Source organism: Hippocampus guttulatus, chromosome 19 (genome assembly GCF_054856545.1).
Source record: "Hippocampus guttulatus isolate MCC_2025c chromosome 19, RoL_Hgut_1.0, whole genome shotgun sequence".
In the NCBI taxonomy this organism is placed as follows: Eukaryota; Metazoa; Chordata; class Actinopteri; order Syngnathiformes; family Syngnathidae; genus Hippocampus; species Hippocampus guttulatus.
In genome coordinates, this window is record NC_141279.1 from 11016954 (window position 1) to 11593669 (window position 576716).

General features: G+C 39.4%; 1 protein-coding gene across 1 annotated transcript; it reads right to left on the minus strand.

Moving 5' to 3' along the window:
* Positions 1 to 18330: 18330 nt before the first annotated feature.
* Positions 18331 to 19106, minus strand: LOC147190292 (uncharacterized). The gene is made up of 2 exons (XM_086099281.1): positions 19085 to 19106; positions 18331 to 19007 (listed from the first exon to the last, which is right to left on the minus strand). Exons 1-2 carry the CDS (start codon positions 19104 to 19106, stop codon positions 18331 to 18333), a joined length of 699 nt encoding a protein of 232 aa, XP_085955407.1.
* Positions 19107 to 576716: the final 557610 nt, after the last annotated feature.

Sequence of the window (576716 nt, forward strand, 5' to 3'; positions counted from 1 at the left end):
CACCGGTAGACGACAGGGTTGGGGGGACGGGTCCTGACTGTTGTTTGTGCATATGCACCAAACAGCAGCTCAGCGTACCCACCCTTTTTGGAGTCCTTGGAGGGTGTGCTGGAGAGTACTCCTGCTGAGGACTCCCTTGTTCTGCTGGAGGACTTCAATGCTCACGTGGGCAATGACAGTGAGACCTGGAAGGGCGTGATTGGGAGGAACGGCCCCCCTGATCAGAACTCGAGTGGTGTTTTGTTATTGGACTTCTGTGCTCGTCATGGATTGTCCATAACGAACACCTTGTTCAAACATAAGGGTGTCCATATGTGCACTTGGCAACAGGACACCCTAGGCCGCAGTTCGATGATCGACTTTGTGGTTGTATCATCGGATTTGCGGCCGCCTGTTTTGGACACTCGAGTGAAGAGAGGGGCGGAGCTGTCCACTGATCACCACCTGGTGGTGAGTAGGCTCCGATGGTGGGGGAAGATGCCGGTCCGTCCTGGCAGACCCAAAGGTATTTTAAGGTTTATTTGGGAGCGTCCGAATGGACCATGTTCCGTGCCTCTATTGTTTAGGTGGCCAATCTGAGTTGTGGCCGTAAGGTGGTTGGTGCCTGTCGGGGCGGCAATCCCCGTACTTGCTGGTGGATACCAGCTGTAAGGGATGCCGTCAAGCTGAAGAAGGAGTCCTATCGGGCCTTTATGGCCTGTGGGACCCCAGAGGCAGCTGACGGGCATCGACTGGCCAAGCGGAATGCAGCTTCGGTGGTCGCCGAGGCAAAAACTCAGGCGTGGGAAGAGTTCGGTGAGGCCATGGAAGCCGACTTCCGGACGGCTTCGAGGAAATTCTGGTCCACCATCCGACGTCTCAGGAGGGGGAAACAGTGCACCACTAACACTGTGTACAGTGGGGATGGGGCACTGCTGACTTCGACTCGGGACGTTGTGAACCGGTGGGCAGAGTACTTCGAAGACCTCCTCAACTCCACCAACACGCCTTCCTTGGAGGAAGCAGAGTCTGAGGACCCTGAGGTGGGCTCTCCTATCTCTGTGGTTGAAGTCACCGATGTGGTTAAAAAGCTCCTCGGTGGCAAGGCCCCAGGGGTGGATGAGATCCGCCCGGAGTTCCTCAAGGCTCTGGATGTTGCGGGGCTGTCCTGGTTGACACGCCTCTGCAACATCGCGTGGTCAACGGGGAGAGTGCCTCTGGATTGGCAGACCGAGGTGGTAGTCCCTCTTTTTAAAAAGGGGGACCGGAGGGTGTGTTCCAACTTCAGAGGGATCACACTCCTCAGCCTACCTGGTAAGGTCTATTCAGGGGTGCTGGAGAGGAGGGTCCGTCAGAAAGTCGAGCCTCAGATTGAGGAGGAGCAGTGTGGTTTCGTCCCGGCCGTGGAACAGTGGAAAATTCACCCAACCAGTCTACATGTGTTTTGTGGACTTGGAGAAGGCGTTTGACCATGTCCCTTGGGGAATTTAGTGGGGGGTGCTTCGTGGGTATGGGTCCGAGTCTTCAAGAAAAAAAAATATTGACATTGATCAAATAATCATACGCTGCAGCTCTTTGCGAGAGAAGAGCAAGAGAAAGAAATGAATCAAGTCAGAGTTTGGTTTGCATTGCCGGCAGTAAGTCGGAATCGTTTCCAGTGAGGGTAGGACTCCGCCAAGTCGCCGATTCTGTTCATAACCTTTATGGACAGAATTTCTAGGCGCAGCCGAAGCGTTGAGGGGGTCAGTTTTGGTGGCCTCAGTATTGCATCTCTGCTTTTTGCAGATGATGTGGTACTGTTGGCTCCTTCAAGCAGGGCTCTCCAACTCTCACTGGAGCGTTTCGCAGCCGAGTGTGAAGCGGAAAGGATGAAAATCAGCACCTCCCAATCTGAAACAATGGAAAAGGGTGGAGTGCCCCCTGCGGGTCGGGGAGGAGATCTTGCCCCAAGTGGAGGAGTTTAAGTATCTTGGGGTATTGTTCACGAGTGAGGGCAGAAGGGAGCGAGAGATCGACAGGCGGATTGGTGCAGCGTCTGCTGTGATGCGGACTTTGTGTCGGTCTGTCGTGGTAAAGAAGGAGCTGAGCCAAAGGGCTCAGCTCTCAATTTATCGGTCGATCTACGTTCCAACCCTCATCTATGGTCACGAGCTATGGGTCGTGACCGAAAGAACGAGATCCTGGATACAAGCGGCCGAAATGAGCTTTCTCCGCAGGGTGTCCGGGCTCTCCCTTAGAGATAAGGTGAGAAGCTCGGTCATCCGGAAGGGGCTCAGAGTCGAGCCGCTTCTCCTCCACATCGAGAGGAGCCAGATGAGGTGGCTTGGGCATCTGATTCGGATGCCTCCTGAACGCCTCCCTGGTGAGGTGTTCCGGGCATGTCCCACCGGGAGGAGACCCCGAGGACGACCCAGAACACGCTGGAGAGACTATGTCACCCAGCTGGCCTGGGAACGCTTCGGGTTACCGGGAAGAGCTAGAAGAAGTGCCTAGGGAGAGGGAAGTCTGGGCTTCCCTACTAAAGCTGCTGCCTCCGCGACCTGACCTCGGATAAGCGGTAACTCCTCCACAACGAAACCTACATGGGCGAAAATACCCCCTAGTGTCAAAAAGATTTCATGCTTGAAAGCCATTCCCACTTTTCTGCTCCCCCTACGACGAAAAGTCCCCCTGTTCCGTTGTACGAAATATTTTTCTTTGCTCTTGCCTCGCAACGAGATTCACTCCAACGAAAACAATCCTTCCGCAAAAGTCTAATCCAACCTGAGCATGCCACAGCGACCTCTGCTGCTTCGTTCGGAAATGGCAACAGCAACCACCACACTGGTTTACACATGCGCAGTAGTCCAGGGAGTATTTGTTATTTTTTGTTTCAGACGCAGCACGGACGGTACATTGCTAAAATGGCTACAAAACAGACCTTTGCAGAAAGAAAAACATTCACGCTTGAAGACAGGATAAAAGTAATAAAAATGAAAGATGGAGGAAGCAAAGTAAAAGACATTTTGCAAGAAAATTGATGTAAGTGAAAGTGAATGCTGATCGTAAATTTTGCAATTTCTTTCCTGTTTTTTTTCTTTCTACACTGGCTTTGAAGTCAAGTGCTCTCATGAGCCTTGCTTTTTTTGTTGTTTTTGTGTTTGTTTTGTCACTTTGTGTTTGTTGTTACGTCGTGTGGGCTTGATGTGGACTTTTTTCAGCATTTTTTGGCCACGACATTCATCAAGGAGGAGACTCTGTGCTTGGTGGTTGCGCCTTTTTGGCAGCATGGGTATACCAGCACTGTTTTCGACTGGGAGGAATGTCGGCGCAATTTGACTGTCATTGCTGGACAGTCCCGGGGCGCTTGTGTCTTGCGCCTGTAATGGGCAGCATTTTTCACAGCCCCGCTTTGTCAACGGAGAGATCGGTGCTGTTGAATGGTCTGCGGCTGGATGGATGTAAGGCTTGAGGAGCCGATGATGAGAAGAAAGGAGTGTTAGCGCGGAGCGCCGATGCGGATTTGGAACTGGGAGTCGCGGCTTGGAGTTTGAAGCGGATTACGTGCGACAGGAGAAGTGAACGAATCTCTTTTTGTCAATGGACGCTACAGTTTTGTGTTTGCTTTCAAAACTTAGCTTGTAGCAGACGTGTGCACATTTTCAGTATGACGTCTGACCCACTGGTGAAAGGACACTTTGATCCTCTCCTCTTTCATCTATAACTGCTTCAGACAACAAAGTGTATGTAGAAAAGTGGTGAAGATTGCACGACTGTCTGTGTCCTGTGTTGTGTTGTGTTATTTTAGTTATTTTGACTTCAAAATGGCGCCGCGAGAGTGGCTGCCTTTCCAGCAGCTCCTATATGTTGTTGTTCTACTTCTTCCTTTCATCACTTTGCTGCTGTGAATTGGGAATTTCTCCATTGCGAGACTAATAAAGGTTTTCTTATATGAAGTGTCAAATAAGTATATGCTCATAGTTATGCCTTATGTATTGGAATAAAAAGAAAGAGTACACACATATGTTTTGTGTGTGTGTGTGTGTGTGTGTTTATATCTGAGATCAAATTTGTTACAGTGAAAAGCCCCCTGTTGTGAAAAATGTCTTGCTGCAAACATGATTTTGTTGTAGAGGAGTTTCACTGTACAATAACTGTCTTGTCCACGGCATATTTTTTCGTTCCACTGGGGTTTAGCAAGTGTGTTTATAAACAGACGAAAATCTCTTTCGGCACACATCAGACCCCAGGCATGTCATTTTCAACAATTAATATTGTGTGCACTGTCCAACACAAACAAACTACCAGTTCAACCAAGTCCACAAACAAAAATATAATCAAGTTTTTCTCTTACTGTGCATGTTGCTTTGTGCCTTAGTGGGACTTCTGGCATTCCTTCTTGTTGATAATCCTCTTCAAATCTGTCTTGTATTCTGTTATTGCCACTCGAAATAAATCTTTCATGTGGGTGTCAGTCAGAAGAGATCGATGCTTTGATTTCACGTTTCATTGTCAAACACGGACTCGCAAATGGATGTTGACCCAAACATTGACAGTATCTTAAGCGCAGCCTATTTGACAATGCGGTGTTTTTCCATTGGCACACTTTCCCATAACTCAATGGTCCCTTCCCTTAAAGCAGCTTTCAGTCGGTCCTCCTCACAAAGATGGATCATTTCCAACTCAGCCGCAGCCTCATCTGTGACTAGCGGGGCTTTCAAACATTAAATGAGTCGACAAGAAACATAATCTGTTGCCTTTTCAGTTGTAGATCACGGAACCGGGTCACAAAGCTTTCGTGCAGGTTTTCAACCATTGTTTCATATGTGGCTCTTTTGCTATTCAGGGCGGCGCTGGTGACTTGCCCGCTGGCTTTTAGCAGAGTGGGAAAATGAGTTAAAGCTCCCTTTTGAATATGTGTTTTCTTCTTCCTAGGGGGGGCATGACACTGTCAAAGAGATTATAGTAATGTTGATTGTTGTTTGAAATGTGTTTTAGTTTTCACGGTGTTCCACAAAGAAAACGTTTTTGGACATCATTTCGAGGCGTCGTCCTTGACCGGGGCCGATTCAGTGAAAACGTGTCCTCATCCATCCTTCTGGAGACTTTGGCGCACAGGTGCTTCCCATCCCATGGCAAGCTATCGGCTTCGGCGCACATCATGTAGCTAGCCACGAGATACTTCGAATGTCGTCGCACTCAAACCGCAGCAAGCTACAGCCCTTCGCATGGATCATCGCTACTCATCCGTCAGTCAAGGCCAAGGTTTCAAGGCGCGACGTGGCTTCTCATTCTGTAGCTGCTAAAGGTTTCGGTGGACATTAACCAGAGTAGGCAAAGACCTGTACAGATTCTAGCAACTCATGAAGTAGATGGATAGAACATAGACAAGGATTAACCATCATGAAAGAAATCATGAACGTGAGTTCTTGAAATGTGTGAAAATATGCATTGAATGTTTGATAAGTGCCATCATTTTTATTATTGTTCTGATTGCAAATTCAACAGTATTGAACGGAATTGATTGTATAGTATTAAGGGCTGCATCTCAAATTATTGGGTTTCTATAAATCCATAAAACTCAGGTTCTGAAGTCTTGAAGGCTCAAAATAGTGACAGTCAGTTTGATAAGGTCCAAGAGCATGAAAATGTGGAAAGGGCGGCTGAGGCAAAAATAAGAAAATCCTCTTGTGAAAGACATTTAACACCTAAAATGCAGGAACTAAAAGAGAAAGAGTTCATTCAAAATGAAAACAAGTTGAATGCAACATATGAGAAATGGAAAAGCCATGTTGGAGAAACCCAAAGAAGGTTAAAACAATGGTGCCCTGAGCAAGACATGTACGACATGATGGATGAAGTTGAGAAGCTTGAGGGTGAGATTAAAGAAATATATGACAGTGTCCGAAGCCAGACAACACCAAGTCAAGAATTTCAGAGAAAAGTTGATGCATGTGTACCAGCAACAGCAGACTTATAACAGAAGATGAAGTTGATTTTAATGCTGTGGCAGAAACCAATTTACGAAATGCAGAAAATCCAGGCATATGTATATGCTGTGGAGAAGAACACACTCTACATAAATGTAAGAGGCTAATGGAAATGTCTTCAGAGGAAAAGAGAAAATACATCTATAAGCTATGTTTTGCATGCCAGAAAAGGGGTCACAATTCTAAGGAATATAGAAATAGAGCCATCCAACCGCATTACATGACGATCGAAACACCCTCAGCATAAAACACCACGGAAGAAAGTACAGTACATGCTCACTATCTTGTTGTGTCAATGGAAGTGATGGTCGTAGGAACATCGATTCTGAACAACGACACTGTCACGGACCGGGCTATTCGGCTAGCCGGGCTAACGTGCTACTGAGCAGACAGAGAGCTGGTCGAGGTGGAGAAGACTCGTGGCGGGGAACTCTGTGTTTACATCAACGATGCCTGGTGCTGTGACGCTGTTGTGGTTTGCAAGCACTGCTCACCAATGATGGAGTTTATGATTATCAAATGCCAACCATTCTACCTGCCGAGGGAATTTAGTGCCATATTGCTGGTAGCAATAAATTTTATTTATAAGTGCCTTTCAAGACACCCAAGGACACTTTACAATAACAAAAAACACAAAACAATACGGGTTGAGCAGCGGCAGCCAAAACGCGCCAGCGTTCACTCAACCCGGAAGGCAGAAAGAAACCACAAGGGAGGGAGAGGGGGAGAAAAAAATCCACGCTCAAACTACCCTCATTTTGAGGATAATTTGAGTTAGGCAAAAAACTACTGCACATGACAGTTACAACAGGTCACAAGACATAAACAATGAAGACGGTGAAACAAGGGAATGTATGAAGGAGGGGGTGATGGTGGGGGACTAGCTTCAGTGCATACTTTCATCAGGGGAAGGTCGAGATAGCAGATGTTGTTTTGGTAACAGGCTGCCCAAGAATTTAAGACAGCCTTGAGTCCGTGGCTTATGTCTCTTTAGTGGCGTCGATCAGCCAAATCCGTGATTTCAGTCAATATTTGAGCACGGATTCCAGTTTCTCCAAGTTCTTGACCATCTTGCAGAGACGCTCCAAAACCGCAATAGTTTGTGGTTGAGCACAGTCTGAGTCTGAGTGTTGGACATCCGCGTTATGCCATCCTTAGACCGGCAGCCTCTTCACTTTCAATAGAGCCGCTCCGGTCGGTTGAATTTTGTGATAGATCGGGAAACTGCTAACACCAAACAGCAGCATACCTGTTATCGGAAGGCCGAAAATGTAGATGTCATCCACATCCTCAACGGACATTGTTGACAGGCACACCATTCTCCACTTCCTCCAAGGATCTAGGGTGTACCCAGCAGCAAAGGTCCCAGAGGGGCAAGTAGGCTCCCCACTGCCTGCTCTTCTCATCGAGAAAATTTTGTCGATGGCATCGAGAGACCAGCCAACCAATTCCATGTTTGTTTTTAGGATGAAAATACGACAGGAGGCGAGGAAAAGTCAGACAAAGACAGCACATGGACTGAGTGGCGAGCAGGGAAGGGTGGGGGTGGGGATGGGGGACAGGAGCAGAAAGCAAAAGCGTCCGCCTTCGTTGAGAGCCAAGCAAGAAGTTTTGCAGTTTTTTAGTCGAGACTGGACTTCTCTGTTCATCCAGGGTTTCTGGTTTGGAAAAATCCTGACCTTTTTGTTGACGGTGACAGTGTCAACACAGTTTTTGATATAAGAGAGTACGGTGTCAGTGTACTCCTGCAGGTTGAGGTTGGAGAATAAACCCCATTCAGTCTTTGAGAAGCAGTCCTGTAGCTGAGAGAGGGCTCCCTCAGGCCAAGTTTTTATTGTTTTTGTTTGTGGTTTCGTCTTCCTCAGCATGGGAGTGTAAGTGGGGGTGAGGGATAGGCAGAGATGGGCAGATCCAGCAAGATGGGGGAGGGGAGTTGCTCTTTAAGCCTGTTTAATGTTGGAATAAACATGGTACAAAGTATTGTCACCTCGAGTGGCAAACTTCACGTATTGGACGAATTTAGGAAGCACAGTCTTTAAGCACGCTTGGTTGAAATCGCCTGCGATAATACAGACACCATCCAGGTGAGCAAGCTGCAGTTTGTTTATACAGGCGAGCAAGAAGCTAAGGCCCGTGTTAACGTTAGCATCGGGTGGGATATAGACAGCGATCACAAAAACAACCGTGAACTCCCTCGGAAAATAAAAAGGTCTGCACAAGACTGCCAGAACCTCTAAATCAGGAGAGCAGTGTGTATCGATGATCCTGTTGTTACTACACCACTCGTTGTGCACGTAAACACAAAGTCCCCCACCTCTGCTCTTGCCCGAGTCGCTGTTTCTGTCCTGCCGGTGAAGCGTGCGGCCTGCAAGCTCGACTGCAGCGTCGGGGATTAGCGGGTGAAGCCACGTCTCTGTAATGAAAATAACGCTGCAGTTCCGTACAAAGCTGTTTGTGGCTAACTGTAATCCCAGTTCGTCAATTTTGTGAGTGATGGATCTGGCGTTGGAAAGGAAGAGACTCGGTAATGCTGGCCTGTGAGGTTGTTTCCGTAGCCTAGCATCTCAGCCCGACCGGCAGCCTTGCTTTTGCTTCCTCTCTTTTCCTGAATCAAAAGACAAAACAGAATGATTGTGGAGAGCTGTTGAGAATCAAACACGCCCAGGGCTGAGCATGCACAATTAGCAATTCAATGGAGGCAAAGAATACCTTGAGTGAAATTTGGAAGTTCTGGAAGATGGAGGGGGCATGGAGCAGAACTGCAAAACACCAGGACTCTTAAGTGAACAAGATGAGAAAGTGAAAAACCTGGTTAAGGAAAAAAAGCTGGAAATTTGGCAAAGATGATCTCAGTGAAGGGTAAGACACAAATGTGGAGAGTGCTTCGAAGCTTAACAAACCCAACAAGGAAAGATCAGGCAAGAATCATTATGGATGGTGAAAAACAATTCATTAGTAATGTAGACAAAGCCAATGGGTTCGTTAAGTATTACCACTTAGTAAGTTCCCTAAAATTAACCAAACATGACCCAGGAATGAAAGGGCTTACCAACGGCAAATTGCGAAAACAAGATAATGAAATGTCCATAAAGGTGGAATTTACAACAGAAGAGGTGAAAGCAGTAATACAAAAACTCAACCCATCAAAAGTGGCTGGACCTGACCACATCCATCCACGCCTTCTTCACCACATCGGCGAAAATGCGCTGAAGGCCTTAACTGGCATCTTCAACAAATCATGGTCCACACTCCCGCAACAATGGCGTATTGCTGACATCCGTCCAATACTAAAACTAGGGGAAAAACCCTAATAAATTAGCCAGCCACAGGCCCATATCACTAACTTCTGTGATTGGTAAAGTGATGAAAAGGCTGGTGTGCAATAGACTGCGGTATATTACTGAAGAAAGACTTCTCTTGACCGAAAACCAAGCAGGGTTCAGGCCTAGAAGAAGTACAGATGACCAGCTTCTAAGATTATCCCAGTCTATTAATGATGGCTTTCAACAAAAACTGATGAAGAGAACAGTCGTGGCGCTTATCGACTTTACAAGGGCATACGATGGTGTCTGGCGAGATGCCTTGGTGTATAAGATGATGGAGAAAGGAGTGCCGACACACATCATTAGATGATTACAATCATGGTTGTCGAACAGATTGAACTGGGTTACCTATGAGGGAGAGAAAAGTAAATGGCTTGTCTTCAAACAAAGTGTACCACAAGGTTCAGTGCTCTCTCCGCTACTCTTCCTGTTTTATATTGATGACTTGGCCAAGGATATCAAAAATGCCGAGATCTCTCTATTTGCTGATGATGTAGCACTATGGACACAGCACTCACGTTTGCAAATAGCAGAAAAGGAACTACAAACAAGAACTTTTAAGACTGACGGAGTGGAGTGCTAAGTGGAAGATGCAAATTTTGGCACCCAAGTCTGAATGCTCCTTTTCCTCGACTAACACACAAGAGGCCAATTGAAGACCATCTCTAACAATATCAAGTAGTCCTCTGAAGTACAACCTCAACCCGAAATTCCTTGGGGTTAAAAACGAGCGGCAATTAACCTTCAGCACCCATGTGAGCAAGATCAGTCAAAAGGTTAAGCAGCAGGCAGCAGCTTTGCGCCGATTGTCCAACACAGACTGGGGCTACGATAAGGAGACCTTACAATCTACCTTCATCACAGCTGTAAGATCAATGATTGACCCCATGGATTTCTACATCAGGGATGGAGAGACTGGAAGTGAGCCATATGCTGGAAGGGCGATTACTGTACAGGTACGCACAACCCCCAAAGAGGCTATCCTAGCCTAAGCAGACCTACCTACCATTGCTACCAGGGCCAAGCAACTAAACACGATTGCGATGGAGAGACTGGAAGCGAGCCATATGCTGGAAGGGTGATGACTGTACAGGTACGCACAACCCCCAAAGAGGCTATCCTAGCCTAAGCAGACCTACCTACCATTGCTACCAGGGCCAAACAACTAAATACGATTGCTTTGGAGAAGTCATACAGGCTGAGTGAATCTAATCCTCGCCAGATGCTAGCAGAAAGAGATACCATACAGCGAACGAAGAAACAAGGGTGGAAAATTAAAGCGAAAGCAAGGAGGTCAGCAATTTTTGGAAAGGGATTTTTTTTTTTTGATGGCGCCGGAGTAGGCAGCCTTCGGCAAGTGCTCTTCAAGAACCTTGCTTTTTTGTTGTTTTTTGTTGTTTTTGTCTTTTGTTTTGTCACATGTTGTTTGTTGTTTCGTCGTGTGGACCTGATATGGACTATTTTTGTCACGTTTCGTTTTTGCGGTCTGGCCAGCAGGTGGCATGAGCGGACTTTCTGGCACACCTGCTGCCAATCTGTAATCATTAGACTCAGCATTTAAGGACTCCTCCGCCATTCACCTGTTGTGGGAGTATTGTCTATGGCATTGCTGTTTTCGCTGTTCTTTGACTTATTGGCTTTTGACCTCGTCGTGATTTCGCGTTATAGTTCTCGGTACCCATTTTTGAGTAAGTACTGTTTTGTTTTGGTGATTTGGCTTTTGTGCGTGTATTGGTGATACATTGTTTTTTGTTCGTATTTTGCGGTCTTTATTTTTTCTTCCTTGCTCTTTTGTGCAAGCGCTTTTTGTTACTCGTTTGAATTTGCCTCCTGGTCCTTATTGGGGACCAGCGCTTTATGTTCTCGCCTTATTTCGGTGCGATTGAGACATTAAACTGTTTTTTTTCCCTACGGAGACCTTGTTTTTGTCTACGCTTTTTGGATCCCCTAAACTCGGTTTATCCGAGACATAACAGTTTTCAGCGTTTTTTGGCCACGACATTCGTCAAAGGAGAAGTATCTGTGCTTGGTGGTTGCGCCTTCTCAGCAGCACGCCTGTACCAGCACAGATTTTGATTGGGAGGGATGTCGGCGCCATTGACTGTCGGTGCTGGACAGACCTGGGGCGTTTGTGTTTTTTGCGCCTGTAATGGGCAGCATTTTTCACAACCCCGTTTTGTTCAGTGGAGATATCGGCGCTGTTGGACAGTCGGCGTTGGTGCGGCTGGATGGAAGGCTGCTGATGTTGAGGATGAGAAGAGAGGAGCGTTGGCGCAGAGCGCCGATGCATATTTGGAACCGAGAGTGGCCGCTTGGAATTGAAATGGATTTCCATGGGACAGGAGAAGTGAACCAATCTCTTTTTTCGTCAATGGATGCTACAACTTCTTGTTGACTTTGAAACTTAGCTTGTAGCCGACGTGTGCACATTTTGAGCATGATGTCTCTGATCCACTAGTTAAAGGACACTTTCATTCTCTCCTCTTTCATCTCAAACTGCTTCAACCAACAAAGCGTGTGACGGAAAAGTGGTTAGGACTGCACGACTGTCAGTGTTTGATGTTATGTGTTGTGTTTATTATTTTACTTTATGTTAACTGTTACAGCTTGTTACAGCTGCCGCTGTTGTGAAAGCGCTTTATAAATCAGCATGTATTGTATTGTAGAATAAACCACGACATCTGCCAGGTCTCCTACCACCATGGATGACGATAGGTAACCTGGTTTTCGAATTAGAGGGAGTGAAGATAACGAAAAAGAGAGGAAAATTGCTGTTGACAGATTGGCCAAGAACTGGACTAAATATGACACAGTGGTATACACGGACGGATCCACATCAGCAGCAAACATCAACGGAGGAGCAGGGATTGTTATAACAGAGGGACACCCAACTAACCCAAATGTCGTGGGAACACATAATATACCAGCAGGCCCTGGTGCTCCTCATACCAGGCGGAACTGAAAGCGATCACGCGGGCCCTAATCTCCTCCGGGATGAGTGTGAGGGAAGGAAGATAACGATTGTTGGGGACAGTAAGGCAGCGCTACAACGGATCCAGAGTTTGAATCCCTCCACCCTACTTCAAGCCGGTGATGAAAGAGATATTGTTGCTCTATCATCAAAGAAAGAGTTCCCTAACCTTTTCATGGTGTACAAGCCACTGTGGGGTGATGGGCAATGAGATGGCTGATGAAAAGGGTCTGAGAGAAACCAAGAAGGAACAACCTGGCAGTACACGGCAGCTAAAGCGGCAATCAAACGCCATACGGATAGGATCAGTTCCCGGCTCCTCAGGACCTTGTCCAGCACATGTTCAACCTGAGCTTGAAGCTGGGCAGAGTTGTGGAAAACTTCGTGCCTGGTCCCAGTGCTCCATTTCTGTTCACCCTCTACACCTCGGACTTCAGATATATCACTCCAAACTGCCACCTTCAGAAGTTCTCTGATGACTCTGCGATTATAGGCCTCATTACAGAGGGAGGCAATCGGGAGTACAAGGGACTGACAAAGGACTTTGTGGACTGGTGCCAGCAGAATCACCTCCAGATCAACCCTGAGAAAACTCAGGATTTGGTAGTGGATTTCTGCAGGAAACAGTCCTCACCTGCACTGATGAACATCCAAGGTACAGACAGAGAGAGGGTAACCTCTTACAAGTACCTGGGTGTTTGTCATGTTCTGGTTTCGGCAGCAGGTGGCGGGCTGAGCATTCTTGCTGCTGCACACCTGCTGCCAACCTGGTAAATGAGGACCGTCTTTTTGGCTCTGCTTTGCCGGAGAATTGTATGCCGTGCCACTGCTTTTGCCTGTGTGTCATTTATTCTCGCTCTCGTTCTCGTGATTATTGCTGTTGTTCTAGACGTTGGTTCTCTTTTGTGTTGTACAGTTTTCGTTTTGATTGTATCGAGTTTATTTTTATCCTTGCCTTTTGTGCAAGCGCTTTTTGTTATTAGTTCTTGTTGGGGTCTGCTATTTTGGGGATCCAAAAAATCTCATTTGTCGCGAACAAAGCGTGTCCTTCTTGCTTCGCGTCGTAACGTGACAGAATTCTCCGGCCACCATGGATCCCGTGGACGGCAATAAGATTTTGTCCGCCCTGGCCAGCCAAGAACAACTGGTGAGTCAGCAGAGCCAGGCGCTGTTAGAACTCCGTGACGCGGTCTCCATGCTGGCTCACCGGTTCGAGGATTTAGGGTCGCGAGTGGAGCGTTTAGATAACCGGAGAATGCCAACTCCGGAAATCCAAAGAGCTACCACGGGGGTACCCGTCCGTTCCCCGACGGTTAGTCAGGAACCAATACTGCCACACCCTCTCCACGTTATGGTGGTGAACATGGGCTGTGTGGACAATTCCTCCATCAGTGCTCGCTCGTGTTTGATCAGCAACCATCCGCTTATGTCAGTGACGACTCTAAGGTGGCGTTTATCATGAGCTTGTTGACTGGTCAGCGGGCTTCATGGGCACTGGCAGTGAGCGAAGTACAACTGGGCCTCCGGTCTTCCTTCCCCGACTTGCTTGCCATGTTTCGTCGGGTGTTCCACCACCCAGTTCGGGAAGAGAGGCCGAAGGGGCTTCCCACAAGACGACTCGGACAGCTAGATTCGAAGACCACTCCAGGGCACGGAATACGACCACCAGGGACGAGCCGATGCAGCTGGGAAGCGGACACTTGGGACCGGAGGAGAGACGGGGCCGGATCCACAACGCCTGTTTCTACTGTGGCCAACAAGGGCACCGGGTCACCTATTGCTCGATGACATCTCAACCACCTACCCCCCTCAGTGACTGTGAGTTACAACTCCGCATCAAACATCGGGAGCCGAGGAGAGTCGAGTCTCGTTCAGGCCTCTTCAAGAGACTGGAACTGGAGGGAGAGATTTATGGGCCGTCTCAGGTTCTGCCGATCAGGGCTCTGGTAGATTCGGGGGCCGATGATTGCTTTATCGATACTGGCATAGCCTCTGAAATAGGTTGTCCCATAGAGGAGTTGGACGAAGTAAAACGGGTTCACAATCTCGATGGGTGTCTACTGGTGGTGATGAAAATAATTACGGGACCTGTTAAGTTCAAGTTATCAGGCAATCATGTCGAGCAGAGTAAATTTTATTTGATGCAGTCCTGAGCTGTCCTATTGATTCTCGGTTTACCTTGGCTTAAGACTCATAATCCAGTAATTTCGTGGGATCGCCCTGCGATTGAGAATTGAAGTCCGTTTTGCTACGAGGATTGTTTGCGGTCGGCCGTGGGGGGGCGCGGGCGTTCTCATAATGAGCCCCCTGAAGCCAATTGACTTAGACGGAGTACCTAGTTGTTATCATGATTTGCAACAGGTTTTTAGCAAAGACCGCGCCCAGTCCTTGCCACCGCACCATCCTTACGACTGTGCCATCGACCTGCAGGTGGATGCCCCGCTGCCGAGCTCCCAGCTATATCAGGTTTCTCATCTTGAACAAGAGGCGTTGCGGGAGTACACCAATAGCTCGTTCGCTGCAGGTCAGACCATCAGACCATCACGATCACCGTTGGGTGCTGGATTTTTCTTTATTGAGAAGAAGGACAAGTCGGTGTGGCCGTGTGTGGACTATTGTGGACTCAATGAAATCACCATTAAAAATAAGTATCCGCTTCCACTGTTAGATTCCGCATTTGCTCCCCTTCAATCGGCCACCATCTTCTCAAAATTAGATATACGCAGTGCTTATCATCTGGTTCGCGTTTGGGAAGGGGACGAATGGAAGACAGCTTTTAACTCCCTTAGGCCACTTTGAATATTTGGTCATGCCCTTCGGATTGACTAATGCCCCCACGGTGTTTCAGAGTCTCATCAACGATGTGTTGAGGGACCTATTGAATGTGTTTTGTTTTGTTTATCTCGATGACATTTTGATTTTCTCACGGACACTTCAGGAACACAAACAGCATGTCAGGCTCGTAATTGCAACGGCTGTTAGAGAATAGGCTTTTTGTCAAGGCCGAGGAATGTGAATTTCATGTTGAGTCAATATCGTTTCTTGGATTTATAATAGAGAGGGGTCAAATGAGATCCGACCCTGTCAAGATTAAGGTGGTGGTGGAATGGCCGACACCCACCAACCGTAAACAGCTGCAACGTTTTTTGGGTTTTGCTAACTTTTACAGACGTTTCATTCGAAATTACAGCCAGAAGGCTCTTCCGTTAACCCGGTTGACCTCCATCAAAGTTCAGTTTAGGTGGGACCCTGACGCCGTCTCGGCGTTTACGGAATTAGAGAAAGCTTTTACGAACCCACCTGTACTGCAACATCCTAACCCTGACTGTTCTTTTGTCGGAGAGGTGGCCGCCTCGGATTCAGGGGTGGGGGCAGTGTTGTCTCAGCGTTCCCCAGTAGACCAGAGACTGCACCCATGCGCCTTTTTCTCTCGTCGCCTCATTCCCGCCGAGTCGAACTACGACGTGGGTAACCAGGAACTGTTGGTTGTAGAGGCTCTACAGGAATGGAGACAGGAATGGAGACACTGGCTCGAGGGGAGCCATTCACCGTGTACACCGACCACAAGAATCTCGCCGAGATTCGCTCGGCAAAAAGACTGAACTCACGTCAGGCCCGGTGGGCACTTCTGTTGACTCGTTACAACTTCAGGCTTACATATTGTCCGGGTTCCAAGAACACTAAACCAGATGCCCTGTCCCGGATCCACGACCCCGTTGAGAAGGACGGCGAACCGGGGGACCATTCTCTCGGACTGCTGCATCCTAGGGGCGCTGAGGTGGGAGATCGAGCGGAGGATCCAGGAGGCTCAAGACGGGATCCAAGTCCCGGCTGGATGTCCCGCATGGAAGCTGTTTGTGCCTCCACCTCTGTGTTCGGACGTATTGCAGTGGGGGCACATGTCTAAGTTGGCTTGCCATCCGGGGGTTAACCGGACTTTGCATCTCGTCTCTCAGCGGTTTTGGTGGCCGGAGCTTCGAAGGGATATTGTGGAGTTCATCAAGGCCTACTCCGCCTGCGCCTGTGGTAAGGTCTCGCATCGGCCTCCGGCTGGGTTGCTTCAACCCCTACCCATTCCCCCTCGACCCTGGTCCCACATCTCCATTGACTTTGTCACGGGCCTCCCTCCTTCCCGTGGAAAGACTGTCATTCTCACCATTGTGGACCGTTTTTCTAAATCTGCTCATTTCATTCCGCTGTCCAAGTTGCTGTCCGCCTTGAAAACCTCCGACCTCCTCGTCAGCCATGGCTTCCGTCTCCATGGGATCCCGAGAGGTGTGGGAAGTGTTCGGTGAGGCCAGGGAAGCCGACTTCCGGACGGCTTCGAGGAAATTCTGGTCCACCATCCGACGTCTCAGGGCCGGGAAACAGTGCACCACTAACACTGTGTACAGTGAGGATCTCGACTCGGGACGTTGTGAGGTGGTGGGCGGAGGACTTCGAAGACCTCCTCAACTCCACCAGCACGCATTCCTTGGAGGAAGCAGAGTCTGGGGACTCTGAGGTGGGCTCTCCTATCTCTGCGCTCGAAGTCACCGAAATGGTTCAAAAGCTCCTCGGTGGCAAGGCCCCAGGGGTGGATGAGATTCGCCAGGAGTTCCTCAAGGCTCTGGATGTTGTGGGGCTGTCCTGATTGACACGCCTCTACAACATCATGTGGTCAGCGGGGAAAGCGCCTTTGGATTGGCAGACCGGGGCGGTGGTCCCTCTTTTTAAAAAGGGGGACTGGAGGGTGTGTTCCAACTACAGAGGGATCACACACCTCAGCCTCCCTGTTAAGGTCTATTCAGGGGCGCTGGAGAGGACGATCTGTCAGGAAGTCGAGCCTCAGATTGAGGAGGAGCAGTGTAGTTTTCGTCCCGGCCGTCGAACAGTGGACAAGTTTTACACCCTTAGCAGGGCCCTCGAGGGTATGTGGGAATTCGCCCAACCAGTCTACATGTGTTTTGTGGACTTGGAGAAGGCGTTTGACCGTAGCCCTCGGGGAGTTCTGTGGGGCGTGCTTCGTGGGTATGGGGTACCGAACCCCCTGATATAGGCTGTTTGGTCACTTTTCCACCGATGTCAGAGTTTGGTTCGCATTGCCGGCAGTAAGTTGCAATCGTTTTCAGTGAGGGTAGGACTCCGCCAAGTATGCCCTTTGTCGCCGATTCTGTTCATAACCTTTATGGACAGAATTTCTAGGCGCAGCCGAAGTGTTGAGGGGGTCCGTTTTGGTGGCCTCAGTATTGCATCTCTGCTTTTGCAGATGATGTGGTGTTGGCTCCTTGAAGCAGGGCTCTCCAACTCTCACTTGAGCGTTTCACAGCCGAGTGTGAAGCGTTTGGGATGAAAATCAGCACCTCCAAATCTGAAACAATGGTCCTCAGTCGGAAAAGGTGGAGTGCGCTTTCCAGATCAGGGAGGAGATCTTGCCACAAGCGGAGGAGTTTAAGTATTTTGGTGTCTTGTTCACGAGTGAGGGCAGGAGGGAGCAAGAGATCGACAGGCGGATCGGTGCAGCGTCTGCGGTGATGCGGACTTTTTATCGGTCATCTTCTCTGTATCGTTCCAATAATAAGAAAATTGGAACAATACAGAGAAGATTAGCATGGTCCCTATTAGCAAGATCCTGCGCGTTGTTCGGGTGGTCGACCCGTCTTATTTTCCCCCCGGGATGTTCAGGTTCGACGATGGTTATCGTCCGAGGCGCGCCCTTCGGGTCGCCGCGCGCGGCAGGCCGACAGTCGCCTCTGACCGCGCATCTTGCATCGATCTGTCAGGCGAGGCCTAGGAACGCCCCAGCGCGTATGCAAATTAACCATGTGCGCAAAAGCCGCGTGCGGGATTTGAAATGTACGCACCTTGTGTTGTCGTCTGAAATTTAAAATAAAATCATTTGCCCGCCCGCCCGCCCCCTATTAAAACAAACAGTGAACCAATTCATCTGAATGAAAATCAACAAATTACACAACACAAAGCCACTCGCTGCTGCTTCACACATCTATTTATTGATTCAACTGACTAACTTCACACACCACATCTATTTCTTAAATATTGATCACGGCACGCAGAAACACACACAAGAGAGACGTTATGATACAGGAGATTAGGCGTCTTGCGTAGCAGCAGCAAGACGCGCGAGGTCCGTTTCACTCGCCCGCTGCTCCGCCAGCCACAGGGCCATCGGTTTTCCCTCATAGAGTGTGCAGAACGTTTGTAGAGTCCTCTTGGGCACTTTGGTCATGAAAATAGTGTGACCGTAAACCGCCTGTTGTGGGAGGCCACACTTTCTGCACGTTCTGGTTTTCCGGGCTTCCAACTGTTGCTCCGTGGTCCGGCATTTACATTGCCGCCACGCGGTGGTACGGGGAGGTCGTTGCGGCAGCGCAGACGACTGCTTTTGCAGCCATGCCGAAACGCTCACCGCGCCGTCCTCCCCGCAACCCTCGTTGTTTAATTGGCAGAAATAGCTGCCTTTGTAAAAGGCATGCCCCCCCGCCAAAGTCCGAGGCTGGCCACACCACAGGCAGTCCTCCCCAGGTTTGTTGCCCCACGTGAATCGTTCGTTGGCATCGAGTAGCTGCTGGTCCCGCCGGGCTCTGGCTTTCCTCCTGCGAACGGTACACCTGGCGGGCGTATCACCGCTGCCGCCGGGCTCGCCGCTGGCATGGCACCTCCTCCTCCTGCGCGTGACCAGACCACCGCACGTATCGCATCTTCCTCGGCACTCCACGCAAATGTCGGGGGCGCTCGCGGTTACGGCAGACGATGAACTGTTTATCTCTGCAAAAACATCAAGCAAAGTTGGGTGGGCCGTAGGTCTTCCACCAAAGCGAAATTGAGCATTGTTTAGCACTTACCTTGCTGCTCCATGGATGCCATGTCTGATTGGTTGGCTGGCTGCTGAGAGAAATGAAGCCGAGTGCAAGAAGTGGGAGCTTTTTATGTAAAGTGCATGGGGAGGGGGGAAGGTCAAGTGCGAATCCCCTGTTGGAGGGAAGGCGGGGGACCGTCTCCCTTGGCCGTTAGTGGGGTGGGGGGGGACCGTCTCCCTCGGCCGTCGGGGCAGCTGCCCTTGGCCGTTAGGTTGGGGGGGGGCGGGGACCATCTCCCTCGGTCGTCGGAGCAGCGGGGCCGTCGTCGAGGGGTGCCGGAAGCAAACGATGCAGTCGGGGAGGGGCAGGCCGGGGCCGAGCGTGCGGCGGTAAGCGCGGTGGTGCGGGTCCGCTCTGCGGGAGGTCACATCGAATCGTCACGTTAAGTACGATTGTTCGGTCGTTTGGGTGCGAAAACAAAGCAAGAGTGAACAGTGACAACAACGAAGCAACAAGTGTGAAGGTGGCATGGGCTGCCAGGTAGCTGTCAAGAGCAGCTCTCAAGAAGAAGGAGCAAGTGGAGAGCTTGACACCCGCCCGACGCCGACATCTCCCAAAGCCAAGGCCAAGGCCTGCCGAAAAGGGACGGGGAGAACATAAAGTGAGATCACCTTTCTGGACGTGTCCTGGCTCCTCTTCTCTTCCAGCCACTCCTCCACCGAACGATCCTCCGCCTGTGAGCAAAAGTGCTCGTTCCTGTAGCGGCTATGGCCAAACTCCTTGGTTTTGGGGTTGCCGCAGCGCTTGCAGTGGCCCTGGCTGTGGATGTGGGACAGGTCCGAGAAGATGGCTTCCACCAGCCTGCTGGCACCCGGAGAGCTGCCACTTCAGTCCCCTTCCCGATAAAGAGACTGCGCAGAGATCGTGTCATGTTAGAGGACCAGATACTTGGCAAAGCCGCCGTTGGCCGGCGATGAAATTTCACACGTACCGTTTGGTAGCCTCCATGCTCGGCATGTGGGGACCCTTGGAGGCCTTGAAGCGGCCCTGGACCAGCGGCTTACGGCGCGGCGGAAGGGCTGGCGGAGGAGCCTTGTCGTGGTCGGGCAGCTTCTCCCACAGGTCTTTTATCCGCGACACCTGAGACGGTCTCACGAACGCGTTGCAGCGCAGCTGCACCAGCGCGTCGGCCAGCCGGCAGACGTGCTGGTAGCCCCCTCGGCCGTCCGGTCCCACGACATCCTCCTCCTCCTGTGTTCAAAGAAGGGCTTGAGGCGCCGTACGCGCGGCGGTGTGCGGAGACGGAACAAAATCGAGACCGAGGGTCAGACGTACCTCTTGCGCCTCCCGCTCCTGCCCCGGCTCATCTTCCAGGAGACCCTCGGTCAGTGCCGACATGGCCAACACGCAGTGGAATTCCAGCCCCTCAACGTCTTGCTCCTCCTCCTCCTCCTCCTGCTTGTTCGCCTGCCCCCGTCACCTGGTCTTGCCAGCCGCCGGCGTCTACCTCGTCCCCTCCCGGGCAGGATTGGAGCACGGCGCCGGTCTGCGCTAGCAGGTACTCCACCCCGATGAGCTCCCCTTGAATGAGAGTCGGGTCAGCGCTCGGCACGTCAGAGGATGCGTGAGAATCTCTCTCAATCTCACCCGTGTATTTCCCCGGCGCGGTGTAATTGTGAAAGGGGGAGGAGTTCTGGCGCATCTGCACCACCTCCTGGAAGGCATCCACCACACGCGCGTTATAGCAGCGTACCTCCTCTCTGCCGCCACCCACCATGGCCGCCCTGGCCCTGTCCTCGTTCCACCGGGTCAAGCCCTCCAGCAGGTACACCTGAAAGTGGAGGGCGTTGGCCGATGTGCCTGCAGAGTGTCGGAAATGAGACGGAATTCAGACTTTGGCACGAACGCATGGGCAATATACGCACATGCTTTTAACTCACCCGGAATGAATCGGCACTGATGGAGGTGGAAGGACTCCAGGGAGGTGGACCCCCGCGCGCAGCGGAACACCGGGAGCGTGACCCCGCCTTTTGTGACCTCCCCGGTTTTGGTGTAGAGGGCCACACCCGGCGGGTCCTGGATGCAGCGCAGGTGGCGACGCTGCATCCTCCAGATTTCCGCCATACGCTTCCGGTTGATGAGAGGGTTGCCCATCGTGTCCTTGGCCTCCCAAAAGTGGTCAAGCACCTCCTGGAGCATCCTCTCGGTCTCCTCCGCCCCGCTGGTGCGGCGGCGACAATGTCGCTCCAGCTCCTTGGCCTTCAGGGTGACGTGGCCGCCGCCCTGCACTGCATGCTTGGCCTACTTCAGCCTTTCGAGGTCTCGCTCATCCCACTCGAAGATGGCAGAGGCGAGCCGGGCCATGAAGGGCCCATAGAGGAGGTGCGCGTCCGTATTGACGCCCCTGGCAATGCGACGCATGAGGTGCCACACGTCCAGGCGTACCACCAACCGGCCCCACTGGCCAAAGGTTTCATGCATCTGCCAGTACAAGCGGACTTTTACATCAGACACAACACCAGGGGGGGGGGGGGGGGGGGAATAAAATAGAATCAATGGAATAAATTGAATAAAACCGCCTACTTTGCTCTTCCCGGCGACGGAGCAACAGTCACGGTTGACGTACAACACCTCCGGGGGTGGCTTTCCCACGTCCTTGAACCGCCGGACCAGTCCGTCCGCCATGGCCGAAAGGCCCTCTCCCTCCGCGGCCATGAGCACCTGCCCGTACTCATTGCCCACGTTGGTCACCCAGGTGGCCGTCCCGGCGGATTCCCCTCAAAAGTGGCACTAGTTGCCAAAAATGAGAGAATAGAGAGGATTTCTGTGCAACTAGTTCGACATTCGGTGTCATTAGTGTGGCCGAGTGTCGAACAAGTGCTGAAAGAGATCGAACTAGTGTGACACACTTATGTTTGATACCAGGGATTTGGAATAAATGCTCAAATGGCTTGCCATAAGCCCTCAGCTAATCGCCGACGACAACGAAATGGTAATTTCTCCCATTGGCTCATGTCCTCACGGACCGGTCTCGTCACCACCCTCGCTCGCTCCGCGATTCATTCTTCTCAAATTTGTTCTATATTTCCAGGCGTAAAGTTAAACTCACATCGTCGTCGAACTCACCAAAACTCTTTCTGGTAAGTTTGGTTGAATACTCTTTCAGGTTCGTTCGGGTATGTCTGTATCGGGCTTGAATGTATCGTAAAAAATTAGGCGAACGTATGTTCAGTTACTGTATTTTTACATTTTCTGCTGTCTCTCCCCCTCACAAAAGTTGTAATGGCATGTAACTTCAACACTCCTAATATATATCGCTGGAATACTTTCAAGGAGCAGACGAGACAATTACCCCAGCCGAACACATTACCGATGAACCTGTTTGAAAGTAAATAAAAAGGAGGAGGTATTTTTTTCATGCGCGAATGAATGCGATGGATTTCAAAAAAAGAAAGGCCACATATATCGCAAATACCCGAGCCGAATACATTTTTCAAGCATTTTTTTGCCCTGATATGTATAATTGAGGGTGGGGGGCATATATAATTGAGGGGGGGGCATACTGATGTGTGTGCGAGTGCGATGGGTTAAAAAAAAAAAGAAAAGCCACATATGTCGCAATTACCCCAGTCGAACACATTTTACAAACATTTTTTTACCTGATATGTATAATTGGGGGGGGACTTACTGTTGTGTGTGTGTGTGTGCGGGTAATTGAGGGGGGAGCATACTGATGTGTGTGCGAATGCGATGGGTTAAAAAAAGAAAAGAAAAGCCACATATGTCGCAATTACCCCAGTCGAACACATTTTACAAACATTTTTTTACCTGATATGTCTAATTGGGGGGGGGACTTACTGTTGTGTGTGTGTGTGTGTGTGTGCGGGTAATTGAGGGGGGAGCATACTGATGTGTGTGCGAATGCGATGGGTTAAAAAAAGAAAAGAAAAGCCACATATGTCGCAATTACCCCAGTCGAACACATTTTACAAACATTTTTTTACCTGATATGTATAATTGAGGGGGGGACATATTGGTGCCTGTGTGTGTGTGTGTGTGTGTGTGTGTGTGTGTGTGTGTGTGTGTGTGTGTGTGTGTGTGTGGTAGGCAATGGATTTCAAGCCCAACTTTGTGTTCCTGTCGCCTGGTATGAAGGCAACAAAGCTGGCCCAAGCATACAGGTAGGTACATCCATGCTTTCATTTCAAAAGTGTCAAAGCAAAGTAGGCTAATACACCTTATTTATTGTTATAGAGCGAAACCCGTAGCTACCACCTGCAATAATAATAATAATAAGACATTACATTTGCAAGCGCCTTTCACAACACTCAAGGACACTTTACAACCAAGAGCAATAATAAAACCACAGATAAAATAATAAACAAAGAAAGAAAGATTTAAGGTGGATAAGCAAGTCTGAATAGGTGGGTTTTGAGCTGGGGTTTGAAGATGGAAAGAGAGTCAATATTACGAATGTTGGGAGGAAGTGAGTTCCAGAGTTTGGGGGCAGAGCAACTGAAGGCTCTGCACCCCATTGTACTGAGACGGGCAGAGGGTAAAAAAAGGCGGAGGGAGGATGAGGACCTGAGTGAGCGAGAGGGAATGGAAATTTGAAGATCTGACAGATAGGGGGGGGGGGCGCAAGGTTATGGATGGCTTTGAATGTATAGAGAAGTAATTTGAAGTTGATTCTAAATTTGACAGGAAGCCAGTGGAGCTGTCGGAGGATGGGGGTGATATAAGATAAGATAAGATAATATATCCTTTATTTGTCCCGCAATGGGGAAATTACAATCAGAATTCAGAAAGGAAAAACGCTGGGAGGGAAAAAAAACCACGCTCGAACTATCCTCTTCCGACGATAATTTAAGTCCAGGATAAAAAAGACCCTAGCACATGAATAAGCATTAGACAGTTACAACAAGTCACAAGACATAACATGTATAAGGGGGGGGGGGGGGCATGAATAGGAAGGGTGGGGGGAGGGTCAGGTAACCGCGACGGCGCTGACGATGACCAGCCGCACGGTCACCGTTGCGCTCCGCATCATCGAACCACGTCACGGGGGAAAAAGAATCGGAGCGATGAAGACGGTGATAACAAGGATGTGTATGCGCGTGTGGTTGTCCAGTTGTGTATGTGTATGCGTGTACAGGTCATAGCTGCTTCGTCGAGGTCTGCTCATCATGAAGACAGTCCCGGCTTATCAGTCCATGGCCGAGAAGGAGCGGGGTTGGTGGTGGGGGGCCCTAGACTCCATGCGTATTTCCATCCAGGGGAAAGGCCAGATAGCGTTGTTTGTTTTGGAGAGACGGCCGCCAACAATTCCAGACAGCCTTGAAGTCCTTGGTCTGTATCTCTCACTGGCGCTGATCAGCCAAACCTCAATTCCTTTTCGAAGCGAAAATTCCAACGTCTCCATGGTATTATCGATCGCGCGGAGTCGCTCCAAACCGCAACAATATTGCGGTTGAGCTCAGTCACCAATTGAGTCTGAGTGTTGGACATTCGCGCCAAGCCATCCAGAGTGACCGGCAGCTTCTTCACTTCCAATAGAGCTGCTCCCTGTCGGTTGAATTTTGCGATAGAACAGCAAGCTGCCAACACCAAACAGCAGCATACTTGTTATCAAAAGGCCAATAATGTAGATGTCTTCCACGTCCTCCACGGACAGTACTGTCAGGCACACCGGTCTCCACTTTTTCCATGGATCCAGGGCGTATCCGGCAGCAAGTGTCCCCGGAGGGCAAGCAGGCTCCCCACTGCCCGCTCTTTCCGTCGAAAAAATTTTGGCAATTACATCGAGAGACCAGCCAACTAATTCCATGGTTAGTTCTTCGGATGAAAACACGGTAGGAGGCTAGGGAAAAAAGTTGGACAAAAAGACAGCACAAGAAGACTAAGTGGCGAGCAGGGAAAAAAACGGTGGGGGGGCAGGGAGCAGGGCAGAAGCATCCGCCTTCGTCGAGAGCCAAGCAGAAAAAAAAAAATGATCGAAGGAGGGGGTTCTCGTGATGATCCGGTTTGCTGAATTCTGAACAAGTTGAAGTTTATGGAGGAATTTTTGATGGACACCGAAAAGAAGCAAGTTACAGTAGTCGATATGGGAAGTGACGAGACTGTGAACAAGGATAGCAGTGGCGTGAGGAGTGAGTGAGGGACGGAGGCGGTTTATATTGCGAAGGTGGAAATGAGCGGACCGGGTAATGTTATTGATGTGGGAGTGAAAGGATAGTGAACTGTCAAGGATGACACCCAGACTCTTCACCTGGGGGGAAGGAGATAGAGTGGCATTATCAATTTTGAGGGAAAAACTGTCGGCTTTGTTTAGAGTACATTTGGTACCGACGAGTAGGAGTTCTGTTTTATTGCTGTTTAGCTTGAGGAAATGATGGGTGAACCAAGATTTAATTTCTGAGAGACAGTGAGAGAGGGATGAGGGTGGGAGAGAAGCGTCGGGTTTGCTGGAGAGGTAGAGCTGGGTGTCATCCGCAAAGCAGTGAAAGCGTAAACCAAATTTGCGAAAAATGTTTCCGAGCGGAAGGAGGTAGATAATGAAAAGGAGCGGACCTAGGACAGAACCCTGGGGAACACCAAAAGAGACGGGGGAGGGATTGTGAAATAAAAGAATTAAGTTGAATGAACTGAGAGCGGCCAGTGAGATATGAGTGGAACCAACGTAGAGGGGTGTTGGTGATGCCTACGGTAGAAAGTCTGTTGAGGAGGATGGGGTGAGAGATTGTGTCGAAGGCTGCACTCAGGTCAAGGAGGATGAGGATGGAGATTAGGCCAGAGTCTGCTGCCATGAGAAGATCGTTTGTGATTTTTATGAGGGCTGTTCCAGGACTGTGACGGGGACGGAAGCCGGACTGGAATTGTTCATAAAGACAATTGTCGGTGAGGTGGGAGTGGAGCTGAGAGGCGACAGTTTTCTCAAGAATTTTAGAAATGAAGGGAAAATGGGAAATGGGGCGTAGGTTATTGAAATCATTGGGATCTGAACCGGGTTTTTTCAGGATTGGGGTGACAGCTGCAGTTTTGATGAGCACAGGAACAATTCCAGTCGACAGAGAGGAATGGATAATGGCTGAGATGAAGGGAAGCAGAGAGGGTAGGTAGGATTTGACCAGAACTGTGGGGAGGGGATCCAGCTGACAGGAGGAAGTCTTGGATTTAATGATGAGGTCTGAAATTAATGAGAGATGAGGGAGTTCAAAAGAAGAGAACAGTTTGCGAGGGGTGAGAAGGTCAGAGGAGGGGAAAGGTACAGAGGAGCCCAGATGCTGGTGGATTTTGTTGATTTTTTCGCTGAAAAAGAGGAGAAGTGCGTTGCAGGTGTCAAGAGAATAAAAGTGAGGTGGTAGGGAGTCAGGGGTTTGAGTGATTCTGTTCCAAAGGGAAAAGAGAGTCTTTGTATTTCCAGCATTGGAGCAGATGAGTCCAGAGTAGTAATGTGATTTTGCTTGAGAGATGGAATCCTTGTAGAGGGATAGTTGAGCTGCATAAATGTCCTTGTGAGCGGTGAGACCGGTTTTCCTATAAAGTCTCTCAAGCTGCCGGGTTTGGAATTTCAAGGAACGGAGATGAGGGGTGAACCAAGGGGCAGACCGAGTAAAAAGGACACAGCGGGACTTGACAGGGGCGAGCGTATTGAGGATGCTGATGAGACCAGAGTTATAACGGAAAACCAAGTCACCAGGAGTGGAATCAATGTCCGGAGTCAGGGTGGTCAGCCATGCAGTGAGAGAGTCAATGTTAATGTCTTTAATATTACGGTAAACTATGGTCCGGGGTGATTTGGCAATTGAGAGCTGGACTAGTCAAATTAATGCTCAATTGGGCTTCAGGAGGTCATCTTGAAAAAAAATACACGTTGAAGTGTGTGCATACGTCCTTTGGTTTAGGCGTGACCCTCAATTTGAGTTTTTATTGCTTTAAATGCATTTTCAGCCCGAGCTGAGCACGTTTTGTGAGTTTGAATGTATCTTCATAGGAATGAGTAGTGTGGTCAAATTAATGCTCATATAGGCTTCAGGAGGGCATCCTGAACAAAATACATGTTGAAGTGTGTGCATAAGCCCTTTGGTTTAGGCGTGACACTCAATTTGAGTTTTTATTGCTTTAAATGCATTTTCAGCACGAGCTGAGCACGTTTTGTGAGTTTGAATGTCTCTTCATAGGAATGAGTAGTGTGGTCAAATTAATGCTCATATAGGCTTCAGGAGGGCATCCTGAACAAAATACATGTTCAAGTGTGTGCATAAGTCCTTTGGTTTGGGCGTGACACTCAATTTGAGTTTTTATTGCTTTCAACGTGTATTTTGTTCAAGATGACCTCCTGAAGCCTAAATCACCATTATTTTTATCAAACAACTCATTCCTATGAAGATATATTCAAACTCAAAAAACGTGCTCAGCTCGGCCTGAAAATGCATTTAAAGCAATAAAAACTCAAATTGAGGGTCACGCCTAAACCAAAGGACTTATGCACACACTTCAACATGTATTTTGTTCAGGATGATCTCTTGAAGCCTAAAAGAGCCTTAATTTGACTACACAACTCATTCATATGAAGATACATTCAAAGTGAGAAAACGTGCTCAGCTCGGCCTGAAAATGCATTTAAAGCAATAAAAACTCAAATTGAGTGTCACGCCTAAACCAAATGACTTATGCACACACTTCAACATGTATTTTGTTCAGGATGACCCCCTGAAGCCCAAATGAGCATTCATTTGACTACACAACTCATTCCTATGAAGATACATTCAAATTCAGAAAACGTGCTCAGCTCGGCCTGAAAATGCATTTAAAGCAATAAAAACTCAAATTGAGTGTCACGCCTAAACCAAAGGACGTATGCACACACTTCAACGTGTATTTTGTTCAAGATGACCTCCTGAAGCCTAAATGAGCATTAATCTGACTACACAACTCGTTCCTATGAAGATATATTCAAGCTCAAAAAACGTGCTCAGCTTGGCCTGAAAATGCATTTATAAAGCAATAAAAACTCAAATTGAGGGTCATGCCTAAACCAAAGGACTTATGCACACATTTCAACATGTATTTAGTTAAGGATGACCTCCTGAATACTAAATCACCATTATTTTGAGCACACAACTCATTCCTATGAAGATACATTCACACTCAGAAAACGTGCTCAGCTCGGCCTGAAAATGCATTTAAATCAATAAAAACTCAAATTGAGTTTCGCGCCTAAACCAAAGGACTTATGCACACACTTCAACATGTGTTTTGTTCAGGATGGCCTACTGAAGCCCAAATGAATATTAATTTGACCACACAACTCATTCCTATGAAGATACATTCAAACTCACAAAACGTGCTCAGCTCGGGCTGAAAATGCATTTAAAGCAATAAAAACTCAAATTGAGTGTCACGCCTAAACCAAAGGACTTATGCACACACTTCAACATGTATTTAGTTCAGGATGTCCTCCTGAAGCCTAAATGAGCAGTAATTTGACCACACAACTCATTCCTATGAAGATACATTCAAACTCACAAAACATGCTCAGCTCGGGCTGAAAATGCATTTAAAGCAATAAAAACTCAAATTGAGTGTCACGCCTAAACCAAAGGACTTATGCACACACTTCAACATGTGTTTTGTTCAGGATGGCCTCCTGAAGCCTAAATGAGCATTAATTTGACTACACAACTCATTCCTATGAAGATACATTCAGACTCAGAAAACGTGCTCAGGTCGGCCTGAAAATGCATTTAAAGCAATAAAAACTCAAATTGAGTGTCACGCCGAAACCAAAGGACTTATGCACACACTTCAACATGTATTTAGTTAAGGATGACCTCCTGAATACTAAATCACCATTATTTTGATCACACAACTCATTCCTATGAAGATACATTCAAACTCACAAAACGTGCTCAGCTCGGGCTGAAAATGCATTTAAAGCAATAAAAACTCAAATTGAGTGTCACGCCTAAACCAAAGGACTTATGCACACACTTCAACATGCATTTAGTTCAGGATGTCCTCCTGAAGCCTAAATGAGCATTAATTTGACCACAAAACTCATTCCTATGAAGATACATTCAAACTCACAAAACGTGCTCAGCTCGGACAGAAAATGCATTTAAAGCAAAAAAAACTCAAATTGAGTGTCACACCCAAACCAATGGACTTATGCACACACTTCAACATGTACTTAGTTCAGGATGTCCTCCTGAAGCTAAATGAGCATTATTTTGATCACACAACTCATTCCTATGAAGATACATTCAAACTCACAAAACGTGCTCAGCTCGGCCTGAAACGGCACTTAAAGCAATAAAAACTTAAATTGAGTATAGTCATGCTACCCGTGTTGAGTTATAATTAGATCAAGAACAAAGTGTAATGGAATAATTGGCTCAAGAGTACAGTCATATAAATGAAAATGGTTTCAGGCCTCGGAGACAATATCGGACTTTGGTCAGTAGAGGGTGACACAGACCATACATAACATTATTCAAGACATATTTTGAAAACTTGCTCCGCTCGGCCTGAAAATGCATTTAAAGCAATAATAACTCAAATTGAGTATCACGCCTATACCAAAGGACTTATGCACACATTTCAACATTTATTTAGTTCAGGATGACCTCCTGAAATCTAAATGAGCATTAATTTGACTACACAACTCATTCCTATGAAGATACATTCAAAGTCAGAAAACGTGCTCAGGTCGGCCTGAAAATGCATTTAAAGCAATAAAAACTCAAATTGAGTGTCACGCCGAAACCAAAGGACTTAGGCACACACTTCAACATGTATTTAGTTCAGGATGTCCCCCTGAAGCCTAAATGAGCAGTAAATTGACCACACAACTCATTCCTATGAAGATACATTCAAACTCACAAAACGTGCTCAGCTCGGGCTGAAAATGCATTTAAAGCAATAAAAACTCAAATTGAGTGTCACGCCTAAACCAAAGGACTTATGCACACACTTCAACATGTATTTAGTTCAGGATGACCTCCTGAAGCCTAAATTGGCATTAATTTGACTACACAACTCATTCCTATGAAGATACATTCAGACTCAGAAAACGTGCTCAGCTCGGCCTGAAAATGCATTTAAAGCAATAAAAACTCAAAATGAGGGTCACGCCTAAACAAAAGGACTTATGCACACACTTCAACGTGTATTTTGTTCAAGATGACCTCCTGAAGCCTAAATGAGCATTAATTTGACTACAAAACTCATTCCTATGAAGATACATTCAAACTCAGAAAACGTGCTCAGCACGGGCATAAAATGCAATTAAAGCAATAAAAACTCAAATTGAGGGTCACGCCTAAACCAAAGGACTTATGCCTACATTTCAACATGTATTTAGTTAAGGATGACCTCCTGAATACTAAATCACCATTATTTTGATCACACAACTCATTCCTATGAAGATACATTCACACTCAGAAAACGTGTTCAGCTCGGCCTGAAAATGCATTTAAATCAATAAAAACTCAAATTGAGTTTCGCGCCTACACCAAAGGACTCATGCACACACTTCAATATGTATTTTGTTAAGGATGACCCCTTGAAGCCTAAATGAGCGTTAATTTGACTACACAACTTATTCCTACGAAGATACATTCAAAGTCAGAAAACGCGCTCAGCTCGGCCTGAAAATGCATTTAAAGCAATAAAAACTCAAATTGAGTGTCACGCCTAAACCAAAGGGCTTATGCACACACTTCAACATGTATTTTGTTCAGGATGACCTCCTGAAGCCTAAATGAGCATTAATTTGACCACACAACTCATTCCTATGAAGATACATTCAAACTCACAAAACATGCTCAGCTCGGCCTGAAAATGCATTTAAAGCAATAAAAACTCAAATTGAGTGTCACGCCCAAACCAAAGGACTTATGCACATACTTCAACATGTACTTAGTTCAGGATGTCCTCCTGACACCTAAATGGGCAGTAATTTGACTACAAAACTCATTCCTAAAAAGATACATTCAAAGTCAGAAAGCGCGCTAAGCTCGGGCTGAAAATGCATTTAAAGCAATAAAAACTCAAATTGAGTGTCACACCTAAACCAAAGGACTTATGCACACACTTCAACATGTACTTAGTTCAGGATGTCCTCCTGAAGCCTAAATGAGCATTAATTTGACAACACAACTCATTCCTATGAAGATACATTCAAACTCACAAAACGTGCTCAGCTCGGGCTGAAAATGCATTTAAAGCAAAAAAAACTCAAATTGAGTGTCACGCCTAAACCAAAGGACTTATGCACCCACTTCAACATGTATTTGGTTCAGGATGTCCTCCTGAAGCCTGAATAAGCATTAATTTGACCACACAACTCATTCCTATGAAGATACATTCAAACTCATAAAACGTGCTCAGCTCGGGCTGAAAATGCATTTAAAGCAATAAAAACTCAAATTGAGTGTCACGCCTAAACCAAAGGGCTTATGCACACACTTCAACATGTATTTTGTTCAGGATGACCTCCTGAAGCCTAAATGAGCATTAATTTGACCACACAACTCATTCCTATGAAGATACATTCAAACTCACAAAACATGCTCAGCTCGGCCTGAAAATGCATTTAAAGCAATAAAAACTCAAATTGAGTGTCACGCCCAAACCAAAGGACTTATGCACATACTTCAACATGTACTTAGTTCAGGATGTCCTCCTGACACCTAAATGGGCAGTAATTTGACTACAAAACTCATTCCTAAAAAGATACATTCAAAGTCAGAAAGCGCGCTAAGCTCGGGCTGAAAATGCATTTTAAAGCAATAAAAACTCAAATTGAGTGTCACACCTAAACCAAAGGACTTATGCACACACTTCAACATGTACTTAGTTCAGGATGTCCTCCTGAAGCCTAAATGAGCATTAATTTGACAACACAACTCATTCCTATGAAGATACATTCAAACTCACAAAACGTGCTCAGCTCGGGCTGAAAATGCATTTAAAGCAAAAAAAAAACTCAAATTGAGTGTCACGCCTAAACCAAAGGACTTATGCACACACTTCAACATGTATTTGGTTCAGGATGTCCTCCTGAAGCCTGAATAAGCATTAATTTGACCACACAACTCATTCCTATGAAGATACATTCAAACTCACAAAACGTGCTCAGCTCGGGCTGAAAATGCATTTAAAGCAATAAAAACTCAAATTGAGTGTCACGCCCAAACCAATGGACTTATGCACACACTTCAACATGTACTTAGTTCAGGATGTCTTCCTGAAGCCTAAATGAGCATTATTTTGATCACACAACTCATTCCTATGAAGATACATTAAAAACTCAGAAAACCTGCTCAGCTCGGCCTGAAAATGCATTTCGCAATAAAAACTCAAATTGAGTGTCACGCCTAAACCAAAGGGCTTATGCACACACTTCAACATTTATTTAGTTCAGGATGTCCTCCTAAAGCCTAAATGAGCATTAGTTTGACTACACAACTCATTCCTATGAAGATACATTCAAAGTCAGAAAGCGCGCTCAGCTCGGGCTGAAAATGCATTTGAAGCAACAAAAACTCAAATTGAGTGTCACGCCTAAACCAAAGGACTTATGCACACACTTCAACATGTATTTTGTTCAGGTTGACCACCTGAAGCCTAAATGAGCATTAATTTGACCACACAACTCATTCCTATGAAGATACATTCAAACTCAAAAAACGTGCTCAGCTCGGGCTGAAAATGCATTAAAGCAATAAAAACTCAAATTGAGTGTCACGCCTAAACCAAAGGACTTATGCACGCACACGTTTCAACATGTATTTAGTTCAGGATGTCCTCCTGAAGCCTAAATGAGCAGTAATTTGACCACACAACTCATTCATATGAAGATACATTCAAACTCAAAAAACGTGCTCAGCTCGGACAGAAAATGCATTTAAAGCAAAAAAAAAACTCAAATTGAGTGTCACACCTAAACCAATGGACTTATGCACACACTTCAACATGTACTTAGTTCAGGATGTCCTCCTGAAGCTAAATGAGCATTATTTTGATCACACAACTCATTCCTATGAAGATACATTCAAACTCACAAAACGTGCTCAGCTCGGCCCCGAAACTGCACTTAAAGCAATAAAAACTGAAATTGAGTATAGTCATTGTACCCGCGTTGAGGTATAATTAGTTCAAGAACAAAGAGAAATGGAATAATTGGCTCAAGAGTACAGTTATACAGTCATATAAATGAAAATGGTTTCAGGCCTCGGAGACAATAACGGACTTTGGTATGTAGAGGGCAACATAGACCATAACATGATTCAACATATTTTGAAAACTTGTTTCGCTCGGCCTGAAAATGCATTTAAAGCAATAATAACTCAAATTGAGTGTCATGCCCAAACCAACGGACTTTTGAACATACTTCAAAATGTTTTTAGTTCAGGATGTCCTCCTGAAGCCTAAATGATCAGTAATTTGACTACACAACTCATTCCTATTAAGATACATTCAAACTCAAAAAACGTGCTCAGCTCGGGCTGAAAATGCAATTAAAGCAATAAAAACTCAAATTGAGTGTCACGCCTAAACCAAAGGACTTATGCACACACTTCAACATGTATTTAGTTCAGGATGTCCTCCTGAAGCCTAAATGAGCATTAATTTGACCACACAACTCATTCCTATGAAGATACATTCAAACTCACAAAACGTGCTCAGCTCGGGCTAAAAATGCATTTGAAACAAAAAAAAACTCAAATTGAGTGTCACGCCTAAACCAAAGGACTTATGCACAAACTTCATGTATTTTGTTCAGGATGACCTCCTGAAGCCTAAATAAGCATTAATTTGACCACAAAACTCATTCCTATGAAGATACATTCAAACTCACAAAACGTGCTCAGCTCGGACAGAAAATGCATTTAAAGCAAAAACAACTCAAATTGAGTGTCACACCCAAACCAATGGACTTATGCACACACTTCAACATGTACTTGGTTCAGGATGTCCTCCTGAAGCTAAATGAGCATTATTTTGATCACACAACTCATTCCTATGAAGATACATTCAAACTCACAAAACGTGCTCAGCTCGGGCTGAAAATGCATTTAAAGCAACAAAAACTCAAATTGAGTGTCACGCCTAAACCAAAGGACTCATGCACACACTTCAACATGTATTTTGTTCAGGTTGACCACCTGAAGCCTAAATGAGCATTAATTTGACCACACAACTCATTCCTATGAAGATACATTCAAACTCAAAAAACGTGCTCAGCTCGGGCTGAAAATGCATTAAAGCAATAAAAACTCAAATTGAGTGTCACGCCTAAACCAAAGGGCTTATGCACACACTTCAACATGTATTTAGTTCAGGATGTCCTCCTGAAGCCTAAATGAGCATTAGTTTGACTACACAACTCATTCCTATGAAGATACATTCAAACTCACAAAACGTGCTCAGCTCGGGCTGAAAATGCATTTAAAGCAATAAAAACTCAAATTGAGTGTCACGCCCAAACCAATGGACTTATGCACACACTTCATGTACTTAGTTCAGGATGTCCTCCTGAAGCCTAAATGAGCATTATTTTGATCACACAACTCATTCCTATAAAGATACATTCATAGTCAGAAAGCGCGCTCAGCTCGGGCTGAAAATGCATTTAAAGTAATAAAAACTCAAATTGTGTGTCACGCCTAAACCAAAGGACTTATGCACACACTTAAACATGTATTTTGTTCAGGATGACCACCTGAAGCTTAAATGACCATTAATTTGACCACACAACTCATTCCTATGAAGATACATTCAAACTCACAAAACGTGCTCAGCTCGGGCTGAAAATGCATTTAAAGCAAGAAAAACTCAAATTGAGTGTCACGCCTAAACCAAAGGACTTATGCACACACTTCAATATGTATTTTGTTCAGGATGATACCCTGAAACCTAAATGAGCATTAATTTGATCACACAACTCATTCCTATGAAGAGACATTCAAACTCACAAAACGTGCTCAGCTCAGGCTGAAAATGCATTTAAAGCAATAAAAACTCAAATTGAGTGTCACGCCTAAACCAAAGGACTTATGCACACACTTGAACATGTATTTTGTTCAGGATGACACCCTGAAGCCTATAGGAGCATTAATTTGATCACACAACTCATTCCTATGAAGATACATTCAAAATCACAAAACGTGCTCAGCTCGGGCTGAAAATGCATTTAAAGCAATAAAAACTCAAATTGAGTGTCACGCCTAAACCAAAGGACTTATGCACACACTTGAACATGTATTTAGTTCAGGATGTCCTCCTGAAGCCTAAATGAGCATTAATTTGACCACACAGCTCATTCCTATGAAGATACATTCAAACTCAGAAAACGCGCTCAGCTCGGGCTGAAAATGCATTTAAAGCAATAAAAACTCAAATTGAGTGTCACACCTAAACCAAAGGACTTATGCACACACTTCAACATGTATTTTGTTCAGGATGACCTCCTAAAGCCTATATGAGCATTAATTTGACCACACAACTCATTCCTATGAAGATACATTCAAACTCACATAACGTGCTCATCTCGGGCTGAAAATGCATTTAAAGCAATAAAAACTCAAATTGAGTGTCACGCCTAAACCAAAGGACTTATGCACACACTTCAACATGTATTTTGTTCAGGATGACCTCCTGAAGCCCAAATGAGCATTAATTTGACCACACAACTCATTTCTATGAAGATACATTCAAACTCAGAAAACGTGCTCAGCTCGGCCTGAAAATGCGTTTCGCAATAAAAACTCAAATTGAGTGTCACGCCTAAACCAAAGGGCTTATGCACGCACTTCAACATGTATTTTGTTCAGGATGTCCTCCTGACGCCTAAATGGGAATGCCCATTTTGACTACACACCTCATTCCTAAGAAGATACGTTAAAAATCAGAAAACGTGCTCAGCTCGGGCTGAAAATGCATTTAAAGCAATAAAAATTCAAATTGAGTGTCACGCCTAAACCAAAGGACTTATGCACACACTTCAACATGTATTTAGTTCAGGATGTCCTCCTGAAGCCTAAATGAGCATTAATTTGACTACAAAACTCATTCCTATGAAGATACATTCAGTGTCAGAAAGCGCGCTCAGCTCGGGCTGAAAATGCATTTAAAGCAATAAAAACTCAAATTGAGTGTCACACCTCAACCAAAGGACTTATGCACACACTTCAAGATGTATTTTGTTCAGGATGACCTCCTGAATTCCTATTAAGATACATTCAAACTCACAAAACGTGCTCAGCTCGGGCTGAAAATGCTTTTAAAGCAATAAAAACTCAAATTGAGTGTCACGCCTAAACCAAAGGACTTATGCACACACTTCAACATGTATTTAGTTCAGGATGACCTCCTGAAGCCTAAATGAGCATTAATTTGACTACACAACTCATTCCTATGAAGATACATTCAAACTCACAAAACGTGCTCAGCTCGGGCTGAAAATGCATTTAAAGCAATAAAAACTCAAATTGAGTGTCACGCCCAAACCAATGGACTTATGCACACACTTCAACATGTACTTAGTTCAGGATGTCCTCCTGAAGCCTAAATGAGCATTATTTTGATCACACAAATTCCTATGAAGATACATTCAAACTCACAAAACGTGCTCAGCTCGGGCTGAAAATGCATTTAAAGCAATAAAAACTCAAATTGAGTGTCACGGCTAAACCAAAGGACTTATGCACACACTTCAACATGTATTTTGTTCAGGATGACCACCTGAAGCCTAAATGAGTATTAATTTGACCACACAACTCATTCCTATGAAGATACATTCAAACTCACAAAACGTGCTCAGCTCGGGCTGAAAATGCATTTAAAGCAATAAAAAGTCAAATTGAGTGTCACACCTAAACCAAAGGACTTATGCACACACTTCAACATGTATTTTGTTCAGGATGACCTCCTGAAGCCTATATGAGCATTAATTTGACCACACAACACATTCCTATGAAGATACATTCAAACTCAGAAAACGTGCTCAGCTCGGCCTGAAAATGCATTTCGCAATAAAAACTCAAATTTAGTGTCACGCCTAAACCAAAGGACTTATGCACACACTTCAACATGTATTTTGTTCAGGATGACACCCTGAAGCCTAAATGAGCATTAATTTGATCACACAACTCATTCCTATGAAGATACATTCAAACTCACAAAACGTGCTCACATCGGGCTGAAAATGCATTTAAAGCAATAAAAACTCAAATTGAGGGTCACGCCTAAACCAAAGGACTTATGCACACACTTCAACATGTATTTTGTTCAAGATGACAACCTGAAGCCTAAATGAGCATTAATTTGACCACACAACTCATTCCTATGAAGATACATTCAAACTCACAAAACATGCTCAGCTCGGGCTGAAAATGCATTTTTATAGCAATAAAAACTCAAATTGAGTGTCACGCCTAAACCAAAGGACTTATGCACACACTTCAACATGTACTTAGTTCAGGATGTCATCCTGAAGCCTAAATGAGCATTAATTTGATCACACAACTCATTCCTATGAAGATACATTCAAACTCACAAAACGTGCTCAGCTCGGGCTGAAAATGCATTTAAAGCAATAAAAACTCAAATTGAGTGTCACGCCTAAACATAAGGACTTATGCACACACTTCAACATGTATTTAGTTCAGGATGTCCTCCTGAAGCCTAAATGAGCAGTAATTTGACCACACAACTCATTCCTATGAAGATACATTTAACTCAAAAAACGTGCTCAGCTCGGGCAAAAAATGCATTTCGCAATAAAAACTCAAATTGAGTGTCACGCCTAAACCAAAGGGCTTATGCACACACTTCAACATGTATTTAGTTCAGGATGTCCTCCTGAAGCCTAAATGAGCATTAATTTGACTACACAAGTCATTCCTATGAAGATACATTCAAACTCACAAAAAGTGCTCAGCTCGGGCTGAAAATGCATTTAAAGCAATAAAAACTCAAATTGAGTGTCACGCCTAAACCAAAGGACTTATGCACACACTTCAACATGTATTTAGTTCAGGATGTCCTCCTGAAGCCTAAATGAGCATTAATTTGACTACACACCTCATTCCTATGAAGATACATTCAGTGTCAGAAAGCGCGCTCAGCTCGGGCTGAAAATGCATTTAAAGCAATAAAAACTCAAATTGAGTGTCACACCTAAACCAAAGGACTTATGCACACACTTCAACATGTATTTTGTTCAGGATGACCTCCTGAATTCCTATTAAGATACATTCAAACTCACAAAACGTGCTCAGCTCGGGCTGAAAATGCATTTAAAGCAATAAAAACTCAAATTGAGTGTCACGCCTAAACCAAAGGATTTATGCACACACTTCAACATGTACTTAGTTCAGGATGTCCTCCTGAAACCTAAATGAGCATTATTTTGATCACACAACTCATTCCTATGAAGATACATTCAAACTCACAAAACGTGATCAGCTCGGGCTGAAAATGCATTTAAAGCAATAAAAACTCAAATTGAGTGTCACGCCTAAACCAAAGGACTTATGCACACACTTCATGTATTTTGTTCAGGATGACCTCCTGAAGCCCAAATGAGCATTAATTTGACCACACAACTCATTCCTATGAAGATACATTCAAACTCAGAAAACGTGATCAGCTCGGCCTGAAAATGCATTTCGCAATAAAACGCAAATTGAGTGTCAAGCCTAAACCAAAGGGCTTATGCACACACTTCAACATGTATTTAGTTCAGGATGTCCTCCTGAAGCCTAAATGAGCATTAATTTGACTACACACCTCATTCCTATGAAGATACATTCAGTGTCAGAAAGCGCGCTCAGCTCGGGCTGAAAATGCATTTAAAGCAATAAAAACTCAAATTGAGTGTCACACCTAAACCAAAGGACTTATGCACACACTTCAACATGTATTTTGTTCAGGATGACCTCCTGAAGCCCAAATGATCATTAATTTGACCACACAACTCATTTCTATGAAGATACATTCAAACTCAGAAAACGTGCTCAGCTCGGCCTGAAAATGCGTTTCGCAATTAAAACTCAAATTGACTGTCACGCCTAAACCAAAGGGCTTATGCACGCACTTCAACATGTATTTTGTTCAGGATGTCCTCCTGACGCCTAAATGGGAATACCCATTTTGACTACACAACTCATTCCTAAGAAGGTACGTTAAAACTCAGAAAACGCGCTCAGCTCGGGCTGAAAATGCATTTAAAGCAATAAAAATTCAAATTAAGTGTCACGCCTAAACCAAAGGACTTATGCACACACTTCAACATGTATTTAGTTCAGGATATCCTCCTGAAGCCTAAATGAGCATTAATTTGACTACACAACTCATTCCTATGAAGATACATTCAGTGTCAGAAAGCGCGCTCAGCACGGGCTGAAAATGCATTTAAAGCAATAAAAACTCAAATTGAGTGTCACACCTAAACCAAAGGACTTATGCACACACTTCAACATGTATTTTGTTCAGGATGACCTCCTGAATTCCTATTAAGATACATTCAAACTCACAAAACGTGCTCAGCTCGGGCTGAAAATGCATTTAAAGCAATAAAAACTCAAATTGAGTGTCACACCTAAACCAAAGGACTTAGGCACACACTTCAACATGTATTTTGTTCAGGATGACATCCTGAAGCCTAAATGAGCATTAATTTGACCACACAACTCATTCCCATGAAGATACATTCAAACTCACAAAACGTGCTCAGCTCGGCCTGAAAATGCATTTCGCAATAAAAACTCAAATTGAGTGTCACGCCTAAACCAAAGGGCTTATGCACACACTTCAACATGTATTTTGTTCAAGATGTCCTCCTGACGCCTAAATGGGCATTAAATTGACTACAGAACTCATTCCTCAGAAGATACATTCAAAGTCAGAAAACGCGCTCAGCTCGGGCTGAAAATGCATTTAAAGCAATAAAAACTCAAATTGAGTGTCACGCCTAAACCAAAGGACATATGCGCACACTTCAACATGTATTTTGTTCAAGATGACCACCTGAAGCCTAAATGAGCATTAATTTGACCACACAACTCATTCCTATGAAGATACATTCAAACTCACAAAACATGCTCAGCTCGGGCTGAAAATCCATTTAAAGCAATAAAAACTCAAATTGAGTGTCACGCCTAAACCAAAGGACTTATGCACACACTTCAACATGTACTTAGTTCAGGATGTCCTCCTGAAGCCTAAATGAGCATTAATTTGACCACACAACTCATTCCTATGAAGATACATTCAAACTCAGAAAAACGTGCTCAGCTCGGCCTGAAAATGCATTTCGCAATAAAACGCAAATTGAGTGTCAAGCCTAAACCAAAGGGCTTATGCACACACTTCAACATGTATTTAGTTCAAAATGTCCTCCTGAAGCCTAAATGAGCATTAATTTGACTACACAACTCATTCCTATCAAGATACATTCAAAGTCAGAAAGCGCGCTCAGCTCGGGCTGAAAATGCATTTAAAGCAATAAAAACTCAAATTGAGTGTCACGCCTAAACCAAAGGACTTATGCACACACTTCAACATGCATTTTGTTCAGCATGGCCTCCTGAAGCCTAAATGAGCATTAATTTGACTACACAACTCATTCCTATGAAGATACATTCAAAGTCAGAAAGCGCGTTCAGCTCGGGCTGAAAATGCATTTAAAGCAATAAAAACTCAAATTGAGTGTCACGCCTAAACCAAAGGACTTATGCACACACTTCAAAATGTATTTTGTTCAGGATGACCTCCTGAAGCCTATATTCCTATGAAGATACATTCAAACTCACAAAACATGCTCAGCTTGGCCTGAAAATGCATTTCGCAATAAAAACTCAAATTGAGTGTCATGCCTAAACCAAAGGGCTTATGCACACACTTCAACATGTATTTAGTTCAGGATGTCCTCCTGAAGCCTAAATGAGCATTAATTTGTCTACACAACTCATTCCTATGAAGATACATTCAAACTCACAAAAAGTGCTCAGCTCGGGCTGAAAATGCATTTAAAGCAATAAAAACTCAAATTGAGTGTCACGCCTAAACCAAAGGACTTGTGCACACACTTCAACATGTATTTTGTTCAAGATGACCACCTAAAGCCTAAATGAGCATTAATTTGACCACATAACTCATTCCTATGAAGATACATTCAAACTCACAAAACATGCTCAGCTAGGGCTGAAAATGCATTTGAAGCAATAAAAACTCAAATTGAGTGTCACGCCTAAACCAAAGGACTTATGCACACACTTCAACATGTATTTTGTTCAGGATGACACCCTGAAGCCTAAATGAGCATTAATTTGATCACACAACTCATTCCTATGAAGATACATTCAAACTCACAAAACGTGCTCACATCGGGCTGAAAATGCATTTAAAGCAATAAAAACTCGAATTGAGTGTCACGCCTAAACCAAAGGACTTATGCACACACTTCAACATGTATTTTGTTCAAGATGACAACCTGAAGCCTAAATGAGCATTAATTTGACCACACAACTCATTCCTATGAAGATACATTCAAACTCACAAAACATGCTCAGCTCGGGCTGAAAATGCATTTTTATACAAATAAAAACTCAAATTGAGTGTCACGCCTAAACCAAAGGACTTATGCACACACTTCAACATGTACTTAGTTCAGGATGTCATCCTGAAGCCTAAATGAGCATTAATTTGATCACACAACTCATTCCTATGAAGATACATTCAAACTCACAAAACGTGCTCAGCTCGGGCTGAAAATGCATTTAAAGCAATAAAAACTCAAATTGAGTGTCACGCCTAAACATAAGGACTTATGCACACACTTCAACATGTATTTAGTTCAGGATGTCCTCCTGAAGCCTAAATGAGCAGTAATTTGACCACACAACTCATTCCTATGAAGATACATTTAACTCAAAAAACGTGCTCAGCTCGGGCAGAAAATGCATTTCGCAATAAAAACTCAAATTGAGTGTCACGCCTAAACCAAAGGGCTTATGCACACACTTCAACATGTATTTAGTTCAGGATGTCCTCCTGAAGCCTAAATGAGCATTAATTTGACTACACAACTCATTCCTATGAAGATACATTCAAACTCACAAAAAGTGCTCAGCTCGGGCTGAAAATGCATTTAAAGCAATAAAAACTCAAATTGAGTGTCACGCCTAAACCAAAGGACTTATGCACACACTTCAACATGTATTTAGTTCAGGATGTCCTCCTGAAGCCTAAATGAGCATTAATTTGACTACACACCTCATTCCTATGAAGATACATTCAGTGTCAGTAAGCGCGCTCAGCTCGGGCTGAAAATGCATTTAAAGCAATAAAAACTCAAATTGAGTGTCACACCTAAACCAAAGGACTTATGCACACACTTCAACATGTATTTTGTTCAGGATGACCTCCTGAATTCCTATTAAGATACATTCAAACTCACAAAACGTGCTCAGCTCGGGCTGAAAATGCATTTAAAGCAATAAAAACTCAAATTGAGTGTCACGCCTAAACCAAAGGATTTATGCACACACTTCAACATGTACTTAGTTCAGGATGTCCTCCTGAAACCCAAATGAGCATTATTTTGATCACACAACTCATTCCTATGAAGATACATTCAAACTCACAAAACGTGATCAGCTCGGGCTGAAAATGCATTTAAAGCAATAAAAACTCAAATTGAGTGTCACGCCTAAACCAAAGGACTTATGCACACACTTCATGTATTTTGTTCAGGATGACCTCCTGAAGCCCAAATGAGCATTAATTTGACCACACAACTCATTCCTATGAAGATACATTCAAACTCAGAAAACGTGCTCAGCTCGGCCTGAAAATGCATTTCGCAATAAAACGCAAATTGAGTGTCAAGCCTAAACCAAAGGGCTTATGCACACACTTCAACATGTATTTAGTTCAGGATGTCCTCCTGAAGCCTAAATGAGCATTAATTTGACTACACACCTCATTCCTATGAAGATACATTCAGTGTCAGAAAGCGCGCTCAGCTCGGGCTGAAAATGCATTTAAAGCAATAAAAACTCAAATTGAGTGTCACACCTAAACCAAAGGACTTATGCACACACTTCAACATGTATTTTGTTCAGGATGACCTCCTGAAGCCCAAATGAGCATTAATTTGACCACACAACTCATTTCTATGAAGATACATTCAAACTCAGAAAACGTGCTCAGCTCGGCCTGAAAATGCGTTTCGCAATTAAAACTCAAATTGAGTGTCACGCCTAAACCAAAGGGCTTATGCACGCACTTCAACATGTATTTTGTTCAGGATGTCCTCCTGACGCCTAAATGGGAATACCCATTTTGACTACACAACTCATTCCTAAGAAGATACGTTAAAACTCAGAAAACGCGCTCAGCTCGGGCTGAAAATGCATTTAAAGCAATAAAAATTCAAATTAAGTGTCACGCCTAAACCAAAGGACTTATGCACACACTTCAACATGTATTTAGTTCAGGATATCCTCCTGAAGCCTAAATGAGCATTAATTTGACTACACAACTCATTCCTATGAAGATAAATTCAGTGTCAGAAAGCGCGCTCAGCACGGGCTGAAAATGCATTTAAAGCAATAAAAACTCAAATTCAGTGTCACACCTAAACCAAAGGACTTATGCACACACTTCAACATGTATTTTGTTCAGGATGACCTCCTGAATTCCTATTAAGATACATTCAAACTCACAAAATGTGCTCAGCTCGGGCTGAAAATGCATTTAAAGCAATAAAAACTCAAATTGAGTGTCACACCTAAACCAAAGAACTTAGGCACACACTTCAACATGTATTTTGTTCAGGATGACATCCTGAAGCCTAAATGAGCATTAATTTGACCACACAACTCATTCCCATGAAGATACATTCAAACTCACAAAACGTGCTCAGCTCGGCCTGAAAATGCATTTCGCAATAAAAACTCAAATTGAGTGTCACGCCTAAACCAAAGGGCTTATGCACACACTTCAACATGTATTTTGTTCAGGATGTCCTCCTGATGCCTAAATGGGCATTAATTTGACTACAGAACTCATTCCTCAGAAGATACATTCAAAGTCAGAAAACGCGCTCAGCTCGGGCTGAAAATGCATTTAAAGCAATAAAAACTCAAATTGAGTGCCACGCCTAAACCAAAGGACATATGCGCACACTTCAACATGTATTTTGTTCAAGATGACCACCTGAAGCCTAAATGAGCATTAATTTGACCACACAACTCATTCCTATGAAGATACATTCAAACTCACAAAACATGCTCAGCTCGGGCTGAAAATCCATTTAAAGCAATAAAAACTCAAATTGAGTGTCACGCCTAAACCAAAGGACTTATGCACACACTTCAACATGTACTTAGTTCAGGATGTCCTCCTGAAGCCTAAATGAGCATTAATTTGACCACACAACTCATTCCTATGAAGATACATTCAAACTCAGAAAAACGTGCTCAGCTCGGCCTGAAAATGCATTTCGCAATAAAACGCAAAATGAGTGTCAAGCCTAAACCAAAGGGCTTATGCACACACTTCAACATGTATTTAGTTCAAAATGTCCTCCTGAAGCCTAAATGAGCATTAATTTGACTACACAACTCATTCCTATCAAGATACATTCAAAGTCAGAAAGCGCGCTCAGCTCGGGCTGAAAATGCATTTAAAGCAATAAAAACTCAAATTGAGTGTCACGCCTAAACCAAAGGACTTATGCACACACTTCAAAATGTATTTTGTTCAGGATGACCTCCTGAAGCCTATATTCCTATGAAGATACATTCAAACTCACAAAACGTGCTCAGCTTGGCCTGAAAATGCATTTCGCAATAAAAACTCAAATTGAGTGTCATGCCTAAACCAAAGGGCTTATGCACACACTTCAACATGTATTTAGTTCAGGATGTCCTCCTGAAGCCTAAATGAGCATTAATTTGTCTACACAACTCATTCCTATGAAGATACATTCAAACTCACAAAAAGTGCTCAGCTCGGGCTGAAAATGCATTTAAAGCAATAAAAACTCAAATTGAGTGTCACGCCTAAACCAAAGGACTTGTGCACACACTTCAACATGTATTTTGTTCAAGATGACCACCTAAAGCCTAAATGAGCATTAATTTGACCACATAACTCATTCCTATGAAGATACATTCAAACTCACAAAACATGCTCAGCTAGGGCTGAAAATGCATTTGAAGCAATAAAAACTCAAATTGAGTGTCACGCCTAAACCAAAGGACTTATGCACACACTTCAACATGTACTTAGTTCAGGATGTCCTCCTGAAGCCTAAATGAGCATTAATTTGACCACACAACTCATTCCTATGAAGATACATTCAAACTCAGAAAAACGTGCTCAGCTCGGCCTGAAAATGCATTTCGCAATAAAACGCAAAATGAGTGTCAAGCCTAAACCAAAGGGCTTATGCACACACTTCAACATGTATTTAGTTCAAAATGTCCTCCTGAAGCCTAAATGAGCATTAATTTGACTACACAACTCATTCCTATCAAGATACATTCAAAGTCAGAAAGCGCGCTCAGCTCGGGCTGAAAATGCATTTAAAGCAATAAAAACTCAAATTGAGTGTCACGCCTAAACCAAAGGACTTATGCACACACTTCAAAATGTATTTTGTTCAGGATGACCTCCTGAAGCCTATATTCCTATGAAGATACATTCAAACTCACAAAACGTGCTCAGCTTGGCCTGAAAATGCATTTCGCAATAAAAACTCAAATTGAGTGTCATGCCTAAACCAAAGGGCTTATGCACACACTTCAACATGTATTTAGTTCAGGATGTCCTCCTGAAGCCTAAATGAGCATTAATTTGTCTACACAACTCATTCCTATGAAGATACATTCAAACTCACAAAAAGTGCTCAGCTCGGGCTGAAAATGCATTTAAAGCAATAAAAACTCAAATTGAGTGTCACGCCTAAACCAAAGGACTTGTGCACACACTTCAACATGTATTTTGTTCAAGATGACCACCTAAAGCCTAAATGAGCATTAATTTGACCACATAACTCATTCCTATGAAGATACATTCAAACTCACAAAACATGCTCAGCTAGGGCTGAAAATGCATTTGAAGCAATAAAAACTCAAATTGAGTGTCACGCCTAAACCAAAGGACTTATGCACACACTTCAACATGTATTTTGTTCAGGATGACACCCTGAAGCCTAAATGAGCATTAATTTGATCACACAACTCATTCCTATGAAGATACATTCAAACTCACAAAACGTGCTCACATCGGGCTGAAAATGCATTTAAAGCAATAAAAACTCGAATTGAGTGTCACGCCTAAACCAAAGGACTTATGCACACACTTCAACATGTATTTTGTTCAAGATGACAACCTGAAGCCTAAATGAGCATTAATTTGACCACACAACTCATTCCTATGAAGATACATTCAAACTCACAAAACATGCTCAGCTCGGGCTGAAAATGCATTTTTATAGCAATAAAAACTCAAATTGAGTGTCACGCCTAAACCAAAGGACTTATGCACACACTTCAACATGTACTTAGTTCAGGATGTCATCCTGAAGCCTAAATGAGCATTAATTTGATCACACAACTCATTCCTATGAAGATACATTCAAACTCACAAAACGTGCTCAGCTCGGGCTGAAAATGCATTTAAAGCAATAAAAACTCAAATTGAGTGTCACGCCTAAACATAAGGACTTATGCACACACTTCAACATGTATTTAGTTCAGGATGTCCTCCTGAAGCCTAAATGAGCAGTAATTTGACCACACAACTCATTCCTATGAAGATACATTTAACTCAAAAAACGTGCTCAGCTCGGGCAGAAAATGCATTTCGCAATAAAAACTCAAATTGAGTGTCACGCCTAAACCAAAGGGCTTATGCACACACTTCAACATGTATTTAGTTCAGGATGTCCTCCTGAAGCCTAAATGAGCATTAATTTGACTACACAACTCATTCCTATGAAGATACATTCAAACTCACAAAAAGTGCTCAGCTCGGGCTGAAAATGCATTTAAAGCAATAAAAACTCAAATTGAGTGTCACGCCTAAACCAAAGGACTTATGCACACACTTCAACATGTATTTAGTTCAGGATGTCCCCCTGAAGCCTAAATGAGCATTAATTTGACTACACACCTCATTCCTATGAAGATACATTCAGTGTCAGTAAGCGCGCTCAGCTCGGGCTGAAAATGCATTTAAAGCAATAAAAACTCAAAATGAGTGTCACACCTAAACCAAAGGACTTATGCACACACTTCAACATGTATTTTGTTCAGGATGACCTCCTGAATTCCTATTAAGATACATTCAAACTCACAAAACGTGCTCAGCTCGGGCTGAAAATGCATTTAAAGCAATAAAAACTCAAATTGAGTGTCACGCCTAAACCAAAGGATTTATGCACACACTTCAACATGTACTTAGTTCAGGATGTCCTCCTGAAACCTAAATGAGCATTATTTTGATCACACAACTCATTCCTATGAAGATACATTCAAACTCACAAAACGTGATCAGCTCGGGCTGAAAATGCATTTAAAGCAATAAAAACTCAAATTGAGTGTCACACCTAAACCAAAGGACTTGTGCACACACTTCAACATGTATTTTGTTCAAGATGACCACCTAAAGCCTAAATGAGCATTAATTTGACCACATAACTCATTCCTATGAAGATACATTCAAACTCACAAAACATGCTCAGCTAGGGCTGAAAATGCATTTGAAGCAATAAAAACTCAAATTGAGTGTCACGCCTAAACCAAAGGACTTATGCACACACTTCAACATGTATTTTGTTCAGGATGACACCCTGAAGCCTAAATGAGCATTAATTTGATCACACAACTCATTCCTATGAAGATACATTCAAACTCACAAAACGTGCTCACATCGGGCTGAAAATGCATTTAAAGCAATAAAAACTCGAATTGAGTGTCACGCCTAAACCAAAGGACTTATGAACACACTTCAACATGTATTTTGTTCAGGATGACCACCTGAAGCCTAAATGAGCATTAATTTGACCACACAACTCATTCCTATGAAGATACATTCAAACTCACAAAACGTGCTCAGCTCGGGCTGAAAATGCATTTAAAGCAATCAAAACTCAAATTGAGTGTAAGGCCTAAACCAAAGGACTTATGCACACACTTCAACATGTATTTTGTTCAGGATGACCTCCTGAAGCCCATATGAGAATTAATTTGACCACACAACTCATTCCTATGAAGATACATTCAAACTCACAAAACGTGCTCAGCTCGGGCTGAAAATGCATTTAAAGCAATAAAAACTCAAATTGAGTGTCACGCCTAAACATAAGGACTTATGCACACACTTCAACATGTATTTAGTTCAGGATGTCCTCCTGAAGCCTAAATGAGCAGTAATTTGACCACACAACTCATTCCTATGAAGATACATTTAACTCAAAAAACGTGCTCAGCTCGGGCAGAAAATGCATTTCGCAATAAAAACTCAAATTGAGTGTCACGCCTAAACCAAAGGGCTTATGCACACACTTCAACATGTATTTAGTTCAGGATGTCCTCCTGAAGCCTAAATGAGCATTAATTTGACTACACAACTCATTCCTATGAAGATACATTCAAACTCACAAAACGTGATCAGCTCGGGCTGAAAATGCATTTAAAGCAATAAAAACTCAAATTGAGTGTCACGCCTAAACCAAAGGACTTATGCACACACTTCATGTATTTTGTTCAGGATGACCTCCTGAAGCCCAAATGAGCATTAATTTGACCACACAACTCATTCCTATGAAGATACATTCAAACTCAGAAAACGTGCTCAGCTCGGGTTGAAAATGCATTTAAAGCAATAAAAACTCAAATTGAGTGTCACGCCTAAACCAAAGGACTTATGCACACATTTCAACATGTATTTTGTTCAGGATGACCTCCTGAAGCCTAAATGAGCATTAATTTGACTACACAACTCATTCCTATGAAGATACATTCAAACTCACAAAACGTGCTCAGCTCGGGCTGAAAATGCATTTAAAGCAATAAAAACTCAAATTGAGTGTCACGCCTAAACCAAAGGACTTATGCACACACTTCAACATGTATTTTGTTCAGGATGACCTTCTGAAGCCCAAATGAGCATTAATTTGACCACACAACTCATTCCTATGAAGATACATTCAAACTCAGAAAACGTGCTCAGCTCGGCCTGAAAATGCATTTCGCAATAAAAACGCAAATTGAGTGTCACTCCTAAACCAAAGGGCTTATGCACGCACTTCCACATGTATTTAGTTCAAAATGTCCTCCTGAAGCCTAAATGAGCATTAATTTGACTACACAACTCATTCCTATGAAGATACATTCAAAGTCAGAAAGCGCGCTCAGCTCGGGCTGAAAATGCATTTAAAGCAATAAAAACTCAAATTGAGTGTCACACCTAAACCAAAGGACTTATGAACACACTTCATGTATTTTGTTCAGGATGTCCTCCTGAAGCCTAAATGAGCATTAATTTGACTACACAACTCATTCCTATGAAGATACATTCAAACTCACAAAACGTGCTCAGCTCGGCCTGAAAATGCATTTAAAGCAATAAAAACTCAAATTGAGTGTCACACCTAAACCAAAGGACTTATGCACACACTTCATGTATTTTGTTCAAGATGACCACCTGAAGCCTAAATGAGCATTAATTTCACCACATAACTCATTCCTATGAAGATACATTCAAACTCACAAAACATGCTCAGCTCGGGCTGAAAATGCATTTAAAGCAATAAAAACTTGAATTGAGTGTCACGCCTAAACCAAAGAACTTATGCAAACACTTCAACATGTACTTAGTTCAGGATGTCCTCCTGAAGCCTAAATGAGCATTATTTAGATCACACAACTCATTCCTATGAAGATACATTCAAACTCACAAAACGTGCTCAGCTCGGGCTGAAAATGCATTGAAAGCAATAAAAACTCAAATTGAGTGTCACGCCTAAACCAAAGGACTTATGCACACACTTCAACATGTATTTTGTTCAGGATGACCTCCTGAAGCCCAAATGAGCATTAATTTGACCACACAACTTATTCCGATGAAGATACATTCAAACTCGCAAAACGTGCTCAGCTCGGGCTGAAAATGCATTGAAAGCAATAAAAACTCAAATTGAGTGTCACATCTATCCCAAAGGACTTATGCACACACTTCACCATGTATTTAGTTCAGGATGTCCTCCTGAAGCCTAAATGAGCATTAATTTGACTACCGACTCATTCCTATGAAGATACATTCAAAGTCAGAAAAAGTGCTCAGCTCAGGCTGAAAATGCATTTAAAGCAATAAAAACTCAAATTGAGTGTCACACCTAAACCAAAGGACTTATGCACACACTTCAACATGTATTTTGTTCAGGATGACCTCCTGAAGCCTATATTCCTATGAAGATACATTCAAACTCACAAAACGTGCTCAGCTCGGGCTGAAAATGCATTTAAAGCAATAAAAACTCAAATTGAGTGTCACGCCTAAACCAAAGGACTTATGCACACACTTCAACATGTATTTTGTTCAGGATGACCACCTGAAGCTTAAATGAGCATTAATTTGACCACACAACTCATTCCAATGAAGATACATTCAAACTCACAAAACGTGCTCAGCTCGGGCTGAAAATGCATTTAAAGATATAAAAACTCAAATTGAGTGTCACACCTAAACCAAAGGACTTAGGCACACACTTCAACATGTATTTTGTTCAGGATGACATCCTGAAGCCTAAATGAGCATTAATTTGACCACACAACTCATTCCCATGAAGATACATTCAAACTAACAAAACGTACTCAGCTCGGCCTGAAAATGCATTTAAAGCAATAAAAACTCAAATTGAGTGTCACGCCTAAACCAAAGGACTTATGCACACACTTCAACATGTATTTTGTTCAGGATGACCTCCTGAAGCCCAAATGAGCATTAATTTGACCACACAACTCATTCCTATGAAGATACATTCAAACTCAGGAAACGTGCTCAGCTCGGGCTGAAAATGCATTTAAAGCAATAAAAACTCAAATTGAGTGTCACACCTAAACCAAAGGACTTATGCACACACTTCAACATGTATTTTGTTCAGGATGACCTCCTGAAGCCTATATTCCTATGAAGATACATTCAAACTCACAAAACGTGCTCAGCTCGGGCTGAAAATGCATTTAAAGCAATAAAAACTCAAATTGAGTGTCACACCTAAACCAAAGGACTTATGCACACACTTCAACATGTATTTTGTTCAGGATGACCTCCTGAAGCCTATATCCCTATGAAGATACATTCAAACTCACAAAACGTGCTCAGCTTGGCCTGAAAATGCATTTCGCAATAAAAACTCAAATTGAGTGTCACGCCTAAACCAAAGGGCTTATGCACACACTTCAACATGTATTTAGTTCAAAATGTCCTCCTGAAGCCTAAATGAGCATTTATTTGACTACACAACTCATTCCTATCAAGATACATTCAAAGTCAGAAAGCGCGCTCAGCTCGGGCTGAAAATGCATTTAAAGCAATAAAAACTCAAATTGAGTGTCACGCCTAAACCAAAGGACTTATGCACACACTTCAACATGTATTTAGTTCAGGATGTCCTCCTGAAGCCTATATGAGCATTAATTTGACTACACAACTCATTCCTATGAAGATACATTCAAAGTCAGAAAGCGCATTCAGCTCGGGCTGAAAATGCATTTAAAGCAATAAAAACTCAAATTGAGTGTCACGCCTAAACCAAAGGACTTATGCACACACTTCAACATGTATTTAGTTCAGGATGTCCTCCGGAAGCCTAAATGAGCAGTAATTTGACTACACAACTCATTCCTATGAAGATACATTTAACTCAAAAAACGTGCTCACCTCGGGCAGAAAATGCATTTAAAGCAATAAAAACTCAAATTGAGTGTCACGCCTAAACCAAAGGGCTTATGCACACACTTCAACATGTACTTAGTTCAGGATGTCCTCTGAAGCCTAAATGAGCAATAATTTGACCACACAACTCATTCCTATGAAGATACATTCAAACTCACAAAACGTGCTCAGCTCGGGCTGAAAATGCATTGAAAGCAATAAAAACTCAAATTGAGTGTCACGCCTAAACCAAAGGACTTATGCACACACTTCAACATGTATTTTGTTCAGGATGACCTCCTGAAGCCCAAATGAGCATTAATTTGACCACACAACTCATTTCTATGAAGATACATTCAAACTCAGGAAACGTGCTCAGCTCGGGCTGAAAATGCATTTAAAGCAAGAAAAACCCAAATTGAGTGTCACGCCTAAACCAAAGGACTTATGCACACTCTTCAACATGTATTTAGTTTAGAATGTCCTCCTGAAGCCTAAATAAGCATTAATTTGATCAGACAACTTATTCCTATGAAGATACATTCAAACTCAGAAAATGTGCTCAGCTCGGCCTGAAAATGCATTTAAATCAATAAAAACTCAAATTGAGTGTCACGCCTAAACCAAAAGACTTATGCACACACTTCAACATGTATTTAGTTCAGGATGACCTCCTGAAGCCTAAATGAGCATTAATTTGACCACACAACTCATTCCTATGAAGATACATTCAAACTCAGAAAAAGCGCTCAGCTTGGGCTGAAAATGCATTTAAAGCAATAAAAACTCAAATTGAGTGTCACACCTAAACCAAAGGATTTATGCACACACTTCAACATGTATTTTGTTCAGGATGACACCCTTAAGCCTAAATGAGCATTAATTTGATCACACAACTGATTCCTATGAAGATATATTCAAACTCACAAAACGTGCTCAGCTCGGGCTGAAAATGCATTTAAAGCAATAAAAACTCAAATTGAGTGTCACGCCTAAACCAAAGGACCTATGCACACACTTCATGTATTTTGTTCAGGATGACACCCTGAAGCCTAAATGAGCATTAATTTGATCACACAACTCATTCCTATGAAGATACATTCAAACTCACAAAACGTGCTCGCATCGGGCTGAAAATGCATTTAAAGCAATAAAAACTCAAATTGAGTGTCACGCCTATATCAAAGGACTTATGCACACACTTCAACATGTATTTTGTTCAGGATGACCTCCTGAAGCCCAAATGAGCATTAATTTGACCACACGACTCATTCCTATGAAGATACATTCAAACTCACAAAAGGTGCTCAGCTCGGGCTGAAAATGCATTTAAAGCAATAAAAACTCAAATTGAGTGTCACGCCCAAACCAATGGACTTATGCACACACTTCAACATGTACTTAGTTCAGGATGTCTTCCTGAAGCCTAAATGAGCAGTAATTTGACCACACAACTCATTCCTATGAAGATACATTTAACTCAAAAAACGTGCTCAGCTCGGGCAGAAAATGCATTTCGCAATAAAAACTCAAATTGAGTGTCACGCCTAAACCAAAGGGCTTATGCACACACTTCAACATGTATTTAGTTCAGGATGTCCTCCTGAAGCCTAAATGAGCATTAATTTGACTACACAACTCATTCCTATGAAGATACATTCAAACTCACAAAAAGTGCTCAGCTCGGGCTGAAAATGCATTTAAAGCAATAAAAACTCAAATTGAGTGTCACGCCTAAACCAAAGGACTTATGCACACACTTCAGCATGTATTTAGTTCAGGATGTCCTCCTGAAGCCTAAATGAGCATTAATTTGACTACACACCTCATTCCTATGAAGATACATTCAGTGTCAGTAAGCGCGCTCAGCTCGGGCTGAAAATGCATTTAAATTAATAAAAACTCAAATTGAGTGTCACACCTAAACCAAAGGACTTATGCACACACTTCAACATGTATTTTGTTCAGGATGACCTCCTGAATTCCAATTAAGATACATTCAAACTCACAAAACGTGCTCAGCTCGGGCTGAAAATGCATTTAAAGCAATAAAAACTCAAATTGAGTGTCACGCCTAAACCAAAGGATTTATGCACACACTTCAACATGTACTTAGTTCAGGATGTCCTCCTGAAACCTAAATGAGCATTATTTTGATCACACAACTCATTCCTATGAAGATACATTCAAACTCACAAAACGTGATCAGCTCGGGCTGAAAATGCATTTAAAGCAATAAAAACTCAAATTGAGTGTCACACCTAAACCAAAGGACTTATGCACACACTTCATGTATTTTGTTCAGGATGACCTCCTGAAGCCCAAATGAGCATTAATTTGACCACACAACTCATTCCTATGAAGATACATTCAAACTCACAAAACGTGCTCAGCTCGGCCTGAAAATGCATTTCGCAATAAAACGCAAATTGAGTGTCATGCCTAAACCAAAGGGCTTATGCACACACTTCAACATGTATTTAGTTCAGGATGTCCTCCTGAAGCCTAAATGAGCATTAATTTGACTACACACCTCATTCCTATGAAGATACATTCAGTGTCAGAAAGCGCGCTCAGCTCGGGCTGAAAATGCATTTAAAGCAATAAAAACTCAAATTGAGTGTCACACCTAAACCAAAGGACTTGTGCACACACTTCAACATGTATTTTGTTCAAGATGACCACCTAAAGCCTAAATGAGCATTAATTTGACCACATAACTCATTCCTATGAAGATACATTCAAACTCACAAAACATGCTCAGCTAGGGCTGAAAATGCATTTGAAGCAATAAAAACTCAAATTGAGTGTCACGCCTAAACCAAAGGACTTATGCACACACTTCAACATGTATTTTGTTCAGGATGACACCCTGAAGCCTAAATGAGCATTAATTTGATCACACAACTCATTCCTATGAAGATACATTCAAACTCACAAAACGTGCTCACATCGGGCTGAAAATGCATTTAAAGCAATAAAAACTCGAATTGAGTGTCACGCCTAAACCAAAGGACTTATGCACACACTTCAACATGTATTTTGTTCAAGATGACAACCTGAAGCCTAAATGAGCATTAATTTGACCACACAACTCATTCCTATGAAGATACATTAAAACTCACAAAACATGCTCAGCTCGGGCTGAAAATGCATTTTTTTAGCAATAAAAACTCAAATTGAGTGTCACGCCTAAACCAAAGGACTTATGCACACACTTCAACATGTACTTAGTTCAGGATGTCATCCTGAAGCCTAAATGAGCATTAATTTGATCACACAACTCATTCCTATGAAGATACATTCAAACTCACAAAACGTGCTCAGCTCGGGCTGAAAATGCATTTAAAGCAATAAAAACTCAAATTGAGTGTCACGCCTAAACATAAGGACTTATGCACACACTTCAACATGTATTTAGTTCAGGATGTCCTCCTGAAGCCTAAATGAGCAGTAATTTGACCACACAACTCATTCCTATGAAGATACATTTAACTCAAAAAACGTGCTCAGCTCGGGCAGAAAATGCATTTCGCAATAAAAACTCAAATTGAGTGTCACGCCTAAACCAAAGGGCTTATGCACACACTTCAACATGTATTTAGTTCAGGATGTCCTCCTGAAGCCTAAATGAGCATTAATTTGACTACACAACTCATTCCTATGAAGATACATTCAAACTCACAAAAAGTGCTCAGATCGGGCTGAAAATGCATTTAAAGCAATAAAAACTCAAATTGAGTGTCACGCCTAAACCAAAGGACTTATGCACACACTTCAACATGTATTTAGTTCAGGATGTCCTCCTGAAGCCTAAATGAGCATTAATTTGACTACACACCTCATTCCTATGAAGATACATTCAGTGTCAGTAAGCGCGCTCAGCTCGGGCTGAAAATGCATTTAAAGCAATAAAAACTCAAATTGAGTGTCACACCTAAACCAAAGGACTTATGCACACACTTCAACATGTATTTTGTTCAGGATGACCTCCTGAATTCCTATTAAGATACATTCAAACTCACAAAACGTGCTCAGCTCGGGCTGAAAATGCATTTAAAGCAATAAAAACTCAAATTGAGTGTCACGCCTAAACCAAAGGACTTATGCACACACTTCAACATGTACTTAGTTCAGGATGTCCTCCTGAAGCCTAAATGAGCATTATTTTGATCACACAACTCATTCCTATGAAGATACATTCAAACTCACGAAACGTGATCAGCTCGGGCTGAAAATGCATTTAAAGCAATAAAAACTCAAATTGAGTGTCACGCCTAAACCAAAGGACTTATGCACACACTTCATGTATTTTGTTCAGGATGACCTCCTGAAGCCCAAATGAGCATTAATTTGACCACACAACTCATTCCTATGAAGATACATTCAAACTCAGAAAACGTGCTCAGCTCGGCCTGAAAATGCATTTCGCAATAAAACGCAAATTGAGTGTCACGCCTAAACCAAAGGGCTTATGCACACACTTCAACATGTATTTAGTTCAGGATGTCCTCCTGAAGCCTAAATGAGCATTAATTTGACTACACAACTCATTCCTATGAAGATACATTCAAACTCACAAAACATGCTCAGCTCGGGCTGAAAATGCATTTAAAGCAATAAAAACTCAAATTGAGTGTCACGCCTAAACCAAAGGACTTATGCACACACTTCAACATGTACTTAGTTCAGGATGTCCTCCTGAAGCCTAAATGAGCATTATTCTGATCACACAACTCATTCCTATGAAGATACATTTAAACTCACAAAACGTGCTCAGCTCGGGTTGAAAATGCATTTAAAGCAATAAAAACTCAAATTGAGTGTCACGCCTAAACCAAAGGACTTATGCACACATTTCAACATGTATTTTGTTCAGGATGACCTTCTGAAGCCTAAATGAGCATTAATTTGACTACACAACTCATTCCTATGAAGATACATTCAAACTCACAAAACGTGCTCAGCTCGGGCTGAAAATGCATTTAAAGCAATAAAAACTCAAATTGAGTGTCACGCCTAAACCAAAGGACTTATGCACACACTTCAACATGTATTTTGTTCAGGATGACCTCCTGAAGCCCAAATGAGCATTAATTTGACCACACAACTCATTCCTATGAAGATACATTCAAACTCAGAAAACGTGCTCAGCTCGGCCTGAAAATGCATTTCGCAATAAAAACGCAAATTGAGTGTCACTCCTAAACCAAAGGGCTTATGCACGCACTTCCACATGTATTTAGTTCAAAATGTCCTCCTGAAGCCTAAATGAGCATTAATTTGACTACACAACTCATTCCTATGAAGATACATTCAAAGTCAGAAAGCGCGCTCAGCTCGGGCTGAAAATGCATTTAAAGCAATAAAAACTCAAATTGAGTGTCACACCTAAACCAAAGGACTTATGCACACACTTCATGTATTTTGTTCAGGATGTCCTCCTGAAGCCTAAATGAGCATTAATTTGACTACACAACTCATTCCTATGAAGATACATTCAAACTCACAAAACGTGCTCAGCTCGGCCTGAAAATGCATTTAAAGCAATAAAAACTCAAATTGAGTGTCACACCTAAACCAAAGGACTTATGCACACACTTCATGTATTTTGTTCAAGATGACCACCTGAAGCCTAAATGAGCATTAATTTCACCACATAACTCATTCCTATGAAGATACATTCAAACTCACAAAACATGCTCAGCTCGGGCTGAAAATGCATTTAAAGCAATAAAAACTTGAATTGAGTGTCACGCCTAAACCAAAGGACTTATGCAAACACTTCAACATGTACTTAGTTCAGGATGTCCTCCTGAAGCCTAAATGAGCATTATTTAGATCACACAACTCATTCCTATGAAGATACATTCAAACTCACAAAACGTGCTCAGCTCGGGCTGAAAATGCATTGAAAGCAATAAAAACTCAAATTGAGTGTCACGCCTAAACCAAAGGACTTATGCACACACTTCAACATGTATTTTGTTCAGGATGACCTCCTGAAGCCCAAATGAGCATTAATTTGACCACACAACTTATTCCGATGAAGATACATTCAAACTCGCAAAACGTGCTCAGCTCGGGCTGAAAATGCATTGAAAGCAATAAAAACTCAAATTGAGTGTCACATCTAAACCAAAGGACTTATGCACACACTTCACCATGTATTTAGTTCAGGATGTCCTCCTGAAGCCTAAATGAGCATTAATTTGACTACCGACTCATTCCTATGAAGATACATTCAAAGTCAGAAAAAGTGCTCAGCTCAGGCTGAAAATGCATTTAAAGCAATAAAAACTCAAATTGAGTGTCACACCTAAACCAAAGGACTAATGCACACACTTCAACATGTATTTTGTTCAGGATGACCTCCTGAAGCCTATATTCCTATGAAGATACGTTCAAACTCACAAAACGTGCTCAGCTCGGGCTGAAAATGCATTTAAAGCAATAAAAACTCAAATTGAGTGTCACACCTAAACCAAAGGGCTTATGCACACACTTCAACATGTATTTTGTTCAGGATGACCACCTGAAGCTTAAATGAGCATTAATTTGACCACACAACTCATTCCAATGAAGATACATTCAAACTCACAAAACGTGCTCAGCTCGGGCTGAAAATGCATTTAAAGATATAAAAACTCAAATTGAGTGTCACACCTAAACCAAAGGACTTAGGCACACACTTCAACATGTATTTTGTTCAGGATGACATCCTGAAGCCTAAATGAGCATTAATTTGACCACACAACTCATTCCCATGAAGATACATTCAAACTCACAAAACGTACTCAGCTCGGCCTGAAAATGCATTTAAAGCAATAAAAACTCAAATTGAGTGTCACGCCTAAACCAAAGGACTTATGCACACACTTCAACATGTATTTTGTTCAGGATGACCTCCTGAAGCCCAAATGAGCATTAATTTGACCACACAACTCATTCCTATGAAGATACATTCAAACTCAGAAAACGTGCTCAGCTCGGCCTGAAAATGCGTTTCGCAATAAAAACTCAAATTGAGTGTCACGCCTAAACCAAAGGACTTATGCACACACTTCACCATGTATTTAGTTCAGGATGTCCTCCTGAAGCCTAAAAGAGCATTAATTTGACTACTGACTCATTCCTATGAAGATACATTCAAAGTCAGAAAAAGTGCTCAGCTCAGGCTGAAAATGCATTTAAAGCAATAAAAACTCAAATTGAGTGTCACACCTAAACCAAAGGACTTATGCACACACTTGAACATGTATTTAGTTCAGGATGTCCTCCTGAAGCCTAAATGAGCATTAATTTGACCACACACTTCATTCCTATGAAGATACATTCAAACTCAGAAAACGCGCTCAGCTCGGGCTGAAAATGCATTTAAAGCAATAAAAACCCAAATTGAGTGTCACACCTAAACCAAAGGATTTATGCACACATTTCAACATGTATTTTGTTCAGGATGACACCCTTAAGCCTAAATGAGCATTAATTTGATCACACAACTGATTCCTATGAAGATATATTCAAACTCACAAAACGTGCTCAGCTCGGGCTGAAAATGCATTTAAAGCAATAAAAACTCAAATTGAGTGTCACGCCTAAACCAAAGGACTTATGCACACACTTCATGTATTTTGTTCAGGATGACACCCTGAAGCCTAAATGAGCATTAATTTGATCACACAACTCATTCCTATGAAGATACATTCAAACTCACAAAACGTGCTCAGCTCGGGCTGAAAATGCATTTAAAGCAATAAAAACTCAAATTGAGTGTCACGCCCAAACCAATGGACTTATGCACACACTTCAACATGTACTTAGTTCAGGATGTCCTCCTGAAGCCTAAATGAGCATTATTTTGATCACACAAATTCCTATGAAGATACATTCAAACTCACAAAACGTGCTCAGCTCGGGCTGAAAATGCATTTAAAGCAATAAAAACTCAAATTGAGTGTCACGCCTAAAGCAAAGGGCTTATGCACACACTTCAACATGTATTTTGTTCAGGATGACACCCTGAAGCCTAAATGAGCATTAATTTGATCACACAACTCATTCCTATGAAGATACATACAAACTCACAAAACGTTCTCAGCTCGGCCTGAAAATGCATTTCGCAATAAAAACTCAAATTGAGTGTCACGCCTAAACCAAAGGGCTTATGCACATACTTCAACATGTATTTAGTTCAGGATGTCCTCCTGAAGCCTAAATGAGCATTAATTTGACTACACAACTCATTCCTATGAAGATACATTCAAAGTCAGAAAGCGCGCTCAGCTCGGGCTGAAAATGCATTTAAAGCAATAAAAACTCAAATTGAGTGTCACGCCTAAACCGAAGGACTTATGCACACACTTTAACATGTATTTAGTTCAGGATGTCCTCCTGAAGCCTAAATGAGCATTATTTTGATCACACAACTCATTCCTATGAAGATACAATCAAACTCACAAAACGTGCTCAGCTCGGGCTGAAATTGCATTTAAAGCAATAAAAACTCAAATTGAGTGTCACGCCTAAACCAAAGGACTAATGCACACATTCAAAATGTACTTAGTTCAGGATGTCCTCCTGAAGCCTAAATGAGCATTATTTTGATCACACAACTCATTCTTATGAAGATACATTCAAACTCAGAAAACAGGATCAGCTCGGCCTGAAAATGCATTTCGCATAAAAAACTCAAATTGAGTGTCACGCCTAAACCAAAGGGCTTATGCACACACTTCAACATGTATTTAGTTCAAGATGTCCTCCTGAAGCCTAAATGAGCATTAATTTGACTACACAACTCATTCCTTTGAGGATACATTCAAACTCACAAAACGTGCTCAGCTCGGGCTGAAAATGCATTTAAAGCAATAAAAACTCAAATTGGGGGACTTCCGGTATGACAGCGAGAGAGTAGGCTGCAAACGCGTGGAGCTCCCGGCCGTACGAGCAAAAAACGGAGAAAAAGAACGACAAAAGAACGGAGGCTGCGACCCGAACATAGGATAAGATGGATATGAACAAAGCTCTGTCGGGAAAGGGTAGGGAGAAGAAGAAGAAGAGCGAGAAACAGACTGAAAACACGCACGACGAAGATGAAGGGGGATCGGCTTTAGTGGCTACTGCTAACATAGCATTAGCTCGCGACATCGACGATCAACCTGCCTGGGCCTCGGCATTGCAGGCTAATCTACAGAGCGGACTCGGAGAAATAAGAGGCAAGATGGACACGGGACAACACCATGTAGACGGCAAGTTGGACAGAATCGTCAAACAAATGGAGGAGATGAAACAAGGACTAGAAAACTTGCGGGAGGAAACTAACAGAAAGCTTGAATCCGTGAACGCTGACATCCGGGCGCAAAGGAAGGACATAGAGATGCTGGAAGAAAGAGCAGGTGAAGTGGAGGACTGGAGTACAGAGGTACAGGAAATTCTCACTGTCTCACTCGAACAACAAAGGAAGCTCCAACAGAAAGTGGCCGACTTGGAAGGAAAGTCGAGGAGGAACAACATCCGAATCTGGGGACTGAAAGAGGGGGTCGAGGGAGATTCCACAATCGACTTTGTGGATAAGCTGATCCATAAAGAGCTGGAAATCTCCGAAGATATTCAACTGGAGATACAAAGGGCGCACAGAGCGCTTGCTCCAAAGCCATTACTGAACAAACCACCACGAGCGATGATAGTAAACTTCCTGAGATTCAACATCAAAGAAAACGTACTCAAGACGGCCTGGCGAACGCCGCTTCAAGTGAAGGGGAACAGAGTGACCTTTGACCATGACTACGCGACAGAAGTGGCGGCAAAACGTCGAGAATATGCTGGACTTAAAAAAATTCTAAAGGAGAAGGGAATTAGGTTCCAGTCCCCGATGGACACACTGAGGGTCCACTGGACTGAAGGAGTGAAAATATACAACAGCGCTCGGGAGGCGGCGGAGGCGATGCGGATGAGAGGGTGGCAGGTGCCGAGCCTTGGACAAGAGAACCCAACGACACAACAGAGACTGGAGGCAGCGCGCAAGTGGACAAAGACCAAGAGATGAATGCGGGAAAATTTGAACGAGACAAGGAGAATGAAGGACAAAAGCAGCGGAACAAAGAACTCGGACAGGAATGCAGTTGTTTTCAAAAAACTTTTGGAAGACACATAACTTTCTTTAATTTCCCTAGTTCAACGGTTGGTGAGTAAAGAACAAATTTTATGTGGGGAAGCTGTTAAAAGTTTTTGAAGGGGGGAGCAACTTTGAGTCGAGATAATAAGAAATCTGTCGACAGGCTCTGAATGTTCGGGTGTAAACGAAAGATTTATAGAGCAATGTAATTTGACTGATAGGCGGGATTTCATTTCCCGAAACAATCCACTGAAGAAGGTTAAAGAATGTTTAGAAATCTACAAAGCTCTGGCCGGGAGCTCTTGTACTGAATTGTTGGACTTTTGTAGTGTGATTGGGAGATCAGCACTGGAGATGATCTCTGCCACTAAGGGGGCCCTCTCACTAGGAGAGGCTTTACCCCCCACCCACCAACAGGGGAAAGGGGATGCGAAGAGGGAATCCCTTAAAGCTTTGGAAGTTCATTTTCTGACTGTTGATGACAATTTTTTATGTTTTACGGTTATATTGTTTAGTATGTGTGTCGTGATCGGTGACAAGGGGGTAAATACAGGATATTCCAGAAAGGATGATGGTTCAACATAGAGACATTAAGGTGGTGTCATTAAATGTGAATGGCATGAACAACCCAGTAAAGAGGGGGAAGGTGTTGACAAAATTAAGAAAGGAGGAGATGCAGGTCATTTTTTTACAAGAAACACACCTGACGCCACAAGAACATGAAAAATTGAAAAGGTACGGGTACACTAATACATACTATAGTTCATTTAAAGAATGCCATCGACGAGGGGTGGCTATATTAATGAAAAACTCAGTGAAATTTGAAATTGACAAAGAGATAAAGGATAGAGAAGGGCGGTATATAGTGGTCAAGGGGACGATGGAAGGCGAGAAGGTCACATTAATCAATGTATATGCTCCACCAGATAGTGAAAGGAATTTTTTTGAAGACCTTTTCAACGTCATAGCAGTGGAAATGGATGGGATCTTGATATGCGGAGGGGACTTCAATGTGGTGCTGAACCATGACTTGGATACAACAAGCACAAGGAAGTCTAGGATACATATAACCAAGTGCATCAACACACAAATAAAACAACTAGGGATAATTGATGTATGGAGGGATGCTCACGCGTTACATAGAGACTACACACATTACTCTCATCCACATGCAACCTATGCTAGAATAGACTATTTTTTCATGAAGATGGAGGATAGACACAGGGTGGAAGAATGCAGAATTGGTGTCACAGATTTGTCAGACCACAGCGCAGTGTATATGACAGTGAAATTGACCAGTAGAAGGAAATCTACTATTTGGAGGTTGAATGTAGGTTTATTGAATGATAAGGAATTGGTACAAGAAATAAAGCGAGATATAGTCAAATATAGGGAAGAAAATGACAATGGAGAAGTTAACCCAAATATTGTGTGGGATGCTCTGAAAGCAGTAATAAGAGGAAAACTTATAGCACATGCAGTACGGCTTAAAAGGATAAGACAAGAATCATATGAAAACTTAACAAGACAACTGAAAGAACTTGAAGACCAGCATAAAAGAACAAATAACGCAGAGGTACTTATGAAGGTCACAGACACTAGAAAGGAAATAGATCGAATATTATTAACGGAGGTGGAAAAAAGAGCACGGTTTGTGAACCAGGTTTACTATGAAGGTGGGTCCAGGGCAAGTAAATTACTGGCACGAAGGTTAAGGGTACAACAAGTGTTAAACACAATTCATAAGATTAGGTGCCCCAGAACGAATGAATTATTAAAAGAACCAAAGGAAATAGAGGAAGCATTTCAGCAGTATTATAAGACTTTATATACACAACCAGATGCAGCAGACGAAGAGAGTATCACAACATTTTTGGAGGGCCTGGAATTACCATCAATAGGGGAAGAAGATAATGAATCCCTGAACTCTGAAATTACTGCAGAAGAATTGGAGATTGCAATCAGCGGAACGAAGAACTGTAAAGCTGCGGGTAGTGATGGCTTCCCCTCAGAGTTTTACAAGATATTTAGACAGGAACTACGTCCCCTTTTGCTATCTTCACTACGATATACCATGAAGGAGGGCAAGATTCCACCGGCATGGAAAGAGGCAATAGTCTCCATAATCCCCAAAGAGGGCAAAAATAAAGAGTTATGTAGTAGCTACAGACCAATATCCATACTTAACGTCGATTATAAGATCTATACCTCAATCATATCCAAAAGATTCGAGACTTTCATGCCTGAAATTATAGATAGAGACCAGACGGGTTTTGTCAAAGGTAGACAGGCCCAGGATAATATAAGAAAAACTTTACACATAGTGGAGGCGATTCGGAAGACAGGAATGAGTGCAGTGTTGGTGAGCATGGATGCAGAAAAGGCATTCGATAGTGTGCGGTGGGTCTATCTATATAAAGTCATGGAAAAATTCGGCTTCAATAGGGATTCGATTAGAGTTGTACAGACACTGTATAATGGGCCGACTGCAAGAGTGAAAGTGAATGGCAGCTTGACGGACCGAATAACACTTGAAAGGTCGACCAGACAAGGATGTTGCCTCTCACCAACACTATTCAATATCTTCATCGAACCCCTAGCCCAGGCAATCAGACAGAATCACAACATCAAAGGCGTGGAGCTGAGAGGCTCAGAACACAAATTGAGCCTGTTTGCCGATGATCTGATAGCATACATAACACAACCGGAAGAGAGCTTCCCGAAACTGATGGAACAAATGGAAGAATATGAACGGCACTCAGGATATAGACTTAATGTAACAAAAACGCAGATCCTGGCACTTAACTGCACACCATCAAAGTTGATGAAAGGAAAATACAAAGTAAAATGGGACAGTGAGACGGTAAAATACCTAGGTGTGTATGTCACGAAAAGCATGGACAAACTTTTTGAAACGAACTACACAAAGATTAATCAAGCCATCAAGGCAGACCTTGGGAGATGGTCAACACATGTCCTAGACTTAAGCTCTAGAATAGAAATGGTCAAAATGAACATTCTGCCGAGATTGCTATACCTCTATCAGTCGCTACCTATACCCATACCACAGAAACAATTTATAGAATGGGATAAACTGACCTCAAGATTTATCTGGGGGGGTAAGCGGCCGAGGATTAGACTGACGACACTACAGTTGCCCAAGGAGAAGGGAGGATTGGCGGTACCGAATTTTAAGGATTACTACCGTGCAGCACAACTCAGAGCAGTAGCATGTTGGTGTAACGGAGAGTATAGAGCAAAATGGAAAGAAATTGAAGTGAGGGCTGAGGGATACCTGACTCAAACACTGTTGGGGGACAGAAGATTATTTCGGGTAAAGGAGGGCTTGGTAGACCAAATAACAAAATTCACTTTAAATACGTGGTTCACTATAGTAAAAGAAAATAAATTAGAAAAGGAGGTGAAAATCCTAAGGTGGCTATCACATGATGAGGACTTTCAACCAGGGAAAGATTATGGTTTCAAAAGATGGGAAAGAAAAGGTATCACAGCGATGAGTACGATGATAGAGAAGGGGGAGATGCCAACCTTCCAAAAAATGAAAGAAATGTTTGGTCTAGAAAAGAGCGACCTCTTCAGGTATCTACAAGTTAGAGACTACTATACAAAAGAAATAAAAATGGGTACGACAACTGAAAGACATGATGTGATACAGATAATGATGGAAGCATATAACGGGGGCAAGACTAACGTGATTTCGTCCCTCTACAAAGGGCTCCTGTTGAACAAGGGGAATTCGACTCGGTATGTAAAAGAGAAATGGGAAAAAGAACTCCAAACCGAGATAACGGAAGAAGAATGGTTAAATATGTGCAGGATACAACAATCAACAACCGCTTCGAGACGTTGGCGGGAGTTTGGTTGGAAAAATATCATGAGATTTTTTATAACCCCAGAGATGACCGGGAAATACAAACAAGGGCAGAGTGAGTGCTGGCGGTTATGTGGACAGGACAGATCTGTGGATCATGCACACATATTTTGGAAATGTCGAAGGCTGAAAGGTTATTGGGAAGGGGTTTGGAGAGAACTGAAGACGATACTCGGATATGAAATACCAAAGACCGGCTTAGTGATGTATCTGGGCGATATAAATCAAGGAAATGTACTGACGAGTGACGAGTACCTGGTAAAAGTGTTGCTGGGTGCCAGCAAGAAAGCCATAACAAGAACATGGTTTAAAACTGACCCGCCAACAAAGAACCAATGGCTGGAAATAGTGGAAGAAATATTTGAGTTGGAAAGATTCACATACATATTAAGGGTCCAAGTAGGGAAGTTTAAGACGAGATGGGAAAAATGGGAGGAGTACAAAAACAAATGAAGGAGGGAATGACACCACAAGTCGGGAGAGGTCACTATAGATTATGGATATAAATCCATTAAAAGGGACACTTGTCACTGTCGTTCACGATATTCTGCTATTTTTATTTGTAGGTGTGTTGTTTGATTTATTTTTAATTTTTTATCCTTTAATTTTTCTTTCTTTTTCCTTTTTTCCCCAAATATGTTTTTGTACGTCATTTGTTGTTTCCTATGTTAAAGGGCCGTCACAGCCATGTATGGACGCTGTTGTGGAAACTGAACACGGGCGGAAATGAACGATGTCCTCTGTATTCATATGTTCAGATTTGTATGGTCCTATGTGTGGTTGAAATAATAAAGATGCTAGTTACAAAAAAAAAAAACTCAAATTGAGTGTCACGCCTAAACCAAAGGGCTTATGCACACACTTCAACATGTATTTTGTTCAGGATGGCCTCCTGAAGCCTAAATGAGCATTAATTTGATCACATAACTCATTCCTATGAAGATACATTCAAACTCAGAAAACGCGCTCAGCTCGGGCTGAAAATGCATTTAAAGCAATAAAAACTCAAAATGAGTGTCATGCCCGAACCAAAGGACTTATGCACACACTTCAACATGTACTTATTCAGGATGTCCTCCTGAAGCCTAAATGAGCATTATTTTGATCACATAACTCATTCCTATGAAGATACATTCAAACTCAGAAAACGTCCTCAGCTCGGGCTGAAAATGCGTTTAAAGCAATAAAAACTCAAATTGAGTGTCACGACTAAACCAAAGGACTTATGCACACACTTCAACATGTATTTTGTTCAGGATAACATCCTGAAGCCTAAATGAGCATTAATTTGATCACACAACTCATTCCTATGAAGATACATTCAAACTCACAAAACGTGCTCAGCTCGGGCTGAAAATGCATTTAAAGCAATAAAAACTCAAATTGAGTGTCACGCCTAAACCAAAGCACTTATGCACACACTTCAACATGTATTTTGTTCAGGATGACCTCCTGAAGCCCAAATGAGCATTAATTTGACCACACAACTCATTCTTATGAAGATACATTCAAACTCAGAAATCGGGCTCAGCTCGGCCTGAAAATGCATTTCGCATAAAAAACTCAAATTGAGTGTCACGCCTAAACCAAAGGACTTATGCACACACTTCAACATGTATTTTGTTCAAGATGACCACCTGAAGCCTAAATGAGCATTAATTTGACCACACAACTCATTCCTATGAAGATACATTCAAACACACAAAACATGCTCAGCTCGGCCTGAAACTGCACTTAAAGCAATAAAAACTGAAATTGAGTGTCACGCCTAAACCAAAGGATTATGCACACACTTCAACATGTATTTTGTTCAGGATGACCTCCTGAAGCCCAAATGAGCATTAATTTGACCACACAACTTATTCCTATGAAGATACATTCAAACTCAGAAAACGTGCTCAGCTCGGCCTGAAAATGCATTTAAAGCAATAAAAACTCAAATTGAGTGTCACGCCTAAACCAAAGGACTTATGCACACACTTCATGTATTTTGTTCAGGATGACCACCTGAAGCCTAAATGAGCATTAATTTGACCACACAACTCATTCCTATGAAGATACATTCAAACTCACAAAACGTGCTCAGCTCGGCCTGAAAATGCATTTCGCAATAAAAATTCAAATTGAGTGTCACGCCTAAACCAAAGGGCTTATGCACACACTTCAACACGTATTTAGTTCAGGATGTCCTCCAGAAGCCTAAATGAGCATTAATTTGACTACACAACTCATTCCTATGAAGATACATTCAAAGTCAGAAAGCGCCCTCAGCTCGGGCTGAAAATGCATTTAAAGCAATAAAAACTCAAATTGAGTGTCACGCCTAAACCAAAGGACTAATGCACACATTCAAAATGTACTTAGTTCAGGATGTCCTCCTGAAGCCTGAATGAGCATTATTTTGATCACACAACTCATTCCTATGAAGATACATTCAAACTCACAAAACGTGCTCAGCTCGGGCTGAAAATGCATTTAAAGCAATAAAAACTCAAATTGAGTGTCACGCCTAAATCAAAGGACTCATGCACACACTTCAACATGTAATTTGTTCAGGATGACCTCCTGAAGCCCAAATGAGCATTAATTTGACCACACAACTCATTCTTATGAAGATACATTCAAACTCAGAAATCGGGCTCAGCTCGGCCTGAAAATGCATTTCGCATAAAAAACTCAAATTGAGTGTCACGCCTAAACCAAAGAGCTTATGCACACACTTCAACATGTATTTAGTTCAAGATGTCCTCCTGAAGCCTAAATGAGCATTAATTTGACTACACAACTCATTCCTATGATGATACATTCAAAGTCAGAAAGCGCGCTCAGCTCGGGCTGAAAATGCATTTAAAGCAATATAAACTCAAATTTAGTGTCACGCCTAAACCAAAGGACTTATGCACACACTTCAACATGTATTTTGTTCAAGATGACCACCTGAAGCCTAAATGAGCATTAATTTGACCACACAACTCATTCCTATGAAGATACATTCAAACTCAGAAAACGTGCTCAGCTCGGCCTGAAAATGCATTTAAAGCAATAAAAACTCAAATTGAGTGTCACGCCTAAACCAAAGGACTTATGCACACACTTTAACATGTATTTAGTTCAGGATGACCTCCTGAAGCCTATATGAGCATTAATTTGACCACACAACTCATTCCTATGAAGATACATTCAAACTCACAAAACATGTTCACATCGGGCTGAAAATGCATTTAAAGCAATAAAAACTCAAATTGAGTGTCACGCCTAAACCAAAGGACTTATGCACACACTTCAACATGTATTTTGTTCAGGATGGCCTCCTGAAGCCTAAATGAGCATTAATTTGATCACATAACTCATTCCTATGAAGAAACATTCAAACTCACAAAACGTGCTCAGCTCGGGCTGAAAATGCATTTAAAGCAATAAAAACTCAAATTGAGTGTCACGCCTAAACCAAAGGACTTATGCACACACTTCAACATGTATTTTGTTCAGGATGACCTCCTGAAGCCCAAATGAGCATTAATTTGACCACACAACTCATTCCTATGAAGATACATTCAAACTCAGAAAACGTGCTCAGCTCGGCCTGAAAATGCATTTCGCAATAAAAACTCAAATTGAGTGTCACGCCTAAACCAAAGGGCTTATGCACACACTTCAACATGTATTTAGTTCAAAATGTCCTCCTGAAGCCTAAATGAGCATTAATTTGACTACACAACTCATTCCTATGAAGATACATTCAAAGTCAGAAAGCGCGCTCAGCTCGGGCTGAAAATGCATTTAAAGCAATAAAAACTCAAATTGAGTGTCACGCCTAAACCAAAGGACTAATGCACATATTCAAAATGTACTTAGTTCAGGATGTCCTCCTGAAGCCTAAATGAGCATTATTTTGATCACACAACTCATTCCTATGAAGATACATTCAAACTCACAAAACGTGCTCAGCTCGGGCTGAAAATGCATTTAAAGCAATAAAAACTCAAATTGAGTGTCACGCCTAAATCAAAGGACTTATGCACACACTTCAACATGTATTTTGTTCAGGGTGACCTCCTGAAGCCCAAATGAGCATTAATTTGACCACACAACTCATTCTTATGAAGATACATTCAAACTCAGAAATCGGGCTCAGCTCGGCCTGAAAATGCATTTCGCATAAAAAACTCAAATTGAGTGTCACGCCTAAACCAAAGGGCTTATGCGCACACTTCAACATGTATTTATTTCAAGATGTCCTTGAAGCCTAAATGAGCATTAATTTGACTACACAACTCATTCCTATGATGATACATTCAAAGTCAGAAAGCGCGCTCAGCTCGGGCTGAAAATGCATTTAAAGCAATAAAAACTCAAATTGAGTGTCACGCCTAAACCAAAGGACTTATGCACACACTTCAACATGTATTTTGTTCAAGATGACCACCTGAAGCCTAAATGAGCATTAATTTGACCACACAACTCATTCCTATGAAGATACATTCAAACTCACAAAACATGCTCAGCTCGGCCTGAAACTGCACTTAAAGCAATAAAAACTGAAATTGAGTGTCACGCCTAAACCAAAGGATTATGCACACACTTCAACATGTATTTTGTTCAGGATGACCTCCTGAAGCCCAAATGAGCATTAATTTGACCACACAACTCATTCCTATGAAGATACATTCAAACTCAGAAAACGTGTTCAGCTCGGCCTGAAAATGCATTTAAAGCAATAAAAACTCAAATTGAGTGTCACGCCTAAACCAAAGGACTTATGCACACACTTCATGTATTTTGTTCAGGATGACCACCTGAAGCCTAAATGAGCATTAATTTGACCACACAACTCATTCCTATGAAGATACATTCAAACTCACAAAACGTGCTCAGCTCGGCCTGAAAATGCACTTCGCAATAAAAATTCAAATTGAGTGTCACGCCTAAACCAAAGGACTTAAGCACACACTTCAACATGTATTCTGTTCAGGATGACCTCCTGAAGCCCAAATGAGCATTCATTTGACCACACAACTCATTCCTATGAAGATACATTCAAACTCAGAAAACGTGCTCAGCTCGGCCTGAAAATGCATTTCGCAATAAAAACTCAAATTGAGTGTCACGCCTAAATCAAAGGACTTATGCACACACTTCAACATGTATTTTGTTCAGGATGACCTCCTGAAGCCCAAATGAGCATTAATTTGACCACACAACTCATTCCTATGAAGATAAATTCAAACTCAGAAAACGTGCTCAGCTCGGCCTGAAAATGCATTTCGCAATAAAAACTCAAATTGAGTGTCACGCCTAAACCAAAGGGCTTATGCACACATTCAACATGTATTTAGTTCAGGATGTCCTCCTGAAGCCTAAATGAGCATTAATTTGACTACACAACTCATTCCTATGATGATACATTCAAAGTCAGAAAGCGCGCTCAGCTCGGGCTGAAAATGCATTTAAAGCAATAAAAAACTCAAATTGAGTGTCACGCCTCAACCGAAGGACTTATGCACACACTTCAACATGTACTTAGTTCAGGACGTCCTCCTGAAGCCTAAATGAGCATTATTTTGATCACAAAACTCATTCCTATGAAGATACATTCAAACTCACAAAACGTGCTCAGCTCGGGCTGAAAATGCATTTAAAGCAATAAAAACTCAAATTGAGTGTCACGCCTAAACCAAAGGGCTTATGCACACACTTCAACATGTATTTTGTTCAGGATGACACCCTGAAGCCTAAATGAGCATTAATTTGATCACACAACTCATTCCTATGAAGATACATTCAAACTCACAAAACGTTCTCAGCTCGGACTGAAAATGCATTTCGCAATAAAAACTCAAATTGAGTGTCACGCCTAAACCAAAGGGCTTATGCACATACTTCAACATGTATTTAGTTCAGGATGTCCTCCTGAAGCCTAAATGAGCATTAATTTGACTACACAACTCATTCCTATGAAGATACATTCAAAGTCAGAAAGCGCGCTCAGCTCGGGCTGAAAATGCATTTAAAGCAATAAAAAACTCAAATTGAGTGTCACGCCTCAACCGAAGGACTTATGCACACACTTCAACATGTACTTAGTTCAGGACGTCCTCCTGAAGCCTAAATGAGCATTATTTTGATCACAAAACTCATTCCTATGAAGATACATTCAAACTCACAAAACGTGCTCAGCTCGGGCTGAAAATGCATTTAAAGCAATAAAAACTCAAATTGAGTGTCACGCCTAAACCAAAGGGCTTATGCACACACTTCAACATGTATTTTGTTCAGGATGACACCCTGAAGCCTAAATGAGCATTAATTTGATCACACAACTCATTCCTATGAAGATACATTCAAACTCACAAAACGTTCTCAGCTCGGACTGAAAATGCATTTCGCAATAAAAACTCAAATTGAGTGTCACGCCTAAACCAAAGGGCTTATGCACATACTTCAACATGTATTTAGTTCAGGATGTCCTCCTGAAGCCTAAATGAGCATTAATTTGACTACACAACTCATTCCTATGAAGATACATTCAAAGTCAGAAAGCGCGCTCAGCTCGGGCTGAAAATGCATTTAAAGCAATAAAAACTCAAATTGAGTGTCACGCCTAAACCAAAGGACTTATGCACACACTTTAACATGTATTTAGTTCAGGATGTCCTCCTGAAGCCTAAATGAGCATTATTTTGATCACACAACTCATTCCTATGAAGATACAATCAAACTCACAAAACGTGCTCAGCTCGGGCTGAAATTGCATTTAAAGCAATAAAAACTCAAATTGAGTGTCACGCCTAAACCAAAGGACTTATGCACACACTTCAACATGTATTTTGTTCAGGATGACCTCCTGAAGCCTATATGAGAATTAATTTGACCACACAACTCATTCCTATGAAGATACATTCAAACTCACAAAACGTGCTCACATCGGGCTGAAAATGCATTTAAAGCAATAAAAACTCAAATTGAGTGTCACGCCTAAACCAAAGGGCTTATGCACACACTTCAACATGTATTTTGTTCAGGATGGCCTCCTGAAGCCTAAATGAGCATTAATTTGACCACACAACTCATTCCTATGAAGATACATTCAAACTCACAAAACATGCTCAGCTCGGCCTGAAACTGCACTTAAAGCAATAAAAACTGAAATTGAGTGTCACGCCTAAACCAAAGGATTATGCACACACTTCAACATGTATTTTGTTCAGGATGACATCCTGAAGCCCAAATGAGCATTAATTTGACCACACAACTCATTCCTATGAAGATACATTCAAACTCAGAAAACGTGCTCAGCTCGGCCTGTAAATGCATTTAAAGCAATAAAAACTCAAATTGAGTGTCACGCCTAAACCAAAGGACTTATGCACACACTTCATGTATTTTGTTCAGGATGACCACCTGAAGCCTAAATGAGCATTAATTTGACCACACAACTCATTCCTATGAAGATACATTCAAACTCACAAAACGTGCTCAGCTCGGCCTGAAAATGCATTTCGCAATAAAAATTCAAATTGAGTGTCACGCCTAAACCAAAGGGCTTATGCACACACTTCAACATGTATTTAGTTCAGGATGTCCTCCTGAAGCCTAAATGAGCATTAATTTGACTACACAACTCATTCCTATGAAGATACATTCAAAGTCAGAAAGCGCCCTCAGCTCGGGCTGAAAATGCATTTAAAAGCAATAAAAACTCAAATTGAGTGTCACGCCTAAACCAAAGGACTTATGCACACACTTTAACATGTATTTAGTTCAGTTTGACCTCCTGAAGCCTATATGAGCATTAATTTGACCACACAACTCATTCCTATGAAGATACATTCAAACTCACAAAACGTGTTCACATCGGGCTGAAAATGCATTTAAAGCAATAAAAACTCAAATTGAGTGTCACGCCTAAACCAAAGGACTTATGCACACACTTCAACATGTATTTTGTTCAGGATGGCCTCCTGAAGCCTAAATGAGCATTAATTTGATCACATAACTCATTCCTATGAAGAAACATTCAAACTCAGAAAACGCGCTCAGCTCGGGCTGAAAATGCATTTAAAGCAATAAAAACTCAAATTGAGTGTGACGCCCAAACCAAAGGACTTATGCACACACTTACACATGTATTTTGTTCAGGATAACATCCTGAAGCCTAAATGAGCATTAATTTGATCACACAACTCATTCCTATGAAGATACATTCAAACTCACAAAACGTGCTCAGCTCGGGCTGAAAATGCATTTAAAGCAATAAAAACTCAAATTGAGTGTCACGCCTAAACCAAAGGACTTATGCACACACTTTAACATGTATTTAGTTCAGGATGTCCTCCTGAAGCCTAAATGAGCATTAATTTGACTACACAACTCATTCCTCTGAAGATACATTCAAAGTCAGAAAGCGCGCTCAGCTCGGGCTGAAAATGCATTTAAAGCAATAAAAACTCAAATTGAGTGTCACGCCTAAACCAAAGGACTTATGCACACACTTCAACATGTACTTATTCAGGATGTCCTCCTGAAGCCTAAATGAGCATTATTTTGATCACATAACTCATTCCTATGAAGATACATTCAAACTCAGAAAACGTCCTCAGCTCGGGCTGAAAATGCGTTTAAAGCAATAAAAACTCAAATTGAGTGTCACGCCTAAACCAAAGGACTTATGCACACACTTTAACATGTATTTTGTTCAGGATAACATCCTGAAGCCTATATGAGCATAAATTTGACAACACAAAAATCATTCCTATGAAGATACATTCAAACTCACAAAACGTGCTCACATCGGGCTGAAAATGCATTTAAAGCAATAAAAACTCAAATTGAGTGTCACGCCTAAACCAAAGGGCTTATGCACACACTTCAACATGTATTTAGTTCAGGATGTCCTCCTGAAGCCTAAATGAGCATTAATTTGACTACACAACTCATTCCTATGAAGATACATTCAAACTCACAAAACGTGCTCAGCTCGGGCTGAAAATGCATTTAAAGCAATAAAAACTCAAATTGAGTGTCACGCCTAAATCAAAGGACTTATGCACACACTTCAACATGTATTTTGTTCAGGATGCCCTCCTGAAGCCCAAATGAGCATTAATTTGACCACACAACTCATTCTTATGAAGATACATTCAAACTCAGAAATCGGGCTCAGCTCGGCCTGAAAATGCATTTCGCATAAAAAACTCAAATTGAGTGTCACGCCTAAACCAAAGGGCTTATGCACACACTTCAACATGTATTTAGTTCAAGATGTCCTCCTGAAGCCTAAATGAGCATTAATTTTACTACACAACTCATTCCTATGAAGATACATTCAAAGTCAGAAAGCGCGCTCAGCTCGGGCTGAAAATGCATTTAAAGCAATAAAAACTCAAATTGAGTGTCACGCCTAAACCAAAGGACTTATGCACACACTTCAACGTGTATTTTGTTCAAGATGACCACCTGAAGCCTAAATGAGCATTAATTTGACCACACAACTCATTCCTATGAAGATACATTCAAACTCAGAAAACGTCGTCAGCTCGGGCTGAAAATGCGTTCAAAGCAATAAAAACTCAAATTGAGTGTCACGCCTAAACCAAAGGTGTGACACTCAATTTGAGTGAAGATTATGCACGCACTTTAACATGTATTTTGTTCAGGATTACCTCCTGAAGCCTATATGAGCATAAATTTGACAACACAAAAATCATTCCTATGAAGATACATTCAAACTCACAAAACGTGCTCACATCGGGCTGAAAATGCATTTAAAGCAATAAAAACTCAAATTGAGTGTCACGCCTAAATTAAAGGACTAATGCACACACTTCAACATGTATTTTGTTCAGGATGACCTCCTGAAGCCCAAATGAGCATTAATTTGACCACACAACTCATTCTTATGAAGATACATTCAAACTCAGAAAACGGGCTCAGCTCGGCCTGAAAATGCATTTCGCATAAAAAACTCAAATTGAGTGTCACGCCTAAACCAAAGGGCTTATGCACACACTTCAACATGTATTTAGTTCAAGATGTCCTCCTGAAGCCTAAATGAGCATTAATTTGACTACACAACTCATTCCTATGAGGATACATTCAAACTCACAAAACGAGCTCAGCTCGGGCTGAAAATGCATTTAAAGCAATAAAAACTCAAATTGAGTGTCACGCATAAACCAAAGGGCTTATGCACACACTTCAACATGTATTTTGTTCAGGATGGCCTCCTGAAGCCTAAATGAGCATTAATTTGATCACATAACTCATTCCTATGAAGATACATTCAAACTCAGAAAACGCGCTCAGCTCGGGCTGAAAATGCATTTAAAGCAATAAAAACTCAAATTGAGTGTCATGCCCGAACCAAAGGACTTATGCACACACTTCAACATGTACTTATTCAGGATGTCCTCCTGAAGCCTAAATGAGCATTATTTTGATCACATAACTCATTCCTATGAAGATACATTCAAACTCAGAAAACGTCGTCAGCTCGGGCTGAAAATGCGTTCAAAGCAATAAAAACTCAAATTGAGTGTCACGCCTAAACCAAAGGACTTATGCACACACTTCAACATGTATTTTGTTCAGGATGACCTCCTGAAGCCTATATGAGAATTAATTTGACCACACAACTCATTCCTATGAAGATACATTCAAACTCACAAAACGTGCTCAGCTTGGGCTGAAAATGCATTTAAAGCAATAAAAACTCAAATTGAGTGTCACACCTAAACCAAAGGTGTGACACTCAATTTGAGTGAAGATTATGCACGCACTTTAACATGTATTTTGTTCAGGATTACCTCCTGAAGCCTATATGAGCATAAATTTGACAACACAAAAATCATTCCTATGAAGATACATTCAAACTCACAAAACGTGCTCACATCGGGCTGAAAATGCATTTAAAGCAATAAAAACTCAAATTGAGTGTCACGCCTAAACCAAAGGGCTTATGCACACACTTCAACATGTATTTAGTTCAGGATGTCCTCCTGAAGCCTAAATGAGCATTAATTTGACTACACAACTCATTCCTATGAAGATACATTCAAACTCACAAAACGTGCTCAGCTCGGGCTGAAAATGCATTTAAAGCAATAAAAACTCAAATTGAGTGTCACGCCTAAACCAAAGGACTTATGCACACACTTCATGTATTTTGTTCAGGATGACCACCTGAAGCCTAAATGAGCATTAATTTGACCACACAACTCATTCCTATGAAGATACATTCAAACTCACAAAACGTGCTCAGCTCGGCCTGAAAATGCATTTCGCAATAAAAATTCAAATTGAGTGTCACGCCTAAACCAAAGGGCTTATGCACACACTTCAACATGTATTTAGTTCAGGATGTCCTCCTGAAGCCTAAATGAGCATTAATTTGACTACACAACTCATTCCTATGAAGATACATTCAAAGTCAGAAAGCGCCCTCAGCTCGGGCTGAAAATGCATTTAAAAGCAATAAAAACTCAAATTGAGTGTCACGCCTAAACCAAAGGACTTATGCACACACTTTAACATGTATTTAGTTCAGGATGACCTCCTGAAGCCTATATGAGCATTAATTTGACCACACAACTCATTCCTATGAAGATACATTCAAACTCACAAAACATGTTCACATCGGGCTGAAAATGCATTTAAAGCAATAAAAACTCAAATTGAGTGTCACGCCTAAACCAAAGGACTTATGCACACACTTCAACATGTATTTTGTTCAGGATGGCCTCCTGAAGCCTAAATGAGCATTAATTTGATCACATAACTCATTCCTATGAAGAAACATTCAAACTCAGAAAACGCGCTCAGCTCGGGCTGAAAATGCATTTAAAGCAATAAAAACTCAAATTGAGTGTGACGCCCAAACCAAAGGACTTATGCACACACTTACACATGTATTTTGTTCAGGATAACATCCTGAAGCCTAAATGAGCATTAATTTGATCACACAACTCATTCCTATGAAGATACATTCAAACTCACAAAACGTGCTCAGCTCGGGCTGAAAATGCATTTAAAGCAATAAAAACTCAAATTGAGTGTCACGCCTAAACCAAAGGACTTATGCACACACTTTAACATGTATTTAGTTCAGGATGTCCTCCTGAATCCTAAATGAGCATTAATTTGACTACACAACTCATTCCTATGAAGATACATTCAAAGTCAGAAAGCGCGCTCAGCTCGGGCTGAAAATGCATTTAAAGCAATAAAAACTCAAATTGAGTTTCACGCCTAAACCAAAGGTGTGACACTCAATTTGAGTGAAGATTATGCACACACTTTAACATGTATTTTGTTCAGGATGACCTCCTGAAGCCTATATGAGCATAAATTTGACAACACAAAAATCATTCCTATGAAGATACATTTAAACTCACAAAACATGCTCAGCTCGGGCTGAAAATGCATTTAAAGCAATAAAAACTCAAATTGAGTGTCACGCCTAAACCAAAGGGCTTATGCACACACTTCAACATGTATTTTGTTCAGGATGACCTCCTGAAGCCCAAATGAGCATTCATTTGACCACACAACTCATTCCTATGAAGATACATTGAAACTCAGAAAACGCGCTCAGCTCGGCCTGAAAATGCATTTCGCAATAAAAACTCAAATTGAGTGTCACGTCTAAACCAAAGGACTTATGCACACACTTCAACATGTATTTTGTTCAGGATGACCTCCTGAAGCCCAAATGAGCATTAATTTGACCACACAACTTATTCCTATGAAGATACATTCAAACTCAGAAAACGTGCTCAGCTCGGCCTGAAAATGCATTTCGCAATAAAAACTCAAATTGAGTGTCACGCCTAAACCAAAGGGCTTATGCATGCACACACTTCAACATGTATTTAGTTCAGGATGTCCTCCTGAAGCCTAAATGAGCATTAATTTGACTACACAACTCATTCCTATGAAGATACATTCAAAGTCAGAAAGCGCGCTCAGCTCGGGCTGAAAATGCATTTAAAGCAATAAAAAACTCAAATTGAGTGTCACGCCTCAACCGAAGGACTTATGCACACACTTCAACATGTACTTAGTTCAGGACGTCCTCCTGAAGCCTAAATGAGCATTATTTTGATCACAAAACTCATTCCTATGAAGATACATTCAAACTCACAAAACGTGCTCAGCTCGGGCTGAAAATGCATTTAAAGCAATAAAAACTCAAATTGAGTGTCACGCCTAAACCAAAGGGCTTATGCACACACTTCAACATGTATTTTGTTCAGGATGACACCCTGAAGCCTAAATGAGCATTAATTTGATCACACAACTCATTCCTATGAAGATACATTCAAACTCACAAAACGTTCTCAGCTCGGCCTGAAAATGCATTTCGCAATAAAAACTCAAATTGAGTGTCACGCCTAAACCAAAGGGCTTATGCACATACTTCAACATGTATTTAGTTCAGGATGTCCTCCTGAAGCCTAAATGAGCATTAATTTGACTACACAACTCATTCCTATGAAGATACATTCAAAGTCAGAAAGCGAGCTCAGCTCGGGCTGAAAATGCATTTAAAGCAATAAAAACTCAAATTGAGTGTCACGCCTAAACCAAAGGACTTATGCACACACTTTAACATGTATTTAGTTCAGGATGTCCTCCTGAAGCCTAAATGAGCATTATTTTGATCACACAACTCATTCCTATGAAGATACAATCAAACTCACAAAACGTGCTCAGCTCGGGCTAAAAATTGCATTTAAAGCAATAAAAACGCAAATTGAGTGTCACGCCTAAACCAAAGGACTAATGCACACATTCAAAATGTACTTAGTTCAGGATGTCCTCCTGAAGCCTAAATGAGCATTATTTTGATCACACAACTCATTCCTATGAAGATACATTCAAACTCACAAAACGTGCTCAGCTCGGGCTGAAAATGCATTTAAAGCAATAAAAACTCAAATTGAGTGTCACGCCTAAATCAAAGGACTTATGCACACACTTCAACATGTATTTTGTTCAGGATGACCTCCTGAAGCCCAAATGAGCATTAATTTGACCACACAACTCATTCTTATGAAGATACATTCAAACTCAGAAAACGGGCTCAGCTCGGCCTGAAAATGCATTTCGCATAAAAAACTCAAATTGAGTGTCAGGCCTAAACCAAAGGGCTTATGCACACACTTCAACATGTATTTAGTTCAAGATGTCCTCCTGAAGCCTAAATGAGCATTAATTTGACTACACAACTCATTCCTATGAGGATACATTCAAACTCACAAAACGAGCTCAGCTCGGGCTGAAAATGCATTTAAAGCAATAAAAACTCAAATTGAGTGTCACGCCTAAACCAAAGGGCTTATGCACACACTTCAACATGTATTTTGTTCAGGATGGCCTCCTGAAGCCTAAATGAGCATTAATTTGATCACATAACTCATTCCTATGAAGATACATTCAAACTCAGAAAACGTCGTCAGCTCGGGCTGAAAATGCGTTCAAAGCAATAAAAACTCAAATTGAGTGTCACGCCTAAACCAAAGGACTTATGCACACACTTCAACATGTATTTTGTTCAGGATGACCTCCTGAAGCCTATATGAGAATTAATTTGACCACACAACTCATTCCTATGAAGATACATTCAAACTCACAAAACGTGCTCAGCTTGGGCTGAAAATGCATTTAAAGCAATAAAAACTCAAATTGAGTGTCACACCTAAACCAAAGGTGTGACACTCAATTTGAGTGAAGATTATGCACGCACTTTAACATGTATTTTGTTCAGGATTACCTCCTGAAGCCTATATGAGCATAAATTTGACAACACAAAAATCATTCCTATGAAGATACATTCAAACTCACAAAACGTGCTCACATCGGGCTGAAAATGCATTTAAAGCAATAAAAACTCAAATTGAGTGTCACGCCTAAACCAAAGGGCTTATGCACACACTTCAACATGTATTTAGTTCAGGATGTCCTCCTGAAGCCTAAATGAGCATTAATTTGACTACACAACTCATTCCTATGAAGATACATTCAAAGTCAGAAAGCGCCCTCAGCTCGGGCTGAAAATGCATTTAAAAGCAATAAAAACTCAAATTGAGTGTCACGCCTAAACCAAAGGACTTATGCACACACTTTAACATGTATTTAGTTCAGGATGACCTCCTGAAGCCTATATGAGCATTAATTTGACCACACAACTCATTCCTATGAAGATACATTCAAACTCACAAAACGTGTTCACATCGGGCTGAAAATGCATTTAAAGCAATAAAAACTCAAATTGAGTGTCACGCCTAAACCAAAGGACTTATGCACACACTTCAACATGTATTTTGTTCAGGATGGCCTCCTGAAGCCTAAATGAGCATTAATTTGATCACATAACTCATTCCTATGAAGAAACATTCAAACTCAGAAAACGCGCTCAGCTCGGGCTGAAAATGCATTTAAAGCAATAAAAACTCAAATTGAGTGTGACGCCCAAACCAAAGGACTTATGCACACACTTACACATGTATTTTGTTCAGGATAACATCCTGAAGCCTAAATGAGCATTAATTTGATCACACAACTCATTCCTATGAAGATACATTCAAACTCACAAAACGTGCTCAGCTCGGGCTGAAAATGCATTTAAAGCAATAAAAACTCAAATTGAGTGTCACGCCTAAACCAAAGGACTTATGCACACACTTTAACATGTATTTAGTTCAGGATGTCCTCCTGAAGCCTAAATGAGCATTAATTTGACTACACAACTCATTCCTATGAAGATACATTCAAAGTCAGAAAGCGCGCTCAGCTCGGGCTGAAAATGCATTTAAAGCAATAAAAACTCAAATTGAGTTTCACGCCTAAACCAAAGGACTTATGCACACACTTCAACATGTATTTTGTTCAGGATGACCTCCTGAAGCCTATATGAGAATTAATTTGAACACACAACTCATTCCTATGAAGATACATTCAAACTCACAAAACGTGCTCAGCTTGGGCTGAAAATGCATTTAAAGCAATAAAAACTCAAATTGAGTGTCACACCTAAACCAAAGGTGTGACACTCAATTTGAGTGAAGATTATGCACACACTTTAACATGTATTTTGTTCAGGATGACCTCCTGAAGCCTATATGAGCATAAATTTGACAACACAAAAATCATTCCTATGAAGATACATTTAAACTCACAAAACATGCTCAGCTCGGGCTGAAAATGCATTTAAAGCAATAAAAACTCAAATTGAGTGTCACGCCTAAACCAAAGGGCTTATGCACACACTTCAACATGTATTTTGTTCAGGATGACCTCCTGAAGCCCAAATGAGCATTCATTTGACCACACAACTCATTCCTATGAAGATACATTGAAACTCAGAAAACGCGCTCAGCTCGGCCTGAAAATGCATTTCGCAATAAAAACTCAAATTGAGTGTCACGTCTAAACCAAAGGACTTATGCACACACTTCAACATGTATTTTGTTCAGGATGACCTCCTGAAGCCCAAATGAGCATTAATTTGACCACACAACTCATTCCTATGAAGATACATTCAAACTCAGAAAACGTGCTCAGCTCGGCCTGAAAATGCATTTCGCAATAAAAACTCAAATTGAGTGTCACGCCTCAACCGAAGGACTTATGCACACACTTCAACATGTACTTAGTTCAGGACGTCCTCCTGAAGCCTAAATGAGCATTATTTTGATCACAAAACTCATTCCTATGAAGATACATTCAAACTCACAAAACGTGCTCAGCTCGGGCTGAAAATGCATTTAAAGCAATAAAAACTCAAATTGAGTGTCACGCCTAAACCAAAGGGCTTATGCACACACTTCAACATGTATTTTGTTCAGGATGACACCCTGAAGCCTAAATGAGCATTAATTTGATCACACAACTCATTCCTATGAAGATACATTCAAACTCACAAAACGTTCTCAGCTCGGCCTGAAAATGCATTTCGCAATAAAAACTCAAATTGAGTGTCACGCCTAAACCAAAGGGCTTATGCACATACTTCAACATGTATTTAGTTCAGGATGTCCTCCTGAAGCCTAAATGAGCATTAATTTGACTACACAACTCATTCCTATGAAGATACATTCAAAGTCAGAAAGCGCGCTCAGCTCGGGCTGAAAATGCATTTAAAGCAATAAAAACTCAAATTGAGTGTCACGCCTAAACCAAAGGACTTATGCACACACTTTAACATGTATTTAGTTCAGGATGTCCTCCTGAAGCCTAAATGAGCATTATTTTGATCACACAACTCATTCCTATGAAGATACAATCAAACTCACAAAACGTGCTCAGCTCGGGCTAAAAATTGCATTTAAAGCAATAAAAACGCAAATTGAGTGTCACGCCTAAACCAAAGGACTAATGCACACATTCAAAATGTACTTAGTTCAGGATGTCCTCCTGAAGCCTAAATGAGCATTATTTTGATCACACAACTCATTCCTATGAAGATACATTCAAACTCACAAAACGTGCTCAGCTCGGGCTGAAAATGCATTTAAAGCAATAAAAACTCAAATTGAGTGTCACGCCTAAATCAAAGGACTTATGCACACACTTCAACATGTATTTTGTTCAGGATGACCTCCTGAAGCCCAAATGAGCATTAATTTGACCACACAACTCATTCTTATGAAGATACATTCAAACTCAGAAAACGGGCTCAGCTCGGGCTGAAAATGCATTTAAAGCAATAAAAACTCAAATTGAGTGTCATGCCCGAACCAAAGGACTTATGCACACACTTCAACATGTACTTATTCAGGATGTCCTCCTGAAGCCTAAATGAGCATTATTTTGATCACATAACTCATTCCTATGAAGATACATTCAAACTCAGAAAACTTCCTCAGCTCGGGCTGAAAATGCGTTTAAAGCAATAAAAACTCAAATTGAGTGTCACGCCTAAACCAAAGGACTTATGCACACACTTCAACATGTATTTTGTTCAGGATAACATCCTGAAGCCTAAATGAGCATTAATTTGATCACACAACTCATTCCTATGAAGATACATTCAAACTCACAAAACGTGCTCAGCTCGGGCTGAAAATGCATTTAAAGCAATAAAAACTCAAATTGAGTGTCACGCCTAAACAAAAGCACTTATGCACACACTTTAACATGTATTTAGTTCAGGATGTCCTCCTGAAGCCTAAATGAGCATTAATTTGACTACACAACTCATTCCTATGAAGATACATTCAAAGTCAGAAAGCGCGCTCAGCTCGGGCTGAAAATGCATTTAAAGCAATAAAAACTCAAATTGAGTGTCACGCCTAAACCAAAGGACTTATGCACACACTTCAACATGTATTTTGTTCAGGATGACCTCCTGAAGCCTAAATGAGCATTAATTTGACTACACAACTCATTCCTATGAAGATACATTCAAAGTCAGAAAGCGCGCTCAGCTCGGGCTGAAAATGCATTTAAAGCAATAAAAACTCAAATTGAGTGTCACGCCTAAACCAAAGGACTTATGCACACACTTCAACATGTATTTTGTTCAGGATGACCTCCTGAAGCCTATATGAGAATTAATTTGACCACACAACTCATTCCTATGTAGATACATTCAAACTCACAAAACGTGCTCAGCTTGGGCTGAAAATGCATTTAAAGTAATAAAAACTCAAATTGAGTGTCACGCCTAAACCAAAGGACTTATGCACACACTTCAACATGTATTTTGTTCAGGATTACCTCCTGAAGCCTATATGAGCATAAATTTGACAACACAAAAATCATTCCTATGAAGATACATTCAAACTCACAAAACGTGCTCACATCGGGCTGAAAATGCATTTAAAGCAATAAAAACTCAAATTGAGTGTCACGCCTAAACCAAAGGGCTTATGCACACACTTCAACATGTATTTAGTTCAGGATGATCTCCTGAAGCCCAAATGAGCATTAATTTGACTACACAACTCATTCCCATGAAAATACATTCAAACTCAGAAAACGTGCTTAGCTTTGCCTGAAAATGCATTTCAAGCAATAAAAACTCAAATTGAGTGTCACGCCTAGACCAAAAGACTTATGCACACACTTCAACATGTATTTAGGGTAGCGAGGGGTGCTGGAGCCAATCCCAGCTGTTTTTGGGCAGTAGACAGGGGACACCCTGAACCAGTTGCCAGCCAATTGTAAGGCGCACAGAGACAAATAACCATCCGCGCTCACACTCACACCTAGAAACAATTTAGAGTGTTCAATCAGCCTGCCATGCATGTTTTTGGAATGTGGGAGGAACCAGGACTACCGCGGAGAAAGCCCACGCAGGCAAAGGGAGAACGCGCAAACTCCACACAGGAAGGCCGGAGCTGGGATTGAGCACACGACCTCTAATCACTCGTCCACCGGGCCAACCCTGCTGTGAAATTAAGCCAATTTTGATCTCGGAATCCTTACAGTTTTATCTTAAAAGGTAAACATATAATGCTTACCATGTTTGCAGTCTTGATCTGCTTCATCATATTTTTTCTGTTGGAAAAGAAAGAAGAAATTTGAACAACAGCATCAACAAAGAAGAAATTGAAAAACAGTGACAACAAATATACTTTCGACATCCCGGGGTCAAACCATCACAGAGGTTCAGGGAATCACTATCTAGACGTCACAATGGAGTAACTACCACTATCATAATAAATCTTAAGTCATTTCCATAATTGTATATCTTATAATTTTACTGCTCTGAGAAGAGAACATTGAGGGACAAATGTTTATTACTCTCATTTAACCTTTTCTTGTTGCTTAAGATCTTAACAGTGATCTAAATATATTATCTTCATTTGTCTTTTTGAATCCGATCCATCCATTTTCAACAGCGCTTGTCCACAGGTTTAGGGTAGAGATGAGGTCAATCCCAGCTGAATTTGGAGGCGTCATACACCAAGGACATAAACAAATCACACTGGTCGGTGACGGACTTGTAGTGTGATGTCTTGCCCAGTCCAAGACAAAATGATATGTATCTGGTCGTCTGACAGTGCAACAATAAAGGCATGCAGTTTGACCTTAGCAGACCAGTGATCTTAAATTCCGAGCCGCTGCCTCAGCCCAGCAATGTATTAGCAATTTTGGCCACACTAGAATAACTTGTAATTGCATAACACAAAATAACTGCACAGCACTGGTTTGGAGAAGACCGTGTCATGTTAGACCCATGAAAGCTGGTTGTGGGTCCCACAGCACAAGAATACAGCGGCTGACTGACCAAATAACCGTGCGGCACAGCGGGCGACTGATGTAATTATTAAACGACAAAACAAATTTATAATGAAATTAGTTGTCAACACTTAATTATCAATTTTCATCCATTTGTTGTTGCAACGCTAATAAACGTGTTGGTTTTGACATAACTCCACCAAAGTATATTCCATAAGTGTGTGTTTGGCGTGCTGGAGGTCGTTTCGAGAAGCGTTTTCTGTGAAGTGTTCTGCAATATATCTCCTACCCTACAATTCCCTTTCTTGGCAATTATCGGTGTTTGGCTGAAGAAGCGGATCGAGTTCTGCTGGCTACACGACAGTTCGCCGTGCAAAGTGCGACGGCCGACCCCCTCCTCGAGGCGACACCAGGCGTTGACCCGACAGTGGTGGCCGAGTGGAAGCGGCGCGAAAGGTTTTCACCGGTCGCTAGAAGCTGCGCTGCGGGCTGCGCTTTCGGACGGTAACTGGGTCGACCACCTTCCGTGGGTTTTGCTCGGGTTACGTTCGGCTCCGAAAGAAGATCTTAATGCCGCCCCTGCTGAGTTGGTGCTCGGTTAGCCACTTCGTGTTCCTGGTGAATTTCTGCCAGAAGGTTCCGGCGCGCCTTCCTTAACCCTTTTTATCGGAGGGACCCCTAACTCCGACACGGTTCACCATTTTGTTCCCAAAGTGTTCGTACCGTCTTGCGCTCCTGTCGGCCCGTTTTGTCTTTGTGCGCACTGATGCCCACCGCTCGCCCCTCCAGCCACCGTGGTCACCGTGGCCATTTAGGGTGCTCGAGCACGGTGGTAAGAGTTTTGTGATTGATATGGGTGGGCGAAGGGAGTGTGTGTCGTTAGATCGGCTCAAACCAGCTCATTTGGTTGCGGGCGATGTGCTGTTGCCGGCCCAGGTCCCTCGCCGTGGTCGTCCTCCGTCGCCCCCAGCCTCACTTCAGCGTGTCGGTGTTGAGTGTCGTTCTCCCACTCGTGTCTCACCTATGCCCCCTGCCCGACTAGTTTCGCCTGCGCCACCAAGAGACGGACTGCGTAGTCGTTATGGCAGGCTAATAAACCCGCTGTGAAGTTGTCATTTTGATTGCCCTTCTGGGTGTTTGGGGGGGGGGGGGGGCTGTGTGGCGGATACTAGGACCATGCTTCTCACCCAGCAGGCATATAGTAGGGGGCGTGTTTATGTGAATGTCTTTGGCGCAAATTTGGAATTGTTTAGATCCACTTGTTGGCAGTAGTGGAATAACGACGTGTTTACAGTCAATCGTGTGTGTGCTCCTTTTTACTGCCACAATACAACTGATTCATAAAGCAAATTTTAAGATTTCTTTACCAGCAATCTCAAATGATCCCACATTCATGAAAATATTCAATGTTTCATGCACTTCTGGTCTACTTAGTTCCTCTTCCATCATGCAAAGTGTCCTGACTTGTGTCCATAATTCTCCTGAATGCTATTCGTGTGGCAGCCCGTTGACCAAGTGGTTAGCATGTTGGCCTCACAGTGCAGAGGTGCAGGGTTCGATTCCAGCTCCTGCCTTACTGTGTGCATGTTCTCCCCATGCTTGCGTGGGTTTTCTCTGGGTACTCCCGTTTCCTCCCACATTCCAAAAACATGCGTGGTAGATTAATGGAACACTCTAAATAGTCCCTCAGTGTGAGTGTGAGCGCGGTTGGTTGTTCGTCTCTGTGTGCCCTGCGATTGGCTGGCAACAGATTCAGGGTGTCCTCTGCCTCCTGCCTGAAGACAGCTGGGATAGGCTCCAGCATGCCCCGTGACCCTTGTGAGGATAAGTGGATCAGAAAAGTGAAGAATGGATGTTAACAGTGGAGAATAAGAAGGTCACAGCCTCCTGAATTGTCATTTTAAAAGTATACTTTCCAGAGGCCGGTGATGTGCACCGGTTCTTGTGTTCATTGCAAAGAATTTACTATTTTGTAATATGACGTTTTTTCATATTATTTGTACATTATTCATTTAAAAATGTTATCTTTATTTTTGCTCCGTCCTCTTTGGCTCATTTGTTTTAAATGCATCATGTTTTTTTTTGCCAATGTTCACGTGACATTTTATTGCTAAATACATTCACATTTATTACCATGAATACCACAAAAGATACCAATTTTCAGTACGTTGTACTGGATTTGATTCTCAGGAACCGGGAATCGGAACTGACCGGTTTAAATGTGAATGGTACTCATCATTACATGCCTCTATAGATCCGCACACGTTTGCTGTTGTCGATGTGATTTTAATTTGTATTTTTTTTCCTCCCTCTCAGAAGTTTTGTCCCTGAGTCATGGCAGACAGGAAAGCGGAGAAATTAGGTGAAGAAGCCAGCAGATGGTTCGTAAGGCGGGAGTATGAGGCGGTAGTCAGTCACAGCACAGACACCTTGGCGGTCCTTGCTCCCCAAGTCCAATCCACAGGCATCCAGCTCTCAGCGAACCCGCCTTCCGGAGGCCTACGCATCGCTGCGTTTCTTCAGTTGGTGAGTATAGTACCGGTCCAATGCTTTGTCATACACTGTAGAAATTGTGTCCCTGGATGAACACTTTGTCGCTTTTTTATTAAGAAAAATATATTTTCATTTATCATGAATCCTTGGACAGCACAGTGGAATACTATTTGCCACGCATTTGAAACTGGCTTTGAATCTGCTCAGGGCCAGGTGTGTGGAGTTTGAATGTTCTCTTGTTCGTTTTCTCTGGATACTCCAGCTTCCTCCCAAAACAAACAAACAAAAGAAAACAAACATGCACATTACTGTAATATATGTGCTGACTGACTGTCTCTGAAGATTCGTGAGAGTTGTAAAGATAGCTGTGTGGGGAAAAAGACTTGCCTTGGAAAATACCCATACTTCTAACTGGCAGGGAAACCAACTTGTACCATCTTTTTGTTTCTATTTACGATTGTTTACTAGTTTCTCTCCCTGAATTGTTCGGGACAAATCCACTCACGACGGCCTCATGATACTTGATGAACAACAAACATGTTCAAATTGTGGAGCTGAAGAAAGGGAATTGTAGGGTAGGAGATATATTGCAGAACACTTCACAGAAAACGCTTCTCGAAACGACCTCCAGCACGCCAAACACACACTTATGGAATATACTTTGGTGGAGTTATGTCAAAACCAACACGTTTATTAGCGTTGCAACAACAAATGGATGAAAATTGATAATTAAGTGTTGACAACTAATTTCATTATAAATTTGTTTTGTCGTTTAATAATTACATCAGTCGCCCGCTGTGCCGCACGGTTATTTGGTCAGTCAGCCGCTGTATTCTTGTGCTGTGGGACCCACAACCAGCTTTCATGGGTCTAACATGACACGGTCTTCTCCAAACCAATGCTGTGCAGTTATTTTGTGTTATGCAATTACAAGTTATTCTAGTGTGGCCAAAATTGCTAATACATTGCTGGGCTGAGGCAGCGGCTCGGAATTTAAGATCACTGGTCTGCTAAGGTCAAACTGCATGCCTTTATTGTTGCACTGTCAGACGACCAGATACATATCATTTTGTCTTGGACTGGGCAAGACATCACACTACAAGTCCGTCACCGACCAGTGTGATTTGTTTATGTCCTTGGTGTATGACGCCTCCAAATTCAGCTGGGATTGACCTCATCTCTACCCTAAACCTGTGGACAAGCGCTGTTGAAAATGGATGGATCGGATTCAAAAAGACAAATGAAGATAATATATTTAGATCACTGTTAAGATCTTAAGCAACAAGAAAAGGTTAAATGAGAGTAATAAACATTTGTCCCTCAATGTTCTCTTCTCAGAGCAGTAAAATTATAAGATATACAATTATGGAAATGACTTAAGATTTATTATGATAGTGGTAGTTACTCCATTGTGACGTCTAGATAGTGATTCCCTGAACCTCTGTGATGGTTTGACCCCGGGATGTCGAAAGTATATTTGTTGTCACTGTTTTTCAATTTCTTCTTTGTTGATGCTGTTGTTCAAATTTCTTCTTTCTTTTCCAACAGAAAAAATATGATGAAGCAGATCAAGACTGCAAACATGGTAAGCATTATATGTTTACCTTTTAAGATAAAACTGTAAGGATTCCGAGATCAAAATTGGCTTAATTTCACAGCAGGGTTGGCCCGGTGGACGAGTGATTAGAGGTCGTGTGCTCAATCCCAGCTCCGGCCTTCCTGTGTGGAGTTTGCGCATTCTCCCTTTGCCTGCGTGGGCTTTCTCCGCGGTAGTCCTGGTTCCTCCCACATTCCAAAAACATGCATGGCAGGCTGATTGAACACTCTAAATTGTTTCTAGGTGTGAGTGTGAGCGCGGATGGTTATTTGTCTCTGTGCGCCTTACAATTGGCTGGCAACTGGTTCAGGGTGTCCCCTGTCTACTGCCCAAAAACAGCTGGGATTGGCTCCAGCACCCCTCGCTACCCTAAATACATGTTGAAGTGTGTGCATAAGTCTTTTGGTCTAGGCGTGACACTCAATTTGAGTTTTTATTGCTTGAAATGCATTTTCAGGCCAAGCTAAGCACGTTTTCTGAGTTTGAATGTATTTTCATGGGAATGAGTTGTGTAGTCAAATTAATGCTCATTTGGGCTTCAGGAGATCATCCTGAACTAAATACATGTTGAAGTGTGTGCATAAGCCCTTTGGTTTAGGCGTGACACTCAATTTGAGTTTTTATTGCTTTAAATGCATTTTCAGCCCGATGTGAGCACGTTTTGTGAGTTTGAATGTATCTTCATAGGAATGATTTTTGTGTTGTCAAATTAATGCTCATTTAGGCTTCAGGATGTCATCCTGAACAAAATACATGTTGAAGTGTGTGCATAAGTCCTTTGGTTTAGGTGTGACACTCAATTTGAGTTTTTATTGCTTTAAATGCATTTTCAGCCCGAGCTGAGCGCGCTTTCTGACTTTGAATGTATCTTCATAGGAATGAGTTGTGTAGTCAAATTAATGCTCATATAGGCTTCAGGAGGCCATCCTGAACAAAACACATGTTGAAGTGTATGCATCAGTCCTTTGGTTTAGGCGTGACACTCAATTTGAGTTTTCATTGCTTTAAATGCATTTTTTAGCGAGCTGAGCACGTTTTGTGAGTTTGAATGTATCTTCATAGGAATGAGTTGTGTAGTCAAATTACTGCTCATTTAGGCTTCAGGAGGCCATCCTGAACAAAATACATATTGAAGTGTGTGCATACGTCCTTTGGTTTAGGTGTGACACTCAATTTGAGTTTTTATTGCTTTAAATGCATTTTCAGCCCGAGCTGAGCACGTTTTTTGAGTTAAATGTATCTTCATAGGAATGAGTTGTGTGGTCAAATTACTGCTCATTTAGGCTTCAGGAGGACATCCTGAACTAAATACATGTTGAAGTGTGTGCATAAGTCCTTTGGTTTAGGTGTGACACTCAATTTGAGTTTTTATTGCTTTAAATGCATTTTCAGCCCGAGCTGAGCACGTTTTGTGAGTTTGAATGTATCTTCATAGGAATGAGTTGTGTGATCAAATTAATGCTCATTTAGGCTTCAGGAGGACATCCTGAACTAAGTACATGTTGAAGTGTGTGCATAAGTCCCTTGGTTTAGGCGTGACACTCAATTTGAGTTTAATGCTTTAAATGCATTTTTTGCCGAGTTGAGCACGTTTTGTGAGTTTGAAATTATCTTCATAGGAATGAGTTGTGTGGTCAAATTAATGCTCATTTAGGCTTCAGGAGGTCATCCTGAACAAAATACATGTTGAAGTGTGTGCATAAATCCTTTGGTTTAGGTGTGACACTCAATTTGAGTTTTTATTGCTTTAAATGCATTTTCAGCCCGAGCTAAGCATGTTCTGTGAGTTTGAATGTATCTTCATAGGAATGTGTGGTCAAATTAATGCTCATTTAGGCTTCAGGTGGTCATCTTGAACAAAATACATGTTGAAGTGTGTGCATAAGTCCTTTGGTTTAGGCGTGACACTCAATTTGAGTTTTTATTGCTTTAAATGCATTTTCAGCCCGAGCTGAGCGCGCTTTCTGACTTTGAATGTATCTTCATAGGAATGAGTTGTGTAGTGAAATTAATGCTCATTTAGGCTTCAGGAGGTCATCCTGAACAAAATACATGTTGAAGTGTGTGCATAAGTCCTTTGGTTTAGGCGTGACACTCAATTTGAGTTTTTATTGCTTTAAATGCATTTTCAGCCCGAGCTGAGCGCGCTTTCTGACTTTAAATGTATCTTCATAGGAATGAGTTGTGTAGTCAAATTAATGCTCATTCAGGCTTCAGGAGGCCATCCTGAACAAAATACATGTTGAAGTGTGTGCATAAATCCTTTGGTTTAGGTGTGACACTCAGTTTGAGTTTTTATTGCTTTAAATGCATTTTCAGCCCGAGCTGAGCGCGCTTTCTGACTTTGAATGTATCTTCATAGGAATGAGTTGTGTAGTGAAATTAATGCTCATTTAGGCTTCAGGAGGTCATCCTGAACAAAATACATGTTGAAGTGTGTGCATAAGTCCTTTGGTTTAGGTGTGACACTCAATTTGAGTTTTTATTGCTTTAAATGCATTTTCAGCCCGAGTTAAGCATGTTTTGTGAGTTCGAATGTATCTTCATAGGAATGTGTGGTCAAATTAATGCTCATTTAGGCTTCAGGTGGTCATCTTGAACAAAATACATGTTGAAGTGTGTGCATAAGTCCTTTGGTTTAGGCGTGACACTCAATTTGAGTTTTTATTGCTTTAAATGCATTTTTAGCCCGAATTGAGCGCGCTTTCTGACTTTAAATGTATCTTCATAGGAATGAGTTGTGTAGTCAAATTAATGCTCATTCAGGCTTCAGGAGGCCATCCTGAACAAAATACATGTTGAAGTGTGTGCAAAAGTCCTTTGGTTTGGGCGTGACACTCAATTTGAGTTTTTTATTGCTTTAAATGCATTTTCTGCCCAAGCTGAGCATGTTTTTTGAGTTAAATGTATCTTCATAGGAATGAGTTGTGTGGTCAAATTACTGCTCATTTAGACTTCAGGAGGTCATCCTGAACAAAATACATGTAAAAGTGTGTGCATAAGTCCTTCGGTTTAGGCGTGACACTCAATTTGAGTTTTTATTGCTTTAAGTGAAGTTTCAGGCCGACCTGAGCATGTGTTCTGAGTTTGAATGTATCTTCATAGGAATGAGTTGTGTGATCAAAATAATGCTCATTTAGGCTTCAGGTGGTCATCCTGAACAAAATACATGTTGAAGTGTGTGCATAAGTCCTTTGGTTTAGGCGTGACACTCAATTTGAGTTTTTATTGCTTTAAATGCATTTTCAGCCCGAGCTGAGCACGTTTTGTGAATTTGAATGTATCTTCATAGGAATGAGTTGTGTGGTCAAATTAATGCTCATATAGGCTTCCGGAGGTCATCCTGAACAAAATACATGTAAAAGTGTGTGCATAAATCCTTCGGTTTAGGTGTGACACTCAATTTGAGTTTTTATTGCTTTAAATGCATTTTCAGCCCGAGCTGAGCGCGCTTTCTGACTTTGAATGTATCTTCATAGGAATGAGTTGTGTCGTCAAATTAATGCTCGTTTAGGCTTCAAGAGGCCATCCTGTAAAAAACACATGTTGAAGTGTATGCATAAGTCCTTTGGTTTAGGTGTGACACTCAATTTGAGTTTTTATTGCTTCAAATGCATTTTCAGCCCGAGCTGAGCGCGCTTTCTGACTTTGAATGTATCTTCATAGGAATGAGTTGTGTAGTCAAATTAATGCTCATTTAGGCTTCAGGAGGACATCCTGAACTAAATACATGTAAAAATGTGTGCATAAGTCCTTCGGTTTGGGCGTGACACTCAATTTGAGTTTTTATTGCTTTAAGTGAAGTTTCGGGCCGAGCTGAGCATGTGTTCTGAGTTTGAATGTATCTTCATAGGAATGAGTTGTGTGGTCAAATTAATGCTCATATAGGCTTCAGGAGGTCATCCTGAACAAAATACATGTAAAAGTGTGTGCATAAGTCCTTCAGTTTAGGTGTGACACTCAATTTGAGTTTTTATTGCTTTAAATGCATTTTCAGCCCGAGCTGAGCGCGCTTTCTGACTTTGAATGTATCTTCATAGGAATGAGTTGTGTAGTCAAATTAATGCTCGTTTAGGCTTCAGGAGGCCATCCTGAACAAAACACGTTGAAGTGTATGCATCAGTCCTTTGGTTTAGGCGTGACACTCAATTTGAGTTTTAATTGCTTTAAATGCATTTTTTGCCGAGCTGAGCACGTTTTTTGAGTTTGAATGTATCTTCATAGGAATGAGTTATGTAGTCAAATTACTGCTCATTTAGGCTTCAGGAGGACATCTTGAACTAAATACATGTTGAAGTGTGTGCAAAATCCTTTGGTTTGGGCGTGACACTCAATTTGAGTTTTTATTGCTTTAAATGCATTTTTTTAGGCCGAGCTGAGCACGTTTTGTGAGTTTGAATGTATCTTCATAGGAATGAGTTGTGTGGTCAAATTAATGCTCATTTAGGCTTCAAGAGGCCATCCTGAACAAAACACATGTTGAAGTGTATTCATAAGTCCTTTGGTTTAGGTGTGACACTCAATTTGAGTTTTTATTGCTTCAAATGCATTTTCAGCCCGAGCTGAGCGCGCTTTCTGACTTTGAATGTATCTTCATAGGAATGAGTTGTGTAGTCAAATTAATGCTCATTTAGGCTTCAGGAGGCCATCCTGAACAAAATACATGTTGAAGTGTGTGCAAAATCCTTTGGTTTGGGCGTGACACTCAATTTGAGTTTTTATTGCTTTAAATGCATTTTTTGCCGAGCTGAGCACGTTTTTTGAGTTTGAATGTATTCATAGGAATGAGTTGTGTAGTCAAATTACTGCTCATTTAGGCTTCAGGAGGACATCCTGAACTAAATACTTGTTGAAGTGTGTGCAAAATCCTTTGGTTTGGGCGTGACACTCAATTTGAGTTTTTATTGCTTTAAATGCATTTTTTTGCCGAGCTGAGCACGTTTTTTGAGTTTGAATGTATTCATAGGAATGAGTTGTGTAGTCAAATTACTGCTCATTTAGGCTTCAGGAGGACATCCTGAACTAAATACATGTTGAAGTGTGTGCAAAATCCTTTGGTTTGGGCGTGACACTCAATTTGAGTTTTTATTGCTTTAAATGCATTTTTTTAGGCCGAGCTGAGCACGTTTTGTGAGTTTGAATGTATCTTCATAGGAATGAGTTGTGTGATCAAATTAATGCTCATTTAGGCTTTAGGAGGACATCCTGAACTAACTACATGTTGAAGTGTGTGCATAAGTCCTTTGGTTTTGGCGTGACACTCAATTTGAGTTTTTATTGCTTTAAATGCATTTTCAGCCCGAGCTGAGCACGTTTTTTTAGTTAAATGTATCTTCATAGGAATGAGTTGTGTGGTCAAATTACTGCTCATTTAGGCTTCAGGAGGACATCTTGAACTAAATACATGTTGAAGTGTGTGCATAAGTCCTTTGTTTAGGCGTGACACTCAAATTGAGTTTTTATTGCTTTAAATGCATTTTCAGGCCGAGCTGAGCACGTTTTGTAACTTTGAATGTATCTTCATAGGAATGAGCTGTGTAGTCAAATTAATGCTCATTTAGGCTTCAGGAGGCCATCCTTAACAAAACACATGTTGAAGTGTATGCATAAGTCCTTTGGTTTAGGTGTGACACTCAATTTGAGTTTTTATTGCTTCAAATGCATTTTCAGCCCGAGCTGAGCGCGCTTTCTGACTATGAATGTATCTTCATAGGAATGAGTTGTGTAGTCAAATTAATGCTCATTTAGGCTTCAGGAGGCCATCGTGAACAAAATACATGAAGTGTGTGCATAAGTCCTATGGTTTAGGCGTGACACTCAATTTGAGTTTTTATTGCTTTAAATGCATTTTCAGCCCCAGCTGAGCGCGCTTTCTGACTTTAAATGTATCTTCATAGGAATGAGTTGTGTAGTCAAATTAATGCTCATTTAGGCTTCAGGAGGCCATCCTGAACAAAATACATGTTGAAGTGTGTGCATCAGTCCTTTTTTAGGCGTGACACACTATTTGAGTTTTTATTGCTTTAAATGCATTTTCAGCCCGAGCTGAACGCGCTTTCTGACTTTGAATGTATCTTCATAGGAATGAGTTGTGTGGTCAAATTAATGCTCATTTAGGCTTCAGGTAATCATCCTGAACAAAATACATGTTGAAGTGTGTGCATAAGTCCTTTGGTTTAGGCGTGACACTCAATTTGAATTTTTATTGCTTTAAATGCATTTTCAGCCCGAGCTGAGCGCGCTTTCTGACTTTAAATGTATCTTAATAGGAATGAGTTGTGTAGTCAAATGAATGCTCATTCGGGCTTCAGTAGGCCATCCTGAACAAAATACATGAAGTGTGTGCATAAGTCCTTTGGTTTAGGCGTGACACTCAATTTCAGTTTTTATTGCTTTAAGTGCAGTTTCAGGCCGAGCTGAGCACGTGTTCTGAGTTTGAATGTATCTTCATAGGAATGAGATGTGTGATCAAATTCATGCTCATTTAGGCTTCAGGAGGACATCCTGAACTAAGTATATGTTGAAGTGTGTGCATAAGTCCTTTGGTTTGGGCGTGACACTCAATTTGAGTTTTTATTGCTTTAAATGCATTTTCAGCCCGGGCTGAGCGCGCTTTCTGACTTTACTTCATAGGACTGAGTTGTGTAGTCAAATTAATGCTCATTTAGGCTTCAGGAGGCGATCCTGAACAAAATACATGTTGAAGTGTGTGCATAAGTCCTTTGGTTTAGGCGTGACACTCAATTTGAGTTTTTAATTGCTTTAAATGCATTTTCAGCCCGAGCTGTGCACGTTTTGTGAGTTTGAATGTATCTTCATAGGAATGAGTTGTGTGATCAAATTAATGCTCATTTAGGCTTTAGGAGGACATCCTGAACTAACTACATGTTGAAGTGTGTGCATAAGTCCTTTGGTTTTGGCGTGACACTCAATTTGAGTTTTTATTGCTTTAAATGCATTTTCAGCCCGAGCTGAGCACGTTTTGTGAGTTAAATGTATCTTCATAGGAATGAGTTGTGTGGTCAAATTACTGCTCATTTAGGCTTCAGGAGGACATCTTGAACTAAATACATGTTGAAGTGTGTGCATAAGTCCTTTGGTTTAGGTGTGACACTCAATTTGAGTTTTTATTGCTTCAAATGCATTTTCAGCCCGAGCTGAGCGCCCTTCTGACTATGAATGTATCTTCATAGGAATGAGTTGTGTAGTCAAATTAATGCTCATTTAGGCTTCAGGAGGCCATCCTGAACAAAATACATGTTGAAGTGTGTGCATCAGTCCTTTTTTAGGCGTGACACTCAAATTGAGTTTTTATTGCTTTAAATGCATTTTCAGCCCAAGCTGAGCATGTTTTGTGAGTTTGAATGTATCTTCATAGGAATGAGTTGTGTGGTCAAATTAATGCTCATTTAGGCTTCAGGAGGCCATCCTGAACAAAACACATGTTGAAGTGTATGCATAAGTCCTTTGGTTTAGGTGTGACACTCAATTAGAGTTTTTATTGCTTCAAATGCATTTTCAGCCCGAGCTGAGCGCATTTTCTGACTTTGAATGTATCTTCATAGGAATGAGTTGTGTAGTCAAATTAATGCTCATTTAGGCTTCAGGAGGCCATCCTGAACAAAATACATGTTGAAGTGTGTGCATAAGTCCTTTGGTTTAGGCGTGACACTCAATTTGAGTTTTTATTGCTTTAAATGCATTTTCAGCCCGAGCTGAACGCGCTTTCTGACTTTGAATGTATCTTCATAGGAATGAGTTGTGTGGTCAAATTAATGCTCATTTAGGCTTCAGGTAATTATCCTGAACAAAATACATGTTGAAGTGTGTGCATAAGTCCTTTGGTTTAGGCGTGACACTCAATTTGAATTTTTATTGCTTTAAATGCATTTTCAGCCCGAGCTGAGCGCGCTTTCTGACTTTGAATGTATCTTCATAGGAATGAGTTGTGTAGTCAAATTAATGCTCATTTAGGCTTCAGGAGGCCATCCTGAACAAAACACATGTTGAAGTGTATGCATAAGTCCTTTGGTTTAGGTGTGACACTCAATTTGAGTTTTTATTGCTTCAAATGCATTTTCAGCCCGAGCTGAGCAGGACGTTTTCTGACTTTGAATGTATCTTCATAGGAATGAGTTGTGTAGTCAAATTAATGGTCATTTAGGCTTCAGGAGGCCATCCTGAACAAAATACATGAAGTGTGTGCATAAGTCCTTTGGTTTAGGCGTGACACTCAATTTGAGTTTTTATTGCTTTAAATGCATTTTCAACCCGAGCTGAGCGCGCTTTCTGACTTTAAATGTATCTTAATAGGAATGAGTTGTGTAGTCAAATTAATGCTCATTTAGGCTTCAGGAGGCCATCCTGAACAAAATACATGTTGAAGTGTGTGCATCAGTCCTTTTTTAGGCGTGACACTCAATTTGAGTTTTTATTGCTTTAAAAGCATTTTCAGCCCGAGCTGAACGCGCTTTCTGACTTTGAATGTATCTTCATAGGAATGAGTTGTGTGGTCAAATTAATGCTCATTTAGGCTTCAGGTAATCATCCTGAACAAAATACATGTTGAAGTGTGTGCATAAGTCCTTTGGTTTAGGCGTGACACTCAATTTGAATATTTATTGCTTTAAATGCATTTTCAGCCCGAGCTGAGCGCGCTTTCTGACTTTAAATGTATCTTCATAGGAATGAGTTGTGTAGTCAAATTAATGCTCATTTAGGCTTCAGGAGGTCATCCTGAACAAAATACATGTTGAAGTGTGTGCATAAGTCCTTTGGTTTAGGTGTGACACTCAATTTGAGTTTTTATTGCTTTAAATGCATTTTCAGCCCGAGCTAAGAATGTTTTGTGAGTTTGAATGTATCTTCATAGGAATGTGTGGTCAAATTAATGCTCATTTAGGCTTCAGGTGGTCATCTTGATCATAATACATGAAGTGTGTGCATAAGTCCTTTGGTTTAGGCGTGACACTCAATTTGAGTTTTTATTGCTTTAAATGCATTTTCAGCCCGAGCTGAGCGCACTTTCTGACTTTAAGTGTATATTCATAGGAATGAGTTGTGTAGTCAAATTAATGCTCATTTAGGCTTCAGGCCATCCTGAACAAAATACATGTTGAAGTAAGTGCATCAGTCCTTTTTTAGGCGTGACACTCAATTTGAGTTTTTATTGCTTTAAATGCATTTTCAGCCCGAGCTGAGTGCGTTTTCTGACTTTGAATGTATCTTCATAGGAATGAGTTGTGTAGTCAAATTATTGCTCATTTAGGCTTCAGGAGGACATCCTGAACTAAATACATGTTGAAGTGTGTGCATAAGTCCTTTGGTTTAGGCATGACACTCAATTTGAGTTTTTATTCCTCTAAATGCATTTTCAGCCCGAGCTGAGCACGTTTTGTGAGTTTGAATGTATCTTCATAGGAATGAGTTGTGTGATCAAAATATCGCTCATTTAGGCTTCAGGAGGACATCCTGAACTAAGTACATGTTGAAGTGTGTGCATAAGTCCTTTGGTTTGGGTGTGACACTAAATTTAAGTTTTTTATTGCTTTAAATGCATTTTCAGGCCGAGCTGAGCACGTTTTGTAAGTTTGAATGTATCTTCATAGGAATGAGTTGTGTGGTCAAATTAATGCTCATTTAGGCTTCAGGAGGTCATCCTGAACAAAATACATGTTGAAGTGTGTGCATAAGTTCTTTGGTTTAGGCGTGACACTCAATTTGAGGTTTTATTGCTTTAAATGCATTTTCAGGCCGAGCTGAGCACGTTTTGTAACTTTGAATGTATCTTCATAGGAATGAGTTGTGTAGTCAAATTAATGCTCATTTAGGCTTCAGGAGGCCATCCTGAACAAAACACATGTTGAAGTGTATGCATAAGTCCTTTGGTTTAGGCGTGACACTCAGAGTTTTTATTGCTTCAAATGCATTTTCAGCCCGAGCTGAGCGCGTTTTCTGACTTTGAATGTATCTTCATAGGAATGAGTTGTGTAGTCAAATTAATGCTCATTTAGGCTTCAGGAGGCCATCCTGAACAAAATACATGAAGTGTGTGCATAAGTCCTTTGGTTTAGGCGTGACACTCAATTTGAGTTTTTATTGCTTTAAATGCATTTTCAGCCCGAGCTGAGCGCGCTTTCTGACTTTAAATGTATCTTCATAGGAATGAGTTGTGTAGTCAAATTAATGCTCATTTAGGCTTCAGGAGGCCATCCTGAACAAAATACATGTTGAAGTGTGTGCATCAGTCCTTTTTTAGGCGTGACACTCAATTTGAGTTTTTATTGCTTTAAATGCATTTTCAGCCCGAGCTGAGCGCGTTTTCTGACTTTAAATGTATCTTCATAGGAATGAGTTGTGTAGTCAAATTAATGCTCATTTAGGCTTCAGGAGGCCATCCTGAACAAAATACATGAAGTGTGTGCATAAGTCCTTTGGTTTAGGCGTGACACTCAATTTGAGTTTTTATTGCTTTAAATGCATTTTCAGCCCGAGCTGAACGCGCCTTCTGACTTTGAATGTATCTTCATAGGAATGAGTTGTGTGGTCAAATTAATGCTCATTTAGGCTTCAGGTAATCATCCTGAACAAAATACATGTTGAAGTGTGTGCATAAGTCCTTTGGTTTAGGCGTGACACTCAATTTGAATTTTTATTGCTTTAAATGCATTTTCAGCCCGAGCTGAGCGTGCTTTCTGACTTTAAATGTATCTTCATAGGAATGAGTTGTGTAGTCAAATTAATGCTCATTCGGGCTTCAGTAGGCCATCCTGAACAAAATACATGATGTGTGTGCATAAGTCCTTTGGTTTAGGCGTGACACTCAATTTGAGTTTTTATTGCTTTAAATGCATTTTCAGCCCGAGCTGAGCGCGCTTTCTGACTTTAAATGTATCTTCATAGGAATGAGTTGTGTAGTGAAATTAATGCTCATTTAGGCTTCAGGAGGTCATCCTGAACAATATACATGTTGAAGTGTGTGCATAAGTCCTTTGGTTTAGGTGTGACACTCAATTTGAGTTTTTATTGCTTTAAATGCATTTTCAGCCCGAGCTAAGCATGTTTTGTGAGTTTGAATGTATCTTCATAGGAATGTGTGGTCAAATTAATGCTCATTTAGGCTTCAGGTGGTCATCTTGATCATAATACATGTTGAAGTGTGTGCATAAGTCCTTTGGTTTAGGCATGACACTCAATTTGAATTTTTATTCCTCTAAATGCATTTTCAGCCCGAGCTGAGAACGTTTTGTGAGTTTGAATGTATCTTCATAGGAATGAGTTGTGTGATCAAAATATCGCTCATTTAGGCTTCAGGAGGACATCCTGAACTAAGTACATGTTGAAGTGTGTGCATAAGTCCTTTGGTTTGGGCGTGACACTAAATTTAAGTTTTTATTGCTTTAAATGCATTTTCAGGCCGAGCTGAGCACGTTTTGTGAGTTTGAATGTATCTTCATAGGAATGAGTTGTGTGGTCAAATTAATGCTCATTTAGGCTTCAGGAGGTCATCCTGAACAAAATACATGTTGAAGTGTGTGCATAAGTTCTTTGGTTTAGGCGTGACACTCAATTTGAGTTTTTATTGCTTTAAATGCATTTTCAGCCCGAGCTGAGCACGTTTTGTGAGTTTTAATGTATCTTCATAGGAATGAGTTGTGTGATCAAATTAATGCTCATTTAGGCTTTAGGAGGACATCCTGAACTAAGTACATGTTGAAGTGTGTGCATCAGTCCTTTGGTTTAGGCGTGACACTCAATTTGAGTTTTTATTGCGAAATGCATTTTCAGGCCGAACTGAGCGCGTTTTCTGAGTTTGAATGTATCTTCATAGGAATGAGTTGTGTGGTCAAATTAATGCTCATTTAGGCTTCAGGAGGTCATCCTGAACAAAATACATGTTGAAGTGTGTGCATAAGTCCTTTGGTTTAGGCGTGACACTCAATTTGAGTTTTTATTGCTTTAAATGCATTTTCAGCCCGAGCTGAGCGCGCTTTTGTGACTTTAAATGTATCTTCATAGGAATGAGTTGTGTAGTCAAATTAATGCTCATTTAGGCTTCAGGAGGCCATCCTGAACAAAATACATGAAGTGTGTGCATAAGTCCTTTGGTTTAGGCGTGACACTCAATTTGAGTTTTTATTGCTTTAAATGCATTTTCAGCCCGAGCTGAGCGCGCTTTCTGACTTTAAATGTATCTTCATAGGAATGAGTTGTGTAGTCAAATTAATGCTCATTTAGGCTTCAGGAGGGCATCCTGAACAAAATACATGTTGAAGTGTGTGCATCAGTCCTTTTTTAGGCGTGACACTCAATTTGAGTTTTTATTGCTTTAAATGCATTTTCAGCCCGAGCTGAACGCGCCTTCTGACTTTGAATGTATCTTCATAGGAATGAGTTGTGTGGTCAAATTAATGCTCATTTACGCTTCAGGTAATCATCCTGAACAAAATACATGTTGAAGTGTGTGCATCAGTCCTTTTTTAGGCGTGACACTCAATTTGAGTTTTTATTGCTTTAAATGCATTTTCAGCCCGAGCTGAGCGCGTTTTCTGACTTTAAATGTATCTTCATAGGAATGAGTTGTGTAGTCAAATTAATGCTCATTTAGGCTTCAGGAGGCCATCCTGAACAAAATACATGAAGTGTGTGCATAAGTCCTTTGGTTTAGGCGTGACACTCAATTTGAGTTTTTATTGCTTTAAATGCATTTTCAGCCCGAGCTGAACGCGCCTTCTGACTTTGAATGTATCTTCATAGGAATGAGTTGTGTGGTCAAATTAATGCTCATTTAGGCTTCAGGTAATCATCCTGAACAAAATACATGTTGAAGTGTGTGCATAAGTCTTTTGGTTTAGGCGTGACACTCAATTTGAATTTTTATTGCTTTAAATGCATTTTCAGCCCGAGCTGAGCGTGCTTTCTGACTTTGAATGTATCTTCATAGGAATGAGTTGTGTAGTCAAATTAATGCTCATTCGGGCTTCAGTAGGCCATCCTGAACAAAATACATGATGTGTGTGCATAAGTCCTTTGGTTTAGGCGTGACACTCAATTTGAGTTTTTATTGCTTTAAATGCATTTTCAGCCCGAGCTGAGCGCGCTTTCTGACTTTAAATGTATCTTCATAGGAATGAGTTGTGTAGTGAAATTAATGCTCATTTAGGCTTCAGGAGGTCATCCTGAACAAAATACATGTTGAAGTGTGTGCATAAAACCTTTGGTTTAGGTGTGACACTCAATTTGAGTTTTTATTGCTTTAAATGCATTTTCAGCCCGAGCTAAGCATGTTTTGTGAGTTTGAATGTATCTTCATAGGAATGTGTGGTCAAATTAATGCTCATTTAGGCTTCAGGTGGTCATCTTGATCATAATACATGTTGAAGTGTGTGCATAAGTCCTTTGGTTTAGGCATGACACTCAATTTGAGTTTTTATTCCTCTAAATGCATTTTCAGCCCGAGCTCAGCACGTTTTGTGAGTTTGAATGTATCTTCATAGGAATGAGTTGTGTAGTCAAATTAATGCTCATTTAGGCTTCAGGAGGACATCCTGAACCAAATACATGTTGAAGTGTGTGCATCAGTCCTTTTTTAGGCGTGACACTCAGTTTGAGTTTTTATTGCTTTAAATGCATTTTCAGCCCGAGCTGAGCGCGCTTTCTGACTTTAAATGTATCTTCATAGGAATGAGTTGTGTAGTCAAATTAATGCTCATTTAGGCTTCAGGAGGGCATCCTGAACAAAATACATGTTGAAGTGTGTGCATCAGTCCTTTTTTAGGCGTGACACTCAATTAGAGTTTTTATTGCTTTAAATGCATTTTCAGCCCGAGCTGAGCGCGTTTTCTGACTTTAAATGTATCTTCATAGGAATGAGTTGTGTAGTCAAATTAATGCTCATTTAGGCTTCAGGAGGCCATCCTGAACAAAATACATGAAGTGTGTGCATAAGTCCTTTGGTTTAGGCGTGACACTCAATTTGAGTTTTTATTGCTTTAAATGCATTTTCAGCCCGAGCTGAACGCGCCTTCTGACTTTGAATGTATCTTCATAGGAATGAGTTGTGTGGTCAAATTAATGCTCATTTAGGCTTCAGGTAATCATCCTGAACAAAATACATGTTGAAGTGTGTGCATAAGTCCTTTGGTTTAGGCGTGACACTCAATTTGAATTTTTATTGCATTAAAAGCATTTTCAGCCCGAGCTGAGCGTGCTTTCTGACTTTGAATGTATCTTCATAGGAATGAGTTTTGTAGTCAAATTAATGCTCATTCGGGCTTCAGTAGGCCATCCTGAACAAAATACATGATGTGTGTGCATAAGTCCTTTGGTTTAGGCGTGACACTCAATTTGAGTTTTTATTGCTTTAAATGCATTTTCAGCCCGAGCTGAGCGCGCTTTCTGACTTTAAATGTATCTTCATAGGAATGAGTTGTGTAGTGAAATTAATGCTCATTTAGGCTTCAGGAGGTCATCCTGAACAAAATACATGTTGAAGTGTGTGCATAAGTCCTTTGGTTTAGGTGTGACACTCAATTTGAGTTTTTATTTCTTTAAATGCATTTTCAGCCCAAGCTAAGCATGTTTTGTGAGTTTGAATGTATCTTCATAGGAATGTGTGGTCAAATTAATGCTCATTTAGGCTTCAGGTGGTCATCTTGATCATTATACATGTTGAAGTGTGTGCATAAGTCCTTTGGTTTAGGCATGACACTCAATTTGAGTTTTTATTCCTCTAAATGCATTTTCAGCCCGATCTCAGCACCTTTTGTGAGTTTGAATGTATCTTCATAGGAATGAGTTGTGTAGTCAAATTAATGCTCATTTAGGCTTCAGGAGGCCATCCTGAACAAAATACATGAAGTGTGTGCATAAGTCCTTTGGTTTAGGCGTGACACTCAATTTGAGTTTTTATTGCTTTAAATGCATTTTCAGCCCGAGCTGAGCGCGCTTTCTGACTTTAAATGTATCTTCATAGGAATGAGTTGTGTAGTCAAATTAATGCTCATTTAGGCTTCAGGAGGGCATCCTGAACAAAATACATGTTGAAGTGTGTGCATCAGTCCTTTTTTAGGCGTGACACTCAATTTGAGTTTTTATTGCTTTAAATGCATTTTCAGCCCGAGCTGAACGCGCCTTCTGACTTTGAATGTATCTTCATAGGAATGAGTTGTTTGGTCAAATTAATGCTCATTTAGGCTTCAGGTAATCATCCTGAACAAAATACATGTTGAAGTGTGTGCATCAGTCCTTTTTTAGGCGTGACACTCAATTTGAGTTTTTATTGCTTTAAATGCATTTTCAGCCCGAGCTGAGCGCGTTTTCTGACTTTAAATGTATCTTCATAGGAATGAGTTGTGTAGTCAAATTAATGCTCATTTAGGCTTCAGGAGGCCATCCTGAACAAAATACATGAAGTGTGTGCATAAGTCCTTTGGTTTAGGCGTGACACTCAATTTGAGTTTTTATTGCTTTAAATGCATTTTCAGCCCGAGCTGAACGCGCCTTCTGACTTTGAATGTATCTTCATAGGAATGAGTTGTGTGGTCAAATTAATGCTCATTTAGGCTTCAGGTAATCATCCTGAACAAAATACATGTTGAAGTGTGTGCATAAGTCGTTTGGTTTAGGCGTGACACTCAATTTGAATTTTTATTGCATTAAAAGCATTTTCAGCCCGAGCTGAGCGTGCTTTCTGACTTTGAATGTATCTTCATAGGAATGAGTTGTGTAGTCAAATTAATGCTCATTCGGGCTTCAGTAGGCCATCCTGAACAAAATACATGATGTGTGTGCATAAGTCCTTTGGTTTAGGCGTGACACTCAATTTGAGTTTTTATTGCTTTAAATGCATTTTCAGCCCGAGCTGAGCGCGCTTTCTGACTTTAAATGTATCTTCATAGGAATGAGTTGTGTAGTGAAATTAATGCTCATTTAGGCTTCAGGAGGTCATCCTGAACAAAATACATGTTGAAGTGTGTGCATAAGTCCTTTGGTTTAGGTGTGACACTCAATTTGAGTTTTTATTTCTTTAAATGCATTTTCAGCCCGAGCTAAGCATGTTTTGTGAGTTTGAATGTATCTTCATAGGAATGTGTGGTCAAATTAATGCTCATTTAGGCTTCAGGTGGTCATCTTGATCATTATACATGTTGAAGTGTGTGCATAAGTCCTTTGGTTTAGGCATGACACTCAATTTCAGTTTTTATTCCTCTAAATGCATTTTCAGCCCGATCTCAGCACGTTTTGTGAGTTTGAATGTATCTTCATAGGAATGAGTTGTGTAGTCAAATTAATGCTCATTTAGGCTTCAGGAGGCCATCCTGAACAAAATACATGAAGTGTGTGCATAAGTCCTTTGGTTTAGGCGTGACACTCAATTTGAGTTTTTATTGCTTTAAATGCATTTTCAGCCCGAGCTGAGCGCGCTTTCTGACTTTAAATGTATCTTCATAGGAATGAGTTGTGTAGTCAAATTAATGCTCATTTAGGCTTCAGGAGGGCATCCTGAACAAAATACATGTTGAAGTGTGTGCATCAGTCCTTTTTTAGGCGTGACACTCAATTTGAGTTTTTATTGCTTTAAATGCATTTTCAGCCCGAGCTGAACGCGCCTTCTGACTTTGAATGTATCTTCATAGGAATGAGTTGTGTGGTCAAATTAATGCTCATTTAGGCTTCAGGTAATCATCCTGAACAAAATACATGTTGAAGTGTGTGCATCAGTCCTTTTTTAGGCGTGACACTCAATTTGAGTTTTTATTGCTTTAAATGCATTTTCAGCCCGAGCTGAGCGCGTTTTCTGACTTTAAATGTATCTTCATAGGAATGAGTTGTGTAGTCAAATTAATGCTCATTTAGGCTTCAGGAGGCCATCCTGAACAAAATACATGAAGTGTGTGCATAAGTCCTTTGGTTTAGGCGTGACACTCAATTTGAGTTTTTATTGCTTTAAATGCATTTTCAGCCCGAGCTGAACGCGCCTTCTGACTTTGAATGTATCTTCATAGGAATGAGTTGTGTGGTCAAATTAATGCTCATTTAGGCTTCAGGTAATCATCCTGAACAAAATACATGTTGAAGTGTGTGCATAAGTCGTTTGGTTTAGGCGTGACACTCAATTTGAATTTTTATTGCATTAAAAGCATTTTCAGCCCGAGCTGAGCGTGCTTTCTGACTTTGAATGTATCTTCATAGGAATGAGTTGTGTAGTCAAATTAATGCTCATTCGGGCTTCAGTAGGCCATCCTGAACAAAATACATGATGTGTGTGCATAAGTCCTTTGGTTTAGGCGTGACACTCAATTTGAGTTTTTATTGCTTTAAATGCATTTTCAGCCCGAGCTGAGCGCGCTTTCGGACTTTAAATGTATCTTCATAGGAATGAGTTGTGTAGTGAAATTAATGCTCATTTAGGCTTCAGGAGGTCATCCTGAACAAAATACATGTTGAAGTGTGTGCATAAGTCCTTTGGTTTAGGTGTGACACTCAATTTGAGTTTTTATTGCTTTAAATGCATTTTCAGCCCGAGCTAAGCATGTTTTGTGAGTTTGAATGTATCTTCATAGGAATGTGTGGTCAAATTAATGCTCATTTAGGCTTCAGGTGGTCATCTTGATCATTATACATGTTGAAGTGTGTGCATAAGTCCTTTGGTTTAGGCATGACACTCAATTTGAGTTTTTATTCCTCTAAATGCATTTTCAGCCCGATCTCAGCACGTTTTGTGAGTTTGAATGTATCTTCATAGGAATGAGTTGTGTAGTCAAATTAATGCTCATTTAGGCTTCAGGAGGACATCCTGAACTAAATACATGTTGAAGTGTGTGCATCAGTCCTTTTTTAGGCGTGACACTCAATTTGAGTTTTTATTGCTTTAAATGCATTTTCAGCCCGAGCTGAGCGCGCTTTCTGATTTTAAATGTATCTTCATAGGAATGAGTTGTGTAGTCAAATTAATGCTCATTTAGGCTTCAGGAGGGCATCCTGAACAAAATACATGTTGAAGTGTGTGCATCAGTCCTTTTTTAGGCGTGACACTCAATTTGAGTTTTTATTGCTTTAAATGCATTTTCAGCCCGAGCTGAGCGCGTTTTCTGACTTTAAATGTATCTTCATAGGAATGAGTTGTGTAGTCAAATTAATGCTCATTTAGGCTTCAGGAGGCCATCCTGAACAAAATACATGAAGTGTGTGCATAAGTCCTTTGGTTTAGGCGTGACACTCAATTTGAGTTTTTATTGCTTTAAATGCATTTTCAGCCCGAGCTGAACGCGCCTTCTGACTTTGAATGTATCTTCATAGGAATGAGTTGTGTGGTCAAATTAATGCTCATTTAGGTTTCAGGTAATCATCCTGAACAAAATACATGTTGAAGTGTGTGCATAAGTCCTTTGGTTTAGGCGTGACACTCAATTTGAATTTTTATTGCTTTAAATGCATTTTCAGCCCGAGCTGAGCGTGCTTTCTGACTTTAAATGTATCTTCATAGGAATGAGTTGTGTAGTCAAATTAATGCTCATTCGGGCTTCAGTAGGCCATCCTGAACAAAATACATGATGTGTGTGCATAAGTCCTTTGGTTTAGGCGTGACACTCAATTTGAGTTTTTATTGCTTTAAATGCATTTTCAGCCCGAGCTGAGCGCGCTTTCTGACTTTGAATGTATCTTCATAGGAATGAGTTGTGTAGTCAAATTAATGCTCATTTAGGCTTCAGGAGGACATCATGAACTAAATACATGTTGAAGTGTGTGCATAAGCCTTTTGGTTTAGGCGTGACACTCAATTTGAGTTTTTATTGCGAAATGCATTTTCAGGCCGAACTGAGCGCGTTTTCTGAGTTTGAATGTATCTTCATAGGAATGAGTTGTGTGGTCAAATTAATGCTCATTTAGGCTTCAGGAGGTCATCCTGAACAAAATACATGTTGAAGTGTGTGCATAAGTCCTTTGGTTTAGGCGTGACACTCAATTTGAGTTTTTATTGCTTTAAATGCATTTTCAGCCCAAGCTGAGCATGTTTTGTGAGTTTGAATGTATCTTCATAGGAATGAGTTGTGTGGTCAAATTAATGCTCATTTAGGCTTCAGGAGGACATCCTGAACTAAGTACATGTTGAAGTGTGTGCATAAGTCCTTTGGTTTGGGCGTGACACTCAATTTGAGTTTTTATTGCTTTAAATGCATTTTCATCCCGAGCTGAGCACGTTTTGTGAGTTTGAATGTATCTTCATAGCAATGAATTGTGTGGTCAAATTAATGCTCATTTAGGCTTCAGGAGGACATCCTGAACTAAGTACATGTTGAAGTGTGTGCATAAGTCCTTTGGTTTGGGCGTGACACTCAATTTGAGTTTTTATTGCTTTAAATGCATTTTCAGCCCTAGCTGAGCACATTTTGTCAGTTTGAATGTATCTTCATAGGAATGAGTTGTTTAGTCAAATTAATGCTCATTTAGGCTTCAGGAGGACATCCTGAACTAAATACACGTTGAAGTGTGTGCATAAGCCCTTTGGTTTAGGCGTGACACTCAATTTGAGTTTTTATTGCTTTAAATGCATTTTCAGCCCGAGCTGAGCGCGCTTTCTGACTTTGAATGTATCTTCATAGGAATGAATTGTGTGGTCAAATTAATGCTCATTTAGGCTTCAGGTGGTCATCCTGAACTAAATACATGTTGAAGTGTGTGCATTAGTCCTTTGGTTTAGGCGTGACACTCAATTTGAGTTTTTATTGCTTTAAATGCATTTTCAGCCCGAGCTGAGCGCGCTTTCTGACTTTGAATGTATCTTCATAGGAATGAGTTGTGTGGTCAAATTATTGCTCATTTAGGCTTCAGGAGGTCATCCTGAACAAAATACACGTTGAAGTGTGTGCATAAGTCCTTTGGTTTAGGCGTGACACTCAATTTGAGTTTTTATTGCTTTAAATGCATTTTCAGCCCGAGCTGAGCGCGCTTTCTGACTTTGAATGTATCTTCATAGGAATGGGTTGTGTAGTCAAATTACTGCTCATTTAGGCTTCAGGAGGACATCCTGAACTAAATACACGTTGAAGTGTGTGCATAAGCCCTTTGGTTTAGGCGTGACACTCAATTTGAGTTTTTATTGCTTTAAATGCATTTTCAGCCCGAGCTGAGCGCGCTTTCTGACTTTGAATGTATCTTCATAGGAATGAGTTGTGTAGTCAAATTAATGCTCATTTAGGCTTCAGGAGGCCATCCTGAACAAAATACATGTTGAAGTGTGTGCAAAATCCTTTGGTTTGGGCGTGACACTCAATTTGAGTTTTTATTGCTTTAAATGCATTTTTTGCCGAGCTGAGCACGTTTTTTGAGTTTGAATGTATTCATAGGAATGAGTTGTGTAGTCAAATTACTGCTCATTTAGGCTTCAGGAGGACATCCTGAACTAAATACATGTTGAAGTGTGTGCAAAATCCTTTGGTTTGGGCGTGACACTCAATTTGAGTTTTTATTGCTTTAAATGCATTTTTTTGCCGAGCTGAGCACGTTTTTTGAGTTTGAATGTATTCATAGGAATGAGTTGTGTAGTCAAATTACTGCTCATTTAGGCTTCAGGAGGACATCCTGAACTAAATACATGTTGAAGTGTGTGCAAAATCCTTTGGTTTGGGCGTGACACTCAATTTGAGTTTTTATTGCTTTAAATGCATTTTTTTAGGCCGAGCTGAGCACGTTTTGTGAGTTTGAATGTATCTTCATAGGAATGAGTTGTGTGATCAAATTAATGCTCATTTAGGCTTTAGGAGGACATCCTGAACTAACTACATGTTGAAGTGTGTGCATAAGTCCTTTGGTTTTGGCGTGACACTCAATTTGAGTTTTTATTGCTTTAAATGCATTTTCAGCCCGAGCTGAGCACGTTTTTTGAGTTAAATGTATCTTCATAGGAATGAGTTGTGTGGTCAAATTACTGCTCATTTAGGCTTCAGGAGGACATCTTGAACTAAATACATGTTGAAGTGTGTGCATAAGTCCTTTGGTTTAGGCGTGACACTCAAATTGAGTTTTTATTGCTTTAAATGCATTTTCAGGCCGAGCTGAGCACGTTTTGTAACTTTGAATGTATCTTCATAGGAATGAGCTGTGTAGTCAAATTAATGCTCATTTAGGCTTCAGGAGGCCATCCTTAACAAAACACATGTTGAAGTGTATGCATAAGTCCTTTGGTTTAGGTGTGACACTCAATTTGAGTTTTTATTGCTTCAAATGCATTTTCAGCCCGAGCTGAGCGCGCTTTCTGACTATGAATGTATCTTCATAGGAATGAGTTGTGTAGTCAAATTAATGCTCATTTAGGCTTCAGGAGGCCATCGTGAACAAAATACATGAAGTGTGTGCATAAGTCCTATGGTTTAGGCGTGACACTCAATTTGAGTTTTTATTGCTTTAAATGCATTTTCAGCCCGAGCTGAGCGCGCTTTCTGACTTTAAATGTATCTTCATAGGAATGAGTTGTGTAGTCAAATTAATGCTCATTTAGGCTTCAGGAGGCCATCCTGAACAAAATACATGTTGAAGTGTGTGCATCAGTCCTTTTTTAGGCGTGACACACTATTTGAGTTTTTATTGCTTTAAATGCATTTTCAGCCCGAGCTGAACGCGCTTTCTGACTTTGAATGTATCTTCATAGGAATGAGTTGTGTGGTCAAATTAATGCTCATTTAGGCTTCAGGTAATCATCCTGAACAAAATACATGTTGAAGTGTGTGCATAAGTCCTTTGGTTTAGGCGTGACACTCAATTTGAATTTTTATTGCTTTAAATGCATTTTCAGCCCGAGCTGAGCGCGCTTTCTGACTTTAAATGTATCTTAATAGGAATGAGTTGTGTAGTCAAATTAATGCTCATTCGGGCTTCAGTAGGCCATCCTGAACAAAATACATGAAGTGTGTGCATAAGTCCTTTGGTTTAGGCGTGACACTCAATTTCAGTTTTTATTGCTTTAAGTGCAGTTTCGGGCCGAGCTGAGCACGTGTTCTGAGTTTGAATGTATCTTCATAGGAATGAGATGTGTGATCAAATTCATGCTCATTTAGGCTTCAGGAGGACATCCTGAACTAAGTATATGTTGAAGTGTGTGCATAAGTCCTTTGGTTTGGGCGTGACACTCAATTTGAGTTTTTATTGCTTTAAATGCATTTTCAGCCCGGGCTGAGCGCGCTTTCTGACTTTACTTCATAGGACTGAGTTGTGTAGTCAAATTAATGCTCATTTAGGCTTCAGGAGGCGATCCTGAACAAAATACATGTTGAAGTGTGTGCATAAGTCCTTTGGTTTAGGCGTGACACTCAATTTGAGTTTTTAATTGCTTTAAATGCATTTTCAGCCCGAGCTGTGCACGTTTTGTGAGTTTGAATGTATCTTCATAGGAATGAGTTGTGTGATCAAATTAATGCTCATTTAGGCTTTAGGAGGACATCCTGAACTAACTACATGTTGAAGTGTGTGCATAAGTCCTTTGGTTTTGGCGTGACACTCAATTTGAGTTTTTATTGCTTTAAATGCATTTTCAGCCCGAGCTGAGCACGTTTTGTGAGTTAAATGTATCTTCATAGGAATGAGTTGTGTGGTCAAATTACTGCTCATTTAGGCTTCAGGAGGACATCTTGAACTAAATACATGTTGAAGTGTGTGCATAAGTCCTTTGGTTTAGGTGTGACACTCAATTTGAGTTTTTATTGCTTCAAATGCATTTTCAGCCCGAGCTGAGCGCCCTTCTGACTATGAATGTATCTTCATAGGAATGAGTTGTGTAGTCAAATTAATGCTCATTTAGGCTTCAGGAGGCCATCCTGAACAAAATACATGTTGAAGTGTGTGCATCAGTCCTTTTTTAGGCGTGACACTCAAATTGAGTTTTTATGCTTTAAATGCATTTTCAGGCCGAGCTGAGCACGTTTTGTAACTTTGAATGTATCTTCATAGGAATGAGTTGTGTAGTCAAATTAATGCTCATTTAGGCTTCAGGAGGCCATCCTGAACAAAACACATGTTGAAGTGTATGCATAAGTCCTTTGGTTTAGGTGTGACACTCAATTAGAGTTTTTATTGCTTCAAATGCATTTTCAGCCCGAGCTGAGCGCATTTTCTGACTTTGAATGTATCTTCATAGGAATGAGTTGTGTAGTCAAATTAATGCTCATTTAGGCTTCAGGAGGCCATCCTGAACAAAATACATGTTGAAGTGTGTGCATAAGTCCTTTGGTTTAGGCGTGACACTCAATTTGAGTTTTTATTGCTTTAAATGCATTTTCAGCCCGAGCTGAAAGCGCTTTCTGACTTTAAATGTATCTTAATAGGAATGAGTTGTCTAGTCAAATTAATGCTCATTTAGGCTTCAGGAGGCCATCCTGAACAAAATACATGTTGAAGTGTGTGCATCAGTCCTTTTTTAGGCGTGACACTCAATTTGAGTTTTTATTGCTTTAAAAGCATTTTCAGCCCGAGCTGAACGCGCTTTCTGACTTTGAATGTATCTTCATAGGAATGAGTTGTGTGGTCAAATTAATGCTCATTTAGGCTTCAGGTAATTATCCTGAACAAAATACATGTTGAAGTGTGTGCATAAGTCCTTTGGTTTAGGCGTGACACTCAATTTGAATTTTTATTGCTTTAAATGCATTTTCAGCCCGAGCTGAGCGCGCTTTCTGACTTTGAATGTATCTTCATAGGAATGAGTTGTGTAGTCAAATTAATGCTCATTTAGGCTTCAGGAGGCCATCCTGAAAAAAAAATACATGTTGAAGTGTGTATATCAGTCCTTTTTTAGGCGTGACACTCAAATTGAGTTTTTATGCTTTAAATGCATTTTCAGGCCGAGCTCAGCACGTTTTGTAACTTTGAATGTATCTTCATAGGAATGAGTTGTGTAGTCAAAATAATGCTCATTTAGGCTTCAGGAGGCCATCCTGAACAAAACACATGTTGAAGTGTATGCATAAGTCCTTTGGTTTAGGTGTGACACTCAATTAGAGTTTTTATTGCTTTAAATGCATTTTCAGCCCGAGCTGAACGCGCTTTCTGACTTTGAATGTATCTTCATAGGAATGAGTTGTGTGGTCAAATTAATGCTCATTTAGGCTTCAGGTAATCATCCTGAACAAAATACATGTTGAAGTGTGTGCATAAGTCCTTTGGTTTAGGCGTGACACTCAATTTGAATTTTTATTGCTTTAAATGCATTTTCAGCCCGAGCTGAGCGCGCTTTCTGACTTTAAATGTATCTTAATAGGAATGAGTTGTGTAGTCAAATTAATGCTCATTCGGGATTCAGTAGGCCATCCTGAACAAAATACATGAAGTGTGTGCATAAGTCCTTTGGTTTAGGCGTGACACTCAATTTCAGTTTTTATTGCTTTAAGTGCAGTTTCGGGCCGAGCTGAGCACGTGTTCTGAGTTTGAATGTATCTTCATAGGAATGAGATGTGTGATCAAATTCATGCTCATTTAGGCTTCAGGAGGACATCCTGAACTAAGTATATGTTGAAGTGTGTGCATAAGTCCTTTGGTTTGGGCGTGACACTCAATTTGAGTTTTTATTGCTTTAAATGCATTTTCAGCCCGGGCTGAGCGCGCTTTCTGACTTTACTTCATAGGACTGAGTTGTGTAGTCAAATTAATGCTCATTTAGGCTTCAGGAGGCGATCCTGAACAAAATACATGTTGAAGTGTGTGCATAAGTCCTTTGGTTTAGGCGTGACACTCAATTTGAGTTTTTAATTGCTTTAAATGCATTTTCAGCCCGAGCTGTGCACGTTTTGTGAGTTTGAATGTATCTTCATAGGAATGAGTTGTGTGATCAAATTAATGCTCATTTAGGCTTTAGGAGGACATCCTGAACTAACTACATGTTGAAGTGTGTGCATAAGTCCTTTGGTTTTGGCGTGACACTCAATTTGAGTTTTTATTGCTTTAAATGCATTTTCAGCCCGAGCTGAGCACGTTTTGTGAGTTAAATGTATCTTCATAGGAATGAGTTGTGTGGTCAAATTACTGCTCATTTAGGCTTCAGGAGGACATCTTGAACTAAATACATGTTGAAGTGTGTGCATAAGTCCTTTGGTTTAGGTGTGACACTCAATTTGAGTTTTTATTGCTTCAAATGCATTTTCAGCCCGAGCTGAGCGCCCTTCTGACTATGAATGTATCTTCATAGGAATGAGTTGTGTAGTCAAATTAATGCTCATTTAGGCTTCAGGAGGCCATCCTGAACAAAATACATGTTGAAGTGTGTGCATCAGTCCTTTTTTAGGCGTGACACTCAAATTGAGTTTTTATGCTTTAAATGCATTTTCAGGCCGAGCTGAGCACGTTTTGTAACTTTGAATGTATCTTCATAGGAATGAGTTGTGTAGTCAAATTAATGCTCATTTAGGCTTCAGGAGGCCATCCTGAACAAAACACATGTTGAAGTGTATGCATAAGTCCTTTGGTTTAGGTGTGACACTCAATTAGAGTTTTTATTGCTTCAAATGCATTTTCAGCCCGAGCTGAGCGCATTTTCTGACTTTGAATGTATCTTCATAGGAATGAGTTGTGTAGTCAAATTAATGCTCATTTAGGCTTCAGGAGGCCATCCTGAACAAAATACATGTTGAAGTGTGTGCATAAGTCCTTTGGTTTAGGCGTGACACTCAATTTGAGTTTTTATTGCTTTAAATGCATTTTCAGCCCGAGCTGAAAGCGCTTTCTGACTTTAAATGTATCTTAATAGGAATGAGTTGTCTAGTCAAATTAATGCTCATTTAGGCTTCAGGAGGCCATCCTGAACAAAATACATGTTGAAGTGTGTGCATCAGTCCTTTTTTAGGCGTGACACTCAATTTGAGTTTTTATTGCTTTAAAAGCATTTTCAGCCCGAGCTGAACGCGCTTTCTGACTTTGAATGTATCTTCATAGGAATGAGTTGTGTGGTCAAATTAATGCTCATTTAGGCTTCAGGTAATTATCCTGAACAAAATACATGTTGAAGTGTGTGCATAAGTCCTTTGGTTTAGGCGTGACACTCAATTTGAATTTTTATTGCTTTAAATGCATTTTCAGCCCGAGCTGAGCGCGCTTTCTGACTTTGAATGTATCTTCATAGGAATGAGTTGTGTAGTCAAATTAATGCTCATTTAGGCTTCAGGAGGCCATCCTGAACAAAACACATGTTGAAGTGTATGCATAAGTCCTTTGGTTTAGGTGTGACACTCAATTTGAGTTTTTATTGCTTCAAATGCATTTTCAGCCCGAGCTGAGCGCGCTTTCTGACTATGAATGTATCTTCATAGGAATGAGTTGTGTAGTCAAATTAATGCTCATTTAGGCTTCAGGAGGCCATCCTGAACAAAATACATGTTGAAGTGTGTGCATCAGTCCTTTTTTAGGCGTGACACTCAAATTGAGTTTTTATGCTTTAAATGCATTTTCAGGCCGAGCTCAGCACGTTTTGTAACTTTGAATGTATCTTCATAGGAATGAGTTGTGTAGTCAAAATAATGCTCATTTAGGCTTCAGGAGGCCATCCTGAACAAAACACATGTTGAAGTGTATGCATAAGTCCTTTGGTTTAGGTGTGACACTCAATTAGAGTTTTTATTGCTTCAAATGCATTTTCAGCCCGAGCTGAGCAGGACGTTTTCTGACTTTGAATGTATCTTCATAGGAATGAGTTGTGTAGTCAAATTAATGGTCATTTAGGCTTCAGGAGGCCATCCTGAACAAAATACATGAAGTGTGTGCATAAGTCCTTTGGTTTAGGCGTGACACTCAATTTGAGTTTTTATTGCTTTAAATGCATTTTCAACCCGAGCTGAGCGCGCTTTCTGACTTTAAATGTATCTTAATAGGAATGAGTTGTGTAGTCAAATTAATGCTCATTTAGGCTTCAGGAGGCCATCCTGAACAAAATACATGTTGAAGTGTGTGCATCAGTCCTTTTTTAGGCGTGACACTCAATTTGAGTTTTTATTGCTTTAAAAGCATTTTCAGCCCGAGCTGAACGCGCTTTCTGACTTTGAATGTATCTTCATAGGAATGAGTTGTGTGGTCAAATTAATGCTCATTTAGGCTTCAGGTAATCATCCTGAACAAAATACATGTTGAAGTGTGTGCATAAGTCCTTTGGTTTAGGCGTGACACTCAATTTGAATATTTATTGCTTTAAATGCATTTTCAGCCCGAGCTGAGCGCGCTTTCTGACTTTAAATGTATCTTCATAGGAATGAGTTGTGTAGTCAAATTAATGCTCATTTAGGCTTCAGGAGGTCATCCTGAACAAAATACATGTTGAAGTGTGTGCATAAGTCCTTTGGTTTAGGTGTGACACTCAATTTGAGTTTTTATTGCTTTAAATGCATTTTCAGCCCGAGCTAAGAATGTTTTGTGAGTTTGAATGTATCTTCATAGGAATGTGTGGTCAAATTAATGCTCATTTAGGCTTCAGGTGGTCATCTTGATCATAATACATGAAGTGTGTGCATAAGTCCTTTGGTTTAGGCGTGACACTCAATTTGAGTTTTTATTGCTTTAAATGCATTTTCAGCCCGAGCTGAGCACGTTTTGTGAGTTTGAATGTATCTTCATAGGAATGAGTTGTGTGGTCAAATTAATGCTCATATAGGCTTCAGGTGGTCATCCTGAACTAAATACATGTTGAAGTGTATGCATAAGTCCTTTGGTTTAGGTGTGACACTCAATTTGAGTTTTTATTGCTTCAAATGCATTTTCAGCCCGAGCTGAGCGCGCTTTCTGACTATGAATGTATCTTCATAGGAATGAGTTGTGTAGTCAAATTAATGCTCATTTAGGCTTCAGGAGGCCATCCTGAATAAAATACATGTTGAAGTGTGTGCATCAGTCCTTTTTTAGGCGTGACACTCAAATTGAGTTTTTATGCTTTAAATGCATTTTCAGGCCGAGCTCAGCACGTTTTGTAACTTTGAATGTATCTTCATAGGAATGAGTTGTGTAGTCAAAATAATGCTCATTTAGGCTTCAGGAGGCCATCCTGAACAAAACACATGTTGAAGTGTATGCATAAGTCCTTTGGTTTAGGTGTGACACTCAATTAGAGTTTTTATTGCTTCAAATGCATTTTCAGCCCGAGCTGAGCAGGACGTTTTCTGACTTTGAATGTATCTTCATAGGAATGAGTTGTGTAGTCAAATTAATGGTCATTTAGGCTTCAGGAGGCCATCCTGAACAAAATACATGAAGTGTGTGCATAAGTCCTTTGGTTTAGGCGTGACACTCAATTTGAGTTTTTATTGCTTTAAATGCATTTTCAACCCGAGCTGAGCGCGCTTTCTGACTTTAAATGTATCTTAATAGGAATGAGTTGTGTAGTCAAATTAATGCTCATTTAGGCTTCAGGAGGCCATCCTGAACAAAATACATGTTGAAGTGTGTGCATCAGTCCTTTTTTAGGCGTGACACTCAATTTGAGTTTTTATTGCTTTAAAAGCATTTTCAGCCCGAGCTGAACGCGCTTTCTGACTTTGAATGTATCTTCATAGGAATGAGTTGTGTGGTCAAATTAATGCTCATTTAGGCTTCAGGTAATCATCCTGAACAAAATACATGTTGAAGTGTGTGCATAAGTCCTTTGGTTTAGGCGTGACACTCAATTTGAGTTTTTATTGCTTTAAATGCATTTTCAGCCCGAGCTGAGCACGTTTTGTGAGTTTGAATGTATCTTCATAGGAATGAGTTGTGTGGTCAAATTAATGCTCATTTAGGCTTCAGGAGGTCATCCTGAACAAAATACATGTTGAAGTGTGTGCATAAGTTCTTTGGTTTAGGCGTGACACTCAATTTGAGTTTTTATTGCTTTAAATGCATTTTCAGCCCGAGCTGAGCACGTTTTGTGAGTTTTAATGTATCTTCATAGGAATGAGTTGTGTGATCAAATTAATGCTCATTTAGGCTTTAGGAGGACATCCTGAACTAAGTACATGTTGAAGTGTGTGCATCAGTCCTTTGGTTTAGGTGTGAAACTCAATTTGAGTTTTTATTGCTTTAAATGCATTTTCAGCCCGAGCTGAGCACGTTTTTTGAGTTAAATGTGTCTTCATAGGAATGAGTTGTGTGGTCAAATTAATGCTCATTTAGGCTTCAGGAGGTCATCCTGAACAAAATACATGAAGTGTGTGCATAAGTCCTTCGGTTTAGGTGTGACACTCAATTTGAGTTTTTATTGCTTTAAATGCATTTTCAGCCCGAGCTGAGCGCGCTTTCTGACTTTGAATGTATCTTCATAGGAATGAGTTGTGTAGTCAAATTAATGCTCATTTAGGCTTCAGGAGGACATCCTGAACTAAATACATGTTGAAGTGTGTGCATAAGCCTTTTGGTTTAGGCGTGACACTCAATTTGAGTTTTTATTGCGAAATGCATTTTCAGGCCGAACTGAGCGCGTTTTCTGAGTTTGAATGTATCTTCATAGGAATGAGTTGTGTGGTCAAATTAATGCTCATTTAGGCTTCAGGAGGTCATCCTGAACAAAATACATGTTGAAGTGTGTGCATAAGTCCTTTGGTTTAGGCGTGACACTCAATTTGAGTTTTTATTGCTTTAAATGCATTTTCAGCCCGAGCTGAGCGCGCTTTTGTGACTTTAAATGTATCTTCATAGGAATGAGTTGTGTAGTCAAATTAATGCTCATTTAGGCTTCAGGAGGCCATCCTGAACAAAATACATGAAGTGTGTGCATAAGTCCTTTGGTTTAGGCGTGACACTCAATTTGAGTTTTTATTGCTTTAAATGCATTTTCAGCCCGAGCTGAGCGCGCTTTCTGACTTTAAATGTATCTTCATAGGAATGAGTTGTGTAGTCAAATTAATGCTCATTTAGGCTTCAGGAGGGCATCCTGAACAAAATACATGTTGAAGTGTGTGCATCAGTCCTTTTTTAGGCGTGACACTCAATTTGAGTTTTTATTGCTTTAAATGCATTTTCAGCCCGAGCTGAACGCGCCTTCTGACTTTGAATGTATCTTCATAGGAATGAGTTGTGTGGTCAAATTAATGCTCATTTACGCTTCAGGTAATCATCCTGAACAAAATACATGTTGAAGTGTGTGCATCAGTCCTTTTTTAGGCGTGACACTCAATTTGAGTTTTTATTGCTTTAAATGCATTTTCAGCCCGAGCTGAGCGCGTTTTCTGACTTTAAATGTATCTTCATAGGAATGAGTTTTGTAGTCAAATTAATGCTCATTTAGGCTTCAGGAGGCCATCCTGAACAAAATACATGAAGTGTGTGCATAAGTCCTTTGGTTTAGGCGTGACACTCAATTTGAGTTTTTATTGCTTTAAATGCATTTTCAGCCCGAGCTGAACGCGCCTTCTGACTTTGAATGTATCTTCATAGGAATGAGTTGTGTGGTCAAATTAATGCTCATTTAGGCTTCAGGTAATCATCCTGAACAAAATACATGTTGAAGTGTGTGCATCAGTCCTTTTTTAGGCGTGACACTCAATTTGAGTTTTTATTGCTTTAAATGCATTTTCAGCCCGAGCTGAGCGTGCTTTCTGACTTTGAATGTATCTTCATAGGAATGAGTTGTGTAGTCAAATTAATGCTCATTCGGGCTTCAGTAGGCCATCCTGAACAAAATACATGATGTGTGTGCATAAGTCCTTTGGTTTAGGCGTGACACTCAATTTGAGTTTTTATTGCTTTAAATGCATTTTCAGCCCGAGCTGAGCGCGCTTTCTGACTTTAAATGTATCTTCATAAGAATGAGTTGTGTAGTGAAATTAATGCTCATTTAGGCTTCAGGAGGTCATCCTGAACAAAATACATGTTGAAGTGTGTGCATAAATCCTTTGGTTTAGGTGTGACACTCAATTTGAGTTTTTATTGCTTTAAATGCATTTTCAGCCCGAGCTAAGCATGTTTTGTGAGTTTGAATGTATCTTCATAGGAATGTGTGGTCAAATTAATGCTCATTTAGGCTTCAGGTGGTCATCTTGATCATAATACATGTTGAAGTGTGTGCATCAGTCCTTTTTTAGGCGTGACACTCAGTTTGAGTTTTTATTGCTTTAAATGCATTTTCAGCCCGAGCTGAGCGCGCTTTCTGACTTTAAATGTATCTTCATAGGAATGAGTTGTGTAGTCAAATTAATGCTCATTTAGGCTTCAGGAGGGCATCCTGAACAAAATACATGTTGAAGTGTGTGCATCAGTCCTTTTTTAGGCGTGACACTCAATTAGAGTTTTTATTGCTTTAAATGCATTTTCAGCCCGAGCTGAGCGCGTTTTCTGACTTTAAATGTATCTTCATAGGAATGAGTTGTGTAGTCAAATTAATGCTCATTTAGGCTTCAGGAGGCCATCCTGAACAAAATACATGAAGTGTGTGCATAAGTCCTTTGGTTTAGGCGTGACACTCAATTTGAGTTTTTATTGCTTTAAATGCATTTTCAGCCCGAGCTGAACGCGCCTTCTGACTTTGAATGTATCTTCATAGGAATGAGTTGTGTGGTCAAATTAATGCTCATTTAGGCTTCAGGTAATCATCCTGAACAAAATACATGTTGAAGTGTGTGCATAAGTCCTTTGGTTTAGGCGTGACACTCAATTTGAATTTTTATTGCATTAAAAGCATTTTCAGCCCGAGCTGAGCGTGCTTTCTGACTTTGAATGTATCTTCATAGGAATGAGTTGTGTAGTCAAATTAATGCTCATTCGGGCTTCAGTAGGCCATCCTGAACAAAATAAATGATGTGTGTGCATAAGTCCTTTGGTTTAGGCGTGACACTCAATTTGAGTTTTTATTGCTTTAAATGCATTTTCAGCCCGAGCTGAGCGCGCTTTCTGACTTTAAATGTATCTTCATAGGAATGAGTTGTGTAGTGAAATTAATGCTCATTTAGGCTTCAGGAGGTCATCCTGAACAAAATACATGTTGAAGTGTGTGCATAAGTCCTTTGGTTTAGGTGTGACACTCAATTTGAGTTTTTATTGCTTTAAATGCATTTTCAGCCCGAGCTAAGCATGTTTTGTGAGTTTGAATGTATCTTCATAGGAATGTGTGGTCAAATTAATGCTCATTTAGGCTTCAGGTGGTCATCTTGATCATTATACATGTTGAAGTGTGTGCATAAGTCCTTTGGTTTAGGCATGACACTCAATTTGAGTTTTTATTCCTCTAAATGCATTTTCAGCCCGATCTCAGCACGTTTTGTGAGTTTGAATGTATCTTCATAGGAATGAGTTGTGTAGTCAAATTAATGCTCATTTAGGCTTCAGGAGGCCATCCAGAACAAAATACATGAAGTGTGTGCATAAGTCCTTTGGTTTAGGCGTGACACTCAATTTGAGTTTTTATTGCTTTAAATGCATTTTCAGCCCGAGCTGAGCGCGCTTTCTGACTTTAAATGTATCTTCATAGGAATGAGTTGTGTAGTCAAATTAATGCTCATTTAGGCTTCAGGAGGGCATCCTGAACAAAATACATGTTGAAGTGTGTGCATCAGTCCTTTTTTAGGCGTGACACTCAATTTGAGTTTTTATTGCTTTAAATGCATTTTCAGCCCGAGCTGAACGCGCCTTCTGACTTTGAATGTATCTTCATAGGAATGAGTTGTGTGGTCAAATTAATGCTCATTTAGGCTTCAGGTAATCATCCTGAACAAAATACATGTTGAAGTGTGTGCATCAGTCCTTTTTTAGGCGTGACACTCAATTTGAGTTTTTATTGCTTTAAATGCATTTTCAGCCCGAGCTGAGCGCGTTTTCTGACTTTAAATGTATCTTCATAGGAATGAGTTGTGTAGTCAAATTAATGCTCATTTAGGCTTCAGGAGGCCATCCTGAACAAAATACATGAAGTGTGTGCATAAGTCCTTTGGTTTAGGCGTGACACTCAATTTGAGTTTTTATTGCTTTAAATGCATTTTCAGCCCGAGCTGAACGCGCCTTCTGACTTTGAATGTATCTTCATAGGAATGAGTTGTGTGGTCAAATTAATGCTCATTTAGGCTTCAGGTAATCATCCTGAACAAAATACATGTTGAAGTGTGTGCATAAGTCCTTTGGTTTAGGCGTGACACTCAATTTGAATTTTTATTGCATTAAAAGCATTTTCAGCCCGAGCTGAGCGTGCTTTCTGACTTTGAATGTATCTTCATAGGAATGAGTTGTGTAGTCAAATTAATGCTCATTCGGGCTTCAGTAGGCCATCCTGAACAAAATACATGATGTGTGTGCATAAGTCCTTTGGTTTAGGCGTGACACTCAATTTGAGTTTTTATTGCTTTAAATGCATTTTCAGCCCGAGCTGAGCGCGCTTTCTGACTTTAAATGTATCTTCATAGGAATGAGTTGTGTAGTGAAATTAATGCTCATTTAGGCTTCAGGAGGTCATCCTGAACAAAATACATGTTGAAGTGTGTGCATAAGTCCTTTGGTTTAGGTGTGACACTCAATTTGAGTTTTTATTGCTTTAAATGCATTTTCAGCCCGAGCTAAGCATGTTTTGTGAGTTTGAATGTATCTTCATAGGAATGTGTGGTCAAATTAATGCTCATTTAGGCTTCAGGTGGTCATCTTGATCATTATACATGTTGAAGTGTGTGCATAAGTCCTTTGGTTTAGGCATGACACTCAATTTGAGTTTTTATTCCTCTAAATGCATTTTCAGCCCGATCTCAGCACGTTTTGTGAGTTTGAATGTATCTTCATAGGAATGAGTTGTGTAGTCAAATTAATGCTCATTTAGGCTTCAGGAGGACATCCTGAACTAAATACATGTTGAAGTGTGTGCATCAGTCCTTTTTTAGGCGTGACACTCAATTTGAGTTTTTATTGCTTTAAATGCATTTTCAGCCCGAGCTGAGCGCGTTTTCTGACTTTAAATGTATCTTCATAGGAATGAGTTGTGTAGTCAAATTAATGCTCATTTAGGCTTCAGGAGGCCATCCTGAACAAAATACATGAAGTGTGTGCATAAGTCCTTTGGTTTAGGCGTGACACTCAATTTGAGTTTTTATTGCTTTAAATGCATTTTCAGCCCGAGCTGAACGCGCCTTCTGACTTTGAATGTATCTTCATAGGAATGAGTTGTGTGGTCAAATTAATGCTCATTTAGGTTTCAGGTAATCATCCTGAACAAAATACATGTTGAAGTGTGTGCATAAGTCCTTTGGTTTAGGCGTGACACTCAATTTGAATTTTTATTGCTTTAAATGCATTTTCAGCCCGAGCTGAGCGTGCTTTCTGACTTTAAATGTATCTTCATAGGAATGAGTTGTGTAGTCAAATTAATGCTCATTCGGGCTTCAGTAGGCCATCCTGAACAAAATACATGATGTGTGTGCATAAGTCCTTTGGTTTAGGCGTGACACCCAATTTGAGTTTTTATTGCTTTAAATGCATTTTCAGCCCGAGCTGAGCGCGCTTTCTGACTTTGAATGTATCTTCATAGGAATGAGTTGTGTAGTCAAATTAATGCTCATTTAGGCTTCAGGAGGACATCATGAACTAAATACATGTTGAAGTGTGTGCATAAGCCTTTTGGTTTAGGCGTGACACTCAATTTGAGTTTTTATTGCGAAATGCATTTTCAGGCCGAACTGAGCGCGTTTTCTGAGTTTGAATGTATCTTCATAGGAATGAGTTGTGTGGTCAAATTAATGCTCATTTAGGCTTCAGGAGGTCATCCTGAACAAAATACATGTTGAAGTGTGTGCATAAGTCCTTTGGTTTAGGCGTGACACTCAATTTGAGTTTTTATTGCTTTAAATGCATTTTCAGCCCAAGCTGAGCATGTTTTGTGAGTTTGAATGTATCTTCATAGGAATGAGTTGTGTGGTCAAATTAATGCTCATTTAGGCTTCAGGAGGACATCCTGAACTAAGTACATGTTGAAGTGTGTGCATAAGTCCTTTGGTTTGGGCGTGACACTCAATTTGAGTTTTTATTGCTTTAAATGCATTTTCATCCCGAGCTGAGCACGTTTTGTGAGTTTGAATGTATCTTCATAGCAATGAATTGTGTGGTCAAATTAATGCTCATTTAGGCTTCAGGAGGACATCCTGAACTAAGTACATGTTGAAGTGTGTGCATAAGTCCTTTGGTTTGGGCGTGACACTCAATTTGAATTTTTATTGCTTTAAATGCATTTTCAGCCCGAGCTGAGCACATTTTGTCAGTTTGAATGTATCTTCATAGGAATGAGTTGTTTAGTCAAATTAATGCTCATTTAGGCTTCAGGAGGACATCCTGAACTAAATACACGTTGAAGTGTGTGCATAAGCCCTTTGGTTTAGGCGTGACACTCAATTTGAGTTTTTATTGCTTTAAATGCATTTTCAGCCCGAGCTGAGCGCGCTTTCTGACTTTGAATGTATCTTCATAGGAATGAATTGTGTGGTCAAATTAATGCTCATTTAGGCTTCAGGTGGTCATCCTGAACTAAATACATGTTGAAGTGTGTGCATTAGTCCTTTGGTTTAGGCGTGACACTCAATTTGAGTTTTTATTGCTTTAAATGCATTTTCAGCCCGAGCTGAGCGCGCTTTCTGACTTTGAATGTATCTTCATAGGAATGAGTTGTGTGGTCAAATTATTGCTCATTTAGGCTTCAGGAGGTCATCCTGAACAAAATACACGTTGAAGTGTGTGCATAAGTCCTTTGGTTTAGGCGTGACACTCAATTTGAGTTTTTATTGCTTTAAATGCATTTTCAGCCCGAGCTGAGCGCGCTTTCTGACTTTGAATGTATCTTCATAGGAATGGGTTGTGTAGTCAAATTACTGCTCATTTAGGCTTCAGGAGGACATCCTGAACTAAATACACGTTGAAGTGTGTGCATAAGCCCTTTGGTTTAGGCGTGACACTCAATTTGAGTTTTTATTGCTTTAAATGCATTTTCAGCCCGAGCTGAGCGCGCTTTCTGACTTTGAATGTATCTTCATAGGAATGAATTGTGTGGTCAAATTAATGCTCATTTAGGCTTCAGGTGGTCATCCTGAACTAAATACATGTTGAAGTGTGTGCATTAGTCCTTTGGTTTAGGCGTGACACTCAATTTGAGTTTTTATTGCTTTAAATGCATTTTCAGCCCGAGCTGAGCGCGCTTTCTGACTTTGAATGTATCTTCATAGGAATGAGTTGTGTGGTCAAATTATTGCTCATTTAGGCTTCAGGAGGTCATCCTGAACAAAATACATGTTGAAGTGTGTGCATAAGTCCTTTGGTTTAGGCGTGACACTCAATTTGAGTTTTTATTGCTTTAAATGCATTTTCAGCCCGAGCTGAGCGCGCTTTCTGACTTTTAATGTATCTTCATAGGAATGAGTTGTGTAGTCAAATTACTGCTCATTTAGGCTTCAGGAGGACATGCTGAACTAAATACATTGAAGTGTGTGCAAAAGTCCTTTGGTTTGGGAGTGACACTCAATTTGAGTTATTATTGCTTTAAATGCATTTTTAGGCCGAGTGGAACAAGTTTTCAAAATGTGTCTTGAATCATGTTATGGTCTATGTTGCCCTCTACTGACCGAAGTCCGTTATTGTCTCCGAGGCCTGAAACCATTTTACATTTATATGACTGTATAACTGTACTCTTGAGCCAATTATTCAATTTCTCTTTGTTCTTGAACTAATTATAACTCAACGCGGGTACCATGACTATACTCAATTTCAGTTTTTATTGCTTTAAATGCATTTTCAGCCCGAGCTGAGCACGTTTTGTGAGTTTGAATGTATCTTCATAGGAATGAGTTGTGTGGTCAAATTAATGCTCATTTAGGCTTCAGGTGGTCATCCTGAACAAAATACATGTTGAAGTGTGTGCATAAGTCCTTTGGTTTGGGCGTGACACTCAATTTGAGTTTTTATTGCTTTAAATGCTTTTTCAGCCCGAGCTGAGCGCGCTTTCTGACTTTGAATGTATCTTCATAGGAATGAGTTGTGTGGTCAAATTATTGCTCATTTAGGCTTCAGGAGGTCATCCTGAACAAAATACATGTTGAAGTGTGTGTATAAGTCCTTTGGTTAAGGCGTTACACTCAATTTGAGTTTTTATTGCTTTAAATGCATTTTCAGCCCGAGCTGAGCACGTTTTGTGAGTTTGAATGTATCTTCATAGGAATGAGTTGTGTGGTCAAATTAATGCTCATTTAGGCTTTAGGTGGTCATCCTGAACAAAATACATGTTGAAGTGTGTGCATAAGTCCTTTGGTTTAGGCGTGACACTCAATTTGAGTTTTTATTGCTTTAAATGCATTTTCAGCCTGAGCTGAGCACGTTTTGTGAGTTTGAATGTATCTTCATAGGAATGAGTTGTGTAGTCAAATTAATGCTCATATGGGCTTCAGGTGGTCATCCTGAACAAAATACATGTTGAAGTGTGTGCATAAATCCTTTGGTTTAGGCGTGACACTCAATTTGAGTTTTTATTGCTTTAAATGCATTTTCAGCCCGAGCTGAGCACGTTTTGAGAGTTTGAATGTATCTTCATAGGAATGAGTTGTGTGGTCAAATTAATGCTCCGATGGGCTTAAGGAGGTCATCCTGAACTAAATACATGTTGAAGCATAAGTCCTTTGGTTTAGGCGTGACACTCCATTTGAGTTTTTATTGCTTTAAATGCATTTTCAGCCCGAGCTGAGCGCGCTTTCTGACTTTAAATGTATCTTCATAGGAATGAGTTGTGTAGTCAAATTAATGCTCATTTAGGCTTCAGGAGGCCATCCTGAACAAAATACATGAAGTGTGTGCATAAGTCCTTTGGTTTAGGCGTGACACTCAATTTGAGTTTTTATTGCTTTAAATGCATTTTCAGCCCGAGCTGAGCGCGCTTTCTGACTTTAAATGTATCTTCATAGGAATGAGTTGTGTAGTCAAATTAATGCTCATTTAGGCTTCAGGAGGGCATCCTGAACAAAATACATGTTGAAGTATGTGCATCAGTCCTTTTTTAGGCGTGACACTCAATTTGAGTTTTTATTGCTTTAAATGCATTTTCAGCCCGAGTTGAACGCGCCTTCTGACTTTGAATGTATCTTCATAGGAATGAGTTGTGTGGTCAAATTAATGCTCATTTAGGCTTCAGGTAATCATCCTGAACAAAATACATGTTGAAGTGTGTGCATAAGTCCTTTGGTTTAGGCGTGACACTCAATTTGAATTTTTATTGCTTTAAATGCATTTTCAGCCCGAGCTGAGCGTGCTTTCTGACTTTGAATGTATCTTCATAGGAATGAGTTGTGTAGTCAAATTAATGCTCATTCAGGCTTCAGGAGGTCATCCTGAACAAAATACATGATGTGTGTGCATAAGTCCTTTGGTTTAGGCGTGACACTCAATTTGAGTTTTTATTGCTTTAAATGCATTTTCAGCCCGAGCTGAGCGCGCTTTCTGACTTTAAATGTATCTTCATAGGAATGAGTTGTGTAGTGAAATTAATGCTCATTTAGGCTTCAGGAGGTCATCCTGAACAAAATACATGTTGAAGTGTGTGCATAAGTCCTTTGGTTTAGGTGTGACACTCAATTTGAGTTTTTATTGCTTTAAATGCATTTTCAGCCCGAGCTGAGCGCGCTTTCTGACTTTAAATGTATCTTCATAGGAATGAGTTGTGTAGTGAAATTAATGCTCATTTAGGCTTCAGGAGGTCATCCTGAACAAAATACATGTTGAAGTGTGTGCATAAGTCCTTTGGTTTAGGTGTGACACTCAATTTGAGTTTTTATTGCTTTAAATGCATTTTCAGCCCGAGCTAAGCATGTTTTGTGAGTTTGAATGTATCTTCATAGGAATGTGTGGTCAAATTAATGCTCATTTAGGCTTCAGGTGGTCATCTTGATCATAATACATGTTGAAGTGTGTGCATAAGTCCTTTGGTTTAGGCATGACACTCAATTTGAGTTGTTATTCCTCTAAATGCATTTTCAGCCCGAGCTCAGCACGTTTTGTGAGTTTGAATGTATCTTTATAGGAATGAGTTGTGTAGTCAAATTAATGCTCATTTAGGCTTCAGGAGGACATCCTGAACTAAATACATGTTGAAGTGTGTGCATCAGTCCTTTTTTAGGCGTGACACTCAATTTGAGTTTTTATTGCTTTAAATGCATTTTCAGCCCGAGCTGAGCGCGTTTTCTGACTTTAAATGTATCTTCATAGGAATGAGTTGTGTAGTCAAATTAATGCTCATTTAGGCTTCAGGAGGCCATCCTGAACAAAATACATGAAGTGTGTGCATAAGTCCTTTGGTTTAGGCGTGACACTCAATTTGAGTTTTTATTGCTTTAAATGCATTTTCAGCCCGAGCTGACGCGCCTTCTGACTTTGAATGTATCTTCATAGGAATGAGTTGTGTGGTCAAATTAATGCTCATTTAGGCTTCAGGTAATCATCCTGAACAAAATACATGTTGAAGTGTGTGCATAAGTCTTTTGGTTTAGGCGTGACACTCAATTTGAATTTTTATTGCTTTAAATGCATTTTCAGCCCGAGCTGAGCGTGCTTTCTGACTTTGAATGTATCTTCATAGGAATGAGTTGTGTAGTCAAATTAATGCTCATTCGGGCTTCAGTAGGCCATCCTGAACAAAATACATGATATGTGTGCATAAGTCCTTTGGTTTAGGCGTGACACTCAATTTGAGTTTTTATTGCTTTAAATGCATTTTCAGCCCGAGCTGAGCGCGCTTTCTGACTTTAAATGTATCTTCATAGGAATGAGTTGTGTAGTGAAATTAATGCTCATTTAGGCTTCAGGAGGTCATCCTGAACAAAATACATGTTGAAGTGTGTGCATAAGTCCTTTGGTTTAGGTGTGACACTCAATTTGAGTTTTTATTGCTTTAAATGCATTTTCAGCCCGAGCTAAGCATGTTTTGTGAGTTTGAATGTATCTTCATAGGAATGTGTGGTCAAATTAATGCTCATTTAGGCTTCAGGTGGTCATCTTGATCATAATACATGTTGAAGTGTGTGCATAAGTCCTTTGGTTTAGGCATGACACTCAATTTGAGTTGTTATTCCTCTAAATGCATTTTCAGCCCGAGCTCAGCACGTTTTGTGAGTTTGAATGTATCTTCATAGGAATGAGTTGTGTAGTCAAATTAATGCTCATTTAGGCTTCAGGAGGACATCCTGAACTAAATACATGTTGAAGTGTGTGCATCAGTCCTTTTTTAGGCGTGACACTCAATTTGAGTTTTTATTGCTTTAAATGCATTTTCAGCCCGAGCTGAGCGCGTTTTCTGACTTTAAATGTATCTTCATAGGAATGAGTTGTGTAGTCAAATTAATGCTCATTTAGGCTTCAGGAGGCCATCCTGAACAAAATACATGAAGTGTGTGCATAAGTCCTTTGGTTTAGGCGTGACACTCAATTTGAGTTTTTATTGCTTTAAATGCATTTTCAGCCCGAGCTGACGCGCCTTCTGACTTTGAATGTATCTTCATAGGAATGAGTTGTGTGGTCAAATTAATGCTCATTTAGGCTTCAGGTAATCATCCTGAACAAAATACATGTTGAAGTGTGTGCATAAGTCTTTTGGTTTAGGCGTGACACTCAATTAGAATTTTTATTGCTTTAAATGCATTTTCAGCCCGAGCTGAGCGTGCTTTCTGACTTTGAATGTATCTTCATAGGAATGAGTTGTGTAGTCAAATTAATGCTCATTCGGGCTTCAGTAGGCCATCCTGAACAAAATACATGATATGTGTGCATAAGTCCTTTGGTTTAGGCGTGACACTCAATTTGAGTTTTTATTGCTTTAAATGCATTTTCAGCCCGAGCTGAGCGCGCTTTCTGACTTTAAATGTATCTTCATAGGAATGAGTTGTGTAGTGAAATTAATGCTCATTTAGGCTTCAGGAGGTCATCCTGAACAAAATACATGTTGAAGTGTGTGCATAAGTCCTTTGGTTTAGGTGTGACACTCAATTTGAGTTTTTATTGCTTTAAATGCATTTTCAGCCCGAGCTAAGCATGTTTTGTGAGTTTGAATGTATCTTCATAGGAATGTGTGGTCAAATTAATGCTCATTTAGGCTTCAGGTGGTCATCTTGATCATAATACATGTTGAAGTGTGTGCATAAGTCCTTTGGTTTAGGCATGACACTCAATTTGAGTTTTTATTCCTCTAAATGCATTTTCAGCCCGAGCTCAGCACGTTTTGTGAGTTTGAATGTATCTTCATAGGAATGAGTTGTGTAGTCAAATTAATGCTCATTTAGGCTTCAGGAGGACATCCTGAACCAAATACATGTTGAAGTGTGTGCATCAGTCCTTTTTTAGGCGTGACACTCAATTTGAGTTTTTATTGCTTTAAATGCATTTTCAGCCCGAGCTGAGCGCGCTTTCTGACTTTAAATGTATCTTCATAGGAATGAGTTGTGTAGTCAAATTAATGCTCATTTAGGCTTCAGGAGGGCATCCTGAACAAAAAAAATGTTGAAGTGTGTGCATCAGTCCTTTTTTAGGCGTGACACTCAATTAGAGTTTTTATTGCTTTAAATGCATTTTCAGCCCGAGCTGAGCGCGTTTTCTGACTTTAAATGTATCTTCATAGGAATGAGTTGTGTAGTCAAATTAATGCTCATTTAGGCTTCAGGAGGCCATCCTGAACAAAATACATGAAGTGTGTGCATAAGTCCTTTGGTTTAGGCGTGACACTCAATTTGAGTTTTTATTGCTTTAAATGCATTTTCAGCCCGAGCTGAACGCGCCTTCTGACTTTGAATGTATCTTCATAGGAATGAGTTGTGTGGTCAAATTTATGCTCATTTAGGCTTCAGGTAATCATCCTGAACAAAATACATGTTGAAGTGTGTGCATAAGTCCTTTGGTTTAGGCGTGACACTCAATTTGAATTTTTATTGCTTTAAATGCATTTTCAGCCCGAGCTGAGCGTGCTTTCTGACTTTGAATGTATCTTCATAGGAATGAGTTGTGTAGTCAAATTAATGCTCATTCGGGCTTCAGTAGGCCATCCTGAACAAAATACATGATGTGTGTGCATAAGTCCTTTGGTTTAGGCGTGACACTCAATTTGAGTTTTTATTGCTTTAAATGCATTTTCAGCCCGAGCTGAGCGCGCTTTCTGACTTTAAATGTATCTTCATAGGAATGAGTTGTGTAGTGAAATTAATGCTCATTTAGGTTTCAGGAGGTCATCCTGAACAAAATACATGTTGAAGTGTGTGCCAAAGTCCTTTGGTTTAGGTGTGACACTCAATTTGAGTTTTTATTGCTTTAAATGCATTTTCAGCCCGAGCTAAGCATGTTTTGTGAGTTTGAATGTATCTTCATAGGAATGTGTGGCCAAATTAATGCTCATTTAGGCTTCAGGTGGTCATCTTGATCATTATACATGTTGAAGTGTGTGCATAAGTCCTTTGGTTTAGGCATGACACTCAATATGAGTTTTTATTCCTCTAAATGCATTTTCAGCCCGATCTCAGCACGTTTTGTGAGTTTGAATGTATCTTCATAGGAATGAGTTGTGTGGTCAAATTATTGCTCATTTAGGCTTCAGGAGGTCATCCTGAACAAAATACACGTTGAAGTGTGTGCATAAGTCCTTTGGTTTAGGCGTGACACTCAATTTGAGTTTTTATTGCTTTAAATGCATTTTCAGCCCGAGCTGAGCGCGCTTTCTGACTTTGAATGTATCTTCATAGGAATGAGTTGTGTAGTCAAATTACTGCTCATTTAGGCTTCAGGAGGACATCCTGAACTAAATACACGTTGAAGTGTGTGCATAAGTCCTTTGGTTTAGGCGTGACACTCAATTTGAGTTTTTATTGCTTTAAATGCATTTTCAGCCCGAGCTGAGCGCGCTTTCTGACTTTGAATGTATCTTCATAGGAATGAGTTGTGTAGTCAAATTAATGCTCATTTAGGCTTCAGGAGGACATCATGAACTAAGTCCATGTTGAAGTGTGTGCATAAGTCCTTTGGTTTGGGCGTGACACTCAATTTGAGTTTTATTGCTTTAAATGCATTTTCATCCCGAGCTGAGCACGTTTTGTGAGTTTGAATGTATCTTCATAGGAATGAGTTGTGTAGTCAAATTAATGCTCATTTAGGCTTCAGGAGGACATCCTGAACTAAATACATGTTGAAGTGTGTGCATAAGCCCTTTGGTTTAGGCGTGACACTCAATTTGAGTTTTTATTGCTTTAAATGCATTTTCAGCCCGAGCTGAGTGCGCTTTCTGACTTTGAATGTATCTTCATAGGAATGAATTGTGTGGTCAAATTAATGCTCATTTAGGCTTCAGGAGGACATCCTGAACTAAGTACATGTTGAAGTCTGTGAATAAGTCCTTTGGTTTGGGCGTGACACTCAATTTGAGTTTTTATTGCTTTAAATGCATTTTCAGCCCGAGCTGAGCACATTTTGTCAGTTTGAATGTATCTTCATAGGAATGAGTTGTTTAGTCAAATTAATGCTCATTTAGGCTTCAGGAGGACATCCATAACTAAATACACGTTGAAGTGTGTGCATAAGCCCTTTGGTTTAGGCGTGACACTCAATTTGAGTTTTTATTGCTTTAAATGCATTTTCAGCCCGAGCTGAGCGCGCTTTCTGACTTTGAATGTATCTTCATAGGAATGAATTGTGTGGTCAAATTAATGCTCATTTAGGCTTCAGGTGGTCATCCTGAACTAAATACATGTTGAAGTGTGTGCATTAGTCCTTTGGTTTAGGCGTGACACTCAATTTGAGTTTTTATTGCTTTAAATGCATTTTCAGACCGAGCTGAGCGCGCTTTCTGACTTTGAATGTATCTTCATAGGAATGAGTTGTGTGGTCAAATTATTGCTCATTTAGGCTTCAGGAGGTCATCCTGAACAAAATACACGTTGAAGTTTGTGCATAAGTCCTTTGGTTTAGGCGTGACACTCAATTTGAGTTTTTATTGCTTTAAATGCATTTTCAGCCCGAGCTGAGCGCGCTTTCTGACTTTGAATGTATCTTCATAGGAATGAGTTGTGTAGTCAAATTACTGCTCATTTAGGCTTCAGGAGGACATCCTGAACTAAATACACGTTGAAGTGTGTGCATAAGCCCTTTGGTTTAGGCGTGACACTCAATTTGAGTTTTTATTGCTTTAAATGCATTTTCAGCCCGAGCTGAGCGCGCTTTCTGACTTTGAATGTATCTTCATAGGAATGAATTGTGTGGTCAAATTAATGCTCATTTAGGCTTCAGGTGGTCATCCTGAACTAAATACATGTTGAAGTGTGTGCATTAGTCCTTTGGTTTAGGCGTGACACTCAATTTGAGTTTTTATTGCTTTAAATGCATTTTCAGCCCGAGCTGAGCGCGCTTTCTGACTTTGAATGTATCTTCATAGGAATGAGTTGTGTGGTCAAATTATTGCTCATTTAGGCTTCAGGAGGTCATCCTGAACAAAATACATGTTGAAGTGTGTGCATAAGTCCTTTGGTTTAGGCGTGACACTCAATTTGAGTTTTTATTGCTTTAAATGCATTTTCAGCCCAAGCTGAGCGCGCTTTCTGACTTTGAATGTATCTTCATAGGAATGAGTTGTGTAGTCAAATTACTGCTCATTTAGGCTTCAGGAGGACATGCTGAACTAAATACATTGAAGTGTGTGCAAAAGTCCTTTGGTTTGGGAGTGACACTCAATTTGAGTTATTATTGCTTTAAATGCATTTTTAGGCCGAGTGGAACAAGTTTTCAAAATGTGTCTTGAATCATGTTATGGTCTATGTTGCCCTCTACTGACCGAAGTCCGTTATTGTCTCCGAGGCCTGAAACCATTTTACATTTATATGACTGTATAACTGTACTCTTGAGCCAATTATTCAATTTCTCTTTGTTCTTGAACTAATTATAACTCAACGCGGGTACCATGACTATACTCAATTTCAGTTTTTATTGCTTTAAATGCATTTTCAGCCCGAGCTAAGCATGTTTTGTGAGTTTGAATGTATCTTCATAGGAATGTGTGGTCAAATTAATGCTCATTTAGGCTTCAGGTGGTCATCTTGATCATAATACATGTTGAAGTGTGTGCATAAGTCCTTTGGTTTAGGCATGACACTCAATTTGAGTTTTTATTCCTCTAAATGCATTTTCAGCCCGAGCTCAGCACGTTTTGTGAGTTTGAATGTATCTTCATAGGAATGAGTTGTGTAGTCAAATTAATGCTCATTTAGGCTTCAGGAGGACATCCTGAACTAAATACATGTTGAAGTGTGTGCATCAGTCCTTTTTTAGGCGTGACACTCAATTTGAGTTTTTATTGCTTTAAATGCATTTTCAGCCCGAGCTGAGCGCGTTTTCTGACTTTAAATGTATCTTCATAGGAATGAGTTGTGTAGTCAAATTAATGCTCATTTAGGCTTCAGGAGGCCATCCTGAACAAAATACATGAAGTGTGTGCATAAGTCCTTTGGTTTAGGCGTGACACTCAATTTGAGTTTTTATTGCTTTAAATGCATTTTCAGCCCAAGCTGAGCATGTTTTGTGAGTTTGAATGTATCTTCATAGGAATGAGTTGTGTGGTCAAATTAATGCTCATTTAGGCTTCAGGAGGACATCCTGAACTAAGTCCATGTTGAAGTGTGTGCATAAGTCCTTTGGTTTGGGCGTGACACTCAATTAGAGTTTTTATTGCTTTAAATGCATTTTCATCCCGAGCTGAGCACGTTTTGTGAGTTTGAATGTATCTTCATAGGAATGAGTTGTGTAGTCAAATTAATGCTCATTTAGGCTTCAGGAGGACATCCTGAACTAAATACATGTTGAAGTGTGTGCATAAGCCCTTTGGTTTAGGCGTGACACTCAATTTGAGTTTTTATCGCTTTAAATGCATTTTCAGCCCGAGCTGAGTGCGCTTTCTGACTTTGAATGTATCTTCATAGGAATGAATTGTGTGGTCAAATTAATGCTCATTTAGAATTCAGGAGGACATCCTGAACTAAGTACATGTTGAAGTCTGTGAATAAGTCCTTTGGTTTGGGCGTGACACTCAATTTGAGTTTTTATTGCTTTAAATGCATTTCCAGCCCGAGCTGAGCACATTTTGTCAGTTTGAATGTATCTTCATAGGAATGAGTTGTTTAGTCAAATTAATGCTCATTTAGGCTTCAGGAGGACATCCTGAACTAAATACACGTTGAAGTGTGTGCATAAGCCCTTTGGTTTAGGCGTGACACTCAATTTGAGTTTTTATTGCTTTAAATGCATTTTCAGCCCGAGCTGAGCGCGCTTTCTGACTTTGAATGTATCTTCATAGGAATGAATTGTGTGGTCAAATTAATGCTCATTTAGGCTTCAGGTGGTCATCCTGAACTAAATACATGTTGAAGTGTGTGCATTAGTCCTTTGGTTTAGGCGTGACACTCAATTTGAGTTTTTATTGCTTTAAATGCATTTTCAGCCCGAGCTGAGCGCGCTTTCTGACTTTGAATGTATCTTCATAGGAATGAGTTGTGTAGTCAAATTACTGCTCATTTAGGCTTCAGGAGGACACCCTGAACTAAATACACGTTGAAGTGTGTGCATAAGCCCTTTGGTTTAGGCGTGACACTCAATTTGAGTTTTTATCGCTTTAAATGCATTTTCAGCCCGAGCTGAGTGCGCTTTCTGACTTTGAATGTATCTTCATAGGAATGAATTGTGTGGTCAAATTAATGCTCATTTAGAATTCAGGAGGACATCCTGAACTAAGTACATGTTGAAGTCTGTGAATAAGTCCTTTGGTTTGGGCGTGACACTCAATTTGAGTTTTTATTGCTTTAAATGCATTTCCAGCCCGAGCTGAGCACATTTTGTCAGTTTGAATGTATCTTCATAGGAATGAGTTGTTTAGTCAAATTAATGCTCATTTAGGCTTCAGGAGGACATCCTGAACTAAATACACGTTGAAGTGTGTGCATAAGTCCTTTGGTTTAGGCGTGACACTCAATTTGAGTTTTTATTGCTTTAAATGCATTTTCAGCCCGAGCTGAGCGCGCTTTCTGACTTTGAATGTATCTTCATAGGAATGAATTGTGTGGTCAAATTAATGCTCATTTAGGCTTCAGGAGGACATCCTGAACTAAGTCCATGTTGAAGTGTGTGCATAAGTCCTTTGGTTTGGGCGTGACACTCAATTTCAGTTTTTATTGCTTTAAATGCATTTTCAGCCCGAGCTGAGCACGTTTTGTGAGTTTGAATGTATCTTCATAGGAATGAGTTGTGTGGTCAAATTAATGCTCATTTAGGCTTCAGGTGGTCATCCTGAACAAAATACATGTTGAAGTGTGTGCATAAGTCCTTTGGTTTGGGCGTGACACTCAATTTGAGTTTTTATTGCTTTAAATGCTTTTTCAGCCCGAGCTGAGCGCGTTTTCTGACTTTAAATGTATCTTCATAGGAATGAGTTGTGTGGTCAAATTAATGCTCATTTAGGCTTCAGGAGGTCATCCTGAACAAAATACATGTTGAAGTGTGTGCATAAGTCCTTTGGTTTAGGTGTGACACTCAATTTGAGTTTTTATTGCTTTAAATGCATTTTCAGCCCGAGCTAAGCATGTTTTGTGAGTTTGAATGTATCTTCATAGGAATGAGTTGTGTGGTCAAATTAATGCTCATTTAGGCTTCAGGAGGTCATCCTGAACAAAATACATGTTGAAGTGTGTGCATAAGTCTTTTGGTTTAGGCGTGACACTCAATTTGAATTTTTATTGCTTTAAATGCATTTTCAGCCCGAGCTGAGCGTGCTTTCTGACTTTGAATGTATCTTCATAGGCATGAGTTGTGTAGTCAAATTAATGCTCATTCGGGCTTCAGTAGGCCATCCTGAACAAAATACATGATGTGTGTGCATAAGTCCTTTGGTTTAGGCTTGACAATCAATTTGAGTTTTTATTGCTTTAAATGCATTTTCAGCCCGAGCTGAGCGCGCTTTCTGACTTTAAATGTATCTTCATAGGAATGAGTTGTGTAGTGAAATTAATGCTCATTTAGGCTTCAGGAGGTCATCCTGAACAAAATACATGTTGAAGTGTGTGCATAAGTCCTTTGGTTTAGGTGTGACACTCAATTTGAGTTTTTATTGCTTTAAATGCATTTTCAGCCCGAGCTAAGCATGTTTTGTGAGTTTGAATGTATCTTCATAGGAATGTGTGGTCAAATTAATGCTCATTTAGGCTTCAGGTGGTCATCTTGATCATAATACATGTTGAAGTGTGTGCATAAGTCCTTTGGTTTAGGCATGACACTCAATTTGAGTTTTTATTTCTCTAAATGCATTTTCAGCCCGAGCTCAGCACGTTTTGTGAGTTTGAATGTATCTTCATAGGAATGAGTTGTGTAGTCAAATTAATGCTCATTTAGGCTTCAGGAGGACATCCTAAACCAAATACATGTTGAAGTGTGTGCATCAGTCCTTTTTTAGGCGTGACACTCAATTTGAGTTTTTATTGCTTTAAATGCATTTTCAGCCCGAGCTGAGCGCGCTTTCTGACTTTAAATGTATCTTCATAGGAATGAGTTGTGTAGTCAAATTAATGCTCATTTAGGCTTCAGGAGGGCATCCTGAACAAAATACATGTTGAAGTGTGTGCATCAGTCCTTTTTTAGGCGTGACACTCAATTAGAGTTTTTATTGCTTTAAATGCATTTTCAGCCCGAGCTGAGCGCGTTTTCTGACTTTAAATGTATCTTCATAGGAATGAGTTGTGTGGTCAAATTAATGCTCATTTAGGCTTCAGGTAATCATCCTGAACAAAATACATGTTGAAGTGTGTGCATAAGTCCTTTGGTTTAGGCGTGACACTCAATTTGAATTTTTATTGCTTTAAATGCATTTTCAGCCCGAGCTGAGCGTGCTTTCTGACTTTGAATGTATCTTCATAGGAATGAGTTGTGTAGTCAAATTAATGCTCATTCGGGCTTCAGTAGGCCATCCTGAACAAAATACATGATGTGTGTGCATAAGTCCTTTGGTTTAGGCGTGACACTCAATTTGAGTTTTTATTGCTTTAAATGCATTTTCAGCCCGAGCTGAGCGCGCTTTCTGACTTTAAATGTATCTTCATAGGAATGAGTTGTGTAGTGAAATTAATGCTCATTTAGGCTTCAGGAGGTCATCCTGAACAAAATACATGTTGAAGTGTGTGCCAAAGTCCTTTGGTTTAGGTGTGACACTCAATTTGAGTTTTTATTGCTTTAAATGCATTTTCAGCCCGAGCTAAGCATGTTTTGTGAGTTTGAATGTATCTTCATAGGAATGTGTGGTCAAATTAATGCTCATTTAGGCTTCAGGTGGTCATCTTGATCATTATACATGTTGAAGTGTGTGCTTAAGTCCTTTGGTTTAGGCATGACACTCAATATGAGTTTTTATTCCTCTAAATGCATTTTCAGCCCGATCTCAGCACGTTTTGTGAGTTTGAATGTATCTTCATAGGAATGAGTTGTGTAGTCAAATTAATGCTCATTTAGGCTTCAGGAGGACATCCTGAACTAAATATATGTTGAAGTGTGTGCATCAGTCCTTTTTTAGGCGTGACACTCAATTTGAGTTTTTATTGCTTTAAATGCATTTTCAGCCCGAGCTGAGCGCGCTTTCTGATTTTAAATGTATCTTCATAGGAATGAGTTGTGTAGTGAAATTAATGCTCATTTAGGCTTCAGGAGGTCATCCTGAACAAAATACATGTTGAAGTGTGTGCATAAGTCCTTTGGTTTAGGTGTGACACTCAATTTGAGTTTTTATTGCTTTAAATGCATTTTCAGCCCGAGCTAAGCATGTTTTGTGAGTTTGAATGTATCTTCATAGGAATGTGTGGTCAAATTAATGCTCATTTAGGCTTCAGGTGGTCATCTTGATCATAATACATGTTGAAGTGTGTGCATAAGTCCTTTGGTTTAGGCATGACACTCAATTTGAGTTTTTATTTCTCTAAATGCATTTTCAGCCCGAGCTCAGCACGTTTTGTGAGTTTGAATGTATCTTCATAGGAATGAGTTGTGTAGTCAAATTAATGCTCATTTAGGCTTCAGGAGGACATCCTGAACCAAATACATGTTGAAGTGTGTGCATCAGTCCTTTTTTAGGCGTGACACTCAATTTGAGTTTTTATTGCTTTAAATGCATTTTCAGCCCGAGCTGAGCGCGCTTTCTGACTTTAAATGTATCTTCATAGGAATGAGTTGTGTAGTCAAATTAATGCTCATTTAGGCTTCAGGAGGGCATCCTGAACAAAATACATGTTGAAGTGTGTGCATCAGTCCTTTTTTAGGCGTGACACTCAATTAGAGTTTTTATTGCTTTAAATGCATTTTCAGCCCGAGCTGAGCGCGTTTTCTGACTTTAAATGTATCTTCATAGGAATGAGTTGTGTAGTCAAATTAATGCTCATTTAGGCTTCAGGAGGCCATCCTGAACAAAATACATGAAGTGTGTGCATAAGTCCTTTGGTTTAGGCGTGACACTCAATTTGAGTTTTTATTGCTTTAAATGCATTTTCAGCCCGAGCTGAACGCGCCTTCTGACTTTGAATGTATCTTCATAGGAATGAGTTGTGTGGTCAAATTAATGCTCATTTAGGCTTCAGGTAATCATCCTGAACAAAATACATGTTGAAGTGTGTGCATAAGTCCTTTGGTTTAGGCGTGACACTCAATTTGAATTTTTATTGCTTTAAATGCATTTTCAGCCCGAGCTGAGCGTGCTTTCTGACTTTAAATGTATCTTCATAGGAATGAGTTGTGTAGTCAAATTAATGCTCATTCGGGCTTCAGTAGGCCATCCTGAACAAAATACATGATGTGTGTGCATAAGTCCTTTGGTTTAGGCGTGACACTCAATTTGAGTTTTTATTGCTTTAAATGCATTTTCAGCCCGAGCTGAGCGCGCTTTCTGACTTTAAATGTATCTTCATAGGAATGAGTTGTGTAGTGAAATTAATGCTCATTTAGGCTTCAGGAGGTCATCCTGAACAAAATACATGTTGAAGTGTGTGCCAAAGTCCTTTGGTTTAGGTGTGACACTCAATTTGAGTTTTTATTGCTTTAAATGCATTTTCAGCCCGAGCTGAGCGCGCTTTCTGACTTTGAATGTATCTTCATAGGAATGAGTTTTCTAGTCAAATTAATGCTCATTTAGGCTTCAGGAGGACATCCTGAACTAAATACATGTTGAAGTGTGTGCATAAGTCCTTTGGTTTAGGCGTGACACTCAATTTGAGTTTTTATTGCGAAATGCAATTTCAGGCCGAACAGAGCGCGTTTTCTGAGTTTGAATGTATCTTCATAGGAATGAGTTGTGTGGTCAAATTAATGCTCATTTAGGCTTCAGGAGGGCATCCTGAACAAAATACATGTTGAAGTGTGTGCATCAGTCCTTTTTTAGGCGTGACACTCAATTAGAGTTTTTATTGCTTTAAATGCATTTTCAGCCCGAGCTGAGCGCGTTTTCTGACTTTAAATGTATCTTCATAGGAATGAGTTGTGTAGTCAAATTAATGCTCATTTAGGCTTCAGGTGGTCATCCTGAACTAAATACATGTTGAAGTGTGCGCATAAGTCCTTTGGTTTAGGTGTGACACTCAATTTGAGTTTTTATTGCTTTAAATGCATTTTCAGCCCGAGCTGAGCGCGCTTTCTGACTTTGAATGTATCTTCATAGGAATGAGTTGTGTAGTCAAATTAATGCTCATTTAGGCTTCAGGAGGACATCATGAACTAAATACATGTTGAAGTGTGTGCATAAGCCTTTTGGTTTAGGCGTGACACTCAATTTGAGTTTTTATTGCGAAATGCATTTTCAGGCCGAACTGAGCGCGTTTTCTGAGTTTGAATGTATCTTCATAGGAATGAGTTGTGTGGTCAAATTAATGCTCATTTAGGCTTCAGGAGGACATCCTGAACTAAGTACATGTTGAAGTGTGTGCATAAGTCCTTTGGTTTGGGCGTGACACTCAATTTGAGTTTTTATTGCTTTAAATGCATTTTCATCCCGAGCTGAGCACGTTTTGTGAGTTTGAATGTATCTTCATAGGAATGAGTTGTGTAGTCAAATTAATGCTCATTTAGGCTTCAGGAGGACATCCTGAACTAAGTACATGTTGAAGTGTGTGCATAAGTCCTTTGGTTTGGGCGTGACACTCAATTTGAGTTTTTATTGCTTTAAATGCATTTTCATCCCGAGCTGAGCACGTTTTGTGAGTTTGAATGTATCTTCATAGGAATGAGTTGTGTAGTCAAATTAATGCTCATTTAGGCTTCAGGAGGACATCCTGAACTAAATACATGTTGAAGTGTGTGCATAAGCCCTTTGGTTTAGGCGTGACACTCAATTTGAGTTTTTATTGCTTTAAATGCATTTTCAGCCCGAGCTGAGTGCGCTTTCTGACTTTGAATGTATCTTCATAGGAATGAATTGTGTGGTCAAATTAATGCTCATTTAGGCTTCAGGAGGACATCCTGAACTAAGTACATGTTGAAGTGTGTGCATAAGTCCTTTGGTTTGGGCGTGACACTCAATTTGAGTTTTTATTGCTTTAAATGCATTTTCAGCCCGAGCTGAGCACATTTTGTCAGTTTGAATGATTCTTCATAGGAATGAGTTGTTTAGTCAAATTAATGCTCATTTAGGCTTCAGGAGGACATCCTGAACTAAATACACGTTGAAGTGTGTGCATAAGCCCTTTGGTTTAGGCGTGACACTCAATTTGAGTTTTTATTGCTTTAAATGCATTTTCAGCCCGAGCTGAGCGCGCTTTCTGACTTTGAATGTATCTTCATAGGAATGAATTGTGTGGTCAAATTAATGCTCATTTAGGCTTCAGGTGGTCATCCTGAACTAAATACATGTTGAAGTGTGTGCATTAGTCCTTTGGTTTAGGCGTGACACTCAATTTGAGTTTTTATTGCTTTAAATGCATTTTCAGCCCGAGCTGAGCGCGCTTTCTGACTTTGAATGTATCTTCATAGGAATGAGTTGTGTGGTCAAATTATTGCTCATTTAGGCTTCAGGAGGTCATCCTGAACAAAATACACGTTGAAGTGTGTGCATAAGTCCTTTGGTTTAGGCGTGACACTCAATTTGAGTTTTTATTGCTTTAAATGCATTTTCAGCCCGAGCTGAGCGCGCTTTCTGACTTTGAATGTATCTTCATAGGAATGAGTTGTGTAGTCAAATTACTGCTCATTTAGGCTTCAGGAGGACATCCTGAACTAAATACACGTTGAAGTGTGTGCATAAGCCCTTTGGTTTAGGCGTGACACTCAATTTGAGTTTTTATTGCTTTAAATGCATTTTCAGCCCGAGCTGAGCGCGCTTTCGACTTTGAATGTATCTTCATAGGAATGAATTGTGTGGTCAAATTAATGCTCATTTAGGCTTCAGGTGGTCATCCTGAACTAAATACATGTTGAAGTGTGTGCATTAGTCCTTTGGTTTAGGCGTGACACTCAATTTGAGTTTTTATTGCTTTAAATGCATTTTCAGCCCGAGCTGAGCGCGCTTTCTGACTTTGAATGTATCTTCATAGGAATGAGTTGTGTGGTCAAATTATTGCTCATTTAGGCTTCAGGAGGTCATCCTGAACAAAATACATGTTGAAGTGTGTGCATAAGTCCTTTGGTTTAGGCGTGACACTCAATTTGAGTTTTTATTGCTTCAAATGCATTTTCAGCCCGAGCTGAGCGCGCTTTCTGACTTTGAATGTATCTTCATAGGAATGAGTTGTGTAGTCAAATTACTGCTCATTTAGGCTTCAGGAGGACATGCTGAACTAAATACATTGAAGTGTGTGCAAAAGTCCTTTGGTTTGGGAGTGACACTCAATTTGAGTTATTATTGCTTTAAATGCATTTTTAGGCCGAGTGGAACAAGTTTTCAAAATGTGTCTTGAATCATGTTATGGTCTATGTTGCCCTCTACTGACCAAAGTCCGTTATTGTCTCCGAGGCCTGAAACCATTTTACATTTATATGACTGTATAACTGTACTCTTGAGCCAATTATTCAATTTCTCTTTGTTCTTGAACTAATTATAACTCAACGCTGGTACCATGACAATACTCAATTTGAGTTTTTATTGCTTTTAATGCATTTTCAGCCCGAGCTGAGCGCGCTTTCTGACTTTGAATGTATCTTCATAGGAATGAGTTGTGTGGTCAAATTAATGCTCATTTAGTCTTCAGGTGGTCATCCTGAACTAAATACATGTTGAAGTGTGTGCATAAGTCTTTTGGTTTAGGCGTGACACTCAATTTGAGTTTTTATTGCTTTAAATGCATTTTCAGCCCGAGCTGAGCGCGCTTTCTGACTTTGAATGTATCTTCATAGGAATGAGTTGTGTGGTCAAATTATTGCTCATTTAGGCTTCAGGAGGTCATCCTGAACAAAATACATGTTGAAGTGTGTGCATAAGTCCTTTGGTTTAGGCGTGACACTCAATTTGAGTTTTTATTGCTTTAAATGCATTTTTTGCCGAGCTGAGCACGTTTTTTGAGTTTGAGTGTATCTTCATAGGAGTGAGTTGTGTAGTCAAATTACTGCTCATTTAGGCTTCAGGAGGACATCCTGAACTAAATACATTGAAGTGTGTGCAAAAGTCCTTTGGTTTGGGAGTGACACTCAATTTGAGTTATTATTGCTTTAAATGCATTTTCAGGCCGAGTGGAACAAGTTTTCAAAATGTGTATTGAATCATGTTATGGTCTATGTTGCCCTCTACTGACCAAAGTCCGTTATTGTCTCCGAGGCCTGAAACCATTTTACATTTATATGACTGTATAACTGTACTCTTGAGCCAATTATTCAATTTCTCTTCGTTCTTGAACTAATTATAACTCAACGCGGGTACCATGACTATACTCAATTTCAGTTTTTATTGCTTTAAATGCATTTTCAGCCCGAGCTGAGCACGTTTTGTGAGTTTGAATGTATCTTCATAGGAATGAGTTGTGTGGTCAAATTAATGCTCATTTAGGCTTCAGGTGGTCATCCTGAACAAAATACATGTTGAAGTGTGTGCATAAGTCCTTTGGTTTGGGCGTGACACTCAATTTGAGTTTTTATTGCTTTAAATGCTTTTTCAGCCCGAGCTGAGCGCGCTTTCTGACTTTGAATGTATCTTCATAGGAATGAGTTGTGTGGTCAAATTATTGCTCATTTAGGCTTCAGGAGGTCATCCTGAACAAAATACATGTTGAAGTGTGTGTATAAGTCCTAAGGCGTTACACTCAATTTGAGTTTTTATTGCTTTAAATGCATTTTCAGCCCGAGCTGAGCACGTTTTGTGAGTTTGAATGTATCTTCATAGGAATGAGTTGTGTGGTCAAATTAATGCTCATTTAGGCTTCAGGTGGTCATCCTGAACAAAATACATGTTGAAGTGTGTGCATAAGTCCTTTGGTTTAGGCGTGACACTCAATTTGAGTTTTTATTGCTTTAAATGCATTTTCAGCCTGAGCTGAGCACGTTTTGTGAGTTTGAATGTATCTTCATAGGAATGAGTTGTGTAGTCAAATTAATGCTCATATAGGCTTCAGGTGGTCATCCTGAACAAAATACATGTTGAAGTGTGTGCATAAATCCTTTGGTTTAGGCGTGACACTCAATTTGAGTTTTTATTGCTTTAAATGCATTTTCAGCCCGAGCTGAGCACGTTTTGAGAGTTTGAATGTATCTTCATAGGAATGAGTTGTGTGGTCAAATTAATGCTCCGATGGGCTTAAGGAGGTCATCCTGAACTAAATACATGTTGAAGTGTGTGCATAAGTCCTTTGGTTTAGGCGTGACACTCCATTTGAGTTTTTATTGCTTTAAATGCATTTTCAGCCCGAGCTGAGCGCGCTTTCTGACTTTGAATGTATCTTCATAGGAATGAGTTGTGAGGTCAAATTATTGCTCATTTAGGCTTCAGGAGGTCATCCTGAACAAAATACATGTTGAAGTGTGTGCAAAAGTCCTTTGGTTTAGGCGTGACACTCAATTTGAGTTTTTATTGCTTTAAATGCATTTTTTGCCGAGCTGAGCACGTTTTTTGAGTTTGAATGTATCTTCATAGGAATGGGTTGTGTAGTCAAATTACTGCTCATTTAGGCTTCAGGAGGACATCCTGAACTAAATACATTGAAGTGTGTGCAAAAGTCCTTTGGTTTGGGAGTGACACTCAATTTGAGTTATTATTGCTTTAAATGCATTTTCAGGCCGAGTGGAACAAGTTTTCAAAATGTGTCTTGAATCATGTTATGGTCTATGTTGCCCTCTACTGACCAAAGTCCGTTATTGTCTCCGAGGCCTGAAACCATTTTACATTTATATGACTATAACTGTACTCTTGAGCCAATTATTCAATTTCTCTTTGTTCTTGAACTAATTATAACTCAACGCGGGTACCATGACTATACTCAATTTCAGTTTTTATTGCTTTAAGTGCAGTTTCGGGCCGAGCTACGTGTTCTGAGTTTGAATGTATCTTCATAGGAATGAGATGTGTGATCATAATAATGCTCATTTAGGCTTCAGGAGGTCAGCTTGAACAAAATACATGTTGACGTGTGTGCATAAGTCCTTTGGTTTAGGCGTGACACTCAATTTGAGTTTTTATTGCTTTAAATGCATTTTCAGCCCGAGCTGAGCGCGCTTTCTGACTTTGAATGTATCTTCATAGGAATGAGTTGTGTAGTCAAATTAATGCTCATTTAGGCTTCAGGAGGACATCCTGAACTAAATACATGTTGAAGTGTGTGCATAAGCCCTTTGGTTTAGGCGTGACACTCAATTTGAGTTTTTATTGCGAAATGCATTTTCAGGCCAAACTGAGCGCGTTTTCTGACTTTGAATGTATCTTCATAGGAATGAGTTGTGTCGTCAAATGAATGCTCATTTAGGCTTCAGGAGGACATCCTGAACTAAATACATGTTCAAGTGTGTGCATAAGCCCTTTGGTTTAGGCGTGACACTCAATTTGAGTTTTTATTGCGAAATGCATTTTCAGGCCGAACTGAGCGCGTTTTCTGAGTTTGAATGTATCTTCATAGGAATGAGTTGTGTGATCATATTAATGCTCATTTAGGCTTCAGGAGGACATCTTGAACAAAATACATGTTGAAGTGTGTGCATAAGTCCTTTGGTTTGGGCGTGACACTCAATTTGAGTTTTTATTGCTTTAAATGCATTTTCAGGCCGAGCTGAGCGCGCTTTCTGACTTTGAATGTATCTTCATAGGAATGAGTTGTGTAGTCAAATTAATGCTCATTTAGGCTTCAGGAGGACATCCTGAACTAAATACATGTTGAAGTGTGTGCATAAGTCCTTTGGTTTGGGCGTGACACTCAATTTGAGTTTTTATTGCTTTAAATGCATTTTCAGCCCGAGCTGAGCACGTTTTGTGAGTTTGAATGTATCTTCATAGGAATGAGTTGTGTAGTCAAATTAATGCTCATTTACGCTTCAGGAGGACATCCTGAACTAAATACATGTTGAAGTGTGTGCATAAGCCCTTTGGTTTAGGCGTGACACTCAATTTGAGTTTTTATTGCTTTTAATGCATTTTCAGCCCGAGCTGAGCGCGCTTTCTGACTTTGAATGTATCTTCATAGGAATGAGTTGTGTGGTCAAATTAATGCTCATTTAGGCTTCAGGTGGTCATCCTGAACAAAATACATGTTGAAGTGTGTGCATAAGTCCTTTGGTTTAGGCGTGACACTCAATTTGAGTTTTTATTGCTTTAAATGCATTTTCAGCCCGAGCTGAGCACGTTTTGAGAGTTTGAATGTATCTTCATAGGAATGAGTTGTGTGGTCAAATTAATGCTCCGATGGGCTTCAGGAGGTCATCCTGAACTAAATACATGTTGAAGTGTGTGCATAAGTCCTTTGGTTTAGGCGTGACACTGAATTTGAGTTTTTATTGCTTTAAATGCATTTTCAGCCCGAGCTGAGCACGTTTTGAGAGTTTGAATGTATCTTCATAGGAATGAGTTGTGTGGTCAAATTAATGCTCCGATGGGCTTCAGGAGGTCATCCTGAACTAAATACATGTTGAAGTGTGTGCATAAGTCCTTTGGTTTAGGCGTGACACTCAATTTGAGTTTTTATTGCTTTAAATGCATTTTCAGCCCGAGCTGAGCGCGCTTTCTGACTTTAAATGTATCTTCATAGGAATGAGTTGTGTGGTCAAATTATTGCTCATTTAGACTTCAGGAGGTCATCCTGAACTAAGTACATGTTGAAGTGTGTGCATAAGTCCTTTGGTTTGGGCGTGACACTCAATTTGAGTTTTTATTGCTTTAAATGCATTTTCAGCCCGAGCTGAGCACGTTTTGTGAGTTTGAATGTATCTTCATAGGAATGAGTTGTGTAGTCAAATTAATGCTCATTTAGGCTTCAGGAGGACATCCTGAACTAAATACATGTTGAAGTGTGTGCATAAGCCCTTTGGTTTAGGCGTGACACTCAATTTGAGTTTTTATTGCTTTTAATGCATTTTCAGCCCGAGCTGAGCGCGCTTTCTGACTTTGAATGTATCTTCATAGGAATGAGTTGTGTGGTCAAATTATTGCTCATTTAGGCTTCAGGAGGTCATCCTGAACAAAATACATGTTGAAGTGTGTGCATAAGTCCTTTGGTTTAGGCGTGACACTCAATTTGAGTTTTTATTGCTTTAAATGCATTTTCAGCCCGAGCTGAGCACGTTTTGTGAGTTTGAATGTATCTTCATAGGAATGAGTTGTGTGGTCAAATTAATGCTCATTTAGGCTTCAGGAGGACATCCTGAACTAAGTACATGTTGAAGTGTGTGCATAAGTCCTTTGGTTTGGGCGTGACACTCAATTTGAGTTTTTATTGCTTTAAATGCATTTTCAGCCCGAGCTGAGCACGTTTTGTGAGTTTGAATGTATCTTCATAGGAATGAGTTGTGTAGTCAAATTAATGCTCATTTACGCTTCAGGAGGACATCCTGAACTAAATACATGTCGAAGTGTGTGCATAAGCCCTTTGGTTTAGGCGTGACACTGAATTTGAGTTTTTATTGCTTTAAATGCATTTTCAGCCCGAGCTGAGCGCGCTTTCTGACTTTGAATGTATCTTCATAGGAATGAGTTGTGTGGTCAAATTAATGCTCATTTAGGCTTCAGGTGGTCATCCTGAACAAAATACATGTTGAAGTGTGTGCATAAGTCCTTTGGTTTAGGCGTGACACTCAATTTGAGTTTTTATTGCTTTAAATGCATTTTCAGCCCGAGCTGAGCACGTTTTGAGAGTTTGAATGTATCTTCATAGGAATGAGTTGTGTGGTCAAATTAATGCTCCGATGGGCTTCAGGAGGTCATCCTGAACTAAATACATGTTGAAGTGTGTGCATAAGTCCTTTGGTTTAGGCGTGACACTCAATTTGAGTTTTTATTGCTTTAAATGCATTTTCAGCCCGAGCTGAGCGCGCTTTCTGACTTTAAATGTATCTTCATAGGAATGAGTTGTGTGGTCAAATTATTGCTCATTTAGGCTTCAGGAGGTCATCCTGAACTAAGTACATGTTGAAGTGTGTGCATAAGTCCTTTGGTTTGGGCGTGACACTCAATTTGACTTTTTATTGCTTTAAATGCATTTTCAGCCCGAGCTGAGCACGTTTTGTGAGTTTGAATGTATCTTCATAGGAATGAGTTGTGTAGTCAAATTAATGCTCATTTAGGCTTCAGGAGGACATCCTGAACTAAATACATGTTGAAGTGTTTGCATAAGCCCTTTGGTTTAGGCGTGACACTCAATTTGAGTTTTTATTGCTTTTAATGCATTTTCAGCCCGAGCTGAGCGCGCTTTCTGACTTTGAATGTATCTTCATAGGAATGAGTTGTGTGGTCAAATTATTGCTCATTTAGGCTTCAGGAGGTCATCCTGAACAAAATACATGTTGAAGTGTGTGCATAAGTCCTTTGGTTTAGGCGTGACACTCAATTTGAGTTTTTATTGCTTTAAATGCATTTTTTGCCGAGCTGAGCACGTTTTTTGAGTTTGAATGTATCTTCATAGGAATGAGTTGTGTAGTCAAATTACTGCTCATTTAGGCTTCAGGAGGACATCCTGAACTAAATACATTGAAAGTGTGTGCAAAAGTCCTTTGGTTTGGGAGTGACACTCAATTTGAGTTATTATTGCTTTAAATGCATTTTCAGGCCGAGTGGAACAAGTTTTCAAAATGTGTCTTGAATCATGTTATGGTCTATGTTGCCCTTGTTGGAGGATGATCAAACAGGGGGAAGCGTGTTGTTGTCGACACGGCGGGATCCCTTGACCGTTCTCCACTTCCCCAGGTCCTCCGCGTGTTCGTTTGATTCGGGCTGAGTTGATGTGCAAAAGTCAGAGGCTGGAAATGGAGAAGTTCTTGCAAGATGTTTTACTGAACGTTCAGGGCACAACACGAATCGATTCGGGCTCCTGTGAGTCTCAGATTTCATCAGGAAGCCCCGAGCAACTACAGTCACACGTACATATAGGCATAGTATGTTAATTATATTAATTTAGGGGCGGGCAGTCATTCCCCTTATGTAAAAATCGGAAACAAAGAAAGTCAAGCAAAGTTCGATTTTGGCATTTTGACAAAGTACAGACCATATCTGTTGGTCCACAAATCTTGAGATTAGGGTTCCTCTTCGAAGGCACTTGACAGCCTTCAGGGACTTTCCCAAGGTGGGAGACGCAAAAGAAAACACTTGGGGGGCTGTTAATCACTCAAGGGGAAATAGGAGCCCAGCTTCACACTACATTCTTTGTTTTAAGTAGCGGATGTTCAGGACAGAGACCTAATAGTCAAAGTCGACCTGTCTATGATACAAAGTTTTAAGCTAAACATATAACATAGGTGATATCTTCAATCCCTCTCTCGGACTCGAAAGAGTCCGAAAACTTGTTTGAAAAAGCTTTCCCTCTCTCGGTCTCGTAAGAGTCCGAAACCCTTAAATGCATCTGAAAACATTATGTAAAGGTGATGTTTCAACAGCAAATACATTGGTGAGATAAATTCAAAACGATATGAAATGTGACAATAATAACGTAAATGTCAAAAACACTAATGTGTAATTCCAGCACGCAAAAATGGCGGTGATCATGAAAACATTGTGCATGCGTCAAATTCAAAAGTTATTTGGGTGTTTCCTATCATATGCAAGCAGATGCCCTCTCCGGTGGAGGCTGAGGAGGAGAGTATTCCTCCGTATGCCAAGGTGGTATAAGTGATAGCTTTGGGAGTGGGGCAGCGTTCGTTCGACGAGAGGGGAGTTTCTCGCCTGGTGGATGCGAGTTGCACAAGCAACAAACCGATCAAATACTTGGTGATCATCGTCGGTGGATACTTTGAGTGTGATGACAATTTTAGGGCAGACCACTTGAATTCAGGGCGAGTCGCTGGGAATGCTGTGTGTTTTTTTTTGTTGTTTTTTTTCAAGATGTGAGCTCAGCTGCTGTTGGATTGCAGTTTTCCTGGGTGGAAGTTGCTCCTGCGTTGTCTGTTGCCGGGTTCAATTTGGAGTCGTCTGGCTCTGTCCGGGATTCGTCGAGCGTTGTTTCGAAGTCGTCAGGCGTTGTAGTCGTCCCAGGCTGGTCTCCCTGGCTGTTGATGTGATGGAAGCTGATCCCTGTGGGGCCTCGAGCTGGTCTGGTAGACGTCAAGTGGAACCACGTGTCTCCCTTTCCTTGCAGGCGAACCGCAGATGAAGTCCTCTCCGTCACCTTGTATGGACCCGTCCACCTGGGTTCCGACCACTTCCTTTTCAGAACCTTTAACCACACAAGTTCACAAACATTCATTAGCGGTGGAGCATCGGCCTGTTTTTCGGTCAGGCTGGAGAACGTAAAGGTCAACTGTCGCAGCCCAGGCGGTCCCTCCACCTGCGATTCCTCCAGTGGAGCTGTTGGTGCCGGAAACGGTCTGTTGGTATGACATTCAAATGGTGTCCACCCTTTGGCTGAATTTAGTGACATTCTTACATTCATTAAGGCAATTGGGAGAGCCTGTACCCAATTTAGCTTAGACGATGCTAATGCTTTTGCTAATTTTTCTTTGATGTTCCTGTTCATTCTTTCAACTTGACCTTGGGACTGTGGGTGGTACACTGAACCAAAAGAGTGTTTTAAACCCAGGGCCCTTTCTACTTCTTGTAGATGTTTGTTTTTGAAATGAGTTCCGTTATCGGACCTGATTTTCTTTGGGAACCCATGAGTCGGAATGTAATGATTGATCAAGTGTTTAGCCACAACGTTCGCTGTTTCCGTTTTGCATGGATAGGCTTCTGGCCATCCTGAAAAAGAATCCACAATTACCAAAAAATACCTGTATCCTGACACTGGTTTGATCATGTCAGTGAAATCCATCGAAACCACTTGACCAGGAGCAGTCACGTCCGGATCGTGAGTGCCCTGTGGTGGCTTCGTCGTAGGCATGCTGTTGTACCTGCTACAAACACTACAGTCCTGTAGTTCACTTTTTACAATCGTTCTCATGAAAGGGTGCCACCAGGTGTGGAGTCGTCTCAGTGTTTCATCCACGCCTACATGGCACACTCCATGGGCTTCACTTATCAACTGTTTCAACTGTTTTTGTGGTGGGATGCATCTCCCATCCTTTTTCCATATTCCATTATCACTCTTTGCACCCCCTTTTGACTTCCACACACTCTTTTCTTCTGGACTGGCTTGCTCTTGCCACAACTTGACCGTATCCTCATTCACCTTTTCCCTATCGGTTAATTCATTCTCACTGATCATTAGTTGCAATGTGGGAAGATGATAGCCTGCTGCCTCTTTCGCCGCCTTATCAGCCGAATCATTTCCTTTTGCTACAAAGTCTGAGCGTTTGGAATGTCCTTTGCATTTAATGATGGCCACTGCTTTGGGCAGCATTAAGGCATCTCGCAATGCTAGAATGTCTTGATGATGCTTAATTGGCGTTCCTACAACAGTCACAAAATCATTTCTTTGCCACTCAGCCAGAGCCGTGTGTATTACCACGTGCACATATGCTGAGTCAGTGTAAATGTTGGCAGTTTTTCCCTGGGCTAGCATTAAAGCTGTTTGAACCGCAATCAGTTCAGCTCTCTGTGCTGATTGGGGACCTGTTAGTCTTTTTGCTACTACCGTCGTGAAGTCGTCATCCGTCATTCGTGTCACAGCGAATCCCGACTGGAGTCCTTTTTCTCCTTTGAAGCAACAGCCATCTGTAAACAGCATCATGTCTGGATTATTCAATGGTGTCTCATACAGTTCTTCTCTGAGCGTGTTTTCGTCCACTATCCGCTGTGTGCAGCAGTGTGGTTTTCCTTCCATCATTCCTTCCGCCATGTTGACGCCTTCGTGCGTAAACAAGATGTGGGGTTGGGTTAGTATTGTCTCGATTTTTCTTTGTCTCCCTCCTGTCATGGTGAATGCCTGGCTTGTGACGTATTGTACAGTGCTGTGTGATGTGCGGATAGTGAGTGGATGATGTAAAACTATGTGCGATGTTTTCTGAACGAGCCGAGCAAGAGCTGAGGCAAAAGCCGCACATAAAGGATGTCGTTGTTCATATACGTCAAGTGGAGTGGATGCATACAAGCAAGTGTATCGTTCACCAACTCCCCCTTTCTGAAAAAGCACAGCAGACACACTGCTTGATTTTTCAGACACATCAAGAAAGAACATTGTGGTGTAGTCTGGAATGGCCAACGAGGCCGCAGAGGAAAGAAACTGTTTCAAGCTGATAAACGATTGGTCTGCATCAGAAGTCCAGGTAAGAGAGTGAGTCAAGTTTCGCATGCCTTGGTCATTAACCATGGCGCGCAAAGGACGTGTGAGTTCAGCGAAGTCTGGAACATGGTGTCGAGAATAATTACAAAGTCCCAGGAAGGCAAGCATTTGCTTGACATTGGTGGGTTTGGGATGGTGCAAGATGTCATCCTTGTGTGAAGGTGACATGCCTGTCCCGTGTCTCGAAATGAGCCGCCCAAGGAATGAAACTTGAGGGCGTGCGATTTGAAGTTTGCTCTTCGAGCATTTCAAGCCAATCGTTGCCAAGTGAGCAAGCAGAGATCGTGTGGCTTCAACACACACAGTTTCAGAAGGAGCAGCCAGCAGAATGTCATCAACATATTGGATCAATAGTACTCCGGCTGGGAGAATTAGTGGCGCCAAAAGTTGCTTCAAATAGGCATTGAACAGGCCTGGAGAGAGAACAAAGCCTTGTGGCAGTCGGTTGTACGAATAGCACTCACTATTCCATGTGAATGCGAAATACTCCATCATGGAGTCATCAAGCGGGATGCAAAAGAAAGCATTCGCCAAGTCTATACAAGTGAAATGAGTGTGGGATGGTGCAAGTTGAGATAAGGTAGAATGCGGGTTGGGAACAGGCAAGGTAGGTGTCAAGACAGCAGCATTGATGGCGCGTAGATCGTGAACCATGCGGTATTTTCCGGTATTCTTTTTCTCTACGGGTAGGATGGGAGTGTTATATCGCGAACGCGGAATTTTGCATAGAACACCCGCTTCCAGCAACCCATTTATTGTGTCTGTTATACCGAGACGCCCTGATTCTTTAGTTGGATACTGTGGAATATAAATCGGCTCGGGTTTTATTTGAAAAATGACTGGAGTGACGTTGCATCGTCCCACGTCTGTTGAGTCGGTGGCCCACAAGTGCTGTGGAAGTTGTTCGAGCATGGATGCAGCGAGATCACTATCGGTCATTTCTCTGCCATGATGCCTGTCCAAAAGATTATGTTCAAGAACTGAAAAGGGATAAAATGCATCAGATTGGATCCAGTAGGCATCGAGAGATTTGGAATACAACAAGTTTTCGTGTATTGTTTCATACCAATCAGTCGCCGTTGTACACTCCCTCACGAATGGACCAAGATCCTTGGCTGTGTGTTGTGGAGAAACCATCAGCGAGACATGTGGATGGCAGGGTGGCATATACGGGTCGGACGGATCTGCCATCATGTACCATTTTTGTTGTTCGTCTGTTAGAGAAACCGAAAAGGCTACTCCTGGCTTTCCTACAAACAAATCGCCCATGTTCAATTGCCACGTGTTTCCCTCAACTTCCTTAAATGCTTCACTGTACACTTCATCACTTTTTCTGTCATAGTAGAGTGTGCAATGCATGCAGTCCGACACCATGTCATAAGTGCGAAGGTTGCGAACCCAAGGCGACCATTTCGTCCAGAAACTCTCCGCCTTCCTCCAATCAGTTGAATCTGTGTCCACTCTCGCCCAGTAGATGTCAGCTGTGGCACAGGCAATTGCAGGTGAGGTGACTTGTCCCTCGAATAGCTGTAATTGAGCGTCCGTGTAGACAGATTGAGTAAAGCAGTGGCAGGAGTTCCCATCAGGGAACTCCAAAGTGAGTCCATCAGGGCTGCATTTTATGATCGGGGCCATCTTGATGAGGAGATCACGACCCAACAGGTTCACTGGAAAATTTGGTGCAAAGACAAAAGAGTGCATCAACGTTTGTGAGCAACATTGAGTGCGGACAGGGGTAGTCATGTGCAGGGTGGTTTCCTCTCCCTTGAATCCAACTAATGAGATGCCGCCGGTAGTAAGGGAACTTTCTGGTGGTAAGGTCATGACGGTGGAATGTCGCGCTCCAGTGTCGACCATGAAAGGTAGAGAAGTTCCTCCTACCGTCAAGTTGATCATCGGTTCCTGCAGACCGCGGCTAGTGGATCCAGGGCCCCATCATTGCGAATATTGACCGGCAGTCGGTGGCAGGTATTGTTGGTTTGGTGGTTGAGGAGGGCCAGGTTGCAGAGGTGGCATGACAGTCTGTTGTGGTGGCTCGTTATAGGATTGTTGGTTGTAGTCTCCCCTGCCACGTGACTGTGCGTAGCCTCCTCTGTCGTAGCTCCTTTGTTGTCCTCTGCCTCTGCCCCCCCATCTTTGTCCTTGTGGTCTGGCTCGGCAGTCACGTGCCCAGTGGCCCATTTTGCCACAGTTAAAACATTGTCCTTGGTCACCAGGGGGCGCTCTCCGACCCCTGAATGGTCCCGACTGATACATCATGCACTCAGAAAAGACAGAAGGTGATGAGGTGTTAGCAGCTGGTGGAGTCACGGGCTCCTCCTTTTTCTGCAAGCTTTGGAGCTGCATAATAGTCAATTGGGATTCAACGTTCTTTCGCTTTTCATTTTTTGTTTCGTTATCTTTACTATGTCTCCGTAGATGGTGCTTCAGGTGAGACAGCCAGCGAGCGTGGTCAGCGCCAGGGAGATCAGGGTTTGATTCCATGGACTGGACTACGGATTTGGGAACCCCTTTTAGCACAGCCGCCCGAAATACTTGGGAATAAAGAGAGGAGTCAGTGGGTTGATGACCTGTTTTTAGCGCAAAATCGACTTGAGCGCGATCAATAAATACTGCTGCATCCTCATCCGACTTTGGAGCAAACATCAAGTCAGAGATAACGACCTCGGGTATGGGGAACAAAGCATCTAATGCTGTCAGTATTTTCATAAACTGTGTGCTAGTAAGTGCGATGTTGTCCATAATGTCTGTAAGTCCCGATTGTTTCAAAAGAGTCTCTAACTGAGACAGCGGGCACGATTGCGTCATCAATGCTCTTACGTCACCTGCTGTGAGAATTTGACCTGTCGTGGTGCGCTGGACGGCTTTCAGCCAGCTCTCTCCACCATTCTGCATGGGAGGAAGTTTCTGCAACATCAGACTGAGGTCAGAGGGGGTGAATGGTTTATAATACATTGCTTGACATCCCTACACAGGGTCCACCTTGGATATCATGGGAGCTTGGAAAGCAATCCCTCCCATAGAACGAGTGTACATGCCTCGCGGGCTCTGTGAAGCATCTGCATGTACTGAGGTGTCGATTTCAGTGTGTCGCGATGTACTCAGTGGTGAGTCTGGATGTGTATCTTTAAGGCTCTGTAACTCGCTTTTCATGTCAGTCATCTCCTTCTGCAGCTGGGACATGTATAGGTGTGTATTCACAGTCGCCATATCCTTCCGTCGTTCCCCCTCCTCTATCTCCTTCTGTCTCTCTTCAAAAATAACATCTCTAGCCTCACGGCTGCGTCTCACCTCTTCCTCTTCTTGTCTGTGTGCTTTCTCCTCTGCGTCTTTTAAGAGTGCGAGTAGCTCGTCACTAACATTCCTCGGCACTTCCTGATGTCTTGTCAACAAACTTTTAAATTTTATAGCTCTGTCTAGCAATTGTCGCGGCTCACGCCTGTATTCCATTAGTTCGTCAAATTCTTTTTGTATCATGTCGATTGAAGCAGTGACTCCTCAGCCAGCGAGTCCGCAGCCGTCTGTCTGGTCGGATCAGAAGGTGGTCGACCCGCAGCGCCAACTCCATCCCAGTCCACTTGTAGGCTGCCTCCATAAACTGACAAGATAGGACAAACTGGTACAGATGTATCTTTAAGCATTTGTTTTACGTTTGCGTAAGGTGAGTCGGTGAAAGGGTTAATAGGCACACTTTGTCGCCCCACGGCAGACTCACAATAGGATGGCGGCGCAGAGGGCAGCTGCTTGACTCTCACACTTTCTGTCTGAGATTCTCTTCTTGACTGTTTTACAGCATAGCCCATTGCCAACAGTCTGGCATTTTTTTTGTCCATTTTTCAACTTTCTTTAGACTTCCTCTCACCTTCCTGCCTCTCGGAGACAACTTGTTTGTTCTTTTCACATCTTCCTCCAATTTTTCCTTTTTATTCAAACATGCTTTTTCTACTTCTTTCATCAGAGTCACCAAGCACGCAGCCGAAGACATCGGCGGGAACCAGCCCTTGTCACAACATTCTCTCACCCACTCTCTCAGTTCATCCCTTTTTTCTTCCCTACTTTTCTCTGGCAAAGCACCCACACACACACTGCATGCACTTCTCACTTGATCACTCAGCAGCACACTACGGCCATGGTTTGGAATAACACGGGTATCGAACCACTCCAACTCCCTATCGAATTCCCCATCCATCTTTATACTTTAACAACACAAAACAAATTACAAACAAGGACACGACACACAGATTACAAATAAAGACACGACACACAGATTACAAACAAAGACACGACACACAGATTACAAACTCCTCTTCTCCCCTCCTCTTTTTATTTTATTAGCGGCCTTATTTATTTAATTAACGTCACACAAATGGAGGTCAATTCTTTCCCTATCAATCTCGCCCTACCTTATGCTGTAAATTGAAATGTGTGACTCCCTTTATTCTTTTTCCCGGGAACCCCTTTTATTCGCGAACTGCAGTATTTAATATCCGTGAACTTCGTTGTCCACAAACTTCTGACTCACGAACCTCTTTATTCGCGAACCTCTGTATTCGCGAACCTCTTTATTCGCAAACCTCTTTATTCGCAAACCTCTTTATTCGCGAACCTCTTTATTCGCGAACCTCTTTATTCGCGAATCTCTGTACAAGTGAATTCTCCTGTATTCTCTTTATGATCTTATTAAATTTGAGGAATTCCTGTTTCTAAAATTCTTGACAGAACGAAACAACCCCGCCTAAAATAAGATCAGTCTTAAAATCAACTCGTCTTCCTCGAGGAATTCTAGTCTCTAGGATTCTTAACAGAACGAGACAACCTCCCTGAAGACGAGTTTTTCCTTTCCCTTTTTCCTTATTCTCTTGTACTTCACTTGTATTTCTCTTAAAATCAACTCGTCTTCCTCGAGGAATTCTAGTCTCTAGGATTCTTAACAGAACGAGACAACCTCCCTGAAGACGAGTTTTTTTTTCCTTTCCCTTTTTCCTTATTCACTTGTATTTCTCTTATTCTCTTATTCTCTTGTACTTCTCTTCTTTACCGGTTATTTTAGGCCTTTGGTTTAAGCCGCAAAACGAGGAATTATTACTCCTATAACTCGATAATTCAAGCGGAGTACACCCAGTAATACGTTTAAACCGGTTTAAACCGTAAAACGAGGAATTATTATTTCTAGAACTCAGATTTAGAGCGAAATACACCTAGTAATACGTTTAAACTGGGTTTCTCAATTACCAGCCCCAAACTAATTTGGTCTCAAATCAAACGTGAATCATCACATCATATCAGTCAACAGGGCAGAAAATCAATCGAGAGGATAAATGTCCCCTTACCTTATCAATTATGGCGCGCCGAAATTCTGCCTGTTGACCGACAATCAGCTCGAATCACGTCGGGGTCACCAATTGTTGGAGGATGATCAAACAGGGGGAAGCGTGTTGTTGTCGACACGGCGGGATCCCTTGACCGTTCTCCACTTCCCCAGGTCCTCCGCGTGTTCGTTTGATTCGGGCTGAGTTGATGTGCAAAAGTCAGAGGCTGGAAATGGAGAAGTTCTTGCAAGATGTTTTACTGAACGTTCAGGGCACAACACGAATCGATTCGGGCTCCTGTGAGTCTCAGATTTCATCAGGAAGCCCCGAGCAACTACAGTCACACGTACATATAGGCATAGTATGTTAATTATATTAATTTAGGGGCGGGCAGTCATTCCCCTTATGTAAAAATCGGAAACAAAGAAAGTCAAGCAAAGTTCGATTTTGGCATTTTGACAAAGTACAGACCATATCTGTTGGTCCACAAATCTTGAGATTAGGGTTCCTCTTCGAAGGCACTTGACAGCCTTCAGGGACTTTCCCAAGGTGGGAGACGCAAAAGAAAACACTTGGGGGGCTGTTAATCACTCAAGGGGAAATAGGAGCCCAGCTTCACACTACATTCTTTGTTTTAAGTAGCGGATGTTCAGGACAGAGACCTAATAGTCAAAGTCGACCTGTCTATGATACAAAGTTTTAAGCTAAACATATAACATAGGTGATATCTTCACCCTCTACTGACCAAAGTCCGTTATTGTCTCCGAGGCCTGAAACCATTTTACATTTATATGACTGTATAACTGTACTCTTGAGCCAATTATTCAATTTCTCTTTGTTCTTGAACCAATTATAACTCAACGCGGGTACCATGACTATACTCAATTTCAGTTTTTATTGCTTTAAGTGCAGTTTCGGGTCGAGCTGAGCACGTGTTCTGAGTTTGAATGTATCTTCATAGGAATGAGATGTGTGATCATATTAATGCTCATTTAGGCTTCAGGTGGTCATCCTGAACTAAATACATGTTGAAGTGTGTGCATAAGTCCTTTGGTATAGGCGTGACACTCAATTTGAGTTTTTATTGCTTTAAATGCATTTTCAGCCCGAGCTGAGCGCGCTTTCTGACTTTGAATGTATCTTCATAGGAATGAGTTGTGTGGTCAAATTATTGCTCATTTAGGCTTCAGGAGGTCATCCTGAACTAAGTACATGTTGAAGTGTGTGCATAAGTCCTTTGGTTTGGGCGTGACACTCAATTTGAGTTTTTATTGCTTTAAATGCATTTTCAGCCCGAGCTGAGCACGTTTTGTGAGTTTGAATGTATCTTCATAGGAATGAGTTGTGTAGTCAAATTAATGCTCATTTAGGCTTCAGGAGGACATCCTGAACTAAATAAATGTTGAAGTGTGTGCATAAGCCCTTTGGCTTAGGCGTGACACTCAATTTGAGTTTTTATTGCGAAATGCATTTTCAGGCCAAACTGAGCGCGTTTTCTGACTTTGAATGTATCTTCATAGGAATGAGTTGTGTCGTCAAATGAATGCTCATTTAGGCTTCAGGAGGACATCCTGAACTAAATACATGTTCAAGTGTGTGCATAAGCCCTTTGGTTTAGGCGTGACCCTCAATTTGAGTTTTTATTGCGAAATGCATTTTCAGGCCGAACTGAGCGCGTTTTCTGAGTTTGAATGTATCTTCATAGGAATGAGATGTGTGATCATATTAATGCTCATTTAGGCTTCAGGAGGACATCTTGAACAAAATACATGTTGAAGTGTGTGCATAAGTCCTTTGGTTTGGGCGTGACACTCAATTTGAGTTTTTATTGCTTTAAATGCATTTTCAGGCCGAGCTGAGCGCGCTTTCTGACTTTGAATGTATCTTCATAGGAATGAGTTGTGTAGTCAAATTAATGCTCATTTAGGCTTCAGGAGGACATCCTGAACTAAATACATGTTGAAGTGTGTGCATAAGCCCTTTGGTTTAGGCGTGACACTCAATTTGAGTTTTTATTGCGAAATGCATTTTCAGGCCGAACTGAGCGCGTTTTCTGAGTTTGAATGTATCTTCATAGGAATGAGTTGTGTGGTCAAATTAATGCTCATTTAGGCTTCAGGAGGACATCCTGAACTAAGTACATGTTGAAGTGTGTGCATAAGTCCTTTGGTTTGGGCGTGACACTCAATTTGAGTTTTTATTGCTTTAAATGCATTTTCAGCCCGAGCTGAGCACGTTTTGTGAGTTTGAATGTATCTTCATAGGAATGAGTTGTGTAGTCAAATTAATGCTCATTTACGCTTCAGGAGGACATCCTGAACTAAATACATGTTGAAGTGTGTGCATAAGTCCTTTGGTTTAGGCGTGACACTCCATTTGAGTTTTTATTGCTTTAAATGCATTTTCAGCCCGAGCTGAGCGCGCTTTCTGACTTTGAATGTATCTTCATAGGAATGAGTTGTGAGGTCAAATTATTGCTCATTTAGGCTTCAGGAGGTCATCCTGAACAAAATACATGTTGAAGTGTGTGCAAAAGTCCTTTGGTTTAGGCGTGACACTCAATTTGAGTTTTTATTGCTTTAAATGCATTTTTTGCCGAGCTGAGCACGTTTTTTGAGTTTGAATGTATCTTCATAGGAATGGGTTGTGTAGTCAAATTACTGCTCATTTAGGCTTCAGGAGGACATCCTGAACTAAATACATTGAAGTGTGTGCAAAAGTCCTTTGGTTTGGGAGTGACACTCAATTTGAGTTATTATTGCTTTAAATGCATTTTCAGGCCGAGTGGAACAAGTTTTCAAAATGTGTCTTGAATAATGTTATGGTCTATGTTGCCCTCTACTGACCAAAGTCCGTTATTGTCTCCGAGGCCTGAAACCATTTTACATTTATATGACTATAACTGTACTCTTGAGCCAATTATTCAATTTCTCTTTGTTCTTGAACTAATTATAACTCAACGCGGGTACCATGACTATACTCAATTTCAGTTTTTATTGCTTTAAGTGCAGTTTCGGGCCGAGCTACGTGTTCTGAGTTTGAATGTATCTTCATAGGAATGAGATGTGTGATCATATTAATGCTCATTTAGGCTTCAGGAGGTCAGCTTGAACAAAATACATGTTGACGTGTGTGCATAAGTCCTTTGGTTTAGGCGTGACACTCAATTTGAGTTTTTATTGCTTTAAATGCATTTTCAGCCCGAGCTGAGCGCGCTTTCTGACTTTGAATGTATCTTCATAGGAATGAGTTGTGTAGTCAAATTAATGCTCATTTAGGCTTCAGGAGGAATTCCTGAACTAAATACATGTTGAAGTGTGTGCATAAGCCCTTTGGTTTAGAGGTGACACTCAATTTGAGTTTTTATTGCGAAATGCATTTTCAGGCCAAACTGAGCGCGTTTTCTGACTTTGAATGTATCTTCATAGGAATGAGTTGTGTCGTCAAATGAATGCTCATTTAGGCTTCAGGAGGACATCCTGAACTAAATACATGTTCAAGTGTGTGCATAAGCCCTTTGGTTTAGGCGTGACACTCAATTTGAGTTTTTATTGCGAAATGCATTTTCAGGCCGAACTGAGCGCGTTTTCTGAGTTTGAATGTATCTTCATAGGAATGAGATGTGTGATCATATTAATGCTCATTTAGGCTTCAGGAGGACATCTTGAACAAAATACATGTTGAAGTGTGTGCATAAGTCCTTTGGTTTGGGCGTGACACTCAATTTGAGTTTTTATTGCTTTAAATGCATTTTCAGGCCGAGCTGAGCGCGCTTTCTGACTTTGAATGTATCTTCATAGGAATGAGTTGTGTAGTCAAATTAATGCTCATTTAGGCTTCAGGAGGACATCCTGAACTAAATACATGTTGAAGTGTGTGCGTAAGCCCTTTGGTTTAGGCGTGACACTCAATTTGAGTTTTTATTGCGAAATGCATTTTCAGGCCGAACTGAGGGCGTTTTCTGAGTTTGAATGTATCTTCATAGGAATGAGTTGTGTGGTCAAATTAATGCTCATTTAGGCTTCAGGAGGACATCCTGAACTAAGTACATGTTGAAGTGTGTGCATAAGTCCTTTGGTTTGGGCGTGACACTCAATTTGAGTTTTTATTGCTTTAAATGCATTTTCAGCCCAAGCTGAGCACGTTTTGTGAGTTTGAATGTATCTTCATAGGAATGAGTTGTGTAGTCAAATTAATGCTCATTTACGCTTCAGGAGGACATCCTGAACTAAATACATGTTGAAGTGTGTGCATAAGCCCTTTGGTTTAGGCGTGACACTCAATTTGAGTTTTTATTGCTTTTAATGCATTTTCATCCCGAGCTGAGCGCGCTTTCTGACTTTGAATGTATCTTCATAGGAATGAGTTGTGTGGTCAAATTAATGCTCATTTAGGCTTCAGGTGGTCATCCTGAACAAAATACATGTTGAAGTGTGTGCATAAGTCCTTTGGTTTAGGCGTGACACTCAATTTGAGTTTTTATTGCTTTAAATGCATTTTCAGCCCGAGCTGAGCACGTTTTGAGAGTTTGAATGTATCTTCATAGGAATGAGTTGTGTGGTCAAATTAATGCTCCGATGGGCTTCAGGAGGTCATCCTGAACTAAATACATGTTGAAGTGTGTGCATAAGTCCTTTGGTTTAGGCGTGACACTCAATTTGAGTTTTTATTGCTTTAAATGCATTTTCAGCCCGAGCTGAGCGCGCTTTCCGACTTTAAATGTATCTTCATAGGAATGAGTTGTGTGGTCAAATTAATGCTCATTTAGGCTTCAGGAGGACATCCTGAACTAAGTACATGTTGAAGTGTGTGCATAAGTCCTTTGGTTTGGGCGTGACACTCAATTTGAGTTTTTATTGCTTTAAATGCATTTTCAGCCCGAGCTGAGCACGTTTTGTGAGTTTGAATGTATCTTCATAGGAATGAGTTGTGTAGTCAAATTAATGCTCATTTAGGCTTCAGGAGGACATCCTGAACTAAGTACATGTTGAAGTGTGTGCATAAGTCCTTTGTTTGGGCGTGACACTCAATTTGAGTTTTTATTGCTTTAAATGCATTTTCAGCCCGAGCTGAGCACGTTTTGTGAGTTTGAATGTATCTTCATAGGAATGAGTTGTGTAGTCAAATTAATGCTCATTTAGGCTTCAGGAGGACATCCTGAACTAAATACATGTTGAAGTGTGTGCATAAGCCCTTTGGTTTAGGCGTGACACTCAATTTGAGTTTTTATTGCTTTTAATGCATTTTCAGCCCGAGCTGAGCGCGCTTTCTGACTTTGAATGTATCTTCATAGGAATGAGTTGTGTGGTCAAATTAATGCTCATTTAGGCTTCAGGTGGTCATCCTGAACAAAATACATGTTGAAGTGTGTGCATAAGTCCTTTGGTTTAGGCGTGACACTCAATTTGAGTTTTTATTGCTTTAAATGCATTTTCAGCCCGAGCTGAGCACGTTTTGAGAGTTTGAATGTATCTTCAAAGGAATGAGTTGTGTGGTCAAATTAATGCTCCGATGGGCTTCAGGAGGTCATCCTGAACTAAATACATGTTGAAGTGTGTGCATAAGTCCTTTGGTTTAGGCGTGACACTCAATTTGAGTTTTTATTGCTTTAAATGCATTTTCAGCCCGAGCTGAGCGCGCTTTCCGACTTTAAATGTATCTTCATAGGAATGAGTTGTGTGGTCAAATTATTGCTCATTTAGGCTTCAGGAGGTCATCCTGAACTAAGTACATGTTGAAGTGTGTGCATAAGTCCTTTGGTTTGGGCGTGACACTCAATTTGAGTTTTTATTGCTTTAAATGCATTTTCAGCCCGAGCTGAGCACGTTTTGTGAGTTTGAATGTATCTTCATAGGAATGAGTTGTGTAGTCAAATTAATGCTCATTTAGGCTTCAGGAGGACATCCTGAACTAAATACATGTTGAAGTGTGTGCATAAGCCCTTTGGTTTAGGCGTGACACTCAATTTGAGTTTTTATTGCTTTTAATGCATTTTCAGCCCGAGCTGAGCGCGCTTTCTGACTTTGAATGTATCTTCATAGGAATGAGTTGTGTGGTCAAATTATTGCTCATTTAGGCTTCAGGAGGTCATCCTGAACAAAATACATGTTGAAGTGTGTGCATAAGTCCTTTGGTTTAGGCGTGACACTCAATTTGAGTTTTTATTGCTTTAAATGCATTTTCAGCCCGAGCTGAGCACGTTTTGTGAGTTTGAATGTATCTTCATAGGAATGAGTTGTGAGGTCAAATTATTGCTCATTTAGGCTTCAGGAGGTCATCCTGAACAAAATACATGTTGAAGTGTGTGCAAAAGTCCTTTGGTTTAGGCGTGACACTCAATTTGAGTTTTTATTGCTTTAAATGCATTTTTTGCCGAGCTGAGCACGTTTTTTGAGTTTGAATGTATCTTCATAGGAATGAGTTGTGTAGTCAAATTACTGCTCATTTAGGCTTCAGGAGGACATCCTGAACTAAATACATTGAAGTGTGTGCAAAAGTCCTTTGGTTTGGGAGTGACACTCAATTTGAGTTATTATTGCTTTAAATGCATTTTCAGGCCGAGTGGAACAAGTTTTCAAAATGTGTCTTGAATCATGTTATGGTCTATGTTGCCCTCTACTGACCAAAGTCCGTTATTGTCTCCGAGGCCTGAAACCATTTTACATTTATATGACTATAACTGTACTCTTGAGCCAATTATTCAATTTCTCTTTGTTCTTGAACTAATTATAACTCAACGCGGGTACCATGACTATACTCAATTTCAGTTTTTATTGCTTTAAGTGCAGTTTCGGGCCGAGCTACGTGTTCTGAGTTTGAATGTACCTTCATAGGAATGAGATGTGTGATCATATTAATGCTCATTTAGGCTTCAGGAGGTCAGCTTGAACAAAATACATGTTGACGTGTGTGCATAAGTCCTTTGGTTTAGGCGTGACACTCAATTTGAGTTTTTATTGCTTTAAATGCATTTTCAGCCCGAGCTGAGCGCGCTTTCTGACTTTGAATGTATCTTCATAGGAATGAGTTGTGTAGTCAAATTAATGCTCATTTAGGCTTCAGGAGGACATCCTGAACTAAATACATGTTGAAGTGTGTGCATAAGCCCTTTGGTTTAGGCGTGACACTCAATTTGAGTTTTTATTGCGAAATGCATTTTCAGGCCAAACTGAGCGCGTTTTCTGACTTTGAATGTATCTTCATAGGAATGAGTTGTGTCGTCAAATGAATGCTCATTTAGGCTTCAGGAGGACATCCTGAACTAAATACATGTTCAAGTGTGTGCATAAGTCCTTTGGTTTGGGCGTGACACTCAATTTGAGTTTTTATTGCTTTAAATGCATTTTCAGGCCGAGCTGAGCACGTTTTGTGAGTTTGAATGTATCTTCATAGGAATGAGTTGTGTAGTCAAATTAATGCTCATTTACGCTTCAGGAGGACATCCTGAACTAAATACATGTTGAAGTGTGTGCATAAGCCCTTTGGTTTAGGCGTGACACTCAATTTGAGTTTTTATTGCGAAATGCATTTTCAGGCCGAACTGAGCGCGTTTTCTGAGTTTGAATGTATCTTCATAGGAATGAGTTGTGTGGTCAAATTAATGCTCATTTAGGCTTCAGGAGGACATCCTGAACTAAGTACATGTTGAAGTGTGTGCATAAGTCCTTTGGTTTGGGCGTGACACTCAATTTGAGTTTTTATTGCTTTAAATGCATTTTCAGCCCGAGCTGAGCACGTTTTGTGAGTTTGAATGTATCTTCATAGGAATGAGTTGTGTAGTCAAATTAATGCTCATTTACGCTTCAGGAGGACATCCTGAACTAAATACATGTTGAAGTGTGTGCATAAGCCCTTTGGTTTAGGCGTGACACTCAATTTGAGTTTTTATTGCTTTTAATGCATTTTCAGCCCGAGCTGAGCGTGCTTTCTGACTTTGAATGTATCTTCATAGGAATGAGTTGTGTGGTCAAATTAATGCTCATTTAGGCTTCAGGTGGTCATCCTGAACAAAATACATGTTGAAGTGTGTGCATAAGTCCTTTGGTTTAGGCGTGACACTCAATTTGAGTTTTTATTGCTTTAAATGCATTTTCAGCCCGAGCTGAGCACGTTTTGAGAGTTTGAATGTATCTTCATAGGAATGAGTTGTGTGGTCAAATTAATGCTCCGATGGGCTTCAGGAGGTCATCCTGAACTAAATACATGTTGAAGTGTGTGCATAAGTCCTTTGGTTTAGGCGTGACACTCAATTTGAGTTTTTATTGCTTTAAATGCATTTTCAGCCCGAGCTGAGCGCGCTTTCTGACTTTAAATGTATCTTCATAGGAATGAGTTGTGTGGTCAAATTATTGCTCATTTAGGCTTCAGGAGGTCATCCTGAACTAAGTACATGTTGAAGTGTGTGCATAAGTCCTTTGGTTTGGGCGTGACACTCAATTTGAGTTTTTATTGCTTTAAATGCATTTTCAGCCCGAGCTGAGCACGTTTTATGAGTTTGAATGTATCTTCATAGGAATGAGTTGTGTAGTCAAATTAATGCTCATTTAGGCTTCAGGAGGACATCCTGAACTAAATACATGTTGAAGTGTGTGCGTAAGCCCTTTGGTTTAGGCGTGACACTCAATTTGAGTTTTTATTGCGAAATGCATTTTCAGGCCGAACTGAGCGCGTTTTCTGAGTTTGAATGTATCTTCATAGGAATGAGTTGTGTGGTCAAATTAATGCTCATTTAGGCTTCAGGAGGACATCCTGAACTAAGTACATGTTGAAGTGTGTGCATAAGTCCTTTGGTTTGGGCGTGACACTCAATTTGAGTTTTTATTGCTTTAAATGCATTTTCAGCCCGAGCTGAGCACGTTTTGTGAGTTTGAATGTATCTTCATAGGAATGAGTTGTGTAGTCAAATTAATGCTCATTTACGCTTCAGGAGAACATCCTGAACTAACTACATGTTGAAGTGTGTGCATAAGCCCTTTGGTTTAGGCGTGACACTCAATTTGAGTTTTTATTGCTTTTAATGCATTTTCAGCCCGAGCTGAGCGCGCTTTCTGACTTTGAATGTATCTTCATAGGAATGAGTTGTGTGGTCAAATTAATGCTCATTTAGGCTTCAGGTGGTCATCCTGAACAAAATACATGTTGAAGTGTGTGCATAAGTCCTTTGGTTTAGGCGTGACACTCAATTTGAGTTTTTATTGCTTTAAATGCATTTTCAGCCCGAGCTGAGCACGTTTTGAGAGTTTGAATGTATCTTCATAGGAATGAGTTGTGTGGTCAAATTAATGCTCCGATGGGCTTCAGGAGGTCATCCTGAACTAAATACATGTTGAAGTGTGTGCATAAGTCCTTTGGTTTAGGCGTGACACTCAATTTGAGTTTTTATTGCTTTAAATGCATTTTCAGCCCGAGCTGAGCGCGCTTTCCGACTTTAAATGTATCTTCATAGGAATGAGTTGTGTGGTCAAATTATTGCTCATTTAGGCTTCAGGAGGTCATCCTGAACTAAGTACATGTTGAAGTGTGTGCATAAGTCCTTTGGTTTGGGCGTGACACTCAATTTGAGTTTTTATTGCTTTAAATGCATTTTCAGCCCGAGCTGAGCACGTTTTGTGAGTTTGAATGTATCTTCATAGGAATGAGTTGTGTAGTCAAATTAATGCTCATTTAGGCTTCAGGAGGACATCCTGAACTAAGTACATGTTGAAGTGTGTGCATAAGTCCTTTGTTTGGGCGTGACACTCAATTTGAGTTTTTATTGCTTTAAATGCATTTTCAGCCCGAGCTGAGCACGTTTTGTGAGTTTGAATGTATCTTCATAGGAATGAGTTGTGTAGTCAAATTAATGCTCATTTACGCTTCAGGAGGACATCCTGAACTAAATACATGTTGAAGTGTGTGCATAAGCCCTTTGGTTTAGGCGTGACACTCAATTTGAGTTTTTATTGCTTTTAATGCATTTTCAGCCCGAGCTGAGCGCGCTTTCTGACTTTGAATGTATCTTCATAGGAATGAGTTGTGTGGTCAAATTAATGCTCATTTAGGCTTCAGGTGGTCATCCTGAACAAAATACATGTTGAAGTGTGTGCATAAGTCCTTTGGTTTAGGCGTGACACTCAATTTGAGTTTTTATTGCTTTAAATGCATTTTCAGCCCGAGCTGAGCACGTTTTGTGAGTTTGAATGTATCTTCATAGGAATGAGTTGTGTAGTCAAATTAATGCTCATTTACGCTTCAGGAGGACATCCTGAACTAAATACATGTTGAAGTGTGTGCATAAGCCCTTTGGTTTAGGCGTGACACTCAATTTGAGTTTTTATTGCTTTTAATGCATTTTCAGCCCGAGCTGAGCGCGCTTTCTGACTTTGAATGTATCTTCATAGGAATGAGTTGTGTGGTCAAATTAATGCTCATTTAGGCTTCAGGTGGTCATCCTGAACAAAATACATGTTGAAGTGTGTGCATAAGTCCTTTGGTTTAGGCGTGACACTCAATTTGAGTTTTTATTGCTTTAAATGCATTTTCAGCCCGAGCTGAGCACGTTTTGAGAGTTTGAATGTATCTTCATAGGAATGAGTTGTGTGGTCAAATTAATGCTCCGATGGGCTTCAGGAGGTCATCCTGAACTAAATACATGTTGAAGTGTGTGCATAAGTCCTTTGGTTTAGGCGTGACACTCAATTTGAGTTTTTATTGCTTTAAATGCATTTTCAGCCCGAGCTGAGCGCGCTTTCTGACTTTAAATGTATCTTCATAGGAATGAGTTGTGTGGTCAAATTATTGCTCATTTAGGCTTCAGGAGGTCATCCTGAACTAAGTACATGTTGAAGTGTGTGCATAAGTCCTTTGGTTTGGGCGTGACACTCAATTTGAGTTTTTATTGCTTTAAATGCATTTTCAGCCCGAGCTGAGCACGTTTTATGAGTTTGAATGTATCTTCATAGGAATGAGTTGTGTAGTCAAATTAATGCTCATTTAGGCTTCAGGAGGACATCCTGAACTAAATACATGTTGAAGTGTGTGCGTAAGCCCTTTGGTTTAGGCGTGACACTCAATTTGAGTTTTTATTGCGAAATGCATTTTCAGGCCGAACTGAGCGCGTTTTCTGAGTTTGAATGTATCTTCATAGGAATGAGTTGTGTGGTCAAATTAATGCTCATTTAGGCTTCAGGAGGACATCCTGAACTAAGTACATGTTGAAGTGTGTGCATAAGTCCTTTGGTTTGGGCGTGACACTCAATTTGAGTTTTTATTGCTTTAAATGCATTTTCAGCCCGAGCTGAGCACGTTTTGTGAGTTTGAATGTAGCTTCATAGGAATGAGTTGTGTAGTCAAATTAATGCTCATTTACGCTTCAGGAGAACATCCTGAACTAACTACATGTTGAAGTGTGTGCATAAGCCCTTTGGTTTAGGCGTGACACTCAATTTGAGTTTTTATTGCTTTTAATGCATTTTCAGCCCGAGCTGAGCGCGCTTTCTGACTTTGAATGTATCTTCATAGGAATGAGTTGTGTGGTCAAATTAATGCTCATTTAGGCTTCAGGTGGTCATCCTGAACAAAATACATGTTGAAGTGTGTGCATAAGTCCTTTGGTTTAGGCGTGACACTCAATTTGAGTTTTTATTGCTTTAAATGCATTTTCAGCCCGAGCTGAGCACGTTTTGAGAGTTTGAATGTATCTTCATAGGAATGAGTTGTGTGGTCAAATTAATGCTCCGATGGGCTTCAGGAGGTCATCCTGAACTAAATACATGTTGAAGTGTGTGCATAAGTCCTTTGGTTTAGGCGTGACACTCAATTTGAGTTTTTATTGCTTTAAATGCATTTTCAGCCCGAGCTGAGCGCGCTTTCCGACTTTAAATGTATCTTCATAGGAATGAGTTGTGTGGTCAAATTATTGCTCATTTAGGCTTCAGGAGGTCATCCTGAACTAAGTACATGTTGAAGTGTGTGCATAAGTCCTTTGGTTTGGGCGTGACACTCAATTTGAGTTTTTATTGCTTTAAATGCATTTTCAGCCCGAGCTGAGCACGTTTTGTGAGTTTGAATGTATCTTCATAGGAATGAGTTGTGTAGTCAAATTAATGCTCATTTAGGCTTCAGGAGGACATCCTGAACTAAGTACATGTTGAAGTGTGTGCATAAGTCCTTTGTTTGGGCGTGACACTCAATTTGAGTTTTTATTGCTTTAAATGCATTTTCAGCCCGAGCTGAGCACGTTTTGTGAGTTTGAATGTATCTTCATAGGAATGAGTTGTGTAGTCAAATTAATGCTCATTTACGCTTCAGGAGGACATCCTGAACTAAATACATGTTGAAGTGTGTGCATAAGCCCTTTGGTTTAGGCGTGACACTCAATTTGAGTTTTTATTGCTTTTAATGCATTTTCAGCCCGAGCTGAGCGCGCTTTCTGACTTTGAATGTATCTTCATAGGAATGAGTTGTGTGGTCAAATTAATGCTCATTTAGGCTTCAGGTGGTCATCCTGAACAAAATACATGTTGAAGTGTGTGCATAAGTCCTTTGGTTTAGGCGTGACACTCAATTTGAGTTTTTATTGCTTTAAATGCATTTTCAGCCCGAGCTGAGCACGTTTTGAGAGTTTGAATGTATCTTCATAGGAATGAGTTGTGTGGTCAAATTAATGCTCCGATGGGCTTCAGGAGGTCATCCTGAACTAAATACATGTTGAAGTGTGTGCATAAGTCCTTTGGTTTAGGCGTGACACTCAATTTGAGTTTTTATTGCTTTAAATGCATTTTCAGCCCGAGCTGAGCGCGCTTTCCGACTTTAAATGTATCTTCATAGGAATGAGTTGTGTGGTCAAATTATTGCTCATTTAGGCTTCAGGAGGTCATCCTGAACTAAGTACATGTTGAAGTGTGTGCATAAGTCCTTTGGTTTGGGCGTGACACTCAATTTGAGTTTTTATTGCTTTAAATGCATTTTCAGCCCGAGCTGAGCACGTTTTGTGAGTTTGAATGTATCTTCATAGGAATGAGTTGTGTAGTCAAATTAATGCTCATTTAGGCTTCAGGAGGACATCCTGAACTAAATACATGTTGAAGTGTGTGCATAAGCCCTTTGGTTTAGGCGTGACACTCAATTTGAGTTTTTATTGCTTTTAATGCATTTTCAGCCCGAGCTGAGCGCGCTTTCTGACTTTGAATGTATCTTCATAGGAATGAGTTGTGTGGTCAAATTATTGCTCATTTAGGCTTCAGGAGGTCATCCTGAACAAAATACATGTTGAAGTGTGTGCATAAGTCCTTTGGTTTAGGCGTGACACTCAATTTGAGTTTTTATTGCTTTAAATGCATTTTCAGCCCGAGCTGAGCACGTTTTGTGAGTTTGAATGTATCTTCATAGGAATGAGTTGTGTAGTCAAATTACTGCTCATTTAGGCTTCAGGAGGACATCCTGAACTAAATACATTGAAGTGTGTGCAAAAGTCCTTTGGTTTGGGAGTGACACTCAATTTGAGTTATTATTGCTTTAAATGCATTTTCAGGCCGAGTGGAACAAGTTTTCAAAATGTGTCTTGAATCATGTTATGGTCTATGTTGCCCTCTACTGACCAAAGTCCGTTATTGTCTCCGAGGCCTGAAACCATTATACATTTATATGACTATAACTGTACTCTTGAGCCAATTATTCAATTTCTCTTTGTTCTTGAACTAATTATAACTCAACGCGGGTACCATGACTATACTCAATTTCAGTTTTTATTGCTTTAAGTGCAGTTTCGGGCCGAGCTACGTGTTCTGAGTTTGAATGTATCTTTCTAGGAATGAGATGTGTGATCATATTAATGCTCATTTAGGCTTCAGGAGGTCAGCTTGAACAAAATACATGTTGACGTGTGTGCATAAGTCCTTTGGTTTAGGCGTGACACTCAATTTGAGTTTTTATTGCTTTAAATGCATTTTCAGCCCGAGCTGAGCGCGCTTTCTGACTTTGAATGTATCTTCATAGGAATGAGTTGTGTAGTCAAATTAATGCTCATTTAGGCTTCAGGAGGACATCCTGAACTAAATACATGTTGAAGTGTGTGCATAAGCCCTTTGGTTTAGGCGTGACACTCAATTTGAGTTTTTATTGCGAAATGCATTTTCAGGCCAAACTGAGCGCGTTTTCTGACTTTGAATGTATCTTCATAGGAATGAGTTGTGTCGTCAAATGAATGCTCATTTAGGCTTCAGGAGGACATCCTGAACTAAATACATGTTCAAGTGTGTGCATAAGCCCTTTGGTTTAGGCGTGACACTCAATTTGAGTTTTTATTGCGAAATGCATTTTCAGGCCGAACTGAGCGCGTTTTCTGAGTTTGAATGTATCTTCATAGGAATGAGATGTGTGATCATATTAATGCTCATTTAGGCTTCAGGAGGACATCTTGAACAAAATACATGTTGAAGTGTGTGCATAAGTCCTTTGGTTTGGGCGTGACACTCAATTTGAGTTTTTATTGCTTTAAATGCATTTTCAGGCCGAGCTGAGCACGTTTTGTGAGTTTGAATGTATCTTCATAGGAATGAGTTGTGTAGTCAAATTAATGCTCATTTACGCTTCAGGAGGACATCCTGAACTAAATACATGTTGAAGTGTGTGCATAAGCCCTTTGGTTTAGGCGTGACACTCAATTTGAGTTTTTATTGCGAAATGCATTTTCAGGCCGAACTGAGCGCGTTTTGTGAGTTTGAATGTATCTTCATAGGAATGAGTTGTGTGGTCAAATTAATGCTCATTTAGGCTTCAGGAGGACATCCTGAACTAAGTACATGTTGAAGTGTGTGCATAAGTCCTTTGGTTTGGGCGTGACACTCAATTTGAGTTTTTATTGCTTTAAATGCATTTTCAGCCCGAGCTGAGCACGTTTTGTGAGTTTGAATGTATCTTCATAGGAATGAGTTGTGTAGTCAAATTAATGCTCATTTACGCTTCAGGAGGACATCCTGAACTAAATACATGTTGAAGTGTGTGCATAAGCCCTTTGGTTTAGGCGTGACACTCAATTTGAGTTTTTATTGCTTTTAATGCATTTTCAGCCCGAGCTGAGCGCGCTTTCTGACTTTGAATGTATCTTCATAGGAATGAGTTGTGTGGTCAAATTAATGCTCATTTAGGCTTCAGGTGGTCATCCTGAACAAAATACATGTTGAAGTGTGTGCATAAGTCCTGTGGTTTAGGCGTGACACTCAATTTGAGTTTTTATTGCTTTAAATGCATTTTCAGCCCGAGCTGAGCACGTTTTGAGAGTTTGAATGTATCTTCATAGGAATGAGTTGTGTGGTCAAATTAATGCTCCGATGGGCTTCAGGAGGTCATCCTGAACTAAATACATGTTGAAGTGTGTGCATAAGTCCTTTGGTTTAGGCGTGACACTCAATTTGAGTTTTTATTGCTTTAAATGCATTTTCAGCCCGAGCTGAGCGCGCTTTCTGACTTTAAATGTATCTTCATAGGAATGAGTTGTGTGGTCAAATTATTGCTCATTTAGGCTTCAGGAGGTCATCCTGAACTAAGTACATGTTGAAGTGTGTGCATAAGTCCTTTGGTTTGGGCGTGACACTCAATTTGAGTTTTTATTGCTTTAAATGCATTTTCAGCCCGAGCTGAGCACGTTTTATGAGTTTGAATGTATCTTCATAGGAATGAGTTGTGTAGTCAAATTAATGCTCATTTAGGCTTCAGGAGGACATCCTGAACTAAATACATGTTGAAGTGTGTGCATAAGCCCTTTGGTTTAGGCGTGACACTCAATTTGAGTTTTTATTGCTTTAAATGCATTTTCAGCCCGAGCTGAGCACGTTTTGTGAGTTTGAATGTATCTTCATAGGAATGAGTTGTGTGGTCAAATTAATGCTCATTTAGGCTTCAGGAGGTCATCCTGAACAAAATACATGTTGAAGTGTGTGCATAAGTCCTTTGGTTTAGGCGTGACACTCAATTTGAGTTTTTATTGCTTTAAATGCATTTTCAGCCCGAGCTGAGCACGTTTTGTGAGTTTGAATGTATCTTCATAGGAATGAGTTGTGTGGTCAAATTAATGCTCATTTAGGCTTCAGGAGGACATCCTGAACTAAGTACATGTTGAAGTGTGTGCATAAGTCCTTTGTTTGGGCGTGACACTCAATTTGAGTTTTTATTGCTTTAAATGCATTTTCAGCCCGAGCTGAGCACGTTTTGTGAGTTTGAATGTATCTTCATAGGAATGAGTTGTGTAGTCAAATTAATGCTCATTTACGCTTCAGGAGGACATCCTGAACTAAATACATGTTGAAGTGTGTGCATAAGCCCTTTGGTTTAGGCGTGACACTCAATTTGAGTTTTTATTGCTTTTAATGCATTTTCAGCCCGAGCTGAGCGCGCTTTCTGACTTTGAATGTATCTTCATAGGAATGAGTTGTGTAGTCAAATTAATGCTCATTTAGGCTTCAGGAGGACATCCTGAACTAAATACATGTTGAAGTGTGTGCATAAGCCCTTTGGTTTAGGCGTGACACTCAATTTGAGTTTTTATTGCTTTTAATGCATTTTCAGCCCGAGCTGAGCGCGCTTTCTGACTTTGAATGTATCTTCATAGGAATGAGTTGTGTGGTCAAATTATTGCTCATTTAGGCTTCAGGAGGTCATCCTGAACAAAATACATGTTGAAGTGTGTGCATAAGTCCTTTGGTTTAGGCGTGACACTCAATTTGAGTTTTTATTGCTTTAAATGCATTTTCAGCCCGAGCTGAGCACGTTTTGTGAGTTTGAATGTATCTTCATAGGAATGAGTTGTGAGGTCAAATTATTGCTCATTTAGGCTTCAGGAGGTCATCCTGAACAAAATACATGTTGAAGTGTGTGCAAAAGTCCTTTGGTTTAGGCGTGACACTCAATTTGAGTTTTTATTGCTTTAAATGCATTTTTTGCCGAGCTGAGCACGTTTTTTGAGTTTGAATGTATCTTCATAGGAATGAGTTGTGTAGTCAAATTACTGCTCATTTAGGCTTCAGGAGGACATCCTGAACTAAATACATTGAAGTGTGTGCAAAAGTCCTTTGGTTTGGGAGTGACACTCAATTTGAGTTATTATTGCTTTAAATGCATTTTCAGGCCGAGTGGAACAAGTTTTCAAAATGTGTCTTGAATCATGTTATGGTCTATGTTGCCCTCTACTGACCAAAGTCCGTTATTGTCTCTGAGGCCTGAAACCATTTTACATTTATATGACTATAACTGTACTCTTGAGCCAATTATTATATTTCTCTTTGTTCTTGAACTAATTATAACTCAACGCGGGTACCATGACTATACTCAATTTCAGTTTTTATTGCTTTAAGTGCAGTTTCGGGCCGAGCTACGTGTTCTGAGTTTGAATGTATCTTCATAGGAATGAGATGTGTGATCATATTAATGCTCATTTAGGCTTCAGGAGGTCAGCTTGAACAAAATACATGTTGACGTGTGTGCATAAGTCCTTTGGTTTAGGCGTGACACTCAATTTGAGTTTTTATTGCTTTAAATGCATTTTCAGCCCGAGCTGAGCGCGCTTTCTGACTTTGAATGTATCTTCATAGGAATGAGTTGTGTAGTCAAATTAATGCTCATTTAGGCTTCAGGAGGACATCCTGAACTAAATACATGTTGAAGTGTGTGCATAAGCCCTTTGGTTTAGGCGTGACACTCAATTTGAGTTTTTATTGCGAAATGCATTTTCAGGCCAAACTGAGCGCGTTTTCTGACTTTGAATGTATCTTCATAGGAATGAGTTGTGTCGTCAAATGAATGCTCATTTAGGCTTCAGGAGGACATCCTGAACTAAATACATGTTCAAGTGTGTGCATAAGCCCTTTGGTTTAGGCGTGACACTCAATTTGAGTTTTTATTGCGAAATGCATTTTCAGGCCGAACTGAGCGCGTTTTCTGAGTTTGAATGTATCTTCATAGGAATGAGATGTGTGATCATATTAATGCTCATTTAGGCTTCAGGAGGACATCTTGAACAAAATACATGTTGAAGTGTGTGCATAAGTCCTTTGGTTTGGGCGTGACACTCAATTTGAGTTTTTATTGCTTTAAATGCATTTTCAGGCCGAGCTGAGCACGTTTTGTGAGTTTGAATGTATCTTCATAGGAATGAGTTGTGTAGTCAAATTAATGCTCATTTACGCTTCAGGAGGACATCCTGAACTAAATACATGTTGAAGTGTGTGCATAAGCCCTTTGGTTTAGGCGTGACACTCAATTTGAGTTTTTATTGCGAAATGCATTTTCAGGCCGAACTGAGCGCGTTTTCTGAGTTTGAATGTATCTTCATAGGAATGAGTTGTGTGGTCAAATTAATGCTCATTTAGGCTTCAGGAGGACATCCTGAACTAAGTACATGTTGAAGTGTGTGCATAAGTCCTTTGGTTTGGGCGTGACACTCAATTTGAGTTTTTATTGCTTTAAATGCATTTTCAGCCCGAGCTGAGCACGTTTTGTGAGTTTGAATGTATCTTCATAGGAATGAGTTGTGTAGTCAAATTAATGCTCATTTACGCTTCAGGAGGACATCCTGAACTAAATACATGTTGAAGTGTGTGCATAAGCCCTTTGGTTTAGGCGTGACACTCAATTTGAGTTTTTATTGCTTTTAATGCATTTTCAGCCCGAGCTGAGCGCGCTTTCTGACTTTGAATGTATCTTCATAGGAATGAGTTGTGTGGTCAAATTAATGCTCATTTAGGCTTCAGGTGGTCATCCTGAACAAAATACATGTTGAAGTGTGTGCATAAGTCCTGTGGTTTAGGCGTGACACTCAATTTGAGTTTTTATTGCTTTAAATGCATTTTCAGCCCGAGCTGAGCACGTTTTGAGAGTTTGAATGTATCTTCATAGGAATGAGTTGTGTGGTCAAATTAATGCTCCGATGGGCTTCAGGAGGTCATCCTGAACTAAATACATGTTGAAGTGTGTGCATAAGTCCTTTGGTTTAGGCGTGACACTCAATTTGAGTTTTTATTGCTTTAAATGCATTTTCAGCCCGAGCTGAGCGCGCTTTCTGACTTTAAATGTATCTTCATAGGAATGAGTTGTGTGGTCAAATTATTGCTCATTTAGGCTTCAGGAGGTCATCCTGAACTAAGTACATGTTGAAGTGTGTGCATAAGTCCTTTGGTTTGGGCGTGACACTCAATTTGAGTTTTTATTGCTTTAAATGCATTTTCAGCCCGAGCTGAGCACGTTTTATGAGTTTGAATGTATCTTCATAGGAATGAGTTGTGTAGTCAAATTAATGCTCATTTAGGCTTCAGGAGGACATCCTGAACTAAATACATGTTGAAGTGTGTGCATAAGCCCTTTGGTTTAGGCGTGACACTCAATTTGAGTTTTTATTGCTTTTAATGCATTTTCAATCCGAGCTGAGCGCGCTTTCTGACTTTGAATGTATCTTCATAGGAATGAGTTGTGTGGTCAAATTATTGCTCATTTAGGCTTCAGGAGGTCATCCTGAACAAAATACATGTTGAAGTGTGTGCATAAGTCCTTTGGTTTAGGCGTGACACTCAATTTGAGTTTTTATTGCTTTAAATGCATTTTCAGCCCGAGCTGAGCACGTTTTGTGAGTTTGAATGTATCTTCATAGGAATGAGTTGTGTGGTCAAATTAATGCTCATTTAGGCTTCAGGAGGACATCCTGAACTAAGTACATGTTGAAGTGTGTGCATAAGTCCTTTGGTTTGGGCGTGACACTCAATTTGAGTTTTTATTGCTTTAAAAGCATTTTCAGCCCGAGCTGAGCACGTTTTGTGAGTTTGAATGTATCTTCATAGGAATGAGTTGTGTAGTCAAATTAATGCTCATTTACGCTTCAGGAGGACATCCTGAACTAAATACATGTTGAAGTGTGTGCATAAGCCCTTTGGTTTAGGCGTGACACTCAATTTGAGTTTTTATTGCTTTTAATGCATTTTCAGCCCGAGCTGAGCGCGCTTTCTGACTTTGAATGTATCTTCATAGGAATGAGTTGTATGGTCAAATTAATGCTCATTTAGGCTTCAGGTGGTCATCCTGAACAAAATACATGTTGAAGTGTGTGCATAAGTCCTTTGGTTTAGGCGTGACACTCAATTTGAGTTTTTATTGCTTTAAATGCATTTTCAGCCCGAGCGGAGCACGTTTTGAGAGTTTGAATGTATCTTCATAGGAATGAGTTGTGTGGTCAAATTAATGCTCCGATGGGCTTCAGGAGGTCATCCTGAACTAAATACATGTTGAAGTGTGTGCATAAGTCCTTTGGTTTAGGCGTGACACTCAATTTGAGTTTTTATTGCTTTAAATGCATTTTCAGCCCGAGCTGAGCGCGCTTTCTGACTTTAAATGTATCTTCATAGGAATGAGTTGTGTGGTCAAATTATTGCTCATTTAGGCTTCAGGAGGTCATCCTGAACTAAGTACATGTTGAAGTGTGTGCATAAGTCCTTTGGTTTAGGCGTGACACTCAATTTGAGTTTTTATTGCTTTTAATGCATTTTCAGCCCGAGCTGAGCGCGCTTTCTGACTTTGAATGTATCTTCATAGGAATGAGTTGTATGGTCAAATTAATGCTCATTTAGGCTTCAGGTGGTCATCCTGAACAAAATACATGTTGAAGTGTGTGCATAAGTCCTTTGGTTTAGGCGTGACACTCAATTTGAGTTTTTATTGCTTTAAATGCATTTTCAGCCCGAGCGGAGCACGTTTTGAGAGTTTGAATGTATCTTCATAGGAATGAGTTGTGTGGTCAAATTAATGCTCCGATGGGCTTCAGGAGGTCATCCTGAACTAAATACATGTTGAAGTGTGTGCATAAGTCCTTTGGTTTAGGCGTGACACTCAATTTGAGTTTTTATTGCTTTAAATGCATTTTCAGCCCGAGCTGAGCGCGCTTTCTGACTTTAAATGTATCTTCATAGGAATGAGTTGTGTGGTCAAATTATTGCTCATTTAGGCTTCAGGAGGTCATCCTGAACTAAGTACATGTTGAAGTGTGTGCATAAGTCCTTTGGTTTGGGCGTGACACTCAATTTGACTTTTTATTGCTTTAAATGCATTTTCAGCCCGAGCTGAGCACGTTTTGTGAGTTTGAATGTATCTTCATAGGAATGAGTTGTGTAGTCAAATTAATGCTCATTTAGGCTTCAGGAGGACATCCTGAACTAAATACATGTTGAAGTGTGTGCATAAGCCCTTTGGTTTAGGCGTGACACTCAATTTGAGTTTTTATTGCTTTTAATGCATTTTCAGCCCGAGCTGAGCGCGCTTTCTGACTTTGAATGTATCTTCATAGGAATGAGTTGTGTGGTCAAATTATTGCTCATTTAGGCTTCAGGAGGTCATCCTGAACAAAATACATGTTGAAGTGTGTGCATAAGTCCTTTGGTTTAGGCGTGACACTCAATTTGAGTTTTTATTGCTTTAAATGCATTTTTTGCCGAGCTGAGCACGTTTTTTGAGTTTGAATGTATCTTCATAGGAATGAGTTGTGTAGTCAAATTACTGCTCATTTAGGCTTCAGGAGGACATCCTGAACTAAATACATTGAAAGTTTGTGCAAAAGTCCTTTGGTTTGGGAGTGACACTCAATTTGAGTTATTATTGCTTTAAATGCATTTTCAGGCCGAGTGGAACAAGTTTTCAAAATGTGTCTTGAATCATGTTATGGTCTATGTTGCCCTCTACTGACCAAAGTCCGTTATTGTCTCCGAGGCCTGAAACCATTTTACATTTATATGACTGTATAACTGTACTCTTGAGCCAATTATTCAATTTCTCTTTGTTCTTGAACCAATTCTAACTCAACGCGGGTACCATGACTATACTCAATTTCAGTTTTTATTGCTTTAAGTGCAGTTTCGGGTCGAGCTGAGCACGTGTTCTGAGTTTGAATGTATCTTCATAGGAATGAGATGTGTGATCATATTAATGCTCATTTAGGCTTCAGGTGGTCATCCTGAACTAAATACATGTTGAAGTGTGTGCATAAGTCCTTTGGTATAGGCGTGACACTCAATTTGAGTTTTTATTGCTTTAAATGCATTTTCAGCCCGAGCTGAGCGCGCTTTCTGACTTTGAATGTATCTTCATAGGAATGAGTTGTGTGGTCAAATTATTGCTCATTTAGGCTTCAGGAGGTCATCCTGAACTAAGTACATGTTGAAGTGTGTGCATAAGTCCTTTGGTTTGGGCGTGACACTCAATTTGAGTTTTTATTGCTTTAAATGCATTTTCAGCCCGAGCTGAGCACGTTTTGTGAGTTTGAATGTATCTTCATAGGAATGAGTTGTGTAGTCAAATTAATGCTCATTTAGGCTTCAGGAGGACATCCTGAACTAAATACATGTTGAAGTGTGTGCATAAGCCCTTTGGTTTAGGCGTGACACTCAATTTGAGTTTTTATTGCTTTTAATGCATTTTCAGCCCGAGCTGAGCGCGCTTTCTGACTTTGAATGTATCTTCATAGGAATGAGTTGTGTAGTCAAATTACTGCTCATTTAGGCTTCAGGAGGACATCCTGAACTAAATACATTGAAGTGTGTGCAAAAGTCCTTTGGTTTGGGAGTGACACTCAATTTGAGTTATTATTGCTTTAAATGCATTTTCAGGCCGAGTGGAACAAGTTTTCAAAATGTGTCTTGAATCATGTTATGGTCTATGTTGCCCTCTACTGACCAAAGTCCGTTATTGTCTCCGAGGCCTGAAACCATTTTACATTTATATGACTGTATAACTGTACTCTTGAGCCAATTATTCAATTTCTCTTTGTTCTTGAACCAATTATAACTCAACGCGGGTACCATGACTATACTCAATTTCAGTTTTTATTGCTTTAAGTGCAGTTTCGGGTCGAGCTGAGCACGTGTTCTGTGTTTGAATGTATCTTCATAGGAATGAGATGTGTGATCATATTAATGCTCATTTAGGCTTCAGGAGGACATCTTGAACAAAATACATGTTGAAGTGTGTGCATGAGTCCTTTGATTTGGGCGTGACACTCAATTTGAGTTTTTATTGCTTTAAATGCATTTTCAGGCCGAGCTGAGCACGTTTTGTGAGTTAGAATGAATCTTCATAGGAATGAGTTGTGTCGTCAAATGAATGCTCATTTAGGCTTCAGGAGGTCAGCTTGAACAAAATACATGTTGACGTGTGTGCATAAGTCCTTTGGTTTAGGCGTGACACTCAATTTGAGTTTTTATTGCTTTAAATGCATTTTCAGCCCGAGCTGAGCGCGCTTTCTGACTTTGAATGTATCTTCATAGGAATGAGTTGTGTAGTCAAATTAATGCTCATTTAGGCTTCAGGAGGACATCCTGAACAAAATACATGTTGAAGTGTGTGCATAAGTCCTTTGGTTTAGGCGTGACACTCAATTTGAGTTTTTATTGCTTTTAATGCATTTTCAGCCCGAGCTGAGCGCGCTTTCTGACTTTAAATGTATCTTCATAGGAATGAGTTGTGTGGTCAAATTATTGCTCATTTAGGCTTCAGGAGGTCATCCTGAACAAAATACATGTTGAAGTGTGTGCATAAGTCCTTTGGTTTAGGCGTGACACTCAATTTGAGTTTTTATTGCTTTAAATGCATTTTCAGCCCGAGCTGAGCGCGCTTTCTGACTTTGAATGTATCTTCATAGGAATGAGTTGTGTAGTCAAATTAATGCTCATTTAGGCTTCAGGAGGTCATCCTGAACAAAATACATGTTGACGTGTGTGCATAAGTCCTTTGGTTTAGGCGTGACACTCAATTTGAGTTTTTATTGCTTTAAATGCATTTTCAGCCCGAGCTGAGCACGTTTTGTGAGTTTGAATGTATCTTCATAGGAATGAGTTGTGTGGTCAAATTAATGCTCATTTAGGCTTCAGGAGGTCATCCTGAACAAAATACATGTTGAAGTGTGTGCATAAGCCCTTTGGTTTAGGCTTGACACTCAATTTGAGTTTTTATTGCTTTTAATGCATTTTCAGCCCGAGCTGAGCGCGCTTTCTGACTTTCAATGTATCTTCATAGGAATGAGTTGTGTGGTCAAATTATTGCTCATTTAGGCTTCAGAGGTCATCCTGAAAAAAATACATGTTGAAGTGTGTGCGCATAAGTCCTTTGGTTTAGGCGTGACACTCAATTTGAGTTTTTATTGCTTTAAATGCATTTTCAGCCCGAGCTGAGCACGTTTTGTGAGTTTGAATGTATCTTCATAGGAATGAGTTGTGTGGTCAAATTAATGCTCATTTAGGTTTCAGGAGGACATCCTGAACTAAGTACATGTTGAAGTGTGTGCATAAGTCCTTTGGTTTGGGCGTGACACTCAATTTGACTTTTTATTGCTTTAAATGCATTTTCAGCCCGAGCTGAGCACGTTTTGTGAGTTTGAATGTATCTTCATAGGAATGAGTTGTGTAGTCAAATTAATGCTCATTTAGGCTTCAAGAGGACATCCTGAACTAAATACATGTTGAAGTGTGTGCATAAGCCCTTTGGTTTAGGCGTGACACTCAATTTGAGTTTTTATTGCTTTTAATGCATTTTAAGCCCGAGCTGAGCGCGCTTTCTGACTTTGAATGTATCTTCTTAGGAATGAGTTGTGTGGTCAAATTAATGCTCATTTAGGCTTCAGGTGGTCATCCTGAACTAAATACATGTTGAAGTGTGTGCATAAGCCCTTTGGTTTAGGCGTGACACTCAATTTGAGTTTTTATTGCGAAATGCATTTTCAGGCCGAACTGAGCGCGTTTTCTGAGTTTGAATGTATCTTCATAGGAATGAGTTGTGTGGTCAAATTATTGCTCATTTAGGCTTCAGGAGGTCATCCTGAACAAAATACATGTTGAAGTGTGTGCATAAGTCCTTTGGTTTAGGCGTGACACTCAATTTGAGTTTTTATTGCTTTAAATGCATTTTTTGCCGAGCTGAGCACGTTTTTTGAGTTTGAATGTATCTTCATAGGAATGAGTTGTGTAGTCAAATTACTGCTCATTTAGGCTTCAGGAGGACATCCTGAACTAAATACATTGAAGTGTGTGCAAAAGTCCTTTGGTTTGGGATTGACACTCAATTTGAGTTATTATTGCTTTAAATGCATTTTCAGGCCGAGTGGAACAAGTTTTCAAAATGTGTCTTGAATCATGTTATGGTCTATGTTGCCCTCTACTGACCAAAGTCCGTTATTGTCTCCGAGGCCTGAAACCATTTTACATTTATATGACTGTATAACTGTACTCTTGAGCCAATTATTCAATTTCTCTTTGTTCTTGAACCAATTATAACTCAACGCGGGTACCATGACTATACTCAATTTCAGTTTTTATTGCTTTAAGTGCAGTTTCGGGTCGAGCTGAGCACGTGTTCTGAGTTTGAATGTATCTTCATAGGAATGAGATGTGTGATCATATTAATGCTCATTTAGGCTTCAGGAGGACATCTTGAACAAAATACATGTTGAAGTGTGTGCATAAGTCCTTTGATTTAGGCGTGACACTCAATTTGAGTTTTTATTGCTTTAAATGCATTTTCAGGCCGAGCTGAGCACGTTTTGTGAGTTAGAATGTATCTTCATAGGAATGGGTTGTGTGGTCAAATTAATGCTCATTTAGGCTTCAGGAGGTCATCCTGAACAAAATACATGTTGAAGTGTGTGCATAAGTCCTTTGGTTTAGGCGTGACACTCAATTTGAGTTTTTATTGCTTTTAATGCATTTTCAACCCGAGCTGAGCGCGCTTTCTGACTTTGAATGTATCTTCATAGGAATGAGTTGTGTAGTCAAATTAATGCTTATTTAGGCTTCAGGAGGACATCCTGAACTAAATACATGTTGAAGTGTGTGCATAAGCCCTTTGGTTTAGGCGTGTCACTCAATTTGAGTTTTTATTGCGAAATGCATTTTAAGGCCGAACTGAGCGCGTTTTCTGAGTTTGAATGTATCTTCATAGGAATGGGTTGTGTGGTCAAATTAATGCTCATTTAGGCTTCAGGAGGTCATCCTGAACAAAATACATGTTGAAGTGTGTGCATAAGTCCTTTGGTTTAGGCGTGACACTCAATTTGAGTTTTTATTGCTTTTAATGCATTTTCAGCCCGAGCTGAGCGCGCTTTCTGACTTTCAATGTATCTTCATAGGAATGATGTGTGGTCAAATTATTGCTCATTTAGGCTTCAGGAGGTCATCCTGAACAAAATACATGTTGAAGTGTGTGCAAAAGTCCTTTGGTTTAGGCGTGACACTCAATTTGAGTTTTTATTGCTTTAAATGCATTTTCAGCCCGAGCTGAGCACGTTTTGAGAGTTTGAATGTATCTTCATAGGAATGAGTTGTGTGGTCAAATTAATGCTCCGATGGGCTTCAGGAGGTCATCCTGAACTAAATACATGTTGAAGTGTGTGCATAAGTCCTTTGGTTTAGGCGTGACACTCAATTTGAGTTATTATTGCTTTAAATGCATTTTCAGGCCGAGTGGAACAAGTTTTCAAAATGTGTCTTGAAGCATTTTCAGGCCGAACTGAGCGCGTTTTCTGAGTTTGAATGTATCTTCATAGGAATGAGTTGTGTGGTCAAATTAATGCTCATTTAGGCTTCAGGAGGACATCCTGAACTAAGTACATGTTGAAGTGTGTGCATAAGTCCTTTGGTTTGGGCGTGACACTCAATTTGAGTTTTTATTGCTTTAAATGCATTTTCAGCCCGAGCTGAGCACGTTTTGTGAGTTTGAATGTATCTTCATAGAAATGAGTTGTGTAGTCAAATTAATGCTCATTTACGCTGCAGGAGGACATCCTGAACTAAATACATGTTGAAGTGTGTGCATAAGCCCTTTGGTTTAGGCGTGACACTCAATTTGAGTTTTTATTGCTTTTAATGCATTTTCAGCCCGAGCTGAGCGCGCTTTCTGACTTTGAATGTATCTTCATAGGAATGAGTTGTGTGGTCAAATTAATGCTCATTTAGGCTTCAGGTGGTCATCCTGAACAAAATACATGTTGAGGTGTGTGCATAAGTCCTTTGGTTTAGGCGTGACACTCAATTTGAGTTTTTATTGCTTTAAATGCATTTTCAGCCCGAGCTGAGCACGTTTTGAGAGTTTGAATGTATCTTCATAGGAATGAGTTGTGTGGTCAAATTAATGCTCCGATGGGCTTCAGGAGGTCATCCTGAACTAAATACATGTTGAAGTGTGTGCATGAGTCCTTTGGTTTAGGCGTGACACTCAATTTGAGTTTTTATTGCTTTAAATGCATTTTCAGCCCGAGCTGAGCGCGCTTTCTGACTTTAAATGTATCTTCATAGGAATGAGTTGTGTGGTCAAATTATTGCTCATTTAGGCTTCAGGAGGTCATCCTGAACTAAGTACATGTTGAAGTGTGTGCATAAGTCCTTTGGTTTGGGCGTGACACTCAATTTGAGTTTTTATTGCTTTAAATGCATTTTCAGCCCGAGCTGAGCACGTTTTGTGAGTTTGAATGTATCTTCATAGGAATGAGTTGTGTAGTCAAATTAATGCTCATTTAGGCTTCAGGAGGACATCCTGAACTAAATACATGTTGAAGTGTGTGCATAAGCCCTTTGGTTTAGGCGTGACACTCAATTTGAGTTTTTATTGCTTTTAATGCATTTTCAGCCCGAGCTGAGCGCGCTTTCTGACTTTGAATGTATCTTCATAGGAATGAGTTGTGTGGTCAAATTAATGCTCATTTAGGCTTCAGGTGGTCATCCTGAACTAAATACATGTTGAAATGTGTGCATAAGTCCTTTGGTTTAGGCGTGACACTCAATTTGAGTTTTTATTGCTTTAAATGCATTTTACCCCCGAGCTGAGCGCGCTTTCTGACTTTGAATGTATCTTCATAGGAATGAGTTGTGTGGTCAAATTATTGCTCATTTAGGCTTCAGGAGGTCATCCTGAACAAAATACATGTTGAAGTGTGTGCATAAGTCCTTTGGTTTAGGCGTGACACTCAATTTGAGTTTTTATTGCTTTAAATGCATTTTTTGCCGAGCTGAGCACGTTTTTTGAGTTTGAATGTATCTTCATAGGAATGAGTTGTCAAATTAATGCTCATTTAGGCTTCAGGAGGTCATCCTGAACAAAATACATGTTGAAGTGTGTGCATAAGCCCTTTGGTTTAGGCGTGACACTCAATTTGAGTTTTTATTGCTTTAAATGCATTTTCAGCCCGAGCTGAGCACGTTTTTTGAGTTTGAATGTATCTTCATAGGAATGAGTTGTCAAATTATTGCTCATTTAGGCTTCAGAGGTCATCCTGAAAAAAATACATGTTGAAGTGTGTGCGCATAAGTCCTTTGGTTTAGGCGTGACACTCAATTTGAGTTTTTATTGCTTTAAATGCATTTTCAGCCCGAGCTGAGCACGTTTTGTGAGTTTGAATGTATCTTCATAGGAATGAGTTGTGTGGTCAAATTAATGCTCATTTAGGCTTCAGGTGGTCATCCTGAACAAAATACATGTTGAAGTGTGTGCATAAGTCCTTTGGTTTAGGCGTGACACTCAATTTGAATTTTTATTGCTTTAAATGCATTTTCAGCCCGAGCTGAGCACGTTTTGTGAGTTTGAATGTATCTTCATAGGAATGAGTTGTGTAGTCAAATTAATGCTCATTTAGGCTTCAGGAGGACATCCTGAACTAAATACATGTTGAAGTGTGTGCATAAGCCCTTTGGTTTAGGCGTGACACTCAATTTGAGTTTTTATTGCGAAATGCATTTTCAGGCCGAACTGAGCGCGTTTTCTGAGTTTGAATGTATCTTCATAGGAATGAGTTGTGTCGTCAAATGAATGCTCATTTAGGCTTCAGGAGGACATCCTGAACTAAATACATGTTGAAGTGTGTGCATTAGTCCTTTGGTTTGGGCGTGACACTCAATTTGAGTTTTTATTGCTTTAAATGCATTTTCAGGCCGAGCTGAGCGCGCTTTCTGACTTTGAATGTATCTTCATAGGAATGAGTTGTGTAGTCAAATTAATGCTCATTTAGGCTTCAGGAGGACATCCTGAACTAAATACATGTTGAAGTGTGTGCATAAGCCCTTTGGTTTAGGCGTGACACTCAATTTGAGTTTTTATTGCGAAATGCATTTTCAGGCCGAACTGAGCGCGTTTTCTGACTTTGAATGTATCTTCATAGGAATGAGTTGTGTGGTCAAATTAATGCTCATTTAGGCTTCAGGAGGACATCCTGAACTAAGTACATGTTGAAGTGTGTGCATAAGTCCTTTGGTTTGGGCGTGACACTCAATTTGAGTTTTTATTGCTTTAAATGCATTTTCAGCCCGAGCTGAGCACGTTTTGTGAGTTTGAATGTATCTTCATAGGAATGAGTTGTGTAGTCAAATTAATGCTCATTTACGCTTCAGGAGGACATCCTGAACTAAATACATGTTGAAGTGTGTGCATAAGCCCTTTGGTTTAGGCGTGACACTCAATTTGAGTTTTTATTGCTTTTAATGCATTTTCAGCCCGAGCTGAGCGCGCTTTCTGACTTTGAATGTATCTTCATAGGAATGAGTTGTGTGGTCAAATTAATGCTCATTTAGGCTTCAGGTGGTCATCCTGAACAAAATACATGTTGAGGTGTGTGCATAAGTCCTTTGGTTTAGGCGTGACACTCAATTTAAGTTTTTATTGCTTTAAATGCATTTTCAGCCGGAGCTGAGCACGTTTTGAGAGTTTGAATGTATCTTCATAGGAATGAGTTGTGTGGTCAAATTAATGCTCCGATGGGCTTCAGGAGGTCATCCTGAACTAAATACATGTTGAAGTGTGTGCATAAGTCCTTTGGTTTAGGCGTGACACTCAATTTGAGTTTTTATTGCTTTAAATGCATTTTCAGCCCGAGCTGAGCGCGCTTTCTGACTTTCAATGTATCTTCATAGGAATGAGTTGTGTGGTCAAATTATTGCTCATTTAGGCTTCAGGAGGTCATCCTGAACAAAATACATGTTGAAGTGTGTGCATAAGTCCTTTGGTTTAGGCGTGACACTCAATTTGAGTTTTTATTGCTTTAAATGCATTTTCAGCCCGAGCTGAGCACGTTTTGAGAGTTTGAATGTATCTTCATAGGAATGAGTTGTGTGTTCAAATTAATGCTCCGATGGGCTTCAGGAGGTCATCCTGAACTAAATACATGTTGAAGTGTGTGCATAAGTCCTTTGGTTTAGGCGTGACACTCAATTTGAGTTATTATTGCTTTAAATGCATTTTCAGGCCGAGTGGAACAAGTTTTCAAAATGTGTCTTGAAGCATTTTCAGGCCGAACTGAGCGCGTTTTCTGAGTTTGAATGTATCTTCATAGGAATGAGTTGTGTGGTCAAATTAATGCTCATTTAGGCTTCAGGAGGACATCCTGAACTAAGTACATGTTGAAGTGTGTGCATAAGTCCTTTGGTTTGGGCGTGACACTCAATTTGAGTTTTTATTGCTTTAAATGCATTTTCAGCCCGAGCTGAGCACGTTTTGTGAGTTTGAATGTATCTTCATAGGAATGAGTTGTGTAGTCAAATCAATGCTCATTTACGCTTCAGGAGGACATCCTGAACTAAATACATGTTGAAGTGTGTGCATAAGCCCTTTGGTTTAGGCGTGACACTCAATTTGAGTTTTTATTGCTTTTAATGCATTTTCAGCCCGAGCTGAGCGCGCTTTCTGACTTTGAATGTATCTTCATAGGAATGAGTTGTGTGGTCAAATTAATGCTCATTTAGGCTTCAGGTGGTCATCCTGAACAAAATACATGTTGAAGTGTGTGCATAAGTCCTTTGGTTTAGGCGTGACACTCAATTTGAGTTTTTATTGCTTTAAATGCATTTTCAGCCCGAGCTGAGCACGTTTTGAGAGTTTGAATGTATCTTCATAGGAATGAGTTGTGTGGTCAAATTAATGCTCCGATGGGCTTCAGGAGGTCATCCTGAACTAAATACATGTTGAAGTGTGTGCATAAGTCCTTTGGTTTAGGCGTGACACTCAATTTGAGTTTTTATTGCTTTAAATGCATTTTCAGCCCGAGCTGAGCGCGCTTTCTGACTTTAAATGTATCTTCATAGGAATGAGTTGTGTGGTCAAATTATTGCTCATTTAGGCTTCAGGAGGTCATCCTGAACTAAGTACATGTTGAAGTGTGTGCATAAGTCCTTTGGTTTGGGCGTGACACTCAATTTGAGTTTTTATTGCTTTAAATGCATTTTCAGCCCGAGCTGAACACGTTTTGTGAGTTTGAATGTATCTTCATAGGAATGAGTTGTGTAGTCAAATTAATGCTCATTTAGGCTTCAGGAGGACATCCTGAACTAAATACATGTTGAAGTGTGTGCATAAGCCCTTTGGTTTAGGCGTGACACTCAATTTGAGTTTTTATTGCTTTTAATGCATTTTCAGCCCGAGCTGAGCGCGCTTTCTGACTTTGAATGTATCTTCATAGGAATGAGTTGTGTGGTCAAATTAATGCTCATTTAGGCTTCAGGTGGTCATCCTGAACTAAATACATGTTGAAATGTGTGCATAAGTCCTTTGGTTTAGGCGTGACACTCAATTTGAGTTTTTATTGCTTTAAATGCATTTTACCCCCGAGCTGAGCGCGCTTTCCGACTTTGAATGTATCTTCATAGGAATGAGTTGTGTGGTCAAATTATTGCTCATTTAGGCTTCAGGAGGTCATCCTGAACAAAATACATGTTGAAGTGTGTGCATAAGTCCTTTGGTTTAGGCGTGACACTCAATTTGAGTTTTTATTGCTTTAAATGCATTTTCAGCCCGAGCTGAGCACGTTTTTTGAGTTTGAATGTATCTTCATAGGAATGAGTTGTCAAATTATTGCTCATTTAGGCTTCAGAGGTCATCCTGAAAAAAATACATGTTGAAGTGTGTGCGCATAAGTCCTTTGGTTTAGGCGTGACACTCAATTTGAGTTTTTATTGCTTTAAATGCATTTTCAGCCCGAGCTGAGCACGTTTTGTGAGTTTGAATGTATCTTCATAGGAATGAGTTGTGTGGTCAAATTAATGCTCATTTAGGCTTCAGGTGGTCATCCTGAACAAAATACATGTTGAAGTGTGTGCATAAGTCCTTTGGTTTAGGCGTGACACTCAATTTGAATTTTTATTGCTTTAAATGCATTTTCAGCCCGAGCTGAGCACGTTTTGTGAGTTTGAATGTATCTTCATAGGAATGAGTTGTGTAGTCAAATTAATGCTCATTTAGGCTTCAGGAGGACATCCTGAACTAAATACATGTTGAAGTGTGTGCATAAGCCCTTTGGTTTAGGCGTGACACTCAATTTGAGTTTTTATTGCGAAATGCATTTTCAGGCCGAACTGAGCGCGTTTTCTGAGTTTGAATGTATCTTCATAGGAATGAGTTGTGTCGTCAAATGAATGCTCATTTAGGCTTCAGGAGGACATCCTGAACTAAATACATGTTGAAGTGTGTGCATAAGTCCTTTGGTTTGGGCGTGACACTCAATTTGAGTTTTTATTGCTTTAAATGCATTTTCAGGCCGAGCTGAGCGCGCTTTCTGACTTTGAATGTATCTTCATAGGAATGAGTTGTGTAGTCAAATTAATGCTCATTTAGGCTTCAGGAGGACATCCTGAACTAAATACATGTTGAAGTGTGTGCATAAGCCCTTTGTTTTAGGCGTGACACTCAATTTGAGTTTTTATTGCGAAATGCATTTTCAGGCCGAACTGAGCGCGTTTTCTGAGTTTGAATGTATCTTCATAGGAATGAGTTGTGTGGTCAAATTAATGCTCATATAGGCTTCAGGAGGACATCCTGAACTAAGTACATGTTGAAGTGTGTGCATAAGTCCTTTGGTTTGGGCGTGACACTCAATTTGAGTTTTTATTGCTTTAAATGCATTTTCAGCCCGAGCTGAGCACGTTTTGTGAGTTTGAATGTATCTTCATAGGAATGAGTTGTGTAGTCAAATTAATGCTCATTTACGCTTCAGGAGGACATCCTGAACTAAATACATGTTGAAGTGTGTGCATAAGCCCTTTGGTTTAGGCGTGACACTCAATTTGAGTTTTTATTGCTTTTAATGCATTTTCAGCCCGAGCTGAGCGCGCTTTCTGACTTTGAATGTATCTTCATAGGAATGAGTTGTGTGGTCAAATTAATGCTCATTTAGGCTTCAGGTGGTCATCCTGAACAAAATACATGTTGAGGTGTGTGCATAAGTCCTTTGGTTTAGGCGTGACACTCAATTTGAGTTTTTATTGCTTTAAATGCATTTTCAGCCGGAGCTGAGCACGTTTTGAGAGTTTGAATGTATCTCGTTAGGAATGAGTTGTGTGGTCAAATTAATGCTCCGATGGGCTTCAGGAGGTCATCCTGAACTAAATACATGTTGAAGTGTGTGCATAAGTCCTTTGGTTTAGGCGTGACACTCAATTTGAGTTTTTATTGCTTTAAATGCATTTTCAGCCCGAGCTGAGCGCGCTTTCTGACTTTAAATGTATCTTCATAGGAATGAGTTGTGTGGTCAAATTATTGCTCATTTAGGCTTCAGGAGGTCATCCTGAACTAAGTACATGTTGAAGTGTGTGCATAAGTCCTTTGGTTTGGGCGTGACACTCAATTTGAGTTTTTATTGCTTTAAATGCATTTTCAGCCCGAGCTGAGCACGTTTTGTGAGTTTGAATGTATCTTCATAGGAATGAGTTGTGTAGTCAAATTAATGCTCATTTAGGCTTCAGGAGGACATCCTGAACTAAATACATGTTGAAGTGTGTGCATAAGCCCTTTGGTTTAGGCGTGACACTCAATTTGAGTTTTTATTGCTTTTAATGCATTTTCAGCCCGAGCTGAGCGCGCTTTCTGACTTTGAATGTATCTTCATAGGAATGAGTTGTGTGGTCAAATTATTGCTCATTTAGGCTTCAGGAGGTCATCCTGAACAAAATACATGTTGAAGTGTGTGCATAAGTCCTTTGGTTTAGGCGTGACACTCAATTTGAGTTTTTATTGCTTTAAATGCATTTTCAGCCCGAGCTGAGCGCGCTTTCTGACTTTGAATGTATCTTCATAGGAATGAGTTGTGTAGTCAAATTAATGCTCATTTAGGCTTCAGGAGGACATCCTGAACAAAATACATGTTGAAGTGTGTGCATAAGTCCTTTGGTTTAGGCGTGACACTCAATTTGAGTTTTTATTGCTTTTAATGCATTTTCAGCCCGAGCTGAGCGCGCTTTCTGACTTTCAATGTATCTTCATAGGAATGATGTGTGGTCAAATTATTGCTCATTTAGGCTTCAGGAGGTCATCCTGAACAAAATACATGTTGAAGTGTGTGCATAAGTCCTTTGGTTTAGGCGTGACACTCAATTTGAGTTTTTATTGCTTTAAATGCATTTTCAGCCCGAGCTGAGCACGTTTTGTGAGTTTGAATGTATCTTCATAGGAATGAGTTGTGTGGTCAAATTAATGCTCATTTAGGCTTCAGGAGGTCATCCTGAACAAAATACATGTTGAAGTGTGTGCATAAGCCCTTTGGTTTAGGCTTGACACTCAATTTGAGTTTTTATTGCTTTTAATGCATTTTCAGCCCGAGCTGAGCGCGCTTTCTGACTTTCAATGTATCTTCATAGGAATGAGTTGTGTGGTCAAATTATTGCTCATTTAGGCTTCAGAGGTCATCCTGAAAAAAATACATGTTGAAGTGTGTGCGCATAAGTCCTTTGGTTTAGGCGTGACACTCAATTTGAGTTTTTATTGCTTTAAATGCATTTTCAGCCCGAGCTGAGCACGTTTTGTGAGTTTGAATGTATCTTCATAGGAATGAGTTGTGTGGTCAAATTAATGCTCATTTAGGTTTCAGGAGGACATCCTGAACTAAGTACATGTTGAAGTGTGTGCATAAGTCCTTTGGTTTGGGCGTGACACTCAATTTGACTTTTTATTGCTTTAAATGCATTTTCAGCCCGAGCTGAGCACGTTTTGTGAGTTTGAATGTATCTTCATAGGAATGAGTTGTGTAGTCAAATTAATGCTCATTTAGGCTTCAAGAGGACATCCTGAACTAAATACATGTTGAAGTGTGTGCATAAGCCCTTTGGTTTAGGCGTGACACTCAATTTGAGTTTTTATTGCTTTTAATGCATTTTAAGCCCGAGCTGAGCGCGCTTTCTGACTTTGAATGTATCTTCTTAGGAATGAGTTGTGTGGTCAAATTAATGCTCATTTAGGCTTCAGGTGGTCATCCTGAACTAAATACATGTTGAAATGTGTGCATAAGTCCTTTGGTTTAGGCGTGACACTCAATTTGAGTTTTTATTGCTTTAAATGCATTTTACCCCCGAGCTGAGCGCGCTTTCTGACTTTGAATGTATCTTCATAGGAATGAGTTGTGTGGTCAAATTATTGCTCATTTAGGCTTCAGGAGGTCATCCTGAACAAAATACATGTTGAAGTGTGTGCATAAGTCCTTTGGTTTAGGCGTGACACTCAATTTGAGTTTTTATTGCTTTAAATGCATTTTTTGCCGAGCTGAGCACGTTTTTTGAGTTTGAATGTATCTTCATAGGAATGAGTTGTGTAGTCAAATTACTGCTCATTTAGGCTTCAGGAGGACATCCTGAACTAAATACATTGAAGTGTGTGCAAAAGTCCTTTGGTTTGGGAGTGACACTCAATTTGAGTTATTATTGCTTTAAATGCATTTTCAGGCCGAGTGGAACAAGTTTTCAAAATGTGTCTTGAATCATGTTATGGTCTATGTTGCCCTCTACTGACCAAAGTCCGTTATTGTCTCCGAGGCCTGAAACCATTTTACATTTATATGACTGTATAACTGTACTCTTGAGCCAATTATTCAATTTCTCTTTGTTCTTGAACCAATTATAACTCAACGCGGGTACCATGACTATACTCAATTTCAGTTTTTATTGCTTTAAGTGCAGTTTCGGGTCGAGCTGAGCACGTGTTCTGAGTTTGAATGTATCTTCATAGGAATGAGATGTGTGATCATATTAATGCTCATTTAGGCTTCAGGAGGACATCTTGAACAAAATACATGTTGAAGTGTGTGCATGAGTCCTTTGATTTGGGCGTGACACTCAATTTGAGTTTTTATTGCTTTAAATGCATTTTCAGGCCGAGCTGACCACGTTTTGTGAGTTAGAATGAATCTTCATAGGAATGAGTTGTGTAGTCAAATTAATGCTCATTTAGGCTTCAGGAGGACATCCTGAACAAAATACATGTTGAAGTGTGTGCATAAGTCCTTTGGTTTAGGCGTGACACTCAATTTGAGTTTTTATTGCTTTTAATGCATTTTCAGCCCGAGCTGAGCGCGCTTTCTGACTTTCAATGTATCTTCATAGGAATGATGTGTGGTCAAATTATTGCTCATTTAGGCTTCAGGAGGTCATCCTGAACTAAATACATGTTGAAGTGTGTGCATAAGTCCTTTGGTTTAGGCGTGACACTCAATTTGAGTTTTTATTGCTTTAAATGCATTTTCAGCCCGAGCTGAGCGCGCTTTCTGACTTTGAATGTATCTTCATAGGAATGAGTTGTGTAGTCAAATTAATGCTCATTTAGGCTTCAGGAGGTCATCCTGAACAAAATACATGTTGAAGTGTGTGCATAAGTCCTTTGGTTTAGGCGTGACACTCAATTTGAGTTTTTATTGCTTTAAATGCATTTTCAGCCCGAGCTGAGCACGTTTTGTGAGTTTGAATGTATCTTCATAGGAATGAGTTGTGTGGTCAAATTAATGCTCATTTAGGCTTCAGGAGGACATCCTGGACTAAATACATTGAAGTGTGTGCAAAAGTCCTTTGGTTTGGGATTGACACTCAATTTGAGTTATTATTGCTTTAAATGCATTTTCAGGCCGAGTGGAACAAGTTTTCAAAATGTGTCTTGAATCATGTTATGGTCTATGTTGCCCTCTACTGACCAAAGTCCGTTATTGTCTCTGAGGCCTGAAACCATTTTACATTTATATGACTGTATAACTGTACTCTTGAGCCAATTATTCAATTTCTCTTTGTTCTTGAACCAATTATAACTCAACGCGGGTACCATGACTATACTCAATTTCAGTTTTTATTGCTTTAAGTGCAGTTTCGGGTCGAGCTGAGCACGTGTTCTGAGTTTGAATGTATCTTCATAGGAATGAGATGTGTGATCATATTAATGCTCATTTAGGCTTCAGGAGGACATCTTGAACAAAATACATGTTGAAGTGTGTGCATAAGTCCTTTGATTAGGGCACGACACTCAATTTGAGTTTTTATTGCTTTAAATGCATTTTCAGGCCGAGCTGAGCACGTTTTGTGAGTTAGAATGTATCTTCATAGGAATGGGTTGTGTGGTCAAATTAATGCTCATTTAGGCTTCAGGAGGTCATCCTGAACAAAATACATGTTGAAGTGTGTGCATAAGTCCTTTGGTTTAGGCGTGACACTCAATTTGAGTTTTTATTGCTTTTAATGCATTTTCAGCCCGAGCTGAGCGCGCTTTCTGACTTTGAATGTATCTTCATAGGAATGGGTTGTGTGGTCAAATTAATGCTCATTTAGGCTTCAGGAGGTCATCCTGAACAAAATACATGTTGAAGTGTGTGCATAAGTCCTTTGGTTTAGGCGTGACACTCAATTTGAGTTTTTATTGCTTTAAATGCATTTTCAGCCCGAGCTGAGCACGTTTTCTGAGTTTGAATGTATCTTCATAGGAATGGGTTGTGTGGTCAAATTAATGCTCATTTAGGCTTCAGGAGGTCATCCTGAACAAAATACATGTTGAAGTGTGTGCATAAGTCCTTTGGTTTAGGCGTGACACTCAATTTGAGTTTTTATTGCTTTTAATGCATTTTCAGCCCGAGCTGAGCGCGCTTTCTGACTTTCAATGTATCTTCATAGGAATGATGTGTGGTCAAATTATTGCTCATTTAGGCTTCAGGAGGTCATCCTGAACAAAATACATGTTGAAGTGTGTGCATAAGTCCTTTGGTTTAGGCGTGACACTCAATTTGAGTTTTTATTGCTTTAAATGCATTTTCAGCCCGAGCTGAGCGCGCTTTCTGACTTTGAATGTATCTTCATAGGAATGAGTTGTGTAGTCAAATTAATGCTCATTTAGGCTTCAGGAGGTCATCCTGAACAAAATACATGTTGAAGTGTGTGCATAAGTCCTTTGGTTTAGGCGTGACACTCAATTTGAGTTTTTATTGCTTTAAATGCATTTTCAGCCCGAGCTGAGCACGTTTTTTGAGTTTGAATGTATCTTCATAGGAATGAGTTGTCAAATTAATGCTCATTTAGGCTTCAGGAGGTCATCCTGAACAAAATACATGTTGAAGTGTGTGCATAAGCCCTTTGGTTTAGGCGTGACACTCAATTTGAGTTTTTATTGCTTTAAATGCATTTTCAGCCCGAGCTGAGCACGTTTTTTGAGTTTGAATGTATCTTCATAGGAATGAGTTGTCAAATTATTGCTCATTTAGGCTTCAGAGGTCATCCTGAAAAAAATACATGTTGAAGTGTGTGCGCATAAGTCCTTTGGTTTAGGCGTGACACTCAATTTGAGTTTTTATTGCTTTAAATGCATTTTCAGCCCGAGCTGAGCACGTTTTGTGAGTTTGAATGTATCTTCATAGGAATGAGTTGTGTGGTCAAATTAATGCTCATTTAGGCTTCAGGTGGTCATCCTGAACAAAATACATGTTGAAGTGTGTGCATAAGTCCTTTGGTTTAGGCGTGACACTCAATTTGAATTTTTATTGCTTTAAATGCATTTTCAGCCCGAGCTGAGCACGTTTTGTGAGTTTGAATGTATCTTCATAGGAATGAGTTGTGTAGTCAAATTAATGCTCATTTAGGCTTCAGGAGGACATCCTGAACTAAATACATGTTGAAGTGTGTGCATAAGCCCTTTGGTTTAGGCGTGACACTCAATTTGAGTTTTTATTGCGAAATGCATTTTCAGGCCGAACTGAGCGCGTTTTCTGAGTTTGAATGTATCTTCATAGGAATGAGTTGTGTCGTCAAATGAATGCTCATTTAGGCTTCAGGAGGACATCCTGAACTAAATACATGTTGAAGTGTGTGCATAAGTCCTTTGGTTTGGGCGTGACACTCAATTTGAGTTTTTATTGCTTTAAATGCATTTTCAGGCCGAGCTGAGCGCGCTTTCTGACTTTGAATGTATCTTCATAGGAATGAGTTGTGTAGTCAAATTAATGCTCATTTAGGCTTCAGGAGGACATCCTGAACTAAATACATGTTGAAGTGTGTGCATAAGCCCTTTGGTTTAGGCGTGACACTCAATTTGAGTTTTTATTGCGAAATGCATTTTCAGGCCGAACTGAGCGCGTTTTCTGAGTTTGAATGTATCTTCATAGGAATGAGTTGTGTGGTCAAATTAATGCTTATTTAGGCTTCAGGAGGTCATCCTGAACAAAATACATGTTGAAGTGTGTGCATAAGTCCTTTGGTTTAGGCGTGACACTCAATTTGAGTTTTTATTGCTTTAAATGCATTTTCAGCCCGAGCTGAGCACGTTTTGTGAGTTTGAATGTATCTTCATAGGAATGAGTTGTGTGGTCAAATTAATGCTCATTTAGGCTTCAGGAGGACATCCTGAACTAAGTACATGTTGAAGTGTGTGCATAAGTCCTTTGGTTTGGGCGTGACACTCAATTTGAGTTTTTATTGCTTTAAATGCATTTTCAGCCCGAGCTGAGCACGTTTTGTGAGTTTGAATGTATCTTCATAGGAATGAGTTGTGTAGTCAAATTAATGCTCATTTACGCTTCAGGAGGACATCCTGAACTAAATACATGTTGAAGTGTGTGCATAAGCCCTTTGGTTTAGGCGTGACACTCAATTTGAGTTTTTATTGCTTTTAATGCATTTTCAGCCCGAGCTGAGCGCGCTTTCTGACTTTGAATGTATCTTCATAGGAATGAGTTGTGTGGTCAAATTAATGCTCATTTAGGCTTCAGGTGGTCATCCTGAACAAAATACATGTTGAGGTGTGTGCATAAGTCCTTTGGTTTAGGCGTGACACTCAATTTGAGTTTTTATTGCTTTAAATGCATTTTCAGCCCGAGCTGAGCACGTTTTGAGAGTTTGAATGTATCTTCATAGGAATGAGTTGTGTGGTCAAATTAATGCTCCGATGGGCTTCAGGAGGTCATCCTGAACTAAATACATGTTGAAGTGTGTGCATAAGTCCTTTGGTTTAGGCATGACACTCAATTTGAGTTTTTATTGCTTTAAATGCATTTTCAGCCCGAGCTGAGCGCGCTTTCTGACTTTAAATGTATCTTCATAGGAATGAGTTGTGTGGTCAAATTATTGCTCATTTAGGCTTCAGGAGGTCATCCTGAACTAAGTACATGTTGAAGTGTGTGCATAAGTCCTTTGGTTTGGGCGTGACACTCAATTTGAGTTTTTATTGCTTTAAATGCATTTTCAGCCCGAGCTGAGCACGTTTTGTGAGTTTGAATGTATCTTCATAGGAATGAGTTGTGTAGTCAAATTAATGCTCATTTAGGCTTCAGGAGGACATCCTGAACTAAATACATGTTGAAGTGTGTGCATAAGCCCTTTGGTTTAGGCGTGACACTCAATTTGAGTTTTTATTGCTTTTAATGCATTTTCAGCCCGAGCTGAGCGCGCTTTCTGACTTTGAATGTATCTTCATAGGAATGAGTTGTGTGGTCAAATTATTGCTCATTTAGGCTTCAGGAGGTCATCCTGAACAAAATACATGTTGAAGTGTGTGCATAAGTCCTTTGGTTTAGGCGTGACACTCAATTTGAGTTTTTATTGCTTTAAATGCATTTTCAGCCCGAGCTGAGCACGTTTTGTGAGTTTGAATGTATCTTCATAGGAATGAGTTGTGTGGTCAAATTAATGCTCATTTAGGCTTCAGGAGGACATCCTGAACTAAGTACATGTTGAAGTGTGTGCATAAGTCCTTTGGTTTAGGCGTGACACTCAATTTGAGTTTTTATTGCTTTAAATGCATTTTCAGCCCGAGCTGAGCACGTTTTGTGAGTTTGAATGTATCTTCATAGGAATGAGTTGTGTAGTCAAATTAATGCTCATTTAGGCTTCAGGAGGACATCCTGAACTAAATACATTGAAGTGTGTGCAAAAGTCCTTTGGTTTGGGAGTGACACTCAATTTGAGTTATTATTGCTTTAAATGCATTTTCAGGCCGAGTGGAACAAGTTTTCAAAATGTGTCTTGAATCATGTTATGGTCTATGTTGCCCTCTACTGACCAAAGTCCGTTATTGTCTCCGAGGCCTGAAACCATTTTACATTTATATGACTGTATAACTGTACTCTTGAGCCAATTATTCAATTTCTCTTTGTTCTTGAACCAATTATAACTCAACGCGGGTACCATGACTATACTCAATTTCAGTTTTTATTGCTTTAAGTGCAGTTTCGGGTCGAGCTGAGCACGTGTTCTGAGTTTGAATGTATCTTCATAGGAATGAGATGTGTGATCATATTAATGCTCATTTAGGCTTCAGGAGGACATCTTGAACAAAATACATGTTGAAGTGTGTGCATGAGTCCTTTGATTTGGGCGTGACACTCAATTTGAGTTTTTATTGCTTAAAATGCATTTTCAGGCCGAGCTGAGCACGTTTTGTGAGTTAGAATGAATCTTCATAGGAATGAGTTGTGTAGTCAAATTAATGCTCATTTAGGCTTCAGGAGGACATCCTGAACAAAATACATGTTGAAGTGTGTGCATAAGTCCTTTGGTTTAGGCGTGACACTCAATTTGAGTTTTTATTGCTTTTAATGCATTTTCAGCCCGAGCTGAGCGCGCTTTCTGACTTTCAATGTATCTTCATAGGAATGATGTGTGGTCAAATTATTGCTCATTTAGGCTTCAGGAGGTCATCCTGAACTAAATACATGTTGAAGTGTGTGCATAAGTCCTTTGGTTTAGGCGTGACACTCAATTTGAGTTTTTATTGCTTTAAATGCATTTTCAGCCCGAGCTGAGCGCGCTTTCTGACTTTGAATGTATCTTCATAGGAATGAGTTGTGTAGTCAAATTAATGCTCATTTAGGCTTCAGGAGGTCATCCTGAACAAAATACATGTTGAAGTGTGTGCATAAGTCCTTTGGTTTAGGCGTGACACTCAATTTGAGTTTTTATTGCTTTAAATGCATTTTCAGCCCGAGCTGAGCACGTTTTGTGAGTTTGAATGTATCTTCATAGGAATGAGTTGTGTGGTCAAATTAATGCTCAATTAGGCTTCAGGAGGTCATCCTGAACAAAATACATGTTGAAGTGTGTGCATAAGCCCTTTGGTTTAGGCTTGACACTCAATTTGAGTTTTTATTGCTTTTAATGCATTTTCAGCCCGAGCTGAGCGCGCTTTCTGACTTTCAATGTATCTTCATAGGAATGAGTTGTGTGGTCAAATTATTGCTCATTTAGGCTTCAGAGGTCATCCTGAAAAAAATACATGTTGAAGTGTGTGCGCATAAGTCCTTTGGTTTAGGCGTGACACTCAATTTGAGTTTTTATTGCTTTAAATGCATTTTACCCCCGAGCTGAGCGCGCTTTCTGACTTTGAATGTATCTTCATAGGAATGAGTTGTGTGGTCAAATTATTGCTCATTTAGGCTTCAGGAGGTCATCCTGAACAAAATACATGTTGAAGTGTGTGCATAAGTCCTTTGGTTTGTGACACTCAATTTGAGTTTTTTATGCTTTAAATGCATTTTTTGCCGAGCTGAGCACGTTTTTTGAGTTTGAATGTATCTTCATAGGAATGAGTTGTGTAGTCAAATTACTGCTCATTTAGGCTTCAGGAGGACATCCTGAACTAAATACATTGAAGTGTGTGCAAAAGTCCTTTGGTTTGGGATTGACACTCAATTTGAGTTATTTTTGCTTTAAATGCATTTTCAGGCCGAGTGGAACAAGTTTTCAAAATGTGTCTTGAATCATGTTATGGTCTATGTTGCCCTCTACTGACCAAAGTCCGTTATTGTCTCCGAGGCCTGAAACCATTTTACATTTATATGACTGTATAACTGTACTCTTGAGCCAATTATTCAATTTCTCTTTGTTCTTGAACCAATTATAACTCAACGCGGGTACCATGACTATACTCAATTTCAGTTTTTATTGCTTTAAGTGCAGTTTCGGGTCGAGCTGAGCACGTGTTCTGAGTTTGAATGTATCTTCATAGGAATGAGATGTGTGATCATATTAATGCTCATTTAGGCTTCAGGAGGACATCTTGAACAAAATACATGTTGAAGTGTGTGCATGAGTCCTTTGATTTGGGCGTGACACTCAATTTGAGTTTTTATTGCTTTAAATGCATTTTCAGGCCGAGCTGAGCACGTTTTGTGAGTTAGAATGTATCTTCATAGGAATGAGTTGTGTCGTCAAATGAATGCTCATTTAGGCTTCAGGAGGTCATCCTGAACAAAATACATGTTGAAGTGTGTGCATAAGTCCTTTGGTTTAGGCGTGACACTCAATTTGAGTTTTTATTGCTTTAAATGCATTTTCAGCCCGAGCTGAGCACGTTTTTTGAGTTTGAATGTATCTTCATAGGAATGAGTTGTCAAATTAATGCTCATTTAGGCTTCAGAGGTCATCCTGAAAAAAATACATGTTGAAGTGTGTGCGCATAAGTCCTTTGGTTTAGGCGTGACACTCAATTTGAGTTTTTATTGCTTTAAATGCATTTTCAGCCCGAGCTGAGCACGTTTTGTGAGTTTGAATGTATCTTCATAGGAATGAGTTGTGTAGTCAAATTAATGCTCATTTAGGCTTCAGGAGGACATCCTGAACTAAATACATGTTGAAGTGTGTGCATAAGCCCTTTGGTTTAGGCGTGACACTCAATTTGAGTTTTTATTGCGAAATGCATTTTAAGGCCGAACTGAGCGCGCTTTCTGAGTTTGAATGTATCTTCATAGGAATGAGTTGTGTGGTCAAATTAATGCTCATTTAGGCTTCAGGAGGTCATCCTGAACAAAATACATGTTGAAGTGTGTGCATAAGTCCTTTGGTTTAGGCGTGACACTCAATTTGAGTTTTTATTGCTTTTAATGCATTTTCAGCCCGAGCTGAGCGCGCTTTCTGACTTTCAATGTATCTTCATAGGAATGAGTTGTGTGGTCAAATTATTGCTCATTTAGGCTTCAGAGGTCATCCTGAAAAAAATACATGTTGAAGTGTGTGCATAAGTCCTTTGGTTTAGGCGTGACACTCAATTTGAGTTTTTATTGCTTTAAATGCTTTTTCAGCCCGAGCTGAGCGCGCATTCTGACTTTGAATGTATCTTCATAGGAATGAGTTGTGTGGTTAAAGTATTGCTCATTTAGGCTTCAGGTGGTCATCCTGAACAAAATACATGTTGAAGTGTGTGTATAAGCCCTTTGGTTTAGGCGTGACACTCAATTTGAGTTTTTATTGCTTTAAATGCTTTTTCAGCCCGAGCTGAGCGCGCATTCTGACTTTGAATGTATCTTCATAGGAATGAGTTGTGTGGTTAAAGTATTGCTCATTTACGCTTCAGGAGGTCATCCTGAACAAAATACATGTTGAAGTGTGTGTATAAGTCCTTTGGTTTAGGCGTGACACTCAATTTGAGTTTTTATTGCTTTAAATGCATTTTCAGCCCGAGCTGAGCACGTTTTGTGAGTTTGAATGTATCTTCATAGGAATGAGTTGTGTGGTCAAATTAATGCTCATTTAGGCTTCAGGAGGACATCCTGAACTAAGTACATGTTGAAGTGTGTGCATAAGTCCTTTGGTTTGGGCGTGACACTCAATTTGAGTTTTTATTGCTTTAAATGCATTTTCAGCCCGAGCTGAGCGCGCTTTCTGAGTTTGAATGTATCTTCATAGGAATGAGTTGTGTGGTCAAATTAATGCTCATATGGGCTTCAGGAGGTCATCCTGAACAAAATACATGTTGAAGTGTGTGCATAAGTCCTTTGGTTTAGGCGTGACACTCAATTTGAGTTTTTATTGCTTTGAATGCATTTTCAGGCCGAGCTGAGCACGTTTTGTGAGTTAGAATGTATCTTCATAGGAATGAGTTATGTCGTCAAATGAATGCACATTTAGGCTTCAGGAGGTCATCTTGAACAAAATACATGTTGAAGTGTGTGCATAAGTCCTTTGGTTTAGGCGTGACACTCAATTTGAGTTTTTATTGCTTTAAATGCATTTTCAGCCCGAGCTGAGCACGTTTTGTGAGTTTGAATGTATCTTCATAGAATGAGTTGTGTGGTCAAATTAATGCTCATTTAGGCTTCAGGAGGTCATCCTGAACAAAATACATGTTGAAGTGTGTGCATAAGTCCTTTGGTTTAGGCGTGACACTCAATTTGAGTTTTTATTGCTTTAAATGCATTTTCAGCCCGAGCTGAGCGCGCTTTCTAACTTTGAATGTATCTTCATAGGAATGAGTTGTGTAGTCAAATTAATGCTCATTTAGGCTTCAGGAGGACATCCTGAACTAAATACATGTTGAAGTGTGTGCATAAGCCCTTTGGTTTAGGCGTGACACTCAATTTGAGTTTTTATTGCGAAATGCATTTTCAGCCCGAGCTGAGCACGTTTTGTGAGTTTGAATGTATCTTCATAAAATGAGTTGTGTGGTCAAATTAATGCTCATTTAGGCTTCAGGTGGTCATCCTGAACAAAATACATCTTGAAGTGTGTGCATAAGTCCTTTGGTTTAGGTGTGACACTCAATTTGAGTTTTTATTGCTTTAAATGCATGTTCAGCCCGAGCTGAGCACGTTTTTTGAGTTTGAATGTATCTTCATAGGAATGAGTTGTGTGGTCAAATTATTGCTCATTTAGGCTTCAGGAGGTGATCCTGAACAAAATACATGTTGAAGTGTGTGCATAAGTCCTTTGGTTTAGGCGTGACACTCAATTTCAGTTTTTATTGCTTTAAGTGCAGTTTCGGGCCGAGCTGAGCACGTGTTCTGAGTTTGAATGTATCTTCATAGGAATGAGATGTGTGATCATATTAATGCTCATTTAGGCTTCAGGAGGTCAGCTTGAACAAAATACATGTTGACGTGTGTGCATAAGCCCTTTGGTTTAGGCGTGACACTCAATTTGAGTTTTTATTGCGAAATGCATTTTCAGGCCAAACTGAGCGCGTTTTCTGACTTTGAATGTATCTTCATAGGAATGAGTTGTGTAGTCAAATTAATGCTCATTTAGGCTTCAGGAGGACATCCTGAACTAAATACATGTTGAAGTGTGTGCATAAGCCCTTTGGTTTAGGCGTGACACTCAATTTGAGTTTTTATTGCGAAATGCATTTTCAGGCCAAACTGAGCGCGTTTTCTGACTTTGAATGTATCTTCATAGGAATGAGTTGTGTCGTCAAATGAATGCTCATTTAGGCTTCAGGAGGACATCCTGAACTAAATACATGTTCAAGTGTGTGCATAAGCCCTTTGGTTTAGGCGTGACACTCAATTTGAGTTTTTATTGCGAAATGCATTTTCAGGCCGAACTGAGCGCGTTTTCTGAGTTTGAATGTATCTTCATAGGAATGAGTTGTGTGGTCAAATTAATGCTCATTTAGGCTTCAGGAGGTCATCCTGAACAAAATACATGTTGAAGTGTGTGCATAAGTCCTTTGGTTTAGGCGTGACACTCAATTTGAGTTTTTATTGCTTTAAATGCATTTTCAGCCCGAGCTGAGCACGTTTTGTGAGTTTGAATGTATCTTCATAGGAATGAGTTGTGTGGTCAAATTAATGCTCATTTAGGCTTCAGGAGGACATCCTGAACTAAGTACATGTTGAAGTGTGTGCATAAGTCCTTTGGTTTGGGCGTGACACTCAATTTGAGTTTTTATTGCTTTAAATGCATTTTCAGCCCGAGCTGAGCACGTTTTGTGAGTTTATGTATCTTCATAGGAATGAGTTGTGTAGTCAAATTAATGCTCATTTAGGCTTCAGGAGGACATCCTGAACTAAATACATGTTGAAGTGTGTGCATAAGCCCTTTGGTTTAGGCGTGACACTCAATTTGAGTTTTTATTGCTTTTAATGCATTTTCAGCCCGAGCTGAGCACGCTTTCTGACTTTGAATGTATCTTCATAGGAATGAGTTGTGTGGTCAAATTAATGCTCATTTAGGCTTCAGGTGGTCATCCTGAACTAAATACATGTTGAAGTGTGTGCATAAATCCTTTGGTTTAGGCGTGACACTCAATTTGAGTTTTTATTGCTTTAAATGCATTTTCAGCCCGAGCTGAGCGCGCTTTCTGACTTTGAATGTATCTTCATAGGAATGAGTTGTGTAGTCAAATTATTGCTCATTTAGGCTTCAGGAGGTCATCCTGAACAAAATACATGTTGAAGTGTGTGCATAAGTCCTTTGGTTTAGGCGTGACACTCAATTTGAGTTTTTATTGCTTTAAATGCATTTTCAGCCCGAGCTGAGCACGTTTTGAGAATTTGAATGTATCTTCATAGGAATGAGTTGTGTGGTCAAATTAATGCTCCGATGGGCTTCAGGAGGTCATCCTGAACTAAATACATGTTGAAGTGTGTGCATAAGTCCTTTGGTTTAGGCGTGACACTCAATTTGAGTTTTTATTGCTTTAAATGCATTTTCAGCCCGAGCTGAGCGCGCTTTCTGACTTTGAATGTATCTTCATAGGAATGAGTTGTGTGGTCAATTTATTGCTCATTTAGGCTTCAGGAGGTCATCCTGAACAAAATACATGTTGAAGTGTGTGCATAAGTCTTTTGGTTTAGGCGTGACACTCAATTTGAGTTTTTATTGCTTTAAATGCATTTTCAGGCCGAGCTGAGCGCGCTTTCTGACTTTGAATGTATCTTCATAGGAATGAGTTGTGTAGTCAAATTAATGCTCATTTAGGCTTCAGGAGGACATCCTGAACTAAATACATGTTGAAGTGTGTGCATAAGCCCTTTGGTTTAGGCGTGACACTCAATTTGAGTTTTTATTGCGAAATGCATTTTCAGGCCGAACTGAGCGCGTTTTCTGAGTTTGAATGTATCTTCATAGGAATGAGTTGTGTGGTCAAATTAATGCTCATTTAGGCTTCAGGAGGACATCCTGAACTAAGTACATGTTGAAGTGTGTGCATAAGTCCTTTGGTTTGGGCGTGACACTCAATTTGAGTTTTTATTGCTTTAAATGCATTTTCAGCCCGAGCTGAGCACGTTTTGTGAGTTTGAATGTATCTTCATAGGAATGAGTTGTGTAGTCAAATTAATGCTCATTTACGCTTCAGGAGGACATCCTGAACTAAATACATGTTGAAGTGTGTGCATTAGCCCTTTGGTTTAGGCGTGACACTCAATTTGAGTTTTTTTGCTTTTAATGCATTTTCAGCCCGAGCTGAGCGCGCTTTCTGACTTTGAATGTATCTTCATAGGAATGAGTTGTGTGGTCAAATTAATGCTCATTTAGGCTTCAGGTGGTCATCCTGAACAAAATACATGTTGAAGTGTGTGCATCAGTCCTTTGGTTTAGGCGTGACACTCAATTTGAGTTTTTATTGCTTTAAATGCATTTTCAGCCCGAGCTGAGCACGTTTTGAGAGTTTGAATGTATCTTCATAGGAATGAGTTGTGTGGTCAAATTAATGCTCCGATGGGCTTCAGGAGGTCATCCTGAACTAAATACATGTTGAAGTGTGTGCATAAGTCCTTTGGTTTAGGCGTGACACTCAATTTGAGTTTTTACTGCTTTAAATGCATTTTCAGCCCGAGCTGAGCGCGCTTTCTGACTTTAAATGTATCTTCATAGGAATGAGTTGTGTGGTCAAATTATTGCTCATTTAGGCTTCAGGAGGTCATCCTGAACTAAGTACATGTTGAAGTGTGTGCATAAGTCCTTTGGTTTGGGCGTGACACTCAATTTGAGTTTTTATTGCTTTAAATGCATTTTCAGCTCGAGCTGAGCACGTTTTGTGAGTTTGAATGTATCTTCATAGGAATGAGTTGTGTAGTCAAATTAATGCTCATTTAGGCTTCAGGAGGACATCCTGAACTAAATACATGTTGAAGTGTGTGCATAAGCCCTTTGGTTTAGGTGTGACACTCAATTTGAGTTTTTATTGCTTTTAATGCATTTTCAGCCCGAGCTGAGCGCGCTTTGTGAGTTTGAATGTATCTTCATAGGAATGAGTTGTGTGGTCAAATTATTGCTCATTTAGGCTTCAGGAGGTCATCCTGAACAAAATACATGTTGAAGTGTGTGCATAAGTCCTTTGGTTTAGGCGTGACACTCAATTTGAGTTTTTATTGCTTTAAATGCATTTTCAGCCCGAGCTGAGCACGTTTTGTGAGTTTGATGTATCTTCATAGGAATGAGTTGTGTGGTCAAATTAATGCTCATTTAGGCTTCAGGAGGACATCCTGAACTAAGTACATGTTGAAGTGTGTGCATAAGTCCTTTGGTTTGGGCGTGACACTCAATTTGAGTTTTCATTGCTTTAAATGCATTTTCAGCCCGAGCTGAGCACGTTTTGTGAGTTTGAATGTATCTTCATAGGAATGAGTTGTGTAGTCAAATTAATGCTCATTTACGCTTCAGGAGGACATCCTGAACTAAATACATGTTGAAGTGTGTGCATAAGCCCTTTGGTTTAGGCGTGACACTCAATTTGAGTTTTTATTGCTTTTAATGCATTTTCAGCCCGAGCTGAGCGCGCTTTCTGACTTTGAATGTATCTTCATAGGAATGAGTTGTGTGGTCAAATTAATGCTCATTTAGGCTCCAGGTGGTCATCCTGAACAAAATACATGTTGAAGTGTGTGTATAAGTCCTTTGGTTTAGGCGTGACACTCAATTTGAGTTTTTATTGCTTTGAATGCATTTTCAGCCCGAGCTGAGCACGTTTTGAGAGTTTGAATGTATCTTCATAGGAATGAGTTGTGTGGTCAAATTAATGCTCATTTAGGCTTCAGGAGGACATCCTGAACTAAATACATTGAAAGTGTGTGCAAAAGTCCTTTGGTTTGGGAGTGACACTCAATTTGAGTTATTATTGCTTTAAATGCATTTTCAGGCCGAGTGGAACAAGTTTTCAAAATGTGTCTTGAATCATGTTATGGTCTATGTTGCCCTCTACTGACCAAAGTCCGTTATTGTCTCCGAGGCCTGAAACCATTTTACATTTATATGACTGTATAACTGTACTCTTGAGCCAATTATTCAATTTCTCTTTGTTCTTGAACCAATTATAACTCAACGCGGGTACCATGACTATACTCAATTTCAGTTTTTATTGCTTTAAGTGCAGTTTCGGGTCGAGCTGAGCACGTGTTCTGAGTTTGAATGTATCTTCATAGGAATGAGATGTGTGATCATATTAATGCTCATTTAGGCTTCAGGTGGTCATCCTGAACTAAATACATGTTGAAGTGTGTGCATAAGTCCTTTGGTTTAGGCGTGACACTCAATTTGAGTTTTTATTGCTTTAAATGCATTTTCAGCCCGAGCTGAGCGCGCTTTCTGACTTTGAATGTATCTTCATAGGAATGAGTTGTGTGGTCAAATTATTGCTCATTTAGGCTTCAGGAGGTCATCCTGAACTAAGTACATGTTGAAGTGTGTGCATAAGTCCTTTGGTTTGGGCGTGACACTCAATTTGAGTTTTTATTGCTTTAAATGCATTTTCAGCCCGAGCTGAGCACGTTTTGTGAGTTTGAATGTATCTTCATAGGAATGAGTTGTGTAGTCAAATTAATGCTCATTTAGGCTTCAGGAGGACATCCTGAACTAAATACATGTTGAAGTGTGTGCATAAGCCCTTTGGTTTAGGCGTGACACTCAATTTGAGTTTTTATTGCTTTTAATGCATTTTCAGCCCGAGCTGAGCGCGCTTTCTGACTTTGAATGTATCTTCATAGGAATGAGTTGTGTGGTCAAATTAATGCTCATTTAGGCTTCAGGTGGTCATCCTGAACTAAATACATGTTGAAGTGTGTGCATAAGTCCTTTGGTTTAGGCGTGACACTCAATTTGAGTTTTTATTGCTTTAAATGCATTTTCAGCCCGAGCTGAGCACGCTTTCTGACTTTGAATGTATCTTCATAGGAATGAGTTGTGTGGTCAAATTATTGCTCATTTAGGCTTCAGGAGGTCATCCTGAACAAAATACATGTTGAAGTGTGTGCATAAGTCCTTTGGTTTAGGCGTGACACTCAATTTGAGTTTTTATTGCTTTAAATGCATTTTTTGCCGAGCTGAGCACTTTTTTTGAGTTTGAATGTATCTTCATAGGAATGAGTTGTGTAGTCAAATTACTGCTCATTTAGGCTTCAGGAGGACATCCTGAACTAAATACATTGAAGTGTGTGCAAAAGTCCTTTGGTTTGGGAGTGACACTCAATTTGAGTTTTTATTGCTTTAAATGCATTTTCAGGCCGAGTGGAACAAGTTTTCAAAATGTGTCTTGAATCATGTTATGGTCTATGTTGCCCTCTACTGACCAAAGTCCGTTATTGTCTCCGAGGCCTGAAACCATTTTACATTTATATGACTGTATAACTGTACTCTTGAGCCAATTATTCAATTTCTCTTTGTTCTTGAACCAATTATAACTCAACGCGGGTACCATGACTATACTCAATTTCAGTTTTTATTGCTTTAAGTGCAGTTTCGGGTCGAGCTGAGCACGTGTTCTGAGTTTGAATGTATCTTCATAGGAATGAGATGTGTGATCATATTAATGCTCATTTAGGCTTCAGGAGGACATCTTGAACAAAATACATGTTGAAGTGTGTGCATGAGTCCTTTGATTTTGGCGTGACACTCAATTTGAGTTTTTATTGCTTTAAATGCATTTTCAGGCCGAGCTGAGCACGTTTTGTGAGTTAGAATGAATCTTCATAGGAATGAGTTGTGTCGTCAAATGAATGCTCATTTAGACTTCAGGAGGTCAGCTTGAACAAAATACATGTTGACGTGTGTGCATAAGTCCTTTGGTTTAGGCGTGACACTCAATTTGAGTTTTTATTGCTTTAAATGCATTTTCAGCCCGAGCTGAGCGCGCTTTCTGACTTTGAATGTATCTTCATAGGAATGAGTTGTGTAGTCAAATTAATGCTCATTTAGGCTTCAGGAGGACATCCTGAACAAAATACATGTTGAAGTGTGTGCATAAGTCCTTTGGTTTAGGCGTGACACTCAATTTGAGTTTTTATTGCTTTTAATGCATTTTCAGCCCGAGCTGAGCGCGCTTTCTGACTTTCAATGTATCTTCATAGGAATGATGTGTGGTCAAATTATTGCTCATTTAGGCTTCAGGAGGTCATCCTGAACAAAATACATGTTGAAGTGTGTGCATAAGTCCTTTGGTTTAGGCGTGACACTCAATTTGAGTTTTTATTGCTTTAAATGCATTTTCAGCCCGAGCTGAGCGCGCTTTCTGACTTTCAATGTATCTTCATAGGAATGAGTTGTGTGGTCAAATTATTGCTCATTTAGGCTTCAGAGGTCATCCTGAAAAAAATACATGTTGAAGTGTGTGCGCATAAGTCCTTTGGTTTAGGCGTGACACTCAATTTGAGTTTTTATTGCTTTAAATGCATTTTCAGCCCGAGCTGAGCACGTTTTGTGAGTTTGAATGTATCTTCATAGGAATGAGTTGTGTGGTCAAATTAATGCTCATTTAGGTTTCAGGAGGACATCCTGAACTAAGTACATGTTGAAGTGTGTGCATAAGTCCTTTGGTTTGGGCGTGACACTCAATTTGACTTTTTATTGCTTGAAATGCATTTTCAGCCCGAGCTGAGCACGTTTTGTGAGTTTGAATGTATCTTCATAGGAATGAGTTGTGTAGTCAAATTAATGCTCATTTAGGCTTCAAGAGGACATCCTGAACTCAATACATGTTGAAGTGTGTGCATAAGTCCTTTGGTTTAGGCGTGACACTCAATTTGAGTTTTTATTGCTTTAAATGCATTTTTTGCCGAGCTGAGAACGTTTTTTGAGTTTGAATGTATCTTCATAGGAATGAGTTGTGTAGTCAAATTACTGCTCATTTAGGCTTCAGGAGGACATCCTGAACTAAATACATTGAAGTGTGTGCAAAAGTCCTTTGGTTTGGGATTGACACTCAATTTGAGTTATTATTGCTTTAAATGCATTTTCAGGCCGAGTGGAACAAGTTTTCAAAATGTGTCTTGAATCATGTTATGGTCTATGTTGCCCTCTACTGACCAAAGTCCGTTATTGTCTCCGAGGCCTGAAACCATTTTACATTTATATGACTGTATAACTGTACTCTTGAGCCAATTATTCAATTTCTCTTTGTTCTTGAACCAATTATAACTCAACGCGGGTACCATGACTATACTCAATTTCAGTTTTTATTGCTTTAAGTGAATTTCGGGTCGAGCTGAGCACGTGTTCTGAGTTTGAATGTATCTTCATAGGAATGAGATGTGTGATCATATTAATGCTCATTTAGGCTTCAGGAGGACATCTTGAACAAAATACATGTTGAAGTGTGTGCATAAGTCCTTTGATTTGGGCGTGACACTCAATTTGAGTTTTTATTGCTTTAAATGCATTTTCAGGCCGAGCTGAGCACGTTTTGTGAGTTAGAATGTATCTTCATAGGAATGAGTTGTGTCGTCAAATGAATGCTCATTTAGGCTTCAGGAGGTCAGCTTGAATAAAATACATGTTGATGTGTGTGCATAAGTCCTTTGGTTTAGGCGTGACACTCAATTTGAGTTTTTATTGCTTTAAATGCATTTTCAGCCCGAGCTGAGCGCGCTTTCTGACTTTCAATGTATCTTCATAGGAATGAGTTGTGTAGTCAAATTAATGCTCATTTAGGCTTCAGGAGGACATCCTTAACTAAATACATGTTGAAGTGTGTGCATAAGTCCTTTGGTTTGGGCGTGACACTCAATTTGAGTTTTTATTGCTTTAAATGCATTTTCAGGCCGAGCTGAGCACGTTTTGTGAGTTAGAATGTATCTTCATAGGAATGAGTTGTGTCGTCAAATGAATAATCATTTAGGCTTCAGGAGGTCATCTTGAACAAAATACATGTTGAAGTGTGTGCATAAGTCCTTTGGTTTAGGCGTGACACTCAATTTGAGTTTTTATTGCTTTAAATGCATTTTCAGCCCGAGCTGAGCGCGCTTTCTGACTTTGAATGTATCTTCATAGGAATGAGTTGTGTAGTCAAATTAATGCTTATTTAGGCTTCAGGAGGACATCCTGAACTAAGTACATGTTGAAGTGTGTGCATAAGTCCTTTGGTTTGGGCGTGACACTCAATTTGAGTTTTTATTGCTTTAAATGCATTTTCAATCCGAGCTGAGCGCGCTTTCTGACTTTCAATGTATCTTCATAGGAATGAGTTGTGTGGTCAAATTATTGCTCATTTAGGCTTCAGAGGTCATCCTGAAAAAAAATACATGTTGAAGTGTGTGCATAAGTCCTTTGGTTTAGGCGTGACACTCAATTTGAGTTTTTATTGCTTTAAATGCTTTTTCAGCCCGAGCTGAGCGCGCATTCTGACTTTGAATGTATCTTCATAGGAATGAGTTGTGTGGTTAAAGTATTGCTCATTTAGGCTTCAGGAGATCATCCTGAACAAAATACATGTTGAAGTGTGTGCATAAGTCCTTTGGTTTAGGCGTGACACTCAACTTAAAATTTTTATTGCTTTAAATGCTTTTTCAGCCCGAGCTGAGCACGTTTTGTGAGTTTGAATGTATCTTCATAGGAATGAGTTGTGTGGTCAAATTAATGCTCATTTAGGCTTCAGGTAGTCATCCTGAACAAAATACATGTTGAAGTGTGTGCATAAGTCCGTTGGTTTAGGCGTGACACTCAATTTGAGTTTTTATTGCTTTAAATGCATTTTCAGCCCGAGCTCAACACGTTTTGAGAGTTTGAATGTATCTTCATAGGAATGAGATGTGTGATCATATTAATGCTCATATGGGCTTCAGGAGGTCATCCTGAACAAAATACATGTTGAAGTGTGTGCATAAGTCCTTTGGTTTAGGTGTGACACTCACTTTGAGTTTTTATTGCTTTAAATGCATTTTCAGCCCGAGATGAGCACGTTTTGTGAGTTTGAATGTATCTTCATAGGAATGAGTTGTGTGGTCAAATTAATGCTCATTTAGGCTTCAGGTGTTCATCCTGAACTAAATACATGTTGAAGTGTGTGCATAAATCCTTTGGTTTAGGCGTGACACTCAATTTGAGTTTTTATTTCTTTAAATGCATTTTCAGCCCGAGCTGAGCACGTTTTGAGAGTTTGAATGTATCTTCATAGGAATGAGTTGTGTGGTCAAATTAATGCTCATATGGGCTTCAGGAGGTCATCCTGAACAAAATACATGTTGAAGTGTGTGCATAAGTCCTTTGGTTTAGGCGTGACACTCAATTTGAGTTTTTATTGCTTTAAATGCATTTTCAGCCCGAGCTGAGCGCGCTTTCTGACTTTGAATGTATCTTCATAGGAATGAGTTGTGTGGTCAAATTATTGCTCATTAGAATTCAGGAGGTCATCCTGAACAAAATACATGAAGTGTGTGCATAAGTCCTTTGGTTTAGGCGTGACACTCAATTTGAGTTTTTATTGCTTTGAATGCATTTTCAGGCCGAGCTGAGCACGTTTTGTGAGTTAGAATGTATCTTCATAGGAATGAGTTATGTCGTCAAATGAATGCGCATTTAGGCTTCAGGAGGTCATCTTGAACAAAATACATGTTGAAGTGTGTGCATAAGTCCTTTGGTTTAGGCGTGACACTCAATTTGAGTTTTTATTGCTTTAAATGCATTTTCAGCCCGAGCTGAGCGCGCTTTCTGACTTTGAATGTATCTTCATAGGAATGAGTTGTGTAGTCAAATTAATGCTCATTTAGGCTTCAGGAGGACATCCTGAACTAAATACATGTTGAAGTGTGTGCATAAGCCCTTTGGTTTAGGCGTGACACTCAATTTGAGTTTTTATTGCGAAATGCATTTTCAGGCCGAGCTGAGCACGTTTTGTGAGTTTGAATGTATCTTCATAGGAATGAGTTGTGTGGTCAAATTAATGCTTATTTAGGCTTCAGGAGGTCATCCTGAACAAAATACATGTTGAAGTGTGTGCATAAGTCCTTTGGTTCAGGCGTGACACTCAATTTGAGTTTTTATTGCTTTAAATGCATTTTCAGCCCGAGCTGAGCACGTTTTGTGAGTTTGAATGTATCTTCATAGGAATGAGTTGTGTAGTCAAATTAATGCTCATTTAGGCTTCAGGAGGACATCCTGAACTAAATACATGTTGAAGTGTGTGCATAAGCCCTTTGGTTTAGGCGTGACACTCAATTTGAGTTTTTATTGCTTTGAATGCATTTTCAGGCCGAGCTGAGCACGTTTTGTGAGTTAGAATGTATCTTCATAGGAATGAGTTATGTCGTCAAATGAATGCGCATTTAGGCTTCAGGACGTCATCTTGAACAAAATACATGTTGAAGTGTGTGCATAAGTCCTTTGGTTTAGGCGTGACACTCAATTTGAGTTTTTATTGCTTTAAATGCATTTTCAGCCCGAGCTGAGCGCGCTTTCTGACTTTGAATGTATCTTCATAGGAATGAGTTGTGTAGTCAAATTAATGCTCATTTAGGCTTCAGGAGGATATCCTGAACTAAATACATGTTGAAGTGTGTGCATAAGCCCTTTGGTTTAGGCGTGACACTCAATTTGAGTTTTTATTGCGAAATGCATTTTCAGGCCGAGCTGAGCACGTTTTGTGAGTTTTAATGTATCTTCATAGGAATGAGTTGTGTGGTCAAATTAATGCTCATTTAGGCTTCAGGAGGACATCCTGAACTAAGTAGATGTTGAAGTGTGTGCATAAGTTCTTTAGTTTAGGTGTGACACTCAATTTGAGTTTTTATTGCTTTAAATGCATTTTCAGGCCGAGCTGAGCACGTTTTGTGAGTTTGAATGTATCTTCATAGGAATTAGTTGTGTGGTCAAATTAATGCTCATTTAGGCTTCAGGTAATCATCCTGAACAAAATACATGTTGAAGTGTGTGCATAAGTCCTTTGGTTTAGGCGTCAAATTAATGCTCAAATGGACTTCAGGAGGTCATCCTGAACAAAATACATGTTGAAGTGTGTGCATAAGTCCTTTGGTTTAGGCGTGACACTCAATTTGAGTTTTTATTGCTTTAAATGCATTTTCAGCCCGAGCTGAGCACGTTTTGTGAGTTTGAATTTATCTTCATAGGAATGAGTTGTGTGGTCAAATTAATGCTCATTTAGGCTTCAGGAGGACATCCTGAACTAAGTACATTTTGAAGTGTGTGCATAAGTCCTTTGGTTTGGGCGTGACACTCAATTTGAGTTTTTATTGCTTTAAATGCATTTTCAGCCCGAGCTGAGCACGTTTTGTGAGTTTGAATGTATCTTCATAGGAATGAGTTGTGTAGTCAAATTAATGCTCATTTACGCTTCAGGAGGACATCCTGAACTAAATACATGTTGAAGTGTGTGCATAAGCCCTTTGGTTTAGGCGTGACACTCAATTTGAGTTTTTATTGCTTTTAATGCATTTTCAGCCCGAGCTGAGCGCGCTTTCTGACTTTGAATGTATCTTCATAGGAATGAGTTGTGTGGTCAAATTAATGCTCATTTAGGCTTCAGGTGGTCATCCTGAACAAAATACATGTTGAAGTGTGTGCATAAGTCCTTTGGTTTAGGCGTGACACTCAATTTGAGTTTTTATTGCTTTAAATGCATTTTCAGCCCGAGCTGAGCACGTTTTGAGAGTTTGAATGTATCTTCATAGGAATGAGTTGTGTGGTCAAATTAATGCTCCGATGGGCTTCAGGAGGTCATCCTGAACTAAATACATGTTGAAGTGTGTGCATAAGTCCTTTGGTTTAGGCGTGACACTCAATTTCAGTTTTTATTGCTTTAAATGCATTTTCAGCCCGAGCTGAGCACGTTTTGTGAGTTTGAATGTATCTTCATAGGAATGAGTTGTGTGGTCAAATTAATTCTCATTTAGGCTTCAGGAGGACATCCTGAACTAAGTACATGTTGAAGTGTGTGCATAAGTCCTTTGGTTTGGGCGTGACACTCAATTTGAGTTTTTATTGCTTTAAATTGATTTTCAGCCCGAGCTGAGCACATTTTGTGAGTTTGAATGTATCTTCATAGGAATGAGTTGTGTAGTCAAATTAATGCTCATTTAGGCTTCAGGTGTTCATCCTGAACTAAATACATGTTGAAGTGTGTGCATAAGTCCTTTGGTTTGGGCGTGACACTCAATTTGAGTTTTTATTGTTTTAAATGCATTTTCAGGCCGAGCTGAGCACGTTTTGAGAGTTTGAATGTATCTTCATAGGAATGAGTTGTGTGGTCAAATTAATGCTCATATGGGCTCCGGGAGGTCATCCTGAACAAAATACATGTTGAAGTGTGTGCATAAGTCCTTTGGTTTAGGTGTGACACTCAATTTGAGTTTTTATTGCTTTTAATGCATTTTCAGCCCGAGCTGAGCGTGCTTTCTGACTTTGAATGTATCTTCATAGGAATGAATTGTGTGGTCAAATTAATGCTCATTTAGGCTTCAGGTGGTCATCCTGAACTAAATACATGTTGAAGTGTGTGCATAAGTCCTTTGGTTTAGGCGTGACACTCAATTTGAGTTTTTATTGCTTTAAATGCATTTTCAGCCCGAGTTGAGCACGTTTTGTGAGTTTGAATGTATCTTCACAGAATGAGTTGTGTGGTCAAATTATTGCTCATATGGGCTTCGGGAGGTCATCCTGAACAAAATACATGTTGAAGTGTGTGCATAAGTCCTTTGGTTTGGGCGTAACACTCAATTTGAGTTTTTATTGCTTTAAATTGATTTTCAGCCCGAGCTGAGCACATTTTGTGAGTTTGAATGTATCTTCATTGGAATGAGTTGTGTAGTCAAATTAATGCTCATTTAGGCTTCAGGAGGACATCCTGAACTAAATACATGTTGAAGTGTGTGCATAAGCCCTTTGGTTTAGGCGTGACACTCAATTTGAGTTTTTATTGCTTTTAATGCATTTTCAGCCCGAGCTGAGCGTGCTTTCTGACTTTGAATGTATCTTCATAGGAATGAATTGTGTGGTCAAATTAATGCTCATTTAGGCTTCAGGTGGTCATCCTGAACTAAATACATGTTGAAGTGTGTGCATAAGTCCTTTGGTTTAGGCGTGACACTCAATTTGAGTTTTTATTGCTTTAAATGCATTTTCAGCCCGAGTTGAGCACGTTTTGTGAGTTTGAATGTATCTTCATAGGAATGAGTTGTGTGGTCAAATTATTGCTCATTTAGGCTTCAGGAGGTCATCCTGAACAAAATACATGTTGAAGTGTGTGCATAAGTCCTTTGGTTTAGGCGTGACACTCAATTTGAGTTTTTATTGCTTTAAATGCATTTTCAGCCCGAGCTGAGCGCGCTTTCTGACTTTGAATGTATCTTCATAGGAATGAGTTGTGTAGTCAAATTAATGCTTATTTAGGCTTCAGGAGGACATCCTGAACTAAGTACATGTTGAAGTGTGTGCATAAGTCCTTTGGTTTGGGCGTGACACTCAATTTGAGTTTTTATTGCTTTAAATGCATTTTCAATCCGAGCTGAGCGCGCTTTCTGACTTTCAATGTATCTTCATAGGAATGAGTTGTGTGGTCAAATTATTGCTCATTTAGGCTTCAGAGGTCATCCTGAAAAAAAATACATGTTGAAGTGTGTGCATAAGTCCTTTGGTTTAGGCGTGACACTCAATTTGAGTTTTTATTGCTTTAAATGCTTTTTCAGCCCGAGCTGAGCGCGCATTCTGACTTTGAATGTATCTTCATAGGAATGAGTTGTGTGGTTAAAGTATTGCTCATTTAGGCTTCAGGAGATCATCCTGAACAAAATACATGTTGAAGTGTGTGCATAAGTCCTTTGGTTTAGGCGTGACACTCAATTTAAAATTGTTATTGCTTTAAATGCTTTTTCAGCCCGAGCTGAGCACGTTTTGTGAGTTTGAATGTATCTTCATAGGAATGAGTTGTGTGGTCAAATTAATGCTCATTTAGGCTTCAGGTAGTCATCCTGAACAAAATACATGTTGAAGTGTGTGCATAAGTCCGTTGGTTTAGGCGTGACACTCAATTTGAGTTTTTATTGCTTTAAATGCATTTTCAGCCCGAGCTCAACACGTTTTGAGAGTTTGAATGTATCTTCATAGGAATGAGATGTGTGATCATATTAATGCTCATATGGGCTTCAGGAGGTCATCCTGAACAAAATACATGTTGAAGTGTGTGCATAAGTCCTTTGGTTTAGGTGTGACACTCACTTTGAGTTTTTATTGCTTTAAATGCATTTTCAGCCCGAGATGAGCACGTTTTGTGAGTTTGAATGTATCTTCATAGGAATGAGTTGTGTGGTCAAATTAATGCTCATTTAGGCTTCAGGTGTTCATCCTGAACTAAATACATGTTGAAGTGTGTGCATAAGTCCTTTGGTTTAGGCGTGACACTCAATTTGAGTTTTTATTTCTTTAAATGCATTTTCAGCCCGAGCTGAGCACGTTTTGAGAGTTTGAATGTATCTTCATAGGAATGAGTTGTGTGGTCAAATTAATGCTCATATGGGCTTCAGGAGGTCATCCTGAACAAAATACATGTTGAAGTGTGTGCATAAGTCCTTTGGTTTAGGCGTGACACTCAATTTGAGTTTTTATTGCTTTAAATGCATTTTCAGCCCGAGCTGAGCACGTTTTGAGAGTTTGAATGTATCTTCATAGGAATGAGTTGTGTGGTCAAATTAATGCTCATATGGGCTTCAGGAGGTCATCCTGAACAAAATACATGTTGAAGTGTGTGCATAAGTCCTTTGGTTTAGGCGTGACACTCAATTTGAGTTTTTATTGCTTTGAATGCATTTTCAGGCCGAGCTGAGCACGTTTTGTGAGTTAGAATGTATCTTCATAGGAATGAGTTATGTCGTCAAATGAATGCGCATTTAGGCTTCAGGAGGTCATCTTGAACAAAATACATGTTGAAGTGTGTGCATGAGTCCTTTGGTTTAGGCGTGACACTCAATTTGAGTTTTTATTGCTTTAAATGCATTTTCAGCCCGAGCTGAGCGCGCTTTCTGACTTTGAATGTATCTTCATAGGAATGAGTTGTGTAGTCAAATTAATGCTCATTTAGGCTTCAGGAGGACATCCTGAACTAAATACATGTTGAAGTGTGTGCATAAGCCCTTTGGTTTAGGCGTGACACTCAATTTGAGTTTTTATTGCGAAATGCATTTTCAGGCCGAGCTGAGCACGTTTTGTGAGTTTGAATGTATCTTCATAGGAATGAGTTGTGTGGTCAAATTAATGCTTATTTAGGCTTCAGGAGGTCATCCTGAACAAAATACATGTTGAAGTGTGTGATTAAGTCCTTTGGTTTAGGCGTGACACTCAATTTGAGTTTTTATTGCTTTAAATGCATTTTCAGCCCGAGCTGAGCACGTTTTGTGAGTTTGAATGTATCTTCATAGGAATGAGTTGTGTAGTCAAATTAATGCTCATTTAGGCTTCAGGAGGACATCCTGAACTAAATACATGTTGAAGTGTGTGCATAAGCCCTTTGGTTTAGGCGTGACACTCAATTTGAGTTTTTATTGCTTTGAATGCATTTTCAGGCCGAGCTGAGCACGTTTTGTGAGTTAGAATGTATCTTCATAGGAATGAGTTATGTCGTCAAATGAATGCGCATTTAGGCTTCAGGACGTCATCCTGAACAAAATACATGTTGAAGTGTGTGCATAAGTCCTTTGGTTTAGGCGTGACACTCAATTTGAGTTTTTATTGCTTTAAATGCATTTTCAGCCCGAGCTGAGCGCGCTTTCTGACTTTGAATGTATCTTCATAGGAATGAGTTGTGTAGTCAAATTAATGCTCATTTAGGCTTCAGGAGGATATCCTGAACTAAATACATGTTGAAGTGTGTGCATAAGCCCTTTGGTTTAGGCGTGACACTCAATTTGAGTTTTTATTGCGAAATGCATTTTCAGGCCGAGCTGAGCACGTTTTGTGAGTTTTAATGTATCTTCATAGGAATGAGTTGTGTGGTCAAATTAATGCTCATTTAGGCTTCAGGAGGACATCCTGAACTAAGTAGATGTTGAAGTGTGTGCATAAGTTCTTTAGTTTAGGTGTGACACTCAATTTGAGTTTTTATTGCTTTAAATGCATTTTCAGGCCGAGCTGAGCACGTTTTGTGAGTTTGAATGTATCTTCATAGGAATTAGTTGTGTGGTCAAATTAATGCTCATTTAGGCTTCAGGTAATCATCCTGAACAAAATACATGTTGAAGTGTGTGCATAAGTCCTTTGGTTTAGGCGTCAAATTAATGCTCAAATGGACTTCAGGAGGTCATCCTGAACAAAATACATGTTGAAGTGTGTGCATAAGTCCTTTGGTTTAGGCGTGACACTCAATTTGAGTTTTTATTGCTTTAAATGCATTTTCAGCCCGAGCTGAGCACGTTTTGTGAGTTTGAATGTATCTTCATAGGAATGAGTTGTGTGGTCAAATTAATGCTCATTTAGGCTTCAGGAGGACATCCTGAACTAAGTACATTTTGAAGTGTGTGCATAAGTCCTTTGGTTTGGGCGTGACACTCAATTTGAGTTTTTATTGCTTTAAATGCATTTTCAGGCCGAGCTGAGCACGTTTTGAGAGTTTGAATGTATCTTCATAGGAATGAGTTGTGTGGTCAAATTAATGCTCATATGGGCTTCGGGAGGTAATCCTGAACAAAATACATGTTGAAGTGTGTGCATAAGTCCTTTGGTTTAGGTGTGACACTCAATTTGAGTTTTTATTGCTTTAAATGCATTTTCAGCCTGAGCTGAGCACGTTTTGTGAGTTTGAATGTATCTTCATAGGAATGAGTTGTGTGGTCAAATTAATGCTCATTTAGGCTTCAGGTGGTCATCCTGAACTAAATACATGTTGAAGTGTGTGCATAAGTCCTTTGGTTTAGGCGTGACACACAATTTGAGTTTTTATTGCTTTAAATGCATTTTCAGCCCGAGCTGAGCGCGCTTTCTGACTTTGAATGTATCTTCATAGGAATGAGTTGTGTGGTCAAATTATTGCTCATTAGTATTCAGGAGGTCATCCTGAACAAAATACATGTTGAAGTGTGTGCATAAGTCCTTTGGTTTGGGCGTGACACTCAATTTGAGTTTTTATTGCTTTAAATGCATTTTCAGGCCGAGCTGAGCACGTTTTGAGAGTTTGAATGTATCTTCATAGGAATGAGTTGTGTGGTCAAATTAATGCTCATTTAGGCTTCAGGTGGTCATCCTGAACTAAATACATGTTGAAGTGTGTGCATAAGTCCTTTGGTTTAGGCGTGACACTCAATTTGAGTTTTTATTGCTTTAAATGCATTTTCAGCCCGAGCTGAGCGCGCTTTCTGACTTTGAATGTATCTTCATAGGAATGAGTTGTGTGGTCAAATTAATGCTCATTTAGGCTTCAGGTGGTCATCCTGAACAAAATACATGTTGAAGTGTGTGCATAAGTCCTTTGGTTTAGGCGTGACACTCAATTTGAGTTTTTATTGCTTTAAATGCATTTTCAGCCCGAGCTGAGCACGTTTTGTGAGTTTAAATGTATCTTCATAGGAATGAGTTGTGTGGTCAAATTAATGCTCATTTAGGCTTCAGGTGGTCATCCTGAACAAAATACATGTTGAAGTGTGTGCATAAGTCCTTTGGTTTAGGCGTGACACTCAATTTGAGTTTTTATTGCTTTAAATGCATTTTCAGCCCGAGATGAGCACGTTTTGTGAGTTTGAATGTATCTTCATAGGAATGAGATGTGTGATCATTATAATGCTCATTTAGGCTTCAGGAGGACATCTTGAACAAAATACATTTTGAAGTGTGTGCATAAGTCCTTCGGTTTGGGCGTGACTCTTAATTTGAGTTTTTATTGCTTTAAATGCATTTTCAGGCCGAGCTGAGCATGTTTTGTGAGTTAGAATGTATCTTCATAGGAATGAGTTGTGTCGTCAAATGAATGCTCATTTAGGCTTCAGGAGGTCATCTTGAACAAAATACATGTTGAAGTGTGTGCATATAAGTCCTTTGGTTTAGGCGTGACACTCAATTTGAGTTTTTATTGCTTTTAATGCATTTTCATCCCGAGCTGAGCGCGCTTTCTGACTTTGAATGTATCTTCATAGGAATGAGTTTTCTAGTCAAATTAATGCTCATTTAGGCTTCAGGAGGACATCCTGAACTAAATACATGTTGAAGTGTGTGCATAAGCCCTTTGGTTTAGGCGTGACACTCAATTTGAGTTTTTATTGCGAAATGCATTTTCAGGCCGAGCTGAGCACGTTTTGTGAGTTTGAATGTATCTTCATAGGAATGAGTTGTGTGGTCAAATTAATGCTTATTTAGGCTTCAGGAGGTCATCCTGAACAAAATACATGTTGAAGTGTGTGCATAAGTCCTTTGGTTTAGGCGTGACACTCAATTTGAGTTTTTATTGCTTTAAATGCATTTTCAGCCCGAGCTGAGCACGTTTTGTGAGTTTGAATGTATCTTCACAGAATGAGTTGTGTGGTCAAATTATTGCTCATTTAGGCTTCAGGAGGTCATCCTGAACAAAATACATGTTGAAGTGTGTGCATAAGTCCTTTGGTTTAGGCGTGACATTCAATTTGAGTTTTTATTGCTTTAAAAGCATTTTCAGCCCGAGCTGAGCACGTTTTGTGAGTTTGAATGTATCTTCATAGGAATGAGTTGTGTGGTCAAATTAATGCTCATTTAGGCTTCAGGAGGACATCCTGAACTAAGTTCATGTTGAAGTGTGTGCATAAGTCCTTTGGTTTAGGCGTCAAATTAATGCTAATATGGGCTTCAGGAGGTCATCCTGAACAAAAGACATGTTGAAGTGTGTGCATAAGTCACTTTGGTTTAGGCGTGACACTCAATTTGAGTTTTTATTGCTTTAAATGCATTTTCAGCCCGAGTTGAGCACGTTTTGTGAGTTTGAATGTATCTTCATAGGAATGAGTTGTGTGGTCAAATTAATGCTCATTTAGGCTTCAGGTGGTCATCCTGAACAAAATACATCTTGAAGTGTGTGCATAAGTCCTTTGGTTTAGGTGTGACACTCAATTTGAGTTTTTATTGCTTTAGATGCATTTTCAGCCCGAGCTGAGCACGTTTTTTGAGTTTGAATGTATCTTCATAGGAATGAGTTGTGTGGTCAAATTATTGCTCATTTAGGCTTCAAGAGGTCATCCTGAACAAAATACATGTTGAAGTGTGTGCATAAGTCCTTTGGTTTAGGCGTGACACTCAATTTGAGTTTTTATTGCTTTAAATGCATTTTCAGCCCGAGCTCAGCACGTTTTGAGAGTTTGAATGTATCTTCATAGGAATGAGTTGTGTGGTCAAATTAATGCTCATATGGGCTTCAGGAGGTCATCCTGAACAAAATACATGTTGAAGTGTGTGCATAAGTCCTTTGGTTTAGGCGTGACACTCAATTTGAGTTTTTATTGCTTTGAATGCATTTTCAGGCCGAGCTGAGCACGTTTTGTGAGTTAGAATGTATCTTCATAGGAATGAGTTATTTCGTCAAATGAATGCGCATTTAGGCTTCAGGACGTCATCTTGAACAAAATACATGTTGAAGTGTGTGCATAAGTCCTTTGGTTTAGGCGTGACACTCAATTTGAGTTTTTATTGCTTTAAATGCATTTTCAGCCCGAGCTGAGCGCGCTTTCTGACTTTGAATGTATCTTCATAGGAATGAGTTGTGTAGTCAAATTAATGCTCATTTAGGCTTCAGGAGGACATCCTGAACTAAATACATGTTGAAGTGTGTGCATAAGCCCTTTGGTTTAGGCGTGACACTCAATTTGAGTTTTTATTGCGAAATGCATTTTCAGGCCGAGCTGAGCACGTTTTGTGAGTTTTAATGTATCTTCATAGGAATGAGTTGTGTGGTCAAATTAATGCTTATTTAGGCTTCAGGAGGTCATCCTGAACAAAATACATGTTGAAGTGTGTGCATAAGTCCTTTGGTTTAGGCGTGACACTCAATTTGAGTTTTTATTGCTTTAAATGCATTTTCAGCCCGAGCTGAGCACGTTTTGTGAGTTTGAATGTATCTTCATAGGAATGAGTTGTGTGATCAAATTAATGCTCATTTAGGCTTCAGGAGGACATCCTGAACTAAGTACATGTTGAAGTGTGTGCATAAGTCCTTTGGTTTAGGCGTGACACTCAATTTGAGTTTTTATTGCTTTAAATGCATTTTCAGCCCGAGCTGAGCGCGCTTTCTGACTTTGAATGTATCTTCATAGGAATGAGTTGTGTGGTCAAATTAATGCTCATTTAGGCTTCAGGTGGTCATCCTGAACAAAATACATGTTGAAGTGTGTGCATAAGTTCTTTAGTTTAGGTGTGACACTCAATTTGAGTTTTTATTGCTTTAAATGCATTTTCAGGCCGAGCTGAGCACGTTTTGTGAGTTTGAATGTATCTTCATAGGAATTAGTTGTGTGGTCAAATTAATGCTCATTTAGGCTTCAGGTGATCATCCTGAACAAAATACATGTTGAAGTGTGTGCATAAGTCCTTTGGTTTAGGCGTCAAATTAATGCTCAAATGGACTTCAGGAGGTCATCCTGAACAAAATACATGTTGAAGTGTGTGCATAAGTCCTTTGGTTTAGGCGTGACACTCAATTTGAGTTTTTATTGCTTTAAATGCATTTTCAGGCCGAGCTGAGCACGTTTTGAGAGTTTGAATGTATCTTCATAGGAATGAGTTGTGCTGTCAAATTAATGCTCATATGGGCTTCGGGAGGTCATCCTGAACAAAATAAATGTTGAAGTGTGTGCATAAGTCCTTTGGTTTAGGTGTGACACTCAATTTGAGTTTTTATTGCTTTTAATGCATTTTCAGCCCGAGCTGAGCGTGCTTTCTGACTTTGAATGTATCTTCATAGGAATGAATTGTGTGGTCAAATTAATGCTCATTTAGGCTTCAGGTGGTCATCCTGAACTAAATACATGTTGAAGTGTGTGCATAAGTCCTTTGGTTTAGGCGTGACACTCAATTTGAGTTTTTATTGCTTTAAATGCATTTTCAGCCCGAGTTGAGCACGTTTTGTGAGTTTGAATGTATCTTCACAGAATGAGTTGTGTGGTCAAATTATTGCTCATATGGGCTTCGGGAGGTCATCCTGAACAAAATACATGTTGAAGTGTGTGCATAAGTCCTTTGGTTTGGGCGTGACACTCAATTTGAGTTTTTATTGCTTTAAATTGATTTTCAGCCCGAGCTGAGCACATTTTGTGAGTTTGAATGTATCTTCATAGGAATGAGTTGTGTAGTCAAATTAATGCTCATTTAGGCTTCAGGAGGACATCCTGAACTAAATACATGTTGAAGTGTGTGCATTAGCCCTTTGGTTTAGGCGTGACACTCAATTTGAGTTTTTATTGCTTTTAATGCATTTTCAGCCCGAGCTGAGCACGTTTTGTGAGTTTGAATGTATCTTCACAGAATGAGTTGTGTGGTCAAATTATTGCTCATTTAGGCTTCAGGAGGTCATCCTGAACAAAATACATGTTGAAGTGTGTGCATAAGTCCTTTGGTTTAGGCGTGACACTCAATTTGAGTTTTTATTGCGAAATGCATTTTCAGGCCGAGCTGAGCACGTTTTGTGAGTTTGAATGTATCTTCATAGGAATGAGTTGTGTGGTCAAATTAATGCTTATTTAGGCTTCAGGAGGTCATCCTGAACAAAATACATGTTGAAGTGTGTGCATAAGTCCTTTGGTTTAGGCGTGACACTCAATTTGAGTTTTTATTGCTTTAAATGCATTTTCAGCCCGAGCTGAGCACGTTTTGTGAGTTTGAATGTATCTTCACAGAATGAGTTGTGTGGTCAAATTATTGCTCATTTAGGCTTCAGGAGGTCATCCTGAACAAAATACATGTTGAAGTGTGTGCATAAGTCCTTTGGTTTAGGCGTGACATTCAATTTGAGTTTTTATTGCTTTAAAAGCATTTTCAGCCCGAGCTGAGCACGTTTTGTGAGTTTGAATGTATCTTCATAGGAATGAGTTGTGTGGTCAAATTAATGCTCATTTAGGCTTCAGGAGGACATCCTGAACTAAGTACATGTTGAAGTGTGTGCATAAGTCCTTTGGTTTAGGCGTCAAATTAATGCTAATATGGGCTTCAGGAGGTCATCCTGAACAAAAGACATGTTGAAGTGTGTGCATAAGTCACTTTGGTTTAGGCGTGACACTCAATTTGAGTTTTTATTGCTTTAAATGCATTTTCAGCCCGAGTTGAGCACGTTTTGTGAGTTTGAATGTATCTTCATAGGAATGAGTTGTGTGGTCAAATTAATGCTCATTTAGGCTTCAGGTGGTCATCCTGAACAAAATACATCTTGAAGTGTGTGCATAAGTCCTTTGGTTTAGGTGTGACACTCAATTTGAGTTTTTATTGCTTTAGATGCATTTTCAGCCCGAGCTGAGCACGTTTTTTGAGTTTGAATGTATCTTCATAGGAATGAGTTGTGTGGTCAAATTATTGCTCATTTAGGCTTCAAGAGGTCATCCTGAACAAAATACATGTTGAAGTGTGTGCATAAGTCCTTTGGTTTAGGCGTGACACTCAATTTGAGTTTTTATTGCTTTAAATGCATTTTCAGCCCGAGCTCAGCACGTTTTGAGAGTTTGAATGTATCTTCATAGGAATGAGTTGTGTGGTCAAATTAATGCTCATATGGGCTTCAGGAGGTCATCCTGAACAAAATACATGTTGAAGTGTGTGCATAAGTCCTTTGGTTTAGGCGTGACACTCAATTTGAGTTTTTATTGCTTTGAATGCATTTTCAGGCCGAGCTGAGCACGTTTTGTGAGTTAGAATGTATCTTCATAGGAATGAGTTATTTCGTCAAATGAATGCGCATTTAGGCTTCAGGACGTCATCTTGAACAAAATACATGTTGAAGTGTGTGCATAAGTCCTTTGGTTTAGGCGTGACACTCAATTTGAGTTTTTATTGCTTTAAATGCATTTTCAGCCCGAGCTGAGCGCGCTTTCTGACTTTGAATGTATCTTCATAGGAATGAGTTGTGTAGTCAAATTAATGCTCATTTAGGCTTCAGGAGGACATCCTGAACTAAATACATGTTGAAGTGTGTGCATAAGCCCTTTGGTTTAGGCGTGACACTCAATTTGAGTTTTTATTGCGAAATGCATTTTCAGGCCGAGCTGAGCACGTTTTGTGAGTTTTAATGTATCTTCATAGGAATGAGTTGTGTGGTCAAATTAATGCTTATTTAGGCTTCAGGAGGTCATCCTGAACAAAATACATGTTGAAGTGTGTGCATAAGTCCTTTGGTTTAGGCGTGACACTCAATTTGAGTTTTTATTGCTTTAAATGCATTTTCAGCCCGAGCTGAGCACGTTTTGTGAGTTTGAATGTATCTTCATAGGAATGAGTTGTGTGATCAAATTAATGCTCATTTAGGCTTCAGGAGGACATCCTGAACTAAGTACATGTTGAAGTGTGTGCATAAGTCCTTTGGTTTAGGCGTGACACTCAATTTGAGTTTTTATTGCTTTAAATGCATTTTCAGCCCGAGCTGAGCGCGCTTTCTGACTTTGAATGTATCTTCATAGGAATGAGTTGTGTGGTCAAATTAATGCTCATTTAGGCTTCAGGTGGTCATCCTGAACAAAATACATGTTGAAGTGTGTGCATAAGTTCTTTAGTTTAGGTGTGACACTCAATTTGAGTTTTTATTGCTTTAAATGCATTTTCAGGCCGAGCTGAGCACGTTTTGTGAGTTTGAATGTATCTTCATAGGAATTAGTTGTGTGGTCAAATTAATGCTCATTTAGGCTTCAGGTGATCATCCTGAACAAAATACATGTTGAAGTGTGTGCATAAGTCCTTTGGTTTAGGCGTCAAATTAATGCTCAAATGGACTTCAGGAGGTCATCCTGAACAAAATACATGTTGAAGTGTGTGCATAAGTCCTTTGGTTTAGGCGTGACACTCAATTTGAGTTTTTATTGCTTTAAATGCATTTTCAGGCCGAGCTGAGCACGTTTTGAGAGTTTGAATGTATCTTCATAGGAATGAGTTGTGCTGTCAAATTAATGCTCATATGGGCTTCGGGAGGTCATCCTGAACAAAATAAATGTTGAAGTGTGTGCATAAGTCCTTTGGTTTAGGTGTGACACTCAATTTGAGTTTTTATTGCTTTTAATGCATTTTCAGCCCGAGCTGAGCGTGCTTTCTGACTTTGAATGTATCTTCATAGGAATGAATTGTGTGGTCAAATTAATGCTCATTTAGGCTTCAGGTGGTCATCCTGAACTAAATACATGTTGAAGTGTGTGCATAAGTCCTTTGGTTTAGGCGTGACACTCAATTTGAGTTTTTATTGCTTTAAATGCATTTTCAGCCCGAGTTGAGCACGTTTTGTGAGTTTGAATGTATCTTCACAGAATGAGTTGTGTGGTCAAATTATTGCTCATATGGGCTTCGGGAGGTCATCCTGAACAAAATACATGTTGAAGTGTGTGCATAAGTCCTTTGGTTTGGGCGTGACACTCAATTTGAGTTTTTATTGCTTTAAATTGATTTTCAGCCCGAGCTGAGCACATTTTGTGAGTTTGAATGTATCTTCATAGGAATGAGTTGTGTAGTCAAATTAATGCTCATTTAGGCTTCAGGAGGACATCCTGAACTAAATACATGTTGAAGTGTGTGCATTAGCCCTTTGGTTTAGGCGTGACACTCAATTTGAGTTTTTATTGCTTTTAATGCATTTTCAGCCCGAGCTGAGCGTGCTTTCTGACTTTGAATGTATCTTCATAGGAATGAATTGTGTGGTCAAATTAATGCTCATTTAGGCTTCAGGTGGTCATCCTGAACTAAATACATGTTAAAGTGTGTGTTTAAGTCCTTTGGTTTAGGCGTGACACTCAATTTGAGTTTTTATTGCTTTAAATGCATTTTCAGCCCGAGTTGAGCACGTTTTGTGAGTTTGAATGTATCTTCACAGAATGAGTTGTGTGGTCAAATTATTGCTCATTTAGGCTTCAGGTGTTCATCCTGAACTAAATACATGTTGAAGTGTGTGCATAAGTCCTTTGGTTTGGGCGTGACACTCAATTTGAGTTTTTATTGCTTTAAATGCATTTTCAGGCCGAGCTGAGCACGTTTTGAGAGTTTGAATGTATCTTCATAGGAATGAGTTGTGTTGTCAAATTAATGCTCATATGGGCTTCGGGAGGTCATCCTGAACAAAATACATGTTGAAGTGTGTGCATAAGTCCTTTGGTTTAGGTGTGACACTCAATTTGAGTTTTTATTGCTTTAAATGCATTTTCAGCCTGAGCTGAGCACGTTTTGTGAGTTTGAATGTATCTTCATAGGAATGAGTTGTGTGGTCAAATTAATGCTCATTTAGGCTTCAGGTGGTCATCCTGAACTAAATACATGTTGAAGTGTGTGCATAAGTCCTTTGGTTTAGGCGTGACACTCAATTTGAGTTTTTATTGCTTTAAATGCATTTTCAGCCCGAGCTGAGCGCGCTTTCTGACTTTGAATGTATCTTCATAGGAATGAGTTGTGTGGTCAAATTATTGCTCATTAGTATTCAGGAGGTCATCCTGAACAAAATACATGTTGAAGTGTGTGCATAAGTCCTTTGGTTTAGGCGTGACACTCAATTTGAGTTTTTATTGCTTTGAATGCATTTTCAGGCCGAGCTGAGCACGTTTTGTGAGTTAGAATGTATCTTCATAGGAATGAGTTATGTCGTCAAATGAATGCGCATTTAGGCTTCAGGAGGTCATCTTGAACAAAATACATGTTGAAGTGTGTGCATAAGTCCTTTGGTTTAGGCGTGACACTCAATTTGAGTTTTTATTGCTTTAAATGCATTTTCAGCCCGAGCTGAGCGCGCTTTCTGACTTTGAATGTATCTTCATAGGAATGAGTTGTGTAGTCAAATTAATGCTCATTTAGGCTTCAGGAGGACATCCTGAACTAAATACATGTTGAAGTGTGTGCATAAGCCCTTTGGTTTAGGCGTGACACTCAATTTGAGTTTTTATTGCGAAATGCATTTTCAGGCCGAGCTGAGCACGTTTTGTGAGTTTGAATGTATCTTCATAGGAATGAGTTGTGTGGTCAAATTAATGCTTATTTAGGCTTCAGGAGGTCATCCTGAACAAAATACATGTTGAAGTGTGTGCATAAGTCCTTTGGTTTAGGCGTGACACTCAATTTGAGTTTTTATTGCTTTAAATGCATTTTCAGCCCGAGCTGAGCACGTTTTGTGAGTTTGAATGTATCTTCACAGAATGAGTTGTGTGGTCAAATTATTGCTCATTTAGGCTTCAGGAGGTCATCCTGAACAAAATACATGTTGAAGTGTGTGCATAAGTCCTTTGGTTTAGGCTTGACACTCAATTTGAGTTTTTATTGCTTTAAATGCATTTTCAGCCCGAGTTGAGCACGTTTTGTGAGTTTGAATGTATCTTCATAGGAATGAGTTGTGTGGTCAAATTAATGCTCATTTAGGCTTCAGGTGGTCATCCTGAACAAAATACATCTTGAAGTGTGTGCATAAGTCCTTTGGTTTAGGTGTGACACTCAATTTGAGTTTTTATTGCTTTAAATGCATTTTCAGCCCGAGCTGAGCACGTTTTTTGAGTTTGAATGTATCTTCATAGGAATGAGTTGTGTGGTCAAATTATTGCTCATTTAGGCTTCAGGAGGTCATCCTGAACAAAATACATGTTGAAGTGTGTGCATAAGTCCTTTGGTTTAGGCGTGACACTCAATTTGAGTTTTTATTGCTTTAAATGCATTTTCAGCCCGAGCTCAGCACGTTTTAAGAGTTTGAATGTATCTACATAGGAATGAGTTGTGTGGTCAAATTAATGCTCATATGGGCTTCAGGAGGTCATCCTGAACAAAATACATGTTGAAGTGTGTGCATAAGTCCTTTGGTTTAGGTGTGACACTCAATTTGAGTTTTTATTGCTTTAAATGCATTTTCAGCCCGAGCTGAGCACGTTTTGTGAGTTTGAATGTATCTTCATAGGAATGAGTTGTGTGGTCAAATTAATGCTCATTTAGGCTTCAGGTGGTCATCCTGAACTAAATACATGTTGAAGTGTGTGCATAAGTCCTTTGGTTTAGGCGTGACACTCAATTTGAGTTTTTATTGCTTTAAATGCATTTTCAGCCCGAGCTGAGCGCGCTTTCTGACTTTGAATGTATCTTCATAGGAATGAGTTATTTCGTCAAATGAATGCGCATTTAGGCTTCAGGACGTCATCTTGAACAAAATACATGTTGAAGTGTGTGCATAAGTCCTTTGGTTTAGGCGTGACACTCAATTTGAGTTTTTATTGCTTTAAATGCATTTTCAGCCCGAGCTGAGCGCGCTTTCTGACTTTGAATGTATCTTCATAGGAATGAGTTGTGTAGTCAAATTAATGCTCATTTAGGCTTCAGGAGGACATCCTGAACTAAATACATGTTGAAGTGTGTGCATAAGCCCTTTGGTTTAGGCGTGACACTCAATTTGAGTTTTTATTGCGAAATGCATTTTCAGGCCGAGCTGAGCACGTTTTGTGAGTTTTAATGTATCTTCATAGGAATGAGTTGTGTGGTCAAATTAATGCTCATTTAGGCTTCAGGAGGACATCCTGAACTAAGTAGATGTTGAAGTGTGTGCATAAGTTCTTTAGTTTAGGTGTGACACTCAATTTGAGTTTTTATTGCTTTAAATGCATTTTCAGGCCGAGCTGAGCACGTTTTGTGAGTTTGAATGTATCTTCATAGGAATTAGTTGTGTGGTCAAATTAATGCTCATTTAGGCTTCAGGTAATCATCCTGAACAAAATACATGTTGAAGTGTGTGCATAAGTCCTTTGGTTTAGGCGTCAAATTAATGCTCAAATGGACTTCAGGAGGTCATCCTGAACAAAATACATGTTGAAATGTGTGCATAAGTCCTTTGGTTTAGGCGTGACACTCAATTTGAGTTTTTATTGCTTTAAATGCATTTTCAGCCCGAGCTGAGCACGTTTTGTGAGTTTGAATGTATCTTCATAGGAATGAGTTGTGTGGTCAAATTAATGCTCATTTAGGCTTCAGGAGGACATCCTGAACTAAGTACATTTTGAAGTGTGTGCATAAGTCCTTTGGTTTGGGCGTGACACTCAATTTGAGTTTTTATTGCTTTAAATGCATTTTCAGCCCGAGCTGAGCACGTTTTGTGAGTTTGAATGTATCTTCATAGGAATGAGTTGTGTAGTCAAATTAATGCTCATTTACGCTTCAGGAGGACATCCTGAACTAAATACATGTTGAAGTGTGTGCATAAGCCCTTTGGTTTAGGCGTGACACTCAATTTGAGTTTTTATTGCTTTTAATGCATTTTCAGCCCGAGCTGAGCGCGCTTTCTGACTTTGAATGTATCTTCATAGGAATGAGTTGTGTGGTCAAATTAATGCTCATTTAGGCTTCAGGTGGTCATCCTGAACAAAATACATGTTGAAGTGTGTGCATAAGTCCTTTGGTTTAGGCGTGACACTCAATTTGAGTTTTTATTGCTTTAAATGCATTTTCAGCCCGAGCTGAGCACGTTTTGAGAGTTTGAATGTATCTTCATAGGAATGAGTTGTGTGGTCAAATTAATGCTCCGATGGGCTTCAGGAGGTCATCCTGAACTAAATACATGTTGAAGTGTGTGCATAAGTCCTTTGGTTTAGGCGTGACACTCAATTTCAGTTTTTATTGCTTTAAATGCATTTTCAGCCCGAGCTGAGCACGTTTTGTGAGTTTGAATGTATCTTCATAGGAATGAGTTGTGTGGTCAAATTAATTCTCATTTAGGCTTCAGGAGGACATCCTGAACTAAGTACATGTTGAAGTGTGTGCATAAGTCCTTTGGTTTAGGCGTCAAATTAATGCTAATATGGGCTTCAGGAGGTCATCCTGAACTAAATACATGTTGAAGTGTGTGCATAAGTCCTTTGGTTTAGGCGTGACACTCAATTTGAGTTTTTATTGCTTTAAATGCATTTTCAGCCCGAGTTGAGCACGTTTTGTGAGTTTGAATGTATCTTCACAGAATGAGTTGTGTGGTCAAATTATTGCTCATTTAGGCTTCAGGTGTTCATCCTGAACTAAATACATGTTGAAGTGTGTGCATAAGTCCTTTGGTTTGGGCGTGACACTCAATTTGAGTTTTTATTGCTTTAAATGCATTTTCAGGCCGAGCTGAGCACGTTTTGAGAGTTTGAATGTATCTTCATAGGAATGAGTTGTGTGGTCAAATTAATGCTCATATGGGCTTCGGGAGGTCATCCTGAACAAAATACATGTTGAAGTGTGTGCATAAGTCCTTTGGTTTAGGTGTGACACTCAATTTGAGTTTTTATTGCTTTAAATGCATTTTCAGCCTGAGCTGAGCACGTTTTGTGAGTTTGAATGTATCTTCATAGGAATGAGTTGTGTGGTCAAATTAATGCTCATTTAGGCTTCAGGTGGTCATCCTGAACTAAATACATGTTGAAGTGTGTGCATAAGTCCTTTGGTTTAGGCGTGACACTCAATTTGAGTTTTTATTGCTTTAAATGCATTTTCAGCCCGAGCTGAGCGCGCTTTCTGACTTTGAATGTATCTTCATAGGAATGATTTGTGTGGTCAAATTATTGCTCATTAGTATTCAGGAGGTCATCCTGAACAAAATACATGTTGAAGTGTGTGCATAAGTCCTTTGGTTTAGGTGTGACACTCAATTTGAGTTTTTATTGCTTTAAATGCATTTTCAGCCCGAGCTGAGCACGTTTTGTGAGTTTGAATGTATCTTCATAGGAATGAGTTGTGTGGTCAAATTAATGCTCATTTAGGCTTCAGGTGGTCATCCTGAACAAAATACATGTTGAAGTGTGTGCATAAGTCCTTTGGTTTAGGCGTGACACTCAATTTGAGTTTTTATTGCTTTAAATGCATTTTCAGCCCGAGCTGAGCACGTTTTGTGAGTTTAAATGTATCTTCATAGGAATGAGTTGTGTGGTCAAATTAATGCTCATTTAGGCTTCAGGTGGTCATCCTGAACAAAATACATGTTGAAGTGTGTGCATAAGTCCTTTGGTTTAGGCGTGACACTCAATTTGAGTTTTTATTGCTTTAAATGCATTTTCAGCCCGAGATGAGCACGTTTTGTGAGTTTGAATGTATCTTCATAGGAATGAGATGTGTGATCATTATAATGCTCATTTAGGCTTCAGGAGGACATCTTGAACAAAATACATTTTGAAGTGTGTGCATAAGTCCTTCGGTTTGGGCGTGACACTTAATTTGAGTTTTTATTGCTTTAAATGCATTTTCAGGCCGAGCTGAGCATGTTTTGTGAGTTAGAATGTATCTTCATAGGAATGAGTTGTGTCGTCAAATGAATGCTCATTTAGGCTTCAGGAGGTCATCTTGAACAAAATACATGTTGAAGTGTGTGCATATAAGTCCTTTGGTTTAGGCGTGACACTCAATTTGAGTTTTTATTGCTTTTAATGCATTTTCAGCCCGAGCTGAGCGCGCTTTCTGACTTTGAATGTATCTTCATAGGAATGAGTTTTCTAGTCAAATTAATGCTCATTTAGGCTTCAGGAGGACATCCTGAACTAAATACATGTTGAAGTGTGTGCATAAGCCCTTTGGTTTAGGCGTGACACTCAATTTGAGTTTTTATTGCGAAATGCATTTTCAGGCCGAGCTGAGCACGTTTTGTGAGTTTGAATGTATCTTCATAGGAATGAGTTGTGTGGTCAAATTAATGCTTATTTAGGCTTCAGGAGGTCATCCTGAACAAAAGACATGTTGAAGTGTGTGCATAAGTCCTTTGGTTTAGGCGTGACACTCAATTTCAGTTTTTATTGCTTTAAATGCATTTTCAGCCCGAGCTGAGCACGTTTTGTGAGTTTGAATGTATCTTCATAGGAATGAGTTGTGTGGTCAAATTAATTCTCATTTAGGCTTCAGGAGGACATCCTGAACTAAGTACATGTTGAAGTGTGTGCATAAGTCCTTTGGTTTAGGCGTCAAATTAATGCTAATATGGGCTTCAGGAGGTCATCCTGAACTAAATACATGTTGAAGTGTGTGCATAAGTCCTTTGGTTTAGGCGTGACACTCAATTTGAGTTTTTATTGCTTTAAATGCATTTTCAGCCCGAGTTGAGCACGTTTTGTGAGTTTGAATGTATCTTCACAGAATGAGTTGTGTGGTCAAATTATTGCTCATTTAGGCTTCAGGTGTTCATCCTGAACTAAATACATGTTGAAGTGTGTGCATAAGTCCTTTGGTTTGGGCGTGACACTCAATTTGAGTTTTTATTGCTTTAAATGCATTTTCAGGCCGAGCTGAGCACGTTTTGAGAGTTTGAATGTATCTTCATAGGAATGAGTTGTGTGGTCAAATTAATGCTCATATGGGCTTCGGGAGGTCATCCTGAACAAAATACATGTTGAAGTGTGTGCATAAGTCCTTTGGTTTAGGTGTGACACTCAATTTGAGTTTTTATTGCTTTAAATGCATTTTCAGCCTGAGCTGAGCACGTTTTGTGAGTTTGAATGTATCTTCATAGGAATGAGTTGTGTGGTCAAATTAATGCTCATTTAGGCTTCAGGTGGTCATCCTGAACTAAATACATGTTGAAGTGTGTGCATAAGTCCTTTGGTTTAGGCGTGACACTCAATTTGAGTTTTTATTGCTTTAAATGCATTTTCAGCCCGAGCTGAGCGCGCTTTCTGACTTTGAATGTATCTTCATAGGAATGATTTGTGTGGTCAAATTATTGCTCATTAGTATTCAGGAGGTCATCCTGAACAAAATACATGTTGAAGTGTGTGCATAAGTCCTTTGGTTTAGGTGTGACACTCAATTTGAGTTTTTATTGCTTTAAATGCATTTTCAGCCCGAGCTGAGCACGTTTTGTGAGTTTGAATGTATCTTCATAGGAATGAGTTGTGTGGTCAAATTAATGCTCATTTAGGCTTCAGGTGGTCATCCTGAACAAAATACATGTTGAAGTGTGTGCATAAGTCCTTTGGTTTAGGCGTGACACTCAATTTGAGTTTTTATTGCTTTAAATGCATTTTCAGCCCGAGCTGAGCACGTTTTGTGAGTTTAAATGTATCTTCATAGGAATGAGTTGTGTGGTCAAATTAATGCTCATTTAGGCTTCAGGTGGTCATCCTGAACAAAATACATGTTGAAGTGTGTGCATAAGTCCTTTGGTTTAGGCGTGACACTCAATTTGAGTTTTTATTGCTTTAAATGCATTTTCAGCCCGAGATGAGCACGTTTTGTGAGTTTGAATGTATCTTCATAGGAATGAGATGTGTGATCATTATAATGCTCATTTAGGCTTCAGGAGGACATCTTGAACAAAATACATTTTGAAGTGTGTGCATAAGTCCTTCGGTTTGGGCGTGACACTTAATTTGAGTTTTTATTGCTTTAAATGCATTTTCAGGCCGAGCTGAGCATGTTTTGTGAGTTAGAATGTATCTTCATAGGAATGAGTTGTGTCGTCAAATGAATGCTCATTTAGGCTTCAGGAGGTCATCTTGAACAAAATACATGTTGAAGTGTGTGCATATAAGTCCTTTGGTTTAGGCGTGACACTCAATTTGAGTTTTTATTGCTTTTAATGCATTTTCAGCCCGAGCTGAGCGCGCTTTCTGACTTTGAATGTATCTTCATAGGAATGAGTTTTCTAGTCAAATTAATGCTCATTTAGGCTTCAGGAGGACATCCTGAACTAAATACATGTTGAAGTGTGTGCATAAGCCCTTTGGTTTAGGCGTGACACTCAATTTGAGTTTTTATTGCGAAATGCATTTTCAGGCCGAGCTGAGCACGTTTTGTGAGTTTGAATGTATCTTCATAGGAATGAGTTGTGTGGTCAAATTAATGCTTATTTAGGCTTCAGGAGGTCATCCTGAACAAAAGACATGTTGAAGTGTGTGCATAAGTCCTTTGGTTTAGGCGTGACACTCAATTTGAGTTTTTATTGCTTTAAATGCATTTTCAGCCCGAGTTGAGCACGTTTTGTGAGTTTGAATGTATCTTCATAGGAATGAGTTGTGTGGTCAAATTAATGCTCATTTAGGCTTCAGGTGGTCATCCTGAACAAAATACATCTTGAAGTGTGTGCATAAGTCCTTTGGTTTAGGTGTGACACTCAATTTGAGTTTTTATTGCTTTAAATGCATTTTCAGCCCGAGCTGAGCACGTTTTTTGAGTTTGAATGTATCTTCATAGGAATGAGTTGTGTGGTCAAATTATTGCTCATTTAGGCTTCAGGAGGTCATCCTGAACAAAATACATGTTGAAGTGTGTGCATAAGTCCTTTGGTTTAGGCGTGACACTCAATTTGAGTTTTTATTGCTTTAAGTGAAGTTTCGGGCCGAGCTGAGCATGTGTTCTGAGTTTGAATGTATCTTCATAGGAATGAGTTGTGTGGTCAAATTAATGCTCATATAGGCTTCAGGAGGTCATCCTGAACAAAATACATGTTGAAGTGTGTGCATAAGTCCTTTGGTTTAGGCGTGACACTCAATTTGAGTTTTTATTGCTTTAAATGCATTTTCAGCCCGAGCTCAGCACGTTTTAAGAGTTTGAATGTATCTACATAGGAATGAGTTGTGTGGTCAAATTAATGCTCATATGGGCTTCAGGAGGTCATCCTGAACAAAATACATGTTGAAGTGTGTGCATAAGTCCTTTGGTTTAGGTGTGACACTCAATTTGAGTTTTTATTGCTTTAAATGCATTTTCAGCCCGAGCTGAGCACGTTTTGTGAGTTTGAATGTATCTTCATAGGAATGAGTTGTGTGGTCAAATTAATGCTCATTTAGGCTTCAGGTGGTCATCCTGAACTAAATACATGTTGAAGTGTGTGCATAAGTCCTTTGGTTTAGGCGTGACACTCAATTTGAGTTTTTATTGCTTTAAATGCATTTTCAGCCCGAGCTGAGCGCGCTTTCTGACTTTGAATGTATCTTCATAGGAATGAGTTATTTCGTCAAATGAATGCGCATTTAGGCTTCAGGACGTCATCTTGAACAAAATACATGTTGAAGTGTGTGCATAAGTCCTTTGGTTTAGGCGTGACACTCAATTTGAGTTTTTATTGCTTTAAATGCATTTCAGCCCGAGCTGAGCGCGCTTTCTGACTTTGAATGTATCTTCATAGGAATGAGTTGTGTAGTCAAATTAATGCTCATTTAGGCTTCAGGAGGACATCCTGAACTAAATACATGTTGAAGTGTGTGCATAAGCCCTTTGGTTTAGGCGTGACACTCAATTTGAGTTTTTATTGCGAAATGCATTTTCAGGCCGAGCTGAGCACGTTTTGTGAGTTTGAATGTATCTTCATAGGAATGAGTTGTGTGGTCAAATTAATGCTCATTTAGGCTTCAGGAGGACATCCTGAACTAAGTAGATGTTGAAGTGTGTGCATAAGTCCTTTGGTTTAGGCGTGACACTCAATTTGAGTTTTTATTGCTTTAAATGCATTTTCAGCCCGAGATGAGCACGTTTTGTGAGTTTGAATGTATCTTCATAGGAATGAGATGTGTGATCATTATAATGCTCATTTAGGCTTCAGGTAATCATCCTGAACAAAATACATTTTGAAGTGTGTGCATAAGTCCTTCGGTTTGGGCGTGACACTTAATTTGAGTTTTTATTGCTTTAAATGCATTTTCAGGCCGAGCTGAGCATGTTTTGTGAGTTAGAATGTATCTTCATAGGAATGAGTTGTGTCGTCAAATGAATGCTCATTTAGGCTTCAGGAGGTCATCTTGAACAAAATACATGTTGAAGTGTGTGCATATAAGTCCTTTGGTTTAGGCGTGACACTCAATTTGAGTTTTTATTGCTTTTAATGCATTTTCAGCCCGAGCTGAGCGCGCTTTCTGACTTTGAATGTATCTTCATAGGAATGAGTTTTCTAGTCAAATTAATGCTCATTTAGGCTTCAGGAGGACATCCTGAACTAAATACATGTTGAAGTGTGTGCATAAGCCCTTTGGTTTAGGCGTGACACTCAATTTGAGTTTTTATTGCGAAATGCATTTTCAGGCCGAGCTGAGCACGTTTTGTGAGTTTGAATGTATCTTCATAGGAATGAGTTGTGTGGTCAAATTAATGCTTATTTAGGCTTCAGGAGGTCATCCTGAACAAAAGACATGTTGAAGTGTGTGCATAAGTCCTTTGGTTTAGGCGTGACACTCAATTTGAGTTTTTATTGCTTTAAATGCATTTTCAGCCCGAGTTGAGCACGTTTTGTGAGTTTGAATGTATCTTCATAGGAATGAGTTGTGTGGTCAAATTAATGCTCATTTAGGCTTCAGGTGGTCATCCTGAACAAAATACATCTTGAAGTGTGTGCATAAGTCCTTTGGTTTAGGTGTGACACTCAATTTGAGTTTTTATTGCTTTAAATGCATTTTCAGCCCGAGCTGAGCACGTTTTTTGAGTTTGAATGTATCTTCATAGGAATGAGTTGTGTGGTCAAATTATTGCTCATTTAGGCTTCAGGAGGTCATCCTGAACAAAATACATGTTGAAGTGTGTGCATAAGTCCTTTGGTTTAGGCGTGACACTCAATTTGAGTTTTTATTGCTTTAAGTGAAGTTTCGGGCCGAGCTGAGCATGTGTTCTGAGTTTGAATGTATCTTCATAGGAATGAGTTGTGTGGTCAAATTAATGCTCATATAGGCTTCAGGAGGTCATCCTGAACAAAATACATGTTGAAGTGTGTGCATAAGTCCTTTGGTTTAGGCGTCACACTCAATTTGAGTTTTTATTGCTTTAAATGCATTTTCAGACTGAGCTGAGCACGTTTTGTGAGTTTGAATGTATCTTCATAGAATGAGTTGTGTGGTCAAATAATGCTCATTTAGGCTTCAGGACGTCATCTTGAACAAAATACATGTTGAAGTGTGTGCATAAGTCCTTTGGTTTAGGCGTGACACTCAATTTGAGTTTTTATTGCTTTAAATGCATTTTCAGCCCGAGCTGAGCACGTTTTGTGACTTTGAATGTATCTTCATAGGAATGAGTTGTGTAGTCAAATTAATGCTCATTTAGGCTTCAGGAGGACATCCTGAACTAAATACATGTTGAAGTGTGTGCATAAGCCCTTTGGTTTAGGCGTGACACTCAATTTGAGTTTTTATTGCGAAATGCATTTTCAGGCCGAGCTGAGCACGTTTTGTGAGTTTTAATGTATCTTCATAGGAATGAGTTGTGTGGTCAAATTATTGCTCATTTAGGCTTCAGGAGGTCATCCTGAACAAAATACATGTTGGAGTGTGTGCATAAGTCCTTTGGTTTAGGCGTGACACTCAATTTGAGTTTTTATTGCTTTAAATGCATTTTCAGCCCGAGCTGAGCACGTTTTGTGAGTTTGAATGTATCTTCATAGGAATGAGTTGTGTGGTCAAATTAATGCTCATTTAGGCTTCAGGAGGACATCCTGAACTAAGTACATGTTGAAGTGTGTGCATAAGTCCTTTGGTTTAGGCGTGACACTCAATTTGAGTTTTTATTGCTTTAAATGCATTTTCAGCCCGAGCTGAGCACGCTTTCTGACTTTGAATGTATCTTCATAGGAATGAGTTGTGTGGTCAAATTAATGCTCATTTAGGCTTCAGGTGGTCATCCTGAACAAAATACATGTTGAAGTGTGTGCATAAGTTCTTTAGTTTAGGTGTGACACTCAATTTGAGTTTTTATTGCTTTAAATGCATTTTCAGGCCGAGCTGAGCACGTTTTGTGAGTTTGAATGTATCTTCATAGGAATTAGTTGTGTGGTCAAATTAATGCTCATTTAGGCTTCAGGTGATCATCCTGAACAAAATACATGTTGAAGTGTGTGCATAAGTCCTTTGGTTTAGGCGTCAAATTAATGCTCAAATGGACTTCAGGAGGTCATCCTGAACAAAATACATGTTGAAGTGTGTGCATAAGTCCTTTGGTTTAGGCGTGACACTCAATTTGAGTTTTTATTGCTTTAAATGCATTTTCAGGCCGAGCTGAGCACGTTTTGAGAGTTTGAATGTATCTTCATAGGAATGAGTTGTGCTGTCAAATTAATGCTCATATGGGCTTCGGGAGGTCATCCTGAACAAAATACATGTTGAAGTGTGTGCATAAGTCCTTTGGTTTAGGTGTGACACTCAATTTGAGTTTTTATTGCTTTTAATGCATTTTCAGCCCGAGCTGAGCGTGCTTTCTGACTTTGAATGTATCTTCATAGGAATGAATTGTGTGGTCAAATTAATGCTCATTTAGGCTTCAGGTGGTCATCCTGAACTAAATACATGTTGAAGTGTGTGCATAAGTCCTTTGGTTTAGGCGTGACACTCAATTTGAGTTTTTATTGCTTTAAATGCATTTTCAGCCCGAGTTGAGCACGTTTTGTGAGTTTGAATGTATCTTCACAGAATGAGTTGTGTGGTCAAATTATTGCTCATATGGGCTTCGGGAGGTCATCCTGAACAAAATACATGTTGAAGTGTGTGCATAAGTCCTTTGGTTTGGGCGTGACACTCAATTTGAGTTTTTATTGCTTTAAATTGATTTTCAGCCTGAGCTGAGCACATTTTGTGAGTTTGAATGTATCTTCATAGGAATGAGTTGTGTAGTCAAATTAATGCTCATTTAGGCTTCAGGAGGACATCCTGAACTAAATACATGTTGAAGTGTGTGCATAAGCCCTTTGGTTTAGGCGTGACACTCAATTTGAGTTTTTATTGCTTTTAATGCATTTTCAGCCCGAGCTGAGCGTGCTTTCTGACTTTGAATGTATCTTCATAGGAATGAATTGTGTGGTCAAATTAATGCTCATTTAGGCTTCAGGTGGTCATCCTGAACTAAATACATGTTGAAGTGTGTGCATAAGTCCTTTGGTTTAGGCGTGACACTCAATTTGAGTTTTTATTGCTTTAAATGCATTTTCAGCCCGAGTTGAGCACGTTTTGTGAGTTTGAATGTATCTTCACAGAATGAGTTGTGTGGTCAAATTATTGCTCATTTAGGCTTCAGGTGTTCATCCTGAACTAAATACATGTTGAAGTGTGTGCATAAGTCCTTTGGTTTGGGCGTGACACTCAATTTGAGTTTTTATTGCTTTAAATGCATTTTCAGGCCGAGCTGAGCACGTTTTGAGAGTTTGAATGTATCTTCATAGGAATGAGTTGTGTGGTCAAATTAATGCTCATATGGGCTTCGGGAGGTCATCCTGAACAAAATACATGTTGAAGTGTGTGCATAAGTCCTTTGGTTTAGGTGTGACACTCAATTTGAGTTTTTATTGCTTTAAATGCATTTTCAGCCTGAGCTGAGCACGTTTTGTGAGTTTGAATGTATCTTCATAGGAATGAGTTGTGTGGTCAAATTAATGCTCATTTAGGCTTCAGGTGGTCATCCTGAACTAAATACATGTTGAAGTGTGTGCATAAGTCCTTTGGTTTAGGCGTGACACTCAATTTGAGTTTTTATTGCTTTAAATGCATTTTCAGCCCGAGCTGAGCGCGCTTTCTGACTTTGAATGTATCTTCATAGGAATGAGTTGTGTGGTCAAATTATTGCTCATTAGTATTCAGGAGGTCATCCTGAACAAAATGCATGTTGAAGTGTGTGCATAAGTCCTTTGGTTTGGGCGTGACACTCAATTTGAGTTTTTATTGCTTTAAATGCATTTTCAGGCCGAGCTGAGCACGTTTTGAGAGTTTGAATGTATCTTCATAGGAATGAGTTGTGTGGTCAAATTAATGCTCATATGGGCTTCGGGAGGTCATCCTAAACAAAATACATGAAGTGTGTGCATAAGTCCTTTGGTTTAGGTGTGACACTCAATTTGAGTTTTTATTGCTTTAAATGCATTTTCAGCCTGAGCTGAGCACGTTTTGTGAGTTTGAATGTATCTTCATAGGAATGAGTTGTGTGGTCAAATTAATGCTCATTTAGGCTTCAGGTGGTCATCCTGAACTAAATACATGTTGAAGTGTGTGCATAAGTCCTTTGGTTTAGGCGTGACACTCAATTTGAGTTTTTATTGCTTTAAATGCATTTTCAGCCCGAGCTGAGCGCGCTTTCTGTCTTTGAATGTATCTTCATAGGAATGAGTTGTGTGGTCAAATTATTGCTCATTAGTATTCAGGAGGTCATCCTGAACAAAATACATGTTGAAGTGTGTGCATAAGTCCTTTGGTTTAGGTGTGACACTCAATTTGAGTTTTTATTGCTTTAAATGAATTTTCAGCCCGAGCTGAGCACGTTTTGTGAGTTTGAATGTATCTTCATAGGAATGAGTTGTCTGGTCAAATTAATTCTCATATGGTCTTCAGGAGGTCATCCTAAACAAAATACATGTTGAAGTGTGTGCATAAGTCCTTTGGTTTAGGTGTGACACTCAATTTGAGTTTTTATTGCTTTAAATGCATTTTCAGCCCGAGCTGAGCACGTTTTGTGAGTTTGAATGTATCTTCATAGGAATGAGTTGTGTGGTCAAATTAATGCTCATTTAGGCTTCAGGTGGTCATCCTGAACAAAATACATGTTGAAGTGTGTGCATAAGTCCTTTGGTTTAGGCGTGACACTCAATTTGAGTTTTTATTGCTTTAAATGCATTTTCAGCCCGAGCTGAGCACGTTTTGTGAGTTTAAATGTATCTTCATAGGAATGAGTTGTGTGGTCAAATTATTGCTCATTTAGGCTTCAGGAGGTCATCTTGAACAAAATACATGTTGAAGTGTGTGCATAAGTCCTTTGGTTTAGGCGTGACACTCAATTTGAGTTTTTATTGCTTTAAATGCATTTTCAGCCTGAGCTGAGCACGTTTTGTGAGTTTGAATGTATCTTCATAGAATGAGTTGTGTGGTCAAATTAATGCTCAATTAGGCTTCAGGTGGTCATCCTGAACAAAATACATGTTGAAGTGTGTGCATAAGTCCTTTGGTTTAGGCGTGACACTCAATTTGAGTTTTTATTGCTTTAAATGCATTTTCAGCCCGAGATGAGCACGTTTTGTGAGTTTGAATGTATCTTCATAGGAATGAGATGTGTGATCATTATAATGCTCATTTAGGCTTCAGGAGGACATCTTGAACAAAATACATTTTGAAGTGTGTGCATAAGTCCTTCGGTTTGGGCGTGACACTTAATTTGAGTTTTTATTGCTTAAATGCATTTTCAGGCCGAGCTGAGCATGTTTTGTGAGTTAGAATGTATCTTCATAGGAATGAATTGTGTCGTCAAATGAATGCTCATTTAGGCTTCAGGAGGTCATCTTGAACAAAATACATGTTGAAGTGTGTGCATATAAGTCCTTTGGTTTAGGCGTGACACTCAATTTGAGTTTTTATTGCTTTTAATGCATTTTCAGCCCGAGCTGAGCGCGCTTTCTGACTTTGAATGTATCTTCATAGGAATGAGTTTTCTAGTCAAATTAATGCTCATTTAGGCTTCAGGAGGACATCCTGAACTAAATACATGTTGAAGTGTGTGCATAAGCCCTTTGGTTTAGGCGTGACACTCAATTTGAGTTTTTATTGCGAAATGCAATTTCAGGCCGAACAGAGCGCGTTTTCTGAGTTTGAATGTATCTTTACAGGAATGAGTTGTGTGGTCAAATGAATGCTCATTTAGGCTTCAGGAGGTCATCCTGAACAAAATACATGTTGAAGTGTGTGCATAAGTCCTTTGGTTTAGGCGTGACACTCAATTTGAGTTTTTATTGCTTTTAATGCATTTTCAGCCCGAGCTGAGCGAGCTTCCTGACTTTGATTGTATCTTCATAGGAATGAGTTGTGTGGTCAAATTATTGCTCATTTAGGCTTCAGAGGTCATCCTGAACAAAATACATGTTGAAGTGTGTGCATAAGTCCTTTGGTTTAGGCTTGACACTCAATTTGAGTTTTTATTGCTTTAAATGCATTTTCAGCCCGAGCTGAGCACGTTTTGTGAGTTTGAATGTATCTTCATAGGAATGAGTTGTGTGGTCAAATGAATGCTCATTTAGGCTTCAGGAGGTCATCCTGAACAAAATACATGTTGAAGTGTGTGCATAAGTCCTTTGGTTTAGGCTTGACACTCAATTTGAGTTTTTATTGCTTTAAATGCATTTTCAGCCCGAGCTGAGCACGTTTTGTGAGTTTGAATGTATCTTCATAGGAATGAGTTGTGTGGTCAAATGAATGCTCATTTAGGCTTCAGGAGGTCATCCTGAACAAAATACATGTTGAAGTGTGTGCATAAGTCCTTTGGTTTAGGCGTGACACTCAATTTGAGTTTTTATTGCTTTAAATGCATTTTCAGCCCGAGCTGAGCACGTTTTGTGAGTTTGAATGTATCTTCATAGGAATGAGTTGTCTGGTCAAATTAATTCTCATATGGGCTTCAGGAGGTCATCCTGAACAAAATACATGTTGAAGTGTGTGCATAAGTCCTTTGGTTTAGGTGTGACACTCAATTTGAGTTTTTATTGCTTTAAATGCATTTTCAGCCCGAGCTGAGCACGTTTTGTGAGTTTGAATGTATCTTCATAGGAATGAGTTGTGTGGTCAAATTAATGCTCATTTAGGCTTCAGGTGGTCATCCTGAACAAAATACATGTTGAAGTGTGTGCATAAGTCCTTTGGTTTAGGCGTGACACTCAATTTGAGTTTTTATTGCTTTAAATGCATTTTCAGCCCGAGCTGAGGACGTTTTTTGAGTTTGAATGTATCTTCATAGGAATGAGTTGTGTAGTCAAATTACTGCTCATTTAGGCTTCAGGAGGACATCCTGAACTAAATACATGTAAAAGTGTGTGCATAAGTCCTTCGGTTTGGGCGTGACACTCAATTTGAGTTTTTATTGCTTTAAGTGAAGTTTCGGGCCGAGCTGAGCATGTGTTCTGAGTTTGAATGTATCTTCATAGGAATGAGTTGTGTGGTCAAATTAATGCTCATATAGGCTTCAGGAGGTCATCCTGAACAAAATACATGTTGAAGTGTGTGCATAAGTCCTTTGGTTTAGGCGTCACACTCAATTTGAGTTTTTATTGCTTTAAATGCATTTTCAGACTGAGCTGAGCACGTTTTGTGAGTTTGAATGTATCTTCATAGAATGAGTTGTGTGGTCAAATTAATGCTCATTTAGGCTTCAGGTGGTCATCCTGAACAAAATACATGTTGAAGTGTGTGCATAAGTCCTTTGGTTTAGGCGTGACACTCAATTTGAGTTTTTATTGCTTTAAATGCATTTTCAGCCCGAGATGAGCACGTTTTGTGAGTTTGAATGTATCTTCATAGGAATGAGATGTGTGATCATTATAATGCTCATTTAGGCTTCAGGAGGACATCTTGAACAAAATACATTTTGAAGTGTGTGCATAAGTCCTTCGGTTTGGGCGTGACACTTAATTTGAGTTTTTATTGCTTTAAATGCATTTTCAGGCCGAGCTGAGCATGTTTTGTGAGTTAGAATGTATCTTCATAGGAATGAGTTGTGTCGTCAAATGAATGCTCATTTAGGCTTCAGGAGGTCATCTTGAACAAAATACATGTTGAAGAGTGTGCATAAGTCCTTTGGTTTAGGCGTGACACTCAATTTGAGTTTTTATTGCTTTAAATGCATTTTCAGCCCGAGCTGAGCGCGCTTTCTGACTTTGAATGTATCTTCATAGGAATGAGTTTTGTAGTCAAATTAATGCTCATTTAGGCTTCAGGAGGACATCCTGAACTAAATACATGTTGAAGTGTGTGCATAAGTGCTTTGGTTTAGGCGTGACACTCAATTTGAGTTTTTATTGCGAAATGCATTTTCAGGCCGAACAGAGCGCGTTTTCTGAGTTTGAATGTATCTTCATAGGAATGAGTTGTGTGGTCAAATTAATGCTCATTTAGGCTTCAGGAGGTCATCCTGAACAAAATACATGTTGAAGTGTGTGCATATAAGTCCTTTGGTTTAGGCGTGACACTCAATTTGAGTTTTTATTGCTTTTAATGCATTTTCAGCCCGAGCTGAGCGCGCTTTCTGACTTTGAATGTATCTTCATAGGAATGAGTTTTCTAGTCAAATTAATGCTCATTTAGGCTTCAGGAGGACATCCTGAACTAAATACATGTTGAAGTGTGTGCATAAGCCCTTTGGTTTAGGCGTGACACTCAATTTGAGTTTTTATTGCGAAATGCAATTTCAGGCCGAACAGAGCGCGTTTTCTGAGTTTGAATGTATCTTCATAGGAATGAGTTGTGTGGTCAAATTATTGCTTATTTAGGCTTCAGAGGTCATCCTGAACAAAATACATGTTGAAGTGTGTGCATAAGTCCTTTGGTTTAGGCGTGACACTCAATTTGAGTTTTTATTGCGAAATGCAATTTCAGGCCGAACAGAGCGCGTTTTCTGAGTTTGAATGTATCTTCATAGGAATGAGTTGTGTGGTCAAATGAATGCTCATTTAGGCTTCAGGAGGTCATCCTGAACAAAATACATGTTGAAGTGTGTGCATAAGTCCTTTGGTTTAGGCGTGACACTCAATTTGAGTTTTTATTGCTTTTAATGCATTTTCAGCCCGAGCTGAGCGAGCTTTCTGACTTTGAATGTATCTTCATAGGAATGAGTTGTGTGGTCAAATTATTGCTCATTTAAGCTTCAGAGGTCATCCTGAATAAAATACATGTTGAAGTGTGTGCATAAGTCCTTTGGTTTAGGCGTGACACTCAATTTGAGTTTTTATTGCTTTCAATGCATTTTCAGGCCGAGCTGAGCACGTTTTCTGAGTTTGAATGTATCTTCATAGGAATGAGTTGTGTGGTCAAATGAATGCTCATTTAGGCTTCAGGAGGTCACCCTGAACAAAATACATGTTGAAGTGTGTGCATAAGTCCTTAGGTTTAGGCGTGACACTCAATTTGAGTTTTTATTGCTTTTAATGCATTTTCAGCCCGAGCTGAGCGCGCTTTCTGACTTTGAATGTATCTTCATAGGAATGAGTTGTGTGGTCAAATTATTGCTCATTTAGGCTTCAGGAGGTCATCCTGAACAAAATACATGTTGAAGTGTGTGCATAAGTCCTTTGGTTTAGGCGTGACACTCAATTTGAGTTTTTATTGCTTTAAATGCATTTTTTGCCGAGCTGAGCACATTTTTTGAGTTTGAATGTATCTTCATAGGAATGGGTTGTGTAGTCAAATTACTGCTCATTTAGGCTTCAGGAGGACATCCTGAACTAAATACATTGAAGTGTGTGCAAAAGTCCTTTGGTTTGGGAGTGACACTCAATTTGAGTTATTATTGCTTTAAATGCATTTTCAGGCCGAGTGGAACAAGTTTTCAAAATGTGTCTTGAATCATGTTATGGTCTATGTTCCCCTCTACTGACCAAAGTCCGTTATTGTCTCCGAGGCCTGAAACCATTTTACATTTATATGACTGTATAACTGTACTCTTGAGCCAAGTATTCAATTTCTCTTTGTTCTTGAACTAATTATAACTCAACGCGGGTACCATGACTATACTCAATTTCAGTTTTTATTGCTTTAAGTGCAGTTTCGGGCCGAGCTGAGCACGTGTTCTGAGTTTGAATGTATCTTCATAGGAATGAGATGTGTGATCATATTAATGCTCATTTAGGCTTCAGGAGGACATCTTGAACAAAATACATGTTGAAGTGTGTGCATAAGTCCTTTGTTTGGGCGTGACACTCAATTTGAGTTTTTATTGCTTTAAATGCATTTTCAGGCCGAGCTGAGCACGTTTTGTGGGTTAGAATGTATCTTCATAGGAATGAGTTGTGTCGTCAAATGAATGCTCATTTAGGCTTCAGGAGGTCATCTTGAACAAAATACATGTTGAAGTGTGTGCATAAGTCCTTTGGTTTGGGCGTGACACTCAATTTGAGTTTTTATTGCTTTAAATGCATTTTCAGGCCGAGCTGAGCACGTTTTGTGAGTTAGAATGTATCTTCATAGGAATGAGTTGTGTCGTCAAATGAATGCGCATTTAGGCTTCAGGAGGTCATCTTGAACAAAATACATGTTGAAGTGTATGCATAAGTCCTTTGGTTTAGGCGTGACACTCAATTTGAGTTTTTATTGCTTTAAATGCATTTTCAGCCCGAGCTGAGCGCGCTTTCTGACTTTGAATGTATCTTCATAGGAATGAGTTGTGTGGTCAAATTATTGCTCATTTAGGCTTCAGAGGTCATCCTGAACAAAATACATGTTGAAGTGTGTGCATAAGTCCTTTGGTTTAGGCGTGACACTCAATTTGAGTTTTTATTGCGAAATGCATTTTCAGGCCGAGCTGAACACGTTTTGTGAGTTTGAATGTATCTTCATAGGAATGAGTTGTGTCGTCAAATGAATGCGCATTTAGGCTTCAGGAGGTCATCTTGAACAAAATGCATGTTGAAGTGTATGCATAAGTCCTTTGGTTTAGGCGTGACACTCAATTTGAGTTTTTATTGCTTTAAATGCATTTTCAGCCCGAGCTGAGCGCGCTTTCTGACTTTGAATGTATCTTCATAGGAATGAGTTGTGTGGTCAAATTATTGCTCATTTAGGCTTCAGAGGTCATCCTGAACAAAATACATGTTGAAGTGTGTGCATAAGTCCTTTGGTTTAGGCGTGACACTCAATTTGAGTTTTTATTGCGAAATGCATTTTCAGGCCGAGCTGAACACGTTTTGTGAGTTTGAATGTATCTTCATAGGAATGAGTTGTGTGGTCAAATTAATGCTTATTTAGGCTTCAGGAGGTCATCCTGAACAAAATACATGTTGAAGTGTGTGCATAAGTCCTTTGGTTTAGGCGTGACACTCAATTTGAGTTTTTATTGCGAAATGCATTTTCAGGCCGAGCTGAGCACGTTTTGTGAGTTTGAATGTATCTTCATAGGAATGAGTTGTGTGGTCAAATTACTGCTCATTTAGGCTTCAGGAGGACATCCTGAACTAAATACATGTTCAAGTGTGTGCAAAAGTCCTTTGGTTTGGGCGTGACACTCAATTTGAGTTTTCATTGCTTTAAATGCATTTTCTGCCCGAGCTGAGCATGTTTTTTGAGATAAATGTATCTTCATAGGAATGAGTTGCGTGGTCAAATGACTGCTCATTTAGGCTTCAGGAGGTCATCCTGAACAAAATACATGTTGAAGTGTGTGCATAAGTCCTTCGGTTTAGGCGTGACACTCAATTTGAGTTTTTATTGCTTTAAGTGAAGTTTCGGGCCGAGCTGAGCATGTGTTCTGAGTTTGAATGTATCTTCATAGGAATGAGTTGTGTGATCAAAATAATGCTCATTTAGGCTTCAGGTGGTCATCCTGAACAAAATACATGTTGAAGTGTGTGCATAAGTCCTTTGGTTTAGGCGTGACACTCAATTTGAGTTTTTATTGCTTTAAATGCATTTTCAGCCCAAGCTGAGCACGTTTTGTGAGTTTGAATGTATCTTCATAGGAATGAGTTGTGTGGTCAAATTAATGCTCATATAGGCTTCAGGAGGTCATCCTGAACAAAATACATGTAAAAGTGTGTGCATAAATCCTTCGGTTTAGGTGTGACACTCAATTTGAGTTTTTATTGCTTTAAATGCATTTTCAGCCCGAGCTGAGCGCGCTTTCTGACTTTGAATGTATCTTCATAGGAATGAGTTGTGTAGTCAAATTAATGCTCATTTAGGCTTCAGGAGGCCATCCTGAACAAAATACATGTTGAAGTGTGTGCAAAATCCTTTGGTTTGGGCGTGACACTCAATTTGAGTTTTTATTGCTTTAAATGCATTTTTTGCCGAGCTGAGCACGTGTTTTTAAGTTTGAATGTATCTTCATAGGAATGAGTTGTGTAGTCAAATTACTGCTCATTTAGGCTTCAGGAGGACATCCTGAACTAAATACATGTAAAAGTGTGTGCATAAGTCCTTCGGTTTAGGCGTGACACTCAATTTGAGTTTTTATTGCTTTAAGTGAAGTTTCGGGCCGAGCTGAGCACGTGTTCTGAGTTTGAATGTATCTTCATAGGAATGAGTTGTGTGGTCAAATTAATGCTCATATAGGCTTCAGGAGGTCATCCTGAGCAAAATACATGTAAAGGTGTGTGCATAAGTCCTTCAGTTTAGGTGTGACACTCAATTTGAGTTTTTATTGCTTTAAATGCATTTTCAGCCCGAGCTGAGCGCGCTTTCTGACTATGAATGTATCTTCATAGGAATGAGTTGTGTAGTCAAATTAATGCTCGTTTAGGCTTCAGGAGGCCATCCTGAACAAAACACGTTGAAGTGTATGCATCAGTCCTTTGGTTTAGGCGTGACACTCAATTTGAGTTTTTATTGCTTTAAATGCATTTTTTGCCGAGCTGAGCACGTTTTTTGAGTTTGAATGTATCTTCATAGGAATGAGTTGTGTAGTCAAATTACTGCTCATTTAGGCTTCAGGAGGACATCCTGAACTAAATACATGTTGAAGTGTGTGCAAAATCCTTTGGTTTGGGCGTGACACTCAATTTGAGTTTTTATTGCTTTAAATGCATTTTTTTAGGCCGAGCTGAGCACGTTTTGTGAGTTTGAATGTATCTTCATAGGAATGAGTTGTGTGGTCAAATTAATAGTCATTTAGGCTTCAAGAGGCCATCCTGAACAAAACACATGTTGAAGTGTATGCATAAGTCCTTTGGTTTAGGTGTGACACTCAATTTGAGTTTTTATTGCTTCAAATGCATTTTCAGCCGAGCTGAGCGCGCTTTCTGACTTTGAATGTATCTTCATAGGAATGAGTTGTGTAGTCAAATTAATGCTCATTTAGGCTTCAGGAGGCCATCCTGAACAAAATACATGTTGAAGTGTGTGCAAAATCCTTTGGTTTGGGGGTGACACTCAATTTGAGTTTTTATTGCTTTAAATGCATTTTTTGCCGAGCTGAGCACGTTTTTTGAGTTTGAATGTATTCATAGGAATGAGTTGTGTAGTCAAATTACTGCTCATTTAGGCTTCAGGAGGACATCCTGAACTAAATACATGTTGAAGTGTGTGCAAAATCCTTTGGTTTGGGCGTGACACTCAATTTGAGTTTTTATTGCTTTAAATGCATTTTTTTAGGCCGAGCTGAGCACGTTTTGTGAGTTTGAATGTATCTTCATAGGAATGAGTTGTGTAGTCAAATTACTGCTCATTTAGGCTTCAGGAGGACATCCTGAACTAAATACATGTTGAAGTGTGTGCAAAATCCTTTGGTTTGGGCGTGACACTCAATTTGAGTTTTTATTGCTTTAAATGCATTTTTTTAGGCCGAGCTGAGCACGTTTTGTGAGTTTGAATGTATCTTCATAGGAATGAGTTGTGTGGTCAAATTAATGCTCATTTAGGCTTCAGGAGGCCATCCTGAACAAAATACATGTTGAAGTGTGTGCATCAGTTCTTTTTTAGGCGTGACACTCAATTTGAGTTTTTATTGCTTTAAATGCATTTTCAGCCCGAGCTGAGCGCGCTTTCTGACTTTAAATGTATCTTCATAGGAATGAGTTGTGTAGTCAAATTAATGCTCATTCAGGCTTCAGGAGGCCATCCTGAACAAAATACATGTTGAAGTGTGTGCATCAGTTCTTTTTTAGGCGTGACACTCAATTTGAGTTTTTATTGCTTTAAATGCATTTTCAGCCCGAGCTGAACACGTTTTGTGAGTTTGAATGTATCTTCATAGGAATGAGTTGTGTGATCAAATGAATGCTCATTTAGGCTTCAGGAGGTCATCCTGAACAAAATACATGTTGAAGTGTGTGCATAAGTCCTTTGGTTTAGGTGTGACACTCAATTTGAGTTTTTATTGCTTTAAATAAATTTTCAGCCCGAGCTGAGCGCGCTTTCTGACTTTGAATGTATCTTCATAGGAATGAGTTGTGTGGTCAAATTAATGCTCATTTAGGCTTCAGGAGGCGATCCTGAACAAAATACATGTTGAAGTGTGTGCATAAGTCCTTTGGTTTAGGCGTGACACTTAATTTGAGTTTTTATTGCTTTAAATGCATTTTCAGGCCGAGTGAAACGAGTTTTCAAAATATGTCTTGAATCATGTTATGGTCTATGTTGCCCTCTACTGACCAAAGTCCGTTATTGTCTCCGAGGCCTGAAACCATTTTCATTTTTATGACTGTATAACTGTACTCTTGAGCCAATTATTCAATTTCTCTTTGTTCTTGAATTAATTATAACTCAACGCGGGTACCATGACTATACTCAATTTCAGTTTTTATTGCTTTAAAGTGCAGTTTCGGGCCGAGCTGAGCACGTGTTCTGAGTTTGAATGTATCTTCATAGGAATGAGATGTGTGATCAAATTAATGCTCATTTAGGCTTCAGCAGGACATCCTGAACTAAGTACATGTTGAAGTGTGTGCATAAGTCCTTTGGTTTGGGCGTGACACTCAATTTGAGTTTTTATTGCTTTAAATGCATTTTCAGCCCGAGCTGAGCGCGCTTTCTGACTTTAAATGTATCTTCATAGGACTGAGTTGTGTAGTCAAATTAATGCTCATTTAGGCTTCAGGAGGTGATCCTGAACAAAATACATGTTGAAGTGTGTGCATAAGTCCTTTGGTTTAGGCGTGACACTCAATTTGAGTTTTTATTGCTTTAAATGCATTTTCAGCCCGAGCTGAGCACGTTTTGTGAGTTTGAATGTATCTTCATAGGAATGAGTTGTGTGATCAAATTAATGCTCATTTAGGCTTCAGGAGGACATCCTGAACTAAGTACATGTTGAAGTGTGTGCATAAGTCCTTTGGTTTAGGTGTGACACTCAATTTGAGTTTTTATTGCTTTAAATGCATTTTCAGCCCGAGCTGAGCGCGCTTTCTGACTTTGAATGTATCTTCATAGGAATGAGTTGTGTGGTCAAATTAATGCTCATTTAGGCTTTAGGAGGACATCCTGAACTAAGTACATGTTGAAGTGTGTGCATAAGTCCTTTGGTTTTGGCGTGACACTCAATTTGAGTTTTTATTGCTTTAAATGCATTTTCAGCCCGAGCTGAGCACGTTTTGTGAGTTTGAATGTATCTTCATAGGAATGAGTTGTGTGATCAAATTAATGCTCATTTAGGCTTCAGGAGGACATCCTGAACTAAGTACATGTTGAAGTGTGTGCATAAGTCCTTTGGTTTAGGTGTGACACTCAATTTGAGTTTTTATTGCTTTAAATGCATTTTCAGCCCGAGCTGAGCGCGCTTTCTGACTTTGAATGTATCTTCATAGGAATGAGTTTTGTGGTCAAATGACTGCTCATTTAGTCTTCAGGAGGACGTCCTGAACTAAATACATGTTGAAGTGTGTGCAAAAGTCCTTTGGTTTGGGCGTGACACTCAATTTGAGTTATTATTGCTTTAAATGCATTTTCAGGCCGAGTGGAACGAGTTTTCAAAATATGTCTCTAATCATGTTATGGTCTATGTTGCCCTCTACTGACCAAAGTCCGTTATTGTCTCCGAGGCCTGAAACCATTTTCATTTTTATGACTGTATAACTGTACTCTTGAGCCAATTATTCCATTTCTCTTTGTTCTTGAATTAATTATAACTCAACGCGGGTACCATGACTATACTCAATTTCAGTTTTTATTGCTTTAAGTGCAGTTTCGGGCCGAGCTGAGCACGTGTTCTGAGTTTGAATGTATCTTCATAGGAATGAGATGTGTGATCAAATTAATGCTCATTTAGGCTTCAGGAGGACATCCTGAACTAAGTACATGTTGAAGTGTGTGCATAAGTCCTTTGGTTTGGGCGTGACACTCAATTTGAGTTTTTATTGCTTTAAATGCATTTTCAGCCCGAGCTGAGCGCGCTTTCTGACTTTAAATGTATCTTCATAGGACTGAGTTGTGTAGTCAAATTAATGCTCATTTAGGCTTCAGGAGGCGATCCTGAACAAAATACATGTTGAAGTGTGTGCATAAGTCCTTTGGTTTTGGCGTGACACTCAATTTGAGTTTTTATTGCTTTAAATGCATTTTCAGCCCGAGCTGAGCACGTTTTTTGAGTTAAATGTATCTTCATAGGAATGAGTTGTGTGGTCAAATTAATGCTCATATAGGCTTCCGGAGGTCATCCTGAACAAAATACATGTAAAAGTGTGTGCATAAATCCTTCGGTTTAGGTGTGACACTCAATTTGAGTTTTTATTGCTTTAAATGCATTTTCAGCCCGAGCTGAGCGCGCTTTCTGACTTTGAATGTATCTTCATAGGAATGAGTTGTGTAGTCAAATTAATGCTCGTTTAGGCTTCAAGAGGCCATCCTGTACAAAACACATGTTGAAGTGTATGCATAAGTCCTTTGGTTTAGGTGTGACACTCAATTTGAGTTTTTATTGGTTCAAATGCATTTTCAGCCCGAGCTGAGCGCGCTTTCTGACTTTGAATGTATCTTCATAGGAATGAGTTGTGTAGTCAAATTAATGCTTATTTAGGCTTCAGGAGGCCATCCTGAACAAAATACATGTTGAAGTGTGTGCAAAATCCTTTGGTTTGGGCGTGACACTCAATTTGAGTTTTTATTGCTTTAAATGCATTTTTTGCCGAGCTGAGCACGTTTTTTGAGTTTGAATGTATCTTCATAGGAATGAGTTGTGTAGTCAAATTACTGCTCATTTAGGCTTCAGGAGGACATCCTGACCTAAATACATGTAAAAGTGTGTGCATAAGTCCTTCGGTTTAGGCGTGACACTCAATTTGAGTTTTTATTGCTTTAAGTGAAGTTTCGGGCCGAGCTGAGCACGTGTTCTGAGTTTGAATGTATCTTCATAGGAATGAGTTGTGTGGTCAAATTAATGCTCATATAGGCTTCAGGAGGTCATCCTGAACAAAATACATGTAAAAGTGTGTGCATAAGTCCTTCAGTTTAGGTGTGACACTCAATTTGAGTTTTTATTGCTTTAAATGCATTTTCAGCCCGAGCTGAGCGCGCTTTCTGACTTTGAATGTATCTTCATAGGAATGAGTTGTGTAGTCAAATTACTGCTCATTTAGGCTTCAGGAGGACATCCTGAACTAAATACATGTTGAAGTGTGTGCAAAATCCTTTGGTTTGGGCGTGACACTCAATTTGAGTTTTTATTGCTTTAAATGCATTTTTTTAGGCCGAGCTGAGCACGTTTTGTGAGTTTGAATGTATCTTCATAGGAATGAGTTGTGTGGTCAAATTAATGCTCATTTAGGCTTCAAGAGGCCATCCTGAACAAAACACATGTTGAAGTGTATGCATAAGTCCTTTGGTTTAGGTGTGACACTCAATTTGAGTTTTTATTGCTTCAAATGCATTTTCAGCCGAGCTGAGCGCGCTTTCTGACTTTGAATGTATCTTCATAGGAATGAGTTGTGTAGTCAAATTAATGCTCATTTAGGCTTCAGGAGGCCATCCTGAACAAAATACATGTTGAAGTGTGTGCAAAATCCTTTGGTTTGGGCGTGACACTCAATTTGAGTTTTTATTGCTTTAAATGCATTTTTTGCCGAGCTGAGCACGTTTTTTGAGTTTGAATGTATTCATAGGAATGAGTTGTGTAGTCAAATTACTGCTCATTTAGGCTACAGGAGGACATCCTGAACTAAATACATGTTGAAGTGTGTGCAAAATCCTTTGGTTTGGGCGTGACACTCAATTTGAGTTTTTATTGCTTTAAATGCATTTTTTGCCGAGCTGAGCACGTTTTTTGAGTTTGAATGTATTCATAGGAATGAGTTGTGTAGTCAAATTACTGCTCATTTAGGCTTCAGGAGGACATCCTGAACTAAATACATGTTGAAGTGTGTGCAAAATCCTTTGGTTTGGGCGTGACACTCAATTTGAGTTTTTATTGCTTTAAATGCATTTTTTTTAGGCCGAGCTGAGCACGTTTTGTGAGTTTGAATGTATCTTCATAGGAATGAGTTGTGTGGTCAAATTAATGCTCATTTAGGCTTCAAGGGGCCATCCTGAACAAAAATACATGTTGAAGTGTGTGCATAAGTCCGTTGGTTTAGGTGTGACACTCAATTTGAGTTTTTATTGCTTTAAATGCATTTTCAGCCCGAGCTAAGCATGTTTTGTGAGTTTGAATGTATCTTCATAGGAATGTGTGGTCAAATTAATTCTCATTTAGGCTTCAGGTGGTCATCTTGAACAAAATACATGTTGAAGTGTGTGCATAAGTCCTTTGGTTTAGGCGTGACACTCAATTTGAGTTTTTATTGCTTTAAATGCATTTTCAGCCCGAGCTGAGCGCGCTTTCTGACTTTAAATGTATCTTCATAGGAATGAGTTGTGTAGTCAAATTAATGCTCATTAAGGCTTCAGGAGGCCATCCTGATTAAAATACATGTTGAAGTGTGTGAATCAGTCCTTTTTTAGGCGTGACACTCAATTTGAGTTTTTATTGCTTTAAATGCATTTTCAGCCCGAGCTGAGCGCGCTTTCTGACTTTGAATGTATCTTCATAGGAATGAGTTGTGTGGTCAAATTAATGCTCATTTAGGCTTCAGGAGGCGATCCTGAACAAAATACATGTTGAAGTGTGTGTATAAGTCCTTTGGTTTTGGCGTGACACTCAATTTGAGTTTTTATTGCTTTAAATGCATTTTTTGCCGAGCTGAGCATGTTTTTTGCGTTTGAATGTATCTTAATAGGAATGAGTTTTGTAGTCAAATGACTGCTCATTTAGTCTTCAGGAGGACGTCCTGAACTAAATACATGTTCAAGTGTGTGCAAAAGTCCTTTGGTTTGGGCGTGACACTCAATTTGAGTTATTATTGCTTTAAATGCATTTTCAGGCCGAGTGAAACGAGTTTTCAAAATATGTCTTGAATCATGTTATAGTCTATGTTGCCCTCTATTGACCAAAGTCCGTTATTGTCTCCGAGGCCTGAAACCATTTTCATTTTTATGACTGTATAACTGTACTCTTGAGCCTATTATTCCATTTCTCTTTGTTCTTGAATTAATTATAACTCAACGCGGGTACCATGACTATACTCAATTTCAGTTTTTATTGCTTTAAGTGCAGTTTCGGGCCGAGCTGAGCACGTGTTCTGAGTTTGAATGTATCTTCATAGGAATGAGATGTGTGATCAAATTAATGCTCATTTAGGCTTCAGCAGGACATCCTGAACTAAGTACATGTTGAAGTGTGTGCATAAGTCCTTTGGTTTGGGCGTGACACTCAATTTGAGTTTTTATTGCTTTAAATGCATTTTCAGCCCGAGCTGAGCGCGCTTTCTAACTTTAAATGTATCTTCATAGGACTGAGTTGTGTAGTCAAATTAATGCTCATTTAGGCTTCAGGAGGCGAGCCTGAACAAAATACATGTTGAAGTGGGTGCATAAGTCCTTTCGTTTAGGCGTGACACTCAATTTGAGTTTTTATTGCTTTAAATGCATTTTCAGCCCGAGCTGTGCACGTTTTGTGAGTTTGAATGTATCTTCATAGGAATGAGTTGTGTGATCAAATTAATGCTCATTTAGGCTTTAGGAGGACATCCTGAACTAAGTACATGTTGAAGTGTGTGCATAAGTCCTTTGGTTTTGGCGTGACACTCAATTTGAGTTTTTATTGCTTTGAATGCATTTTCAGCCCGAGCTGAGCACGTTTTGTGAGTTTGAATGTATCTTCATAGGAATGAGTTGTGTGATCAAATTAATGCTCATTTAGGCTTCAGGAGGACATCCTGAACTAAGTACATGTTGAAGTGTGTGCATAAGTCCTTTGGTTTAGGTGTGACACTCAATTTGAGTTTTTATTGCTTTAAATGCATTTTTTGCCGAGCTGAGCATGTTTTTTGCGTTTGAATGTATCTTAATAGGAATGAGTTTTGTAGTCAAATGACTGCTCATTTAGTCTTCAGGAGGTCGTCCTGAACTAAATACATGTTGAAGTGTGTGCAAAAGTCCTTTGGTTTGGGCGTGACACTCAATTTGAGTTATTATTACCTTAAATGCATTTTCAGGCCGAGTGGAACGAGTTTTCAAAATATGTCATTAATCATGTTATGGTCTATGTTGCCCTCTACTGACCAAAGTCCGTTATTGTCTCCGAGGCCTGAAACCATTTTCATTTTTATGACTGTATAACTGTACTCTTGAGCCAATTATTCCATTTCTCTTTGTTCTTGAATTAATTATAACTCAACGCGGGTACCATGACTATACTCAATTTCAGTTTTTATTGCTTTAAGTGCAGTTTCGGGCCGAGCTGAGCACGTGTTCTGAGTTTGAATATATCTTCATAGGAATGAGATGTGTGATCAAATTAATGCTCATTTAGGCTTCAGGAGGACATCCTGAACTAAGTACATGTTGAAGTGTGTGCATAAGTCCTTTGGTTTGGGCGTGACACTCAATTTGAGTTTTTATTGCTTTAAATGCATTTTCAGCCCGAGCTGAGCGCGCTTTCTGACTTTAAATGTATCTTCATAGGACTGAGTTGTGTAGTCAAATTAATGCTCATTTAGGCTTCAGGAGGCGATCCTGAACAAAATACATGTTGAAGTGTGTGCATAAGTCCTTTGGTTTAGGCGTGACACTCAATTTGAGTTTTTATTGCTTTAAATGCATTTTCAGCCCGAGCTGTGCACGTTTTGTGAGTTTGAATGTATCTTCATAGGAATGAGTTGTGTGATCAAATTAATGCTCATTTAGGCTTTAGGAGGACATCCTGAACTAAGTACATGTTGAAGTGTGTGCATAAGTCCTTTGGTTTTGGCGTGACACTCAATTTGAGTTTTTATTGCTTTAAATGCATTTTCAGCCCGAGCTGAGCACGTTTTTTGAGTTAAATGTATCTTCATAGGAATGAGTTGTGTGGTCAAATTACTGCTCATTTAGGCTTCAGGAGGACATCCTGAACTAAATACATGTTGAAGTGTGTGCATAAGTCCTTTGGTTTAGGCGTGACACTCAAATTGAGTTTTTATTGCTTTAAATGCAGTTTCGGGCCGAGCTGAGCACGTGTTCTGAGTTTGAATGTATCTTCATAGGAATGAGATGTGTGATCAAATTAATGCTCATTTAGGCTTCAGCAGGACATCCTGAACTAAGTACATGTTGAAGTGTGTGCATAAGTCCTTTGGTTTGGGCGTGACACTCAATTTGAGTTTTTATTGCTTTAAATGCATTTTCAGCCCGAGCTGAGCGCGCTTTCTGACTTTAAATGTATCTTCATAGGACTGAGTTGTGTAGTCAAATTAATGCTCATTTAGGCTTCAGGAGGCGATCCTGAACAAAATACATGTTGAAGTGGGTGCATAAGTCCTTTGGTTTAGGCGTGACACTCAATTTGAGTTTTTATTGCTTTAAATGCATTTTCAGCCCGAGCTGTGCACGTTTTGTGAGTTTGAATGTATCTTCATAGGAATGAGTTGTGTGATCAAATTAATGCTCATTTAGGCTTTAGGAGGACATCCTGAACTAAGTACATGTTGAAGTGTGTGCATAAGTCCTTTGGTTTTGGCGTGACACTCAATTTGAGTTTTTATTGCTTTGAATGCATTTTCAGCCCGAGCTGAGCACGTTTTGTGAGTTTGAATGTATCTTCATAGGACTGAGTTGTGTAGTCAAATTAATGCTCATTTAGGCTTCAGGAGGCGATCCTGAACAAAATACATGTTGAAGTGTGTGCATAAGTCCTTTGGTTTTGGCGTGACACTCAATTTGAGTTTTTATTGCTTTAAATGCATTTTCAGCCCGAGCTGAGCACGTTTTTTGAGTTAAATGTATCTTCATAGGAATGAGTTGTGTGGTCAAATTAATGCTCATATAGGCTTCCGGAGGTCATCCTGAACAAAATACATGTAAAAGTGTGTGCATAAATCCTTCGGTTTAGGTGTGACACTCAATTTGAGTTTTTATTGCTTTAAATGCATTTTCAGCCCGAGCTGAGCGCGCTTTCTGACTTTGAATGTATCTTCATAGGAATGAGTTGTGTAGTCAAATTAATGCTCGTTTAGGCTTCAAGAGGCCATCCTGTACAAAACACATGTTGAAGTGTATGCATAAGTCCTTTGGTTTAGGTGTGACACTCAATTTGAGTTTTTATTGGTTCAAATGCATTTTCAGCCCGAGCTGAGCGCGCTTTCTGACTTTGAATGTATCTTCATAGGAATGAGTTGTGTAGTCAAATTAATGCTTATTTAGGCTTCAGGAGGCCATCCTGAACAAAATACATGTTGAAGTGTGTGCAAAATCCTTTGGTTTGGGCGTGACACTCAATTTGAGTTTTTATTGCTTTAAATGCATTTTTTGCCGAGCTGAGCACGTTTTTTGAGTTTGAATGTATCTTCATAGGAATGAGTTGTGTAATCAAATTACTGCTCATTTAGGCTTCAGGAGGACATCCTGACCTAAATACATGTAAAAGTGTGTGCATAAGTCCTTCGGTTTAGGCGTGACACTCAATTTGAGTTTTTATTGCTTTAAGTGAAGTTTCGGGCCGAGCTGAGCACGTGTTCTGAGTTTGAATGTATCTTCATAGGAATGAGTTGTGTGGTCAAATTAATGCTCATATAGGCTTCAGGAGGTCATCCTGAACAAAATACATGTAAAAGTGTGTGCATAAGTCCTTCAGTTTAGGTGTGACACTCAATTTGAGTTTTTATTGCTTTAAATGCATTTTCAGCCCGAGCTGAGCGCGCTTTCTGACTTTGAATGTATCTTCATAGGAATGAGTTGTGTAGTCAAATTAATGCTCGTTTAGGCTTCAGGTGGCCATCCTGAACAAAACACGTTGAAGTGTATGCATCAGTCCTTTGGTTTAGGCGTGACACTCAATTTGAGTTTTTATTGCTTTAAATGCATTTTTTGCCAAGCTGAGCACGTTTTTTGAGTTTGAATGTATCTTCATAGGAATGAGTTGTGTAGTCAAATTACTGCTCATTTAGGCTTCAGGAGGACATCCTGAACTAAATACATGTTGAAGTGTGTGCAAAATCCTTTGGTTTGGGCGTGACACTCAATTTGAGTTTTTATTGCTTTAAATGCATTTTTTTAGGCCGAGCTGAGCACGTTTTGTGAGTTTGAATGTATCTTCATAGGAATGAGTTGTGTGGTCAAATTAATGCTCATTTAGGCTTCAAGAGGCCATCCTGAACAAAACACATGTTGAAGTGTATGCATAAGTCCTTTGGTTTAGGTGTGACACTCAATTTGAGTTTTTATTGCTTCAAATGCATTTTCAGCCGAGCTGAGCGCGCTTTCTGACTTTGAATGTATCTTCATAGGAATGAGTTGTGTAGTCAAATTAATGCTCATTTAGGCTTCAGGAGGCCATCCTGAACAAAATACATGTTGAAGTGTGTGCAAAATCCTTTGGTTTGGGCGTGACACTCAATTTGAGTTTTTATTGCTTTAAATGCATTTTTTGCCGAGCTGAGCACGTTTTTTGAGTTTGAATGTATTCATAGGAATGAGTTGTGTAGTCAAATTACTGCTCATTTAGGCTACAGGAGGACATCCTGAACTAAATACATGTTGAAGTGTGTGCAAAATCCTTTGTTTTGGGCGTGACACTCAATTTGAGTTTTTATTGCTTTAAATGCATTTTTTGCCGAGCTGAGCACGTTTTTTGAGTTTGAATGTATTCATAGGAATGAGTTGTGTAGTCAAATTACTGCTCATTTAGGCTTCAGGAGGACATCCTGAACTAAATACATGTTGAAGTGTGTGCAAAATCCTTTGGTTTGGGCGTGACACTCAATTTGAGTTTTTATTGCTTTAAATGCATTTTTTTTAGGCCGAGCTGAGCACGTTTTGTGAGTTTGAATGTATCTTCATAGGAATGAGTTGTGTGGTCAAATTAATGCTCATTTAGGCTTCAAGGGGCCATCCTGAACAAAAATACATGTTGAAGTGTGTGCATAAGTCCGTTGGTTTAGGTGTGACACTCGATTTGAGTTTTTATTGCTTTAAATGCATTTTCAGCCCGAGCTAAGCATGTTTTGTGAGTTTGAATGTATCTTCATAGGAATGTGTGGTCAAATTAATTCTCATTTAGGCTTCAGGTGGTCATCTTGAACAAAATACATGTTGAAGTGTGTGCATAAGTCCTTTGGTTTAGGCGTGACACTCAATTTGAGTTTTTATTGCTTTAAATGCATTTTCAGCCCGAGCTGAGCGCGCTTTCTGACTTTAAATGTATCTTCATAGGAATGAGTTGTGTAGTCAAATTAATGCTCATTAAGGCTTCAGGAGGCCATCCTGATTAAAATACATGTTGAAGTGTGTGAATCAGTCCTTTTTTAGGCGTGACACTCAATTTGAGTTTTTATTGCTTTAAATGCATTTTCAGCCCGAGCTGAGCGCGCTTTCTGACTTTGAATGTATCTTCATAGGAATGAGTTGTGTGGTCAAATTAATGCTCATTTAGGCTTCAGGAGGCGATCCTGAACAAAATACATGTTGAAGTGTGTGTATAAGTCCTTTGGTTTTGGCGTGACACTCAATTTGAGTTTTTATTGCTTTAAATGCATTTTTTGCCGAGCTGAGCATGTTTTTTGCGTTTGAATGTATCTTAATAGGAATGAGTTTTGTAGTCAAATGACTGCTCATTTAGTCTTCAGGAGGACGTCCTGAACTAAATACATGTTCAAGTGTGTGCAAAAGTCCTTTGGTTTGGGCGTGACACTCAATTTGAGTTATTATTGCTTTAAATGCATTTTCAGGCCGAGTGAAACGAGTTTTCAAAATATGTCTTGAATCATGTTATGGTCTATGTTGCCCTCTATTGACCAAAGTCCGTTATTGTCTCCGAGGCCTGAAACCATTTTCATTTTTATGACTGTATAACTGTACTCTTGAGCCTATTATTCCATTTCTCTTTGTTCTTGAATTAATTATAACTCAACGCGGGTACCATGACTATACTCAATTTCAGTTTTTATTGCTTTAAGTGCAGTTTCGGGCCGAGCTGAGCACGTGTTCTGAGTTTGAATGTATCTTCATAGGAATGAGATGTGTGATCAAATTAATGCTCATTTAGGCTTCAGCAGGACATCCTGAACTAAGTACATGTTGAAGTGTGTGCATAAGTCCTTTGGTTTGGGCGTGACACTCAATTTGAGTTTTTATTGCTTTAAATGCATTTTCAGCCCGAGCTGAGCGCGCTTTCTAACTTTAAATGTATCTTCATAGGACTGAGTTGTGTAGTCAAATTAATGCTCATTTAGGCTTCAGGAGGCGAGCCTGAACAAAATACATGTTGAAGTGGGTGCATAAGTCCTTTCGTTTAGGCGTGACACTCAATTTGAGTTTTTATTGCTTTAAATGCATTTTCAGCCCGAGCTGTGCACGTTTTGTGAGTTTGAATGTATCTTCATAGGAATGAGTTGTGTGATCAAATTAATGCTCATTTAGGCTTTAGGAGGACATCCTGAACTAAGTACATGTTGAAGTGTGTGCATAAGTCCTTTGGTTTTGGGTGACACTCAATTTGAGTTTTTATTGCTTTGAATGCATTTTCAGCCCGAGCTGAGCACGTTTTGTGAGTTTGAATGTATCTTCATAGGAATGAGTTGTGTGATCAAATTAATGCTCATTTAGGCTTCAGGAGGACATCCTGAACTAAGTACATGTTGAAGTGTGTGCATAAGTCCTTTGGTTTAGGTGTGACACTCAATTTGAGTTTTTATTGCTTTAAATGCATTTTTTGCCGAGCTGAGCATGTTTTTTGCGTTTGAATGTATCTTAATAGGAATGAGTTTTGTAGTCAAATGACTGCTCATTTAGTCTTCAGGAGGTCGTCCTGAACTAAATACATGTTGAAGTGTGTGCAAAAGTCCTTTGGTTTGGGCGTGACACTCAATTTGAGTTATTATTACCTTAAATGCATTTTCAGGCCGAGTGGAACGAGTTTTCAAAATATGTCATTAATCATGTTATGGTCTATGTTGCCCTCTACTGACCAAAGTCCGTTATTGTCTCCGAGGCCTGAAACCATTTTCATTTTTATGACTGTATAACTGTACTCTTGAGCCAATTATTCCATTTCTCTTTGTTCTTGAATTAATTATAACTCAACGCGGGTACCATGACTATACTCAATTTCAGTTTTTATTGCTTTAAGTGCAGTTTCGGGCCGAGCTGAGCACGTGTTCTGAGTTTGAATATATCTTCATAGGAATGAGATGTGTGATCAAATTAATGCTCATTTAGGCTTCAGGAGGACATCCTGAACTAAGTACATGTTGAAGTGTGTGCATAAGTCCTTTGGTTTGGGCGTGACACTCAATTTGAGTTTTTATTGCTTTAAATGCATTTTCAGCCCGAGCTGAGCGCGCTTTCTGACTTTAAATGTATCTTCATAGGACTGAGTTGTGTAGTCAAATTAATGCTCATTTAGGCTTCAGGAGGCGATCCTGAACAAAATACATGTTGAAGTGTGTGCATAAGTCCTTTGGTTTAGGCGTGACACTCAATTTGAGTTTTTATTGCTTTAAATGCATTTTCAGCCCGAGCTGTGCACGTTTTGTGAGTTTGAATGTATCTTCATAGGAATGAGTTGTGTGATCAAATTAATGCTCATTTAGGCTTTAGGAGGACATCCTGAACTAAGTACATGTTGAAGTGTGTGCATAAGTCCTTTGGTTTTGGCGTGACACTCAATTTGAGTTTTTATTGCTTTAAATGCATTTTCAGCCCGAGCTGAGCACGTTTTTTGAGTTAAATGTATCTTCATAGGAATGAGTTGTGTGGTCAAATTACTGCTCATTTAGGCTTCAGGAGGACATCCTGAACTAAATACATGTTGAAGTGTGTGCATAAGTCCTTTGGTTTAGGCGTGACACTCAAATTGAGTTTTTATTGCTTTAAATGCAGTTTCGGGCCGAGCTGAGCACGTGTTCTGAGTTTGAATGTATCTTCATAGGAATGAGATGTGTGATCAAATTAATGCTCATTTAGGCTTCAGCAGGACATCCTGAACTAAGTACATGTTGAAGTGTGTGCATAAGTCCTTTGGTTTGGGCGTGACACTCAATTTGAGTTTTTATTGCTTTAAATGCATTTTCAGCCCGAGCTGAGCGCGCTTTCTGACTTTAAATGTATCTTCATAGGACTGAGTTGTGTAGTCAAATTAATGCTCATTTAGGCTTCAGGAGGCGATCCTGAACAAAATACATGTTGAAGTGGGTGCATAAGTCCTTTGGTTTAGGCGTGACACTCAATTTGAGTTTTTATTGCTTTAAATGCATTTTCAGCCCGAGCTGTGCACGTTTTGTGAGTTTGAATGTATCTTCATAGGAATGAGTTGTGTGATCAAATTAATGCTCATTTAGGCTTTAGGAGGACATCCTGAACTAAGTACATGTTGAAGTGTGTGCATAAGTCCTTTGGTTTTGGCGTGACACTCAATTTGAGTTTTTATTGCTTTGAATGCATTTTCAGCCCGAGCTGAGCACGTTTTGTGAGTTTGAATGTATCTTCATAGGAATGAGTTGTGTGATCAAATTAATGCTCATTTAGGCTTCAGGAGGACATCCTGAACTAAGTACATGTTGAAGTGTGTGCATAAGTCCTTTGGTTTAGGTGTGACACTCAATTTGAGTTTTTATTGCTTTAAATGCATTTTCAGCCCGAGCTGAGCGCGCTTTCTGACTTTGAATGTATCTTCATAGGAATGAGTTGTGTGGTCAAATTAATGCTCATTTAGGCTTCAGGTAATCATCCTGAACAGAATACATGTTGAAGTGTGTGCATAATTGGTTTAGGCGTGACACTCAATTTGAGTTTTAATTGCTTTAAATGCATTTTTTGCCGAGCTGAGCATGTTTTTTGCGTTTGAATGTATCTTAATAGGAATGAGTTTTGTAGTCAAATGACTGCTCATTTAGTCTTCAGGAGGTCGTCCTGAACTAAATACATGTTGAAGTGTGTGCAAAAGTCCTTTGGTTTGGGCGTGACACTCAATTTGAGTTATTATTGCTTTAAATGCATTTTCAGGCCGAGTGGAACGAGTTTTCAAAATATGTCATTAATCATGTTATGGTCTATGTTGCCCTCTACTGACCAAAGTCCGTTATTGTCTCCGAGGCCTGAAACCATTTTCATTTTTATGACTGTATAACTGTACTCTTGAGCCAATTATTCCATTTCTCTTTGTTCTTGAATTAATTATAACTCAACGCGGGTACCATGACTATACTCAATTTCAGTTTTTATTGCTTTAAGTGCAGTTTCGGGCCGAGCTGAGCACGTGTTCTGAGTTTGAATGTATCTTCATAGGAATGAGATGTGTGATCAAATTAATGCTCATTTAGGCTTCAGGAGGACATCCTGAACTAAGTACATGTTGAAGTGTGTGCATAAGTCCTTTGGTTTGGGCGTGACACTCAATTTGAGTTTTTATTGCTTTAAATGCATTTTCAGCCCGAGCTGAGCGCGCTTTCTGACTTTAAATGTATCTTCATAGGACTGAGTTGTGTAGTCAAATTAATGCTCATTTAGGCTTCAGGAGGCGATCCTGAACAAAATACATGTTGAAGTGTGTGCATAAGTCCTTTGGTTTAGGCGTGACACTCAATTTGAGTTTTTATTGCTTTAAATGCATTTTCAGCCCGAGCTGTGCACGTTTTGTGAGTTTGAATGTATCTTCATAGGAATGAGTTGTGTGATCAAATTAATGCTCATTTAGGCTTTAGGAGGACATCCTGAACTAAGTACATGTTGAAGTGTGTGCATAAGTCCTTTGGTTTTGGCGTGACACTCAATTTGAGTTTTTATTGCTTTAAATGCATTTTCAGCCCGAGCTGAGCACGTTTTTTGAGTTAAATGTATCTTCATAGGAATTAGTTGTGTGGTCAAATTACTGCTCATTTAGGCTTCAGGAGGACATCCTGAACTAAATACATGTTGAAGTGTGTGCATAAGTCCTTTGGTTTAGGCGTGACACTCAAATTGAGTTTTTATTGCTTTAAATGCATTTTCAGCCCAAGCTGAGCACGTTTTTTGAGTTAAATGTATCATCATAGGAATGAGTTGTGTGGTCAAATTACTGCTCATTTAGGCTTCAGGAGGACATCCTGAACTAAATACATGCTGAAGTGTGTGCATAAGTCCTTTGGTTTAGGCGTGACACTCAAATTGAGTTTTTATTGCTTTAAATGCATTTTCAGGCCGAGCTGAGCACGTTTTGTAACTTTGAATGTATCTTCATAGGAATGAGTTGTGTAGTCAAATTAATGCTCATTTAGGCTTCAGGAGGCCATCCTGAACAAAACACATGTTGAAGTGTATGCATAAGTCCTTTGGTTTAGGTGTGACACTCAATTTGAGTTTTTATTGCTTCAAATGCATTTTCAGCCCGAGCTGAGCGCGCTTTCTGACTATGAATGTATCTTCATAGGAATGAGTTGTGTAGTCAAATTAATGCTCATTTAGGCTTCAGGAGGCCATCCTGAACAAAATACATGTTGAAGTGTGTGCATCAGTCCTTTTTTAGGCGTGACACTCAAATTGAGTTTTTATTGCTTTAAATGCATTTTCAGGTCGAGCTGAGCACGTTTTGTAACTTTGAATGTATCTTCATAGGAATGAGTTGTGTAGTCAAATTAATGCTCATTTAGGCTTCAGGAGGACATCCTGAACTAAGTACATGTTGAAGTGTGTGCATAAGTCCTTTGGTTTGGGCGTGACATTCAATTTGAGTTTTTATTGCTTTAAATGCATTTTCAGCCCGAGCTGAGCGCGCTTTCTGACTTTAAATGTATCTTCATAGGAATGAGTTGTGTAGTGAAATTAATGCTCATTTAGGCTTCAGGAGGTCATCTTGATCATAATACATGTTGAAGTGTGTGCATAAGTCCTTTGGTTTAGGCATGACACTCAATTTGAGTTTTTATTGCTTTTAATGCATTTTCAGCCCGAGCTCAGCACGTTTTGTGAGTTTGAATGTATCTTCATAGGAATGAGTTGTGTAGTCAAATTAATGCTCATTTAGGCTTCAGGAGGCCATCCTGAACTAAGTACATGTTGAAGTGTGTGCATAAGTCCTTTGGTTTGGGCGTGACACTAAATTTAAGTTTTTATTGCTTTAAATGCATTTTCAGCCCGAGCTGAGCGCGCTTTCTGACTTTGAATGTATCTTCATAGGAATGAGTTGTGTAGTCAAATTAATGCTCATTTAGGCTTCAGGAGGCCATCCTGAACTAAATACATGTTGAAGTGTGTGCATAAGCCTTTTGATTTAGGCGTGACACTCAATTTGAGTTTTTATTGCGAAATGCATTTTCAGGCCGAACTGAGCACGTTTTCTGAGTTTGAATGTATCTTCATAGGAATGAGTTGTGTGGTCAAATTAATGCTCATTTAGGCTTCAGGAGGTCATCCTGAACAAAATACATGTTGAAGTGTGTGCATAAGTCCTTTGGTTTAGGCGTGACACTCAATTTGAGTTTTTATTGCTTTAAATGCATTTTCAGCCCGAGCTGAGCATGTTTTGTGAGTTTGAATGTATCTTCATAGGAATGAGTTGTGTGGTCAAATTAATGCTCATTTAGGCTTCAGGAGGACATCCTGAACTAAGTACATGTTGAAGTGTGTGCATAAGTCCTTTGGTTTGGGCGTGACACTCAATTTGAGTTTTTATTGCTTTAAATGCATTTTCAGCCCGAGCTGAGCACGTTTTGTGAGTTTGGATGTATCTTCATAGGAATGAGTTGTGTAGTCAAATTAATGCTCATTTAGGCTTCAGGAGGACATCCTGAACTAAATACATGTTGAAGTGTGTGCATAAGCCCTTTGGTTTAGGCGTGACACTCAATTTGAGTTTTTATTGCTTTAAATGCATTTTCAGCCCGAGCTGAGCGCGCTTTCTGACTTTGAATGTATCTTCATAGGAATGAATTGTGTGGTCAAATTAATGCTCATTTAGGCTTCAGGAGGACATCCTGAACTAAGTACATGTTGAAGTGTGTGCATAAGTCCTTTGGTTTGGGCGTGACACTCAATTTGAGTTTTTATTGCTTTAAATGCATTTTCAGCCCGAGCTGAGCACATTTTGTCAATTTGAATGTATCTTCATAGGAATGAGTTGTTTAGTCAAATTAATGCTCATTTAGGCTTCAGGAGGACATCCTGAACTAAATACATGTTGAAGTGTGTGCATAAGCCCTTTGGTTTAGGCGTGACACTCAATTTGAGTTTTTCTTGCTTAAATTGCATTTTCAGCCCGAGCTGAGCGCGCTTTCTGACTTTAAATGTATCTTCATTAGAATGAATTGTGTAGTGAAATTAATGCTCATTTAGGCTTCAGGAGGTCATCCTGAACAAAATACATGTTGAAGTGTGTGCATAAGTCCTTTGGTTTAAGCATGACACTCAATTTGAGTTTTTATTCCTCTAAATGCATTTTCAGCCCGAGCTGAGCACGTTTTGTGAGTTTGAATGTATCTTCATAGGAATGAGTTGTGTGATCAAAATATCGCTCATTTAGGCTTCAGGAGGACATCCTGAACTAAGTACATGTTGAAGTGTGTGCATAAGTCCTTTGGTTTGGGCGTGACACTAAATTTAAGTTTTTATTGCTTTAAATGCATTTTCAGGCCGAGCTGAGCACGTTTTGTGAGTTTGAATGTATCTTCATAGGAATGAGTTGTGTGGTCAAATTAATGCTCATTTAGGCTTCAGGAGGTCATCCTGAACAAAATACATGTTGAAGTGTGTGCATAAGTTCTTTGGTTTAGGCGTGACACTCAATTTGAGTTTTTATTGCTTTAAATGCATTTTCAGCCCGAGCTGAGCACGTTTTGTGAGTTTTAATGTATCTTCATAGGAATGAGTTTTGTGATCAAATTAATGCTCATTTAGGCTTTAGGAGGACATCCTGAACTAAGTACATGTTGAAGTGTGTGCATAAGTCCGTTGGTTTAGGTGTGAAACTCAATTTCAGTTTTTATTGCTTTAAATGCATTTTCAGCCCGAGCTGAGCACGTTTTTTGAGTTAAATGTGTCTTCATAGGAATGAGTTGTGTGGTCAAATTAATGCTCATTTAGGCTTCAGGAGGTCATCCTGAACAAAATACATGAAGTGTGTGCATAACTCCTTCGGTTTAGGTGTGACACTCAATTTGAGTTTTTATTGCTTTAAATGCAATTTCAGCCCGAGCTGAGCGCGCTTTCTGACTTTGAATGTATCTTCATAGGAATGAGTTGTGTAGTCAAATTAATGCTCATTTAGGCTTCAGGAGGACATCCTGAACTAAATACATGTTGAAGTGTGTGCATAAGCCCTTTGGTTTAGGCGTGACACTCAATTTGAGTTTTTATTGCTTTAAATGCATTTTCAGCCCGAGCTGAGCGCGCTTTCTGACTTTGAATGTATCTTCATAGGAATGAGTTGTGTGGTCAAATTAATGCTCATTTAGGCTTCAGGAGGTCATCCTGAACAAAATACATGTTGAAGTGTGTGCATAAGTCCTTTGGTTTAGGCGTGACACTCAATTTGAGTTTTTATTGCTTTAAATGCATTTTCAGCACGAGCTGAGCATGTTTTGTGAGTTTGAATGTATCTTCATAGGAATGAGTTGTGTGGTCAAATTAATGCTCATTTAGGCTTCAGGAGGACATCCTGAACTAAGTACATGTTGAAGTGTGTGCATAAGTCCTTTGGTTTGGGCGTGACACTCAATTTGAGTTTTTATTGCTTTAAATGCATTTTCAGCCCGAGCTGAGCACGTTTTGTGAGTTTGAATGTATCTTCATAGGAATGAGTTGTGTAGTCAAATTAATGCTCATTTAGGCTTCAGGAGGACATCCTGAACTAAATACATGTTGAAGTGTGTGCATAAGCCCTTTGGTTTAGGCGTGACACTCAATTTGAGTTTTTATTGCTTTAAATGCATTTTCAGCCCGAGCTGAGCGCGCTTTCTGACTTTGAATGTATCTTCATAGGAATGAATTGTGTGGTCAAATTAATGCTCATTTAGGCTTCAGGAGGACATCCTGAACTAAGTACATGTTGAAGTGTGTGCATAAGTCCTTTGGTTTAGGCGTGACACTCAATTTGAGTTTTTATTGCTTTAAATGCATTTTCAGCCCGAGCTGAGCGCGCTTTCTGACTTTGAATGTATCTTCATAGGAATGAGTTGTGTGGTCAAATTATTGCTCATTTAGGCTTCAGGAGGTCATCCTGAACAAAATACATGTTGAAGTGTGTGCATAAGTCCTTTGGTTTAGGCGTGACACTCAATTTGAGTTTTTATTGCTTTAAATGCGTTTTTTGCCGAGCTGAGCACGTTTTTTGAGTTTGAATGTATCTTCATAGGAATGAGTTGTGTAGTCAAATTACTGCTCATTTAGGCTTCAGGAGGACATGCTGAACTAAATACATTGAAGTGTGTGCAAAAGTCCTTTGGTTTGGGAGTGACACTCAATTTGAGTTATTATTGCTTTAAATGCATTTTTAGGCCGAGTGGAACAAGTTTTCAAAATGTGTCTTGAATCATGTTATGGTCTATGTTGCCCTCTACTGACCAAAGTCCGTTATTGTCTCCGAGGCCTGAAACCATTTTACATTTATATGACTGTATAACTGTACTCTTGAGCCAATTATTCAATTTCTCTTTGTTCTTGAACTAATTATAACTCAACGCTGGTACCATGACTATACTCAATTTCAGTTTTTATTGCTTTAAGTGCAGTTTCGGGCCGAGCTGAGCACGTGTTCTGAGTTTGAATGTATCTTCATAGGAATGAGATGTGTGATCATATTAATGCTCATTTAGGCTTCAGGAGGACATCTTGAACAAAATACATGTTGAAGTGTGTGCATAAGTCCTTTGGTTTAGGCGTGACACTCAATTTGAGTTTTTATTGCTTTAAATGCATTTTCAGCCCGAGCTGAGCGCGCTTTCTGACTTTGAATGTATCTTCATAGGAATGAGTTGTGTAGTCAAATTAATGCTCATTTAGGCTTCAGGAGGACATCCTGAACTAAATACATGTTGAAGTGTGTGCATAAGCCCTTTGGTTTAGGCGTGACACTCAATTTGAGTTTTTATTGCGAAATGCATTTTCAGGCCGAACTGAGCGCGTTTTCTGAGTTTGAATGTATCTTCATAGGAATGAGTTGTGTGGTCAAATTAATGCTCATTTAGGCTTCAGGAGGTCATCCTGAACAACATACATGTTGAAGTGTGTGCATAAGTCCTTTGGTTTAGGCGTGACACTCAATTTGAGTTTTTATTGCTTTTAATGCATTTTCAGCCCGAGATGAGCGCGCTTTCTGACTTTGAATGTATCTTCATAGGAATGAGTTGTGTGGTCAAATTATTGCTCATTTAGGCTTCAGAGGTCATCCTGAAAAAAATACATGTTGAAGTGTGTGCATAAGTCCTTTGGTTTAGGCGTGACACTCAATTTGAGTTTTTATTGCTTTAAATGCATTTTCAGCCCGAGCTGAGCACGTTTTGTGAGTTTTAATGTATCTTCATAGGAATGAGTTGTGTAGTCAAATTAATGCTCATATGGGCTTCATAGGTCATCTTGAACAAAATACATGTTGAAGTGTGTGCATAAGTCCTTTGGTTTAGGCGTGACACTCAATTTGAGTTTTTATTGCTTTAAATGCATTTTCAGGCCGAGCTGAGCACGTTTTGTGAGTTTGAATGTATCTTCATAGGAATGAGTTGTGTGGTCAAATTAATGCTCATTTAGGCTTCAGGAGGACATCCTGAACTAAGTACATGTTGAAGTGTGTGCATAAGTCCTTTGGTTTGGGCGTGACACTCAATTTGAGTTTTTATTGCTTTAAATGCATTTTCAGCCCGAGCTGAGCACGTTTTGTGAGTTTGAATGTATCTTCATAGGAATGAGTTGTGTAGTCAAATTAATGCTCATTTAGGCTTTAGGAGGACATCCTGAACTAAATACATGTTGAAGTGTGTGCATAAGCCCTTTGGTTTAGGCGTGACACTCAATTTGAGTTTTTATTGCTTTTAATGCATTTTCAGCCCGAACTGAGCGCGCTTTCTGACTTTGAATGTATCTTCATAGGAATGAGTTGTGTGGTCAAATTAATGCTCATTTAGGCTTCAGGTGGTCATCCTGAACTAAATACATGTTGAAGTATGTGCATAAGTCCTTTGGTTTAGGCGTGACACTCAATTTGAGTTTTTATTGCTTTAAATGCATTTTCAGCCCGAGCTGAGCGCGCTTTCTGACTTTGAATGTATCTTCATAGGAATGAGTTGTGTGGTCAAATTATTGCTCATTTAGGCTTCAGGAGGTCATCCTGAACAAAATAAATGATGAAGTGTGTGCATAAGTCCTTTGGTTTAGGCGTGACACTCAATTTGAGTTTTTATTGCTTTAAATGCATTTTTTGCCGAGCTGAGCACGTTTTTTGAGTTTGAATGTAACTTCATAGGAATGAGTTGTGTAGTCAAATTACTGCTCATTTAGGCTTCAGGAGGACATGCTGAACTAAATACATTGAAGTGTGTGCAAAAGTCCTTTGGTTTGGAAGTGACACTCAATTTGAGTTATTATTGCTTTAAATGCATTTTTAGGCCGAGTGGAACAAGTTTTCAAAATGTGTCTTGAATCATGTTATGGTCTATGTTGCCCTCTACTGACCAAAGTCCGTTATTGTCTCCGAGGCCTGAAACCATTTTACATTTATATGACTGTATAACTGTACTCTTGAGCCAATTATTCAATTTCTCTTTGTTCTTGAACTAATTATAACTCAACGCTGGTACCATGACTATACTCAATTTCAGTTTTTATTGCTTTAAGTGCAGTTTCGGGCCGAGCTGAGCACGTGTTCTGAGTTTGAATGTATCTTCATAGGAATGAGATGTGTGATCATATTAATGCTCATTTAGGCTTCAGGAGGACATCTTGAACAAAATACATGTTGAAGTGTGTGCATAAGTCCTTTGGTTTAGGCGTGACACTCAATTTGAGTTTTTATTGCTTTAAATGCATTTTCAGCCCGAGCTGAGCGCGCTTTCTGACTTTGAATGTATCTTCATAGGAATGAGTTGTGTAGTCAAATTAATGCTCATTTAGGCTTCAGGAGGACATCCTGAACTAAATACATGTTGAAGTGTGTGCATAAGCCCTTTGGTTTAGGCGTGACACTCAATTTGAGTTTTTATTGCGAAATGCATTTTCAGGCCGAACTGAGCGCGTTTTCTGAGTTTGAATGTATCTTCATAGGAATGAGTTGTGTGGTCAAATTAATGCTCATTTAGGCTTCAGGAGGTCATCCTGAACAACATACATGTTGAAGTGTGTGCATAAGTCCTTTGGTTTAGGCGTGACACTCAATTTGAGTTTTTATTGCTTTTAATGCATTTTCAGCCCGAGATGAGCGCGCTTTCTGACTTTGAATGTATCTTCATAGGAATGAGTTGTGTGGTCAAATTATTGCTCATTTAGGCTTCAGAGGTCATCCTGAAAAAAATACATGTTGAAGTGTGTGCATAAGTCCTTTGGTTTAGGCGTGACACTCAATTTGAGTTTTTATTGCTTTAAATGCATTTTCAGCCCGAGCTGAGGACGTTTTGTGAGTTTTAATGTATCTTCATAGGAATGAGTTGTGTAGTCAAATTAATGCTCATATGGGCTTCAGAGGTCATCCTGAACAAAATACATGTTGAAGTGTGTGCATAAGTCCTTTGGTTTAGGCGTGACACTCAATTTGAGTTTTTATTGCTTTAAATGCATTTTCAGGCCGAGCTGAGCACGTTTTGTGAGTTTGAATGTATCTTCATAGGAATGAGTTGTGTGGTCAAATTAATGCTCATTTAGGCTTCAGGAGGACATCCTGAACTAAGTACATGTTGAAGTGTGTGCATAAGTCCTTTGGTTTGGGCGTGACACTCAATTTGAGTTTTTATTGCTTTAAATGCATTTTCAGCCCGAGCTGAGCACGTTTTGTGAGTTTTAATGTATCTTCATAGGAATGAGTTGTGTAGTCAAATTAATGCTCATATGGGCTTCAGAGGTCATCCTGAACAAAATACATGTTGAAGTGTGTGCATAAGTCCTTTGGTTTAGGCGTGACACTCAATTTGAGTTTTTATTGCTTTAAATGCATTTTCAGGCCGAGCTGAGCACGTTTTGTGAGTTTGAATGTATCTTCATAGGAATGAGTTGTGTGGTCAAATTAATGCTCATTTAGGCTTCAGGAGGACATCCTGAACTAAGTACATGTTGAAGTGTGTGCATAAGTCCTTTGGTTTGGGCGTGACACTCAATTTGAGTTTTTATTGCTTTAAATGCATTTTCAGCCCGAGCTGAGCACGTTTTGTGAGTTTTAATGTATCTTCATAGGAATGAGTTGTGTAGTCAAATTAATGCTCATATGGGCTTCAGAGGTCATCCTGAACAAAATACATGTTGAAGTGTGTGCATAAGTCCTTTGGTTTAGGCGTGACACTCAATTTGAGTTTTTATTGCTTTAAATGCATTTTCAGGCCGAGCTGAGCACGTTTTGTGAGTTTGAATGTATCTTCATAGGAATGAGTTGTGTGGTCAAATTAATGCTCATTTAGGCTTCAGGAGGACATCCTGAACTAAATACATGTTGAAGTGTGTGCATAAGTCCTTTGGTTTAGGCGTGACACTCAATTTGAGTTTTTATTGCTTTAAATGCATTTTCAGCCCGAGCTGAGCGCGCTTTCTGACTTTGAATGTATCTTCATAGGAATGAGTTGTGTGGTCAAATTAATGCTCATTTAGGCTTCAGGAGGTCATCCTGAACAAAATACATGTTGAAGTGTGTGCATAAGTCCTTTGGTTTAGGCGTGACACTCAATTTGAGTTTTTATTGCTTTAAATGCATTTTCAGGCCGAGCTGAGCACGTTTTGTGAGTTTGAATGTATCTTCATAGGAATGAGTTGTGTGGTCAAATTAATGCTCATTTAGGCTTCAGGAGGACATCCTGAACTAAATACATGTTGAAGTGTGTGCATAAGTCCTTTGGTTTAGGCGTGACACTCAATTTGAGTTTTTATTGCTTTAAATGCATTTTCAGCCCGAGCTGAGCGCGCTTTCTGACTTTGAATGTATCTTCATAGGAATGAGTTGTGTGGTCAAATTAATGCTCATTTAGGCTTCAGGAGGACATCCTGAACTAAATACATGTTGAAGTGTGTGCATAAGTCCTTTGGTTTAAGCATGACACTCAATTTGAGTTTTTATTCCTCTAAATGCATTTTCAGCCCGAGCTGAGCACGTTTTGTGAGTTTGAATGTATCTTCATAGGAATGAGTTGTGTGATCAAAATATCGCTCATTTAGGCTTCAGGAGGACATCCTGAACTAAGTACATGTTGAAGTGTGTGCATAAGTCCTTTGGTTTGGGCGTGACACTAAATTTAAGTTTTTATTGCTTTAAATGCATTTTCAGGCCGAGCTGAGCACGTTTTGTGAGTTTGAATGTATCTTCATAGGAATGAGTTGTGTGGTCAAATTAATGCTCATTTAGGCTTCAGGAGGTCATCCTGAACAAAATACATGTTGAAGTGTGTGCATAAGTTCTTTGGTTTAGGCGTGACACTCAATTTGAGTTTTTATTGCTTTAAATGCATTTTCAGCCCGAGCTGAGCACGTTTTGTGAGTTTTAATGTATCTTCATAGGAATGAGTTTTGTGATCAAATTAATGCTCATTTAGGCTTTAGGAGGACATCCTGAACTAAGTACATGTTGAAGTGTGTGCATAAGTCCTTTGGTTTAGGTGTGAAACTCAATTTCAGTTTTTATTGCTTTAAATGCATTTTCAGCCCGAGCTGAGCACGTTTTTTGAGTTAAATGTGTCTTCATAGGAATGAGTTGTGTGGTCAAATTAATGCTCATTTAGGCTTCAGGAGGTCATCCTGAACAAAATACATGAAGTGTGTGCATAAGTCCTGCGGTTTAGGTGTGACACTCAATTTGAGTTTTTATTGCTTTAAATGCAATTTCAGCCCGAGCTGAGCGCGCTTTCTGACTTTGAATGTATCTTCATAGGAATGAGTTGTGTAGTCAAATTAATGCTCATTTAGGCTTCAGGAGGACATCCTGAACTAAATACATGTTGAAGTGTGTGCATAAGCCCTTTGGTTTAGGCGTGACACTCAATTTGAGTTTTTATTGCTTTAAATGCATTTTCAGCCCGAGCTGAGCGCGCTTTCTGACTTTGAATGTATCTTCATAGGAATGAGTTGTGTGGTCAAATTAATGCTCATTTAGGCTTCAGGAGGTCATCCTGAACAAAATACATGTTGAAGTGTGTGCATAAGTCCTTTGGTTTAGGCGTGACACTCAATTTGAGTTTTTATTGCTTTAAATGCATTTTCAGCACGAGCTGAGCATGTTTTGTGAGTTTGAATGTATCTTCATAGGAATGAGTTGTGTGGTCAAATTAATGCTCATTTAGGCTTCAGGAGGACATCCTGAACTAAGTACATGTTGAAGTGTGTGCATAAGTCCTTTGGTTTGGGCGTGACACTCAATTTGAGTTTTTATTGCTTTAAATGCATTTTCAGCCCGAGCTGAGCACGTTTTGTGAGTTTGAATGTATCTTCATAGGAATGAGTTGTGTAGTCAAATTAATGCTCATTTAGGCTTCAGGAGGACATCCTGAACTAAATACATGTTGAAGTGTGTGCATAAGCCCTTTGGTTTAGGCGTGACACTCAATTTGAGTTTTTATTGCTTTAAATGCATTTTCAGCCCGAGCTGAGCGCGCTTTCTGACTTTGAATGTATCTTCATAGGAATGAATTGTGTGGTCAAATTAATGCTCATTTAGGCTTCAGGAGGACATCCTGAACTAAGTACATGTTGAAGTGTGTGCATAAGTCCTTTGGTTTAGGCGTGACACTCAATTTGAGTTTTTATTGCTTTAAATGCATTTTCAGCCCGAGCTGAGCGCGCTTTCTGACTTTGAATGTATCTTCATAGAATTGAGTTGTGTGGTCAAATTATTGCTCATTTAGGCTTCAGGAGGTCATCCTGAACAAAATACATGTTGAAGTGTGTGCATAAGTCCTTTGGTTTAGGCGTGACACTCAATTTGAGTTTTTATTGCTTTAAATGCGTTTTTTGCCGAGCTGAGCACGTTTTTTGAGTTTGAATGTATCTTCATAGGAATGAGTTGTGTAGTCAAATTACTGCTCATTTAGGCTTCAGGAGGACATGCTGAACTAAATACATTGAAGTGTGTGCAAAAGTCCTTTGGTTTGGGAGTGACACTCAATTTGAGTTATTATTGCTTTAAATGCATTTTTAGGCCGAGTGGAACAAGTTTTCAAAATGTGTCTTGAATCATGTTATGGTCTATGTTGCCCTCTACTGACCAAAGTCCGTTATTGTCTCCGAGGCCTGAAACCATTTTACATTTATATGACTGTATAACTGTACTCTTGAGCCAATTATTCAATTTCTCTTTGTTCTTGAACTAATTATAACTCAACGCTGGTACCATGACTATACTCAATTTCAGTTTTTATTGCTTTAAGTGCAGTTTCGGGCCGAGCTGAGCACGTGTTCTGAGTTTGAATGTATCTTCATAGGAATGAGATGTGTGATCATATTAATGCTCATTTAGGCTTCAGGAGGACATCTTGAACAAAATACATGTTGAAGTGTGTGCATAAGTCCTTTGGTTTAGGCGTGACACTCAATTTGAGTTTTTATTGCTTTAAATGCATTTTCAGCCCGAGCTGAGCGCGCTTTCTGACTTTGAATGTATCTTCATAGGAATGAGTTGTGTAGTCAAATTAATGCTCATTTAGGCTTCAGGAGGACATCCTGAACTAAATACATGTTGAAGTGTGTGCATAAGCCCTTTGGTTTAGGCGTGACACTCAATTTGAGTTTTTATTGCGAAATGCATTTTCAGGCCGAACTGAGCGCGTTTTCTGAGTTTGAATGTATCTTCATAGGAATGAGTTGTGTGGTCAAATTAATGCTCATTTAGGCTTCAGGAGGTCATCCTGAACAACATACATGTTGAAGTGTGTGCATAAGTCCTTTGGTTTAGGCGTGACACTCAATTTGAGTTTTTATTGCTTTTAATGCATTTTCAGCCCGAGATGAGCGCGCTTTCTGACTTTGAATGTATCTTCATAGGAATGAGTTGTGTGGTCAAATTATTGCTCATTTAGGCTTCAGAGGTCATCCTGAAAAAAATACATGTTGAAGTGTGTGCATAAGTCCTTTGGTTTAGGCGTGACACTCAATTTGAGTTTTTATTGCTTTAAATGCATTTTCAGCCCGAGCTGAGCACGTTTTGTGAGTTTTAATGTATCTTCATAGGAATGAGTTGTGTAGTCAAATTAATGCTCATATGGGCTTCAGAGGTCATCCTGAACAAAATACATGTTGAAGTGTGTGCATAAGTCCTTTGGTTTAGGCGTGACACTCAATTTGAGTTTTTATTGCTTTAAATGCATTTTCAGGCCGAGCTGAGCACGTTTTGTGAGTTTGAATGTATCTTCATAGGAATGAGTTGTGTGGTCAAATTAATGCTCATTTAGGCTTCAGGAGGACATCCTGAACTAAGTACATGTTGAAGTGTGTGCATAAGTCCTTTGGTTTGGGCGTGACACTCAATTTGAGTTTTTATTGCTTTAAATGCATTTTCAGCCCGAGCTGAGCACGTTTTGTGAGTTTGAATGTATCTTCATAGGAATGAGTTGTGTAGTCAAATTAATGCTCATTTAGGCTTTAGGAGGACATCCTGAACTAAATACATGTTGAAGTGTGTGCATAAGCCCTTTGGTTTAGGCGTGACACTCAATTTGAGTTTTTATTGCTTTTAATGCATTTTCAGCCCGAACTGAGCGCGCTTTCTGACTTTGAATGTATCTTCATAGGAATGAGTTGTGTGGTCAAATTAATGCTCATTTAGGCTTCAGGTGGTCATCCTGAACTAAATACATGTTGAAGTATGTGCATAAGTCCTTTGGTTTAGGCGTGACACTCAATTTGAGTTTTTATTGCTTTAAATGCATTTTCAGCCCGAGCTGAGCGCGCTTTCTGACTTTGAATGTATCTTCATAGGAATGAGTTGTGTGGTCAAATTATTGCTCATTTAGGCTTCAGGAGGTCATCCTGAACAAAATAAATGATGAAGTGTGTGCATAAGTCCTTTGGTTTAGGCGTGACACTCAATTTGAGTTTTTATTGCTTTAAATGCATTTTTTGCCGAGCTGAGCACGTTTTTTGAGTTTGAATGTAACTTCATAGGAATGAGTTGTGTAGTCAAATTACTGCTCATTTAGGCTTCAGGAGGACATGCTGAACTAAATACATTGAAGTGTGTGCAAAAGTCCTTTGGTTTGGAAGTGACACTCAATTTGAGTTATTATTGCTTTAAATGCATTTTTAGGCCGAGTGGAACAAGTTTTCAAAATGTGTCTTGAATCATGTTATGGTCTATGTTGCCCTCTACTGACCAAAGTCCGTTATTGTCTCCGAGGCCTGAAACCATTTTACATTTATATGACTGTATAACTGTACTCTTGAGCCAATTATTCAATTTCTCTTTGTTCTTGAACTAATTATAACTCAACGCTGGTACCATGACTATACTCAATTTCAGTTTTTATTGCTTTAAGTGCAGTTTCGGGCCGAGCTGAGCACGTGTTCTGAGTTTGAATGTATCTTCATAGGAATGAGATGTGTGATCATATTAATGCTCATTTAGGCTTCAGGAGGACATCTTGAACAAAATACATGTTGAAGTGTGTGCATAAGTCCTTTGGTTTAGGCGTGACACTCAATTTGAGTTTTTATTGCTTTAAATGCATTTTCAGCCCGAGCTGAGCGCGCTTTCTGACTTTGAATGTATCTTCATAGGAATGAGTTGTGTAGTCAAATTAATGCTCATTTAGGCTTCAGGAGGACATCCTGAACTAAATACATGTTGAAGTGTGTGCATAAGCCCTTTGGTTTAGGCGTGACACTCAATTTGAGTTTTTATTGCGAAATGCATTTTCAGGCCGAACTGAGCGCGTTTTCTGAGTTTGAATGTATCTTCATAGGAATGAGTTGTGTGGTCAAATTAATGCTCATTTAGGCTTCAGGAGGTCATCCTGAACAACATACATGTTGAAGTGTGTGCATAAGTCCTTTGGTTTAGGCGTGACACTCAATTTGAGTTTTTATTGCTTTTAATGCATTTTCAGCCCGAGATGAGCGCGCTTTCTGACTTTGAATGTATCTTCATAGGAATGAGTTGTGTGGTCAAATTATTGCTCATTTAGGCTTCAGAGGTCATCCTGAAAAAAATACATGTTGAAGTGTGTGCATAAGTCCTTTGGTTTAGGCGTGACACTCAATTTGAGTTTTTATTGCTTTAAATGCATTTTCAGCCCGAGCTGAGCACGTTTTGTGAGTTTGAATGTATCTTCATAGGAATGAGTTGTGTAGTCAAATTAATGCTCATATGGGCTTCAGAGGTCATCCTGAACAAAATACATGTTGAAGTGTGTGCATAAGTCCTTTGGTTTAGGCGTGACACTCAATTTGAGTTTTTATTGCTTTAAATGCATTTTCAGGCCGAGCTGAGCACGTTTTGTGAGTTTGAATGTATCTTCATAGGAATGAGTTGTGTGGTCAAATTAATGCTCATTTGGGCTTCAGGAGGACATCCTGAACTAAGTACATGTTGAAGTGTGTGCATAAGTCCTTTGGTTTGGGCGTGACACTCAATTTGAGTTTTTATTGCTTTAAATGCATTTTCAGCCCGAGCTGAGCACGTTTTGTGAGTTTTAATGTATCTTCATAGGAATGAGTTGTGTAGTCAAATTAATGCTCATATGGGCTTCAGAGGTCATCCTGAACAAAATACATGTTGAAGTGTGTGCATTAGTCCTTTGGTTTAGGCGTGACACTCAATTTGAGTTTTTATTGCTTTAAATGCATTTTCAGGCCGAGCTGAGCACGTTTTGTGAGTTTGAATGTATCTTCATAGGAATGAGTTGTGTGGTCAAATTAATGCTCATTTAGGCTTCAGGAGGACATCCTGAACTAAGTACATGTTGAAGTGTGTGCATAAGTCCTTTGGTTTGGGCGTGACACTCAATTTGAGTTTTTATTGCTTTAAATGCATTTTCAGCCCGAGCTGAGCACGTTTTGTGAGTTTTAATGTATCTTCATAGGAATGAGTTGTGTAGTCAAATTAATGCTCATATGGGCTTCAGAGGTCATCCTGAACAAAATACATGTTGAAGTGTGTGCATAAGTCCTTTGGTTTAGGCGTGACACTCAATTTGAGTTTTTATTGCTTTAAATGCATTTTCAGGCCGAGCTGAGCACGTTTTGTGAGTTTGAATGTATCTTCATAGGAATGAGTTGTGTGGTCAAATTAATGCTCATTTAGGCTTCAGGAGGACATCCTGAACTAAGTACATGTTGAAGTGTGTGCATAAGTCCTTTGGTTTGGGCGTGACACTCAATTTGAGTTTTTATTGCTTTAAATGCATTTTCAGCCCGAGCTGAGCACGTTTTGTGAGTTTGAATGTATCTTCATAGGAATGAGTTGTGTAGTCAAATTAATGCTCATTTAGGCTTTAGGAGGACATCCTGAACTAAATACATGTTGAAGTGTGTGCATAAGCCCTTTGGTTTAGGCGTGACACTCAATTTGAGTTTTTATTGCTTTTAATGCATTTTCAGCCCGAGCTGAGCTCGCTTTCTGACTTTGAATGTATCTTCATAGGAATGAGTTGTGTGGTCAAATTAATGCTCATTTAGGCTTCAGGTGGTCATCCTGAACTAAATACATGTTGAAGTGTGTGCATAAGTCCTTTGGTTTAGGCGTGACACTCAATTTGAGTTTTTATTGCTCTAAATGCATTTTCAGCCCGAGCTGAGCGCGCTTTCTGACTTTGAATGTATCTTCATAGGAATGAGTTGTGTGGTCAAATTATTGCTCATTTAGGCTTCAGGAGGTCATCCTGAACAAAATACATGTTGAAGTGTGTGCATAAGTCCTTTGGTTTAGGCGTGACACTCAATTTGAGTTTTTATTGCTTTAAATGCATTTTTTGCCGAGCTGAGCACGTTTTTTGAGTTTGAATGTAACTTCATAGGAATGAGTTGTGTAGTCAAATTACGGCTCATTTAGGCTTCAGGAGGACATCCTGAACTAAATACATTGAAGTGTGTGCAAAAGTCCTTTGGTTTGGGAGTGACACTCAATTTGAGTTATTATTGCTTTAAATGCATTTTCAGGCCGAGTGGAACAAGTTTTCAAAATGTGTCTTGAATCATGTTATGGTCTATGTTGCCCTCTATTGACCAAAGTCCGTTATTGTCTCCGAGGCCTGAAACCATTTTACATTTATATGACTGTATAACTGTACTCTTGAGCCAATTATTCAATTTCTCTTTGTTCTTGAACTAATTATAACTCAACGCTGGTACCATGACTATACTCAATTTCAGTTTTTATTGCTTTAAGTGCAGTTTCGGGCCGAGCTGAGCACGTGTTCTGAGTTTGAATGTATCTTCATAGGAATGAGATGTGTGATCATATTAATGCTCATTTAGGCTTCAGGAGGACATCTTGAACAAAATACATGTTGAAGTGTGTGCATAAGTCCTTTGGTTTAGGCGTGACACTCAATTTGAGTTTTTATTGCTTTAAATGCATTTTCAGCCCGAGCTGAGCGCGCTTTCTGACTTTGAATGTATCTTCATAGGAATGAGTTGTGTAGTCAAATTAATGCTCATTTAGGCTTCAGGAGGACATCCTGAACTAAATACATGTTGAAGTGTGTGCATAAGCCCTTTGGTTTAGGCGTGACACTCAATTTGAGTTTTTATTGCGAAATGCATTTTCAGGCCGAACTGAGCGCGTTTTCTGAGTTTGAATGTATCTTCATAGGAATGAGTTGTGTGGTCAAATTAATGCTCATTTAGGCTTCAGGAGGTCATCCTGAACAACATACATGTTGAAGTGTGTGCATAAGTCCTTTGGTTTAGGCGTGACACTCAATTTGAGTTTTTATTGCTTTTAATGCATTTTCAGCCCGAGATGAGCGCGCTTTCTGACTTTGAATGTATCTTCATAGGAATGAGTTGTGTGGTCAAATTATTGCTCATTTAGGCTTCAGAGGTCATCCTGAAAAAAATACATGTTGAAGTGTGTGCATAAGTCCTTTGGTTTAGGCGTGACACTCAATTTGAGTTTTTATTGCTTTAAATGCATTTTCAGCCCGAGCTGAGCACGTTTTGTGAGTTTGAATGTATCTTCATAGGAATGAGTTGTGTGGTCAAATTAATGCTCATATGGGCTTCAGAGGTCATCCTGAACAAAATACATGTTGAAGTGTGTGCATAAGTCCTTTGGTTTAGGCGTGACACTCAATTTGAGTTTTTATTGCTTTAAATGCATTTTCAGGCCGAGCTGAGCACGTTTTGTGAGTTTGAATGTATCTTCATAGGAATGAGTTGTGTGGTCAAATTAATGCTCATTTAGGCTTCAGGAGGACATCCTGAACTAAGTACATGTTGAAGTGTGTGCATAAGTCCTTTGGTTTGGGCGTGACACTCAATTTGAGTTTTTATTGCTTTAAATGCATTTTCAGCCCGAGCTGAGCACGTTTTGTGAGTTTTAATGTATCTTCATAGGAATGAGTTGTGTAGTCAAATTAATGCTCATTTAGGCTTCAGGAGGTCATCCTGAACAAAATACATGTTGAAGTGTGTGCATAAGTTCTTTGGTTTAGGCGTGACACTCAATTTGAGTTTTTATTGCTTTAAATGCATTTTCAGCCCGAGCTGAGCACGTTTTGTGAGTTTTAATGTATCTTCATAGGAATGAGTTTTGTGATCAAATTAATGCTCATTTAGGCTTTAGGAGGACATCCTGAACTAAGTACATGTTGAAGTGTGTGCATAAGTCCTTTGGTTTAGGTGTGAAACTCAATTTCAGTTTTTATTGCTTTAAATGCATTTTCAGCCCGAGCTGAGCGCGCTTTCTGACTTTGAATGTATCTTCATAGGAATGAGTTGTGTGGTCAAATTAATGCTCATTTAGGCTTCAGGTGGTCATCCTGAACTAAATACATGTTGAAGTGTGTGCATAAGTCCTTTGGTTTAGGCGTGACACTCAATTTGAGTTTTTATTGCTTTAAATGCATTTTCAGCCCGAGCTGAGCGCGCTTTCTGACTTTGAATGTATCTTCATAGGAATGAGTTGTGTGGTCAAATTATTGCTCATTTAGGCTTCAGGAGGTCATCCTGAACAAAATACATGTTGAAGTGTGTGCATAAGTCCTTTGGTTTAGGCGTGACACTCAATTTGAGTTTTTATTGCTTTAAATGCATTTTTTGCCGAGCTGAGCACGTTTTTTGAGTTTGAATGTAACTTCATAGGAATGAGTTGTGTAGTCAAATTACGGCTCATTTAGGCTTCAGGAGGACATCCTGAACTAAATACATTGAAGTGTGTGCAAAAGTCCTTTGGTTTGGGAGTGACACTCAATTTGAGTTATTATTGCTTTAAATGCATTTTCAGGCCGAGTGGAACAAGTTTTCAAAATGTGTCTTGAATCATGTTATGGTCTATGTTGCCCTCTATTGACCAAAGTCCGTTATTGTCTCCGAGGCCTGAAACCATTTTACATTTATATGACTGTATAACTGTACTCTTGAGCCAATTATTCAATTTCTCTTTGTTCTTGAACTAATTATAACTCAACGCGGGTACCATGACTATACTCAATTTCAGTTTTTATTGCTTTAAATGCATTTTCAGCCCGAGCTGAGCACGTTTTGTGAGTTTGAATGTATCTTCATAGGAATGAGTTGTGTGGTCAAATTAATGCTCATTTAGGCTTCATCATCCTGAACTAAGTACATGTTGAAGTGTGTGCATAAGTCCTTTGGTTTAGGCGTGACACTCAATTTGAGTTTTTATTGCTTTAAATGCATTTTCAGCCCGAGCTGAGCGCGCTTTCTGACTTTGAATGTATCTTCATAGGAATGAGTTGTGTGGTCAAATTAATGCTCATTTAGGCTTCAGGTGGTCATCCTGAACTAAATACATGTTGAAGTGTGTGCATAAGTCCTTTGGTTTAGGCGTGACACTCAATTTGAGTTTTTATTGCTTTAAATGCTTTTTCAGCCCGAGCGGAGCGCGCTTTCTGACTTTGAATGTATCTTCATAGGAATGAGTTGTGTGGTCAAATTATTGCTCATTTAGGCTTCAGGAGGTCATCCTGAACAAAATACATGTTGAAGTGTGTGTATAAGTCCTTTGGTTAAGGCGTGACACTCAATTTGAGTTTTTATTGCTTTAAATGCATTTTCAGCCCGAGCTGAGCACGTTTTGTGAGTTTGAATGTATCTTCATAGGAATGAGTTGTGTAGTCAAATTAATGCTCATATGGGCTTCAGGTGGTCATCCTGAACAAAATACATGTTGAAGTGTGTGCATAAATCCTTTGGTTTAGGCGTGACACTCAATTTGAGTTTTTATTGCTTTAAATGCATTTTCAGCCCGAGCTGAGCACGTTTTGAGAGTTTGAATGTATCTTCATAGGAATGAGTTGTGTGGTCAAATTAATGCTCCGATGGGCTTCAGGAGGTCATCCTGAACTAAATACATGTTGAAGTGTGTGCATAAGTCCTTTGGTTTAGGCGTGACACTCCATTTGAGTTTTTATTGCTTTAAATGCATTTTCAGCCCGAGCTGAGCGCGCTTTCTGACTTTGAATGTATCTTCATAGGAATGAGTTGTGTGGTCAAATTATTGCTCATTTAGGCTTCAGGAGGTCATCCTGAACAAAATACATGTTGAAGCGTGTGCATAAGTCTTTTGGTTTAGGCGTGACACTCAATTAGAGTTTTTATTGCTTTAAATGCATTTTTTGCCGAGCTGAGCACGTTTTTTTGAGTTTGAATGTATCTTCATAGGAATGAGTTGTTCAGTCAAATTATTGCTCATTTAGGCTTCAGGAGGACATCCTGAACTAAATACATTGAAGTGTGTGCAAAAGTCCTTTGGTTTGGGAGTGACACTCAATTTGAGTTATTATTGCTTTAAATGCATTTTCAGGCCAAGTGGAACAAGTTTTCAAAATGTGTCTTGAATCATGTTATGGTCTATGTTGCCCTCTACTGACCAAAGTCCGTTATTGTCTCCGAGGCCTGAAACCATTTTACATTTATATGACTGTATAACTGTACTCTTGAGCCAATTATTCAATTTCTCTTTGTTCTTGAACTAATTATAACTCAACGCGGGTACCATGACTATACTCAATTTCAGTTTTTATTGCTTTAAGTGCAGTTTCGGGCCGAGCTGAGCACGTGTTCTGAGTTTGAATGTATCTTCATAGGAATGAGATGTGTGATCATATTAATGCTCATTTAGGCTTCAGGAGGACATCCTTAACTAAATACATGTTGAAGTGTGTGCATAAGTCCTTTGGTTTGGGCGTGACACTCAATTTGAGTTTTTATTGCTTTAAATGCATTGAGTATTTTTTGCCGAGCTGAGCACGTTTTTTGAGTTTGAATGTATCTTCATAGGAATGAGTTGTGTAGTCAAATTACTGCTCATTTAGGCTTCAGGAGGACATGCTGAACTAAATACATTGAAGTGTGTGCAAAAGTCCTTTGGTTTGGGAGTGACACTCAATTTGAGTTATTATTGCTTTAAATGCATTTTTAGGCCGAGTGGAACAAGTTTTGAAAATGTGTCTTGAATCATGTTATGGTCTATGTTGCCCTCTACTGACCAAAGTCCGTTATTGTCTCCGAGGCCTGAAACCATTTTACATTTATATGACTGTATAACTGTACTCTTGAGCCAATTATTCAATTTCTCTTTGTTCTTGAACTAATTATAACTCAACGCTGGTACCATGACTATACTCAATTTCAGTTTTTATTGCTTTAAGTGCAGTTTCGGGCCGAGCTGAGCACGTGTTCTGAGTTTGAATGTATCTTCATAGGAATGAGATGTGTCGTCAAATGAATGCTCATATAGGCTTCAGGAGGACATCTTGAACAAAATACATGTTGAAGTGTGTGCATAAGTCCTTTGGTTTAGGCGTGACACTCAATTTGAGTTTTTATTGCTTTAAATGCATTTTCAGCCCGAGCTGAGCGCGCTTTCTGACTTTGAATGTATCTTCATAGGAATGAGTTGTGTAGTCAAATTAATGCTCATTTAGGCTTCAGGAGGACATCCTTAACTAAATACATGTTGAAGTGTGTGCATAAGTCCTTTGGTTTGGGTGTGACACTCAATTTGAGTTTTTATTGCTTTAAATGCATTTTCAGGCCGAGCTGAGCACGTTTTGTGAGTTAGAATGTATCTTCATAGGAATGAGTTGTGTCGTCAAATGAATGCTCATTTAGGCTTCAGGAGGTCATCTTGAACAAAATACATGTTGAAGTGTGTGCATAAGTCCTTTGGTTTAGGCGTGACACTCAATTTGAGTTTTTATTGCTTTTAATGCATTTTCAGCCCGAGCTGAGCGCGCTTTCTGACTTTCAATGTATCTTCATAGGAATGATGTGTGGTCAAAATATTGCTCATTTAGGCTTCAGGAGGTCATCCTGAACAAAATACATGTTGAAGTGTGTGCATAAGTCCTTTGGTTTAGGCGTCAAATTAATGCTCATATGGGCTTCAGGAGGTCATCCTGAACAAAATACATGTTGAAGTGTGTGCATTAGTCCTTTGGTTTAGGTGTGACACTCAATTTGAGTTTTTATTGCTTTAAATGCATTTTCAGCCCGAGCTGAGCACGTTTTTTGAGTTTGAATGTATCTTCATAGGAATGAGTTGTGTGGTCAAATTATTGCTCATTTAGGCTTCAGGAGGTCATCCTGAACAAAATACATGTTGAAGTGTGTGCATAAGTCCTTTGGTTTAGGCGTGACACTCAATTTGAGTTTTTATTGCTTTAAATGCATTTTCAGCCCGAGCTGAGCACGTTTTGTGAGTTTAAATTTATCTTCATAGGAATGAGTTGTGTGGTCAAATTAATGCTCATTTAGGCTTCAGGTGGTCATCCTGAACAAAATACATGTTGAAGTGTGTGCATAAGTCCTTTGGTTTAGGCGTGACACTCAATTTGAGTTTTTATTGCTTTAAATGCATTTTCAGCCCGAGCTGAGCACGTTTTGTGAGTTTGAATGTATCTTCATAGGAATGAGTTGTGTGATCAAATTAATGCTCATTTAGGCTTCAGGTGGTCATCCTGAACTAAGTACATGTTGAAGTGTGTGCATAAGTCCTTTGGTTTAGGCGTGACACTCAATTTGAGTTTTTATTGCTTTAAATGCATTTTCAGCCCGAGCTGAGCGCGCTTTCTGACTTTGAATGTATCTTCATAGGAATGAGTTGTGTGGTCAAATTATTGCTCATTAGTATTCAGGAGGTCATCCTGAACAAAATACATGTTGAAGTGTGTGCATAAGTCCTTTGGTTTAGGCGTGACACTCAATTTGAGTTTTTATTGCTTTAAATGCATTTTCAGCCCGAGCTGAGCACGTTTTGTGAGTTTGAATGTATCTTCATAGGAATGAGTTGTGTGGTCAAATTAATGCTCATATGGGCTTCAGGAGGTCATCCTGAACAAAATACATGTTGAAGTTTGTGCATAAGTCCTTTGGTTTAGGCGTGACACTCAATTTGAGTTTTTATTGCTTTGAATGCATTTTCAGGCCGAGCTGAGCACGTTTTGTGAGTTAGAATGTATCTTCATAGGAATGAGTTATGTCGTCAAATGAATGCGCATTTAGGCTTCAGGAGGTCATCCTGAACAAAATACATGTTGAAGTGTGTGCATAAGTCCTTTGGTTTAGGCGTGACACTCAATTTGAGTTTTTATTGCTTTAAATGCATTTTCAGCCCGAGCTGAGCACGTTTTGTGAGTTTAAATTTATCTGTTAGGAATGAGTTGTGTGGTCAAATTAATGCTCATTTAGGCTTCAGGTGGTCATCCTGAACAAAATACATGTTGAAGTGTGTGCATAAGTCCTTTGGTTTAGGCGTGACACTCAATTTGAGTTTTTATTGCTTTAAATGCATTTTCAGCCCGAGCTCAGCACGTTTTGAGAGTTTGAATGTATCTTCATAGGAATGAGTTGTGTGGTCAAATTAATGCTCATATGGGCTTCAGTTGGTCATCCTGAACAAAATACATGTTGAAGTGTGTGCATAAGTCCTTTGGTTTAGGTGTGACACTCAATTTGAGTTTTTATTGCTTTAAATGCATTTTAAGCCCGAGCTGAGCACGTTTTGTGAGTTTGAATGTATCTTCATAGGAATGAGTTGTGTGGTCAAATTAATGCTCATTTAGGCTTCAGGTGGTCATCCTGAACTAAATACATGTTGAAGTGTGTGCATAAGTCCTTTGGTTTAGGCGTGACACTCAATTTGAGTTTTTATTGCTTTTAATGCATTTTCAGCCCGAGCTGAGCGTGCTTTCTGACTTTGAATGTATCTTCATAGGAATGAATTGTGTGGTCAAATTAATGCTTATTTAGGCTTCAGGAGGTCATCCTGAACAAAATACATGTTGAAGTGTGTGCATAAGTCCTTTGGTTTAGGCGTGACACTCAATTTGAGTTTTTATTGCGAAATGCATTTTCAGGCCGATGAGCGCGCTTTCTGACTTTGAATGTATCTTCATAGGAATGAGTTGTGTGGTTAAATTAATGCTCATATAGGCTTCAGGAGGCCATCCTGAACAAAATACATGTTGAAGTGTGTGCATAAGTCCTTTGGTTTAGGCGTGACACTCAATTTGAGTTTTTGATGCTTTAAATGCATTTTCAGCCCGAGCTGAGCACGTTTTGTGAGTTTGAATGTATCTTCATAGGAATGAGTTATGTGATCAAAATAATGCTCATTTAGGCTTCAGGAGGACATCCTGAACTAAATACATTGAAGTGTGTGCAAAAGTCCTTTGGTTTTGGAGTGACACTCACTTTGAGTTATTATTGCTTTAAATGCATTTTCAGGCCGAGTGGAACAAGTTTTCAAAATGTGTCTTGAATCATGTTATGTTCTATGTTACCCTCTACTGACCAAAGTCACTTATTGTCTCCGAGGCCTGAAACCATTTTACATTTATATGACTGTATAACTGTACTCTTGAGCCAATTATTCAATTTCTCTTTGTTCTTGAACTAATTATAACTCAACGCGGGTACCATGACTATACTCAATTTCCGTTTTTATTGCTTTAAGTGCAGTTTCGGGCCGAGCTGAGCACGTGTTCTGAGTTTGAATGTATCTTCATAGGAATGAGATGTGTGATCATTATAATGCTCATTTAGGCTTCAGGAGGACATCTTGAACAAAATACATTTTGAAGTGTGTGCATAAGTCCTTCGGTTTGGGGGTGACACTCAATTTGAGTTTTTATTGCTTTAAATGCATTTTCAGGCCGAGCTGAGCATGTTTTGTGAGTTAGAATGTATCTTCATAGGAATGAGTTGTGTCGTCAAATGAATGCTCATTTAGGCTTCAGGAGGTCATCGTGAACAAAATACATGTTGAAGTGTATGCATAAGTCCTTTGGTTTAGGCGTGACACTCAATTTGAGTTTTATTGCTTTAAATGCATTTTCAGCCCGAGCTGAGCGCGCTTTCTGACTTTGAATGTATCTTCATAGGAATGAGTTTTGTAGTCAAATTAATGCTCATTTAGGCTTCAGGAGGTCATCCTGAACAAAATACATGTTGAAGTGTGTGCATAAGTCCTATGGTTTAGGCGTGACACTCAATTTGAGTTTTTATTGCTTTAAATGCATTTTCAGCCCGAGCTGAGCACGTTTTGTGAGTTTAAATGTATCTTCATAGGAATGAGTTGTGTGGTCAAATTATTGCTCATTTAGGCTTCAGGAGGTCATCCTGAACAAAATACATGTTGAAGTGTGTGCATAAGTCCTTTGGTTTAAGCGTGACACTCAATTTGAGTTTTTATTGCTTTAAATGCATTTTCAGCCTGAGCTGAGCACGTTTTGTGAGTTTGAATGTATCTTCTAGAATGAGTTGTGTGGTCAAATTAATGCTCATTTAGGCTTCAGGTGGTCATCCTGAACAAAATACATGTTGAAGTGTGTGCATAAGTTTTTTGGTTTAGGCGTGACACTCAATTTGAGTTTTTATTGCTTTAAATGCATTTTCAGCCCGAGATGAGCACGTTTTGTGAGTTTGAATGTATCTTCATAGGAATGAGTTGTGTGGTCAAATTAATGCTCATTTAGGCTTCAGGTGGTCATCCTGAACTAAATACATGTTGAAGTGTGTGCATGAGTCCTTTGGTTTAGGCGTGACACTCAATTTGAGTTTTTATTGCTTTAAATGCATTTTCAGGCCGAGCTGAGCACGTTTTGTGAGTTTGAATGTATCTTCATAGGAATGAGTTGTGTGGTCAAATTAATGCTCATTTAGGCTTCAGGATGTCATCCTGAACAAAATACATGTTGAAGTGTGTGCATAAGTCCTTTGGTTTAGGCGTGACACTCAATTTGAGTTTTTATTGCTTTAAATGCATTTTCAGCCCGAGCTGAGCGCGCTTTCTGACTTTGAATGTATCTTCATAGGAATGAGTTGTGTGGTCAAATTATTGCTCATTTAGGCTTCAGAGGTCATCCTGAACAAAATACATGTTGAAGTGTGTGCATAAGTCCTTTGGTTTAGGCGTGACACTCAATTTGAGTTTTTATTGCTTTAAATGCATTCTCAGCCCGAGCTGAGCACGTTTTGTGAGTTTGAATGTATCTTCATAGGAATGAGTTGTGTGGTCAAATTAATGCTCATTTAGGCTTCAGGTGGTCATCCTGAACTAAATACATGTTGAAGTGTGTGCATAAGTCCTTTGGTTTAGGCGTGACACTCAATTTGAGTTTTTATTGCTTTAAATGCATTTTCAGCCCGAGCTGAGCGCGCTTTCTGACTTTGAATGTATCTTCATAGGAATGAGTTGTGTGGTCAAATTATTGCTCATTTAGGCTTCAGAGGTCATCCTGAACAAAATACATGTTGAAGTGTGTGCATAAGTCCTTTGGTTTAGGCGTGACACTCAATTTGAGTTTTTATTGCTTTAAATGCATTTTCAGCCCGAGCTGAGCACGTTTTGTGAGTTTGAATGTATCTTCAGAGGAATGAGTTGTGTGGTCAAATTAATGCTCATATGGGCTTCAGGAGGTCATCCTGAACAAAATACATGTTGAAGTGTGTGCATAAGTCCTTTGGTTTAGGTGTGACACTCAATTTGAGTTTTTATTGCTTTAAATGCATTTTCAGCCCGAGCTGAGCACGTTTTGTGAGTTTGAATGTATCTTCATAGGAATGAGTTGTGTGGTCAAATTAATGCTCATTTAGGCTTCAGGTGGTCATCCTGAACTAAATACATGTTGAAGTGTGTGCATAAGTCCTTTGGTTTGGGAGTGACACTCAATTTGAGTTATTATTGCTTTAAATGCATTTTCAGGCCGAGTGGAACAAGTTTTCAAAATGTGTCTTGAATCATGTTATGGTCTATGTTCCCCTCTACTGACCAAAGTCCGTTATTGTCTCCGAGGCCTGAAACCATTTTACATTTATATGACTGTATAACTGTACTCTTGAGCCAATTATTCAATTTCTCTTTGTTCTTGAACTAATTATAACTCAACGCGGGTACCATGACTATACTCAATTTCAGTTTTTATTGCTTTAAGTGCAGTTTCGGGCCGAGCTGAGCACGTGTTCTGAGTTTGAATGTATCTTCATAGGAATGAGATGTGTGATCATATTAATGCTCATTTAGGCTTCAGGAGGACATCTTGAACAAAATACATGTTGAAGTGTGTGCATAAGTCCTTTGGTTTGGGCGTGACACTCAATTTGAGTTTTTATTGCTTTAAATGCATTTTCAGGCCGAGCTGAGCACGTTTTGTGAGTTAGAATGTATCTTCATAGGAATGAGTTGTGTCGTCAAATGAATGCTCATTTAGGCTTCAGGAGGTCATCTTGAACAAAATACATGTTGAAGTGTGTGCATAAGTCCTTTGGTTTGGGCGTGACACTCAATTTGAGTTTTTATTGCTTTAAATGCATTTTCAGGCCGAGCTGAGCACGTTTTGTGAGTTAGAATGTATCTTCATAGGAATGAGTTGTGTCGTCAAATGAATGCACATTTAGGCTTCAGGAGGTCATCTTGAACAAAATACATGTTGAAGTGTATGCATAAAAGTCCTTTGGTTTAGGCGTGACACTCAATTTGAGTTTTTATTGCTTTAAATGCATTTTCAGCCCGAGCTGAGCGCGCTTTCTGACTTTGAATGTATCTTCATAGAAATGAGTTGTGTAGTCAAATTAATGCTCATTTAGGCTTCAGGAGGACATCCTGAACAAAATACATGTTGAAGTGTGTGCATAAGTCCTTTGGTTTGGGCGTGACACTCAATTTGAGTTTTTATTGCTTCAAATGCATTTTCAGCCCGAGCTGAGCACGTTTTGTGAGTTAGAATGTATCTTCATAGGAATGAGTTGTGTCGTCAAATGAATGCACATTTAGGCTTCAGGAGGTCATCTTGAACAAAATACATGTTGAAGTGTATGCATAAGCCCTTTGGTTTAGGCGTGACACTCAATTTGAGTTTTTATTGCGAAATGCATTTTCAGGCCGAGCTGAGCACGTTTTGTGAGTTTGAATGTATCTTCATAGGAATGAGTTGTGTGGTCAAATTAATGCTTATTTAGGCTTCAGGAGGTCATCCTGAACAAAATACATGTTGAAGTGTGTGCATAAGTCCTTTGGTTTAGGCGTGACACTCAATTTGAGTTTTTATTGCGAAATGCATTTTCAGACCGATGAGCGCGCTTTCTGACTTTGAATGTATCTTCATAGGAATGAGTTGTGTGGTCAAATTAATGCTCATATAGGCTTCAGGAGGTCATCCTGAACAAAATACATGTTGAAGTGTGTGCATAAGTCCTTTGGTTTAGGCGTGACACTCAATTTGAGTTTTTGATGCTTTAAATGCATTTTCAGCCCGAGCTGAGCACGTTTTGTGAGTTTGAATGTATCTTCATAGGAATGAGTTATGTGATCAAAATAATGCTCATTTAGGCTTCAGGAGGACATCCTGAACTAAATACATTGAAGTGTGTGCAAAAGTCCTTTGGTTTTGGAGTGACACTCAATTTGAGTTATTATTGCTTTAAATGCATTTTCAGGCCGAGTGGAACAAGTTTTCAAAATGTGTCTTGAATCATGTTATGTTCTATGTTGCCCTCTACTGACCAAAGTCCGTTATTGTCTCCGAGGCCTGAAACCATTTTACATTTATATGACTGTATAACTGTACTCTTGAGCCAATTATTCAATTTCTCTTTGTTCTTGAACTAATTATAACTCAACGCGGGTACCATGACTATACTCAATTTCCGTTTTTATTGCTTTAAGTGCAGTTTCGGGCCGAGCTGATAACGTGTTCTGAGTTTGAATGTATCTTCATAGGAATGAGATGTGTGATCATATTAATGCTCATTTAGGCTTCAGGAGGACATCTTGAACAAAATACATGTTGAAGTGTGTGCATAAGTCCTTTGGTTTGGGCGTGACACTCAATTTGAGTTTTTATTGCTTTAAATGCATTTTCAGGCCGAGCTGAGCACGTTTTGTGAGTTAGAATGTATCTTCATAGGAATGAGTTGTGTCGTCAAATGAATGCTCATTTAGGCTTCAGGAGGTCATCTTGAACAAAATACATGTTGAAGTGTGTGCATAAGTCCTTTGGTTTAGGCGTGACACTCAATTTGAGTTTTTATTGCTTTAAATGCATTTTCAGCCCGAGCTGAGCGCGCTTTCTGACTTTGAATGTATCTTCATAGGAATGAGTTGTGTAGTCAAATTAATGCTCATTTAGGCTTCAGGAGGACATCCTGAACTAAATACATATTGAAGTGTGTGCATAAGTCCTTTGGTTTAGGCGTGACACTCAATTTGAGTTTTTGATGCTTTAAATGCATTTTCAGCCCGAGCTGAGCACGTTTTGTGAGTTTGAATGTATCTTCATAGGAATGAGTTATGTGATCAAAATAATGCTCATTTAGGCTTCAGGAGGACATCCTGAACTAAATACATTGAAGTGTGTGCAAAAGTCCTTTGGTTTTGGAGTGACACTCAATTTGAGTTATTATTGCTTTAAATGCATTTTCAGGCCGAGTGGAACAAGTTTTCAAAATGTGTCTTGAATCATGTTATGTTCTATGTTGCCCTCTACTGACCAAAGTCCGTTATTGTCTCCGAGGCCTGAAACCATTTTACATTTATATGACTGTATAACTGTACTCTTGAGCCAATTATTCAATTTCTCTTTGTTCTTGAACTAATTATAACTCAACGCGGGTACCATGACTATACTCAATTTCCGTTTTTATTGCTTTAAGTGCAGTTTCGGGCCGAGCTGAGCACGTGTTCTGAGTTTGAATGTATCTTCATAGGAATGAGATGTGTGATCATTATAATGCTCATTTAGGCTTCAGGAGGACATCTTGAACAAAATACATTTTGAAGTGTGTGCATAAGTCCTTCGGTTTGGGGGTGACACTCAATTTGAGTTTTTATTGCTTTAAATGCATTTTCAGGCCGAGCTGAGCACGTTTTGTGAGTTTGAATGTATCTTCATAGGAATTAGTTGTGTGGTCAAATTAATGCTCATTTCGGCTTCAGGAGGTCATCTTGAACAAAATACATGTTGAAGTGTGTGCATAAGTCCTTTGGTTTAGGCGTGACACTCAATTTGAATTTTTATTGCTTTAAATGCATTTTCAGCCCGAGCTGAGCGCGCTTTCTGACTTTGAATGTATCTTCATAGGAATGAGTTGTGTGGTCAAATTATTGCTCATTTAGGCTTCAGAGGTCATCCTGAACAAAATACATGTTGAAGTGTGTGCATAAGTCCTTTGGTTTAGGCGTGACACTCAATTTGAGTTTTTATTGCGAAATGCATTTTCTGGCCGAGCTGAGCACGTTTTGTGAGTTTGAATGTATCTTCATAGGAATGAGTTGTGTGGTCAAATTAATGCTTATTTAGGCTTCAGGAGGTCATCCTGAACAAAATACATGTTGAAGTGTGTGCATAAGTCCTTTGGTTTAGGCGTGACACTCAATTTGAGTTTTTATTGCTTTAAATGCATTCTCAGCCCGAGCTGAGCACGTTTTGTGAGTTTGAATGTATCTTCATAGGAATGAGTTGTGTGGTCAAATTAATGCTCATTTAGGCTTCAGGTGGTCATCCTGAACTAAATACATGTTGAAGTGTGTGCATAAGTCCTTTGGTTTAGGCGTGACACTCAATTTGAGTTTTTATTGCTTTAAATGCATTTTCAGCCCGAGCTGAGCACGTTTTGTGAGTTTGAATGTATCTTCAGAGGAATGAGTTGTGTGGTCAAATTAATGCTCATATGGGCTTCAGGAGGTCATCCTGAACAAAATACATGTTTAGTGTGTGCATAAGTCCTTTGGTTTAGGTGTGACACTCAATTTGAATTTTTATTGCTTTAAATGCATTTTCAGCCCGAGCTGAGCACGTTTTGTGAGTTTGAATGTATCTTCATAGGAATGAGTTGTGTGGTCAAATTAATGCTCATTTAGGCTTCAGGAGGTCATCTTGAACAAAATACATGTTGAAGTGTATGCATAAGCCCTTTGGTTTAGGCGTGACACTCAATTTGAGTTTTTATTGCGAAATGCATTTTCAGGCCGAGCTGAGCACGTTTTGTGAGTTTGAATGTATCTTCATAGGAATGAGTTGTGTGGTCAAATTAATGCTTATTTAGGCTTCAGGAGGTCATCCTGAACAAAATACATGTTGAAGTGTGTGCATAAGTCCTTTGGTTTAGGCGTGACACTCAATTTGAGTTTTTATTGCGAAATGCATTTTCAGACCGATGAGCGCGCTTTCTGACTTTGAATGTATCTTCATAGGAATGAGTTGTGTGGTCAAATTAATGCTCATATAGGCTTCAGGAGGTCATCCTGAACAAAATACATGTTGAAGTGTGTGCATAAGTCCTTTGGTTTAGGCGTGACACTCAATTTGAGTTTTTGATGCTTTAAATGCATTTTCAGCCCGAGCTGAGCACGTTTTGTGAGTTTGAATGTATCTTCATAGGAATGAGTTATGTGATCAAAATAATGCTCATTTAGGCTTCAGGAGGACATCCTGAACTAAATACATTGAAGTGTGTGCAAAAGTCCTTTGGTTTTGGAGTGACACTCAATTTGAGTTATTATTGCTTTAAATGCATTTTCAGGCCGAGTGGAACAAGTTTTCAAAATGTGTCTTGAATCATGTTATGTTCTATGTTGCCCTCTACTGACCAAAGTCCGTTATTGTCTCCGAGGCCTGAAACCATTTTACATTTATATGACTGTATAACTGTACTCTTGAGCCAATTATTCAATTTCTCTTTGTTCTTGAACTAATTATAACTCAACGCGGGTACCATGACTATACTCAATTTCCGTTTTTATTGCTTTAAGTGCAGTTTCGGGCCGAGCTGATAACGTGTTCTGAGTTTGAATGTATCTTCATAGGAATGAGATGTGTGATCATATTAATGCTCATTTAGGCTTCAGGAGGACATCTTGAACAAAATACATGTTGAAGTGTGTGCATAAGTCCTTTGGTTTGGGCGTGACACTCAATTTGAGTTTTTATTGCTTTAAATGCATTTTCAGGCCGAGCTGAGCACGTTTTGTGAGTTAGAATGTATCTTCATAGGAATGAGTTGTGTCGTCAAATGAATGCTCATTTAGGCTTCAGGAGGTCATCTTGAACAAAATACATGTTGAAGTGTGTGCATAAGTCCTTTGGTTTAGGCGTGACACTCAATTTGAGTTTTTATTGCTTTAAATGCATTTTCAGCCCGAGCTGAGCGCGCTTTCTGACTTTGAATGTATCTTCATAGGAATGAGTTGTGTAGTCAAATTAATGCTCATTTAGGCTTCAGGAGGACATCCTGAACTAAATACATATTGAAGTGTGTGCATAAGTCCTTTGGTTTAGGCGTGACACTCAATTTGAGTTTTTGATGCTTTAAATGCATTTTCAGCCCGAGCTGAGCACGTTTTGTGAGTTTGAATGTATCTTCATAGGAATGAGTTATGTGATCAAAATAATGCTCATTTAGGCTTCAGGAGGACATCCTGAACTAAATACATTGAAGTGTGTGCAAAAGTCCTTTGGTTTTGGAGTGACACTCAATTTGAGTTATTATTGCTTTAAATGCATTTTCAGGCCGAGTGGAACAAGTTTTCAAAATGTGTCTTGAATCATGTTATGTTCTATGTTGCCCTCTACTGACCAAAGTCCGTTATTGTCTCCGAGGCCTGAAACCATTTTACATTTATATGACTGTATAACTGTACTCTTGAGCCAATTATTCAATTTCTCTTTGTTCTTGAACTAATTATAACTCAACGCGGGTACCATGACTATACTCAATTTCCGTTTTTATTGCTTTAAGTGCAGTTTCGGGCCGAGCTGAGCACGTGTTCTGAGTTTGAATGTATCTTCATAGGAATGAGATGTGTGATCATTATAATGCTCATTTAGGCTTCAGGAGGACATCTTGAACAAAATACATTTTGAAGTGTGTGCATAAGTCCTTCGGTTTGGGGGTGACACTCAATTTGAGTTTTTATTGCTTTAAATGCATTTTCAGGCCGAGCTGAGCACGTTTTGTGAGTTTGAATGTATCTTCATAGGAATTAGTTGTGTGGTCAAATTAATGCTCATTTCGGCTTCAGGAGGTCATCTTGAACAAAATACATGTTGAAGTGTGTGCATAAGTCCTTTGGTTTAGGCGTGACACTCAATTTGAATTTTTATTGCTTTAAATGCATTTTCAGCCCGAGCTGAGCGCGCTTTCTGACTTTGAATGTATCTTCATAGGAATGAGTTGTGTGGTCAAATTATTGCTCATTTAGGCTTCAGAGGTCATCCTGAACAAAATACATGTTGAAGTGTGTGCATAAGTCCTTTGGTTTAGGCGTGACACTCAATTTGAGTTTTTATTGCGAAATGCATTTTCTGGCCGAGCTGAGCACGTTTTGTGAGTTTGAATGTATCTTCATAGGAATGAGTTGTGTGGTCAAATTAATGCTTATTTAGGCTTCAGGAGGTCATCCTGAACAAAATACATGTTGAAGTGTGTGCATAAGTCCTTTGGTTTAGGCGTGACACTCAATTTGAGTTTTTATTGCGAAATGCATTTTCAGACCGATGAGCGCGCTTTCTGACTTTGAATGTATCTTCATAGGAATGAGTTGTGTGGTCAAATTAATGCTCATATAGGCTTCAGGAGGTCATCCTGAACAAAATACATGTTGAAGTGTGTGCATAAGTCCTTTGGTTTAGGCGTGACACTCAATTTGAGTTTTTGATGCTTTAAATGCATTTTCAGCCCGAGCTGAGCACGTTTTGTGAGTTTGAATGTATCTTCATAGGAATGAGTTATGTGATCAAAATAATGCTCATTTAGGCTTCAGGAGGACATCCTGAACTAAATACATTGAAGTGTGTGCAAAAGTCCTTTGGTTTTGGAGTGACACTCAATTTGAGTTATTATTGCTTTAAATGCATTTTCATTCCGAGTGGAACAAGTTTTCAAAATGTGTCTTGAATCATGTTATGTTCTATGTTGCCCTCTACTGACCAAAGTCCGTTATTGTCTCCGAGGCCTGAAACCATTTTACATTTATATGACTGTATAACTGTACTCTTGAGCCAATTATTCAATTTCTCTTTGTTCTTGAACTAATTATAACTCAACGCGGGTACCATGACTATACTCAATTTCCGTTTTTATTGCTTTAAGTGCAGTTTCGGGCCGAGCTGAGCACGTGTTCTGAGTTTGAATGTATCTTCATAGGAATGAGATGTGTGATCATTATAATGCTCATTTAGGCTTCAGGAGGACATCTTGAACAAAATACATTTTGAAGTGTGTGCATAAGTCCTTCGGTTTGGGGGTGACACTCAATTTGAGTTTTTATTGCTTTAAATGCATTTTCAGGCCGAGCTGAGCACGTTTTGTGAGTTTGAATGTATCTTCATAGGAATGAATTGTGTGGTCAAATTAATGCTCATTTCGGCTTCAGGAGGTCATCTTGAACAAAATACATGTTGAAGTGTGTGCATAAGTCCTTTGGTTTAGGCGTGACACTCAATTTGAATTTTTATTGCTTTAAATGCATTTTCAGCCCGAGCTGAGCGCGCTTTCTGACTTTGAATGTATCTTCATAGGAATGAGTTGTGTGGTCAAATTATTGCTCATTTAGGCTTCAGAGGTCATCCTGAACAAAATACATGTTGAAGTGTGTGCATAAGTCCTTTGGTTTAGGCGTGACACTCAATTTGAGTTTTTATTGCTTTAAATGCATTTTCAGCCCGAGCTGAGCACGTTTTGTGAGTTTGAATGTATCTTCATAGGAATGAGTTGTGTGGTCAAATTAATGCTCATTTAGGCTTCAGGTGGTCATCCTGAACTAAATACATGTTGAAGTGTGTGCATAAGTCCTTTGGTTTGGGAGTGACACTCAATTTGAGTTATTATTGCTTTAAATGCATTTTCAGGCCGAGTGGAACAAGTTTTTAAAATGTGTCTTGAATCATGTTATGGTCTATGTTCCCCTCTACTGACCAAAGTCCGTTATTGTCTCCGAGGCCTGAAACCATTTTACATTTAAATGACTGTATAACTGTACTCTTGAGCCAATTATTCAATTTCTCTTTGTTCTTGAACTAATTATAACTCAACGCGGGTACCATGACTATACTCAATTTCCGTTTTTATTGCTTTAAGTGCAGTTTCGGGCCGAGCTGAGCACGTGTTCTGAGTTTGAATGTATCTTCATAGGAATGAGATGTGTGATCATTATAATGCTCATTTAGGCTTCAGGAGGACATCTTGAACAAAATACATTTTGAAGTGTGTGCATAAGTCCTTTGGTTTAGGCGTGACACTCAATTTGAGTTTTATTGCTTTAAATGCATTTTCAGCCCGAGCTGAGCGCGCTTTCTGACTTTAAATGTATCTTCATAGGAATGAGTTGTGTGGTCAAATTATTGCTCATTTAGGCTTCAGGAGGTCATCCTGAACAAAATACATGTTGAAGTGTGTGCATAAGTCCTTTGGTTTAGGCGTGACACTCAATTTGAGTTTTTATTGCTTTAAATGCATTTTCAGCCTGAGCTGAGCACGTTTTGTGAGTTTGAATGTATCTTCATAGAATGAGTTGTGTGGTCAAATTAATGCTCATTTAGGCTTCAGGTGGTCATCCTGAACAAAATACATGTTGAAGTGTGTGCATAAGTTTTTTGGTTTAGGCGTGACACTCAATTTGAGTTTTTATTGCTTTAAATGCATTTTCAGCCCGAGATGAGCACGTTTTGTGAGTTTGAATGTATCTTCATAGGAATGAGTTGTGTGGTCAAATTAATGCTCATTTAGGCTTCAGGTGGTCATCCTGAACTAAATACATGTTGAAGTGTGTGCATAAGTCCTTTGGTTTGGGCGTGACACTCAATTTGAGTTTTTATTGCTTTAAATGCATTTTCAGGCCGAGCTGAGCACGTTTTGTGAGTTTGAATGTATCTTCATAGGAATGAATTGTGTGGTCAAATTAATGCTCATTTAGGCTTCAGGAGGTCATCCTGAACAAAATACATGTTGAAGTGTGTGCATAAGTCCTTTGGTTTAGGCGTGACACTCAATTTGAGTTTTTATTGCTTTAAATGCATTTTCAGGCCGAGCTGAGCACGTTTTGTGAGTTTGAATGTATCTTCATAGGAATTAGTTGTGTGGTCAAATTAATGCTCATTTCGGCTTCAGGAGGTCATCTTGAACAAAATACATGTTGAAGTGTGTGCATAAGTCCTTTGGTTTAGGCGTGACACTCAATTTGAATTTTTATTGCTTTAAATGCATTTTCAGCCCGAGCTGAGCGCGCTTTCTGACTTTGAATGTATCTTCATAGGAATGAGTTGTGTGGTCAAATTATTGCTCATTTAGGCTTCAGAGGTCATCCTGAACAAAATACATGTTGAAGTGTGTGCATAAGTCCTTTGGTTTAGGCGTGACACTCAATTTGAGTTTTTATTGCTTTAAATGCATTCTCAGCCCGAGCTGAGCACGTTTTGTGAGTTTGAATGTATCTTCATAGGAATGAGTTGTGTGGTCAAATTAATGCTCATTTAGGCTTCAGGTGGTCATCCTGAACTAAATACATGTTGAAGTGTGTGCATAAGTCCTTTGGTTTAGGCGTGACACTCAATTTGAGTTTTTATTGCTTTAAATGCATTTTCAGCCCGAGCTGAGCACGTTTTGTGAGTTTGAATGTATCTTCAGAGGAATGAGTTGTGTGGTCAAATTAATGCTCATATGGGCTTCAGGAGGTCATCCTGAACAAAATACATGTTTAGTGTGTGCATAAGTCCTTTGGTTTAGGTGTGACACTCAATTTGAATTTTTATTGCTTTAAATGCATTTTCAGCCCGAGCTGAGCACGTTTTGTGAGTTTGAATGTATCTTCATAGGAATGAGTTGTGTGGTCAAATTAATGCTCATTTAGGCTTCAGGTGGTCATCCTGAACTAAATACATGTTGAAGTGTGTGCATAAGTCCTTTGGTTTAGGCGTGACACTCAATTTGAGTTTTTATTGCTTTAAATGCATTTTCAGCCCGAGCTGAGCACGTTTTGTAAGTTTGAATGTATCTTCATAGGAATGAGTTGTGTGGTCAAATTAATGCTCATTTAGGCGTCAGGTGGTCATCCTGAACAAAATACATGTTGAAGTGTGTGCATAAGTCCTTTGGTTTAGGCGTGACACTCAATTTGAGTTTTTATTGCTTTAAATGCATTTTCAGCCCGAGCTGAGCACGTTTTGTGTGTTTGAATGTATCTTCATAGGAATGAGTTGTGTGGTCAAATTAATGCTCATATGGGCTTCAGGAGGTCATCCTGAACAAAATACATGTTGAAGTGTGTGCAAAAGTCCTTTGGTTTAGGTGTGACACTCAATTTGAGTTTTTATTGCTTTAAATGCATTTTCAGCCCGAGCTGAGCACGTTTTGTGTGTTTGAATGTATCTTCATAGGAATGAGTTGTGTGGTCAAATTAATGCTCATATGGGCTTCAGGAGGTCATCCTGAACAAAATACATGTTGAAGTGTGTGCAAAAGTCCTTTGGTTTAGGCGTGACACTCAATTTGAGTTTTAATTGCTTTAAATGCATTTTCAGCCCGAGGTGAGCACGTTTTGTGAGTTTGAATGTATCTTCATAGGAATGAGTTGTGTGGTCATATTAATGCTCATATGGGCTTCAGGAGGTCATCCTGAACAAAATACATGTTGAAGTGTGTGCATAAGTCCTTTGGTTTAGGCGTGACACTCAATTTGAGTTTTTATTGCTTTAAATGCATTTTCAGCCCGAGCTGAGCACGTTTTGTGAGTTTGAATGTATCTTCATAGGAATGAGTTGTGTAGTCAAATTAATGCTCATATGGGCTTCAGGAGGTCATCCTGAACAAAATACATGTTGAAGTGTGTGCATAAGTCCTTTGGTTTAGGTGTGACACTCAATTTGAGTTTTTATTGCTTTAAATGCATTTTCAGACCGATCTGAGCACGTTTTGTGAGTTTGAATGTATCTTCATAGGAATGAGTTGTGTGGTCAAATTAATGCTCATTTAGGCTTCAGGTGGTCATCCTGAACTAAATACATGTTGAAGTGTGTGCATAAGTCCTTTGGTTTAGGCGTGACACTCAATTTGAGTTTTTATTGCTTTAAATTAAATGAATTTTCAGCCCGAGCTGAGCGCGCTTTCTGACTTTGAATGTATCTTCATAGGAATGAGTTGTGTGGTCAAATTATTGCTGATTTAGGCTTCAGGAGGTCATCCTGAACAAAATACATGTTGAAGTGTGTGCATAAGTCCTTTGGTTTAGGCGTGACACTCAATTTGAGTTTTTATTGCTTTAAATGCATTTTCAGGCCGAGCTGAGCACGTTTTGTGTGTTTGAATGTATCTTCATAGGAATGAGTTGTGTGGTCAAATTAATGCTCATATGGGATTCAAGAGGTCATCCTGAACAAAATCCATGTAGAAGTGTGTGCATAAGTCCTTTGGTTTAGGCGTGACACTCAATTTGAGTTTTTATTGCTTTAAATGCATTTTCAGCCCGAGCTGAACACGTTTTGTGAGTTTGAATGTATCTTCATAGGAATGAGTTGTGTAGTCAAATTAATGCTCATTTGGGCTTCAGGTGGTCATCCTGAACAAAATACATGTTGAAGTGTGTGCATAAGTCCTTTGGTTTAGGCGTGACACTCAATTTGAGTTTTTATTGCTTTAAATGCATTTTCAGCCCGAGCTGAACACGTTTTGTGATTTTGAATGTATCTTCATAGGAATGAGTTGTGTAGTCAAATTAATGCTCATTTAGGCTTCAGGAGGACATCCTGAACTAAATACATTGAAGTGTGTGCAAAAGTCCTTTGGTTTGGGAGTGACACTCAATTTGAGTTATTATTGCTTTAAATGCATTTTCAGGCCGAGTGGAACAAGTTTTCAAAATGTGTCTTGAATCATGTTTTGGTCTATGTTACCCTCTACTGACCAAAGTCCGTTATTGTCTCCGAGGCCTGAAACCATTTTACATTTATATGACTGTATAACTGTACTCTTGAGCCAATTATTCAATTTCTCTTTGTTCTTGAACTAATTATAACTCAACGCGGGTACCATGACTATACTCAATTTCAGTTTTTATTGCTTTAAGTGCAGTTTCGGGCCGAGCTGAGCACGTGTTCTGAGTTTGAATGTATCTTCATAGGAATGAGATGTGTGATCATATTAATGCTCATTTAGGCTTCAGGAGGACATCTTGAACAAAATACATGTTGAAGTGTGTGCATAAGTCCTTTGGTTTGGGCGTGACACTCAATTTGAGTTTTTATTGCTTTAAATGCATTTTCAGCCCGAGCTGAGCGCGCATTCTGACTTTGAATGTATCTTCATAGGAATGAGTTGTGCAGTCAAATTAATGCTCATTTAGGCTTCAGGAGGACATCCTGAACTAAATACATGTTGAAGTGTGTGCATAAGCCCTTTGGTTTAGGCGTGACACTCAATTTGAGTTTTTATTGCGAAATGCATTTTCAGGCCGAACTGAGCGCGTTTTCTGAGTTTGAATGCATCTTCATAGGAATGAGTTGTGTGGTCAAATTAATGCTCATTTAGGCTTCAGGAGGTCATCCTGAACAAAATACATGTTGAAGTGTGTGCATAAGTCCTTTGGTTTAGGCGTGACACTCAATTTGAGTTTTTATTGCTTTTAATGCATTTTCAGCCCGAACTGAGCGCGCTTTCTGACCTTGAATGTATCTTCATAGGAATGAGTTGTGTGGTCAAATTAATGCTCATTTAGGCTTCAGGTGGTCATCCTGAACAAAATACATGAAGTGTGTGCATAAGTCCTTTGGTTTAGGCGTGACACTCAATTTGAGTTTTTATTAATTTAAATGCATTTTCAGCCCGAGCTGAGCACGTTTTGTGAGTTTGAATGTATCTTCATAGGAACGAGTTGTGTGGTCAAATTAATGCTCATTTGGGCTTCAGGTGGTCATCCTGAACTAAATACATGTTGAAGTGTGTGCATAAGTCCTTTGGTTTAGGCGTGACACTCAATTTGAGTTTTTATTGCTTTAAATGCTTTTTCAGCCCGAGCTGAGCGCGCTTTCTGACTTTGAATGTATCTTCATAGGAATGAGTTGTGTGGTCAAATTAATGCTCATATGGGCTTCAGGAGGTCATCCTGAACAAAATACATGTTGAAGTGTGTATAAGTCCTTTGGTTTATGCGTTACACTCAATTTGAGTTTTTATTGCTTTAAATGCATTTTCAGCCCGAGCTGAGCACGTTTTGTGAGTTTGAATGTATCTTCATAGAATGAGTTGTGTGGTCAAATTAATGCTCATTTAGGCTTCAGGTGGTCATCCTGAACAAAATACATGTTGAAGTGTGTGCATAAGTCCTTTGGTTTAGGCGTGAGACTCAATTTGAGTTTTTATTGCTTTAAATGCATTTTCAGCCCGAGCTGAGCGCGCTTTCTGACTTTGAATGTATCTTCTTAGGAATGAGTTGTGTGGTCAAATTAATGCTCATTTAGGCTTCAGGTGGTCATCCTGAACTAAATACATGTTGAAGTGTGTGCATAAGTCCTTTGGTTTAGGCGTGCCCCTCAATTTGAGTTTTTATTTTTTTACATGCATTTTCAGGCCGAGCTGAGCAGGTTTTGTGAGTTTGAATGTATCTTCATAGGAATGAGTTGTGTAGTCAAATTAATGCTCATATGGGCTTCAGGAGGTCATCCTGAACAAAATACATGTTGAAGTGTGTGCATAAGTCCTTTGGTTTAGGCGTGAGACTCAATTTGAGTTTTTATTGCTTTAAATGCATTTTCAGCCCGAGCTGAGCGCGCTTTCTGACTTTGAATGTATCTTCATAGGAATGAGTTGTGTGGTCAAATTAATGCTCATTTAGGCTTCAGGTGGTCATCCTGAACAAATTACATGTTGAAGTGTGTGCATAAGTCCTTTGGTTTAGGTGTGACACTCAATTTGAGTTTTTATTGCTTTAAATGCATTTTCAGCCCGAGCTGAGCGCGTTTTGTGAGTTTGAATGTATCTTCATAGGAATGAGTTGTGTGGTCAAATTAATGCTTATTTAGGCTTCAGGAGGTCATCCTGAACAAAATACATGTTGAAGTGTGTGAATAAGTCCTTTGGTTTAGGCGTGACACTCAATTTGAGTTTTTATTGCTTTAAATGCATTTTCAGCCCGAGCTGAGCACTTTTTGTGAGTTTGAATGTATCTTCATAGGAATGAGTTGTGTAGTCAAATTAATGCTCATATGGGCTTCAGGAGGTCATCCTGAACAAAATACATGTTGAAGTGTGTGCATAAGTCCTTTGGTTTAGGTGTGACACTCAATTTGAGTTTTTATTGCTTTAAATGCATTTTCAGCCCGAGCTGAGCACATTTTGTGAGTTTGAATGTATCTTCATAGGAATGAGTTGTGTGGTCAAATTAATGCTAGTTTAGGCTTCAGGTGGTCATCCTAAACAAAATACATGTTGAAGTGTGTGCATAAGTCCTTTGGTTTAGGCGTGAGACTCAATTTGAGTTTTTATTGCTTTAAATGCATTTTCAGTCCGAGCTGAGCGCGCTTTCTGACTTTGAATGTATCTTCATAGGAATGAGTTGTGTGGTCAAATTAATGCTCATTTAGGCTTCAGGTGGTCATCCTGAACAAATTACATGTTGAATTGTGTGCATAAGTCCTCTGGTTTAGGTGTGACACTCAATTTGAGTTTTTATTGCTTTAAATGCATTTTCAGCCCGAGCTGAGCGCGTTTTGTGAGTTTGAATGTATCTTCATAGGAATGAGTTGTGTGGTCAAATTAATGCTTATTTAGGCTTCAGGAGGTCATCCTGAACAAAATACATGTTGAAGTGTGTGCATAAGTCCTTTGGTTTAGGTGTGACACTCAATTTGAGTTTTTATTGCTTTAAATGCATTTTCAGCCCGAGCTGAGCACGTTTTGTGAGTTTGAATGTATCTTCATAGGAATGAGTTGTGTGGTCAAATTATTGCTCATTTAGGCTTCAGGTGGTCATCCTGAACTAAATACATGTTGAAGTGTGTGCATAACCTTTAGTTTAGGCGTGACACTCAATTTGAGTTTTTATTGCTTTAAATTAAATGCATTTTCAGCCCGAGCTGAGCGCGCTTTCTGACTTTGAATGTATCTTCATAGGAATGAGTTGTGTGGTCAAATTATTGCTGATTTAGGCTTCAGGAGGTCATCCTGAACAAAATACATGTTGAAGTGTGTGCATAAGTCCTTTGGTTTAGGCGTGACACTCAATTTGAGTTTTTATTGCTTTAAATGCATTTTCAGCCCGAGCTGAGCACGTTTTGTGAGTTTGAATGTATCTTCATAGGAATGAGTGGTGTGGTCAAATTAATGCTCATTTAGGCGTCAGGTGGTCATCCTGAACAAAATACATGTTGAAGTGTGTGCATAAGTCCTTTGGTTTAGGCGTGACACTCAATTTGAGTTTTTATTGTTTTAAATGCATTTTCAGGCCGAGCTGAGCACGTTTTGTGTGTTTGAATGTATCTTCATAGGAATGAGTTGTGTGGTCAAATTAATGCTCATATGGGCTTCAGGAGGTCATCCTGAACAAAATACATGTTGAAGTGTGTGCATAAGTCCTTTGGTTTAGGCGTGACACTCAATTTGAGTTTTTATTGCTTTTAATGCATTTTCAGGCCGAGCTGAGCACGTTTTGTGAGTTTTAATGTATCTTCATAGGAATGAGTTGTGTAGTCAAATTAATGCTCATATGGGCTTCAGAGGTCATCCTGAACAAAATACATGTTGAAGTGTGTGCATAAGTCCTTTGGTTTAGGCGTGACACTCAATTTGAGTTTTTATTGCTTTAAATGCATTTTCAGGCCGAGCTGAGCACGTTTTGTGAGTTTAAATGTATCTTCATAGGAATGAGTTGTGTGGTCAAATTAATGCTCATTTAGGCTTCAGGAGGACATCCTGAACTAAGTACATGTTGAAGTGTGTGCATAAGTCCTTTGGTTTGGGCGTGACACTCAATTTGAGTTTTTATTGCTTTAAATGCATTTTCAGCCCGAGCTGAGCACGTTTTGTGTGTTTGAATGTATCTTCATAGGAATGAGTTGTGTGGTCAAATTATTGCTGATTTAGGCTTCAGGAGGTCATCCTGAACAAAATACATGTTGAAGTGTGTGCATAAGTCCTTTGGTTTAGGCGTGACACTCAATTTGAGTTTTTATTGTTTTAAATGCATTTTCAGCTCGAGTTGAGTACGTTTTGTGAGTTTGAATGTATCTTCATAGGAATGAGTTGTGTGGTCAAATTAATGCTCATTTAGGCTTCAGGTGGTCATCGTGAACAAAATACATGTTGAATTGTGTGCATAAGTCCTTTGGTTTAGGCATGACACTCAATTTGAGTTTTTATTGCTTTAAATGCATTTTCAGCCCGAGCTGAGCACGTTTTGTGAGTTTGAATGTATCTTCATAGGAATGAGTTGTGTAGTCAAATTAATGCTCATATGGGCTTCAGGAGGTCATCCGGAACAAAATACATGTTGAAGTGTGTGCATAAGTCCTTTGGTTTAGGTGTGACACTCAATTTGAGTTTTTATTGCTTTAAATGCATTTTCAGCCCGAGCTGAGCACGTTTTGTGAGTTTGAATCTATCTTCATAGGAATGAGTTGTGTGGTCAAATTAATGCTCATTTAGGCTTCAGGTGGTCATCCTGAACAAAATACATGTTGAAGTGTGTACATAAGTCCTTTGGTTTAGGCGTGACACTCAATTTGAGTTTTTATTGCTTTAAATTAAATGCATTTTCAGCCCGAGCTGAGCGCGCTTTCTGACTTTGAATGTATCTTCATAGGAATGAGTTGTGTGGTCAAATTATTGCTGATTTAGGCTTCAGGAGGTCATCCTGAACAAAATACATGTTGAAGTGTGTGCATAAGTCCTTTGGTTTAGGCGTGACACTCATTTTGAGTTTTTATTGCTTTAAATGCATTTTCAGCCCGAGCTGAGCACGTTTTGTGAGTTTGAATGTATCTTCATAGGAATGAGTTGTGTGGTCAAATTATTGCTGATTTAGGCTTCAGGAGGTCATCCTGAACAAAATACATGTTGAAGTGTGTGCATAAGTCCTTTGGTTTAGGCGTGACACTCAATTTGAGTTTTTATTGCTTTAAATGCATTTTCAGCCCGAGTTGAGCACGTTTTGTGAGTTTGAATGTATCTTCATAGGAATGAGTTGTGTGGTCAAATTATTGCTGATTTAGGCTTCAGGAGGTCATCCTGAAGAAAATACATGTTGAAGTGTGTGCATAAGTCCTTTGGTTTAGGCGTGACACTCAATTTGAGTTTTTATTGCTTTAAATTAAATGCATTTTCAGCCCGAGCTGAGCGCGCTTCCTGACTTTGAATGTATCTTCATAGGAATGAGTTGTGTGGTCAAATTAATGCTCATTTAGGCGTCAGGTGGTCGGTCATCCTGAACAAAATACATGTTGAAGTGTGTGCATAAGTCCTTTGGTTTAGGCGTGACACTCAATTTGAGTTTTTATTGCTTTAAATGCATTTTCAGCCCGAGCTGAGCACGTTTTGTGAGTTTGAATGTATCTTCATAGGAATGAGTTGTGTGGTCAAATTAATGCTCATTTAGGCGTCAGGTGGTCGGTCATCCTGAACAAAATACATGTTGAAGTGTGTGCATAAGTCCTTTGGTTTAGGTGTGACACTCAATTTGAGTTTTTATTGCTTTAAATGCATTTTCAGCCCGAGCTGAGCACGTTTTGTGAGTTTGAATGTATCTTCATAGGAATGAGTTGTGTGGTCAAATTAATGCTCATTTAGGCTTCAGGTGGTCATCCTTAACTAAATACATGTTGAAGTGTGTGCATAAGTCCTTTGGTTTAGGCGTGACACTCAATTTGAGTTTTTATTGCTTTAAATTAAATGCATTTTCAGCCCGAGCTGAGCGCGCTTTCTGACTTTGAATGTATCTTCATAGGAATGAGTTGTGTGGTCAAATTATTGCTGATTTAGGCTTCAGGAGGTCATCCTGAACAAAATACATGTTGAAGTGTGTGCATAAGTCCTTTGGTTTAGGCGTGACACTCAATTTGAGTTTTTATTGCTTTAAATGCATTTTCAGCCCGAGTTGAGCGCGTTTTGTGAGTTTGAATGTATCTTCATAGGAATGAGTTGTGTGGTCAAATTAATGCTCATTTAGGCTTCAGGTGGTCATCCTGAACTAAATACATGTTGAAGTGTGTGCATAAGTCCTTTGGTTTAGGCGTGACACTCAATTTGAGTTGTTATTGCTTTAAATGCATTTTCAGCCCGAGCTGAGCATGTTTTGTGAGTTTGAATGTATCTTCATAGGAATGAGTTGTGTAGTCAAATTAATGCTCATATGGGCTTCAGGAGGTCATCCTGAACAAAATACATGTTGAAGTGTGTGCATAAGTCCTTTGGTTTAGGTTTGACACTCAATTTGAGTTTTTATTGCTTTAAATGCATTTTCAGCCCGAGCTGAGCGCGCTTTCTGACTTTGAATGTATCTTCATAGGAATGAGTTGTGTGGTCAAATTAATGCTCATTTAGGCTTCAGGTGGTCATCCTTAACTAAATACATGTTGAAGTGTGTGCATAAGTCCTTTGGTTTAGGCGTGACACTCAATTTGAGTTTTTATTGCTTTAAATTAAATGCATTTTCAGCCCGAGCTGAGCGCGCTTTCTGACTTTGAATGTATCTTCATAGGAATGAGTTGTGTGGTCAAATTATTGCTGATTTAGGCTTCAGGAGGTCATCCTGAACAAAATACATGTTGAAGTGTGTGCATAAGTCCTTTGGTTTAGGCGTGACACTCAATTTGAGTTTTTATTGCTTTAAATGCATTTTCAGCCCGAGTTGAGCGCGTTTTGTGAGTTTGAATGTATCTTCATAGGAATGAGTTGTGTGGTCAAATTAATGCTCATTTAGGCTTCAGGTGGTCATCCTGAACTAAATACATGTTGAAGTGTGTGCATAAGTCCTTTGGTTTAGGCGTGACACTCAATTTGAGTTGTTATTGCTTTAAATGCATTTTCAGCCCGAGCTGAGCATGTTTTGTGAGTTTGAATGTATCTTCATAGGAATGAGTTGTGTAGTCAAATTAATGCTCATATGGGCTTCAGGAGGTCATCCTGAACAAAATACATGTTGAAGTGTGTGCATAAGTCCTTTGGTTTAGGTTTGACACTCAATTTGAGTTTTTATTGCTTTAAATGCATTTTCAGCCCGAGCTGAGCGCGCTTTCTGACTTTGAATGTATCTTCATAGGAATGAGTTGTGTGGTCAAATTATTGCTGATTTAGGCTTCAGGAGGTCATCCTGAACAAAATACATGTTGAAGTGTGTGCATAAGTCCTTTGGTTTAGGCGTGACACTCAATTTGAGTTTTTATTGCTTTAAATGCATTTTCAGCCCGAGCTGAGCACGTTTTGTGAGTTTGAATGTATCTTCATAGGAATGAGTTGTGTGGTCAAATTAATGCTCATTTAGGCGTCAGGTGGTCGGTCATCCTGAACAAAATACATGTTGAAGTGTGTGCATAAGTCCTTTGGTTTAGGCGTGACACTCAATTTGAGTTTTTATTGCTTTAAATGCATTTTCAGGCCGAGCTGAGCACGTTTTGTGTGTTTGAATGTATCTTCATAGGAATGAGGTGTGTGGTCAAATTAATGCTCATATGGGCTTCAGGAGGTCATCCTGAAGAAAATACATGTTGAAGTGTGTGCATAAGTCCTTTGGTTTAGGTGTGACACTCAATTTGAGTTTTTATTGCTTTAAATGCATTTTCAGCCCGAGCTGAGCACGTTTTGTGTGTTTGAATGTATCTTCATAGGAATGAGTTGTGTGGTCAAATTAATGCTCATTTAGGCGTCAGGTGGTCGGTCATCCTGAACAAAATACATGTTGAAGTGTGTGCATAAGTCCTTTGGTTTAGGTGTGACACTCAATTTGAGTTTTTATTGCTTTAAATGCATTTTCAGCCCGAGCTGAGCACGTTTTGTGAGTTTGAATGTATCTTCATAGGAATGAGTTGTGTGGTCAAATTAATGCTCATTTAGGCTTCAGGTGGTCATCCTTAACTAAATACATGTTGAAGTGTGTGCATAAGTCCTTTGGTTTAGGCGTGACACTCAATTTGAGTTTTTATTGCTTTAAATTAAATGCATTTTCAGCCCGAGCTGAGCGCGCTTTCTGACTTTGAATGTATCTTCATAGGAATGAGTTGTGTGGTCAAATTATTGCTGATTTAGGCTTCAGGAGGTCATCCTGAACAAAATACATGTTGAAGTGTGTGCATAAGTCCTTTGGTTTAGGCGTGACACTCAATTTGAGTTTTTATTGCTTTAAATGCATTTTCAGCCCGAGCTGAGCACGTTTTGTGAGTTTGAATGTATCTTCATAGGAATGAGTTGTGTGGTCAAATTAATGCTCATTTAGGCGTCAGGTGGTCATCCTGAACAAAATACATGTTGAAGTGTGTGCATAAGTCCTTTGGTTTAGGCGTGACACTCAATTTGAGTTTTTATTGCTTTAAATGCATTTTCAGGCCGAGCTGAGCACGTTTTGTGTGTTTGAATGTATCTTCATAGGAATGAGTTGTGTGGTCAAATTAATGCTCATATGGGCTTCAGGAGGTCATCCTGAACAAAATACATGTTGAAGTGTGTGCATAAGTCCTTTGGTTTAGGCGTGACACTCAATTTGAGTTTTTATTGCTTTAAATGCATTTTCAGCCCGAGCTGAGCACGTTTTGTGAGTTTGAATGTATCTTCATAGGAATGAGTTGTGTAGTCAAATTAATGCTCATATGGGCTTCAGGAGGTCATCCTGAACAAAATACATGTTGAAGTGTGTGCATAAGTCCTTTGGTTTAGGTTTGACACTCAATTTGAGTTTTTATTGCTTTAAATGCATTTTCAGCCCGAGCTGAGCGCGCTTTCTGACTTTGAATGTATCTTCATAGGAATGAGTTGTGTGGTCAAATTATTGCTGATTTAGGCTTCAGGAGGTCATCCTGAACAAAATACATGTTGAAGTGTGTGCATAAGTCCTTTGGTTTAGGCGTGACACTCAATTTGAGTTTTTATTGCTTTAAATGCATTTTCAGCCCGAGCTGAGCACGTTTTGTGAGTTTGAATGTATCTTCATAGGAATGAGTTGTGTGGTCAAATTAATGCTCATTTAGGCGTCAGGTGGTCGGTCATCCTGAACAAAATACATGTTGAAGTGTGTGCATAAGTCCTTTGGTTTAGGCGTGACACTCAATTTGAGTTTTTATTGCTTTAAATGCATTTTCAGGCCGAGCTGAGCACATTTTGTGTGTTTGAATGTATCTTCATAGGAATGAGTTGTGTGGTCAAATTAATGCTCATATGGGCTTCAGGAGGTCATCCTGAAGAAAATACATGTTGAAGTGTGTGCATAAGTCCTTTGGTTTAGGTGTGACACTCAATTTGAGTTTTTATTGCTTTAAATGCATTTTCAGCCCGAGCTGAGCACGTTTTGTGAGTTTGAATGTATCTTCATAGGAATGAGTTGTGTGGTCAAATTAATGCTCATTTAGGCTTCAGGTGGTCATCCTGAACTAAATACATGTTGAAGTGTGTGCATAAGTCCTTTGGTTTAGGCGTGACACTCAATTTGAGTTTTTATTGCTTTAAATTAAATGCATTTTCAGCCCGAGCTGAGCGCGCTTTCTGACTTTGAATGTATCTTCATAGGAATGAGTTGTGTGGTCAAATTAATGCTTATTTAGGCTTCAGGAGGTCATCCTGAACAAAATATATGTTGAAGTGTGTGCATAAGTCCTTTGGTTTAGGCGTGATACTCAATTTGAGTTTTTATTGCTTTAAATGCATTTTCAGCCCGAGCTGAGCACGTTTTGTGAGTTTGAATGTATCTTCATAGGAATGAGTTGTGTGGTCAAATTAATGCTCATATGGGCTTCAGGAGGTCATCCTGAACAAAATACATGTTGAAGTGTGTGCATAAGTCCTTTCGTTTAGGCGTGACACTCAATTTGAGTTTTTATTGCTTTAAATGCATTTTCAGCCCGAGTTGAGCACGTTTTGTGAGTTTGAATGTATCTTCATAGGAATGAGTTGTGTGGTAAAATTAATGCTCATTTAGGCTTCAGGTGGTCATCCTGAACTAAATACATGTTGAAGTGTGTGCATAAGTCCTTTGGTTTAGGCGTGACACTCAATTTGAGTTTTTATTGCTTTAAATGCATTTTCAGCCTGAGCTGAGCACGTTTTGTGAGTTTGAATGTATCTTTATAGGAATGAGTTGTGTAGTCAAATTAATGCTCATATGGGCTTCAGGAGGTCATCCTGAACAAAATACATGTTGAAGTGTGTGCATAAGTCCTTTGGTTTAGGCGTGACACTCAATTTGAGTTTTTATTGCTTTAAATGCATTTTCAGCCCGAGCTGAGCACGTTTTTTGAGTTTGAATGTATCTTCATAGGAATGAGTTGTGTGGTCAAATTAATGCTCATTTAGGCTTCAGGTGGTCATCCTGAACAAAATACATGTGGAAGTGTGTGCATAAGTCCTTTTGTTTAGGTGTGACACTCAATTTGAGTTTTTATTGCTTTAAATGCATTTTCAGCCCGAGCTGAGCGCGTTTTGTGAGTTTGAATGTATCTTCATAGGAATGAGTTGTGTGGTCAAATTAATGCTCATATAGGCTTCAGGAGGTCATCCTGAACAAAATACATGTTGAAGTGTGTGCATAAGTCCTTTGGTTTAGGCGTGACACTCAATTTGAGTTTTTATTGCTTTAAATGCATTTTCAGCCCGAGCAGAGCACGTTTTGTGAGTTTGAATGTATCTTCATAGGAATGAGTTGTGTAGTCAAATTAATGCTCATATGGGCTTCAGGAGGTCATCCTGAACAAAATACATGTTGAAGTGTGTGCATAAGTCCTTTGGTTTAGGCGTGACACTCAATTTGAGTTTTTATTGCTTTAAATTAAATGCATTTTCAGCCCGAGCTGATCGCGCTTTCTGACTTTGAATGTATCTTCATAGGAATGAGTTGTGTGGTCAAATTAATGCTCATTTAGGCGTCAGGTGGTCATCCTGAACAAAATACATGTTGAAGTGTGTGCATAAGTCCTTTGGTTTAGGCGTGACACTCAATTTGAGTTTTTATTGCTTTAAATGCATTTTCAGCCTGAGCTGAGCGCGCTTTCTGACTTTGAATGTATCTTCATAGGAATGAGTTTTTGTAGTCAAATTAATGCTCATTTAGGCTTCAGGAGGCCATCCTGAACAAAATACATGTTGAAGTGTGTGCATAAGTCCTTTGGTTTAGGCGTGACACTCAATTTGAGTTTTTATTGCTTTAAATGCATTTTCAGCCCGAGCTGAGCACGTTTTGTGAGTTTGAATGTATCTTCATAGGAATGAGTTGTGTGGTCAAATTAATGCTCATTTAGGCGTCAGGTGGTCGGTCATCCTGAACAAAATACATGTTGAAGTGTGTGCATAAGTCCTTTGGTTTAGGTGTGACACTCAATTTGAGTTTTTATTGCTTTAAATGCATTTTCAGCCCGAGCTGAGCACGTTTTGTGAGTTTGAATGTATCTTCATAGGAATGAGTTGTGTGGTCAAATTAATGCTCATTTAGACTTCAGGTGGTCATCCTGAACTAAATACATGTTGAAGTGTGTGCATAAGTCCTTTGGTTTAGGCGTGACACTCAATTTGAGTTTTTATTGCTTTAAATTAAATGCATTTTCAGCCCGAGCTGAGCGCGCTTTCTGACTTTGAATGTATCTTCATAGGAATGAGTTGTGTGGTCAAATTAATGCTTAATTAGGCTTCAGGAGGTCATCCTGAACAAAATATATGTTGAAGTGTGTGCATAAGTCCTTTGGTTTAGGCGTGATACTCAATTTGAGTTTTTATTGCTTTAAATGCATTTTCAGCCCGAGCTGAGCACGTTTTGTGAGTTTGAATGTATCTTCATAGGAATGAGTTGTGTGGTCAAATTAATGCTCATTTAGGCTTCAGGTGGTCATCCTGAACTAAATACATGTTGAAGTGTGTGCATAAGTCCTTTGGTTTAGGCGTGACACTCAATTTGAGTTTTTATTGCTTTAAATGCATTTTCAGGCCGAGCTGAGCACGTTTTGTGTGTTTGAATGTATCTTCATAGGAATGAGTTGTGTGGTCAAATTAATGCTCATATGGGCTTCAGGAGGTCATCCTGAACAAAATACATGTTGAAGTGTGTGCATAAGTCCTTTGGTTTAGGCGTGACACTCAATTTGAGTTTTTATTGCTTTAAATGCATTTTCAGCCCGAGCTGAGCGCGTTTTGTGAGTTTGAATGTATCTTCATAGGAATGAGTTGTGTGGTCAAATTAATGCTCATTTAGGCTTCAGGTGGTCATCCTGAACTAAATACATGTTGAAGTGTGTGCATAAGTCCTTTGGTTTAGGCGTGACACTCAATTTGAGTTTTTATTGCTTTAAATGCATTTTCAGGCCGAGCTGAGCACGTTTTGTGTGTTTGAATGTATCTTCATAGGAATGAGTTGTGTGGTCAAATTAATGCTCATATGGGCTTCAGGAGGTCATCCTGAACAAAATACATGTTGAAGTGTGTGCATAAGTCCTTTGGTTTAGGCGTGACACTCAATTTGAGTTTTTATTGCTTTAAATGCATTTTCAGCCCGAGCTGAGCGCGTTTTGTGAGTTTGAATGTATCTTCATAGGAATGAGTTGTGTGGTCAAATTAATGCTCATTTAGGCTTCAGGTGGTCATCCTGAACTAAATACATGTTGAAGTGTGTGCATAAGTCCTTTGGTTTAGAAGTGACACTCAATTTGAGTTTTTATTGCTTTAAATTAAATGCATTTTCAGCCCGAGCTGAGCGCGCTTTCTGACTTTGAATGTATCTTCATAGGAATGAGTTGTGTGGTCAAATTATTGCTGATTTAGGCTTCAGGAGGTCATCCTGAACAAAATACATGTTGAAGTGTGTGCATAAGTCCTTTGGTTTAGGCGTGACACTCAATTTGAGTTTTTATTGCTTTAAATGCATTTTCAGCCCGAGCTGAGCACGTTTTGTGAGTTTGAATGTATCTTCATAGGAATGAGTTGTGTGGTCAAATTAATGCTCATTTAGGCGTCAGGTGGTCATCCTGAACAAAATACATGTTGAAGTGTGTGCATAAGTCCTTTGGTTTAGGCGTGACACTCAATTTGAGTTTTTATTGCTTTAAATGCATTTTCAGGCCGAGCTGAGCACATTTTGTGTGTTTGAATATATCTTCATAGGAATGAGTTGTGTGGTCAAATTAATGCTCATATGGGCTTCAGGAGGTCATCCTGAACAAAATACATGTTGAAGTGTGTGCATAAGTCCTTTGGTTTAGGCGTGACACTCAATTTGAGTTTTTATTGCTTTAAATGCATATTCAGGCCGAGCTGGGCACGTTTTGTGAGTTTGAATGTATCTTCATAGGAATGAGTTGTGTGGTCAAATTAATGCTCATTTAGGCGTCAGGTGGTCGGTCATCCTGAACAAAATACATGTTGAAATGTGTGCATAAGTCCTTTGGTTTAGGCGTGACACTCAATTTGAGTTTTTATTGCTTTAAATGCATTTTCAGGCCGAGCTGAGCACATTTTGTGTGTTTGAATGTATCTTCATAGGAATGAGTTGTGTGGTCAAATTAATGCTCATATGGCCTTCAGGAGGTCATCCTGAAGAAAATACATGTTGAAGTGTGTGCATAAGTCCTTTGGTTTAGGTGTGACACTCAATTTGAGTTTTTATTGCTTTAAATGCATTTTCAGCCCGAGCTGAGCACGTTTTGTGTGTTTGAATGTATCTTCATAGGAATCAGTTGTGTGGTCAAATTAATGCTCATTTAGGCGTCAGGTGGTCGGTCATCCTGAACAAAATACATGTTGAAGTGTGTGCATAAGTCCTTTGGTTTAGGTGTGACACTCAATTTGAGTTTTTATTGCTTTAAATGCATTTTCAGCCCGAGCTGAGCACGTTTTGTGAGTTTGAATGTATCTTCATAGGAATGAGTTGTGTGGTCAAATTAATGCTCATTTAGGCTTCAGGTGGTCATCCTGAACTAAATACATGTTGAAGTGTGTGCATAAGTCCTTTGGTTTAGGCGTGACACTCAATTTGAGTTTTTATTGCTTTAAATTAAATGCATTTTCAGCCCGAGCTGAGCGCGCTTTCTGACTTTGAATGTATCTTCATAGGAATGAGTTGTGTGGTCAAATTAATGCTTATTTAGGCTTCAGGAGGTCATCCTGAACAAAATATATGTTGAAGTGTGTGCATAAGTCCTTTGGTTTAGGCATGATACTCAATTTGAGTTTTTATTGCTTTAAATGCATTTTCAGCCCGAGCTGAGCACGTTTTGTGAGTTTGAATGTATCTTCATAGGAATGAGTTGTGTGGTCAAATTAATGCTCATTTAGGCGTCAGGTGGTCATCCTGAACAAAATACATGTTGAAGTGTGTGCATAAGTCCTTTGGTTTAGGCGTGACACTCAATTTGAGTTTTTATTGCTTTAAATGCATTTTCAGGCCGAGCTGAGCACGTTTTGTGTGTTTGAATGTATCTTCATAGGAATGAGTTGTGTGGTCAAATTAATGCTCATATGGCCTTCAGGAGGTCATCCTGAAGAAAATACATGTTGAAGTGTGTGCATAAGTCCTTTGGTTTAGGTGTGACACTCAATTTGAGTTTTTATTGCTTTAAATGCATTTTCAGCCCGAGCTGAGCACGTTTTGTGTGTTTGAATGTATCTTCATAGGAATCAGTTGTGTGGTCAAATTAATGCTCATTTAGGCGTCAGGTGGTCGGTCATCCTGAACAAAATACATGTTGAAGTGTGTGCATAAGTCCTTTGGTTTAGGTGTGACACTCAATTTGAGTTTTTATTGCTTTAAATGCATTTTCAGCCCGAGCTGAGCACGTTTTGTGAGTTTGAATGTATCTTCATAGGAATGAGTTGTGTGGTCAAATTAATGCTCATTTAGGCTTCAGGTGGTCATCCTGAACTAAATACATGTTGAAGTGTGTGCATAAGTCCTTTGGTTTAGGCGTGACACTCAATTTGAGTTTTTATTGCTTTAAATTAAATGCATTTTCAGCCCGAGCTGAGCGCGCTTTCTGACTTTGAATGTATCTTCATAGGAATGAGTTGTGTGGTCAAATTAATGCTTATTTAGGCTTCAGGAGGTCATCCTGAACAAAATATATGTTGAAGTGTGTGCATAAGTCCTTTGGTTTAGGCATGATACTCAATTTGAGTTTTTATTGCTTTAAATGCATTTTCAGCCCGAGCTGAGCACGTTTTGTGAGTTTGAATGTATCTTCATAGGAATGAGTTGTGTGGTCAAATTAATGCTCATTTAGGCGTCAGGTGGTCATCCTGAACAAAATACATGTTGAAGTGTGTGCATAAGTCCTTTGGTTTAGGCGTGACACTCAATTTGAGTTTTTATTGCTTTAAATGCCTTTTCAGGCCGAGCTGAGCACGTTTTGTGTGTTTGAATGTATCTTCATAGGAATGAGTTGTGTGGTCAAATTAATGCTCATATGGGCTTCAGGAGGTCATCCTGAACAAAATACATGTTGAAGTGTGTGCATAAGTCCTTTGGTTTAGGCGTGACACTCAATTTGAGTTTTTATTGCTTTAAATGCATTTTCAGCCTGAGCTGAGCACGTTTTGTGAGTTTGAATGTATCTTTATAGGAATGAGTTGTGTAGTCAAATTAATGCTCATATGGGCTTCAGGAGGTCATCCTGAACAAAATACATGTTGAAGTGTGTGCATAAGTCCTTTGGTTTAGGCGTGACACTCAATTTGAGTTTTTATTGCTTTAAATGCATTTTCAGCCCGAGCTGAGCACGTTTTTTGAGTTTGAATGTATCTTCATAGGAATGAGTTGTGTGGTCAAATTAATGCTCATTTAGGCTTCAGGTGGTCATCCTGAACAAAATACATGTTGAAGTGTGTGCATAAGTCCTTTTGTTTAGGTGTGACACTCAATTTGAGTTTTTATTGCTTTAAATGCATTTTCAGCCCGAGCTGAGCGCGTTTTGTGAGTTTGAATGTATCTTCATAGGAATGAGTTGTGTGGTCAAATTAATGCTCATATAGGCTTCAGGAGGTCATCCTGAACAAAATACATGTTCAAGTGTGTGCATAAGTCCTTTGGTTCAGGCCTGACACTCAATTTGAGTTTTTATTGCTTTAAATGCATTTTCAGCCCGAGCAGAGCACGTTTTGTGAGTTTGAATGTATCTTCATAGGAATGAGTTGTGTAGTCAAATTAATGCTCATATGGGCTTCAGGAGGTCATCCTGAACAAAATACGTGTTGAAGTGTGTGCATAAGTCCTTTGGTTTAGGTGTGACACTCAATTTGAGTTTTTATTGATTTAAATGCATTTTCAGCCCGAGCTGAGCACGTTTTGTGAGTTTGAATGTATCTTCATAGGAATGAGTTGTGTGGTCAAATTAATGCTCATTTAGGCTTCAGGTGGTCATCCTGAACTAAATACATGTTGAAGTGTGTGCATAAGTCCTTTGGTTTAGGCGTGACACTCAATTTGAGTTTTTATTGCTTTAAATTAAATGCATTTTCAGCCCGAGCTGAGCGCGCTTTCTGACTTTGAATGTATCTTCATAGGAATGAGTTGTGTGGTCAAATTATTGCTGATTTAGGCTTCAGGAGGTCATCCTGAACAAAATATATGTTGAAGTGTGTGCATAAGTCCTTTGGTTTAGGCGTGATACTCAATTTGAGTTTTTATTGCTTTAAATGCATTTTCAGCCCGAGCTGAGCACGTTTTGTGAGTTTGAATGTATCTTCATAGGAATGAGTTGTGTGGTCAAATTAATGCTCATTTAGGCGTCAGGTGGTCGGTCATCCTGAACAAAATACATGTTGAAATGTGTGCATAAGTCCTTTGGTTTAGGCGTGACACTCAATTTGAGTTTTTATTGCTTTAAATGCATTTTCAGGCCGAGCTGAGCACATTTTGTGTGTTTGAATGTATCTTCATAGGAATGAGTTGTGTGGTCAAATTAATGCTCATATGGGCTTCAGGAGGTCATCCTGAAGAAAATACATGTTGAAGTGTGTGCATAAGTCCTTTGGTTTAGGCGTGACACTCAATTTGAGTTTTTATTGCTTTAAATGCATTTTCAGCCCGAGCTGAGCACGTTTTGTGAGTTTGAATGTATCTTCATAGGAATGAGTTGTGTGGTCAAATTAATGCTCATTTAGGCGTCAGGTGGTCGGTCATCCTGAACAAAATACATGTTGAAGTGTGTGCATAAGTCCTTTGGTTTAGGCGTGACACTCAATTTGAGTTTTTATTGCTTTAAATGCATTTTCAGGCCGAGCTGAGCACATTTTGTGTGTTTGAATGTATCTTCATAGGAATGAGTTGTGTGGTCAAATTAATGCTCATATGGGCTTCAGGAGGTCATCCTGAAGAAAATACATGTTGAAGTGTGTGCATAAGTCCTTTGGTTTAGGTGTGACACTCAATTTGAGTTTTTATTGCTTTAAATGCATTTTCAGCCCGAGCTGAGCACGTTTTGTGAGTTTGAATGTATCTTCATAGGAATGAGTTGTGTGGTCAAATTAATGCTCATTTAGGCTTCAGGTGGTCATCCTGAACTAAATACATGTTGAAGTGTGTGCATAAGTCCTTTGGTTTAGGCGTGACACTCAATTTGAGTTTTTATTGCTTTAAATTAAATGCATTTTCAGCCCGAGCTGAGCGCGCTTTCTGACTTTGAATGTTTCTTCATAGGAATGAGTTGTGTGGTCAAATGAATGCTTATTTAGGCTTCAGGAGGTCATCCTGAACAAAATATATGTTGAAGTGTGTGCATAAGTCCTTTGGTTTAGGCGTGATACTCAATTTGAGTTTTTATTGCTTTAAATGCATTTTCAGCCCGAGTTGAGCACGTTTTGTGAGTTTGAATGTATCTTCATAGGAATGAGTTGTGTGGTCAAATTAATGCTCATTTAGGCTTCAGGTGGTCATCCTGAACTAAATACATGTTGAAGTGTGTGCATGAGTCCTTTGGTTTAGGCGTGACACTCAATTTGAGTTTTTATTGCTTTAAATGCATTTTCAGCCCGAGCTGAGCACGTTTTGTGAGTTTGAATGTATCTTTATAGGAATGAGTTGTGTAGTCAAATTAATGCTCATATGGGCTTCAGGAGGTCATCCTGAACAAAATACATGTTGAAGTGTGTGCAGAAGTCCTTTGGTTTAGGTGTGACACTCAATTTGAGTTTTTATTGCTTTAAATGCATTTTCAGCCCGAGCTGAGCACGTTTTGTGAGTTTGAATGTATCTTCATAGGAATGAGTTGTGTAGTCAAATTAATGCTCATTTAGGCTTCAGGTGGTCATCCTGAACTAAATACATGTTGAAGTGTGTGCATAAGTCCTTTGGTTTAGGCTTGACACTCAATTTGAGTTTTTATTGCTTTAAATTAAATGCATTTTCAGCCCGAGCTGATCGCGCTTTCTGACTTTGAATGTATCTTCATAGGAATGAGTTGTGTGGTCAAATTAATGCTCATTTAGGCGTCAGGTGGTCATCCTGAACAAAATACATGTTGAAGTGTGTGCATAAATCCTTTGGTTTAGGCGTGACACTCAATTTGAGTTTTTATTGCTTTAAATGCATTTTCAGCCCGAGCTGAGCACGTTTTGTGAGTTTGAATGTATCTTCATAGGAATGAGTTGTGTAGTCAAATTAATGCTCATTTAGGCTTCAGGTGGTCATCCTGAACTAAATACATGTTGAAGTGTGTGCATAAGTCCTTTGGTTTAGGCGTGACACTCAATTTGAGTTTTTATTGCTTTAAATTAAATGCATTTTCAGCCCGAGCTGATCGCGCTTTCTGACTTTGAATGTATCTTCATAGGAATGAGTTGTGTGGTCAAATTAATGCTCATTTAGGCGTCAGGTGGTCATCCTGAACAAAATACATGTTGAAGTGTGTGCATAAGTCCTTTGGTTTTGGCGTGACACTCAATTTGAGTTTTTATTGCTTTAAATGCATTTTCAGCCCGAGCTGAGCGCGCTTTCTGACTTTGAATGTATCTTCATAGGAATGAGTTTTTGTAGTCAAATTAATGCTCATTTAGGCTTCAGGAGGCCATCCTGAACAAAATACATGTTGAAGTGTGTGCATAAGTCCTTTGGTTTAGGCGTGACACTCAATTTGAGTTTTTATTGCTTTAAATGCATTTTCAGCCCGAGCTGAGCACGTTTTGTGAGTTTGAATGTATCTTCATAGGAATGAGTTGTGTGGTCAAATTAATGCTCATTTAGGCGTCAGGTGGTCGGTCATCCTGAACAAAATACATGTTGAAGTGTGTGCATAAGTCCTTTGGTTTAGGTGTGACACTCAATTTGAGTTTTTATTGCTTTAAATGCATTTTCAGCCCGAGCTGAGCACGTTTTGTGAGTTTGAATGTATCTTCATAGGAATGAGTTGTGTGGTCAAATTAATGCTCATTTAGGCTTCAGGTGGTCATCCTGAACTAAATACATGTTGAAGTGTGTGCATAAGTCCTTTGGTTTAGGCGTGACACTCAATTTGAGGTTTTTATTGCTTTAAATTAAATGCATTTTCAGCCCGAGCTGAGCGCGCTTTCTGACTTTGAATGTATCTTCATAGGAATGAGTTGTGTGGTCAAATTAATGCTTAATTAGGCTTCAGGAGGTCATCCTGAACAAAATATATGTTGAAGTGTGTGCATAAGTCCTTTGGTTTAGGCGTGATACTCAATTTGAGTTTTTATTGCTTTAAATGCATTTTCAGCCCGAGCTGAGCACGTTTTGTGAGTTTGAATGTATCTTCATAGGAATGAGTTGTGTGGTCAAATTAATGCTCATTTAGGCGTCAGGTGGTCATCCTGAACAAAATATATGTTGAAGTGTGTGCATAAGTCCTTTGGTTTAGGCGTGACACTCAATTTGAGTTTTTATTGCTTTAAATGCATTTTCAGGCCGAGCTGAGCACGTTTTGTGTGTTTGAATGTATCTTCATAGGAATGAGTTGTGTGGTCAAATTAATGCTCATATGGGCTTCAGGAGGTCATCCTGAACAAAATACATGTTGAAGTGTGTGCATAAGTCCTTTGGTTTAGGCGTGACACTCAATTTGAGTTTTTATTGCTTTAAATGCATTTTCAGCCCGAGCTGAGCGCGTTTTGTGAGTTTGAATGTATCTTCATAGGAATGAGTTGTGTGGTCAAATTAATGCTCATTTAGGCTTCAGGTGGTCATCCTGAACTAAATACATGTTGAAGTGTGTGCATAAGTCCTTTGGTTTAGAAGTGACACTCAATTTGAGTTTTTATTGCTTTAAATTAAATGCATTTTCAGCCCGAGCTGAGCGCGCTTTCTGACTTTGAATGTATCTTCATAGAAATGAGTTGTGTGGTCAAATTATTGCTGATTTAGGCTTCAGGAGGTCATCCTGAACAAAATACATGTTGAAGTGTGTGCATAAGTCCTTTGGTTTAGGCGTGACACTCAATTTGAGTTTTTATTGCTTTAAATGCATTTTCAGCCCGAGCTGAGCACGTTTTGTGAGTTTGAATGTATCTTCATAGGAATGAGTTGTGTGGTCAAATTAATGCTCATTTAGGCGTCAGGTGGTCATCCTGAACAAAATACATGTTGAAGTGTGTGCATAAGTCCTTTGGTTTAGGCGTGACACTCAATTTGAGTTTTTATTGCTTTAAATGCATTTTCAGGCCGAGCTGAGCACGTTTTGTGTGTTTGAATGTATCTTCATAGGAATGAGTTGTGTGGTCAAATTAATGCTCATATGGGCTTCAGGAGGTCATCCTGAACAAAATACATGTTGAAGTGTGTGCATAAGTCCTTTGGCTTAGGCGTGACACTCAATTTGAGTTTTTATTGCTTTAAATGCATATTCAGGCCGAGCTGGGCACGTTTTGTGAGTTTGAATGTATCTTCATAGGAATGAGTTGTGTGGTCAAATTAATGCTCATTTAGGCGTCAGGTGGTCGGTCATCCTGAACAAAATACATGTTGAAATGTGTGCATAAGTCCTTTGGTTTAGGCGTGACACTCAATTTGAGTTTTTATTGCTTTAAATGCATTTTCAGGCCGAGCTGAGCACATTTTGTGTGTTTGAATGTATCTTCATAGGAATGAGTTGTGTGGTCAAATTAATGCTCATATGGCCTTCAGGAGGTCATCCTGAAGAAAATACATGTTGAAGTGTGTGCATAAGTCCTTTGGTTTAGGTGTGACACTCAATTTGAGTTTTTATTGCTTTAAATGCATTTTCAGCCCGAGCTGAGCACGTTTTGTGTGTTTGAATGTATCTTCATAGGAATCAGTTGTGTGGTCAAATTAATGCTCATTTAGGCGTCAGGTGGTCGGTCATCCTGAACAAAATACATGTTGAAGTGTGTGCATAAGTCCTTTGGTTTAGGTGTGACACTCAATTTGAGTTTTTATTGCTTTAAATGCATTTTCAGCCCGAGCTGAGCACGTTTTGTGAGTTTGAATGTATCTTCATAGGAATGAGTTGTGTGGTCAAATTAATGCTTATTTAGGCTTCAGGAGGTCATCCTGAACAAAATATATGTTGAAGTGTGTGCATAAGTCCTTTGGTTTAGGCTTGATACTCAATTTGAGTTTTTATTGCTTTAAATGCATTTTCAGCCCGAGCTGAGCACGTTTTGTGAGTTTGAATGTATCTTCATAGGAATGAGTTGTGTGGTCAAATTAATGCTCATTTAGGCGTCAGGTGGTCATCCTGAACAAAATACATGTTGAAGTGTGTGCATAAGTCCTTTGGTTTAGGCGTGACACTCAATTTGAGTTTTTATTGCTTTAAATGCATTTTCAGGCCGAGCTGAGCACGTTTTGTGTGTTTGAATGTATCTTCATAGGAATGAGTTGTGTGGTCAAATTAATGCTCATATGGGCTTCAGGAGGTCATCCTGAACAAAATACATGTTGAAGTGTGTGCATAAGTCCTTTGGTTTAGGCGTGACACTCAATTTGAGTTTTTATTGCTTTAAATGCATTTTCAGCCTGAGCTGAGCACGTTTTGTGAGTTTGAATGTATCTTTATAGGAATGAGTTGTGTAGTCAAATTAATGCTCATATGGGCTTCAGGAGGTCATCCTGAACAAAAAACATGTTGAAGTGTGTGCATAAGTCCTTTGGTTTAGGCGTGACACTCAATTTGAGTTTTTATTGCTTTAAATGCATTTTCAGCCCGAGCTGAGCACGTTTTTTGAGTTTGAATGTATCTTCATAGGAATGAGTTGTGTGGTCAAATTAATGCTCATTTAGGCTTCAGGTGGTCATCCTGAACAAAATACATGTTGAAGTGTGTGCATAAGTCCTTTTGTTTAGGTGTGACACTCAATTTGAGTTTTTATTGCTTTAAATGCATTTTCAGCCCGAGCTGAGCGCGTTTTGTGAGTTTGAATGTATCTTCATAGGAATGAGTTGTGTAGTCAAATTAATGCTCATATGGGCTTCAGGAGGTCATCCTGAACAAAATACATGTTGAAGTGTGTGCATAAGTCCTTTGGTTTAGGTGTGACACTCAATTTGAGTTTTTATTGATTTAAATGCATTTTCAGCCCGAGCTGAGCACGTTTTGTGAGTTTGAATGTATCTTCATAGGAATGAGTTGTGTGGTCAAATTAATGCTCATTTAGGCTTCAGGTGGTCATCCTGAACTAAATACATGTTGAAGTGTGTGCATAAGTCCTTTGGTTTAGGCGTGACACTCAATTTGAGTTTTTATTGCTTTAAATTAAATGCATTTTCAGCCCGAGCTGAGCGCGCTTTCTGACTTTGAATGTATCTTTATAGGAATGAGTTGTGTGGTCAAATTATTGCTGATTTAGGCTTCAGGAGGTCATCCTGAACAAAATATATGTTGAAGTGTGTGCATAAGTCCTTTGGTTTAGGCGTGATACTCAATTTGAGTTTTTATTGCTTTAAATGCATTTTCAGCCCGAGCTGAGCACGTTTTGTGAGTTTGAATGTATCTTCATAGGAATGAGTTGTGTGGTCAAATTAATGCTCATTTAGGCGTCAGGTGGTCGGTCATCCTGAACAAAATACATGTTGAAATGTGTGCATAAGTCCTTTGGTTTAGGCGTGACACTCAATTTGAGTTTTTATTGCTTTAAATGCATTTTCAGGCCGAGCTGAGCACATTTTGTGTGTTTGAATGTATCTTCATAGGAATGAGTTGTGTGGTCAAATTAATGCTCATATGGGCTTCAGGAGGTCATCCTGAAGAAAATACATGTTGAAGTGTGTGCATAAGTCCTTTGGTTTAGGCGTGACACTCAATTTGAGTTTTTATTGCTTTAAATGCATTTTCAGCCCGAGCTGAGCACGTTTTGTGAGTTTGAATGTATCTTCATAGGAATGAGTTGTGTGGTCAAATTAATGCTCATTTAGGCGTCAGGTGGTCGGTCATCCTGAACAAAATACATGTTGAAGTGTGTGCATAAGTCCTTTGGTTTAGGCGTGACACTCAATTTGAGTTTTTATTGCTTTAAATGCATTTTCAGGCCGAGTTGAGCACATTTTGTGTGTTTGAATGTATCTTCATAGGAATGAGTTGTGTGGTCAAATTAATGCTCATATGGGCTTCAGGAGGTCATCCTGAAGAAAATACATGTTGAAGTGTGTGCATAAGTCCTTTGGTTTAGGTGTGACACTCAATTTGAGTTTTTATTGCTTTAAATGCATTTTCAGCCCGAGCTGAGCTCGTTTTGTGAGTTTGAATGTATCTTCATAGGAATGAGTTGTGTGGTCAAATTAATGCTCATTTAGGCTTCAGGTGGTCATCCTGAACTAAATACATGTTGAAGTGTGTGCATAAGTCCTTTGGTTTAGGTGTGACACTCAATTTGAGTTTTTATTGCTTTAAATGCATTTTCAGCCCGAGCTGAGCTCGTTTTGTGAGTTTGAATGTATCTTCATAGGAATGAGTTGTGTGGTCAAATTAATGCTCATTTAGGCTTCAGGTGGTCATCCTGAACTAAATACATGTTGAAGTGTGTGCATAAGTCCTTTGGTTTAGGCGTGACACTCAATTTGAGTTTTTATTGCTTTAAATTAAATGCATTTTCAGCCCGAGCTGAGCGCGCTTTCTGACTTTGAATGTATCTTCATAGGAATGAGTTGTGTGGTCAAATTAATGCTTATTTAGGCTTCAGGAGGTCATCCTGAACAAAATATATGTTGAAGTGTGTGCATAAGTCCTTTGGTTTAGGCGTGATACTCAATTTGAGTTTTTATTGCTTTAAATGCATTTTCAGCCCGAGCTGAGCACGTTTTGTGAGTTTGAATGTATCTTCATAGGAATGAGTTGTGTGGTCAAATTAATGCTCATTTAGGCGTCAGGTGGTCATCCTGAACAAAATACATGTTGAAGTGTGTGCATAAGTCCTTTGGTTTAGGCGTGACACTCAATTTGAGTTTTTATTGCTTTAAATGCATTTTCAGGCCGAGCTGAGCACGTTTTGTGTGTTTGAATGTATCTTCATAGGAATGAGTTGTGTGGTCAAATTAATGCTCATATGGGCTTCAGGAGGTCATCCTGAACAAAATACATGTTGAAGTGTGTGCATAAGTCCTTTCGTTTAGGCGTGACACTCAATTTGAGTTTTTATTGCTTTAAATGCATTTTCAGCCCGAGTTGAGCACGTTTTGTGAGTTTGAATGTATCTTCATAGGAATGAGTTGTGTGGTCAAATTAATGCTCATTTAGGCTTCAGGTGGTCATCCTGAACTAAATACATGTTGAAGTGTGTGCATAAGTCCTTTGGTTTAGGCGTGACACTCAATTTGAGTTTTTATTGCTTTAAATTAAATGCATTTTCAGCCCGAGCTGAGCGCGCTTTCTGACTTTGAATGTATCTTCATAGGAAAGAGTTGTGTGGTCAAATTAATGCTTATTTAGGCTTCAGGAGGTCATCCTGAACAAAATATATGTTGAAGTGTGTGCATAAGTCCTTTGGTTTAGGCGTGATACTCAATTTGAGTTTTTATTGCTTTAAATGCATTTTCAGCCCGAGTTGAGCACGTTTTGTGAGTTTGAATGTATCTTCATAGGAATGAGTTGTGTGGTCAAATTAATGCTCATTTAGGCTTCAGGTGGTCATCCTGAACTAAATACATGTTGAAGTGTGTGCATGAGTCCTTTGGTTTAGGCGTGACACTCAATTTGAGTTTTTATTGCTTTAAATGCATTTTCAGCCCGAGCTGAGCACGTTTTGTGAGTTTGAATGTATCTTTATAGGAATGAGTTGTGTAGTCAAATTAATGCTCATATGGGCTTCAGGAGGTCATCCTGAACAAAATACATGTTGAAGTGTGTGCATAAGTCCTTTGGTTTAGGTGTGACACTCAATTTGAGTTTTTATTGCTTTAAATGCATTTTCAGCCCGAGCTGAGCACGTTTTGTGAGTTTGAATGTATCTTCATAGGAATGAGTTGTGTAGTCAAATTAATGCTCATTTAGGCTTCAGGTGGTCATCCTGAACTAAATACATGTTGAAGTGTGTGCATAAGTCCTTTGGTTTAGGCGTGACACTCAATTTGAGTTTTTATTGCTTTAAATTAAATGCATTTTCAGCCCGAGCTGATCGCGCTTTCTGACTTTGAATGTATCTTCATAGGAATGAGTTGTGTGGTCAAATTAATGCTCATTTAGGCGTCAGGTGGTCATCCTGAACAAAATACATGTTGAAGTGTGTGCATAAATCCTTTGGTTTAGGCGTGACACTCAATTTGAGTTTTTATTGCTTTAAATGCATTTTCAGCCCGAGCTGAGCACGTTTTGTGAGTTTGAATGTATCTTCAGAGGAATGAGTTGTGTAGTCAAATTAATGCTCATTTAGGCTTCAGGTGGTCATCCTGAACTAAATACATGTTGAAGTGTGTGCATAAGTCCTTTGGTTTAGGCGTGACACTCAATTTGAGTTTTTATTGCTTTAAATGCATTTTCAGGCCGAGCTGAGCACGTTTTGTGTGTTTGAATGTATCTTCATAGGAATGAGTTGTGTGGTCAAATTAATGCTCATATGGGCTTCAGGAGGTCATCCTGAACAAAATACATGTTGAAGTGTGTGCATAAGTCCTTTGGTTTAGGCGTGACACTCAATTTGAGTTTTTATTGCTTTAAATGCATATTCAGGCCGAGCTGGGCACGTTTTGTGAGTTTGAATGTATCTTCATAGGAATGAGTTGTGTGGTCAAATTAATGCTCATTTAGGCGTCAGGTGGTCGGTCATCCTGAACAAAATACATGTTGAAATGTGTGCATAAGTCCTTTGGTTTAGGCGTGACACTCAATTTGAGTTTTTATTGCTTTAAATGCATTTTCAGGCCGAGCTGAGCACATTTTGTGTGTTTGAATGTATCTTCATAGGAATGAGTTGTGTGGTCAAATTAATGCTCATATGGCCTTCAGGAGGTCATCCTGAAGAAAATACATGTTGAAGTGTGTGCATAAGTCCTTTGGTTTAGGTGTGACACTCAATTTGAGTTTTTATTGCTTTAAATGCATTTTCAGCCCGAGCTGAGCACGTTTTGTGTGTTTGAATGTATCTTCATAGGAATCAGTTGTGTGGTCAAATTAATGCTCATTTAGGCGTCAGGTGGTCGGTCATCCTGAACAAAATACATGTTGAAGTGTGTGCATAAGTCCTTTGGTTTAGGTGTGACACTCAATTTGAGTTTTTATTGCTTTAAATGCATTTTCAGCCCGAGCTGAGCACGTTTTGTGAGTTTGAATGTATCTTCATAGGAATGAGTTGTGTGGTCAAATTAATGCTTATTTAGGCTTCAGGAGGTCATCCTGAACAAAATATATGTTGAAGTGTGTGCATAAGTCCTTTGGTTTAGGCTTGATACTCAATTTGAGTTTTTATTGCTTTAAATGCATTTTCAGCCCGAGCTGAGCACGTTTTGTGAGTTTGAATGTATCTTCATAGGAATGAGTTGTGTGGTCAAATTAATGCTCATTTAGGCTTCAGGTGGTCATCCTGAACTAAATACATGTTGAAGTGTGTGCATAAGTCCTTTGGTTTAGGCGTGACACTCAATTTGAGTTTTTATTGCTTTAAATTAAATGCATTTTCAGCCCGAGCTGAGCGCGCTTTCTGACTTTGAATGTATCTTCATAGGAATGAGTTGTGTGGTCAAATTAATGCTTATTTAGGCTTCAGGAGGTCATCCTGAACAAAATATATGTTGAAGTGTGTGCATAAGTCCTTTGGTTTAGGCGTGATACTCAATTTGAGTTTTTATTGCTTTAAATGCATTTTCAGCCCGAGCTGAGCACGTTTTGTGAGTTTGAATGTATCTTCATAGGAATGAGTTGTGTGGTCAAATTAATGCTCATTTAGGCGTCAGGTGGTCATCCTGAACAAAATACATGTTGAAGTGTGTGCATAAGTCCTTTGGTTTAGGCGTGACACTCAATTTGAGTTTTTATTGCTTTAAATGCATTTTCAGGCCGAGCTGAGCACGTTTTGTGTGTTTGAATGTATCTTCATAGGAATGAGTTGTGTGGTCAAATTAATGCTCATATGGGCTTCAGGAGGTCATCCTGAACAAAATACATGTTGAAGTGTGTGCATAAGTCCTTTCGTTTAGGCGTGACACTCAATTTGAGTTTTTATTGCTTTAAATGCATTTTCAGCCCGAGTTGAGCACGTTTTGTGAGTTTGAATGTATCTTCATAGGAATGAGTTGTGTGGTCAAATTAATGCTCATTTAGGCTTCAGGTGGTCATCCTGAACTAAATACATGTTGAAGTGTGTGCATAAGTCCTTTGGTTTAGGCGTGACACTCAATTTGAGTTTTTATTGCTTTAAATTAAATGCATTTTCAGCCCGAGCTGAGCGCGCTTTCTGACTTTGAATGTATCTTCATAGGAAAGAGTTGTGTGGTCAAATTAATGCTTATTTAGGCTTCAGGAGGTCATCCTGAACAAAATATATGTTGAAGTGTGTGCATAAGTCCTTTGGTTTAGGCGTGATACTCAATTTGAGTTTTTATTGCTTTAAATGCATTTTCAGCCCGAGTTGAGCACGTTTTGTGAGTTTGAATGTATCTTCATAGGAATGAGTTGTGTGGTCAAATTAATGCTCATTTAGGCTTCAGGTGGTCATCCTGAACTAAATACATGTTGAAGTGTGTGCATGAGTCCTTTGGTTTAGGCGTGACACTCAATTTGAGTTTTTATTGCTTTAAATGCATTTTCAGCCCGAGCTGAGCACGTTTTGTGAGTTTGAATGTATCTTTATAGGAATGAGTTGTGTAGTCAAATTAATGCTCATATGGGCTTCAGGAGGTCATCCTGAACAAAATACATGTTGAAGTGTGTGCATAAGTCCTTTGGTTTAGGTGTGACACTCAATTTGAGTTTTTATTGCTTTAAATGCATTTTCAGCCCGAGCTGAGCACGTTTTGTGAGTTTGAATGTATCTTCATAGGAATGAGTTGTGTAGTCAAATTAATGCTCATTTAGGCTTCAGGTGGTCATCCTGAACTAAATACATGTTGAAGTGTGTGCATAAGTCCTTTGGTTTAGGCGTGACACTCAATTTGAGTTTTTATTGCTTTAAATTAAATGCATTTTCAGCCCGAGCTGATCGCGCTTTCTGACTTTGAATGTATCTTCATAGGAATGAGTTGTGTGGTCAAATTAATGCTCATTTAGGCGTCAGGTGGTCATCCTGAACAAAATACATGTTGAAGTGTGTGCATAAATCCTTTGGTTTAGGCGTGACACTCAATTTGAGTTTTTATTGCTTTAAATGCATTTTCAGCCCGAGCTGAGCACGTTTTGTGAGTTTGAATGTATCTTCATAGGAATGAGTTGTGTAGTCAAATTAATGCTCATTTAGGCTTCAGGTGGTCATCCTGAACTAAATACATGTTGAAGTGTGTGCATAAGTCCTTTGGTTTAGGCGTGACACTCAATTTGAGTTTTTATTGCTTTAAATTAAATGCATTTTCAGCCCGAGCTGATCGCGCTTTCTGACTTTGAATGTATCTTCATAGGAATGAGTTGTGTGGTCAAATTAATGCTCATTTAGGCGTCAGGTGGTCATCCTGAACAAAATACATGTTGAAGTGTGTGCATAAGTCCTTTGGTTTAGGCGTGACACTCAATTTGAGTTTTTATTGCTTTAAATGCATTTTCAGCCCGAGCTGAGCGCGCTTTCTGACTTTGAATGTATCTTCATAGGAATGAGTTTTTGTAGTCAAATTAATGCTCATTTAGGCTTCAGGAGGCCATCCTGAACAAAATACATGTTGAAGTGTGTGCATAAGTCCTTTGGTTTAGGCGTGACACTCAATTTGAGTTTTTATTGCTTTAAATGCATTTTCAGCCCGAGCTGAGCACGTTTTGTGAGTTTGAATGTATCTTTATAGGAATGAGTTGTGTGGTCAAATTAATGCTCATTTAGGCGTCAGGTGGTCGGTCATCCTGAACAAAATACATGTTGAAGTGTGTGCATAAGTCCTTTGGTTTAGGTGTGACACTCAATTTGAGTTTTTATTGCTTTAAATGCATTTTCAGCCCGAGCTGAGCACGTTTTGTGAGTTTGAATGTATCTTCATAGGAATGAGTTGTGTGGTCAAATTAATGCTCATTTAGGCTTCAGGTGGTCATCCTGAACTAAATACATGTTGAAGTGTGTGCATAAGTCCTTTGGTTTAGGCGTGACACTCAATTTGAGTTTTTATTGCTTTAAATTAAATGCATTTTCAGCCCGAGCTGTGCGCGCTTTCTGACTTTGAATGTATCTTCATAGGAATGAGTTGTGTGGTCAAATTAATGCTTAATTAGGCTTCAGGAGGTCATCCTGAACAAAATATATGTTGAAGTGTGTGCATAAGTCCTTTGGTTTAGGCGTGACACTCAATTTGAGTTTTTATTGCTTTAAATGCATTTTCAGGCCGAGCTGAGCACGTTTTGTGTGTTTGAATGTATCTTCATAGGAATGAGTTGTGTGGTCAAATTAATGCTCATATGGGCTTCAGGAGGTCATCCTGAACAAAATACATGTTGAAGTGTGTGCATAAGTCCTTTGGTTTAGGCGTGACACTCAATTTGAGTTTTTATTGCTTTAAATTAAATGCATTTTCAGCCCGAGCTGATCGCGCTTTCTGACTTTGAATGTATCTTCATAGGAATGAGTTGTGTGGTCAAATTAATGCTCATTTAGGCGTCAGGTGGTCATCCTGAACAAAATACATGTTGAAGTGTGTGCATAAGTCCTTTGGTTTAGGCGTGACACTCAATTTGAGTTTTTATTGCTTTAAATGCATTTTCAGGCCGAGCTGAGCACGTTTTGTGTGTTTGAATGTATCTTCATAGGAATGAGTTGTGTGGTCAAATTAATGCTCATATGGGCTTCAGGAGGTCATCCTGAACAAAATACATGTTGAAGTGTGTGCATAAGTCCTTTGGTTTAGGCGTGACACTCAATTTGAGTTTTTTTTGCTTTAAATGCATATTCAGGCCGAGCTGGGCACGTTTTGTGAGTTTGAATGTATCTTCATAGGAATGAGTTGTGTGGTCAAATTAATGCTCATTTAGGCGTCAGGTGGTCGGTCATCCTGAACAAAATACATGTTGAAATGTGTGCATAAGTCCTTTGGTTTAGGCGTGACACTCAATTTGAGTTTTTATTGCTTTAAATGCATTTTCAGGCCGAGCTGAGCACATTTTGTGTGTTTGAATGTATCTTCATAGGAATGAGTTGTGTGGTCAAATTAATGCTCATATGGCCTTCAGGAGGTCATCCTGAAGAAAATACATGTTGAAGTGTGTGCATAAGTCCTTTGGTTTAGGTGTGACACTCAATTTGAGTTTTTATTGCTTTAAATGCATTTTCAGCCCGAGCTGAGCACGTTTTGTGTGTTTGAATGTATCTTCATAGGAATCAGTTGTGTGGTCAAATTAATGCTCATTTAGGCGTCAGGTGGTCGGTCATCCTGAACAAAATACATGTTGAAGTGTGTGCATAAGTCCTTTGGTTTAGGTGTGACACTCAATTTGAGTTTTTATTGCTTTAAATGCATTTTCAGCCCGAGTTGAGCACGTTTTGTGAGTTTGAATGTATCTTCATAGGAATGAGTTGTGTGGTCAAATTAATGCTCATTTAGGCTTCAGGTGGTCATCCTGAACTAAATACATGTTGAAGTGTGTGCATAAGTCCTTTGGTTTAGGCGTGACACTCAATTTGAGTTTTTATTGCTTTAAATTAAATGCATTTTCAGCCCGAGCTGAGCGCGCTTTCTGACTTTGAATGTATCTTCATAGGAAAGAGTTGTGTGGTCAAATTAATGCTTATTTAGGCTTCAGGAGGTCATCCTGAACAAAATATATGTTGAAGTGTGTGCATAAGTCCTTTGGTTTAGGCGTGATACTCAATTTGAGTTTTTATTGCTTTAAATTAAATGCATTTTCAGCCCGAGCTGAGCGCGCTTTCTGACTTTGAATGTATCTTCATAGGAAAGAGTTGTGTGGTCAAATTAATGCTTATTTAGGCTTCAGGAGGTCATCCTGAACAAAATATATGTTGAAGTGTGTGCATAAGTCCTTTGGTTTAGGCGTGATACTCAATTTGAGTTTTTATTGCTTTAAATGCATTTTCAGCCCGAGTTGAGCACGTTTTGTGAGTTTGAATGTATCTTCATAGGAATGAGTTGTGTGGTCAAATTAATGCTCATTTAGGCTTCAGGTGGTCATCCTGAACTAAATACATGTTGAAGTGTGTGCATGAGTCCTTTGGTTTAGGCGTGACACTCAATTTGAGTTTTTATTGCTTTAAATTAAATGCATTTTCAGCCCGAGCTGATCGCGCTTTCTGACTTTGAATGTATCTTCATAGGAATGAGTTGTGTGGTCAAATTAATGCTCATTTAGGCGTCAGGTGGTCATCCTGAACAAAATACATGTTGAAGTGTGTGCATAAATCCTTTGGTTTAGGCGTGACACTCAATTTGAGTTTTTATTGCTTTAAATGCATTTTCAGCCCGAGCTGAGCACGTTTTGTGAGTTTGAATGTATCTTCATAAGAATGAGTTGTGTAGTCAAATTAATGCTCATTTAGGCTTCAGGTGGTCATCCTGAACTAAATACATGTTGAAGTGTGTGCATAAGTCCTTTGGTTTAGGCGTGACACTCAATTTGAGTTTTTATTGCTTTAAATTAAATGCATTTTCAGCCCGAGCTGATCGCGCTTTCTGACTTTGAATGTATCTTCATAGGAATGAGTTGTGTGGTCAAATTAATGCTCATTTAGGCGTCAGGTGGTCATCCTGAACAAAATACATGTTGAAGTGTGTGCATAAGTCCTTTGGTTTAGGCGTGACACTCAATTTGAGTTTTTATTGCTTTAAATGCATTTTCAGCCCGAGCTGAGCGCGCTTTCTGACTTTGAATGTATCTTCATAGGAATGAGTTTTTGTAGTCAAATTAATGCTCATTTAGGCTTCAGGAGGCCATCCTGAACAAAATACATGTTGAAGTGTGTGCATAAGTCCTTTGGTTTAGGCGTGACACTCAATTTGAGTTTTTATTGCTTTAAATGCATTTTCAGCCCGAGCTGAGCACGTTTTGTGAGTTTGAATGTATCTTCATAGGAATGAGTTGTGTGGTCAAATTAATGCTCATTTAGGCGTCAGGTGGTCGGTCATCCTGAACAAAATACATGTTGAAGTGTGTGCATAAGTCCTTTGGTTTAGGTGTGACACTCAATTTGAGTTTTTATTGCTTTAAATGCATTTTCAGCCCGAGCTGAGCACGTTTTGTGAGTTTGAATGTATCTTCATAGGAATGAGTTGTGTGGTCAAATTAATGCTCATTTAGGCTTCAGGTGGTCATCCTGAACTAAATACATGTTGAAGTGTGTGCATAAGTCCTTTGGTTTAGGCGTGACACTCAATTTGAGTTTTTATTGCTTTAAATTAAATGCATTTTCAGCCCGAGCTGAGCGCGCTTTCTGACTTTGAATGTATCTTCATAGGAATGAGTTGTGTGGTCAAATTAATGCTTAATTAGGCTTCAGGAGGTCATCCTGAACAAAATATATGTTGAAGTGTGTGCATAAGTCCTTTGGTTTAGGCGTGATACTCAATTTGAGTTTTTATTGCTTTAAATGCATTTTCAGCCCGAGCTGAGCACGTTTTGTGAGTTTGAATGTATCTTCATAGGAATGAGTTGTGTGGTCAAATTAATGCTCATTTAGGCGTCAGGTGGTCATCCTGAACAAAATATATGTTGAAGTGTGTGCATAAGTCCTTTGGTTTAGGCGTGACACTCAATTTGAGTTTTTATTGCTTTAAATGCATTTTCAGGCCGAGCTGAGCACGTTTTGTGTGTTTGAATGTATCTTCATAGGAATGAGTTGTGTGGTCAAATTAATGCTCATATGGGCTTCAGGAGGTCATCCTGAACTAAATACATGTTGAAGTGTGTGCATAAGTCCTTTGGTTTAGAAGTGACACTCAATTTGAGTTTTTATTGCTTTAAATTAAATGCATTTTCAGCCCGAGCTGAGCGCGCTTTCTGACTTTGAATGTATCTTCATAGGAATGAGTTGTGTGGTCAAATTATTGCTGATTTAGGCTTCAGGAGGTCATCCTGAACAAAATACATGTTGAAGTGTGTGCATAAGTCCTTTGGTTTAGGCGTGACACTCAATTTGAGTTTTTATTGCTTTAAATGCATTTTCAGCCCGAGCTGAGCACGTTTTGTGAGTTTGAATGTATCTTCATAGGAATGAGTTGTGTGGTCAAATTAATGCTCATTTAGGCGTCAGGTGGTCATCCTGAACAAAATACATGTTGAAGTGTGTGCATAAGTCCTTAGGCGTGACACTCAATTTGAGTTTTTATTGCTTTAAATGCATTTTCAGGCCGAGCTGAGCACATTTTGTGTGTTTGAATGTATCTTCATAGGAATGAGTTGTGTGGTCAAATTAATGCTCATATGGCCTTCAGGAGGTCATCCTGAAGAAAATACATGTTGAAGTGTGTGCATAAGTCCTTTGGTTTAGGTGTGACACTCAATTTGAGTTTTTATTGCTTTAAATGCATTTTCAGCCCGAGCTGAGCACGTTTTGTGTGTTTGAATGTATCTTCATAGGAATCAGTTGTGTGGTCAAATTAATGCTCATTTAGGCGTCAGGTGGTCGGTCATCCTGAACAAAATACATGTTGAAGTGTGTGCATAAGTCCTTTGGTTTAGGTGTGACACTCAATTTGAGTTTTTATTGCTTTAAATGCATTTTCAGCCCGAGCTGAGCACGTTTTGTGAGTTTGAATGTATCTTCATAGGAATGAGTTGTGTGGTCAAATTAATGCTTATTTAGGCTTCAGGAGGTCATCCTGAACAAAATATATGTTGAAGTCTGTGCATAAGTCCTTTGGTTTAGGCGTGATACTCAATTTGAGTTTTTATTGCTTTAAATGCATTTTCAGCCCGAGCTGAGCACGTTTTGTGAGTTTGAATGTATCTTCATAGGAATGAGTTGTGTGGTCAAATTAATGCTCATTTAGGCGTCAGGTGGTCATCCTGAACAAAATACATGTTGAAGTGTGTGCATAAGTCCTTTGGTTTAGGCGTGACACTCAATTTGAGTTTTTATTGCTTTAAATGCATTTTCAGGCCGAGCTGAGCACGTTTTGTGTGTTTGAATGTATCTTCATAGGAATGAGTTGTGTGGTCAAATTAATGCTCATATGGGCTTCAGGAGGTCATCCTGAACAAAATACATGTTGAAGTGTGTGCATAAGTCCTTTGGTTTAGGCGTGACACTCAATTTGAGTTTTTATTGCTTTAAATGCATTTTCAGCCTGAGCTGAGCACGTTTTGTGAGTTTGAATGTATCTTTATAGGAATGAGTTGTGTAGTCAAATTAATGCTCATATGGGCTTCAGGAGGTCATCCTGAACAAAAAACATGTTGAAGTGTGTGCATAAGTCCTTTGGTTTAGGCGTGACACTCAATTTGAGTTTTTATTGCTTTAAATTAAATGCATTTTCAGCCCGAGCTGATCGCGCTTTCTGACTTTGAATGTATCTTCATAGGAATGAGTTGTGTGGTCAAATTAATGCTCATTTAGGCGTCAGGTGGTCATCCTGAACAAAATACATGTTGAAGTGTGTGCATAAATCCTTTGGTTTAGGCGTGACACTCAATTTGAGTTTTTATTGCTTTAAATGCATTTTCAGCCCGAGCTGAGCATGTTTTGTGAGTTTGAATGTATCTTCATAGGAATGAGTTGTGTAGTCAAATTAATGCTCATTTAGGCTTCAGGTGATCATCCTGAACTAAATACATGTTGAAGTGTGTGCATAAGTCCTTTGGTTTAGGCGTGACACTCAATTTGAGTTTTTATTGCTTTAAATGCATTTTCAGCCCGAGCTGAGCACGTTTTGTGAGTTTGAATGTATCTTCATAGGAATGAGTTGTGTGGTCAAATTAATGCTCATTTAGGCGTCAGGTGGTCGGTCATCCTGAACAAAATACATGTTGAAGTGTGTGCATAAGTCCTTTGGTTTAGGCGTGACACTCAATTTGAGTTTTTATTGCTTTAAATGCATTTTCAGGCCGAGCTGAGCACATTTTGTGTGTTTGAATGTATCTTCATAGGAATGAGTTGTGTGGTCAAATTAATGCTCATATGGGCTTCAGGAGGTCATCCTGAAGAAAATACATGTTGAAGTGTGTGCATAAGTCCTTTGGTTTAGGTGTGACACTCAATTTGAGTTTTTATTGCTTTAAATGCATTTTCAGCCCGAGCTGAGCACGTTTTGTGAGTTTGAATGTATCTTCATAGGAATGAGTTGTGTGGTCAAATTAATGCTCATTTAGGCTTCAGGTGGTCATCCTGAACTAAATACATGTTGAAGTGTGTGCATAAGTCCTTTGGTTTAGGCGTGACACTCAATTTGAGTTTTTATTGCTTTAAATTAAATGCATTTTCAGCCCGAGCTGAGCGCGCTTTCTGACTTTGAATGTATCTTCATAGGAATGAGTTGTGTGGTCAAATTAATGCTTATTTAGGCTTCAGGAGGTCATCCTGAACAAAATATATGTTGAAGTGTGTGCATAAGTCCTTTGGTTTAGGCGTGATACTCAATTTGAGTTTTTATTGCTTTAAATGCATTTTCAGCCCGAGCTGAGCACGTTTTGTGAGTTTGAATGTATCTTCATAGGAATGAGTTGTGTGGTCAAATTAATGCTCATTTAGGCGTCAGGTGGTCATCCTGAACAAAATACATGTTGAAGTGTGTGCATAAGTCCTTTGGTTTAGGCGTGACACTCAATTTGAGTTTTTATTGCTTTAAATGCATTTTCAGGCCGAGCTGAGCACGTTTTGTGTGTTTGAATGTATCTTCATAGGAATGAGTTGTGTGGTCAAATTAATGCTCATATGGGCTTCAGGAGGTCATCCTGAACAAAATACATGTTGAAGTGTGTGCATAAGTCCTTTCGTTTAGGCGTGACACTCAATTTGAGTTTTTATTGCTTTAAATGCATTTTCAGCCCGAGTTGAGCACGTTTTGTGAGTTTGAATGTATCTTCATAGGAATGAGTTGTGTGGTAAAATTAATGCTCATTTAGGCTTCAGGTGGTCATCCTGAACTAAATACATGTTGAAGTGTGTGCATAAGTCCTTTGGTTTAGGCGTGACACTCAATTTGAGTTTTTATTGCTTTAAATGCATTTTCAGCCTGAGCTGAGCACGTTTTGTGAGTTTGAATGTATCTTTATAGGAATGAGTTGTGTAGTCAAATTAATGCTCATATGGGCTTCAGGAGGTCATCCTGAACAAAATACATGTTGAAGTGTGTGCATAAGTCCTTTGGTTTAGGCGTGACACTCAATTTGAGTTTTTATTGCTTTAAATGCATTTTCAGCCCGAGCTGAGCACGTTTTTTGAGTTTGAACGTATCTTCATAGGAATGAGTTGTGTGGTCAAATTAATGCTCATTTAGGCTTCAGGTGGTCATCCTGAACAAAATACATGTTGAAGTGTGTGCATGAGTCCTTTTGTTTAGGTGTGACACTCAATTTGAGTTTTTATTGATTTAAATGCATTTTCAGCCCGAGCTGAGCACGTTTTGTGAGTTTGAATGTATCTTCATAGGAATGAGTTGTGTGGTCAAATTAATGCTCATTTAGGCTTCAGGTGGTCATCCTGAACTAAATACATGTTGAAGTGTGTGCATAAGTCCTTTGGTTTAGGCGTGACACTCAATTTGAGTTTTTATTGCTTTAAATTAAATGCATTTTCAGCCCGAGCTGAGCGCGCTTTCTGACTTTGAATGTATCTTCATAGGAATGAGTTGTGTGGTCAAATTATTGCTGATTTAGGCTTCAGGAGGTCATCCTGAACAAAATATATGTTGAAGTGTGTGCATAAGTCCTTTGGTTTAGGCGTGATACTCAATTTGAGTTTTTATTGCTTTAAATGCATTTTCAGCCCGAGCTGAGCACGTTTTGTGAGTTTGAATGTATCTTCATAGGAATGAGTTGTGTGGTCAAATTAATGATCATTTAGGCGTCAGGTGGTCATCCTGAACAAAATACATGTTGAAGTGTGTGCATAAGTCCTTTGGTTTAGGCGTGACACTCAATTTGAGTTTTTATTGCTTTAAATGCATTTTCAGGCCGAGCTGAGCACGTTTTGTGTGTTTGAATGTATCTTCATAGGAATGAGTTGTGTGGTCAAATTAATGCTCATATGGGCTTCAGGAGGTCATCCTGAACAAAATACATGTTGAAGTGTGTGCATAAGTCCTTTGGTCTAGGCGTGACACTCAATTTGAGTTTTTATTGCTTTAAATGCATTTTCAGCCCGAGTTGAGCACGTTTTGTGAGTTTGAATGTATCTTCATAGGAATGAGTTGTGTGGTCAAATTAATGCTCATTTAGGCTTCAGGTGGTCATCCTGAACTAAATACATGTTGAAGTGTGTGCATGAGTCCTTTGGTTTAGGCGTGACACTCAATTTGAGTTTTTATTGCTTTAAATGCATTTTCAGCCCGAGCTGAGCACGTTTTGTGAGTTTGAATGTATCTTTATAGGAATGAGTTGTGTAGTCAAATTAATGCTCATATGGGCTTCAGGAGGTCATCCTGAACAAAATACATGTTGAAGTGTGTGCATAAGTCCTTTGGTTTAGGCGTGACACTCAATTTGAGTTTTTATTGCTTTAAATTAAATGCATTTTCAGCCCGAGCTGATCGCGCTTTCTGACTTTGAATGTATCTTCATAGGAATGAGTTGTGTGGTCAAATTAATGCTCATTTAGGCGTCAGGTGGTCATCCTGAACAAAATACATGTTGAAGTGTGTGCATAAATCCTTTGGTTTAGGCGTGACACTCAATTTGAGTTTTTATTGCTTTAAATGCATTTTCAGCCCGAGCTGAGCACGTTTTGTGAGTTTGAATGTATCTTCATAGGAATGAGTTGTGTAGTCAAATTAATGCTCATTTAGGCTTCAGGTGGTCATCCTGAACTAAATACATGTTGAAGTGTGTGCATAAGTCCTTTGGTTTAGGCGTGACACTCAATTTGAGTTTTTATTGCTTTAAATTAAATGCATTTTCAGCCCGAGCTGATCGCGCTTTCTGACTTTGAATGTATCTTCATAGGAATGAGTTGTGTGGTCAAATTAATGCTCATTTAGGCGTCAGGTGGTCATCCTGAACAAAATACATGTTGAAGTGTGTGCATAAGTCCTTTGGTTTAGGCGTGACACTCAATTTGAGTTTTTATTGCTTTAAATGCATTTTCAGCCCGAGCTGAGCGCGCTTTCTGACTTTGAATGTATCTTCATAGGAATGAGTTTTTGTAGTCAAATTAATGCTCATTTAGGCTTCAGGAGGCCATCCTGAACAAAATACATGTTGAAGTGTGTGCATAAGTCCTTTGGTTTAGGCGTGACACTCAATTTGAGTTTTTATTGCTTTAAATGCATTTTCAGCCCGAGCTGAGCACGTTTTGTGAGTTTGAATGTATCCTCATAGGAATGAGTTGTGTGGTCAAATTAATGCTCATTTAGGCGTCAGGTGGTCGGTCATCCTGAACAAAATACATGTTGAAGTGTGTGCATAAGTCCTTTGGTTTAGGTGTGACACTCAATTTGAGTTTTTATTGCTTTAAATGCATTTTCAGCCCGAGCTGAGCACGTTTTGTGAGTTTGAATGTATCTTCATAGGAATGAGTTGTGTGGTCAAATTAATGCTCATTTAGGCTTCAGGTGGTCATCCTGAACTAAATACATGTTGAAGTGTGTGCATAAGTCCTTTGGTTTAGGCGTGACACTCAATTTGAGTTTTTATTGCTTTAAATTAAATGCATTTTCAGCCCGAGCTGAGCGCGCTTTCTGACTTTGAATGTATCTTCATAGGAATGAGTTGTGTGGTCAAATTAATGCTCATTTAGGCGTCAGGTGGTCATCCTGAACAAAATACATGTTGAAGTGTGTGCATAAGTCCTTTGGTTTAGGCGTGACACTCAATTTGAGTTTTTATTGCTTTAAATTAAATGCATTTTCAGCCCGAGCTGATCGCGCTTTCTGACTTTGAATGTATCTTCATAGGAATGAGTTGTGTGGTCAAATTAATGCTCATTTAGGCGTCAGGTGGTCATCCTGAACAAAATACATGTTGAAGTGTGTGCATAAGTCCTTTGGTTTAGGCGTGACACTCAATTTGAGTTTTTATTGCTTTAAATACATTTTCAGCCCGAGCTGAGCGCGCTTTCTGACTTTGAATGTATCTTCATAGGAATGAGTTTTTGTAGTCAAATTAATGCTCATTTAGGCTTCAGGAGGCCATCCTGAACAAAATACATGTTGAAGTGTGTGCATAAGTCCTTTGGTTTAGGCGTGACACTCAATTTGAGTTTTTATTGCTTTAAATGCATTTTCAGCCCGAGCTGAGCACGTTTTGTGAGTTTGAATGTATCTTCATAGGAATGAGTTGTGTGGTCAAATTAATGCTCATTTAGGCGTCAGGTGGTCGGTCATCCTGAACAAAATACATGTTGAAGTGTGTGCATAAGTCCTTTGGTTTAGGTGTGACACTCAATTTGAGTTTTTATTGCTTTAAATGCATTTTCAGCCCGAGCTGAGCACGTTTTGTGAGTTTGAATGTATCTTCATAGGAATGAGTTGTGTGGTCAAATTAATGCTCATTTAGGCTTCAGGTGGTCATCCTGAACTAAATACATGTTGAAGTGTGTGCATAAGTCCTTTGGTTTAGGCGTGACACTCAATTTGAGTTTTTATTGCTTTAAATTAAATGCATTTTCAGCCCGAGCTGAGCGCGCTTTCTGACTTTGAATGTATCTTCATAGGAATGAGTTGTGTGGTCAAATTAATGCTTAATTAGGCTTCAGGAGGTCATCCTGAACAAAATATATGTTGAAGTGTGTGCATAAGTCCTTTGGTTTAGGCGTGACACTCAATTTGAGTTTTTATTGCTTTAAATGCATTTTCAGGCCGAGCTGAGCACGTTTTGTGTGTTTGAATGTATCTTCATAGGAATGAGTTGTGTGGTCAAATTAATGCTCATATGGGCTTCAGGAGGTCATCCTGAACAAAATACATGTTGAAGTGTTTGCATAAGTAGTTGGTTTAGGCGTGACACTCAATTTGAGTTTTTATTGCTTTAAATGCATTTTCAGCCCGAGCTGAGCGCGTTTTGTGAGTTTGAATGTATCTTCATAGGAATGAGTTGTGTGGTCAAATTAATGCTCATTTAGGCTTCAGGTGGTCATCCTGAACTAAATACATGTTGAAGTGTGTGCATAAGTCCTTTGGTTTAGAAGTGACACTCAATTTGAGTTTTTATTGCTTTAAATTAAATGCATTTTCAGCCCGAGCTGAGCGCGCTTTCTGACTTTGAATGTATCTTCATAGGAATGAGTTATGTGGTCAAATTATTGCTGATTTAGGCTTCAGGAGGTCATCCTGAACAAAATACATGTTGAAGTGTGTGCATAAGTCCTTTGGTTTAGGCGTGACACTCAATTTGAGTTTTTATTGCTTTAAATGCATTTTCAGCCCGAGCTGAGCACGTTTTGTGAGTTTGAATGTATCTTCATAGGAATGAGTTGTGTGGTCAAATTAATGCTCATTTAGGCGTCAGGTGGTCATCCTGAACAAAATACATGTTGAAGTGTGTGCATAAGTCCTTTGGTTTAGGCGTGACACTCAATTTGAGTTTTTATTGCTTTAAATGCATTTTCAGGCCGAGCTGAGCACGTTTTGTGTGTTTGAATGTATCTTCATAGGAATGAGTTGTGTGGTCAAATTAATGCTCATATGGGCTTCAGGAGGTCATCCTGAACAAAATACATGTTGAAGTGTGTGCATAAGTCCTTTGGTTTAGGCGTGACACTCAATTTGAGTTTTTATTGCTTTAAATGCATATTCAGGCCGAGCTGGGCACGTTTTGTGAGTTTGAATGTATCTTCATAGGAATGAGTTGTGTGGTCAAATTAATGCTCATTTAGGCGTCAGGTGGTCGGTCATCCTGAACAAAATACATGTTGAAATGTGTGCATAAGTCCTTTGGTTTAGGCGTGACACTCAATTTGAGTTTTTATTGCTTTAAATGCATTTTCAGGCCGAGCTGAGCACATTTTGTGTGTTTGAATGTATCTTCATAGGAATGAGTTGTGTGGTCAAATTAATGCTCATATGGCCTTCAGGAGGTCATCCTGAAGAAAATACATGTTGAAGTGTGTGCATAAGTCCTTTGGTTTAGGTGTGACACTCAATTTGAGTTTTTATTGCTTTAAATGCATTTTCAGCCCGAGCTGAGCACGTTTTGTGTGTTTGAATGTATCTTCATAGGAATCAGTTGTGTGGTCAAATTAATGCTCATTTAGGCGTCAGGTGGTCGGTCATCCTGAACAAAATACATGTTGAAGTGTGTGCATAAGTCCTTTGGTTTAGGTGTGACACTCAATTTGAGTTTTTATTGCTTTAAATGCATTTTCAGCCCGAGCTGAGCACGTTTTGTGAGTTTGAATGTATCTTCATAGGAATGAGTTGTGTGGTCAAATTAATGCTCATTTAGGCTTCAGGTGGTCATCCTGAACAAAATACATGTTGAAGTGTGTTCATAAGTCCTTTGGTTTAGGCGTGACACTCAATTTGAGTTTTTATTGCTTTAAATGCATTTTCACCCGAGCTGAGCGCGTTTTCTGACTTTGAATGTATCTTCTTAGGAATGAGTTGTGTAGTCAAATTACTGCCCATTTAGGTGTCAGGAGGACATCCTGAACAAAATACATGTTGAAGTGTGTGCATAAGTCCTTTGGTTTAGGCGTGACACTGAAATTGAGTTTTTATTGCTTTAAATGCATTTTCAGCCCGAGCTGAGCATGTTTTGTGAGTTTGAATGTATCTTCATAGGAATGAGTTGTGTCGTCAAATTAATGCTCATTTAGGCTTCAGGTGGTCATCCTGAACAAAATACATGTTGAAGTGTGTGCATAAGTCCTTTGGTTTAGGCGTGACACTCAATTTGAGGTTTTATTCCATTAAATGCATTTTTAGCCCGAGCTGAGCACGTTTTGTGAGTTTGAATTTATCTTCATAGGAATGAGTTGTGTGGTCAAAATAATTCTCATATAGGCTTCAGGAGGTCATCCTGAACAAAATACATGTTGAAGTGTGTGCATAAGTCCTTTGGTTTAGGTGTGACACTCAATTTGAGTGTTTATTGCTTTAAATGCCTTTTCAGCCCGAGCTGAGCGCGCTTTGTGAGTTTGAATGTATCTTTATAGGAATGAGTTGTGTGGTCAAATTAATGCTCATTTAGGCTTCTGGTGGTCATCCTGAACAAAATACATGTTGAAGTGTGTGCATAAGTCCTTTGGTTTAGGTGTGACACTCAATTTGAGTTTTTATTGCTTTAAATACATTTTCAGCCCGAGCTGAGCGCGTTTTCTGACTTTGAATGTATCTTCTTAGGAATGAGTTGTGTAGTCAAATTAATGCTCATTTAGGCTTCAGGTGGTCATCCTGAACAAAATACATGAAGTGTGTTCATAAGTCCTTTGGTTTAGGCGTGACACTCAATTTGAGTTTTTATTGCTTTAAATGCATTTTCACCCGAGCTGAGCGCGTTTTCTGACTTTGAATGTATCTTCGTAGGAATGAGTTGTGTAGTCAAATTACTGCCCATTTAGGTGTCAGGAGGACATCCTGAACAAAATACATGTTGAAGTGTGTGCATAAGCCCTTTGGTTTAGGCGTGACACTCAATTTGAGTTTTTATTGCTTTAAATGCATTTTCAGCCCGAGCTGAGCGCGCTTTCTAACTTTGAATGTATCTTCATAGGAATGAGTTGCGTAGTCAAATTAATGCTCATTTAGACTTCAGGAGGCCATCCTGAACAAAAAACATGTTGAAGTGTGTGCATAAGTCCTTTGGTTTAGTCGTGACACTCAATTTGAGTTTTTATTGCTTTAAATGCATTTTCAGCCCGAGCTGAGCGCGCTTTCTGACTTTGAATGTATCTTCATAGGAATGAGTTTTTGTAGTCAAATTAATGCTCATTTAGGCTTCAGGAGGCCATCCTGAACAAAATACATGTTGAAGTGTGTGCATAAGTCCTTTGGTTTAGGCGTGACACTCAATTTGAGTTTTTATTGCTTTAAATGCATTTTCAGCCCGAGCTGAGCACGTTTTGTGAGTTTGAATGTATCTTCATAGGAATGAGTTGTGTGGTCAAATTAATGCTCATTTAGGCGTCAGGTGGTCGGTCATCCTGAACAAAATACATGTTGAAGTGTGTGCATAAGTCCTTTGGTTTAGGTGTGACACTCAATTTGAGTTTTTATTGCTTTAAATGCATTTTCAGCCCGAGCTGAGCACGTTTTGTGAGTTTGAATGTATCTTCATAGGAATGAGTTGTGTGGTCAAATTAATGCTCATTTAGGCTTCAGGTGGTCATCCTGAACTAAATACATGTTGAAGTGTGTGCATAAGTCCTTTGGTTTAGGCGTGACACTCAATTTGAGTTTTTATTGCTTTAAATTAAATGCATTTTCAGCCCGAGCTGAGCGCGCTTTCTGACTTTGAATGTATCTTCATAGGAATGAGTTGTGTGGTCAAATTAATGCTTAATTAGGCTTCAGGAGGTCATCCTGAACAAAATATATGTTGAAGTGTGTGCATAAGTCCTTTGGTTTAGGCGTGACACTCAATTTGAGTTTTTATTGCTTTAAATGCATTTTCAGGCCGAGCTGAGCACGTTTTGTGTGTTTGAATGTATCTTCATAGGAATGAGTTGTGTGGTCAAATTAATGCTCATATGGGCTTCAGGAGGTCATCCTGAACAAAATACATGTTGAAGTGTTTGCATAAGTAGTTGGTTTAGGCGTGACACTCAATTTGAGTTTTTATTGCTTTAAATGCATTTTCAGCCCGAGCTGAGCGCGTTTTGTGAGTTTGAATGTATCTTCATAGGAATGAGTTGTGTGGTCAAATTAATGCTCATTTAGGCTTCAGGTGGTCATCCTGAACTAAATACATGTTGAAGTGTGTGCATAAGTCCTTTGGTTTAGAAGTGACACTCAATTTGAGTTTTTATTGCTTTAAATTAAATGCATTTTCAGCCCGAGCTGAGCGCGCTTTCTGACTTTGAATGTATCTTCATAGGAATGAGTTATGTGGTCAAATTATTGCTGATTTAGGCTTCAGGAGGTCATCCTGAACAAAATACATGTTGAAGTGTGTGCATAAGTCCTTTGGTTTAGGCGTGACACTCAATTTGAGTTTTTATTGCTTTAAATGCATTTTCAGCCCGAGCTGAGCACGTTTTGTGAGTTTGAATGTATCTTCATAGGAATGAGTTGTGTGGTCAAATTAATGCTCATTTAGGCGTCAGGTGGTCATCCTGAACAAAATACATGTTGAAGTGTGTGCATAAGTCCTTTGGTTTAGGCGTGACACTCAATTTGAGTTTTTATTGCTTTAAATGCATTTTCAGGCCGAGCTGAGCACGTTTTGTGTGTTTGAATGTATCTTCATAGGAATGAGTTGTGTGGTCAAATTAATGCTCATATGGGCTTCAGGAGGTCATCCTGAACAAAATACATGTTGAAGTGTGTGCATAAGTCCTTTGGTTTAGGCGTGACACTCAATTTGAGTTTTTATTGCTTTAAATGCATATTCAGGCCGAGCTGGGCACGTTTTGTGAGTTTGAATGTATCTTCATAGGAATGAGTTGTGTGGTCAAATTAATGCTCATTTAGGCGTCAGGTGGTCGGTCATCCTGAACAAAATACATGTTGAAATGTGTGCATAAGTCCTTTGGTTTAGGCGTGACACTCAATTTGAGTTTTTATTGCTTTAAATGCATTTTCAGGCCGAGCTGAGCACATTTTGTGTGTTTGAATGTATCTTCATAGGAATGAGTTGTGTGGTCAAATTAATGCTCATATGGCCTTCAGGAGGTCATCCTGAAGAAAATACATGTTGAAGTGTGTGCATAAGTCCTTTGGTTTAGGTGTGACACTCAATTTGAGTTTTTATTGCTTTAAATGCATTTTCAGCCCGAGCTGAGCACGTTTTGTGTGTTTGAATGTATCTTCATAGGAATCAGTTGTGTGGTCAAATTAATGCTCATTTAGGCGTCAGGTGGTCGGTCATCCTGAACAAAATACATGTTGAAGTGTGTGCATAAGTCCTTTGGTTTAGGTGTGACACTCAATTTGAGTTTTTATTGCTTTAAATGCATTTTCAGCCCGAGCTGAGCACGTTTTGTGAGTTTGAATGTATCTTCATAGGAATGAGTTGTGTGGTCAAATTAATGCTCATTTAGGCTTCAGGTGGTCATCCTGAACAAAATACATGTTGAAGTGTGTTCATAAGTCCTTTGGTTTAGGCGTGACACTCAATTTGAGTTTTTATTGCTTTAAATGCATTTTCACCCGAGCTGAGCGCGTTTTCTGACTTTGAATGTATCTTCTTAGGAATGAGTTGTGTAGTCAAATTACTGCCCATTTAGGTGTCAGGAGGACATCCTGAACAAAATACATGTTGAAGTGTGTGCATAAGTCCTTTGGTTTAGGCGTGACACTGAAATTGAGTTTTTATTGCTTTAAATGCATTTTCAGCCCGAGCTGAGCATGTTTTGTGAGTTTGAATGTATCTTCATAGGAATGAGTTGTGTCGTCAAATTAATGCTCATTTAGGCTTCAGGTGGTCATCCTGAACAAAATACATGTTGAAGTGTGTGCATAAGTCCTTTGGTTTAGGCGTGACACTCAATTTGAGGTTTTATTCCATTAAATGCATTTTTAGCCCGAGCTGAGCACGTTTTGTGAGTTTGAATTTATCTTCATAGGAATGAGTTGTGTGGTCAAAATAATTCTCATATAGGCTTCAGGAGGTCATCCTGAACAAAATACATGTTGAAGTGTGTGCATAAGTCCTTTGGTTTAGGTGTGACACTCAATTTGAGTGTTTATTGCTTTAAATGCCTTTTCAGCCCGAGCTGAGCGCGCTTTGTGAGTTTGAATGTATCTTTATAGGAATGAGTTGTGTGGTCAAATTAATGCTCATTTAGGCTTCTGGTGGTCATCCTGAACAAAATACATGTTGAAGTGTGTGCATAAGTCCTTTGGTTTAGGTGTGACACTCAATTTGAGTTTTTATTGCTTTAAATGCATTTTCACCCGAGCTGAGCGCGTTTTCTGACTTTGAATGTATCTTCGTAGGAATGAGTTGTGTAGTCAAATTACTGCCCATTTAGGTGTCAGGAGGACATCCTGAACAAAATACATGTTGAAGTGTGTGCATAAGCCCTTTGGTTTAGGCGTGACACTCAATTTGAGTTTTTATTGCTTTAAATGCATTTTCAGCCCGAGCTGAGCGCGCTTTCTAACTTTGAATGTATCTTCATAGGAATGAGTTGCGTAGTCAAATTAATGCTCATTTAGACTTCAGGAGGCCATCCTGAACAAAAAACATGTTGAAGTGTGTGCATAAGTCCTTTGGTTTAGTCGTGACACTCAATTTGAGTTTTTATTGCTTTAAATGCATTTTCACCCGAGCTGAGCGCGCTTTCTAACTTTGAATGTATCTTCATAGGAATGAGTTGCGTAGTCAAATTAATGCTCATTTAGACTTCAGGAGGCCATCCTGAACAAAAAACATGTTGAAGTGTGTGCATAAGTCCTTTGGTTTAGTCGTGACACTCAATTTGAGTTTTTATTGCTTTAAATGCATTTTCACCCGAGCTGAGCGCGTTTTCTGACTTTGAATGTATCTTCTTAGGAATGAGTTGTGTAGTCAAATTACTGCCCATTTAGGTGTCAGGAGGACATCCTGAACAAAATACATGTTGAAGTGTGTGCATAAGCCCTTTGGTTTAGGCGTGACACTCAATTTGAGTTTTTATTGCTTTAAATGCATTTTCAGCCCGAGCTGAGCGCGCTTTCTAACTTTGAATGTATCTTCATAGGAATGAGTTGTGTAGTCAAATTAATGCTCATTTAGACTTCAGGAGGCCATCCTGAACAAAATACATGTTGAAGTGTGTGCATAAGTCCTTTGGTTTAGTCGTGACACTCAATTTGAGTTTTTCTTGCTTTAAATGCATTTTCAGCCCGAGCTGAGCACGTTTTGTGAGTTTGAATGTATCTTCATAGGAATGAGTTGTGTGGTCAAATTAATTCTCATATAGGCTTCAGGAGGTCATCCTGAACAAAATACATGTTGAAGTGTGTGCATGAGTCCTTTGGTTTAGGTGTGACACTCAATTTGAAATTTTATTGCTTTAAATGCATTTTCAGCCCGAGCTGAGCACGCTTTCTGACTTTGAATGTATCTTCATAGGAATGAGTTGTGTGGTCAAATTAATGCTCATATAGGCTTCAAGAGGTCATCCTGAACAAAATACATGTTGAATTGTGTGCATAAGTCCTTTGGTTTAGGCGTGACACTCAATTTGAGTTTTTATTGCTTTAAATGCATTTTCAGCCCGAGCTGAGCACGTTTTGTGAGTTTGAATGTATCTTCATAGGAATGAGTTGTGTAGTCAAATTAATGCTCATATGGGCTTCAGGAGGTCATCCTGAACAAAATACATGTTGAAGTGTGTGCATAAGTCCTTTGGTTTAGGCGTGACACTCAATTTGAGTTTTTATTGCTTTAAATGCATTTTCAGCCCGAGCTGAGCACGTTTTGTGAGTTTGAATGTATCTTCATAGGAATGAGTTGTGTAGTCAAATTAATGCTCATATGGGCTTCAGGAGGTCATCCTGAACGAAATACATGTTGAAGTGTGTGCATAAGTCCTTTGGTTTAGGTGTGACACTCAATTTGAGTTTTTATTGCTTTAAATGTATTTTCAGCCCGAGCTGAGTACGTTTTGTGAGTTTGAATGTATCTTCATAGGAATGAGTTGTGTGGTCAAATTAATTCTCATATAGGCTTCAGGAGGTCATCCTGAACAAAATACATGTTGAAGTGTGTGCATAAGTCCTTTGGTTTAGGTGTGACACTCAATTTGAGTGTTTATTGCTTTAAATGCATTTCAGCCCGAGCTGAGCGCGCTTTCTGACTTTGAATGTATCTTCATAGGAATGAGTTGTGTGGTCAAATTAATGCTCATTTAGGCTTCAGGTGGTCATCCTGAACAAAATACATGTTGAAGTGTGTTCATAAGTCCTTTGGTTTAGGCGTGACACTCAATTTGAGTTTTTATTGCTTTAAATGCATTTTCACCCGAGCTGAGCGCGTTTTCTGACTTTGAATGTATCTTCTTAGGAATGAGTTGTGTAGTCAAATTACTGCCCATTTAGGTGTCAGGAGGACATCCTGAACAAAATACATGTTGAAGTGTGTGCATAAGTCCTTTGGTTTAGGCGTGACACTGAAATTGAGTTTTTATTGCTTTAAATGCATTTTCAGCCCGAGCTGAGCATGTTTTGTGAGTTTGAATGTATCTTCATAGGAATGAGTTGTGTCGTCAAATTAATGCTCATTTAGGCTTCAGGTGGTCATCCTGAACAAAATACATGTTGAAGTGTGTGCATAAGTCCTTTGGTTTAGGCGTGACACTCAATTTGAGGTTTTATTCCTTTAAATGCATTTTTAGCCCGAGCTGAGCACGTTTTGTGAGTTTGAATGTATCTTCATAGGAATGAGTTGTGTGGTCAAAATAATTCTCATATAGGCTTCAGGAGGTCATCCTGAACAAAATACATGTTGAAGTGTGTGCATAAGTCCTTTGGTTTAGGTGTGACACTCAATTTGAGTGTTTATTGCTTTAAATGCCTTTTCAGCCCGAGCTGAGCGCGCTTTGTGAGTTTGAATGTATCTTTATAGGAATGAGTTGTGTGGTCAAATTAATGCTCATTTAGGCTTCTGGTGGTCATCCTGAACAAAATACATGTTGAAGTGTGTGCATAAGTCCTTTGGTTTAGGTGTGACACTCAATTTGAGTTTTTATTGCTTTAAATACATTTTCAGCCCGAGCTGAGCGCGTTTTCTGACTTTGAATGTATCTTCTTAGGAATGAGTTGTGTAGTCAAATTAATGCTCATTTAGGCTTCAGGTGGTCATCCTGAACAAAATACATGAAGTGTGTTCATAAGTCCTTTGGTTTAGGCGTGACACTCAATTTGAGTTTTTATTGCTTTAAATGCATTTTCACCCGAGCTGAGCGCGTTTTCTGACTTTGAATGTATCTTCGTAGGAATGAGTTGTGTAGTCAAATTACTGCCCATTTAGGTGTCAGGAGGACATCCTGAACAAAATACATGTTGAAGTGTGTGCATAAGCCCTTTGGTTTAGGCGTGACACTCAATTTGAGTTTTTATTGCTTTAAATGCATTTTCAGCCCGAGCTGAGCGCGCTTTCTAACTTTGAATGTATCTTCATAGGAATGAGTTGCGTAGTCAAATTAATGCTCATTTAGACTTCAGGAGGCCATCCTGAACAAAAAACATGTTGAAGTGTGTGCATAAGTCCTTTGGTTTAGTCGTGACACTCAATTTGAGTTTTTCTTGCTTTAAATGCATTTTCAGCCCGAGCTGAGCACGTTTTGTGAGTTTGAATGTATCTTCATAGGAATGAGTTGTGTGGTCAAATTAATTCTCATATAGGCTTCAGGAGGTCATCCTGAACAAAATACATGTTGAAGTGTGTGCATGAGTCCTTTGGTTTAGGTGTGACACTCAATTTGAGTTTTTATTGCCTTAAATGCATTTTCAGCCCGAGCTGAGCGAGCTTTCTAACTTTGAATGTATCTTCATAGGAATGAGTTGTGTAGTCAAATTAATGCTCATTTAGGCTTCAGGTGGTCATCCTGAACTAAATACATGTTGAAGTGTGTGCATAAGTCCTTTGGTTTAGGCGTGACACTCAATTTGAGTTTTTATTGCCTTAAATGCATTTTCAGCCCGAGCTGAGCACGTTTTGTGAGTTTGAATGTATCTTCATAGGAATGAGTTGTGTAGTCAAATTAATGCTCATATGGGCTTCAGGAGGTCATCCTGAACAAAATACATGTTGAAGTGTGTGCATAAGTCCTTTGGTTTAGGTGTGACACTCAATTTGAGTTTTTATTGCTTTAAATGCATTTTCAGCCCGAGCTGAGCACGTTTTGTGAGTTTGAATGTATCTTCATAGGAATGAGTTGTGTGGTCAAATTAATGCTCATTTATGCTTCAGGTGGTCATCCTGAACAAAATACATGTTGAAGAGTGTGCATAAGTCCTTTGGTTTAGGCGTGACACTCAATTTGAGTTTTTATTGCTTTAAATGCATTTTCAGCCCTAGCTGAGCACGTTTTGTGAGTTTGAATGTGTCTTCATAGGAATGAGTTGTGTGATTAAATTAATGCTTATTTAGGCTTCAGGAGGACATCCTGAACTAAGTACATGTTGAAGTGTGTGCATAAGTCCTTTGGTTTGGGCGTGACACTCAATTTGAGTTTTTATTGCTTTAAATGCATTTTCAGCCCGAGCTGAGCACGTTTTGTGAGTTTGAATGTATCTTCATAGGAATGAGTTGTGTGGTCAAATTAATGCTCATTTAGGCTTCCGGTGGTCATCCTGAACAAAATACATGTTGAAGTGTGTGCATAAGTCCTTTGGTTTAGGCGTGACACTCAATTTGAGTTTTTATTGCTTTAAATGCATTTTCAGCCCGAGCTGAGCACGTTTTGTGAGTTTGAATGTATCTTCATAGGAATGAGTTGTGTAGTCAAATTAATGCTCATTTAGGCTTCAGGAGGTCATCCTGAACAAAATACATGTTGAAGTGTGTTCAAAAGTCCTTTGGTTTGGGCGTGACACTCAATTTGAGTTATTATTGCTTTAAATGCATTTTCAGGCCGAGTGGAACAAGTTTTCAAAATGTCTTGAATCATGTTATAGTCTATATTTCCCTCTACTGACCAAAGTCCGTTATTGTCTCAGAGAACTGAAAGCATTTTCATTTATGTGACTGTATAACTGTACTCTTCAGCCAATTATTCCATTTCTCTTTGTTCTTGAACTAATTATAACTCAACGCGGGTACCATGACTATACTCAATTTCAGTTTTTATTGCTTTAAGTGCAGTTTCGGGCCGAGCTGAGCACGTGTTCTGAGTTTGAATGTATCTTCATAGAAATGAGATGTGTGATCAAATTAATGCTCATTTAGGCTTCAGGAGGACATCCTGAACTAAATACATGTTGAAGTGTGTGCATTAGTCCTTTGGTTTAGGCGTGACACTCAATTTGAGTTTTTATTGCTTTAAATGCATTTTCAGCCCGAGCTGGGCACGTTTTGTGAGTTTGAATGTATCTTCATAGGAATGAGTTGTGTGGTCAAATTAATGCTCATTTAGGCTTCAGGTGGTCATCCTGAACAAAATACATGTTGAAGTGTGTGCATTAGTCCTTTGGTTTAGGCGTGACACTCAATTTGAGTTTTTATTGCTTTAAATGCATTTTCAGCCCGAGCTGAGCACGTTTTGTGAGTTTGAATGTATCTTCATAGGAATGAGTTGTGTGGTCAAATTAATGCTCATTTAGGCTTCAGGTGGTCATCCTGAACAAAATACATGTTGAAGTGTATGCATTAGCCCTTTGGTTTAGGTGTGACACTCAATTTGAGTTTTTATTGCCTTAAATGCATTTTCAGCCCGAGCTGAGCACGTTTTGTGAGTTTGAATGTATCTTCATAGGAATGAGTTGTGTTGTCAAATTAATGCTCATTTAGGCTTCGGGTGGTCATACTGAACAAAATACATGTTGAAGTGTGTGCATAAGTCCTTTGGTTTAGGTGTGACACTCAATTTGAGTTTTTATTGCTTTAAATGCATTTTCAGCCCGAGCTGAGCGCGTTTTCTGACTTTGAATGTATCTTCATAGGAATGAGTTGTGTGGTCAAATTAATGCTCATTTAGGCTTCAGGAGGACATCCTGAACTAAATACATGTTGAAGTGTGTGCATAAGTCCTTTGGTTTAGGCGTGACACTCAATTTGAGTTTTTATTGCTTTAAATGCATTTTCAGCCCGAGCTGAGCTCGTTTTCTGACTTTGAATGTATCTTCTTAGGAATGAGTTGTGTAGTCAAAATGGGCATTCCCATTTAGGCTTCAGGAGGACATCCTGAACTTAATCCATGTTCAAGTGTGTGCATAAGTCCTTTGGTTTAGGCGTGACACTCAATTTGAGTTTTCATTGCGAAATGCATTTTCAGGCCGAGCTGCGCACGTTTTCTGAGTTTGAATGTATCTTCTTAGGAATGAGTTGTGTGGTCAAATTAATGCTCATTTAGGCTTCAGGAGGTCATCCTGAACAAAACACATGTTGAAGTGTGTGTATAAGTCCTTTGGTTTAGGCGTGACACTCAATTTGAGTTTTTATTGCTTTAAATGCATTTTCAGCCCGAGCTGAGCACGTTTTGTGAGTTTGAATGTATCTTCATAGGAATGAGTTGTGTGATCAAAATAATGCTCATTTAGGCTTCAGAAGGACATCCTGAACTAAGTACATGTTGAAGTGTGTGCATAAGTCCTTTGGTTTAGGCGTGACACTCAATTTGAGTTATTATTGCTTTAAATGCATTTTCAGGCCGAGTGGAACAAGTTTTCAAAATATCTTGAATCATGTTATGGTCTATATTTCCCTCTACTGACCAAAGTCCGTTATTGTCTCAGAGGCCTGAAAGCATTTTCATTTATGTGACTGTATAACTGTACTCTTGAGCCAATTATTCCATTTCTTTTTGTTCTTGAACTAATTATAACTCAACGCAGGTACCATGACTATACTCAATTTCAGTTTTTATTGCTTTAAGTGCAGTTTCGGGCCGAGCTGAGCACGTGTTCTGAGTTTGAATGTATCTTCATAGGAATGAGATGGGTGATCAAATTAATAATCATTTAGGCTTCAGGAGGACATCCTGAACTAAATACATGTTGAAGTGTGTATCATAAGCCCTTTGGTTTAGGCGTGACACTCAATTTGAGTTTTTATTGCTTTAAATGCATTTTCAGCCCGAGCTGAGCGCGCTTTCTGAATTTGAATGTATCTTCATAGGAATGAGTTGTGTAGTCAAATTAATGCTCATTTAGGCTTCAGGAGGCCATCCTGAACTAAATACATGTTGAAGTGTGTGCATAACTCCTTTGGTTTAGGTGTGACACTCGAGTTTTTATTGCTTTAAATGCATTTTCAGCCCGAGCTGAGCACGTTTTGTGAGTTTGAATGAATCTTCATAGGAATGAGTTGTGTGTTCAAATTAATAGTCATTTAGGCTTCAGGTGGTCATCCTGAACAAAATACATGTTGAAGTGTGTGCATTAGTCCTTTGGTTTAGGCGTGACACTCAATTTGAGTTTTTATTGCTTTTAATGCATTTTCAGCCCGAGCTGAGCATGTTTTGTGAGTTTGAATGTATCTTCATAGGAATGAGTTGTGTGGTCAAATTAATGCTCATTTAGGCTTCAGGTGGTCATCCTGAACAAAATACATGTTGAAGTGTGTGCATAAGCCCTTTGGTTTAGGTGTGACACTCAATTTGAGTTTTTATTGCCTTAAATGCATTTTCAGCCCGAGCTGAGCACGTTTTGTGAGTTTGAATGTATCTTCATAGGAATGAGTTGTGTTGTCAAATTAATGCTCATTTAGGCTTCGGGAGGACATCCTGAACTAAATACATGTTGAAGTGTGTGCATAAGTCCTTTGGTTTAGGTGTGACACTCAATTTGAGTTTTTATTGCTTTAAATGCATTTTCAGCCCGAGCTGAGTGCGTTTTCTGACTTTGAATGTATCTTCATAGGAATGAGTTGTGTGGTCAAATTAATGCTCATTTAGGCTTCAGGAGGACATCCTGAACTAAATACATGTTGAAGTGTGTGCATAAGTCCTTTGGTTTAGGCGTGACACTCAATTTGAGTTTTTATTGCTTTAAATGCATTTTCAGCCCGAGCTGAGCACGTTTTCTGACTTTGAATGTATCTTCTTAGGAATGAGTTGTGTAGTCAAAATGGGCATTCCCCTTTAGGCGTCAGGAGGACATCCTGAACAAAATACATGTTGAAGTGTGTGCATAAGCCCTTTGGTTTAGGCGTGACACTCAATATGAGTTTTCATTGCGAAATGCATTTTCAGTCCGAGCTGTGCACGTTTTCTGAGTTTGAATGTATCTTCATAGGAATGAGTTGTGTGGTCAAATTAATGCTCATTTAGGCTTCAGGAGGTCATCCTGAACAAAACACATGTTGAAGTGTGTGCATAAGTCCTTTGGTTTAGGCGTGACACTCAATTTGAGTTTTTATTGCTTTAAATGCATTTTCAGCCCGAGCTGAGCACGTTTTGTGAGTTCGAATGTATCCTCATAGGAATGAGTTGTGTGATCAAAATAATGCTCATTTAGGCTTCAGGAGGACATCCTGAACCAAGTACATGTTGAAGTGTGTGCATAAGTCCTTTGGTTTAGGCGTGACACTCAATTTGAGTTTTTATTGCTTTAAATGCATTTTCAGCCCGAGCTGAGCACGTTTTGTGAGTTTGAATGTATCTTCATAGGAATGAGTTGTGTGGTCAAATTAATGCTCATATAGGCTTCAGGAGGTCATCCTGAACAAAATACATGTTAAAGTGTGTGCATAAGTCCTTTGGTTTAGGCGTGAGACTCAATTTGAGTTTTTATTGCTTTAAATGCATTTTCAGCCCGAGCTGAGCGCGCTTTCTGACTTTGAATGTATCTTCATAGGAATGAGTTGTGTAGTCAAATTAATGCTCATTTAGGCTTCAGGAGGACATCCTGAACTAAATACATGTTGAAGTGTGTGCATAAGTCCTTTGGTTTAGGCGTGACACTCAATTTGAGTTTTTATTGCTTTAAATGCATTTTCAGCCCGAGCTGAGCACATTTTGTGAGTTTGAATGTATCTTCATAGGAATGAGTTGTGTGGTCAAATTAATGCTCATTTATGCTTCAGGTGGTCATCCTGAACAAAATACATGTTGAAGAGTGTGCATAAGTCCTTTGGTTTAGGCGTGACACTCAATTTGAGTTTTTATTGCTTTAAATGCATTTTCAGCCCAAGCTGAGCACGTTTTCTGACTTTGAATGTATCTTCTTAGGAATGAGTTGTGTATTCAAATTACTGCCCATTTTGGTGTCAGGAGGACATCCTGAACAAAATACATGTTGAAGTGTGTGCATAAGTCCTTTGGTTTAGGTGTGACACTCAATTTGAGTTTTTAATGCTTTAAATGCATTTTCAGCCCGAGCTGAGCACGTTTTGTGAGTTTGAATGTATCTTCATAGGAATGAGTTGTGTGGTCAAATTAATGCTCATTTAGGCTTCAGGAGGACATCCTGAACTAAGTACATGTTGAAGTGTGTGCATAAGTCCTTTGGTTTGGGCGTGACACTCAATTTGAGTTTTTATTGCTTTAAATGCATTTTCAGCCTGAGCTGAGCACGTTTTGTGAGTTTGAATGTATCTTCATAGGAATGAGTTGTGTGGTCAAATTATTGCTCATTTAGGCTTCAGGTGGTCATCCTGAACTAAATACATGTTGAAGTGTGTGCATAAGTCCTTTGGTTTAGGCGTGACACTCAATTTGAGTTTTTATTGCTTTAAATGCATTTTCAGGCCGAGCTGAGCACGTTTTGTGTGTTTGAATGTATCTTCATAGGAATGCGTTGTGTGGTCAAATTAATGCTCATTTAGGCTTCAGGTGGTCACCCTGAACAAAATACATGTTGAAGTGTGTGCATAAGTCCTTTGGTTTAGGCGTGACACTCAATTTGAGTTTTTATTGCTTTAAATGCATTTTCAGCCCGAGCTGAGCGCGCTTTCTGACTTTGAATGTATCTTCATAGGAATGAGTTGTGTAGTCAAATTAATGCTCATTTAGGCTTCAGGAGGACATCCTGAACTAAATACATGTTGAAGTGTGTGCATAAGTCCTTTGGTTTAGGCGTGACACTCAATTTGAGTTTTTATTGCTTTAAATGCATTTTCAGCCCGAGCTGAGCACATTCTGTGAGTTTGAATGTATCTTCATAGGAATGAGTTGTGTGGTCAAATTAATGCTCATTTATGCTTCAGGTGGTCATCCTGAACAAAATACATGTTGAAGAGTGTGCATAAGTCCTTTGGTTTAGGCGTGACACTCAATTTGAGTTTTTATTGCTTTAAATGCATTTTCAGCCCGAGCTGAGCACGTTTTCTGACTTTGAATGTATCTTCTTAGGAATGAGTTGTGTGGTCAAAATAATGCTCATATGGGCTTCAGGAGGTAATCCTGAACAAAATACATGTTGAAGTGTGTGCATAATTCCTTTGGTTTAGGTGTGACACTCAACTTGAGTTTTTATTGCTTTAAATGCATTTTCAGCCCGAGCTGAGCACGTTTTGTGAGTTTGAATGTATCTTCATAGGAATGAGTTGTGTAGTCAAATTAATGCTCATTTAGGCTTTAGGAGGCCATCCTGAACAAAATACATGTTGAAGTGTGTGCATAAGTCCTTTGGTGTAGGTGTGACACTCAATTTGAGTTTTTATTGCTTTAAATTCATTTTCAGCCCGAGCTGAGCGCGCTTTCTGACTTTGAATGTATCTTCATAGGAATGAGTTGTGTGGTCAAATTAATGCTCATTTAGGCTTCAGGAGGACATCCTGAACTAAGTACATGTTGAAGTGTGCGCATAAGTCCTTTGGTTTAGGCGTGACACTCAATTTGAGTTTTTATTGCTTTAAATGCATTTTCGGCCCGAGCTGAGCAAGTTTTGTGAGTTTGAATGTATCTTCATAGAAATGAGTTGTGTGGTGAAATTAATGCTCATATAGGCTTTAGGAGGCCATCCTGAACAAAATACATGTAAAAGTGTGTGCATAAGTCCTTTGGTGTAGGTGTGACACTCAATTTGAGTTTTTATTGCTTTAAATGCATTTTCAGCCCGAGCTGAGCGCGCTTTCTGACTTTGAATGTATCTTCATAGGAATGAGTTGTGTGGTCAAATTAATGCTCATTTAGGCTTCAGGAGGACATCCTGAACTAAGTACATGTTGAAGTGTGTGCATAAGTCCTTTGGTTTAGGCGTGACACTCAATTTGAGTTTTTATTGCTTTAAATGCATTTTCGGCCCGAGCTGAGCAAGTTTTGTGAGTTTGAATGTATCTTCATAGGAATGAGTTGTGTGGTCAAATTAATGCTCATATAGGCTTCAGGAGGTCATCCTGAACAAAATACATGTTAAAGTGTGTGCATAAGTCCTTTGGTTTAGGCGTGACACTCAATTTTAGTTTTTATTGCTTTAAATGCATTTTCAGCCCGAGCTGAGCGCGCTTTCTGACTTTGAATGTATCTTCATAGGAATGAGTTGTGTAGTCAAATTAATGCTCATTTAGGCTTCAGGAGGACATCCTGAACAAAATACATGTTGAAGTGTGTGCATAAGTCCTTTGGTTTAGGCGTGACACTTAATTTGAGTTTTTATTGCTTTAAATGCATTGTCAGCCTGAGCTGAGCACGTTTTGTGAGTTTGAATGTATCTTCATAGGAATGAGTTGTGTGGTCAAATTAATGCTCATATAGGCTTCAGGAGGTCATCCTGAACAAAATACATGTTAAAGTGTGTGCATAAGTCCTTTGGTTTAGGCGTGAGACTCAATTTGAGTTTTTATTGCTTTAAATGCATTTTCAGCCCGAGCTGAGCGCGCTTTCTGACTTTGAATGTATCTTCATAGGAATGAGTTGTGTAGTCAAATTAATGCTCATTTAGGCTTCAGGAGGACATCCTGAACTAAATACATGTTGAAGTGTGTGCATAAGTCCTTTGGTTTAGGCGTGACACTCAATTTGAGTTTTTATTGCTTTAAATGCATTTTCAGCCCGAGCTGAGCACATTTTGTGAGTTTGAATGTATCTTCATAGGAATGAGTTGTGTGGTCAAATTAATGCTCATTTATGCTTCAGGTGGTCATCCTGAACAAAATACATGTTGAAGAGTGTGCATAAGTCCTTTGGTTTAGGCGTGACACTCAATTTAAGTTTTTTTTGCTTTAAATGCATTTTCAGCCCAAGCTGAGCACGTTTTCTGACTTTGAATGTATCTTCTTAGGAATGAGTTGTGTATTCAAATTACTGCCCATTTTGGTGTCAGGAGGACATCCTGAACAAAATACATGTTGAAGTGTGTGCATAAGTCCTTTGGTTTAGGTGTGACACTCAATTTGAGTTTTTAATGCTTTAAATGCATTTTCAGCCCGAGCTGAGCACGTTTTGTGAGTTTGAATGTATCTTCATAGGAATGAGTTGTGTGGTCAAATTAATGCTCATTTAGGCTTCAGGAGGACATCCTGAACTAAGTACATGTTGAAGTGTGTGCATAAGTCCTTTGGTTTGGGCGTGACACTCAATTTGAGTTTTTATTGCTTTAAATGCATTTTCAGCCTGAGCTGAGCACGTTTTGTGAGTTTGAATGTATCTTCATAGGAATGAGTTGTGTGGTCAAATTATTGCTCATTTAGGCTTCAGGTGGTCATCCTGAACTAAATACATGTTGAAGTGTGTGCATAAGTCCTTTGGTTTAGGCGTGACACTCAATTTGAGTTTTTATTGCTTTAAATGCATTTTCAGGCCGAGCTGAGCACGTTTTGTGTGTTTGAATGTATCTTCATAGGAATGCGTTGTGTGGTCAAATTAATGCTCATTTAGGCTTCAGGTGGTCACCCTGAACAAAATACATGTTGAAGTGTGTGCATAAGTCCTTTGGTTTAGGCGTGACACTCAATTTGAGTTTTTATTGCTTTAAATGCATTTTCAGCCCGAGCTGAGCGCGCTTTCTGACTTTGAATGTATCTTCATAGGAATGAGTTGTGTAGTCAAATTAATGCTCATTTAGGCTTCAGGAGGACATCCTGAACTAAATACATGTTGAAGTGTGTGCATAAGTCCTTTGGTTTAGGCGTGACACTCAATTTGAGTTTTTATTGCTTTAAATGCATTTTCAGCCCGAGCTGAGCACATTCTGTGAGTTTGAATGTATCTTCATAGGAATGAGTTGTGTGGTCAAATTAATGCTCATTTATGCTTCAGGTGGTCATCCTGAACAAAATACATGTTGAAGAGTGTGCATAAGTCCTTTGGTTTAGGCGTGACACTCAATTTGAGTTTTTATTGCTTTAAATGCATTTTCAGCCCGAGCTGAGCACGTTTTCTGACTTTGAATGTATCTTCTTAGGAATGAGTTGTGTGGTCAAAATAATGCTCATATGGGCTTCAGGAGGTAATCCTGAACAAAATACATGTTGAAGTGTGTGCATAATTCCTTTGGTTTAGGTGTGACACTCAACTTGAGTTTTTATTGCTTTAAATGCATTTTCAGCCCGAGCTGAGCACGTTTTGTGAGTTTGAATGTATCTTCATAGGAATGAGTTGTGTAGTCAAATTAATGCTCATTTAGGCTTTAGGAGGCCATCCTGAACAAAATACATGTTGAAGTGTGTGCATAAGTCCTTTGGTGTAGGTGTGACACTCAATTTGAGTTTTTATTGCTTTAAATGCATTTTCAGCCCGAGCTGAGCGCGCTTTCTGACTTTGAATGTATCTTCATAGGAATGAGTTGTGTGGTCAAATTAATGCTCATTTAGGCTTCAGGAGGACATCCTGAACTAAGTACATGTTGAAGTGTGCGCATAAGTCCTTTGGTTTAGGCGTGACACTCAATTTGAGTTTTTATTGCTTTAAATGCATTTTCGGCCCGAGCTGAGCAAGTTTTGTGAGTTTGAATGTATCTTCATAGAAATGAGTTGTGTGGTGAAATTAATGCTCATATAGGCTTTAGGAGGCCATCCTGAACAAAATACATGTAGAAGTGTGTGCATAAGTCCTTTGGTGTAGGTGTGACACTCAATTTGAGTTTTTATTGCTTTAAATGCATTTTCAGCCCGAGCTGAGCGCGCTTTCTGACTTTGAATGTATCTTCATAGGAATGAGTTGTGTGGTCAAATTAATGCTCATTTAGGCTTCAGGAGGACATCCTGAACTAAGTACATGTTGAAGTGTGTGCATAAGTCCTTTGGTTTAGGCGTGACACTCAATTTGAGTTTTTATTGCTTTAAATGCATTTTCGGCCCGAGCTGAGCAAGTTTTGTGAGTTTGAATGTATCTTCATAGGAATGAGTTGTGTGGTCAAATTAATGCTCATATAGGCTTCAGGAGGTCATCCTGAACAAAATACATGTTAAAGTGTGTGCATAAGTCCTTTGGTTTAGGCGTGACACTCAATTTTAGTTTTTATTGCTTTAAATGCATTTTCAGCCCGAGCTGAGCGCGCTTTCTGACTTTGAATGTATCTTCATAGGAATGAGTTGTGTAGTCAAATTAATGCTCATTTAGGCTTCAGGAGGACATCCTGAACAAAATACATGTTGAAGTGTGTGCATAAGTCCTTTGGTTTAGGCGTGACACTTAATTTGAGTTTTTATTGCTTTAAATGCATTGTCAGCCTGAGCTGAGCACGTTTTGTGAGTTTGAATGTATCTTCATAGGAATGAGTTGTGTGGTCAAATTAATGCTCATATAGGCTTCAGGAGGTCATCCTGAACAAAATACATGTTAAAGTGTGTGCATAAGTCCTTTGGTTTAGGCGTGAGACTCAATTTGAGTTTTTATTGCTTTAAATGCATTTTCAGCCCGAGCTGAGCGCGCTTTCTGACTTTGAATGTATCTTCATAGGAATGAGTTGTGTAGTCAAATTAATGCTCATTTAGGCTTCAGGAGGACATCCTGAACTAAATACATGTTGAAGTGTGTGCATAAGTCCTTTGGTTTAGGCGTGACACTCAATTTGAGTTTTTATTGCTTTAAATGCATTTTCAGCCCGAGCTGAGCACATTTTGTGAGTTTGAATGTATCTTCATAGGAATGAGTTGTGTGGTCAAATTAATGCTCATTTATGCTTCAGGTGGTCATCCTGAACAAAATACATGTTGAAGAGTGTGCATAAGTCCTTTGGTTTAGGCGTGACACTCAATTTGAGTTTTTATTGCTTTAAATGCATTTTCAGCCCAAGCTGAGCACGTTTTCTGACTTTGAATGTATCTTCTTAGGAATGAGTTGTGTATTCAAATTACTGCCCATTTTGGTGTCAGGAGGACATCCTGAACAAAATACATGTTGAAGTGTGTGCATAAGTCCTTTGGTTTAGGTGTGACACTCAATTTGAGTTTTTAATGCTTTAAATGCATTTTCAGCCCGAGCTGAGCACGTTTTGTGAGTTTGAATGTATCTTCATAGGAATGAGTTGTGTGGTCAAATTAATGCTCATTTAGGCTTCAGGAGGACATCCTGAACTAAGTACATGTTGAAGTGTGTGCATAAGTCCTTTGGTTTGGGCGTGACACTCAATTTGAGTTTTTATTGCTTTAAATGCATTTTCAGCCTGAGCTGAGCACGTTTTGTGAGTTTGAATGTATCTTCATAGGAATGAGTTGTGTGGTCAAATTATTGCTCATTTAGGCTTCAGGTGGTCATCCTGAACTAAATACATGTTGAAGTGTGTGCATAAGTCCTTTGGTTTAGGCGTGACACTCAATTTGAGTTTTTATTGCTTTAAATGCATTTTCAGGCCGAGCTGAGCACGTTTTGTGTGTTTGAATGTATCTTCATAGGAATGCGTTGTGTGGTCAAATTAATGCTCATTTAGGCTTCAGGTGGTCACCCTGAACAAAATACATGTTGAAGTGTGTGCATAAGTCCTTTGGTTTAGGCGTGACACTCAATTTGAGTTTTTATTGCTTTAAATGCATTTTCAGCCCGAGCTGAGCGCGCTTTCTGACTTTGAATGTATCTTCATAGGAATGAGTTGTGTAGTCAAATTAATGCTCATTTAGGCGTCAGGTGGTCGGTCATCCTGAACTAAATACATGTTGAAGTGTGTGCATAAGTCCTTTGGTTTAGGCGTGACACTCAATTTGAGTTTTTATTGCTTTAAATGCATTTTCAGCCCGAGCTGAGCACATTCTGTGAGTTTGAATGTATCTTCATAGGAATGAGTTGTGTGGTCAAATTAATGCTCATTTATGCTTCAGGTGGTCATCCTGAACAAAATACATGTTGAAGAGTGTGCATAAGTCCTTTGGTTTAGGCGTGACACTCAATTTGAGTTTTTATTGCTTTAAATGCATTTTCAGCCCGAGCTGAGCACGTTTTCTGACTTTGAATGTATCTTCTTAGGAATGAGTTGTGTGGTCAAAATAATGCTCATATGGGCTTCAGGAGGTAATCCTGAACAAAATACATGTTGAAGTGTGTGCATAATTCCTTTGGTTTAGGTGTGACACTCAACTTGAGTTTTTATTGCTTTAAATGCATTTTCAGCCCGAGCTGAGCACGTTTTGTGAGTTTGAATGTATCTTCATAGGAATGAGTTGTGTAGTCAAATTAATGCTCATTTAGGCTTTAGGAGGCCATCCTGAACAAAATACATGTTGAAGTGTGTGCATAAGTCCTTTGGTGTAGGTGTGACACTCAATTTGAGTTTTTATTGCTTTAAATGCATTTTCAGCCCGAGCTGAGCGCGCTTTCTGACTTTGAATGTATCTTCATAGGAATGAGTTGTGTGGTCAAATTAATGCTCATTTAGGCTTCAGGAGGACATCCTGAACTAAGTACATGTTGAAGTGTGCGCATAAGTCCTTTGGTTTAGGCGTGACACTCAATTTGAGTTTTTATTGCTTTAAATGCATTTTCGGCCCGAGCTGAGCAAGTTTTGTGAGTTTGAATGTATCTTCATAGAAATGAGTTGTGTGGTGAAATTAATGCTCATATAGGCTTTAGGAGGCCATCCTGAACAAAATACATGTAGAAGTGTGTGCATAAGTCCTTTGGTGTAGGTGTGACACTCAATTTGAGTTTTTATTGCTTTAAATGCATTTTCAGCCCGAGCTGAGCGCGCTTTCTGACTTTGAATGTATCTTCATAGGAATGAGTTGTGTGGTCAAATTAATGCTCATTTAGGCTTCAGGAGGACATCCTGAACTAAGTACATGTTGAAGTGTGTGCATAAGTCCTTTGGTTTAGGCGTGACACTCAATTTGAGTTTTTATTGCTTTAAATGCATTTTCGGCCCGAGCTGAGCAAGTTTTGTGAGTTTGAATGTATCTTCATAGGAATGAGTTGTGTGGTCAAATTAATGCTCATATAGGCTTCAGGAGGTCATCCTGAACAAAATACATGTTAAAGTGTGTGCATAAGTCCTTTGGTTTAGGCGTGACACTCAATTTTAGTTTTTATTGCTTTAAATGCATTTTCAGCCCGAGCTGAGCGCGCTTTCTGACTTTGAATGTATCTTCATAGGAATGAGTTGTGTAGTCAAATTAATGCTCATTTAGGCTTCAGGAGGACATCCTGAACAAAATACATGTTGAAGTGTGTGCATAAGTCCTTTGGTTTAGGCGTGACACTTAATTTGAGTTTTTATTGCTTTAAATGCATTGTCAGCCTGAGCTGAGCACGTTTTGTGAGTTTGAATGTATCTTCATAGGAATGAGTTGTGTGGTCAAATTAATGCTCATATAGGCTTCAGGAGGTCATCCTGAACAAAATACATGTTAAAGTGTGTGCATAAGTCCTTTGGTTTAGGCGTGACACTCAATTTGAGTTTTTATTGCTTTAAATGCATTTTCAGCCCGAGCTGAGCGCGCTTTCTGACTTTGAATGTATCTTCATAGGAATGAGTTGTGTAGTCAAATTAATGCTCATTCAGGCTTCAGGAGGACATCCTGAATAAATACATGTTGAAGTTTGTGCATAAGTCCTTTGGTTTAGGCGTGACACTCAATTTGAGTTTTTATTGCTTTAAATGCATTTTCAGCCCGAGCTGAGCATGTTTTGTGAGTTTGAATGTATCTTCATTGGAATGAGTTGTGTGGTCAAATTAATGCTCATTTAGGCTTCAGGTGGTCATCCTGAACTAAATACATGTTGAAGTGTGTGCATAAGTCCTTTGGTTTGGGCGTGACCATCATTCATTCATTCATCTTCCGTACCGCTTGATCCTCACGAGGGTCGCGGGGGGTGCTGGAGCCTATCCCAGCTGTCTCCGGGCAGTAGGCGGGGGACACCCTGAATCGGTTGCCAGCCAATCGCAGGGCACACAGAGACGAACAACCATCCGCGCTCACACTCACACCTAGGGACAATTTAGAGTGTTCAAACAGCCTGCCACGCATGTTTTTCTGGAAATGTGGGAGGAAACCGGAGCACCCGGGGAAAACCCACGCAGGCCAGGGGAGAACATGCAAACTCCACACAGGGAGGCCGGAGCTGGAATCGAACCCGGTACCTCTGCACTGTGAAGCCGACGTGCTAACCACTGGGCTACCGGGCTGCCGCGTGACACTCAATTTGAGTTTTTATTGCTTTAAATGCATTTTCAGCCTGAGCTGAGCACGTTTTGTGAGTTTGAATGTGTCTTCATAGGAATGAGTTGTGTGGTCAAATTATTGCTCATTTAGGCTTCAGGTGGTCATCCTGAACTAAATACATGTTGAAGTGTGTGCATAAGTCCTTTGGTTTAGGCGTGACACTCAATTTGAGTTGTTATTGCTTTAAATGCATTTTCAGGCCGAGCTGAGCACGTTTTGTGTGTTTGAATGTATCTTCATAGGAATGCGTTGTGTGGTCAAATTAATGCTCATTTAGGCTTCAGGTGGTCATCCTGAACAAAATACATGTTGAAGTGTGTGCATAAGTCCTTTGGTTTAGGCGTGACACTCAATTTGAGTTTTTATTGCTTTAAATGCATTTTCAGCCCGAGCTGAGCACGTTTTGTGAGTTTGAATGTATCTTCATAGGAATGAGTTGTGTGGTCAAAATAATGCTCATATGGGCTTCAGGAGGTCATCCTGAACAAAATACATGTTGAAGTGTGTGCATAAGTCCTTTGGTTTAGGTGTGACACTCAACTTGAGTTTTTATTGCTTTAAATGCATTTTCAGCCCGAGCTGATTACGTTTTGTGAGTTTGAATGTATCTTCATAGGAATGAGTTGTGTAGTCAAATTAATGCTCATTTAGGCTTTAGGAGGCCATCCTGAACAAAATACATGTTGAAGTGTGTGCATAAGTCCTTTGGTGTAGGTGTGACACTCAATTTGAGTTTTTATTGCTTTAAATGCATTTTCAGCCCGAGCTGAGCGCGCTTTCTGACTTTGAATGTATCTTCATAGGAATGAGTTGTGTGGTCAAATTAATGCTCATTTAGGCTTCAGGAGGACATCCTGAACTAAGTACATGTTGAAGTGTGTGCATAAGTCCTTTGGTTTAGGCGTGACACTCATTTTGAGTTTTTATTGCTTTAAATGCTTTTTCGGCCCAAGCTGAGCAAGTTTTGTGAGTTTGAATGTATCTTCATAGGAATGAGTTGTATGGTCAAATTAATGCTCATATAGGCTTTAGGAGGCCATCCTGAACAAAATACATGTTGAAGTGTGTGCATAAGTCCTTTGGTGTAGGTGTGACACTCAATTTGAGTTTTTATTGCTTTAAATGCATTTTCAGCCCGAGCTGAGCGCGCTTTCTGACTTTGAATGTATCTTCATAGGAATGAGTTGTGTGGTCAAATTAATGCTCATTTAGGCTTCAGGAGGACATCCTGAACTAAGTACATGTTGAAGTGTGTGCATAAGTCCTTTGGTTTAGGCGTGACACTCAATTTGAGTTTTTATTGCTTTAAATGCATTTTCGGCCCGAGCTGAGCAAGTTTTGTGAGTTTGAATGTATCTTCATAGGAATGAGTTGTGTGGTCAAATCAATGCTCATATAGGCTTCAGGAGGTCATCCTGAACAAAATACATGTTAAAGTGTGTGCATAAGTCCTTTGGTTTAGGCGTGACACTCAATTTGAGTTTTTATTGCTTTAAATGCATTTTCAGCCCGAGCTGAGCGCGCTTTCTGACTTTGAATGTATCTTCATAGGAATGAGTTGTGTATTAAAATTAATGCTCATTTAGGCTTCAGGAGGACATCCTGAACAAAATACATGTTGAAGTGTGTGCATAAGTCCTTTGGTTTAGGCGTGACACTCAATTTGAGTTTTTATTGCTTTAAATGCATTTTCAGCCTGAGCTGAGCACGTTTTGTGAGTTTGAATGTATCTTCATAGGAATGAGTTGTGTGGTCAAATTAATGCTCATATAGGCTTCAGGAGGTCATCCTGAACAAAATACATGTTAAAGTGTGTGCATAAGTCCTTTGGTTTAGGCGTGACACTCAATTTGAGTTTTTATTGCTTTAAATGCATTTTCAGCCCGAGCTGAGCGCGCTTTCTGACTTTGAATGTATCTTCATAGGATTGAGTTGTGTAGTCAAATTAATGCTCATTTAGGCTTCAGGAGGACATCCTGAATAAATACATGTTGAAGTTTGTGCATAAGTCCTTTGGTTTAGGCGTGACACTCAATTTGAGTTTTTATTGCTTTAAATGCATTTTCAGCCCGAGCTGAGCACGTTTTGTGAGTTTGAATGTATCTTCATTGGAATGAGTTGTGTGGTCAAATTAATGCTCATTTAGGCTTCAGGTGGTCATCCTGAACTAAATACATGTTGAAGTGTGTGCATTAGTCCTTTGGTTTAGGCGTGACACTCAATTTGAGTTTTTATTGCTTTAAATGCATTTTCAGCCCGAGCTGAGCACGTTTTGTGAGTTTGAATGTATCTTCATAGGAATGAGTTGTGTGGTCAAATTATGGCTCATTTAGGCTTCAGGTGGTCATCCTGAACTAAATACATGTTGAAGTGTGTGCATAAGTCCTTTGGTTTAGGCGTGACACTCAATTTGAGTTTTTATTGCTTTAAATGCATTTTCAGGCCGAGCTGAGCACGTTTTGTGTGTTTGAATGTATCTTCATAGGAATGCATTGTGTGGTCAAATTAATGCTCATTTAGGCTTCAGGTGGTCATCCTGAACTAAATACATGTTGAAGTGTGTGCATTAGTCCTTTGGTTTAGGCGTGACACTCAATTTGAGTTTTTATTGCTTTAAATGCATTTTCAGCCCGAGCTGAGCACGTTTTGTGAGTTTGAATGTATCTTCATAGGAATGAGTTGTGTGGTCAAATTATGGCTCATTTAGGCTTCAGGTGGTCATCCTGAACTAAATACATGTTGAAGTGTGTGCATAAGTCCTTTGGTTTAGGCGTGACACTCAATTTGAGTTTTTATTGCTTTAAATGCATTTTCAGGCCGAGCTGAGCACGTTTTGTGTGTTTGAATGTATCTTCATAGGAATGCGTTGTGTGGTCAAATTAATGCTCATTTAGGCTTCAGGTGGTCATCCTGAACAAAATACATGTTGAAGTGTGTGCATAAGTCCTTTGGTTTAGGCGTGACACTCATTTTGAGTTTTTATTGCTTTAAATGCTTTTTCGGCCCAAGCTGAGCAAGTTTTGTGAGTTTGAATGTATCTTCATAGGAATGAGTTGTGTGGTCAAATTAATGCTCATATAGGCTTCAGGAGGTCATCCTGAACAAAATACATGTTAAAGTGTGTGCATAAGTCCTTTGGTTTAGGCGTGACACTCAATTTGAGTTTTTATTGCTTTAAATGCATTTTCAGCCCGAGCTGAGCGCGCTTTCTGACTTTGAATGTATCTTCATAGGAATGAGTTGTGTAGTCAAATTAATGCTCATTTAGGCTTCAGGAGGACATCCTGAATAAATACATGTTGAAGTTTGTGCATAAGTCCTTTGGTTTAGGCGTGACACTCAATTTGAGTTTTTATTGCTTTAAATGCATTTTCAGCCCGAGCTGAGCATGTTTTGTGAGTTTGAATGCATCTTCATTGGAATGAGTTGTGTGGTCAAATTAATGCTCATTTAGGCTTCAGGTGGTCATCCTGAACTAAATACATATTGAAGTGTGTGCATAAGTCCTTTGGTTTGGGCGTGACCATCATTCATTCATTCATCTTCCGTACCGCTTGATCCTCACGAGGGTCGCGGGGGGTGCTGGAGCCTATCCCAGCTGTCTCCGGGCAGTAGGCGGGGGACACCCTGAATCGGTTGCCAGCCAATCGCAGGGCACACAGAGACGAACAACCATCCGCGCTCACACTCACACCTAGGGACAATTTAGAGTGTTCAAACAGCCTGCCACGCATGTTTTTCTGGAAATGTGGGAGGAAACCGGAGCACCCGGGGAAAACCCACGCAGGCCCGGGGAGAACATGCAAACTCCACACAGGGAGGCCGGAGCTGGAATCGAACCCGGTACCTCTGCACTGTGAAGCCGACGTGCTAACCACTGGATACCGGGCCGCCGCGTGACACTCAATTTGAGTTTTTATTGCTTTAAATGCATTTTCAGCCCGAGCTGAGCACATTTTGTGAGTTTGAATGTATCTTCTTAGGAATGAGTTGTGTGGTCAAATTCATGCTATTTAGGCTTCAGGTGGTCATCCTGAACAAAATACATGTTGAAGTGTGTGCATTAGTCCTTTGGTTTAGGCGTGACACTCAATTTGAGTTTTTATTGCTTTAAATGCATTTTCAGCCCGAGCTGAGCACGTTTTGTGAGTTTGAATGTATCTTCATAGGAATGAGTTGTGTGGTCAAATTAATGCTCATTTAGGCTTCAGGTGGTCATCCTGAACTAAATACATGTTGAAGTGTGTGCATAAGTCCGTTGGTTTAGGCGTGACACTCAATTTGAGTTTTTATTGCTTTAAATGCATTTTCAGGCCGAGCTGAGCACGTTTTGTGTGTTTGAATGTATCTTCATAGGAATGAGTTGTGTGGTCAAATTAATGCTCATTTAGGCTTCAGGTGGTCATCCTGAACAAAATACATGTTGAAGTGTGTGCATAAGTCCTTTGGTTTAGGCGTGACACTCAATTTGAGTTTTTATTACTTTAAATGCATTTTCAGCCCGAGCTGAGCACGTTTTGTGAGTTTGAATGTATCTTCATAGGAATGAGTTGTGTGGTCAAATTAATGCTCATTTATGCTTCAGGTGGTCACCCTGAACAAAATACATGTTGAAGAGTGTGCATAAGTCCTTTGGTTTAGGCGTGACACTCAATTTGAGTTTTTATTGCTTTAAATGCATTTTCAGCCCAAGCTGAGGGCGTTTTCTGACTTTGAATGTATCTTCATAGGAATGAGTTGTGTAGTCAAATTAATGCTCATTTAGGCTTCAGGAGGCCATCCTGAACAAAATAAATACATGTTGAAGTGTGTGCATCAGTCCTTTGGTGTAGGCGTGACACTCAATTTGAGTTTTTATTGCTTTAAATGCATTTTTTGCCGAGCTGAGCACATTTTTGGAGTTTGAATGTATCTTCATAGGAATGAGTTGTGTAGTCAAATTACTGCTCATTTAGGCTTCAGGAGGACATCCTGAACTAAATACATTGAAGTGTGTGCAAAAGTCCTTTGGTTTGGGAGTGACACTCAATTTGAGTTATTATTGCTTTGAATGCATTTTCAGGCCGAGTGGAACAAGTTTTCAAAATGTGTCTTGAATCATGTTATGGTCTATGTTGCCCTCTACTGACCAAAGTCCGTTATTGTCTCCGAGGCCTGAAACCATTTTACATTTATATGACTGCATAACTGTACTCTTGAGCCAATTATTCAATTTCTCTTTGTTCTTGAACTAATTATAACTCAACGCCGGTACCATGACTATACTCAATTTCAGTTTTTATTGCTTTAAGTGCAGTTTCGGGCCGAGCTGAGCACGTGTTCTGAGTTTGAATGTATCTTCATAGGAATGAGATGTGTATTCAAATTACTGCTCATTTAGGCTTCAGGAGGACATCCTGAACAAAATACATGTTGAAGTGTGTGCATAAGTCCTTTGGTTTAGGTGTGACACTCAATTTGAGTTTTTATTGCTTTAAATGCATTTTCAGCCCGAGCTGAGCGCGCTTTCTGACTTTGAATGTATCTTCATAGGAATGAGTTGTGTGGTCAAATTATTGCTCATTTAGGCTTCAGGAGGTAATCCTGAACAAAATACATGTTGAAGTGTGTGCATAAGTCCTTTGGTTTAGGCGTGACACTCAATTTGAGTTTTTATTGCTTTAAATGCATTTTCAGCCCGAGCTGAGCACGTTTTGTGAGTTTGAATGTATCTTCATAGGAATGAGTTGTGTGGTCAAATTAATGCTATTTAGGCTTCAGGTGGTCATCCTGAACAAAATACATGTTGAAGTGTGTGCATTAGTCCTTTGGTTTAGGCGTGACACTCAATTTGAGTTTTTATTGCTTCAAATGAATTTTCAGCCCGAGCTGAGCACGTTTTGTGAGTTTGAATGTATCTTCATAGGAATGAGTTGTGTGGTCAAATTAATGCTCTTTTAGGCTTCAGGAGGCCATCCTGAACAAAATACATGTTGAAGTGTGTGCATAAGTCCTTTGGTTTAGGTGTGACACTCAATTTGAGTTTTTATTGCTTTAAATGCATTTTCAGCCCAAGCTGAGCACATTTTGTGAGTTTGAATGTATCTTCATAGGAATGAGTGGTGTGGTCAAATTAATTCTCATATAGGCTTCAGGTGGTCATCCAGAACAAAATACATGTTGAAGTGTGTGCATAAGTCCTTTGGTTTAGGCATGACACTCAATTTGAGTTTTTTATTGCTTTAAATGCATTTTCAGCCCAAGCTGAGCACATTTTGTGAGTTTGAATGTATCTTCATAGGAATGAGTTGTGTGGTCAAACTAATGCTCATTTAGGCTTCAGGTGGTCATCCTGAACAAAATACACGTTGAAGTGTGTGCATAAGTCTTTTGGTTTAGGTGTGACACTCAATTTGAGTTTTTAATGGTTTAAATGCATTTTCAGCCCAAGCTGAGAGCGCTTTCTGACTTTGAATGTATCTTCATAGGAATGAGTTGTGTGGTCAAATTAATGCTCATTTAGGCTTCAGGAGGTCATCCTGAACAAAACACATGTTGAAGTGTGTGCATAAGTCCTTTGGTTTAGGCGTGACACTCAATTTGAGTTTTTATTGCTTTAAATGCATTTTCAGCCCGAGCTGAGCACATTTTGTGAGTTTGAATGTATCTTCATAGGAATGAGTTGTGTGGTCAAATTAATGCTCATTTAGGCTTCAGGAGGTCATCCTGAACAAAACACATGTTGAAGTGTGTGCATAAGTCCTTTGGTTTAGGCGTGACACTCAATTTGAGTTTTTATTGCTTTAAATGCATTTTCAGCCCGAGCTGAGCACATTTTGTGAGTTTGAATGTATCTTCATAGGAATGAGTTGTGTGGTCAAATTAATGCTATTTAGGCTTCAGGTGGTCATCCTGAACAAAATACATGTTGAAGTGTGTGCATTAGTCCTTTGGTTTAGGCGTGACACTCAATTTGAGTTTTTATTGCTTTAAATGCATTTTCAGCCCGAGCTGAGCACGTTTTGTGAGTTTGAATGTATCTTCATAGGAATGAGTTGTGTTGTCAAATTAATGCTCATTTAGGCTTCGGGTGGTCATCCTGAACAAAATACATGTTGAAGTGTGTGCATAAGTCCTTTGGTTTAGGTGTGACACTCAATTTGAGGTTTTATTGCTTTAAATGCATTTTCAGCCGGAGCTGAGCGCACTTTCTGACTTTGAATGTGTCTTCATGGGAATGAGTTGTGTAGTCAAATTAATGCTCTTTTAGGCTTCAGGAGGCCATCCTGAACAAAATACATGTTGAAGTGTGTGCATAAGTCCTTTGGTTTAGGTGTGACACTCAATTTGAGTTTTTATTGCTTTAAATGCATTTTCAGCCCAAGCTGAGCACATTTTGTGAGTTTGAATGTATCTTCATAGGAATGAGTTGTGTGGTCAAATTAATTCTCATATAGGCTTCAGGTGGTCATCCTGAACAAAATACATGTTGAAGTGTGTGCATAAGTCCTTTGGTTTAGGCATGACACTCAATTTGAGTTTTTTATTGCTTTAAATGCATTTTCAGCCCAAGCTGAGCACATTTTGTGAGTTTGAATGTATCTTCATAGGAATGAGTTGTGTGGTCAAACTAATGCTCATTTAGGCTTCAGGTGGTCATCCTGAACAAAACACATGTTGAAGTGTGTGCATAAGTCCTTTGGTTTAGGCGTGACACTCAATTTGAGTTTTTATTGCTTTAAATGCATTTTCAGCCCGAGCTGAGCACATTTTGTGAGTTTGAATGTATCTTCATAGGAATGAGTTGTGTGGTCAAATTAATGCTATTTAGGCTTCAGGTGGTCATCCTGAACAAAATACATGTTGAAGTGTGTGCATTAGTCCTTTGGTTTAGGCGTGACACTCAATTTGAGTTTTTATTGCTTCAAATGCATTTTCAGCCCGAGCTGAGCAGTTTTGTGAGTTTGAATGTATCTTCATAGGAATGAGTTGTGTGGTCAAATTAATGCTCTTTTAGGCTTCAGGAGGCCATCCTGAACAAAATACATGTTGAAGTGTGTGCATAAGTCCTTTGGTTTAGGTGTGACACTCAATTTGAGTTTTTATTGCTTTAAATGCATTTTCAGCCCAAGCTGAGCACATTTTGTGAGTTTGAATGTATCTTCATAGGAATGAGTGGTGTGGTCAAATTAATTCTCATATAGGCTTCAGGTGGTCATCCTGAACAAAATACATGTTGAAGTGTGTGCATAAGTCCTTTGGTTTAGGCGTGACACTCAATTTGAGTTTTTTATTGCTTTAAATGCATTTTCAGCCCAAGCTGAGCACATTTTGTGAGTTTGAATGTATCTTCATAGGAATGAGTTGTGTGGTCAAACTAATGCTCATTTAGGCTTCAGGTGGTCATCCTGAACAAAATACACGTTGAAGTGTGTGCATAAGTCTTTTGGTTTAGGTGTGACACTCAATTTGAGTTTTTAATGGTTTAAATGCATTTTCAGCCCAAGCTGAGAGCGCTTTCTGACTTTGAATGTATCTTCTTAGGAATGAGTTGTGTAGTCAAATTACTGCCCATTTAGGTGTCAGGAGGACATCCTGAACAAAATACATGTTGAAGTGTGTGCATAAATCCTTTGGTTTAGGCGTGACACTCAATTTGAGTTTTTATTGCTTTAAATGCATTTTCAGCCCGAGCTGAGCACGTTTTGTGAGTTTGAATGTATCTTCATAGGAATGAGTTGTGTAGTCAAATTAATGCTCATTTAGGCTTCAGGAGGCCATCCTGAACAAAATACATGTTGAAGTGTGTGCATAAGTCCTTTGGTTTAGGCGTGACACTCAATTTGAGTTTTTATTGCTTTAAATGCATTTTCAGCCCAAGCTGAGCACGTTTTCTGACTTTGAATGTATCTTCTTAGGAATGAGTTGTGTAGTCAAATTAATGCTCTTTTAGGCTTCAGGAGGCCATCCTGAACAAAATACATGTTGAAGTGTGTGCATAAGTCCTTTGGTTTAGGTGTGACACTCAATTTGAGTTTTTATTGCTTTAAATGCATTTTCAGCCCGAGCTGAGCACGTTTTGTGAGTTTGAATGTATCTTCATAGGAATGAGTTGTGTAGTCAAATTAATGCTCATTTAGGCTTCAGGAGGCCATCCTGAACAAAATACATGTTGAAGTGTGTGCATAAGTCCTTTGGTTTAGGCGTGACACTCAATTTGAGTTTTTATTGCTTTAAATGCATTTTCAGCCCAAGCTGAGCGCGTTTTCTGACTTTGAATGTATCTTCTTAGGAATGAGTTGTGTAGTCAAATTACTGCCCATTTAGGTGTCAGGAGGACATCCTGAACAAAATACATGTTGAAGTGTGTGCTTAAATCCTTTGCTTTAGGCGTGACACTCAATTTGAGTTTTTATTGCTTTAAATGCATTTTCAGCCCGAACTGAGCACGTTTTGTGAGTTTGAATGTATCTTCATAGGAATGAGTTGTGTGGTCAAATTAATGCTTATATGGGCTTCAGGAGGTCATCCTGAACAAAATACATGTTGAAGTGTGTGCATAAGTCCTTTGGTTTAGGTGTGACACTCAATTTGAGTTTTTATTGCTTTAAATGCATTTTCAGCCCGAGCTGAGCGCGCTTTCTGACTTTGAATGTATCTTCATAGGAATGAGTTGTGTGGTCAAATTAATGCTCATTTAGGCTTCAGGAGGACATCCTGAACTAAATACATGTTGAAGTGTGTGCATAAGTCCTTTGGTTTAGGCGTGACACTCAATTTGAGTTTTTATTGCTTTAAATGCATTTTCAGCCCAAGCTGAGCACGTTTTGTGAGTTTGAATGTATCTTCATAGGAATGAGTTGTGTGGTCAAATTAATGCTCATATAGGCTTCAGGAGGTCATCCTGAACAAAATACATGTTAAAGTGTGTGCATAAGTCCTTTGGTTTAGGCGTGACACTCAATTTGAGTTTTTATTGCTTTAAATGCATTTTCAGCCCGAGCTGAGCGCGCTTTCTGACTTTGAATGTATCTTCATAGGAATGAGTTGTGTAGTCAAATTAATGCTCATTTAGGCTTCAGGAGGACATCCTGAATAAATACATGTTGAAGTGTGTGCATAAGTCCTTTGGTTTAGGCGTGACACTCAATTTGAGTTTTTATTGCTTTCAATGCATTTTCAGCCCGAGCTGAGCACGTTTTGTGAGTTTGAATGTATCTTCATTGGAATGAGTTGTGTGGTCAAATTAATGCTCATTTAGGCTTCAGGTGGTCATCCTGAACTAAATACATGTTGAAGTGTGTGCATAAGTCCTTTGGTTTGGGCGTGACACTCATTCATTCATTCATCTTCCGTACCGCTTGATCCTCACGAGGGTCGCGGGGGGTGCTGGAGCCTATCCCAGCTGTCTCCGGGCAGTAGGCGGGGGACACCCTGAATCAGTTGCCAGCCAATCGCAGGGCACACAGAGACGAACAACCATCCGCGCTCACACTCACACCTAGGGACAATTTAGAGTGTTCAAACAGCCTGCTACGCATGTTTTTCTGGAAATGTGGGAGGAAACCGGAGCACCCGGGGAAAACCCACGCAGGCCCGAGGAAAACATGCAAACTCCACACAGGGAGGCCGGAGCTGGAATCGAACCCGGTACCTCTGCACTGTGAAGCCGACGTGCTAACCACTGGACTACCGGGCCGCCGCGTGACACTCAATTTGAGTTTTTATTGCTTTAAATGCATTTTCAGCCCGAGCTGAGCACGTTTTGTGAGTTTGAATGTATCTTCATAGGAATGAGTTGTGTGGTCAAATTAATGCTCATTTAGGCTTCAGGTGGTCATCCTGAACAAAATACATGTTGAAGTGTGTGCATAAGTCCTTTGGTTTAGGCGTGACACTCAATTTGAGTTTTTATTGCTTTAAATGCATTTTCAGCCCAAGCTGAGCGCGTTTTCTGACTTAGAATGTATATTCTTAGGAATGAGTTGTGTAGTCAAATTACTGCCCATTTAGGTGTCAGGAGGACATCCTGAACAAAATACATCTTGAAGTGTGTGCATAAATCCTTTGGTTTAGGCGTGACACTCAATTTGAGTTTTTATTGCTTTAAATGCATTTTCAGCCCGAGCTGAGCACGTTTTGTGAGTTTGAATGTATCTTCATAGGAATGAGTTGTGTAGTCAAATTAATGCTCACTTAGGCTTCAGGAGGCCATCCTGAACAAAATACATGTTGAAGTGTGTGCATAAGTCCTTTGGTTTAGGCGTGACACTCAACTTGAGTTTTTATTGCTTGAAATGCATTTTCAGCCCAAGCTGAGCGCGTTTTCTGACTTTGAATGTATCTTCTTAGGAATGAGTTGTGTAGTCAAATTACTGCCCATTTAGGTGTCAGGAGGACATCCTGAACAAAATACATGTTGAAGTGTGTGCTTAAATCTTTTGCTTTAGGCGTGACACTCAATTTGAGTTTTTATTGCTTTAAATGCATTTTCAGCCCGAGCTGAGCACGTTTTGTGAGTTTGAATGTATCTTCATAGGAATGAGTTGTGTGGTCAAATTAATGCTTATATGGGCTTCAGGAGGTCATCCTGAACAAAATACATGTTGAAGTGTGTGCATAAGTCCTTTGGTTTAGGTGTGACACTCAATTTGAGTTTTTATTGCTTTAAATGCATTTTCAGCCCGAGCTGAGCGCGCTTTCTGACTTTGAATGTATCTTCATAGGAATGAGTTGTGTGGTCAAATTAATGCTCATTTAGGCTTCAGGAGGACATCCTGAACTAAATACATGTTGAAGTGTGTGCATAAGTCCTTTGGTTTAGGCGTGACACTCAATTTGAGTTTTTATTGCTTTAAATGCATTTTCAGCCCGAGCTGAGCACGTTTTGTGAGTTTGAATGTATCTTCATAGGAATGAGTTGTGTGGTCAAATTAATGCTCATATAGGCTTCAGGAGGTCATCCTGAACAAAATACATGTTAAAGTGTGTGCATAAGTCCTTTGGTTTAGGCGTGACACTCAATTTGAGTTTTTATTGCTTTAAATGCATTTTCAGCCCGAGCTGAGCGCGCTTTCTGACTTTGAATGTATCTTCATAGGAATGAGTTGTGTAGTCAAATTAATGCTCATTTAGGCTTCAGGAGGACATCCTGAATAAATACATGTTGAAGTGTGTGCATAAGTCCTTTGGTTTAGGCGTGACACTCAATTTGAGTTTTTATTGCTTTAAATGCATTTTCAGCCCGAGCTGAGCACGTTTTGTGAGTTTGAATGTATCTTCATTGGAATGAGTTGTGTGGTCAAATTAATGCTCATTTAGGCTTCAGGTGGTCATCCTGAACTAAATACATGTTGAAGTGTGTGCATAAGTCCTTTGGTTTGGGCGTGACACTCATTCATTCATTCATCTTCCGTACCGCTTGATCCTCACGAGGGTCGCGGGGGGTGCTGGAGCCTATCCCAGCTGTCTCCGGGCAGTAGGCGGGGGACACCCTGAATCAGTTGCCAGCCAATCGCAGGGCACACAGAGACGAACAACCATCCGCGCTCACACTCACACCTAGGGACAATTTAGAGTGTTCAAACAGCCTGCTACGCATGTTTTTCTGGAAATGTGGGAGGAAACCGGAGCACCCGGGGAAAACCCACGCAGGCCCGAGGAAAACATGCAAACTCCACACAGGGAGGCCGGAGCTGGAATCGAACCCGGTACCTCTGCACTGTGAAGCCGACGTGCTAACCACTGGACTACCGGGCCGCCGCGTGACACTCAATTTGAGTTTTTATTGCTTTAAATGCATTTTCAGCCCGAGCTGAGCACGTTTTGTGAGTTTGAATGTATCTTCATAGGAATGAGTTGTGTGGTCAAATTAATGCTCATTTAGGCTTCAGGTGGTCATCCTGAACAAAATACATGTTGAAGTGTGTGCATAAGTCCTTTGGTTTAGGCGTGACACTCAATTTGAGTTTTTATTGCTTTAAATGCATTTTCAGCCCAAGCTGAGCGCGTTTTCTGACTTTGAATGTATATTCTTAGGAATGAGTTGTGTAGTCAAATTACTGCCCATTTAGGTGTCAGGAGGACATCCTGAACAAAATACATGTTGAAGTGTGTGCATAAATCCTTTGGTTTAGGCGTGACACTCAATTTGAGTTTTTATTGCTTTAAATGCATTTTCAGCCCGAGCTGAGCACGTTTTGTGAGTTTGAATGTATCTTCATAGGAATGAGTTGTGTAGTCAAATTAATGCTCATTTAGGCTTCAGGAGGCCATCCTGAACAAAATACATGTTGAAGTGTGTGCATAAGTCCTTTGGTTTAGGCGTGACACTCAACTTGAGTTTTTATTGCTTTAAATGCATTTTCAGCCCAAGCTGAGCGCGTTTTCTGACTTTGAATGTATCTTCTTAGGAATGAGTTGTGTAGTCAAATTACTGCCCATTTAGGTGTCAGGAGGACATCCTGAACAAAATACATGTTGAAGTGTGTGCTTAAATCCTTTGCTTTAGGCGTGACACTCAATTTGAGTTTTTATTGCTTTAAATGCATTTTCAGCCCGAGCTGAGCACGTTTTGTGAGTTTGAATGTATCTTCATAGGAATGAGTTGTGTAGTCAAATTAATGCTCATTTAGGCTTCAGGAGGCCATCCTGAACAAAATACATGTTGAAGTGTGTGCATAAGTCCTTTGGTTTAGGTGTGACACTCAATTTGAGTTTTTATTGCTTTAAATATATTTTCAGCCCGAGCTGAGCACGTTTTCTGACTTTGAATGTATCTTCATAGGAATGAGTTGTGTGGTCAAATTAATGCTCATTTAGGCTTCAGGAGGACATCCTGAACTAAATACATGTTGAAGTGTGTGCATAAGTCCTTTGGTTTAGGCGTGACACTCAATTTGAGTTTTTATTGCTTTAAATGCATTTTCAGCCCGAGCTGAGCACGTTTTCTGACTTTGAATGTATCTTCTTAGGAATGAGTTGTGTAGTCAAAATGGGCATTCCCATTTTGGCGTCAGGAGGACATCCTGAACAAAATACATGTTGAAGTGTGTGCATAACCCCTTTGGTTTAGGCGTGACACTCAATTTGAGTTTTTATTGCTTTAAATGCATTTTCAGCCCGAGCTGAGCACGTTTTGTGAGTTTGAATGTATCTTCATAGGAATGAGTTGTGTAGTCAAATTAATGCTCATTTAGGCTTCAGGAGGACATCCTGAACAAAATACATGTTGAAGTGTGTGCATAAGTCCTTTGGTTTAGGCGTGACACTCAATTTGAGTTTTTATTGCTTTAAATGCATTTTCAGCCCGAGCTGAGCACGTTTTGTGAGTTTGAATGTATCTTCATAGGAATGAGGTGTGTGGTCAAATTAATGCTCATATAGGCTTCAGGAGGTCATCCTGAACAAAATACATGTTAAAGTGTGTGCATAAGTCCTTTGGTTTAGGCGTGACACTCAATTTGAGTTTTTATTGCTTTAAATGCATTTTCAGCCCGAGCTGAGCGCGCTTTCTGACTTTGAATGTATCTTCATAGGAATGAGTTGTGTAGTCAAATTAATGCTCATTTAGGCTTCAGGAGGACATCCTGAATAAATACATGTTGAAGTGTGTGCATAAGTCCTTTGGTTTAGGTGTGACACTCAATTTGAGTTTTTATTGCTTTAAATGCATTTTCAGCCCTTGCTGAGCACGTTTCGTGAGTTTGAATGTATCTTCATAGGAATGAGTTGTGTGGTCAAATTAATGCTCATTTAGGCTTCAGGTGGTCATCCTGAACAAAATATATGTTGAAGTGTGTGCATTAGTCCTTTGGTTTAGGCGTGACACTCAATTTGAGTTTTTATTGCTTTAAATGCATTTTCAGCCCAAGCTGAGCGCGTTTTCTGACTTTGAATGTATCTTCTTAGGAATGAGTTGTGTAGTCAAATTACTGCCCATTTAGGTGTCAGGAGGACATCCTGAACAAAATACATGTTGAAGTGTGTGCATAAGTCCTTTGGTTTAGGCGTGACACTCAATTTGAGTTTTTATTGCTTAAAATGCATTTTCAGCCCGAGCTGAGCACGTTTTCTGACTTTAAATGTATCTTCTTAGGAATGAGTTGTGTAGTCAAAATGGGCATTCCCATTTAGGCGTCAGGAGGACATCCTGAACAAAATACATGTTGAAGTGTGTGCATAAGCCCTTTGGTTTAGGTGTGACACTCAATTTGAGTTTTTATTGCCTTAAATGCATTTTCAGCCCGAGCTGAGCACATTTTGTGAGTTTGAATGTATCTTCATAGGAATGAGTTGTGTGGTCAAATTAATGCTCATTTAGGCTTCAGGAGGTCATCCTGAACAAAATACATGTTGAAGTGTGTGCATAAGCCCTTTGGTTTAGGCGTGACACTCAATTTGAGTTTTTATTGCTTTAAATGCATTTTCAGCCCGAGCCGAGCACGTTTTGTGAGTTTGAATGTATCTTCATAGGAATGAGTGGTGTGGTCAAATTAATTCTCATATAGGCTTCAGGTGGTCATCCTGAACAAAATACATGTTGAAGTGTGTGCATAAGTCCTTTGGTTTAGGCATGACACTCAATTTGAGTTTTTTATTGCTTTAAAGCATTTTCAGCCCAAGCTGAGCACATTTTGTGAGTTTGAATGTATCTTCATAGGAATGAGTTGTGTGGTCAAACTAATGCTCATTTAGGCTTCAGGTGGTCATCCTGAACAAAATACACATTGAAGTGTGTGCATAAGTCTTTTGGTTTAGGTGTGACACTCAATTTGAGTTTTTAATGGTTTAAATGCATTTTCAGCCCAAGCTGAGCGCGCTTTCTGACTTTGAATGTATCTTCATAGGAATGAGTTGTATGGTCAAATTAATGCTCATTTAGGCTTCAGGAGGTCATCCTGAACAAAACACATGTTGAAGTGTGTGCATAAGTCCTTTGGTTTAGGCGTGACACTCAATTTGAGTTTTTATTGCTTTAAATGCATTTTCAGCCCGAGCTGAGCACATTTTGTGAGTTTGAATGTATCTTCATAGGAATGAGTTGTGTGGTCAAATTAATGCTATTTAGGCTTCAGGTGGTCATCCTAAACAAAATACATGTTGAAGTGTGTGCATTAGTCCTTTGGTTTAGGCGTGACACTCAATTTGAGTTTTTATTGCTTTAAATGCATTTTCAGCCCGAGCTGAGCACGTTTTGTGAGTTTGAATGTATCTTCATAGGAATGAGTTGTGTGGTCAAATTCATGCTCATTTAGGCTTCAGGATGTCATCCTGAACAAAATACATGTTGAAGTGTGTGCATAAGCCCTTTGGTTTAGGTGTGACACTCAATTTGAGTTTTTATTGCCTTAAATGCATTTTCAGCCCGAGCTGAGCACGTTTTGTGAGTTTGAATGTATCTTCATAGGAATGAGTTGTGTTGTCAAATTAATGCTCATTTAGGCTTCGGGTGGTCATCCTGAACAAAATACATGTTGAAGTGTGTGCATAAGTCCTTTGGTTTAGGTGTGACACTCAATTTGAGTTTTTATTGCTTTAAATGCATTTTCAGCCCGAGCTGAGCGCACTTTCTGACTTTGAATGTATCTTCGTAGGAATGAGTTGTGTAGTCAAATTAATGCTCTTTTAGGCTTCAGGAGGCCATCCTGAACAAAATACATGTTGAAGTGTGTGCATAAGTCCTTTGGTTTAGGTGTGACACTCAATTTGAGTTTTTATTGCTTTAAATGCATTTTCAGCCCTTGCTGAGCACGTTTTGTGAGTTTGAATGTATCTTCATAGGAATGAGTTGTGTGGTCAAATTAATGCTCATTTAGGCTTCAGGTGGTCATCCTGAACAAAATACATGTTGAAGTTTGTGCATAAGTCCTTTGGTTTAGGCGTGACACTCAATTTGAGTTTTTATTGCTTTAAATGCATTTTCAGCCCAAGCTGAGCGCGTTTTCTGACTTTGAATGTATCTTCTTAGGAATGAGTTGTGTAGTCAAATTACTGCCCGTTTAGGTGTCAGGAGGACATCCTGAACAAAATACATGTTGAAGTGTGTGCATAAATCCTTTGGTTTAGGCGTGACACTCAATTTGAGTTTTTATTGCTTTAAATGCATTTTCAGCCCGAGCTGAGCACGTTTTGTGAGTTTGAATGTATCTTCATAGGAATGAGTTGTGTAGTCAAATTAATGCTCATTTAGGCTTCAGGAGGCCATCCTGAACAAAATACATGTTGAAGTGTGTGCATAAGTCCTTTGGTTTAGGCGTGACACTCAATTTGAGTTTTTATTGCTTTAAATGCATTTTCAGCCCAAGCTGAGCGTGTTTTCTGACTTTGAATGTATCTTCTTAGGAATGAGTTGTGTAGTCAAATTACTGCCCATTTAGGTGTCAGGAGGACATCCTGAACAAAATACATGTTGAAGTGTGTGCTTAAATCCTTTGCTTTAGGCGTGACACTCAATTTGAGTTTTTATTGCTTTAAATGCATTTTCAGCCCGAGCTGAGCACGTTTTGTGAGTTTGAATGTATCTTCATAGGAATGAGTTGTGTAGTCAAATTAATGCTCATTTAGGCTTCAGGAGGCCATCCTGAACAAAATACATGTTGAAGTGTGTGCATAAGTCCTTTGGTTTAGGTGTGACACTCAATTTGAGTTTTTATTGCTTTAAATGCATTTTCAGCCCGAGCTGAGCACGTTTTCTGACTTTGAATGTATCTTCATAGGAATGAGTTGTGTGGTCAAATTAATGCTCATTTAGGCTTCAGGAGGACATCCTGAACTAAATACATGTTGAAGTGTGTGCATAAGTCCTTTGGTTTAGGCGTGACACTCAATTTGAGTTTTTATTGCTTTAAATGCATTTTCAGCCCGAGCTGAGCACGTTTTGTGAGTTTGAATGTATCTTCATAGGAATGAGTTGTGTAGTCAAATTAATGCTCATTTAGGCTTCAGGAGGCCATCCTGAACAAAATACATGTTGAAGTGTGTGCATAAGTCCTTTGGTTTAGGCGTGACACTCAATTTGAGTTTTTATTGCTTTAAATGCATTTTCAGCCCGACCTGAGCGCGCTCTCTGACTTTGAATGTATCTTTATAGGAATGAGTTGTGTAGTCAAATTACTGCTCATTTAGGCTTCAGGAGGACATCCTGAACTAAATACATGTTGAAGTGTGTGCAAAAGTCCTTTGGTTTGGGCATGACACTCAATTTGAGTTTTTATTGCTTTAAATTCATTTTCAGGCCGAGCTGAGCACGTTTTGTGAGTTTGAATGTATCTTCATAGGAATGAGTTGTATGGTCAAATTACTGCTCATTTCGGCTTCAGGAGGACATCCTGAACAAAATACATGTTGAAGTGTGTGCATAAGTCCTTTGGTTTAGGCGTGACACTCAATTTGAGTTTTTATTGCTTTAAATGCATTTTCAGCCCGAGCTGAGCGCGCTTTCTGACTTTGAATGTATCTTCATAGGAATGAGTTGTGTAGTCAAATTAATGCTCATTTAGGCTTCAGGAGGACATCCTGAACAAAATACATGTTGAAGTGTGTGCATAAGTCCTTTGGTTTAGGCGTGACACTCAATTTGAGTTTTTATTGCTTTAAATGCATTTTCAGCCCGAGCTGAGCACGTTTTGTGAGTTTGAATGTATCTTCATAGGAATGGGTTGTGTGGTCAAATTAATGCTCATATAGGCTTCAGGAGGTCATCCTGAACAAAATACATGTTGAAGTGTGTGCATAAGTCCTTTGGTTTAGGCGTGACACTCAATTTGAGTTTTTATTGCTTTAAATGCATTTTCAGCCCGAGCTGAGCACGTTTTGTGAGTTTGAATGTATCTTCATAGGAATGAGTTGTGTAGTCAAATTAATGCTCATTTAGGCTTCAGGAGGACATCCTGAATAAATACATGTTGAAGTGTGTGCATAAGTCCTTTGGTTTAGGCGTGACACTCAATTTGAGTTTTTATTGCTTTAAATGCATTTTCAGCCGAGCTGAGCACGTTTTGTGAGTTTGAATGTATCTTCATTGGAATGAGTTGTGTGGTCAAATTAATGCTCATTTAGGCTTCAGGTGGTCATCCTGAACTAAATACATGTTGAAGTGTGTGCATAAGTCCTTTGGTTTGGGCGTGACACTCATTCATTCATTCATCTTCCGTACCGCTTGATCCTCACGAGGGTCGCGGGGGGTGCTGGAGCCTATCCCAGCTGTCTCCGGGCAGTAGGCGGGGGACACCCTGAATCAGTTGCCAGCCAATCGCAGGGCACACAGAGACGAACAACCATCCGCGCTCACACTCACACCTAGGGACAATTTAGAGTGTTCAAACAGCCTGCCACGCATGTTTTTCTGGAAATGTGGGAGGAAACCGGAGCACCCGGGGAAAACCCACGCAGGCCCGAGGAAAACATGCAAACTCCACACAGGGAGGCCGGAGCTGGAATCGAACCCGGTACCTCTGCACTGTGAAGCCGACGTGCTAACCACTGGACTACCGGGCCGCCGCGTGACACTCAATTTGAGTTTTTATTGCTTTAAATGCATTTTCAGCCCGAGCTGAGCACGTTTTGTGAGTTTGAATGTATCTTCATAGGAATGAGTTGTGTGGTCAAATTAATGCTCATTTGGGCTTCAGGTGGTCATCCTGAACAAAATACATGTTGAAGTGTGTGCATAAGTCCTTTGGTTTAGGCGTGACACTCAATTTGAGTTTTTATTGCTTTAAATGCATTTTCAGCCCGAGCTGAGCGCGTTTTCTGACTTTGAATGTATATTCTTAGGAATGAGTTGTGTAGTCAAATTACTGCCCATTTAGGTGTCAGGAGGACATCCTGAACAAAATACATGTTGAAGTGTGTGCATAAATCCTTTGGTTTAGGCGTGACACTCAATTTGAGTTTTTATTGCTTTAAATGCATTTTCAGCCCGAGCTGAGCACGTTTTGTGAGTTTGAATGTATCTTCATAGGAATGAGTTGTGTAGTCAAATTAATGCTCATTTAGGCTTCAGGAGGCCATCCTGAACAAAATACATGTTGAAGTGTGTGCATAAGTCCTTTGGTTTAGGCGTGACACTCAACTTGAGGTTTTTATTGCTTTAAATGCATTTTCAGCCCAAGCTGAGCGCGTTTTCTGACTTTGAATGTATCTTCTTAGGAATGAGTTGTGTAGTCAAATTACTGCCCATTTAGGTGTCAGGAGGACATCCTGAACAAAATACATGTTGAAGTGTGTGCTTAAATCCTTTGCTTTAGGCGTGACACTCAATTTGAGTTTTTATTGCTTTAAATGCATTTTCAGCCCGAGCTGAGCACGTTTTGTGAGTTTGAATGTATCTTCATAGGAATGAGTTGTGTAGTCAAATGAATGCTCATTTAGGCTTCAGGAGGCCATCCTGAACAAAATACATGTTGAAGTGTGTGCATAAGTCCTTTGGTTTAGGTGTGACACTCAATTTGAGTTTTTATTGCTTTAAATATATTTTCAGCCCGAGCTGAGCACGTTTTCTGACTTTGAATGTATCTTCATAGGAATGAGTTGTGTGGTCAAATTAATGCTCATTTAGGCTTCAGGAGGACATCCTGAACTAAATACATGTTGAAGTGTGTGCATAAGTCCTTTGGTTTAGGCGTGACACTCAATTTGAGTTTTTATTGCTTTAAATGCATTTTCAGCCCGAGCTGAGCACGTTTTCTGACTTTGAATGTATCTTCTTAGGAATGAGTTGTGTAGTCAAAATGGGCATTCCCATTTTGGCGTCAGGAGGACATCCTGAACAAAATACATGTTGAAGTGTGTGCATAACCCCTTTGGTTTAGGCGTGACACTCAATTTGAGTTTTTATTGCTTTAAATGCATTTTCAGCCCGAGCTGAGCACGTTTTGTGAGTTTGAATGTATCTTCATAGGAATGAGTTGTGTAGTCAAATTAATGCTCATTTAGGCTTCAGGAGGCCATCCTGAACAAAATACATGTTGAAGTGTGTGCATAAGTCCTTTGGTTTAGGCGTGACACTCAATTTGAGTTTTTATTGCTTTAAATGCATTTTCAGCCCAAGCTGAGCGCGTTTTCTGACTTTGAATGTATCTTCTTAGGAATGAGTTGTGTAGTCAAATTACTGCCCATTTAGGTGTCAGGAGGACATCCTGAACAAAATACATGTTGAAGTGTGTGCTTAAATCCTTTGCTTTAGGCGTGACACTCAATTTGAGTTTTTATTGCTTTAAATGCATTTTCAGCCCGAGCTGAGCACGTTTTGTGAGTTTGAATGTATCTTCATAGGAATGAGTTGTGTGGTCAAATTAATGCTTATATGGGCTTCAGGAGGTCATCCTGAACAAAATACATGTTGAAGTGTGTGCATAAGTCCTTTGGTTTAGGCGTGACACTCAATTTGAGTTTTTATTGCTTTAAATGCATTTTCAGCCCGAGCTGAGCGCGCTTTCTGACTTTGAATGTATCTTCATAGGAATGAGTTGTGTAGTCAAATGAATGCTCATTTAGGCTTCAGGAGGACATCCTGAACAAAATACATGTTGAAGTGTGTGCATAAGTCCTTTGGTTTAGGCGTGACACTCAATTTGAGTTTTTATTGCTTTAAATGCATTTTCAGCCCGAGCTGAGCACGTTTTGTGAGTTTGAATGTATCTTCATAGGAATGAGGTGTGTGGTCAAATTAATGCTCATATAGGCTTCAGGAGGTCATCCTGAACAAAATACATGTTAAAGTGTGTGCATAAGTCCTTTGGTTTAGGCGTGACACTCAATTTGAGTTTTTATTGCTTTAAATGCATTTTCAGCCCGAGCTGAGCGCGCTTTCTGACTTTGAATGTATCTTCATAGGAATGAGTTGTGTAGTCAAATTAATGCTCATTTAGGCTTCAGGAGGACATCCTGAATAAATACATGTTGAAGTGTGTGCATAAGTCCTTTGGTTTAGGTGTGACACTCAATTTGAGTTTTTATTGCTTTAAATGCATTTTCAGCCCGAGCTGAGCACGTTTCGTGAGTTTGAATGTATCTTCATAGGAATGAGTTGTGTGGTCAAATTAATGCTCATTTAGGCTTCAGGTGGTCATCCTGAACAAAATACATGTTGAAGTGTGTGCATAAGTCCTTTGGTTTAGGCGTGACACTCAATTTGAGTTTTTATTGCTTTAAATGCATTTTCAGCCCAAGCTGAGCGCGTTTTCTGACTTTGAATGTATATTCTTAGGAATGAGTTGTGTAGTCAAATTACTGCCCATTTAGGTGTCAGGAGGACATCCTGAACAAAATACATGTTGAAGTGTGTGCATAAATCCTTTGGTTTAGGCGTGACACTCAATTTGAGTTTTTATTGCTTTAAATGCATTTTCAGCCCGAGCTGAGCACGTTTTGTGAGTTTGAATGTATCTTCATAGGAATGAGTTGTGTAGTCAAATTAATGCTCATTTAGGCTTCAGGAGGCCATCCTGAACCAAATACATGTTGAAGTGTGTGCATAAGTCCTTTGGTTTAGGCGTGACACTCAACTTGAGTTTTTATTGCTTTAAATGCATTTTCAGCCCAAGCTGAGCGCGTTTTCTGACTTTGAATGTATCTTCTTAGGAATGAGTTGTGTCGTCAAATTACTGCCCATTTAGGTGTCAGGAGGACATCCTGAACAAAATACATGTTGAAGTGTGTGCTTAAATCCTTTGCTTTAGGCGTGACACTCAATTTGAGTTTTTATTGCTTTAAATGCATTTTCAGCCCGAGCTGAGCACGTTTTGTGAGTTTGAATGTATCTTCATAGGAATGAGTTGTGTAGTCAAATTAATGCTCATTTAGGCTTCAGGAGGCCATCCTGAACAAAATACATGTTGAAGTGTGTGCATAAGTCCTTTGGTTTAGGTGTGACACTCAATTTGAGTTTTTATTGCTTTAAATATATTTTCAGCCCGAGCTGAGCACGTTTTCTGACTTTGAATGTATCTTCATAGGAATGAGTTGTGTGGTCAAATTAATGCTCATTTAGGCTTCAGGAGGACATCCTGAACTAAATACATGTTGAAGTGTGTGCATAAGTCCTTTGGTTTAGGCGTGACACTCAATTTGAGTTTTTATTGCTTTAAATGCATTTTCAGCCCGAGCTGAGCACGTTTTCTGACTTTGAATGTATCTTCTTAGGAATGAGTTGTGTAGTCAAAATGGGCATTCCCATTTTGGCGTCAGGAGGACATCCTGAACAAAATACATGTTGAAGTGTGTGCATAACCCCTTTGGTTTAGGCGTGACACTCAATTTGAGTTTTTATTGCTTTAAATGCATTTTCAGCCCGAGCTGAGCACGTTTTGTGAGTTTGAATGTATCTTCATAGGAATGAGTTGTGTAGTCAAATTAATGCTCATTTAGGCTTCAGGAGGCCATCCTGAACAAAATACATGTTGAAGTGTGTGCATAAGTCCTTTGGTTTAGGCGTGACACTCAATTTGAGTTTTTATTGCTTTAAATGCATTTTCAGCCCAAGCTGAGCGCGTTTTCTGACTTTGAATGTATCTTCTTAGGAATGAGTTGTGTAGTCAAATTACTGCCCATTTAGGTGTCAGGAGGACATCCTGAACAAAATACATGTTGAAGTGTGTGCTTAAATCCTTTGCTTTAGGCGTGACACTCAATTTGAGTTTTTATTGCTTTAAATGCATTTTCAGCCCGAGCTGAGCACGTTTTGTGAGTTTGAATGTATCTTCATAGGAATGAGTTGTGTGGTCAAATTAATGCTTATATGGGCTTCAGGAGGTCATCCTGAACAAAATACATGTTGAAGTGTGTGCATAAGTCCTTTGGTTTAGGCGTGACACTCAATTTGAGTTTTTATTGCTTTAAATGCATTTTCAGCCCGAGCTGAGCGCGCTTTCTGACTTTGAATGTATCTTCATAGGAATGAGTTGTGTAGTCAAATGAATGCTCATTTAGGCTTCAGGAGGACATCCTGAACAAAATACATGTTGAAGTGTGTGCATAAGTCCTTTGGTTTAGGCGTGACACTCAATTTGAGTTTTTATTGCTTTAATTGCATTTTCAGCCCGAGCTGAGCACGTTTTGTGAGTTTGAATGTATCTTCATAGGAATGAGGTGTGTGGTCAAATTAATGCTCATATAGGCTTCAGGAGGTCATCCTGAACAAAATACATGTTAAAGTGTGTGCATAAGTCCTTTGGTTTAGGCGTGACACTCAATTTGAGTTTTTATTGCTTTAAATGCATTTTCAGCCCGAGCTGAGCGCGCTTTCTGACTTTGAATGTATCTTCATAGGAATGAGTTGTGTAGTCAAATTAATGCTCATTTAGGCTTCAGGAGGACATCCTGAATAAATACATGTTGAAGTGTGTGCATAAGTCCTTTGGTTTAGGTGTGACACTCAATTTGAGTTTTTATTGCTTTAAATGCATTTTCAGCCCTTGCTGAGCACGTTTCGTGAGTTTGAATGTATCTTCATAGGAATGAGTTGTGTGGTCAAATTAATGCTCATTTAGGCTTCAGGTGGTCATCCTGAACAAAATATATGTTGAAGTGTGTGCATTAGTCCTTTGGTTTAGGCGTGACACTCAATTTGAGTTTTTATTGCTTTAAATGCATTTTCAGCCCAAGCTGAGCGCGTTTTCTGACTTTGAATGTATCTTCTTAGGAATGAGTTGTGTAGTCAAATTACTGCCCATTTAGGTGTCAGGAGGACATCCTGAACAAAATACATGTTGAAGTGTGTGCATAAGTCCTTTGGTTTAGGCGTGACACTCAATTTGAGTTTTTATTGCTTAAAATGCATTTTCAGCCCGAGCTGAGCACGTTTTCTGACTTTAAATGTATCTTCTTAGGAATGAGTTGTGTAGTCAAAATGGGCATTCCCATTTAGGCGTCAGGAGGACATCCTGAACAAAATACATGTTGAAGTGTGTGCATAAGCCCTTTGGTTTAGGTGTGACACTCAATTTGAGTTTTTATTGCCTTAAATGCATTTTCAGCCCGAGCTGAGCACATTTTGTGAGTTTGAATGTATCTTCATAGGAATGAGTTGTGTGGTCAAATTAATGCTCATTTAGGCTTCAGGTGGTCATCCTGAACAAAATACATGTTAAAGTGTGTGCATAAGTCCTTTGGTTTAGGCGTGACACTCAATTTGAGTTTTTATTGCTTTAAATGCATTTTCAGCCCGAGCTGAGCGCGCTTTCTGACTTTGAATGTATCTTCATAGGAATGAGTTGTGTAGTCAAATTAATGCTCATTTAGGCTTCAGGAGGACATCCTGAATAAATACATGTTGAAGTGTGTGCATAAGTCCTTTGGTTTAGGTGTGACACTCAATTTGAGTTTTTATTGCTTTAAATGCATTTTCAGCCCTTGCTGAGCACGTTTCGTGAGTTTGAATGTATCTTCATAGGAATGAGTTGTGTGGTCAAATTAATGCTCATTTAGGCTTCAGGTGGTCATCCTGAACAAAATATATGTTGAAGTGTGTGCATTAGTCCTTTGGTTTAGGCGTGACACTCAATTTGAGTTTTTATTGCTTTAAATGCATTTTCAGCCCAAGCTGAGCGCGTTTTCTGACTTTGAATGTATCTTCTTAGGAATGAGTTGTGTAGTCAAATTACTGCCCATTTAGGTGTCAGGAGGACATCCTGAACAAAATACATGTTGAAGTGTGTGCATAAGTCCTTTGGTTTAGGCGTGACACTCAATTTGAGTTTTTATTGCTTAAAATGCATTTTCAGCCCGAGCTGAGCACGTTTTCTGACTTTAAATGTATCTTCTTAGGAATGAGTTGTGTAGTCAAAATGGGCATTCCCATTTAGGCGTCAGGAGGACATCCTGAACAAAATACATGTTGAAGTGTGTGCATAAGCCCTTTGGTTTAGGTGTGACACTCAATTTGAGTTTTTATTGCCTTAAATGCATTTTCAGCCCGAGCTGAGCACATTTTGTGAGTTTGAATGTATCTTCATAGGAATGAGTTGTGTGGTCAAATTAATGCTCATTTAGGCTTCAGGAGGTCATCCTGAACAAAATACATGTTGAAGTGTGTGCATAAGCCCTTTGGTTTAGGCGTGACACTCAATTTGAGTTTTTATTGCTTTAAATGCATTTTCAGCCCGAGCCGAGCACGTTTTGTGAGTTTGAATGTATCTTCATAGGAATGAGTGGTGTGGTCAAATTAATTCTCATATAGGCTTCAGGTGGTCATCCTGAACAAAATACATGTTGAAGTGTGTGCATAAGTCCTTTGGTTTAGGCATGACACTCAATTTGAGTTTTTTATTGCTTTAAAGCATTTTCAGCCCAAGCTGAGCACATTTTGTAAGTTTGAATGTATCTTCATAGGAATGAGTTGTGTGGTCAAACTAATGCTCATTTAGGCTTCAGGTGGTCATCCTGAACAAAATACACATTGAAGTGTGTGCATAAGTCTTTTGGTTTAGGTGTGACACTCAATTTGAGTTTTTAATGGTTTAAATGCATTTTCAGCCCAAGCTGAGCGCGCTTTCTGACTTTGAATGTATCTTCATAGGAATGAGTTGTATGGTCAAATTAATGCTCATTTAGGCTTCAGGAGGTCATCCTGAACAAAACACATGTTGAAGTGTGTGCATAAGTCCTTTGGTTTAGGCGTGACACTCAATTTGAGTTTTTATTGCTTTAAATGCATTTTCAGCCCGAGCTGAGCACATTTTGTGAGTTTGAATGTATCTTCATAGGAATGAGTTGTGTGGTCAAATTAATGCTATTTAGGCTTCAGGTGGTCATCCTAAACAAAATACATGTTGAAGTGTGTGCATTAGTCCTTTGGTTTAGGCGTGACACTCAATTTGAGTTTTTATTGCTTTAAATGCATTTTCAGCCCGAGCTGAGCACGTTTTGTGAGTTTGAATGTATCTTCATAGGAATGAGTTGTGTGGTCAAATTCATGCTCATTTAGGCTTCAGGATGTCATCCTGAACAAAATACATGTTGAAGTGTGTGCATAAGCCCTTTGGTTTAGGTGTGACACTCAATTTGAGTTTTTATTGCCTTAAATGCATTTTCAGCCCGAGCTGAGCACGTTTTGTGAGTTTGAATGTATCTTCATAGGAATGAGTTGTGTTGTCAAATTAATGCTCATTTAGGCTTCGGGTGGTCATCCTGAACAAAATACATGTTGAAGTGTGTGCATTAGTCCTTTGGTTTAGGTGTGACACTCAATTTGAGTTTTTATTGCTTTAAATGCATTTTCAGCCCGAGCTGAGCGCACTTTCTGACTTTGAATGTATCTTCGTAGGAATGAGTTGTGTAGTCAAATTAATGCTCTTTTAGACTTCAGGAGGCCATCCTGAACAAAATACATGTTGAAGTGTGTGCATAAGTCCTTTGGTTTAGGTGTGACACTCAATTTGAGTTTTTATTGCTTTAAATGCATTTTCAGCCCTTGCTGAGCACGTTTTGTGAGTTTGAATGTATCTTCATAGGAATGAGTTGTGTGGTCAAATTAATGCTCATTTAGGCTTCAGGTGGTCATCCTGAACAAAATACATGTTGAAGTTTGTGCATAAGTCCTTTGGTTTAGGCGTGACACTCAATTTGAGTTTTTATTGCTTTAAATGCATTTTCAGCCCAAGCTGAGCGCGTTTTCTGACTTTGAATGTATCTTCTTAGGAATGAGTTGTGTAGTCAAATTACTGCCCGTTTAGGTGTCAGGAAGACATCCTGAACAAAATACATGTTGAAGTGTGTGCATAAGTCCTTTGGTTTAGGCGTGACACTCAATTTGAGTTTTTATTGCTTTAAATGCATTTTCAGCCCGAGCTGAGCACGTTTTGTGAGTTTGAATGTATCTTCATAGGAATGAGTTGTGTAGTCAAATTAATGCTCATTTAGGCTTCAGGAGGACATCCTGAACTAAATACATGTTGAAGTGTGTGCATAAGTCCTTTGGTTTAGGCGTGACACTCAATTTGAGTTTTTATTGCTTTAAATGCATTTTCAGCCCAAGCTGAGCGTGTTTTCTGACTTTGAATGTATCTTCTTAGGAATGAGTTGTGTAGTCAAATTACTGCCCATTTAGGTGTCAGGAGGACATCCTGAACAAAATACATGTTGAAGTGTGTGCTTAAATCCTTTGCTTTAGGCGTGACACTCAATTTGAGTTTTTATTGCTTTAAATGCATTTTCAGCCCGAGCTGAGCACGTTTTGTGAGTTTGAATGTATCTTCATAGGAATGAGTTGTGTAGTCAAATTAATGCTCATTTAGGCTTCAGGAGGCCATCCTGAACAAAATACATGTTGAAGTGTGTGCATAAGTCCTTTGGTTTAGGTGTGACACTCAATTTGAGTTTTTATTGCTTTAAATGCATTTTCAGCCCGAGCTGAGCACGTTTTCTGACTTTGAATGTATCTTCATAGGAATGAGTTGTGTGGTCAAATTAATGCTCATTTAGGCTTCAGGAGGACATCCTGAACTAAATACATGTTGAAGTGTGTGCATAAGTCCTTTGGTTTAGGCGTGACACTCAATTTGAGTTTTTATTGCTTTAAATGCATTTTCAGCCCGAGCTGAGCACGTTTTGTGAGTTTGAATGTATCTTCATAGGAATGAGTTGTGTAGTCAAATTAATGCTCATTTAGGCTTCAGGAGGCCATCCTGAACAAAATACATGTTGAAGTGTGTGCATAAGTCCTTTGGTTTAGGCGTGACACTCAATTTGAGTTTTTATTGCTTTAAATGCATTTTCAGCCCGACCTGAGCGCGCTTTCTGACTTTGAATGTATCTTTATAGGAATGAGTTGTGTAGTCAAATTACTGCTCATTTAGGCTTCAGGAGGACATCCTGAACTAAATACATGTTGAAGTGTGTGCAAAAGTCCTTTGGTTTGGGCATGACACTCAATTTGAGTTTTTATTGCTTTAAATTCATTTTCAGGCCGAGCTGAGCACGTTTTGTGAGTTTGAATGTATCTTCATAGGAATGAGTTGTATGGTCAAATTACTGCTCATTTCGGCTTCAGGAGGACATCCTGAACTAAATACATGTTGAAGTGTGTGCATAAGTCCTTTGGTTTAGGCGTGACACTCAATTTGAGTTTTTATTGCTTTAAATGCATTTTCAGCCCGAGCTGAGCGCGCTTTCTGACTTTGAATGTATCTTCATAGGAATGAGTTGTGTAGTCAAATTAATGCTCATTTAGGCTTCAGGAGGACATCCTGAACAAAATACATGTTGAAGTGTGTGCATAAGTCCTTTGGTTTAGGCGTGACACTCAATTTGAGTTTTTATTGCTTTAAATGCATTTTCAGCCCGAGCTGAGCACGTTTTGTGAGTTTGAATGTATCTTCATAGGAATGGGTTGTGTGGTCAAATTAATGCTCATATAGGCTTCAGGAGGTCATCCTGAACAAAATACATGTTGAAGTGTGTGCATAAGTCCTTTGGTTTAGGCGTGACACTCAATTTGAGTTTTTATTGCTTTAAATGCATTTTCAGCCCGAGCTGAGCACGTTTTGTGAGTTTGAATGTATCTTCATAGGAATGAGTTGTGTAGTCAAATTAATGCTCATTTAGGCTTCAGGAGGACATCCTGAATAAATACATGTTGAAGTGTGTGCATAAGTCCTTTGGTTTAGGCGTGACACTCAATTTGAGTTTTTATTGCTTTAAATGCATTTTCAGCCGAGCTGAGCACGTTTTGTGAGTTTGAATGTATCTTCATTGGAATGAGTTGTGTGGTCAAATTAATGCTCATTTAGGCTTCAGGTGGTCATCCTGAACTAAATACATGTTGAAGTGTGTGCATAAGTCCTTTGGTTTGGGCGTGACACTCATTCATTCATTCATCTTCCGTACCGCTTGATCCTCACGAGGGTCGCGGGGGGTGCTGGAGCCTATCCCAGCTGTCTCCGGGCAGTAGGCGGGGGACACCCTGAATCAGTTGCCAGCCAATCGCAGGGCACACAGAGACGAACAACCATCCGCGCTCACACTCACACCTAGGGACAATTTAGAGTGTTCAAACAGCCTGCCACGCATGTTTTTCTGGAAATGTGGGAGGAAACCGGAGCACCCGGGGAAAACCCACGCAGGCCCGAGGAAAACATGCAAACTCCACACAGGGAGGCCGGAGCTGGAATCGAACCCGGTACCTCTGCACTGTGAAGCCGACGTGCTAACCACTGGACTACCGGGCCGCCGCGTGACACTCAATTTGAGTTTTTATTGCTTTAAATGCATTTTCAGCCCGAGCTGAGCACGTTTTGTGAGTTTGAATGTATCTTCATAGGAATGAGTTGTGTGGTCAAATTAATGCTCATTTGGGCGTCAGGAGGACATCCTGAACTAAATACATGTTGAAGTGTGTGCATAAGTCCTTTGGTTTAGGCGTGACACTCAATTTGAGTTTTTATTGCTTTAAATGCATTTTCAGCCCGAGCTGAGCACATTTTGTGAGTTTGAATGTATCTTCATAGGAATGAGTTGTGTGGTCAAATTAATGCTATTTAGGCTTCAGGTGGTCATCCTGAACAAAATACATGTTGAAGTGTGTGCATTAGTCCTTTGGTTTAGGCGTGACACTCAATTTGAGTTTTTATTGCTTTAAATGCATTTTCAGCCCGAGCTGAGCACGTTTTGTGAGTTTGAATGTATCTTCATAGGAATGAGTTGTGTGTCAAATTAATGCTCATTTAGGCTTCAGGTGGTCATCCTGAACAAAATACATGTTGAAGTGTGTGCATAAGCCCTTTGGTTTAGGTGTGACACTCAATTTGAGTTTTTATTGCCTTAAATGCATTTTCAGCCCGAGCTGAGCACGTTTTGTGAGTTTGAATGTATCTTCATAGAAATGAGTTGTGTTGTCAAATTAATGCTCATTTAGGCTTCGGGTGGTCATCCTGAACAAAATACATGTTGAAGTGTGTGCATAAGTCCTTTGGTTTAGGTGTGACACTCAATTTGAGTTTTTATTGCTTTAAATGCATTTTCAGAACGAGCTGAGCGCACTTTCTGAGTTTGAATGTATCTTCATAGGAATGAGTTGTGTAGTCAAATTAATGCTCTTTTAGGCTTCAGGAGGCCATCCTGAACAAAATACATGTTGAAGTGTGTGCATAAGTCCTTTGGTTTAGGTGTGACACTCAATTTGAGTTTTTATTGCTTTAAATGCATTTTCAGCCCTTGCTGAGCACGTTTTGTGAGTTTGAATGTATCTTCATAGGAATGAGTTGTGTGGTCAAATTAATGCTCATTTAGGCTTCAGGTGGTCATCCTGAACAAAATACATGTTGAAGTGTGTGCTTAAATCCTTTGCTTTAGGCGTGACACTCAATTTGAGTTTTTATTGCTTTAAATGCATTTTCAGCCCGAGCTGAGCACGTTTTGTGAGTTTGAATGTATCTTCATAGGAATGAGTTGTGTGGTCAAATTAATGCTTATATGGGCTTCAGGAGGTCATCCTGAACAAAATACATGTTGAAGTGTGTGCATAAGTCCTTTGGTTTAGGTGTGACACTCAATTTGAGTTTTTATTGCTTTAAATGCATTTTCAGCCCGAGCTGAGCGCGCTTTCTGACTTTGAATGTATCTTCATAGGAATGAGTTGTGTGGTCAAATTAATGCTCATTTAGGCTTCAGGAGGACATCCTGAACTAAATACATGTTGAAGTGTGTGCATAAGTCCTTTGGTTTAGGCGTGACACTCAATTTGAGTTTTTATTGCTTTAAATGCATTTTCAGCCCGAGCTGAGCACGTTTTGTGAGTTTGAATGTATCTTCATAGGAATGAGTTGTGTGGTCAAATTAATGCTCATATAGGCTTCAGGAGGTCATCCTGAACAAAATACATGTTAAAGTGTGTGCATAAGTCCTTTGGTTTAGGCGTGACACTCAATTTGAGTTTTTATTGCTTTAAATGCATTTTCAGCCCGAGCTGAGCGCGCTTTCTGACTTTGAATGTATCTTCATAGGAATGAGTTGTGTAGTCAAATTAATGCTCATTTAGGCTTCAGGAGGACATCCTGAATAAATACATGTTGAAGTGTGTGCATAAGTCCTTTGGTTTAGGCGTGACACTCAATTTGAGTTTTTATTGCTTTAAATGCATTTTCAGCCCGAGCTGAGCACGTTTTGTGAGTTTGAATGTATCTTCATTGGAATGAGTTGTGTGGTCAAATTAATGCTCATTTAGGCTTCAGGTGGTCATCCTGAACTAAATACATGTTGAAGTGTGTGCATAAGTCCTTTGGTTTGGGCGTGACACTCATTCATTCATTCATCGTCCGTACCGCTTGATCCTCACGAGGGTCGCGGGGGGTGCTGGAGCCTATCCCAGCTGTCTCCGGGCAGTAGGCGGGGGACACCCTGAATCAGTTGCCAGCCAATCGCAGGGCACACAGAGACGAACAACCATCCGCGCTCACACTCACACCTAGGGACAATTTAGAGTGTTCAAACAGCCTGCTACGCATGTTTTTCTGGAAATGTGGGAGGAAACCGGAGCACCCGGGGAAAACCCACGCAGGCCCGAGGAAAACATGCAAACTCCACACAGGGAGGCCGGAGCTGGAATCGAACCCGGTACCTCTGCACTGTGAAGCCGACGTGCTAACCACTGGACTACCGGGCCGCCGCGTGACACTCAATTTGAGTTTTTATTGCTTTAAATGCATTTTCAGCCCGAGCTGAGCACGTTTTGTGAGTTTGAATGTATCTTCATAGGAATGAGTTGTGTGGTCAAATTAATGCTCATTTAGGCTTCAGGTGGTCATCCTGAACAAAATACATGTTGAAGTGTGTGCATAAGTCCTTTGGTTTAGGCGTGACACTCAATTTGAGTTTTTATTGCTTTAAATGCATTTTCAGCCCAAGCTGAGCGCGTTTTCTGACTTTGAATGTATATTCTTAGGAATGAGTTGTGTAGTCAAATTACTGCCCATTTAGGTGTCAGGAGGACATCCTGAACAAAATACATGTTGAAGTGTGTGCATAAATCCTTTGGTTTAGGCGTGACACTCAATTTGAGTTTTTATTGCTTTAAATGCATTTTCAGCCCGAGCTGAGCACGTTTTGTGAGTTTGAATGCATCTTCATAGGAATGAGTTGTGTAGTCAAATTAATGCTCATTTAGGCTTCAGGAGGCCATCCTGAACAAAATACATGTTGAAGTGTGTGCATAAGTCCTTTGGTTTAGGCGTGACACTCAACTTGGGTTTTTATTGCTTTAAATGCATTTTCAGCCCAAGCTGAGCGCGTTTTCTGACTTTGAATGTATCTTCTTAGGAATGAGTTGTGTAGTCAAATTACTGCCCATTTAGGTGTCAGGAGGACATCCTGAACAAAATACATGTTGAAGTGTGTGCTTAAATCCTTTGCTTTAGGCGTGACACTCAATTTGAGTTTTTATTGCTTTAAATGCATTTTCAGCCCGAGCTGAGCACGTTTTGTGAGTTTGAATGTATCTTCATAGGAATGAGTTGTGTAGTCAAATTAATGCTCATTTAGGCTTCAGGATGTCATCCTGAACAAAATACATGTTGAAGTGTGTGCATAAGTCCTTTGGTTTAGGTGTGACACTCAATTTGAGTTTTTATTGCTTTAAATATATTTTCAGCCCGAGCTGAGCACGTTTTCTGACTTTGAATGTATCTTTATAGGAATGAGTTGTGTGGTCAAATTAATGCTCATTTAGGCTTCAGGAGGACATCCTGAACTAAATACATGTTGAAGTGTGTGCATAAGTCCTTTGGTTTAGGCGTGACACTCAATTTGAGTTTTTATTGCTTTAAATGCATTTTCAGCCCGAGCTGAGCACGTTTTCTGACTTTGAATGTATCTTCTTAGGAATGAGTTGTGTAGTCAAAATGGGCATTCCCATTTTGGCGTCAGGAGGACATCCTGAACAAAATACATGTTGAAGTGTGTGCATAACCCCTTTGGTTTAGGCGTGACACTCAATTTGAGTTTTTATTGCTTTAAATGCATTTTCAGCCCGAGCTGAGCACGTTTTGTGAGTTTGAATGTATCTTCATAGGAATGAGTTGTGTAGTCAAATTAATGCTCATTTAGGCTTCAGGAGGCCATCCTGAACAAAATACATGTTGAAGTGTGTGCATAAGTCCTTTGGTTTAGGCGTGACACTCAATTTGAGTTTTTATTGCTTTAAATGCATTTTCAGCCCAAGCTGAGCGCGTTTTCTGACTTTGAATGTATCTTCTTAGGAATGAGTTGTGTAGTCAAATTACTGCCCATTTAGGTGTCAGGAGGACATCCTGAACAAAATACATGTTGAAGTGTGTGCTTAAATCCTTTGCTTTAGGCGTGACACTCAATTTGAGTTTTTATTGCTTTAAATGCATTTTCAGCCCGAGCTGAGCACGTTTTGTGAGTTTGAATGTATCTTCATAGGAATGAGTTGTGTGGTCAAATTAATGCTTATATGGGCTTCAGGAGGTCATCCTGAACAAAATACATGTTGAAGTGTGTGCATAAGTCCTTTGGTTTAGGCGTGACACTCAATTTGAGTTTTTATTGCTTTAAATGCATTTTCAGCCCGAGCTGAGCGCGCTTTCTGACTTTGAATGTATCTTCATAGGAATGAGTTGTGTAGTCAAATGAATGCTCATTTAGGCTTCAGGAGGACATCCTGAACAAAATACATGTTGAAGTGTGTGCATAAGTCCTTTGGTTTAGGCGTGACACTCAATTTGAGTTTTTATTGCTTTAAATGCATTTTCAGACCGAGCTGAGCACGTTTTGTGAGTTTGAATGTATCTTCATAGGAATGAGTTGTGTAGTCAAATTAATGCTCATTTAGGCTTCAGGATGTCATCCTGAACAAAATACATGTTGAAGTGTGTGCATAAGTCCTTTGGTTTAGGTGTGACACTCAATTTGAGTTTTTATTGCTTTAAATATATTTTCAGCCCGAGCTGAGCACGTTTTCTGACTTTGAATGTATCTTCATAGGAATGAGTTGTGTGGTCAAATTAATGCTCATTTAGGCTTCAGGAGGACATCCTGAACTAAATACATGTTGAAGTGTGTGCATAAGTCCTTTGGTTTAGGCGTGACACTCAATTTGAGTTTTTATTGCTTTAAATGCATTTTCAGCCCGAGCTGAGCACGTTTTCTGACTTTGAATGTATCTTCTTAGGAATGAGTTGTGTAGTCAAAATGGGCATTCCCATTTTGGCGTCAGGAGGACATCCTGAACAAAATACATGTTGAAGTGTGTGCATAACCCCTTTGGTTTAGGCGTGACACTCAATTTGAGTTTTTATTGCTTTAAATGCATTTTCAGCCCGAGCTGAGCACGTTTTGTGAGTTTGAATGTATCTTCATAGGAATGAGTTGTGTAGTCAAATTAATGCTCATTTAGGCTTCAGGAGGCCATCCTGAACAAAATACATGTTGAAGTGTGTGCATAAGTCCTTTGGTTTAGGCGTGACACTCAATTTGAGTTTTTATTGCTTTAAATGCATTTTCAGCCCAAGCTGAGCGCGTTTTCTGACTTTGAATGTATCTTCTTAGGAATGAGTTGTGTAGTCAAATTACTGCCCATTTAGGTGTCAGGAGGACATCCTGAACAAAATACATGTTGAAGTGTGTGCTTAAATCCTTTGCTTTAGGCGTGACACTCAATTTGAGTTTTTATTGCTTTAAATGCATTTTCAGCCCGAGCTGAGCACGTTTTGTGAGTTTGAATGTATCTTCATAGGAATGAGTTGTGTGGTCAAATTAATGCTTATATGGGCTTCAGGAGGTCATCCTGAACAAAATACATGTTGAAGTGTGTGCATAAGTCCTTTGGTTTAGGCGTGACACTCAATTTGAGTTTTTATTGCTTTAAATGCATTTTCAGCCCGAGCTGAGCGCGCTTTCTGACTTTGAATGTATCTTCATAGGAATGAGTTGTGTAGTCAAATGAATGCTCATTTAGGCTTCAGGAGGACATCCTGAACAAAATACATGTTGAAGTGTGTGCATAAGTCCTTTGGTTTAGGCGTGACACTCAATTTGAGTTTTTATTGCTTTAAATGCATTTTCAGCCCGAGCTGAGCACGTTTTGTGAGTTTGAATGCATCTTCATAGGAATGAGGTGTGTGGTCAAATTAATGCTCATATAGGCTTCAGGACGTCATCCTGAACAAAATACATGTTAAAGTGTGTGCATAAGTCCTTTGGTTTAGGCGTGACACTCAATTTGAGTTTTTATTGCTTTAAATGCATTTTCAGCCCGAGCTGAGAGCGCTTTCTGACTTTGAATGTATCTTCATAGGAATGAGTTGTGTAGTCAAATTAATGCTCATTTAGGCTTCAGGAGGACATCCTGAATAAATACATGTTGAAGTGTGTGCATAAGTCCTTTGGTTTAGGTGTGACACTCAATTTGAGTTTTTATTGCTTTAAATGCATTTTCAGCCCTTGCTGAGCACGTTTCGTGAGTTTGAATGTATCTTCATAGGAATGAGTTGTGTGGTCAAATTAATGCTCATTTAGGCTTCAGGTGGTCATCCTGAACAAAATATATGTTGAAGTGTGTGCATTAGTCCTTTGGTTTAGGCGTGACACTCAATTTGAGTTTTTATTGCTTTAAATGCATTTTCAGCCCAAGCTGAGCGCGTTTTCTGACTTTGAATGTATCTTCTTAGGAATGAGTTGTGTAGTCAAATTACTGCCCATTTAGGTGTCAGGAGGACATCCTGAACAAAATACATGTTGAAGTGTGTGCATAAGTCCTTTGGTTTAGGCGTGACACTCAATTTGAGTTTTTATTGCTTAAAATGCATTTTCAGCCCGAGCTGAGCACGTTTTCTGACTTTAAATGTATCTTCTTAGGAATGAGTTGTGTAGTCAAAATGGGCATTCCCATTTAGGCGTCAGGAGGACATCCTGAACAAAATACATGTTGAAGTGTGTGCATAAGCCCTTTGGTTTAGGTGTGACACTCAATTTGAGTTTTTATTGCCTTAAATGCATTTTCAGCCCGAGCTGAGCACATTTTGTGAGTTTGAATGTATCTTCATAGGAATGAGTTGTGTGGTCAAATTAATGCTCATTTAGGCTTCAGGAGGTCATCCTGAACAAAATACATGTTGAAGTGTGAGCATAAGCCCTTTGGTTTAGGTGTGACACTCAATTTGAGTTTTTATTGCTTTAAATGCATTTTCAGCCCGAGCCGAGCACGTTTTGTGAGTTTGAATGTATCTTCATAGGAATGAGTGGTGTGGTCAAATTAATTCTCATATAGGCTTCAGGTGGTCATCCTGAACAAAATACATGTTGAAGTGTGTGCATAAGTCCTTTGGTTTAGGCATGACACTCAATTTGAGTTTTTTATTGCTTTAAAGCATTTTCAGCCCAAGCTGAGCACATTTTGTGAGTTTGAATGTATCTTCATAGGAATGAGTTGTGTGGTCAAACTAATGCTCATTTAGGCTTCAGGTGGTCACCCTGAACAAAATACACATTGAAGTGTGTGCATAAGTCTTTTGGTTTAGGTGTGACACTCAATTTGAGTTTTTAATGGTTTAAATGCATTTTCAGCCCAAGCTGAGCGCGCTTTCTGACTTTGAATGTATCTTCATAGGAATGAGTTGTATGGTCAAATTAATGCTCATTTAGGCTTCAGGAGGTCATCCTGAACAAAACACATGTTGAAGTGTGTGCATAAGTCCTTTGGTTTAGGCGTGACACTCAATTTGAGTTTTTATTGCTTTAAATGCATTTTCAGCCCGAGCTGAGCACATTTTGTGAGTTTGAATGTATCTTCATAGGAATGAGTTGTGTGGTCAAATTAATGCTATTTAGGCTTCAGGTGGTCATCCTAAACAAAATACATGTTGAAGTGTGTGCATTAGTCCTTTGGTTTAGGCGTGACACTCAATTTGAGTTTTTATTGCTTTAAATGCATTTTCAGCCCGAGCTGAGCACGTTTTGTGAGTTTGAATGTATCTTCATAGGAATGAGTTGTGTGTCAAATTAATGCTCATTTAGGCTTCAGGTGGTCATCCTGAACAAAATACATGTTGAAGTGTGTGCATAAGCCCTTTGGTTTAGGTGTGACACTCAATTTGAGTTTTTATTGCCTTAAATGCATTTTCAGCCCGAGCTGAGCACGTTTTGTGAGTTTGAATGTATCTTCATAGAAATGAGTTGTGTTGTCAAATTAATGCTCATTTAGGCTTCGGGTGGTCATCCTGAACAAAATACATGTTGAAGTGTGTGCATAAGTCCTTTGGTTTAGGTGTGACACTCAATTTGAGTTTTTATTGCTTTAAATGCATTTTCAGAACGAGCTGAGCGCACTTTCTGAGTTTGAATGTATCTTCATAGGAATGAGTTGTGTAGTCAAATTAATGCTCTTTTAGGCTTCAGGAGGCCATCCTGAACAAAATACATGTTGAAGTGTGTGCATAAGTCCTTTGGTTTAGGTGTGACACTCAATTTGAGTTTTTATTGCTTTAAATGCATTTTCAGCCCTTGCTGAGCACGTTTTGTGAGTTTGAATGTATCTTCATAGGAATGAGTTGTGTGGTCAAATTAATGCTCATTTAGGCTTCAGGTGGTCATCCTGAACAAAATACATGTTGAAGTGTGTGCTTAAATCCTTTGCTTTAGGCGTGACACTCAATTTGAGTTTTTATTGCTTTAAATGCATTTTCAGCCCGAGCTGAGCACGTTTTGTGAGTTTGAATGTATCTTCATAGGAATGAGTTGTGTGGTCAAATTAATGCTTATATGGGCTTCAGGAGGTCATCCTGAACAAAATACATGTTGAAGTGTGTGCATAAGTCCTTTGGTTTAGGTGTGACACTCAATTTGAGTTTTTATTGCTTTAAATGCATTTTCAGCCCGAGCTGAGCGCGCTTTCTGACTTTGAATGTATCTTCATAGGAATGAGTTGTGTGGTCAAATTAATGCTCATTTAGGCTTCAGGAGGACATCCTGAACTAAATACATGTTGAAGTGTGTGCATAAGTCCTTTGGTTTAGGCGTGACACTCAATTTGAGTTTTTATTGCTTTAAATGCATTTTCAGCCCGAGCTGAGCACGTTTTGTGAGTTTGAATGTATCTTCATAGGAATGAGTTGTGTGGTCAAATTAATGCTCATATAGGCTTCAGGAGGTCATCCTGAACAAAATACATGTTAAAGTGTGTGCATAAGTCCTTTGGTTTAGGCGTGACACTCAATTTGAGTTTTTATTGCTTTAAATGCATTTTCAGCCCGAGCTGAGCGCGCTTTCTGACTTTGAATGTATCTTCATAGGAATGAGTTGTGTAGTCAAATTAATGCTCATTTAGGCTTCAGGAGGACATCCTGAATAAATACATGTTGAAGTGTGTGCATAAGTCCTTTGGTTTAGGCGTGACACTCAATTTGAGTTTTTATTGCTTTAAATGCATTTTCAGCCCGAGCTGAGCACGTTTTGTGAGTTTGAATGTATCTTCATTGGAATGAGTTGTGTGGTCAAATTAATGCTCATTTAGGCTTCAGGTGGTCATCCTGAACTAAATACATGTTGAAGTGTGTGCATAAGTCCTTTGGTTTGGGCGTGACACTCATTCATTCATTCATCTTCCGTACCGCTTGATCCTCACGAGGGTCGCGGGGGGTGCTGGAGCCTATCCCAGCTGTCTCCGGGCAGTAGGCGGGGGACACCCTGAATCAGTTGCCAGCCAATCGCAGGGCACACAGAGACGAACAACCATCCGCGCTCACACTCACACCTAGGGACAATTTAGAGTGTTCAAACAGCCTGCTATGCATGTTTTTCTGGAAATGTGGGAGGAAACCGGAGCACCCGGGGAAAACCCACGCAGGCCCGAGGAAAACATGCAAACTCCACACAGGGAGGCCGGAGCTGGAATCGAACCCGGTACCTCTGCACTGTGAAGCCGACGTGATAACCACTGGACTACCGGGCCGCCGCGTGACACTCAATTTGAGTTTTTATTGCTTTAAATGCATTTTCAGCCCGAGCTGAGCACGTTTTGTGAGTTTGAATGTATCTTCATAGGAATGAGTTGTGTGGTCAAATTAATGCTCATTTAGGCTTCAGGTGGTCATCCTGAACAAAATACATGTTGAAGTGTGTGCATAAGTCCTTTGGTTTAGGCGTGACACTCAATTTGAGTTTTTATTGCTTTAAATGCATTTTCAGCCCAAGCTGAGCGCGTTTTCTGACTTTGAATGTATATTCTTAGGAATGAGTTGTGTAGTCAAATTACTGCCCATTTAGGTGTCAGGAGGACATCCTGAACAAAATACATGTTGAAGTGTGTGCATAAATCCTTTGGTTTAGGCGTGACACTCAATTTGAGTTTTTATTGCTTTAAATGCATTTTCAGCCCGAGCTGAGCACGTTTTGTGAGTTTGAATGTATCTTCATAGGAATGAGTTGTGTAGTCAAATTAATGCTCATTTAGGCTTCAGGAGGCCATCCTGAACAAAATACATGTTGAAGTGTGTGCATAAGTCCTTTGGTTTAGGCGTGACACTCAACTTGAGTTTTTATTGCTTTAAATGCATTTTCAGCCCAAGCTGAGCGCGTTTTCTGACTTTGAATGTATCTTCTTAGGAATGAGTTGTGTAGTCAAATTACTGCCCATTTAGGTGTCAGGAGGACATCCTGAACAAAATACATGTTGAAGTGTGTGCTTAAATCCTTTGCTTTAGGCGTGACACTCAATTTGAGTTTTTATTGCTTTAAATGCATTTTCAGCCCGAGCTGAGCACGTTTTGTGAGTTTGAATGTATCTTCATAGGAATGAGTTGTGTAGTCAAATTAATGCTCATTTAGGCTTCAGGAGGCCATCCTGAACAAAATACATGTTGAAGTGTGTGCATAAGTCCTTTGGTTTAGGTGTGACACTCAATTTGAGTTTTTATTGCTTTAAATATATTTTCAGCCCGAGCTGAGCACGTTTTCTGACTTTGAATGTATCTTCATAGGAATGAGTTGTGTGGTCAAATTAATGCTCATTTAGGCTTCAGGAGGACATCCTGAACTAAATACATGTTGAAGTGTGTGCATAAGTCCTTTGGTTTAGGCGTGACACTCAATTTGAGTTTTTATTGCTTTAAATGCATTTTCAGCCCGAGCTGAGCACGTTTTCTGACTTTGAATGTATCTTCTTAGGAATGAGTTGTGTAGTCAAAATGGGCATTCCCATTTTGGCGTCAGGAGGACATCCTGAACAAAATACATGTTGAAGTGTGTGCATAACCCCTTTGGTTTAGGCGTGACACTCAATTTGAGTTTTTATTGCTTTAAATGCATTTTCAGCCCGAGCTGAGCACGTTTTGTGAGTTTGAATGTATCTTCATAGGAATGAGTTGTGTAGTCAAATTAATGCTCATTTAGGCTTCAGGAGGCCATCCTGAACAAAATACATGTTGAAGTGTGTGCATAAGTCCTTTGGTTTAGGCGTGACACTCAATTTGAGTTTTTATTGCTTTAAATGCATTTTCAGCCCAAGCTGAGCACGTTTTCTGACTTTGAATGTATCTTCTTAGGAATGAGTTGTGTAGTCAAATTACTGCCCATTTAGGTGTCAGGAGGACATCCTGAACAAAATACATGTTGAAGTGTGTGCTTAAATCCTTTGCTTTAGGCGTGACACTCAATTTGAGTTTTTATTGCTTTAAATGCATTTTCAGCCCGAGCTGAGCACGTTTTGTGAGTTTGAATGTATCTTCATAGGAATGAGTTGTGTGGTCAAATTAATGCTTATATGGGCTTCAGGAGGTCATCCTGAACAAAATACATGTTGAAGTGTGTGCATAAGTCCTTTGGTTTAGGCGTGACACTCAATTTGAGTTTTTATTGCTTTAAATGCATTTTCAGCCCGAGCTGAGCGCGCTTTCTGACTTTGAATGTATCTTCATAGGAATGAGTTGTGTAGTCAAATGAATGCTCATTTAGGCTTCAGGAGGACATCCTGAACAAAATACATGTTGAAGTGTGTGCATAAGTCCTTTGGTTTAGGCGTGACACTCAATTTGAGTTTTTATTGCTTTAAATGCATTTTCAGCCCGAGCTGAGCGCGCTTTCTGACTTTGAATGTATCTTCATAGGAATGAGTTGTGTAGTCAAATTAATGCTCATTTAGGCTTCAGGAGGACATCCTGAATAAATACATGTTGAAGTGTGTGCATAAGTCCTTTGGTTTAGGTGTGACACTCAATTTGAGTTTTTATTGCTTTAAATGCATTTTCAGCCCTTGCTGAGCACGTTTCGTGAGTTTGAATGTATCTTCATAGGAATGAGTTGTGTGGTCAAATTAATGCTCATTTAGGCTTCAGGTGGTCATCCTGAACAAAAGATATGTTGAAGTGTGTGCATTAGTCCTTTGGTTTAGGCGTGACACTCAATTTGAGTTTTTATTGCTTTAAATGCATTTTCAGCCCAAGCTGAGCGCGTTTTCTGACTTTGAATGTATCTTCTTAGGAATGAGTTGTGTAGTCAAATTACTGCCCATTTAGGTGTCAGGAGGACATCCTGAACAAAATACATGTTGAAGTGTGTGCATAAGTCCTTTGGTTTAGGCGTGACACTCAATTTGAGTTTTTATTGCTTAAAATGCATTTTCAGCCCGAGCTGAGCACGTTTTCTGACTTTAAATGTATCTTCTTAGGAATGAGTTGTGTAGTCAAAATGGGCATTCCCATTTAGGCGTCAGGAGGACATCCTGAACAAAATACATGTTGAAGTGTGTGCATAAGCCCTTTGGTTTAGGTGTGACACTCAATTTGAGTTTTTAATGGTTTAAATGCATTTTCAGCCCAAGCTGAGCGCGCTTTCTGACTTTGAATGTATCTTCATAGGAATGAGTTGTATGGTCAAATTAATGCTCATTTAGGCTTCAGGAGGTCATCCTGAACAAAACACATGTTGAAGTGTGTGCATAAGTCCTTTGGTTTAGGCGTGACACTCAATTTGAGTTTTTATTGCTTTAAATGCATTTTCAGCCCGAGCTGAGCACATTTTGTGAGTTTGAATGTATCTTCATAGGAATGAGTTGTGTGGTCAAATTAATGCTATTTAGGCTTCAGGTGGTCATCCTAAACAAAATACATGTTGAAGTGTGTGCATTAGTCCTTTGGTTTAGGCGTGACACTCAATTTGAGTTTTTATTGCTTTAAATGCATTTTCAGCCCGAGCTGAGCACGTTTTGTGAGTTTGAATGTATCTTCATAGGAATGAGTTGTGTGGTCAAATTCATGCTCATTTAGGCTTCAGGATGTCATCCTGAACAAAATACATGTTGAAGTGTGTGCATAAGCCCTTTGGTTTAGGTGTGACACTCAATTTGAGTTTTTATTGCCTTAAATGCATTTTCAGCCCGAGCTGAGCACGTTTTGTGAGTTTGAATGTATCTTCATAGGAATGAGTTGTGTTGTCAAATTAATGCTCATTTAGGCTTCGGGTGGTCATCCTGAACAAAATACATGTTGAAATGTGTGCATAAGTCCTTTGGTTTAGGTGTGACACTCAATTTGAGTTTTTATTGCTTTAAATGCATTTTCAGCCCGAGCTGAGCGCACTTTCTGACTTTGAATGTATCTTCGTAGGAATGAGTTGTGTAGTCAAATTAATGCTCTTTTAGGCTTCAGGAGGCCATCCTGAACAAAATACATGTTGAAGTGTGTGCATAAGTCCTTTGGTTTAGGTGTGACACTCAATTTGAGTTTTTATTGCTTTAAATGCATTTTCAGCCCTTGCTGAGCACGTTTTGTGAGTTTGAATGTATCTTCATAGGAATGAGTTGTGTGGTCAAATTAATGCTCATTTAGGCTTCAGGTGGTCATCCTGAACAAAATACATGTTGAAGTTTGTGCATAAGTCCTTTGGTTTAGGCGTGACACTCAATTTGAGTTTTTATTGCTTTAAATGCATTTTCAGCCCAAGCTGAGCGTGTTTTCTGACTTTGAATGTATCTTCTTAGGAATGAGTTGTGTAGTCAAATTACTGCCCATTTAGGTGTCAGGAGGACATCCTGAACAAAATACATGTTGAAGTGTGTGCTTAAATCCTTTGCTTTAGGCGTGACACTCAATTTGAGTTTTTATTGCTTTAAATGCATTTTCAGCCCGAGCTGAGCACGTTTTGTGAGTTTGAATGTATCTTCATAGGAATGAGTTGTGTAGTCAAATTAATGCTCATTTAGGCTTCAGGAGGCCATCCTGAACAAAATACATGTTGAAGTGTGTGCATAAGTCCTTTGGTTTAGGTGTGACACTCAATTTGAGTTTTTATTGCTTTAAATGCATTTTCAGCCCGAGCTGAGCACGTTTTCTGACTTTGAATGTATCTTCATAGGAATGAGTTGTGTGGTCAAATTAATGCTCATTTAGGCTTCAGGAGGACATCCTGAACTAAATACATGTTGAAGTGTGTGCATAAGTCCTTTGGTTTAGGCGTGACACTCAATTTGAGTTTTTATTGCTTTAAATGCATTTTCAGCCCGAGCTGAGCACGTTTTGTGAGTTTGAATGTATCTTCATAGGAATGAGTTGTGTAGTCAAATTAATGCTCATTTAGGCTTCAGGAGGCCATCCTGAACAAAATACATGTTGAAGTGTGTGCATAAGTCCTTTGGTTTAGGCGTGACACTCAATTTGAGTTTTTATTGCTTTAAATGCATTTTCAGCCCGACCTGAGCGCGCTTTCTGACTTTGAATGTATCTTTATAGGAATGAGTTGTGTAGTCAAATTACTGCTCATTTAGGCTTCAGGAGGACATCCTGAACTAAATACATGTTGAAGTGTGTGCAAAAGTCCTTTGGTTTGGGCATGACACTCAATTTGAGTTTTTATTGCTTTAAATTCATTTTCAGGCCGAGCTGAGCACGTTTTGTGAGTTTGAATGTATCTTCATAGGAATGAGTTGTATGGTCAAATTACTGCTCATTTCGGCTTCAGGAGGACATCCTGAACTAAATACATGTTGAAGTGTGTGCATAAGTCCTTTGGTTTAGGCGTGACACTCAATTTGAGTTTTTATTGCTTTAAATGCATTTTCAGCCCGAGCTGAGCGCGCTTTCTGACTTTGAATGTATCTTCATAGGAATGAGTTGTGTAGTCAAATTAATGCTCATTTAGGCTTCAGGAGGACATCCTGAACAAAATACATGTTGAAGTGTGTGCATAAGTCCTTTGGTTTAGGCGTGACACTCAATTTGAGTTTTTATTGCTTTAAATGCATTTTCAGCCCGAGCTGAGCACGTTTTGTGAGTTTGAATGTATCTTCATAGGAATGGGTTGTGTGGTCAAATTAATGCTCATATAGGCTTCAGGAGGTCATCCTGAACAAAATACATGTTGAAGTGTGTGCATAAGTCCTTTGGTTTAGGCGTGACACTCAATTTGAGTTTTTATTGCTTTAAATGCATTTTCAGCCCGAGCTGAGCACGTTTTGTGAGTTTGAATGTATCTTCATAGGAATGAGTTGTGTAGTCAAATTAATGCTCATTTAGGCTTCAGGAGGACATCCTGAATAAATACATGTTGAAGTGTGTGCATAAGTCCTTTGGTTTAGGCGTGACACTCAATTTGAGTTTTTATTGCTTTAAATGCATTTTCAGCCCGAGCTGAGCACGTTTTCTGACTTTAAATGTATCTTCTTAGGAATGAGTTGTGTAGTCAAAATGGGCATTCCCATTTAGGCGTCAGGAGGACATCCTGAACAAAATACATGTTGAAGTGTGTGCATAAGCCCTTTGGTTTAGGTGTGACACTCAATTTGAGTTTTTATTGCTTTAAATGCATTTTCAGCCCGAGCTGAGCACGTTTTGTGAGTTTGAATGTATCTTCATAGGAATGAGTGGTGTGGTCAAATTAATTCTCATATAGGCTTCAGGTGGTCATCCTGAACAAAATACATGTTGAAGTGTGTGCCTAAATCCTTTGGTTTAGGCATGACACTCAATTTGAGTTTTTTATTGCTTTAAAGCATTTTCAGCCCAAGCTGAGCACATTTTGTGAGTTTGAATGTATCTTCATAGGAATGAGTTGTGTGGTCAAACTAATGCTCATTTAGGCTTCAGGTGGTCATCCTGAACAAAATACACGTTGAAGTGTGTGCATAAGTCTTTTGGTTTAGGTGTGACACTCAATTTGAGTTTTTAATGGTTTAAATGCATTTTCAGCCCAAGCTGAGCGCGCTTTCTGACTTTGAATGTATCTTCATAGGAATGAGTTGTGTGGTCAAATTAATGCTCATTTAGGCTTCAGGAGGTCATCCTGAACAAAACACATGTTGAAGTGTGTGCATAAGTCCTTTGGTTTAGGCGTGACACTCAATTTGAGTTTTTATTGCTTTAAATGCATTTTCAGCCATAGCTGAGCACATTTTGTGAGTTTGAATGTATCTTCATAGGAATGAGTTGTGTGGTCAAATTAATGCTCATTTAGGCTTCAGGTGGTCATCCTGAACAAAATACATGTTGAAGTGTGTGCATAAGTCCTTTGGTTTAGGCATGACACTCAATTTGAGTTTTTTATTGCTTTAAATGCATTTTCAGCCCAAGCTGAGCACATTTTGTGACTTTGAATGTATCTTCATAGGAATGAGTTGTGTGGTCAAATTAATGCTCATTTAGGCTTCAGGAGGTCATCCTGAACAAAACACATGTTGAAGTGTGTGCATAAGTCCTTTGGTTTAGGCGTGACACTCAATTTGAGTTTTTATTGCTTTAAATGCATTTTCAGCCCGAGCTGAGCACATTTTGTGAGTTTGAATGTATCTTCATAGGAATGAGTTGTGTGGTCAAATTAATGCTATTTAGGCTTCAGGTGGTCATCCTGAACAAAATACATGTTGAAGTGTGTGCATTAGTCCTTTGGTTTAGGCGTGACACTCAATTTGAGTTTTTATTGCTTTAAATGCATTTTCAGCCCGAGCTGAGCATGTTTTGTGAGTTTGAATGTATCTTCATAGGAATGAGTTGTGTTGTCAAATTAATGCTCATTTAGGCTTCAGGTGGTCATCCTGAACAAAATACATGTTGAAGTGTGTGCATTAGTCCTTTGGTTTAGGTGTGACACTCAATTTGAGTTTTATTGCTTTAAATGCATTTTCAGCCCGAGCTGAGCGCATTTTCTGACTTTGAATGTATCTTCATAGGAATGAGTTGTGTAGTCAAATTAATGCTCTTTCAGGCTTCAGGAGGCCATCCTGAACAAAATACATGTTGAAGTGTGTGCATAAGTCCTTTGGTTTAGGTGTGACACTCAATTTGAGTTTTTATTGCTTTAAATGCATTTTCAGCCCAAGCTGAGCACATTTTGTGAGTTTGAATGTATCTTCATAGGAATGAGTGGTGTGGTCAAACTAATGCTCATTTAGGCTTCAGGTGGTCATCCTGAACAAAATACACGTTGAAGTGTGTGCATAAGTCTTTTGGTTTAGGTGTGACACTCAATTTGAGTTTTTAATGGTTTAAATGCATTTTCAGCCCAAGCTGAGCGCGCTTTCTGACTTTGAATGTATCTTCATAGAAATGAGTTGTGTTGTCAAATTAATGCTCATTTAGGCTTCGGGTGGTCATCCTGAACAAAATACATGTTGAAGTGTGTGCATAAGTCCTTTGGTTTAGGTGTGACACTCAATTTGAGTTTTTATTGCTTTAAATGCATTTTCAGCCCTTGCTGAGCACGTTTCGTGAGTTTGAATGTATCTTCATAGGAATGAGTTGTGTGGTCAAATTAATGCTCATTTAGGCTTCAGGTGGTCATCCTGAACAAAATACATGTTGAAGTGTGTGCATTAGTCCTTTGGTTTAGGCGTGACACTCAATTTGAGTTTTTATTGCTTTAAATGCATTTTCAGCCCAAGCTGAGCGCGTTTTCTGACTTTGAATGTATCTTCTTAGGAATGAGTTGTGTAGTCAAATTACTGCCCATTTAGGTGTCAGGAGGACATCCTGAACAAAATACATGTTGAAGTGTGTGCATGAGTCCTTTGGTTTAGGCGTGACACTCAATTTGAGTTTTTATTGCTTTAAATGCATTTTCAGCCCGAGCTGAACACGTTTTCTGACTTTAAATGTATCTTCTTAGGAATGAGTTGTGTAGTCAAAATGGGCATTCCCATTTAGGCGTCAGGAGGACATCCTAAACAAAATACATGTTGAAGTGTGTGCATAAGCCCTTTGGTTTAGGTGTGACACTCAATTTGAGTTTTTATTGCTTTAAATGCATTTTCAGCCCGAGCTGAGCACGTTTTGTGAGTTTGAATGTATCTTCATAGGAATGAGTGGTGTGGTCAAATTAATTCTCATATAGGCTTCAGGTGGTCATCCTGAACAAAATACATGTTGAAGTGTGTGCATAAGTCCTTTGGTTCAGGCATGACACTCAATTTGAGTTTTTTATTGCTTTAAAGCATTTTCAGCCCAAGCTGAGCACATTTTGTGAGTTTGAATGTATCTTCATAGGAATGAGTTGTGTGGTCAAACTAATGCTCATTTAGGCTTCAGGTGGTCATCCTGAACAAAATACACGTTGAAGTGTGTGCATAAGTCTTTTGGTTTAGGTGTGACACTCAATTTGAGTTTTTAATGGTTTAAATGCATTTTCAGCCCAAGCTGAGCGCTCTTTCTGACTTTGAATGTATCTTCATAGAAATGAGTTGTGTGGTCAAATTAATGCTCATTTAGGCTTCAGGAGGTCATCCTGAACAAAACACATGTTGAAGTGTGTGCATAAGTCCTTTGGTTTAGGCGTGACACTCAATTTGAGTTTTTATTGCTTTAAATGCATTTTCAGCCCGAGCTGAGCAAATTTTGTGAGTTTGAATGTATCTTCATAGGAATGAGTTGTGTGGTCAAATTAATGCTATTTAGGCTTCAGGTGGTCATCCTGAACAAAATACATGTTGAAGTGTGTGCATTAGTCCTTTGGTTTAGGCGTGACACTCAATTTGAGTTTTTATTGCTTTAAATGCATTTTCAGCCCGAGCTGAGCACGTTTTGTGAGTTTGAATGTATCTTCATAGGAATGAGTTGTGTGGTCAAATTCATGCTTCAGGTGGTCATCCTGAACAAAATACATGTTGAAGTGTGTGCATAAGCCCTTTGGTTTAGGTGTGACACTCAATTTGAGTTTTTATTGCCTTAATTGCATTTTCAGCCCGAGCTGAGCACATTTTGTGAGTTTGAATGTATCTTCATAGGAATGAGTTGTGTTGTCAAATTAATGCTCATTTCGGCTTCGGGTGGTCATCCTGAACAAAATACATGTTGAAGTGTGTGCATAAGTCCTTTGGTTTAGGTGTGACACTCAATTTGAGTTTTTATTGCTTTAAATGCATTTTCAGCCCGAGCTGAGCGCACTTTCTGACTTTGAATGTATCTTCATAGGAATGAGTTGTGTAGTCAAATTAATGCTCTTTTAGGCTTCAGGAGGCCATCCTGAACAAAATACATGTTGAAGTGTGTGCATAAGTCCTTTGGTTTAGGTGTGACACTCAATTTGAGTTTTTATTGCTTTAAATGCATTTTCAGCCCTTGCTGAGCACGTTTTGTGAGTTTGAATGTATCTTCATAGGAATGAGTTGTGTGGTCAAATTAATGCTCATTTAGGCTTCAGGTGGTCATCCTGAACAAAATACATGTTGAAGTGTGTGCATAAGTCCTTTGGTTTAGGCGTGACACTCAATTTGAGTTTTTATTGCTTTAAATGCATTTTCAGCCCAAGCTGAGCGCGTTTTCTGACTTTGAATGTATCTTCTCAGGAATGAGTTGTGTAGTCAAATTCCTGCCCATTTAGGTGTCAGGAGGACATCCTGAACAAAATACATGTTGAAGTGTGTGCATAAATCCTTTGGTTTAGGCGTGACACTCAATTTGAGTTTTTATTGCTTTAAATGCATTTTCAGCCCGAGCTGAGCACGTTTTGTGAGTTTGAATGTATCTTCATAGGAATGAGTTGTGTAGTCAAATTAATGCTCATTTAGGCTTCAGGAGGCCTACCTGAACAAAATACATGTTGAAGTGTGTGCATAAGTCCTTTGGTTTAGGCGTGACACTCAATTTGAGTTTTTATTGCTTTAAATGCATTTTCAGCCCAAGCTGAGCGCGTTTTCTGACTTTGAATGTATCTTCTTAGGAATGAGTTGTGTAGTCAAATTACTGCCCATTTAGGTGTCAGGAGGACATCCTGAACAAAATACATGTTGAAGTGTGTGCTTAAATCCTTTGCTTTAGGCGTGACACTAAATTTGAGTTTTTATTGCTTTAAATGCATTTTCAGCCCGAGCTGAGCACGTTTTGTGAGTTTGAATGTATCTTCATAGGAATGAGTTGTTTGGTCAAATTAATGCTCATTTAGGCTTCAGGTGGTCATCCTGAACAAAATACATGTTGAAGTGTGTGCATAAGTCCTTTGGTTTAGGCGTGACACTCAATTTGAGTTTTTGTTGCTTTAAATGCATTTTCAGCCCGAGCTGAGCACGTTTTGTGAGTTTGAATGTATCTTCATAGGAATGAGTGGTGTGGTCAAATTAATTCTCATATAGGCTTCAGGTGGTCATCCTGAACAAAATACATGTTGAAGTGTGTGCATAAGTCCTTTGGTTTAGGCATGACACTCAATTTGAGTTTTTTATTGCTTTAAAGCATTTTCAGCCCAAGCTGAGCACATTTTGTGAGTTTGAATGTATCTTCATAGGAATGAGTTGTGTGGTCAAACTAATGCTCATTTAGGCTTCAGGTGGTCATCCTGAACTAAACACACGTTGAAGTGTGTGCATAAGTCTTTTGGTTTAGGTGTGACAGTCAATTTGAGTTTTTAATGGTTTAAATGCATTTTCAGCCCAAGCTGAGCGCTCTTTCTGACTTTGAATGTATCTTCATAGGAATGAGTTGTGTGGTCAAATTAATGCTCATTTAGGCTTCAGGAGGTCATCCTGAACAAAACACATGTTGAAGTGTGTACATAAGTCCTTTGGTTTAGGCGTGACACTCAATTTGAGTTTTTATTGCTTTAAATGCATTTTCAGCCCGAGCTGAGCAAATTTTGTGAGTTTGAATGTATCTTCATAGGAATGAGTTGTGTGGTCAAATTAATGCTATTTAGGCTTCAGGTGGTCATCCTGAACAAAATACATGTTGAAGTGTGTGCATTAGTCCTTTGGTTTAGGCGTGACACTCAATTTGAGTTTTTATTGCTTTAAATGCATTTTCAGCCCGAGCTGAGCACGTTTTGTGAGTTTGAATTTATCTTCATAGGAATGAGTTGTGTGGTCAAATTCATGCTCATTTAGGCTTCAGGTGGTCATCCTGAACAAAATACATGTTGAAGTGTGTGCATAAGCCCTTTGGTTTAGGTGTGACACTCAATTTGAGTTTTTATTGCCTTAATTGCATTTTCAGCCCGAGCTGAGCACGTTTTGTGAGTTTGAATGTATCTTCATAGGAATGAGTTGTGTTGTCAAATTAATGCTCATTTCGGCTTCGGGTGGTCATCCTGAACAAAATACATGTTGAAGTGTGTGCATTAGTCCTTTGGTTTAGGCGTGACACTCAATTTGAGTTTTTATTGCTTTAAATGCATTTTCAGCCCGAGCTGAGCACGTTTTGTGAGTTTGAATTTATCTTCATAGGAATGAGTTGTGTGGTCAAATTCATGCTCATTTAGGCTTCAGGTGGTCATCCTGAACAAAATACATGTTGAAGTGTGTGCATAAGCCCTTTGGTTTAGGTGTGACACTCAATTTGAGTTTTTATTGCCTTAATTGCATTTTCAGCCCGAGCTGAGCACGTTTTGTGAGTTTGAATGTATCTTCATAGGAATGAGTTGTGTAGTCAAATTAATGCTCTTTTAGGCTTCAGGAGGCCATCCTGAACAAAATACATGTTGAAGTGTGTGCATAAGTCCTTTGGTTTAGGTGTGACACTCAATTTGAGTTTTTATTGCTTTAAATGCATTTTCAGCCCTTGCTGAGCACGTTTTGTGAGTTTGAATGTATCTTCATAGGAATGAGTTGTGTGGTCAAATTAATGCTCATTTAGGCTTCAGGTGGTCATCCTGAACAAAATACATGAAGTGTGTGCATAAGTCCTTTGGTTTAGGCGTGACACTCAATTTGAGTTTTTATTGCTTTAAATGCATTTTCAGCCCAAGCTGAGCACGTTTTCTGACTTTGAATGTATCTTCTCAGGAATGAGTTGTGTAGTCAAATTACTGCCCATTTAGGTGTCAGGAGGACATCCTGAACAAAATACATGTTGAAGTGTGTGCATAAATCCTTTGGTTTAGGCGTGACACTCAATTTGAGTTTTTATTGCTTTAAATGCATTTTCAGCCCGAGCTGAGCACATTTTGTGAGTTTGAATGTATCTTCATAGGAATGAGTTGTGTAGTCAAATTAATGCTCATTTAGGCTTCAGGAGGCCATCCTGAACAAAATACATGTTGAAGTGTGTGCATAAGTCCTTTGGTTTAGGCGTGACACTCAATTTGAGTTTTTATTGCTTTAAATGCATTTTCAGCCCAAGCTGAGCGCGTTTTCTGACTTTGAATGTATCTTCTTAGGAATGAGTTGTGTAGTCAAATTACTGCCCATTTAGGTGTCAGGAGGACATCCTGAACAAAATACATGTTGAAGTGTGTGCTTAAATCCTTTGCTTTAGGCGTGACACTCAATTTGAGTTTTTATTGCTTTAAATGCATTTTCAGCCCGAGCTGAGCACGTTTTGTGAGTTTGAATGTATCTTCATAGGAATGAGTTGTGTAGTCAAATTAATGCTCATTTAGGCTTCAGGAGGCCTACCTGAACAAAATACATGTTGAAGTGTGTGCATAAGTCCTTTGGTTTAGGCGTGACACTCAATTTGAGTTTTTATTGCTTTAAATGCATTTTCAGCCCAAGCTGAGCGCGTTTTCTGACTTTGAATGTATCTTCTTAGGAATGAGTTGTGTAGTCAAATTACTGCCCATTTAGGTGTCAGGAGGACATCCTGAACAAAATACATGTTGAAGTGTGTGCTTAAATCCTTTGCTTTAGGCGTGACACTAAATTTGAGTTTTTATTGCTTTAAATGCATTTTCAGCCCGAGCTGAGCACGTTTTGTGAGTTTGAATGTATCTTCATAGGAATGAGTTGTTTGGTCAAATTAATGCTCATTTAGGCTTCAGGTGGTCATCCTGAACAAAATACATGTTGAAGTGTGTGCATAAGTCCTTTGGTTTAGGCGTGACACTCAATTTGAGTTTTTGTTGCTTTAAATGCATTTTCAGCCCGAGCTGAGCACGTTTTGTGAGTTTGAATGTATCTTCATAGGAATGAGTGGTGTGGTCAAATTAATTCTCATATAGGCTTCAGGTGGTCATCCTGAACAAAATACATGTTGAAGTGTGTGCATAAGTCCTTTGGTTTAGGCATGACACTCAATTTGAGTTTTTTATTGCTTTAAAGCATTTTCAGCCCAAGCTGAGCACATTTTGTGAGTTTGAATGTATCTTCATAGGAATGAGTTGTGTGGTCAAACTAATGCTCATTTAGGCTTCAGGTGGTCATCCTGAACTAAACACACGTTGAAGTGTGTGCATAAGTCTTTTGGTTTAGGTGTGACAGTCAATTTGAGTTTTTAATGGTTTAAATGCATTTTCAGCCCAAGCTGAGCGCTCTTTCTGACTTTGAATGTATCTTCATAGGAATGAGTTGTGTGGTCAAATTAATGCTCATTTAGGCTTCAGGAGGTCATCCTGAACAAAACACATGTTGAAGTGTGTACATAAGTCCTTTGGTTTAGGCGTGACACTCAATTTGAGTTTTTATTGCTTTAAATGCATTTTCAGCCCGAGCTGAGCAAATTTTGTGAGTTTGAATGTATCTTCATAGGAATGAGTTGTGTGGTCAAATTAATGCTATTTAGGCTTCAGGTGGTCATCCTGAACAAAATACATGTTGAAGTGTGTGCATTAGTCCTTTGGTTTAGGCGTGACACTCAATTTGAGTTTTTATTGCTTTAAATGCATTTTCAGCCCGAGCTGAGCACGTTTTGTGAGTTTGAATTTATCTTCATAGGAATGAGTTGTGTGGTCAAATTCATGCTCATTTAGGCTTCAGGTGGTCATCCTGAACAAAATACATGTTGAAGTGTGTGCATAAGCCCTTTGGTTTAGGTGTGACACTCAATTTGAGTTTTTATTGCCTTAATTGCATTTTCAGCCCGAGCTGAGCACGTTTTGTGAGTTTGAATGTATCTTCATAGGAATGAGTTGTGTTGTCAAATTAATGCTCATTTCGGCTTCGGGTGGTCATCCTGAACAAAATACATGTTGAAGTGTGTGCATTAGTCCTTTGGTTTAGGCGTGACACTCAATTTGAGTTTTTATTGCTTTAAATGCATTTTCAGCCCGAGCTGAGCACGTTTTGTGAGTTTGAATTTATCTTCATAGGAATGAGTTGTGTGGTCAAATTCATGCTCATTTAGGCTTCAGGTGGTCATCCTGAACAAAATACATGTTGAAGTGTGTGCATAAGCCCTTTGGTTTAGGTGTGACACTCAATTTGAGTTTTTATTGCCTTAATTGCATTTTCAGCCCGAGCTGAGCACGTTTTGTGAGTTTGAATGTATCTTCATAGGAATGAGTTGTGTAGTCAAATTAATGCTCTTTTAGGCTTCAGGAGGCCATCCTGAACAAAATACATGTTGAAGTGTGTGCATAAGTCCTTTGGTTTAGGTGTGACACTCAATTTGAGTTTTTATTGCTTTAAATGCATTTTCAGCCCTTGCTGAGCACGTTTTGTGAGTTTGAATGTATCTTCATAGGAATGAGTTGTGTGGTCAAATTAATGCTCATTTAGGCTTCAGGTGGTCATCCTGAACAAAATACATGAAGTGTGTGCATAAGTCCTTTGGTTTAGGCGTGACACTCAATTTGAGTTTTTATTGCTTTAAATGCATTTTCAGCCCAAGCTGAGCACGTTTTCTGACTTTGAATGTATCTTCTCAGGAATGAGTTGTGTAGTCAAATTACTGCCCATTTAGGTGTCAGGAGGACATCCTGAACAAAATACATGTTGAAGTGTGTGCATAAATCCTTTGGTTTAGGCGTGACACTCAATTTGAGTTTTTATTGCTTTAAATGCATTTTCAGCCCGAGCTGAGCACATTTTGTGAGTTTGAATGTATCTTCATAGGAATGAGTTGTGTAGTCAAATTAATGCTCATTTAGGCTTCAGGAGGCCATCCTGAACAAAATACATGTTGAAGTGTGTGCATAAGTCCTTTGGTTTAGGCGTGACACTCAATTTGAGTTTTTATTGCTTTAAATGCATTTTCAGCCCAAGCTGAGCGCGTTTTCTGACTTTGAATGTATCTTCTTAGGAATGAGTTGTGTAGTCAAATTACTGCCCATTTAGGTGTCAGGAGGACATCCTGAACAAAATACATGTTGAAGTGTGTGCTTAAATCCTTTGCTTTAGGCGTGACACTCAATTTGAGTTTTTATTGCTTTAAATGCATTTTCAGCCCGAGCTGAGCACGTTTTGTGAGTTTGAATGTATCTTCATAGGAATGAGTTGTGTAGTCAAATTAATGCTCATTTAGGCTTCAGGAGGCCATCCTGAACAAAATACATGTTGAAGTGTGTGCATAAGTCCTTTGGTTTAGGTGTGACACTCAATTTGAGTTTTTATTGCTTTAAATGCATTTTCAGCCCGAGCTGAGCACGTTTTCTGACTTTGAATGTATCTTCATAGGAATGAGTTGTGTGGTCAAATTAATGCTCATTTAGGCTTCAGGAGGACATCCTGAACTAAATACATGTTGAAGTGTGTGCATAAGTCCTTTGGTTTAGGCGTGACACTCAATTTGAGTTTTTATTGCTTTAAATGCATTTTCAGCCCGAGCTGAGCACGTTTTCTGACTTTGAATGTATCTTCTTAGGAATGAGTTGTGTAGTCAAAATGGGCATTCCCATTTTGGCGTCAGGAGGACATCCTGAACAAAATACATGTTGAAGTGTGTGCATAACCCCTTTGGTTTAGGCGTGACACTCAATTTGAGTTTTTATTGCTTTAAATGCATTTTCAGCCCGAGCTGAGCACGTTTTGTGAGTTTGAATGTATCTTCATAGGAATGAGTTGTGTAGTCAAATTAATGCTCATTTAGGCTTCAGGAGGCCATCCTGAACAAAATACATGTTGAAGTGTGTGCATAAGTCCTTTGGTTTAGGCGTGACACTCAATTTGAGTTTTTATTGCTTTAAATGCATTTTCAGCCCAAGCTGAGCACGTTTTCTGACTTTGAATGTATCTTCTTAGGAATGAGTTGTGTAGTCAAATTACTGCCCATTTAGGTGTCAGGAGGACATCCTGAACAAAATACATGTTGAAGTGTGTGCTTAAATCCTTTGCTTTAGGCGTGACACTCAATTTGAGTTTTTATTGCTTTAAATGCATTTTCAGCCCGAGCTGAGCACGTTTTGTGAGTTTGAATGTATCTTCATAGGAATGAGTTGTGTGGTCAAATTAATGCTTATATGGGCTTCAGGAGGTCATCCTGAACAAAATACATGTTGAAGTGTGTGCATAAGTCCTTTGGTTTAGGCGTGACACTCAATTTGAGTTTTTATTGCTTTAAATGCATTTTCAGCCCGAGCTGAGCACATTTTGTGAGTTTGAATGTATCTTCATAGGAATGAGTTGTGTGGTCAAATTAATGCTATTTAGGCTTCAGGTGGTCATCCTGAACAAAATACATGTTGAAGTGTGTGCATTAGTCCTTTGGTTTAGGCGTGACACTCAATTTGAGTTTTTATTGCTTTAAATGCATTTTCAGCCCGAGCTGAGCACGTTTTGTGAGTTTGAATGTATCTTCATAGGAATGAGTTGTGTGTCAAATTAATGCTCATTTAGGCTTCAGGTGGTCATCCTGAACAAAATACATGTTGAAGTGTGTGCATAAGTCCTTTGGTTTAGGTGTGACACTCAATTTGAGTTTTTATTGCTTTAAATGCATTTTCAGCCCGAGCTGAGCGCACTTTCTGACTTTGAATGTATCTTCATAGGAATGAGTTGTGTAGTCAAATTAATGCTCTTTTAGGCTTCAGGAGGCCATCCTGAACAAAATACATGTTGAAGTGAGAGCATAAGTCCTTTGGTTTAGGTGTGACACTCAATTTGAGTTTTTATTGCTTTAAATGCATTTTCAGCCCTTGCTGAGCACGTTTTGTGAGTTTGAATGTATCTTCATAGGAATGAGTTGTGTGGTCAAATTAATGCTCATTTAGGCTTCAGGTGATCATCCTGAACAAAATACATGTTGAAGTGTTTGCATAAGTCCTTTGGTTTATGCGTGACACTCAATTTGAGTTTTTATTGCTTTAAATGCATTTTCAGCCCAAGCTGAGCGCGTTTTCTGACTTTGAATGTATCTTCTTAGGAATGAGTTGTGTAGTCAAATTACTGCCCATTTAGGTGTCAGGAGGACATCCTGAACAAAATACATGTTGAAGTGTGTGCATAAGTCCTTTGGTTTAGGCGTGACACTCAATTTGAGTTTTTATTGCTTTAAATGCATTTTCAGCCCGAGCTGAGCACATTTTGTGAGTTTGAATGTATCTTCATAGGAATGAGTTGTGTGGTCAAATTAATGCTATTTAGGCTTCAGGTGGTCATCCTGAACAAAATACATGTTGAAGTGTGTGCATTAGTCCTTTGGTTTAGGCGTGACACTCAATTTGAGTTTTTATTGCTTTAAATGCATTTTCAGCCCGAGCTGAGCACGTTTTGTGAGTTTGAATGTATCTTCATAGGAATGAGTTGTGTGTCAAATTAATGCTCATTTAGGCTTCAGGTGGTCATCCTGAACAAAATACATGTTGAAGTGTGTGCATAAGTCCTTTGGTTTAGGTGTGACACTCAATTTGAGTTTTTATTGCTTTAAATGCATTTTCAGCCCGAGCTGAGCGCACTTTCTGACTTTGAATGTATCTTCATAGGAATGAGTTGTGTAGTCAAATTAATGCTCTTTTAGGCTTCAGGAGGCCATCCTGAACAAAATACATGTTGAAGTGAGAGCATAAGTCCTTTGGTTTAGGTGTGACACTCAATTTGAGTTTTTATTGCTTTAAATGCATTTTCAGCCCTTGCTGAGCACGTTTTGTGAGTTTGAATGTATCTTCATAGGAATGAGTTGTGTGGTCAAATTAATGCTCATTTAGGCTTCAGGTGATCATCCTGAACAAAATACATGTTGAAGTGTTTGCATAAGTCCTTTGGTTTATGCGTGACACTCAATTTGAGTTTTTATTGCTTTAAATGCATTTTCAGCCCAAGCTGAGCGCGTTTTCTGACTTTGAATGTATCTTCTTAGGAATGAGTTGTGTAGTCAAATTACTGCCCATTTAGGTGTCAGGAGGACATCCTGAACAAAATACATGTTGAAGTGTGTGCATAAGTCCTTTGGTTTAGGCGTGACACTCAATTTGAGTTTTTATTGCTTTAAATGCATTTTCAGCCCGAGCTGAGGCAGTTTTCTGACTTTAAATGTATATTCTTAGGAATGAATTGTGTAGTCAAAATGGGCATTCCCATTTAGGCGTCAGGAGGACATCCTGAACAAAATACATGTTGAAGTGTGTGCATAAGCCCTTTGGTTTAGGTGTGACACTCAATTTGAGTTTTTATTGCTTTAAATGCATTTTCAGCCCGAGCTGAGCACGTTTTGTGAGTTTGAATGTATCTTCATAGGAATGAGTGGTGTGGTCAAATTAATTCTCATATAGGCTTCAGGTGGTCATCCTGAACAAAATACATGTTGAAGTGTGTGCATAAGTCCTTTGGTTTAGGCATGACACTCAATTTGAGTTTTTTATTGCTTTAAAGCATTTTCAGCCCAAGCTGAGCACATTTTGTGAGTTTGAATGTATCTTCATAGGAATGAGTTGTGTGGTCAAACTAATGCTCATTTAGGCTTCAGGTGGTCATCCTGAACAAAATACACGTTGAAGTGTGTGCATAAGTCTTTTGGTTTAGGTGTGACACTCAATTTGAGTTTTTAATGGTTTAAATGCATTTTCAGCCCAAGCTGAGCGCGCTTTCTGACTTTGAATGTATCTTCATAGGAATGAGTTGTGTGGTCAAATTAATGCTCATTTAGGCTTCAGGAGGTCATCCTGAACAAAACACATGTTGAAGTGTGTGCATAAGTCCTTTGGTTTAGGCGTGACACTCAATTTGAGTTTTTATTGCTTTAAATGCATTTTCAGCCCGAGCTGAGCACATTTTGTGAGTTTGAATGTATCTTCATAGGAATGAGTTGTGTGGTCAAATTAATGCTCATTTAGGCTTCAGGAGGTCATCCTGAACAAAATACCTGTTGAAGTGTGTGCATAAGCCCTTTGGTTTAGGCGTGACACTCAATTTGAGTTTTTATTGCTTTAAATGCATTTTCAGCCCGAGCTGAGCACGTTTTGTGAGTTTGAATGTATCTTCATAGGAATGAGTGGTGTGGTCAAATTAATTCTCATATAGGCTTCCGGTGGTCATCCTGAACAAAATACATGTTGAAGTGTGTGCATAAGTCCTTTGGTTTAGGCATGACACTCAATTTGAGTTTTTTATTGCTTTAAATGCATTTTCAGCCCAAGCTGAGCACATTTTGTGAGTTTGAATGTATCTTCATAGGAATGAGTTGTGTGGTCAAATTAATGCTATTTAGGCTTCAGGTGGTCATCCTGAACAAAATACATGTTGAAGTGTGTGCATTAGTCCTTTGGTTTGGGCGTGAGACTCAATTTGAGTTTTTTTTGCTTTAAATGCATTTTCAGGCCGAGCTGAGCACGTTTTGTGAGTTAGAATGTATCTTCATAGGAATGAGTTGTGTCGTCAAATGAATGTTCATTTAGGCTTCAGGAGGTCATCTTGAACAAAATACATGTTGACGTGTGTGCATAAGTCCTTTGGTTTAGGCGTGACACTCAATTTGAGTTTTTATTGCTTTAAATGCATTTTCAGCCCGAGCTGAGCACGTTTTGTGAGTTTGAATGTATCTTCATAGGAATGAGTTGTGTGGTCAAATTAATGCTCATTTAGGCTTCAGGAGGACATCCTGAACTAAGTACATGTTGAAGTGTGTGCATAAGTCCTTTGGTTTGGGCGTGACACTCAATTTGAGTTTTTATTGCTTTAAATGCATTTTCAGCCCGAGCTGAGCACGTTTTGTGAGTTTGAATGTATCTTCATAGGAATGAGTTGTGTGGTCAAATTATTGCTCATTTAGGCTTCAGGTGGTCATCCTGAACTAAATACATGTTGAAGTGTGTGCATAAATCCTTTGGTTTAGGCGTGACACTCAATTTGAGTTTTTATTGCTTTAAATGCATTTTCAGCCCGAGCTGAGCACGTTTTGTGAGTTTGAATGTATCTTCATAGGAATGAGTTGTGTGGTCAAATTAATGCTCATTTAGGCTTCAGGTGGTCATCCTGAACTAAATACATGTTGAAGTGTGTGCATAAGTCCTTTGGTTTAGGCGTGACAGTCAGTTTGAGTTTTTATTGCGAAATGCATTTTCAGGCCGAGCTGAGCACGTTTTGTGAGTTTGAGTGTATCTTCATAGGAATGAGTTGTGTGGTCAAATTATTGCTCATTTAGGCTTCAGGAGGTCATCCTGAACAAAATACATGTTGAAGTGTGTGCATAAGTCCTTTGGTTTAGGCGTGACACTCAATTTGAGTTTTTATTGCTTTTAATGCATTTTCAGCCCGAGTTGAGCGCGCTTTCTGACTTTGAATGTATCTTCATAGGAATGAGTTGTGTGGTCAAATTATTGCTCATTTAGGCTTCAGAGGTCATCCTGAACAAAATACATGTTGAAGTGTGTGCATAAGTCCTTTGGTTTAGGCGTGACACTCAAATTGAGTTTTTATTGCTTTAAATGCATTTTCAGCCCGAGCTGAGCACGTTTTGTGACTTTGAATGTATCTTCATAGGAATGAGTTGTGTGGTCAAATTATTGCTCATTTTTCAGGAGGTCATCCTGAACAAAATAGATGTTGAAGTGTGTGCATAAGTCCTTTGGTTTAGGCGTGACACTCAATTTGAGTTTTTATTGCTTTAAATGCATTTTCAGCCCGAGCTGAGCATGTTTTGTGAGTTTGAATGTATCTTCATAGGAATGAGTTGTGTGGTCAAATTAATGCTCATTTAGGCTTCAGGTGGTCATCCTGAACTAAATACATGTTGAAGTGTGTGCATAAGTCCTTTGGTTTAGGCGTGACACTCCATTTGAGTTTTTATTGCTTTAAATGCATTTTCAGCCCGAGCTGAGCACGTTTTGTGAGTTTGAATGTATCTTCATAGGAATGAGTTGTGTGGTCAAATTATTGCTCATTTAGGCTTCAGGAGGTCATCCTGAACAAAATACATGTTGAAGTGTGTGCATAAGTCCTTTGGTTTAGGCGTGACACTCAATTTGAGTTTTTATTGCTTTAAATGCATTTTCAGCCTGATCTGAGCACGTTTTGTGAGTTTGAATGTATCTTCATAGGAATGAGTTGTGTGGTCAAATTAATGCTCATTTAGAATTCAGGTGGTCATCCTGAACAAAATACATGTTGAAGTGTGTGCATAAGTCCTTTGGTTTAGGTGTGACACTCAATTTGAGTTTTTATTGCTTTAAATGCATTTTCAGCCCAAGCTCAGCGCGTTTTCTGACTTTGAATGTATCTTCATAGGAATGAGTTGTGTAGTCAAATTACTGCTCATTTAGGCTTCAGGAGGACATCCTGAACTAAATACATGTTGAAGTGTGTGCATAAATCCTTTGGTTTAGGCGTAACACTCAATTTGAGTTTTTATTGCTTTAAATGCATTTTCAGGCCGAGCTGAGCACGTGTTCTGAGTTTGAATGTATCTTCATAGGAATGAGATGTGTGATCATATTAATGCTCATTTAGGCTTCAGAAGGACATCTTGAACAAAATACATGTTGAAGTGTGTGCATAAGTCCTTTGGTTTGGGCGTGACACTCAATTTGAGTTTTTTTTGCTTTAAATGCATTTTCAGGCCGAGCTGAGCACGTTTTGTGAGTTAGAATGTATCTTCATAGGAATGAGTTGTGTGGTCAAATTAATGCTCATATAGGCTTCAGGAGGTCATCCTGAACAAAATACATGTTGAAGTGTGTGCATAAGTCCTTTGGTTTAGGCGTGACACTCAATTTGAGTTTTTATTGCTTTAAATGCATTTTCAGCCCAAGCTGAGCGCGTTTTCTGACTTTGAATGTATCTTCTTAGGAATGAGTTGTGTAGTCAAATTACTGCCCATTTAGGTGTCAGGAGGACATCCTGAACAAAATACATGTTGAAGTGTGTGCTTAAATCCTTTGCTTTAGGCGTGACACTCAATTTGAGTTTTTATTGCTTTAAATGCATTTTCAGCCCGAGCTGAGCGCGCTTTCTGACTTTGAATGTATCTTCATAGGAATGAGTTGTGTGGTCAAATTATTGCTCATTTAGGCTTCAGAGGTCATCCTGAACAAAATACATGTTGAAGTGTGTGCATAAGTCCTTTGGTTTAGGCGTGACACTCAATTTGAGTTTTTATTGCTTTATAAATGCATTTTCAGCCCGAGCTGAGGGCGCTTTCAGACTTTGAATGTATCTTCATAGGAATGAGTTGTGGAGTCAAATTAATGGTCTTTTAGGCTTCAGGAGGTCATCCTGAACAAAATACATGTTGAAGTGTGTGCATAAGTCCTTTGGTTTAGGTGTGACACTCAATTTGAGTTTTTATTGCTTTAAATGCATTTTCAGCCCGAGCTGAGCACGTTTTGTGAGTTTGAATGTATCTTCATAGGAATGAGTTGTGTGGTCAAATTAATGCTCATTTAGGCTTCAGGAGGACATCCTGAACTAAGTACATGTTGAAGTGTGTGCATAAGTCCTTTGGTTTGGGCGTGACACTCAATTTGAGTTTTTATTGCTTTAAATGCATTTTCAGGCCGAGCTGAGCACGTTTTGTGAGTTTGAATGTATCTTCATAGGAATGAGTTGTGTGGTCAAATTAATGCTCATTTAGGCTTCAGGTGGTCATCCTGAACTAAATACATGTTGAAGTGTGTGCATAAATCCATTGGTTTAGGAGTGACACTCAATTTGAGTTTTTATTGCTTTAAATGCATTTTCAGCCCGAGCTGAGCTCGCTTTCTGACTTTGAATGTATCTTCATAGGAATGCGTTGTGTGGTCAAATTAATGCTCATTTAGGCTTCAGGAGGTCATCCTGAACAAAATACATGTTGAAGTGTGTGCATAAGTCCTTTGGTTTAGGCGTGACACTCAATTTGAGTTTCTATTGCTTTAAATGCATTTTCAGCCCGAGCTGAGCACGTTTTGTGAGTTTGAATGTATCTTCATAGGAATGAGTTGTGTGGTCAAATTAATGCTATTTAGGCTTCAGGTGGTCATCCTGAACAAAATACATGTTGAAGTGTGTGCATTAGTCCTTTGGTTTGGGCGTGAGACTCAATTTGAGTTTTTTTTGCTTTAAATGCATTTTCAGGCCGAGCTGAGCACGTTTTGTGAGTTAGAATGTATCTTCATAGGAATGAGTTGTGTCGTCAAATGAATGTTCATTTAGGCTTCAGGAGGTCATCTTGAACAAAATACATGTTGACGTGTGTGCATAAGTCCTTTGGTTTAGGCGTGACACTCAATTTGAGTTTTTATTGCTTTAAATGCATTTTCAGCCCGAGCTGAGCACGTTTTGTGAGTTTGAATGTATCTTCATAGGAATGAGTTGTGTGGTCAAATTAATGCTCATTTAGGCTTCAGGAGGACATCCTGAACTAAGTACATGTTGAAGTGTGTGCATAAGTCCTTTGGTTTGGGCGTGACACTCAATTTGAGTTTTTATTGCTTTAAATGCATTTTCAGCCCGAGCTGAGCACGTTTTGTGAGTTTGAATGTATCTTCATAGGAATGAGTTGTGTGGTCAAATTATTGCTCATTTAGGCTTCAGGTGGTCATCCTGAACTAAATACATGTTGAAGTGTGTGCATAAATCCTTTGGTTTAGGCGTGACACTCAATTTGAGTTTTTATTGCTTTAAATGCATTTTCAGCCCGAGCTGAGCACGTTTTGTGAGTTTGAATGTATCTTCATAGGAATGAGTTGTGTGGTCAAAATTAATGCTCATTTAGGCTTCAGGTGGTCATCCTGAACTAAATACATGTTGAAGTGTGTGCATAAGTCCTTTGGTGTAGGCGTGACAGTCAGTTTGAGTTTTTATTGCGAAATGCATTTTCAGGCCGAGCTGAGCACGTTTTGTGAGTTTGAGTGTATCTTCATAGGAATGAGTTGTGTGGTCAAATTATTGCTCATTTAGGCTTCAGGAGGTCATCCTGAACAAAATACATGTTGAAGTGTGTGCATAAGTCCTTTGGTTTAGGCGTGACACTCAATTTGAGTTTTTATTGCTTTAAATGCATTTTCAGCCCGAGCTGAGCGCACTTTCTAACTTTCAATGTATCTTCATAGGAATGAGTTGTGTGGTCAAATTATTGCTCATTTGGGCTTCAGGAGGTCATCCTGAACAAAATACATGTTGAAGTGTGTGCATAAGTCCTTTGGTTTAGGCGTGACACTCAATTTGAGTTTTTATTGCTTTAAATGCATTTTCAGCCCGAGCTGAACACGTTTTCTGAGTTTGAATGTATCTTCATAGGAATGAGTTGTGTGGTCAAATTACTGCTCATTTAGGCTTCAGGAGGACATCCTGAACTAAATACATGTTGAAGTGTGTGCATAAGTCCTTTGGTTTAGGCGTGACACTCAATTTGAGTTTTTATTGCTTTAAATGCATTTTCAGCCCGAGCTGAGCACGTTTTGTGAGTTTGAATGTATCTTCATAGGAATGAGTTGTGTGGTCAAATTAATGCTCATATAGGCTTCAGGAGGACATCCTGCACTAAGTACATGTTGAAGTGTGTGCATAAGTCCTTTGGTTTAGGCGTGACACTCAATTTGAGTTTTTATTGCTTTAAATGCATTTTCAGCCCGAGCTGAGCGCGCTTTCTGACTTTGAATGTATCTTCATAGGAATGAGTTGTGTGGTCAAATTATTGCTCATTTAGGCTTCAGAGGTCATCCTGAACAAAATACATGTTGAAGTGTGTGCATAAGTCCTTTGGTTTAGGCGTGACACTCAATTTGAGTTTTTATTGCTTTATAAATGCATTTTCAGCCCGAGCTGAGGGCGCTTTCAGACTTTGAATCTATCTTCATAGGAATGAGTTGTGGAGTCAAATTAATGCTCTTTTAGGCTTCAGGAGGACATCCTGAACAAAATACATGTTGAAGTGTGTGCATAAATCCTTTGGTTTAGGCGTGACACTCAATTTGAGTTTTTATTGCTTTAAATGCATTTTCAGCCCGAGCTGAGCACGTTTTGTGAGTTTGAATGTATCTTCATAGGAATGAGTTGTGTAGTCAAATTAATGCTCATTTAGGCTTCAGGAGGCCTACCTGAACAAAATACATGTTGAAGTGTGTGCATAAGTCCTTTGGTTTAGGCGTGACACTCAATTTGAGTTTTTATTGCTTTAAATGCATTTTCAGCCCAAGCTGAGCGCGTTTTCTGACTTTGAATGTATCTTCTTAGGAATGAGTTGTGTAGTCAAATTACTGCCCATTTAGGTGTCAGGAGGACATCCTGAACAAAATACATGTTGAAGTGTGTGCTTAAATCCTTTGCTTTAGGCGTGACACTAAATTTGAGTTTTTATTGCTTTAAATGCATTTTCAGCCCGAGCTGAGCACGTTTTGTGAGTTTGAATGTATCTTCATAGGAATGAGTTGTTTGGTCAAATTAATGCTCATTTAGGCTTCAGGTGGTCATCCTGAACAAAATACATGTTGAAGTGTGTGCATAAGTCCTTTGGTTTAGGCGTGACACTCAATTTGAGTTTTTGTTGCTTTAAATGCATTTTCAGCCCGAGCTGAGCACGTTTTGTGAGTTTGAATGTATCTTCATAGGAATGAGTGGTGTGGTCAAATTAATTCTCATATAGGCTTCAGGTGGTCATCCTGAACAAAATACATGTTGAAGTGTGTGCATAAGTCCTTTGGTTTAGGCATGACACTCAATTTGAGTTTTTTATTGCTTTAAAGCATTTTCAGCCCAAGCTGAGCACATTTTGTGAGTTTGAATGTATCTTCATAGGAATGAGTTGTGTGGTCAAACTAATGCTCATTTAGGCTTCAGGTGGTCATCCTGAACTAAACACACGTTGAAGTGTGTGCATAAGTCTTTTGGTTTAGGTGTGACAGTCAATTTGAGTTTTTAATGGTTTAAATGCATTTTCAGCCCAAGCTGAGCGCTCTTTCTGACTTTGAATGTATCTTCATAGGAATGAGTTGTGTGGTCAAATTAATGCTCATTTAGGCTTCAGGAGGTCATCCTGAACAAAACACATGTTGAAGTGTGTACATAAGTCCTTTGGTTTAGGCGTGACACTCAATTTGAGTTTTTATTGCTTTAAATGCATTTTCAGCCCGAGCTGAGCAAATTTTGTGAGTTTGAATGTATCTTCATAGGAATGAGTTGTGTGGTCAAATTAATGCTATTTAGGCTTCAGGTGGTCATCCTGAACAAAATACATGTTGAAGTGTGTGCATTAGTCCTTTGGTTTAGGCGTGACACTCAATTTGAGTTTTTATTGCTTTAAATGCATTTTCAGCCCGAGCTGAGCACGTTTTGTGAGTTTGAATTTATCTTCATAGGAATGAGTTGTGTGGTCAAATTCATGCTCATTTAGGCTTCAGGTGGTCATCCTGAACAAAATACATGTTGAAGTGTGTGCATAAGCCCTTTGGTTTAGGTGTGACACTCAATTTGAGTTTTTATTGCCTTAATTGCATTTTCAGCCCGAGCTGAGCACGTTTTGTGAGTTTGAATGTATCTTCATAGGAATGAGTTGTGTGGTCAAATTCATGCTCATTTAGGCTTCAGGTGGTCATCCTGAACAAAATACATGTTGAAGTGTGTGCATAAGCCCTTTGGTTTAGGTGTGACACTCAATTTGAGTTTTTATTGCTTTAAATGCATTTTCAGCCCTTGCTGAGCACGTTTTGTGAGTTTGAATGTATCTTCATAGGAATGAGTTGTGTGGTCAAATTAATGCTCATTTAGGCTTCAGGTGGTCATCCTGAACAAAATACATGAAGTGTGTGCATAAGTCCTTTGGTTTAGGCGTGACACTCAATTTGAGTTTTTATTGCTTTAAATGCATTTTCAGCCCAAGCTGAGCGCGTTTTCTGACTTTGAATGTATCTTCTCAGGAATGAGTTGTGTAGTCAAATTACTGCCCATTTAGGTGTCAGGAGGACATCCTGAACAAAATACATGTTGAAGTGTGTGCATAAATCCTTTGGTTTAGGCGTGACACTCAATTTGAGTTTTTATTGCTTTAAATGCATTTTCAGCCCGAGCTGAGCACATTTTGTGAGTTTGAATGTATCTTCATAGGAATGAGTTGTGTAGTCAAATTAATGCTCATTTAGGCTTCAGGAGGCCATCCTGAACAAAATACATGTTGAAGTGTGTGCATAAGTCCTTTGGTTCAGGCGTGACACTCAATTTGAGTTTTTATTGCTTTAAATGCATTTTCAGCCCAAGCTGAGCGCGTTTTCTGACTTTGAATGTATCTTCTTAGGAATGAGTTGTGTAGTCAAATTACTGCCCATTTAGGTGTCAGGAGGACATCCTGAACAAAATACATGTTGAAGTGTGTGCTTAAATCCTTTGCTTTAGGCGTGACACTCAATTTGAGTTTTTATTGCTTTAAATGCATTTTCAGCCCGAGCTGAGCACGTTTTGTGAGTTTGAATGTATCTTCATAGGAATGAGTTGTGTAGTCAAATTAATGCTCATTTAGGCTTCAGGAGGCCATCCTGAACAAAATACATGTTGAAGTGTGTGCATAAGTCCTTTGGTTTAGGTGTGACACTCAATTTGAGTTTTTATTGCTTTAAATGCATTTTCAGCCCGAGCTGAGCACGTTTTCTGACTTTGAATGTATCTTCATAGGAATGAGTTGTGTGGTCAAATTAATGCTCATTTAGGCTTCAGGAGGACATCCTGAACTAAATACATGTTGAAGTGTGTGCATAAGTCCTTTGGTTTAGGCGTGACACTCAATTTGAGTTTTTATTGCTTTAAATGCATTTTCAGCCCGAGCTGAGCACGTTTTCTGACTTTGAATGTATCTTCTTAGGAATGAGTTGTGTAGTCAAAATGGGCATTCCCATTTTGGCGTCAGGAGGACATCCTGAACAAAATACATGTTGAAGTGTGTGCATAACCCCTTTGGTTTAGGCGTGACACTCAATTTGAGTTTTTATTGCTTTAAATGCATTTTCAGCCCGAGCTGAGCACGTTTTGTGAGTTTGAATGTATCTTCATAGGAATGAGTTGTGTAGTCAAATTAATGCTCATTTAGGCTTCAGGAGGCCATCCTGAACAAAATACATGTTGAAGTGTGTGCATAAGTCCTTTGGTTTAGGCGTGACACTCAATTTGAGTTTTTATTGCTTTAAATGCATTTTCAGCCCAAGCTGAGCACGTTTTCTGACTTTGAATGTATCTTCTTAGGAATGAGTTGTGTAGTCAAATTACTGCCCATTTAGGTGTCAGGAGGACATCCTGAACAAAATACATGTTGAAGTGTGTGCTTAAATCCTTTGCTTTAGGCGTGACACTCAATTTGAGTTTTTATTGCTTTAAATGCATTTTCAGCCCGAGCTGAGCACATTTTGTGAGTTTGAATGTATCTTCATAGGAATGAGTTGTGTGGTCAAATTAATGCTATTTAGGCTTCAGGTGGTCATCCTGAACAAAATACATGTTGAAGTGTGTGCATTAGTCCTTTGGTTTAGGCGTGACACTCAATTTAAGTTTTTATTGCTTTAAATGCATTTTCAGCCCGAGCTGAGCACGTTTTGTGAGTTTGAATGTATCTTCATAGGAATGAGTTGTGTGTCAAATTAATGCTCATTTAGGCTTCAGGTGGTCATCCTGAACAAAATACATGTTGAAGTGTGTGCATAAGTCCTTTGGTTTAGGTGTGACACTCAATTTGAGTTTTTATTGCTTTAAATGCATTTTCAGCCCGAGCTGAGCGCACTTTCTGACTTTGAATGTATCTTCATAGGAATGAGTTGTGTAGTCAAATTAATGCTCTTTTAGGCTTCAGGAGGCCATCCTGAACAAAATACATGTTGAAGTGTGAGCATAAGTCCTTTGGTTTAGGTGTGACACTCAATTTGAGTTTTTATTGCTTTAAATGCATTTTCAGCCCTTGCTGAGCACGTTTTGTGAGTTTGAATGTATCTTCATAGGAATGAGTTGTGTGGTCAAATTAATGCTCATTTAGGCTTCAGGTGATCATCCTGAACAAAATACATGTTGAAGTGTTTGCATAAGTCCTTTGGTTTATGCGTGACACTCAATTTGAGTTTTTATTGCTTTAAATGCATTTTCAGCCCAAGCTGAGCGCGTTTTCTGACTTTGAATGTATCTTCTTAGGAATGAGTTGTGTAGTCAAATTACTGCCCATTTAGGTGTCAGGAGGACATCCTGAACAAAATACATGTTGAAGTGTGTGCATAAGTCCTTTGGTTTAGGCGTGACACTCAATTTGAGTTTTTATTGCTTTAAATGCATTTTCAGCCCGAGCTGAGGCAGTTTTCTGACTTTAAATGTATATTCTTAGGAATGAGTTGTGTAGTCAAAATGGGCATTCCCATTTAGGCGTCAGGAGGACATCCTGAACAAAATACATGTTGAAGTGTGTGCATAAGCCCTTTGGTTTAGGTGTGACACTCAATTTGAGTTTTTATTGCTTTAAATGCATTTTCAGCCCGAGCTGAGCACGTTTTGTGAGTTTGAATGTATCTTCATAGGAATGAGTGGTGTGGTCAAATTAATTCTCATATAGGCTTCAGGTGGTCATCCTGAACAAAATACATGTTGAAGTGTGTGCATAAGTCCTTTGGTTTAGGCATGACACTCAATTTGAGTTTTTTATTGCTTTAAAGCATTTTCAGCCCAAGCTGAGCACATTTTGTGAGTTTGAATGTATCTTCATAGGAATGAGTTGTGTGGTCAAACTAATGCTCATTTAGGCTTCAGGTGGTCATCCTGAACAAAATACACGTTGAAGTGTGTGCATAAGTCTTTTGGTTTAGGTGTGACACTCAATTTGAGTTTTTAATGGTTTAAATGCATTTTCAGCCCAAGCTGAGCGCGCTTTCTGACTTTGAATGTATCTTCATAGGAATGAGTTGTGTGGTCAAATTAATGCTCATTTAGGCTTCAGGAGGTCATCCTGAACAAAACACATGTTGAAGTGTGTGCATAAGTCCTTTGGTTTAGGCGTGACACTCAATTTGAGTTTTTATTGCTTTAAATGCATTTTCAGCCCGAGCTGAGCACATTTTGTGAGTTTGAATGTATCTTCATAGGAATGAGTTGTGTGGTCAAATTAATGCTCATTTAGGCTTCAGGAGGTCATCCTGAACAAAATACCTGTTGAAGTGTGTGCATAAGCCCTTTGGTTTAGGCGTGACACTCAATTTGAGTTTTTATTGCTTTAAATGCATTTTCAGCCCGAGCTGAGCACGTTTTGTGAGTTTGAATGTATCTTCATAGGAATGAGTGGTGTGGTCAAATTAATTCTCATATAGGCTTCCGGTGGTCATCCTGAACAAAATACATGTTGAAGTGTGTGCATAAGTCCTTTGGTTTAGGCATGACACTCAATTTGAGTTTTTTATTGCTTTAAATGCATTTTCAGCCCAAGCTGAGCACATTTTGTGAGTTTGAATGTATCTTCATAGGAATGAGTTGTGTGGTCAAATTAATGCTATTTAGGCTTCAGGTGGTCATCCTGAACAAAATACATGTTGAAGTGTGTGCATAAGTCCTTTGGTTTGGGCGTGAGACTCAATTTGAGTTTTTTTTGCTTTAAATGCATTTTCAGGCCGAGCTGAGCACGTTTTGTGAGTTAGAATGTATCTTCATAGGAATGAGTTGTGTCGTCAAATGAATGTTCATTTAGGCTTCAGGAGGTCATCTTGAACAAAATACATGTTGACGTGTGTGCATAAGTCCTTTGGTTTAGGCGTGACACTCAATTTGAGTTTTTATTGCTTTAAATGCATTTTCAGCCCGAGCTGAGCACGTTTTGTGAGTTTGAATGTATCTTCATAGGAATGAGTTGTGTGGTCAAATTAATGCTCATTTAGGCTTCAGGAGGACATCCTGAACTAAGTACATGTTGAAGTGTGTGCATAAGTCCTTTGGTTTGGGCGTGACACTCAATTTGAGTTTTTATTGCTTTAAATGCATTTTCAGCCCGAGCTGAGCACGTTTTGTGAGTTTGAATGTATCTTCATAGGAATGAGTTGTGTGGTCAAATTATTGCTCATTTAGGCTTCAGGTGGTCATCCTGAACTAAATACATGTTGAAGTGTGTGCATAAATCCTTTGGTTTAGGCGTGACACTCAATTTGAGTTTTTATTGCTTTAAATGCATTTTCAGCCCGAGCTGAGCACGTTTTGTGAGTTTGAATGTATCTTCATAGGAATGAGTTGTGTGGTCAAATTAATGCTCATTTAGGCTTCAGGTGGTCATCCTGAACTAAATACATGTTGAAGTGTGTGCATAAGTCCTTTGGTTTAGGCGTGACAGTCAGTTTGAGTTTTTATTGCGAAATGCATTTTCAGGCCGAGCTGAGCACGTTTTGTGAGTTTGAGTGTATCTTCATAGGAATGAGTTGTGTGGTCAAATTATTGCTCATTTAGGCTTCAGGAGGTCATCCTGAACAAAATACATGTTGAAGTGTGTGCATAAGTCCTTTGGTTTAGGCGTGACACTCAATTTGAGTTTTTATTGCTTTTAATGCATTTTCAGCCCGAGTTGAGCGCGCTTTCTGACTTTGAATGTATCTTCATAGGAATGAGTTGTGTGGTCAAATTATTGCTCATTTAGGCTTCAGAGGTCATCCTGAACAAAATACATGTTGAAGTGTGTGCATAAGTCCTTTGGTTTAGGCGTGACACTCAAATTGAGTTTTTATTGCTTTAAATGCATTTTCAGCCCGAGCTGAGCACGTTTTGTGACTTTGAATGTATCTTCATAGGAATGAGTTGTGTGGTCAAATTATTGCTCATTTTTCAGGAGGTCATCCTGAACAAAATAGATGTTGAAGTGTGTGCATAAGTCCTTTGGTTTAGGCGTGACACTCAATTTGAGTTTTTATTGCTTTAAATGCATTTTCAGCCCGAGCTGAGCATGTTTTGTGAGTTTGAATGTATCTTCATAGGAATGAGTTGTGTGGTCAAATTAATGCTCATTTAGGCTTCAGGTGGTCATCCTGAACTAAATACATGTTGAAGTGTGTGCATAAGTCCTTTGGTTTAGGCGTGACACTCCATTTGAGTTTTTATTGCTTTAAATGCATTTTCAGCCCGAGCTGAGCACGTTTTGTGAGTTTGAATGTATCTTCATAGGAATGAGTTGTGTGGTCAAATTATTGCTCATTTAGGCTTCAGGAGGTCATCCTGAACAAAATACATGTTGAAGTGTGTGCATAAGTCCTTTGGTTTAGGCGTGACACTCAATTTGAGTTTTTATTGCTTTAAATGCATTTTCAGCCTGATCTGAGCACGTTTTGTGAGTTTGACTGTATCTTCATAGGAATGAGTTGTGTGGTCAAATTAATGCTCATTTAGAATTCAGGTGGTCATCCTGAACAAAATACATGTTGAAGTGTGTGCATAAGTCCTTTGGTTTAGGTGTGACACTCAATTTGAGTTTTTATTGCTTTAAATGCATTTTCAGCCCAAGCTGAGCGCGTTTTCTGACTTTGAATGTATCTTCATAGGAATGAGTTGTGTAGTCAAATTACTGCTCATTTAGGCTTCAGGAGGACATCCTGAACTAAATACATGTTGAAGTGTGTGCATAAATCCTTTGGTTTAGGCGTAACACTCAATTTGAGTTTTTATTGCTTTAAATGCATTTTCAGGCCGAGCTGAGCACGTGTTCTGAGTTTGAATGTATCTTCATAGGAATGAGATGTGTGATCATATTAATGCTCATTTAGGCTTCAGAAGGACATCTTGAACAAAATACATGTTGAAGTGTGTGCATAAGTCCTTTGGTTTGGGCGTGACACTCAATTTGAGTTTTTTTTGCTTTAAATGCATTTTCAGGCCGAGCTGAGCACGTTTTGTGAGTTAGAATGTATCTTCATAGGAATGAGTTGTGTGGTCAAATTAATGCTCATATAGGCTTCAGGAGGTCATCCTGAACAAAATACATGTTGAAGTGTGTGCATAAGTCCTTTGGTTTAGGCGTGACACTCAATTTGAGTTTTTATTGCTTTAAATGCATTTTCAGCCCAAGCTGAGCGCGTTTTCTGACTTTGAATGTATCTTCTTAGGAATGAGTTGTGTAGTCAAATTACTGCCCATTTAGGTGTCAGGAGGACATCCTGAACAAAATACATGTTGAAGTGTGTGCTTAAATCCTTTGCTTTAGGCGTGACACTCAATTTGAGTTTTTATTGCTTTAAATGCATTTTCAGCCCGAGCTGAGCGCGCTTTCTGACTTTGAATGTATCTTCATAGGAATGAGTTGTGTGGTCAAATTATTGCTCATTTAGGCTTCAGAGGTCATCCTGAACAAAATACATGTTGAAGTGTGTGCATAAGTCCTTTGGTTTAGGCGTGACACTCAATTTGAGTTTTTATTGCTTTATAAATGCATTTTCAGCCCGAGCTGAGGGCGCTTTCAGACTTTGAATGTATCTTCATAGGAATGAGTTGTGGAGTCAAATTAATGGTCTTTTAGGCTTCAGGAGGTCATCCTGAACAAAATACATGTTGAAGTGTGTGCATAAGTCCTTTGGTTTAGGTGTGACACTCAATTTGAGTTTTTATTGCTTTAAATGCATTTTCAGCCCGAGCTGAGCACGTTTTGTGAGTTTGAATGTATCTTCATAGGAATGAGTTGTGTGGTCAAATTAATGCTCATTTAGGCTTCAGGAGGACATCCTGAACTAAGTACATGTTGAAGTGTGTGCATAAGTCCTTTGGTTTGGGCGTGACACTCAATTTGAGTTTTTATTGCTTTAAATGCATTTTCAGGCCGAGCTGAGCACGTTTTGTGAGTTTGAATGTATCTTCATAGGAATGAGTTGTGTGGTCAAATTAATGCTCATTTAGGCTTCAGGTGGTCATCCTGAACTAAATACATGTTGAAGTGTGTGCATAAATCCATTGGTTTAGGAGTGACACTCAATTTGAGTTTTTATTGCTTTAAATGCATTTTCAGCCCGAGCTGAGCTCGCTTTCTGACTTTGAATGTATCTTCATAGGAATGCGTTGTGTGGTCAAATTAATGCTCATTTAGGCTTCAGGAGGTCATCCTGAACAAAATACATGTTGAAGTGTGTGCATAAGTCCTTTGGTTTAGGCGTGACACTCAATTTGAGTTTCTATTGCTTTAAATGCATTTTCAGCCCGAGCTGAGCACGTTTTGTGAGTTTGAATGTATCTTCATAGGAATGAGTTGTGTGGTCAAATTAATGCTATTTAGGCTTCAGGTGGTCATCCTGAACAAAATACATGTTGAAGTGTGTGCATAAGTCCTTTGGTTTAGGCGTGACACTCAATTTGAGTTTTTGTTGCTTTAAATGCATTTTCAGCCCGAGCTGAGCACGTTTTGTGAGTTTGAATGTATCTTCATAGGAATGAGTGGTGTGGTCAAATTAATTCTCATATAGGCTTCAGGTGGTCATCCTGAACAAAATACATGTTGAAGTGTGTGCATAAGTCCTTTGGTTTAGGCATGACACTCAATTTGAGTTTTTTATTGCTTTAAAGCATTTTCAGCCCAAGCTGAGCACATTTTGTGAGTTTGAATGTATCTTCATAGGAATGAGTTGTGTGGTCAAACTAATGCTCATTTAGGCTTCAGGTGGTCATCCTGAACTAAACACACGTTGAAGTGTGTGCATAAGTCTTTTGGTTTAGGTGTGACAGTCAATTTGAGTTTTTAATGGTTTAAATGCATTTTCAGCCCAAGCTGAGCGCTCTTTCTGACTTTGAATGTATCTTCATAGGAATGAGTTGTGTGGTCAAATTAATGCTCATTTAGGCTTCAGGAGGTCATCCTGAACAAAACACATGTTGAAGTGTGTACATAAGTCCTTTGGTTTAGGCGTGACACTCAATTTGAGTTTTTATTGCTTTAAATGCATTTTCAGCCCGAGCTGAGCAAATTTTGTGAGTTTGAATGTATCTTCATAGGAATGAGTTGTGTGGTCAAATTAATGCTATTTAGGCTTCAGGTGGTCATCCTGAACAAAATACATGTTGAAGTGTGTGCATTAGTCCTTTGGTTTAGGCGTGACACTCAATTTGAGTTTTTATTGCTTTAAATGCATTTTCAGCCCGAGCTGAGCACGTTTTGTGAGTTTGAATTTATCTTCATAGGAATGAGTTGTGTGGTCAAATTCATGCTCATTTAGGCTTCAGGTGGTCATCCTGAACAAAATACATGTTGAAGTGTGTGCATAAGCCCTTTGGTTTAGGTGTGACACTCAATTTGAGTTTTTATTGCCTTAATTGCATTTTCAGCCCGAGCTGAGCACGTTTTGTGAGTTTGAATGTATCTTCATAGGAATGAGTTGTGTGGTCAAATTCATGCTCATTTAGGCTTCAGGTGGTCATCCTGAACAAAATACATGTTGAAGTGTGTGCATAAGCCCTTTGGTTTAGGTGTGACACTCAATTTGAGTTTTTATTGCTTTAAATGCATTTTCAGCCCTTGCTGAGCACGTTTTGTGAGTTTGAATGTATCTTCATAGGAATGAGTTGTGTGGTCAAATTAATGCTCATTTAGGCTTCAGGTGGTCATCCTGAACAAAATACATGAAGTGTGTGCATAAGTCCTTTGGTTTAGGCGTGACACTCAATTTGAGTTTTTATTGCTTTAAATGCATTTTCAGCCCAAGCTGAGCGCGTTTTCTGACTTTGAATGTATCTTCTCAGGAATGAGTTGTGTAGTCAAATTACTGCCCATTTAGGTGTCAGGAGGACATCCTGAACAAAATACATGTTGAAGTGTGTGCATAAATCCTTTGGTTTAGGCGTGACACTCAATTTGAGTTTTTATTGCTTTAAATGCATTTTCAGCCCGAGCTGAGCACATTTTGTGAGTTTGAATGTATCTTCATAGGAATGAGTTGTGTAGTCAAATTAATGCTCATTTAGGCTTCAGGAGGCCATCCTGAACAAAATACATGTTGAAGTGTGTGCATAAGTCCTTTGGTTCAGGCGTGACACTCAATTTGAGTTTTTATTGCTTTAAATGCATTTTCAGCCCAAGCTGAGCGCGTTTTCTGACTTTGAATGTATCTTCTTAGGAATGAGTTGTGTAGTCAAATTACTGCCCATTTAGGTGTCAGGAGGACATCCTGAACAAAATACATGTTGAAGTGTGTGCTTAAATCCTTTGCTTTAGGCGTGACACTCAATTTGAGTTTTTATTGCTTTAAATGCATTTTCAGCCCGAGCTGAGCACGTTTTGTGAGTTTGAATGTATCTTCATAGGAATGAGTTGTGTAGTCAAATTAATGCTCATTTAGGCTTCAGGAGGCCATCCTGAACAAAATACATGTTGAAGTGTGTGCATAAGTCCTTTGGTTTAGGTGTGACACTCAATTTGAGTTTTTATTGCTTTAAATGCATTTTCAGCCCGAGCTGAGCACGTTTTCTGACTTTGAATGTATCTTCATAGGAATGAGTTGTGTGGTCAAATTAATGCTCATTTAGGCTTCAGGAGGACATCCTGAACTAAATACATGTTGAAGTGTGTGCATAAGTCCTTTGGTTTAGGCGTGACACTCAATTTGAGTTTTTATTGCTTTAAATGCATTTTCAGCCCGAGCTGAGCACGTTTTCTGACTTTGAATGTATCTTCTTAGGAATGAGTTGTGTAGTCAAAATGGGCATTCCCATTTTGGCGTCAGGAGGACATCCTGAACAAAATACATGTTGAAGTGTGTGCATAACCCCTTTGGTTTAGGCGTGACACTCAATTTGAGTTTTTATTGCTTTAAATGCATTTTCAGCCCGAGCTGAGCACGTTTTGTGAGTTTGAATGTATCTTCATAGGAATGAGTTGTGTAGTCAAATTAATGCTCATTTAGGCTTCAGGAGGCCATCCTGAACAAAATACATGTTGAAGTGTGTGCATAAGTCCTTTGGTTTAGGCGTGACACTCAATTTGAGTTTTTATTGCTTTAAATGCATTTTCAGCCCAAGCTGAGCACGTTTTCTGACTTTGAATGTATCTTCTTAGGAATGAGTTGTGTAGTCAAATTACTGCCCATTTAGGTGTCAGGAGGACATCCTGAACAAAATACATGTTGAAGTGTGTGCTTAAATCCTTTGCTTTAGGCGTGACACTCAATTTGAGTTTTTATTGCTTTAAATGCATTTTCAGCCCGAGCTGAGCACATTTTGTGAGTTTGAATGTATCTTCATAGGAATGAGTTGTGTGGTCAAATTAATGCTATTTAGGCTTCAGGTGGTCATCCTGAACAAAATACATGTTGAAGTGTGTGCATTAGTCCTTTGGTTTAGGCGTGACACTCAATTTAAGTTTTTATTGCTTTAAATGCATTTTCAGCCCGAGCTGAGCACGTTTTGTGAGTTTGAATGTATCTTCATAGGAATGAGTTGTGTGTCAAATTAATGCTCATTTAGGCTTCAGGTGGTCATCCTGAACAAAATACATGTTGAAGTGTGTGCATAAGTCCTTTGGTTTAGGTGTGACACTCAATTTGAGTTTTTATTGCTTTAAATGCATTTTCAGCCCGAGCTGAGCGCACTTTCTGACTTTGAATGTATCTTCATAGGAATGAGTTGTGTAGTCAAATTAATGCTCTTTTAGGCTTCAGGAGGCCATCCTGAACAAAATACATGTTGAAGTGTGAGCATAAGTCCTTTGGTTTAGGTGTGACACTCAATTTGAGTTTTTATTGCTTTAAATGCATTTTCAGCCCTTGCTGAGCACGTTTTGTGAGTTTGAATGTATCTTCATAGGAATGAGTTGTGTGGTCAAATTAATGCTCATTTAGGCTTCAGGTGATCATCCTGAACAAAATACATGTTGAAGTGTTTGCATAAGTCCTTTGGTTTATGCGTGACACTCAATTTGAGTTTTTATTGCTTTAAATGCATTTTCAGCCCAAGCTGAGCGCGTTTTCTGACTTTGAATGTATCTTCTTAGGAATGAGTTGTGTAGTCAAATTACTGCCCATTTAGGTGTCAGGAGGACATCCTGAACAAAATACATGTTGAAGTGTGTGCATAAGTCCTTTGGTTTAGGCGTGACACTCAATTTGAGTTTTTATTGCTTTAAATGCATTTTCAGCCCGAGCTGAGGCAGTTTTCTGACTTTAAATGTATATTCTTAGGAATGAGTTGTGTAGTCAAAATGGGCATTCCCATTTAGGCGTCAGGAGGACATCCTGAACAAAATACATGTTGAAGTGTGTGCATAAGCCCTTTGGTTTAGGTGTGACACTCAATTTGAGTTTTTATTGCTTTAAATGCATTTTCAGCCCGAGCTGAGCACGTTTTGTGAGTTTGAATGTATCTTCATAGGAATGAGTGGTGTGGTCAAATTAATTCTCATATAGGCTTCAGGTGGTCATCCTGAACAAAATACATGTTGAAGTGTGTGCATAAGTCCTTTGGTTTAGGCATGACACTCAATTTGAGTTTTTTATTGCTTTAAAGCATTTTCAGCCCAAGCTGAGCACATTTTGTGAGTTTGAATGTATCTTCATAGGAATGAGTTGTGTGGTCAAACTAATGCTCATTTAGGCTTCAGGTGGTCATCCTGAACAAAATACACGTTGAAGTGTGTGCATAAGTCTTTTGGTTTAGGTGTGACACTCAATTTGAGTTTTTAATGGTTTAAATGCATTTTCAGCCCAAGCTGAGCGCGCTTTCTGACTTTGAATGTATCTTCATAGGAATGAGTTGTGTGGTCAAATTAATGCTCATTTAGGCTTCAGGAGGTCATCCTGAACAAAACACATGTTGAAGTGTGTGCATAAGTCCTTTGGTTTAGGCGTGACACTCAATTTGAGTTTTTATTGCTTTAAATGCATTTTCAGCCCGAGCTGAGCACATTTTGTGAGTTTGAATGTATCTTCATAGGAATGAGTTGTGTGGTCAAATTAATGCTCATTTAGGCTTCAGGAGGTCATCCTGAACAAAATACCTGTTGAAGTGTGTGCATAAGCCCTTTGGTTTAGGCGTGACACTCAATTTGAGTTTTTATTGCTTTAAATGCATTTTCAGCCCGAGCTGAGCACGTTTTGTGAGTTTGAATGTATCTTCATAGGAATGAGTGGTGTGGTCAAATTAATTCTCATATAGGCTTCCGGTGGTCATCCTGAACAAAATACATGTTGAAGTGTGTGCATAAGTCCTTTGGTTTAGGCATGACACTCAATTTGAGTTTTTTATTGCTTTAAATGCATTTTCAGCCCAAGCTGAGCACATTTTGTGAGTTTGAATGTATCTTCATAGGAATGAGTTGTGTGGTCAAATTAATGCTATTTAGGCTTCAGGTGGTCATCCTGAACAAAATACATGTTGAAGTGTGTGCATAAGTCCTTTGGTTTGGGCGTGAGACTCAATTTGAGTTTTTTTTGCTTTAAATGCATTTTCAGGCCGAGCTGAGCACGTTTTGTGAGTTAGAATGTATCTTCATAGGAATGAGTTGTGTCGTCAAATGAATGTTCATTTAGGCTTCAGGAGGTCATCTTGAACAAAATACATGTTGACGTGTGTGCATAAGTCCTTTGGTTTAGGCGTGACACTCAATTTGAGTTTTTATTGCTTTAAATGCATTTTCAGCCCGAGCTGAGCACGTTTTGTGAGTTTGAATGTATCTTCATAGGAATGAGTTGTGTGGTCAAATTAATGCTCATTTAGGCTTCAGGAGGACATCCTGAACTAAGTACATGTTGAAGTGTGTGCATAAGTCCTTTGGTTTGGGCGTGACACTCAATTTGAGTTTTTATTGCTTTAAATGCATTTTCAGCCCGAGCTGAGCACGTTTTGTGAGTTTGAATGTATCTTCATAGGAATGAGTTGTGTGGTCAAATTATTGCTCATTTAGGCTTCAGGTGGTCATCCTGAACTAAATACATGTTGAAGTGTGTGCATAAATCCTTTGGTTTAGGCGTGACACTCAATTTGAGTTTTTATTGCTTTAAATGCATTTTCAGCCCGAGCTGAGCACGTTTTGTGAGTTTGAATGTATCTTCATAGGAATGAGTTGTGTGGTCAAATTAATGCTCATTTAGGCTTCAGGTGGTCATCCTGAACTAAATACATGTTGAAGTGTGTGCATAAGTCCTTTGGTTTAGGCGTGACAGTCAGTTTGAGTTTTTATTGCGAAATGCATTTTCAGGCCGAGCTGAGCACGTTTTGTGAGTTTGAGTGTATCTTCATAGGAATGAGTTGTGTGGTCAAATTATTGCTCATTTAGGCTTCAGGAGGTCATCCTGAACAAAATACATGTTGAAGTGTGTGCATAAGTCCTTTGGTTTAGGCGTGACACTCAATTTGAGTTTTTATTGCTTTTAATGCATTTTCAGCCCGAGTTGAGCGCGCTTTCTGACTTTGAATGTATCTTCATAGGAATGAGTTGTGTGGTCAAATTATTGCTCATTTAGGCTTCAGAGGTCATCCTGAACAAAATACATGTTGAAGTGTGTGCATAAGTCCTTTGGTTTAGGCGTGACACTCAAATTGAGTTTTTATTGCTTTAAATGCATTTTCAGCCCGAGCTGAGCACGTTTTGTGACTTTGAATGTATCTTCATAGGAATGAGTTGTGTGGTCAAATTATTGCTCATTTTTCAGGAGGTCATCCTGAACAAAATAGATGTTGAAGTGTGTGCATAAGTCCTTTGGTTTAGGCGTGACACTCAATTTGAGTTTTTATTGCTTTAAATGCATTTTCAGCCCGAGCTGAGCATGTTTTGTGAGTTTGAATGTATCTTCATAGGAATGAGTTGTGTGGTCAAATTAATGCTCATTTAGGCTTCAGGTGGTCATCCTGAACTAAATACATGTTGAAGTGTGTGCATAAGTCCTTTGGTTTAGGCGTGACACTCCATTTGAGTTTTTATTGCTTCAAATGCATTTTCAGCCCGAGCTGAGCACGTTTTGTGAGTTTGAATGTATCTTCATAGGAATGAGTTGTGTGGTCAAATTATTGCTCATTTAGGCTTCAGGAGGTCATCCTGAACAAAATACATGTTGAAGTGTGTGCATAAGTCCTTTGGTTTAGGCGTGACACTCAATTTGAGTTTTTATTGCTTTAAATGCATTTTCAGCCTGATCTGAGCACGTTTTGTGAGTTTGACTGTATCTTCATAGGAATGAGTTGTGTGGTCAAATTAATGCTCATTTAGAATTCAGGTGGTCATCCTGAACAAAATACATGTTGAAGTGTGTGCATAAGTCCTTTGGTTTAGGTGTGACACTCAATTTGAGTTTTTATTGCTTTAAATGCATTTTCAGCCCAAGCTGAGCGCGTTTTCTGACTTTGAATGTATCTTCATAGGAATGAGTTGTGTAGTCAAATTACTGCTCATTTAGGCTTCAGGAGGACATCCTGAACTAAATACATGTTGAAGTGTGTGCATAAATCCTTTGGTTTAGGCGTAACACTCAATTTGAGTTTTTATTGCTTTAAATGCATTTTCAGGCCGAGCTGAGCACGTGTTCTGAGTTTGAATGTATCTTCATAGGAATGAGATGTGTGATCATATTAATGCTCATTTAGGCTTCAGAAGGACATCTTGAACAAAATACATGTTGAAGTGTGTGCATAAGTCCTTTGGTTTGGGCGTGACACTCAATTTGAGTTTTTTTTGCTTTAAATGCATTTTCAGGCCGAGCTGAGCACGTTTTGTGAGTTAGAATGTATCTTCATAGGAATGAGTTGTGTGGTCAAATTAATGCTCATATAGGCTTCAGGAGGTCATCCTGAACAAAATACATGTTGAAGTGTGTGCATAAGTCCTTTGGTTTAGGCGTGACACTCAATTTGAGTTTTTATTGCTTTAAATGCATTTTCAGCCCAAGCTGAGCGCGTTTTCTGACTTTGAATGTATCTTCTTAGGAATGAGTTGTGTAGTCAAATTACTGCCCATTTAGGTGTCAGGAGGACATCCTGAACAAAATACATGTTGAAGTGTGTGCTTAAATCCTTTGCTTTAGGCGTGACACTCAATTTGAGTTTTTATTGCTTTAAATGCATTTTCAGCCCGAGCTGAGCGCGCTTTCTGACTTTGAATGTATCTTCATAGGAATGAGTTGTGTGGTCAAATTATTGCTCATTTAGGCTTCAGAGGTCATCCTGAACAAAATACATGTTGAAGTGTGTGCATAAGTCCTTTGGTTTAGGCGTGACACTCAATTTGAGTTTTTATTGCTTTATAAATGCATTTTCAGCCCGAGCTGAGGGCGCTTTCAGACTTTGAATGTATCTTCATAGGAATGAGTTGTGGAGTCAAATTAATGGTCTTTTAGGCTTCAGGAGGTCATCCTGAACAAAATACATGTTGAAGTGTGTGCATAAGTCCTTTGGTTTAGGTGTGACACTCAATTTGAGTTTTTATTGCTTTAAATGCATTTTCAGCCCGAGCTGAGCACGTTTTGTGAGTTTGAATGTATCTTCATAGGAATGAGTTGTGTGGTCAAATTAATGCTCATTTAGGCTTCAGGAGGACATCCTGAACTAAGTACATGTTGAAGTGTGTGCATAAGTCCTTTGGTTTGGGCGTGACACTCAATTTGAGTTTTTATTGCTTTAAATGCATTTTCAGGCCGAGCTGAGCACGTTTTGTGAGTTTGAATGTATCTTCATAGGAATGAGTTGTGTGGTCAAATTAATGCTCATTTAGGCTTCAGGTGGTCATCCTGAACTAAATACATGTTGAAGTGTGTGCATAAATCCATTGGTTTAGGAGTGACACTCAATTTGAGTTTTTATTGCTTTAAATGCATTTTCAGCCCGAGCTGAGCTCGCTTTCTGACTTTGAATGTATCTTCATAGGAATGCGTTGTGTGGTCAAATTAATGCTCATTTAGGCTTCAGGAGGTCATCCTGAACAAAATACATGTTGAAGTGTGTGCATAAGTCCTTTGGTTTAGGCGTGACACTCAATTTGAGTTTCTATTGCTTTAAATGCATTTTCAGCCCGAGCTGAGCACGTTTTGTGAGTTTGAATGTATCTTCATAGGAATGAGTTGTGTGGTCAAATTAATGCTATTTAGGCTTCAGGTGGTCATCCTGAACAAAATACATGTTGAAGTGTGTGCATTAGTCCTTTGGTTTGGGCGTGAGACTCAATTTGAGTTTTTTTTGCTTTAAATGCATTTTCAGGCCGAGCTGAGCACGTTTTGTGAGTTAGAATGTATCTTCATAGGAATGAGTTGTGTCGTCAAATGAATGTTCATTTAGGCTTCAGGAGGTCATCTTGAACAAAATACATGTTGACGTGTGTGCATAAGTCCTTTGGTTTAGGCGTGACACTCAATTTGAGTTTTTATTGCTTTAAATGCATTTTCAGCCCGAGCTGAGCACGTTTTGTGAGTTTGAATGTATCTTCATAGGAATGAGTTGTGTGGTCAAATTAATGCTCATTTAGGCTTCAGGAGGACATCCTGAACTAAGTACATGTTGAAGTGTGTGCATAAGTCCTTTGGTTTGGGCGTGACACTCAATTTGAGTTTTTATTGCTTTAAATGCATTTTCAGCCCGAGCTGAGCACGTTTTGTGAGTTTGAATGTATCTTCATAGGAATGAGTTGTGTGGTCAAATTATTGCTCATTTAGGCTTCAGGTGGTCATCCTGAACTAAATACATGTTGAAGTGTGTGCATAAATCCTTTGGTTTAGGCGTGACACTCAATTTGAGTTTTTATTGCTTTAAATGCATTTTCAGCCCGAGCTGAGCACGTTTTGTGAGTTTGAATGTATCTTCATAGGAATGAGTTGTGTGGTCAAAATTAATGCTCATTTAGGCTTCAGGTGGTCATCCTGAACTAAATACATGTTGAAGTGTGTGCATAAGTCCTTTGGTGTAGGCGTGACAGTCAGTTTGAGTTTTTATTGCGAAATGCATTTTCAGGCCGAGCTGAGCACGTTTTGTGAGTTTGAGTGTATCTTCATAGGAATGAGTTGTGTGGTCAAATTATTGCTCATTTAGGCTTCAGGAGGTCATCCTGAACAAAATACATGTTGAAGTGTGTGCATAAGTCCTTTGGTTTAGGCGTGACACTCAATTTGAGTTTTTATTGCTTTAAATGCATTTTCAGCCCGAGCTGAGCGCACTTTCTAACTTTCAATGTATCTTCATAGGAATGAGTTGTGTGGTCAAATTATTGCTCATTTGGGCTTCAGGAGGTCATCCTGAACAAAATACATGTTGAAGTGTGTGCATAAGTCCTTTGGTTTAGGCGTGACACTCAATTTGAGTTTTTATTGCTTTAAATGCATTTTCAGCCCGAGCTGAACACGTTTTCTGAGTTTGAATGTATCTTCATAGGAATGAGTTGTGTGGTCAAATTACTGCTCATTTAGGCTTCAGGAGGACATCCTGAACTAAATACATGTTGAAGTGTGTGCATAAGTCCTTTGGTTTAGGCGTGACACTCAATTTGAGTTTTTATTGCTTTAAATGCATTTTCAGCCCGAGCTGAGCACGTTTTGTGAGTTTGAATGTATCTTCATAGGAATGAGTTGTGTGGTCAAATTAATGCTCATATAGGCTTCAGGAGGACATCCTGCACTAAGTACATGTTGAAGTGTGTGCATAAGTCCTTTGGTTTAGGCGTGACACTCAATTTGAGTTTTTATTGCTTTAAATGCATTTTCAGCCCGAGCTGAGCGCGCTTTCTGACTTTGAATGTATCTTCATAGGAATGAGTTGTGTGGTCAAATTATTGCTCATTTAGGCTTCAGAGGTCATCCTGAACAAAATACATGTTGAAGTGTGTGCATAAGTCCTTTGGTTTAGGCGTGACACTCAATTTGAGTTTTTATTGCTTTATAAATGCATTTTCAGCCCGAGCTGAGGGCGCTTTCAGACTTTGAATCTATCTTCATAGGAATGAGTTGTGGAGTCAAATTAATGCTCTTTTAGGCTTCAGGAGGTCATCCTGAACAAAATACATGTTGAAGTGTGTGCATAAGTCCTTTGGTTTCGGCGTGACACTCAATTTGAGTTTTTATTGCTTTATAAATGCATTTTCAGCCTGAGCTGAGGGCGCTTTCTGACTTTGAATGTATCTTCATAGGAATGCGTTGTGTGGTCAAATGATTGCTCATTTAGGCTTCAGGAGGTCATCCTGAACAAAATACATGTTGAAGTGTGTGCATAAGTCCTTTGGTTTAGGCGTGACACTCAATTTGAGTTTCTATTGCTTTAAATGCATTTTCAGCCCGAGCTGAGCACGTTTTGTGAGTTTGAATGTATCTTCATAGGAATGAGTTGTGTGGTCAAATTAATGCTCATTTAGGCTTCAGGTGGTCATCCTGAACAAAATACATGTTGAAGTGTGTGCATAAGTCCTTTGGTTTAGGCGTGACACTCAATTTGAGTTTTTATTGCTTTAAATGCATTTTCAGCCCGAGCTGAGCACGTTTTGTGAGTTTGAATGTATCTTCATAGGAATGAGTTGTGTGGTCAAATTAATGCTCATATGGGCTTCAGGAGGTCATCCTGAACAAAATACATGTTGAAGTGTGTGCATAAGTCCTTTGGTTTAGGTGTGACACTCAATTTGAGTTTTTATTGCTTTAAATGCATTTTCAGCCCGAGCTGAGCACATTTTGTGAGTTTGAATGTATCTTCATAGGAATGAGTTGTGTGGTCAAATTAATGCTCATTTAGGCTTTAGGTGGTAATCCTGAACTAAATACATGTTGAAGTGTGTGCATAAGTCCTTTGGTTTAGGCGTGACACTCAATTTGAGTTTTTATTGCTTTAAATGCATTTTCAGCCCAAGCTGAGCGCGTTTTCTGACTTTGAATGTATCTTCTTAGGAATGAGTTGTGTAGTCAAATTACTGCCCATTTAGGTGTCAGAGGACATCCTGAACAAAATACATGTTGAAGTGTGTGCTTAAATCCTTTGCTTTAGGCGTGACACTCAATTTGAGTTTTTATTGCTTTATAAATGCATTTTCAGCCCGAGCTGAGGGCGCTTTCAGACTTTGAATGTATCTTCATAGGAATGAGTTGTGGAGTCAAATTAATGCTCTTTTAGGCTTCAGGAGGTCATCCTGAACAAAATACATGTTGAAGTGTGTGCATAAGTCCTTTGGTTTAGGTGTGACACTCAATTTGAGTTTTTATTGCTTTAAATGCATTTTCAGCCCGAGCTGAGCACGTTTTGTGAGTTTGAATGTATCTTCATAGGAATGAGTTGTGTGGTCAAATTAATGCTCATTTAGGCTTCAGGAGGACATCCTGAACTAAGTACATGTTGAAGTGTGTGCATAAGTCCTTTGGTTTGGGCGTGACACTCAATTTGAGTTTTTATTGCTTTAAATGCATTTTCAGGCCGAGCTGAGCACGTTTTGTGAGTTTGAATGTATCTTCATAGGAATGAGTTGTGTGGTCAAATTAATGCTCATTTAGGCTTCAGGTGGTCATCCTGAACTAAATACATGTTGAAGTGTGTGCATAAATCCATTGGTTTAGGAGTGACACTCAATTTGAGTTTTTATTGCTTTAAATGCATTTTCAGCCCGAGCTGAGCTCGCTTTCTGACTTTGAATGTATCTTCATAGGAATGCGTTGTGTGGTCAAATTAATGCTCATTTAGGCTTCAGGAGGTCATCCTGAACAAAATACATGTTGAAGTGTGTGCATAAGTCCTTTGGTTTAGGTGTGACACTCAATTTGAGTTTTTATTGCTTTAAATGCATTTTCAGCCCGAGCTGAGCACGTTTTGTGAGTTTGAATGTATCTTTATAGGAATGAGTTGTGTGGTCAAATTAATGCTCATTTAGGCTTTAGGTGGTAATCCTGAACTAAATACATGTTGAAGTGTGTGCATAAGTCCTTTGGTTTAGGCGTGACACTCAATTTGAGTTTTTATTGCTTTAAATGCATTTTCAGCCCGAGCTGAGCGCGCTTTCTGACTTTGAATGTATCTTCATAGGAATGAGTTGTGTGGTCAAATTATTGCTCATTTTTCAGGAGGTCATCCTGAACAAAATACATGTTGAAGTGTGTGCATAAGTCCTTTGGTTTAGGCGTGACACTCAATTTGAGTTTTTATTGCTTTAAATGCATTTTCAGCCCGAGCTGAGCATGTTTTGTGAGTTTGAATGTATCTTCATAGGAATGAGTTGTGTGGTCAAATTAATGCTCATTTAGGCTTCAGGTGGTCATCCTGAACTAAATACATGTGTAAGTGTGTGCATAAGTCCTTTGGTTTAGGCGTGACACTCCATTTGAGTTTTTATTGCTTTAAATGCATTTTCAGCCCGAGCTGAGCGCACTTTCTAACTTTCAATGTATCTTCATAGGAATGAGTTGTGTGGTCAAATTATTGCTCATTTGGGCTTCAGGAGGTCATCCTGAACAAAATACATGTTGAAGTGTGTGCATAAGTCCTTTGGTTTAGGCGTGACACTCAATTTGAGTTTTTATTGCTTTAAATGCATTTTCAGCCCGAGCTGAACACGTTTTCTGAGTTTGAATGTATCTTCATAGGAATGAGTTGTGTGGTCAAATTACTGCTCATTTAGGCTTCAGGAGGACATCCTGAACTAAATACATGTTGAAGTGTGTGCATAAGTCCTTTGGTTTAGGCGTGACACTCAATTTGAGTTTTTATTGCTTTAAATGCATTTTCAGCCGGAGCTGAGCACGTTTTGTGAGTTTGAATGTATCTTCATAGGAATGAGTTGTGTGGTCAAATTAATGCTCATATAGGCTTCAGGAGGACATCCTGCACTAAGTACATGTTGAAGTGTGTGCATAAGTCCTTTGGTTTAGGCGTGACACTCAATTTGAGTTTTTATTGCTTTAAATGCATTTTCAGCCCGAGCTGAGCGCGCTTTCTGACTTTGAATGTATCTTCATAGGAATGAGTTGTGTGGTCAAATTATTGCTCATTTAGGCTTCAGAGGTCATCCTGAACAAAATACATGTTGAAGTGTGTGCATAAGTCCTTTGGTTTAGGCGTGACACTCAATTTGAGTTTTTATTGCTTTATAAATGCATTTTCAGCCCGAGCTGAGGGCGCTTTCAGACTTTGAATGTATCTTCATAGGAATGAGTTGTGGAGTCAAATTAATGCTCTTTTAGGCTTCAGGAGGTCATCCTGAACAAAATACATGTTGAAGTGTGTGCATAAGTCCTTTGGTTTCGGCGTGACACTCAATTTGAGTTTTTATTAATTTATAAATGCATTTTCAGCCTGAGCTGAGGGCGCTTTCTGACTTTGAATGTATCTTCATAGGAATGCGTTGTGTGGTCAAATTATTGCTCATTTAGGCTTCAGGAGGTCATCCTGAACAAAATACATGTTGAAGTGTGTGCATAAGTCCTTTGGTTTAGGCGTGACACTCAATTTGAGTTTCTATTGCTTTAAATGCATTTTCAGCCCGAGCTGAGCACGTTTTGTGAGTTTGAATGTATCTTCATAGGAATGAGTTGTGTGGTCAAATTAATGCTCATTTAGGCTTCAGGTGGTCATCCTGAACAAAATACATGTTGAAGTGTGTGCATAAGTCCTTTGGTTTAGGCGTGACACTCAATTTGAGTTTTTATTGCTTTAAATGCATTTTCAGCCCGAGCTGAGCACGTTTTGTGAGTTTGAATGTATCTTCATAGGAATGAGTTGTGTGGTCAAATTAATGCTCATATGGGCTTCAGGAGGTCATCCTGAACAAAATACATGTTGAAGTGTGTGCATAAGTCCTTTGGTTTAGGTGTGACACTCAATTTGAGTTTTTATTGCTTTAAATGCATTTTCAGCCCGAGCTGAGCACATTTTGTGAGTTTGAATGTATCTTCATAGGAATGAGTTGTGTGGTCAAATTAATGCTCATTTAGGCTTTAGGTGGTAATCCTGAACTAAATACATGTTGAAGTGTGTGCATAAGTCCTTTGGTTTAGGCGTGACACTCAATTTGAGTTTTTATTGCTTTAAATGCATTTTCAGCCCGAGCTGAGCGCGCTTTCTGACTTTGAATGTATCTTCATAGGAATGAGTTGTGTGGTCAAATTAATGCTCATATAGGCTTCAGGAGGTCATCCTGAACAAAATACATGTTGAAGTGTGTGCATAAGTCCTTTGGTTTAGGCGTGACACTCAATTTGAGTTTTTATTGCTTTAAATGCATTTTCAGCCCAAGCTGAGCGCGTTTTCTGACTTTGAATGTATCTTCTTAGGAATGAGTTGTGTAATCAAATTACTGCCCATTTAGGTGTCAGAGGACATCTTGAACAAAATACATGTTGAAGTGTGTGCTTAAATCCTTTGCTTTAGGCGTGACACTCAATTTGAGTTTTTATTGCTTTAAATGCATTTTCAGCCCGAGCTGAGCACGTTTTGTGAGTTTGAATGTATCTTCATAGGAATGAGTTGTGTGGTCAAATTAATGCTCATTTAGGCTTCAGGAGGACATCCTGAACTAAGTACATGTTGAAGTGTGTGCATAAGTCCTTTGGTTTGGGCGTGACACTCAATTTGAGTTTTTATTGCTTTAAATGCATTTTCAGGCCGAGCTGAGCACGTTTTGTGAGTTTGAATGTATCTTCATAGGAATGAGTTGTGTGGTCAAATTAATGCTCATTTAGGCTTCAGGTGGTCATCCTGAACTAAATACATGTTGAAGTGTGTGCATAAATCCATTGGTTTAGGAGTGACACTCAATTTGAGTTTTTATTGCTTTAAATGCATTTTCAGCCCGAGCTGAGCTCGCTTTCTGACTTTGAATGTATCTCCATAGGAATGCGTTGTGTGGTCAAATTAATGCTCATTTAGGCTTCAGGAGGTCATCCTGAACAAAATACATGTTGAAGTGTGTGCATAAGTCCTTTGGTTTAGGCGTGACACTCAATTTGAGTTTCTATTGCTTTAAATGCATTTTCAGCCCGAGCTGAGCACGTTTTGTGAGTTTGAATGTATCTTCATAGGAATGAGTTGTGTGGTCAAATTAATGCTCTTTTAGGCTTCAGGTGGTCATCCTGAACAAAATACATGTTGAAGTGTGTGCATAAGTCCTTTGGTTTAGGCGTGACACTCAATTTGAGTTTTTATTGCTTTAAATGCATTTTCAGCCCGAGCTGAGCACGTTTTGTGAGTTTGAATGTATCTTCATAGGAATGAGTTGTGTGGTCAAATTAATGCTCATATGGGCTTCAGGAGGTCATCCTGAACAAAATACATGTTGAAGTGTGTGCATAAGTCCTTTGGTTTAGGTGTGACACTCAATTTGAGTTTTTATTGCTTTAAATGCATTTTCAGCCCGAGCTGAGCACGTTTTGTGAGTTTGAATGTATCTTTATAGGAATGAGTTGTGTGGTCAAATTAATGCTCATTTAGGCTTTAGGTTGTAATTCTGAACTAAATACATGTTGAAGTGTGTGCATAAGTCCTTTGGTTTAGGCGTGACACTCAATTTGAGTTTTTATTGCTTTAAATGCATTTTCAGCCCGAGCTGAGCGCGCTTTCTGACTTTGAATGTATCTTCATAGGAATGAGTTGTGTGGTCAAATTATTGCTCATTTTTCAGGAGGTCATCCTGAACAAAATACATGTTGAAGTGTGTGCATAAGTCCTTTGGTTTAGGCGTGACACTCAATTTGAGTTTTTATTGCTTTAAATGCATTTTCAGCCCGAGCTGAGCATGTTTTGTGAGTTTGAATGTATCTTCATAGGAATGAGTTGTGTGGTCAAATTAATGCTCATTTAGGCTTCAGGTGGTCATCCTGAACTAAATACATGTTGAAGTGTGTGCATAAGTCCTTTGGTTTAGGCGTGACACTCCATTTGAGTTTTTATTGCTTTAAATGCATTTTCAGCCCGAGCTGAGCGCACTTTCTAACTTTCAATGTATCTTCATAGGAATGAGTTGTGTGGTCAAATTATTGCTCATTTGGGCTTCAGGAGGTCAACCTGAACAAAATACATGTTGAAGTGTGTGCATAAGTCCTTTGGTTTAGGCGTGACACTCAATTTGAGTTTTTATTGCTTTAAATGCATTTTCAGCCCGAGCTGAACACGTTTTCTGAGTTTGAATGTATCTTCATAGGAATGAGTTGTGTGGTCAAATTACTGCTCATTTAGGCTTCAGGAGGACATCCTGAACTAAATACATGTTGAAGTGTGTGCATAAGTCCTTTGGTTTAGGCGTGACACTCAATTTGAGTTTTTATTGCTTTAAATGCATTTTCAGCCCGAGCTGAGCGCGCTTTCTGACTTTGAATGTATCTTCATAGGAATGAGTTGTGTGGTCAAATTATTGCTCATGTTTCAGGAGGTCATCCTGAACAAAATACATGTTGAAGTGTGTGCATAAGTCCTTTGGTTTAGGCGTGACACTCAATTTGAGTTTTTATTGCTTTAAATGCATTTTCAGCCCGAGCTGAGCACGTTTTGTGAGTTTGAATGTATCTTCATAGGAATGAGTTGTGTGGTCAAATTAATGCTCATTTAGGCTTCAGGTGGTCATCCTGAACTAAATACATGTTGAAGTGTGTGCATAAGTCCTTTGGTTTAGGCGTGACACTCCATTTGAGTTTTTATTGCTTTAAATGCATTTTCAGCCCGAGCTGAGCGCGCTTTCTAACTTTCAATGTATCTTCATAGGAATGAGTTGTGTGGTCAAATTATTGCTGATTTGGGCTTCAGGAGGTCATCCTGAACAAAATACATGTTGAAGTGTGTGCATAAGTCCTTTGGTTTAGGCGTGACACTCAATTTGAGTTTTTATTGCTTTAAATGCATTTTCAGCCCGAGCTGAACACGTTTTCTGAGTTTGAATGTATCTTCATAGGAATGAGTTGTGTGGTCAAATTACTGCTCATTTAGGCTTCAGGAGGACATCCTGAACTAAATACATGTTGAAGTGTGTGCATAAGTCCTTTGGTTTAGGCGTGACACTCAATTTGAGTTTTTATTGCTTTAAATGCATTTTCAGCCCGAGCTGAGCGCGCTTTCTGACTTTGAATGTATCTTCATAGGAATGAGTTGTGTGGTCAAATTATTGCTCATTTTTCAGGAGGTCATCCTGAACAAAATAGATGTTGAAGTGTGTGCATAAGTCCTTTGGTTTAGGCGTGACACTCAATTTGAGTTTTTATTGCTTTAAATGCATTTTCAGCCCGAGCTGAGCACGTTTTGTGAGTTTGAATGTATCTTCATAGGAATGAGTTGTGTGCTCAAATTAATGCTCATTTAGGCTTCAGGTGGTCATCCTGAACTAAATACATGTTGAAGTGTGTGCATAAGTCCTTTGGTTTAGGCGTGACACTCCATTTGAGTTTTTATTGCTTTAAATGCATTTTCAGCCCGAGCTGAGCGCGCTTTCTGACTTTGAATGTATCTTCATAGGAATGAGTTGTGTGGTCAAATTATTGCTCATTTAGGCTTCAGAGGTCATCCTGAACAAAATACATGTTGAAGTGTGTGCATAAGTCCTTTGGTTTAGGCGTGACACTCAATTTGAGTTTTTATTGCTTTATAAATGCATTTTCAGCCCGAGCTGAGGGCGCTTTCTGACTTTGAATGTATCTTCATAGGAATGAGTTGTGGAGTCAAATTAATGCTCTTTTAGGCTTCAGGAGGTCATCCTGAACAAAATACATGTTGAAGTGTGTGCATAAGTCCTTTGGTTTAGGCGTGACACTCAATTTGAGTTTTTATTGCTTTAAATGCATTTTCAGCCCGAGCTGAGCACGTTTTGTGAGTTTGAATGTATCTTCATAGGAATGAGTTGTGTGGTCAAATTAATGCTCATATGGGCTTCAGGAGGTCATCCTGAACAAAATACATGTTGAAGTGTGTGCATAAGTCCTTTGGTTTAGGTGTGACACTCAATTTGAGTTTTTATTGCTTTAAATGCATTTTCAGCCCGAGCTGAGCACATTTTGTGAGTTGAATGTATCTTCATAGGAATGAGTTGTGTGGTCAAATTAATGCTCATTTAGGCTTTAGGTGGTAATCCTGAACTAAATACATGTTGAAGTGTGTGCATAAGTCCTTTGGTTTAGGCGTGACACTCAATTTGAGTTTTTATTGCTTTAAATGCATTTTCAGCCCGAGCTGAGCGCGCTTTCTGACTTTGAATGTATCTTCATAGGAATGAGTTGTGTGGTCAAATTAATGCTCATATAGGCTTCAGGAGGTCATCCTGAACAAAATACATGTTGAAGTGTGTGCATAAGTCCTTTGGTTTAGGCGTGACACTCAATTTGAGTTTTTATTGCTTTAAATGCATTTTCAGCCCAAGCTGAGCGCGTTTTCTGACTTTGAATGTATCTTCTTAGGAATGAGTTGTGTAGTCAAATTACTGCCCATTTAGGTGTCAGAGGACATCCTGAACAAAATACATGTTGAAGTGTGTGCTTAAATCCTTTGCTTTAGGCGTGACACTCAATTTGAGTTTTTATTGCTTTAAATGCATTTTCAGCCCGAGCTGAGCGCGCTTTCTGACTTTGAATGTATCTTCATAGGAATGAGTTGTGTGGTCAAATTATTGCTCATTTAGGCTTCAGAGGTCATCCTGAACAAAATACATGTTGAAGTGTGTGCATAAGTCCTTTGGTTTAGGCGTGACACTCAATTTGAGTTTTTATTGCTTTAAATGCATTTTCAGCCCGAGCTGAGCACGTTTTGTGAGTTTGAATGTATCTTCATAGGAATGAATTGTGTGGTCAAATTAATGCTCATTTAGGCTTCAGGAGGACATCCTGAACTAAGTACATGTTGAAGTGTGTGCATAAGTCCTTTGGTTTGGGCGTGACACTCAATTTGAGTTTTTATTGCTTTAAATGCATTTTCAGGCCGAGCTGAGCACGTTTTGTGAGTTTGAATGTATCTTCATAGGAATGAGTTGTGTGGTCAAATTAATGCTCATTTAGGCTTCAGGTGGTCATCCTGAACTAAATACATGTTGAAGTGTGTGCATAAATCCATTGGTTTAGGAGTGACACTCAATTTGAGTTTTTATTGCTTTAAATGCATTTTCAGCCCGAGCTGAGCTCGCTTTCTGACTTTGAATGTATCTTCATAGGAATGCGTTGTGTGGTCAAATTAATGCTCATTTAGGCTTCAGAGGTCATCCTGAACAAAATACATGTTGAAGTGTGTGCATAAGTCCTTTGGTTTAGGCGTGACACTCAATTTGAGTTTTTATTGCTTTAAATGCATTTTCAGGCCGAGCTGAGCACGTTTTGTGAGTTTGAATGTATCTTCATAGGAATGAGTTGTGTGGTCAAATTAATGCTCTTTTAGGCTTCAGGTGGTCATCCTGAACAAAATACATGTTGAAGTGTGTGCATAAGTCCTTTGGTTTAGGCGTGACACTCAATTTGAGTTTTTATTGCTTTAAATGCATTTTCAGCCCGAGCTGAGCACGTTTTGTGAGTTTGAATGTATCTTCATAGGAATGAGTTGTGTGGTCAAATTAATGCTCATATGGGCTTCAGGAGGTCATCCTGAACAAAATACATGTTGAAGTGTGTGCATAAGTCCTTTGGTTTAGGTGTGACACTCAATTTGAGTTTTTATTGCTTTAAATGCATTTTCAGCCCGAGCTGAGCACGTTTTGTGAGTTTGAATGTATCTTTATAGGAATGAGTTGTGTGGTCAAATTAATGCTCATTTAGGCTTTAGGTGGTAATCCTGAACTAAATACATGTTGAAGTGTGTGCATAAGTCCTTTGGTTTAGGCGTGACACTCAATTTGAGTTTTTATTGCTTTAAATGCATTTTCAGCCGAGCTGAGCGCGCTTTCTGACTTTGAATGTATCTTCATAGGAATGAGTTGTGTGGTCAAATTATTGCTCATTTTTCAGGAGGTCATCCTGAACAAAATACATGTTGAAGTGTGTGCATAAGTCCTTTGGTTTAGGCGTGACACTCAATTTGAGTTTTTATTGCTTTAAATGCATTTTCAGCCCGAGCTGAGCATGTTTTGTGAGTTTGAATGTATCTTCATAGGAATGAGTTGTGTGGTCAAATTAATGCTCATTTAGGCTTCAGGTGGTCATCCTGAACTAAATACATGTTGAAGTGTGTGCATAAGTCCTTTGGTTTAGGCGTGACACTCCATTTGAGTTTTTATTGCTTTAAATGCATTTTCAGCCCGAGCTGAGCGCGCTTTCTAACTTTCAATGTATCTTCATAGGAATGAGTTGTGTGGTCAAATTACTGCTCATTTAGGCTTCAGGAGGACATCCTGAACTAAATACATGTTGAAGTGTGTGCATAAGTCCTTTGGTTTAGGCGTGACACTCAATTTGAGTTTTTATTGCTTTAAATGCATTTTCAGCCGAGCTGAGCGCGCTTTCTGACTTTGAATGTATCTTCATAGGAATGAGTTGTGTGGTCAAATTATTGCTCATTTTTCAGGAGGTCATCCTGAACAAAATACATGTTGAAGTGTGTGCATAAGTCCTTTGGTTTAGGCGTGACACTCAATTTGAGTTTTTATTGCTTTAAATGCATTTTCAGCCCGAGCTGAGCACGTTTTGTGAGTTTGAATGTATCTTCATAGGAATGAGTTGTGTGGTCAAATTAATGCTCATTTAGGCTTCAGGTGGTCATCCTGAACTAAATACATGTTGAAGTGTGTGCATAAGTCCTTTGGTTTAGGCGTGACACTCCATTTGAGTTTTTATTGCTTTAAATGCATTTTCAGCCCGAGCTGAGCGCGCTTTCTAACTTTCAATGTATCTTCATAGGAATGAGTTGTGTGGTCAAATTATTGCTCATTTGGGCTTCAGGAGGTCATCCTGAACAAAATACATGTTGAAGTGTGTGCATAAGTCCTTTGGTTTAGGCGTGACACTCAATTTGAGTTTTTATTGCTTTAAATGCATTTTCAGCCCGAGCTGAACACGTTTTCTGAGTTTGAATGTATCTTCATAGGAATGAGTTGTGTGGTCAAATTACTGCTCATTTAGGCTTCAGGAGGACATCCTGAACTAAAGACATGTTGAAGTGTGTGCATAAGTCCTTTGGTTTAGGCGTGACACTCAATTTGAGTTTTTATTGCTTTAAATGCATTTTCAGCCCGAGCTGAGCGCGCTTTCTGACTTTGAATGTATCTTCATAGGAATGAGTTGTGTGGTCAAATTATTGCTCATTTTTCAGGAGGTCATCCTGAACAAAATAGATGTTGAAGTGTGTGCATAAGTCCTTTGGTTTAGGCGTGACACTCAATTTGAGTTTTTATTGCTTTAAATGCATTTTCAGCCCGAGCTGAGCACGTTTTGTGAGTTTGAATGTATCTTCATAGGAATGAGTTGTGTGCTCAAATTAATGCTCATTTAGGCTTCAGGTGGTCATCCTGAACTAAATACATGTTGAAGTGTGTGCATAAGTCCTTTGGTTTAGGCGTGACACTCCATTTGAGTTTTTATTGCTTTAAATGCATTTTCAGCCCGAGCTGAGCGCGCTTTCTAACTTTGAATGTATCTTCATAGGAATGAGTTGTGTGGTCAAATTATTGCTCATTTAGGCTTCAGGAGGTCATCCTGAACAAAATACATGTTGAAGTGTGTGCATAAGTCCTTTGGTTTAGGCGTGACACTCAATTTGAGTTTTTATTGCTTTAAATGCATTTTCAGCCCGAGCTGAACACGTTTTCTGAGTTTGAATGTATCTTCATAGGAATGAGTTGTGTGGTCAAATTACTGCTCATTTAGGCTTCAGGAGGACATCCTGAACTAAATACATGTTGAAGTGTGTGCATAAGTCCTTTGGTTTAGGCGTGACACTCAATTTGAGTTTTTATTGCTTTAAATGCATTTTCAGCCCGAGCTGAGCGCGCTTTCTGACTTTGAATGTATCTTCATAGGAATGAGTTGTGTGGTCAAATTATTGCTCATTTTTCAGGAGGTCATCCTGAACAAAATAGATGTTGAAGTGTGTGCATAAGTCCTTTGGTTTAGGCGTGACACTCAATTTGAGTTTTTATTGCTTTAAATGCATTTTCAGCCCGAGCTGAGCACGTTTTGTGAGTTTGAATGTATCTTCATAGGAATGAGTTGTGTGCTCAAATTAATGCTCATTTAGGCTTCAGGTGGTCATCCTGAACTAAATACATGTTGAAGTGTGTGCATAAGTCCTTTGGTTTAGGCGTGACACTCCATTTGAGTTTTTATTGCTTTAAATGCATTTTCAGCCCGAGCTGAGCGCGCTTTCTAACTTTGAATGTATCTTCATAGGAATGAGTTGTGTGGTCAAATTATTGCTCATTTAGGCTTCAGGAGGTCATCCTGAACAAAATACATGTTGAAGTGTGTGCATAAGTCCTTTGGTTTAGGCGTGACACTCAATTTGAGTTTTTATTGCTTTAAATGCATTTTCAGCCCGAGCTGAACACGTTTTCTGAGTTTGAATGTATCTTCATAGGAATGAGTTGTGTGGTCAAATTAATGCTCATATAGGCTTCAGGAGGACATCCTGAACTAAGTACATGTTGAAGTGTGTGCATAAGTCCTTTGGTTTAGGCGTGACACTCAATTTGAGTTTTTATTGCTTTAAATGCATTTTCAGCCCGAGCTGAGCACGTTTTTTGAGTTTGAATGTATCTTCATAGGAATGAGTTGTGTAGTCAAATTACTGCTCCTTTAGGCTTCAGGAGGACATCCTGAACAAAATACATGTTGAAGTGTGTGCATCAGTCCTTTGGTTTAGGCGTGACACTCAATTTGAGTTTTTATTGCTTTAAATGCATTTTCAGGCCGAGTAGAACAAGTTTTCAAAATATATCTTGAATAATGTTATGGTCTATGTTGCCCTCTACTGACCATAGTCCGTTATTGTCTCCGAGGCCTGAAACCATTTTCATTTATAAGACTGTATAACTGTACTCTTGAGCCAATTATTCCATTTCCCTTTGTTCTTGAACTAATTATAACTCAACGCGGGTACCATGACTATACTCAATTTCAGTTTTTATTGCTTTAAGTGCAGTTTCGGGCCGAGCTGAGCACGTTTTTTGAGTTTGAATGTATCTTCATAGGAATGAGTTGTGTAGTCAAATTAATGCTCATTTAGGCTTCAGGAGGTCATCCTGAACTAAATACATGTTGAGGTTTGTGCATAAGCCCTTTAGTTTAGGCGTGACACTCAATTTGAGTTTTTATTGCGAAATGCATTTTCAGCCCGAGCTGAGCGCGCTTTCTAACTTTGAATGTATCTTCATAGGAATGAGTTGTGTGGTCAAATTAATGCTCATTTAGGCTTCAGGAGGTCATCCTGAACAAAATACATGTTGAAGTGTGTGCATAAGTCATTTGGTTTAGGCGTGACACTCAATTTGAGTTTCTATTGCTTTAAATGCATTTTCAGCGCGAGCTGAGCACGTTTTGTGAGTTTGAATGTATCTTCATAGGAATGGGTTGTGTGATCAAATTAATGCTAATTTAGGCTTCAGGAGGTCATCCTGAACAAAATACATGTTGAAGTGTGTGCATAAGTCCTTTGGTTTAGGCGTGACACTCAATTTGAGTTTTTATTGCTTTAAATGCATTTTCAGGCCGAGCTGAGCACGTTTTTTGAGTTTGAATGTACCTTTATAGGAATGAGTTGTGTGGTCAAATTAATGCTCATTTAAGCTTCACGTGGTCATCCTGAACGAAAAACATGTTGAAGTGTGTGCATAAGTCCTTTGGTTTAGGTGTGACACTCAATTTGAGTTTTTATTGCTTTAAATGCATTTTCAGCCCGAGCTGAGCACGTTTTCTAAGTTTGAATGTATCTTCATAGGAATGAGTTGCGTGGTCAAATTAATGCTCATTTAGGCTTCAGGAGGACATCCTGAACTAAGTACATGTTAAAGTGTGTGCATAAGTCCTTTGGTTTAGGCATGACACTCAATTTGAGTTTTTATTGCTTCAAATGCATTTTCAGCCCGAGCTGAGCACGTTTTGTGAGTTTGAATGTATCTTCATAGGAATGAGTTGTGTGATCAAATTAATGCTCATTTAGGCTTCAGGAGGCCATCCTGAACAAAATACATGTTGAAGTGTGTGCATAAGTCCTTTGGTTTAGGTGTGACACTCAATTTGAGTTTTTATTACTTTAAATGCATTTTCTGCCCGAGCTGAGCACGTTTTTTCAGTTTGAATGTATCTTCATAGGAATGAGTTGTGTGGTCAAATTACTGCTCATTTAGGCTTTAGGAGGACATCCTGAACTAAATACATGTTGAAGTGTGTGCCTAAGTCCTTTGGTTTAGGCGTGACACTCAATTTGAGTGTTTATTGCTTTAAATGCATTTTCGGCCCGAGCTGAGCACGTTTTGTGAGTTTGAATGTATCTTCATAGGAATGAGTTGTGTGATCAAATTAATGCTCATTTAGGCTTCAGGAGGACATCCTGAACTAAGTACATGTTGAAGTGTGTGCATAAGTCCTTTGGTTTAGGCATGACACTCAATTTGAGTTTTCATTGCTTTAAATGCATTTTCAGCCCGAGCTGAGCACGTTTTGTGAGTTTGAATGTATCTTCATAGGAATGAGTTGTGTGGTCCAATTAATGCTCATTTAGGCTTCAGGAGGTCATCCTGAACAAAATACATGTGGAAGTGTGTGCATAAGTCCTTTGGTTTAGGCGTGACACTCAATTTGAGTCTTTATTGCTTTAAATGCATTTTCAGCCCGAGCTGAGCACGTTTTCTGACTTTGAATGTATCTTCATAGGAATGAGTTGTGTGGTCAAATTAATGCTCATTTAGGCTTCAGGAGGACATCCTGAACTAAGTACATGTTGAAGTGTGTGCATAAGTCTCTTGGTTTAGGCGTGACACTCAATTTGAGTTTTTATTGCTTTAAATGAATTTTCAGGCCGAGCTGAGCACGTTTTGTGAGTTTGAATGTATCTTCATAGGAATGAGTTGTGTGGTCAAATTAATGCTCATTTAGGCTTCAGGAGGACATCCTGAACTAAATACATGTTGAAGTGTGTGCATAAGTCTTTTGGTTTAGGCGTGACACTCAATTTGAGTTTTTATTGCTTTAAATGCATTTTCAGCCCGAGCTGAGCACGTTTTCTGACTTTGAATGTATCTTCATAGGAATGAGTTGTGTAGTCAAATTAATGCTCATTTAGGCTTCAGGAGAACATCCTGAACTAAATACATGTTGAAGTTTGTGCATAAGTCTTTTGGTTTAGGCGTGACACTCAATTTGAGTTTTTATTGCTTTAAATGCATTTTCAGCCCAAGCATAGCACGTTTTGTGAGTTTTAATGTATCTTCATAGGAATGAGTTGTGTAGTCAAATTAATGCTCATTTAGGCTTCAGGAGGACATTCTGAACTAAATACATGTTGAAGTGTGTGCATAAGTCCTTTGGTTTAGGCGTGACACTCAATTTGAGTTTTTATTGCTTTAAATGCATTTTCAGCCCGAGCTGAGCACGTTTTTTGAGTTTGAATGTATCTTCATGGGAATGAGTTGTGTAGTCAAATTACTGCTCCTTTAGGCTTCAGGAGGACATCCTGAACTAAGTACATGTTGAAGTGTGTGCGTAAGTCTTTTGGTTTAGGCGTGACACTCAATTTGAGTTTTTATTGCTTTAAATGCATTTTCAGCCCGAGCTGAGCACGTTTTGTGAGTTTGAATGTATCTTCATAGGAATGAGTTGTGTGGTCAAATTAATGCTCATATAGGCTTCAGGAGGACATCCTGAACTAAGTACATGTTGAAGTGTGTGCATAAGTCCTTTGGTTTAGGCGTGACACTCAATTTGAGTTTTTATTGCTTTAAATGCATTTTCAGCCCGAGCTGAGCACGTTTTTTGAGTTTTAATGTATCTTCATAGGAATGAGTTGTGTGATCAAATTAATGCTCATTTAGGCTTCAGGAGGCCATCCTGAACAAAATACATGTTGAAGTGTGTGCATAAGTCCTTTGGTTTAGGTGTGACACTCAATTTGAGTTTTTATTGCTTTAAATGCATTTTCTGCCCGAGCTGAGCACGTTTTTTGAGTTTGAATGTATCTTCATAGGAATGAGTTGTGTGGTCAAATTACTGCTCATTTAGGCTTTAGGAGGACATCCTGAACTAAATACATGTTGAAGTGTGTGCCTAAGTCCTTTGGTTTAGGCGTGACACTCAATTTGAGTGTTTATTACTTTAAATGCATTTTCGGCCCGAGCTGAGCACGTTTTGTGAGTTTGAATGTATCTTCATAGGAATGAGTTGTGTGATCAAATTAATGCTCATTAAGGCTTCAGGAGGACATCCTGAACTAAGTACATGTTGAAGTGTGTGCATAAGTCCTTTGGTTTAGGCATGACACTCAATTTGAATTTTTATTGCTTTAAATGCATTTTCAGCCCAAGCTGAGCACGTTTTGTGAGTTTTAATGTATCTTCATAGGAATGAGTTGTGTGATCAAATTAATTATCATTTAGGCTTCAGGAGGTCATCCTGAACAAAATACATGTGGAAGTGTGTGCATAAGTCCTTTGGTTTAGGCGTGACACTCAATTTGAGTTTTTATTGCTTTAAATGCATTTTCAGCCCGAGCTGAGCACGTTTTCTGACTTTGAATGTATCTTCATAGGAATGAGTTGTGTGGTCATTACTGCTCATTTAGGCTTCAGGAGGACATCCTGAACTAAATACATGTTGAAGTGTGTGCATAAGTCCTTTGGTTTAGGCGTGACACTCAATTTGAGTTTTTATTGCTTTAAATGCATTTTCAGCCCGAGCTGAGCACGTTTTCTGAGTTTGAATGTATCTTCATAGGAATGAGTTGTGTGGTCAAATTAATGCTCATTTAGGCTTCAGGAGGACATCCTGAACTAAGTACATGTTGAAGTGTGTGCATAAGTCTCTTGGTTTAGGCGTGACACTCAATTTGAGTTTTTATTGCTTTAAATGAATTTTCAGGCCGAGCTGAGCACGTTTTGTGAGTTTGAATGTATCTTCATAGGAATGAGTTGTGTGGTCAAATTAATGCTCATTTAGGCTTCAGGAGGACATCCTGAACTAAATACATGTTGAAGTGTGTGCATAAGTCTTTTGGTTTAGGCGTGACACTCAATTTGAGTTTTTATTGCTTTAAATGCATTTTCAGCCCGAGCTGAGCACGTTTTCTGACTTTGAATGTATCTTCATAGGAATGAGTTGTGTAGTCAAATTAATGCTCATTTAGGCTTCAGGAGAACATCCTGAACTAAATACATGTTGAAGTTTGTGCATAAGTCTTTTGGTTTAGGCGTGACACTCAATTTGAGTTTTTATTGCTTTAAATGCATTTTCAGCCCAAGCATAGCACGTTTTGTGAGTTTTAATGTATCTTCATAGGAATAAGTTGTGTAGTCAAATTAATGCTCATTTAGGCTTCAGGAGGACATTCTGAACTAAATACATGTTGAAGTGTGTGCATAAGTCCTTTGGTTTAGTCGTGATACTCAATTTGAGTTTTTATTGCTTTAAATGCATTTTCAGCCCGAGCTGAGCGCGTTTTCTGACTTTGAATGTATCTTCTTAGGAATGAGTTGTGTAGTCAAATTAATGCCCATTTAGGCTTCAGGAGGACATCCTGAACTAAATAAGATAAGATATCCTTTATTTGTCCCGCAATGGGGAAATTACAATCAGAATTCAGAAGGGAAAAACGCTGGGTAGGGAGAGGGGAAAAAAAACACGCTCGAACTATCCTCTCCTGAGGATAATTTAAGTCCAGGCTAGCGCATGATCCTAGCGCATGAATAAGCATTAGACAGTTACAACAAGTCACGGGACATAACATGTAATAAGGGGGGGGATGAATTGGAAGGGGGGGGTAGGGTAGGGTAACCGCGACGCTGCCGAGAATGACCAGCTGCACGGTCACCGTTGCGCTCCGCATTATCGAACCACTTCACGGGGGAAAAAGAATCGGAGCGATGAAGACTGTGATCACAAGGATGATTATGCGTGTGTGATTGTCCACTTGTGTATGTGTACGCGTGTACAGGTCATAGCTGCTTCGTCGAGGTCTGCTCATCATGAAGACAGTCCCGGCTTATCAGTCCATGGCCGAGAAGGAGGGTGGTGGTGGTGGGGGCCCTAGACTCCTAGCATATTTCCATCCAGGGGAAAGGCCAGATAGCGTTGTTTGTTTTGGAGAGACGGCCGCCAACAATTCCAGACAGCCTTGCGTCCTTGGTCTCTATCTCCTCACTGGCGCCGATCAGTCTGATCCAGAAATTCTTTCCGCAGCGTGGATTCCAACGTCTCCATGGTATTATCGATCACGCGGAATCACTCCAAAATCGCAACAATATTGCGATTGAGCTCAGTCACCGCTTGAGTCTGAGTGTTGGACATTCGCGCCAAGCCATCCAGAGTGACCGGCAGCTTCTTCACTTCCAATAGAGCCGCTCCCGTCGGTTGAATTTTGCGATAGAACAGCAAGCTGCCAACACCAAACAGCAGCATACCTGTTATCAAAAGGCCAATAATGTGGATGTCTTCCACATCCTCCACGGACAGTACTGTCAGGCACACCGGTCTCCACTTTCTCCATGGATCCAGGGCGTATCCGGCAGCAAGTGTCCCCGGAGGGCAAGCAGGCTCCTATGCACACACTTGAACAGGTATTTTGTTCAGGATGACCTCCTGAAGCCTAAATGACCATTAATTTGATCACACAACTCATTCCTATGAAGATGAGTATAGTCATGGTACCCGCGTTTAGTTATAATTAGTTCAAGAACAAAGAGTAATGGAATAATTGGCTCAAGAGTACAGTAATACAGTCATATAAATGAAAATGGTTTCAGGCCTCGTAGACAATATCGGACTTTGGTCAGTAGAGGGCGACAGACCATAACATGATTTAAGACATATTTTTAAAACTTGCTCCGCTCGGCCTGAAAATGCATTTAAAGCAATAAAAACTCAAATTGAGTGTCACGCCCAAACCAAAGGACTTATGCACACACTTCACCATGTATTTAGTTCAGGATGTCCCTGAAGCCTAAATGACCATTAAGTTGATCACACAACTCATTCCTATGAAGATACATTCAAATTTAGAAAACTTGCTCAGCTCGGCCTGAAAATGCATTTAAAGCAATAATAACTCAAATTGAGTGTCACTCCTAAAGGATTTATGCACACACTTCAACATGTATTTAGTTCAGGATGTCCTCCTGAAGCATAAATGAGCATTAATTTGACTACACAACTCATTCCTATGAAGATACATTCAAACTCAGAAAACACGCTCAGCTCGGGCTGAAAATGCATTTAAAGCAATAATAACTCAAATTGAGTGTTACGCCCAAACCAAAGGACTTATGGACACACTTCAACATGTATTTTGTTCAGGATGACCTCGTGAAGCCTAAATGAGCATTAATTTGACCACACAACTCATTCCTATGAAGATACATTCAAACTCAGAAAACACGCTCAGCTCGGGCTGAAAATGCATTTAAAGCAATAAAAACTCAAATTGAGTTTCATGCCTAAAGGACATATGCACACACTTCAACATGTATTTTGTTCAGGATGACCTCCTGAAGCCTAAATGAGCATTAATTTGACCACACAACTCATTCCTATGAAGATACATTCAAACTCAGAAAACGTGCTCAGCTCGGCCTGAAAATGCATTTAAAGCAATAAAAACTCAAATTGAGTGTCACGCCTAAACGAAAAGACTTATGCACACACTTCAACATGTATTTAGTTCAGGATGTCCTCCTGAAGCCTAAATGAGCATTAATTTGACCGAACAACTCATTCCTATGAAGATACATTCAAATTTAGAAAACTTACTCAGCTCGGCCTGAAAATGCATTTAAAGCAATAATAACTCAAATTGAGTGTCACGCCCAAACCAAAGGACTTATGGACACACTTCAACATGTATTTTGTTCAGGATGACCTCCTGAAGCCTAAATGAGCATTAATTTGACCACACAACTCATTCCTATGAAGATACATTCAAACTCTGCTTTTCTGCTTGGCTCTCCAACGAAGGCGGACGCTTCCGCACTGCTCCCCCTGCCCTCCCACCTTTTTTTCCCTGCTCGCCACTTAGTCTTGTGCAGTATTTGTCTTTTTTTCCCTAGCCTCCTACCGTGTTTTCATCCGAAGAACTAACCATGGAATTAGTTGGCTGTTCTCTCGATGTAATTGACAAAATTTTTTCGACGGAAAGAGCGGGCAGTGGGAAGCCTGCTTACCCTCCGGGGACACTTGCTGCCGGATACGCCCTGGATCCATGGAGAAAGTGGAGACCGGTGTTCCTGACAGTACTGTCCGTGGAGGACGTGGAAGACATCTACATTATTGGCCTTTTGATAACAGGTATGCTGCTGTTTGGTGTTGGCAGCTTGCTGTTCTATCGCAAAATTCAACCGACGGGAGCAGCTCTATTGGAAGTGAAGAAGCTGCCGGTCACTCTGGATGGCTTGGCTCGAATGTCCAACACTCAGACTGAAGCGGTGACTGAGCTCAACCGCAATATTGTTGCGGTTTGGAGCGACTCCGCGCGATCGATAATACCATGGAGACGTTGGAATTTTCGCTTTGAAAAGGAATTGAGGATTGGCTGATCGCCGCCAGTGAGAGATACAGACCAAGGACTCAAGGCTGTCTGGAATTGTTGGCGGCCGTCTCTCCAAAACAAACAACGCTATCTGGCCTTTCCCCTGGATGAAAATACGCATGGAGTCTAGGGCCCCCACCACCACCACCAACCCCCCTCCTTCTCGGCCATGGACTGATAAGCCGGGACTGTCTTCATGATGAGCAGACCTCGACGAAGCAGCTATGACCTGTACACCTATACACATACACAACTGGACAACCACACGCGCATACACATCCTTGTTATCACCGTCTTCATCGCTCCGATTCTTTTCCCCCCGTGACTTGGTTCGATGATGCGGAGCGCAACGGTGACCGTGCGGCTGGTCATTGTCGGTCGCGGTCGCGTCGCGGTTACCCTACCCCCCCCCCTCCCCCCCCTTCCCATTCACCACCCGCCCCTTATACATGTTATGTCTTGTGACTTGTTGTAACTGTCTAATGCTTATTCATGTGTGAGGGTCTTTTTTATCCTGGACATAAATTATCTTTGGAAGAGGATAGTTCGAGCATGGTGTTTTTTCCCTCTCCCTACCCAGCGTTTTTCCTTTCTGAATTCTGATTGTAATTTCCCCATTGCGGGACAAATAAAATATATCTTATCTTATCTTATCTTAAACTCAGAAAACGCGCTCAGCTCGGGCTGAAAATGCATTTAAAGCAATAAAAACTCAAATTGAGTGTCACGCCTAAACCAAAGGACTTATGCACACACGTCAACATGTATTTAGTTTAGGATGTCCTCCTGAGGCCTAAATGAACATTAATTTGACTACACAACTCATTCCTATGAAGATACATTCAAACTCAGAAAACGTGCTCAGCTCGGGCTGAAAATGCATTTAAAGCAATAAAAACTCAAATTGAGTGTCACGCCTAAACCAAAGGAGCTATGCACACACTTCAACATGTATTTAGTTTAGGATGTCCTCCTGAAGCCTAAATGAGCATTAATTTGACTACACAACTCATTCCTATGAAGATACATTCAAACTCAGAAAATGTGCTCAGCTCGGCCTGAAAATGCATTCAAAGCAATAAAAACTCAAATTAAGTGTCACGCCCAAACCAAAGGACTTATGGACACACTTCAACATGTATTTAGTTCAGGATGTCCCTGAAGCCTAAATGACCATTAAGTTGATCACACAATTCATTCCTATGAAGATACATTGAAATTTAGAAAACTTGCTCAGCTCGGCCTGAAAATGCATTTAAAGCAATAATAACTCAAATTGAGTGTCACTCCTAAAGGACTTATGCACACACTTCAACATGTATTTAATTCAGGATGTCCTCCTGAAGCATAAATGAGCATTAATTTGACTACACAACTCATTCCTATGAAGATACATTCAAACTCAGAAAACACGCTCAGCTCGGTCTGAAAATGCATTTAAAGCAATAATAACTCAAATTGAGTGTCACACCCAAACCAAAGGACCTATGGACACACTTCAACATGTATTTTGTTCAGGATGACCTCCTGAAGCCTAAATGAGCATTAATTTGACCACACAACTCATTCCTATGAAGATACATTCAAACTCAGAAAACGTGCTCAGCTCGGCCTGAAAATGCATTTAAAGCAATAAAAACTCAAATTGAGTGTCACGCCTAAACGAAAAGACTTATGCACACACTTCAACGTGTATTTAGTTCAGGATGTCCTCCTGAAGCCTAAATGAGCATTAATTTGACCACACAACTCATTCCTATGAAGATACATTCAAATTTAGAAAACGTGCTCAGCTCGGCCTGAAAATGCATTTAAAGCAATAATAACTCAAATTGAGTGTCACGCCCAAACCAAAGGACTTATGGATACACTTCAACATGTATTTTGTTCAGGATGACCTCCTGAAGCCTAAATGAGCATTAATTTGACCACACAACTCATTCCTATGAAGATACATTCAAACTGCTTGGCTCTCCAACGAAGGCGGACGCTTCTGCACTGCTCCCCCTGCCCTCCCACCTTTTTTTCCCTGCTCGCCACTTAGTCTTGTGCAGTATTTGTCTTTTTTTCCCTAGCCTCCTACCGTGTTTTCATCCGAAGAACTAACCATGGAATTAGTTGGCTGTTCTCTCGATGTAATTGACAAAATTTTTTCGACGGAATGAGCGGGCAGTGGGAAGCCTGCTTACCCTCCGGGGACACTTGCTGCCGGATACGCCCTGGATCCATGGAGAAAGTGGAGACCGGTGTTCCTGACAGTACTGTCCGTGGAGGACGTGGAAGACATCTACATTATTGGCCTTTTGATAACAGGTATGCTGCTGTTTGGTGTTGGCAGCTTGCTGTTCTATCGCAAAATTCAACCGACGGGAGCAGCTCTATTGGAAGTGAAGAAGCTGCCGGTCACTCTGGATGGCTTGGCTCGAATGTCCAACACTCAGACTCAAGCGGTGACTGAGCTCAACCGCAATATTGTTGCGGTTTGGAGCGACTCCGCGCGATCGATAATACCATGGAGACGTTGGAATTTTCGCTTTGAAAAGGAATTGAGGATTGGCTTATCGGCGCCAGTGAGAGATACAGACCAAGGACTCAAGGCTGTCTGGAATTGTTGGCGGCCGTCTCTCCAAAACAAACAACGCTATCTGGCCTTTCCCCTGGATGGAAATACGCATGGAGTCTAGGGCCCCCACCACCACCACCAACCCCACTCCTTCTCGGCCATGAACTGATAAGCCGGGACTGTCTTCATGATGAGTAGACCTCGACGAAGCAGTATGACCGTACACGCATACACATACACAACTGCACAACCACACGCGCATACACATCCTTGTTATCACCGTCTTCATCGCTCCGATTCTTTTTCCCCCGTGACTTGGTTCGATGATGCGGAGCGCAACGGTGACCGTGCAGCTGGTCATTCTCGCCGTGTCGCGGTTACCCTACCCTACCCCCCTCCACCCCTTCCCATTCATCCCCCCCCCCCCCTTATACATGTTATGTCTTGTGACTTGTTGTAACTGTCTAATGCTTATTCATGTGCTAGGGTCTTTTTTATCCTGGACTTCAATTATCCTCGGAAGAGGATAGTTCGAGCGTGTTTTTTTTTCCCTCTCCCTACCCAGCGTTTTATCTTTCAGAATTCTGATTGTCATTTCCCCATTGCGGGACAAATAAAGGATATATCTTATCTTATCTTATCTTATTTAGTTCAGGATGTCCTCCTGAAGCCTAAATGAGCATTAATTTGCACACAAAACTCATTCCTATGAAGATACATTCAAACTCAAAATACGTGGTCAGCTCGGGCTGAAAATGCATTTAAAGCAATAAAAACTCAAATTGAGTGTCACGCCTAAACCAAAGGACTTATCTACACACTTCAACATGTATTTAGTTCAGGATGTCCTCTGGAAGCTTAAATGAGCATTAATTTGACCACACAACTCAATCCTATGAAGATACATTCAAACTCAAAAAGCGTGGTCAGCTCGGGCTGAAAATGCATTTAAAGCAATAAAAACTCAAATTGAGTGTCACGCCTAAACGAAAAGACTTACGCACACACTTCAACATGTATTTAGTTCAGGATGTCCTCCTGAAGCCTAAATGAGCATTAATTTGACCACACAACTTATTCCTATGAAGATACATTCAAACTCAGAAAAATGTGCTCAGCTCGGCCTGAAAATGCATTTAGCAATAAAAACTCAAATTGAGTGTCACGCCGAAACCAAAGGACATATGCACACACTTCAACATGTATTTTGTTCAGGATGACCTCCTGAAGCCTAAATGAGCATTAATTTGACCACACAACTCATTCCTATGAAGATACATTCAAACTCAGAAACAGTGCTCAGCTCGGGCTGAAAATGCATTTAAAGCAATAAAAACTCAAATTGAGTGTCACGCCTAAACAAAAGGACTTATGCACACACTTCAACATGTATTTTGTTCAGGATGACCTCTGAAGCCTAAATGAGCAATAATTTGAACACACAACTCATTCCTATGAATATACATTCAAAGTCAGAAAGCACGCTCAGCTCGGGCTGAAAATGCATTTAAAGCAATAAAAACTCAAATTGAGTGTCACGCCTAAACCAAAGGACTTATGCACACACTTCAACATGTATTTAGTTCAGGATGACCACCTGAAGCCTAAATGAGCATTAATTTGACCACACAACTCATTCCTATGAAGATACATTCAAACTCACAAAACGTGCTCAGCTCGGACTGAAAATGTATTTAAAGCAATAAAAACTCAAATTGAGTGTCACGCCTAAACCAAAGGACTTATGCACACACTTCAACATGTATTTTGTTCAGGATGACGTCCTGAAGCCTAAATAAGCATTAATTTGACCACACAACTCATTCCTATGAAGATACATCCAAACTCACAAAACGTGCTCAGCTCGGGCTGAAAATGCATTTAAAGCAATAAAAACTCAAATTGAGTGTCACGCCTAAACCAAAGGACTTATGCACACACTTCAACATGTATTTTGTTCAGGATGACCTCCTGAAGCCCATATGAGCATTAATTTGACCACACAACTCATTCCTATGAAGATACATTCAAACACACAAAACGTGCTCAGCTCGGCCTGAAAATGCATTTAAAGCAATAAAAACTCAAATTGAGTGTCACGCCTAAACCAAAGGACTTATGCACACACTTCAACATGTATTTTGTTCAGGATGACCTCCTGAAGCCTAAATCAGCAATAATTTGACCACACAACTCATTCCTATGAAGATACATTCAAAGTCAGAAAGCGCGCTCAGCTCGGGCTGAAAATGCATTTAATTTAAAGCAATAAAAACTCAAATTGAGTGTCACGCCTAAACCAAAGGACTTATGCACACACTTCAACATGTATTTAGTTCAGGATGACCACCTGAAGCCTAAATGAGCATTAATTTGAACACACAACTCATTCCTATGAAGATACATTCAAACTCACAAAACGTGCTCAGCTTGGGCTGAAAATGCATTTAAAGCAATAAAAACTCAAATTGAGTGTCACACCTAAACCAAAGGACTTATGCACACACTTCAACATGTATTTTGTTCAGGATGACCTCCTGAAGCCCATATGAGCATTAATTTGACTACACAACTCATTCCTATGAAGATACATTCAAACTCACAAAACGTGCTCAGCTTGGGCTGAAAATGCATTTAAAGCAATAAAAACTCAAATTTAGTGTCACGCCTAAACCAAAGGACCTATGCACACACTTCAACATGTATTTAGTTCAGGATGACCACCTGAAGCCTAAATGAGCATTAATTTGACCACACAACTCATTCCTATGAAGATACATTCAAACTCACCAAACGTGCTCAACTCGGGCTGAAAATGCATTTAAAGCAATAAAAACTCAAATTGAGTGTCACGCCTAAACCAAAGGACTTATGCACACACTTCAACATGTATTTAGTTCAGGATGACCACCTGAAGCCTAAATGAGCATTAATTTGACCACACAACTCATTCCTATGAAGATACATTCAAACTCACAAAACTTGCTCAACTCGGGCTGAAAATGCATTTAAAGCAATAAAAACTCAAATTGAGTGTCACGCCTAAACCAAAGGACTTATGCACATCTTCAACATGTATTTTGTTCAGGATGACCACCTGACGCCTAAATGAGCATTAATTTGACTACACAACTCATTCCTATGAAGATACATTCAAACTCACAAAACGTGCTCAGCTCGGGCTGAAAATGCATTTAAAGCAATAAAAACTCAAATTGAGTGTCACACCTAAACCAAAGGACTTATGCACACTTCAACATGTATTTTGTTCAGGATGACCTCCTGAAGCCCATATGAGCATTAATTTGACTACACAACTCATTCCTATGAAGATACATTCAAACTCACAAAACGTGCTCAGCTCGGGCTGAAAATGCATTTAAAGCAATAAAAACTCAAATTGAGTGTCACGCCTAAACCAAAGGACTTATGCACACACCTCAACATGTATTTAGTTCAGGATGACCACCTGAAGCCTAAATGAGCATTAATTTGACCACACAACTCATTCCTATGAAGATACATTCAAACTCACAAAACGTGCTCAGCTCGGGCTGAAAATGCATTTAAAGCAATAAAATCTCAAATTGAGTGTCACGCCTAAACCAAAGGACTTATGCACACACTTCAACATGTATTTTGTTCAGGATGACCTCCTGAAGCCTAAATGAGCAATAATTTGACCACACAACTCATTCCTATGAAGATACATTCAAAGTCAGAAAGCGCACTCAGCTCGGGCTGAAAATGCATTTAAAGCAATAAAAACTCAAATTGAGTGTCACGCCTAAACCAAAGGACTTATGCACACACTTCAACATGTATTTAGTTCAGGATGTCCTCCTGAAGCCTAAATGAGCATTAATTTGACCACACAACTCATTCCTATGAAGATACATTCAAACTCACAAAACGTGCTCAGCTCGGGCTGAAAATGCATTTAAAGCAATAAAAACTCAAATTGAGTGTCACACCTAAACCAAAGGACTTATGCACACACTTCAACATGTATTTTGTTCAGGATGACCACCTGAAGCCTAAATGAGCATTAATTTGACCACACAACTCATTCCTATGAAGATACATTCAAACTCACAAAACGTGCTCAGCTCGGGCTGAAAATGCATTTAAAGCAATACAAACTCAAATTGAGTGTCACGCCTAAACCAAAGGACTAATGCACACACTTCAACATGTATTTAGTTCAGGATGACCACCTGAAGCCTAAATGAGCATTAATTTGACCACACAACTCATTCCTATGAAGATACATTCAAACTCACAAAACGTGCTCAGCTCGGGCTGAAAATGCATTTAAAGCAATAAAAACTCAAATTGAGTGTCACGCCTAAACCAAAGGACTTATGCACACACTTCAACATGTATTTTGTTCAGGATGACCACCTGAAGCCTAAATGAGCATTAATTTGACCACACAACTCATTCCTATGAAGATACATTCAAACTCACAAAACGTGCTCAGCTCGGGCTGAAAATGCATTTAAAGCAATAAAAACTCAAATTGAGTGTCACGCCTAAACCAAAGGACTTATGCACACACTTCAACATGTATTTTGTTCAGGATGACCTCCTGAAGCCTAAATCAGCAATAATTTGACCACACAACTCATTCCTATGAAGATACATTCAAAGTCAGAAAGCGCGCTCAGCTCGGGCTGAAAATGCATTTAATTTAAAGCAATAAAAACTCAAATTGAGTGTCACGCCTAAACCAAAGGACTTATGCACACACTTCAACATGTATTTTGTTCAGGATGACCTCCTGAAGCCCATATGAGCATTAATTTGACCACACAACTCATTCCTATGAAGATACATTCAAACTCACAAAACGTGCTCAGCTCGGGCTGAAAATGCATTTAAAGCAATAAAAACTCAAATTGAGTGTCACGCCTAAACCAAAGGACTTATGCACACACTTCAACATGTATTTTGTTCAGGATGACCACCTGAAGCCTAAATGAGCATTAATTTGACCACACAACTCATTCCTATAAAGATACATTCAAACTCACAAAACGTGCTCAGCTCGGGCTGAAAATGCATTTAAAGCAATAAAAACTCAAATTGAGTGTCACGCCTAAACCAAAGGACTTATGCACACACTTCAACATGTATTTTGTTCAGGATGACCTCCTGAAGCCTAAATCAGCAATAATTTGACCACACAACTCATTCCTATGAAGATACATTCAAAGTCAGAAAGCGCGCTCAGCTCGGGCTGAAAATGCATTTAATTTAAAGCAATAAAAACTCAAATTGAGTGTCACGCCTAAACCAAAGGACTTATGCACAAACTTCAACATGTATTTTGTTCAGGATGACCTCCTGAAGCCCATATGAGCATTAATTTGACTACACAACTCATTCCTATGAAGATACATTCAAACTCACAAAACGTGCTCAGCTCGGGCTGAAAATGCATTTAAAGCAATAAAAACTCAAATTGAGTGTCACGCCTAAACCAAAGGACTTATGCACACACTTCAACATGTATTTTGTTCAGGATGACCTCCTGAAGCCCATATGAGCATTAATTTGACTACACAACTCATTCCTATGAAGATACATTCAAACTCACAAAACGTGCTCAGCTCGGGCTGAAAATGCATTTAAAGCAATAAAAACTCAAATTGAGTGTCACGCCTAAACCAAAGGACTTATGCACACACTTCAACATGTATTTAGTTCAGGATGACCACCTGAAGCCTAAATGAGCATTAATTTGACCACACAACTCATTCCTATGAAGATACATTCAAACTCACCAAACGTGCTCAACTCGGGCTGAAAATGCATTTAAAGCAATAAAAACTCAAATTGAGTGTCACGCCTAAACCAAAGGACTTATGCACACACTTCAACATGTATTTTGTTCAGGATGACCTCCTGAAGCCCATATGAGCATTAATTTGACCACACAACTCATTCCTATGAAGATACATTCAAACACACAAAACGTGCTCAGCTCGGCCTAAAATGCATTTAAAGCAATAAAAACTCAAATTGAGTGTCACGCCTAAACCAAAGGACTTACGCACACACTTCAACATGTATTTTGTTCAGGATAACCACCTGACGCCTAAATGAGCATTAATTTGACCACACAACTCATTCCTATGAAGATACATTCAAACTCACAAAACGTGCTCAGCTCGGGCAGAAAATGCATTTAAAGCAATAAAAACTCAAATTGAGTGTCACGCCTAAACCAAAGGACTTATGCACACACTTCAACATGTATTTTGTTCAGGATGACCTCCTGAAGCCTAAATCAGCAATAATTTGACCACACAACTCATTCCTATGAAGATACATTCAAAGTCAGAAAGCGCGCTCAGCTCGGGCTGAAAATGCATTTAATTTAAAGCAATAAAAACTCAAATTGAGTGTCACGCCTAAACCAAAGGATTTATGCACACACTTCAACATGTATTTAGTTCAGGATGACCACCTGAAGCCTAAATGAGCATTAATTTGACCACACAACTCATTCCTATGAAGATACATTCAAACTCACAAAACGTGCTCAACTCGGGCTGAAAATGCATTTAAAGCAATAAAAACTCAAATTGAGTGTCACGCCTAAACCAAAGGACTTATGCACACACTTCAACATGTATTTTGTTCAGGATGACCTCCTGAAGCCCATATGAGCATTAATTTGACTACACAACTCATTCCTATGAAGATACATTCAAACTCACAAAACGTGCTCAGCTCGGGCTGAAAATGCATTTAATTTAAAGCAATAAAAACTCAAATTGAGTGTCACGCCTAAACCAAAGGACTTATGCACACACTTCAACATGTATTTTGTTCAGGATGACCTCCTGAAGCCCATATGAGCATTAATTTGACCACACAACTCATTCCTATGAAGATACATTCAAACTCACAAAACGTGCTCAGCTCGGGCTGAAAATGCATTTAAAGCAATAAAAACTCAAATTGAGTGTCACGCCTAAACCAAAGGACTTATGCACACACTTCAACATGTATTTTGTTCAGGATGACCACCTGAAGCCTAAATGAGCATTAATTTGACCACACAACTCATTCCTATAAAGATACATTCAAACTCACAAAACGTGCTCAGCTCGGGCTGAAAATGCATTTAAAGCAATAAAAACTCAAATTGAGTGTCACGCCTAAACCAAAGGACTTATGCACACACTTCAACATGTATTTTGTTCAGGATGACCTCCTGAAGCCTAAATCAGCAATAATTTGACCACACAACTCATTCCTATGAAGATACATTCAAAGTCAGAAAGCGCGCTCAGCTCGGGCTGAAAATGCATTTAATTTAAAGCAATAAAAACTCAAATTGAGTGTCACGCCTAAACCAAAGGACTTATGCACAAACTTCAACATGTATTTTGTTCAGGATGACCTCCTGAAGCCCATATGAGCATTAATTTGACTACACAACTCATTCCTATGAAGATACATTCAAACTCACAAAACGTGCTCAGCTCGGGCTGAAAATGCATTTAAAGCAATAAAAACTCAAATTGAGTGTCACGCCTAAACCAAAGGACTTATGCACACACTTCAACATGTATTTTGTTCAGGATGACCTCCTGAAGCCCATATGAGCATTAATTTGACTACACAACTCATTCCTATGAAGATACATTCAAACTCACAAAACGTGCTCAGCTCGGGCTGAAAATGCATTTAAAGCAATAAAAACTCAAATTGAGTGTCACGCCTAAACCAAAGGACTTATGCACACACTTCAACATGTATTTAGTTCAGGATGACCACCTGAAGCCTAAATGAGCATTAATTTGACCACACAACTCATTCCTATGAAGATACATTCAAACTCACCAAACGTGCTCAACTCGGGCTGAAAATGCATTTAAAGCAATAAAAACTCAAATTGAGTGTCACGCCTAAACCAAAGGACTTATGCACACACTTCAACATGTATTTTGTTCAGGATGACCTCCTGAAGCCCATATGAGCATTAATTTGACCACACAACTCATTCCTATGAAGATACATTCAAACACACAAAACGTGCTCAGCTCGGCCTAAAATGCATTTAAAGCAATAAAAACTCAAATTGAGTGTCACGCCTAAACCAAAGGACTTACGCACACACTTCAACATGTATTTTGTTCAGGATAACCACCTGACGCCTAAATGAGCATTAATTTGACCACACAACTCATTCCTATGAAGATACATTCAAACTCACAAAACGTGCTCAGCTCGGGCAGAAAATGCATTTAAAGCAATAAAAACTCAAATTGAGTGTCACGCCTAAACCAAAGGACTTATGCACACACTTCAACATGTATTTTGTTCAGGATGACCTCCTGAAGCCTAAATCAGCAATAATTTGACCACACAACTCATTCCTATGAAGATACATTCAAAGTCAGAAAGCGCGCTCAGCTCGGGCTGAAAATGCATTTAATTTAAAGCAATAAAAACTCAAATTGAGTGTCACGCCTAAACCAAAGGACTTATGCACACACTTCAACAGGTATTTAGTTCAGGATGACCACCTGAAGCCTAAATGAGCATTAATTTGACCACACAACTCATTCCTATGAAGATACATTCAAACTCACAAAACGTGCTCAGCTCGGGCTGAAAATGCATTTAAAGCAATAAAAACTCAAATTGAGTGTCACGCCCAAACCAAAGGACTTATGCACACACCTCAACATGTATTTAGTTCAGGATGACCTCCTGAAGCCCATATGAGCATTAATTTGACTACACAACTCATTCCTATGAAGATACATTCAAACTCACAAAACGTGCTCAGCTCGGGCTGAAAATGCATTTAAAGCAATAAAAACTCAAATTGAGTGTCACGCCTAAACCAAAGGACTTATGCACACACTTCAACAGGTATTTAGTTCAGGATGACCACCTGAAGCCTAAATGAGCATTAATTTGACCACACAACTCATTCCTATGAAGATACATTCAAACTCACAAAACGTGCTCAGCTCGGGCTGAAAATGCATTTAAAGCAATAAAAACTCAAATTGAGTGTCACGCCCAAACCAAAGGACTTATGCACACACCTCAACATGTATTTAGTTCAGGATGACCACCTGAAGCCTAAATGAGCATTAATTTGACCACACAACTCATTCCTATGAAGATACATTCAAACTCACAAAACGTGCTCAGCTCGGGCTGAAAATGCATTTAAAGCAATAAAAATTCATATTGAGTGTCACGCCTAAACCAAAGGACTTATGCACACACTTCAACATGTATTTTGTTCAGGATGACCTCCTGAAGCCTAAATGAGCAATAATTTGACCACACAACTCATTACTATGAAGATACATTCAAAGTCAGAAAGCGCACTCAGCTCGGGCTGAAAATGCATTTAAAGCAATAAAAACTCAAATTGAGTGTCACGCCTAAACCAAAGGACTTATGCACACACTTCAACATGTATTTTGTTCAGGATGACCTCCTGAAGCCTAAATGAGCAATAATTTGACCACACAACTCATTCCTATGAAGATACATTCAAAGTCAGAAAGCGCACTCAGCTCGGGCTGAAAATGCATTTAAAGCAATAAAAACTCAAATTGAGTGTCATGCCTAAACCAAAGGACTTATGCACACACTTCAACATGTATTTTGTTCAGGATGACCACCTGAAGCCTAAATGAGCATTAATTTGACCACACAACTCATTCCTATGAAGATACATTCAAACTCACAAAACGTGCTCAGCTCGGGCTGAAAATGCATTTAAAGCAATAAAAACTCAAATTGAGTGTCACGCCTAAACCAAAGGACTAATGCACACACGTCAACATGTATTTTGTTCAGGATGACCTCCTGAAGCCTAAATGAGCAATAATTTGACCACACAACTCATTCCTATGAAGATACATTCAAAGTCAGAAAGCGCGCTCAGCTCGGGCTGAAAATGCATTTAAAGCAATAAAAACTCAAATTGAGTGTCACGCCTAAACCAAAGGACTTATGCACACACTTCAACATGTATTTTGTTCAGGATGACCTCCTGAAGCCTAAATCAGCAATAATTTGACCACACAACTCATTCCTATGAAGATACATTCAAAGTCAGAAAGCGCGCTCAGCTCGGGCTGAAAATGCATTTAATTTAAAGCAATAAAAACTCAAATTGAGTGTCACGCCTAAACCAAAGGACTTATGCACAAACTTCAACATGTATTTTGTTCAGGATGACCTCCTGAAGCCCATATGAGCATTAATTTGACTACACAACTCATTCCTATGAAGATACATTCAAACTCACAAAACGTGCTCAGCTCGGGCTGAAAATGCATTTAAAGCAATAAAAACTCAAATTGAGTGTCACGCCTAAACCAAAGGACTTATGCACACACTTCAACATGTATTTTGTTCAGGATGACCTCCTGAAGCCCATATGAGCATTAATTTGACTACACAACTCATTCCTATGAAGATACATTCAAACTCACAAAACGTGCTCAGCTCGGGCTGAAAATGCATTTAAAGCAATAAAAACTCAAATTGAGTGTCACGCCTAAACCAAAGGACTTATGCACACACTTCAACATGTATTTAGTTCAGGATGACCACCTGAAGCCTAAATGAGCATTAATTTGACCACACAACTCATTCCTATGAAGATACATTCAAACTCACCAAACGTGCTCAACTCGGGCTGAAAATGCATTTAAAGCAATAAAAACTCAAATTGAGTGTCACGCCTAAACCAAAGGACTTATGCACACACTTCAACATGTATTTTGTTCAGGATGACCTCCTGAAGCCCATATGAGCATTAATTTGACCACACAACTCATTCCTATGAAGATACATTCAAACTCACAAAACGTGCTCAGCTCGGGCAGAAAATGCATTTAAAGCAATAAAAACTCAAATTGAGTGTCACGCCTAAACCAAAGGACTTATGCACACACTTCAACATGTATTTTGTTCAGGATGACCTCCTGAAGCCTAAATCAGCAATAATTTGACCACACAACTCATTCCTATGAAGATACATTCAAAGTCAGAAAGCGCGCTCAGCTCGGGCTGAAAATGCATTTAATTTAAAGCAATAAAAACTCAAATTGAGTGTCACGCCTAAACCAAAGGACTTATGCACACACTTCAACAGGTATTTAGTTCAGGATGACCACCTGAAGCCTAAATGAGCATTAATTTGACCACACAACTCATTCCTATGAAGATACATTCAAACTCACAAAACGTGCTCAGCTCGGGCTGAAAATGCATTTAAAGCAATAAAAACTCAAATTGAGTGTCACGCCCAAACCAAAGGACTTATGCACACACCTCAACATGTATTTAGTTCAGGATGACCTCCTGAAGCCCATATGAGCATTAATTTGACTACACAACTCATTCCTATGAAGATACATTCAAACTCACAAAACGTGCTCAGCTCGGGCTGAAAATGCATTTAAAGCAATAAAAACTCAAATTGAGTGTCACGCCTAAACCAAAGGACTTATGCACACACTTCAACAGGTATTTAGTTCAGGATGACCACCTGAAGCCTAAATGAGCATTAATTTGACCACACAACTCATTCCTATGAAGATACATTCAAACTCACAAAACGTGCTCAGCTCGGGCTGAAAATGCATTTAAAGCAATAAAAACTCAAATTGAGTGTCACGCCCAAACCAAAGGACTTATGCACACACCTCAACATGTATTTAGTTCAGGATGACCACCTGAAGCCTAAATGAGCATTAATTTGACCACACAACTCATTCCTATGAAGATACATTCAAACTCACAAAACGTGCTCAGCTCGGGCTGAAAATGCATTTAAAGCAATAAAAATTCAAATTGAGTGTCACGCCTAAACCAAAGGACTTATGCACACACTTCAACATGTATTTTGTTCAGGATGACCTCCTGAAGCCTAAATGAGCAATAATTTGACCACACAACTCATTACTATGAAGATACATTCAAAGTCAGAAAGCGCACTCAGCTCGGGCTGAAAATGCATTTAAAGCAATAAAAACTCAAATTGAGTGTCACGCCTAAACCAAAGGACTTATGCACACACTTCAACATGTATTTTGTTCAGGATGACCTCCTGAAGCCTAAATGAGCAATAATTTGACCACACAACTCATTCCTATGAAGATACATTCAAAGTCAGAAAGCGCACTCAGCTCGGGCTGAAAATGCATTTAAAGCAATAAAAACTCAAATTGAGTGTCATGCCTAAACCAAAGGACTTATGCACACACTTCAACATGTATTTTGTTCAGGATGACCACCTGAAGCCTAAATGAGCATTAATTTGACCACACAACTCATTCCTATGAAGATACATTCAAACTCACAAAACGTGCTCAGCTCGGGCTGAAAATGCATTTAAAGCAATAAAAACTCAAATTGAGTGTCACGCCTAAACCAAAGGACTTATGCACACACGTCAACATGTATTTTGTTCAGGATGACCTCCTGAAGCCTAAATGAGCAATAATTTGACCACACAACTCATTCCTATGAAGATACATTCAAAGTCAGAAAGCGCGCTCAGCTCGGGCTGAAAATGCATTTAAAGCAATAAAAACTCAAATTGAGTGTCACGCCTAAACCAAAGGACTTATGCACACACTTCAACATGTATTTTGTTCAGGATGACCTCCTGAAGCCTAAATGAGCAATAATTTGACCACACAACTCATTCCTATGAAGATACATTCAAAGTCAGAAAGCGCACTCAGCTCGGGCTGAAAATGCATTTAAAGCAATAAAAACTCAAATTGAGTGTCACGCCTAAACCAAAGGACTTATGCACACACTTCAACATGTATTTTGTTCAGGATGACCACCTGAAGCCTAAATGAGCATTAATTTGACCACACAACTCATTCCTATGAAGATACATTCAAACTCACAAAACGTGCTCAGCTCGGGCTGAAAATGCATTTAAAGCAATAAAAACTCAAATTGAGTGTCACGCCTAAACCAAAGGACTTATGCACACACTTCAATATGTATTTTGTTCAGGATGACCTCCTGAAGCCTAAATGAGCAATAAATTGACCACACAACTCATTCCTATGAAGATACATTCAAAGTCAGAAAGCGCGCTCAGCTCGGGCTGAAAATGCATTTAAAGCAATAAAAACTCAAATTGAGTGTCACGCCTAAACCAAAGGACTTATGCACACACTTCAACATGTATTTAGTTCAGGATGACCACCTGAAACCTAAATGAGCATTAATTTGACCACACAACTCATTCCTATGAAGATACATTCAAACTCACCAAACGTGCTCAACTCGGGCTGAAAATGCATTTAAAGCAATAAAAACTCAAATTGAGTGTCACGCCTAAACCAAAGGACTTATGCACACACTTCAACATGTATTTTGTTCAGGATGACCTCCTGAAGCCCATATGAGCATTAATTTGACCACACAACTCATTCCTATGAAGATACATTCAAACTCACAAAACGTGCTCAGCTCGGGCTGAAAATGCATTTAAAGCAATAAAAACTCAAATTGAGTGTCACGCCTAAACCAAAGGACTTATGCACACACTTCAACATGTATTTTGTTCAGGATGACCACCTGAAGCCTAAATGAGCATTAATTGGACCACACAACTCATTCCTATGAAGATACATTCAAACTCACAAAACGTGCTCAGCTCGGGCTGAAAATGCATTTAAAGCAATAAAAACTCAAATTGAGTGTCACGCTTAAACCAAAGGACTTATGCACACACTTCAACATGTATTTTGTTCAGGATGACCTCCTGAAGCCTAAATCAGCAATAATTTGACCACACAACCCATTCCTATGAAGATACATTCAAAGTCAGAAAGCGCGCTCAGCTCGGGCTGAAAATGCATTTAATTTAAAGCAATAAAAACTCAAATTGAGTGTCACGCCTAAACCAAAGGACTTATGCACACACTTCAACATGTATTTAGTTCAGGATGACCACCTGAAGCCTAAATGAGCATTAATTTGACCACACAACTCATTCCTATGAAGATACATTCAAACTCACAAAACGTGCTCAGCTCGGAATGAAAATGCATTTAAAGCAATAAAAACTCAAATTGAGTGTCACACCTAAACCAAAGGACTTATGCACACACTTCAACATGTATTTTGTTCAGGATGACCTCCTGAAGCCTAAATAAGCATTAATTTGACCACACAACTCATTCCTATGAAGATACATTCAAACTCACAAAACGCGCTCAGCTCGGGCTGAAAATGCATTTAAAGCAATAAAAACTCAAATTTAGTGTCACACCTAAACCAAAGGACTTATGCACACACTTCAACATGTATTTAGTTCAGGATGACATCCTGAAGCCCATATGAGCATTAATTTGACTACACAACTCATTCCTATGAAGATACATTCAAACTCACAAAACGTGCTCAACTCGGGCTGAAAATGCATTTAAAGCAATAAAAACTCAAATTGAGTGTCACTCCTAAACCAAAGGACTTATGCACACACTTCAACATGTTTTTTGATCAGGATGACCTCCTGAAGCCTAAATGAGCAATAATTTGACCACACAACTCATTCCTATGAAGATACATTCAAAGTCAGAAAGCGCACTCAGCTCGGGCTGAAAATGCATTTAAAGCAATAAAAACTCAAATTGAGTGTCACGCCTAAACCAAAGGACTTATGCACACACTTCAACATGTATTTTGTTCAGGATGACCACCTGAACCCTAAATGAGCATTAATTTGACCACACAACTCATTCCTATGAAGATACATTCAAACTCACAAAACGTGCTCAGCTCGGGCTGAAAATGCATTTAAAGCAATAAAAACTCAAATTGAGTGTCACACCTAAACCAAAGGACTTATGCACACACTTCAACATGTATTTTGTTCAGGATGGCCTCCTACAGCCTAAATGAGCATTAATTTGACTACACAACTCATTCCTATGAAGATACATTCAACGTCAGAAAGCGCGCTCAGCTTGGGCTGAAAATGCATTTAAAGCAATAAAAACTCAAATTGAGTGTCACGCCTAAACCAAAGGACTTATGCACACACTTCAACATGTATTTAGTTCAGGATGACCACCTGAAGCCTAAATGAGCATTAATTTGACCACACAACTCATTCCTATGAAGATACATTCAAACTCACAAAACGTGCCCAGCTCGATCTGAAAATGCATTTAAAGCAATAAAAACTCAAATTGAGTGTCACGCCTAAACCAAAGGACTTATGCACACACTTCAACATGTATTTAGTTCAGGATGACCACATGAAGCCTAAATGAGCATGAATTTGACCACACAACTCATTCCTATGAAGATACATTCAAACTCACAAAACGTGCTCAGCTCGGGCTGAAAATGCATTTAAAGCAATAAAAACTCAAATTGAGTGTCACGCCTAAACCAAAGGACTTATGCACACACTTCAACATGTATTTTGTTCAGGATGACCTCCTGAAGCCTAAATCAGCAATAATTTGACCACACAACTCATTCCTATGAAGATACATTCAAAGTCAGAAAGCGCGCTCAGGTCGGGCTGAAAATGCATTTAATTTAAAGCAATAAAAACTCAAATTGAGTGTCACGCCTAAACCAAAGGACTTATGCACACACTTCAACATGTATTTTGTTCAGGATGACCTCCTGAAGCCCATATGAGCATTAATTTGACCACACAACTCATTCCTATGAAGATACATTCAAACTCACAAAACGTGCTCAGCTCGGGCTGAAAATGCATTTAAAGCAATAAAAACTCAAATTGAGTGTCACGCCTAAACCAAAGGACTTATGCACACACTGGGCCTGACCACCTGAAGCCTAAATGAGCATTAATTTGACCACACAACTCATTCCTATGAAGATACATTCAAACTCACAAAACGTGCTCAGCTCGGGCTGAAAATGCATTTAAAGCAATAAAAACTCAAATTGAGTGTCACGCCTAAACCAAAGGACTTATGCACACACTTCAACATGTATTTTGTTCAGGATGACCACCTGAAGCCTAAATGAGCATTAATTTGACCACACAACTCATTCCTATGAAGATACATTCAAACTCACAAAACGTGCTCAGCTCGGGCTGAAAATGCATTTAAAGCAATAAAAACTCAAATTGAGTGTCACGCCTAAACCAAAGGACTTATGCACACACTTCAACATGTATTTTGTTCAGGATGACCTCCTGAAGCCTAAATCAGCAATAATTTGACCACACAACTCATTCCTATGAAGATACATTCAAAGTCAGAAAGCGCGCTCAGCTCGGGCTGAAAATGCATTTAAAGCAATAAAAACTCAAATTGAGTGTCACGCCTAAACCAAAGGACTTATGCACACACTTCAACATGTATTTAGTTCAGGATGACCACCTGAAGCCTAAATGAGCATTAATTGGACCACACAACTCATTCCTATGAAGATACATTCAAACTCACAAAACGTGCTCAGCTCGGGCTGAAAATGCATTTAAAGCAATAAAAACTCAAATTGAGTGTCACGCCTAAACCAAAGGACTTATGCACACACTTCAACATGTATTTTGTTCAGGATGACCTCCTGAAGCCCATATGAGCATTAATTTGACCACACAACTCATTCCTATGAAGATACATTCAAACTCACAAAACGTGCTCAGCTCGGGCTGAAAATGCATTTAAAGCAATAAAAACTCAAATTGAGTGTCACGCCTAAACCAAAGGACTTATGCACACACTTCATCGTGTATTTTGTTCAGGATGACCTCCTGAAGCCTAAATCAGCAATAATTTGACCACACAACTCATTCCTATGAAGATACATTCAAAGTCAGAAAGCGCGCTCAGCTCGGGCTGAAAATGCATTTAAAGCAATAAAAACTCAAATTGAGTGTCACGCCTAAACCAAAGGACTTATGCACACACTTCAACATGTATTTTGTTCAGGATGACCTCCTGAAGCCTAAATCAGCAATAATTTGACCACACAACTCATTCCTATGAAGATACATTCAAAGTCAGAAAGCGCGCTCAGCTCGGGCTGAAAATGCATTTAAAGCAATAAAAACTCAAATTGAGTGTCACGCCTAAACCAAAGGACTTATGCACACACTTCAACATGTATTTAGTTCAGGATGACCACCTGAAGCCTAAATGAGCATTAATTGGACCACACAACTCATTCCTATGAAGATACATTCAAACTCACAAAACGTGCTCAGCTCGGGCTGAAAATGCATTTAAAGCAATAAAAACTCAAATTGAGTGTCACGCCTAAACCAAAGGACTTATGCACACACTTCAACATGTATTTTGTTCAGGATGACCTCCTGAAGCCTAAATCAGCAATAATTTGACCACACAACTCATTCCTATGAAGATACATTCAAAGTCAGAAAGTGTGCTCAGCTCGGGCTGAAAATGCATTTAATTTAAAGCAATAAAAACTCAAATTGAGTGTCACGCCTAAACCAAAGGACTTATGCACACACTTCAACATGTATTTAGTTCAGGATGACCACCTGAAGCCTAAATGAGCATTAATTTGACCACACATCTCATTCCTATGAAGATACATTCAAACTCACAAAACGTGCTCAGCTCGGGCTGAAAATGCATTTAAAGCAATAAAAACTCAAATTGAGTGTCACGCCTAAACCAAAGGACTTATGCACACACTTCAACATGTATTTTGTTCAGGATGACCTCCTGAAGCCTAAATAAGCATTAATTTGACCACACAACTCATTCCTATGAAGATACATTCAAACTCACAAAACGCGCTCAGCTCGGGCTGAAAATGCATTTAAAGCAATAAAAACTCAAATTTAGTGTCACACCTAAACCAAAGGACTTATGCACACACTTCAACATGTATTTAGTTCAGGATGACATCCTGAAGCCCATATGAGCATTAATTTGACTACACAACTCATTCCTATGAAGATACATTCAAACTCACAAAACGTGCTCAGCTCGGGCTGAAAATGCATTTAAGGCAATAAAAACTCAAATTGAGTCTCACGCTTAAACCAAAGGACTTATGCACACACTTCAACATGTATTTTGTTCAGGATGACCTCCTGAAGCCTAAATAAGCATTAATTTGACCACACAACTCATTCCTATGAAGATACATTCAAACTCACAAAACGCGCTCAGCTCGGGCTGAAAATGCATTTAAAGCAATAAAAACTCAAATTTAGTGTCACACCTAAACCAAAGGACTTATGCACACACTTCAACATGTATTTTGTTCAGGATGACCTCCTGAAGCCTAAATGAGCAATAATTTGACCACACAACTCATTCCTATGAAGATACATTCAAAGTCAGAAAGCGCACTCAGCTCGGGCAGAGAATGCATTTAAAACAATAAAAACTCAAATTGAGTGTCACGCCTAAACCAAAGGACTTATGCACACACTTCAACATGTATTTTGTTCAGGATGACCTCCTGAAGCCTAAATGAGCAATAATTTGACCACACAACTCATTCCTATGAAGATACATTCAAAGTCAGAAAGCGCACTCAGCTCGGGCTGAAAATGCATTTAAAGCAATAAAAACTCAAATTGAGTGTCACGCCTAAACCAAAGGACTTATGCACACACTTCAACATGTATTTTGTTCAGGATGACCACCTGAACCCTAAATGAGCATTAATTTGACCACACAACTCATTCCTATGAAGATACATTCAAACTCACAAAACGTGCTCAGCTCTGGCTGAAAATGCATTTAAAGCAATAAAAACTCAAATTGAGTGTCACACCTAAACCAAAGGACTTATGCACACATGTATTTTGTTCAGGATGACCTCCTGAAGCCTAAATGAGCAATAATTTGACCACACAACTCATTCCTATGAAGATACATTCAAAGTCAGAAAGCGCACTCAGCTCGGGCAGAGAATGCATTTAAAGCAATAAAAACTCAAATTGAGTGTCACGCCTAAACCAAAGGACTTATGCACACACTTCAATATGTATTTTGTTCAGGATGACCTCCTGAAGCCTAAATGAGCAATAAATTGACCACACAACTCATTCCTATGAAGATACATTCAAAGTCAGAAAGCGCGCTCAGCTCGGGCTGAAAATGCATTTAAAGCAATAAAAACTCAAATTGAGTGTCACGCCTAAACCAAAGGACTTATGCACACACTTCAACATGTATTTAGTTCAGGATGACCACCTGAAGCCTAAATGAGCATTAATTTGACCACACAACTCATTCCTATGAAGATACATTCAAACTCACAAAACGTGCTCAGCTCGGGCTGAAAATGCATTTAAAGCAATAAAAACTCAAATTGAGTGTCACGCCTCAACCAAAGGACTTATGCACACACTTCAACATGTATTTTGTTCAGGATGACCACCTGAAGCCTAAATGAGCATTAATTTGACCACACAACTCATTCCTATGAAGATACATTCAAACTCACAAAACGTGCTCAGCTCGGGCTGAAAATGCATTTAAAGCAATAAAAACTCAAATTGAGTGTCACGCCTAAACCAAAGGACTTATGCACACACTTCAACATGTATTTAGTTCAGGATGACCACCTGAAGCCTAAATGAGCATTAATTTGACCACACAACTCATTCCTATGAAGATACATTCAAACTCACCAAACGTGCTCAACTCGAGCTGAAAATGCATTTAAAGCAATAAAAACTCAAATTGAGTGTCACGCCTAAACCAAAGGACTTATGCACACACTTCAACATGTATTTTGTTCAGGATGACCTCCTGAAGCCCATATGAGCATTAATTTGACCACACAACTCATTCCTATGAAGATACATTCAAACTCACAAAACGTGCTCAGCTCGGGCTGAAAATGCATTTAAAGCAATAAAAACTCAAATTGAGTGTCACGCCTAAACCAAAGGACTTATGCACACACTTCAACATGTATTTTGTTCAGGATGACCACCTGAAGCCTAAATGAGCATTAATTGGACCACACAACTCATTCCTATGAAGATACATTCAAACTCACAAAACGTGCTCAGCTCGGGCTGAAAATGCATTTAAAGCAATAAAAACTCAAATTGAGTGTCACGCTTAAACCAAAGGACTTATGCACACACTTCAACATGTATTTTGTTCAGGATGACCTCCTGAAGCCTAAATCAGCAATAATTTGACCACACAACCCATTCCTATGAAGATACATTCAAAGTCAGAAAGCGCGCTCAGCTCGGGCTGAAAATGCATTTAATTTAAAGCAATAAAAACTCAAATTGAGTGTCACGCCTAAACCAAAGGACTTATGCACACACTTCAACATGTATTTAGTTCAGGATGACCACTTGAAGCCTAAATGAGCATTAATTTGACCACACAACTCATTCCTATGAAGATACATTCAAACTCACAAAACGTGCTCAGCTCGGAATGAAAATGCATTTAAAGCAATAAAAACTCAAATTGAGTGTCACACCTAAACCAAAGGACTTATGCACACACTTCAACATGTATTTTGTTCAGGATGACCTCCTGAAGCCTAAATAAGCATTAATTTGACCACACAACTCATTCCTATGAAGATACATTCAAACTCACAAAACGCGCTCAGCTCGGGCTGAAAATGCATTTAAAGCAATAAAAACTCAAATTTAGTGTCACACCTAAACCAAAGGACTTATGCACACACTTCAACATGTATTTAGTTCAGGATGACATCCTGAAGCCCATATGAGCATTAATTTGACTACACAACTCATTCCTATGAAGATACATTCAAACTCACAAAACGTGCTCAACTCGGGCTGAAAATGCATTTAAAGCAATAAAAACTCAAATTGAGTGTCACTCCTAAACCAAAGGACTTATGCACACACTTCAACATGTATTTTGTTCAGGATGACCTCCTGAAGCCTAAATGAGCAATAATTTGACCACACAACTCATTCCTATGAAGATACATTCAAAGTCAGAAAGCGCACTCAGCTCGGGCTGAAAATGCATTTAAAGCAATAAAAACTCAAATTGAGTGTCACGCCTAAACCAAAGGACTTATGCACACACTTCAACATGTATTTTGTTCAGGATGACCACCTGAACCCTAAATGAGCATTAATTTGACTACACAACTCATTCCTATGAAGATACATTCAAAGTCAGAAAGCGCGCTCAGCTTGGGCTGAAAATGCATTTAAAGCAATAAAAACTCAAATTGAGTGTCACGTCTAAACCAAAGGATTTATGCACACACTTCAACATGTATTTTGTTCAGGATGACCTCCTGAAGCCTAAATGAGCAATAATTTGACCACACAACTCATTCCTATGAAGATACATTCAAAGTCAGAAAGCGCGCTCAGCTCGGGCTGAAAATGCATTTAAAGCAATAAAAACTCAAATTGAGTGTCACGCCTAAACCAAAGGACTTATGCACACACTTCAACATGTATTTAGTTCAGGATGACCACCTGAAGCCTAAATGAGCATTAATTTGACCACACAACTCATTCCTATGAAGATACATTCAAACTCACAAAACGTGCTCAGCTCGGGCTGAAAATGCATTTAAAGCAATAAAAACTCAAATTGAGTGTCACGCCTAAACCAAAGGACTTATGCACACACTTCAACATGTATTTTGTTCAGGATGACCTCCTGAAGCCTAAATCAGCAATAATTTGACCACACAACTCATTCCTATGAAGATACATTCAAAGTCAGAAAGCGCGCTCAGGTCGGGCTGAAAATGCATTTAATTTAAAGCAATAAAAACTCAAATTGAGTGTCACGCCTAAACCAAAGGACTTATGCACACACTTCAACATGTATTTTGTTCAGGATGACCTCCTGAAGCCCATATGAGCATTAGACCACACAACTCATTCCTATGAAGATAGATTCAAACTCACAAAACGTGCTCAGCTCGGGCTGAAAATGCATTTAAAGCAATAAAAACTCAAATTGAGTGTCACGCCTAAACCAAAGGACTTATGCACACACTTCAACATGTATTTTGTTCAGGATGACCACCTGAAGCCTAAATGAGCATTAATTTGACCACACAACTCATTCCTATGAAGATACATTCAAACTCACAAAACGTGCTCAGCTCGGGCTGAAAATGCATTTAAAGCAATAAAAACTCAAATTGAGTGTCACGCCTAAACCAAAGGACTTATGCACACACTTCAACATGTATTTTGTTCAGGATGACCTCCTGAAGCCTAAATCAGCAATAATTTGACCACACAACTCATTCCTATGAAGATACATTCAAAGTCAGAAAGCGCGCTCAGCTCGGGCTGAAAATGCATTTAAAGCAATAAAAACTCAAATTGAGTGTCACGCCTAAACCAAAGGACTTATGCACACACTTCAACATGTATTTAGTTCAGGATGACCACCTGAAGCCTAAATGAGCATTAATTGGACCACACAACTCATTCCTATGAAGATACATTCAAACTCACAAAACGTGCTCAGCTCGGGCTGAAAATGCATTTAAAGCAATAAAAACTCAAATTGAGTGTCACGCCTAAACCAAAGGACTTATGCACACACTTCAACATGTATTTTGTTCAGGATGACCTCCTGAAGCCCATATGAGCATTAATTTGACCACACAACTCATTCCTATGAAGATACATTCAAACTCACAAAACGTGCTCAGCTCGGGCTGAAAATGCATTTAAAGCAATAAAAACTCAAATTGAGTGTCACGCCTAAACCAAAGGACTTATGCACACACTTCAACATGTATTTAGTTCAGGATGACATCCTGAAGCCCATATGAGCATTAATTTGACTACACAACTCATTCCTATGAAGATACATTCAAACTCACAAAACGTGCTCAACTCGGGCTGAAAATGCATTTAAAGCAATAAAAACTCAAACTGAGTGTCACGCCTAAACCAAAGGACTTATGCACACACTTCAACATGTATTTTGTTCAGGATGACCACCTGACGCCTAAATGAGCATTAATTTGACCACACAACTCATTCCTATGAAGATACATTCAAAGTCAGAAAGCGCGCTCAGCTCGGGCTGAAAATGCATTTAATTTAAAGCAATAAAAACTCAAATTGAGTGTCACGCCTAAACCAAAGGACTTATGCACACACTTCAACATGTATTTAGTTCAGGATGACCACCTGAAGCCTAAATGAGCATTAATTTGACTACACAACTCATTCCTATGAAGATACATTCAAACTCACAAAACGTGCTCAGCTCGGGCTGAAAATGCATTTAAAGCAATAAAAACTCAAATTGAGTGTCACACCTAAACCAAAGGACTTATGCACACACTTCAACATGTATTTTGTTCAGGATGACCTCCTGAAGCCCATATGAGGATTAATTTGACCACACAACTCATTCCTATGAAGATACATTCAAACACACAAAACGTGCTCAGCTCGGCCTGAAAATGCATTTAAAGCAATAAAAACTCAAATTGAGTGTCACGCCTAAACCAAAGGACTTATGCACACACTTCAACATGTATTTTGTTCAGGATGACCACCTGACGCCTAAATGAGCATTAATTTGACCACACAACTCATTCCTATGAAGATACATTCAAACTCACAAAACGTGCTCAGCTCGGGCTGAAAATGCATTTAAAGCAATAAAAACTCAAATTGAGTGTCACGCCTAAACCAAAGGACTTATGCACACACTTCAACATGTATTTTGTTCAGGATGACCTCCTGAAGCCTAAATCAGCAATAATTTGACCACACAACTCATTCCTATGAAGATACATTCAAAGTCAAAAAGCGCGCTCAGCTCGGGCTGAAAATGCATTTAAAGCAATAAAAACTCAAATTGAGTGTCACGCCTAAACCAAAGGACTTATGCACACACTTCAACATGTATTTAGTTCAGGATGACCACCTGAAGCCTAAATGAGCATTAATTGGACCACACAACTCATTCCTATGAAGATACATTCAAACTCACAAAACGTGCTCAGCTCGGGCTGAAAATGCATTTAAAGCAATAAAAACTCAAATTGAGTGTGACGCCTAAACCAAAGGACTTATGCACACACTTCAACATGTATTTTGTTCAGGATGACCTCCTGAAGCCCATATGAGCATTAATTTGACCACACAACTCATTCCTATGAAGATACATTCAAACTCACAAAACGTGCTCAGCTCGGGCTGAAAATGCATTTAAAGCAATAAAAACTCAAATTGAGTGTCACGCCTAAACCAAAGGACTTATGCACACACTTCAACATGTATTTTGTTCAGGATGACCTCCTGAAGCCTAAATCAGCAATAATTTGACCACACAACTCATTCCTATGAAGATACATTCAAAGTCAGAAAGCGCGCTCAGCTCGGGCTGAAAATGCATTTAAAGCAATAAAAACTCAAATTGAGTGTCACGCCTAAACCAAAGGACTTATGCACACACTTCAACATGTATTTAGTTCAGGATGACCACCTGAAGCCTAAATGAGCATTAATTGGACCACACAACTCATTCCTATGAAGATACATTCAAACTCACAAAACGTGCTCAGCTCGGGCTGAAAATGCATTTAAAGCAATAAAAACTCAAATTGAGTGTCACGCCTAAACCAAAGGACTTATGCACACACTTCAACATGTATTTTGTTCAGGATGACCACCTGAAGCCTAAATGAGCATTAATTTGACCACACAACTCATTCCTATGAAGATACATTCAAACTCACAAAACGTGCTCAGCTCGGGCTGAAAATGCATTTAAAGCAATAAAAACTCAAATTGAGTGTCACGCCTAAACCAAAGGACTTATGCACACACTTCAACATGTATTTTGTTCAGGATGACCTCCTGAAGCCTAAATCAGCAATAATTTGACCACACAACTCATTCCTATGAAGATACATTCAAAGTCAGAAAGCGCGCTCAGCTCGGGCTGAAAATGCATTTAATTTAAAGCAATAAAAACTCAAATTGAGTGTCACGCCTAAACCAAAGGACTTATGCACACACTTCAACATGTATTTAGTTCAGGATGACCACCTGAAGCCTAAATGAGCATTAATTTGACCACACATCTCATTCCTATGAAGATACATTCAAACTCACAAAACATGCTCAGCTCGGGCTGAAAATGCATTTAAAGCAATAAAAACTCAAATTGAGTGTCACGCCTAAACCAAAGGACTTATGCACACACTTCAACATGTATTTTGTTCAGGATGACCTCCTGAAGCCTAAATAAGCATTAATTTGACCACACAACTCATTCCTATGAAGATACATTCAAACTCACAAAACGCGCTCAGCTCGGGCTGAAAATGCATTTAAAGCAATAAAAACTCAAATTTAGTGTCACACCTAAACCAAAGGACTTATGCACACACTTCAACATGTATTTAGTTCAGGATGACATCCTGAAGCCCATATGAGCATTAATTTGACTACACAACTCATTCCTATGAAGATACATTCAAACTCACAAAACGTGCTCAACTCGGGCTGAAAATGCATTTAAAGCAATAAAAACTCAAATTGAGTGTCACGCCTAAACCAAAGGACTTATGCACACACTTCAACATGTATTTTGTTCAGGATGACCTCCTGAAGCCTAAATGAGCAATAATTTGACCACACAACTCATTCCTATGAAGATACATTCAAAGTCAGAAAGCGCACTCAGCTCGGGCTGAAAATGCATTTAAAGCAATAAAAACTCAAATTGAGTGTCACGCCTAAACCAAAGGACTTATGCACACACTTCAACATGTATTTTGTTCAGGATGACCACCTGAACCCTAAATGAGCATTAATTTGACCACACAACTCATTCCTATGAAGATACATTCAAACTCACAAAACGTGCTCAGCTCGGGCTGAAAATGCATTTAAAGCAATAAAAACTCAAATTGAGTGTCACACCTAAACCAAAGGACTTATGCACACACTTCAACATGTATTTTGTTCAGGATGGCCTCCTACAGCCTAAATGAGCATTAATTTGACGACACAACTCATTCCTATGAAGATACATTCAAAGTCAGAAAGCGCGCTCAGCTTGGGCTGAAAATGCATTTAAAGCAATAAAAACTCAAATTGAGTGTCACGCCTAAACCAAAGGACTAATGCACACACTTCAACATGTATTTTGTTCAGGATGACCTCCTGAAGCCCATATGAGCATTAATTTGACCACACAACTCATTCCTATGAAGATACATTCAAACTCACAAAACGTGCTCAGCTCGGGCTGAAAATGCATTTAAAGCAATAAAAACTCAAATTGAGTGTCACGCCTAAACCAAAGGACTTATGCACACACTTCAACATGTATTTAGTTCAGGATGACCACCTGAAGCCTAAATGAGCATTAATTTGACCACACAACTCATTCCTATGAAGATACATTCAAACTCACAAAACGTGCTCAGCTCGGGCTGAAAATGCATTTAAAGCAATAAAAACTCAAATTGAGTGTCACACCTAAACCAAAGGACTTATGCACACACTTCAACATGTATTTTGTTCAGGATGACCTCCTGAAGCCCATATGAGCATTAATTTGACTACACAACTCATTCCTATAAAGATACATTCAAACTCACAAAACGTGCTCAGCTCGGGCTGAAAATGCATTTAAAGCAATAAAAACTCAAATTGAGTGTCACGCCTAAACCAAAGGACTTATGCACACACTTCAACATGTATTTAGTTCAGGATGACCACCTGAAGCTTAAATGAGCATTAATTTGACCACACAACTCATTCCTATGAAGATACATTCAAACTCACAAAACGTGCTCAACTCGGGCTGAAAATGCATTTAAAGCAATAAAAACTAAAATTGAGTGTCACGCCTAAACAAAAGGACTAATGCACACACTTCAACATGTATTTTGTTCAGGATGACCTCCTGAAGCCCATATGAGCATTAATTTGACCACACAACTCATTCCTATGAAGATACATTCAAACACACAAAACGTGCTCAGCTCGGCCTGAAAATGCATTTAAAGCAATAAAAACTCAAATTGAGTGTCACGCCTAAACCAAAGGACTTATGCACACACTTCAACATGTATTTTGTTCAGGATGACCACCTGACGCCTAAATGAGCATTAATTTGACCACACAACTCATTCCTATGAAGATACATTCAAACTCTCAAAACGTGCTCAGCTCGGGCTGAAAATGCATTTAAAGCAATAAAAACTCAAATTGAGTGTCACGCCTAAACCAAAGGACTTATGCACACACTTCAACATGTATTTTGTTCAGGATGACCTCCTGAAGCCTAAATGAGCAATAATTTGACCACACAACTCATTCCTATGAAGATACATTCAAAGTCAGAAAGCGCACTCAGCTCGGGCTGAAAATGCATTTAAAGCAATAAAAACTCAAATTGAGTGTCACGCCTAAACCAAAGGTTTTATGCACACACTTCAACATGTATTTTGTTCAGGATGACCACCTGAACCCTAAATGAGCATTAATTTGACCACACAACTCATTCCTATGAAGATACATTCAAACTCACAAAACGTGCTCAGCTCGGGCTGAAAATGCATTTAAAGCAATAAAAACTCAAATTGAGTGTCACACCTAAACCAAAGGACTTATGCACACACTTCAACATGTATTTTGTTCAGGATGGCCTCCTACAGCCTAAATGAGCATTAATTTGACGACACAACTCATTCCTATGAAGATACATTCAAAGTCAGAAAGCGCGCTCAGCTTGGGCTGAAAATGCATTTAAAGCAATAAAAACTCAAATTGAGTGTCACGCCTAAACCAAAGGACTTATGCACACACTTCAACATGTATTTAGTTCAGGATGACCACCTGAAGCCTAAATGAGCATTAATTTGACCACACAACTCATTCCTATGAAGATACATTCAAACTCACAAAACGTGCTCAGCTCGGGCTGAAAATGCATTTAAAGCAATAAAAACTCAAATTGAGTGTCACACCTAAACCAAAGGACTTATGCACACACTTCAACATGTATTTTGTTCAGGATGACCTCCTGAAGCCCATATGAGCATTAATTTGACTACACAACTCATTCCTATAAAGATACATTCAAACTCACAAAACGTGCTCAGCTCGGGCTGAAAATGCATTTAAAGCAATAAAAACTCAAATTGAGTGTCACGCCTAAACCAAAGGACTTATGCACACACTTCAACATGTATTTAGTTCAGGATGACCACCTGAAGCCTAAATGAGCATTAATTTGACCACACAACTCATTCCTATGAAGATACATTCAAACTCACAAAACGTGCTCAACTCGGGCTGAAAATGCATTTAAAGCAATAAAAACTCAAATTGAGTGTCACGCCTAAACAAAAGGACTTATGCACACACTTCAACATGTATTTTGTTCAGGATGACCTCCTGAAGCCCATATGAGCATTAATTTGACCACACAACTCATTCCTATGAAGATACATTCAAACACACAAAACGTGCTCAGCTCGGGCTGAAAATGCATTTAAAGCAATAAAAACTCAAATTGAGTGTCACGCCTAAACCAAAGGACTTATGCACACACTTCAACATGTATTTTGTTCAGGATGACCACCTGACGCCTAAATGAGCATTAATTTGACCACACAACTCATTCCTATGAAGATACATTCAAACTCTCAAAACGTGCTCAGCTCGGGCTGAAAATGCATTTAAAGCAATAAAAACTCAAATTGAGTGTCACGCCTAAACCAAAGGACTTATGCACACACTTCAACATGTATTTTGTTCAGGATGACCTCCTGAAGCCTAAATGAGCAATAATTTGACCACACAACTCATTCCTATGAAGATACATTCAAAGTCAGAAAGCGCACTCAGCTCGGGCTGAAAATGCATTTAAAGCAATAAAAACTCAAATTGAGTGTCACGCCTAAACCAAAGGTTTTATGCACACACTTCAACATGTATTTTGTTCAGGATGACCACCTGAACCCTAAATGAGCATTAATTTGACCACACAACTCATTCCTATGAAGATACATTCAAACTCACAAAACGTGCTCAGCTCGGGCTGAAAATGCATTTAAAGCAATAAAAACTCAAATTGAGTGTCACACCTAAACCAAAGGACTTATGCACACACTTCAACATGTATTTTGTTCAGGATGGCCTCCTACAGCCTAAATGAGCATTAATTTGACGACACAACTCATTCCTATGAAGATACATTCAAAGTCAGAAAGCGCGCTCAGCTTGGGCTGAAAATGCATTTAAAGCAATAAAAACTCAAATTGAGTGTCACGCCTAAACCAAAGGACTTATGCACACACTTCAACATGTATTTTGTTCAGGATGACCTCCTGAAGCCCATATGAGCATTAATTTGACCACACAACTCATTCCTATGAAGATACATTCAAACTCACAAAACGTGCTCAGCTCGGGCTGAAAATGCATTTAAAGCAATAAAAACTCAAATTGAGTGTCACGCCTAAACCAAAGGACTTATGCACACACTTCAACATGTATTTTGTTCAGGATGACCACCTGAAGCCTAAATGAGCATTAATTTGACCACACAACTCATTCCTATGAAGATACATTCAAACTCACAAAACGTGCTCAGCTTGGGCTCAAAATGCATTTAAAGCAATAAAAACTCAAATTGAGTGTCACGCCTAAACCAAAGGACTTATGCACACACTTCAACATGTATTTTGTTCAGGATGACCACCTGACGCCTAAATGAGCATTAATTTGACCACACAACTCATTCCTATGAAGATACATTCAAAGTCAGAAAGCGCGCTCAGCTCGGGCTGAAAATGCATTTAATTTAAAGCAATAAAAACTCAAATTGAGTGTCACACCTAAACCAAAGGACTTATGCACACACTTCAACATGTATTTAGTTCAGGATGACCACCTGAAGCCTAAATGAGCATTAATTTGACTACACAACTCATTCCTATGAAGATACATTCAAACTCACAAAACGTGCTCAGCTCGGGCTGAAAATGCATTTAAAGCAATAAAAACTCAAATTGAGTGTCACACCTAAACCAAAGGACTTATGCACACACTTCAACATGTATTTTGTTCAGGATGACCTCCTGAAACCCATATGAGCATTAATTTGACTACACAACTCATTCCTATAAAGATACATTCAAACTCACAAAACGTGCTCAGCTCGGGCTGAAAATGCATTTAAAGCAATAAAAACTCAAATTGAGTGTCACGCCTAAACCAAAGGACTTATGCACACACTTCAACATGTATTTAGTTCAGGATGACCACCTGAAGCCTAAATGAGCATTAATTTGACCACACAACTCATTCCTATGAAGATACATTCAAACTCACAAAACGTGCTCAACTCGGGCTGAAAATGCATTTAAAGCAATAAAAACTCAAATTGAGTGTCACGCCTAAACCAAAGGTATTATGCACACACTTCAACATGTATTTTGTTCAGGATGACCTCCTGAAGCCCATATGAGCATTAATTTGACCACACAACTCATTCCTATGAAGATACATTCAAACACACAAAACGTGCTCAGCTCGGCCTGAAAATGCATTTAAAGCAATAAAAACTCAAATTGAGTGTCACGCCTAAACCAAAGGACTTATGCACACACATCAACATGTATTTTGTTCAGGATGACCTCCTGAAGCCCATATGAGCATTAATTTGACTACACAACTCATTCCTATGAAGATACATTCAAACTCACAAAACGTGCTCAGCTCGGGCTGAAAATGCATTTAAAGCAAAAAAACTCAAATTGAATGTCACGCCTAAACCAAAGGACTTATGCACACACTTCAACATGTATTTTGTTGAGGATGACCTCCTGAAGCCCATATGAGCATTAATTTGACCACACAACTCATTCCTATGAAGATACATTCAAACACACAAAACGTGCTCAGCTCGGCCTGAAAATGCATTTAAAGCAATAAAAACTCAAATTGAGTGTCACGCCTGAACCAAAGGACTTATGCACACACTTCAACATGTATTTTGTTCAGGATGACCACCTGACGCCTAAATGAGCATTAATTTGACCACACAACTCATTCCTATGAAGATACATTCAAACTCTCAAAACGTGCTCAGCTCGTGCTGAAAATGCATTTAAAGCAATAAAAACTCAAATTGAGTGTCACGCCTAAACCAAAGAACTTATGCACACACTTCAACATGTATTTTGTTCAGGATGACCACCTGAAGCCTAAATGAGCATTAATTTGACCACACAACTCATTCCTATGAAGATACATTCAAACTCACAAAACGTGCTCAGCTCGGGCTGAAAATGCATTTAAAGCAATAAAAACTCAAATTGAGTGTCACTCCTAAACCAAAGTACTTATGCACACACTTCAACATGTATTTTGTTCAGGATGACCTCCTGAAGCCCATATGAGCATTAATTTGACTACACAACTCATTCCTATAAAGATACATTCAAACTCACAAAACGTGCTCAGCTCGGGCTGAAAATGCATTTAAAGCAATAAAAACTCAAATTGAGTGTCACGCCTAAACCAAAGGACTTATGCACACACTTCAACATGTATTTAGTTCAGGATGACCACCTGAAGCCTAAATGAGCATTAATTTGACCACACAACTCATTCCTATGAAGATACATTCAAACTCACAAAACGTGCTCAACTCGGGCTGAAAATGCATTTAAAGCAATAAAAACTCAAATTGAGTGTCACGCCTAAACCAAAGGACTTATGCACACACTTCAACATGTATTTTGTTCAGGATGACCTCCTGAAGCCCATATGAGCATTAATTTGACCACACAACTCATTCCTATGAAGATACATTCAAACACACAAAACGTGCTCAGCTCGGCCTGAAAATGCATTTAAAGCAATAAAAACTCAAATTGAGTGTCACACCTAAACCAAAGGACTTATGCACACACTTCAACATGTATTTTGTTCAGGATGACCACCTGACGCCTAAATGAGCATTAATTTGACCACACAACTCATTCCTATGAAGATACATTCAAACTCTCAAAACGTGCTCAGCTCGGGCTGAAAATGCATTTAAAGCAATAAAAACTCAAATTGAGTGTCACGCCTAAACAAAAGGACTTATGCACACACTTCAACATGTATTTTGTTCAGGATGACCTCTGAAGCCTAAATGAGCAATAATTTGACCACACAACTCATTCCTATGAAGATACATTCAAACTCACAAAACGTGCTCAGCTCGGGCTGAAAATGCATTTAAAGCAATAAAAACTCAAATTGAGTGTCACGCCTAAACCAAAGGACTTATGCACACACTTCAACATGTATTTTCTTCAGGATGGCCTCCTGAAGCCTAAATGAGCATTAATTTGACTACACAACTCATTCCTATGAAGATACATTCAAAGTCAGAAAGCGCGCTCAGCTTGGGCTGAAAATGCATTTAAAGCAATAAAAACTCAAATTGAGTGTCACGCCTAAACCAAAGGACTAATGCACACACTTCAACATGTATTTTGTTCAGGATGACCTCCTGAAGCCCATATGAGCATTATTTTGACCACACAACTCATTCCTATGAAGATACATTCAAACTCACCAAACGTGCTCAGCTCGGGCTGAAAATGCATTTAAAGCAATAAAAACTCAAATTGAGTGTCACGCCTAAACCAAAGGACTTATGCACACACTTCAACATGTATTTTGTTCAGGATGACCTCCTGAAGCCTAAATGAGCAATAATTTGACCACACAACTCATTCCTATGAAGATACATTCAAAGTCAGAAAGCGCGCTCAGCTCGGGCTGAAAATGCATTTAAAGCAATAAAAACTCAAATTGAGTGTCACGCCTAAACCAAAGGACTTATGCACACACTTCAACATGTATTTTGTTCAGGATGACCTCCTGAAGCCTAAATGAGCAATAATTTGACCACACAACTCATTCCTATGAAGATACATTCAAAGTCAGAAAGCGCGCTCAGCTCGGGCTGAAAATGCATTTAAAGCAATAAAAACTCAAATTGAGTGTCACACCTAAACCAAAGGACTTATGCACACACTTCAACATGTATTTTGTTCAGGATGACCACCTGAAGCCTAAATGAGCATTAATTTGACCACACAACTCATTCCTATGAAGATACATTCAAACTCACAAAACGTGCTCAGCTCGGGCTGAAAATGCATTTAAAGCAATAAAAACTCAAATTGAGTGTCAGACCTAAACCAAAGGACTTATGCACACACTTCAACATGTATTTTGTTCAGGATGACCTCCTGAAGCCCATATGAGCATTAATTTGACTACACAACTCATTCCTATGAAGATACATTCAAACTCACAAAACGTGCTCAGCTCGGGCTGAAAATGCATTTAAAGCAATAAAAACTCAAATTGAGTGTCACGCCTAAACCAAAGGACTTATGCACACACTTCAACATGTATTTTGTTCAGGATGACCTCCTGAAGCCCATATGAGCATTAATTTGACTACACAACTCATTCCTATGAAGATACATTCAAAGTCAGAAAGCGCACTCAGCTCGGGCTGAAAATGCATTTAAAGCAATAAAAACTCAAATTGAGTGTCACGCCTAAACCAAAGGACTTATGCACACACTTCAACATGTATTTTGTTCAGGATGACCACCTGACGCCGAAATGAGCATTAATTTGACCACACAACTCATTCCTATGAAGATACATTCAAAGTCAGAAAGCGCGCTCAGCTCGGGCTGAAAATGCATTGAATTTAAAGCAATAAAAACTCAAATTGAGTGTCACGCCTAAACCAAAGGACTTATGCACACACTTCAACATGTATTTAGTTCAGGATGACCACCTGAAGCCTAAATGAGCATTAATTTGACTACACAACTCATTCCTATGAAGATACATTCAAACTCACAAAACGTGCTCAGCTCGGGCTGAAAATGCATTTAAAGCAATAAAAACTCAAATTGAGTGTCAGACCTAAACCAAAGGACTTATGCACACACTTCAACATGTATTTTGTTCAGGATGACCTCCTGAAGCCCATATGAGCATTAATTTGACTACACAACTCATTCCTATGAAGATACATTCAAACTCACAAAACGTGCTCAGCTCGGGCTGAAAATGCATTTAAAGCAATAAAAACTCAAATTGAGTGTCACGCCTAAACCAAAGGACTTATGCACACACTTCAACATGTATTTTGTTCAGGATGACCTCCTGAAGCCCATATGAGCATTAATTTGACTACACAACTCATTCCTATGAAGATACATTCAAAGTCAGAAAGCGCACTCAGCTCGGGCTGAAAATGCATTTAAAGCAATAAAAACTCAAATTGAGTGTCACGCCTAAACCAAAGGACTTATGCACACACTTCAACATGTATTTTGTTCAGGATGACCACCTGACGCCGAAATGAGCATTAATTTGACCACACAACTCATTCCTATGAAGATACATTCAAAGTCAGAAAGCGCGCTCAGCTCGGGCTGAAAATGCATTGAATTTAAAGCAATAAAAACTCAAATTGAGTGTCACGCCTAAACCAAAGGACTTATGCACACACTTCAACATGTATTTAGTTCAGGATGACCACCTGAAGCCTAAATGAGCATTAATTTGACTACACAACTCATTCCTATGAAGATACATTCAAACTCACAAAACGTGCTCAGCTCGGGCTGAAAATGCATTTAAAGCAATAAAAACTCAAATTGAGTGTCACGCCTAAACCAATGGACTTATGCACACACTTCAACATGTATTTAGTTCAGGATGACCACCTGAAGCCTAAATGAGCATTAATTTGACCACACAACTCATTCCTATGAAGATACATTCAAAGTCAGAAAGCGCGCTCAGCTTGGGCTGAAAATGCATTTAAAGCAATAAAAACTCAAATTGAGTGTCATGCCTAAACCAAAGGACTTATTTACACAATTCAACATGTATTTTGTTCAGGATGACCTCCTGAAGCCCATATGAGCATTAATTTGACTACACAACTCATTCCTATGAAGATACATTCAAACTCACAAAACGTGCTCAACTCGGGCTGAAAATGCATTTAAAGCAATAAAAACTCAAATTGAGTGTCACGCCTAAACCAAAGGACTTATGCACACACTTCAACATGTATTTTGTTCAGGATGACCTCCTGAAGCCCATATGAGCATTAATTTGACTACACAACTCTTTCCTATAAGGATACAATCAAACTCACAAAACGTGCTCAGCTCGGGCTGAAAATGCATTTAAAGCAATAAAAACTCAAATTGAGTGCCACGCCTAAACCAAAGGACTTATGCACACACTTCAACATGTATTTTGTTCAGGATGACCACCTGACGCCTAAATGAGCATTAATTTGACAACACAACTCATTCCTATGAAGATACATTCAAAGTCAGAAAGCGCGCTCAGCTCGGGCTGAAAATGCATTTAATTTAAAGCAATAAAAACTCAAATTGAGTGTCACGCCTAAACCAAAGGACTTATGCACACACTTCAACATGTATTTAGTTCAGGATGACCACCTGAAGCCTAAATGAGCATTAATTTGACTACACAACTCATTCCTATGAAGATACATTCAAACTCACAAAACGTGCTCAGCTCGGGCTGAAAATGCATTTAAAGCAATAAAAACTCAAATTGAGTGTCACACCTAAACCAAAGGACTTATGCACACACTTCAACATGTATTTTGTTCAGGATGACCTCCTGAAGCCCATATGAGCATTAATTTGACTACACAACTCTTTCCTATAAGGATACAATCAAACTCACAAAACGTGCTCAGCTCGGGCTGAAAATGCATTTAAAGCAATAAAAACTCAAATTGAGTGCCACGCCTAAACCAAAGGACTTATGCACACACTTCAACATGTATTTTGTTCAGGATGGCCTCCTGAAGCCTAAATGAGCATTAATTTGACTACACAACTCATTCCTATGAAGATACATTCAAACTCACAAAACGTGCTCAGCTCGGGCTGAAAATGCATTTAAAGCAATAAAAACTCAAATTGAGTGTCACGCCTAAACCAAAGGACTTATGCACACACTTCAACATGTATTTTGTTCAGGATGACCACCTGACGCCGAAATGAGCATTAATTTGACCACACAACTCATTCCTATGAAGATACATTCAAAGTCAGAAAGCGCGCTCAGCTCGGGCTGAAAATGCATTGAATTTAAAGCAATAAAAACTCAAATTGAGTGTCACGCCTAAACCAAAGGACTTATGCACACACTTCAACATGTATTTAGTTCAGGATGACCACCTGAAGCCTAAATGAGCATTAATTTGACTACACAACTCATTCCTATGAAGATACATTCAAACTCACAAAACGTGCTCAGCTCGGGCTGAAAATGCATTTAAAGCAATAAAAACTCAAATTGAGTGTCACGCCTAAACCAATGGACTTATGCACACACTTCAACATGTATTTAGTTCAGGATGACCACCTGAAGCCTAAATGAGCATTAATTTGACCACACAACTCATTCCTATGAAGATACATTCAAAGTCAGAAAGCGCGCTCAGCTTGGGCTGAAAATGCATTTAAAGCAATAAAAACTCAAATTGAGTGTCATGCCTAAACCAAAGGACTTATTTACACAATTCAACATGTATTTTGTTCAGGATGACCTCCTGAAGCCCATATGAGCATTAATTTGACTACACAACTCATTCCTATGAAGATACATTCAAACTCACAAAACGTGCTCAACTCGGGCTGAAAATGCATTTAAAGCAATAAAAACTCAAATTGAGTGTCACGCCTAAACCAAAGGACTTATGCACACACTTCAACATGTATTTTGTTCAGGATGACCTCCTGAAGCCCATATGAGCATTAATTTGACTACACAACTCTTTCCTATAAGGATACAATCAAACTCACAAAACGTGCTCAGCTCGGGCTGAAAATGCATTTAAAGCAATAAAAACTCAAATTGAGTGCCACGCCTAAACCAAAGGACTTATGCACACACTTCAACATGTATTTTGTTCAGGATGACCACCTGACGCCTAAATGAGCATTAATTTGACAACACATCTCATTCCTATGAAGATACATTCAAAGTCAGAAAGCGCGCTCAGCTCGGGCTGAAAATGCATTTAATTTAAAGCAATAAAAACTCAAATTGAGTGTCACGCCTAAACCAAAGGACTTATGCACACACTTCAACATGTATTTAGTTCAGGATGACCACCTGAAGCCTAAATGAGCATTAATTTGACTACACAACTCATTCCTATGAAGATACATTCAAACTCACAAAACGTGCTCAGCTCGGGCTGAAAATGCATTTAAAGCAATAAAAACTCAAATTGAGTGTCACACCTAAACCAAAGGACTTATGCACACACTTCAACATGTATTTTGTTCAGGATGACCTCCTGAAGCCCATATGAGCATTAATTTGACTACACAACTCATTCCTATAAAGATACATTCAAACTCACAAAACGTGCTCAGCTCGGGCTGAAAATGCATTTAAAGCAATAAAAACTCAAATTGAGTGTCACGCCTAAACCAAAGGACTTATGCACACACTTCAACATGTATTTAGTTCAGGATGACCACCTGAAGCCTAAATGAGCATTAATTTGACCACACAACTCATTCCTATGAAGATACATTCAAACTCACAAAACGTGCTCAACTCGGGCTGAAAATGCATTTAAAGCAATAAAAACTCAAATTGAGTGTCACGCCTAAACCAAAGGTATTATGCACACACTTCAACATGTATTTTGTTCAGGATGACCTCCTGAAGCCCATATGAGCATTAATTTGACCACACAACTCATTCCTATGAAGATACATTCAAACACACAAAACGTGCTCAGCTCGGCCTGAAAATGCATTTAAAGCAATAAAAACTCAAATTGAGTGTCACGCCTAAACCAAAGGACTTATGCACACACTTCAACATGTATTTTGTTCAGGATGACCTCCTGAAGCCCATATGAGCATTAATTTGACTACACAACTCATTCCTATGAAGATACATTCAAACTCACAAAACGTGCTCAGCTCGGGCTGAAAATGCATTTAAAGCAAAAAAACTCAAATTGACTGTCACGCCTAAACCAAAGGACTTATGCACACACTTCAACATGTATTTAGTTCAGGATGACCACCTGAAGCCTAAATGAGCATTAATTTGACTACACAACTCATTCCTATGAAGATACATTCAAACTCACAAAACGTGCTCAGCTCGGGCTGAAAATGCATTTAAAGCAATAAAAACTCAAATTGAGTGTCACACCTAAACCAAAGGACTTATGCACACACTTCAACATGTATTTTGTTCAGGATGACCTCCTGAAGCCCATATGAGCATTAATTTGACTACACAACTCATTCCTATAAAGATACATTCAAACTCACAAAACGTGCTCAGCTCGGGCTGAAAATGCATTTAAAGCAATAAAAACTCAAATTGAGTGTCACGCCTAAACCAAAGGACTTATGCACACACTTCAACATGTATTTAGTTCAGGATGACCACCTGAAGCCTAAATGAGCATTAATTTGACCACACAACTCATTCCTATGAAGATACATTCAAACTCACAAAACGTGCTCAACTCGGGCTGAAAATGCATTTAAAGCAATAAAAACTCAAATTGAGTGTCACGCCTAAACCAAAGGTATTATGCACACACTTCAACATGTATTTTGTTCAGGATGACCTCCTGAAGCCCATATGAGCATTAATTTGACCACACAACTCATTCCTATGAAGATACATTCAAACACACAAAACGTGCTCAGCTCGGCCTGAAAATGCATTTAAAGCAATAAAAACTCAAATTGAGTGTCACGCCTAAACCAAAGGACTTATGCACACACTTCAACATGTATTTTGTTCAGGATGACCTCCTGAAGCCCATATGAGCATTAATTTGACTACACAACTCATTCCTATGAAGATACATTCAAACTCACAAAACGTGCTCAGCTCGGGCTGAAAATGCATTTAAAGCAAAAAAACTCAAATTGACTGTCACGCCTAAACCAAAGGACTTATGCACACACTTCAACATGTATTTTGTTCAGGATGACCTCCTGAAGCCCATATGAGCATTAATTTGACCACACAACTCATTCCTATGAAGATACATTCAAACTCTCAAAACGTGCTCAGCTCGGGCTGAAAATGCATTTAAAGCAATAAAAACTCAAATTGAGTGTCACGCCTAAACAAAAGGACTTATGCACACACTTCAACATGTATTTTGTTCAGGATGACCTCTGAAGCCTAAATGAGCAATAATTTGACCACACAACTCATTCCTATGAAGATACATTCAAACTCACAAAACGTGCTCAGCTCGGGCTGAAAATGCATTTAAAGCAATAAAAACTCAAATTGAGTGTCACGCCTAAACCAAAGGACTTATGCACACACTTCAACATGTATTTTCTTCAGGATGGCCTCCTGAAGCCTAAATGAGCATTAATTTGACTACACAACTCATTCCTATGAAGATACATTCAAAGTCAGAAAGCGCGCTCAGCTTGGGCTGAAAATGCATTTAAAGCAATAAAAACTCAAATTGAGTGTCACGCCTAAACCAAAGGACTTATGCACACACTTCAACATGTATTTTGTTCAGGATGACCTCCTGAAGCCCATATGAGCATTATTTTGACCACACAACTCATTCCTATGAAGATACATTCAAACTCACCAAACGTGCTCAGCTCGGGCTGAAAATGCATTTAAAGCAATAAAAACTCAAATTGAGTGTCACGCCTAAACCAAAGGACTTATGCACACACTTCAACATGTATTTAGTTCAGGATGACCACCTGAAGCCTAAATGAGCATTAATTTGACCACACAACTCATTCCTATGAAGATACATTCAAACTCACAAAACGTGCTCAGCTCGGGCTGAAAATGCATTTAAAGCAATAAAAACTCAAATTGAGTGTCACACCTAAACCAAAGGACTTATGCACACACTTCAACATGTATTTTGTTCAGGATGACCTCCTGAAGCCCATATGAGCATTAATTTGACTACACAACTCATTCCTATAAAGATACATTCAAACTCACAAAACGTGCTCAGCTCGGGCTGAAAATGCATTTAAAGCAATAAAAACTCAAATTGAGTGTCACGCCTAAACCAAAGGACTTATGCACACACTTCAACATGTATTTAGTTCAGGATGACCACCTGAAGCCTAAATGAGCATTAATTTGACCACACAACTCATTCCTATGAAGATACATTCAAACTCACAAAACGTGCTCAACTCGGGCTGAAAATGCATTTAAAGCAATAAAAACTCAAATTGAGTGTCACGCCTAAAACAAAGGACTTATGCACACACTTCAACATGTATTTTGTTCAGGATGGCCTCCTGAAGCCCATATGAGCATTAATTTGACCACACAACTCATTCCTATGAAGATACATTCAAACACACAAAACGTGCTCAGCTCGGCCTGAAAATGCATTTAAAGCAATAAAAACTCAAATTGAGTGTCACGCCTAAACCAAAGGACTTATGCACACACTTCAACATGTATTTTGTTCAGGATGACCACCTGACGCCTAAATGAGCATTAATTTGACCACACAACTCATTCCTATGAAGATACATTCAAACTCTCAAAACGTGCTCAGCTCGTGCTGAAAATGCATTTAAAGCAATAAAAACTCAAATTGAGTGTCACGCCTAAACCAAAGGACTTATGCACACACTTCAACATGTATTTTGTTCAGGATGACCACCTGAAGCCTGAATGAGCATTAATTTGACCACACAACTCATTCCTATGAAGATACATTCAAACTCACAAAACGTGCCCAGCTCGGGCAGAAAATGCATTTAAACCAATAAAAACTCAAATTGAGTGTCATGCCTAAACCAAAGGACTTATGCACACACTTCAACATGTATTTTGTTCAGGATGACCTCCTGAAGCCTAAATCAGCAATAATTTGACCACACAACTCATTCCTATGAAGATACATTCAAACACACAAAACGTGCTCAGCTCGGCCTGAAAATGCATTTAAAGCAATAAAAACTCAAATTGAGTGTCACGCCTAAACCAAAGGACTTATGCACACACTTCAACATGTATTTAGTTCAGGATGACCACCTGAAGCCTAAATGAGCATTAATTTGACCACACAACTCATTCCTATGAAGATACATTCAAAGTCAGAAAGCGCGCTCAGCTTGGGCTGAAAATGCATTTAAAGCAATAAAAACTCAAATTGAGTGTCATGCCTAAACCAAAGGACTTATTTACACAATTCAACATGTATTTTGTTCAGGATGACCTCCTGAAGCCCATATGAGCATTAATTTGACTACACAACTCATTCCTATGAAGATACATTCAAACTCACAAAACGTGCTCAACTCGGGCTGAAAATGCATTTAAAGCAATAAAAACTCAAATTGAGTGTCACGCCTAAACCAAAGGACTTATGCACACACTTCAACATGTATTTTGTTCAGGATGACCTCCTGAAGCCCATATGAGCATTAATTTGACTACACAACTCTTTCCTATAAGGATACAATCAAACTCACAAAACGTGCTCAGCTCGGGCTGAAAATGCATTTAAAGCAATAAAAACTCCAATTGAGTGCCACGCCTAAACCAAAGGACTTATGCACACACTTCAACATGTATTTTGTTCAGGATGACCACCTGACGCCTAAATGAGCATTAATTTGACCACACAACTCATTCCTATGAAGATACATTCAAAGTCAGAAAGCGCGCTCAGCTCGGGCTGAAAATGCATTTAATTTAAAGCAATAAAAACTCAAATTGAGTGTCACGCCTAAACCAAAGGACTTATGCACACACTTCAACATGTATTTAGTTCAGGATGACCACCTGAAGCCTAAATGAGCATTAATTTGACTACACAACTCATTCCTATGAAGATACATTCAAACTCACAAAACGTGCTCAGCTCGGGCTGAAAATGCATTTAAAGCAATAAAAACTCAAATTGAGTGTCACACCTAAACCAAAGGACTTATGCACACACTTCAACATGTATTTTGTTCAGGATGACCTCCTGAAGCCCATATGAGCATTAATTTGACTACACAACTCATTCCTATAAAGACACATTCAAACTCACAAAACGTGCTCAGCTCGGGCTGAAAATGCATTTAAAGCAATAAAAACTCAAATTGAGTGTCACGCCTAAACCAAAGGACTTATGCACACACTTCAACATGTATTTAGTTCAGGATGACCACCTGAAGCCTAAATGAGCATTAATTTGACCACACAACTCATTCCTATGAAGATACATTCAAACTCACAAAACGTGCTCAACTCGGGCTGAAAATGCATTTAAAGCAATAAAAACTCAAATTGAGTGTCACGCCTAAACCAAAGGTATTATGCACACACTTCAACATGTATTTTGTTCAGGATGACCTCCTGAAGCCCATATGAGCATTAATTTGACCACACAACTCATTCCTATGAAGATACATTCAAACACACAAAACGTGCTCAGCTCGGCCTGAAAATGCATTTAAAGCAATAAAAACTCAAATTGAGTGTCACGCCTAAACCAAAGGACTTATGCACACACTTCAACATGTATTTTGTTCAGGATGACCTCCTGAAGCCCATATGAGCATTAATTTGACTACACAACTCATTCCTATGAAGATACATTCAAACTCACAAAACGTGCTCAGCTCGGGCTGAAAATGCATTTAAAGCAAAAAAACTCAAATTGACTGTCACGCCTAAACCAAAGGACTTATGCACACACTTCAACATGTATTTTGTTCAGGATGACCTCCTGAAGCCCATATGAGCATTAATTTGACCACACAACTCATTCCTATGAAGATACATTCAAACACACAAAACGTGCTCAGCTCGGCCTGAAAATGCATTTAAAGCAATAAAAACTCAAATTGAGTGTCACGCCTAAACCAAAGGACTTATGCACACACTTCAACATGTATTTTGTTCAGGATGACCACCTGACGCCTAAATGAGCATTAATTTGACCACACAACTCATTCCTATGAAGATACATTCAAACTCTCAAAACGTGCTCAGCTCGTGCTGAAAATGCATTTAAAGCAATAAAAACTCAAATTGAGTGTCACGCCTAAACCAAAGAACTTATGCACACACTTCAACATGTATTTTGTTCAGGATGACCACCTGAAGCCTAAATGAGCATTAATTTGACCACACAACTCATTCCTATGAAGATACATTCAAACTCACAAAACGTGCTCAGCTCGGGCTGAAAATGCATTTAAAGCAATAAAAACTCAAATTAAGTGTCACTCCTAAACCAAAGTACTTATGCACACACTTCAACATGTATTTTGTTCAGGATGACCACCTGAAGCCTAAATGAGCATTAATTTGACTACACAACTCATTCCTATGAAGATACATTCAAACTCACAAAACGTGCTCAGCTCGGGCTGAAAATGCATTTAAAGCAATAAAAACTCAAATTGAGTGTCACGCCTAAACCAAAGGACTTATGCACACACTTCAACATGTATTTTGTTCAGGATGACCACCTGACGCCGAAATGAGCATTAATTTGACCACACAACTCATTCCTATGAAGATATATTCAAACTCACAAAACGTGCTCAACTCGGGCTGAAAATGCATTTAAAGCAATAAAAACTCAAATTGAGTGTCACGCCTAAACCAAAGGACTTATGCACACACTTCAACATGTATTTTGTTCAGGATGACCTCCTGAAGCCTATATGAGCATTAATTTGACCACACAACTCATTCCTATGAAGATAAATTCAAACTCACAAAACGTGCTCAGCTCGGGCTGAAAATGCATTTAAAGCAATAAAAACTCAAATTGAGTGTCACACCTAAACCAAAGGACTTATGCACACACTTCAACATGTATTTTGTTCAGGATGACCTCCTGAAGCCCATATGAGCATTAATTTGACTACACAACTCATTCCTATGAAGATACATTCAAACTCACAAAACGTGCTCAGCTTGGGCTCAAAATGCATTTAAAGCAATAAAAACTCAAATTGAGTGTCACGCCTAAACCAAAGGACTTATGCACACACTTCAACATGTATTTTGTTCAGGATGACCACCTGACGCCTAAATGAGCATTAATTTGACCACACAACTCATTCCTATGAAGATACATTCAAAGTCAGAAAGCGCGCTCAGCTCGGGCTGAAAATGCATTTAATTTAAAGCAATAAAAACTCAAATTGAGTGTCACACCTAAACCAAAGGACTTATGCACACACTTCAACATGTATTTAGTTCAGGATGACCACCTGAAGCCTAAATGAGCATTAATTTGACTACACAACTCATTCCTATGAAGATACATTCAAACTCACAAAACGTGCTCAGCTCGGGCTGAAAATGCATTTAAAGCAATAAAAACTCAAATTGAGTGTCACACCTAAACCAAAGGACTTATGCACACACTTCAACATGTATTTTGTTCAGGATGACCTCCTGAAGCCCATATGAGCATTAATTTGACTACACAACTCATTCCTATAAAGATACATTCAAACTCACAAAACGTGCTCAGCTCGGGCTGAAAATGGATTTAAAGCAATAAAAACTCAAATTGAGTGTCACGCCTAAACCAAAGGACTTATGCACACACTTCAACATGTATTTAGTTCAGGATGACCACCTGAAGCCTAAATGAGCATTAATTTGACCACACAACTCATTCCTATGAAGATACATTCAAACTCACAAAACGTGCTCAACTCGGGCTGAAAATGCATTTAAAGCAATAAAAACTCAAATTGAGTGTCACGCCTAAACCAAAGGTATTATGCACACACTTCAACATGTATTTTGTTCAGGATGACCTCCTGAAGCCCATACGAGCATTAATTTGACCACACAACTCATTCCTATGAAGATACATTCAAACACACAAAACGTGCTCAGCTCGGCCTGAAAATGCATTTAAAGCAATAAAAACTCAAATTGAGTGTCACGCCTAAACCAAAGGACTTATGCACACACTTCAACATGTATTTTGTTCAGGATGACCTCCTGAAGCCCATATGAGCATTAATTTGACTACACAACTCATTCCTATGAAGATACATTCAAACTCTCAAAACGTGCTCAGCTCGTGCTGAAAATGCATTTAAAGCAATAAAAACTCAAATTGAGTGTCACGCCTAAACCAAAGAACTTATGCACACACTTCAACATGTATTTTGTTCAGGATGACCACCTGAAGCCTAAATGAGCATTAATTTGACCACACAACTCATTCCTATGAAGATACATTCAAACTCACAAAACGTGCTCAGCTCGGGCTGAAAATGCATTTAAAGCAATAAAAACTCAAATTGAGTGTCACTCCTAAACCAAAGTACTTATGCACACACTTCAACATGTATTTTGTTCAGGATGACCTCCTGAAGCCCATATGAGCATTAATTTGACTACACAACTCATTCCTATAAAGATACATTCAAACTCACAAAACGTGCTCAGCTCGGGCTGAAAATGCATTTAAAGCAATAAAAACTCAAATTGAGTGTCACGCCTAAACCAAAGGACTTATGCACACACTTCAACATGTATTTAGTTCAGGATGACCACCTGAAGCCTAAATGAGCATTAATTTGACCACACAACTCATTCCTATGAAGATACATTCAAACTCACAAAACGTGCTCAACTCGGGCTGAAAATGCATTTAAAGCAATAAAAACTCAAATTGAGTGTCACGCCTAAACCAAAGGACTTATGCACACACTTCAACATGTATTTTGTTCAGGATGACCTCCTGAAGCCCATATGAGCATTAATTTGACCACACAACTCATTCCTATGAAGATACATTCAAACACACAAAACGTGCTCAGCTCGGCCTGAAAATGCATTTAAAGCAATAAAAACTCAAATTGAGTGTCACACCTAAACCAAAGGACTTATGCACACACTTCAACATGTATTTTGTTCAGGATGACCACCTGAAGCCTAAATGAGCATTAATTTGACCACACAACTCATTCCTATGAAGATACATTCAAACTCACAAAACGTGCTCAGCTCGGGCTGAAAATGCATTTAAAGCAATAAAAACTCAAATTGAGTGTCACGCCTAAACAAAAGGACTTATGCACACACTTCAACATGTATTTTGTTCAGGATGACCTCTGTAGCCTAAATGAGCAATAATTTGACCACACAACTCATTCCTATGAAGATACATTCAAACTCACAAAACGTGCTCAGCTCGGGCTGAAAATGCATTTAAAGCAATAAAAACTCAAATTGAGTGTCACGCCTAAACCAAAGGACTTATGCACACACTTCAACATGTATTTTCTTCAGGATGGCCTCCTGAAGCCTAAATGAGCATTAATTTGACTACACAACTCATTCCTATGAAGATACATTCAAAGTCAGAAAGCGCGCTCAGCTTGGGCTGAAAATGCATTTAAAGCAATAAAAACTCAAATTGAGTGTCACGCCTAAACCAAAGGACTTATGCACACACTTCAACATGTATTTTGTTCAGGATGACCTCCTGAAGCCCATATGAGCATTATTTTGACCACACAACTCATTCCTATGAAGATACATTCAAACTCACCAAACGTGCTCAGCTCGGGCTGAAAATGCATTTAAAGCAATAAAAACTCAAATTGAGTGTCACGCCTAAACCAAAGGACTTATGCACACACTTCAACATGTATTTTGTTCAGGATGACCTCCTGAAGCCTAAATGAGCAATAATTTGACCACACAACTCATTCCTATGAAGATACATTCAAAGTCAGAAAGCGCGCTCAGCTCGGGCTGAAAATGCATTTAAAGCAATAAAAACTCAAATTGAGTGTCACGCCTAAACCAAAGGACTTATGCACACACTTCAACATGTATTTTGTTCAGGATGACCTCCTGAAGCCTAAATGAGCAATAATTTGACCACACAACTCATTCCTATGAAGATACATTCAAAGTCAGAAAGCGCGCTCAGCTCGGGCTGAAAATGCATTTAAAGCAATAAAAACTCAAATTGAGTGTCACGCCTAAACCAAAGGACTTATGCACACACTTCAACATGTATTTTGTTCAGGATGACCACCTGAAGCCTAAATGAGCATTAATTTGACCACACAACTCATTCCTATGAAGATACATTCAAACTCACAAAACGTGCTCAGCTCGGGCTGAAAATGCATTTAAAGCAATAAAAACTCAAATTGAGTGTCAGACCTAAACCAAAGGACTTATGCACACACTTCAACATGTATTTTGTTCAGGATGACCTCCTGAAGCCCATATGAGCATTAATTTGACTACACAACTCATTCCTATGAAGATACATTCAAACTCACAAAACGTGCTCAGCTCGGGCTGAAAATGCATTTAAAGGAATAAAAACTCAAATTGAGTGTCACGCCTAAACCAAAGGACTTATGCACACACTTCAACATGTATTTTGTTCAGGATGACCTCCTGAAGCCCATATGAGCATTAATTTGACTACACAACTCATTCCTATGAAGATACATTCAAAGTCAGAAAGCGCACTCAGCTCGGGCTGAAAATGCATTTAAAGCAATAAAAACTCAAATTGAGTGTCACGCCTAAACCAAAGGACTTATGCACACACTTCAACATGTATTTTGTTCAGGATGACCACCTGACGCCGAAATGAGCATTAATTTGACCACACAACTCATTCCTATGAAGATACATTCAAAGTCAGAAAGCGCGCTCAGCTCGGGCTGAAAATGCATTTAATTTAAAGCAATAAAAACTCAAATTGAGTGTCACGCCTAAACCAAAGGACTTATGCACACACTTCAACATGTATTTAGTTCAGGATGACCACCTGAAGCCTAAATGAGCATTAATTTGACTACACAACTCATTCCTATGAAGATACATTCAAACTCACAAAACGTGCTCAGCTCGGGCTGAAAATGCATTTAAAGCAATAAAAACTCAAATTGAGTGTCACGCCTAAACCAATGGACTTATGCACACACTTCAACATGTATTTAGTTCAGGATGACCACCTGAAGCCTAAATGAGCATTAATTTGACCACACAACTCATTCCTATGAAGATACATTCAAAGTCAGAAAGCGCGCTCAGCTTGGGCTGAAATGCATTTAAAGCAATAAAAACTCAAATTGAGTGTCATGCCTAAACCAAAGGACTTATTTACACAATTCAACATGTATTTTGTTCAGGATGACCTCCTGAAGCCCATATGAGCATTAATTTGACTACACAACTCATTCCTATGAAGATACATTCAAACTCACAAAACGTGCTCAACTCGGGCTGAAAATGCATTTAAAGCAATAAAAACTCAAATTGAGTGTCACGCCTAAACCAAAGGACTTATGCACACACTTCAACATGTATTTTGTTCAGGATGACCTCCTGAAGCCCATATGAGCATTAATTTGACTACACAACTCTTTCCTATAAGGATACAATCAAACTCACAAAACGTGCTCAGCTCGGGCTGAAAATGCATTTAAAGCAATAAAAACTCAAATTGAGTGCCACGCCTAAACCAAAGGACTTATGCACACACTTCAACATGTATTTTGTTCAGGATGACCACCTGACGCCTAAATGAGCATTAATTTGACAACACAACTCATTCCTATGAAGATACATTCAAAGTCAGAAAGCGCGCTCAGCTCGGGCTGAAAATGCATTTAATTTAAAGCAATAAAAACTCAAATTGAGTGTCACGCCTAAACCAAAGGACTTATGCACACACTTCAACATGTATTTAGTTCAGGATGACCACCTGAAGCCTAAATGAGCATTAATTTGACTACACAACTCATTCCTATGAAGATACATTCAAACTCACAAAACGTGCTCAGCTCGGGCTGAAAATGCATTTAAAGCAATAAAAACTCAAATTGAGTGTCACACCTAAACCAAAGGACTTATGCACACACTTCAACATGTATTTTGTTCAGGATGACCTCCTGAAGCCCATATGAGCATTAATTTGACTACACAACTCATTCCTATAAAGATACATTCAAACTCACAAAACGTGCTCAGCTCGGGCTGAAAATGCATTTAAAGCAATAAAAACTCAAATTGAGTGTCACGCCTAAACCAAAGGACTTATGCACACACTTCAACATGTATTTAGTTCAGGATGACCACCTGAAGCCTAAATGAGCATTAATTTGACCACACAACTCATTCCTATGAAGATACATTCAAACTCACAAAACGTGCTCAACTCGGGCTGAAAATGCATTTAAAGCAATAAAAACTCAAATTGAGTGTCACGCCTAAACCAAAGGTATTATGCACACACTTCAACATGTATTTTGTTCAGGATGACCTCCTGAAGCCCATATGAGCATTAATTTGACCACACAACTCATTCCTATGAAGATACATTCAAACTCACAAAACGCGCTCAACTCGGGCTGAAAATGCATTTAAAGCAATAAAAACTCAAATTGAGTGTCACGCCTAAACCAAAGGACTTATGCACACACTTCAACATGTATTTTGTTCAGGATGACCTCCTGAAGCCCATATGAGCATTAATTTGACTACACAACTCATTCCTATGAAGATACATTCAAACTCACAAAACGTGCTCAGCTCGGGCTGAAAATGCATTTAAAGCAAAAAAACTCAAATTGACTGTCACGCCTAAACCAAAGGACTTATGCACACACTTCAACATGTATTTTGTTCAGGATGACCTCCTGAAGCCCATATGAGCATTAATTTGACCACACAACTCATTCCTATGAAGATACATTCAAACTCTCAAAACGTGCTCAGCTCGGGCTGAAAATGCATTTAAAGCAATAAAAACTCAAATTGAGTGTCACGCCTAAACCAAAGGACTTATGCACACACTTCAACATGTATTTTGTTCAGGATGACCACCTGACGCCTAAATGAGCATTAATTTGACCACACAACTCATTCCTATGAAGATACATTCAAACTCTCAAAACGTGCTCAGCTCGGGCTGAAAATGCATTTAAAGCAATAAAAACTCAAATTGAGTGTCACGCCTAAACAAAAGGACTTATGCACACACTTCAACATGTATTTTGTTCAGGATGACCTCTGAAGCCTAAATGAGCAATAATTTGACCACACAACTCATTCCTATGAAGATACATTCAAACTCACAAAACGTGCTCAGCTCGGGCTGAAAATGCATTTAAAGCAATAAAAACTCAAATTGAGTGTCACGCCTAAACCAAAGGACTTATGCACACACTTCAACATGTATTTTCTTCAGGATGGCCTCCTGAAGCCTAAATGAGCATTAATTTGACTACACAACTCATTCCTATGAAGATACATTCAAAGTCAGAAAGCGCGCTCAGCTTGGGCTGAAAATGCATTTAAAGCAATAAAAACTCAAATTGAGTGTCACGCCTAAACCAAAGGACTTATGCACACACTTCAACATGTATTTTGTTCAGGATGACCTCCTGAAGCCCATATGAGCATTATTTTGACCACACAACTCATTCCTATGAAGATACATTCAAACTCACCAAACGTGCTCAGCTCGGGCTGAAAATGCATTTAAAGCAATAAAAACTCAAATTGAGTGTCACGCCTAAACCAAAGGACTTATGCACACACTTCAACATGTATTTAGTTCAGGATGACCACCTGAAGCCTAAATGAGCATTAATTTGACCACACAACTCATTCCTATGAAGATACATTCAAACTCACAAAACGTGCTCAGCTCGGGCTGAAAATGCATTTAAAGCAATAAAAACTCAAATTGAGTGTCACACCTAAACCAAAGGACTTATGCACACACTTCAACATGTATTTTGTTCAGGATGACCTCCTGAAGCCCATATGAGCATTAATTTGACTACACAACTCATTCCTATAAAGATACATTCAAACTCACAAAACGTGCTCAGCTCGGGCTGAAAATGCATTTAAAGCAATAAAAACTCAAATTGAGTGTCACGCCTAAACCAAAGGACTTATGCACACACTTCAACATGTATTTAGTTCAGGATGACCACCTGAAGCCTAAATGAGCATTAATTTGACCACACAACTCATTCCTATGAAGATACATTCAAACTCACAAAACGTGCTCAACTCGGGCTGAAAATGCATTTAAAGCAATAAAAACTCAAATTGAGTGTCACGCCTAAAACAAAGGACTTATGCACACACTTCAACATGTATTTTGTTCAGGATGGCCTCCTGAAGCCCATATGAGCATTAATTTGACCACACAACTCATTCCTATGAAGATACATTCAAACACACAAAACGTGCTCAGCTCGGCCTGAAAATGCATTTAAAGCAATAAAAACTCAAATTGAGTGTCACGCCTAAACCAAAGGACTTATGCACACACTTCAACATGTATTTTGTTCAGGATGACCACCTGACGCCTAAATGAGCATTAATTTGACCACACAACTCATTCCTATGAAGATACATTCAAACTCTCAAAACGTGCTCAGCTCGTGCTGAAAATGCATTTAAAGCAATAAAAACTCAAATTGAGTGTCACGCCTAAACCAAAGGACTTATGCACACACTTCAACATGTATTTTGTTCAGGATGACCACCTGAAGCCTGAATGAGCATTAATTTGACCACACAACTCATTCCTATGAAGATACATTCAAACTCACAAAACGTGCCCAGCTCGGGCAGAAAATGCATTTAAACCAATAAAAACTCAAATTGAGTGTCATGCCTAAACCAAAGGACTTATGCACACACTTCAACATGTATTTTGTTCAGGATGACCTCCTGAAGCCTAAATCAGCAATAATTTGACCACACAACTCATTCCTATGAAGATACATTCAAAGTCAGAAAGCGCGCTCAGCTCGGGCTGAAAATGCATTTAATTTAAAGCAATAACAACTCAAATTGAGTGTCACACCTAAACCAAAGGACTTATGCACACACTTCAACATGTATTTTGTTCAGGATGACCTCCTGAAGCCCATATGAGCATTAATTTGACTACACAACTCATTCCTATAAAGATACATTCAAACTCACAAAACGTGCTGGGCTCAGGCTGAAAATGCATTTAAAGCAATAAAAACTCAAATTGAGTGTCACGCCTAAATCAAAGGACTTATGCACACGCTTCAACATGTATTTAGTTCAGGATGACCACTTGAAGCCTAAATGAGCATTAATTTGACCACATACTCATTCCTATGAAGATACATTCAAACTCACAAAACGCGCTCAACTCGGGCTGAAAATGCATTTAAAGCAATAAAAACTCAAATTGAGTGTCACGCCTAAACCAAAGGACTTATGCACACACTTCAACATGTATTTTGTTCAGGATGACCTCCTGAAGCCCATATGAGCATTAATTTGACCACACAACTCATTCCTATGAAGATACATTCAAACACACAAAACGTGCTCAGCTCGGCCTGAAAATGCATTTAAAGCAATAAAAACTCAAATTGAGTGTCACGCCTAAACCAAAGGACTTATGCACACACTTCAACATGTATTTTGTTCAGGATGACCTCCTGAAGCCTAAATAAGCATTAATTTGACCACACAACTCATTCCTATGAAGATACATTCAAACTCACAAAACGCGCTCAGCTCGGGCTGAAAATGCATTTAAAGCAATAAAAACTCAAATTTAGTGTCACACCTAAACCAAAGGACTTATGCACACACTTCAACATGTATTTAGTTCAGGATGACATCCTGAAGCCCATATGAGCATTAATTTGACTACACAACTCATTCCTATGAAGATACATTCAAACTCACAAAACGTGCTCAACTCGGGCTGAAAATGCATTTAAAGCAATAAAAACTCAAACTGAGTGTCACGCCTAAACCAAAGGACTTATGCACACACTTCAACATGTATTTTGTTCAGGATGACCACCTGACGCCTAAATGAGCATTAATTTGACCACACAACTCATTCCTATGAAGATACATTCAAAGTCAGAAAGCGCGCTCAGCTCGGGCTGAAAATGCATTTAATTTAAAGCAATAAAAACTCAAATTGAGTGTCACTCCTAAACCAAAGGACTTATGCACACACTTCAACATGTATTTAGTTCAGGATGACCACCTGAAGCCTAAATGAGCATTAATTTGACTACACAACTCATTCCTATGAAGATACATTCAAACTCACAAAACGTGCTCAGCTCGGGCTGAAAATGCATTTAAAGCAATAAAAACTCAAATTGAGTGTCACACCTAAACCAAAGGACTTATGCACACACTTCAACATGTATTTTGTTCAGGATGACCTCCTGAAGCCCATATGAGGATTAATTTGACCACACAACTCATTCCTATGAAGATACATTCAAACACACAAAACGTGCTCAGCTCGGCCTGAAAATGCATTTAAAGCAATAAAAACTCAAATTGAGTGTCACGCCTAAACCAAAGGACTTATGCACACACTTCAACATGTATTTTGTTCAGGATGACCACCTGACGCCTAAATGAGCATTAATTTGACCACACAACTCATTCCTATGAAGATACATTCAAACTCACAAAACGTGCTCAGCTCGGGCTGAAAATGCATTTAAAGCAATAAAAACTCAAATTGAGTGTCACGCCTAAACCAAAGGACTTATGCACACACTTCAACATGTATTTTGTTCAGGATGACCTCCTGAAGCCTAAATAAGCATTAATTTGACCACACAACTCATTCCTATGAAGATACATTCAAACTCACAAAACGCGCTCAGCTCGGGCTGAAAATGCATTTAAAGCAATAAAAACTCAAATTTAGTGTCACACCTAAACCAAAGGACTAATGCACACACTTCAACATGTATTTTGTTCAGGATGACCACCTGAAGCCTGAATGAGCATTAATTTGACTACACAACTCATTCCTATAAAGATACATTCAAACTCACAAAACGTGCTCAGCTCGGGCTGAAAATGCATTTAAAGCAATAAAAACTCAAATTGAGTGTCACGCCTAAAAACCAAAGGACTTATGCACACACTTCAACATGTATTTAGTTCAGGATGACCACCTGAAGCCTAAATGAGCATTAATTTGACCACACAACTCATTCCTATGAAGATACATTCAAACTCACAAAACGTGCTCAACTCGGGCTGAAAATGCATTTAAAGCAATAAAAACTCAAATTGAGTGTCACGCCTAAACCAAAGGACTTATGCACACACTTCAACATGTATTTTGTTCACGATGACCTCCTGAAGCCCATATGAGCATTAATTTGACCACACAACTCATTCCTATGAAGATACATTCAAACTCACAAAACGTGCTCAGCTCGGGCTGAAAATGCATTTAAAGCAATAAAAACTCAAATTGAGTGTCACGCCTAAACCAAAGGACTTATGCACACACTTCAACATGTATTTTGTTCACGATGACCACCTGAAGCCTAAATGAGCATTAATTTGACCACACAACTCATTCCTATTAAGATACATTCAAACTCACAAAACGTGCTCAGCTTGGGCTGAAAATGCATTTAAAGCAATAAAAACTCAAATTGAGTGTCACACCTAAACCAAAGGACTTATGCACACACTTCAACATGTATTATGTTCAGGATGACCTCCTGAAGCCCATATGAGCATTAATTTGACTACACAACTCATTCCTATGAAGATACATTCAAACTCACAAAACGTGCTCAGCTCGGGCTGAAAATGCATTTAAAGCAATAAAAACTCAAATTGAGTGTCACGCCTAAACCAAAGGACTTATGCACACACTTCAACATGTATTTTGTTCAGGATGACCTCCTGAAGCCTAAATCAGCAATAATTTGACCACACAACTCATTCCTATGAAGATACATTCAAAGTCAGAAAGCGCGCTCAGCTCGGGCTGAAAATGCATTTAAAGCAATAAAAACTCAAATTGAGTGTCACACCTAAACCAAAGGACTTATGCACACACTTCAACATGTATTTTGTTCAGGATGACCTCCTCAAGCCCATATGAGCATTAATTTGACTACACAACTCATTCCTATGAAGATACATTCAAACTCACAAAACGTGCTCAGCTCGGGCTGAAAATGCATTTAAAGCAATAAAAATTCAAATTGAGTGTCACACCTAAACCAAAGGACTAATGCACACACTTCAACATGTATTTTGTTCAGGATGACCACCTGAAGCCTAAATGAGCATTAATTTGACCACACAACTCATTCCTATGAAGATACATTCAAACTCACAAAACGTGCTCAGCTCGGGCTGAAAATGCATTTAAAGCAATAAAAACTCAAATTGAATGTCACGCCTAAACCAAAGGACTCATGCACACACTTCAACATGTATTTTGTTCAGGATGACCACCTGAAGCCTAAATGAGCATTAATTTGACCACACAACTCATTCTATGAAGATACATTCAAACTCACAAAACGTGCTAAGCTCGGGCTGAAAATGCATTTAAAGCAATAAAAACTCAAATTGAGTGTCACGCCTAAACCAAAGGACTTATGCACACACTTCAACATGTATTTTGTTCAGGATGACCTCCTGAAGCCTAAATGAGCAATAATTTGACCACACAACTCATTCCTATGAAGATACATTCAAACTCACAAAACGTGCTCAGCTCGGGCTGAAAATGCATTTAAAGCAATAAAAACTCAAATTGAGTGTCACGCCTAAACCAAAGGACTTATGCACACACTTCAACATGTATTTAGTTCAGGATGACCACCTGAAGCCTAAATGAGCATTAATTTGACCACACAACTCATTCCTATGAAGATACATTCAAACTCACAAAACGTGCTCAGCTCGGGCTGAAAATGCATTTAAAGCAATAAAAACTCAAATTGAGTGTCACGCCTAAACCAAAGGACTTATGCACACACTTCAACATGTATTTTGTTCAGGATGACCTCCTGAAGCCTAAATCAGCAATAATTTGACCACACAACTCATTCCTATGAAGATACATTCAAAGTCAGAAAGCGCGCTCAGCTCGGGCTGAAAATGCATTTAATTTAAAGCAATAAAAACTCAAATTGAGTGTCACGCCTAAACCAAAGGACTTATGCACACACTTCAACATGTATTTAGTTCAGGATGACCACCTGAAGCCTAAATGAGCATTAATTTGACTACACAACTCATTCCTATGAAGATACATTCAAACTCACAAAACGTGCTCAGCTCGGGCTGAAAATGCATTTAAAGCAATAAAAACTCAAATTGAGTGTCACACCTAAACCAAAGGACTTATGCACACACTTCAACATGTATTTTGTTCAGGATGACCTCCTGAAGCCCATATGAGCATTAATTTGACCACACAACTCATTCCTATGAAGATACATTCAAACACACAAAACGTGCTCAGCTCGGCCTGAAAATGCATTTAAAGCAATAAAAACTCAAATTGAGTGTCACGCCTAAACCAAAGGACTTATGCACACACTTCAACATGTATTTTGTTCAGGATGACCACCTGACGCCTAAATGAGCATTAATTTGACCACACAACTCATTCCTATGAAGATACATTCAAACTCACAAAACGCGCTCAACTCGGGCTGAAAATGCATTTAAAGCAATAAAAACTCAAATTGAGTGTCACGCCTAAACCAAAGGACTTATGCACACACTTCAACATGTATTTTGTTCAGGATGACCTCCTGAAGCCCATATGAGCATTAATTTGACCACACAACTCATTCCTATGAAGATACATTCAAACACACAAAACGTGCTCAGCTCGGCCTGAAAATGCATTTAAAGCAATAAAAACTCAAATTGAGTGTCACGCCTAAACCAAAGGACTTATGCACACACTTCAACATGTATTTTGTTCAGGATGACCTCCTGAAGCCTAAATAAGCATTAATTTGACCACACAACTCATTCCTATGAAGATACATTCAAACTCACAAAACGCGCTCAGCTCGGGCTGAAAATGCATTTAAAGCAATAAAAACTCAAATTTAGTGTCACACCTAAACCAAAGGACTTATGCACACACTTCAACATGTATTTAGTTCAGGATGACATCCTGAAGCCCATATGAGCATTAATTTGACTACACAACTCATTCCTATGAAGATACATTCAAACTCACAAAACGTGCTCAACTCGGGCTGAAAATGCATTTAAAGCAATAAAAACTCAAACTGAGTGTCACGCCTAAACCAAAGGACTTATGCACACACTTCAACATGTATTTTGTTCAGGATGACCACCTGACGCCTAAATGAGCATTAATTTGACCACACAACTCATTCCTATGAAGATACATTCAAAGTCAGAAAGCGCGCTCAGCTCGGGCTGAAAATGCATTTAATTTAAAGCAATAAAAACTCAAATTGAGTGTCACGCCTAAACCAAAGGACTTATGCACACACTTCAACATGTATTTAGTTCAGGATGACCACCTGAAGCCTAAATGAGCATTAATTTGACTACACAACTCATTCCTATGAAGATACATTCAAACTCACAAAACGTGCTCAGCTCGGGCTGAAAATGCATTTAAAGCAATAAAAACTCAAATTGAGTGTCACACCTAAACCAAAGGACTTATGCACACACTTCAACATGTATTTTGTTCAGGATGACCTCCTGAAGCCCATATGAGGATTAATTTGACCACACAACTCATTCCTATGAAGATACATTCAAACACACAAAACGTGCTCAGCTCGGCCTGAAAATGCATTTAAAACAATAAAAAACTCAAATTGAGTGTCACGCCTAAACCAAAGGACTTATGCACACACTTCAACATGTATTTTGTTCAGGATGACCACCTGACGCCTAAATGAGCATTAATTTGACCACACAACTCATTCCTATGAAGATACATTCAAACTCACAAAACGTGCTCAGCTCGGGCTGAAAATGCATTTAAAGCAATAAAAACTCAAATTGAGTGTCACGCCTAAACCAAAGGACTTATGCACACACTTCAACATGTATTTTGTTCAGGATGACCTCCTGAAGCCTAAATAAGTATTAATTTGACCACACAACTCATTCCTATGAAGATACATTCAAACTCACAAAACGCGCTCAGCTCGGGCTGAAAATGCATTTAAAGCAATAAAAACTCAAATTTAGTGTCACACCTAAACCAAAGGACTAATGCACACACTTCAACATGTATTTTGTTCAGGATGACCACCTGAAGCCTGAATGAGCATTAATTTGACTACACAACTCATTCCTATAAAGATACATTCAAACTCACAAAACGTGCTCAGCTCGGGCTGAAAATGCATTTAAAGCAATAAAAACTCAAATTGAGTGTCACGCCTAAAAACCAAAGGACTTATGCACACACTTCAACATGTATTTAGTTCAGGATGACCACCTGAAGCCTAAATGAGCATTAATTTGACCACACAACTCATTCCTATGAAGATACATTCAAACTCACAAAACGTGCTCAACTCGGGCTGAAAATGCATTTAAAGCAATAAAAACTCAAATTGAGTGTCACGCCTAAACCAAAGGACTTATGCACACACTTCAACATGTATTTTGTTCACGATGACCTCCTGAAGCCCATATGAGCATTAATTTGACCACACAACTCATTCCTATGAAGATACATTCAAACTCACAAAACGTGCTCAGCTCGGGCTGAAAATGCATTTAAAGCAATAAAAACTCAAATTGAGTGTCACGCCTAAACCAAAGGACTTATGCACACACTTCAACATGTATTTTGTTCACGATGACCACCTGAAGCCTAAATGAGCATTAATTTGACCACACAACTCATTCCTATTAAGATACATTCAAACTCACAAAACGTGCTCAGCTTGGGCTGAAAATGCATTTAAAGCAATAAAAACTCAAATTGAGTGTCACACCTAAACCAAAGGACTTATGCACACACTTCAACATGTATTATGTTCAGGATGACCTCCTGAAGCCCATATGAGCATTAATTTGACTACACAACTCATTCCTATGAAGATACATTCAAACTCACAAAACGTGCTCAGCTCGGGCTGAAAATGCATTTAAAGCAATAAAAACTCAAATTGAGTGTCACGCCTAAACCAAAGGACTTATGCACACACTTCAACATGTATTTTGTTCAGGATGACCTCCTGAAGCCTAAATCAGCAATAATTTGACCACACAACTCATTCCTATGAAGATACATTCAAAGTCAGAAAGCGCGCTCAGCTCGGGCTGAAAATGCATTTAAAGCAATAAAAACTCAAATTGAGTGTCACACCTAAACCAAAGGACTTATGCACACACTTCAACATGTATTTTGTTCAGGATGACCTCCTGAAGCCCATATGAGCATTAATTTGACTACACAACTCATTCCTATGAAGATACATTCAAACTCACAAAACGTGCTCAGCTCGGGCTGAAAATGCATTTAAAGCAATAAAAATTCAAATTGAGTGTCACACCTAAACCAAAGGACTAATGCACACACTTCAACATGTATTTTGTTCAGGATGACCACCTGAAGCCTAAATGAGCATTAATTTGACCACACAACTCATTCCTATGAAGATACATTCAAACTCACAAAACGTGCTCAGCTCGGGCTGAAAATGCATTTAAAGCAATAAAAACTCAAATTGAATGTCACGCCTAAACCAAAGGACTCATGCACACACTTCAACATGTATTTTGTTCAGGATGACCACCTGAAGCCTAAATGAGCATTAATTTGACCACACAACTCATTCTATGAAGATACATTCAAACTCACAAAACGTGCTAAGCTCGGGCTGAAAATGCATTTAAAGCAATAAAAACTCAAATTGAGTGTCACGCCTAAACCAAAGGACTTATGCACACACTTCAACATGTATTTTGTTCAGGATGACCTCCTGAAGCCTAAATGAGCAATAATTTGACCACACAACTCATTCCTATGAAGATACATTCAAACTCACAAAACGTGCTCAGCTCGGGCTGAAAATGCATTTAAAGCAATAAAAACTCAAATTGAGTGTCACGCCTAAACCAAAGGACTTATGCACACACTTCAACATGTATTTAGTTCAGGATGACCACCTGAAGCCTAAATGAGCATTAATTTGACCACACAACTCATTCCTATGAAGATACATTCAAACTCACAAAACGTGCTCAGCTCGGGCTGAAAATGCATTTAAAGCAATAAAAACTCAAATTGAGTGTCACGCCTAAACCAAAGGACTTATGCACACACTTCAACATGTATTTTGTTCAGGATGACCTCCTGAAGCCTAAATCAGCAATAATTTGACCACACAACTCATTCCTATGAAGATACATTCAAAGTCAGAAAGCGCGCTCAGCTCGGGCTGAAAATGCATTTAATTTAAAGCAATAAAAACTCAAATTGAGTGTCACGCCTAAACCAAAGGACTTATGCACACACTTCAACATGTATTTAGTTCAGGATGACCACCTGAAGCCTAAATGAGCATTAATTTGACTACACAACTCATTCCTATGAAGATACATTCAAACTCACAAAACGTGCTCAGCTCGGGCTGAAAATGCATTTAAAGCAATAAAAACTCAAATTGAGTGTCACACCTAAACCAAAGGACTTATGCACACACTTCAACATGTATTTTGTTCAGGATGACCTCCTGAAGCCCATATGAGCATTAATTTGACCACACAACTCATTCCTATGAAGATACATTCAAACACACAAAACGTGCTCAGCTCGGCCTGAAAATGCATTTAAAGCAATAAAAACTCAAATTGAGTGTCACGCCTAAACCAAAGGACTTATGCACACACTTCAACATGTATTTTGTTCAGGATGACCACCTGACGCCTAAATGAGCATTAATTTGACCACACAACTCATTCCTATGAAGATACATTCAAAGTCAGAAAGCGCGCTCAGCTCGGGCTGAAAATGCATTTAATTTAAAGCAATAAAAACTCAAATTGAGTGTCACGCCTAAACCAAAGGACTTATGCACACACTTCAACATGTATTTAGTTCAGGATGACCACCTGAAGCCTAAATGAGCATTAATTTGACTACACAACTCATTCCTATGAAGATACATTCAAACACACAAAACGTGCTCAGCTCGGCCTGAAAATGCATTTAAAGCAATAAAAACTCAAATTGAGTGTCACGCCTAAACCAAAGGACTTATGCACACACTTCAACATGTATTTTGTTCAGGATGACCACCTGACGCCTAAATGAGCATTAATTTGACCACACAACTCATTCCTATGAAGATACATTCAAACTCACAAAACGTGCTCAGCTCGGGCTGAAAATGCATTTAAAGCAATAAAAACTCAAATTGAGTGTCACGCCTAAACCAAAGGACTTATGCACACACTTCAACATGTATTTTGTTCAGGATGACCTCCTGAAGCCTAAATAAGCATTAATTTGACCACACAACTCATTCCTATGAAGATACATTCAAACTCACAAAACGCGCTCAGCTCGGGCTGAAAATGCATTTAAAGCAATAAAAACTCAAATTTAGTGTCACACCTAAACCAAAGGACTTATGCACACACTTCAACATGTATTTTGTTCAGGATGACCACCTGAAGCCTGAATGAGCATTAATTTGACTACACAACTCATTCCTATAAAGATACATTCAAACTCACAAAACGTGCTCAGCTCGGGCTGAAAATGCATTTAAAGCAATAAAAACTCAAATTGAGTGTCACGCCTAAAAACCAAAGGACTTATGCACACACCTCAACATGTATTTAGTTCAGGATGACCACCTGAAGCCTAAATGAGCATTAATTTGACCACACAACTCATTCCTATGAAGATACATTCAAACTCACAAAACGTGCTCAACTCGGGCTGAAAATGCATTTAAAGCAATAAAAACTCAAATTGAGTGTCACGCCTAAACCAAAGGACTTATGCACACACTTCAACATGTATTTTGTTCACGATGACCTCCTGAAGCCCATATGAGCATTAATTTGACCACACAACTCATTCCTATGAAGATACATTCAAACTCACAAAACGTGCTCAGCTCGGGCTGAAAATGCATTTAAAGCAATAAAAACTCAAATTGAGTGTCACGCCTAAACCAAAGGACTTATGCACACACTTCAACATGTATTTTGTTCACGATGACCACCTGAAGCCTAAATGAGCATTAATTTGACCACACAACTCATTCCTATTAAGATACATTCAAACTCACAAAACGTGCTCAGCTTGGGCTGAAAATGCATTTAAAGCAATAAAAACTCAAATTGAGTGTCACACCTAAACCAAAGGACTTATGCACACACTTCAACATGTATTATGTTCAGGATGACCTCCTGAAGCCCATATGAGCATTAATTTGACTACACAACTCATTCCTATGAAGATACATTCAAACTCACAAAACGTGCTCAGCTCGGGCTGAAAATGCATTTAAAGCAATAAAAACTCAAATTGAGTGTCACGCCTAAACCAAAGGACTTATGCACACACTTCAACATGTATTTTGTTCAGGATGACCTCCTGAAGCCTAAATCAGCAATAATTTGACCACACAACTCATTCCTATGAAGATACATTCAAAGTCAGAAAGCGCGCTCAGCTCGGGCTGAAAATGCATTTAAAGCAATAAAAACTCAAATTGAGTGTCACACCTAAACCAAAGGACTTATGCACACACTTCAACATGTATTTTGTTCAGGATGACCTCCTGAAGCCCATATGAGCATTAATTTGACTACACAACTCATTCCTATGAAGATACATTCAAACTCACAAAACGTGCTCAGCTCGGGCTGAAAATGCATTTAAAGCAATAAATATTCAAATTGAGTGTCACACCTAAACCAAAGGACTAATGCACACACTTCAACATGTATTTTGTTCAGGATGACCACCTGAAGCCTAAATGAGCATTAATTTGACCACACAACTCATTCCTATGAAGATACATTCAAACTCACAAAACGTGCTCAGCTCGGGCTGAAAATGCATTTAAAGCAATAAAAACTCAAATTGAATGTCACGCCTAAACCAAAGGACTCATGCACACACTTCAACATGTATTTTGTTCAGGATGACCACCTGAAGCCTAAATGAGCATTAATTTGACCACACAACTCATTCTATGAAGATACATTCAAACTCACAAAACGTGCTAAGCTCGGGCTGAAAATGCATTTAAAGCAATAAAAACTCAAATTGAGTGTCACGCCTAAACCAAAGGACTTATGCACACACTTCAACATGTATTTTGTTCAGGATGACCTCCTGAAGCCTAAATGAGCAATAATTTGACCACACAACTCATTCCTATGAAGATACATTCAAACTCAAAAAACGTGCTCAGCTCGGGCTGAAAATGCATTTAAAGCAATAAAAACTCAAATTGAGTGTCACACCTAAACCAAAGGACTTATGCACACACTTCAACATGTATTTTGTTCAGGATGACCTCCTGAAGCCCATATGAGCATTAATTTGACCACACAACTCATTCCTATGAAGATACATTCAAACTCACAAAACGTGCTCAGCTCGGGCTGAAAATGCATTTAAAGCAATAAAAACTCAAATTGAGTGTCACGCCTAAACCAAAGGACTTATGCACACACTTCATGTATTTAGTTCAGGATGACCACCTGAAGCCTAAATGAGCATTAATTTGACCACACAACTCATTCCTATGAAGATACATTCAAACTCACAAAACGTGCTCAGCTCGGGCTGAAAATGCATTTAAAGCAATAAAAACTCAAATTGAGTGTCACGCCTAAACCAAAGGACTTATGCACACACTTCAACATGTATTTTGTTCAGGATGACCTCCTGAAGCCTAAATCAGCAATAATTTGACCACACAACTCATTCCTATGAAGATACATTCAAATTCAGAAAGCGCGCTCAGCTCGGGCTGAAAATGCATTTAATTTAAAGCAATAAAAACTCAAATTGAGTGTCAAGCCTAAACCAAAGGACTTATGCACACACTTCAACATGTATTTAGTTCAGGATGACCACCTGAAGCCTAAATGAGCATTAATTTGACCACACAACTCATTCCTATGAAGATACATTCAAACTCACAAAACGTGCTCAGCTTGGGCTGAAAATGCATTTAAAGCAATAAAAACTCAAATTGAGTGTCACACCTAAACCAAAGGACTTATGCACACACTTCAACATGTATTTTGTTCAGGATGACCTCCTGAAGCCCATATGAGCATTAATTTGACTACACAACTCATTCCTATGAAGATACATTCAAACTCACAAAACGTGCTCAGCTCGGGCTGAAAATGCATTTAAAGCAATAAAAACTCAAATTGAGTGTCACGCCTAAACCAAAGGACTTATGCACACACTTCAACATGTATTTAGTTCAGGATGACCACCTGAAGCCTAAATGAGCATTAATTTGACCACACAACTCATTCCTATGAAGATACATTCAAACTCACAAAACGTGCTCAACTCGGGCTGAAAATGCATTTAAAGCAATAAAAAATTAAATTGAGTGTCACGCCTAAACCAAAGGACTTATAAACACACTTCAACATGTATTTTGTTCAGGATGACCTCCTGAAGCCCATATGAGCATTAATTTCACCACACAACTCATTCCTATGAAGATACATTCAAACTCACAAAACGTGCTCAGCTGGGCCTGAAAATGCATTTAAAGCAATAAAAACTCAAATTGAGTGTCACGCCTAAACCAAAGGACTTATGCACACACTTCAACATGTATTTAGTTCAGGATGACCACCTGAAGCCTAAATGAGCATTAATTTGACCACACAACTCATTCCTATGAAGATACATTCAAACTCACAAAACGCGCTCAGCTCGGGCTGAAAATGCATTTAAAGCAATAAAAATTCAAATTGAGTGTCACACCTAAACCAAAGGACTAATGCACACACTTCAACATGTATTTTGTTCAGGATGACCACCTGAAGCCTAAATGAGCATTAATTTGACCACAAAACTCATTCCTATGAAGATACATTCAAACTCACAAAACATGCTCAGCTCGGGCTGAAAATGCATTTAAAGCAATAAAAACTCAAATTGAATGTCACGCCTAAACCAAAGGACTCATGCACACACTTCAACATGTATTTTGTTCAGGATGACCACCTGAAGCCTAAATGAGCATTAATTTGACCACACAACTCATTCTATGAAGATACATTCAAACTCACAAAACGTGCTCAGCTCGGGCTGAAAATGCATTTAAAGCAATAAAAACTCAAATTGAGTGTCACGCCTAAACCAAAGGACTTATGCACACACTTCAACATGTATTTTGTTCAGGATGACCTCCTGAAGCCTAAATGAGCAATAATTTGACCACACAACTCATTCCTATGAAGATACATTCAAACTCAAAAAACGTGCTCAGCTCGGGCTGAAAATGCATTTAAAGCAATAAAAACTCAAATTGAGTGTCACACCTAAACCAAAGGATTATGCACACACTTCAACATGTATTTTGTTCAGGATGACCTCCTGAAGCCCATATGAGCATTAATTTGACCACACAACTCATTCCTATGAAGATACATTCAAACTCACAAAACGTGCTCAGCTCGGGCTGAAAATGCATTTAAAGCAATAAAAACTCAAATTGAGTGTCACGCCTAAACCAAAGGACTTATGCACACACTTCAACATGTATTTTGTTCAGGATGACCTCCTGAAGCCTAAATCAGCAATAATTTGACCACACAACTCATTCCTATGAAGATACATTCAAAGTCAGAAAGCGCGCTCAGCTCGGGCTGAAAATGCATTTAATTTAAAGCAATAAAAACTCAAATTGAGTGTCAAGCCTAAACCAAAGGACTTATGCACACACTTCAACATGTATTTAGTTCAGGATGACCACCTGAAGCCTAAATGAGCATTAATTTGACCACACAACTCATTCCTATGAAGATACATTCAAACTCACAAAACGTGGTCAGCTTGGGCTGAAAATGCATTTAAAGCAATAAAAACTCAAATTGAGTGTCACACCTAAACCAAAGGACTTATGCACACACTTCAACATGTATTTTGTTCAGGATGACCTCCTGAAGCCCATATGAGCATTAATTTGACTACACAACTCATTCCTATGAAGATACATTCAAACTCACAAAACGTGCTCAGCTCAGGCTGAAAATGCATTTAAAGCAATAAAAACTCAAATTGAGTGTCACGCCTAAACCAAAGGACTTATGCACACACTTCAACATGTATTTAGTTCAGGATGACCACCTGAAGCCTAAATGAGCATTAATTTGACCACACAACTCATTCCTATGAAGATACATTCAAACTCGCAAAATGTGCTCAGCTCGGCCTGAAAATGCATTTAAAGCAATAAAAACTCAAATTGAGTGTCACGCCTAAACCAAAGGACTTATGCACACACTTCAACATGTATTTTGTTCAGGATGACCACCTGACGCCTAAATGAGCATTAATTTGACCACACAACTCATTCCTATGAAGATACATTCAAACTCACAAAACGTGCTCAGCTCGGGCTGCAAATGCATTTAAAGCAATAAAAACTCAAATTGAGTGTCACGCCTAAACCAAAGGACTTATGCACACACTTCAACATGTATTTTGTTCAGGATGACCTCCTGAAGCCTAAATCAGCAATAATTTGACCACACAACTCATTCCTATGAAGATACATTCAAAGTCAGAAAGCGCGCTCAGCTCGGGCTGAAAATGCATTTAATTTAAAGCAATAAAAACTCAAATTGAGTGTCACGCCTAAACCAAAGGACTTATGCACACACTTCAACATGTATTTAGTTCAGGATGACCACCTGAAGCCTAAATGAGCATTAATTTGACCACACAACTCATTCCTATGAAGATACATTCAAACTCACAAAACGTGCTCAGCTCGGGCTGAAAATGCATTTAAAGCAATAAAAACTCAAATTGAGTGTCACACCTAAACCAAAGGACTTATGCACACACTTCAACATGTATTTAGTTCAGGATGACCACTTGAAGCCTAAATGAGCATTAATTTGACCACACAACTCATTCCTATGAAGATACATTCAAACTCACAAAACGCGCTCAACTCGGGCTGAAAATGCATTTAAAGCAATAAAAACTCAAATTGAGTGTCACGCCTAAACCAAAGGACTAATGCACACACTTCAACATGTATTTTGTTCAGGATGACCACCTGAAGCCTAAATGAGCATTAATTTGACCACACAACTCATTCCTATGAAGATACATTCAAACTCACAAAACGTGCTCAGCTCGGGCTGAAAATGCATTTAAAGCAATAAAAACTCAAATTGAGTGTCACGCCTAAACCAAAGGACTTATGCACAAACTTCAACATGTATTTTGTTCAGGATGACCTCCTGAAGCCCATATGAGCATTAATTTGACCAGACAACTCATTCCTATGAAGATACATTCAAACACACAAAACGTGCTCAGCTCGGCCTGAAAATGCATTTAAAGCAATAAAAACTCAAATTGAGTGTCAGGCCTAAACCAAAGGACTTATGCACACACTTCAACATGTATTTTGTTCAGGATGACCACCTGACGCCTAAATGAGCATTAATTTGACCACACAACTCATTCCTATGAAGATACATTCAAACTCACAAAACGTGCTCAGCTCGGGCTGAAAATGCATTTAAAGCAATAAAAACTCAAATTGAGTGTCACGCCTAAACCAAAGGACTTATGCACACACTTCAACATGTATTTTGTTCAGGATGACCTCCTGAAGCCTAAATCAGCAATAATTTGACCACACAACTCATTCCTATGAAGATACATTCAAAGTCAGAAAGCGCGCTCAGCTCGGGCTGAAAATGCATTTAATTTAAAGCAATAAAAACTCAAATTGAGTGTCACGCCTAAACCAAAGGACTTATGCACACACTTCAACATGTATTTAGTTCAGGATGACCACCTGAAGCCTAAATGAGCATTAATTTGACCACACAACTCATTCCTATGAAGATACATTCAAACTCACAAAACGTGCTCAGCTCGGGCTGAAAATGCATTTAAAGCAATAAAAACTCAAATTGAGTGTCACGCCTAAACCAAAGGACTTATGCACACACTTCAACATGTATTTTGTTCACGATGACCACCTGAAGCCTAAATGAGCATTAATTTGACCACACAACTCATTCCTATGAAGATACATTCAAACTCACAAAACGTGCTCAACTCGAGCTGAAAATGCATTTAAAGCAATAAAAACTCAAATTGAGTGTCACGCCTAAACCAAAGGACTTATGCACACACTTCAACATGTATTTTGTTCAGGATGACCTCCTGAAGCCCATATGAGCATTAATTTAACCACACAACTCATTCCTATGAAGATACATTCAAACTCACAAAACGTGCTCAGCTCGGGCTGAAAATGCATTTAAAGCAATAAAAACTCAAATTGAGTGTCACGCCTAAACCAAAGGACTTATGCACACACTTAAACATGTATTTTGTTCACGATGACCACCTGAAGCCTAAATGAGCATTAATTTGACCACAAAACTCATTCCGATGAAGATACATTCAAACTCACAAAACGTGCTCAGCTCGGGCTGAAAATGCATTTAAAGCAATAAAAATTCAAATTGAGTGTCACGCCTAAACCAAAGGACTTATGCACACACTTCAACATGTATTTTGTTCAGGATGACCTCCTGAAGCCTAAATGAGCAATAATTTGACCACACAACTCATTCCTATGAAGATACATTCAAAGTCAGAAAGCGCATTCAGCTCGGGCTGAAAATGCATTTAAAGCAATAAAAACTCAAATTGAGTGTCACGCCTAAACCAAAGGACTTATGCACACACTTCAACATGTATTTTGTTCAGGATGACCTCCTGAAGCCTAAATGAGCAATAATTTGACCACACAACTCATTCCTATGAAGATACATTCAAAGTCAGAAAGCGCACTCAGCTCGGGCTGAAAATGCATTTAAAGCAATAAAAACTCAAATTGAGTGTCACGCCTAAACCAAAGGACTTATGCACACACTTCAACATGTATTTTGTTCAGGATGACCACCTGAAGCCTAAATGAGCATTAATTTGACCACACAACTCATTCCTATGAAGATACATTCAAACTCACAAAACGTGCTCAGCTCGGGCTGAAAATGCATTTAAAGCAATAAAAACTCAAATTGAGTGTCACATCTAAACCAAAGGACTTATGCACACACTTCAACATGTATTTTGTTCAGGATGGCCTCCTGAAGCCTAAATGAGCATTAATTTGACTACACAACTCATTCCTATGAAGATACATTCAAAGTCAGAAAGCGCGCTCAGCTCGGGCTGAAAATGCATTTAATTTAAAGCAATAAAAACTCAAATTGAGTGTCACGCCTAAACCAAAGGACTTATGCACACACTTCAACATGTATTTAGTTCAGGATGACCACCTGAAGCCTAAATGAACATTAATTTGACCACACAACTCATTCCTATGAAGATACATTCAAACTCACAAAACGTGCTCAGCTCGGGCTGAAAATGCATTTAAAGCAATAAAAACTCAAATTGAGTGTCACACCTAAACCAAAGGACTTATGCACACACTTCAACATGTATTTTGTTCAGGATGACCTCCTGAAGCCTAAATAAGCATTAATTTGACCACACAACTCATTCCTATGAAGATACATTCAAACTCACAAAACGCGCTCAGCTCGGGCTGAAAATGCATTTAAAGCAATAAAAACTCAAATTTAGTGTCACACCTAAACCAAAGGACTTATGCACACACTTCAACATGTATTTAGTTCAGGATGACATCCTGAAGCCCATATGAGCATTAATTTGACTACACAACTCATTCCTATGAAGATACATTCAAACTCACAAAACGTGCTCAACTCGGGCTGAAAATGCATTTAAAGCAATAAAAACTCAAATTGAGTGTCACGCCTAAACCAAAGGACTTATGCACACACTTCAACATGTATTTTGTTCAGGATGACCTCCTTAAGCCCATATGAGCATTAATTTGACTACACAACTCATTCCTATGAAGATACATTCAAACTCACAAAACGTGCTCAGCTCGGGCTGAAAATGCATTTAAAGCAATAAAAACTCAAATTGAGTGTCACGCCTAAACCAAAGGACTTATGCACACACTTCAACATGTATTTTGTTCAGGATGACCACCTGACGCCTAAATGAGCATTAATTTGACCACACAACTCATTCCTATGAAGATACATTCAAACTCACAAAACGTGCTCAGCTCGGGCTGAAAATGCATTTAAAGCAATAAAAACTCAAATTGAGTGTCACGCCTAAACCAAAGGACTTATGCACACACTTTCAACATGTATTTTGTTCAGGATGACCTCCTGAAGCCTAAATCAGCAATAATTTGACCACACAACTCATTCCTATGAAGATACATTCAAAGTCAGAAAGCGCGCTCAGCTCGGGCTGAAAATGCATTTAATTTAAAGCAATAATAACTCAAATTGAGTGTCACGCCTAAACCAAAGGACTTATGCACACACTTCAACATGTATTTAGTTCAGGATGACCACCTGAAGCCTAAATGAGCATTAATTTGACCACACAACTCATTCCTATGAAGATACATTCAAATTCACAAAACGTGCTCAGCTCGGGCTGAAAATGCATTTAAAGCAATAAAAACTCAAATTGAGTGTCACACCTAAACCAAAGGACTTATGCACACACTTCAACATGTATTTTGTTCAGGATGACCTCCTGAAGCCCATATGAGCATTAATTTGACTACACAACTCATTCCTATGAAGATACATTCAAACTCACAAAACATGCTCAGCTCGGGCTGAAAATGCATTTAAAGCAATAAAAACTCAAATTTAGTGTCACGCCTAAACCTTATGCACACACTTCAACATGTATTTTGTTCAGGATGACCACCTGAAGCCTAAATGAGCATTAATTTGACCACACAACTCATTCCTATGAAGATACATTCAAACTCACAAAACGTGCTCAGCTCGGGCTGAAAATGCATTTAAAGCAATAAAAACTCAAATTGAGTGTCACGCCTAAACCAAAGGACTTATGCACACACTTCAACATGTATTTTGTTCAGGATGACCACCTGACGCCTAAATGAGCATTAATTTGACCACACAACTCATTCCTATGAAGATACATTCAAACTCTGAAAACGTGCTCAGCTCGGGCTGAAAATGCATTTAAAGCAATAAAAACTCAAATTGAGTGTCACGCCTAAACCAAAGAACTAATGCACACACTTCAACATGTATTTTGTTCAGGATGACCACCTGAAGCCTAAATGAGCATTAATTTGACCACACAACTCATTCCTATGAAGATACATTCAAACTCACAAAACGTGCTCAGCTCGGGCTGAAAATGCATTTAAAGCAATAAAAACTCAAATTGAGTGTCACGCCCAAACCAAAGGACTTATGCACACACTTCAACATGTATTTTGTTCAGGATGACCTCCTGAAGCCCAAATAAGCATTAATTTGACCACACAACTCATTCCTATGAAGATACATTCAAACTCACAAAACGCGCTCAGCTCGGGCTGAAAATGCATTTAAAGCAATAAAAACTCAAATTTAGTGTCACACATAAACCAAAGGACTTATGCACACACTTCAACATGTATTTAGTTCAGGATGACATCCTGAAGCCCATATGAGCATTAATTTGACTACACAACTCATTCCTATGAAGATACATTCAAACTCACAAAACGTGCTCAACTCGGGCTGAAAATGCATTTAAAGCAATAAAAACTCAAATTGAGTGTCACGCCTAAACCAAAGGACTTATGCACACACTTCAACATGTATTTTGTTCAGGATGACCTCCTGAAGCCTAAATGAGCAATAATTTGACCACACAACTCATTCCTATGAAGATACATTCAAAGTCAGAAAGCGCACTCAGCTCGGGCTGAAAATGCATTTAAAGCAATAAAAACTCAAATTGAGTGTCACGCCTAAACCAAAGGACTTATGCACACACTTCAACATGTATTTTGTTCAGGATGACCTCCTGAAGCCTAAATGAGCAATAATTTGACCACACAACTCATTCCTATGAAGATACATTCAAAGTCAGAAAGCGCACTCAGCTCGGGCTGAAAATGCATTTAAAGCAATAAAAACTCAAATTGAGTGTCACGCCTAAACCAAAGGACTTATGCACACACTTCAACATGTATTTTGTTCAGGAGGACCACCTGAACCCTAAATGAGCATTAATTTGACCACACAACTCATTCCTATGAAGATACATTCAAACTCTCAAAACGTGCTCAGCTCGGGCTGAAAATGCATTTAAAGCAATAAAAACTCAAATTGAGTGTCACGCCTAAACCAAAGGACTTATGCACACACTTCAACATGTATTTTGTTCAGGATGACCTCCTGAAGCCCATATGAGCATTAATTTGACCACACAACTCATTCCTATGAAGATACATTCAAACTCACAAAACGTGCTCAGCTCGGGCTGAAAATGCATTTAAAGCAATAAAAACTCAAATTGAGTGTCACACCTAAACCAAAGGACTTATGCACACACTTCAACATGTATTTTGTTCAGGATGACCTCCTGAAGCCCATATGAGCATTAATTTGACTACACAACTCATTCCTATAAAGATACATTCAAACTCACAAAACGTGCTCAGCCCCGGCTGAAAATGCATTTAAAGCAATAAAAACTCAAATTGAGTGTCACACCTAAACCAAAGGACTTATGCACACACTTCAACATGTATTTTGTTCAGGATGACCTCCTGAAGCCCATATGAGCATTAATTTGACTACACAACTCATTCCTATAAAGATACATTCAAACTCACAAAACGTGCTCAACTCGGGCTGAAAATGCATTTAAAGCAATAAAAACTCAAATTGAGTGTCACGCCTAAACCAAAGGACTTATGCACACACTTCAACATGTATTTTGTTCAGGATGACCTCCTGAAGCCCATATGAGCATTAATTTGACCACACAACTCATTCCTATGAAGATACATTCAAACACACAAAACGTGCTCAGCTCGGCCTGAAAATGCATTTAAAGCAATAAAAACTCAAATTGAGTGTCACGCCTAAACCAAAGGACTTATGCACACACTTCAACATGTATTTTGTTCAGGATGACCACCTGACGCCTAAATGAGCATTAATTTGACCACACAACTCATTCCTATGAAGATACATTCAAACTCTCAAAACGTGCTCAGCTCGGGCTGAAAATGCATTTAAAGCAATAAAAACTCAAATTGAGTGTCACGCCTAAACCAAAGAACTTATGCACACACTTCAACATGTATTTTGTTCAGGATGACCACCTGAAGCCTAAATGAGCATTAATTTGACCACACAACTCATTCCTATGAAGATACATTCAAACTCACAAAACGTGCTCAGCTCGGGCTGAAAATGCATTTAAAGCAATAAAAACTCAAATTGAGTGTCACACCTAAACCAAAGTACTTATGCACACACTTCAACATGTATTTTGTTCAGGATGACCACCTGAAGCCTAAATGAGCATTAATTTGACTACACAACTCATTCCTATGAAGATACATTCAAAGTCAGAAAGCGCGTTCGCTCGGGCTGAAAATGCATTTAAAGCAATAAAAACTCAAATTGAGTGTCACGCCTAAACAAAAGGACTTATGCACACACTTCAACATGTATTTTGTTCAGGATGACCTCCTGAAGCCTAAATGAGCATTAATTTGACCACACAACTCATTCCTATGAAGATACATTCAAACTCACAAAACGTGCTCAACTCGGGCTGAAAATGCATTTAAAGCAATAAAAACTCAAATTGAGTGTCACGCCTAAACCAAAGGACTTATGCACACACTTCAACATGTATTTTGTTCAGGATGACCTCCTGAAGCCCATATGAGCATTAATTTGACCACAAAACTCATTCCTATGAAGATACATTCAAACACACAAAACGTGCTCAGCTCGGCCTGAAAATGCATTTAAAGCAATAAAAACTCAAATTGAGTGTCACGCCTAAACCAAAGGACTTATGCACACACTTCAACATGTATTTTGTTCAGGATGACCACCTGACGCCTAAATGAGCATTAATTTGACCACACAACTCATTCCTATGAAGATACATTCAAACTCTCAAAACGTGCTCAGCTCGGGCTGAAAATGCATTTAAAGCAATAAAAACTCAAATTGAGTGTCACGCCTAAACCAAAGAACTTATGCACACACTTCAACATGTATTTTGTTCAGGATGACCACCTGAAGCCTAAATGAGCATTAATTTGACCACACAACTCATTCCTATGAAGATACATTCAAACTCACAAAACGTGCTCAGCTCGGGCTGAAAATGCATTTAAAGCAATAAAAACTCAAATTGAGTGTCACACCTAAACCAAAGTACTTATGCACACACTTCAACATGTATTTTGTTCAGGATGACCACCTGAAGCCTAAATGAGCATTAATTTGACTACACAACTCATTCCTATGAAGATACATTCAAAGTCAGAAAGCGCGTTCAGCTCGGGCTGAAAATGCATTTAAAGCAATAAAAACTCAAATTGAGTGTCACGCCTAAACCAAAGGACTTATGCACACACTTCAACATGTATTTTGTTCAGGATGACCTCCTGAAGCCCATATGAGCATTATTTTGACCACACAACTCATTCCTATGAAGATACATTCAAACTCACCAAACGTGCTCAGCTCGGGCTGAAAATGCATTTAAAGCAATAAAAACTCAAATTGAGTGTCACGCCTAAACCAAAGGACTTATGCGCACACTTCAACATGTATTTTGTTCAGGATGACCACCTGAAGCCTAAATGAGCATTAATTTGACCACACAACTCATTCCTATGAAGATACATTCAAACTCACAAAACGTGCTCAGCTCGGGCTGAAAATGCATTTAAAGCAATAAAAACTCAAATTGAGTGTCACGCCTAAACCAAAGGACTTATGCACACACTTCAACATGTATTTTGTTCAGGATGACCTCCTGAAGCCTAAATGAGCAATAATTTGACCACACAACTCATTCCTATGAAGATACATTCAAAGTCAGAAAGCGCGCTCAGCTCGGGCTGAAATGCATTTAAAGCAATAAAAACTCAAATTGAGTGTCACGCCTAAACCAAAGGACTTATGCACACACTTCAACATGTATTTAGTTCAGGATGACCTCCTGAAGCCCATATGAGCATTAATATGACCACACAACTCATTCCTATGAAGATACATTCAAACTCACAAAACGTGCTCAGCTCGGGCTGAAAATGCATTTAAAGCAATAAAAACTCAAATTGAGTGTCACGCCTAAACCAAAGGACTTATGCACACACTTCAACATGTATTTTGTTCAGGATGACCTCCTGAAGCCTAAATGAGCAATAATTTGACCACACAACTCATTCCTATGAAGATACATTCAAAGTCAGAAAGCGCGCTCAGCTCGGGCTGAAAATGCATTTAAAGCAATAAAAACTCAAATTGAGTGTCACGCCTAAACCAAAGGACTTATGCACACACTTCAACATGTATTTAGTTCAGGATGACCACCTGAAGCCTAAATGAGCATTAATTTGACCACACAACTCATTCCTATGAAGATACATTCAAACTCTCAAAACGTGCTCAGCTCGGGCTGAAAATGCATTTAAAGCAATAAAAACTCAAATTGAGTGTCACGCCTAAACCAAAGGACTTATGCACACACTTCAACATGTATTTTGTTCAGGATGACCTCCTGAAGCCCATATGAGCATTAATTTGACCACACAACTCATTCCTATGAAGATACATTCAAACTCACAAAACGTGCTCAGCTCGGGCTGAAAATGCATTTAAAGCAATAAAAACTCAAATTGAGTGTCACGCCTAAACCAAAGGACTTATGCACACACTTCAACATGTATTTTGTTCAGGATGACCACCTGAAGCCTAAATGAGCATAAATTTGACCACACAACTCATTCCTATGAAGATACATTCAAACTCAAAAAACGTGCTCAGCTCGGGCTGAAAATGCATTTAAAGCAATAAAAACTCAAATTGAGTGTCACGCCTAAACCAAAGGACTTATGCACACACTTCAACATGTATTTTGTTCAGGATGACCTCCTGAAGCCTAAATGAGCAATAATTTGACCACACAACTCATTCCTATGAAGATACATTCAAACTCACAAAACGTGCTCAGCTCGGGCTGAAAATGCATTTAAAGCAATAAAAACTCAAATTGAGTGTCACACCTAAACCAAAGGACTTATGCACACACTTCAACATGTATTTTGTTCAGGATGACCTCCTGAAGCCCATATGAGCATTAATTTGACTACACAACTCATTCCTATAAAGATACATTCAAACTCACAAAACGTGCTCAGCCCCGGCTGAAAATGCATTTAAAGCAATAAAAACTCAAATTGAGTGTCACACCTAAACCAAAGGACTTATGCACACACTTCAACATGTATTTTGTTCAGGATGACCTCCTGAAGCCCATATGAGCATTAATTTGACTACACAACTCATTCCTATAAAGATACATTCAAACTCACAAAACATGCTCAGCTCGGGCTGAAAATGCATTTAAAGCAATAACAACTCAAATTGAGTGTCACGCCTAAACCAAAGGACTTATGCACACACTTCAACATGTATTTAGTTCAGGATGACCACCTGAAGCCTAAATGAGCATTAATTTGACCACACAACTCATTCCTATGAAGATACATTCAAAGTCACAAAACGTGCTTAACTCGGGCTGAAAATGCATTTAAAGCAATAAAAACTCAAATTGAGTGTCACGCCTAAACCAAAGGACTTATGCACACACTTCAACATGTATTTTGTTCAGGATGACCTCCTGAAGCCCATATGAGCATTAATTTGACCACACAACTCATTCCTATGAAGATACATTCAAACACACAAAACGTGCTCAGCTCGGCCTGAAAATGCATTTAAAGCAATAAAAACTCAAATTGAGTGTCACGCCTAAACCAAAGGACTTATGCACACACTTCAACATGTATTTTGTTCAGGATGACCACCTGACGCCTAAATGAGCATTAATTTGACCACACAACTCATTCCTATGAAGATACATTCAAACTCTCAAAACGTGCTCAGCTCGGGCTGAAAATGCATTTAAAGCAATAAAAACTCAAATTGAGTGTCACGCCTAAACCAAAGAACTTATGCACACACTTCAACATGTATTTTGTTCAGGATGACCACCTGAAGCCTAAATGAGCATTAATTTGACCACACAACTCATTCCTATGAAGATACATTCAAACTCACAAAACGTGCTCAGCTCGGGCTGAAAATGCATTTAAAGCAATAAAAACTCAAATTGAGTGTCACGCCTAAACCAAAGGACTTATGCACACACTTCAACATGTATTTAGTTCAGGATGACCACCTGAAGCCTAAATGAGCATTAATTTGACCACACAACTCATTCCTATGAAGATACATTCAAAGTCACAAAACGTGCTCAACTCGGGCTGAAAATGCATTTAAAGCAATAAAAACTCAAATTGAGTGTCACGTCTAAACCAAAGGACTTATGCACACACTTCAACATGTATTTTGTTCAGGATGACCACCTGACGCCTAAATGAGCATTAATTTGACCACACAACTCATTCCTATGAAGATACATTCAAACTCTCAAAACGTGCTCAGCTCGGGCTGAAAATGCATTTAAAGCAATAAAAACTCAAATTGAGTGTCACGCCTAAACCAAAGAACTTATGCACACACTTCAACATGTATTTTGTTCAGGATGACCACCTGAAGCCTAAATGAGCATTAATTTGACCACACAACTCATTCCTATGAAGATACATTCAAACTCACAAAACGTGCTCAGCTCGGGCTGAAAATGCATTTAAAGCAATAAAAACTCAAATTGAGTGTCACGCCTAAACAAAAGGACTTATGCACACATTTCAACATGTATTTTGTTCAGGATGACCTCTGAAGCCTAAATGAGCAATAATTTGACCACACAACTCATTCCTATGAAGATACATTCAAACTCACAAAACGTGCTCAGCTCGGGCTGAAAATGCATTTAAAGCAATAAAAACTCAAATTGAGTGTCACGCCTAAACCAAAGGACTTATGCACACACTTCAACATGTATTTTCTTCAGGATGGCCTCCTGAAGCCTAAATGAGCATTAATTTGACTACACAACTCATTCCTATGAAGATACATTCAAAGTCAGAAAGCGCGCTCAGCTTGGGCTGAAAATGCATTTAAAGCAATAAAAACTCAAATTGATTGTCACGCCTAAACCAAAGGACTTATGCACACACTTCAACATGTATTTTGTTCAGGATGACCTCCTGAAGCCCATATGAGCATTATTTTGACCACACAACTCATTCCTATGAAGATACATTCAAACTCACCAAACGTGCTCAGCTCGGGCTGAAAATGCATTTAAAGCAATAAAAACTCAAATTGAGTGTCACGCCTAAACCAAAGGACTTATGCGCACACTTCAACATGTATTTTGTTCAGGATGACCACCTGAAGCCTAAATGAGCATTAATTTGACCACACAACTCATTCCTATGAAGATACATTCAAACTCACAAAACGTGCTCAGCTCGGGCTGAAAATGCATTTAAAGCAATAAAAACTCAAATTGAGTGTCACACCTAAACCAAAGGACTTATGCACACACTTCAACATGTATTTTGTTCAGGATGACCTCCTGAAGCCTAAATGAGCAATAATTTGACCACACAACTCATTCCTATGAAGATACATTCAAAGTCAGAAAGCGCGCTCAGCTCGGGCTGAAAATGCATTTAAAGCAATAAAAACTCAAATTGAGTGTCACGCCTAAACCAAAGGACTTATGCACACACTTCAACATGTATTTAGTTCAGGATGACCACCTGAAGCCTAAATGAGCATTAATTTGACCACACAACTCATTCCTATGAAGATACATTCAAACTCACAAAACGTGCTCAGCTCGGGCTGAAAATGCTTTTTAAAGCAATAAAAACTCAAATTGAGTGTCACACCTAAACCAAAGGACTTATGCACACACTTCAACATGTATTTTGTTCAGGATGACCTCCTGAAGCCCATATGAGCATTAATTTGACTACACAACTCATTCCTATGAAGATACATTCAAACTCACAAAACGTGCTCAGCTCGGGCTGAAAATGCATTTAAAGCAATAAAAACTCAAATTGAGTGTCACACCTAAACCAAAGGACTTATGCACACATTTCAACATGTATTTTGTTCAGGATGACCTCCTGAAGCCTAAATAAGCATTAATTTGACCACACAACTCATTCCTATGAAGATACATTCAAACTCACAAAACGCGCTCAGCTCAGGCTGAAAATGCATTTAAAGCAATAAAACTCAAATTTAGTGTCACACCTAAACCAAAGGACTTATGCACACACTTCAACATGTATTTAGTTCAGGATGACATCCTGAAGCCCATATGAGCATTAATTTGACTACACAACTCATTCCTATGAAGATACATTCAAACTCACAAAACGTGCTCAACTCGGGCTGAAAATGCATTTAAAGCAATAAAAACTCAAATTGAGTGTCACGCCTAAACCAAAGGACTTATGCACACACTTCAACATGTATTTTGTTCAGGATGACCACCTGAAGCCTAAATGAGCATTAATTTGACCACACAACTCATTCCTATGAAGATACATTCAAAGTCAGAAAGCGCGCTCAGCTCGGGTGAAAATGCATTTAAAGCAATAAAAACTCAAATTGAGTGTCACGCCTAAACAAAAGGACTTATGCACACACTTCAACATGTATTTTGTTCAGGATGACCTCCTGAAGCCTAAATGAGCATTAATTTGACCACACAACTCATTCCTATGAAGATACATTCAAACTCACAAAACGTGCTCAACTCGGGCTGAAAATGCATTTAAAGCAATAAAAACTCAAATTGAGTGTCACGCCTAAACCAAAGGACTTATGCACACACTTCAACATGTATTTTGTTCAGGATGACCTCCTGAAGCCCATATGAGCATTAATTTGACCACACAACTCATTCCTATGAAGATACATTCAAACACACAAAACGTGCTCAGCTCGGCCTGAAAATGCATTTAAAGCAATAAAAACTCAAATTGAGTGTCACGCCTAAACCAAAGGACTTATGCACACACTCCAACATGTATTTTATTCAGGATGACCACCTGACCCCTAAATGAGCATTAATTTGACCACACAACTCATTCCTATGAAGATACATTCAAACTCTCAAAACGTGCTCAGCTCGGGCTGAAAATGCATTTAAAGCAATAAAAACTCAAATTGAGTGTCACGCCTAAACCAAAGAACTTATGCACACACTTCAACATGTATTTTGTTCAGGATGACCACCTGAAGCCTAAATGAGCATTAATTTGACCACACAACTCATTCCTATGAAGATACATTCAAACTCACAAAACGTGCTCAGCTCGGGCTGAAAATGCATTTAAAGCAATAAAAACTCAAATTGAGTGTCACACCTAAACCAAAGTACTAATGCACATACTTCAACATGTATTTTGTTCAGGATGACCACCTGAAGCCTAAATGAGCATTAATTTGACTACACAACTCATTCCTATGAAGATACATTCAAAGTCAGAAAGCGCGTTCAGCTCGGGCTGAAAATGCATTTAAAGCAATAAAAACTCAAATTGAGTGTCACGCCTAAACAAAAGGACTTATGCACACACTTCAACATGTATTTTGTTCAGGATGACCTCTGAAGCCTAAATGAGCAATAATTTGACTACACAACTCATTCCTATGAAGATACATTCAAACTCACAAAACGTGCTCAGCTCGGGCTGAAAATGCATTTAAAGCAATAAAAACTCAAATTGAGTGTCACGCCTAAACCAAAGGACTTATGCACACACTTCAACATGTATTTTCTTCAGGATGGCCTCCTGAAGCCTAAATGAGCATTAATTTGACTACACAACTCATTCCTATGAAGATACATTCAAAGTCAGAAAGCGCGCTCAGCTTGGGCTGAAAATGCATTTAAAGCAATAAAAACTCAAATTGAGTGTCACGCCTAAACCAAAGGACTTATGCACACACTTCAACATGTATTTTGTTCAGGATGACCTCCTGAAGCCCATATGAGCATTATTTTGACCACACAACTCATTCCTATGAAGATACATTCTAACTCACCAAACGTGCTCAGCTCGGGCTGAAAATGCATTTAAAGCAATAAAAACTCAAATTGAGTGTCACGCCTAAACCAAAGGACTTATGCACACACTCCAACATGTATTTTATTCAGGATGACCACCTGACCCCTAAATGAGCATTAATTTGACCACACAACTCATTCCTATGAAGATACATTCAAACTCTCAAAACGTGCTCAGCTCGGGCTGAAAATGCATTTAAAGCAATAAAAACTCAAATTGAGTGTCACGCCTAAACCAAAGAACTTATGCACACACTTCAACATGTATTTTGTTCAGGATGACCACCTGAAGCCTAAATGAGCATTAATTTGACCACACAACTCATTCCTATGAAGATACATTCAAACTCACAAAACGTGCTCAGCTCGGGCTGAAAATGCATTTAAAGCAATAAAAACTCAAATTGAGTGTCACACCTAAACCAAAGTACTAATGCACACACTTCAACATGTATTTTGTTCAGGATGACCACCTGAAGCCTAAATGAGCATTAATTTGACTACACAACTCATTCCTATGAAGATACATTCAAAGTCAGAAAGCGCGTTCAGCTCGGGCTGAAAATGCATTTAAAAAAAATAAAAACTCAAATTGAGTGTCACGCCTAAACAAAAGGACTTATGCACACACTTCAACATGTATTTTGTTCAGGATGACCTCTGAAGCCTAAATGAGCAATAATTTGACTACACAACTCATTCCTATGAAGATACATTCAAACTCACAAAACGTGCTCAGCTCGGGCTGAAAATGCATTTAAAGCAATAAAAACTCAAATTGAGTGTCACGCCTAAACCAAAGGACTTATGCACACACTTCAACATGTATTTTCTTCAGGATGGCCTCCTGAAGCCTAAATGAGCATTAATTTGACTACACAACTCATTCCTATGAAGATACATTCAAAGTCAGAAAGCGCGCTCAGCTTGGGCTGAAAATGCATTTAAAGCAATAAAAACTCAAATTGAGTGTCACACCTAAACCAAAGGACTTATGCACACACTTCAACATGTATTTTGTTCAGGATGACCTCCTGAAGCCCATATGAGCATTATTTTGACCACACAACTCATTCCTATGAAGATACATTCTAACTCACCAAACGTGCTCAGCTCGGGCTGAAAATGCATTTAAAGCAATAAAAACTCAAATTGAGTGTCACGCCTAAACCAAAGGACTTATGCGCACACTTCAACATGTATTTTGTTCAGGATGACCACCTGAAGCCTAAATGAGCATTAATTTGACCACACAACTCATTCCTATGAAGATACATTCAAACTCACAAAACGTGCTCAGCTCGGGCTGAAAATGCATTTAAAGCAATAAAAACTCAAATTGAGTGTCACGCCTAAACCAAAGGACTTATGCACACACTTCAACATGTATTTTGTTCAGGATGACCTCCTGAAGCCTAAATGAGCAATAATTTGACCACACAACTCATTCCTATGAAGATACATTCAAAGTCAGAAAGCGCGCTCAGCTCGGGCTGAAAATGCATTTAAAGCAATAAAAACTCAAATTGAGTGTCACGCCTAAACCAAAGGACTTATGCACACACTTCAACATGTATTTAGTTCAGGATGACCTCCTGAAGCCCATATGAGCATTAATATGACCACACAACTCATTCCTATGAAGATACATTCAAACTCACAAAACGTGCTCAGCTCGGGCTGAAAATGCATTTAAAGCAATAAAAACTCAAATTGAGTGTCACGCCTAAACCAAAGGACTTATGCACACACTTCAACATGTATTTTGTTCAGGATGACCTCCTGAAGCCTAAATGAGCAATAATTTGACCACACAACTCATTCCTATGAAGATACATTCAAAGTCAGAAAGCGCGCTCAGCTCGGGCTGAAAATGCATTTAAAGCAATAAAAACTCAAATTGAGTGTCACGCCTAAACCAAAGGACTTATGCACACACTTCAACATGTATTTAGTTCAGGATGACCACCTGAAGCCTAAATGAGCATTAATTTGACCACACAACTCATTCCTATGAAGATACATTCAAACTCTCAAAACGTGCTCAGCTCGGGCTGAAAATGCATTTAAAGCAATAAAAACTCAAATTGAGTGTCACGCCTAAACCAAAGGACTTATGCACACACTTCAACATGTATTTTGTTCAGGATGACCTCCTGAAGCCCATATGAGCATTAATTTGACCACACAACTCATTCCTATGAAGATACATTCAAACACACAAAACGTGCTCAGCTCGGCCTGAAAATGCATTTAAAGCAATAAAAACTCAAATTGAGTGTCACGCCTAAACCAAAGGACTTATGCACACACCTCAACATGTATTTAGTTCAGGATGACCACCTGAAGCCTAAATGAGCATTAATTTGACTACACAACTCATTCCTATGAAGATACATTCAAAGTCAGAAAGCGCGCTCAGCTTGGGCTGAAAATGCATTTAAAGCAATAAAAACTCAAATTGAGTGTCACGCCTAAACCAAAGGACTTATGCACACACTTCAACATGTATTTTGTTCAGGATGACCTCCTGAAGCCCATATGAGCATTAATTTGACCACACAACTCATTCCTATGAAGATACATTCAAACTCACAAAACGTGCTCAGCTCGGGCTGAAAATGCATTTAAAGCAATAAAAACTCAAATTGAGTGTCACGCCTAAACCAAAGGACTTATGCACACACTTCAACATGTATTTTGTTCAGGATGACCACCTGAAGCCTAAATGAGCATAAATTTGACCACACAACTCATTCCTATGAAGATACATTCAAACTCACAAAACGTGCTCAGCTCGGGCTGAAAATGCATTTAAAGCAATAAAAACTCAAATTGAGTGTCACGCCTAAACCAAAGGACTTATGCACACACTTCAACATGTATTTTGTTCAGGATGACCTCCTGAAGCCTAAATGAGCAATAATTTGACCACACAACTCATTCCTATGAAGATACATTCAAACTCACAAAACGTGCTCAGCTCGGGCTGAAAATGCATTTAAAGCAATAAAAACTCAAATTGAGTGTCACACCTAAACCAAAGGACTTATGCACACACTTCAACATGTATTTTGTTCAGGATGACCTCCTGAAGCCCATATGAGCATTAATTTGACTACACAACTCATTCCTATAAAGATACATTCAAACTCACAAAACGTGCTCAGCCCCGGCTGAAAATGCATTTAAAGCAATAAAAACTCAAATTGAGTGTCGCACCTAAACCAAAGGACTTATGCACACACTTCAACATGTATTTTGTTCAGGATGACCTCCTGAAGCCCATATGAGCATTAATTTGACTACACAACTCATTCCTATAAAGATACATTCAAACTCACAAAACATGCTCAGCTCGGGCTGAAAATGCATTTAAAGCAATAACAACTCAAATTGAGTGTCACGCCTAAACCAAAGGACTTATGCACACACTTCAACATGTATTTAGTTCAGGATGACCACCTGAAGCCTAAATGAGCATTAATTTGACCACACAACTCATTCCTATGAAGATACATTCAAAGTCACAAAACGTGCTCAACTCGGGCTGAAAATGCATTTAAAGCAATAAAAACTCAAATTGAGTGTCACGCCTAAACCAAAGGACTTATGCACACACTTCAACATGTATTTTGTTCAGGATGACCTCCTGAAGCCCATATGAGCATTAATTTGACCACACAACTCATTCCTATGAAGATACATTCAAACACACAAAACGTGCTCAGCTCGGCCTGAAAATGCATTTAAAGCAATAAAAACTCAAATTGAGTGTCACGCCTAAACCAAAGGACTTATGCACACACTTCAACATGTATTTTGTTCAGGATGACCACCTGACGCCTAAATGAGCATTAATTTGACCACACAACTCATTCCTATGAAGATACATTCAAACTCACAAAACGTGCTCAGCTCGGGCTGAAAATGCATTTAAAGCAATAAAAACTCAAATTGAGTGTCACGCCTAAACAAAAGGACTTATGCACACACTTCAACATGTATTTTGTTCAGGATGACCTCTGAAGCCTAAATGAGCAATAATTTGACCACACAACTCATTCCTATGAAGATACATTCAAACTCACAAAACGTGCTCAGCTCGGGCTGAAAATGCATTTAAAGCAATAAAAACTCAAATTGAGTGTCACGCCTAAACCAAAGGACTTATGCACACACTTCAACATGTATTTTCTTCAGGATGGCCTCCTGAAGCCTAAATGAGCATTAATTTGACTACACAACTCATTCCTATGAAGATACATTCAAAGTCAGAAAGCGCGCTCAGCTTGGGCTGAAAATGCATTTAAAGCAATAAAAACTCAAATTGAGTGTCACGCCTAAACCAAAGGACTTATGCACACACTTCAACATGTATTTTGTTCAGGATGACCTCCTGAAGCCCATATGAGCATTATTTTGACCACACAACTCATTCCTATGAAGATACATTCAAACTCACCAAACGTGCTCAGCTCGGGCTGAAAATGCATTTAAAGCAATAAAAACTCAAATTGAGTGTCACGCCTAAACCAAAGGACTTATGCGCACACTTCAACATGTATTTTGTTCAGGATGACCACCTGAAGCCTAAATGAGCATTAATTTGACCACACAACTCATTCCTATGAAGATACATTCAAACTCACAAAACGTGCTCAGCTCGGGCTGAAAATGCATTTAAAGCAATAAAAACTCAAATTGAGTGTCACACCTAAACCAAAGGACTTATGCACACACTTCAACATGTATTTTGTTCAGGATGACCTCCTGAAGCCTAAATGAGCAATAATTTGACCACACAACTCATTCCTATGAAGATACATTCAAAGTCAGAAAGCGCGCTCAGCTCGGGCTGAAAATGCATTTAAAGCAATAAAAACTCAAATTGAGTGTCACGCCTAAACCAAAGGACTTATGCACACACTTCAACATGTATTTAGTTCAGGATGACCACCTGAAGCCTAAATGAGCATTAATTTGACCACACAACTCATTCCTATGAAGATACATTCAAACTCACAAAACGTGCTCAGCTCGGGCTGAAAATGCATTTAAAGCAATAAAAACTCAAATTGAGTGTCACACCTAAACCAAAGGACTTATGCACACACTTCAACATGTATTTTGTTCAGGATGACCTCCTGAAGCCCATATGAGCATTAATTTGACTACACAACTCATTCCTATGAAGATACATTCAAACTCACAAAACGTGCTCAGCTCGGGCTGAAAATGCATTTAAAGCAATAAAAACTCAAATTGAGTGTCACACCTAAACCAAAGGACTTATGCACACATTTCAACATGTATTTTGTTCAGGATGACCTCCTGAAGCCTAAATAAGCATTAATTTGACCACACAACTCATTCCTATGAAGATACATTCAAACTTACAAAACGCGCTCAGCTCAGGCTGAAAATGCATTTAAAGCAATAAAAACTCAAATTTAGTGTCACACCTAAACCAAAGGACTTATGCACACACTTCAACATGTATTTAGTTCAGGATGACATCCTGAAGCCCATATGAGCATTAATTTGACTACACAACTCATTCCTATGAAGATACATTCAAACTCACAAAACGTGCTCAACTCGGGCTGAAAATGCATTTAAAGCAATAAAAACTCAAATTGAGTGTCACGCCTAAACCAAAGGACTTATGCACACACTTCAACATGTATTTTGTTCAGGATGACCACCTGAAGCCTAAATGAGCATTAATTTGACCACACAACTCATTCCTATGAATATACATTCAAAGTCAGAAAGCGCGCTCAGCTCGGGCTGAAAATGCATTTAAAGCAATAAAAACTCAAATTGAGTGTCACGCCTAAACAAAAGGACTTATGCACACACTTCAACATGTATTTAGTTCAGGATGACCACCTGAAGCCTAAATGAGCATTAATTTGACCACACAACTCATTCCTATGAAGATACATTCAAACTCAGAAAACGTGCTCAACTCGGGCTGAAAATGCATTTAAAGCAATAAAAACTCAAATTGAGTGTCACGCCTAAACCAAAGGACTTATGCACACACTTCAACATGTATTTTGTTCAGGATGACCTCCTGAAGCCCATATGAGCATTAATTTGACCACACAACTCATTCCTATGAAGATACATTCAAACACACAAAACGTGCTCAGCTCGGCCTGAAAATGCATTTAAAGCAATAAAAACTCAAATTGAGTGTCACGCCTAAACCAAAGGACTTATGCACACACTTCAACATGTATTTTGTTCAGGATGACCACCTGACGCCTAAATGAGCATTAATTTGACCACACAACTCATTCCTATGAAGATACATTCAAACTCTCAAAACGTGCTCAGCTCGGGCTGAAAATGCATTTAAAGCAATAAAAACTCAAATTGAGTGTCACGCCTAAACCAAAGAACTTATGCACACACTTCAACATGTATTTTGTTCAGGATGACCACCTGAAGCCTAAATGAGCATTAATTTGACCACACAACTCATTCCTATGAAGATACATTCAAACTCACAAAACGTGCTCAGCTCGGGCTGAAAATGCATTTAAAGCAATAAAAACTCAAATTGAGTGTCACACCTAAACCAAAGGACTTATGCACACACTTCAACATGTATTTTGTTCAGGATGACCACCTGACGCCTAAATGAGCATTAATTTGACCACACAACTCATTCCTATGAAGATACATTCAAACTCTCAAAACGTGCTCAGCTCGGGCTGAAAATGCATTTAAAGCAATAAAAACTCAAATTGAGTGTCACGCCTAAACCAAAGAACTTATGCACACACTTCAACATGTATTTTGTTCAGGATGACCACCTGAAGCCTAAATGAGCATTAATTTGACCACACAACTCATTCCTATGAAGATACATTCAAACTCACAAAACGTGCTCAGCTCGGGCTGAAAATGCATTTAAAGCAATAAAAACTCAAATTGAGTGTCACACCTAAACCAAAGTACTTATGCACACACTTCAACATGTATTTTGTTCAGGATGACCACCTGAAGCCTAAATGAGCATTAATTTGACTACACAACTCATTCCTATGAAGATACATTCAAACTCACAAAACGTGCTCAGCTCGGCCTGAAAATGCATTTAAAGCAATAAAAACTCAAATTGAGTGTCACGCCTAAACCAAAGGACTTATGCACACACTTCAACATGTATTTTGTTCAGGATGACCACCTGACGCCTAAATGAGCATTAATTTGACCACACAACTCATTCCTATGAAGATACATTCAAACTCACAAAACGTGCTCAGCTCGGGCTGAAAATGCATTTAAAGCAATAAAAACTCAAATTGAGTGTCACGCCTAAACAAAAGGACTTATGCACACACTTCAACATGTATTTTGTTCAGGATGACCTCTGAAGCCTAAATGAGCAATAATTTGACCACACAACTCATTCCTATGAAGATACATTCAAACTCACAAAACGTGCTCAGCTCGGGCTGAAAATGCATTTAAAGCAATAAAAACTCAAATTGAGTGTCACGCCTAAACCAAAGGACTTATGCACACACTTCAACATGTATTTTCTTCAGGATGGCCTCCTGAAGCCTAAATGAGCATTAATTTGACTACACAACTCATTCCTATGAAGATACATTCAAAGTCAGAAAGCGCGCTCAGCTTGGGCTGAAAATGCATTTAAAGCAATAAAAACTCAAATTGAGTGTCACGCCTAAACCAAAGGACTTATGCACACACTTCAACATGTATTTTGTTCAGGATGACCTCCTGAAGCCCATATGAGCATTATTTTGACCACACAACTCATTCCTATGAAGATACATTCAAACTCACCAAACGTGCTCAGCTCGGGCTGAAAATGCATTTAAAGCAATAAAAACTCAAATTGAGTGTCACGCCTAAACCAAAGGACTTATGCGCACACTTCAACATGTATTTTGTTCAGGATGACCACCTGAAGCCTAAATGAGCATTAATTTGACCACACAACTCATTCCTATGAAGATACATTCAAACTCACAAAACGTGCTCAGCTCGGGCTGAAAATGCATTTAAAGCAATAAAAACTCAAATTGAGTGTCACACCTAAACCAAAGGACTTATGCACACACTTCAACATGTATTTTGTTCAGGATGACCTCCTGAAGCCTAAATGAGCAATAATTTGACCACACAACTCATTCCTATGAAGATACATTCAAAGTCAGAAAGCGCGCTCAGCTCGGGCTGAAAATGCATTTAAAGCAATAAAAACTCAAATTGAGTGTCACGCCTAAACCAAAGGACTTATGCACACACTTCAACATGTATTTAGTTCAGGATGACCACCTGAAGCCTAAATGAGCATTAATTTGACCACACAACTCATTCCTATGAAGATACATTCAAACTCACAAAACGTGCTCAGCTCGGGCTGAAAATGCATTTAAAGCAATAAAAACTCAAATTGAGTGTCACACCTAAACCAAAGGACTTATGCACACACTTCAACATGTATTTTGTTCAGGATGACCTCCTGAAGCCCATATGAGCATTAATTTGACTACACAACTCATTCCTATGAAGATACATTCAAACTCACAAAACGTGCTCAGCTCGGGCTGAAAATGCATTTAAAGCAATAAAAACTCAAATTGAGTGTCACACCTAAACCAAAGGACTTATGCACACATTTCAACATGTATTTTGTTCAGGATGACCTCCTGAAGCCTAAATAAGCATTAATTTGACCACACAACTCATTCCTATGAAGATACATTCAAACTTACAAAACGCGCTCAGCTCAGGCTGAAAATGCATTTAAAGCAATAAAAACTCAAATTTAGTGTCACACCTAAACCAAAGGACTTATGCACACACTTCAACATGTATTTAGTTCAGGATGACATCCTGAAGCCCATATGAGCATTAATTTGACTACACAACTCATTCCTATGAAGATACATTCAAACTCACAAAACGTGCTCAACTCGGGCTGAAAATGCATTTAAAGCAATAAAAACTCAAATTGAGTGTCACGCCTAAACCAAAGGACTTATGCACACACTTCAACATGTATTTTGTTCAGGATGACCACCTGAAGCCTAAATGAGCATTAATTTGACCACACAACTCATTCCTATGAATATACATTCAAAGTCAGAAAGCGCGCTCAGCTCGGGCTGAAAATGCATTTAAAGCAATAAAAACTCAAATTGAGTGTCACGCCTAAACAAAAGGACTTATGCACACACTTCAACATGTATTTAGTTCAGGATGACCACCTGAAGCCTAAATGAGCATTAATTTGACCACACAACTCATTCCTATGAAGATACATTCAAACTCAGAAAACGTGCTCAACTCGGGCTGAAAATGCATTTAAAGCAATAAAAACTCAAATTGAGTGTCACGCCTAAACCAAAGGACTTATGCACACACTTCAACATGTATTTTGTTCAGGATGACCTCCTGAAGCCCATATGAGCATTAATTTGACCACACAACTCATTCCTATGAAGATACATTCAAACACACAAAACGTGCTCAGCTCGGCCTGAAAATGCATTTAAAGCAATAAAAACTCAAATTGAGTGTCACGCCTAAACCAAAGGACTTATGCACACACTTCAACATGTATTTTGTTCAGGATGACCACCTGACGCCTAAATGAGCATTAATTTGACCACACAACTCATTCCTATGAAGATACATTCAAACTCTCAAAACGTGCTCAGCTCGGGCTGAAAATGCATTTAAAGCAATAAAAACTCAAATTGAGTGTCACGCCTAAACCAAAGAACTTATGCACACACTTCAACATGTATTTTGTTCAGGATGACCACCTGAAGCCTAAATGAGCATTAATTTGACCACACAACTCATTCCTATGAAGATACATTCAAACTCACAAAACGTGCTCAGCTCGGGCTGAAAATGCATTTAAAGCAATAAAAACTCAAATTGAGTGTCACACCTAAACCAAAGGACTTATGCACACACTTCAACATGTATTTTGTTCAGGATGACCACCTGACGCCTAAATGAGCATTAATTTGACCACACAACTCATTCCTATGAAGATACATTCAAACTCTCAAAACGTGCTCAGCTCGGGCTGAAAATGCATTTAAAGCAATAAAAACTCAAATTGAGTGTCACGCCTAAACCAAAGAACTTATGCACACACTTCAACATGTATTTTGTTCAGGATGACCACCTGAAGCCTAAATGAGCATTAATTTGACCACACAACTCATTCCTATGAAGATACATTCAAACTCACAAAACGTGCTCAGCTCGGGCTGAAAATGCATTTAAAGCAATAAAAACTCAAATTGAGTGTCACACCTAAACCAAAGTACTTATGCACACACTTCAACATGTATTTTGTTCAGGATGACCACCTGAAGCCTAAATGAGCATTAATTTGACTACACAACTCATTCCTATGAAGATACATTCAAAGTCAGAAAGCGCGTTCAGCTCGGGCTGAAAATGCATTTAAAGCAATAAAAACTCAAATTGAGTGTCACGCCTAAACAAAAGGACTTATGCACACACTTCAACATGTATTTTGTTCAGGATGACCTCCTGAAGCCTAAATGAGCATTAATTTGACCACACAACTCATTCCTATGAAGATACATTCAAACTCACAAAACGTGCTCAACTCGGGCTGAAAATACATTTAAAGCAATAAAAACTCAAATTGAGTGTCACGCCTAAACCAAAGGACTTATGCACACACTTCAACATGTATTTTGTTCAGGATGACCTCCTGAAGCCCATATGAGCATTAATTTGACCATACAACTCATTCCTATGAAGATACATTCAAACACACAAAACGTGCTCAGCTCGGCCTGAAAATGCATTTAAAGCAATAAAAACTCAAATTGAGTGTCACGCCTAAACCAAAGGACTTATGCACACACTTCAACATGTATTTTGTTCAGGATGACCACCTGACGCCTAAATGAGCATTAATTTGACCACACAACTCATTCCTATGAAGATACATTCAAACTCTCAAAACGTGCTCAGCTCGGGCTGAAAATGCATTTAAAGCAATAAAAACTCAAATTGAGTGTCACGCCTAAACCAAAGAACTTATGCACACACTTCAACATGTATTTTGTTCAGGATGACCACCTGAAGCCTAAATGAGCATTAATTTGACCACACAACTCATTCCTATGAAGATACATTCAAACTCACAAAACGTGCTCAGCTCGGGCTGAAAATGCATTTAAAGCAATAAAAACTCAAATTGAGTGTCACACCTAAACCAAAGTACTTATGCACACACTTCAACATGTATTTTGTTCAGGATGACCACCTGAAGCCTAAATGAGCATTAATTTGACTACACAACTCATTCCTATGAAGATACATTCAAAGTCAGAAAGCGCGTTCAGCTCGGGCTGAAAATGCATTTAAAGCAATAAAAACTCAAATTGAGTGTCACGCCTAAACAAAAGGACTTATGCACACACTTCAACATGTATTTTGTTCAGGATGACCTCTGAAGCCTAAATGAGCAATAATTTGACCACACAACTCATTCCTATGAAGATACATTCAAACTCACAAAACGTGCTCAGCTCGGGCTGAAAATGCATTTAAAGCAATAAAAACTCAAATTGAGTGTCACGCCTAAACCAAAGGACTTATGCACACACTTCAACATGTATTTTCTTCAGGATGGCCTCCTGAAGCCTAAATGAGCATTAATTTGACTACACAACTCATTCCTATGAAGATACATTCAAAGTCAGAAAGCGCGCTCAGCTTGGGCTGAAAATGCATTTAAAGCAATAAAAACTCAAATTGAGTGTCACGCCTAAACCAAAGGACTTATGCACACACTTCAACATGTATTTTGTTCAGGATGACCTCCTGAAGCCCATATGAGCATTATTTTGACCACACAACTCATTCCTATGAAGATACATTCAAACTCACCAAACGTGCTCAGCTCGGGCTGAAAATGCATTTAAAGCAATAAAAACTCAAATTGAGTGTCACGCCTAAACCAAAGGACTTATGCGCACACTTCAACATGTATTTTGTTCAGGATGACCACCTGAAGCCTAAATGAGCATTAATTTGACCACACAACTCATTCCTATGAAGATACATTCAAACTCACAAAACGTGCTCAGCTCGGGCTGAAAATGCATTTAAAGCAATAAAAACTCAAATTGAGTGTCACGCCTAAACCAAAGGACTTATGCACACACTTCAACATGTATTTTGTTCAGGATGACCTCCTGAAGCCTAAATGAGCAATAATTTGACCACACAACTCATTCCTATGAAGATACATTCAAAGTCAGAAAGCGCGCTCAGCTCGGGCTGAAAATGCATTTAAAGCAATAAAAACTCAAATTGAGTGTCACGCCTAAACCAAAGGACTTATGCACACACTTCAACATGTATTTAGTTCAGGATGACCTCCTGAAGCCCATATGAGCATTAATATGACCACACAACTCATTCCTATGAAGATACATTCAAACTCACAAAACGTGCTCAGCTCGGGCTGAAAATGCATTTAAAGCAATAAAAACTCAAATTGAGTGTCACGCCTAAACCAAAGGACTTATGCACACACTTCAACATGTATTTTGTTCAGGATGACCTCCTGAAGCCTAAATGAGCAATAATTTGACCACACAACTCATTCCTATGAAGATACATTCAAAGTCAGAAAGCGCGCTCAGCTCGGGCTGAAAATGCATTTAAAGCAATAAAAACTCAAATTGAGTCTCACGCCTAAACCAAAGGACTTATGCACACACTTCAACATGTATTTAGTTCAGGATGACCACCTGAAGCCTAAATGAGCATTAATTTGACCACACAACTCATTCCTATGAAGATACATTCAAAGTCAGAAAGCGCGCTCAGCTTGGGCTGAAAATGCATTTAAAGCAATAAAAACTCAAATTGAGTGTCACGCCTAAACCAAAGGACTTATGCACACACTTCAACATGTATTTTGTTCAGGATGACCTCCTGAAGCCCATATGAGCATTAATTTGACCACACAACTCATTCCTATGAAGATACATTCAAACTCACAAAACGTGCTCAGCTCGGGCTGAAAATGCATTTAAAGCAATAAAAACTCAAATTGAGTGTCACGCCTAAACCAAAGGACTTATGCACACACCTCAACATGTATTTAGTTCAGGATGACCACCTGAAGCCTAAATGAGCATTAATTTGACCACACAACTCATTCCTATGAAGATACATTCAAAGTCAGAAAGCGCGCTCAGCTTGGGCTGAAAATGCATTTAAAGCAATAAAAACTCAAATTGAGTGTCACGCCTAAACCAAAGGACTTATGCACACACTTCAACATGTATTTTGTTCAGGATGACCTCCTGAAGCCCATATGAGCATTAATTTGACCACACAACTCATTCCTATGAAGATACATTCAAACACACAAAACGTGCTCAGCTCGGCCTGAAAATGCATTTAAAGCAATAAAAACTCAAATTGAGTGTCACGCCTAAACCAAAGGACTTATGCACACACCTCAACATGTATTTAGTTCAGGATGACCACCTGAAGCCTAAATGAGCATTAATTTGACTACACAACTCATTCCTATGAAGATACATTCAAAGTCAGAAAGCGCGCTCAGCTTGGGCTGAAAATGCATTTAAAGCAATAAAAACTCAAATTGAGTGTCACGCCTAAACCAAAGGACTTATGCACACACTTCAACATGTATTTTGTTCAGGATGACCTCCTGAAGCCCATATGAGCATTAATTTGACCACACAACTCATTCCTATGAAGATACATTCAAACTCACAAAACGTGCTCAGCTCGGGCTGAAAATGCAT

Bases quoted from the DNA above. Each gene is read 5' to 3' on its own strand.
- LOC147190292 (XM_086099281.1), bottom strand. From the start codon at position 19,106: ATGGCATCCATGGAGCAGCAAG. The intron at 19,008-19,084 runs GTAAGTGCTAAA...ATGTTTTTGCAG, and splicing joins GGCATCCATGGAGCAGCAAG to AGATAAACAGTTCATCGTCT.